The sequence below is a fragment of the Myiozetetes cayanensis genome, unplaced genomic scaffold (genome assembly GCF_022539395.1).
Source record: "Myiozetetes cayanensis isolate MyiCay16 unplaced genomic scaffold, myiCay2020 scf13, whole genome shotgun sequence".
NCBI lineage: Eukaryota > Metazoa > Chordata > Aves > Passeriformes > Tyrannidae > Myiozetetes > Myiozetetes cayanensis.
Window position 1 is genome coordinate 10,744,409 of NW_026086937.1, and position 576,716 is coordinate 11,321,124.

Genomic DNA, 576,716 nt, shown 5'->3' on the forward strand with positions numbered 1-576,716 from the left:
GGGGGAGGGAAACCCATTTTCGGTTTTCCCCAACAGACTCTGGAGGGTCTTACCGCCACGTGGCAACGACCAGTGATACCATAGCACCCCCTGCTGAACAGCATAACGAACTGCAGGCTCTGTGTGTCCAGTGATCCAACAGCACCCCCTGGTGACTGGCACAGGACACTACAAGCTCCGCATCTCCGGGAATCCAATGGCACCCCATGTTGACTGTGGTTAGAATTGCACCAAAGGGTGCAAACTGAATTGTTTACCTTTTTTTCCCTTTGCTTGTTTTTTGGTTTGGTTTGAAGGGGATTATTTGTGGGTATAGGACTATTGTTTGGTTGTTTTACTTGTTTTCTTTTGTTGTTTCTGCCTATACACATATATCTTTAAATAAAGGGCTGTTATTTTTTCCTTTTTTTCCACTGGTTTTTTCCGCTCAATCGGAGCCTCCTAATTTTGGATTTACAATTGCTTAGAGGAAGGAGTTTGGGGCTTCCTCACAACTCATCCTCAGCAAAACACCTGTGTCTCATTTTAAACTGAGGCAGTTGGTTTAATGCACAGACTACCCCACAGACATAATTCCCTTCTTTTTAAGTCACTAAAACCAAAGCTATAGGCCTTTTCATCCTGTAGATGTCACTGCTTCAGTTCTCCTCTTTCCCCTCAGTTTGGGGAAAGTCGGGGGAAAAGTGGCTCCCCGTCATGTTTTTTGTTTTGGTTTGGTTTTTGTTTGTTTATTTGTTTGGTTTTTTGTCTATTATTTGTTTGGGGCTTTTTTGCTGGATTTTAACTTGTGCTGTGAGAGATACTGTAAATTCCTCTCCCTTTGTTTCAATCACTTTGACTGTATTTTTGTTGGCTTTACAACTTTTGGGGAATTCTGGTTATACATGCTTGATCACCTTTAGTATTTACTAGGAATTTATGTTCTTCACCCTGGGATCTTATTTCAGTTTTATCAGAGGGCTTGTTAGATGTTTTATTCCCTTTAATCTTGTTCAGTTTATTCAATAGTTTTAAGTCTCTCTCTCTTTTCTGACAATTCCTTTTCAGATGGTCTTTTCCTTTACAATAAAAACATGTTACTGCTTGGACTTTCGGAACAATTTGCTGGGATCTGCTCACATATACTTGTTGGGCTTCTCTCAGTAAGTCTTTGAGCCCCCTGTTCTGCCATCCACTTAATTTAGTTCCTTTCTAATACCACTCTAGACATGATTTACAAAGTGGATTTTCAGCAATATTTGACCAGATGGTATGTTAGGATTAATCTCTAAATATTGTCGTAAATTTTACTTCAGTCTTTTTAACCATGCACTAGGTGTTTCATCTTTTTCTTGTTGATTCTTTAATGCTTTTATGACATTTTGTTCATGGGGGACAGTCTCTTTAATTCTCCGGATCAATGAAGTACAATAATCAGCTATGTGCTGCCAATTTAGGGCTGAGTCATGGTCCCCATTGGGAGGGGTGCTGGATTGCATTCCCCTCCAGGTATAGATATTAGGTCTTAAAAATTGGTTTAACTGTTCTGCTATTCCCAAGAAGTCTTCTAGTAATAAAGCTCTGACTTCTCCTGGGGTTGTAAAAGCGGATGTGAAAAGGGAAGGGGAGCAGCCGAAGGGGGTGGTAAGTTATTTAACAGTTCCCATTTCGTTTCTAATAGTTCTCCTTTTGTTGGCTCTCCTTCTGTTAACTTATAGATATTAAGATTACAAAAAATAAGGATAAAGTAAAAATGACTATCTTCCCAGTTTGATATCGTTACCCCCAAAGGACTGTTAGGGTGTATATCTGGCAATTTCTGCCTGCTCCCTTTCTGTTTGGGGCTAACCTTTTTACTGATCCCTTGCCCCATGACTTCCTGAGGTCCCCTCTAAAGCCTTACCCCGACTCTCTGGGATCCCTTCTTAAAAATCTTTCCACAGACCTCAGAGGTTGAATCAACAATTCATTTGCCTTGTCCCATTGCTGGCTGTGTTCCTCTCGGTCTAGGAAACACAGTTATGAGGACTCTACACTCAGGTTGTGGCAGGGCCGTGTCTCGTACATACCCTACTCACTCCGAGTTCTTTTTCCACCCAACCAATTTATACTCACCAGTCCGTTTTCTAAATTGGGTCTTCGTACACAAAAATTACAGGCCTTTTGCTGCAGCACTCCAGGAGCTTTTATCCTTGCTTTTACCATAGAGTGTGTTACTCCGGTCCTGTCAGAGAATTAGGCTTGAAACAGGCCGCTAAAATCAGTAGAGGCACCCTGCCCTGTTTCAGGCACTAAATAACTCCGCAGAACATGGAGCGTTTATCACATCGGGGTCACCAAATTTGTGAGAAACATAGTCTCAAGATATAAATTATTTTCAAATTGGAATTTATTATATGGTAGAAGCAAACAGCGCTGGGTGTACAGACAAGAAATTCTCCTGAGTCTGCCACACCTGACACAGGGTACAAGTCCAGTTTTTATTTCAAATATCCCATACATATTCATTATATCACATGCATATACATTTACATCACTATTCTAGGTATTCATCATATATTTATTTTCACAGCCTAGACTAATTAGTTATCTCTATGTTAAGTTTTAAATTCATATGCCCTTCAAAATAAGGCACCATCATGCTACTTGAGCTGATCTCGTTTGGACATAATTCTTGGCTAGGAGGACAGGGAAGATGATGGTCTATTTTATGCCTTTATGGGGGTGCAATTAAGTTTTACAATCCGTTTGTTTTCCTTCCCTCCTGGGTTGCATTCACCCATTTGACATGAATTATAACCTGTATTTATTACACTCCTGAGCCTCCTTTTCTCCAGGCTGAACACCCCCAGCTTCCCCAGCCACTGCTCATCAGACTTCTGCTCTAGCTCCTTCCCCACCTCTGTTGCCTTCCTAAATTGAGGGGCCCAGAACTGGACACAGTACTTGAGTACTATGGCCTCACCAGTGCCATAGTAGAGAGCACAGAGGAAATAATCACTTCCCTGGTCCTGCTAGCCACATTATCCCTGATACAGGCCAGGATGCCTTCTGGCCCACCTGGGCACATTGCTGGCTCCTGTTCACCCGGCTATTTCATAACTGACTAAAAGCCCAGAGAGAAGGAACACAGCAGTGACAGCAGTTGGAGGCAGCTGACCAGTAACTGGGGGTCTGGGAAGCAGGCCCCCTGCCACAGATCCCTGCCATAGACACACTAATCCCACCTGGTACAGCTGGGGACTGGGCTGGGTCTCTCCTGCTCCAGCTCTGGTAACCTGGGAGCAATAGAATGGTGGGCAGCATCCCAGAGAAGTTTAGCTATAAGGCTGGAATCTGGGTAAATTGTAATTACTTCTCATGTTGATTTATTATTTTCACTTATTTACAGGATTATTATCTGTTTTTACAGTGAATGTATGTTCATCCTAGTAGGAGGACAGGACCATCAGATTAAAGATCACAGGACATCTCTCTCCAGCAGTGAGTGCAGTGGGTATGGTAAAGTCAACAAGCTCAGTGGATGGTCATATATGGCTCTGTCCTTTTCTCTGTCAACAAGTAGTCCCTTCCAAGTCTCTCTGAGCTTTTTTGTCCAGTGTCTCCAGAAATTTCCCCTATTTCCTTCTAGTGGAAGATGGAAGACTTTGTCCACAGCAGAAGTTGTATTCTAGACTGGATTCTGTCCACAGCCTGTCTGTCCTCTCTGCACTTACCTCTATGGCAGCAGAGCTCAGGAGGAACTGGGTAGGATGGGTTAAGCAGGGATGTGGAGTCTGAACTTAACCAGCCAGAAGGCCAGAGAGGATTCAGTAGACAAAGTTTTTGATACTGCCTTCCAACATGCAGAAATTCTTCTACAGGTCAGAAACCCAGTATTCATCTAACAGTACTTGGGAATCCTGGATGGTTCAACATCAGCAACAATGACAGAGATGCTCCAGCTTTGGACTGATCTTGTAAACCATGTTGATACTGTATTGCTGGCTTCTGCCCCAAATTCCACCCCATCCAAACAGATGGGGCATCTTCCAGCCCCATCCTAATCTCCTGATGAGCAGGTGCTGTTGGCACTTCCCCTGCAATAGGCAGGAAGAGGCATTCAAATGTTTGCATAGCACATTATTCAAACAGCTTTTCTGAAGAGAAGGTGGTTGGGCAGAGGGGGCCTGGAAGTTGCCATTTGAACCGTACTAGTCCAAGCCTTGTATCTGACACAAAACAAGAAAGGGAATGACAGTAGGCACAAGGGAGTACTGTGTTATCTTATTGCCTGCCCCAGAGCACTGTGGTGTTTGCAGCCCTTCAAGGGACTCAACATATTCACTCCCCAGCCATTCTGTGTATGTCCTCTTCTCTTGTAATGGCACAATCTCAACAGCAGAATCCTTAAAGATCAAGTTTTTTCCTTGAAAAGTTGAAGAATCAAACATTTTGAATCCATTTCCATTGCTGCTATTTCCAAAATAGACCTGAAAATAATGCAAAAGTTTCAGTATTTTGCAAGATTAAGTGCCACATTCCTCCTGTTCAACACGAAAGACAGTATGAACTGGTTTGTAGATGAAAAATTCATACACAATTGCAGAATCTCTTATGCGTTTGCTTTTAGACGCTCCAGTAGATTAGATACAGAATTCAGCCACGGACAATTACAGGAACAGCATTTGTGATTCTGGTTTTTTAGTTACTCTCTGGAAAGAGTTGTAGTTTTAAAAAAAATTCTTCTGCCTAAATGTTGTTCCATAATGCAGGGTTTGTCTGCCCAGGAGTTACAGAAATTACTGAATCCTAGCATGGAGATACTCAGTATTGCTTTTGAACAAGTTAACTTCAGTATGGAGAAGAACCTCTCTGAAGCAGCCAGGTCGATGGTTCACCCTGTACATGGCTGCAGCATAAATATACTCAGCAGTGTTCTGTTGCACTCCTAGGAAAATTCCAGAATGGAAAAGCATTAGCATGTACTCTATTCCCTGTAGACCTCAAAGTCATGCAGAAACATGGAAAAGACAAGGGAAAACACCTTAAGCTCCAGGAAAATTACTACTGCAATCAGTGGCTGGGCAAAAAGTTGAAATCCCTTGTGTACCAGGGTGGTTTTACTGGGAGAATGACATGGGTTGTATTTTACCTTCTCTGTCACGCTCCCAACAACAGGGCTCTGCACAGTGCCATGATTTAGCAGAATGGTCCTGTTGTCTTTATCCTTGAACTGTGTTAGGCCACATAAAACTCCCCCCTGAAATAAATGGATTATTACTACCTGAGCTTTGTCCAGTAGTCCATATAGAGCAAAAACATTGAGATCTGGGTGAACCATAACGGCTTGAGCTGGCACTTGAGCCAGGTGACAGTCAGCAAACTGGGTGACTTCAGCACGGGCACCATTTGGACACAGTAACTGGAAATCACTGGACTTCAAGTTTTGGGCCCAACTATCAGTGTTATTACCTGAAAAAAAGAAACTAGTCATTGTCACTCACTGAATGCTTTAGAGCAAGAGGAAATTGAATTATAATAAAGAGCTGTGTAAAAGTAAGTACCATCTGTGTTCTCAAACACTGTCGAGTGCTTCACAAAGGCCACATCCCCAGCGTCCTCTGCCAGACACCTAAAGGAAGTCAAAGATATAATTTCAATTCAAAGCACCTTTATGCGAACCACATTTTTTATATAACTCATAGGTTTAGAATACAATTTTTCTTACACGCATTCCTGCAAAAAATGTAGTGGACCCCAAGGTAATAAGAAAAAACAGAGAAATTAAGCATTTTGAAGGAAGGGAAAAGTAACATCTTTGCAAAGTATTTAAAAAATCTTCTGAATCAAGAATTTTAAGAGAGGAATACAGTAGAAAAATTGTATTAAAACCAGTGTGAGATACAACAGAAAAGGCCAGTTATGGATGAGCAAAGACATAGAAGACCTATTATGTGATATTCAGTGCAGCATTTACAGCCCTGTACATCGGAGATCTCCAGCTAACAAACTGCAGTTTCAAAGGGAACTGTTCCAGAGCTAAGTTCAGTTTCCTCTAATTTTCTAAAGGAGGAACAGCCCAACATGCCAAGGGTACCCTAAAAATCAGCACCCCTCCTGTGAGGGTGCCAGGGCAGAGGTGTAGAACACAGACCTTTACCAGCATTTGTTACTCTGTAACATTCTCTAGTGCACAGTGCAACAGGCACCACAGGCTGTTCAGATATTTTTGTGTTAAGCCTGAAATATGAAGTCAACAGACAAAAGAAATGCACAGCACTTGCTCCATTCAGCAAGAAATACATAAATAACATCACCCTCAAAGCAGTGAGCTGGGGTGAACTAGCAAAAAAGATCTATCCTCCCAGGTATGGGCAGATGATCTGTGGGTAGTTCAATGGTGGTACCTTGCAGTTTATTCTACAAATGTTTTCCAAAAGTACTTCATAAAACAAGATAATTAAACACACCAATCAAATAATGTAAAGCTGTAACTGTGCATGGTTTATGCAGTACAAAATGTGAGGGAAAGTTATCACTGCTAACAGTTACCAAAAATACATATATTTCAATTGTACTGGGTTTAACATCAGCAGTTATAATCAAAGGTCTTATCGTGCTGTGGCTGACACTGTCATGCGGCGAATGAGGACTCAGCAGGTGCTGTTCAATGCATTTCCCCATCAGAAAAAGCTGTTCCTGACAGACTTTTCACTACTCTGCACAGTTTAATTTGCCCCAGGTAGTGGGATATACACCAGCTGAATGCCTTCTTATACCTTTAGTCAAGTTAGTCTGAAGACAGCCAGAGTTGAAGAAAATCTGGAGGTGAATTCTAAGCTCATCTCAATTACCTCCATAACTCAGTCTTCTTTCAGAGAGGATCACCTAAGCATCAGAGGTAAACCTACCCCTACCTTGTAGAAGACTGTGATCCTCCATTTTTTCACCCAAATCCTAACCTTTTATATACCTAAAACTTTCCACATCATTCAATGAATTAAACATCATCTCTATTAAAAAAGTGATCTCCATATAAAGTTTGACTGTATGGGCACTATTATCAAAGGCACAAGCTCAGAATATGAACAAGGCTCATAGAGCCTGCAATGGCATTTGTTGCTCATTCATCTGGTGACTGGGAGCTGGCTCTGTTATTCCACAAAGTATAGCAGAGGATTTGGAGTTTGCCTGAAAGGCATGTACCACAGCAGAAGAGCTGGACACAACTAAATAGGTTTGCAAAAAGTAGTTATCTAAGTCTATAATAATAATAATAATGGCCAGTCTTCGTGAGTGAAGATCCGGGGAAGGTCTTTACACCTTCCAGCCTGCACATTGGATTTTTTAGGTGAGACAGTGTGCGCGGAACTGAGCCCACCCTTTAATCCTAAGGTTCATCTGCCGGGTGGCAGCGAGGTCCTTAGGATGTAGATGGGTTGCCTTTTTAAATGCTAACGAGCTCCATCTGCCCGGGAGTGTCCCTGACCGGGAATCGAACCCAGGCCTCGGCGGTGACAGCGCTGCGCCCTTACCACTAGACCACCAGGGGCTCCTATCTAAGTCTAGCACTTCACTATTTACCAGGTAGCTGTGTGGATGCTGTGTACACAGATAGGATGGGCTGTTGGGCTGGTTGTCTGCGGACCAGGAAGGTGGCAAAAGGCTTGGACATGATCTAGTGACCTGTACTGGCAAAGACATATGAGGACACATGTCCCACCTCATTTACAGCACTGTTTGCTGACTGGGATGGAAACTAGGTCCTCCTTGCATTTTGACAAGCTGACAAACTAAATAACAACAACCTGTATGAGTTACCTGAAGGCTCCACTGTAGTTGTAATAACGTTCTTGGCTACTTGCACTGCATTTATTGTTTCCACTCTCATCCCCAATACAGAGTTGACAGAGTTTTGATGGGTAATTGTCCTGTTCAGCTGAAGGCACACAGCTGGCAGAGAAAAACTCACTCACAGCTGGGGAAAGACAAACCAACACAAGAAGTGAAAAGTGTGGACTCTTCACCAAAAAAAAGCAGTTATACCATCATGAAGTTATAACCAATGCAGGTTTCAGTAGAGCATAGAAATAGGAGTTACAGCTGCCTTACTGGAATTCACAAACTAGAACTCTTAAGGTATTTTCAAAGCACTATTTAGCTGACTAGGTAACGAAACCAAAGAGCTTCCCAGGAGATAGACAGGAAATAGGCAAGCAAAATTATAAGCTGGAGTTCTATGGCCACAGATTCCTTTCTTGTTGTTCTACATTGCTTCACTACCTAATGCAGTTTGAAAATAACACAATAAAATTCTGGATAAAGAGATACATCATTTACTGCAATGATATCCCAGAGCTGGAATTACCTCCTAGAGGGGATACATCTGTATTTTCTGTGACTGTTATTGTTACCTGATTTGGGTCAATATCCTCAAGCAAAACCCAAGGCAGTCAGGTGTGAAAACAGGATTTTCAAGACAACACAATAAGTTGATTGAATATAAAAAGTCATGGACTCTTCAAATGCATTTCTGAAAACTGGAATAAACTTTGGCAGTTGGATTCCCTGCGGCCAGGACTGCCATTGAGATGGGTCTGGTCATGCTGAAAAAACAGGCTGACAGGAACCTCAAAGTTCAACAAAGGCAAATGCAGAATCCTGCTTTTAGGATGGGGTAAGACCATGGAAGGCTGGGGACTGGCAGGTTGAACAACAGATCTGTAAAAAAAAAAGTGATCTGGGGATCCTGATGGACATCAAGAGTTATCAGCATGATTTTGTGCCAATGAAGGCTCATGGCATTCTGGGGTGTGTTAATGGAGCAGTCAGGGAGCAATGGTCCTCCTCTGACATCTGTGGCACGTTCTGAGCTCCCAGTGTCACAAAGACATGGACATTCCAGAGCAAATATTGTAGAAGGAGAGTGGGATGCTCAGAGGCTGGAGCACAACTCACACTTACCAGGCTGAGAGATGCGTTTGGTCAGCCTGGAGATAAGACAACTAACACTCTATTGCTGTCTTCACTCACATAGCAGGTTTTTCAGGAAGACAGAGACAGATCCTTCTCAGGGATTCAGAGCAAAAGGATGAGAAGTAACAGAACCAAAATTACAAGAAGGAAATTCTGATTAGACAAGAAAAAAACTCTTTATACCAAGAATGGTCAAATACTGGGACAGCATCCAGAGATGATGCATAAAATCTCTCTCCTAGGAGTTACTCAGAACCTCCCTAGACACAGTTCTGAGCAATCTGAACTATCCGATCTGCTTTGAGCAGTTGATTGGACTAGATGATCTCCAAAGGTCCTGTCCAACCTGAATTAGCCACTGATAAAAGAAAGGAATATTTTTTGTTAGATTTAACATTCTCAGATCCCTCCACTAGTGGTGGCAAATTTAGAATTTCAAATCATTATATTAAAAACACAATACCCCTTCACAAACAGATATGGTTAATACAGAGCTATGAAATGTCAAAATTACCTAATTAAAGTTTATCATTAAACTATTACTGTATTTTTGAGATGTAGTACTATTGTCTTACCTTGAGGAATATTACAGTCTCTGGGCTTAATAATCCCTCTCTTAATTAGTATGCCAATGGGAATATTCCATCCAGCATTTCTCCCTAGTCCTGTGTGGCAGGACTTCTTCCCTTTCAGGTCACTGATGGTGAATGCACTGGACAGATTTCGTTTCACTAACACCACAGCATAGTATGCATTGCTGCTGTCATTAGCTTGGAGAAAAAAACACAACACATTACAGCTTCCCTTCAGCATTCCCACTGCTTAGTGGTCATCTACAGATCCATCACTCTTATCTGGTTCCAACTTAATTGCAACAACATTCAGCTAATCAGGAAGTATGGATGTACATGGAATTACTCTTCACTTCTAGTACCTCACACTGCTGCATTCACCTATAGCCTGCAAGGTGGCACTGCTGCACCTGAGCTGAATAAACTAGAGACAGACAGGAAAGTGTTCTTATTAATGCCAGCTCTTACAAATACATCCCTCTGAAAAACAACATTCGGGTCATTACTCACTTAGCATATCTGCTTTAAGAAGTTATTTTTATGTGAAAACCTCAAAGCATCAATGAGTTTTGCAGAATACTGAAACTTTACCTTAAGTGACATCATGGACACAAGCCCACTTTTCATTGGTGACTGAAGCAGCCACACTGACAGGAAGAATTTACTTTTAACTAGAATCTACTGTGTAATTTCTGTATTTTTGTTTCTGTTAAAAATATTTTGACTTTGTAAATACTATTTTTTTCCACTGTAAATATTTTTTTTCAGAATTGAAAAGACAAATAAAAGAACTACAAGATTCAAAACTGTCAAAGACTCAACCTGGTCTCTGGAGGACCAGGACAGGTAAAAGTTGACTCACTGTAGATGTCTCATCTCATACTTATTTCCTCATCTATTCATGATGTGAGAGTAATTCTCATTTTTTTGAAAACAGCTTTCCCAGCAGGGCTAGGGAAGGACAAAGGGCTGGGCTTTTAGATCTGTCTTCAAACGACCTGGAAAAATAAGGTCTATATTTATGTTTCCTGACCTTCTTACCAGAGTAACTTTCTCCAGCAGCTGGTACAAGGCCATACATCTTCCCAGCTGTGTAAATATCAGCTCCACCCAGAACTACGGCATCACTTTCCTTTTTCTGAAAAATATAAGAAAATGTAGGATTTCTTTGAAAAAACAGCAGATACTTTCCCTGCTACAATGACGACACCTTGAGCATCACGCCTGTTGGACCTCAAAGGGCAAGGCTTACAGCAGAAGAGCAATACACTGCTAAAGAAAACCTCCAAAATGTGCACAAAGCTTCATCAGTGAAGCAATTACAGGAGATTTCACACATACAGGCTTGACTTAGACAGGCAACAGTGCCCTTATCGCAGCTGAAGATCATCACGGTTCAGGCCCATTCATACCACCTGAACTACCTCCTTGAAATCCAGTGCTCCTACCGGTCACACATGTATCTCTAACCCAGCAGGGAGCAGCTTTTATTAATTTGGTTTATTGCACAAGGACTGTAGCAGCCTACCTGGATCAGGTCCATGCACTCTTCCTTTGTCTTAGCCGAAATACACTGAATTTCCGGTTTCAAATTCTTTTTCCTAAAGGCAACGGTCATTTCACCACATTTCCAAATCTCCTCAGTGGATACAACACACCAGTTCAGGCTCTCTGGCAACGCTGCACAAAATTGAAAAGCAAATAATACATTCACTTTCTTTGCAATAGACAAGGAGGCATTCACACTGCCCCTTGTCACACATGTCCCACACATGTTATGGAAAATGTTTGCTTCTGTGTTGCTCCCCATCCCTCCAGCTCCAATTTCTACCTGATCAGGAACCAGGGCATTCCAGATTAGCAGTTATGTTCACACCGCAAACCCATCCATAGCAAAGGAACAACAACTTCTACAATTGCTGACCATTAAGCACAGCCATAATGTGTTAGTTGAGTGCAGCAAAAAGCCCCCCTGAGCACAGGCTTCCTCAGTCACGGAGCAATGTCCACAAGAGACAAGTCTGGGAGGTGAGGGGCTTTGCTGTAGCACAGAGTGTGTCTGGAGGCTCAGCTGCCAGGATTATCAAGCTTCTTAAGGCAGAGATTCTTACAACGTGTCTTTCTGACTTTCCCTGAAGGCATATCAAGTAATTTCTAATTTCTTCTGTTAGTAGGAAAGACCATAACACTTCAGTAAAGAGGAACTTTAGAGGATTTCCTTCAGATTCTAAAGGAAATCCTCTGCTAGGAACTCATTCATACATTTTTATAGACTACCTGAGGACTTGTGCAGCAGTGCATTGTTATTTCCCCTTGTCAGCAGGTAAGAAATTAAGTACCAAGAACCAGTAGCAGCTTACCAGATTAATGTCTCCATATACCAGAAAGGATAGAAAATTTTTGCATCTTAGAATACAGCGTGTCAATTTGCACAGGAAAGTGTTGAGGTAAGCGGCAAGGCCACGGAGCCCCTGATGAAGGGGTGAAGGATTTTGACTTTGACACTTTGGGGCTGATTTTCCCTGGGAAAAGCAGGCACTGTGAAGGACTTGAAAAGGTGCTAGACCTGACCAGTGAGAAAGGAATGTAAATAAGAAGTGAGCATCCAATCATATGTGAAGGCTAGTAATAAATTATAGATATAGAGAACTAAGAACAGTATGGTATGTAAGGTTCTGTACAGTGTGTGTGAGGCAGGTGTGTGAGAACAAGATGTAATATACTGGACGAAGCAATAAAAAGCTGAATGTTGGCCATCATCAGAAAGGTGCCTAGTTTTTAATTCTTGGCCATCCTCAACTTACTACAACAGTTCTGCAATGTGATACTGTTTCTGTCAAAAGGTGACCTTTCTGCAAGCTCAGACTGGCATCTTGCCATAACCCTCCAAGAGTGAGGAGAAAAACCAGAATCAACACTATCTCTGCTATCACCTATCTTTGTTCTTGTTTATAAATAGGAATCTACAGATAACTTACTGTTGGGGTCGCAGCTCAGAGCTTGCATGGCATGAAGATACTCATCACCCAGCCATGTTTGATAATTCTGAGCTGTGATTGCAACGAGCTCTGTGGTGGAGTCTTGGAACAGAAGATTTTGGGCACCGTAGGCTGCAGAGTCAAACATCTGAAACTTGGCGCCCACTCCATTAAATCTTTGCTGTAATGTTAAAGAAGAAAAAAGCACCTGTCAGACATCCCTCTGCCTGGGATCTGTGACATCCTATACCCCTTCAAACCCCACAGAGCCGAAGGTGCACAGATATTCTGTCTTCAGTTTACCAAGAGAGGTGGAAGAACCCTTCTAAAATGCAACTCAGTGATGAAAAAATGGTTTCCTACTTGTCCCTGGTTTAGGAGTTGGAAGACAACTGTCCCATCTGTGTCTGGCCGCACAGCCACGGCGCGAGCTGGGATTCGGGCCAGGTGGCAGGTTCTCCACTCTGACACATCGGCTCTGCTGCCGTCACGACACAGGAGCTGGAAGTTCCAGGAGCGAAGCCGCCGGGCCCACAAGAAAGAACTTCTTCCTGAAATCAGAGAGGACATGCTTATGGAACAGTTTGGCTCCAAGCCTTCTCTAAACATCGCTTGCACACACGGAGCAGGACACACACGTCCTGAGCATCTCTGAGCTATTCCTGACTGTACAACACACCTCATGCACATTTGGGGTCCTTTAGTCCTTTATCTCTGATGAGAAAACAGCTTACCACTTGTGAGACTGCACTGAGCTGTACTGGGGTCTGCAGCAGTATCAAGAGCATCCCTAAGTTTAGCATCACAGGCAACATTTTGTTGTTTTTGCTCTCCCCTGGGTCAGACTGGTCCATGATATTAAAGCACTCATATGCTCAAGGTGGTTTTCACATAGTGCCAGATAGGACAGGTCACCTCTTGTCACCTTTCTGCTAGTCTCTTCTGAAATCCCATGGTAGGCTGGAGCAATGTAACAGCCCAGGTCTATATAAAAATAATTTACTGCTGTTGAAATTCTCTTTGCAAAAGCAGTTTAAGATTCCACCTCTAACCTTTAACCTTTATTGAAACTATCAAGCATTAAAAAGGAAAAAAAAAAATCCCATGGACTCCTCTGTCTCCTGGTGCATGGAGGTACATGTTTGCACTATCACAGCACTTAATTTCTGATTGCTCAATTCAAAATACATCAAACATTTGATATTATTCTGTTATTACAGACACAGTATTTCAGACCTTGCAGCCGTTATTCAACAAGCTTCAGGATTACTCACCATCTGTATTTTCAGGCACTGTGCTGTGCTTCACAAAAGCAACCTCTCCAGCACCTTCAGCCAAACACCTAATAAATATAAATCCAAGCACAAAAATGCATTACAAAACCCAGCTCCTGTGCACTGGCCACTGCCGACAGCCCGAGGGCTCTGTGCTACGTTCCATCAGACACAGACACTGACCTATTTCCTTGTGCAGAGAGTTTTGCTCAAGGCAGAGACTAGTTGTTGTTAGAGCATGAAGTAAACTATCATTGTCATTTGGTGAACATGGACAACATGTTCAGTGCTGCCTGGGACAAACACCATGACCTTTTTCGTCCAGGACAGTTTCTCTGTCTAAGGTAGTCACAACAATCCTTTGGGAAATGTGCAGGACGGAGCAAGTGTTTCTTGTAAGCAAATTCTGCCCTTGCTCAGTTAATGCTATTACTCAGGGACTGGGAGCTCCAACACAGTACACAGACAGAAAAGAGGAAAATAAGGGATTGGTGTGCAAAAATGGAGGCAGAGCAAGTAGATAATTGAGTGCCACTCAGATGGGATGACTGAAATAGTCAAGTAGGGAAACAGTTCAGCTCTCAGACTCCAACGGCAATTAAGTTTTACTGGGAAAGATAAAGTCAGTAAAGTCTGATGAAACAAACACTCTGTGTGAACAGCTGCTCAACAAAGCAAACAGCAAATAGGGCTTTCCCTGCCCAGTATACATGCTAAATATCCATTTGGTTTTAATACTCAGGTATTAATACTTGAAATAGTGGGTTAAGAATTACTTTTGTTGAGTCAGGTTAAAAGCATAGTTGTCCTAACAAAACTGCAGATTTTCTAACAAGATAAACTGGAAGCTATGTGTCTTCAACTTCCAGTCAGTGAGGCCTAGACTGGTATCTACAGAGATAAAGTGATAAAAAAAATTGACAGAGACATGACTTTTACCTGAAAGCCCCACTGTAGTCATAGTATTGCTCTTGGGAATTTCGTTCACATTTGTGCTCTCCAGTTGAATTCCCTATGCAGAGCTCACAGAGGGATTTGGGATAGTTCACACCATTTGCTCCAGGAACACAGCTTGCATTGAAATATTCACTTACAGCTAAAACCGAAATTAGAATGAGACATTTTTAGCCATGAATAAACAAGATCCTACAATCTCATTTTAACACATCTACACAGTACATCTCTGAATAGATTTAGAAGGTATAAGTAATTTTTTTCTTAAAAGATGATTTCCAAGTTTAAAAAACAAAAACTCTACAGCCTTCATCAGATCTACATGAGGTCTATTCCCTGGTACAAGCATCATCAAAGCCAAGGAACAAAGGAGCAGTTGAACCACGTTTCTGTCCACACACAGGGGCCCAAGACCATTCAGAAAGGAATTGCTGAAGAACAGATCTTTGCCCTGTAACTCTTACCTTTCGGAAGGTCGCATCCCATAGCTGCCAGTTGCCCACTGTCAGTCAGATAACCCACTGGCACATCCCAGCCTGCAGTTCTGTTGATCCCTGTGTGACAGGAACGCACACCCTTCAGGCTGTTGATGGTTATGTTGGAGCTCTTCTTTACCACAGCCACAGCATAATAGGAAGTTCCAATCTCTGCAGTGTAAGAAGAAAGAGAAGCCTCACATCAGCATTACAGTGAGATACATTGATTTGTGGCCTCTTGTGGCTCCCCTGCCCACAGGCAAGAAGGCACACTGTTCACATCCTTGTTGAGATCCTGCTGACTGTGAATCAGTGTCCCCCATTATTTTTTCAGTGTGCATTGTCTTAAAGTCCACAGGCAATCTGCTCTAACTTTGAAGGTCACCCTGCTTTTCCTTTCTGGAAGAAGTTTTCTGTGACTCTAAATATATTTTGATTGAATTGAAACCAATATAATTTACTCCCCAGTTGATCTTAATTTTGATACAGCAGAGCAGGCTGACATCCCTGGAGCATCAGAGCTCATTTCATTCTCTTTGTTTTGCAGTTTGATATAACTCAAAGAGTCAAGAGCTGAGGGTCTGAAGTCATTCAATCTGACCTAATCATTAAATTTCATCCACTTTTCTTTGATTTGAGGCTCATAATCTGAGTAATGGAGACAGCCAGCCTCTGCATCATGAGACCCATTTGGTTTTGAGAAGCCAAAGTACAGATCCCTCACCCAAGTCATGATGTAGATGAGTCAAGACCCCAAGTGCCCAACAGGCACTTTCTGAGGATGCCTTTGATCAAATGACACTGAGACCCAGCTACAAACCAAATCCAGCTCCATCTCATAATAGAGTGGTGGGACACTACTGCCTGCAGACTGCTTCCAGAGTTCCTCCTTCCCTTGGATCTCTTAAAGTGATGGGCAACATCACTGAGCTCTGAGCTAATACTGAGCCCTTAGTCAAGACAAGTCACTGAATTATTGCCTCTGCCTTGAAAGGAACTCAAAGCTTAAGGTCACCTAGAAAGGAGTAGAATCAGCACTTCCTTTCCTCCAGCAGGTAATCATACACACTACTAAAACCAAAATCTAATTATTCTAATGTATGGGTTTGAGAGATAAACCTTAACAATTTATGCTTTGCAATTCAGTAATCTGAAAAGTATGGAACAGAGAAGACAGTAAGTAGGGAGACAGTAAAAAATAAACAAAACCCAACCCAAAAAAACTATTACAGGAACAGCTACTCTGACCCAACTGCTTCAGGACAGAGTTGACCCGAGCCCGGCATCTCCTCCTTCTCCACACACTCTGTTACAGGCAGGAGCAACCAAGGCAAGGAACCTGACCCCTACCTACTGTTTAGAGTCTTACAGGGAAGGATCCCAAATAGTACATTCCTGTGCATTTTAAGTAATCTAAAAGTTATTTAGTCAGAATATACCTTGGTTATATACTTCCCCAACCACAGGTTTCAGACCATGCTCCCTTCCAGCCTGGTAAATTGAACGGCCATCCAGTGTCACTGCATCTGCCAAATCATCCTGTGCAGACACAAGGGCAGAAAAATGTTGAAATTTAATTATCAGTATTTACCAACAGCTAGAGTACACATGAATTTAGAAGAAGAGGCCCCTTAATCTGCATTTCTGTGTTTTCTTCTCTTTGAACAGTTATTTTAAGGGCACTCAAATTTCTGAAAAACAATTTCCAGGGGGGATTTTAGACCTTCAAAACTGCCTTCCTTCAGAAACAATGCAGAAACCAGCTCTGTACTATGATGGCTTCACTAGTCTTAGTAGTGCAAAGGAACCTTAGAAACAGGTCCTGCAGATCTGTGATGAATCTTTTAAGCCCAGTAATTTGGAGTTTCATTCATATCTTTAACTAGTGCCCCAAAGTTTGAAGATTTAAATAAAGTAAATATAGTTTTGACATCATACACATATAGTTTAACGTAATATCTTCTGGGGCTGCAAAATCTGAATTCCAAAGTGTACTCAAAAGCAACCTTAAAGCACACTGGCTTGTACCTCTCCACACATGCAGAGGAGGGAGTGGATGGCAGTGCACATCTGAGAAGGAGGAAAACATCTAAAAAGACTGTTCAAAACTGGGGGGATACAAATCTGAGGCCGCCACTGCTGGGAAGGTGTCCAACAACACTGTATATTTTTTGTTGACTGTAACACCAAGCTGGCTGGAATCCTGCTGCACGATTGCTCTGGATAGCACAGGATGAGACTTCCCTCAGCAGCAAGGCTGAGAGAACTGCTGTATACACACCTTTGGCCAGCTGAACCCAGCCCCCACTGTGTACTGAAACTAGTGGGAGCCAGGAGAGGGCATTTCACACAGAGACAAGATATTGCTGTGGAAATAATCAGCAGTGTGACATTTTGCATTTCTAAGCTGATTCCAAGTTTCTTATCAGTTTGCTTAACCTCTGGTTTGACAGTGGAGAGGGTAATTTAGCTCACTCATCCCTTGGGATGTTGCAAAGCACTAGTTAAAGCAGGGCTGGAACTGCTGCCCAGTACACCACAACAACTTCCCACAGGCTGAGACACATAAAAAGCTTGAAAATTTTGTAAGGGATCATGTGAGAGCATAGGTAATATGTTGATGTTGACAGCTAAACCAGATTTGAAGTTGTCATGTGATTTGAAATCCTTAATTTCTTTGGCCCAAAGGAGAAAAAAGATTAGCCAAAACAATCAATGTCCCGAGAGCTGCTTCTGGTGAAAGGAATGCAGAATGAATCCAAGGAAACCTGAAGAAGAGTTGGGGTTGGGAGATATTTGTATCTTAAAGAACAGACAAAATCTTTCTGGAATAACCAGACATGATATTGCTCTGGTGAAGGTCAGGCCACAAGACAGTTTAGGAATCAAATATGGCCTGTTGTTTAGAAGGGACACCTGACAATGAGAAGGAGAGGAGGTGGGAGTTAGAAGGATCTTACCCTCAGGGAAAACAAAGTGAGCCTCTAGAATTGGTGGTTGACAGAAAATAGAGCAGATGAAATGAAAAGGGCTGGCCACAGAAGACAAGGACTGTGCTATGTGGCCATATTTCCATGTCAAATAGCACTTTTCTGATTGGAAAGCTGAGCCTTTCAACTCTGTTTAGCAGCAGAGCCTCTGATCAATAGCTTGTGTATGAACAGCAGAACAAAACAAGATAAAAAATGCCTCTTGTTGTATTTAACATGAATAAGTTTACAAGCTACAGACCTTTCCTTTAAATATACACAATTACTGTGGGGACTATTCCACATACAACATTTTTAATAAGTATAGGTGTGATAGTAATACTTTATTAATTACTTTCAGAGCAATTGTATTGCTGTGTGTCACAACATTTGAGAATTACCTACACAAGTGTTTAAAACCCTGTTGAGGAACAGCTCTGGTCACACTAAATATTGTCAGGTTCCCTAGTTAAATATTTAGACATTACTCAATTTTTAAACACCTTCTATCAAAGAGGGTTTTTCCTTTATCCATGTGCTAACACATTCACAGGACTAAGTCCAAGTTACACAATGATACAAAACAACATATCTCTGCCTCTTCATCTGTGATGTCCCACTCCTTTTGGCCTCAAAGATCAGAGTTCAGTGCGCATGCAGACACAGGGGTTCCACACAGTCCTAAGGGGTCAGTTTAAATATTTAGTAGATTACTATTAGCACAAGAAAAAAGAGGTCTCAAGGACAAAGTCTTGTCAGAAGCCTTACAGTGAACATTCATTTTATCAGAAAGCTACTTACTCATGCTATCTGCCTGCAGGTTTCTCTGTTCAGCTAAACAAGTTTTATAGGAATCCAAGGTTTTAGAAAGGCACCTGTTGCTTGCAATGGCTTACAAATGCAGTTCTGGGAGCTCTGTATTTCAGAAGCAGACGCTTATCAGCCCTTTCAGTAATCTCCTTTGCAGAGTCTAACAGGTGCCCCTGTGCAATGTAGCAATCAGCCAAGTGCTTTTGGGAAGCTCTGACATTAGAATGTATTTCTTGTCTAATCCCAAGGTAAGATCCACATATACATCAATATCGGCTCCTAACATTCTTCAGTACAGTCTTTCTCACTCAAGAACAGAACTTATCAAGAGGCAATGAGGTAGTTTTAGTAATCAGAGAGCCATTCTGCTTCTGTTGACGTAAATTACAAGATACCAATTTCTGAAATTTTTTCCTTTTATCTGGCCACAATCATCTGCCTCATCTCCCTTTGAACTACTTTGCCAGACCTTGACAGTCTTCATTTCCTCCACAAAACCCTGATTCTTGAGCATGTCTACACAGTAATATTACTTATTAACACAGCCAGTCATCCTTCCCTTTCCCCACACTCTGCCAGTGAAGGCAGCCACGATTACCTGCCTCCACATTTCTTCCAATATTCACTTTTTGCCTTCTACCACCTCCTAAAGAGGGAATTATTTTGCACACAGCATTTTGCAAGTCCACATGTTCAGTCTTTCAAACCTTCTCCAGAGCAATGTTCCTCTTGGAAATGAGCACACTCTGGGCAGTTGAATTAATACAGCTGGGTTTGTGTGCCCTTTGCTCACCCCACTTCCTGCTTTGTCTCTCTTGTACTCTGGTGTTGGGAGATTTGATTTGGTTTTACACTCATCTCTATATACAGTAATTTCCACGACTGGACCCTGAAATAGAAGTTTGATCCAGAGTTGATCAAAATACAATCTACTTATAAGCTCAGCACCAGAGCTTTAACTACTGTCTGCATTTTACAGCTCCATCCCTTCTTAACTATCTGCTAAATAAATCTGACAATTCCCAAATCAAAGATTAGCATTTGGGAGGACATCTTTAAGATCTCTGCTGTGTTCCTAATGACTGGCCATATGTGAGCAGCCAAACAGATGACATGGGGCCATTCTGACATGCAGGTTTATATGAATGAGCATTATTACAACTTTCTAAAAAGTATATGTTTGGATTTTTCAAAGACATGAATGCCATGAAGCCTATGGTTGGCTGCATGGATGGTCAGACATTCACCACAGAGCCATGTACATCGCCAATGGATTATTACTAGGCACATGGGCCAATTAAATCAGTGACACCGCTGTTCCCCACAGCTCACCTTAATTATCTGGGTGCAGTTGGCAGCTGACCCCCCTGCTGTGCACTGCAGAGGGGGAAGGATTCCAGCCTCACCAAAGGCCTTACTCATGTCATTACACTTGGAAAGTTCTTGCTCAGAGACAGTGCACCACCGGAGACGTTCCAGGCTGAGAGCTGCAAACACAACACCAAGAGAAAATATTATGAAACACATCAGCACCTTCAAAACAGAGCTTACTATTTAAAGGCTCCCAAAGAGCCAGCCTTTATTCTGCTTCTCCTCCCTAAGCAGAAAAAAGTCAGGGCTCTTTTAGCAGTGGGTCTTTAGAGGTTATTCCCACTTTCATCTCAATTAACATGAATACAGAAGTTTTTTTTGACTGAATACAAGACAGGTTCAGATTCTGATACTGAAACCCAATGGCATTTGTTTCTGACATAAGAAATACGGATACCATGGACTTGGTCAGGGCGTCTAGACGGTTCTTAAAACCTTCCAGAACACATCATCTTTTCCCATGTCAAAAGCATTTAAAATGATACACTGCAAAACCAAAGAGACTGCTAAAGATAACTCTGTCTCAACTATTGCTGGTTAGTACCTGGAGTCCTGCCCCAGCCCTTTTTGGTCTGAATTAGGAAAGCAACCTTGGGTGCTCAAGAGTCTTGCCACTAGGCTTATTACGGAAACTAAAGAAGTAAACTTGTCTCTTCAAAACACTCTTTCATAAGAGACTGTAACCACAGCCATGAAAAGGGTAGGGCAGTGCCATGAAAGAAGACTCAAATTTAGTAGTGGAGATTTCCATTAATCAGTGAAGAAAGGTGCCTTTCAGCAGGCCCAAACACCACCCTCCTACGTGCCAAAGCTACAAACACACTTGGCTGCTTTGGTAAGGAGATGTCACCAACACCAGTGGTGTTGGCTGCAAACGCAAGGATGGGATACGCTGACAAACAGGTACAGACCGTTTTCATAAGTGGGGGCTCAACATTCCACTGCTTTTCTACAATATCGATTTTTAAGCTGGAGTCTGCTGCAAACTATTTGTCACGTGGTTTTCTAAGACCCCTAACTGGCCCACTACTTCCCACCAGTGTCATGCAGCTGAGATGCCACATTCAACTTTGAAAGTTAAAAGTTATTCTGCTAGTGCTCAATGGTGCTCCCATGCACATTCTCTGACGTGGTGGCTGCAGACTAAACAAGACTGTTGATGCCAAAAATCCCGACACTGAAACAGCAATTTTGGCTTGTTGTTCCACTGCAACACGGAGCCAACTCTACTGCTGTCAACAAACATTAGGTCAGACTTGGAAAACTTAATAGGAAGTTTTCATGGCAGTATGTGCTAGCAGAGAGAGAAACAATTATACCCCTCTGAGTTGCAGGAATTCTGAGAACCTAGATGACCAGAAGAAAGGTACAAGAGAGTCATCATAAAAACACACCTCACAGAAACTTAACCTGTACCTCATCTGCCTGGGTGAAATTTTCACTATTAATTCCTTAGGGCTGAAAGAAGAACCCTGGTTTTCATTGATAAAGGAGTTTGGGTTTTCTTTGTATAAATACAAGCCAACAGAAATTAAATTGGAGTGTCAGCATCTCAGTATGTAAATCTGCCAAGTGCCGTTCTTCAGCCTCAACATTCTGGTTTTAGATATACACACACACGAGGTGAAGCATGAATTGTATGAAAAAATCATCAGCCATATACACCCGAAACATGAAATAAAGTTCATTTGGCTCCATGTTTCAGACAAAATAGTGAAAATTTCAGACAAAATAGCATTAATCTGGTTTTTCCCCACTCATCAAAAACAGGTAATTATTTGTCCCTTTCCAAACTGATGAACTTAGTTATTACAGGAAAGCCAGATCTAGGCAATGTCCTGGCTCCCTCCTTACAAGTTAACCCAGCTGAAGTGGGCTTGAGCACAGACAAGGCCTGAAGTTAGCCTCTCTTCCCATCTTAAAACAGCAGGTCAGTCTCTGAACCCAAGTTTATTTACAATTTTGCCTCTCTGAAGTTAAAAGCATTCACCATTAGAATTTGGGAGTTACAGGAGAAAGCAGAGAGTTGCACAGAGCGTAAGTGAAATAAAGCCTTTATTTCTACTTTTATGAAGTAAGTGTCATAGAACTGCTTACTGTTGTGAGAAACAGACACTACTGCACCAGAAGTAGTAGATTCAGTGCTTAGGAAATAAAATACAACATTTGATATCAATGAGTCAATGGTGTTCAATATAGTCTTTTCTACTATTCTATTTATTTTCCTGGTCACATAAGATTGGTTCTGAAGTGGTTCTAGTTTCCTTCTGCTCTCTCATATCACACAGAGGTGAACCCCAGAAACACCATGCCACAGGCAAAGTTTTTGGAGGACACTTACCAGCATGAAAGAAGAAAAGATAGAAGACATTTCCAGAGCTCTTCATGGTGAAAATTTTGGGATCTGTGATTTTTCCAGCCTTCAGAACTACAAGAGATCAAGTTTTCTGCAAGTGTGTTCTCTCCAGCCTGGTCTTAGGTGAAAATCAGCAGCATTCAATTGCAGATGCACTTTGTTCAACAATTTATCTTGCTTACCTTGGCACACGTCACCTCATAATGACTACTGGAAAAGAAAGCATGCTCTCCTCACACTGCCTCTACACTTGGAAAAAAAAAAATCAGACCTGCAAATTGCAAAATATCAAAGGCACCAATGAGGTTGTTGCTGCTTTGGCACCACCCCCAGACTTCGGTAAATGGCCACGCTCAAGGAAACGGGTGAGGCAGGGCTGTGGAACCAAATCCTCACTTTGAGTTCTGTGTACTTCCTACTCATGGGGCTCAGGAAGCAGGAGGAGATTCAAGGTAAGCACTTTATCTGACAGAGAGCTCAGTCACTTTATGCCACATTCTCAGCACTGTCAGAAATTTCATAAAGCCATAACCAGAAACCCAGGCTGTCACAACAGCAAAGCCTGTACACTCTACAGGTGGTACAGCACATGCTAAATGCACATTTCCTGAAATTTAATAATAAATGCTATAAAGCAGCTGAAGTATTCTGATTTTTTTAAAGGCTTTAGAGGAGGCCTAGCAAAAGTAAAAACTTTGCTGACAATAGCTCTGTTAAAAGCTGCTCTGTGAATTTTAGCATAGCTTTCACAGAGCAACACTCATTTGTGCTGCCCTTTTCTTCATGTCTCATTAGTCAATGAACTGCAGCTGCCTGTTAACACTTGGTTTAGATAAAAGTCATTGAGTGTTGCTTTGCTCTGCTGACTGCCACTGCTCAGCTCAGCACCCAGCAACAGAATGGCTGTGTCCTGCCATGACTCCTCACACACGAGAGCTGTGTGCATCCCACACACAGCCTGTACAGTCAGGAGTGTGGCATGGATGCTTCCAGCAGTTACTCACTCAGCTACTGACTGCAGTTTGGCCAGGATGCTTTAACACTTACTAGCAACTGTTAAGACAACAGCTGAGTCAATTAATTGCTATTTCAAGTTAAGAACTCTAAAAAAATCATAATGATCCCTCCAGATCTCCTTCCCAAACAAAACCTTATGGCTGCCTCTGGCATTAATCGTCCCTGTGTTGTCTGAAGTGCTAAACTAGAGTCCTTCCAAATTTCTTGAAGGATCCATTATTTGGATCCTTCCTGTGCCCTTCCCACAGATTAACATCTGAAGCCCTCTCTGATGCATGCAGTGAGGCTTACATTTATACACAGATGACAAAACTGATGCACAGTCCCAACACCAGTTGCTTAAGACTGCCAGGGCACAATTAATAAGACATGAATTTGGTAGCAGGCCTCTCCTGTGCTGCTTCTGATCCTCTACAGGAAAGGTTCAGAAGGCAGGTGGGCTATTCTGAATGTATCCCCCTCCAACAATCACAGTTTATGAAATTTTGGATAATTTTCCTATTTTATTCTTAACTTTATGAATATCCATGCTTTAAGGAGATACTAATTTCTTCAACTAATTTTCAGCACAATTTAGAAAAAAAAGCCCACGAGGAAATAATTAGTATAACATAAATTAAAATATTAATAGAGAGTAACAAATACTTTATCAAGCATGTGTCTGTGTAGCAATTACAACCAGCTGGGTTAGCAGGCAGGAAGAAAACCCATGGGGCCTTCACTGGGCCAGGAAAAGGGTGGTAATGCATCACTAAGATGCCATTTGGATTTCCCAATTATTCTAGTTGTGGAAGGCTTAAGAGAAGTGTAGGTATTCTAAAATGTATCTTTAAAATGCAGAAAGTGTACCTAAAAATCACAGATGTATCAACACCTGACACTGGAAAAATGAGAAAAAAACCACTAAATAATGCAAAATCCTAACAGTTACAAGTTAAAACAAGACAACTAGGAGCATCAGGGCTGTCAGAGTCAACTTTCTGACAGGGCTCAAGGACAAGATCTGAAACAAACAAAACCAAAAATGCAAAGAAAACACGCCAGAGTCGTTTAGAGTTTCTTGATCAAAGACTTGTTTTCACTCCAGCGTGACAACTGTGCAAAGAAATTACTGTGGACTTCAGTCTGAGTGGAGTACCTGGCCACTGTATGACAAGTGCCTGGGGGTGAAGTTCTGTGAAAGTTACTCAAGACACTCCAATATGTGAAAGAGCAATTCCTCACAGATCTACTCAGCTGAACAGGACTCCTTCTGAGCAGTTAAAAAAAGAGGTAAGAACAAGCATACGCAAAATAGAGATGTAAGATGCATTTGCAGATTTGATACTAGAGATTTATATATTTCTTTTTGTTTTTTTTAGAGGAGGTCTTTTCAGATGTCTCACTAGACACCTCAAATAGTCCCTTTCAAAGAGAGACTACAGTACATGTTTAGCTCCCTTAAAAATTTATGACATTAGGTATCAAAAGCTGCATCAATCTAGTACACCCTGCACTTTCATAGGCAGGAAATCTCAGAAAGACAACCCACCTAACTTCCCAAATCGTGCAAAACAGAAAGTATTTTGGGCCATGCACCAGTACCTTAGACTTCCTGTAAGCCTCATTAGCATTCCATATAACACCAGCAATAATTGCATCACAAGTTTTAACCTGCTTTCAACCCAGTAACTTCACCAGCCCCAGTCTGGTCACTGCTGTTCCTCTAACACATTATTTTCATTCACAGTCTGAGTCAATTAATTTAAAATGCTACAACACCTGTATTCCTTTTAATTAAAAACACACTTGACAAATATATTGTACAATAAAGTTTATTAGCTGTTCTCCTCTTTCTAACAAATGGAATGGATAGTGTTGATAACTCTTTACAAACCAAAGCTGATTTGGTTGTGGGGCTGCCCCACAACTGCCATAAGTACACCCCTCTTAGAAACAATCAGTTGCAAACAAGCAATGTCAGGTACCAAATAATACGGGAATTAGAGAATTTCATTACTGAAGGTTTTGGTATAAGGTATTTATAATATTCAGCACAGAACTTTGTGCATCGCAAATGGAAGATCTTATGCCTGTGCAATCTGAGCTGAACACATACAGAAAAATAAAATGGGCTGTTGTCTCTGAATTCTCCCTTTGGTTAAGACATGCATATTACAAAGGGGGTGGGGGAAGACAAATACCTGAAATTCTGTAGAAAAGAGGAGAACTTGCATGTATTTTTTTTCTTGTACTAATATTCTCTGGACTTCATGCCCAGCCATCACAGCCCATTCCTTTTTTTTTTTTTTTTTTGTGATTAAGGAAGGTAAATTCTAATTTTTTTTTTTTATTTATTGAAAACATAAAGCTAGGAGTAGGTGGTAAAAGAAAAATATATATTTTATATATATATTTATACGTGTGCGCAACTACGTAAAGAAAATAATTCCCATAGTTACAGAGTTTAGTTAAAGAAAGTTTAATATATATATATTTATTATAACAAAATAGGCAGTTATTGTGGGTAAAATATTCATTAAAATCTGACCCCTAAGAACATACACATTTTTAGGCTATGAATCATTCCCTCATTGCCCTAATGACCATCTCTGCAGCTGTTTTCTGTATTACTGCCAATGGAAATTTGGCATTCCTCTGAAAAATACAAGGTTTCGTAGCACCTAAACATATTTTAGGCTCAAAAAGTGTGATGACCATTATCTATAAAGAATTTCTGTAATACACTATAAATAGTGTTTCATGAGGAAGATTAAAAACATTACAGATCTTTGTCCCTAGCAATTTCATTGGCAAAAAAATGAAAAAATATATTATAAGAATATCCATATGAAATTATGAAAATGAATATCCCTTGAAGAGTATTAATGGGACTTAATGAAAATGTTAACTCAAAATTTGAAAGTTTCTCTCTAACTGCCTGGAAGGAAAAAAAAGATACTGGGAGAATAGAATTGAACTCAGAAAATAAAACCTGAAATTGATTGCTCTGACCAAACCATGCTATTAAAGTTAAGCGTGCAAAGTTACTCATAATTTACAACTTCCTTGAATACAACTTTTCTTTCAATTGTTATGAAATTTTAAAAGAATGTCTATAAAGCTTTTTTGAAAAATCTTTGAAAGTTACTTTCCCTTAAACATTAAGGAATTTTACCAAGCAATTCCCTCCCACCCCCACCCTAAACTAATAGCTGGTCAGGCCACTCCACTGTCATGTTTGAAAAATGGCAAACCAACAACACACAATAATACAAATTATTTAAACTAAGAGAGACACCAAATGTAAAGCATTATGGGAACTGCAGAATGTGATGGTTAGGGTATGAACCACGCTGGAGAGAACTAGAGGCAGGCTCCACTGGAAGGGTTTAAGAGTTGTCAGATGTAGTAGGTGATGTCAGTTAGAAAATGAAAAATAAAAATCTGTTTTCATAATTTTTCCTTTGCTGGAACCCAGATGTAAGGACCAGACTGTTCCTCTATGATCTGTTTTACTTGGTTGTAGATTTCTTCCAGTGTGTCTCCTTGGACAATAGCTGCAAAACACAATGTGGAAATCAGCAATCACCCTTCCCAGCTCTGTACAGACCCCACACTGCTCCACACAAGCTGTTCTTTTCTCTCAGAGTGGCAAGAGGATTTATGATTGCTGAAGGAAGAGACACCCACAAAGATTTCTGGTTTCTGTGTTGGAGTGAAGCAGAGAATGGGGTACTGCAGGACACATAGAGCACATCCTTGGGGACAAAATGGTTTCCACTGTACTATATACATGCTCAACTGAGGGGTTTTTTTTAACTTTTCCTAACCACATGTTCCAATTTGCCTGAGTCAATTCATATCCTCTGGTATTCTTTTTGGCCCAACTGTCATTGGAGCTTCCAACACAAAGCAAGACAGTACAGGGCTGTGTCCTCACACAGTCAGTCTCAGTCAGGCTTGATGAGCTCCTTAGCTGGATCCTGAAGCTTCACAGCACAGCTGGCTGACCTTGGGATGTCTCCCTGTTAACACTACCTTTGCTTTTGGCTAAAAAGAGGAGGAACTCACAGAGTCTGTTGTCCAGCCAACAGATTCAAGTTTTATAGACAATAGGCTTCCTTATACAGTTAGAAGTGCAATTTATATTCAGATGGTGTAAGTTAGATATACTTTTGCCAAGGCTAGAAAATAATTAGGAGTGAGCCAATATCGTTGTGTTCTGAGATACCAGAATAAAGTACAGTCTAGTGAAAATGAGGATGAAGTTTGAGATGTTCTTACCACATTTCACCCTGGAAGAGCAATCACTGTGAGACAACAACTCCTTTTTAATTAGGATTGCAATCTCAGTGTCAAGAATCCAAGAATAAAGTTTAGCATGAAAGATAATTTTGGAGGCAGGCCAGAATCACTCTTCTGTACATTAATAGATTTTTGCTCCTTCCAAGCTTTGCTTTCATGCAAATTACTTCCTTTTTATTCCTACCATTCCATTCCCATCCCTTAAAAACTGACAGCTGGATAGCACAAAATGCAGAGAACAGGGCAGCAGAAACACTGAGGCAGGGAGTCTGCTGGTTGCTCTCTCCTCCTTCCTATGTGAAGTTGGAACAGACTGCTGCATTCACAGCTCTGCCAATGTGGGATGTGGAAGAAGGAATTGGGCAAAGGAGTCTTATCACAAGGAAGGAGGTGAAGGGGGTAGTGAACACTAAAACACTGCAAAAGAGAATGTAAGAGGAAGGAAAGGAGCAATTGTCTATCAGGGCAGGAATAGGGAAGGCTCATTTCCAGCCTCCTGAAGGTCATGACTTGACCAACCTCCCCCTACAAGCCACAATGCAAAGAATGAGCACCATACTGTGACTGTGACTGCAGCCCATCCCTTGCTGTTACAGTGAGTTCCACAGCATGCCCAATTTGATTTCCTAAGTACCATAATGCTGTACTGTTCAATTTCCAGAGGCTTAATTCACTACTATTATGCTTGATCACCTTCCCAATTAAAGAAAAGAGGGGTAATGAACAATTTCCTACAGACTTTGCTGGATGATCTCAGGTCTGCAAATAAAAAGCTTCAAGCATATGAAACGTCAACAAAGCAAACATGTGCATTACAATACCCAGGAAAATGGTAGAAAGTCTTACAGTTTTTAAATCCTATATTAAGCTTCCAGTAAATCTCCGTGTATGTTAAATTAATTAATCAAACTGAAATCGGTGTAGACGTACTAAGACAGCCCTATGCCTCAATATAATCACAGATCATCTGCAAAACAAAGTTCAGCCTTATCTCAGTGGTTAGGTAAGAACTATTTTTACAGCAAGCAATAAAACTTCAACTCTGACAAGGGAACATTCACAAGCAAAACACACCTGTGAAGTGTTCAGTAAATTCTTGCTCCAGTTTCATGGCTCTCTCAAATGTCTTCCTGGTTTGCTCTTCCGTTAAGCGTTTATTCATTTCCCTGAAATAGAAAACATTATATATTCTGAAATTACTATAAAATACTTGGGAGTCTTCAGAAATAAAGTTTTAAACCGTTGTCTGAGTCTTAATTCTTATAAGAGGGTTAACCCTAACACCTAAGCAAAGATTGTAGTGGAAATGAGCTGTTCTGGCACTATGGAATAACACAATGACATTCCTTCTCAAGCACTTCAGTTTGGATTAAAAATCCCAGCTTAAGACCCTAAAAATTAACACAGGAAATTAAATATTATTTAAAATGTAAATACCACAACTGTCTGCACATAACTTGCAATTTGCTTTTCAAATGCAACGACAGCCTCAAATAATTTAGCCTGAGGTACTTTAATATTACTCACATGATATTTTCCACTGTTTTGGGTTTAATAAAAATGGAGATTGGGTACAGCTGGGCAATCTGCAACCTTTTGATCGCATTACCAGAGACATCAAGAATGCAATGTTTACCCTAAAAAGTGAGAGAAAAAGGAAAATGGAACTAAGCAAAGTTTAAGTCACAGGTAGCACAGCGTAATAACTCAGAAGAGGAAATACGTGTCCAATGAAGCCAACAAAATTAGAGAATTTGCCTCAATGATACTGTGATTTCACCACTTTGGCACAATGTCCCACAATGCTCCTCTGTGGGCTTACACACGATTTGGTATGTTCCTGACCCTTCCTTCCATCAGAGGTTGCAGCCCAATCAGCAAAGCAGAATCACAGTGGAACAGCTGGACTTCAGCAGCACAAAACTTCTTTGGTTTTTGGGGGTTTTTTTTGGTAATAATTTCAGGATGTTTTAGGGAGGTGGCCATATCATAGATGCAGTTCAGAGAGGAGCCAGATGACTTAACTGGCATATCTGAGGGAATAACCACCTCCATGGAGAGGAAATGCGCCACCACAGAACCTCAGATGGAACTTCAGTCAAGCCCTCTCATTCCCCAGGTACCACAGACAGAATACCACATCACAGATGGTGAATGCCATTTATTTGGGCTGATTCACATAGCTCCTTGGGCAGCTGGAAGACAGTGTGTTAAGGCTGCTTTCCTCCCACCCACTATTCTCCCACTATAATTTTCCAGCTCTCTGGGATATCTCATCTCAAAGGCTCTTCCCATTCCTCAGCTCCTTTCATTTTGGATACGTTCATTTCTACCTTGCACATTTTTATTTCCTTCCTTTCTGAGTAGCACAGGATTAATTTGGCAGAGCACCTCTTTAGAAAGGTACAGGGGAAGAGGAACAGAAAAACAGTCAGGTGACTGAATTAATATAAGTTTTTTCTTTAGCAGGAGACTAATGTGAATGGCAGAATTCTGTGAGCCAGGACACAAACCCACAAGCACCACATAACCAAAGGTCACTCATATACAACACCAATCCTGAACTCCTGGGAGATCACTCCTGGAGGGAACACTGAAAAGCAAAGAAGCAACTGCAGTCTGAAATGACAGACACACTTCTGATTCTTGGCAGAAAGATCACTATGATCATTTACATTTGATCTTGTGCACAACAATACCAGAATTTTAGTTCTGAGAAGTGTTCTGCCCACATGAACACTACATATGTCTGTTTGCTTTCAACTGATGACAGCTGTTTCCCAGATCCACTCCATGGGTCTGGATGCTGACTGGCAACATTTAAAAAAGGTGCTGGTATGTATTAGCAGACTATGTTACTACACATGCTGATCTGTCCACATCTTTAAATATGGCCCATGTTCTGGAATTGAGATTTAACAGCATTACCTGGTCATTTTTTCTTTTTGGAATAAAACACTATTTGCTGTGTTTGGCCCAACAACCTTTGCCAAGTGCCAAAAGATTTTGAGCAAAGGGTGGAGGGCTTGATAGCCAGCACAGTACCTGTGATGGACGTTATGGAATATAACTGTGACAGTTTAGTCCAAAACAGTAATGAATGTGCATTAACAGTGGCCTCAAAACACAGAGATTTGCAAGCTGCTAGTGATTCCAAAGAAAAGAGGATATGAAAATTCCTTTCAAGTGAAGATTTGAAAGACAAGGAAAAGAAATGCAAGTACTTCATGATACAATTATCATGTTTTCATCCAAGGAAGTTATTTTGCTCTTTGCAGAGTGCATTCAGAACACTATTTTACGTATCTTTTAGTTCCTTACTTGCACTGCATCTGATTGAGAAGAACAGAATAGCACAGCACTCAGTGCCTTTTACAAAAACTGAACAATGGCATCAAATGCATCTTTAGCTGTGTCCATTGTAGGTAAGGAAATGAGAGAAATAGGGATCGGCTGGAAGCATGGGCAAATGAACACAACTGAAAGCTATTGGAAGAATACTATTCTGGTACTTTTGGGGTAGTAGCAGCCACTTCTAAATTCATCATAGAAAACTTGGAAATCATCTTTTGTATCCAAGTAATAAGACCCACTGAAAAGACTCATCTCTTCAGTGAGATGGAGAAGAAAACAAGGAGGGGAGTTACCCCAGACTGACCAGTTTGCAGCCCTGTCATGATTTTGAACTTCAGTTCTGAAGGACAGGCCATTGTTTCTCAGAAAAATAAGTTAGCTGCAACTGAGTAACTGCTACATCTACCCAAAGTCCCATGGAGCCTGTGCAAGAGATTTAATACATGGAGACATCTGGTAGTACTTTGCTCTTCATGTCCATTCACACAAGGTTCACAATCACTGCGTATCTTACTAGCCCCAAAATACGGGCAAGAGAACACAGCCAATTTCAGGTCTAGGATGGAACTGAAGGGTTCTATCTGTGTTATCAAGTGAAGAAACTGCCAACAGATTTAATAATATTTAAACTTCAATAAATAACTTCATCACTTATCCACATACGATAGTTTCACAGCTTCATTCAGCCTCCATTACAAAGTACTGTTCATTTACTTGAACAATTTTGCAATTAGGATTATTTCCTTTTCTCGCTATATACCACAGGACCATTCCACATGGTGAGAAAGGCAGCAGAAGAAAAAAATCACATGACTCACAGAATCTCACAATGTTCACCTTGGTTTTGCTTCCAGTAAATTCAATTGCTGGAAGTAACAATACTCACCCATTTAGACAAAATGGCCTACACAGTTTTCCAGAGGACTGACTACACTCCCATGTCACAGGGGGCAACCACACTTACCCTCTGCATGTCCAGACTGACAATGCTCACGCATGTGAGTTCCCACCTAGAAAATAGCTGTTTCTTCTCCCACAGAGATCAGACAACATTGTCTACTGTAAATGCACTGTATTTTGTAAGCGGTAGAACAACACTCATCAACTTAACATGGAACATTTGCAAAAAATTTTCACCAAAAATTTTTCTTTGAAACAAGCACCTTGCTCTCAGAAATATGCTTCCTTCTTCCCACATTTTCTTCAGAGAAATCAAGTTAACTTCTGCTTGAATTTAAAAGTAATTATATTTTGCAAGAAATAGTTAACTCAAATCTGTTCAGTAAAAAGTAAGGTCAATCTCCAAAACCTAGTGGTAGTTATGGAAGAAGTCTTTTTAAAATTGGGTTTATTACACTTACTCTTTTCCCTTTCTCAGTTAAGTCCATGAAGGGCACAAAGAATAATATTTTTACAAGTTTTCTTCTACACAGGTCTGTATCAAATAGATGATCATCATATTAATTAACTCCACCACCACTATTCTTAAGGAGCTAATGATCTATGTATATGAGCTAATCCGCCCATAATTCCAATTATTTCTTCTATATTCTCTTTAAATAAGAGGGTACAAACTATGGGAGTTCTTTCCTCATAATTTAATCATGATGCTTTTATTATTCCAAACCTTCATTATTTCTCTAAATGCATATGTGACAATGTGCTTTGTTTCTGGTTTTACACAAATTCCTTTTAAAGTCAGAGCATTCCTAATGGTTTCTTGCCATTCTTCTCTTTTTCCCTGTCAGCACAGGCAGATAATCACCTCAGTAAATGAAAATAACTGGCACTGATTTACCTTTTCTGCTACTTCTCGCACTGATTGGACACTTGTTCCATAAAGATGATTATTGTACTGGCCAGCTTCAATGAATTTGTGATCCTGAATATCCTTCTCCATTTGCTCTCGAGAAGTGACAAAATGGTAATCACGTCCATCCACCTCATAATCTCGTTTTGGTCTAGTAGTATCTTTAAATATAAACCAGTAGTTTTTAAGGCAAAACAAAAAAACAGTGACTTTCTTCCCTACAATATCCAAAACCAGACTCCCATTTATACTGCAAAATTTTCACAAGAGATTGACTATTAAGATTGGTTTATAAAGTTTAGACAATATAGTATTTTTTTTTAACTCAACATAATAGTATGTCTATTAACAAAATTAATGGAAAAGTATAATTTAGAATTGCTTTAGTATTTGCTGAGACTTACGTGGAACACATGAACCAAATTTGTCTGGAAATTCTGAGATCAGGTCATCATTTATTCTGTCTTTCATGGGTCCCAAAACAATCACAGGTCGAGTGTAACTGACTATTGAACATAAAGGAATAACAGCAGTTACATTTCAGTATGATTGCTAACTTTTAAGAGTTCAGCAAAATAAGCTTTATCTCATAGCAATGGTTTTAACATCTAAAAGAATATGTATTCTTTAAAGAGAATAAAAACATGTTGAAGAATGTAAATCAATTAATACCATACTCAGAGTAAGATGTTAGACCTTCACTCTCAAATCACTACCCTTGATGATTGAAGATGAGTCTTAAATTATGAAATCTTTGGGGAAAAAAAAATCTTTTCACAAAGTAACATCCTGCATTATAATGGAAAAAGCGAAAAAGGGGTAAGTTTGAAAACCTCTTCAATTCAAAGAGGTACCTAAGCAGCAGCAGAGTTCATGCAATTCTATATCTGTACTGGGAGATGCTTGTTTTCCTATGAGACCACAATTAAACACACATATATGAAACAACTTTAACTATAGGTAGTTTCTGTAACTATTAACACTCTTATAAAATTAAGTGCAGTATCTTTTCAAAATAGTTTAATTTTTTTATAAAGTTATAAAGGGCTTTTGGTTGAAAATTAAGCTTAAAGAGAATATATCTAATTATACTGCAAGAAATAGACAAATTATCTATTCACACACTTTTTGCTGTGGTAGAAACAGTGGGAATGCTAAAGTAATATGAAACAGAAAACTGTAATTTCTGAGGTTCACACTGACAAAACTGTTAAACATACCATATTTTCCTTCTGCAATGTAAACCAAACAAGAAATTATTTAAGTAGCACACCTTTGGATTTTGCACTAAATAATTTAGCAATTTTATTTAATAATTTATGCCTTTATGATTTATTCATTTGAGTAATGGTAACAAGTTCAAAAGTTTATCCTGGTGCTTAGTACATAAGGGCACATGAAGCATTCTGATTAACTCAGATTGTATTTATTTTACACTGAGCAAGACCTACAAACCTTCTTGTTGATTGACTGGTTCATATGACAAGACATATTCCTCTTGGCCACCTAAAACGTAAATGCAAAGACATCTATGTATTTTTTTCTAAACCAATATAATTAGATTAGGTAATCTGATAGACTAGAACAATGCAGACATTCCTCAGCAATTACAATGATACTGATGAAGGACATCTTTCAAGAGCGATGAATTATAAAAATCACAAAGATAAGCCAAGCACCAAACTTTAAAGCATAAGACACATACAGTATAAATAATTTCCTAGTGTGCATTAGCACATATCAAACTGACATCAAGCACAAGAAGACTTTTAAAGCATTCCTGAAATGCTCTTACCCACATATCCCTGGATGCAATGCATGCATGCTGTCATTCACTGCTAGAGGCAATGCCACCCACACAATGGACTTTCTCCATACTCTGAAGCCAGGATTTACAAACACGTTTTTCCATATTTATACGGGGCTGACAAACATGTATGCCCATGTGTGATCTGCCATTAACTTTATCATGAACTGGCACTTATATGAACACCTTCAACCACTCTAATTCTACTCAAAAAAAATGATTGTATATACTAAAAAACTATTATTTTATCAATTAATTTTTAAAGACAAAGTTGAAAACAAAGAATGCTTTGGATTGTTCTCAGCTCCAGGAAGCACAGTAGCAGTGAATGAAACAAAAATAACTGAATCTTGAACTTTGACAGCTGCAGGCTTTTTAAATATTAGTGAAAGCATCTGAAATATACCTCAATTGCCATCTCTCTACAAGATTTATTTCTAGTCTAACATTATATACTTGAGCAAAATTTCTAACTAAAAATTAACTCCATGCCAGTAGAGAATTTATAATTCTGAAGACACAAGCTCAAATTATATGACATTACTTTGAAGAAAATACAGTCCTTCAGTAACTCCCTTGGGTAATTTTGGAACCTTCTTTGGTGTTCGAAAGCTACTTAACAACAGTCAAAGGAACATACCAATGCTACACCACAGTTGTGTAGAAACAGATGGTAGATGAAGACTTTTATAAATTTATATACTGCTTTTATTTATCTATTCTCCGTTTCATAGCAAATACTACTGATATTTTAGATCTAAATTTTACAATTTCATTAACAGAAATATTTCTCTTACTTTGCAATAGATTGGCATTCAAACTGTCCTACAGCAATACAGGAATAAACATTTTAAGTTCCTAAATTGTTGTAAGTGAGGAATACCTTAAGACAGACACAAAAACATGCAACCTGTGAATTATAATATTGCAAAAAGTTACTCATGCAAATGGATTTTAGAAGGACAGTATATACTTTCAGAACCCCATTTAGGCTAGGGAGAGGAATAGGGAATCATCAACTATCAACTCATCCATAAAAAGATCCAGCTCACATATAATTAGATACTTCTTTGGAGAAGTCACATTGCTATAAAAATTAGTTAAGCAAAGTATTAAGGAGAAAGTAACAAGTTAAAAGCATCCCTTAATTGAGGGCAAAAAGTATATATTGTCACTGCTTTTCATTATATTGGAAAAGTGAATATTAATAGAATGAACCTTTTGAACAACCGTACTCATCTGTAATCAAGATAACTTTCATATTAGACAGCAGTAAGAAAAAATTAAAATAATATTTTAATAAAAAGTGCTCAGAAATACACATTCAGATAAGCTAATCCATGACATTCATAATAAAGTCGTGGCTTCTCAAGTAACAACAGAGTAAAAAACTAACTAGTAGTACCAATAATGAGCTTTAAAAATAAATAAAGCAAGCCCTCAGAAAAACCTTGGTAGTGGAGGCAGCAGCAAATTTATGAACAGTCACGGTTAGATAGTTTTAATAGTGTGTCATTAAAAATGGTTACAATTTCTAAGTTTGTCCAAGGCAACTCCCATACATGCTCAATTTTGTTATTTTCTGTGTTATTCTCAGGAAACACAGATGCCTCCCTCAACTGGTTTATTTTCAATTACAATCTACTGCACCATGAGCATTTTGTATACAGGTATAAATTCTCTCCTTCAGTGTAACCATCTGGAAGAAAACGTGGATCATCACCTCTGAAAAGATCTACAGCTTCCAAACAAATATATCTGTTAATGAACCACCTTCCTTATTATCCTAACATAAATTATATCTGTTTCTGAAGTGCCCATTACACAGTGAGCAGGTAGCCCAGAGCTGATCAGTGAGCCACTCAATGTCACACTGTGTGGCTTCTACTGTTCCTTCTTCTCATGTTCCTCTTCAAATCCCCAACTTTGCTATTTTCCTGCTCTGCTCTATCTCAGGGTCCCAGTCTGGACTGCAACTGAAGAGCTGTTCACTGGAGATGAACAGTGGGATTGAAGTTCTTGCTCTCATTTAAGACATTTTAAAGCACAGTAAAGCAGCATCATGCAGCACATTACCCACTTCAGGCTACTGAAGCCTGGGTAACAGTAAATAGTTCTGTAGCTTATGCTAGTAGAAAAAGCTGAGTGTGGTATTTAAAAGATACCAAGTCTTCAGAGAGAGAGAGAGAGAACTAGCATGTTGATTTATCATAACTGACTGTGTGTCATATGCTTTGAAGACAATTCATACTAAGCACCCACACTTGACAAAAAAAATGAGCTGAAAGCAAGGGTAAATACATGTTTGCTTATCTGTACTTTCATTAAAGTATATACATATTAAATCTGAGTACCGGTTATGAAAAAATGTAAATATGGCAATATTTAACAGATTACACAGTTTAGTTAAACCTCCCATATTAAGGCTCAACTACATGTAATTATATTTGGCAGCATTAAATTTATGTTTGGATTTAACAGGTCTAGATAGCTTGTATAATTAAAAAAAAAATAGGAATAGATTCAAATTAGGTTGAACTAAGAAAATCATAGACAAAAATAAAAATACCCATAAAGGAGGTTTGCAATGATTCTAGTCTACTTTTTAAAAACACAATTTGCAGTACTCCACCAAACACATGAATATGGATTTCACCTGAAGGTGACTGGGAAGTTCTATTTAACATGTAATTACCCAGAAGAGACAGACAAACCAAACCAAAGGAAGAGCTACAAAACAAAGGTTCTAAATAAACAAAGAACTTAAAAACACTTACGGTAACTACTTTCACTATCGCTGGCATTAGAGGTTACATGCTCTGAAATTGCAACACAATGGAAAAAAAAAATAAGGAACATACACTAATGGCATGAGTCAAACAGAAAGAAAATCGACACAAAATAATCCAGATGAAAGACAATACTGATATCAAAATGCTGAAATCAATACATACTGCATATAAAAGTTTTAAGGTACTTCTCATAGCTCTCAGGATCAAGTGTAATTTCATATGAAAGGAATTGATGTTAATAAAAAGAAAAACATTAAATAGCACATCAAAATAAGATTATAAAAAGTACACTAATTCACAGTTCACATGTAATCCTGTAATTTTTAGGTTTTCACTTCAGGATGAATTTCGTTGTGCAAAAACTGTGGGATTATGCATTTCAACTTTTATCCAGGCAGTTTACTGATTACATTGAAAGTCTTGTCGCGGAAAATACTGGACTGTGTTATAGGAGATACAGTGTAGCACATTCAGTAATTGACACTTTCCTATGGTATATTAAATAGTTTACTGAAGTGCAATTAAGATTTTAATTTTGTTTCCCAGTAATGCTGTAGTTTTCAAAGCTCTTCACTTTGATTAAGGGCTATCTATATTCATTTCATACCTTTTTATTATGGACTATTTATATTAATTTCATGCCTTTGGCATAGTAATCAAAATACTTTGCTACAAGGTGTTTACATTTACTTTTTTAGTGTATGTAACTGTCAAACATGTTTATGATAAAAATTAAGGGAACTGAAGAGTTTCAGGTATCCTGAAAATTGTTACCTGAAAATTCTACAAATCTGGTAAACAAGTATCAACTTCAATATTGCTGAACTTGATTGAGAAAAATCAATTTTCACGCAATCCAATCAATGTCTATTTGCAATGAAAACCACTAATTTTCACAGCTTAACACTGCATAAAAAATTTGTCTTTAAACTATACAAATGAAATACAAATAATTTGGAATTATGTACCTGACTCTCTGCATGCACTAATATTTATTGTCATGAGAAGCCTTTGTAATACATTAAATTCAGTGCAGTTCTTCCTCTAGAAGATTGAAGAGAAGGAAGCAAGGGGACTCTAGATGTATGAATATAGTAATGAAGCAAGTATGCTTCTACTGATTAACAATCATTAAAAAACTTTATCATATGTAAACTAATTAACCTTTTCAATTTTTTTTTTTATGAAGTGAACTAATATTTTAAATCCACAAATCTCTGGCTAGACTGAGCTCCCTCATTTCACTTCTGTGCAGGAAAAACAAATACATTTTAATGTTTGCAAGTATCAGAAATTTGTATCTAGTCAATTTCACTTTCCAGTCTCGGAAAAACTACGTCCACATTGGCATGGAAGAGGTAAATTGTGATGTTTATAAGCCCCCTGGTAGAACGTGAGAGGGAGATACTGTCAATTGAGAATAGAAGTTGTGTGATATTCTATGGGCTCAACTAGTGAAGATACAAATCCTGAAATGCCAGCAAATACAGCAGTCTTGCAGAGCACAAGTAACACAACTTGCATTAAACATGGTAAGGCAGTTTCAAAAAGTCTGTGCTGAAAAACAGACTAGAAGCCAGTTGTTTATAAAACAGAATCAACTAGAGATATTTCTGGACCATATTACATAGTTTAAACTAGGTATGATTATAAGGCCATAAAGGCTGCTTATGTTCTTCTAATCTTAGCCATAAGGCCATAAAGGTTTTCCATTTTAGACCAAGAATTCCTTTCAAAGTAGCCATTTCAGAAATAAAAAATTAATGTTATAGCTACTGGAATTTTTAGTTCATGACTGAGGCCAGGTACAGAAGTACACTGAATCTTACAGGTAATTTTACAAACATGGTGCCTAGAAGTTGTGCCCTGGGAAGAAATGTTACCTTTGAAAACCTCTAGTCACATCTTTTTAGGGACTAGTTTTCCTATTGCATAAATGTCTAACAGTGTATGTGTTCAATATTTGTGATGAATGCAAAGTCTTGACTTTTTTCCCCTTCATTTTAGTGCATTTAGTGGTGGGGTGTGTGTACACAAATGGCAACTTTTGAATCTTACTATTCAAATAGAAACAAATACAACAAATGCTTATGTGTCTCCTCTATTAGATAGCCCTCCACGTGGTCTAAAAGCACCATAAATGTTCCAGTCGGCCAAAAAACCTCTCACTGCATTTGTTAAGGAAAGGTTTTATTTGCTTTAAATAGCTGTAAACATCAGTCACCTGGAGAGAGGAGTGAAAACGGTAGCTAGTTAAAGTATGACAGTAATGGTTGTACTATTACTGTAAAAAGACATAAGGTTATTTTTAAATAAATAAAAATACAAAGACAAGACAGAAGTGACATTAAAAATAATCACCAAATTTAAAAACACAGTACTGTTAAGGACAAACAGGTAAGCACTGGTAAGCCTCTAAAAGACAAAAAAATACCAAAAAAAAATCTAACATGATAGTCACATGATCCTGAAAGCAAAAACCTCCAGAAGATTAACTAGGAAAAGCTAATGAACCATTTTTAGAGTGAAACAGGAAGGGTTAATCGAAACACTTTTACTGTAAACCCACAAGAGCCCCCCCCTTACCCCCTGTATTTCGTTTACTGTAAGCTGTACTTTTACAAGAAGGCTATGTTCTGTATTAAGAGCATTAGACCTTAAAGGAACCACAACAAACACTAGACAAAGAACTCAACACACATAAATCTCATCCAGAGGAGCCAAGGTAGACATCTGAATAGGTAAAGTAGGCCTAGAGCCAAAGGTCTCTTCAAGCCTGGACAATCAGGACACGAGAACAATGGAAAGAACAGAAGGTCACGGATGTCACCCGAGGAAGATGAATAAAATGCAGACCCCAGGATGAAGGCAGGCAGGAACTCCCATCATAATATTCCTCAAAATAGAAACCACGCCTCCATCTCCACCTCGACTCCACCTGCTATGAATATTGTAATCTAATGATGCAATAATATGAATATGCATGTGATTATATTGTAATCATAATTAGAAACTGTATAAATTGCTTGTTTTTACTGAACCACTTCGGAGCTTTTTGTCCAGCCTGAGCTGAAAGCTACCCTGACGTCGTTAATCATTCAATAAATACCTGCTGCTTACGGGCTCAAAATTCTGCCTTTAAGCAGTTTTTTTTTTAAGCTGCCTTTTTTTGGGCATCAAGAGTCAACCTCCTTATGCCAGTAGAGCACCAGTCTCAAAGAGATCTGTCAAAGAAAAAGTAGTAACTTTTCAGATGGAGGTTAAAATAACTTGGGAGTATTTTGATCACTTACTCAGGCCTTTTGATCCCATGTCGTCAGGGACCTCCTGCAGAGTAGTCCCCAGAGGGCAAGCAATAAAAAGACAATCACAAAGAAAATAATTGTCAGTAATATATAAAATTGGCGCTACGACAGGAGACAGTTCCCAGAACATCACAGGGAAAAATAAGTCTATAGGGTTTGACCTGACTGGTACATGAAGTGTAATGAGTAATGCAAATGGCAGAGAACAGAGTTTGTTTTGAACCTGGTCTGAATTAGCAAATTTATCCAACTGCATTTTGAGAAGACACTTTTTTTTTTTTTGTGACCGCAACAACAATGAAAATCAAAGTAACCTCTCATCATGAGGAAAATCAAATTAGAATTAATGACTTTGAAGACTCAGCCTAAAGGGACTGATCTGAGAAGCTGGAAAGCTCCATTGTACTTTCATCACTGCTGTGCCTTCTCTTTCATGTCAGAAACAAGGATACATCACTGACAGCACTGGAAGGCAGTTAACCCCTCCAGTTATTCGACAGTACTGCCCAATTTATCTTAAACTGGGATACTCTGGTGTTAAATTTTATTTTAACAGCGAACAAATATTTGCATTGATTTTGTAGATTGGTTTGCCATTGGCACTGCAAGCTCCTTAGCCTGTTGCAGCTCATGAAACTGTCTCCATGGTAACACCCTACTGCAATCTAGCAGGTCCTTCTACTGTGCTTTGCTCTCCATCGAATGCCACATACTTACGGTCAATATCACTGGTTTCCTGCTCACTCTGGTCCTTGTTCTTGTAGAAGGGAAATTTTCGGGAAAAGAGGTTCTTTTTACGCTTGTCATTGAATGACTGCTGAAGAAGAGAAGGAGGGGCAAAACAAAGGATGTCTAATGTCTGTGTGAACAAAGGCCCAGACCAGCAGCTTTGCGGAAGCTGACTCCTACAACCACATTATGCAGTGCATGGTTCAGTTTAACACTATCTCCTCAGCTCATGAGAAACACAGGATCACGACTTTGCTCATACCCTCTGTATTTCACATGCTTAGTACTGAAATAACTGTAGGGTTACTTCAGTCTGGGTCATTCTATGCAGCCTGACCTGTATTTCACAAATTTAGCTTGCTGGGAGTATAAAAAAAACCTAAAAAACTAGGCTGCTGTCAGATGGCCAAACCATAATGTCTCAAAGTCAATTAAATCACTAATATTATCTCATATAGTGGTTAGAGTATAAAAAAAAAAAAAAAAAGCTGAGGCTTCACATATGTTTTTACAAACAGTTCATATTATAACAGCATGCCAGAAGTATTTGTCAGTGTTACCCATTTGCAAAGGCAAAACTGTAAATACTTTGTTGACAATGCTAAATAACAACTTATAAAGAAAAATTGAAGTCAAAAGCTGCATTGTCCCAACTGCTCTTACAATAAAACTAAGTAACGGTGAAATAGGAAAAAAGGAAAAAAAGTAATGTGTCCAGCTAAAATACCCAAACTATTAAAAAAACAAACCCCAAACCTGTATTTGTTTCAATGTTTCATAATTGCAATCCATTTCATGTTAACTGAAAGCAATTACTTCATTCTATGTAAGCCTGCATTCCAATACCTTTCAAAAGAGACAAACTAATTTCAACTGCTTATTGTGGCAATTATGTTTTTCAAGGGTGACTTCATAATCCCCATGTGAAAACCTCTGTATATTAAGGATCATGTTCAGCAACTTTCAACATTTAACTTCTCACGTTGCTGAAGAATTTCTACGTCTCAGTGGCTGCAGACATTTCTAGAGATACCTACGCAGACATACACACCCATGTGAATATAAACTACTACTGGGCTCCTGTGCAAGTGATGGAGAGCACTGATGTGTTTTCATTCATTTATAGGTATGTCTACAGGTATAATTAATACAGAATTTAGTATTATCTGCCATGTTTTCTGCTGAAGACATTATGTGACTACAGCATCTTTAATTTGCTGTTTCAAGTCAATAAAGAGACTTACTGTAAAAATAAATCAGTTATGTTTTTATTGCAATTATGCCCAGATCTAGAGCTAATACAGATAGATTAAAGCCAGCTGAAATTTCTTTTCATCTTTAGGCATAAGTGAATCATCTGACCAGTTTTGTCAAGATGTGAAGTTTGTCACGTTTTTGTCATTTGGTTTGCAGAAACTGCAATGGGAAGGACAGTAAAAGTAGGAAAACATCCAACTTGGTTTTGAGACCCTGTGCTGCAGGGGAACTGTTTATTTCTAAGCTAAGCTAAGCAGAGCCCATGTGCAGCAGAAAGTAATAAAAGTGCCACAGAAAGATTTTTTAAAGCTACTATAAAAAAAAAAATCATACATTTAAGAACAGCTATTTCTAAAATTTAAAGCATGTTAACTTTCAAATAATTGTTTCTCTGTCTTCAGGCAATGTGAGCTCATTTTCCTATTATATGTAATACAGCTGCAAAAAGGTGTATCATCTTTCCAACCAGCATTAAGCATGGAATAAAACAGAGTCACAACCAGGGGTCAAACAGGACAATGTTTTTTCCAATAGTGGACCACCTTCTCAGCTACAATTGCAAAACTAGCACTTGACCTACCAAAAGAGAATGCCTATAGCACAACACAGAAGTTGCATCTTGCTACAGGACTAACAACCCTTCTGGCCATCTGTTTCATTAGAGACTTGCTTGTAATAGCAGATACTGAATCATCCAGTGAAGTTTTCATTACCAATGTTTTTTAAAAAATTACTTAAAATTACCAGGTATTAAAGATGTACAGGGTACCATGGGAGAACAACCAGTGACATTGAGCTCTGGAAATAGCAATACTATGCTAAGGAGGAAATCCATAAAACTTTAATTGGTTTGCATCTGTGTTCAACTAAAACTGTTGTTCCACTGTAAGAATTGGTAAATTACCAACCTGACACGTGGACAAAAGATCTAGTTTTGAGCCAATCATATGCTTGCATGAACCACAGTCGGTATGGGCAAAGTTTTAGGTTATGGTCCTCCTGACCTTCTCTGTCTGAAGTAAAGTCATTGCAACTGATTTCTCACAACGAGAAAGGTTAATGTTATCTACAGAAAAAGGGCAACAAAGAAATACATCCAAATAAGATCTTTGCTAAGTATGCTGAAAAATAGTGTAATGTGAATTTCAAAAAGTGGAAGTGTCACAACTATAAAATTGTTTTATTTGGGCAAGTCCTTCAGATTGGTAAAGGGAGACATGAATGTAACAAAACTAAAATGTGCAGTTTTATCTAGGTGGTGAGACTGCAATTTGTACAGTTAGAATAAAAGGACTGGCTGATTTATTGTACTTCATAAAACAATCAGGTTCTTCACTGTAGTTTTTGAATGTATTTCATAACAATAAATATTTTAACTGTCTGTACACTGTTTTACTGAGCTAATATTAAATTTTATATACTGCATGTGTAATGGTCAGAGTCAGTTCCATTGCCCCCAAAAAAAGAGAAAATAAAAGTATTATATTGATTTTGCAAAAATAAGATTAGCCAAAAGATTATTTTTAAAAGATACCATGATTACAAAAAGCTAGAGGGATTTGCTTATTAGTTGAAAATGCATAGTAATTGCATTACATTTTTCATAAGTCCACTGCAAATCATACACAGGTATCATAAGCAAGAATATATTAAACCAGAAGCAGCACAGAAAATGAGATAAATGTGTACATGAAAGGAACAAACAAGAAAAAAATGTAGTCATTTCTGCTCCAGATTTTTTAGCTTTTCTTAAAATGAAAGGAACAAGGATTTTAATGTTAGCTATCACGAGGATTATTCTTCAACGTCTTAACATAGAAATTTTCAAAAACGGTATGAAATCGGTATTTCGTCCTGTTCATGAAGCATTAGCATATACAGACACAGGAAGGCACATAGTCCACAGGGACATGTATGGTGCAGACAACTTACTGGGAAAAGTATCACCATGACAAATACAGGAAGAATACTTTGAGGAGAAACTCCAATGTTAAAACATTTACAGTTGAAGCAAAAGATTGTGAACAAGTGTGTTTGCAAAATGAAATGTTACTAAAGAAAAAGAACTGCAGTTCTACATCAATGGCAAGCGTAGTTGCTTTTCCAGTCAGTATTCCATGCATATCTTTGGTGCTGTGCTGGTACTCAGGGACTCTGCACCAGCTCCACTATTGTCAAAACGCTACTTCAAACACGTCATTAATTAACTGTTTGCAGTTTATTGGTAGACAAACTACAAAACCATGCAATTACCTTTCAGAGAACATGGTAACATTTGAAAAATTACTTAATATAATGAAAAGAATCTGAAGTCTTTAAGCATTTTCTTTATCTGACTTCTAAAAAGCTAACTCAAATTACCATGTCAGTTGATAACATTTTATTCTGATACCAAAATATAATCGCACCAAAACAGAAAAACACTGCAAATAATCCACTAAATCTCCAAGCCAGTAACATAATTGCGCATCAGAAAGTAGCAAGAGCTATTAATTTCCTTTTAAATTAATTCTTACAAGGGAAAAATTCTTTAATAATGCTAAGTCTTGAAATTACTAGTTATATACTATTGATAGAAATTGTAAGGTTGTGAAATTCTTTCTCAAATTTCAGAATGACCAAAACATTGCAAAAAAGCCTCACCCTCAAAATGATAAAAATATTTGGCTGCTGTGCCAATTATGAAATTGCTATAATTTCATCTACAAATACTCTTATTACTACTTAAGTAGCCTCATTGTTTTCTCATCACTCATTTCCATTGCATGTTCTGGGACAGGTATAGTGTATTGTGCAGGGAATTGCACTGACTAAAATTAAAACTAGGATTTCTTTTGGATTGGGTTATTTTTCATCTACACTGGCTATTTTATATGACTAAAGCACATTTAGATCAGTATCTGCACCAACAGAGAGTGGCAGTGAGAAAAATCAGCCATGAACTGGATGGCCTTGAGTTCTGTTGGCCTCTGCCCTTCCATGAAATTCTTTAAAGCTTCTATATCCATAATCAAAACAAAGAAGTGACTTTATGCTATCTGGGTTACATGTATTTTGTAAAACCTCACTTCATCAGAGGAATCCTGTTGAGCTCTACTTCCTTGTTTTCTACATGCATTAAAAGAATTTTACTTTTTCTGAAAATTGGTAGTAAGTCCCCTCTCAAATAAAGGGAGTCCAGGAGTGCAAATCATACTCAAGTACTACATGGTTCTATAAACAGCACTTGCAGAGCTGTTAGAAATGGCACTATTCAATACTCCATTAGTATATACATCTCCTACTACATTACACTATTACTAGGAATATATATTTCTGTCAATTCTTTAAACAATTTGCAGTGTTTTGGCATTTAAAGTCTGCTTTGGTGCTCAGAATTATTTTATTTCTATTTGACAAAATTTAGTCTTTTCACTCAAATTTGAAACAAACACCACACATAAATCACTGAAAAATGTTACCATTCACAATGTAATTAGCACTTCATTAACTCACCCCTTTATCTCCTCTTGCTTTGGAATTGAATTTCACTGTCTTTAAACGGGCTCTTTCTTTTTTCTCAACTCTACCACAAAAACATACACAAAAGTGGTAGAATCAGCAAAACTCCAGAACTTCATGTTACTCCTTGTTACAACATAAGTATATTGGTGTACCTTTTGTATATACATTTTTATTGCTTATGACACATTCAGAAAACGGAAGCCTGCTAATGGAAAACTGTATTAGAAAAGCAGGGAATTATTTCTCAAATTATGAGGTTGTGAGAGTATTTTGTGGCTATATATGTTCAATAAATCCAGATGGTGCAAGGAGAAAACACGACATAGTAAGTGAATTGCCTCAGTTATCACTCAACAGCAGATTCTGAGATTCAGGGCACCTAAACTCTTATTTGAGTCTCTAGTAGCCAGCAAACACCTCATCTCCATTGACTCTGGCTGCCAAAGAATGATTTTCCACATTTCCAGGTGCTGGGTAGAAAGAATTCATGACAGTGTCATAACTTGAATAAAATTCACTTCGCACCTTTTCATACATAAATGATGTACTGTTATTAAAACTACATGTAATATTATTAATACCACAACTTGTTTACACTGAAAACAGCACACAACTCCTAAGACTAAATAAGGTTTTAACGAACTTCTCATTGAGTTAATCAGAATCCCACTATAGATTATTTAAAAAAAAACAAAAACAAAAACAAAAAAAACTACCACCAAACAAGTGGCTGATGTGGTACATTAACAACAAAGAGAAAAACACAAGCAACATATTTATTAATCATATCAGATGTTTAATAGCAGACATCTTGAAGTCAATAAAGTATGACATACCTCCGTTTGCTTGGGATAACTCCAATTTCATCACTTTCTCCACCTGGAGTCACCTGCCGTGCTTGCCACCATTCATCATCAGAAGCATTAATGACATGGAGAATATCACCAAATTTGAAGTTCAATCCTTGACTTGGAAGGCCACTATCTTTAGTCTTGTCATAATCAAAAAGAGCTCTACATTGAAAAGAAAAAAATGAAACACAGAAAAAGTCAAAAACCCCATAAGAGTATAAATAGCACAAAATATGTTCTTCATAAATGATTGCATCCTTCTGACAGGTACTTATAAGAAGGCTGAATGCACTCTCATATACCCACAAAGAGAGAGAGAGAATACATAGTACAGAACAGTATACACACACACACTTCTAAGTTTCAATGAATGAAAAAGAACTTCATCCAGAGCAAAGCTCTAGTGCTTTGCAGAGGGTCCACAGAAGGCACCTCTTGCAATTCAAAAAGTACTTTGCAAAAAGCAGGTTACATGTCAGCCTAGGATAAAAAAGGCAAGCAAGTATTTGAAGCATACAGCACTGTCAAAAGTTCTGTAATGTATACTGTTTTATATCAAGTTATAACTGAAGTTATTTTAACAAATAAAATGTACTATCTTTAAAATGAAAGTCAATATCCTGCTCACAGGGAAAAAATAACTTAGAAATATGATCTGATCACCACTTTGTATCCAAAGGCAAAGAACATTATGTGATTCCTTCTGGAAAATTCCCAACCATTTCAAGACAGTCTCATCCTTTTTCCTAAGGTAAGACTGTTTACAGTAATAGGCAGTAGTTGAGTAGCAGCTGCGTGACTACAGTTTTATTAACATTGTCTTTGCCAGCAAGGTTGGTTTATGCAAGCCCACTATTACCCTACCCACAGTCACGCCTGCTTTGTACTGACTCCTGTTCCCTTTCTCACTTATGAAAGCACAATTGTCTGGAAAGGCACATGATCCACTACACTATGGAACTGATCTGGTTTAAATAAGTGTCTTTTGTCCCTGTTGGATCATTTTGTATCTGGACCAGTTCCCTGAGGAACTGAAGCCATCTGTAGCATGTTTCTCCCAGCCAACTGAGGGTTTAGTGAGGATGTGGAAATGAATGATGACAGCAGCCCCTTAGCAACCTGCAAGGGCTACTCCTAACATTCTGCCCTATAAAGGACTCTTCTTTTTCATTTGAAAAAGATGCATGAATCTGTGTAAACAGTGTGCTCGTATGACACAGTCAAAAAAATCCTCAACTTTATTTCATCTTCCAGGACACGTGTGTCAGTGCTGTACTTTCTAAACGATACCCTATCTCAACTTACTTGATACCAAGTCTATCACAAACTAGTACCAATAGATTACAATGTGATAATTTAAAAAGGTGTAATTTTTCTTGTCCAAATTCAGATTGTTTCTTCATCCCAAACATTGGTCTTATGTACTTTTTCCTGCTTGGTTTTTAATATTGGGGAATTTTTTTTAACCCCTGTAAGTACCTTTAAGTCATAACCTGTTTTCTCCAAAAAAGTACTTGTGGATTTTGCCTTTCCAAAGCACTGAGTGTTTTATGCTTGAATTGTATTTGTTCATAACCAATGACAAATTGTTTTCAGGGAAGAAATTCAAAATCTTCTGTCAGATCAATTCATCTTCAGCATCTATTGCAAAACCAGAGCTGAGACACGAGGCCTTTTCTGGGCCACAAAAAGTATCCAAAACTTTTCCTAAAGGATTAAAGGTTTTATTAAATACTTTCTAAAATGTCTATCACAAGGCAGCAATTTTAAAATGGCTTCAAAATTCTTACTCTCATAATACACAGAGCCCTATATTTAAATCTGCAATACCTTTAATTTCAGTACATAACAAAATTTAGGCTTTTGATTTTGAAATAGCTTCCTTCAGCAGTGCAACCTTCATGATAACATCTTTTGGTTTCATTTCATAACATACTTGAGATCCTGATTATTAAAAAAAAAAAAAAATCAGAAACATTTTTTCTTTGAAAACACCGAAATACTGCAGATAAGAAAATTATACACACAGTAGTTATTCCTCCACATTTACTCTGAACATGTTTGTTCAAGAGACACCCTGGACAAATATTATTTCATATCTCAAAATAAACTATACATCATCCATCCATTATGGACTTTCAGTGCAGATTCAAGCTGTATACATTTTCACTGAATTAATTACATGCATCATGAGATTCATTTCCTGAGATTTCCTGTTAGCATTCAGGCAATGATTTCTACCAGCACTACTTTTAACTTCTACGTTTTAATTAGAATATAAACTTACATAAGCAGTGAGAGCAGGGCCTAACAGCATTAACATGTGTGTTGACTGCATGAGAAAAAATACACAGGAGTGAAATGGAAGCACACTTGGATAAAATCATTATTATTAACATGTGCTCTTCCAACTAGATAGATGGTTACACAGAACTATTTTTGAAAAATGAAAGGCAGTTTCATCAAATACATTTCCTCTGGTGAGGTCACTTAAGTTTGAAATATCAGAATAACACAGAGATGCCCAATCAAACTGCAGGCAAGTACACTTCTCAGGCTAATACCAGATTGTCGTGGTTTTGCTTTGGTTTAATTTATTTTTATACTCTTCATATAATTATTATCAGTTGAAGGAAGGTTTATGCAGACAAAAAGAGACTGAATTGAAAAAAAAAGTATGAGTATTTATTATTATAATCAAACTAAAATTAAAGAATTATATTTACAATAATTTTACTTAAGTAAAAGGTATTATGTATTTATAGAAGATACTTCTCCCCCCACTTCCCTTTATATCAGTCCAAGGAGGAGAAGTAGTCCTTTTCTGTTCTCAGAATTCCAGCTCTCTCTCTCTCCAGTAACTCTGCAGTACTTTCATTGCAGCTGGAACTTCTTTATCTCTTTCTCATTTTGTGCTGGCTTCCAGGGCTGGGTTTACCCCCCTCCTGGGCTAAAACTAAAGGCTGGGGGTTACCCAGGTCCTGAAGGGTTTTTTTCCATAGGCTTGCAAGGGGACACTTGTTTATTATGGATTTTTTTCCACAGGGTTATAGGGGATAATGGTTTAAGAGTTCACCCCTGTTTTCTTATGGAGGTCCCTCCCCATGGGAGAACAGTCCTTGATTGACTTCTCGGCATGGGTTTAGTCTGGATCCTTTACTCGGATCCTAATATCCCACCTGAGCCGTCTTCTGCTCCAGCGTAGGTCCTCATCCCCCTCAGAGTCATAAATCTTCAACAGCAGCAGCATGGATCTTTCACTGAGATCCCAACATCTCACCTGAGCCGTCTCTTGCTCCAGCGTGAGGTTTCCCTCAGGGTCATAAATTTTCAGTACTAGCAGCATGGATCTCTCTCACTGAGATCCCAAGCTTATCTGAGCCGTTTTGCTCCAGCATAAGCATCGTCCCCTTCGAGGGTCACAAAGTCTTTAACAGGACTCTGCCTCATCCGAGCCGCTTCTGCTCCAGCATAAGGCTTTCTCTCTGTTAAAGTCACAAATCTCTGGTACATCCACAAGCTCCTCTGTGAGCCGCAGGGGGGTCTCTTCACCCCAACAAACTTTTAGAGGTGGCAGGGTTTTATTTTTCAGTCTTTACCCTGCTGAAGGAAGGGAGAGTGAAAGGGAGAAAAAAGCAGCTCTCCCCCCTTCAAACTTTCCTTCTCTCTCCTGTTGCAGCTTCAGCTGCCAGCTTTGACCTTGGAAGTCCTGTTATCTCATGGCTGGAATTCTTCTGCAGCGGTTTTTCGTCTAAGCAGTTCGTCTTTTAAACTTTTTTTTCCTTCACTCTTTTACAGAAGAAAAGGGAGGCTTCAGTACTACACCTGCCCCCCCCTGGCCCAAGCCGGGGGAGGAGGGGGCCTTGGCCCTCCTCGGGCCCGCTACCCTTCTACATGGCTGCTGCCCCTAATTTCAACTACACAACCACCTTCTCTTCCGTTTTCTTAAAGATGTAATTAGCAAAGGCGTCACTGAACTTTTTGATTGGTTTTTTGTCCGGAAATCACCTGGACAAAACCATCCTCAGCCCCAGGGATGGGCTGGTGGGCAAAAGCACGACACAGATCTTATTTTTTCAATGGATTTAGTTAAAATGTCCTAGTGATTTTAAAACTATAAAGTTCCTTCAACTTGGAGATGTAACCATTTTCTGCTCTGACTGAAGCAGAAATCAGCACCACTGTTTGAATTCAGAATGTATTGTGTGGTGGAAAAAAAATGCACAAAAGTAAAACAGATTTTCTATGTTGAACTCAACACAGATTGTAGACTGAAATTTGCCATAGCAAAAAGATCAGATAAAATATGGAACATTTTATCAACATATTATCACAGAAACTTAATACCATGAAGGCATCTCACATGTGCTTTTTGAATCTGAAGATGAATATACATATATAGATATAAGCTCAGATGCAAAACGAGAAGTATTATATGAGAGAATCTCTCTCCTCTTCAAATAAAGATCAAAAGAAATACAAAGCAAAAAAAGAGAAGGCCATTACATCAGTATATCTGAATTAGTTGAAGGAGGGTGAGTGGAGGGAGAGAGTCAGATGCACAAATGAAGAACTGACTGCTGCTGCGGAATTGCTGTACTTGCTTTGCCCTCCAAGAACCGTTTGCTAGATTGCTATTCATAATTTTTTGATATACATACAATTAAGAAGAAAAATAATCTGTCATTTTACTTCCAATTTTATTTTCAAACACAATTGCCTTTTCCTTATTATTACATAACACCCCAAAAATGCTGTTTACAGGTAGACTATTTATAAAGATACCAAGTTTACAGGGATACAATGATGCATCTGATTTTATTTGCTAATTTGTTACCATGATTTTGAGACATCACCAGAGATGATTTCCATAATATTTTTATTTAAGGTTTCATAGTATTTTTATTTAAGGTTTTCTGTAATTGTGATTGAATGCCTATAAACATTTTACTGTTGGATTCACTATTCAATTCAGCATTTTGTTACTTAACAGGCATCCTTTAAAGGCACATTCAAAACCCAGTATTACTGAGAAAAGACAGCTCCAGTTACTAAAATTGGCTTTGAATTGGTACAATTAAAAGTACAGCATGATTATACCAGAGAGACTTATAATAAGGAATAAGGTGGATAACTTACATGTTCTGTCAGTACCTAGTAATATGTGAAAAGATTCATAAAAGTTACTTCAGTGTGGTCAAAATTACATGAGAAACCAGACAGAACAGATGTGAACCCATTCTGTGCATACCTAGTTGCCTATAGGTCTTTGGCAACTTCTGGTGTGATGACAAGAGTAGATCTCAGAAGCCTAACCAGCACCCTCTGTTAAGAGATGTGGGTAGAAAAGTACTTTTGCTGTGAAATTTTTGCACTTTGAATTTTTATTCTGACTTATAACAAAGCTGATTATCGGGTCTCAAAAACATTTCTGGGACCAGGAATCACCAGTCTCCATGAAGCCTCTGCCAACCACCACCTGGAGAGTTGCAAGTTTTGTGGCAGTTGTTGAAGTCAAAAGCTCAATAACTTCCATCAGTGGAATAAAAGCTACATGAACACAAAATACTTGACAGTGGCTTAAAATACCAGACCAATGTGTGAACATGAGCATAAGTGTTTTAGAACCTAATCAGGCTATAGCTAACCAAGCAAAATAAAAGCATTTAGAATTGTTCAGGCTTAGTTATATGATGAGGGCTAAAGTGATCAAGCTTGGGATTATGGAAAGGAAGATCTCAGCACAATATCTATATATACACCTACCTGTGGAAATTCAAAGACACGGATAACTGTGATATCAAGCACTTATCCCCTACTATTTAAGGCATTTATCTTTAAAGATTTAAATTTTCATCCCCAAAACATTTAAGGCAGACAAAAGTATATATATTTTTAAAAAAAGAATAAGATCAGCTCTGCAAAAAACCAGAATCCAGGCAAAGCCACTAAAACAGTAGGTCAAAAAGAGTTACTTGTTAGAGTCAAGTTAAATGGAAGACCTGCGAGTAATTGATTACATTTGTTTCAAAGCCTTCAGAAATAGATCGCAAAGAACCAAGACTTTTCTGAGCATTGATGCAATTACTCAGGTAACTGCTTCATTTAAGACTTGCTTCCTTTCCCACAGCTCAATAGATGGAATTCACCATGAACAAAACAGTATCTTCTTTGCTTTGGAAAAGTCAACAGCACCTGGGCCTGGGATTTTAGCAGGTAAACCAGTGAGGTGCTACAACATTTTAAACCAAGCCTAACCCAAGCACCAGAACTACTGAGGTCTCGTCTGCTCTACTGAAACATTCTGGCCCCTTCCAAGAGGCTACTGCTGGCCCTGAATCAATCCAAATGTGAGCTGATACAAGGAATCAAAAATCAATTTATTTTTAAAAATGTAATCCTGTTACCCACATTCCCTATTTGAAACATTATGCTTTATCAGTGTATGATAACTGATGTAGGAGTTAGGTGGCACATGAACAAGCTGCACCTTGCCACAATTTTCCTGTGAAACCATCTATTTTCTCATCTGCTTCATGCTCTTATATTTTCACCTCCTTTATGTTTAACTTGATATGAATAAAGTAACAAAGTATACTCAGTTCATTTGCTTCAATGCATTTTCTCTCTTGGTTACCATTGAAAAATATTCCATAACAAAATGCCACAGGATACAGAAATACAATTTCTATACAAGCTGAGAACACAACCAAAGTAAGCTAAAGGAAATAAGATGGAAATCTGACATACCTTAAGCAAGGGAACACTATAAATTTGAACTCAAGTACTGAACAAGGCAGAATATGGAGACTACTGTCACAAAAACACAAAGTGAACTGAGCAAGTTGTTCAGACTTCAGATACATTGACCCAAAGATTAAGTACAGGTTTTTGCTGAAGGATTATCATGTCTCTCAAAGCCAAGACAAAAAGCCAATAATAGCACCACTCTTCAAAGTTCTTATAGTGTTCTCAGGGCTATTACTTCTTTTTCAGCTACATCACATTTATCAGTCTAAATTATACTTTACTATACATGCAAGTAACCATTTGTTAAATTCAATACTTAGTAAGGTATTTTATGAAAATGAAAATAGAGAAATAATAAGTCTACAGAAAAGCAGAAAAACACAGCAGCAATACCATAAGAAAGATGATTACCTGACATATAGGGATCTCTTCTGGTTGGTTCGCAAAGATCCTGATCCTGAACTAATGCTACTGTTCATCATCTGTTCCCGTAAATCATGTATTTTAGCTTCAAAACGACTGTATTCTGTAAGAAAGAGGGGCATGGCAATTAGTTTCCCCTGAACCTCAGCAATTAGACTGAAATCAGATCTGAAATAATTACGATTAAATATAGCAAAAGCACAAAAAAATTACACTTTTAAATTCTGTGGGTTAAATCTATAATTCACAATAACTATTTTTTTTCTAAGTAATTTAATTTTCTAAGTAATTTTCTAAGTAATTTTAACCCATGACAATAGGAAAACTTCAGAATATACATGTGAAATACATGTTAATTACCAAGAACTATGTATTTAAAATTTAAAATGTTAAGAAATACAAATGAAATGTGTCTGTACTTTAAAATTACTGAATTTGAATTAGATAAAGAATTTAACACTGAAGGTGGCAAATATGCAAAACATCTGAAATAAGATGATGTTCCCCTGGGAGCTGAGGAAAAGAAAAAAACCTCCAGAATTCTGGCATGAATGTCAATCCACTTGTAAACGGCATTAGAGATTCACACTGCCCCCACAGAATTATTTACTGAGTTAATCCAGAGAAAACGGATTGTGTTCTTAAGCAGTACTGTGTACTAATAAAACTAAGCTAAATGCATTGTGATTTTAGCTACAAATGGAGGCAGTAAAATAGTAATAGCTTGTTCAGGACAAACATTTCCTGAACTGAGGTACTTACATGCTGTCAGCATAAATTATGAACTCAGAGTAAATAAGTTTCTCCTTCAGTGGAATCTCTGGACTTCAGGATCAACAGATCCACTTGTAAAACCTTCCTAGTCAATGGGAACATTCTGCAGCCACCACGTTCCCCAGGAGACCACGTGATGCCAGATTATATCAAGTCAAACCTGAGAGAGCCAGGGTGTGTGAGCCGCAAGCAGCTGCTGGACTGGGCATGGCTGCTCTGCAGAGCTGCGCCCTCATCCCCTGCGGGCACCACGGGCATGCAGAGGAAATGCAACACTGACACAGAGGGCTCTGAGGTAAAGAATCTTGAGAAATCTCTAACCTACAGTTCCTTCAACAGTTATCTAAACACGCTGGATGTTTTATCATATTACATTCTGAAACCCTTTCTCCCCACAGGCTCATCACACAGTGAGTCCCAGGTTTACAATAGTCGACAGAAGAAAAAAATATTAGTTACAGAAGAATATTGGGTGAACCAGTTTCTGATACATCACTTCATTAGGTTACTACTAATCTGATGCTTTAGCAGTACCATCTATAATTAACCCTATCCAGATTATGATGGTATGAACAGTCTCTTAAATAACCCTAACTTTTGTCTTTTAAAAGAAAAAGCTACCCCTAGCAAGTACTTTTTTACAAAGAGATCAAATACTTTACCAGCACTAAATTGGACTGATGAGGTTGTTTGACAAGACAACAAAAACATTATTTCCACCACTACTGATGCTATTACTAATAACAAAAGGATTTAAGATAACGGGACAGTAACCTAAGAGGAATGTGAGAAAATGACATTTTTTAAAAAGCAACACCCCTTAGGGGAAGGGCTCAGTTGCAGTGAGAGAACAGCCCACTCCTGCTGTGCTACTTGCTGTACTGCATGGCCTTGGCTAAAGTCACCTCATTTTACTCATTTATACCCAAGAAATGATCTTTTAAACTTCTTACCTGTTTTTTGGGTATTTTGGAAGATTAAAGTTCTGAACATCAAATGTACAAGAATGGTAACAGAGATTTCTGACATAAAAGATTTTTTTCTGCCCCTGTGTGAAAGGAAAGTAAGCACGGAAAAGACCAGATAATTCAATTATTTTCTTGTGCTACAGCCTGTTCAGTGCTGAAAATATCTGTTCTTCACAATAGCTAGTGAAAAAAAATGCAAATTTCTGTCAACAAACTATCATGTGTCATCTGCTGGAAGAATCAGATTCCCTCCTATGCAGCACATAGATGTAAGAGAGTTAACAGAGAGGCTATTGTTTAATTTTACTTTATCCTATATATCATCCCTAGGTTGCTGGTCTTGCAATTTCCTGCAATAATTTAATTTTTCTCATCAGAACTCCTGGGAAGTAAGAGCTGAATGAGTGTCAGGGACATCTGTAGGAGTAAGAAGGAGAAGAATTTCACCACAGATGCTCTTGCCATACAAATAAAGCAAAAAAGGAAACTAATGGGCTGGGACTGAGAAGGGTTTATGTTCGAAAAGAAGGACTGTCAAGAAATGTCTTACTTAGGAAAAGCTTAAACACTCTGTGGAGACAGAATCTGATGAGCTTCTTCCATGTAGAGCAAGCTAAAATTTGAGTTATATTCGTCTCACAGAAGATTTTGGGAGGAAAAGGATTGATAGAAATCTCAAAATCATTGGGTTTGGAACTGGAAAGTAGACAGGATTTTAATATTTTTAAAAAGAAAGCTTAGTATTAGAAACAGTGGTACTAAAACTAATGCTGGAGACAGAAAATAAGACAGCAGTAGGACTCTTGAGAGCATGAGAAAAGCACAGTCAGTTTGATACTCAAGGGATTAGAACCCATCCCCTGTTGAGTATGTAGGATTGGTTCAACTCTGGTATTATAGAGCAAAGGGAGAGCTCTGCTAATTTGTGTAGGTGAGGTTGTATTTCTATCTCGATGATTAAGAAGAGTTGGATATCAGCTGTCTTTTGTACCTTCAATCCCTTATTTCCTTCAGCTTATCATCCCTAGATTCTCCCAAATGCTAGAGAACTGTTTTCTTTACAATTCCATTCTCTCTTATGTGCATGCATAATAATTCTAAATAGTGTGTGACAAATTTAATCATACTTGTTTCCCTAAATCAAAGTGAACAGCACAAACTTTCACATGGCTAAGTGTGACAAAGTCATACAGTGCATATTTAAACATACAACTTTTTAAAAAAAGTTTAATTTTGCCACTCAGATATTCTAGAGATTTGGAGCTAGAACAGGCACAGTGAACAAGAAGAAAAGGATGCTCTGCTTTATTTTCTTGGCTGGAATTTTCTCAAAGTTTCCAGTAAGTTTAGAGGCAGAGAGGGAACAGTATCTGCTACCATAACATAGAGCTTGAGGAAGCACCTGCTGCTTCAATTCATAGTTTTTGTCCAACAGTAGCCCACAATCACCAAAGAAAAACCCAAAGCTTACACAGGTTTACACATAAACAGGTGTTAAGAACATAGGATGAATACATCTGGACTCAAGTTTAAAATTACACTGGATAAGCAGATGGTGAAAAACTAGACTAAATCTGCATATTTCATTTCTGCACATATTCCACAGCAAGTAACAAAAAGGGAGGCGGGGGAGATTAGGAAGTCTTGAAAGATTACTCTGCTTCCAAGCTGATTCTACCTAGAAAACTGTAATGTTTTCAAGGTCAATGTTTATTTGAGCAGAAATCAAAACTTCAGAGAAAGGGTCTGAGCAGTGAAACTCTCCTGGACTGCCTGTCCAGTGGGCAACAAGAACACACAGGAAAGTGGTGAATTGTCTGTACAGAGGGGAGAAAAGAAAAACGAGGCCACAATGAAAATGCATCTGGTCTGGAACACACATTCCAGCAAATGAGGCAAAGGAACAGAAGGCTACACAAGGGATGGAAAATTCAGCAAACAGTACAGAAGGAACAGCAACTCAAGGAAGCATGGATGTGAGTATAGGGAACAGATGGCAGTACAGCGCTGAGAAGCAGAGATTCTTACATATATTGAACCCACATAGAGCTGAAAAAGTTCACTCTAATTAAAAAAGTATGCCCCTTGCTTCCCTCTTCCCATCTGTCTATGGAAAACCCCCTTTAGCAGGACCCACTGGATCTGTCAAAGCAGGACTCGTGTGCTGACAATTTTATATCACTACTAATTTTTATATTCTTTTCTCAACTCTCAGAATACTCAATTTTCTTTTTCATGGTGCTTCCAATCAGAGAAATGGAGTCTGGTAGTCAGGATGGTCACCATCACACTGATCCTGTATTTATCTTCCATTTGTTTTTCTCTCAAAATGCATGGACCATAATACAACCATCATAAATAATTTTTGAGGAGATATTATTTTGGTTCAATGCTTGTCATTTTATATTAACATTACCACAATGCATTCCACATGCATTGGTTGCTTTCATGCACTCTAACGTTTAATGAGCTTGTACCTCATTAATCTCTTGAAAGACTGGGTCAAGAAATTTCAAAACAGATTAGAAAAATTGCATTTGTGTTTAGTTAAGAACACTTCTCACAGATCCCGCAAAACTCAGAAAGAGATTAGGTCCTGCTGAGGTAAATACACTTAGAAATGTTGATGAAGGCTTACCAGGTATTCACAAACAATTTAGTTTAGTTTGTTAAGAGCAGGAGTGAGGTTTTAAAGGATTAAAACATGTGTAAGCTGTCTTATAGTGTCTACCATGGCTATATATAGCAGACCCCTTTTTCTAATCTTAATGGGTCAAGTTTCAAAGATTACTTGCAAATGAGCAGAACCAGGTATAAAACAAGCAAGAACAGAAGTCTGGAAAACTACAGCCATGTACCCCAAAACAGAGCAAACTTATTTTTAAGGGTTTGGTTTGGTTTTTTTGTGGGGTTTTTTTGTTTGTTTGTTTGTTTGGGTTTGTTTTGTTTGTTTTTTTTGGGGGGGTGTTGTTTTGTTTGGGTTTTTTGTTTTGTTTTTCTTTTTTAAATCTCAATTTATGAAATTGGGATGCACTTATCTTTTGAACGACCTTTGTTTAATACAATCCATATTCTCAGCTAGAAAGCAAGGGAAGCTCAGCCTTGATAAGAAACAATTACTGAAAACTAAGTTTTGCACAAACATTATTGGCTTTGTGCTACCCCAGCTGGGCTTTTATAGACAGAAGATTGACAATATATTTCAAGACAAGTGTTCAGAAAACAATGTCAGCTTATGCATTTGAAAATGCTATCATTTCCCAGAAATTCCACTAGAAAGCAGTTCATAGATGCAGCATTGCAAACAGGAAAATTAGCCACACACTGGCCATTGACTGTAGAGTTCTAACAAAAGGATTTTTTGTTCCCTCCTTTTTTTTTTGACTCATTTAAGGACGAATGTTTTCATTATTAAATCTTACTTTCAGTAGATAAATACAATCCTTCAAAACAAAAAGAATTCATTAAAATCCACCTAAAACTGTGACTAACAAACTATGAATATTTTTGAATGAATTTTGCACTGGATAATCCTTATTTCTATCAATAAAACTGCAAGAATGTATGTTAACTACCTGTATCAACACTGTAGGTTTAGAAGCAGACATTTTATGAAAAATACCCTGAAATCTTCTCTTGATGTTTTGGCTCCGCCTTATCCTAATCTTACATTCATTTACCCAATCACCTAAGAACAGAAAGCTAGTCTGATCACTTAAACATCTTACCACTCTTTCAGAAAAGAATTGGATATACAGCCTGGTTCTGGTCTAGTAAAATATAACTATTAAAAAAAGTTTAATCCACTCAATTATTTTTCTGTCAATTTTTTTTTATATATGTTTAATATATTTCTTTAGATATTTTCTTACTTTTAAATGCATTGAAGCATTAACACAGTTAAGGCAACCTACTGGCACCTCACACCTTTTTGGAATGGCAAAATCAAACCTTCCAGAATTTCTCAACTTTGAGGTAATATTATTTTGTTATACTGAAAACACATAAGAATATCTCAGATGACCTTTTAATTTGAATGATCATAACAATGGATGTCAATGTGAAATGGAGAGCCTGCACAGTCCTATACTTCCCCCTTGCTGCTCCTCTCCTCGCTACATTCCCCTCAAGTACCAAGACTTCAAAGTTCCTGTATCTCTGCTATGTAACAGGATCATAATTCTGACCACTTCCAAATCCCCACTCCCAGGAGACATAAATATCCAAATTGCTTAGTGCTTCCTCTCATTCTTCCACACTAACACGACAATTTTTCCTTGCCATCCTATCTCTGCAGAAAACCCAGAGACACAGCACTGAGGGGCACAGAGGTCTCTGCAGAGCCAGGGAACAACAGGAAAATGAAATGGATAGGAAACCTCTACAAGTTAAAATGGGTTATCAAAACACTTTTGTGTACTGAAGCAACATCACTTATTACAAAACTGCTGCAGGTCACAGTATTTAGTTTTCAGAGGAATTCAAGGTAAAGCCAAAATCCCTTTTAATTCATGAATGATTGTCTTGAAGGAGATAAGAGATTTGTAGTACAAGGGGGGAGGTTAAGGGGGAGGGGGCTGGCAGGGGCTAAGGAAAAGCTTCCAAATAAAGAGAAAATGAAAACAGCATCCTGACTTTCCAACCACACTTCTACAGGATAATTCCCATTCCTCCTCTGCAGATTCCAGCCCCAACAGGTCCAAATCCACTGATCTCTGCAATTAGGGAGGCTCTACCCACATCCTCATGCATGTATGCGCCACAGAAGGACATACCAGCACAACCCAATAGGTAACAAGATGACAACAGTAGCTCCTGAGTGAGTTGCAAGATAAAGCCTGGAAACTACAAAGTGTAAGTCAACTGAGTACAGTTGTGGTGCTACACAAGTGGTGTCTGATGTATGAGCCACTTCTGTAAACCGGAGAACACATTCACATTCCCTGTTTGGCTTTTAGCTATCCCAAAGAGTGCTGGTAAGCTGCTGAAATTTGATTCAGTGCACTAGAAAAATTTTGTAAGGCTTCTCTCAAATCCACTGAGCACTGCTGGAAACTAAATGAATGCCAACAAGGATATTTTTAGGAACGTGATTACATCTGTTTTCACCCAATTCTATAACCAAGGAACATTTTGAAGATTTAAGGGAAAATAAGTTAACAGTTACATAATTTGATATTAGATTAAAAAAAAAATCAATTTAATTCAGTCATATTAGCCTACCCCAAGTCCAGTAACTAATGTTTGATAAACCATGGACGTGAAGAGACTGCTATGGAAAATTCAACCCTTTGCATGAGAGTTTTCCAGTGATTAATTTTTCTATAGCCTAACTCAGGCATTCCAATGAGAGAATCAGCTTTTCCCAAAAACTTGTGGAGAAAGACAACTGGGAAATTTCTGATAGGGAAATAGAAAACATAGTAGGATGTAAAAACATAAGTTAGCATTCCCCACCAAATCTGTGAACACACAAACTGTCATATACGATTACAGGGAGTGAAGTCAGCCAGTCCCAAGTGTTTTCCAAATGTTCCTATCATCCCAAATCTCTTTATTGGGTTATAATGAACCCTGATGGATGTCTAGAATCCCCTTGATCTGCCCTAGCTGTCAGCATTCCTACAAAATCCTGCTGGATTTATAAATACAAATAAAATACATTTGCAATATAAGCAGTTATAACTGATGCTCTCCATCTTTATGAAGACATTTGAGAAACAACAATTATGAACCTTACAGGCTCTTCATTTTAAAACTTGTAAACCTTTTTCTGAATGGTAAAACCAAAAAGCTGACATAATTAGACACAAACACACACATATGTAGAAAAGCTTGCCAACTTAAATGAACCAAATGAGGGGAAAAGAAAAACATGGGCAACCATAATTCAGGAAATATGAAGATGACCAAAGAACATATGTGCTTTTATCAAGAGCACTCAATCACACAGATGGTATTTTCTACTTGCAAAGTCAAGTCTCAGAGACTGCTTTCCTATGGTAACAAACAAACCCACACGCTTAAGGAAATGTTCTCTTCTCTAAGGTATGAACAATAAGTATCTGATCCAACTTACTTCACACACCAGACCTGAAGAAGTTGGACAGCTGGACATCCATTCAAACATTTTTTTATAAGGAATAAGAATAAGGCAGAGATGTAGAAACTAGAGCTCTCTGAGACAGGTTGGACATGTGTCAATTCATATTTTGCCGCCAAAGTACAAAAGACCTCAATTTCCTAGTTACACTTTTCCTTCATGGCCTACCTCAAAAGCGTAGAGTGAGCACTTAGTTCTCACCTTCTACAAGGAAAAACCTTCTACAAGGAAAAACCTTCTACAAGGAAAAACCTTCTACAAGGAAAAACCTTCTACAAGGAAAAACCTTCTACAAGGAAAACCTTCATCTACAAGGAAAAACCTTCTACAAGGAAAAACCTTCTACAAGGAAAAACCTTCTACAAGGAAAAACCTTCTACAAGGAAAAACCTTCTACAAGGAAAAACCTTCTACAAGGAAAAACCTTCTACAAGGAAAAACCTTCTACAAGGAAAAACCTTCTACAAGGAAAAGAATTCTGACTTCCTGAGTATGAAGGGATACTTTCTTTCTTAAAACTTGAATCCTAGAAAGAAAGTTCAGAAAAACTGCTGCTTTTGTATGAAGTTTGCATACATTCTTTGGCAAGGAAAAGAGTGTTTGTGTCCTGGGAACACATATTCTACCAGAGAAACATTTGTTCTTCTACTAGGAGCCACACATCTTAACATGCCTGGCAGAAGAAACAGTGACCATAAATGACCTTTTTTAAAAAAACCCAAACAAACAACAAAAACAAACAAACAAAAAACAAAACCAAAAGAACCCACCAAGAACCCCTCCCAGAAATATTTTATTAATCTGTTACAACACTGAAGAAAGAAGCACAGGATACACCAAATGTCTATCAACAGCAATATTTGACAGTTCTGACACAAAGCCAAGGCAAATATTTCAGAACCAATGCTGACCTTACTCTTCTTTTTAAAGGAAGCCTCAGAGTGAGCACTCTTAGAAAATGAATCCTGGAACACAGCAAGCTGTGGACTGAACATGTGACTAGGATGCACTCCAACCTGAGACAATACAGACAACATGGGCTGGCTGCAGGGATTTGACCATGAAGCAGACACAAACCAATCGTTTGGCCTTATTACTGACAGAGACCCTGGGGCAGGGGAGAGAGAGATGATGCAGATGGAGGGGGAGAGAGAGATGATGCGGATGGAGGGGGAGAGGAACACGAAAGCTAAAGTTTCAAACACTTGAGGAGGTCAGGATAGAAGAAACATGACAGAAGAGAAGAAATTAAGAGTGAATTGAAATGTGCTGCTACCAGCACCTAAGAGATGAAGGCAGCAGTCCTGCTTCACATCCAGTCCTGATGAACACCTATACTTACCCCTTGGCAATACTATTAAAGGAAAGGTTAAGCAGAGAGATTACTGCAAGAAACATCAGAGATGGGTCTTCTAGTTCGGTAAAACTAGAGAAAGCTGCTGATCATCGCAGTTCATAAGACAACAAAAATGTCTTACATATGTGAGTTTACAGACTCAAGGTAAGCATATCATTTTAGACTATTAAAAGTTTTAAAGCCTTAAATAGACAAAGGTATTTAAAATGTGCTTCAGAAATATAAGATGCCAAATGTGTGTATTGATGAAGTGGTGTTATTTGGCTTCTACAGAACACACAAGGATGGCTAATCAGTATCAGCTGCAATCTGATCTGGACCAGAAGAAATTGCTGGATAAACAGAAATGCCAGCTCAGTATGAAACAGAGGAATGAAAACCTCAGTCTCCTTATGCCATCTGAATCAACCTAATAAAGAAGGAATTAGTCTTCTATCCTCCTACCACTAAGGCATATAAAACCACTATATTAATGGGCAAAGACAATTGGAAATACAAAGGAACAATGTGGTATTTTCACTAAATTCTGGATTTACTGGATTAATTTTCATGTTATGACAGTGGTAACATTTACTGAAGAAACTGAAATTCTGAAATGATGAAAGCAAGAAATGTATCAAGCCATGGCACCAACACTTGAAGATATTTCTATTCTGGTCACTTGCAATTATGCTAACATGTATGTGACGACATCTATCATGTTATTTGTTTCTTCTCTCCTCAGAAGAGGGGTTAGGTGGGAGGACACTGCAGATTATCTTTCTCTGAGTTGCAAATTGAACAAGTGAACCTGAACATACAAGGCAACCCTTACCTTCAGGACGGTACTGAGCTACAATAGTCACTGTTTGGCCTGCGTTCTTCAGGGCTGCTGCTGCCTGTTCATGGGTTGCTGCTTTGAGATCTACTCCATTTACCTACAAGTAATACAAAAAAGCTGTTTACCAAAATTAATGTTGGTGTTTATCATCACAAAACACAGACCTGAGGAAAAAAATGTAAGATTTAAAAATAGCATCAGAAAAAAACTGAAGCAGAAATGTGTGTGTCACATTTTAGACCAAAAGCATTTTTCACAGTTCAAACTAAACTAAAGATGTTTTTTAATATCAGCATTTTAGTAACAGCAATTAAGAGGATATTCTTTCCATATCATTAACTGGCATTAATATCCAGGGAGAGGAATACTTTTGTTGCTATTTAAATAAAAGAAGCAAGGAATCCTACAGAAATTATCCGATCGCCTTTCCTAAGCTCTCCACTCAGGTCAGCTGGCCCTCCTGCAAGGATGAAAGAGATGAAAATTCCTTCTCCATCTTCTCCTCCAACAATGTTGAAACCAAGACCTGTTGATCCTCGATGTAGCAAAACTTTTCTAGGTTCCCTGAATGAAAGAAAGAAATATGAAATCTTGGTCACTAGACTTGAGGAAAAGTAATATAAACAATTAGAAAAACTTCTAGATGCAATACAAAATACCCTCCCTGTTGTTAGCTGAACTGCACAAATCTTTAAGTATGAATGTATGCTAAATTCCTATTATGTTACAATCCTATTCAGCACTAAATGTCATTATTTAACACTTTTCCATTTTGTTCGGTAAAATACTATTTTCCCTTTCTGAAATCACAAATTCTAATGAAAGCAACATTAATGAAAAATATATGGTCTTACTGCTTCATTTTCACTCCAGTTTGTCAAGCAATTTATATAGCAAAAAATAATTCAAGAAGTATGCATAAGCCCTTTTAAAAAAATAATCAGAATTTGTGGTACTCTCAAATACATTTTTCAATTTATTTGAAGTAACTGTAATTAGAAAAGTTAAACCTAAACCAAGTTGTTGCACTCTTCTTATACGATCCCCTCCTGAATTGAATAAGAAGATAAGAAATACTGATCAAGAGAAGGTCAATCAACTTCTAATGCAGAAAGGCTCCTCCAAAAATCTACTAATCTGCTACTTGATCCAATACAAGAAAAACCATAAATCGTCTCAGAAACAGACATTTCTAATAAAGCAGAGTAACTGCATGCTGCATTTGAAAAGTCACTAGAGAGTACTAAAGAACAATTAATGGACCCTAAGTATTTGGAGGCATTAATTATTAATTTACAGGATAAACTAAGAAGCTGCACTTTTCTGAAACAAACAAAAAAAATCATCTAGTCTGATCTTTAAAAATCATTAAATCACTCCATTTTGGCACTAGCTATTAAATCAACTTAGTGTCAAATTCTTAAATTTCACCCCAATCAACTTATTATATTAATTTTTTTAGAGTGCTATTATATTACAAATAAATTACATTTTGAAAATCTAGATATATATTCCTCTGGATCACAGCAATACTTTAATAAAAAGTTAGAGAACACAAAGATGCAGTATCTTTTAAAATAACACTCAAAATTTATAAACTTCTTTTTGGAAGGGAGAGAGCAGAAGATGAGAAGGTGATTTAAAGAAAATCACCTAAACATCCCTATACTTGCAGAACAGAAGGGTAACAAAATTACAAGAGTTTCCCTTCATCAGCAATGATGAACAAAAGATTAATGCAATCTACTGAATCAGTGAAGGAATGAACGGTCTGTTAAAGGAAAAGGATTAAGAGCTCTCCAGCCTTTCTGGATTTAGAATCTATCAAAACTAATCTTTGCATGTGGGTGCAGGGAAGACCCAAACATTGCTGATTTTAAAATAAGAAATAATCTCTGGTCTGCTCCTACTAGCATCCTAAAAACCTCTGTCAACTAATGCAGCATTGGCAGGACTTTCCAATTTTAACACTTTTCCTGGACTAATAAATCATGTGTCTGTATATATATATATATATTTATATATCCAGTTTTCTTTTTAGAACAATGTTTACAAGTGTTAAGAAACTAACATCTACTTCTTGAAACAAAGTATAATATTCACCACTATTTTGCCCACAAACACATCTTATCGGAGCTTCCTGTGTTAAGGAGTTTGACACTTAGCTTTGGTTATTCATTACCTGGTAATCTCATCATCTCCAAGCATTCCCTTGGGAACTGGTGAATATCGCCCTGGTGATGCTTGGGGCATGGACTGTCCCAAATAGGCAGATGGACTGATATGGTTATCCACTGGTTGAGAATAAGCTTCAAAGAGAGGGGAGAAAAAAAAATTACATTAGGGTAATATGGAAAAAGAGCTGGAAGAACTGAAACAAAGGTGTGACCTCTTCTAAAAACAAATTATAGCAGTTCAACTGATACATTAAGAATATCTCATTTCTAAAATAGTGTGTCAGGTCTATATATTTCCTAGTCTCCTCACTTAGTCAGTAAGCAAATTTTTCAGTTCCATTTTGTCTCCAAACTTTTTTAGAAACAGTAACTGTGGATAGTTGAAACTCATGAGGACAATCTGGAGATTTATCTGTTTTAAAGCTGTCTTTAACTTGACTGAAGTAAATGAAGAATTTCAGTTTCTTAAAATCACTATGTCAGAGCACAAGTGAAAAATACAATATTTTATTGTTACAACATGTCTTCCAAATTGTCAAGCTGCCTGCCTCTTTCTATCTAATGCTTTGATGTGGAGCATCCCACCATCTCCATAATAGTCCAGGCCATTCTGACTGACAGGTCAGCCATCAGCACACACCAGGAAACAAAAGTAGGGCTATTCTACCTTCCACTGTTCAAGGTAAGAGAGGAATAAACAAGGTCTTGCAAAAAAATGTCAACTGTACACCTAAGGTCAGCTGTCCTATTCACATTTTCATTGATTAAAACTAGAAAGGTGAAATAAAAGGATTTAGCGGAACAGGCCATGAATTCTGTGTATGGAGTGCATCAGATGTTTACCCTGAACCACAACACATCCACTAGAAGAAATTTAGCATCTTAAGTTATTACAATTGATAGAAAATATTCTACAAAGCCAGGAGAATTGTTCCAACAAATAATTAAGAAGGTGCATGATATTTCCAAGTTAGGCACATTAATTTTAATTGTCCATTCACCAGGCACAGTCATACCCACTGCCTGCTACTACAAACCATATTCTACAACTGAAAATCGTTTTCTTGGTGTAGGTGCTTGAAATTTTGAGGCTTAAACATGGAGGGTGGGGACACATCACAGATTCAACATAATTAATGTTGCCAGACTCTCTTTGCTCTTACTCATTTGCTGTAGCTGATGTGGTGCCTGACCTTTGAGGATTTACACTAAAACTGAAGCTTTTGTAACTGAACAGACATGACACACTGCAGAAAGGATCTGTATATTCCTTTTCTTTTTTCTGTTTTAAGCCACTTACCAGAATGTTTGGATCATATACAAACTTACCAAGAGTATTTATATATGAAAAATTTGACAGCTTTCAAACTACCCAAGTCTCTGCTGGATTGATTCTGTATTATTCTAGATTCCTAGTAAACCTGGGTGCAGTAAATTCCATGCATGGCCTATGTATCAGATTGTCAGCATTTCAGCAAGCATTAAAATCCACTGTTAACAGCTTGGGCAGTTTAAAAGCACATGAAGTAATTGTGCTATTCAGTCACACCAGCCCTCAGTCACGTGAGACTGCGCAGAACTTTTGGAAATTGCAGCTCTGGATTCACAAGTGGTTTCAGTAAATTGAGAATCAAAGTGCAAGAAGTACCTTGTGCCCTTCTAAATCACAGAGAGAAGGAAATTCTCTCACGATGGTTTCATGAGGTCCACAGCAAAGAGAATGCTGCTTTTGCTAAAACCAAATTATCAAAAAAGCACTCATATTTGAGAATTCCCTAAAAATTAGCTGTTCAACATACATGATTCCTAAAACCATTTTTAGAACAGCTGTAACACACATACATTGCACCTTCATCCTTCTGCTACCTACAAGGATTTTATAGATTCCACTACTTTATTCTTTCTGTCTGTCCCAGCACACCATGTAGATTCTGTGCACTGCTAAGAGATCTGGACATCTGTCAGTTTCAAAACTTAGGGGTTTTTTGTCACACTGGTGTTTCAGTAACAGATTTTCACAATGATTACCAAACCATGTGGAAATATTTATTTTTTGATGGAAAAAAAATAAGCATTTTAATATAACAATAATATTTACATGTATTCCTCAACATCCATGTAACTTTACATACTTTAAAAAAACTACATATAAATAAAGTTATTTTGTTTTTTTCTCAGAAAATTGTAAAGTTAAAGCAGAAAAAATGGAAGGTAAGACTTTATGACCTCTTTTCCAATTAGTGAAAAATGGGTTTTGATTAAAAAAACCTGAACAACTGTTGCTCCGCATTGCAGCTCTGTACATTCTGTTCAGGCACTAAATTATCTCATGTCACAAAACGAATTTACAATTGCTTTTAACAAGTCCATGGCAGCTATAACAATGCACATTTTATAGGAAGTAATTAGGTTTTTTTAACCAATTCTATATTCACTGACCTACAGTACTTGTCGTTTGATTGTCTTCCAGGTTCCTAAAGCTTTTAACTTCATCATGTTCAGAAACATATATACCACCTACTGCAGGATCTTATTTTTAAAATTTTTTATCCTTTCACCATGTAACTAAAACTCGGCTATCAAGCAACATAACCGTTTATTATTTCAGACTTGTGGACTGTTCCATAACAGCACTGGATACAGCCTTTATTAAGTTTTACATATGCTACTTGCTTAGGTGAGGTCCTTTTTCAAGGTTGGGGTTCTCACTGTAAAGAAAGCAAACCCATAAAGGGGTTTCCATGGAATTCCTGTGGGAAAAAAAAAAAAAACAAAACCACATGCCTGCACCTTTCCTAAAACTGTTTTAGCTGGAAATTATAACTGAAGAATATTCATGAGGAACATGATAGAAATAAAAAGCAATCCATCACTTTCTGAATCCTAAACGAGGTTTAAACTTCTGTTTCCAGGTAATTATTACTGATGTAACTGATAAAGGAACTGTCTTTTTGATGAACAAAAAATTGTATGCATTAAATGAACTTGCTTTGACAGGAAAAGTCAGACTCTTAAAAAGAAACTTCATTTCCAAATCCACCCTTCTCCTTCACATAACACAACTCTAGACACACACACACAAAAAAAAAGGCAGATTTCTTATTATGTCACTGAGGTCACCAAACACAAGTACAATCTCTAAAATGGGAAATAAAATTAAAACTTCACTGTAATTTACTGTTATTACATATTCTTCTCTTCCTGTACTTATGTCATTTAAGAAATTATAAAGGCATTCATGACTAGTGAGGAAACCAATTATTCCCTACCTTACAGAATTTTATTTCTCAATGCAGGGTGGAAATACTGCACCAATGCATACACATACAAAGGAAAAACACTTTAAAACTGACTAGAAGTCAAAACCGCATCACTAAGAATATCTTCAAAGGAGGCCTGTATAGGAAGCAAGTCCTCTCTCTCAAAAAAAGCGTAGCCACTTTTCTGACTGATATTCTACTGCATGCACTGCACAGGTAATGTGGGTGTTTTAAACAGCAAGTTCTATGCCTTCTTAGTAAAATTTGAACCAAAATAGCTTTAAAAGTATTTATACAAACAAATTACTGGACATCTGTTCCAGGAACCATTTAATGACCAACATTTATAGACAGATTACTGAGGCAGTTTATACTCCCACTCACTACAGCAGGTTAATACCTGTGATTATCACACGCACACACATCAGCTGGGCTGTCTGCCAGCTGTGTGGTACTGACCCACAGGACCATCCTACCTACACTGCTGCTGTTCCTCTGCCTACAATGAATACAGTACAGGATGTTGTTGTATTTCCATACTGGAAGTCCTCATCTTTCAGTCTCTCCTAGACTGGAGAACGGCACTCAAATGGCAATGTGCTACCAAAAAGAACAATCTTTCGTAATTGCATTCTTCTTGAGTCAGCAAATGCAGATCACTGTAAGGTAACTCTTCAGAGTAGCAATCCACATCTCAAGGGTCAAAAAGAAAGTCTCACCAAAGCAATAAAAGTGGAATAGCCATCAACTATTCCAGACCCTCAAGAACTGTGGCTAAGCTTTCATCGCCCATACACATCCCACCCTCTGGAGCTATTGCATAGAACCATCAGCTATTTTTTTCACATTCATTTCCTTCTGAATCTCTGGTCTCAGACAGCCCCAACTCTTCTTTAATAAGATTTTCAACATTAACTTTCCCCCTGGGCAGCCGGAGGTCAATTTTCAGCCCCAGGTGCACAGTGTTGACACAATGTCTCTAACTCCTCTCAGTAAATACTGCCATAAATCAGAATCTCAGAAACTACTTGATCAAGTGTCCCTTGGTTCAAAGATACTAAACCCAAAGAAATACTAAATATCAAATTATTTAATTATCTATATGGATGCTAACTTACTTGATCCCTTTTTTTGAGCCACCTGACAAAGTGGCTGGTACTCTTGTTGTGAAAGGACTCATAAAAGAGAACAGATTTTGCACAAAACCTAGACACTGTGTACCTGGTTCTCAACAGTTCTCCAATATCTTTAGCTCTGCATTTTAAATCCCCATCACCAAGGCAAGTGAAGCAGCCCTATAACTAAACAAGACCAGTTTCAGAGAGAAAGACTTTAAGACAATCAAATTCTGAATTTGGTGTTTTGTGGATTTTTGAGTTAACTACCATGGTCACACAAGTTAGCATAGTGAGCAATCTACAGCATGTTCTGCAGACAGTACAGATACCAAGTACTGTGCACTGTGCTTTTAGAAGTTTCCAATAAAATGAGTACTCAAAAAACCCACAGAAATAACCAAACAAAAAACCCTCCCAAAGGGATTCTAGACGTGAGCAGTTTACACACAAACTCAAGTAGTAGAGTTTCTATCTTAACATAATTTGTAATAGACATGTCCATAGGCAGCTTCTATGCACATCTTACTTCTCCTTTATGGTAGGCCTGAACTCCTAAGAACCTGGATAAAAGGCTTCTGATGGACAGAAGTACGAAGGAGGATTGAAAATACATGTCTCAAAACAGTTCTAGGTGACTAGGTGAAGAAAGAAGACTGTTTCAATACTCACAAGCCAGATGATTCTAGGAAATACTTCTTTAATATTTCTTGCAGAAAGCAGAGGCTTTCTAGTTGCAAAGTTATAAAGAAGCAACAGCCTTTGAGCTTGGTGTCGTCCTTTGATAGTTCCACTGTAAATGTGCAGATTTTGAGCTGAAAAAGCTTTATTCTGCCCTATATTTATAAAATAGCATCTAGCATCTTAGCCATACACAGTTGTTTCTTATAAGTGAAAGACTGAGGAAAAGACTAAACCAATTTCCTTGAATTAAGTCATTAAATAGTTCAGGCAGGACCTTTGGGTCTCCCTTGCGTGCAGAATTCCAGCACTAGGCTCAGTCTCCACACCAGCTGCAGTAACAGCCAGCTGCACTTTGATCAGAGACACACCAGCTTATAGAGTGTTGGGTACAAAGGTCTTTCCTGCTATAAGGAAAAGAAGCAGACTGGCATTTCATCAAAGGACCGAGCACTTTGCAGAAGAATGTTCTTTGGTTAACTGTTGTCAAAAGTCTTCTCGAAACAGAGTGAAAAACAAGAGTATCTTCAGAGAACTCCAAGGTTAAAACTTAGCTAAATGAAATGAAACTCAGAAAATCTACTCAAATGCACCAACAGTATTTTAGCCCAAAAACCTTGTTAAGGGTCACTAAAGGACAAAAGATAGATAACACATCTGGAACTTGAGCAAACTTCTGTGATTTTTTTCAGAGTGCTTGAGTAGGATGAGAAAGATTCCCATATGCAGCTGGTGGAGCTTGAGAGGCATGACAAGGTCAGGAGATTGGCTTTTCACTTCTCAGTAAAAGAAGTGCCAATTCCCACAAAGGATGGGATACTGACCTGCACAGAATGCCAATGTCACTCTCAAATCACACAGGGAGAACAAACAAACAAAGAGAAACTCAGGAGGAAGGACGGTAACAAGACAAGAGGGGCCTACGTGTGTGGCCAGGTCATTTATCTCCAGGTAATGGATGTGAGACTGTCATGTTTACTGAGAAATTATATCACTGTCTCTTTTATGGTTTTATGTTATGATGCAATTAACTTCAATAAACTGAGTCTCCAGCTCATCCACCATTTGAGAGAAATTAATTCTCTGAATGACAGAATTAATGTCTCGCCAATATCACTGATTCATTAGGATTGGGCAAATTATCAGGAACCAGCTCCTTCACTACTTTCCTTCCCTCAAACTTTCTTCAGGTTTTGCCCTTGCCCCCACGAAAGATTCATAAAGTAAATATTCAAATGATTGAGTCAAGATACAGTAGTAACAGATGAGATACTTTGATGTTGGTCACACCACAATCAACAGCAGTGTGACTGCATTACCACCACACCACCAGGAACACTACGTACAAATCAGGTTTCCTCTCTGTCCCAGAAAATCTGAATCAGAGGTGAAACATATGAAGAGGTCAGTTATTATGGAGAGAGAAAAGGAAGTCCGCTTTTCAAGGAAAAAGTGGGAAAGGTTATTGGACAAACCACGTATCATGAGAGAAAATGGCTGCTTTGTAACCCTACATATGAGTAGAAGACTGGGGAAGAATAAAGGAAGGCTGAAAATGGTTTTATGTCAAAGAATGGAGCCTTCGAGAGCATCCTTCTAATAAGACAATGAAGACAAAACCTAATTAGCTCCAAATTGTAATTCAATAAGCTTACAAATGGCTTTTAAGACACTGTAGCTATTCACAATAAATGATGGGCTTAGAAGGTCCTTCAGTCCTCTGCTGTGCTGCACTTTTGTTTGTTCTCCTTTACATATTGTTTTCAACTACATCTTTTAGTCCAGAAGTGCTCCTTTTTTCATATGAAGTAGTATCTAAACAGATTAGTGCTACATAGCACTGCTTACACAAATCTAACAGCAGGAAACAAAAAAATACCTAAAACAACTCTCACCTAGAACCGTTTTATATGACAACAGGAGTAAAACCAGTCATCCAGAAAAGTCAGTCTATTCAGTCTTGGGAAGACACAGTTATATTATTTTCATGTCTTTCTTCAACCACTAAATGGTAATATCCCTCTTGAAGAGACAATATATTAAACTCAAATTTTTATTTACATTGTAGTTCAATCCTGAACTTTCTGGATTTGCATGTTTGACTTTGAAAATACTCTTGTCCGTAGTAACCTTACGTCAACAAGAAATTGTTATAACTACTTTTTAATACAGCAATCACTAGTTTTCCATTTGAATTACCAACAATTATGTCAAAACTGAAGTAAGACTTCAAGTAAGTTAATATGAAATTTCTCAACATATTTGCAGGTAAGAACCAGATGTCAAGAACTCCTCCTCCTCCCAGTTCAGTTTATTCAAGTATGTGCAAGCTCATGAAAAAGCAGAAAACCAGGAAAAAACAAGTCAGAACATCACTAACCTCTAGCTGAAACAGTATTGCCTTTTGCTCAGTTTATAGGACACTGACCATACTCACAGTGCATTGTTTGTTACTCTCCACAGCCTCCAAGAGCAGGAGGCACCTGTTCGACTCACACTCACCAGCCAGTACTGAGCAACACTGACTCTCTAGGACTGGCCCCTGCCAGCCACAGAAGCACACCTGGAGCCCCAGCTGTTGCTGTCTTTCAGTACAGGAGCTATAGAATCCTGTTCTGTTCAGCATATAATTTTCCTTATTAATCAACTTTCTTATATCAGACTTTTGCCCTGTATAATATTTAAAGGCTTGAAACAGTTAAAATACTAAAAATGGGACATGTTAAAGCCTTAAAGGGAAAAATAATTAAATCACAAAGATAAGCTGAACTTACAGTTTGTGATGTCAGGAGGGGCATAACTGTCATTCATGAACATGCTGGTGGGTTTTGCAACTTTCAGATAAACAAAGTCAGATGTATTTTTTAAGGCAGTCACTGCTTCTTCATGAGTAACTTCTTCTAAACAAACACTGTTCACCTAGAGAGAAAAACAAGTTCTCAACAGAGAAAAATGTAGCATTTTCATAGGACACACACTGAAAGTTGTTGGAGCACTCTGGAATTGAGAGTCTTTATTAGGAGTCATGTGCCACAGACATAATTGATTATATAAAATTATATAACAGATGCTTTGTGAAACATAAGACTGACAAGTGTTCCTTTAAAAGATTATAATAAACTGTATTGATTGTAACATCACCAAGAAGGCTCACGTGACTTTGGAGAGCTAATGGGACAAGCAGGACACTCAAAATGTCCTAAGTGTGCACAGTCACAACATTGACAGTGCAAGCATTACAGAGAAGAAAGTGTGTTCTAGTAAGAATAAATCCTGCATCATCTTGTCATGACATAATTAAGTTCTAGACATTATAATGGGACAACATATTCTTGCAAGAGGTCGAAAGCAGGGTCAAAACTGGAGAAGGTCTTGATATGACTGAATTACATGACAAACAACACCAACTTAGTTTAACTACAGGCAATAAATTTCTTGAGCCATTGCTATTAAGCTGAAACACAAGCACTTGCATCAAAAAAAGCCCAAACCTTTAACAATTACTATCTCATATAGAATCCTACTAAATAGAGTTCCTGAATCTCATTTTTCTATCTGGACAGCTAAATTTGTGGATGGGATTTAAGAAAGATGAAAGTTATTTTTACTTTGTGCATAGAAAAATTCAATTCTGAAGTATCTGAAGCTTAAAAAAATAAGCCATTCAAAAGCAAACACTGAAATGCAATATAAGCAGCATTTAGGCTGGCTAAAGGTTGTCCAGTTCCTTTCCATTCTTCTTTTTTGAGAAGAGAAACAATCTCACTGTACATTTGTTTACAATTCTGTCACTCAGATACCAGAAAAATAATAGCAGGTTATCAGAAATAAACATGCTGATTAATACAGGTTTTCAATGGAACACTGGGCCGAAGAAAAGATTTCAGATTTCCTGATGAGATGGTGTTGAATGATGCAGATTTAATTTTATCACTGATTTCCTGGCAAAAAGACATTTTTTTACCCATTTCTATGAAACTACACTCCACTGGTAGGCAGCTGAACCACAAACTGAATCATGCCCTGACTGAGCCTAAAACTGAATGATCATTAAAGAAAAAGAAAAAAAAAAAGAAAAAAAGAAGTTCTTACTTACAGCTAACAGTTTGTCTCCAATCTGAAGTTTGCCATCTTTATGTGCTGCCCCACCTTCAATGATTTTGGTTACATAAATGCTGTTGTCCCCAGGTATATGCTGATTTCCTACACCACCAGCAATACTGAAACCAAGACCTGCTTGAAGATAAAGTCATTACTCAAGAAACCCTTTTTGCATACATTAAATTCAAATTATTACATAAATAGTAATGCTGTTCACATTACATATAAATATATATAATATTAGGGTCTGGTTGAAGCAATACTGGATGCCTTTTCAAGAGAGTTCCATAATTTTCCAGAAAGTTTTGGAAAAGACATAACATCTACACAAGTTCTCAAAACCAAAAGCTAACTCATTTAATTCATGCCTTGCGAAGATGCACAATGGCAGAGGTATAGCATCACCACTGATATTTATAGAACCACTGTCCAAGAATTACCCATATAGAAACAAAAACTTTCCTCAAACTATTTTTAATCTCTCAAGGATCCTTTCTAGGTAATTCAATGAAGAATTTTTCTCCACTTTATAACGTACTTAAAAATTACTAGATACTACCAGAAACACATTTTTATAATTTGAAAGAAAACTATGCATTCTACAAGAACAGTTCCAACTCTGTAATTCTTGTGAAACAGAAACTTCATACTTCCAGCGTACCCTTGGGGCCTTTTACAAGTTTGATTTCCACTATTTTTTCTGTGACTGGTTTTCTTCTTTTGACATACAATCGTACGATTGATCCCGCTTCTTTCAATGCTTCCACGGCTTTGCTGTGTGTCACATCTCGGACATCCACCTCATTTACTCGCAGAATACAATCGTTAACCCTACAGAGAGCAACAAGCACATTCAGGTGTTGTGTTACAGCAGAGCAGGAGCATAATATTTTATGTATAAAACACTAATATAGGTGTTAACCAAATAAAATATATAGATTTATCTCCGCAACTCTATTGATCGCAGACAATGCTCTAAAATTAATTATTAGTGCTTAAAAATAAATCAAGGATCACTAGAAAACATTTAATGGGAATATTTAATTACCAGTCAAAGAGGGCAGCATCTTACATGTGTTGCATTTAAACAATGTTTTTGAACAAACTACCTTTTGTTTAGGGCTACAAGAAAGAATTTCTTAGGAGGCACACAGTGAGAACACACTAGCTTTAAGCCATGACATGAACAAGACAATCTTGATTCCTCCTTTTCACAAGCAATTTAAGTGCCGGCCTTCCAGTCTATTTAACATGTTGCTGTAGTGCCACTGAGCTCTCATTACACTAAGTGCAATGCCTGACCCACCTGTCACCACGTTCTGCTAGATGTACCTCTGACAGTGGTCAATAAGCTCAAATGAAGCCTTGAAATAAGTTTATTAGAACTAAAACCTGTAATACATGAGGCATTTGCACCTGAAATGATGGGGTAAGTTCTTGACAACACAAGAGAAAAAAAGATGGTCCTACAATCAGTGTGGGTGGGTATCTCTGAAAAATTCAGACACTGAATTATTACCAAGCAGAAAAGAGGGTTGTTACTAAACTCCACTACCTTGCAGATCAGAAAATCTGCACATGGATAATCGAGAGTTACCTATCCTACATGTCTAAGCTTTTCCTTGAATTAAGGACTATGGAACATATGGCATAATACATTTATACCACAGAACAAAAAAAGTTCACTTAATTTCCCTCAATTTTACTGGTTTGGGGGTGGTAACTGGTCCAGTCAAACATTTTTCATTATTTACAAAACACTTCCAATATGGAAAACTTATTTAACATTTAATGTAGCATGATAAAACTATTAAAATTAACTTAAAATGTTCTATCCACTGTTTAAAATACAATAATAACCCTTAACAACCCAACAAAGTCATCATACCGTAATCTTCCATCCTGTGCAGCTGCACCCCCGGTGATAATTTTTGTAATGAAAATACTTGAATCATCCCCAATATGTGGGTTGTCTGTACCACCTGCAATGCTAAAACCAAGTCCTGAATTTCCCTAAAGATAGAAGGGAAAAAAAAATTTACATACTTCTTTTTTTGGGAAAAAGATACTCTAGTGTATCTATTTGATTCACTATAGAACCAAATCTACATAATTTTCAGTGATAACAAAAATATTAAAAGACAGTTTAAGGACTATAGTACATATATAACTTTTATGAAAATAATATAATTATGTCTGACACATACGTAAGGACAATATAAGTCATTGTATAACTGTAAGAGAGACAGTTCCAACCCCACAGCTTTCTCACTGAACTTGATAAACTACATAAAATCTTCCCTCTCCAACGTTCTAGAAATCTGAAATTATTCATACACATATTTGCTCCTCATTAAATTGTTAGCAACAAATTCTTTTTCCCAGAGAAGCCCTCAAATAACTTGTGTCCCACCTCTAATGTATTCTAACAGATGTAGAGATTCAGACTGACATTTTTCTCTTCAAAGGTTGCCTGCCTTTACTGTCAACTGCAAGACCTCTTCACCCTGTCAGTAACCACCACAACTGCACAGGTATCAGATACAACCATTTCTTTCTGTCTTTTTGTTAACAGTGCAGCTCAAGAGAACTGAGCTAGATCTCAATGTGGAAAACCTAACAAAGAAATGCATGTGACAAGGTGTCACTTGTAATCTCAATATAAAACTTAATGGTATAAGCAGAAGCTTATCATAAACAGCAATACAAGAGATGAAATCAGAATTTGTGTTATTACTCTCTACAAGTCTAGATAATAACATTAAAGGTAGTATGTCCTAGGGAGATCATTCTCCTATTTTACTCTTAATGGTCACAGATACTAATAAAAACTTTTATTCCTGCTCTAGCAACTTGATTTACTTTTTTTTAATTTAAGTAATCTATCTAAAGAAAAAAATTAGTAAGAATTGGTTTGGATTGCTGTTAGCAGTATCAAGAGGTTAATTTTTCATATTAAAGTATCATAAAACACACTTCAAATAGAGTACAGGAAGACATTTAGCATGTTACCCTTTCAAGAGTAATTTCTTCATACTCATAATCTGCATCCGTGCCATTGACCTAGAAAGAAAGAAAAGTGAGACTTACAGAGAATTTTACACTTTCCATGACACAGTTTGCTTGGCTGGCAGTTCACTCCCATCAAATTTCAGCTGACTCACAGTGACCACTGAGCGCAGAGGGGACATGTGATTTTCACACCACTCTGTATATATGAATCAGACACTCTTTTTGTATGAGTTTTAAAGTTGCTATTTCAGAGAGTAGACTGATCTACACAGGTACTGTAGGGCAGAGGTCCTCTGCTTCTGATTGCCAGAGACAAAAAATGCTCTTGAAATCCTCAGATGTTCCTCAGGCTATGCAGCAACTTGAAACTCAGAAAAAACCAAAGAGGATATGGGGTAGAGAAGAAATTGTAAGGAAGAACAGAGGAGCATTTTCCAACTGTTCCACACAGAGCAGAGAAAAATCAAAGACTGATGCTTTATATCATTTTTCATGAGAAATGGATAAAACCCTTCTAAAGTGACTTTTAGCAACTGTTTAGATTCCTACATATAAACTAAAAATCAATAAACTAAAACAGGGCCAGAAAGAGAAGAAGAGTTTAGAAGAATATTTCATACAGTTAGATGAAAACCCCAAAACCTAGAGAGATCTCTTATCTCCTTCAAGTTAGGAAGGATACCCACATTCTTTGCTGCCTACAGAACTAGGACAGAATCAAATACCAGAAGCAACAAAAAAATCAAAACTAAGCAAAATCAATTAAATATCAAATTCTTAACTATATTTAATATGTAAGAGTAAGATTACTTTTTCCAATTATTAAGATATCTTGGAACTCAAATTCTTTCCTCCACAGTTACCTACAGCAGCATATGCACCATGCAGCTACAGGTAATTCCCTAGTTCTAGCCTTTTCAGATGAAATATTTAACAAGATAAGAAATAACATTTATATTATTATTTTACAAAGTACCTTGTCTATAAGATATTCTGTATCTGACAGTCTTCTGTGCTTTAACACACTATTCAAGGTTTTATAAAGATACAAAACATACGTACAGAAAAAAAAAATTAAATCTGACAGTTTTCTAGCAGATAATTAAAAACCAGAATTTAATTCAACATAAACAAAATCATTATCAAGTTATTTCATTCCTTCTATGTTTATTTAACATACTTAAAAACTCCAAAAGCTGGTGATGCCACAACTTTTACAGGCTAATATCAAGCTCATTTATCCCTCATCCTCTAATTTTATCTCCCCTCAACACAATAGAAGCCATATCCATTCCACACATAACAGAGTATCATCTTCTTTGCACAGTGCCTCAAAAATGATTATGTCCTTAATAGTTTGCTCAGTGGAACAGATACTATGGTTTTAACACATGATATTTCTCCATTAAAAAGGGAAGAGGTCTTGACCTTCTGAATATGTGAAACTGTATCTATTACTACACCACCACAAAAGAAGCCACTGTGATCAAGAAGTTTTTATGTCAGTTAAGTCCTTGAGCTCCTACCTACAAGGAATGACAAAATGTGCTAACTGAACCTGTCATCCAGCATTACAGAACTAGGACAATAGTTAATGATGACTGAACAGTATGCAGTGCTTTTTTCCCTTTCTTTTTTATTAAAAGAATCACAAGGACAATTAATCACTTCCTATTCACTGTCATTAGGTAAAACAAAGCCATTTTAATATATTTAAGCAGTCTCTTATTTCCATGTAAAAAAAATCCACAATACCTTTTTAAAATATCATCTAGATAAACAGGAGCAAACAAAAATCTTCACTGTTTTTATCCTCCACTTTAGCTCAGCTCTATAGTTCCCCTCTTTTTTTTTTTAAGTTAACTTTGAATTTATTTATCTAACAAAACGAACATTAGCAGAGACAGGAGCTAGGATATATCAAATGATACAAGTCACTGCCCTAGTCTACCTTTTCCAACTTTTAAAAGAATCTCAGATCCACCAAGCCAAGTTTTATTTGCAGAAGCTAACAAAAATCTTAGGCTCCACATAACTACACTTATTACTTTAACATTTTGAACAGAACCAACCCATTTTTATGAAAATTTAGAGCACTAAAACCTTCAGTATAGCCACTGCATGGAGAAATGTTTTTATGAGAAGTGCAATGGAAATGGCACATTAAATATTAAAGTCTTTGCCTGCACAGTTGAAGAAACAGATTGTTCTCTGAACACTGAACCTCTAGAACCTCAAAAAATTGTTTTCAACTATCACACACTAGTACTCACAGAAAAACTTCCACTTACAATTTACAACATTTTTTTAATGAAATTGCTATTTAAGGACTTCAAATTACCATCAGGACAGATGACAAAATCAAGCACTACCAGAGGTTTTATAATACAGCAACAACAGATCTACATAATTACATACATAAAACATGATCTAAAGTTATAATGGATAGAAAGTGTAGGCTTACGTATGTTGAAGTCTCCAAAGAATCTGTATTCACCAGCACTGGAGGGGGATTTGCCTTTAATAAAAGGATAAAGAACAAAGTATACAGCGTAAGAAAATGCAATATTAACGATAATTGTAAAATTTAATTTGCTGGTTTTCTCAAAGTTCTGTTAAAAGGTGGCCTCAGCCTGAGAATTTCAAAATTAATCTTCTGAAACACTTGTTTCTACCCTGAACAAATTGCTTTCCTGAGGTCTGAGATATATTTTATACCCAAGTTCTGTCGTTTATGATCTTGTTTTTCAAAAAAATCCCCGAGTCATGCTTCCATTTGACATGATGTCAGTAACCCTAATAGTTATGGTATGATTTGCAGAGGTTGCTTTATGAGTCAGTATCTTAAAACCAATTTTTGGTAATTTGATTCCTCCTTCTTCCTATCAGGAAGATTTCTTACCCCCCAGCTCACAAACTGCAAAATGGAACCCTGCAGAAATGCAACTTACGGAAGAAAGGACCTACAAAACTGACTTGCAAATCCACAAGAAAGCCAAGAACTAGTAGAGTAAGTTAACACTCTTATATTACCGAGAATTTTTCTGTGAAAAATGTAGTTTCAGCTGAAAGAAAATTGAAGGCATTTCTCTGACATACTTTCAAATAAAGAGATTTCCTATTTATGCATCAATTATCTGCCTTTAAAAGAGGCAGCACCTAGCCTGCTCTAGGAATATAAACAAAACAAACAAGAAATTATGCAGATATATTCTAGACTCCAAATACTGTTGATATATGAAGTTTAGCAGCACAAAACAAAGTTAATCTCCTATATGTATAAAAATACATTATCTTTGAATTTAAGACTTTTTTTTCCATCTCCTATGTATGCACGTGCATGTGGAAATAAATTTAGGGACAGTTTAACAAGCCACAAAAGAAGCTAGTATTAAAGACATTCAAAGATAAAATTAAGACCTACAAAAACATGGCAATTACATTAACCTATCCATATTCTGAAATTTTGTTTCATTACTATGACAGCAACACAATTTTTAAGAAATAATGATTTTTAAAAGCTCCCAAATGCTACAAAGTGATGACTCAGAAGTGTCTTACAAAATAATCTACCATCATTAGACAGGAGTCATCAATCTGCTATCAGGTTGCCGTGTCAGAAATTAGGCCTGTGTCATTTAATAAGTAATAAAATCAGGTGGTATCTACACAAGTTAACAGAGTAGACTATTAAAAGTAAAAGGAAACAAAAAGGATGACAATTATGACTGTCAAAATGCCATTAAACACCTTTCTCACTGAGCAATTCTCTCAATAGAAGCATAGGCACACTTCATGTAGTACAGAAATTAAACACTAATTACTGTCATGATAAAAATCTGTCAAAACAATTCAATGCCTTACAACCATTTTCTGCCATTCAGTTATATTCCTATTTCTGCTTCATATTCAAGCGCAAGTTCTTTTAAAAGAAGAGTAAATTAAAAATAAGATCCTGTACTAAAACCCCAATCAATTATGCATCACTATTATTTGTTACGGTTACCATAAACATAGTTAAACTATATTTATGGGGTTTATATTTTCACTGTAAACAAAAAAAGGATCAATTAGTTTAGTCATATCCTTTTCACTCCATTTTAGATTGTATTTTTATTAGAATATTAGAATTCTGTAATATCCAATTATATCCAACAAACACTTTGCCAATGAAAGTTGGTTTACCTTTTTTTTTTTTTTTGAGGCAGGCAGGTGGTTTTTTCTATTAAAAAAAATGGATGACTAGCTAAAAGCAATTGTTGTTAGTAGGTGAAGTTTCTACGTGAAGGTATATGTTTGAGACATAAACCAGCCAACCAATGCAAAACCCCTTCTGCAAGTTAAATGATTGTTCCTAACACTCTTTCTGCATTTCTTTGGCTTCTCCATCACAAAGCAGTCATTTCCCATCATTTACCAACATGAACAAGGAACAGCTTTGTGCCAGGCATTCCAAAGGCACTGTCTGGACATGATTGCACCAGCCTGTCCACCTCGAATCCTGATGTGGGCAGAATCCCTCTCTAAGAAGGGAATATTTCTCAAACTAATCAAATCCCTGGTCTTCCTGTTAGGAGAACTTAGAGTTGGTAGATTTGTGTAAATATACAGTCACTAGAAATTGCACTACAAAACAGTCAGCTGTCAGAACTTTAGCTAATTGCGGATTGAGCAAAACTTAACAACGTAGCAAAGACAGAAAGATTATCAACTGTTTAGCCAAGTAGTTTGAAAGCAAAATTTAAGAAAAAAAACCTGATGTGTATAATGTAAAAATATTTCAGTAATATTTTGGACAGTTTATTTCCTTTTAAAGTTAATAAACACCTGTCACCAACCATTTCCAAAAACTTACCCATCTTTTCACAAGGTGTGCATATTTCACATTTCTGCACTGAAAGTTTCAGTAAAGTTACAAAGAACTAAAAGCAGAATGTTGTTCTATATGCAAAAAAATGTAACTGCTGCCTATCCTAGATTATTCCATACCTTGCCATACTGTGGTCACACATTCCAAGTTACATGCAAGATATCAACATTAACTCATGTTTTCTGCCTTCACTTCTTTTAACAGGGTTTGGTTTTTATTTTTTGGGGGTATGTGGACATTAAGGGGACTAAAGGATGAAGGTACAGAAGGGAAGCACATTTTATGAGTAAAGTATGTTAGGAATGGAGGGATAAAATATCCCTTTTTTATTACAAATGTCCCCAAAAACAGTGATACCAACAAATGGTTGGAGAACATGAAAAATGTCATGCAAGTGAAAGCAAGGAAAAACATGTATTAAATGTGTATATGAGATGAGACAACTTTTTTTATAAATAAATTAAGCAGTAACATTTTAGTAAGGAAGACATGGCTTTAAAATCATCATGTGAACACAAAATATTCTATTGCTTCTTCCCATTCTTTTGGGTGGTTTTTTCTTTAGGTCTTTCTTAAGGTCAACCTTTCTTAAGGTCAATTACTCCCATAAGAAAATACAGATATTTTAAAGGCACTAAAAGCTGCCATGAAACAAACAAAAATTAGGATGAAATTCTAATGTATTACTCATTTAGCTATTTCACAGTTCATCTCAAACCTGTGTGTGACAGCATCAAGAGGTGAATTTCAAAGAAGCAACAACTTAAATAAATAAAAGTTGAACAAATGTAACACAACAAAAATAAAACAAACAAAAAAGAATAAAAACCTGTGGTATGGTAGATGGGATGACAGTGGTCTCAGCAGGGACTGGTGGGACAGGGATCACAGGGACAATGGGAGAAGAGGAAGGAACAGCTTCTGTGGGCTAAAAATCACCAATAAAAGGTAAAAAAAAATGAAAAACTAGAAAAACATTTTAAAATAAACAAGATTCATATCTAACAGCTTAAACAAATTCTGAACTAGCACATGGATTTGGAGATTGTAACTCCAACAAAGACAAACATTTACTGAACTGTGCCAATGCCAAGGAAGCCCAAGTAGTTGGAAAGGCCTGGGGTACTTGTTCACAGCAAGGCCCTCACTCACCTTGCAGCACCAACAAAGCAGTGACACTCTGGGTCCAACAAAAAACCTGCTCATGCCAATGGACACACTCAGGCTTTTTGTGTGCCGCTTTCACAACAGAATCTCTTCACCAATGCACAGTAGAGCGAAAAACAGGGGAATGGTGGCTGAACACCACACGACTGAACAAGGTTAATATTACTCTTTGATAAAGGGGGAAAATCAGAAGTATATTAAGGTTTCTAAACTGAGGGGAAAAAAAAAAATCAAAGAAAACCTTTTAGTCAATTGGGTGGAAGGGCCTAAAATAGATCCAATCTACTTTTCAAAGTTCTTTACACACATCTGCAGACTAGCAGAATTTCAGTCTCAGGAATTTTCATTAAACTAATAATCAGGAAACCTCGTGACATTTAAGCTGCAAGGGAACAAGATTACAACAGTATTTTGAGCAAAATATTGACTCAAAAAAATTTTGAGATGTTCACATACTGGTTGTCAACAAGCTGTCAGAAACATAAACTGCTGGCAACTAACATCAAAATTACAAGCTGAACAGCAGATTGAATCTCTTGTGACTTAGTTGTTCCAAGACATTCTTTTGATCTTTAAATATAATATTTTATATATATATTTAAATATAATGAAACATAATGACAAAAGAAAAAAATAAATCCTGAAAATGTACTAAACCACATATTCTAAAAGTTTGAGAAATTTTAAAATACAAAGCAACATACACCAATAGCAGACTCCAAATTTAAGATTAAAAGGAAATAATAAAGGAAGCTGAAAAAGCCCAAAAAACACAGCACTTATTAAATGTATGTACAGTATTTCTACAGGGTTTTTTAACTGAAAGTCAATCCACCCAAATTGAACAGCTGGTAAAAAATATTGTAATTATTGAAAGCTGTAAGAATAAGATATATTTGGTATTTTGAGAGGTAATCACTCATGTCATTTAAGTATTCTTACATCTAAGGACAAGAGCACAATATGTGGAGTGATTAAAAAAGGAGGGTGAGGGAGAATCTAAATTGGTCCAGAAAATTCTATAATGCTGCTCTTCGTAAACTACTGAAATTTATACTTTGGAGAACAAAATTCAAGTAAACCAAACTTTCCTCACTTGCAAAAAATTACTGTAAAACCCAATATTGTATACAGTGCGACAATCTTCACCGGAAAACTGAGAGCAAGTATTCTTTGCAAGTACAATTTCAATTATTGCTACTTTGATTTCTAACAATAAAATACGAAAGAAAAGTAAGTAACAAAGTCACTAGAAACAGGAGGGATAAAACTACAGAAAGAAAAAAACATAACAAACTTTCCCCAGTTTGCATCAAAGATGCTCCTCTGCAGCACCTACCTTTCCTAAGGAGCAATTAGAACACGAGCTGTCAGACACCCAACCACTGGCAGCTTTTACTTTTGCTGTGCTTTTTGTAGGACTCTTTTTTACACTGTCACGTAGGTTTACAAATTTCCCTCTGTGTTTGGCAGACACTGGCAGGGTAGAGGAACTGAACAGTGCAGGAGTGCCCAGTGCCCGCTGCGGGTGCCGGAAAGGCCTTGGTTGCACATAAGGATTTTGATGTATTTCCATTCTCGGGTTCCTGGTTAAATCAGTGAGCTTGAGCGTTCCCATCCTACCACCATTAGTAGTCATGAAAGCAGCAACACAAATAGTCCTTCTTGCAAAAAAAACCAACCAAACAAAAAAACCAAAACCAAAAAAACCACACAAAAAAACCAAAACAAAAAAAAACCACAATGAAAAACCCCACCCAACTAAAAAGGAGGGAAAATAAATTAAAATATTGCTTCCTGAGGAAGATAAAAATATGATTTTTTTCTAGATTAGGGTCATAGGAAGAAACCCTATATGCTGCTTTAGCTTGTACTGCATGTTGTGTGCTCTCTCACTCTATTTAAAGAGCACCATTGAACCACCACACGACAGTCAATTTGCTGGGTATAAATAATCAATGCAATGCACAAATTACTGAATAGAGGGCAAAAGTCATCTGACCATTATAAGGAAGTTACAAAAGGTTATTTCCCCCATAAGTTCCTACTTTTTTGTATTTTACCACCTCAAAACTTCTCCAAGGTTTACATACAGAAAATTTTAAAATTCCTCTACTTTTCTGAATGCTTAAGGGGGGCTGACAACTAATGAATTTATAAGTTTATGATGAAAACTACATAAATTGTGAATGGGCAGATATGTTGTACAAGATTTCAACATTAGCCTTTCAAAGGAATTAAATTTGTTCGTACCCTTATAATAACAAGAATTACTTTGTGTTAATAATTTTAAGAGTTGTATTTCCATGAAATACAGCAGCACTGTTAAACCAGAACTTTAAAGCACACACTGTTTAAAATAAATATTTTTTTAAATTTACAACAGTTAAATGAACCTGAGTTTTTAGTTTTAATGCCAAGGATGCATGATCTCTATATTACGTTTTTATTCCAATATTCAAAACCAAAAAAGCTCTCCCCAACTCTCAAAAAAAACACATTAAGAAGAGCCAGCTTGATTTAATTGGGCTATTGAATATTTAACTTTACCAGTCAATTTAAAATTCTTAAAAATAGGTAATGATCAAAAGTTATTTTCCCATCATCTGCATGAAAACTGACAGCTAAATCCAGACACCCCTATGCCCAGCCTTACAGAGGGAAGAAGTGGACTGAAGTCAGCAGTTACAGAGTCTTCTCAACAGCAGACACACAACCAGCATTTGCTGAGCTCTGAATCAGCCACAGCACACACCACCTGTCTCTTGCCCCATGGATCTGTTCTAGGAATATGCTGTGGATCGGAATATCTGGTGCTGAATATGATGAGAATGAAGAACACCAGTCCATAGCAAACACAGCTTGATTAGGTCAGCTGTACTGTATTGGATAACATGGAGAGTTCACAGCATTAAAACATGGTTATTCTCCCTCTCACTTTAAACCTTCCTATAGCAAATGTAAATATTGAAATTATGAGTCAGCATAATTTTTACAACAGAATAAAGAAACAGATACACAGCCCTAAGTACAAACATTTCTGGTTATTTATAGCATGAATATTAAGAGACAAATAGGTACTGACAGATGCTCCTCTAATCATCAAGAGCTGCCAAGTCTCATCTTCTACCCAGAATGGATGTAATCAAGAGCTGTAGGACATACCATTAATGCAATCTTCATAAATGCAGAGACAGGAAGGTTTCTGCCTACTGACACGAAACTGGAAATGTGTTGGTCATACAAACATTCTCGGATTTCTGCATGTGAATAGTAGGTATGTCTTTCACCTTTGAAGCTGGAGGACTGTGTCCATTAATACATATGGGCAGATGCACCCCAGTGTTCTGTTCCAGAGAGGTCAAGAATCTCCAGGTTTTTTTATTGAAAGGCAAAGGCAGAGAAGAAGATAAGCATGTTGTGACTGTACATGAAGGTAAATAATTCAAAACTAGCACATCACAACTTGTTTTCCTTTGAGAAATTTTCACAGATATGTTAACACTGAGCAACTCTGAGGCACATTTTCCAGCCTGCAGGGATTATTACTTGGATGGAGGCTGTCTTATGTTGAAGCCTCTGTATCAGTATCCTCTTTGGCCACAGTGTGATAAATGGCAGATCACAAATATTTCTTTTCCAGAGATGTTCGAGACTGCTTGAGGTTTAGGAGCTTCATTCATGCCTGCCATTCTGCTTGCCTATCAGTACCCAGCATAACATTCTCTAGTTATTAAAATGTAGAAAAGAAGTAAAGGGGTTTGTGGTTTTTCTCTTCCTAGAAGCATCAACTTTGTTGAAAACACACTGGCCAAGTAGTACCTTGATTAAAACAAAAATAAATCAGCGTTTAAGAGTGCTAAATAAGAAAATGAGAGCAAAGGGAAGAGATGCTGGACACCATATTCTTGAAAACTCAGTTGTCTGGTTTCCTATATTGTCCTCCAAGTAGGAAAGGGGAAGACACAATGCACAAGACAAGACAAGACAAGACAAAAGAATTCACATCTCTCCCACATGTTGACTTCAGTGGCAAAAGAATGAAGATGATGCAGCAGAAAACTGCTAACAGCACAAGTGTTTTTTTCTGGAAGTCCTTATGCCTTTGCTCCCGGAGGTGATATCCATAAAGTATCAATAATTAAAAGAAAACAAAAATTTGAAGGCAATTGTAGTTCTAAGAGCAACAGCCCAAGCACTAAAACAGAGCCAAGGAACAAGAGGCAGAATATCAAACTCATCCAGGGCTGCACAGTGTGCCCGGGCAATTTCCAGTGAAAAAGTTCAGGCTGCATTGAAATTTCCTGTTATGCAAGTATGGAAAGTCAATACAGCATCTTGGTCAAAAAAACAGGGGAAGAGAAGGAAAGGAATACATAATCAGAGCATAGGAAGGCTTATATAAAAGAATCATGGTGTAAACAATGAAAGTAGACAACAGCAAAAAAAAAAAAAAAGAAAAAAATAAGACAAGAAAAATGTTATTAAAAGATTCATCAGTTATTTGAGTCATGGGGATCAGTCTGCCCAATTACATTCACATGTGAGGTAAGGTAGAGCCTGCCTTGCAGTCACACTGGTAGGAAAAAAAACCAACCAACCAAAACAAAACACCAAAAAAAAAAAAAAAAACCCAACCAACAAACAAAACAAAACAAAAAAAACCACACACACAAAAAACCACAACAGAAACCAACCAAACAAAACAAAAAAATAAACACCAAAAACCCCCAACAACTCTGGCAAAGCAGCAGGACGTGCACAACCCAAAGCTGGAGAACGCAGTTATGTAACTAAGGCTGCCCAGGTTTGGCAGATCATCCTCTGACTGCAGAAAGCAAGTGTTCTCGGCAGACTGCATTAATTACTGGCATGAACTGCTCTACTCTAATATCAAGCGCTAAGTGATTTTTCGTAACCAGAGGGGGGTCAAGATCAGGTTGTGCTTTCATATTAAATACCAGCTCTGAACAATTTGTTGCTAACACAACGCTGAATCATCAATATTTCATTCTTTTAAATTACTACATCAAATGCACAGTGCACACTTTGCAGCAATCTGTTAAAGTGCCAGTAATCTTTTATAAGTAGTTTTTCTTAAAGAATCATTTTCTTTCCACATTCTCTACCACCCACTCCATAGCTGGATAACAATACTCATAGAAAGAGAAAATAGAACTAATATTTGACCAGCAATATCCACTGCAAAGGTTATTTTTTAAAGTTTTGATGACTGACTTTCATTACTTCAAAAAGCAATTCTAATAGCTAGAAGAATACTCCAAAAGTAATTTGGTACTCACCCTTTCCACTGCCTTCAAGCAGATACTACATAATCAGCAACTTCTGTTAATATAATTTGACTGATGAAAACAAGCCCATATTCATCATCTCTTCTTGAAAGTAGGAAATAAAATATCTTCCAAAAAGCACAAAACTTGAAAAGTGGCAGAAACAATTTTGCTTCAATACTCTGTGACAAAGCTGAACTTAAAAGGCATATATTCTTTCTAGACATATATAATTTATGGTCTGGCAGTGTAGTTTCATATCTTTCCTCTGAACTACATCCTAGAATGCCACAGGGTATGTCACTAGTCAAGTGTGCTATTTTAAGAACTTTGCATCCATCTTCCTCAAAATCACAGTAGTCAATACTCATCTAAAAATACCTCCAGGGATTTTTAGGCTGTTTTGTGGAGTCCAACAGCGGTAAGAATAAAGCACAACTGCCATCCATCCTCATTCCTAATCCATGTCAGCTGTATGCTGCCCAGAGCATCTGAGCAAAGAGCCAGCACTAACACTGACGCACCACCTCTGCCACATTCCTTCCTAAGTCAGTGTCAGTCTGTGGCCTTGGCAGGTCCTTAGTACCACGATGTCCATGACTTGAGTTGTTAATTCATAACTTTGAAAGACATGCATATTTTTCCTGAGTGTATTTCTCCAGGACTTTAAACAAAATGTAGCATCAAAGGCATTTGAAAACTAAACAAACGTTCTCCTATTGCCCAAACAAAGTTTCAAAGAAATCAAATTTAAAAAAAAAAAAAAAAAATCCAAGTTTCACAAGAGTTAAAAAAGTATAGAACTGCTTGAACATAAGCAATCATGTTTCAAGGCAAATATTGAATTGAAATTCCAAACAATGTTCATATATCAAAACTGCACATAACACAATCAGACAGGCTGATATGTTGCATCTTTCTGAATTTCGAGAACTGCAAAGACACAAGCCCCAATTCAGGCCAGGAGTCCTGGTATTGGTGATAAGACAGATATGCTGAATATACCAGAAGGGAAACAGAGCCACCAAAAAGAGAATACCATTAATACAAACATGACTCAATTTTTTTCCCACTCTACAAGTTTGTTCATTTCTTTCATGCAAGAAAGGTTTTATGTTATCAATAGACCATTACTTTAATTTTAAAATGTGCTTCCCACCCAACGAACTCAAACTCACCTGTCCCCTTGCTCAGTGTGTGAATACAGGAAATCTCCAGTTTTCATATGGACACCATATCTGAGTATTTCATATACACTGGCTAAAAACCCCCAAATTACTTAAAATACACTTTTTCAGCTTTCAAACCACTCATACTTACAAATGCTATCACAAATTTTAATCATCTGTACTTCATGGGGGTGTTGTTCAGATTCCCCTGTCTAAGCCAGCATATCCCATACTATAGTATATTGATTTACCACAAACAAAACCTTAAGAGATTCAGACCAGGATAAATAATAAGCTTAATCAGGATGGTTTCAACCCATGGGTGGTTACAATTAACCAGGCCTAACATTCTGCACGGAACCTTCAGTTTCTGGTTTGTGTTTCTGACCCTCCTCCCTCTTCAAGGGCTCTTCCTGTTCTTTGCCATGATGGAGCAAAGACTGATTACCGTGGTCTTCCAAGGATGAAAGAATAAAAATCCCTAGATCACCAGACAGATGATATCCAGGTCTCTTCAGAGTTTAGACAGATAGAAGAACAACAAAATACCTGAGTTTGAAGCCTGTCAGGGTCTGCCTACATGGCGATAGGTAGGTTAATACATAACAGTTTAACAGAGATTTTGAGGACAGGAAAGTCATCCTGGAGCTGTAACATCAGATCAGGAGAGTACTATAACCAAGATATGAAAGGTTTTCCTTTGGAAAGAAAAAGATATACCCAGCCAGCCCTTGCAGATTAAAAGGACTAGTCTGAACGGCTGTGGTTTTATGTTACATCTCACCTTTTCCAGAGGGAACTATGGCTCTTGAAAATCATATCTATGTGAGCACTCTATTTTAAAGTAGATAAAGAATCATGATAGATATGTCTAAACTCTAAGGGTTATTTGGTTGCTTGGGTTTGTGGGGTTTTTGTTTTTGTTTTTTTTTGTTTGTTTGTTTTTTCTTTTGTTTTGGTTTTTGTGGGGTTTTTTTGTGTTTTGTTTTTTGTTTTGTTTTGGTTTTTTTTTCACTCAGTCAACAAATTGATTCTCTAACCTAGTTTCCTCCTCAAACCCCACAGCATTTTACAATGAACTCACATGAACTTAGAACTTCAAACATAAATAAACAGCTTTGAAGGGGAAAAACAGTGACAGTAGAATATCCGTAAAATCACAGATGGTGACGATGACCTGAACTGATCTGAAGACAAACAAGCAATTTATTCACTGTTTCAATTCTTTATTGCAATCTTCACCTACAAAAACAACCCAGTGAGAAACATTTTGCACCATGGTTGCCCAAGCCAAAGTAAGGCAGTAAAGCTGTAACAGACAAACTCCTATCTCTGAAGTAGTCTGTAGCAGAAGTAGAGTTTTGTGTATGAGATAAAGAGACATCCACAACGTAGAAGTGAACCTGGACTGACTAAACTATCACCCAATGCTTTCATGCAGTATCTAGTGCTTGGTTGATAAGTAAAATTTCCAGGTACTAAGAATCTCATGCAAATACAAATAACAGTCAACAAAGGTTTCAGCAACCAACCTCTTCTCTCTCTGTTAAGATCTAAAATTAGACTCTTGGGACTTGCCTTTCTGTCCACTTCTGTGATATTCAGAAAGACTTAGCTCAATTTGTCCTGCCACATCTCTCAGGGACCAAGTTGAGTTTCACTCATATTCCAAATCCTTAACACAAAAAATGTACACAAAGTTAATTTTGGTTTTAATGAAGCTAATTGATGGCTTTTGTAAGCAAGTGTCTAGCACTGAACCCCATGCCGCAGGTTAGTCATCTGTATTCACCAGGCAACTCAGTACTAAGCTCAGAACAGAATTACAAGGTTCCTCATTAAGTTCATAAGTGCTATTGAGAATTATTTTAATGCATTTAATTTGCAACTTAAAGCAAGACCTAGAAAGCTCTTTTTAAATAACATCAGCCTTAAGAATAGCAGCTTTCATTATAATGTCAACACGTCCACAAAGAAGTCCAAGTAGGGGTTTAGCTTCAGAAAGAGTCCAGACAAAGAAAAACATGTTCTAAGACTTTATTATAGAAAAATGTCACCTCTTGGGTGTCAATATTTTAGTTTTTGAAATTCACAGTAGACAGGGTATGCTGTGCTAGGAAAATGAGATGTGTTACTAAGAACACTATTAAATCAAAATACAATGATAAAGTTTTGGTACTGCTTACATGTTTTAATAGATATGGCACTTTTAAGTTCTCAGAACACATAATTTGCAATCACCTCTAAATTATTCAGGAAATAACTAAACCTAGACAGAATGTCTATTTTGTATTTATAATTCATTCAAATATGAAAGTCATCCTATTCCTATCTAGCTCTGATACTGTGATCTCAATAGTAGAAATGTTTCAATTAAATGTCAAAACTATCTCACTCCTCCAGAAGATTTTTTGTTAGTGATTTTCTTAAATTGAGTAAATCTACAAGAGCCTTTATTCATAACATATAAAAATTATGCATGTGAACCTCATCTTGTCTAAAGCATAATCTTTGTTCTTTAGGATAAGAAACATTCATGTTCACTTAGCACACCCCACTGTCCTTGAAGTACTTACGGGTACAGTCTTAAAGCAAGGAGTAATGAAGTGATCAGAAGGAATTCAGTGAATCAGAGCTAGAGTCTCTCATTTTTAAATATTTATTCTTTTATTGACAACTGTATTATTCTGTGAGCAATCTACTATCTGTCAAAAAATATTTTTATAAAATATACAAAAATTTGCCCTAAAACACTAAGCACGAGCAGAACAGCATTTACCTCACATTAACGAACCGCAAACAGAAAACCACACCACCAAAGTCACCTGTAACAACCCATTAATTAAAATCCATTAGCTTTCAGGACATAAATGTCAGGGAAAAAAAAATTAATTACTATTTACACATAAAGTGGCTTTATATTAAAGCCACTCCTTACTTCATTTAAAAAAGGCTTCGTACACATAAGCGGTAGCAGCATTTTATCTTTACAGATGCTGAATTCTTTCCAAACATACACTTCAGCTTTTAGTACAAGTCTGATGGCTTCATATTGCCATCCACAATTACCAGATCCGTTCCTCACCTGATTTTATTCATTCTTATACCACAGAGACACCGGAAGCTCCTCAGACTTGCCTGCATGACAGTATGGAGTTATAATCCAATATCAAACTAAGTACCATTACACAACATACCCAGGTTCTGGAATGAACCATATGAGCCCTGCAACATTTCACCAAAATAGGCACCTTTTGTGTAGTACCAGATGCTCAGTCTTCAGCAAATTAAAATATTTTAAGAGTTAACAGGTTTAATGCCTAGCATCATTTGAGAAAACTTTTACTCCACAAGTAAATAAAGGTCGGTATTTTTCTTAGAATGCTGTTTGCTAAAAGCTTCCAAAGATTCCAGACCTTTTCAGTATAACTTAGGAACGAATACAGTCTTATGTACCCTTGCAATGGAAAAACAAACATTTGTGCATCATTTTAAGCTTACAGTGTTAACTACAAAAAATGTATTTTTAAAAACAAGGTTAACAGATAAATTGACTTTTTGCTCACAACTATCCATAGGCATTTTATCTGGAACTCGGGTTAATTGCACCTTGGAAACACAAGTCAGATTCAATCAGTTGATGATCCATGCTGGACAAACACAGCAAGGAGCACCCATACCTCACTGGTGCAGAAGCTGCTAAACCTCTGGAGCAGAGGAGGAAACCCGAGCTATTCTATGTGGTTCCACATAAAACCAGCCTGTCCTTCTCATGAACTGGAACTAGGCAAAGACAGCTAAAACTGGAACTAAAACGGAGCTAACTAAGCCCTTGTGTATCCAAACCAAGTGCAGAAGTAATTTAAACAGTTCCCTGCAATTTCCATGACAACTCACCCGTTCAGGACACAGACACAGGAGCCAGAGAATGAAGTGGTAAACCCCATGTGGGAATAGACACTGCGGTGACGACCACGTGGCTCTGCAGAGGTCAGATCTAAGGGGCAAGACTGCCCATTCCGTATCAGTGCCAGGGAAGACCTGGGATGACAAACTCAGCATTTCTTGCTGGTATCAAACTAACCAAAAATGTCCATTTTGTGTGGCACGTCCTTGATAAAAGGAATATTAACTATACTGACCTGAAAAAATAGTGGTTATCAATAAATATTACAAGAAGTATCTTTAGTTTCTCAGACTACTTCAAAATATATGAAACAGTGTAAACCCTTCTCAAGTTATGACTTCAAGTCCATTAAATTTTGGTCTAATTGTGATAGGATACTAGTTCACACAATCATTTTTCCCCAATGTCCATTTAGTTAAGATAATTAAAATGCCTAATCTACAATAAAATGTTTTAAGTCCTTAGAACCCAAATATCTGAAACACTTCTTTACAAAAACAAAAAATCTACAGAAAGGACTAAGACAAGGGGTTTGACTTCAAAATTTATGATTCGGGAAAAGCAAAACAGGATTCATCAGACCCCCAAGACTGAAAACTATTTAAAGGAAATTTTGAAGATCCATTTTATATAATCTCTGTCTAACACAAAGAACACTACACAACACATTTCTACTGATGATTCAAGTCCTTAAGCATTAAGAAGTTAATAGACATCAATTAAATCTTTGGATCCAAAACAGTTTAAAGAAAAAAAGAAGTGAGGTTATGCCCTGAATTTATTTACCTTCCTACCATAATTACTCAATATCATGGTTTTGCTCACCAGCAAGCCCCTGGGGTTGAGGATGGTTTTGTCCAGGTGGATTTCCGGAGAAAAAGCCAATTAAAACTTTCAGCAACGCCTTCGCTAATTACATATTTAAGAAAACGGAAGAGAAGGTGGTTGCACAGTAAAAATTAGGTAGTCATGTAGGAGCGGTGGCAGGCCCCAAGTGGGGGCCAGGCCTTCCTCCTCCCCTGGCCCTGGGTTGGGGGCAGGTGTGGCACTGAAGCCCCCCCCGCTCCTCATGTAAGAATGTAAAGGAAAAAATAAACTTTAGAGGACTGACTGCTTGGACAAAAAACGCTGCAAAAGAATTCTGGCAGAAAGATAACGAAGTGTTCAAGGCCAAAGTTGGCAGATGGAGGAGAGAGAAGTTCGAAGTGGGGGTTGTTTCTCCCCCTCTTTCGCTCTCTCCCTTCAGCAGGGAAAAGACTGAAAAATAAATCCCTGCTACCTTTGGAAGATTGTTGGAGTGAGGAGACTCCTACGCTGCTCGTGGAAGAGTCTACACCGGAGTAAATTGATGCATGAGAAAGTCGAGACTTTATGAGAGACCTGAAGTGAGGTAGAGTCTTGTTGAAGATTTGTGACCCTAAGGAAAACCTACGTTGGAGCAAGACGGCCCGGGTGGGATGTTAGGATCCGTGTGTGGGATCCATGCTGCTATTGGAAATTTCTGACTCTGAGAGAGACGTGGCTTACACCGGAGCGAGAATGGCTCGTGTAAGCTTGGGATCTCAGTGGTGCAGCTAAATCTGCATCAGCAGCTGCTAGTGCAGCTAAATTTGTGACCCTGAGAGACAGCAGAGAATGGAAGACCTGTTGTCTGAGAGAGGGACTCACGTCAGACAAGTCTATTAAGGACTGTTCTCCCGTGGGAAGGGACCCCCACAGGGAACAGGGGTGGACTCAAAAGCCATTATCCCCTGTGACTCTGTGGTAAAGATCAATGGTAGGCAAGTGTCCCCTTGCAGTCCATGGAAGAGAAGACCTTCAGGACCTGGGTAACCCCCTAGCCTCCGGTCTTAGGCCAGGAGGGGCTAGGCCCAGCCCTGTGGTCGACAAAGAGAGATAGAGTTCCAGCTGTGACAAAAAGGAGTTGTCATCCTGAGATAACAAAAGAAGAGCTTTAAAGGGCTGCAGAGTTATTAAAAAGATCTGGAGCTCCAAAATGGATAAAGAAACTGCTTCTCCTCCTCAGACTGATAAAAAGGGGGGAGAAGTATTTCTGTAAATACATAGTGCTTTTACTTAAGTAAAATTGTTGTAGGTATAGTGCTTTATTTTTTTTATCTTGCTAATAATAAATGTTAATATTATTTTCCCCAATCAAGTCTCTTTTGTCTGCATAAACCTTTTCTCAATTAATAGTAATTGTGTGGGGGGTGTGAGAGCAAACTGACCCAGAGCAAAACCACAACACTCAAAAAGCATTTTCTCCATTTTCACATCCTCAGAACAACAGGATAGCAAGCTTAATGTACCCTTAGCCTGTTCTAACAGTGGTGAGGCTTTGTGTGAAGTTCTGAGGGTCAGGCTCACTTGGACATGTGAGGTTCAAAAGCTTCCATTCTCAGGCCAGTGCCCAAGCTGCTCCTTGCCCAGACTGCTCCAACAGACCTGCCTCTTTGGAGTAGTGAACTCATACAAAATATGGAATACAAATCTGACTTTTCAACGCAAGGGAAGGCTATTTCCTTAAAAAATACTCTGCATTCTGTTTCCAACGCTGGTTTGCATTAAAAACAAAATGCAGTTCAACAGGTCCCATAACCCCAGCTCTCCTTCCCTCATTAGGCTACAAACCAGCAGAAGCTGTTCTTTCAATATTGAATTCTTACCACTATAAGAACACCGGCCAAGTCCATGAAAAGTCATGGACTCAGTGTTATTAGACACACAAGTCATCTCCAGCTCTTGGAATCCTCTCCACTGGAAAAGGCAGAAACCTCTGAAAGCCCTCAGAGGAAGCATCACAGCTCTTTGACCTGGTTTTATAGCCTTCCAAAACCCTCTGCTCTAGCTCTTGATGAAAGCAGGGTACCAGCTTGACTGACAATCTGATATTTTTCTTCTGAAAATATCAGGTTTGGGGTTTTTTCCCAATGAGCAAAAAACTAAGCAGAAAATTGCATTTTACAGTACATTCTACTTCATCTGATTATGGTTGCTGAAGTTGAAGGACAAAAATTCATAAAACTTGAGCACTGAAACAAAGGTTAAAATGAGCAGGTAAAGATACAGGGTGAAACGAGAAAAATTAACACTGAAAATTATGAAAGAAGAAAGTGGACTAATAGATATGTAAAAAACAAATTATTAAGTGGTAATGCTGTAAATAGATAACTACTTATGTGCTTTGAATTTCAAGAACCAGAAAACAAAATGCATTTTTTATGCTGGTTTCTGATGCTTGAACCCAAATTAGGAACTGTCAAATAAGTTTTTCAAGTCCTGCATTACTTAAAATTAAGTGACAGCAACAATGTACAGTATAAAAATTAACACCAGACAAAACCCAACCTACCATTTCCCCACTGCATTGGAATACAAGTAGATTCTGTGGTTCCAAGTTGGACACACTACTGTACTTAGAAGACAGCACAGCAAGGGGAAAACCAAGAGTGTTTCTAATTCAGTCATGCCTTAGGGCAACAGCTGGGAATTCACCTGTTACTTGTATTGTTAGTCACATTCTCCGAAACAATTAATCGAACTATGAGTCTTTTCCAGATACATTTCAAGATTAATTCCTGCCAGTCTGATCATTTCCTGACTGATGTATCACTCAGGGGATGAACTGATCAGATGGCATTTCCTTAGGAGACTTGGAGATTTCTAAGTCAGGTGATCACAGTCTCTGAGTGACACACAAAGGCCAGAAACTGAGATTCCATTCCCTGCATTTAACTTGCACTATTGCCAGGCTTCCAAACATCTCTAGACATTTATTCAGGGCTTTTTTCCTAATGTAATTTATTCAGAAACATCAAATAACACAATGCACTACACACAGAGATAAATTATTCTGATAGTTCATGTCCCTCTCCACTAAAAGAAACAGCACTCCACACCAACAGTAGAAGTTGCCATACTGGATGAGAGCAAAGGTCCAAATGGTCAAGAATCTTACCAGCATTAAAAACTGACAGATGGGCAAGCAAGAATTAGACATATGCCCAGTAATTTTCCCAGAAAGCCATCTCAGAACCTGACAGTTAAGGTCTTCCTAAACCAATCTCTGTAATAGCTACGTGCCACCTGCTCTTTGCAAATCCATTTAACTCCACTCTTAATTCATTCTCTGTTTGAACCTTCAAAATGACCTTTTTGTCCACAGTGTTTTGTCAGTGACTTTCACAATTTTAGAAGAAATTTTACAGGACAATAGTGACAGGACAATAGATTTAGAATTAGAGAACTATTATAGAATATCTATTTGAGAATCTTCTTAATTTCATTTTTATTTTATATGTCTATATCATATTCTCCCTCACATTTGTTTTTTTCTGGTTTATATTTAAATTAACTGACCCTATAGATAAATAGAGTATTCCTCTTAAGACTTTAGACTACCCTTTTCCTTTTTACTTACGCTAAATCCTTTCTCAGATAAGGGTAACAGAACCCACACAAAAATTCAAAATCCAAATAGACAATAAACGTAGTCAGATAATGTTCTGTTATTCTCCTTCTTCTTTAACAATACCCAACATTTCAGTTACCCTTTTCATTACTGCACAGTACTAAGGTGACATTTTCAAAGAACCATCAGTGACAACTCCAAACCCTTGAATGTATCCAGGAAGTAGTTTAATGGAGCAAAAGACTGAAAATTCATAAATGCCAAGATCAGCTTACAAGAGAGACAAAATGAGTCATAAATGCCTGTTATCTGTCTGGAGAACACGTCAGCTCAACTACATCCTAATGTGCAGTTAAACACCAACAAAAAGGAAAGAGCAGCAAATGCACAACAGAAACAAAAGCTGTGGAGCAAGGCTGATGTATCAGGGTTATAGGCAGTGAGATGAAATTCAATACTGAAAACAAGTCACATGGAATAGCAATAAAAGGCACAGAGACACCCTGAGGAATATCAAACTGGAAAACAAGTCCAGAAGCACTCTGGTCGGTGGCAAAGGTTTTTTAAAATTATACAAAATAGACAGAAGGGAATCCTTGCTCTGCATTGGCTGTAGTCCTTCAGAGTGCTTTTTTCATCCCAAGCCTTGTGTGAGTGTGCACAAAAACTTGGTACATGGAAGGCAGCCTTAAGTCTTTCAAAAGATAAATGACAGAACTGCACCAGTTTTGGGATTCTCGGCAGTTTCTTAGGGGATAAAATCACCACCTGGTCATATAGCCACACTGGTCAAGTGGGGATTAACACTTTTAACAACTTTAGCACCTACTCTACAGCAGTTTCCAATAGGCAATGTTGGCAAACTCTAATGAGGTACAGAACATAGGAGGCTCAGAAGAGTCAGGAAGCGTTACTGGGCTTATTGTCTTGGAATCCAAGTAGTTCCTGGAAAAAACTCAAATAGTAGCAAGAGGTAACCACATAAGTGGCCAATGATGATTCCAAGTAAACAAAGGTACAGTTTAAAAGATACTGCAGCTTTCTGAGTATATCTAAGAGCAGGCAATACTTTTTTTTTTTTCTTTTTTGTCATGATAAACTACCTTCAGGGAGAATATTGACATAATTAATTTTGACTTGTATAGGAATGATTGTGGCTAAATGCAATTTTGGACAAAACCAGAGAAAGGTTGGTTCTCAAAAGGCACATTCAGGATTCAGGGAAGACTTGCTAGGTGGTGTGGTATTCACAAGTCATCAAGTCTCAGAACTAGCTCTGGCTCTGGATTACACTTTCTGAGCTTCCCTGACAGATGGCCACAGTTACCAGCCTTTGTAGTGAAGCAGAAATGCTCCTATCCATTTTGTAAGGAATAAAATGGAGAAACAGTCCCAACTAATCACAAGATTTTAACTGGAGAAACCTGTAAGCATTCCTGGAATCATCTACAGAACTACACAATCCTCACTTGAATTTAATTTAGAAGACCCATTAGAAACATCCTGGAAGGAAGTATCCCTCCTCAAGGGAGGAACTCATCCACTGGGACCCCTCTGTTACAGAGCCATTACATGATAAGCAAAACATGAATGATATGGTTATACTAATAAACAAGAACAAGGCATTAATTTCAATCACACATGAGAAACATGAAGAGGTGGATGTTTTCCTGGCATTTTCATCTTTTGTGGTTCTGTCAAAGTAATTCAAAATTGAACTGTACTGGAAATGCTTCACAACACCCTTGTGCTGGAAAGTTCAGCAAACATCAGCATTTTGAAATTAGTCTGAAGTGTCTCCTAAGGACAGCATTTTTCACTCAAGCTGCCATGCCCCTGTGATGGCTAAAGTTGTGTGCATGGCACAAAGAGGCAGACTGAGTAAAAAACAGTTCATGTCTCACAAAGACATCCTTATAAATGGATCTACAGATCTATCTGGCATTTGACAACAGCTCCAGAAGGCACATTTGCTTCCATTCACTGACATACCTGGGAGGCTGACCCAGTGACCAGGTGCAAGCAACAGCAACAGACAATACTATGTAGAACTCATAATCTACCAGCAGAATAAAGAAAACTGCTCTCAAGAGAGGGTAGAAAGATAGATATGAAACACAAGTCATTGGTTATTATGTGATAATAAAAATCATACTAGGAAACTCAAATGAGGACAGAGAAGGAATTGAAAAAGACAAATTACCTATCAGGGACTAGGAGTTTACTTAACACTGAGTAGGTTTATATAGGGTAGGACCACTTCTGAGAACTAGAAAAAAAATCTGACAAATAAAACTGTTCTAACAATCATACAGAAAACAGAACTATAAAAAATGTTTTTAAAAAGGGGGAAAAAAAAAAGTAGTTCAAGAGCCTACCTGCTTTACTGAAAATTTTAGTAAGTGTTATTCATCAAGACAAATTAAAGTACCTCCTTTGTTCTGGAATACAAAGAAAACCACTGGCCCCAACAGAGGTTCTAGAAAAAAAAAAAAAATCCTTCTCAAAAGATACTGCATAGCTAGTACACATAAAGATTTCAATGGTTCTTGTTTAACAAGACAGTTTCTCTCCTTGAGTTACTGTAAGTCCTAGAAAGGCTGTGGACATGAAGTTTACCAGGACTCTGAGCTGGGTATAAACTGGAAGACTTAAATTGCACAACACATGATACCATGTCAGCTCCCAAACACGGATGCAGGTCATTCTAAAAGAAAAAAAAAAAATCTAAAAGACTTTGACTAAAAACATCTAAGAAGTTTCTGTTGAATTAAATTTTTCAAAGTAAAAGAAACATCCAGTGCATTCTTAATCATAACTGAGAATGCTCTTGATGTTGTAGACCAAAACAGAAGAACAGGAAGAAGGCAGTTTTCACTTTAAATTCAGTGGTTCTGCCAGACAGTAATTTAGTTAATAATTGTATTAACTGAAACACGTACAGCAGCTTTGGCAGCAAAACAGAAATACTATACCCCAGGAGCAATGCTGGAGCTGCTCAGTGAGCTGACAGCTGGTGAACGACAGACTGGCCTTTCAAAACACTTGGTCAATCAGTACAAGTCTCAACTGAGAGGGTAACTATCACAATATAAAATAAATTTGCGAAGTTATGTAACACCCTGAAGAGTCCTACCTCGTTCACTGGTTTCCATGCACTTGGCTTCATACAGCAAGACCTTGTTAGTCCAAGAAGGTTATTAGTTGATGACAATGGATTAAGACAGGATCCAGTGCCTGCCTTGCCTGAAGAATCAGAGTCTTGGACACAGTGCAGACAGAAAGCCCCTGTAGTAGCAGCAGTACTCCAAAAGCAAAACATTCTCTTTCTTCTTTGTTTACCAGATTTCTGAGTTATTCTAGAAAAAGCAATTTTCTTGAGATACAATGACAGAGAAATATGAAGAAATTCTGTTATCAACTCTGAGCGAGACAGAGCTGTGAGAGAACAGGTGAGAGAAAGTGGAACCCTAACCCCCTGAGGCAGGAAGCAGAGCCTGCAGGCAGCTAGAGCACCAGTTCAGTGCTTATCACCATGGCAGATGATTAACTGAGGTAACAAACTACACATGCCAACACTGCAGTCACTCACATGGGCTGGGGAAGGAAGCGGCACAGCCCAGTCACAGCACAGGCCAACTGCTCAGCTTCAGGAGAAAGGAATCATTTGCTACAACAGGAAACCAGCAAGACCCTAACAAAACCTACATGACATTACACAAGTCATGTCAGATATTCTTGAGATTTATTGATAGTGGTATTAATATGATTTTAAAACTGCATGTCTCTAAAATGTCAAGGAAACTTCACAGTCTTGAGAAGGTTCCATCTCTATTGTACACAGAAAATGTTTACAAAATGAATCAAAGGTTCCAGAGGCAATCTGTTAATGCTCAAGCTTAAACTGTAAAGAATTTCCTACTTTTTGGCCTATTGATTAGAACACACATGAATGCATTTCTCTTAGAGAATAAATTCATACCATTTTTCTCTCTGCTACTATGCCATCTTATGGAAATGCAACCAATGGAAGAACTAAAATTTGCAAAATAAATTCATGCTTTTACAAATGTCTGATATTACATAGTTAAAATCACAAAAAAGTACAGTAAAACTCGTGTTTACATTTCAGAAGGTGCTTTGCTTTCTTATAGTAGAAATCATCCAAAGCACATACTATTTCAAGATGCTTTCTCATGTGTTCATCACAATATTAACTGCAATACATAAATACTTGAGTATACCAAAATATAGAAAGGATTATAAATAACACACTAAAAAAATCAGTTTTTTGCAAGAATTACAATAAAAGATCGATTAGGGTAGACGCCTGACTTTTTTTAACCATTACCTTTTAATGTATTTTATAATACCTCTACGTTGTTGCCTGATCAGACATAGCATTTTGTACAAGGTAGAACTATGCCCATTATTTTAAGTGACTTTGAAAGCAACAGACTAGGACTAATGATACAGTAAAACTTTCATCAAGACTTTAAAAGGAAGATACACAATTTCGAGAAATGACCGGGTTCCAAAAGCTCACAAAAGCAGTTGATAAACTCTAAAATTTAAAGGTAAGTTTTTGAAATGGATAAGTGGAGTTAGGAAGGGGTTTCTGTCCCACTCTTCCTCCTCTTTCCTAAAAGATGTCCTAGAAAACAGAAGTACAGATTAGCACAGCATATTCAAAGAGCTAAACAATTTTTCAGTACCCAATGATGGAAGCAGATCATACTCAGAGACAAGCCAAGAATAACCTCAATGCATTGCTGTTGGAACCTGTTTATTAACTTGAGTTTCAGACAAATCAGCTTCTGGATTTGGGGCACAACACGGCTTCTGGATTTGGGGCACAACACGGCTTCTGGATTTGGGGCACAACACGGCTTCTGGATTTGGGGCACAACACGGCTTCTGGATTTGGGGCACAACACGGCTTCTGGATTTGGGGCACAACACGGCTTCTGGATTTGGGGCACAACACGGCTTCTGGATTTGGGGCACAACACGGCTTCTGGATTTGGGGCACAACATGGCTTCTGGATTTGGGGCACAACACGGGCCAAATGCTGCCAAACAGTTAAAATGCTTTCTGAGACATGATAGCTGCATTCATTGTGAGAAATAAGAGCTTCTGAGAGCTTTGGAAAGACTTTGGGGAAAAGTAGTGCCCTGGATACAGCCATCTTCGTTGACGCAAAATGCATATTTCTTGTTAAAGCAGCACTTCAAATTACCCTGTATTTTTCATTTGCATAACCACATATTTACTAAGCTCATGGCATAGTTATTCATAGTCTTTTATTCACCCTTTTGAATATAAATTTGTCATCTGTTTGGTTTTATCTTTATCTTCCATTTTATACCAAGAGTTGGCTTTTACTACAGAAATTAATAAATTTGCTGACAAAAATTCAGAGACCAACTTCTAATCAAATTCTTTGATTCTTCTACTTGAGTGACTAACTCCTCAACAGAGGGAATGAGGAGGAAGAAGGAGGAAACAATAAAGGCCTTGAACTCCTGGGCATATTAAATCAGCTTCCCAGACTACTGAAGAGACTGGTGTCACCATGCATTTGGGCACACATGCATTCTTTTGGGCACACACCAAGAAAAAAGTAATGCTACTATATCTACCACCAACTTCATCCTTGCTTCTTCAGGGTACAAAATCCTCCACTCAAAAAATACCCTACTCCAAAATCCAAAGTCCCTTCTTTAGGAAAAGTCCTTTGACCCCCTTGCTGGACGAGGGTGACCCAAGCAGGTCCCAGAGAAGGAAAGGCATGTGCAGCCCCTTCCCCAGGAACTGTTTCCCTTTCACTAGTAATGGAGAGAACTAAGCAAGTATGTCCATTTCATGCTATTCAAGAAAATGAAGGGACAGTTAAAACTGGGGGCTTTGTAGCAGATTCACAGGGGAAGCAGGAAACCAGTAATTGAAAAACCTCAAATTGATTTTATATCTGTTAAAAACCATGATGTCAAAACAATAAGCAAATAAAGCCCATGATCACAAGTAGAATTTCAACAGACCAGATTAAAGAAGTACCTCACATCTAATTATTTATTTGAACTCTGCAGAAGTGATTATGTTCAAATGATGGGGATGCTTCTTACATGAACAAATAAAAGACATCAAGAATTTTCAGAATATTACAACAGAGAACACAGACTAACAAGAGCTGAAAACCAAAACTGCACCACAATGAACAACCTCCAAATGTCTTTTTCTCTCCCTGAACCTAAAACAGCTGCGATGGGAGGATAATGTATGAGTACAGTACAGCATCTTTCCAGAGGAAGTAGCTTAAACAAACTCTTCTGTTTTCAGTGCATTACTTCTGAATATGCTCATTAATGTTTTTTTTTTAACAACCACTTCAAAATATTTTATGTTTTTTTCCCTTCTTCTGGCTATGAACATGTAAAAGCAGTTCTTTTTCACAGAAGAACTGCCAGAGCTATAAAAACATTTGCCAGATTTTCACAGAGGTAAGCAATCTTTTTCATAGCAGAAAAACAGAACAAACACTGGGATATTTACAGAATCACAGCTTCATTTTGAAGGGATCTCAGGATCTTCACCTGGCCCAACCTTCTCTCAAAGCAGAGACTACTCTATATTTTATTTATCAACAAATTTCTAGGCCTGACTAGTCAGTCCAACTGCAAGTTTCAAGCATTCTAACATTACTTCTTCAAGCATTAAACAAATAAGAGCAACTATAATATTTATTCAAAAGGTTAATCCTGTATATTTTGACTAAAAAAATTAGCAGTACTTAAAAGCTATTATGTCTACCTAATGCATCACTTCCAGTTGTATAACAACCCATTAGAGAAAGTACAGGATCTGTCTTCCACATCATGTACATTTGCAATAAGAAAGTGAAAATCCCAGTCTACACTCTCCTCTTCATTGTTTACTCCAAATTAATAAGCAAAAAACAGGTAACAACAAACAGACTTCAGAGGAAGTACCAGTTTATCATCTTTGGAACAACTGGCAACAGATACAAATTAACCTAACAAAATTACAGTGTCTGAGGATAACAAATTTTTCCTTTTTTTTTTAAATTTTTTTCCTTTTTTTACAAGTTTCTGTAGTATTTCAGGTTAAATGACATCCTGACTAATGATGAATTTCACTTGACAGTAAGCCAAACAAATCTAATCTCACGCTTTTAAACAATACTGACATATCAGCATTGTTCCATAGATCTTTGTCACGTTATCCAGAGATACACTTACTTTCTAATGCAAATAAGTTTTAACTCCTCTCAGTATCAACCTTAAGAACTCAAAGCCACACATTTAAGACTTAGCTTGCTTGTTTTTACCTGGCTTTCAATGATTAATATAAGCATCACTTAGAGCAGTGAAGCTGAAAAATGCCATGTTTTTCTTACAGACTGCACTATTAAATGTACACTCTGTCTGTAAGGAAGGCATTCCCTCATCTCATTTATGGATTATTAGTAGCCAAAAAACCTAGAAAGCTGTTACAGACTATAATTTGATATGCTACCCAGAGTTAAGGTTTTAAATTATTTAATCCTTTAGATACAATTTCTTAACCATTTAATACATATTCCTTATTTGATTTGACAACTTACTAGAGCTATAAATTGATATTCCTTAACTACGCTATTCCCCTCCAGAGCCAGGCAGAAGAATGCAAGTACATTTTTTAATATTTCACCATTTCATCAAAATATCCCATATTTAAAGTTGCTGGAGGTTCATCACTTGCAAAATAACTAAAAATCAGATCTCATTTTGCATTTCCATTTTCATGCTTTAACGCTAGAAATTATACAGAGCCCTGTAAGATACAAAAATGAAAGCAGGCAAAAAACACCATTCATAAATAAGGGATTATCTGAAAGCACGCATATATAAATAATTGCCATTTCTGACTAGCAAGTAAGCAGAAAACATGCAGACACAATCACTTTAACAAGTGGCACGTTACCTGGGTGGAGCTGGCAGCAACAGAAATGCAGTCAATGAACCCATGTCTCCGAGTGAAAAATGCCACTATCTGCTGCCACCGGGAAGGCTCGTTCCGTAACTCATCTGTTGAGCCTTTCTTTGCCCACTGCTTCTGTTTGGGGCCTACAGAGCTGTGGCTTGAGCCAGTGTTGCCTCGACTGGCACGAGAATAGAGGAGTGTGTTATTTCCGAAAATGTAATTCATCTCTGCAGCTCTGCAGGTGGTTGCCAGGCAGTCTTAATTCCCTACCAGCTGCTGAGTGGTGAATGAGCACAAAAAAAAAAATGCAGATAGAATTACAGCAGCATTTTTTACTAACCAGGAAAACAAAATTCTTGCTGGCTGATGGTATTTTTCTTCCAAGGCTTTCCACCGTTTATGTTCCCTCTCTACCTGTGATTACAATAATGAGCATAATCATGAGCAATTTAGAGAAAAAATAAAAATGAGAAAAAAGGCAAGCAAAGGTTTTCCTTATTTTTCCTTTTCAGAACCCACAGGATGAAGACCTCGCTTTCTCTTCCTAGCAGACAACAGATCTTTAAGGGAAACTGGGTAGCAGGTACTGTACAACATTCCACATTCACAGCTATGAGGATGGTGGTGGATGATACCAGCTACGGGGTGGAGAAAGCAGGGATCAAAAATAACCAAGTTTCAATCACTGCCTGTAGAAAGATCCAATAGCATCTTTTCACCTCCTTGCTTGCATAAATTATGAACCTGAAGCAAACAAAACAGGGAGCACACACTTGTTCACTGATTCTGCCTTTCTGAAAACATTCCCCAGAGCAAAAGAATTTAATACCATATTTAAAGCAAGTATTTAAGAACCTACTGTTCACAGGTTTCTTCTTGGTTTTCCCCCTTCTTTAGTGTATAAAATAACTATAGAGGGAGGGAACCACAGTCGTTTTGTGTTGGGTATCAAATGACATCTAGTGAGGTTGTTCAGCTGTGGTTTTGGGTTTTTTAATCAGCATGAAGACAAGAGAGACTAAGACAAAACACTCGGTTGTTCTTACTCTGTAAATAACAAGGTGTCTTGTTTGTAACCCCTATTTCCAAATTTCTCTGACTACTATTATGAAAACAATAAATACATGTATTTATTGAGACCCAACATTATTTCTCAAAAGTACGAGAGCATTTAAAAAATGAAAAATTCTTACTATTCAGTAACGACTTTTCAGTAAGATTATTTTGATTTCTCATGCACATGGCAAGTATTACTGCTAGAGGTGGGCATTTTCTCTGCTCTCTTCACAGTAAAAAAGAATTCAGAACAATTGTCTAAACGATTATATGGAATTCAAGTTACCTTACGAAACTCACTATTCAAATTTTTACAGTCAACTATTTAAAAAAATCCTCAGGCTCACATCAGAGAGATGACTAATGAAATCAGTGAGGTATCAAGGCTTTCAGTACAAGCTCGTCTCTGGAAAGCCAACACAAAGTTATCAAAACTATTTTTGGCTTATTTCTATGGTCATAATCACTGCACCAGGGCAAACATTTTACAAAAGCAGCAAACTCTCTGTGTGATGAACAAAGGCAGAAAAATTCCTTAAAATGCTGCCTCAACTTACAACCACGAAATTCTGTCTCATGATATGCATTTTAGTGCAGATTACCAAATTCCTCCACATGCTTTTTGGGGTGCAATATAATCTTCTGCTTAACAAATTCTTACTGACAGCTGCCCTATTCTGTGTAACAGTTTTTTTCCTGAGAGCTTATATTACAAGTAGAAATAATAAGTACATTAATTGAAATCTGCCATAGTAAGATCAATGCACCGTTTACTTCTAGTCCCTAGTAGAGCTCAATAACAAACCACAAGCCAGTATTCTGAGCACACCTTTCAGACAGACTTTATTACTATTTATAAAATACAATGGCTTATCAGTGCAAACCATATGAAACTCAGTCTGACTTGTGCAGTGTCCTCAAAGCTATGAACGTAAGACAGATAATGGAGGTAAAGAAATGCCTGAGACACAGTTGATACAACAATCCTTTCAAATAGACAAGCTTTTTATAATGAAAATTCTTTTCACAAGAAGACTGCAGCCCCACTTGAGCCCTACTTTTTTCCAGACACAAAGAAAATACCTAGTCAGAAAAATGCCATGAATTTATTACTGGAGAAATTGATTAATCCCTGGCTATGATTGAAGATGTTTGGAACAAGCTAGAAATTACATGCTTTGAGTTCCAAGTCTTTTTATAAAGAGTCAAGGTGAAAATACTTTATCTTTTTCTACTATGGCCTTGAATGTCAACACTGCTTTACATTTTATTAAATACCTTAGAGCACAAGAAAAAACTTCAAAAAAACTTCTTCAAGAACTCATTTCTCTCTTTCTCCATAGGTTCCAAACAGAGTCACATGGAAGAGTATTGTTTAAAATTCTGAAAGGAAGTACTACAATAAATGGACAAGCGATGTACCAAGTACATATTTTCCTTGCTGTTTTATCATCTGATGACAGGAGAGTCTTGCTGTGCTTTAAGGCAGTTTCTTTCAAGTATGATTCCCACCCAGCCAATGATCAACTATGGCATCACTGACAAAAGAGATTTTTGAAATCAGCACTTCAGGAAAGCATCACATGCACAAAAAAACTTCCTGAAAATGAGGCAATGATGCTTTAATTTCAATGGAGATAGAAATTCAGAAAAGTACTTAGGGAAGAGGTTATGCAATCCTGCTGGTGATGCAAGACAGCAATCTGTGTCACCTACACTCCATATGGATGGGAATGGTATCAAGTAAGATTTGCCGACACCTAAGCAGATATAGTTGCAGCTATTTGTAGAAGGAGCCTGTACTGTGGGGATGAGACAAACCCTGATTTTTACATTTTACAGAGCAACCTGAAGATAAAGGCAAGGCAGAGCTCTAGAGGTGGCACACTATCAGGATAACGCAAAGGAGTCCAGATTGGAGGAATGGTCACTTCTACAGTTGGGAAAAAAAATTTTAAAAAGGAGATAGTAAAAACAAGGGCTCATATCAGTCAAAGAGCATTTCAACAGAGGGTCAAACACCTACAAGGAAAAACTGGAGAAAGTTCTATTAGAACAGAAAAGAAAATATCCAGAAAAAAGAGATTCATCAACCCAGATGTGGCAGCTGGAATTTGCATCTGTGAGTGACTACCTCCAGAGTCACGAGTTACAACAAGAAGGTTCATCACAGAACCTCAGGAAGTCCTAAAAGGAGCAGAGAGCCTCCATCATCTCTTTTTCATATATTGGATATTGAACTGATGGTGATAAAATTAAAGACAAAGCAAACAAAAAAATGCCACATGCCAAAACAAAACAAAAAACCCCCTCAATTCCTGCAAGGCAGAAATTTGTTTCCTGCCAGGCAGGAATTGAGAATTTGAAGATCTGGAAGGGGGAGGGGAGAGAATAAAACACATGAAGAATCCCACCCCAAAACAAAACATCACATAATAAAGATTTCTACATTAGTACATGTACCTTTGTACAACATAATAAATTTACAGCAAGATTGACCTGCATTTCTAGTGCCTGCAAAGTAACATTATTTGTTCTCTGGTCAATTAACAAGATAGAGTAATTACAGTGGTTACTACATGTAAAAATCAGCATCAAATACTTGGACCAGAATTCCTCTAGCTTTGTATCTAAATTAATCATATTATTAGCTTGCCGGGACAAGCTAAAACATGACATAATGCCATATTTTAACCTCTAAGATAAAAGTTCCTGGACATAACTTTACAAGTAGAATACATACCTACAAATTAAAAAGGCACAGTAACAAATAATATTTGGAAACAGAAACAGCAGTTATATCTCAATTACCCTTTCTAAGCAAAAACCAACAATTCCCTTGAAGCACTTGAAAAGTATCTTATTTTAGTTTTACTACAATCCAGCTAAACAGAATGTCAGCTAAAATAAGCACAGAAAATGAAGGAATAAACTGATGGACCTAACAGAGAAAACTCAAGAATCACCTTAAAAATGGTAGGGACTTATTTTATTTTCAGTACCTTTTAGGTCTTTACCCAAAATATAAGAGACAAAAGAAATGTACAGAACTCAGTTTAAATACTCAAATTTAACTCTCCAGTCATGGGAACAAAACCAACAATGAAAATGTAGATACAAGCTCATGTTTATTTCTTATGTTTTTCAGAATCCTAGGTATAATAAATTTGCACTGGCAACCCAAATTTAATTCTCATTAACAAGCATTTGCAATATTCTAAGCCAAACCCCAGGAGTTCAGGACTCAAATACTGTGGGAAAGAATTGATAACCCTTTTTGCTAAGATACACTAGAAAAGCTATCTTAGCTTTTAGCTGAGACAGAACTGAAGGATAGTTCTTGATCAAGTGTGATTCACACAGTCAACAAAAAGGACATTATTTTACTGCTGAAACTAACTTATAAGGAAACACACCAGCACGACTATTCTATAACAATACATTTTAGTATAAATATTTATTATAAAATATTATTACCTTATTATTCATACTCAGACAACCTACCAATCTGTGCAGATTAAACTGCCTGGTCTTCCGCACCCTGTTCATGAATCTCCTGCCCATCTTTTTAGCACACCAGACTGATAAAAACATCTTGCATTTAATGCAAGTTCCCTCAGGTTTGCTTCAGTCATCACAATGAACCCAACTGCACCGAGAGCTCAGGGAAAATCTCAGGCGAAAACAGTATAACCAGTTATTAAGAAGACTTGATGTTGATTACTGTATCTTAGCTTGTTCTAATGTTTGGATTAATCCACAGTCCATCTGTTACAGCTTTTCTTTCTTGTCTCTCTTGACAAGAATTTGTTGAGCAGATCCATATGTAGGAAGGGGCAGATTTGGTCAACTGCTTCTTACTATAAGACACAAACTGACACCGCATATATTTGCACATTCTTCAATTACAAGAAGTTTAAAAGTAGTAACCTATCAAGAACTTGGGCAATGTATTTTCATTAAAGACCGCATAACAACTCTTCTCAAGTGTGACCACCAAAATACGATGCCAATCTAAAAATGGGTATGTCTGAGGGTATATTCAAGCTTTTCTTTATAATTCCCAGTATTCGAGGTATGTTCCTGACACCAGAAGCATTGCCTTTCTGCTGAAGATGGCAAAGCTTTACGAAGTTCTCAATTTAGAAAAAACTAACAGATTGCAACCTTCCCACAGTCATAACCCATCTTGCAAATTACATTATCAACTGATCTTTAATCTCTAAATGGAAACAGCAGCTTCATCTCAAAGGTAATCTCACCTACCTGCTCAGACAGAAACAGGACAAGAAAATGTACCAGGGCAAAGAAGATGTTAAAATTATTTTGACTGTTGGATGACTTTGACCCTGCACAGTTCAAATCATAAGGACCATTGATCTTTCTCAGAACAGAAAAACTCTCCTAATGAACAGAGAAGGCTATTTTAACAGAAGCTCCACAAGCTCTAGAAGACTTCTGAGGAAGCTCTTGAGGGAACAGAGGGGATTGCAGGGAAGACATACCAGGAAATAAAAAGAAGGGAACCTATTAAACTTATCAGCACAAGATTCAGGTTTAAGTGGAAAGGAAATTGTCCTGCTTTGAAGGAAGCATGTTTATATATACATTTATATAACAGTTATTTCCATACAGATTAATGGGAAGGAACTAAATAAAGGTGCTTGTTTGCAGTTGAAGAAACAGGGCAGAATAGACAAGCAATGTATGCTGGAATACCTTTATTGGTGTAGTCAGAAACCAAAAAAACTATCAGTATGTGAAAGATTATTCTAAAAGTCAGAGGCTGACTGCAGATAATTTGTTTATGGGTTATAAGAACAACTATCATCTGCTAATTTATATTTCTGAATATAAATTTTAATTTCTGGAATAACCATTCCCTAGTCAGTTCCATAATTTTAGAGACTCAGTGTTACTGGTTGTAGTTTCATTGGTACCTCCTGACTCAGCTCTTTTCAAAGCTGAGGGGTCAGACCAGTTCATCCTTCATTGTACAGTAGCTGCCCTTTGCCTATGACCACTTGGTCTTCTATGAACCATTTCTAAATTTGCCTTCTTAATCAAGATAACAAATAGTACAGATTTCTGGAGTGATAAGATAATGTAGTTTTATTCCCATTCGCTTCTCTAGATATTCCTTGTATTCCATTTGCCTTTTTGACTGTAAATTGAATACTGAGATCATTATTCCATTGATCTGTTATAACCCTGAGCTCTCATTCCTCCACAATGATACAATGACAACACAAGTTCTTCCAAGATCCTTCTGGTAATCTCCACCCATCATGATTGCCAACCTTCCTTCTTAATTTTTACTTTGCTTTTGTTGGTGGTTTGGTTTTGGTGCGGCGTTTTTGTTGGTTTGGGAGTTTTTGAACAATTAAATCCCAAAATTATTTTTTTCTTATTTTGTGAGTGCTTAAGTTTCCCTGTAAAAATTTTGGGGGAGTTCTGTTGTGTGCACCTAAGAAAACTAGAAACCCACATGAACAAGATGACCCTCATGCACACCCTTTAAGGAATTTATGCAGCAGAAATTCTCTTTACAATGCATTCATTGCTTTCTCATCTCTAATTTCTTCTCACACTCATCAACTCTGCACTTCAGAACAGTTTCACTGTGTTTTGCCAGTACAGAAATGAGAGCGAGTTCCCATTTCTCCTCTCCCTTCTGGAAGCTATTTTAAGAACAAGTACCACCCTGCCACATTTCATTCCTGTGATACTACAGTGAGGATAAGCAGACTGTTATACAGCACTGCAGCAGCACTAATAGATAAACAGTTTCAAATCAGGGTTAACCTAAAACCATTAAGCTTAAATACCACTAGGTCCTGGAAATACTTCTGCAAAGATGACTAAATGTGGAAAAAACAGGGATACACTGAGTGAGCACAAGACATTTATTCACAGAGGAAAAACCTACAGTGCATGCGGTCAGCTGCACTGCTGCAATGGGATTACAAAATCTGTTTGGAGAAAGTTTGGATACCACTGACACACTGTGACAAGCTTTTTTGAAATCATGTGTTCACTACACTGAGGACAGGATATGGGGCACAGAAACACAAGCCTCTGCTCCTAAGCAAGAGGAAAGGTAAGGCTAAGGGACACACTTCTCACCCAACAGGAACATGATCACATTAGGTCAATGCCCAGCTAATCCACTGCCTCTCTCATCACGTAAGCATAGAGTAATCCTTCCCTTCTTCATATACCATTCCAGGTTCCAACAGAGATTCATAGAGCCAAAGAAGGTAAACTCTGTTTTACTGCTTTTATTCTAAGTTTAATTTCTCCCAGATGTGGCACTACAAGGTGAACACAGATAAAGCCCAGGGGCACTGACATGGGGCACAGCCGCTGCTTCAGAGGCATTCAGTGGGTGATTCACTTGGGCAAAAGGATTCCTGTAGTTAAGATCTGGGGGTAAAACTTACACCTTCTTTTCAATAGGAAACAGTATTTCACCTTGGTTTGAAATATTTCACTGTTCACAGATAGGAAAAGAGTAACTCCTTTGCATTTAATGTCATATTATGAAGTCATAGTTTTTATTCACTGAAATAAGTTTATATAACTACAAAAGACTCCTCCAATGTGCTTTAAATGGTCAAACAACAGTAATCCACATGTCTAAGCCATTTTTAAAAGACTGTTGGTATGGAGAAATGGGGATTTTTACTGCATTACCTGAAGCACAAGAGCTCCAGCAGAAAATAACAGCACTCAGCATAGTGACAGGTCTGTGCAGAGATCAAACAGGCAGCCAGCAGTGAGAGGCCAATCACTGCTCTGCCTGATCTGCTCAGCACTGTCTGTTCCCAGCATCCCTTGGACAGAGATGACCATCCCTGGGAACACGTGAGAACAGGAAAGTGGGCAATGGCATTGCACAAGATAGGGACAAGAGTCCACAATTATGTAAGTTAGGATTAGCATACTTCCCACCAACACCTCCAACCTATTTTTCACAAGTCCTGGACTGTTCTGCTACTCTACTGATGATTGCACAAAGCTATTCTAGAGATATCAAATATTGAACCAGTAGAATGCCTTTAGTTCCTTATGGATGTACTATTCAGTTAGAAATTTTCTACTATAGCATGAATAAGCAACTTTAGATCCCTTACCAGACTAATAAAGCTGGTACCATATTCCAACTAAGACACTTCTGTTCAGCTGTCCATGTCTGCTATCCATGGAAGGAACAGGTCAAGTGCAGGCATTTTCTTCAAACCCTTTGAAGATTGGTGCTATGGTGAAAATCTCCAGAGACAGATCAGCAAAAAGATTTCATTAAAGCAAAAGAGAACTGCAGAGACTTTTCTCAATCAGTAGATCTAGCTTCCTGTTTTTACAAATTATTACAAGTTTTCTTCGGAGCTTCTGTATTACCAGTGAAACGATAGTCCAAAATATCAACATATAATACACAAGCATAATACTGAAATATATGGAAGCCCCAGTCAGGATCTACACTTAAATACTGAATTGCCACATTGCATCATAAATATGTTTTCCCTTTCATGCACAAATTGCTTTAAATGAAGATTATTGATTTTTTTTTTGTCTTATTACACCATGACCCATTATTTTATAGCCTTGTAATAATCTGTTATTCAAAGTTTTTTCCTTGATAGAAAACTCCAGCTTCCACTCCAGTTTGGAAAAATGCTTGGTATTATATCATACATGTGGCAGATTTCACTTGATTGGAGCTACTTAATAAAAGGAACTGTTAAATCCAAACTCCCTCATTCTGAAGGTGTGACACTGCAGCTAAATTCAATTGAATTAAACCCTTTTGTAGCATCGCCATCTTGTGGCCAACCTCCAGAGCAACGTGTTGCCTCAAGTACACGCAGAACTCAAGGAACCTCACATAGTAACCACAAGTTCCTACAAAGAATTTGGAAACCTCAAACTAAAGAAATTATGGTACCAGCTGCCTGCTAACCTACCTGAAAATACTCTTTAAAATAGGGAACAGAGCACATGAAATCTCCTGGGTCATGTGTGGGATACCCGCCTAAAGAGCAGGCTGTGGACAAGCTGTTAGTGGGCCTTAAGCCTGAATCAACCAAGGAGTTTACCTCAGGAAAAGTACTGGCACTGATGTCATCCTGCAAGAATGCTAACTGTGAGACAGCAGCAAAGAGAAACAGGCGGAGAAAAAGGGCAGAGAGAAAGTGCAGGGAGAAAAGGCAAGAAGATATGCCTGGACAACTACGTATGAGCCAATCACAGGATAGCAAGTACTAAGTGCTGAAAAGTGTGTTTAACTATTTCCAACCAATCATGTAAGGACATGTATGTGTAAGAAAAGTATATAATGGAAACTGTAACGCATAATAAACGGGATTCTGCCTCTCGATCATATTGGTCTGCGTGCAGTTTCTCCGTACCCTCTCGCAGTGACAGTCATGTTTACTTTGTTACTGGAGACACAGGAAGTAAACATTTCTTCTTAAACTGACAAAGCTCCACTTCAACATGCCTTATTTAAAATTTTAATCAGTACAGCAGGTATCACTTATTTCATGCCAATTACAAACATGCAATATTTTAACCCAATCTGAATCTGAGGCAGCCCCTTCCTCAATCAAGAAGATAAACCTCCTTGTGTTACTACAACACTTAATGTGGAACCTTTGATAAACAGTATTCACATGCTCATCCTCTAAAAATTTGGAATACATATTTGTCTTTTTGGTCATTGAAAGCTGCTCTTTGAAAAGAGCATCAAAAAAAAAAGCTGCTTTAAGTCCTACAGTACTTGAAAGTTTCTCTCAAGAACAAAATGCAACCTAGTTAGAACCAGCCATCTCCCCTCCCTTCTATTCTTCTATATGATTGCTCCAGACTGCAGAGGACCTCCTATAACAGAAGGTATTCCTTTGAATCTGATTGTACTGTCCTCTGCAGGATTGCTTGAAAAGCAACATATGATCATAAAACCACTGACTTCTTCAAACTACTAATGCTGTATTTGAAATTTCAAGTGTATTTAACATTTATATTTAAAACAAAAACCAAACTCCTCTTAGTATTTTATTCTTGTAATAAACATAACGTCCTCTACTATATTTAGTTTCCTTAAGCAATGAACTATTGAACAAAGCTGATCAAAACCTTATGTATCAGCCAAGAGCTGGTCCTTGCACAGCTCATCAAGCCAACTTACCCAATAAATCACACAAAGCACTTTTAACTCAGAGTTGTTGTTGCTAAATTGATCTTCAGCACAAGCTATGCTAAAACTACAAACATCTTGCCAAACATCAGGCCAAAAGAAGAGTATACCAGTTATGCTAATAATGCAGTAGCAACCTTGGGTTTTTTCTAATGTGCTCAAGTTTTAACAGTATTTTTTCCAGTAACTTCAAACCAACTCCTGTCTGAAAAGAAATTTTGTGAGCTCAAAGGCCTCTTAAAGGTCCCATAAAGTCTTCCAGGGCCTATGAAACTATGGATACACCACTCACTCCAAATACCTGAAGACTTCAGACTGATTATAAACAGTGTATTTAAAGTAAATTTCTTCAGGAGAAAAGCAAGCCAGCAGTCAATTAGCATCAGAATTCATAATTCCACAAAATGCTGGTAAACAACTGAAACCTGCAGCATTCACCCCAGTTTTCAAATGAACAAAGCTCAGAAAAATTTCAGTTTACCATACATTGCTATGACATTAATAGAGAGTAGTCACCTGGAAATCATCAGATATATGCTATAAAGGGTAATACGAGCTGCACAATATTTCCCTTATACACATTCTTTCTTATCAAATGATTATTTCCCAGCACTTATTAATCTGAGAAGGATAATAGCAATCTTCCTTAGAGACCAAAGATACACAGTACTTTGGAAAGGTCTCATCATATTTTGTAAATATACTTGACTTACTGCATAACTATCTCCAAAATAGTTTTCTTTCTTCCAGATGATTTTACAGCTCACTTCTTGGCCTTTTTGATCCCTTTATGCTTTCTGAAAGGCAAGACTAACTGCTCTAGTATGGGGTCTGGTAACACCAGGTGCTGCAAAGCATCCTGGGAGTTGTAGTTCTAAGTACTCTTGTCACACATGCTCTGTTGAATGCTTGTATGGGATTGGCTTAAGAAGTTACCTGTGTGACGTGGCAGCATTTGAAACCGCTATATAAGCTGGGACTCGTTGAATAAACAATTCTCGTGTTACACATGGAGCCCCTGGTGGTCTAGTGGTAAGGGCGCGGCGCTGTCACCTCCGAGACCCGGGTTCGATTCCCGGTCAGGGCCACTCCCAGGCAGGTGGGGCTCGTTAGCCCTTAAAGGCAACCCACCTACGTCCTGAGGACCTCACTGCCACTGTCCAAGCTCGCTTGGCCCCGGCAGATGAACCTTAGGATTAAAGGGTGGGCTCAGTTCCGCGCACACTGTGTCTCACCTAAAAAATCCAATGCGCAGGCTGGAAGGTGGAAAGACCTTCCCCGGATCTTCGCTCGCGAAGAGTGGCCGTTATTGTTATTGTTACACATCATGTTGGTGTCGCTATAGCCCCATGGGACTTATTATTTATTATATTAATAACTGCTACACTCTAGGAATTAGGAAAAGCTTGTGAATAAACCGAGTCAACCTTAAACCCCCAGACGAAGATAATTTTTTTTTATTTCTAATGGTTGCACTCAAAATGTGTTGTATTACTTTCTGAATATCGATAAATTCATGGAATTAGACATGTGAAGGTGTGTTACTCTGCGTCTACCTTCATAGGCAAGAAAAGATTGAAGTCCTGTCCATTCTCAAAAATGAAAGCTTTGTCACATTAGCATTCTTAGAAGGCTCTTTAGAGGTCAGTCTAGCCGTCTTCAAAATGGTTATTCATTAGAACTTAAAGAATTCAGATTGTCTAGCTAAGACTATGGAAAAATACAGAAAGTTCATTAGGGAGTTACAAGTAAATAGAACTGTGTTCAATACCATCAAACACATTTTTTAAATCTTAGAAAATCTAGAAAACAAATAGTAAATACAATCACACACTATAGCTGGTTCTTCTACAGAATCCTTACAGGTCAGTTATAAAGAGTTTATACATTCAACAAGATTTTTCTTCATAATAAAAAAAAGAAATATAGCTAGGTTCAAAACAACTTTTTTAAAAAATATCATAGAATCATACAATTCTCAGAACGATCTGGGTTGCAAGAGACATTAAAGATGATATAGTTCCAAACTCCCTGCTATGGGCTTGGACACAGCGAGACCAGGTGGCTCTTCAAAGCCCCATTCAACCTGGCCTTCAACGCTTCCAGGACTGGGCATCCACAGCTTCTCTGGGCAACCTGTTTCAGTCTCATCCCTCTCACAATAAAGAATTTCTTCCTCTTACCTAATCTAAATCTATTCTCTTTCAATTTAAAACTGTTCCCTTCTATACCTTCAGGTACTGGATGGGTCTCTAAGGTCTCCCTGGAGCCTTCTTTCCTCCAGATTGAACAACCCCAACTCCCTCAGCCTGTCTTCACAACAGGGGTGCTCTGATCATCTTCATGGACCCCCTCTGGACCTACTTCAACAGGTCCACGTCCTTCTTATGTTGGGGTCCCAGAGCACAAGAGCAGTGCAGAGAGGCAGAATACCCTCCCTTGCCCAGCTGCCCACCCTGCTTTGGATGCAGCCAAGGACACACTTGGCTTTCTGTGCTGCCAGTGCATGTGGCCAGGTCATGTCTAGCCTCTCATCCACCAGCACCCCCAAGTCCTTCTCCCCAGGGCTGCTCTCAGTGTAACAGCATTTGTTCTTTGCAGTCACAAAGGACACGATCACACACCAACAATTCATGCTAAAAATATCAAGCTGGAGGCCTACTACAGTGTGAGTCCATCCCATCACTCTAAAGCCCAAATACTCATCAGTATCAAATCACTCAGAGGTGCTACAGAAAACAGCACTCAAGTCTGGCACACTAAATGCTGTGCTACTCAGAAAATGACTAAGCTGCATCTACCTACTAACCCAGTGAATAGAACTGCCTGTTTTATAACCCCTCTAAAACCTCACACTCAGATTGTTGCCTTAATCTTTAAATCTGTCCTGAGGTTACTGGAGATGTCTTAAGAATAATGGAGATTTTCAGCTGCCTGCTGAAAAACTCTAAACATACATTGCACTTGGTTTATTATGCTTTCCACATAGGCCTCAATGAAAATTATTAGAAACAAACTCAGAATCAATTCTATGGGGTCCTGACAGAAAACCCAAAATGTAAATGCCTGCAGGAACTATAGTGCCCCTCAAAACTATACCCAGAACCTTAAGTTACCTATATTTGCTTTCTAGGCATTTTACTACCATGCATGTTTAACCAGAACGTGTGGAGCTAAGTCAATGCTTTAATGTCCACAAAGTAAATTTTACAAATGAGCAGTTCCACAAAAATAAACCGAAGTATTCTTTTGCCTCCCAAAATTAAATTCCTGGAGGGCATATCAAAAGAGTTCACTCTTATTTTAACCATAAAAATGCCTACCTTTACTGGTGAAATATGAGAATGGGAAACATATCCATGGACATTCTCAATCTGTGACAGATTCTTCTCCGATACATGAACCAGCTCTGGGCTCGTCACCTCATTGGCAACGTGTGGAGAGCTGTGCTCCTGTGGAGGTGTGTCTTCATCCTGATAGCGGTATTTCTGAAGAAAAAAAGTACAGAAAAAGATCAGTTTACCACAGAATCGGGAAAAAATTATCCTGAAAACCTAAGTCAACCAGAAAGAGTTATTCTTCTGAGCTTGCTGACTTCAAGGCAATACAATCTATAAACGAAAGGTTTAATTAGTACTTTTAGTTTAAAGTTACCAAAAATGTTCCATTATTGTGAAGTTACGTAAACCCAAGTAGGGTTTACTGTGTCCACAAGATGCAACCCAATGTTTTTTAACGACATTCCCTTTCACACACTACTACTATATCCTGAGTACATACAGAGTTATTACTAGCTTACAGGGAAGGTATGTCACGTCACTAAAGGTACAGAAAACCCTTTTAAACAAATATTCATTTTAAAGCTGGACAAAGCTATTCCTCTTATTGAAGAATATTTACAATAGAAGACATTCCCTTAGCATTTCTTAAAACAGAATTCTACGATCTACATACTCCAGCTTAAGTCAAAATAGTCTGTTTCTTAGTAATTCATTTCTACATCATAATGCAGTGGGTGACTGCAAGTAACCCATTTGTCTGCAAGCACAGGAACACTACACCAAGACAGTATCTAACAAACAGTGTATAACTACTAACTGACCCTTTTAACAGTTACATGCAATTTTGATCTCTGGCTACCACAAAGATCCATGTCCTTCAAAAAAACTTCCTACAATATTACAAAATTAAGATCTACAGGATAAACTACAAAGAAACTGTTTGAAATTATCCATCAGTTACCATGGTGGTCCCGTAATGCTTAACACATTCTTAATCCAATTATAAATTAGAAGCAATTCAAGTGTATTTTCTCTAAAATGCTAGTTATTAGCAGAGAAGCACAAGACAGAAGAAATAACTCCAAAGAGAAAAGCAAGAGCATTAAGATTTCTGTTACTGCAAGAATCCAATTTCAAACACTTCCATACCTTCTCCTTAGGTTGATGTCAAAGGAGAGATGTGAAAAACTGCAGTGGTTACTCAAAAAGCCCTAATTTTCCAAATCTTTAGCAGAGAGGTTTCATGAGACAACCAACTTAATAGCTCACTACTATGAGAAGATACAAGTTCTTTTTCTTTCCTTTCCCTGCAGCAGTGACATGCTGGATTGCTCAGCCTCAGACTCCTGCCATTCACCTGTTTTCTGAGATTGACTTGTTTTTCACTTATCAAAACAAAACCCTGAAAGGAGTTGGCATGAACTCTCTAGAGCAGCCATATTAAACCTCAGAAACAGAGAAGAACTACAACTTAACGGAAGTGTTGGCCAAAAGTACATTACCAGAGTATTAATTAGATCACAGTGGCAATTGGAGAAAATAAATATTAGAGCTTCAAGAAGCCCAAAAAATGTCTTGCAGTATCAGAGAAAGCAGGAATTCTGCTGTCTTAAAGCAGCCTGCTCCATTGGTGAAGGCAATATTTGGGTACACTTCTGATCCACAATATCCCTGCCAGACCTCAGGCTTTGATTTCATTATGAAATAAAGGAAAATTATTTGAAAGTGCATTTAGTTTCCAGATCATCTCAGACAAGATCCTGTAGAAAGCTAGAAGTGGATCATTACAGTTTTACTGGGGATTTGGGGAGGAGGGGCACACGCAAAAACACTCACACAAAAAAACTCCACACAAATTAGCCAAATAGTCTAATCTATCTGGTCAATCTAAACTTTATGGAACAGCCAATACCTTTAGACAAAGCATAGAATTACCTTGCTTTTTTTCCTGAAAGCAGAGACATTAGAAACAGGTATCTGAACATGCCTGAGTGCAAACAGGCTCTAGATTTCACTAATAAATATATGTTTAGATTATACAATGTATCAGTGTTTATAATAACATAGTGCATATGAAGTCTTATTAGATCAGTATGTCATTATTTTGGTTAAAAGTGAAAAAACGTTGTGGTAAAGAATTGTCTGAGTGCACTGACAGGGTAAGTTTCTCAAAAAAAAAAAAAATTTAAAAGTGAACTGCTAATTGGATTTTGATGCAATATTCAAGACTGACTTCACTGTTATTTGCAAAATATTTCCCAACTTAAAACTACTACAAACAACAGAATTAACGTTTAAAATACACTACATTAAATACTTGTATGATAATGTTTTAAAATGCAAATAGAAGATAAGGACGTGAAGTACATGAAATCATAATATCCACATCATTACTTAGTCTGAAAGGTACAACACTCTCCTTGCCCTTTACAGAAATTACTTTTGAGCAAAGTGCTTCAAGTGAAGCAAACTTCTGTATCTTGTAACAGCTAATTCTCCATCCAAGTCGAAGTGTTTAGTGCTGCTTCACTTTGGAGCATCACCTCTGCAATACTGATCCTTGTGTGGGGCAGTGCATCCAGGTGATGTGGCTGGTCACACAGGCACCACTCAACACTGCCCCTTCCCTTCCTCTTCCAGGAGCTGCCAGCCCTTGAACAAGAATTCATCAGCTGTTCCAGTCATGCCAAGTTAATTCTGCTGCTAAATATGATGCAAACCCCCGTGCAAGTTGCCCTCCATAAGAGCCTAAAGACACGATTTCACAGCACAGCCCAGCTCACTCAAGGGCAGCCACTGCCTGAAGGAGCAGAATCCCCTCAGTCGCTCTGGTCGAGCTGTACAACTTCATCTCCCTGCCCCTCACTGGGAGCTCACATCCCCCTGCAGATGAGAGAGCTCAGCAAGCTAATCCAGCAGTGTTCTTTCCCTCTTCCAGCAATACTAATTTTTCTGGAGTTCCCTGAAGTGGCTTATGACAAGCTGAGACGTCCAGCAAAGCTGGCACAACAGGGTGAAAATCAGGCAAAGAGTAGGGCCAACCCATCTCACTGTGACTGGGAGCAAACCATGACTCTGCTTACAAGCAAGAGAACCCAACCCTGTACCCAAACCCAGACCCCAAGGAGATCCCCAGTTTACAAGAGCCATCTGAGCAAGGGACACATCAAAGGAAACAAAAATGTGTGGCAAAACAGCTCTGAACTTGCAGTCAGTCTGCCTCAGCTGCACACCTTGGAAGCTTCCCAGCAACCAATTACATAGTGGACAAACAATTTAGCCACTCTTTAAGAAGCTTTATGGACTGCTCTATAATTTATAACCATAATTTTAAGTCCAAAGCAACCAAGTATTAAACACTTAATGCAGACTTCTGACAGAGATACTGCCCAAAAGGATTCTCTTGCAAAAACACAGGTGTGGCAAAATTAATTTAAAACATTTCTGATGTAAGATAATTAACAGGATATCTTGAGGCTAGATTATACCTTCAAAGAGTTTTGAACTGTCACCAAACTCTATGGACTAAATTACTTACTGATATAAACTACTGAAAAATCCCTTTACTCTAAATAAACCAGTGCTACTTTGCATGAGGCAAGAAGATGGTCTCAGTTGATCCCAGAGAAATCCCAGTTCAGGTCTACAACCTCCCTGCTTCAGGTCCCAGGCCTGGCAAAATTAGACAGAAATAACAATGAATAAAGTATCTGCAACAATATGCAGGACAAACAAGGATTTTGTGGACATTTTATAGCAGCATTTTTCAGAGTAAAGATTGCCTCTTCACAGAAAAACACAGAAGAGTTTTAGGAAAGTCATTCTAAAAAAGGTTTGCTTGAGTCTCCCTAATGTCTTATCCGTATTTTAAAAAGAAGATATTTCAAACAAATTGATACATGAACTACCAACTAGAAACAATTAAGTTGTGGGTTTATATTTTTTCCAAAGTTCCTCTCCTGAGAAACTTACTGACACAGAAGTGAAAGGAAATTATTTAAAGGAACAATCCCATGTCCTAAACTCAAAAGCCATATTCATAGCAGCATGTAACACAGTTATTAAAGAGATTCAAGCCTTATAGAACATCATGTTCATGGACAGAAAATTAATTATGTTAGAACATCCTTAACGACCAGATGATAAAGGACAGAATATGAAGCAGCAATAATTACAGTTCTCTTCAAAATGGGATGTGCATCAAAATCCAATTCCTATTAGATGTATATATCAATTCACTACCTCATATGAAAACAAATTTGAATACACAATAATGTATCTTCTCTACACAAAAAGAAAAAATCAGTAGTAAAGCATATTTAATCTAAGAGTGAATGGACAACTAAAAAAAATAAATGTTCATGAGTTAACTTCTTAAACTCACTAGCCTTCTCCAGACTTTAACCCTCCCCACCCACCAGCCATATGACTCCCAAGTTACTGTACACTTCAAACAACAAAACAAACCTCAGGGAAACACACACAGTCTGACTTACACAGTCTGTCCCTGGGTTAGTTTTAATTTTCACTGTACAAGTCCAACCATGTTTTGAAAGGGGTTAAGAATAAGTGAGGACTTCAGTTAACTGAATCTAATCATTTGAATTCACTAAATATACTGAAGCTTACAGAGTCAGACCTTCTCTGCTGCAGTATGAACAGGCAGCTGATCAAACAGAGTGACTTTAGACCATTCTCCAAGTTTAAATACTTGCCCTTGTTCAGTCACTGCTCCACTTTATAAGTCAAAACTAAATCTGAAAGGACCCTTCAAAAGATCATTTCAGCAACTGAAGTTACTGTAAAACACTTTGACACGCAACATCATCTCCACTCCTGCAAAAAATTACTAGGATGCAATGTCAAAAGCAAATAGGTAGAAAAACTTAAATATCTACAGTTCTCCTCACATCTCCCCAAAACCAACTCTGGTGTCCAGATGCCACTCACAGAAAATAACTTCCAACAACACTAATAACAAAAGCAACAATACAGACATTTTTTGCATAATCTTGTTAAAACAAAACAAATGCAAAATGAATAAATCCAAAGTTAATAATAAAATCTTTTGTACAATCTTTCCCATAGTCTAGTGGAAGTGCTTAGGAAAATAACAGTGCCTTCCTCATGAAGGGAAAAATAAAAAGGACACAAAACTAAAGGTATGCTCCACTACTGCAGAACTAAAGTCACCTTGAAAACTTTTTGTTTGTAAAAAACAAAGACTATGAAAGCCAAATAAAATCTCTTTGCCGGTGAACAGCAATTCACACTGAGAAGCTGAAAGCCTGTGAATAACAAAAGAAACTTCAGTAACGTAAGAAAAGAGGATGATAGTTTTTGTGTCTTTTTAGAGCTTCTTCACAGATCATAAAATAGGACATTCAGTATTATTTTTAATTTAGGCTTCAACATACAATAAACTGAGTGACTTGAAATACTGGAAGAGGTTTTCTGATCTTTGGGTTTGCTTATTTCAACACGAGTTCAGTACTCTGAGTTACTAACTTCATCCTCAAATAAAAGCACTAAGTTTTCTTTTAATAACTACAGTTATGACAAAGACATAAGGTATTTCACCCTCCTTGGACAGTTTCAGTTTGACACTGTATCCTGAATAAAACTGTTTATAACATGCTTATTTAGGTCACAGTGTTCCATCATATGTCAAAATGCTCAGCCTGTGTTAAATGTAAGACTTTATGTAATGATTCCTGTTGTGGACATCCACAAACAATAAAACAAGTTAAGGTAAGCATATAGAATCATATAATAGATTGGGTTGGAAAAGACCTCCAAGATCATCAAGTCCAACCCCTGATCCAACTCGAATTACTATATCATATACATTTACAAAAGCTCCAGAAATATTTGTAGTGAAGATCACTTGTCCCAGAAGGCCAAAGAAAAGAGACTAAAGAAGGAAAAGTCAGATTCTGAATGTTCATGTGGTCCAAGAGGAAAATGGAAGACTATTTCATGTAACTACTTGGGTGAGATTGTTTCTGTGAAGGACTGGTATAGGTAACCCTGCATTACTGTTTCACACTGTCATTTAAATATTTACTCTTTCAATATTCAAAGGCTGTATCTTCTCAGAGGACAAGAGCATTTTACTTTTAGTACTATGGAGCACTACAACTTTCAAGTAAAAACTGATGAGTGCCTGCTGCAAAATCTCTCTGCACTACCAGAAGGTCACTATTTTAAGAGAAGTCCTTCAGTTTATTTGCGATTCAGGTAGTATAGAGGTAGTATGTAGGCAGTAGAGAGCACCCACTCTGGATTAACAGCAATAAAAGTTTATGTGGAGATAACTAAAGCCTATGCATATTTTTAAAGCAGAACCCTGCTCAATTAACGGCGCCTAGGACGCCGGGGGTCTGCTCTGCAAGGCACGCTGAGTAGCTGTGCAGCCGAAGGACACTAACGAAGGCAGTGATGAGGAATTGTGCCGGCAGCGATTCGGAGACGGTGTGACCCCCTCTCACCCGCAGCGCCCTCGGGCGGCCGCCCCACGCCCTCCAGCGCCGGGGGAAGGTGCGGGGCAGGGGAAGGTGTGGAGGGGCCGCGCCGCGGGGAACCGCCGCCATCGCTCAGCCCCGGCACAGCATGCCCAAAGTGGATGCTGGATGTTGGCTGGGTATTTTTAGTTTGCTCTTAAAGTGAACAGCATCTCTGCTCTGCAGCTCAGCGGGCAAAAGCCAGCCCGAGAGTATTCCATGCCTTTCCTCCCAAATTCACTGTTTAAACATGAGTATGTCTTATAAATAAGAAAAAGGTATGCAGTCCACAAAAAAAGAAGAAAAGAAGTCTTAATGTTATATCAAATAGTTTCCAAATTGCATCAATAAATAGATACATATTTTCAATTGAAAAATGCTCTGGACACAGGAAGGATAAGGAGATTAAAAACAAGACACAGTCTGCCTCCTGGAAATAAAGCATTCAACTAAGTTTTGTAATATTTACACTATCAAAATAGCCATAATAATTTTGACTCCTCCCTCCCAACCTAAGTGACATTTATTCAATATCAACATTTTGTGATATATATATAAATGTATCACATACACATATATTTGTGTATATGTGTACACACAACTGATCCCACTTCATAGAATAAAATCCAGTCAAAAACTTCTTTTTCCTTAAAATAACCTACACTGACTTGGAAACACTGAATATGTAAAGTAAGTTTTGGAAAGAAAGATTTCCAAATTTCTGTCTCAAAAGTAACTTCATAGACATATCCCTTTAATTTTAAAGGGGCTTGCCAGTAGTTAACATTCCCATCATATCCTTGACACTGCATATTAATTTTACTTAAAAAAAGCATTTTTGACATGACACTGAATATATTTGTTTACCATTCTGAGGATTACCAAATTATATATGTTTTATTACTCTGAAACCTAAACAGTTGATGCAGTCCTAAAACGACTACATGCCTGAGGGCACTGTTAAACCCAAAGCTGCCACTAACAATTGCTTCCATCAATATGATGTCAGGAGGCATTTCCAGTCCTGCATCTCAGTGCAAGTCTCCTGTGTATTTAATTCTCTACAGCTGAAGAAAATGAAAGCCAAGTGCAATAAACTGATTACATGATGATTAATGCTGATTAATGGAGAATGACGACATATTACATGTGGCATTCAGTAAATTCAAAATGTTGTTCAAAGGGATCTTTAAACAGTAGGCATGATAATTCATTACTTCTGTCACCATCGCTAAGAGCTCAGATAACTGAGTAACGCATGGAAAAAAATACACACTATTTTACCAGAAATTTAAGGTATAGTTACATCAGACACAAAGGCAATCATCTATTAAATGCAGCTTACATTTTCAGGACAGTCCTTTTATAGACCCACCTTACATCCAAACATTAAAGATATTGTGTTGTTCGTACATGCTACTTTACAGTGGCATAGCATCGGAGAAAAACAATCCAAGTTTTTTATGCTAGGAGACATTTTTTCAGATCCTGTGCACTTCAATCGATCCGTGACTGAGATTCCAGAAAAATGCCTCTGTAAGCGCTGCTTGTTGCCTGTCTTTGACATTTATTCTAGGTCCATAGTGTTCAAAAATAAGCCTTTATGTAAATAGGTTGAATCCTTCAGGAAAAATTTTGCTTCACGTTAGAAACCAGACCTTATAAAAAATGCAAAGAAAAAATCCTGTGTCCATTTTTAAAATTTTTGAGTCAGCTTTATCTTTAATTATGTCAGCGCCAGCTCCAAGTGACAACTGTCTCACAGCCCAAAGTAACACTCAGATCCTCTCAGCCAGAACCCCGGGTTAGATCCAAGGCAGCTCCACCTGCTGCAGTGCAAGGACTGCTATCTCCTCCATGAAAACAGAAGCAACTCCAGCAGAGCTACTGCTCATTGTGTGCTGGTTGCTTAGGGGAGGGGCGAGATGCTGCAGCAAGGGACTCGTTACATGGCCCGATAGAGATAAACCCAACGCTCCCTGCAAGGTGCTTTCGCACTGCACCAATGAGCATGTGAAAACCCATTTGAAAATCAGCTGTGTGTAATTATAAAAGCAGGGATGTCGTAAGCCTAACAGCAGGGAATTTGCTGATCTGCAGTTTACACTAGCTTTTTCAGGGAAGTGTCAGCAGACCACAAAATGAATGGCTCTGGGATATTTAATCCTCATTTTCAAACATTAAAAATTCAAGGTTATTTGACACATCAAAAAATAGTTTTTAACTGCGCAGTAAAATTCCTAATGGTCTACCAAAAGCAATAAACAAACAGCTACAGAAACACATGAATATTCTCCAACTTCAACACACAAAGAAATCAGAAGCTGCTATTTTTCCCCCAGTTACTGCTGTGAAATCTGAACAGTCTGGACTATGCATCAACTAGATTATGAAGAGCTCTTGGTAAAGCATTTCAAACAAATGTACATGTGAACACAAACAAAAGAGTTTGAAAAAACACAAAGCTTTTTTCCTTAGAACTGAAGTAAATACTGTCCTAGTCTCCTTAAGATTTGTTGTTGTTTGTTCTGTGCTAACAAGACAGGATGAAAAATTATTTTTAAAATGTTCTGTTTGGGGTTTGTTGTTTTAACCAAGCTCTATAGGATTCAAACTTTATTTCTTTTTTACAAGTACAGGGGTCCCTGCAGGACTTTAATCTATTTATATATTTTAATAAATTGCACCACAGAACTTGATCAAAAACATGTCCTTTGCAAGTACTCTGCTCTTGTATCTTAATCTAACCAGCCTTTGCAAAAAACTTCAATGAAATAGCATTAGCCATCATTTCTATTTTTTAGAAATGTGGTGTTGTAAAAAATCCTCTTTAGGACATGACTATTCACTTAAGTTTACACCTGTACCAGCCTTTAGTCATCTCCCTTCTACTTTATTTGATAAGCACCCCCTAAGGTAGCAAGTTTAGTGTAGTGTAAAATTGCATCCACACTTCCAGCTCAGAAACAAGTAGCTTTATGAATTATACTGAGACAGTCATCTTTATATAAATGTGCAGACTGATGAAACCAAAACCAAGGCAAAATGTCTGGAGAAAAATGTGTAACTCAGCCCACAGTAAACCTCAAAATAAACTTCATTTGCATGAGGACCTCTTTCTTGGTAGACTACCCAAGGATCACTGATGACAGCATTTCCATATTGGTAAGCATAGTTTTCTTTCCAGTGACCTACAATTTTTCCCCAAATAGCCTTAGACATCATTTCCCACAGAAGGTCATCTTCTGCACATGAGTGCAGCAGTAGGGGCAGGGCCAAAGAAAAATGTCTAACACCCAACTTAATTGTCATGGAAAAAGAAACAAAGGCTGAAAAAAAACCCAAGAAAAACGCACCTTCTTTATCTAGCTAAGTTAGATTATGTTTTTCTTGCAATAACATTCAAATCCAAGGGTAGCCCTAAGTAAAATAGGATGATGGAACAACTAAAACCCCTTAATGTTCCTTCTGCTGTCTGGGGGTCCCAGTAAACACTGAAGCAGCAGAGCACAACTGAGCACATACTCAAACACCACATGTGACATAGGAAACACTGCACAAGGGGAACACAGTCCCAGAGAGCTTGCCAAACAGAAGAATGTTCCTATCCCACAAAACAACCTTTTCTATGCACCATGGATCAACAATCCATCTTACTTCCATATCTCTAATCACATTGTAATAAGGTAATTTCTCACTGAAATAATACACAGTCAAACGCATGGCAATTTCATGACAACAAATAAAGTAAAAGAGCCAAAAGCATTTCTTGAATGTTGCAGAAATAGCTTTTTGTGATGCAGAAAATATAAGCTCTGATGTGCCATGGGCATAGAAGAATCAATAAGAGAAAGATAGAGTCTACACATCTACAAAGGATTCCATCAGTAAGACATAACAAAAAAGAGAAAGCTTAAGTAACTTCAGGCAATTACATCTGCATTGTTGATGAAGACCACATAATCCATCTGAATCTTTCAGCCATATATTTGCAGCTATAGATAAATAAATTGGTTACACTGCAAAATTGTCTGGGCCTCTATACAAATGAAACCTTTTACACATTTTGCTGCCCACAAACTTAAAAATACAATATTTAATCTTGTAAAATTAAAATATATTTTACACATTTTTCTGACTAAATCCAGAGATTTAACTGTAATGAAGGTTTCACTTGTTCAAACAATTATTTGTGCTCAAAGGCTTTTTTAAAGAAACAGTTGTGAACATAAATCTTTCTGAAATATGAACATATATCATGATATAGAGAAGCATATGAAACAGAATATTTTTAAGTCTACTTTTGAACTCTAAGGAAATATATCTCCACTTAACCACTGCTCTGATTCAAACTGAAGGTTGAATTAACATTTCAAAACACAAAAAACAACGTATTAACACAGTGACTAAGCTGTTAATAAGAATATGCCCTTAACTCCCTAGCTACCTATCATTACTCATTCCCCATTTATCAGTCTGTATTTTATGTTATCACATAAAAGCTTGGGCTCCAACTGTCAGAGACCACTATTTCCATGTTTCCTCAAAAGTGTTCCCAGTAAGAATGACTCATTCCATTCTTACGAAAATGCTACATAAAATTGAATTGCTGTCGTTTCAGGTTTTGTTTGAATGTTTACTCAGCAATAATCCATCTTCATGTACAGCTCCCATGTGCACAATAAAAACGTCCACATGATTACGATCTTTAATTAGTGACCAAGACTCATTTTGTTGTTGTCATAAAATAGGGAAGCTCCAACTTCCAAGTCTCCCCGAGCACTATATTGGATAGAGAGAAACAAGAGCTCTACAGCATCAAAAAAACCCACACTGTAAGATTTTCACAGTAACTTAATGCTTCAGTTCAGCACTTGCCAACTATTCTTGATTGAACATACATAATAGCAGTTTCATTGATCAGTGTGTTCCACCCATATCCTCAATACAACACAGGTTAGGAAACAACAATCTCATAAGCAGTAAGACCTGGAGTTTGTAATGAAATGAGTAGTGAAGGTCTAACTTGACAAATGTAGCAACTATTCAGAGTGCCAAATCAAAGGGAAAAAGGCTATACTAGGCTTCATATGTCTTCAGATAGAACTCGCCCCCTAAGTATCACTGCAGGCACCTGTCAAGCTGGCAGTACTCAAGTTTAGGTCCCTCTTTCCCAGAATCCTGACCTGGTATACTTCTGTAATAATTAATACAATCAAATTCTAAAACAAAACAAAAAAGAAAGCTTATCAGAATTATTTAAATTTAATAAACTTATTTTAACTTCTGCTCTGCATAATCATCGTGTGTAACGTCTTCAAAGAGTATACAGAATTCCAAAATCATAAAGAGCTCTGCAAAAAAGCTTGGATACCAATTTAAGATTACCTGACACCAACAGAGAGCTCTAATGTAATGGCTGTAATAATTTCTTACACAAGGAGTAGGAATTTTATATGCGTTTTCTATAAGGCAGATGAAATTTGAACACTAGTTTGAGAACAACTGATGTCTGGTGCAAAATGCATCATCAGCACCCAGGAAGCTTTTTGGCTCTGCAGTTCTTTCTCCCTGAAGTATCAGATGACCATCCAAGCCAATTCTGAGAGTAGCCGAGCAATGTCCTGCTTGTTCCTGCATGCTCCTAAAGTACCAAAAAAATCATTTGCACTGTTCTTTCAGACAAAGAATATCTTTTTGTGAGCTTGGCAATAAATATGTTTGCAGAGCTTAAACCAGCAGCCACTGCTGCACCTCCAGTTCAGAATGCTGATGTGTATCTCCCCTTCTTAAGAAGCTTAATACTCCCATATGCAAAATTTGTAGTACCCATATATGCCCAAAATAATCATCACTGAAGTCTCTCAAAAACTGAGACTCCTTTCTATTGTTTTGACCCCAACAATAGAAAAATATTTTCTGGAACAATTAGCATATGGGAGCCCCTGGTGGTCTAGTGGTTAAGGACGTGGCGCTGTCACCGCCGAGGCCCAGGTTCGTTTCCTGGTCAGGGATACTCCCCGGGCAGATGGAGCTCATTAGCCCTGTAAGGCAATCCATCTACGTCTTGAGGACCTCGCTGCCACCGTCTAAGCTCGCTTGGCCCCGGCAGATGAACATTAGGATTAAAGGGTGGGCTCAGTTCCGCGCACACTGTGTCTCACCTAAAAAATCCAATGTGCAGGCTGGAAGGTGTAAAGACCTTCCCCGGATCTTCACTTGCAAAGACTAGCCATTATTATTAAATACAGTTGTCTGTGTCTTAAGTTTCCAAAACCCTGAAGAACATCACAGCCTCATTAACTTCAGAAAGAAGGTGACACGTTCCTTGGGAAAGAAGAATCTGATTAATAGTTGCCTTCTTTGTTTTTTTAAAGTTAACCCACAATGGCATTTAAGCCCAGAACAGGTCCTATGAATAGAAACTTTTCAGTGGGTGTTTGTGATTTTTCTCCCAGTTTATTCCAAGCCTTAAATTGTTATGTGTAAGACAAATCTGGGACATCACTCCAATGAGGTCCTTCATAAGCCTTGATAAGTCAAGACAAAAAACAGTCAAGAATGTTTCCCTTCCCAGCTGAGTGACCATCACTATGGGCATCTGTATAAACTTGCTTCTGGAGTTCTTTTCAGTCCAAAACAGAGGAGGAAAATATAATGCCATATTAGAGAAAAAAAACCCAGATGTGTCTGCATTATGATGTTCTCTATATGCAAAATTAATCAGGCTTCAAAATATGAGCTGACAGACGGAAGAGCCTTTAGAAGCAAAACTTCACAAAACTTTCCTGACAATTATCACTGCGTATTCTAAGTGTGATTTCAAATCTTATCATTCATCTGCCAGTTCTTGTCTCTTAGTACTTCTACCACTATAAGTTAACTTCAGCCAAATTGACTGGAAGGATAGAGGTCTCTGAGGACATCAATCATGTGCAAGTTTCTTAGCGTAGGTAGCAGGCAAGGGAATAAACTGAATAAATATGAAAAAATTCCCACTAAAGTAAGGGGGAACAGCAAGAGGGTGAGGCTGCCTCAGCAACAACAAGCAAAATTTATACAACGGGAAAGGGATCAAGAATATCAGAGGGGAGAAAGTCTAGTAAAATGGTATATAGTAGCTTATATTAAAATAGTAGCACACCTTGACAAAAAGGTAGGTAGTCATGCTTTCTAAGACAGCTATGAGGCCATTTCATGTTTCGGAATTAAAAAGGCCCTGAGTGGAATCTCTTCCCCTTTTTCTGATGTTTTGGAAGTATTTAGCACTACTGGAGCATGTTTTACATCTTTAGTTGCCACACAAGAAGTTCCTGAGAATTAGAGAAGTCATGGGCTAGTATGACTAGTATGAAAGCCAAAACTCAATGCTATTTTTTCCTAGCTGGAAACCATGGAAGTCGGGAGAACATCTTCAAAACAAACTAGAAAAAAACTGAAAATAAATTGTTCTTTTTGCAATACTCGAAGGTTGATCCATTAAAGACATTGTACATGCAGCAGATTGGCATCTTATCAGACCTCGTGTTACGTTCACTGCAAAAGATTAATTTCGTTATACTGGCAACATCTATGTGAGGGAAAAAAAAATGACTGTATTCTGAATAGACTGTACTGTGATTAGAATACAATTCAACTAGAAAATTCCTAAAATTAAAATCTACTACCTTGCTTCAAGCATATTTAGCACATCTAGAAACAGCCTGTAGTAGGCTGAGCCTGGATGGCAGGTATGCCCCTACCCACTTGCTCACTCACTCCCCCTCAGAGGGATGAAGGAGAGAATCAAAAAGGCAAAAGGAAGGGGAGAAACCTCATAGACAAGATATATAAGTGGAAGGGGACATTAAAAAAAAAAAACCAAAAAAACCACAAACAAAAAACAACCACATATAAAAGTGAGGCAAGCTAAATCACCAACCACCAGCAGGTCAATGACCAACCTCAGCAACAGCTACTTCCTCCCAGTTTTATTGTTGAGCAAGATGTTAAAGTATATGGAGTATCTTTTAGGTCATTTTGGGTCAGATGCTCCAGCTGTATCCCCTCACAACCACCTGCCTGCCCCCAGCCTTCTTCCTGGGGCAGCAGAGTGAGAAATATAAGAGGCCCTGACATGGTGTGAGTACTATTCAGCACTAACTGAAACACTGGCATGTTTCTCACAGTCTAAAACACAGCACCATATGGGCTGCTGTGAAGAAAATTAACTCCATCCCAGACAAACCCATACCAGTCTGACCTGAAAAGTCCTTTAAAATTAACAACTATGAGATCTTTGAATTAAAAAAAATACTGCTGAAATCACTCTTAGAGTAAAAGTATGTGATTAATCTAAAGTTGCCTTTGATGTGTTGCTTGCATCTGTCCACATAAGAGAAAAAAGTATTCATACTTAGCCCCAGATGGTCCATTCAACTCTCAAAAAGATTTCTAGTGAACACCAGACACCAAATCCCAAAGATTTAACTGATAAACTATAGAAGTCCACTAAGTAACAGGCCTTCTGAAAGACCCAAAAGCTTTACACCCTTGTCTCATGCCTTCTTCACACCCTCAATGAAGCTTCCACCCAGCCTGCATTTGAAGTGGGTGGACTCTAACCTGAAGTGACAGATTATCAGCCAAGACAGGTTAGACTGTCAAGGCCATACTCAGTGGGAAAGACTGAATCCAGCAGGGTGTGATGAGTTGGAATTGCTCTCCCCAGTGCCAAGACCAGGTTGGAGCAAGGATCTAATTTATCATTCTGGATTACTCCCTGTAGGACCCAGGCTGACTAGGCTAAGCACATCCTCCAAAACAAGGTTTTCCTTAAGCTCCTATTGGGCTGAAACACAAGTCTAGTTTGATTCAGGCTGTCATGCAGTATCTATTGGACGGGGAGTGTGATGGGAGGAAAGAGGGACATCTTTGAGGTTTATCCCAGTATGGATAACATATGAAGATCCTTCAGCTCTTGCAGGATTGCTCAGAATCCGAGTCATCCCATCCCATCTTTTTGAAAGAGCTCCTTTAGGAGTGCAGTTTTCAATAGTGGAATACCTTTTAAACAGTCTATGCAAAGTAACCAAGGAAAGTAGATCTTCTGCTGAATAACTCTCAAAGCATTAATCAAGCATCTGTGCTTCCATTGGAAAAATAAGGGTGCACTGGTAAAAAACAACTGAAAATGAGTGAGAGGAAATATATTAATAATACATATCTTTTATCTGGCAAAGCCTCACACTACTTCAGATTCATTTCAATACCTGTTCATGTTGCTTAACACGACATGAAGAAAAGACTGCAATTTGACATATTTGGTGCTACATCAAAGCAACAGAGCAGAAAAGAGTAGAGGCTAACAACCTCTCACAGCCAGTGGAGATGAAGTGCTTCAACAATAACTGTGTTTCTGCAGACAGTAAGAAGGCTCTTCCCAGAGACAAACAAATCAGCCCTCCAGTCCTGCTGTTTCAAAAACAGTGAAAACTGATCATGTTTCAATTATAAAATAGTCTACTGAGCTCAGGACAGAATCTAGACAGCAATGCTGTTCTGTGGGTATTCCAGTACCTGCCATACATTTCTGAGTACTCAAAGGACTGTCACTAGGTTCTAAAGGAAAGAATTGTTTTCAAAAAGATTTTTTTCATACAAAGTTGGTACCGTGCTTAAAGGAGAAATGCCATTAGTGTGTGATGTCTTATGTCATTCTAATGAATGAACATTTCAAAAACAGAGATGACACCTTCCTCTAAATGGGAAAAGATTGATAATGATACTTTTTGACTCCAATGGATAAAAGAATTTGCTGGCCTACAGTTTCAATTCACTGCAACTCCATCACTTTCTCCCTCTTAAAATGCAAATCCTTTTACAAGAATGGACTACCCTCTCAATCCAAATGGTAAGGGTGCTGGTGATTTACCCTTCGTTATTAACTGAGGAAGGCTGATATTACCTTCAGGTCATTGATTCTTCTGCCACTTTCTGGGAAACTAAAAGGTAAAAAGGGGAGAGTTGCAAGAAAGCACAGAACAGACAGGTAGAGACCAAGGCTTTGAAAGGCTTCCGACAGGGCCTCTTGAAGCTTTCTTCTCTGTAAGTCAAGCAGTACCAGGCAGGACTAACAGACTGGGTTGAAAATTTGTGGACCACCTGGCTCAAAAAGTGACTGACAGCACCATGTCTGGCTTGCAGCTGTAACAAGCAGAGCACCCCGAAGTCAGATACTGGGGCCCACACTGCTCAATCTTGTCACTTGTTGCTTGCACAGTGACACAGAAAACACCCCAAGGAGACCAACAGGCCACACTCCACTGCTGAAGAGCCAATACAAGAAACAGCAGGACCTTAACACAGACCTCTGATGGAGCACTGGGTGAGGAGGCAGTTCATGCAGCTCAGCAAGGAGCTATGCTGAGTTCTGCAGCAAGGATTGAACAACTCCATGCACTGATACAGGGAATAACAGCTGAGAGTCATGTGGAACAGCAGCCTGGATGAAAGCCATGAGCACTTTAGGGTAGGAGACCATTCTGCTAAAAAGTGAGTATCACTTCTCTCCAGTTTTTCTGGAAATAAAGTATTTTTCCAAGTATTTCTGCTGCTGTTAGCAGATTCATTCTCCTATGTAGTGCTCATTAATATGTTAAACAGTGCAGTAACATGTTCAGAGCTTGCAAATAAGGAGAAAATAAATTAATTAACAAGCTCAAAAAAAAAAGAGTTGGGGGATGAAGGTGGTCTTACAGCTTTTAAAAACTGAAAACACAACTTACTCACCACAACAGAACAGCTTAAGTGAGAAGTATAGAGACATATGAACTGAAGCTCCAAAAAGGAAGCTCAAATCACATTTTCTTATAGCAGGTTAAATTTTCTTAATGTCAGTGAGCACAAATTAAAACACTTATTCTTACAGTAAAAATCATTGTCAAAGTAGAGCCAAATTTTGCTTGCTAAGAATTCAAGCAGTGATGCTTTACATACTTTATCATTACCAAGGGCCATTACCCTGACCATAAGCTTACTCCAGTCTACCTTGGTTACAAATGCTTTCACAACCTGTTCCTCCACTCCCCTGAAACATCATACTTTGAGAGAAGGTACAAGGAACAACCCTTCCAATAGCAAAAACATAGCAGTAGTACTTTGACTGGCAATGAAATATGCTCCAAGAAAACTTCAGAAACAGGTAACAAATATTTGTTACCTATTACCTCAAAACTATTAAAGCATAAAAATGGTGTGTTTTTTAAGCTTGCAATGTTAGCAGCTTAAATCAAATTTGACTTTGATTTAGATTTATATCCACAGTTTATGAATCAAACCTTCAAAGTATTGATCCTGGACTCAGTCCTACTTATCAACCCCAGAGCTCCTGCACGTTAATACATGTTTCTAAATCACAGCTCTTCAGCAAGAATCCAGGGCAACACAGTCACCAGTTCTTAAAAAACACCAGCAGCTGTTGGCAAAGTAATTGCACAACTGTTCAAAACAGAGTATTTCTTCTTAGTATGTTTTAGCAAGATGCAATACCTTGGTACAGAAAATAGTGCCCTAGCTTTGAAATTACTTCAGTTAGGACCCAAATACCTGAGTGAATATGACAGCATGTTAAATCTAATGCAGGTCATTCTCCCCTTCTCTCTCCCGTGTTGCCTTTAAAACACCTAGAAAATAGTACCTTAACTAAAATTATAGAGGGGTTTTTAAACCACCAAGTAGAGTAAAGCTATGAGCTCAAAGTTAGAGTTCCAATTTTCAAAAAAGAAACTTACAGAAAACCAAAAAGTATTACTTCGCTTTGAGACACTCACAAATCTTGCCTATTGGAGACATTTCTGATCATCTCATCTGATAAAAGTAGCCACAAAAAAGTATAGGGAATAACAGGAAGGGTAAAGGTGCTCAGTGGCTTCCATTTGAGAAGACTTAACTGCTGAAGCTCTTCACCTTATAAAGCAAGCAGCTTTATGAGTTGGGAACAAGATACACAATATTTAAAAAGATGAGTGGCAGAGGAAAGGCATACGAAATGCAACTACTAACTATTTAAAACAACACAGGCTAATATTAGCAGAATTACCCAGCAGATGTTTGAAAGCAAATGCAGAACTCATTGCCACAGATATCAAATGTTCAAAAAGGAACTACAAAATAGCAAATCAACTAACTAGAGTCTAATAAAAATGTGTAAGTGTAATCACTGTCTCAGGAAATCTTTCACATGCTGCCTCCTGCAGTGGGACAGCAACTAAGTGGGCACTTGTCCTTCACTTACAATCATAGAATAGAATCACTAGGGTGGAAAAAGACCTCAAAGATCATCAAGTCCAACCATTAACCAGACAGCACTGTGTTCACCACTAAAACATATACCCAAGTGCAACATCCACATGCCTTTTGAACACTTCTGGGGATGTGACTCCACCACTTCTCTGGGCAGCCTATTCCAGTGTCTGACCATCCTTTCAGTGAACAACTTTTATTAACATCTAACCTAAGCCTCATCTTAAGATGAATTGCCAGTATGGAATATCCTGAGTTGGAAGGGACCCACAAGGATCACCTACAAGTCCAACTCCATTTTTAAAGAATACCTGTACTCTGAATGATTCAATTTTCATCATCTACTACCAGAACATCAGATCAGCTCCAGGTTTCCCTTGGGCATCTTTAGTATTCGTTAGAGGCACACTGACATAATGAAAAACAGGAACAACAGAAAGGGAAACGGGAAAGGAAATGAAAATTACAAAAGGTTTAATGCACTGTAGTGCCAGGGAGTGTCTACAAAAGCCATACAACACAGAATGCAGGTCAGAAAGTTTTCACATTTCTTGTGTGTTTATGGATTGCTTAGGACACAAAAAATTAAATTAAGAAAGGAAAGGGATAAAACAATACTTGACAGAGTTTGCAAAAGCCCTTTAAGACATTTCATAGGAAAAAAAAAACTCACCAAAATAAAAATGGTTTGGTGTTGCCAGTTCTTATGTTTCAGGAAATCATTAATTAGGCTGAGGGCCAGGATAATCCAATTTTAATTAAAATTACCACATGTACATATTTTTATAGTGGATATGGATGGATATTAACTATATAAAGAAATTTGCAAAATAACATAGAAATATAAAAAACATATGTAATATTAACAAGATTTACAACTTCATGAGCAGTAAGTCAAAAAATTAATACCAGCTCTGTAATCTGTAAGTTAATACTCCATTTTTGTGATCCTCTCTACCTTCCAAAAGAACATCCTCACATACTTCAAATCTCGGAGGGATAAGGAAGCTTTGCTAAATTCTCTGCAGTAGATACCGCATTGTCCCGATTTGTTAATCTGAGAGAAGCACATTGTACACAGTAGAGGGCAGCAGTTCTCCATTGCCACGCAAAAGCACTTCCCTGTTGCCAGCAGCAGCAGCATTTATTTAAAGATAAGAATGCAAATCACTCAAGTCTAGATTAAATCTATTCCTTTTTCCAAAGTCTTCGTACACTTCAAACTGAAATGACAAACCAAAATAAAAAAAATTCACTGTGATTTCCAAGCATCAGATTTGAACTAAAAATAAAACCTGAGAAGCAGCAAATTGATTCTGCCAAAAAGTTTTTCATTTCCTTCATTACAGTCACAATCTGGTACCAAAGTTGTTTCAATGCGATGTTTATAAATGGCACTGGTGAATCAATGCACAAAACCTCATTTTTACTTTATTCTCTGAATTGAATAGATGAAGAACCATTTCGATTAGTGGTAAAAAAAGTAAAAGTTTTCAGATTGACACTTAGGAGACAGAAAGTTGAAATGATCCTATTTTGAAATTAATTTTCCTGTTTAACATTATCAGATATGTACTTCCGCAATCCTTGTGACAAGAGAGTTACATTAGAATATGCTACAAACAGTGCTGACAGGATTTGAGATGACTAAAAATCCTCATTTTTGGATCCAATCCAATCTGGTGCTTTTCACTGAAAATCATGCACAGTGAGACAGATTTTTCTACTAAGCCTCTCAAACAACCTAAACCCATAATAAACAACTTAATGTGACCTTTAAAATCATCCAGCTACATCAGAATGAGCTCATGCTATCTACATTATTGTTATAAAAGCCTTTTATTAACTAATTACTTTAGCAGCACAGATCCTTTTGATTTCCAGTGTTAATTTATTTTAGCTTAATTCTTATTGTTCCCAATTCAACGTCATCTCATTTGAACAGTCACTGGCATCTTTTGTTTTCAGAAACATATTCCCTACATCGTGAAGACCAAGCTCTTGCAGCTTCTTCCTTCCCAGATGGCATTTCCCTCACTGCTCTAATAGTGCTTCCAGCTGGGAACGTACAGTTTGCAGTGGCACTTATATAACACTGAATTAAAGCAGAACTTTTCCATCTCCTCAAAATACACTGATGGCCTCCGAGGAGTATTTCAATTGATCAAAATAAGATCAGGAACAGTGTTATAAAAGCCATCCTGCTTCCAGCCCAACTACAGACTTCTCTCCACTCACCTGAATTATAGTTCCTTGCCTAAAACAAGCTGTGTACATCAGATCCTGTAAACAACCTATTGGGAAGTGAGGAAATAAAGAAATTGATCCATTTCTCACCATACAAGTGATGTTTATTTCCAGGAAATTTTCTACAAACAGCTTTAAGATGCATTTATTAATAACAGATCACTAAGTTTACTACTCCTCCTCGTCTCAACTCTAATTTTTAGAGCATATAACGAGTCAAACTTCAATTAAAAAAAAAAAGTCGCTAGTTAAAGTATTCCCTCACCATTTTCTTAGCCTGAAGGAAAAGGAAACACAGCAGGTAGGAAAGATTTCATGTAAGAAAATAGTCCTACTTTTGCCTTCTTGAATAACTGTTATTATTGGACTTAACTACAAATAGCAGCAAAAAGGTGATCTGGTTGGGGGAGGTGTTCTTTTTTAAATGAACTGCAACAGCATCATCACTTCAGACTGCAGAGTTATGACAGACATCTTTTCTTCATTTTGAGTTTGGAGGTTTTTTGAGGAGAACTGTACCTGAATTAACTATTATGGTGTTTTTCTAAACTAAAGCTAAATCAACCAAAGCAGATTTTTCAGGCTCAGTCACGTGATAAATAGTTTCATTTTACCACATGTGAATGGCTTAAGGGTTTTTTCCCCCCAGTAGAAAAATAGCAGATGGAAGAAAGAAGTTTCCTTCCGGGTAAAAACATTTACTAAAAGATACAGGAATGTACAAGTCAAATATGCACAATTTTGAATTACTACACACTTTCAAAGAAATAATGAGTGTACAAAAGTGAAAGGCTATCTTTTAATTACAGAAGGAAAATGGACTAAGTCCATCATTATAACACTGCAAGAACTTCAACAGAGCTATTATATAGATAAATAAAGTACAAACGTAAGAATGCAAGGAGCAGCTGTCCAGTTCCAGATTCATTGCTACCATGTTTGGCCACCCACCACCCCTGCAGCTGGAAGCCCAAGTCAGAAGAGCCTTTGTAGTCTGCTTAAGAGAAAAGCTCTGGAGCTTGGGATACACCACTGGTACATCTTGTGTCACACATACAACATGCAAATACAGCATCCTCAGGGGGATGTCTTCACTAGGCAATAGTCACCCTAAATGCAGGTGGCTAAATGCAACTATCACACAATTTCTCCAATAGTTAAGAAGAAGAGGCCACAGAGGATGGAGAATTCCCTGCAGTGGTGCTCCATCTCAATGGCACATCTGAAAGAACCATGAATGATGCCTGGCACACTCAGCCCCAGCAAGATAAGACAGAGCAAAAATATCATTAACATTTAGTATTTGTGGGCACAAGTAAACCCACTGTTAGAGCACAAAGACTGAAAGAAGGAAATAATTATTGTTCTAATGTTTTAACAGAGTGGAGGGGAGGGCATTCTTCCAGGCAATGTGAGTTTGTCACTAAAATCCCCCAAGGCCTGTTCATTCTCTGTTGGGCATTAAGATGAATTCAGAAAGATGAATTCCTGCCCACACTGACCTTTAAGACAGCAACTCTCAGTTAGACTTTTAGTATGTATTAGAACTTCATTCAAGTGTGTCCTTGCTTCCTCCAAGCCCAAGTTGTGGCAACTTAGATTCTTCAAAGAAACATCTCAAAAAAAACCAAATCACAAAACAACAAAAACCACACCACCACAAAAACCCCACAAACCTAACAAGGTTGAAGATCACTTAAATAGGGATGGTCTCCACCTGACCATGCCTTCCATGTTCGGGTTTTTGGGGTTTTTTTTGTGTGATAAATACCAGTCCTAGGAATGAGATTCAAGTAATGTTATTCCCACTTATGAAAGTATGAGTAATACCCACTGACAAAACATCAGACTATGATTAAGCCTCAAATAAAGTGTAAAAACACCCCTCACGTTAAAGCCCTGGTGAAAGGCACTGCATTCACAAAAGAAGTGATCAAGCACAGTGCTGGCTAGTAAAACAAATCTGACTAGCAGCATACCAGATAATCAACCAGTGAGCTCAGCCAGCCTGAAATCTCACTTCAAATAAGGGAGGAATCCAAAGACTGAATTCTCCTGCCATAGTAAACAGGACAGCAAAGCAAAACTGATCAGGAATGAATGCTTCACCACTCTGTCGCCGTTAACCCTACCTAGAAAATTACCCAGATTATGATCATCAGCTCCTCCGAATAAACCTACACAGTTCCAGGCAGGCAAATGGACCTGTGAAAATGCTGTGAAGGGGTCTTATTTATAGGGTTGATTTCAGAAAGTTATTCTCTTTTTTTACTGCTGCATTCAGCATCTCTAATCTATACATATTCTTCACCATATTCTCAGAGTCAGTCCACAAGCTGTACAACTCAACTGCTGGAAATACTCATCTTTAACAGGCATTTGTTTTATCTACTCTTCCATCAATTCCTAACCAAACATACCCAAAACTGTGCAGTAACCATATACAACTCATTTGTCACTTATATCTAGTTCATTAGTAGCTTTTATTTTTAAAGCAGAAGGGAAAATAAGTACAAACACACAAAACAACTAAAGAGATTCATGTGAGATTCATCAGATTCATGTAAACACCCCAGCTACACAGTGTCCAGTTTCTTCCAGCACAAAAACTCCAACAAATACAAATTTCACTGATGTCTCTGCCGGAATAACTACACAATTCTAATAAGTTGTGGTTTATGAATTAAATGACCCTGTATACTTGCAGTCATTTTCAAGTAGCAATCAAACAAATATTATATCTCTGGAGATGCTCTGTGTAAGAAGTACATGCCACAGATTTATACCTCTGTTTTGTATTCTATGTGCCTTTTGGCGAGACAGACAATGCATGTAAGAGAAAGCCAAAAAATACTACAGAGCAATTGCCTCTGGCCCAGGAAGTCCTTGAGTCTTAAACTCTTGTTGGTTGGGAGAATACCAAATAATATGTTAACAGAAAGAGAACTCTGAGATTCAGAAAATCTCCTGAAAAAGAAGTTAAATGCAGAAAGTTTATTATATTCTTCTAATCGATATATAGTAAGAACATAAACTTCAACTAATGATTTGCCTTAAGTCAGTCTATTTTCTCATACTTTCTTGGCACAGCTTTTCAGATTTTGTGTATCAGGTCCCTTTATCACTTCCTCCACGATCACTCCATGCCATCTTCATCGCTATTGCTGTCATCTTTTATCATCTTCAAACCTATTCATCTTCAGAACTCAAGAGAAACCACCTTCAGTTCCATCCATAGAATCCAAAAAATAGCATTTCTGAAGTTCTTAACTACAACCTCCAGATCTAACCAATCTCATGCTATGCGATGTTGCGCAGGACTTCTTTATTTGCCATGTAGAGTAGAAGCATGACCCTCTGCCAAAGTCCATTCTTTGCATTAAAACGTCAAACTTTTTATAGACTTGGTCACAATCACAAATGCAGGCAGTTGGGACATCATTTCTCCTGGCATGACCACAAGATCATTATTCTCTACTTGCATTCCTTGTTGTTTTTGTCAAATACCCTTTAAACCCATTTACAGCAGACATTCCCCATGCTTGGTCTCCTATTCCAAATGAAAGTTGGCCAATCCTTCAGACTACAGACAACCATCCTTGATTTTGACACCAACTATCTAGTAGGCAGCTGTTTCTTTGGCACTGCATTATACTTCAAGATTACATGCAAGAGCAATTTCATACCATCTGCTGGTGCTGCCAGCATTGGTGAAGCATCATATTTTTCACTTTCCAAAGCTTTTATGACTAATTCTGCACCCAATTCTTCAACACTACAACCAGATGGCGTAATGAAGTCCAGTGATCTATTATTAGCACTCCTCAACTGGCTCACCAGATAACTATGATTTATCCAATCAAATATGTTTGAAAAGCAATTTGCTTTTTAGTGAGGACGTGGAATGTTGGTAAAATTAAGTTCTTGGCCAAAACCCATCATGACACATTATTCACATTGCCAACTGGAAGGGCTGTTATGGACTATTAAGCTCTCAATATATTTTCTTAAGTTTTTAGTGTAGTAATTTCCCATATAATTCATTTACATCTCTTCTACAATTTTAAATTTCTAATTCTGTATTTTGTTCCTCCACTTAAGAAAGCATCCTCCTTTGGGCCCACCAAGTAATTTCTCCATCAAGTTTATACATAAAAGCTTAGGTTTTAACTGTTTCTGTTTTCACACAACTGCCTCTCATATTTTATTTCCTACCAACACTGGAGCTTTCAGGGTTTATGCACACAGTAGCTTTAGAAGTTTAAAACTTGCAGGGCAACATCTTAAGTTTTTTCAAACACTTGGCAGATCACATCTGGAATAGAGGATCACATACAGTGGAAAGCCAATGAGATTGTCTTGGCAGAAGCACAAACAAGGAACGTTCAGGGAACTGATCTTCTTCAACACAGAGAAAGGTGCTTGGCAGGACCCTTTTCATGTCTAAGAGGAGACCTCCAAGAAAACAAAACTTGGCCCATGTGCACAGCAGGAAGAGAGACTACTTCAAACTGAGACAGGGCAAGGGGCTTTACAAAAGCCTATCAAAGCCCTAAATGACTTGATCTAAGTTGATGCTGCCTCTGCTTTAAGCAGGTGTGGTTAGACAAGATCATTTCCAGTGCATGTTCCATTATGCACAATTGACTTAAACTGAGGGAAATTCCAAAAAAACTGACAATAACAACAGTGGGACTTTGAACTACAGAACAATGCACAACCAAGTGAGGAAACCTACAGGAATCACAAATTCAGTGTTACCTTTCCCACTTCAGCCACACCGGCTGTAGCTGTTCTCCTGTGCTCAGGCACCTCACAACATTGTGCTCACCCAGAACAGAGGAAACCCAGAATTTAGGAGGTCTCACAGCTAAAGTTTAACAACTTAGGAAAAAAAGCCTTCATCTCTCTCCCTTAGTTGATACATCATACCTGCTTCCCCTCTCCGGAGATACCTTGTTTCTGACAGTAGCCAAAACCCAGTTCTGGACTACAGTGATGCTGCTCTGGTGCAGCCCAGGATACTTCTGAGTGTTTTGGAATAAAAACAGTACAAAACAATCGTTCTTTCACACTAGTCAGACTAGAAACATTATTTAAAGCAATTTTACATCATTTTAATTTTAAATTCAACTGTTTTACTGGAAATATACTACGGAACAAACAGGCTAAGAATGACTGCTCAAAAATAGCTTTTTTCTGGAAAAATCAATGGTTTTTCATATTCTGTACTTTTAAATGCCATGAACTCATTTAAAACTATGACTTAAATAAAAATCATTACTGTAAGCTCAGCCCACATGCCTACTCTTAATAGTATCCATGGTTGCAGTGATGCAAATTTGCCTACCTACATCAAATCAAATGTGCCCACATAAAGGGAAAAAAAATACTGTATTAATCAGTGCTCTGCACTAGATTTGGGCAAAGTAAACCATTTGGACCTTTGAAGACAGGACAGAAATTAGTTTAAGGACCTGTTCACCCATTGTGACTAGACCTTAATTCCAAATTAAGCAAAACAGAATTATCAAAGATGAAATTATGAAAGATTTCTCAAATTCATTAGGAATTTCCTCTTGTTGGCCAAATCCTTCTCTTCCCTAGTCAGAAGAAGAGTAACAATGAATTGTTTCAAATACTCTTCCACTCAAGTTGCAGAAAGGGGAAGCATTTAACATTATTACTAATCCCATGACACATTGCTTAATGCTAATTTCAAAATTGCCTTATTTACATGCACTGATTTTCCTTAACATTTGAAAAACAGATTTATGCACAAAACCAAGGAACATACTTTTCATTAGACTACAACTTCCAAGTAATCAGACACCACACTACGCAGGGAAGCAAACAGTTCTTTTGTAAGTCCCACTTTAAATAAACAGCTTCAGTTAAAACTACAAGGTACTAGAGCAGCATTTAGTTAAATGAGGCCAAAACTTCACATGAAGCAGGAAGGATTAAGTGCTGATAACTGCAGGTGGAAATGCACGAGCAGTCTAAACCCATATTCATCTCTGCTGTGCAGAAATGATCTCTCCCTCTCCCCTAAAACATTTCTGTGAGCAGTCTTACCTCCTTAGCACCCATAGAGCTAAGTTCATCATATTAAAAAAACAACTTTTTTTTTTCTCAGAATATGTTTTGTGTTGGTGTAACTTGACAATATAAATTCTTTCTCTGCTCTTCGACAAGTAGATGTGGGAAGGTGAACAAATGCACAAAATTACAAAAATGAGAGCTCTGATCCTCTGTTAAAATGAGTACAATAAAATTAAAATACATATCAATATAAGCTCAGTCAAGCAATTAATATCCAATCCCAATCTCATTGCACAAAAGAGAATATTCAAAAATAAATAAAGCAGAAATGCCACAAATTAATGTTATCACCCAAATGTGATTTAAAAGGATATGTTTCACTTCCAAAAAAAACCCAACAGAAAGACTCCTTTGCTGGGGAGAGACAAGGTAACTTCACTCATTCCAGTCAGCCTTTGCTTCCTTGTGTCAAACAGACCTGGTAAGCATCTTGAACTTCTCTTTTATAAAAACTATAATTAAATCCACCTAATATTCTCAAAGGTGCTCAATTTTATTATATTTCTTGAGAAGGATATTTGCATAAGCAAGTTTCATGCTTTCAAATTATCCAGAAGAATGCTAGAAGTCAAAGTAATTTGTAAAAAAAAAAAAAAATTAAACCAGCAATTATTTAAACATCTAAGGAAAAGGGAGCAATACAGAACAAGTTTATCACTTGAAGGAAAATAAAAAGCCTACAAACAACAAAACTCATCAAAAGTCAATATTTCACAAGCACACTACTAATATATTTTGTTTATGCATCAGATTTTCTCTTTAGCAGTTACAAGTGGAGTGTATTAAAAATGAACATACGTAAAACTTTATCCTAGCACAGAAGGCATGACACTTAGCAATCTGGGTGTCTTCATCTCAAAGCAGCAAAATATCAAGATAATAAAGTATCTTGAAATATATCCATCCCTAACAAGACTTGCCAGATTCATCATCTTCTCTTTGATGCTTATTTTAAACATAAGGTCACATAAAGCATCATTTGGAATTCCTCACTCTGGAATAAAAAGCAAACTACTATTTTAGCAGGTTTAAAGAGAGAGGATTTTTATAGAAGAGAGTCTAACTGCAGAATGAGAAAATAAATCATTCTACTACACTTGAATTTTTCAATATGTGCATAATTAGCTCTTCAACGAATTAACATCTATGATTGTTCTTAGCAACAAGTACAGAATTTATTTTGACAATATCTGCAGTTTAAAATTAAAAAATATCAGCACTAGAAAACCAGCAAAATATTTTCATTATAGGTAGACAAAAACTGAAAGATTCAACAAGAACTTCCCAGATTGTAGGCATTAATCAAAAGCTTTATCATCTTACCTTTGTTGTTACAATGCATAAGCAATCCATCGTTTCAGCATAGCAGGTATCTTTCCAAACATTTAAAAAGGTTTCTTTTCAAACACAGCCAAACACCATCTCAACAGAATGAGAAAGAGCACACTTATTTAATAGTCAAAACACTGGAGTGAGTGCCAGGTTTCCCTTTGGATTCATTCAGAGGTAGAAACAGTGTGGAGAAAAAGCAGCAGGCTAAAAAACAAATGCTTTAAGTTTCATGAAAGATTCTTAACCTACTTTGATTATCTATGTCTTAAAAACTTAAATGTATCCTTGAAAATATCCTACAAAAGATGTCAAATCCTGTTCCATCCCAGTTAAGTACCTCCTCATATTCTATTTCATATACTCCTCTCTCAGGATTACCTAACACATGAGCATCACAGGCAATCATTTGATGAAATGCAATACAAAATTATTTTACAGCAAAAAAATCTCAATTCAGTTTTTCTCAGCTGGTTACAATTTCTAAAATGAAGCGTTTGTTCAAAAATAGTTTTGGTTGCAAACAAGTATTTCTCCTCTAACATCATTTCAGCATTTGCAGACTGCAAAATAACTGATTTCCCAAGCAGTAATGAATGGAATATTCCATGTAGAACAGGGAGACAAGAAAGTGGCAAGGAAAGAGTAATGCATATTGCAAGAGAAACGCTATTTTGAGCCTGGAATTAACCTAGAATTTCATTCCTTTTGTAAGGCTGTAATGCAGTGACAAGGCAAAGTTTGTATGGGCAGGCATTGTCTCCTCAGCCTAATTAGAATGGCTGGGGAAAGTCTAACACTTGGGCACAAAAAACCCACAACATCTGTGTACTCTGAAACACTAACCTGACAATTTCATACATTGGTAAGAACCTTATTACAATAATTTCCCACAAGAGGCACTGAAAGCAAATGGTCAACTCAGTTTCCATTCTTGTCCTATGAGGTCTCCTGCTACCACCCTCGCTGCAAATAAAATGAAGTATATTGAAAAAATTCAGTAAGTAAATTCAAGTTATTAAATCTTATCCTCATTATTTTGCTTTTAGCCCAAGATGTACAACTAGTGAAAATGACTGTATTTTGCATCAGCAAACAACTCTAGAACATACTAAACGTGTATCTAGAGCATTCCTTTCAAGCTTTCTGCAACTTTGCTCCACTTTATTCCCAGGCTCTGCCGTATATGCTGAGGGGGGGAGGGGGGACAGGGTTGGTATGCAAGGAAACTATTCTTCCCAAAATTACACATTTTATTTTGCAGGCAGTTGCTACCTTTATAGGACAAACTGGAATGGAACTTTAAGATAAATCTTCTACTACTCAGCCACCAAGAGGATTTTTAACTTGTGCAACCAAGTCAAGCCAGAGATATTTTTTATTTTTATTTTTACACAGTCTGTGAAAAATTTCTACTGTGAACACCAAGGTGAAGTTCTCACTGCTACAAAGCATCACTGGGAAGAATACATGTCTTTCAGACTGATAAGGGTCAAGTCAGACAGAAGGCTAAAAGTTCTAACTTCAAAAAGCAGAAAAGCACCAGTTAAGCTGATGGAACATTCCTCTGTCAGAAAAGGTGGGTGTGATTACATTCACAGCTGAATGCCCACAAGGTATTCCACTAAGAAATTATCCTTGCATTTACCAAGTCTTGTTTTGGGAAACCTATAAGGTTCGGAGAAATTACCAAAGTGCAAGTATCCAAAAAGTTAAGGGACACTAAGTAAATACATTTTTCAGTGATTTGGCACATGTCCACTGTCCACTCCAGAAACATCTTCAGTGACCAGTACAAGACATTAAGTCAGTCCAAATGTACATTTCTGGCACAAACCTCCCTAGGAGCCCCAACAGCACACCCAAACTTGGCTTGTCCCTCATGTTCAGTCTATGAAGGGCAAAAATTAATGATACCTTTTCAGCACTGAAATTTTTCTCTTGGTTCAAGATCAAGCTTCTGTAGACTAATCCTGTCTACAACCAGCTCATGTTCAGAATCCATCACCTCTGTTCCCCTCATTTTTATGTTCTCTTGCCTTCTCTGGGACTCTTTCAGAACTAAGTATCACTATACTGCCATTTTTTCCCCTCCCACTCACTACCACCCTTCCAACAAGACCCATTAGTCTTTCCACCTTCAGGCTGCCAATGCAGACTACAAGATATAGAAAACAGACCTATCCAGAGCGCTGAGGAAAAGGCATTTATTTGCTGAGGATTTGTGGATCAGGCTGCTCATCAAGAACAGGCACACTAAACACTTCAGAGCAGAGAGCACAGACAAAGTCACCTCATAACAAGTGTGCATGAAAAGTAGTAATGCATCCACTGCTTTACAGATCAGAACAGCTTGTACAACCAAGTTCCATTAGAGCCCTTTACCAATCACTGCACCACTATGAGGGATGCAAAGTCCTTCTGGTAACTGTGTACATGGTTCTCTCAGGACCCATCTTCAGCTAACAGTGTCCACAAACAGGAAAAGAGATGGCAATCACACATACTATACAGTAGAGCAAAAAACATAGTGCACAAATAGATAAGCACTCGAAGAGAGCACTACGTATAAAATAAGCCTTTCCTAGTCCAAAGGCAGTTTCTGCACACTTTTCACTGGAAATACCTCACGTAGTAGAAATAAGCATTCAAAAAAGATTGACCAAGACTCAAACCTTTAGGCAGTTTAGTATTCTCATAAGAAAAAATAATACAGCTTTTTGAAAAAAAGTTATAGAACTCTGTGAATGAGCAAGCATGTGTTAAATTTTGGAACTCGGAAGACAGAGTTTTTTCAAAATGAGAACTAGGTAAGGAAGACAGAACTGAAACTACTGTAATTAAATAATAAAATAACTTAGAACCTTCTTTTCTTTAAATTCTATTGTGAGAAGCAACAGAAAGATTAAAGAACACCCCAAAACTTGAATCAAAATCATGAAAAGCATGAAAAGTCACATATTTAATGCACTGAAGAGTAAGTAACATAGTGCTGTTAGCAATTAAAATCACTGTTATTCTACTGAATTTGTAAAAAGCATTGCAATCTCTTTAATGTCATTCTTACTTACTAAAAACAAACCTTTCTGTCCCATCAGCTCCAAGTGATCTTAGTAACAATCAGTAACAACTATTCTTTACACCTTGGCCAGAAGGAGAAAGTGCATTTCCATCCACCAATATTCATGGCATTAATATTAAAAAACAAACATGATTCTCATGTGAGAAACACAAAGAGAAGAGAGGGGTTTTTGACAGTCACTTTTTGCACCTTCACAGGCTTATTCTATCTACGAAGTCACCAGATAACTAAATAAACATGCACAGATAAACCATGTATAGAAATAAACCATGCAAATTAAAACAATGCTTTGGAAAATACTGATTTTTCCAAAAAATAATTTCTTCATCTCTCCACAAATCTAAAAGCACATATGGTTACTTAGATTCTAATTTGCCTTCAGATTCTGTGAGAACACCTACGTAACACACAGCTGTCACAGGTGTAACCAGAGCAGCAGGCTCAGCTCGGCTTCACAGGCAATTGCCCAGCCTCAGCATATTTGAGGAGACATAACAAAGACTCAGCAAAGATCAAGCATTACCATCACTGAAAGGACTAAAATTGTGAGATGCTGTAACCTAGTTTATCTACGTACCTTTGAACCTGGCTGCAAGATGTCATTATTCCAAGTTTATAAAAACCATAATTAGATAGCAAAAAAAAAAAAATTGAATTCTAAGTTCTCCATTTACCTCTGAATTGAGAAAGGTGCATTTTTAGAAATAGTGGGACTTTTTCAGCTTCAGTTCAAGACTTACTTTTCTTTGTACAAACAGATCTCAAGAACTGAAGGTGAAATATCGAGCAAGCCAAATACCATTTCCCCTCTGTAAAGTTAACACAGAAAGCAAGGAGGCTCCTGAGTAACCCTGGACTATACTCCATTAGGTGCTCAAATAAAAACAAACACATCATTTTTGCAAAGGAGTTGAGATAAATGATGGCCAATATGCACATACAGACACAAGTGTAAAGGACCAGTTCGGTAACAGGGAGTACAACAATCAGACACAGCATTTCACCAAGCCAGCCAATACTGAATCTCTATAAATATTAAGGCAAAGAAGGTACTTGAACACAGCACAATAGGTCAGGGATTTTCACAGGAACAGTTTTTTATTACAACAGGTACGACTGACTTTGTAAAGGCCAGGTGAAGATATTGCAGTTAAAATTCAGAAACAGAAAAACAAGAAGAACAAGAGTATTCTGCTGTTTTAATAATGTGCTCTACATATGCAGGTATCTCCTTCCAAGACTTCCTCTGCGATCCTGATTAACTGCCTGATGTATGATCCATTCTGAATACAAACCGCTACCGATCACACACCATTTTTTTCGTTCCACTAGAAACCATACATCCAAAATTCTGTCCTCCAGACGACATAAGCCTGCCTTATTAAGAAGTTACACAAAAATCTTACAAAGATTAAGATGACATTACTGCTTGCTTTGTAAAGAAAGCCAATTCCCATTTCGTAGGTGGAAAGAAGGTTAGCTTAACTTTATCCCTTTTCAAAATATTCATGTTGAGTACTTTTTGTCTTTTGACAGATACTGAGCAAACCTAACATAAGCCTGCAATATGCCTTGATAGCTAAGGAAGCAGACAGGACCTGCATTAATAGAAACACACTCAGTACCATAAAACTCTATTATTCCCCTTTGCTTGGCACTTCTGATAGGACATCTGGAATACTATATTCCACTTTGGGCCCCCAATATGACAAGTATTTTGATAACATTGAACAAGTTCTGCAGAGGGCCATTAAGATATTGAGGGGGTTGGAAGATGACCCTTAAAGGGAGGATGAAAGCACAGGGTTTGTTTAAACTTTGAAAAAAAGTTCAGCAGAACCTGAAAGTAGCCTCCAGGTACCTACAGTGAGGTTATCCAGAAGAGAGCGCCAAATTCATGCTGCATGATGGAAAAACATTAGAAACTACAAATAAATTGAAACAGAGATTTCATTCAGAAATAAGGAAAAGCTTTTTCACCATGAGGACAGTCAAGCACTGGAACAGACTGACCAGAAAAGTTTTGCCGTTCCCGTTCCTGTAGATTTTCAAGGCTCAGCTGACTGAAATCCTTTGCAATCTGATGGACCTCACAGGTAATCCTAATTATTTTATAATCCCAAGATGTTTAGAGAATTTCCTATCTGCTCTGCCTTTGTGTCAAATTTTAGCTGAAATTACAGACATATCAGCTGTTTCCTTTGCTTTCTTTTCATAAAAAAAAAAGAATTTGGCAAAGGACCTCAGAAGAGAGTGAGCCAGACAGTCTCTCTACGTGCCAGACACTGAACACACAGGCATGTGCAGATAGATGGGGAAACCTCAGATCAGACCAAAGTCCTTCAGCCACCATTACTCACTAAACACAGAGATGTGTTTGTCCAGCTGTAAGAGACTCCAGATTAAGTTCCCTCCCCTAAGGTGAAACATTTTCTTTGAGATAGTGTTCAGTGGGGTTTTTTTAACATCTAAAATTAATTTAGTAGGGCTGATTTTAACTCAAGCTAAACAGCAAACACTTTTTAACTTCTCAGATTTAAAATTATCATAATATTAAAACATATCCTACAGATTTAAAAAGTTAAAAAAAGAATAGTTGTCACAAGACAACTATTTCTTAGCAATACACTACTCAATTAGGTTAGAGATTTCTAACACTAATTCAAGTTTCCCAGCATATTTGTCAAACACAAACTGTCCCACCTACAGATGGCACCACAGATCACAGCAAACAGCTTCCATTGCTGCTCCCTCCTGCGCATACACACAGCTCTCAGATGGTTCCCAGCGCTGAGATCTTGCTTCAGATCTGTTCCCTTTGCCAGTGCACACCTCAGCCCAGTATTTAATGCACAGAAAAAAAAGGTATGAACCATTCGTCCTTTTCAAATTGCATATAGAAGGGTTTTTTTTAGTATTTCCTTGCATTGAAAGGATTAACATTCCCCTCCTGCTTATCACTGTCTTGAGTCACTCTTTTGCCTTTTTTTTGCCTTTTTCCTTTTTTTTTTTTTTTCCCCATTATCCTTTTGTGCTGGAGATTGAAACAAATAGAACTGCTAAATAAGGTTCCAGGAAATATAGAGCATGAAAAAGAAAACAGATTGCTGTGAACAGGAAAACTTGCCATCTGTAGCTCTAACTTTCTCTAATACACAACCTGTGGGGATTACAAACTCCTGGCTTTTGATTCAGAAGTAGAAAGGCAAAAACAGAATTAGGCTATGTTCCATTAGAAGTCCTCAGGGAACCTAAGCTTGTATACCACTATTCTATGTATATACACAAGCACACATTGCTAAAAAGTCATTCCCAAAGTCAGCTGTGTAGAAAGTTCTTGTAATACAATCCTTAATCCCTTTAGGGGAGCATTATATTCCCACTCTCAAGCAGCTCTCATATATACCATCAAAGTGTGAGCTGGAAGAATACTTACTTGGCCCACAGTAACCACAGCAAAAAAGTATCCTCAAGGTAAAAGAAATGGGGTTGAAATGTATTACTTCAAAGACTTAACAATTTCCAAGCAAGAAAAAAATGTCCCATTCTTATCACCTACAGACTCACTGGCCTGGCAAGCAACAGGATACAGCTAAAATAATCTCAGAATGTATCTGGTATGCCAATCTGCTTGTACCTGCTTAATGAACTAACTCTGAACTGGACGGCAGCATTCAAAGCATAAAAAGTGAGAGTTTATTAAAAAAAAGATGGTTATGAACAAAAGCAGATTAAATATTAAAGTGAAGTCCCCCCCCCGTCTCTAATAAAGTTCAGCAAGCAAAACAAATCATTAGGTTAAACACATGCTGTACTGGAATTGTTATGCCCTTGGGCTGACTAAAACCAATTATAAAATAACTTAAAAAAAAAAAAGCCTAAGTAGCTTAAAAAAGCATACTATTGAAACAAAAATGCATTAAGTTTTACAGTATAAAAAGAAATTTTCACATACTACACATAGCAAATATGTGGAATATAAATTGTCAATATATATCCTCATAATTATTATTAAATTTTAAAATATTGAGGAGAACATATCGCTTTTCAGGTATATAAAGAAAAAAAGGCACTGAAGAAGAAAGAATTAAGGCAAATAAAACATATAAGATTATATGTTTATGTAACAATTTTCATATATATGTGAAAGCTAAACTAAAAATGTCTTAGAGAAAATGAAACCAACACTAACCTATCACTTTCAAAAATTGTTCACCTTCATAACTTAATATGGAAACAATATTCTAACTAATGAAATACAAGGTAACATTTACTGTAAGTGACCAAGACTGGGAGAAAAGCTTGTTTTCAGTTTCACATGAATGAGGATCAACACCAACATGTGCAACTGTGCTTTTAAATACTGGCAGTAAATCTAAAATCTGACCTTCATATACTGAAGGTCAAACGACTGTGGCTTTCACATGATACTTAAAGACCCAAAAAGTCTGAAGGAAGACAGATAGCTTTGTCATAAATATTCAAATCTGGGCCACTTAAAAAAAAAAGTAACCCACACCAGCTCAAGTTCTGTGAGGTAACACTACATACCATGACCACTAGACTGTACTGGAGAAGCAAACAGTGCAGCTGAGAACAAACATGTCTCTGGTGAGACTTCCCAAATCAGGCCATTCTTCCTTTCAATACATCAGTGACCTTGCCATGATAATGTGCCTGTTGTCACTGCTGCAGTGTCAAGGACAAGTCTTTGTATTACTGGCAGCCTAACAGCACATGAGAATAAAAACTAAAGATGCAACTTAGTAATTATATACACCCCCATGTACAGTATAGAAAGATGCAGGGAATGACAGTACCCTTTGACCTGATAAGTCTGTCTTTGTTACTATGGACGTCTTGGTCACAAAATAAATAAACTTAATAAATAAATAAATAAATAAATGTAATTAATAAACAACTGGAAATAATAAATAAATAAACAACTGGAAATAATAAATAAATACATAAACAACTGGAAACAGTTTCTGTAGGGGGCTGGCAAGTGAACAATCACAAAGCCTGGATTTATCAGTACCCACTATTCTGTACTTCAGATGTCAGAAAGTTTCTCTCCTAGAGGAGAAGCACAAAAGGTGCTACAGTTGCAACATCGTAACACATATCTCATAGCAGCACATCTGTGCTTCCCAGTCCCAGCTGCTAGAATTAGGAGCATATTTAGCAATTACAAAATGGTTTGGTAGGGACATGAATCCTCAAGTCCATTAGACTGTTCCCAAGTGCATTACAGGGGGAAAAAAAATTAAGCCATTTAAGATAGTCAGAAGACCTTCAGTAAGGGAGACTGCCCATGTACAGCTCTGCCAGGATCCTACATTCCTTTTCCACATTTACCTACAAATACATGAAAATTCTGTTTCCCAATTAAGTGTTCAATTCTTTTAAGCAGCACCAAATCCTTCCAGTCTTCACTCCTTTTCAAACTTTAGATCCTCCATGTCAATCTCTAAGCACTGAAATTATACATCTTTTTTTTGCACTGTGGTACCTCAAATTTGACAGTATCTCCAGCAAAGCCTTATGCAGACCAAGTAGAGCAGAACAGGTTTTTTATGTCATTAAGGTGTTCTTATGTCATGGTTGACTCACCTTGAGATTCAAAAATGACCCAGACCTTTTCTGAGAAACCACTTCTTAACTATTCAACTTCCACTAGTTCAGCCAAAGTGCAGGACACTGTACTTGGTTCTGCTGAACCAGAGCCTGTCCATCAATTACGCCAACTGCCCAAGGCTTCGTTCTAGTCTCAGCTGCTGAAGCAGCAACACACCATTCTCTTTCCATTGTTTAATTACTAATTTAATCAGTGGAGCCCCTGGTGGTCTAGTGGTAAAGGCGCAGCGCTATCACCGCGGAGACCCGGGTTCGATTCCCGGTCAGGGCCACTCCCGGGCAGGTGGGGCTCGTTAGCCCTTAAAGGCAACCCACCTACGTCCTAAGGACCTCACTGCCACTGTCCAAGCTCGCTTGGCCCCAGCAGATGAACCTTAGGATTAAAGGGTGGGCTCAGTTCCGCGCACACTGTGTCTCACCTAAAAAATCCAATGCGCAGGCTGGAAGGTGTAAAGACCTTCCCCGGATCTTCGCTTGCGAAGACTGGCCATTAATTTAATCAGGATGTTTTTACTAACAACCCAGACTTGGATATATTTTTTTTAGAAACTTGAACTGACACATGATCTCAAAAAATAGCCTGTTAAACCATGCCAAAAGTTGTACTGAAATCAGAATTTATCACATTTACTGTTTCTTCCCAGTACAAGAACTATTACCACATTAGAAAGAAACTGTTTGATAAAACTGTCATCAACAACTATTACAGCTATTATTTGGCTCCTTTATCACTTCCGATTTGCTACCAAAAGACTGTAGAATCATTTCTTGTACCTGTTAAACCTGGATCCTCCTCTCCTGCCTTGCTCCTACATATTCCCTTTTTAAAAAGACAGTATTTGTCCATCTGCAATTTTCTGGAACTTCATCCATCCTCCATGACTAAGGGCAACTGCAATGACTCCCAAAGTGCCTCAGTAAGTTCTCTGCACATGCAAACACAAAATACATTAGAACCAGCTTATTTCAAAACACCTCAGTAGACAAAATAAGCTTTGCTTCTCCTTGCCTATCCTATTGTCTGTTGTTCATTTTGCTCCTACTTCTAAGAGATGCCATTCCCACCATACCTTCAGAAAGGGAAGTTCTACAGCTCTAAGCCTAAGATTTAGATGATGGCATTCAAGTAAACAGCACAACGATCTTTTCCATACTGTTTCTCATATACCCCAGCATTACAATTCTTAGAGAAAGTTTTCATTAAGGTGACTATGGCAACAGTGGCCTTCTCTACGCAATTTCAGGTAACTAAGATTCCACAGAGACATACAATTTAAGTTTTCCAGTGTATAATCAAGATTCTTAAAAAGCAAAGAAAATCTATTCTCACGCTGCAAGTTTAACTAGAATTTTAATTCTTCAGTGTCCAATTACTTACAAACCTGAAAAACACAGTACACCTAGGCTGCTCAGATTTTTCATGTAAACACATTTTAACAGTTGTTCTTGGCAATATATAACTCTTGCCCTGGTTTGGCTGACCTTTGATCCACTGGCCATTTTTTACTTTCCAAAAGAACACAAGTCTTGGATTTCCTCTGTAGTTCTCTTTAAAGCATTCCTGATGTATTTCATACTAGTTTCAATATAACAAACTTGAGAAAAGGTACAATAAGCACAAGCACCTTGGTTTTTTTTTAACTGCACAAACTCATTAGCACATCACACTCTTCTGATCTGCAGCTAAGTGGACTTCCTTCCACTTTATTCCTGAGCTTCCCTACAGGCTGCACAACCAGTCCTTTGGCTGGTCTCTCCAAGTGCTCCTCCTGAGCTCTATGGCCAGTTCACGAAAACGGATCAGCACAGCATTGCCTTCAGTTACTCACGCACCTTCTCCAGTGTTCAGGGCACACTTGGAACAAAGTTCTTCTCTTTGGGGTCAAATAAGAGGTCTGATGTAAAAAGATTCAAGCAACATTTTAACTTGAACAGGGGAAGGGAGATCTTGACTCAGTGAAAAATGTACATGAGTGTGCATTTCCCTGCTCAGTTCTCACCACTCATTAGTGACAACTGGCTGCATATAGTTTTCAAAAACAAGTCCCTCCAGAACATGGACATAGAAGTAGCAGGGAATTTCTTCCCAACAGACTGAAAAATTTACTATTAGAAAGATACAGCCTCAGATTTACCATATTACTAATGAAGTAGTGACTCAAGAGTCACGAGTGTGGATGAGTATAAACATACTAAATCTGGCAGCAGGGTTCCAAAATCAAAGCATAAATCCAATTTAATGGTCACTTAATGGTACATTTGACAAACGAGTTTATAAATTTTTGACTAAGCAAAATGCATACATGTTATTAAACATTTCAATAATTAAATCCCCTATGACTACTTAATTATGCACATTTTCTTTGAAAATTAATATTCTATAAAATGAAGGAAATGTAGAACACAATGTTGAACTATTAGTCTCAAAAAGAAAAATAAAACAGAGTCTTTTATATTATACCTCTATACTTGGGCTAAGGCTGCTTGGCAGTGTTTCTGATGTCACTGTTGTGCTCGGAAGGCTGGAGAAGTCCCAGGTATTCACAGGCTGTATTGGTTCAGATGGCTGAGAGTGATCAATGCATTTTGGATTGTCCAATAAGGTCACTTCATAAAATTCTTGAATATCTAAAGATGTGAAAAAAAAATAAGGTTAGGCTTTATAGTTACTATAATATTCTGATGTTAAGTACATCTTCCTTGTGAAAAACAAATTTGATACAGCTTCATCTGCCATCAGTAAATTCATAGGTATCAACAAGATCACATGAACCTCCCCCACTGAACACACAACTCACTCTCTTACACCCACATCTCAGAGCCCCCGTGTCTCCACTCGCTCTGGGCCTCTGCCTCCACTCGCTCTGGGCCTCTGCCTCCACTCGCTCTGGGCCTCTGCCTCCACTCGCTCTGGGCCTCTGCCTCCACTCGCTCTGGGCCTCTGCCTCCACTCGCTCTGGGCCTCTGCCTCCACTCGCTCTGGGCCTCTGCCTCCACTCGCTCTGGGCCTCTGCCTCCACTCGCTCTGGGCCTCTGCCTCCACTCGCTCTGGGCCTCTGCCTCCACTCGCTCTGGGCCTCTGCCTCCACTCGCTCTGGGCCTCTGCCTCCACTCGCTCTGGGCCTCTGCCTCCACTCGCTCTGGGCCTCTGCCTCCACTCGCTCTGGGCCTCTGCCTCCACTCGCTCTGGGCCTCTGCCTCCACTCGCTCTGGGCCTCTGCCTCCACTCGCTCTGGGCCTCTGCCTCCACTCGCTCTGGGCCTCTGCCTCCCACTCGCTCTGGGCCTCTGCCTCCACTCGCTCTGGGCCTCTGCCTCCACTCGCTCTGGGCCTCTGCCTCCACTCGCTCTGGGCCTCTGCCTCCACTCGCTCTGGGCCTCTGCCTCCACTCGCTCTGGGCCTCTGCCTCCACTCGCTCTGGGCCTCTGCCTCCCACTCGCCGCTCTGGGCCTCTGCCTCCACTCGCTCTGGGCCTCTGCCTCCACTCGCTCTGGGCCTCTGCCTCCACTCGCTCTGGGCCTCTGCCTCCACTCGCTCTGGGCCTCTGCCTCCACTCGCTCTGGGCCTCTGCCTCCACTCGCTCTGGGCCTCTGCCTCCCACTCGCTCTGGGCCTCTGCCTCCACTCGCTCTGGGCCTCTGCCTCCACTCGCTCTGGGCCTCTGCCTCCACTCGCTCTGGGCCTCTGCCTCCACTCGCTCTGGGCCTCTGCCTCCACTCGCTCTGGGCCTCTGCCTCCACTCGCTCTGGGCCTCTGCCTCCACTCGCTCTGGGCCTCTGCCTCCACTCGCTCTGGGCCTCTGCCTCCACTCGCTCTGGGCCTCTGCCTCCACTCGCTCTGGGCCTCTGCCTCCACTCGCTCTGGGCCTCTGCCTCCACTCGCTCTGGGCCTCTGCCTCCACTCGCTCTGGGCCTCTGCCACCAACCCTGGTGGCACCACTTCAGCAGGAATGGCAGAAGAATACAGAATAATGGCTGTGGAATAGTGGAAGGCATGAGTATCTATGTTTCAAGTTCTGGTATACCTAACTTCAACTAATGTAGCCTTTAGTTAGCTGAAATCTATGGTTCAAAGGCAATATTAGAAGGTCTGTTTTGTGGTACGTGTTTCAATTAAATGACCACACAAATAGAAGTACACTGATGAAATCAGCAAGAGAAAAGCTGCAAGAAGTTAGGAAAGGGAAGCTTGATTAGGATAGGTCATCATCTACTTTTTCAGTCTATGCAACAGAAATAGGATAAAACTTCACAGTACGAATTACAAGTCATACTTATGAACTAGTAAACAGCTTTCTCTATAACCTTGAAGACTCAGCTGGAAACTTGCAGCCAAAAATTTGGCAGCATTCCTTTTTTTATTGACATCCTATCCACTACATGAAGCACCAACAAAAATAGCACAATCTAAAGAAGCACCAAAGGTGTTTCTATGAAAGCTGCTACCACAACTGTATGCACATCCATAAACACACACATTAAAAATAAATAAACAAATCTGAAAAGGTATAGGTCAAGGGAGGGTCAGACAAATGAAGTTGTCCTGTAAGGCTTTTAGTCTCTTATTCAAAGTAAAAATCTGCTAAACAAGAGTTGCAAACTCTCAATTTTTAATTGTACCAACTTCACAGAATAGAAACATACAGACACAGTAAGCCAAAGAAGGAAATAGCCATGAAAAAGGAGGAGTCTAATCTGCAGAATTTCGTAGTTTTTCAGCAGCTGCCCAGAGTCAGTAACAGAGACATTGGTTATTAACCAACTCCTTACAGAGCTGCCCCACAAAAGAAAGACCTGCAACTGAGAGTTGCAACTACTGTTGCTGGTATTCCAGTCTTAGATGTTTTCATAGACATGGCACTTCAGCTCTCTACCAGCACAGAAAACTGAAATTCTCAAATTCCATTTGACTATCTCTCCTCTGAACTAGAGTCAAATTCCTATCAGCTGTTGACATTAATTTTTAAAGTTATACTTGCTCTTAGCGCTGCTGATTGGAAGAAATGGTAGTGAGGGTTGCAGATGTTAAGTGACCTAGATATACAGGAGCAAAGCAGCCTAAGAGATACAAATTGCCTTTAAATCTATCTTCCACATTAGCTCCCTCAGCTGCAAATTTGTCTTGTATCTGCATTAACATTAATACCTCAATCAAGCACATCAAGTAAAGATTTTTTTCCCCCCAATAGAGAGTACTTTGTATTTTAAAATAGGCAGTGGTTAAAGTTGATTCTATAGCTGCAGTCCACAGCAACCAAGCCAGGAAGATCACTACATTATTTATGCGAAGGGGTTATTTGTGCAACTCTTTTGCAACAGAAATCTAGGACACCGATTTTCAATTCTGCTTCTCTTTTTTAAGTCCCTGCCAGCTGAGGTAGCCATTTATTCATACTGCAGAATGACTGGTTTCAAAAAGCACAGTATTTCCCATACATCATCTCCGCTTCTCTAAAAAGGGCACCAAAATAGACTTGCTATTGAAAAATGTCAGAAATATGTACACCATTTAATGAGGGGATTAGTTTCTGTTTATCCTGAACTTGCTCCAAATCCACAAAGTTTCTAGGAACCTGGTTTCTATATGATAATATCTACCTTTAAAAAAAAAAAAATTAACATTTTTACCATTCAGAATGCAAACATTAGTATGTACAAGTATAAGCAAGCCATCATGAACCCTGAATGCATTAGGTCTATAAGGAATGAATGCTGACATTTACACTTTTTAAAGCCAGAAACTCAGGCTATAGTAAATTCAACCTAAAAAAATTCTTCTGGTCTACTGCTATGTATCAGCTCACAAAAATATTTCAACACATCAACACACTTGGATATCTGCTGAAGATATATCAATCTGTGGATGCATTATCATAGGAAAAGTTCTAACATTTTCCAACCTCTTACAGATGCAGGCAGTAAAATATTCATTTTTAGTTGTATTTATGGTCAGACTCCCTCTTCAAGCTAGAGATGCTATTTTTATGTTCCAGCTTTTTTTCTCCCATATTAATTCCAAGACAGATTTTATCTCAAACTAATTTACAGAAAACTGATTCAAATAAGGGTACACAACAGTAAAAGAAAACACAAATTAGAGGGGGCATATTGAAGGAACAGTTGAATGACACTTGAAAAGTAGGAGCACAGAGCTTTAGGAAACCAAAGTGACAAAAAGTGATGAACAGTAGGCAACACAAAAAACCATTCTGGAATTAGGTCTGCTTACAAATAAAACCACATGAAGTAGCCAAATCGGAATTATGTTTGATCACAACAGGGATAAAAACCTATACAAATCAAGTGCCAGACCACCAGTGCTGCAAAGGAGGACTCCTATGAAAAAGAAAACTATATTTCTTAACCTACTAGTCGTGTGAAAGCTAAACAGTGGTGACAAACTGGGGTTCTTTTCCTGTCTAAAAGCAGCTTGCTGGCGTATCATTCACCCCCTTCTTATATTCTTCCCTCATCTTAGTTTTGTTCTTTGAATAGACTTGTTCACCAGTAACATGATACACCAGAAACTAAAACTGCTCACTCTTAAAGCAAACAAGAAAGTTATCTGCCGAATACAAATTGAAACCAAAATCAACTTCACAAGGGAGTTCCAGCTTCATTAAAAAGCAAAACACAGTCATTAAAAGAGCAGCAGAACTACAGAAGCAAACAAATTCTTATACTTCTTAAAGTATATTTGAGGGCACTTCCAGAGACTACATCAATTCTGTCTCAGAATCTGCCTCTGAGGACAAGGATTCCAACCAGGAACACGACACCATTCCTTCAGATCGATTTCTTCCCTGCTCCTTAGAAATCAGACTTAAGGCCTCTGCTTGCCATTTGTACACGTATGTGCAGTGTCTGCTACTTTCTGCTACATATCCCACAGAGAGTACTCTTGTAATCAGGGTAATTTAAGATCAGTGCATGTTCTAAAAATCTTATTGTCAAGCCAAGCTTTCCACATACATCTTTCCTACAGAAAAGAATAATAGTTTTAATATAGTCATTAAGTAAAATAAAGCTGAGCAGAATTATCCTCTGCATTCCCTTATGTGTGAACCTTTTGATAACTGTAACTTTACAAGTCAAAGATGGGATACCTATAATAGCACTTTCTTAAGGGAATGGTGTAACCCTATATACAAGGTGTTGGCATTGCTTGTAACAGGCCATGGGCCTCACATTAAGTGAATAACCAGGCCTTGCACTTGTCCTGGCCTGCCCAGAGCTTTGTTTTAGCTTGTCCAACTCTACCACAAATTATGTATAGACCAGGTGACTCACCCAACTTGCCTGGCTTTTACTCAGCTTCAGAAAACAGTGTGAGTTAGCACCTATTTTTATAAATATTTTTATATATAATATACACTGCTTATAAATAAATGTTTACTAAATATATTCCATAAATAGCTTATATAAATATATGTAAACCCATTTGTTGTTATATCACACAATTATCCAAAGCTAAGTAAAAGCTGTACATAAATAACAAGCACATGCAAACACAGACTGGATGTACAAAAAAAGAGTCTGTGTTTGTGCCTATACCAAATAGATACCAATAACAAGTGGCTATTCTGTAGGGAATGAATTACCTATGATCCCAGAACAAAAAGCTGCATAGAGGAGCCCAAGCATAGCATGACAGCAGAGGCCTTGAAAACAGAGAGGTATCACAGGCCTCAAGACTATAAACAACTCACCAGTTGTTAATTACTGGTCAAAGGAAACCAACCTTGAGAACTGGGCAAAAAATGTTTGGAGGACAACAGAACAAAGAACAAGCATCCAACATGTATAAAACACACAACATATATACGAAATTAAATTGTAAAGTAAAGAAGAAAGCCTGAAGCACAGAATATGTCAGCAAACAACAATAACCTCAACAAAACACAACAGACAAAGAAACCATTAACATAGCACATCTCTATGAGAAAGATTCCCTGTACCAGTCAGTCTCCCATTCTCTGTTCTTCCCTGGTCATATTTTAATATATTCTGATTTTCTAACAACTATCAAGCAACTCACTGTAATTTTTTTACATGATGTTGGTTTGAGTCATCTGATATTGAACCTTTAATTTATGGTATAGAGGGAAACAATAAAATGTCATTGGCATTTGCTATTTATCTACCTGAAACAACACTGCAGTTGAGGTGAGTGTCAGTCTCAAAGTAACAAGCAATGGGACAAGAGGACATGACCTCAAGTTGTGCCAGGGGAGGTTTAGGTTGGAAATTAGGAAAAATTTCTTCACTGAAAAGGCTGTCAAGGATTGGAACAGACTGTCATGGGGAAAGGTTGAGTCCCTGAAAGTATTTAAAAGACTTGTAGATGTGGTGCTTAGGGATATGGTTTAGGGGTGGACGTGGTAGTGCTGGGTTAATGGTTGGACTTGATAATCTTAAAGGTCTTTCCAATTTAAATGACTTGGAGTGGGCAATTTAAATGACTGGGAAGGAGGTGGGAGTGTTTCAAAAATTAAAAGCATTCCTCTGATGATCACAGTAACCTACTGTTTGTAGGCTTTGCATTTTTACACTTTAAGCATCTTAACCACCTGTAGGTTATAGATGGTTTTTCTTAAATAAATGCCAGGAAATTCCACACAAGCTTAACATTTCTTGAACTACAACAGTTACATGTTTACTACAACAGACTGCACTGGACACTGGATATATAAACCAGTGAGCTATTGCCCTTACATGATATACCACACACAACTGTAAACTGCTACCACAGTATATGTGAATTTAACAATCACATTTGTATATGCTGTATTAATTATATCCTCATTTGAAGGTTTCCAGTTTTAATGTAGTTGGCAGCTTTGTGCATGAGCAAGAGTTCATTTAGGAAGCTCATGTTTGTTTTCTGTTTGATCATTTTTTATAAACTCTACATTCATGTTTTGAATTCCAAAACACAAAATGATCATATCATCCCTCAGCCTGCTGGCAATTCTGTGTCTAACACAGCCCAGGAGACTGTTTAGGAGACTGTTCACCACCCCAAGGGCACAGCAATTGTTCATGTTCAACACAGTGTCACCAGGACCCCCAGGTCCTTTTCTACAACACTTCTTTCCAGCTGAGTGACACACAATATATACTGGTACAAAGGATAGTTCCTCCTCAAGTGCTGAACTTTGCACTTCTACTTGTTGAACTCCATGAGGTTCCTGTCAGCCCATTTCCTCTGCCTGTGCAGGTCCCTCTGCATGGCAGCATGACCACGATTTACATGCTTCAGCTCCATAGTTAATCCTGCACTGATATCGATGAGATGCTCCTTTCTGATAGATGTGCAACAGCTGAACAAACCAATTTCAGCCACATACATTTGCATCTACATACAGACCCACACAAAGTGTTTCAAAACCAGCTTGTTCAGGAGAATCTCTCAGAGGTTGCTTTCAAGCAACCAAGAAGCTTATGCATTCCCTCAGAAATTGATTTATTTCAATTTAGTATTTCACTTGAAGATCTATCCATGTGAGCAATTCCTTTGTCATCTCTCATTGGTCTGCCTCTTCTCAGATATTTGTTCATCCAAATAGGGCACATGCAAATTCCTGTGTTTGTTTATGATGTTTTCCATATTTGAAAAAACAGGACTGTTAAGAATTGGACTCCCTGTATGTTGTCCAGGAAGAGGTGTCATCCCATTATAAATTAAGTATTTCTCTATATCAAGGACAAGGGAGGGAAAGACATCTTCATTTCCTAGGGCTTCCTGCCAAAGCACTGAAAACTTAAAACTACTAGAATGGAAAAAAAAAAAAGGCAACATGCTATTTCAGTTCAGAGCAATTTGAGATATATGGTATCTGCCAAACTCTTAACAGCTCAACATAATGAATATATTGACAAAACAGAGTCACGATCACTGTCAGAACAGGCAAAAGAGTCTGCCAACACTACAGACTTTCATTCTTTGCTTGCAAAGCAACTCCTCTTAATTCCAAGCAAGTCTCAATCCTACATGTTTACTTCACCTGCTATACCAGGCTAAGAATATGTTTAACACACATAAACCATGACTTGAAAAGTGTATGATTAGTGATCCACAAGAAAATACAAACACCAAGAAAAGCTTCATATCCATTTACCAAGCCAATGACCAGAGTTAAGGAGTTAATTTAACTTGTTTCAGTAACGGTGTCCTACCCTTTGAACATCATTTCTGCACATACTTCTTTGCTTAACTCAAATTCCAGGAGATGTTATTTTCCGCTAACACAAATTCTCCTTACTTGGTGCTCAACTGAAACTGCCCTCATCTAACCTTGTGTCTAATTGTTTACTTTTTATTCCTCTAGCTTTTTACTCTCAGGCAAATTCAACTCCTTGCCAGCCTGACCACTTACTCTTTCCAAACTGTTCATTCATATTTTCCTCTTTGCTTACTAATCATTCCTTCACCATATCTTCACAGAATCACTGAATCCATTAGATTGTAAAGACCTCTGAGATCATCAAGTCCAACCTATGACCCAACACCACCACGTCAACTAGACTAAGTGCCAAGTCCAGTCTTTCCTTCATGTTACCTCTTTCCAATTTTCCCTCAGAAACCCACAGGGTCTTCTCCTACATCCAGAATTAAGGTAGGAAAAACTTTTAAAAAATAAAGTTGTCATCACACAAAAATTGACATGACAATCTTCTACTGTGCATACTTTTTGATTTGATATCACCTCATGTACACTTAATCATCAGCCAAAGCCTAAAAAAACCTCCACCAATAAAAAACCAAACAAACAAAACACACAAACAAACATTAAAACCACAAAACAAAAACAAACAAAACCACAAACAACCAAAAACACAACTAACACAGAAACTGAAAATTAACTCCCAGCTGTCCACCCTCTCCAAATATCTCAAAACAAGTTGCAAACCAGCAGCCAGCATAACAATGTAATTTCTTTCTTAAAGGGATGTATTTACTACTGTCTTCAGTGGTAACAAAAATCTGTCAGGGACAGAGGATGTGTTATTATTAAGTCTTATTTGCAGTATGACCCCTAAATTGTGTCAATACAGGACTGAGGAGTTTCTCACCAGACAAATGCATGCCAAAAAATAAAAATCAAACTAGTTTTGGGATGAGTTCACTCAACCCTCCAAATGAGCTTTCCTACAATTGCACTGTTTGCTTAGATGAGACAGCACAAGCATTGGTTTCCTCTACCTACAGAAAGCTCAGGCTCCACAGTAATTATGTGACATGGTGGCAACACAAGGCTGGGTGTGCCACACAGTAGAACCTCCTTCAGCACTAACACCTGTGCGTTTCCTGCAGCCAAAGTTTAACATAGGTTTCTGAAAACCACGTAAATCTGCAATGCTTTTGAGATTTGCCTACAAGTTTTCCTTACTGCACCTCTGTCTTCAGCCAACGTTTTAATTTCAACCTGAAATTAGTCAGTTTTTTTGAGGGCATGGCTGGGAAGATGCTTGCACATGACAAGATTCCTATAAAAGCTTTACCAAAGCACTTTAGAGCTTCCTGTAACTTGGAGAACGAATATGACGCTAAGGAGGTCATTCCAGTGTCAGACCTACACCTTCTGCAGTCTCAACAATCTTGCAAATTTGGCCTAGTTATAACTCAGGAAGCCATCTGTGCAAGGAGACAAGTCAGCTGCTGGAGTTTAGTTTCTTTCAAGATTCATTCCAACTGCACCAAAACAAGCACCATCCCTCAAAATATAGGCAAACCACAAGCAAAGGGACTATGTAGCATTCCAGCTGCAGAGCTGAACAAGCTGTTCAGCTGGGACCACCGTGGAAGCAGGAGTAAAATTAGGACAAGTATCCTCTCTCATACTTTCCCCCTTCCTCAACATTGTACCCAGCACTGAAGCAAATTTTGAGGGAGATTAGGAGCAAAGCCAGGAACATGGCAGCATGGGAGGAGACAGGCATCAGAACCAGGGAAAACAGGTGAAAGAACACAGGAAATAAAGTGGAGCAAGAACAGGACAGAAGATAAACTTCCCCAGAATCAGGACACTATACCAATTATTCCCAGCTTCCTTTTCAGATCCTGGATGAATAGCACAATTATTAACAAAGTTTTCTTGTCAATAGACCCTCTCAATGGTAACCCTGTGAAGAGAATACTGTAATTGATAAATTTTATGGTACAGCTATTCAACACTGAATACATAGTCAGTGCAATGACCACAAGGATAAAGTTTTGCTACAATACTATTTATCTGCATGCCAGTAGCTGCTCAGCTTACACTAGTCTTACCTGCTATTTTAGGCTACCAAAAGCAGCACCTAATCCCAAAAATTCAATACATTGCTCTGTCACCATGTACATATACTTAATACAGCATGGAAAACACTTTAAAAAGCAAGCAAACTATCAAACTGCACTATATACACACAAAATGGTAACTAATTCTTTTAAAAGGAGGAGCAATGAGTAAAAAAAAAAAATAGTGAGTTTCACTCACTATTAGGTTCCTTGGAGAGGAAGACATGAAGTTCTTCCAAAAACTGGGACATTCTGACATTTGGGCAAACTGCACAGCAGAAATATACTGACAATGACTAAGTTAACACTCCAGTCATCGGGCACCAACTGAAATATTTTATCCTCCCTCCATCTGGATGAAAATAATCAAGTACTTAAATACCTTTGAAAATAAAATCCTAGGTCAAATTTCTCTAAAACTAACCAACTTCTGTTTAAGTTTCAAAGGAGACCATAGCAAGCATAACCATATATATCCTTAGGAAACTCATCCAAAAAGCCAACAAATACCTCAAAGTTGCAAGAATTATATTGCATGGGTGTTTCAGCCTCAAATATGAGCAAAGATGTATTACAGAAGCTGCAATCTGGGGAAAAAGTCACAAAAATGCAGCAACAGTAAGATTTCAATGTGAAAAATTAGCATCTGCAACAATGTCAGCATTACAGAAGATCTAATTCTCCCTAAATCTTCCTCTAACAAAAAATATAATAACAAAAAATTATTATCTAAAAATTATTATCTAAAAAATTATCTAACCCAATCCTCAACATATTGTCAAAATAATTTCTTGGCTCTTGATATAAATATTACTCAACTGAGTCTGAAAGAACTTGCACCAAGGCCTCAGTAACCTTTGAAAATGGGAAGGCCTGAGCTGATTCGCAGTTAACTGTGTCATCATGCCATATGCTCTATTAACTAACTACACTGCTGAAATAAAGGCTAGTATTCCCCAAAAGCAAGTACTTTTAGTTTCAGTTCAGAAGGAGCTTCTGCTTTAACTGTGTTTGATTTCAATTTAGCCAGCAAGTATGAAACTTATCTCCAGGGTGGCTGACTGAGAAGCATCGAGAAGAGCAACAACATCTATAGATATGCCACACAGAGCTCAGAGAGCTGAGGCCATATGCTATGGAGCAGGAATATGGTTAGTACACTCCAAAAGGTACCAACTTTGCAGTCTAAAATCTAGGGTTGTCTTCCTACTGTAGTTCAGAAAGCCAGTGTGGACAGAGATGAGAAATCTGCAGAGTATGTTTTATATTCCTAGAATTTTCAGTCCCAGTCAGAGTGCTGAGAAACCTGAACAAAGAGTTTACTTGATGCAACCATCCATTTTTTTTCAAAATTTTCAGAGATGGAACTTCCTTTTTGGGGGTTTCAAAATGTATTATCAGCATTTTTAATATACTCTGTCCAATTCATAAAGCTAATGAATCCAAACTATGGTTAAAAACACTTGATGGTTACCAGAGGGAAGCTGTTCTTTGGTTTAGTAAGGATTAGTGAAACCACTATATTTTTAATTCAAAATTTCCCACACTGGATGTTTAGTGTTAAGAAGAGCCAATGCATAAGCACAATTCTCAAGGCAGATCTTCATGTAAAGGGACTCCAAGTGAAATGAGATTGCTTACACATATGAAATTCAACACATTCAACCTTTCCTAGTCAGATTTGCTATTTTAGGCTAAAAAGCCTGTATATGCATAACTACAAAATAACATAGATATAAAAAAATCCACCCCATTTTAGGCAAGAAGGGTAGCACAGACAACTCCATTGCCAGTGTATGCAGAGATTTCTAAATTTCCCTTTTTCTGTGCAAATGGAATCAGTTATTGTGAGAAAAAGGAATGTTTTTGAAGTAGCAAACTACCTCATGTTTCTAGTTATAGCTATAGTATTTTTAATTTTAGAAGACTATTTTAATATGGTCAACCACAGCATGACACTCATTAAAAGCAGACTTTAATTAAGCAAAAAGATTCTGTGTGTAAACAGAAGTCTTCTCTCAGAAGTGATGCATGCAAGTGTTTTTCTTCCTATGTTTTCAAGAAGACAAATATATCGGTACCTTTTCAAGAACCTGTAGCTTCTAGAGAAGGCAAAAGAGAATCTAAACTAGAAAAAAACCTCATCCTCAGAATTTTTTCTATTTTCACTATTTGAAGAAAAATATCAAATACTTTACCAAAGTGAAATTAAGTCTATCCCATGGTTCTATATGTCGGTATCTTCCTTTGGTCTCTTAATAAATTGACTCACCTCACCAATGATCAGAATATCAATACCAAGCCTTTTTAACTGCCACCAAGAAGTCATAAGCTGGAAAAGAAAAGGTACCACACATTTTTGAGCCTCTACAAACGGAAATTTACTTGAAACTGACACTATTCTCAGGTTGATTTTAACTACAGGCTCTTGACCTTCATTTAATTGAAGTACTAGGTATGACGACACATAGCTGGTAGAAGCAATGAAAAACACATTACAGAAGACAAAATTAAAAAAAAGAAAAAGGCTTTTGCACAGACTGTTTTAAGGAAGTCATACCTGGTTACTTTTGTTACTCATTTGAAGTTCTTACAGTTATCTCACTTAAAATATAACACTGTTGCAATGTCAATCTTGTGACACTGGCTGTTCACACCACTGGTTACTGGTCTAATTCAAATCATTTAAAGTCCTAATTTAAGTAAAAGGTCAAGCTTATAGATTGCTGAACTAAAATTTTATTGATAGCACTAAAAGGAGAGGACAACATAAAAAAGGCTCAAATGAGAAAAGTAATGCTATTTATCCTTCAGCACCCAAATGGAAATTACAAAAAAAACCACTTAATTGCTTCATGTGCATCTAAATACAGGAAACACTGTTAAAATCAGTGGTTTTCAGGAATATTTAATTTCCTCCATTATAAACCTAAAGATATATTTCTGTGCATAAAGTAATTTCTATTTATTGCTTTTGATTGCCAAGTCAAAAACTGTACTAAAAAAGATACAAGAAGTTGACAGCAGATCCTGACTGCAGCCTTCACAAACCCAACACAGACAGGCAGGTCTTGGATATAGTGCAGTAACTTGGCAGAAAAAGCAGAAAAAGCAGAAAATAATGGGTGAAGCTTGGTTGCAATTTTTTAGTACTATTTTATTAAAAAAAATAAAAAAGAAAAAAACCCTTAGAAACTAAAAGTAGCACACTTGCTGGAAGAAGTATCTGTAAGAGAAATAACTTGGTATATTTGAGTCAGAAATTTGCTGTCAGAATAGCACTGGCTATTTAAGTTGGGAACACATCACAACTTCTCTAAAAGACAACTTCTCTTAAAATTCAGCCATGAAGCAATGAACAATGGAGTATTCCAGGTAAGCCTAACCCACAGCTCAACTGAATACTTCATCCAGCATCCTCCTAGAAAGAGGACAAGCAGAAGCAGGCTCAAGGTCTTCCCAGTAACTGCAGCCATCCTCCAGATCACATCTTTTCCAGGGAGTCCTCCCACTATTCATGGTAGTCACACCATAAAAAGATGTTTCCAGGAAAACAACAGCCAGGAGCAGCCTCCCATGGACAAGAGCTTTCCTGATGAATTTCCACAGAAAGGAGCAGGTTAAAGGAAAAAAACTCAAGCCGACAGCATGAAGTGCTTGGAAAATACCAGCCTTCTGACAAATGGTTTGGGAATATATGCATGTACTCTAATAAACAATCATACAGTGAGAGAGCCAGGAAATGCAAAGTTAATGCAACATGCCCAAGAAGCTCTTACTGTGCACACAGAGATGAACTGAACTCCACAAGAACCAGGGTCCCACAGCTGTGACATGCAAGACCAGAAAACAGGCCATGGAGCCCACCCAGGCAACAACACGTTCCTGTTTTCTGCTCTTGCAGAACAAAGCCAGCAGACGAGGCTGCCTGCTATTTGAAGTTTACTACTATAAGGTGTAAATTTATAAATAATGAAGATTTGTAGTGGATAGTAGAAGAAACTATGCCTTGCAGATTCGAATATCCAAGGCTAATAGACTGGTATCTTATTCAATGAAGGGGAGAAAAGAGTACTGCATGGACCTTAAAAACCTAAAACAAACCCCAAAACACATACATACATACACACACACACCCAGAACAACAAAAAGGGTAGCCAACATTGAAATTTTCTGGGTACAGTACATTAAGCTTCTGACATAAGACTTCAACAGTTTGATCCACCAGTGAGTGAATTCTGTTCACACATGGCCCCACAAAGATTATGTCTGGTTCTTCGTCATGGAGTTGATTAGCATCAACTGAGTGTTGAAGAGAAATTAAGGGTTCCTTTAAGGAAAAGATCCTTGTAACTGACATATTTTCACAACTATCCTTTATGAACTTGGATGATAAGAAAAAAAACATAGCACAATTACTGACTTCAGAAAACCTGCACAAGATGAAACAAATACTCCAGAAGAAAATATTCCATATGCAGCAAAGCATGTTTATATTTTGGCTGTCCATATGTTTTCACACAACACAGATTCAAAGAAGCTGCAGCACTATGAAGGAAGATGCACACCCCTACAACACTAACCATTCACTAAGCCAAATTACAAATATAGCTACCGTGTTTGTCATTAATACAATTCACACACCAGTTACTTTGTTAAAAGACAAGGATGCAGAACAAATTTTATTCTTCAGGGTAAACTAGCATTAGCTGTCATAGAGATAGTGACAATCAGTCAAGGTAAAACCACATCTCACTGCAGAAGTTTCCAAATAAAGACAGGATTCTGCAAGTTCTATTTATGCTATTTTTTTCCAAACAGACATGCAGGAAATTCAAAATTATATGCAAGTACTTCTAAGAATTCACAGGAATATTTTAAGTCTAGCACTACAAGTACACTAAACTGAAAATCAGTAGTGTTTTCACTACATTTCAAGATGCAACAACAGGGAAAAGATGACTGTAGTACTCCCTGAAGCATTAGGTTTCTTCTCATTTAAATTAAATTTGCACTTCAGTTATACACTTTGTGATGCTTTTAGAGATTCTTCAGCAGGAATTGCCCGAGTCCTACCCTAGATTAAAAACATTCCAATTCATTTATCAACCTGTCACATATGGACAAAAAAAAAAAAAAAAAAAAGAAAAAAGAAAGAAAAAAACCCACACCCTCCTTAGATATCAGGTGAACAAACATATGTGGAAAAATAGTCTAAAGTAATCTACAATAATATGTCACAGAAGAAAAAACTGCACCACAGTTTGGGCCGGTCAAAAGCCTCAAATAAAGTAAGTGAACTGTTGATCTGTAACAGCACGTGTGTTACGATGCAAAACAAAAACACAACGACAAGGAGCATATGGCTTCTACCGTAGGGGCAAAATATCTTTTTCCTTTTAACGCTACAAGTGACAGCACAAGTAAGAACTTGCTGGCTTGCGCACAAACTGAAAGAAGTCAGCCTTTACCTATCAACGCCTGGAAAAGGTTACTTTGGAAGATGCTGATGACACGCTCGATGGAGTTCCGCAGCTGCCGGTCCTCCGCCTGGCTCAGCTTGGAGCGGTATTCCTCCAGGAGGCGCAGGGCTCGCTGGGTATCTGCAAGCGGAGACCAGACACACACCGCTGACCCGGGCGCTCCGGGCAGGAGCACCGGGGATGCAACAAGCCCCCGCGGCCGGGGCCACCCCAGCTCCTTTGTTCGCAGCCGGGAGAGCGCGGGCGGGACGGTGCCCTCGGCGCGCTCGCACCGCCCGCAGCCCGGCTGCTCCCACCGCCCCCCGCCCGCGCGGTCCCGGCCCGTCCCGCCGCGGCAGCAGCAGCAGCCGCAGTCAGCGGGACTCCGGCGGTCGCGGGCGGGCGGCGCTCACCTTGTTTCCTGACGGGCATCGCGCTCCGCGCCCGGGGCCACCCCGGGGGCTCCGCCGTACAACTCCGAGCGCGGCGCGGGGGGGCGGCGCCCCCTGCCGGCTGGGCACGGGGGGAGGGCGGCCGCCCCGCCTGACCCACCCGCCGGGTGAGCGGCTCCGCGCGGGGCTCCTGCCGGCGCCGCCGCGGCGCCTTGGCGGGACACGGGGCAGCGTGGGCCGAGCGGGACAGCGCGGTGCAGGGCGGTGAGCGGGCCTGTGGCGGCGGCGCCGAGGCGGGCAGGACCAGAACGCTCCCGCCGCCTCCCGCCCGCACTGCTCGGAAATTCCAAACTTTCCAGCCAAAATGGCGGCCTGAAGGCAATGGGGAGCGCGCCCACCCCCACGTGACCGGGCCCGGCGGGCGCCCAATCAGGGCCCGGCGCGGGGCCGGTACCTTGACGGCGGGCGGGGGAGGAGGCAGGTGAGGGCTCCCCCCGCCTTAAAGGGCCCGCCCCGCCCCGGCCCGGCCCGGCCCCGCGGGGAGTCCGAGGCGCTGTTGGCTCCGGTGGGACGGGGCGGCAACGGGGACCGGGACGACAACGGAGACGAGAACAGGGACGGGCGAAAGCCGCCTAGAGCGTTCCTGGCGCTGATCATCGCCGCCGTTCTGGGCGCGCCGCTGGCGGTGCCCGGCGTGTGCTGCGGGAGGGCGGGGCGGCCCCAGGTATGCGCCCATACGTGCGGTACCGCCTGTCCTGCTTTAGCTGACGGAGTTACTCGGCAAAACCGGACCAAAGGTCTATGTTGGCTCTGTCGCCGGGCACGGAGCGGCTCCTGCTGTGAACACGCTCGGGCAGAGCCGCGTTACCTGACAGAAGGACACGGGACGGGCAGGAGGACGCAGATACCTCACAGATCGTGCCGGCCGACGCAATAAGGGACTCACGGAGCATCGGCATCCACCTGTTGCTGGTTTTTTTTTTTTCCTTCAGTCATCCTGGCGGAGAATAGAATGAGGAAGAAGGCTTATTCGAAGGAGGAAGAAAGCGTGAAAAGCCTTGCTTGTTGCAAAGTTTAAGGAATGGGCCGTATAGGCTGACATCACAGACTGACCAGAATCACGAAAGTTACTTTCTCAGAAGTACTATGGAAATGGTAACGAGGTGCCTTCAAAGGCAACACAAACAACTTGCTTTTTTGCAAGATAGCAAAGAGGTGACAGAGCACAGAAATGGATGACTTAGGTAGAAACACACGTGAGCTAAATGATCTTTGCACAATATTCTATATGCTCATTAAAGAGAGATATATATTAAAACTGGTGAATTTAGGGTTAACTCAAATGCTTGTACTGAGAGGGAATGTTAACTTGTTTCTGAGTCAGATGGACAATAAACCACAGCCTCAGATCTGAAACAGTTTAAACCCTGTGTGTGTGTATGAGAAGCAGAGAGAGACTTGAAAGTTCAAAGAAAATCCTGCTGATGTGATTTTTTTTATTTTTTGATCCAAGTTTGCATTTCCATTTACACTTTTTTGATTTAGACACAACTGAAAATGTTCAAGAGCTTACCCCAGGAACCTAAGAAGAATCTCCTGGGCAACTCTTCCAAATTTCAAGTTTAAAAATCAGGACTAGATTTGGCAGTGGCAAAGACCTAATCTTAAAGGAAACACTATAACAAATCTAACCCAGATCTAGAAAAGGCCTCTCACCCAATACTCACATGTTTTGTTCCTAGATTTGTGCCAGGAGTTTTTCCTCCTCCCACAGCTATGTACTATGAAAGTGTTCACACATCTCATTGAAGAAAGCAGAACATACATTTGGTGCTAACTGACACACATTTCCCGTTTTCCTCCTTTCTAGTTGTATTTTCATATCTCAGAGTTTTGGCAGCAACTGGTACCGGTTTGGGTATTTTTGAAATGAAAGCATTCTGAGAAGGGACATTGGCAGAAGCCTCCATCATCTGGCTTCATCAGTTCTCACTGTTTACAACAGCAATAAATGTACTCTAAAGGGGCCACAGTCCTCTTGATGTCAGAGGAATATATATACAGAAGGAGAGGAAGAACAACCTAAATTTAGCTAGCAGAAAGGAGACATCTGCAGCATTTAGGCTGATTTTACTGACTGACAAAAATGTATTAATACAAGGCAAAAAAAATATTTTTTTTACAATTAAAGGAACCTCTATAAAGAAACTGCTTTTTTATAAACAGGATTTGATGCTTCCAAGTTGTTGGCTTGTTTTTGTTTTTTTTTTTATTTTAAACAAGAGATAATTTCATTACATGCAGTCATTGTGCTTGGGCTAGAGAAATAATCCCATATATATCACCCTGAGAGAGCATTTCTCACTTGTTACTAAGCTTCGGAAAAAAATAAAAATAAATAAATTTAAAACAAACACAAACAAACAAGAAACATCAAAGAGTGGGTCAGGATGATGGATCAGCAAGTCAGGAAGCAATTAGGTGAGCCTTATTGCACCTTAGAGAGTGGTGTTCATTCCAGGCACTTCTGTTTCAATTCTAGGAGTATTTTTGCTGATTGGAAGCAGTTGAGCCAGAAAACCCAGTATTACACTTCAGTATGTAAAGTGGATTTGAAATTCCAGCACATATAGAAAATATTTCATGAATGGGAAATGGCATTTTTACTAGCAACTTTGCAGTAAGAGTCAGTGCTGCAATACTGTCCTGTGTTATACATCATCTTTTTCAGGATCCAGCTTTCAGGAAATTTTATAGTTCCTTTGGAGGAGAAAACTGGGCATGAACCAGAGCATCATTTGTGCCACAACTTAAGCAATGTCACTTAAACCATACAGAGAGGCTAGTACTTAAATTGTGACTGGTGTGGTCAGCACAGAAGTCAGCATTATGCTATGCCTAACACAGGCCATGCTCCAGAATGACCCTTGGCAGAGGAACTCCAGGACAATTATATGAAGCGGGAACCTGTTGCCATTTTAGTCCTCTTGTCCCCAGAAGCAGACGAGGATCTGACCAATGGCCCTTCTCCTTGCTTTCAGATTTCCCTGTTAAAATCCTTTCTTTTGTGACTGCTACCAGCAGCCTCTGTGGGACACTGCCTGGGACAGGCAGCCTGTTACAACACACATACTGCTCTGCCTGTTGAAGGACTTGGTGCTTAGGGGGGATGTGTGATATGGAAGCAGGCAGCTGTTGGCAGCAAGGAGGCCAACACAGCACAAGAACAATAAAATTGATCCTGTCTTAATTTTGTCACATTTAATGCCCAAAGTCACCATATCAGTCGCCATATAATATACAAAGCAGATGATTTCCCCTATTCATTCAGAACTGGGGGTTGTTGCTCATAAAAAGATCTCTGACAGCTGCAGAGAAGCTTCCACTTCACCTTCAAACTCAGTGCAATTCTTTACAGCTAACTGGGGAAGCAGTGAAACTAATGAAGCCTCATTTCCCCTGGCTAGTAAGGGATGAAACCTGATTGAAGTTAGCTTGTTCATTATGCCTCCACTCATCTGGATTCTCTGATGTCAGATAAGATTGGATTGTGTGCCACAGCCTCGGCTTCTAGGAGCTGTCTTTTCAGGAGAGCACCTTTTCTTTATCATCTGTAATTTTGTGGGTTATAAGAGATGAAAACAGCTTCTTGTAGAAGCATTCTACTTGAATGAAAACATGTAATGGTAGCACATGTCTTTTTTTTCTGCAAGAGCTACTACTTATAACTAATTTTCATGAGGGTACTAAAGACTACTCTTTTCAAAACAGTGTGCAGTTATCATGTCACACAACCCCATGAGTCACATGCCTGTCATATATACTGTTAACAGCTGAAATACCAGCTCACTCTTGTCTATCATCTTCATTGTTGTGGGTAAAATAAGTTACTGCCTACTACTCACAGAAGGATCCAATCTTCATTCTTTAATCAAAGTTTTATTTAAGAAAAATCACAGTTTAGCAAATTTAATTAAGCCTACTCAATGGAATTCTTGTGGGATCCCCTCACACATCTCTACTTATTTGACTTTAATCTTTTTTATACAGAGAAGACTGCTTCCCTGGTAATACAAGCTTCATATTTTTAATTTGTGAATTCTATATCCAGTTTCTTCTCATAACTGAAACTTGTCTTAGGTTAACTCAGTCTGGATCAGAATATAAGGATGCCTTTATTCTTACTGTTAGAGAGTCCAGCTGAGTATGATTGGCAGAAGAACATATTCTTGTTTATAGGGAGAGTAAGACAAAACTGGACTTCTTTTTGTCTAAATTTTTTTCCCCTTTTATTGTGCAATTTGTGTACTCTGAAGTTGTTTGAACTCTTGTTCAATTAGGGATTGTATGCTGTGTGTATGAAGTAATGTCATCTTTCTTTGCTTTTATAATAAGGTTTATCTATTGAGTTTGGGACAGTTCACAATCCTACAAAAGACCGAGTTTTGTTATTCCAGCAACCTCAGGAACTCGAGCATTATAGGAAATGATATATGACTTCTATTTCATTATTTAGAATGTTTTATTTAAATGTATGTTCCTAAACTATAGAATAGTACAATTAGAATTTTTATAAACAATTAAAATTCAGTGCCTGGCCACTTATGCTCCAACGTCTTCTGGAAGGCTGCAAAACATCCAAAACAAAAGCATACAAAACAATATTAATCATATTTATTAGCAATTACTGCCAATATGACATGCACCAACCCAGATCATCTTCCTCCACACTTTCTATAATCAGGGCTGTGTTATATAATATCAGCTTAACAGCTTCTTAGTTGACTTCCTGATGTAAAGATAAACATCATTATATAACCTGCCTATTTTAACTTTCCCAGTCAAATTAAGCATAGAGGTTGGTGTGTTGTATGAAATAAGTCTGCCTATGTGAAAACCCAATACAAGAAGTAAACCCTGAAAGAGCAGGTTGGATGCTCTAGAGCACTGTTTTCCTGTGAGAAGTGCAGCAGTTGCTTTGGTATTTACCCGATCAGATGCTAACAGGTGTGTTTAGAAAGTAAATTTGGTGATTTTTATGTAATCACTTGTTACCCAATTAAACCAATATGTATTAAAAATAAATTTAACTCTTCACATCCTGTGAACATGTAACAAATCTCCCTAAATAGTGAGGTTCTCTAGTTCAGACTAAACACAAGAAAGTGTTGTTAAACCTCACTGTGTGATGCAGACACAGGCTATGCAAAGTAGCATCTTCTCCCAGAAGGCACAGAAGCCACTCTTACACTATGGAAATAGAGTAAATAATGAGGAAGTGCTTTTTCTTTATTTCTGTGGCACAGTCCACAGCATGCCTTGAAGCAGAGCTGCTAGCCATGGCTCAGTTCACTCTGTTAATTTTCACCATGCCTGAGGTACAGAGAGCGATGTGCCTGAACCACACGATCCAGTAGCACACAGTAGAATGACATCACAGCATATCACATCAAGATACCTTTGTTCTCCCAACCCAAACAGTGCAGTAATTGTAGCAGAGAGCATGGGATCACGCCCAGCCTTATGCCTCCTACACAAGGGTGAGAGATACACACTCTGCTGCCACCACATTGTCCATTGCATGCGCCAGAAAAAAAAAAAAACAAAAAGTCTTCGTATTTGGGTTTACAGACACATGTAGCTAGATCAGGTGAATGGAAAAACTAGAAAGGGATTTTGGCAGTGATTTTACAGGAATCAAAATCATACTTGTCAGAAAGTACCTTCTTTTCAAAACTAAGAGTCACTCTCCAAATAAACAGTTTTGTTGCAAGATATGAAGACTTTCTAATTCACACCAAACACTGAGTGTTTCTAAACTGCAGGAACACACTAAGCTTGTGGAGCTCTGCTCTCTAACTGCTCCCTGTCCCAGAGTGAAAGACAGCTAAGCTTGTTTAAGATTCCCTCTTCCTATGCTAATATTTACCTTTGGAGCTCACTGGATCACTGGAGAAATACATATCTGAGGACTATTAGGAGGAGCACCAACAGTGGACTGCTGGTTTGCCCTTCACAAATTGTAGCTCCATCTGTAGCATTCTGTCTGTTACAAGCTGCAGGCTATGCTATGGGTACCCAGGGCCCAATCTGACCTTCCCCTACCCCTCAAGACTGTACAAGTTTTCCGCAGAGATCAGTTGAGAGGAGGAGTTACTGGAGCCAGCAGGATTAGCTGGCCCTCAGGGCTACCTACCCCTGGTGGTGAGCAGGTAATTGAATTATCAGGCACACCTTCCCTTTAATGGGTTTTCCTCCTCCTTCTTTGTGTAGAAGCTTTGGAAGGATAAAGGCAAGTATGTACCACAGCTATGTGAGGGAAAAGAGCAGTGATAAAATGGAATGCAGCTAGAGAATTTGAGAAAAGTTTTTGCCTTGCTTGGAATTTTATGAATAATTTATATTCTAGAAGAGAGAGGCTACCAGTGACTGAAGCTGAGGGATGGGTCCTGCAGTGCCCCACAGAAAACTGCAGAGCTGGAGCAACTCCTGAGATCCAGTCAAGAAACCTGGAAAACTGTCCAGCTTGCATGGATCTACTGCTAAAGGAGACATAGGGCCTATAGGAATTGACTGCAGTTAATGCATCCTGTCCTTCACTCCAAGCGAAGTAAGCATTCAGTGGTGCTGAGCTCCCTTCAGCAGCAAGCACCCTGCAGTGATTGCACAGTTTTGCTGATATATTTTGATATGTGTTTAGATGCAGAAAGTCCTTGTAGTCCTGTTCAGTTTTCAAGAAAGGATTGCAGAGAGTCTTTAAACCCTAGTGGTACTGTGTCTACTCTTACTGCATATAAAACAGGTTAACAGAGTCCAAAGTCCTGTTACAGACTCACATGCAGATTCCAGTTTGTCTTTTCAGTAAATCCTCTATTGTAGATAGCTCATTTAAACTTTCTTGCTTCTATATCACTTATCTTGACCCAATTCCTTGATCAAATCCTACTGCAAGTTGAGATCAATGGAAATTTTAACAATTTCTGGCTGTAAGTTCCCAAGGAGCTTATATTAGACTCTCAGAATCAGAACTACTTCTGAACACACTGACCTAAGCATTTTGCTGCTGTTGGCAAAGCTGCATGGACAGCTAACTTCTCCAGAATCTGATGCTCCTGAAAGCTACAGGGAAGCTGGCTGCAATAATGCACTCCCAGAGACAATACGCACTGTAAGGCTATTTACTATTGAAATTCCAGTGCTTCTCTTCCTTGCATTTGCTTTTTGTCCTCAAAACACAACATTTATGGAAATAATATATTGACCTTCCTTATTTTCAAATTTTCAGTACCAGGGAGTACTCCCACTAATCACAACTGTGATTTTTTGCAAGGTAAGAAGTGATATCACCAGAAGCTGTACCACATTCCTTCTCAGATCTACACTACTGCAACAGCAGGGCACATTGAGTAACTAACTTGTCCAATGCAAAGTCTGACTCATAAGGACAAGAAAAGTGGTAAGACAGGTGTATGCTTGCACCTCTTGTCGCATTTTCCTGATAATTTAGAAATGTGGCCAAAGAAAACAGTAATTTGGTAATATGCAGGGCTCTGTCCTGGAATGGTTTACATTTATGTATTTGTTTAATTGTGAAAGCAGAAAACTTTCTTTATTTTTAGTTGGAGAGACCATGTGGACTAAGACTTAAAGGTAATTTCCTTTTTCTTTCATCACTAAATATTTTATACTCCACAGAGACAAGCTTATAGAAGAAGCATAGGGTGACATGAAAAGCTACAGCAAAAAGAAATGCTGTGAAGTTGAAACAGTGTAGAGATCAAAGTCGTACCAGGCCAGAGAGAGAGGCAAGAAATACAAGTAGTCAACACAGGATGACTGTGAGCCCTTACTGAGATCATGAAAGGGGAAGATGATTGATGTGGCTTTCAGGAGTGAGATTCTCAGCAGATAGTGTTATGCTAATAGCCCTCACCTAAAGTTACTCAGAACCATGACCATCTGTGTTCAATGAAGATGAATTTGCACTCAAAGGTGACAGAGGAGAGCGTCTGGGATGACGACCCGAGTGGAGAACCTACAGGATACCTTCAGGTCAGGAAGGCTACTGAGCAAAAACAACAAGGTTCTCCCAGAAAACTAGAAGAGTGCAGACAAGTCACTGAGCTGGTTTCAAACTGGGACTTGACAAAGTCACACATCACTCTAGACTGGACACAGTAATATGCTGCTCTCTAAGAGCACACAGTGTCCTTTCAATTCCATGTCCTAAAGGCTTGGTGCCTTTCACCTCAGGTACTCACAGACTGTATTTAAATAGAAAAGTAAATTTCATGCCAAATTTGGGCTGCAGCTATGTTGAAATTGCTCTCTATTGAGGGGAAACAGTGTACAAAGATTTATATTTTTGGTTTGCTTTATTCCACTAAATTCTCTTTCACACGGAGTATCTCTTGTACCTTCATTCTGGACATTTCTGGGGCCCTCTGTTAGGTGGTCTGGACACAGTTGTAATATACAGCAGATGTTGAAAGCCAATGGTCCTGGGGACTATTCTGATCACTGAGGACATCTGTAGCATAACAAAACACTAGATATGCTCCTCTAACGTGAATGGGAGGGCACAGGCTAAAGACTGTAATAGGTTTGGTTTTGCTTCTTTACTGCTTTATATTTAATTGTATCAAGGATGGGACAGAAATCAGCTACTGAGAAAGAATAGTATTCCTGCTCCTTAAAGCTGCAGCAAATTTACATTTTGGCTTTTTGATAGCTAAGAACTTCCAGGCCTGTGCACTAAGGGTAGGCTGAAGACAAGAGCTCAGTCCACTATCATTCATTTGGATTCAAGGACTCCTACTTACTTTCCTAATTAGAAGCAGCTCAGTATTCTCATACGTCTCCTGTTGTCATGCAGATGTAGAGCATGCCTCATATTTCAGAAGCTCACTAAGGATTTATTCAAGTATTAATTAAAATCTCATTTGGTTATGATTATCACATGCTGGAGGAAGCATCCATTTTCATTTCAGACAGTTCATTTAGACTCTCTAAAAATATTACACCATTTAAAACAAAACTAGCAGTTCAAAGAAAGAAAACTATATCACTTATGGCATTACAATACTATTCAGAAGGGATTATCTCTGTTTCTATTCTCTTTAACAATATGATGAAACATGCTGGCTGCATTAATTATTGTTTGCTAAGGCTATTTATGCAGGGTACAATTTTGGTGTAGTTCCAATGAATTTCTGATGCATCTTTGCAGATTTCATTTTTCTCTGCTTTGGCTTAATGTAACTAAAAATGAACATTTTGTGGGTAGTCCCTGCACAGTAAGCCACTTGTTCATATTTATATTGGAAGCAGCTCAGACCTTCAAGAAATTATCAACTGCAATGTGCTAATTTCTATCCCATTTCTATCTGTGGCTAGAGGTAGCTGCTAGATACCCATTGTGTTTGTTTTATATGTAGGCCCAGAGAACTGAAAGCATCAAAGGGACATTGCATGAGTACAAAGTATCTCCCTTAGACCTCGCTTGACTCCTTATGTGAACTTCATGTGAGTTTCTGCAGGTCGTCAGGAAGCATTTGATTCCGCTGCTGTCCAGCATACACGACCTGTGCTCTCCATGCTGGGCCACAGCCACACCAGTGAGGGGTCTGGAAGAGACTCAGCCCTTACTGACTCATGGTGCTTCAGAAATTTCACTGCCCATGCAGTTAGTGCTAGTAAGCAAACTATGTTGTCTAGCCGCAGTAAGTTTAAATTAACTTTTCCACACACATACAAACACTTGTTGCTTTTTAAAATTTGGCAACAAACTTATTTCTGTAAACTCTTTGGATGTGTGGACAGTACTTTTGAAAATGTGGAAAGCATAACACTCCTCCAAATACCCTGCAGGTTTTAACAGCCCACACATGGACCAACTCCATTTTGTTGCTGGTGGCTGCAGGGGAAAGCAGACTCCAGGCTCAGGCAGTCGGTGTTCAATCCCTCACAAAAACTTCTCTTTTAAAGCTGGGGAAATCACCCCACAATCACCACAGCCAGAACGAAATCATCAGCCTTGGACCATGACAATTTCAGCACCAGTATGTATTGGAAGCAGAACACGGGTTTTCATTTTATAGACCCCTAAAATCTTTTCAACACCTGTGGAGGCACGGGGAGTCACTTCTCGGCTCATTAAACAATAGGCTTGACTCCTTAGTTCACTTCTACAAAGTGAATTTGCAAAAGCAGCCCATCCTACAGCGATCCACAGACCATTTGAGGAAAACCACTCAGCTAGAAGGAAAGATGAGGCAGCATGTGGGAAGTGCAAAACAAGAGTCCCTGCTTGAAAGTCTGTGTTGATGGAGTACAACAAGCCAGCAGGAATCTGGGGTGCCCAGCCTAATCACTTGTATCCCAAGCTTGCTGCTCCTGGTGGCCTCCTCTTCCTGGAAAGCTGCAAGGAGACATCACCTTTCCCTGAGAGTTACTGAGAGGCTCAGCTGGAGACCAAGTTCCAATAGCCAAATCAGTTAAGCTGTCTCTGAACAAGAGACAACTTCAGAAATGCCCCTCAGGAATGGGAACAGCTGGGGAGAGAGCTGCCAGGTAGTGTGATGCAGATGCACTGTTTTACATAGCGCTGACAGGGCAGCAAGGGCCCTCAGGGACAGCCAGAGGCTTCCTGGAACACACACATCCACGACAGCATTCATTTTGCTTTAAGCAGTCACAGACCCTGATAGAAACAATCTCTAAACTTTCTTCTTCTCACTAAAGAGCTACATTACGTGGGCTCAGATCTGCCACACTGATCCTTCCAGCAGCACTTGTGGAACAAACCTTCCTAAAAGCAACCACTCAGCTTGTTTCTGTTGCTTGTGCGAAAGCATACATTCAGACAGGGTATCTTATCCCTACTTATTCAACTTCTCATTCCTTCTCTTATTAACTAGCACATTACTGCCAGCATTTCCAGCAGCTGCCTATTCAGTGGTGAGGTACCATCTGCAGGCTGAGCTGTTCCCCTGGCAGTGCTGTATCAGGGGTTCACCACACCAGAATCCTCTTCACCAAAGCAACTTTGAGTGAAGCCTTCTCTTAAAGCTGTCATCCCATGTACTTGTGATACTGTAACTCTGCTCTCTGCATTCCTGACCTATTTGTACATTTTGTATATATGTATATGTGCATATCTATATATGTTGTATGCAGTATATACCACTATATATACCTTGCACTATATAGAAGTGCATACCTTGAAGTTCACTGAAATAATATTGAAACTGATTTTTAATGATCAATAAAAACATCTTTAATGTTTCTGAAGTACATTTGTATTGCCATTCCTGAATTCAGTCATCTTCCAGGACAGATGTGGTGCAGGCAGAAAAGGAAAGCTTCCTTCGAGCCTTCTTACAAAGCACATGAACAAGTCAAGGAAGGATGTGAACATGTCCTCCATGGTGTCTCAGATAAAACTGATGATAGATACCAAAACTACCTACCCTCATCACACCTGCCCTCTGGGAAATGGGTTAAAAAACTTATTCCAGGGCAGCCACCAGAGTCCAAACCCTTTCAGTCACTACCAATTGCCAATATCATTTGACTAAATACTATTCAACAAGTTATCCAGGTTTACTATCACACTCTAAAAATATCTGTTTGTTTGTTGCTTGGGGTTTTTTGTTATTATACAGAGTGAATTTCATGAAACAGTACCAATTAGAATGGAGGGTGGGAGGGGTCTAAGTTAGCAGCAATGTTACTGTGTGCCCATTTACAGCTTTCCAGGTAAGACACAGTTCACAGTAGTACGGTAACACCAGGAAAGTCTCTGCTTCCATGGAGCAGCATTTTGGGGCGAGTGAGTAAAACAACACACTCTCTTACAGTGAAGGAGGTGGCTAGATTGCTTGCCCTGATGAATGTTACTGACAATTTTACTAAGCTAAATTACATGTACCTCTCTACAGTCTCACATTGCTGCTTCCAGCCATACAAAACACTCACATGTAGACTGACACTTTTCCTGGCTCTGTAAGGCCACAGGATTATCATGAGAATAGGAATGCTTACATGGGGACATACGTTTTTTTAATGCAAACAGTCAGCTCAGAGCTCCACAGCAGAACAGTCTATCTACACATTTCTTGCCCTTCAAATGGTTGTGAGATTTTTCTGCATAACACCTAACCCTGCTAGCATTTGGGGTACAGCTGCAATAATAGCTGTTTCTGGCAGGCTGGTTACATCATTCCCAGCTGCTGCATCAGACCTTGTGGCTGCTGTCCTTGATTTGGGCTATAATGCATCTTCAGTGTTGGCTCATCATAGAGAAAGATGGAAGAGCTATCTTTTTTTTTTTACTTTTATCAGCAAAAAGCAAGTGGCAAAGTTCACACATTACCTGCAGTGTCCTGGGGTGGCAAAATTACCATGTAATGAGATTTAAAGGGCAGATAGACTTGTCTGAGGCTGGAGTCCATGCAGCTGAGGAGCTGACAGCAAGAAGATAAACATCTGCTCTAAGCCCTGCTGCCCTGGGTCAGTCCCCAGAATGCCCCGAGTGATCCGAGCATGCTCCATCTGTGCCACACCTTAACTCAGCAAAGTCATAGCAGGGGCTCCAGTGAAAGGATGAAAGCTAAAGTGTGTTGGATTGCCTCTTCCTAAAACCCTACTTTCAAAAGGCTCCCAATTTCCAGTGTGATCCCATCCCAAGACAGCTGCAGCCAGTGCTCTGCTGTCATCCAGATTCAATTTCCTTCAAAATAAGAAGTGCCATTGCATTACCACCCATGAAACTAAAAACAGAAGAGAAAAAAATATACATATGCAAATGGTTATGCATAACTGTCTAAAGTTCTTAGGAGATCACATGGAAAAGAGACATGGAAATTTCACAGTTTTCCAGCATGACTCAGGGGACATCCAAACAGTAAATGTGACTCATGGACTGTGTAGGCACGTACAGGTATGTGGGTAGGCTTCTGGAAGCCATATGGTTTCCTGCAGGAGCTGAATATCAGCACGGTGACAGGGAGAAAAAATGTGATGTTTTATCACATAACAAGCTACTTAAGCACTGTCTGTCCAAGAATTGCTAATGGAGTGGAGCCTGGCGAGGGCTGGCTCTCCCCAGTACTGCAGAATAGCACGGCTCCTCTAAAAAGCAGGATCTGTTTACAGGAAACTCTTTGGAGTACAATGAAATTTATGGGAGTGAGAGGTAATTATATTCCAAAATAATTTGGTTTTGTTGAAACTGGTCTTTGAAGAACTCTCTATAGGAGGCCACAATCTAGCAGAAGAGGAACATCATGTGGGACCCTGGCAATATTTAGGTTTTGTGAAAGCAGCTGGAAGCAATTTCATCTGAACTCTAATAATGCTTAAAAATGCACAGCCAAGCTTGGATCCAGAGTAAGAGACCTACCCCGCAGAGCCAAAGGAGTTGTACCTGCTTAGCCCTGTCTAAGTGTACTATGAAATCCTCCAGTCGAAGAAGGGACATGCTGCAGTTGTCGGTTCCTGGCACTGGGCAGTGCTCAGATCCGCTGTCCGCTGAGGATGAGTGAAGCACGAAAAGCTTCTACACCACCAGGAAAGTCAATGCCCACCCTCTGCCCCTCCCAAGAGCCACAAGAATTTACAAGGTTGTTTTCCTTCAGGGCTAAGGAACAAGGAGGTAAACCAGACATGGATCTTGTGGCTTTACATAAGTAGCATGAGCTGGGGAACTACACATGATAAATATACACTGTCCCTTCTTACTGACAGCTGCAGCCTGGCATTTATTTCCTTCAAGACAAAAGTAAATTGAAGGAAAATAGTAGATATTTTTCCCCCAGTATTCTTCCTACAGCAAATTCTTCTCTCTCTCTGGAGCCCAAAAAGAAAGTGAAAAGAAGGGGTTAAATAGCAGCTATGGTTATGACTCTCAGAAGATTATTTTTAGTTAAAAGTCAGTATCAATGTGACATAGCATCTGGTGGACATGGTATACTTGCTTCTGCAACTTCGGTCTCAACTCTGATACAAGCAGGAGATAAGTGAGAAAACCAGAATAGATTCATGTTTATTTTGTTAGCCAAAGGGACCTAAACACAGGAGGATTGCATCCTACTTTGGACCTAATGGGTACTGAGTACGAGGAGAAGGGATTGAGATATCTTTCTCATGTTCATAGCAACGATCTGCGGCAGAGATGGGGTTGCACCTCCTCTGCACAGGGCAGGTCCTTGGAGTCCCTCTCCAAAGAAGATTTCCACCAAAAATGGGGTGGCTTTCACAGTAATGGAAAACCCCTTCTCACCACAGTGGAGACATCCATAGATAGCATAGAGTTATACTCTGGGTCTGAGAACTTTGCTGATGAATGCTTGTAGATACCATTCTGTCAGTGCTACTTCTACATTGTAGCAGATTCAGTGAAGTAAAAAGGGACAGAGACAACCATCTTTATCTAATAACACATGAGAAAAACTGGAATGACACAAATAAAACTCTAGTCTCTGGGCTTTCAGAATATCTATGCTGATGTGGGAACAGGCAGGAAGACAGCAGAGGGAAAGCAGGTTACAAAATTGCAATCAACCATGAAAGTTTACTTTCAAAAGCTATTTGAAAAGTATGGACACTGAACAGTGAGCCCTGTGTTCAGAAGCTGATCAGGGTGCCTGTCCACTATGTCCTGTTGGCCTCTGCAGGAGCAACAATGTCTGCTTTCAAACATATTACTGATATCATTTTAGCAGGAGTCTTTTGGTAGATTGCTGCTTCATCTTTTAGTTAGTAGATGTAGAGAATATGGATTAGAGAGTCTTTCTTCCAGCTCCCTGGACTGCTATGACACCTCATGACCTTGAATTACAGGGCAGGTAAGGCAGAAATGAAAATAATTTTCTCACCTTCCGGAAATCTGCCAGATGTGCTTGGACACGACCTACCTTCCAGCAGCGGGCAGGGAGGGATGAGGGCAGTACCCAGAGGCAGGAGTACTTCTGATGTGGGAGAAAGAAGTCAGTTACCCCTATGCCATGTATGCACTCCTTGCCCTGCCCCCAAAAGGGCTGTCTCCTGGCTACTGTTCTCAGGCACATCCCAGGTGTCCTTGGTCATTCACCATCTGAGCCAGTTTATGTACAGGACACTTCAGGCCTACTAGCAAAAACAAAACAAGCAATTACCAGCAATGTGTGAAGTAAGTACAAACTATAGTGCAGGTGGTACATCCAGGTCATTTGTAGTTGATGCACTTCATATTTCATTCTTGTCTTGGCAAGATCAAGCCCTTTAGAAGCAAGTCAAGCACTCCTTAATAGACAAGCCCTGAAAGTCTTATGTAGCTTTTAGATGCTAATCTTCACCCAGAATCAGCAATTAATTAATTTTAATTTAACATAATAAAGTTGTCTCTGTAAGAGCTTGAACATAACTGATCATGAAATAATCTAATTCTGTCTTCCTGATACTGAAATTATCTGCATAAGCAGCTGGGTCAGCTGGATCCCTGACTTCATTGAAAGGGCAGAGCACTAAGCTCTGCTCCAAGGATGGCACATTCCCTAAGCAACAACCTGGCAAGCTACTTCATCCCAGAGGTTAGAGACTCCTCAGTCCAATGTGGATCTACTGGAGGGGATTTGCTACAGCATCACAGCCCAGGAAAGGCAGAATTGGAGAGTCAGAAGGAATGTCAGACCTTTTTAAAAGAAAGTTCAATGCAAATTTAGTAGATGCCTGAATGGAGGCTCAGGTCCAGGTAATATTTCCATGTGTTCTTCCCATCACAAGATGAAGTGAGAGAAGTAACAGGTTGTGGTAGAAAGGCAGTGGGCATGCTGAGATCCTCCCTGTGAGATCTGTGGGGAGTTCAGGCTTGCCTGCACCTCACTGCTACTGGGAACAATCCAGTAGACACTCACTTTCCAAGTGGTCAGGCTGGCATGGGGGTGGTGGGAGCCAAGTCTGCATGCAAGGCTGGCAGGGCACACAGCAGGTTTCGTGGGGCTCCATTAACTCTGGGCCATTCCCTTCTGCACTCCCGGGTGGTGACTTAGGCTTGGGGGACAGAGCCCTGCAGACACCCCAAACCCTGCTTCTGCACAGAAAAAAGCTGTATGAGTATGTCTGTGCAAGGCATTGGAGCTATGGTTTTCTGTGCTGTGAAAAGGATCAGAGGAGCCTGTGACGTAGCCTCAAGATTTCTCTTGCAGTCTCTGTGCCATGTTAATTGCTGTTGATTACAAACACAGTGCAATCTTGTTAATTTGCAACAGAGGACAACAGCCATTTAAGAGAGCAGTGCTGCATCCAGCTCCTCAAGCACAAAATCCTCACATTATTGAACAGCATGGTAGGGGGCTGTTTACGAAACAAATAGCATACAAGTCTGGTGAGAGCCAGCAGGGATTGAGAAGCAGATAACAGCTGCTTGATTACTAACAGGAGGTGTTGCACTCCATCACCTCTTTTGCAGTGGCACTTTACTCTCACAAAGACCAGGTCTCTGCTGTGCCAGGCACGGCGGGCAGAAGAGCTATTCTACAATGCCTCAGTCTTGTGCTCCCTTTCAGCTTGTGTTGGTACCTGCTGAGGTCCACGGGGCAGCTGAACCTCTGGGTTATCACCTCACATCTACTGTGGGAGCAGTCCTGTCCTGCAGAAACTCACATGAAGTTCACATAAGGAGTCAGGCGAGGTCTAAGGGAGATACTTTATACTCATACAATGTCCCTTTGATGCTTTCAGTTCTCTGGGCCTACATATAAAACAAACACAATGGGTATCTAGCAGCTACCTCTAGCCACAGATAGAAATGGGATAGAAATTAGCACATTGCAGTTGATAATTTCTTGAAGGTCTGAGCTGCTTCCAATATAAATATGAACAAGTGGCTTACTGTGCAGGGACTACCCACAAAATGTTCATTTTTAGTTACATTAAGCCAAAGCAGAGAAAAATGAAATCTGCAAAGATGCATCAGAAATTCATTGGAACTACACCAAAATTGTACCCTGCATAAATAGCCTTAGCAAACAATAATTAATGCAGCCAGCATGTTTCATCATATTGTTAAAGAGAATAGAAACAGAGATAATCCCTTCTGAATAGTATTGTAATGCCATAAATTCAAAATTCTGGCAAAGCAACAGAAAGAGCTGCAACTCCTCACTCCTCTGACAACCCTACCAGAAGGAGACAAACGGGGAATGGGATGAGACCAAGCTCCACCAAAGAAAAAAGCAGGAGACATACACTGTCTGTGTTTCAGTACCCTGGGCATATGTTCAGGCAAGATCTCACACTTTGACCTCACCTTGTAGACAAAGATGTTTCCTATTGCTGAGAGAAGAACGATTCCACCTGTACACTTTTTTTATACTAACACCACAGTAAATAGTTGCTTTATATAACACATACTCAAAGGTGGAGTTTGTAGCAAATCTGAGTTTTACATTATTTTCTTTCATTTAAGTGTCCTGATGTTGCATATGTAACTCTACAGCATGCCTGCCTTCTCAGTAAGCTTATATTGCCCCCTCCCAGAGGAATGGGAGCAGGAGCAGCTCTACTCAGCTGCAGATTTCTTTGTGCCTGTCCCTGATGGATGATGGTGACATAAGCAGGCTGTCTTGGGGATTTCACATAAGCTGAAGCTTGGAAGGCTGAGCTACACAGAAGAAGCGTCAAAGCACCCAGGAGCCCAAAATAGGAAGGAGAAGGAGACGAATGGACTGAAGTGGCTCAGAAGCACTAGATCTGGACAGCAGATTAAATATAAATTGCTGTGAATGTAGCATTGGTCTTAGCCAGCCCAGAAAGACAGGGATGAAATATCCTGCAGAGTACTCATAAGTAAAAAGAAGGCCTGAGAATACATTCCCACTTATCCCTGCAACCAAAACAAGAGCCAAGTCAAAGCCTTGTTCAGTTAAAAGTTCTTAGTGCCAAAAAATATTTTTTGGCAATTGTAAAAGGTAAGTTTTGAAGCAGTAAAACACAGGTGACAGTTATCAGAAAGGAAAGAAGCCAAGTGAGCACAGAGGGTCCTGATGTAGTCTGAAAGCACTGATTGTTAACTTCTACACCATCAGAGAGATCTGGATTGACACCCAGATCCAAACAAGGCTTGCACAGATCATAAAGTACATTTTCAATCTCAGTTACAGTCATGCTAATTTTACTGAAACTGGAAGCACAGGTGTGCAGCTGCAGAATCCCCTTTAGGGACAGATTAACCTGTGCAGGCTGACATTCAGGTGACAGTCAGAGAAAAAAAATAGAAATATAAGAACACCTAGGTATGAAAATTCAAGCTTTGACTTGCTAATGTATCCTCACATAGAGTGAAGCTGGGGCAACAGCATGCAGGTGTGTTTTGTGGACGTGTGTGAAGAGGGCAGCAATGAAGTCACTGAACTGCTGTTGTCACGTTCAGAGATGACTAGCAGAGTCCAGGAAGAGGAAGTGTTTTTCACCCCTGACAAGCTGTATGTGAACAGCAATGAGAAATGCTGTCACTTCATTGCTAAATCCAAGACAACACATTCACCTTTAATCTACTGCATTTTAAAAAGCATTAATCAGACTAGGCACATGACACTAGTTACCCCAGAAGGAACGATAAGTAAAGCTTAGAGGCTCCTAAGCAGTTTATAGGCTATATGTTATGCTCAAGAGCCTCCTCTTCGTAAAAACCCTTCATCTCCAACACCTTCAGGAACAACAGAACTGACAGTCAGCCACGCAAGAAGATGACACAAGTCACAAGGTCAGCATCCAGCACAGAGTTACCACCTTGCTTCACAGCAGATGTCCCTGCAGGGCAGTCCCACCATCAGCACAGGCACCAAGGCAGTTTAACATCTTCCTTGCTGCCTCTGTTTCTGCATCAGCATGTAACATCTCCCAGACCTCCAGGACTTATAGTCTGTCCCTATTCTATATACGACAGTCACTCTGGACTCCGTGGTTCACTGCCCCTGAGATCAAGGGAATTTATATCTGGCTGAGATCCTCTGTAAGTAGATAGAAATGCACAGTCATGAAAGCATGGTAGAGAAAATAATCCTAGTAGGAACTGGGGGAGAACTCTCAGCAAGGTTCCTACCTGGCACCTCTGTTGGAGATTGCTGGACACAATTCCCCTTGGGGATCAACGATATTCATATGTAAATCAAAAGCTGGTTCAAAGGCTTCTGTTGAATTCTTGATTCCCCCTGACTCTGGCTTTCAGTTTTTCCTCTTTATGTCAAGAGCTTAGTCAGAAGTCTTTTAAATCACTGGAAACATCCCAATTATATTATTAACCAGAATGTGAATATCTGCAAACTGCAACAAGGGGAGTCTTCAGCTGCCAAGTTTGAGGTTATGGAGGAAGCTTGTATGCTATTAATTTTTAGCTAAAGCTGACAGAGAAGAAGCTAAAACCAGCTGTGATCCTCTCTGCCAGTTCCTCCAAGGGCACAGCCATGAATGTTGCATTGTGCCCACACAATCACATGCATCCCATGGCTATGTGGGGAGCTTTGAATCCCCTCTGTTAAGGGAAGGAATTGCACAGGAGGTGGTTTTTGCATCCTTAGAAGCAACTTGGCAAGCCCCAAAAATGCTTTGTTCCCCAGGCAAGTCTTTGCAGGAGTGCCCCATCACCCAAACCGCATGAATAAGCCTTTTCCTATTTAAGTTTCACTCTCAGCTGATGGACCATGAACTGCTGAGCCCTAACCGAAAGGGCAGGGCCGAGGGAGGCAGGAGAGCAAAGGAGTTAAGCTCTCAAGGGCAAGAGAGCAGAGGTTTATCTGCCTGGGAAGCAGAGACAAAGGTGAGGACAGTTACAGAGGCAGGGTGAAGGGATTGCATAGAGGCACAGAGACAGGAGACTATAGTGCCACAAGATGTGCCTTCAGAGGGACACATGGTGACAGGTGCTGCAGCTTACAGTGACAGAACTGGTGAACAGGGAATGGATAAGAATAAATTATTATCAATTGACCACATACTAAATTACAACAAGCCTCTAAGAAACATATCTGATCCCAAATTCCCAATTCCAAAAGGCAAACTGATCAGCTCTAAGAAATGAGAAATCAGATGGGCTGGGGGATTCAAGTCAAAAAATGAAAGAAAAGTTTTTAAACTGCTCTGGGACTTGTATCTCATGCAAAAGGGGTCTGAAGCAGTACTGGCAGCCAAAGCCTCCATGTAACCGCCTTAGAAGAGTAGTTGGAGGGTGCAGAGTCTCCCAGTGGAATGGAACAGGGAATAAAAGCAAAGGTACCAATACACAACAGGTCAAAAGCATCTGGTTATCACCTCTGGCAACCCTCAGACCACATGGCACCTCACAGGAGGCATTAAACAAACAGACAAGTTTAGTCAGCTACATGAGAAAAAGTAGATCAAAGGAAGAAGAAGGGAGGATCTTTCTACAGAGAAAACAGGGCAAATGCTAATCTCAGGATGGCCCCAAGCCAAGTTAACTCTTTGTCTTATTTTTCAATAGAAAAAAAATAATGTTGCATATGATTTAAAAGGCAAGAGGTTAATATGATAAATATTGTAAATGACCATTATTTTCAACCCAGAAATGGGGAAGTAGCATAGTTTTGCATACTGGAGGGGACTGACATATGAAGCTGCAGAAATAGCAGTATTTGAGTACATCTGGCAGATTAGCATATGACTAGGAAAATACAAAACAATGTCTGTTCTTAAGAAGGGAGGATTTATGAGGAAATGTTGAGGCCTGGTAGTTTAACTACTGTAGAAAGCCAGATCTTAAAACAAATTTTGAAATAGTACAAGATAATGAAGAATACGATAACATTAACTTGTGGACTTTGCAAAGAGGAATTTTGTCAGACTTTGTTCTTTCTTCTTTTGAAAGTCAAATGAATACTTAGAGCTGATTCCTTTGGACTTCAAAGAAGCAGCTGACATGCCTTCAAAGGGGGACTAGCAAACTCAAGATGCTTCTGCTAAAAGACAAGGCACTGAACAAAGTAGAAAGGAACTGGCTATAAAGGAGGCAAGAGAAAACAGTGTTGAGAGAGGTAGGATGAGCCTGAAGAGGAATCACTACCACAGGTCCATAGGGGTCTACCATCAAGTTTCATATTTTGTGTCTCTGGCACAAGAAGAGAAGTTTGTGCTTGCTGCCTACATTTAACAGAGCAGGATTAATTTCAAGAGACATGAAAGAGCACACCACTGGTAAAGCAGCCTGCTTCAGCAAGGGCTAAGCGGCTGGGTAGTTCAGGCTGCAAAAACACAGAGAAGAGTTTGCTCATGTCTAGAACAGAGCAGAGAACAGGCACAAGAGAGAAGACAGTTATTTCAGCCGCCAAGAACAGCTCTGGCCAGGCTGGTTGGGGTACACCTGGTGTGCATCAGCAGCCCTTCCACCACTGGGACAGCAGTGCAAGAAGCCAAACTCATTTCCAGATCAAGAGGGATTTATTTGTGAGGAGCAGCAGACAGAGCAGGGTAGCGGGTACAGTTACACAGAGGCATCCACACTAGCAAAGTCATCCCATTCCCTAGAAACACACCACTCCTCTCCCCCTGCCTGCTTCTCTCCACCCTCATCTGGGCAGTTTCACTTCAGGCTGTGCCAAAGTGCTCGTATGGCCACAGGACCTGCAGCAGTGCCAGGAAGAGCTGGAAGCTGGCAGAGGTGCTCTGGTGTTGCCAGGACAGACCCCTTGGTGACCGCAGGTGCTCCAGGAGCAGCAGCTCATAAGTAATTCAGGAGTATTTCTATCAGCATTAGTCATCACCCATGTCTTGACATATTTTAGTCTGTCTAGCCAAGTTAATGACACATACATTGCTTCACAGTGGTCAAATCTCTTGACTCATAAAGTAGTAGCTGGAAAGTTGGAGTTTCCTGCCTTTCATAAAAGCCAGGAGCTCTTCACTCCTCAGCTCATTCATGGAAGATAAAAATCTCTTGGCACAAACTCTTGCCTCAGTTGTAGGGTAATTACATTGTTCAGGCTCTGAAGAGCACTTAATACATCCCTCCCCCATTAATCTCCAGTAAATATTGTGACTGATGTGGCTGAGTATCAGCCAGGCATCTCCAGTCAAGGTGTAGAGGAGGTTCTTCACCAGTATATTGCTTTTCTCTCCCATCTCCACAACCAGCACCATGCTGTAGGATTGCACAAACCCAGCCTGTCATTCTGCCCCTTGCATGTCTGACCTGTCTCCTGCACCACTGAAGACATGGCCAGAATCTTGCAGCACTGAATAAGTCAGAAACTTATTCAGCAAGGGTGGGAACAGCAATGGGACTCAAAAGTGTCATGGTTGGGTGCAGGAGGTGGAAACCAACACATATCAGGGAAATGCTCCTAGAACCATCCTGTGCCTGCAAGCACTAAAAGTGCCTGGACCTTCTGGTTTCCCTAAGGGACTACACACAGCATCAGGTGGGTCCTTCTGTTCTGCAAGATAATGGCACCACTCCACTGAAGTCAGTACAGTTCAAAGAAATTAAGAAGTACAATTTTAATTACAAGTGTAGACTAACAAACCAGGTTTCCAAGGGACATGGGAAAATACCCATTGCTCAGCCTTCACAGCTAGGCTAATTACATAGCCAGGAAATTAAATCTTTGTTTTGGAACAACTGTGGGAACAGTGCAGAGATCTCTGCATCTCCAGAGATCAGACTTCCCAACACACTTGCCCACCTAGTCCTTCCCTCATAGCTTGCTGTAGATATTTACCAGCTGTTCCCCATCACTATTTCATTAAGGTGGTTGTACAGACTATCCAGTCCTCATCCTAAAGCTGTATCCCATTTGCAACCAGAATCTTATCCCTGTGAGCTTGCAGAGCTCTTTTAAAGCTCCTGCTGCCTGCTAGTGGTGCAGTGCTTTATGCCAGGCCAATAGTGGAAAAGCCTTTTACTATCATAATTTACCCTCACGTAGAAGTGTAGTCAGTCATGAATGTGCCTCTGTAATTCAGAATTAGAGAACTGAGCTAAAAAGCAGCCCTACAAAGGACATTAATATTCAGAAAGGGGTTTGATCTAAGTGGGGCTACTCTGCATCTCCCCACATGGTCCTGCACCCATCCCAGCAGCACCACAGTGAGAACAGGAGCATTAATCCCTTGGGTTTTTGCTCCACCAACACTAATACTTTTAGAGGCTGAACATAAAAATGCACTGCCAAATAATAACAATAATGAAAGAATCAGCACCTCCGCTCTATTAGGCAGCTACAGGAACACCTGGTACTGCTCAACCAGTTTGGTTTTTGTCAAGGTAGTGAAGAGCTCTTGCACTGCTCCTACAATTATGAGTTCAGTGTCCAGAGCTCAGCAACCTGTCAACAAAGCCTGGTTAGCAATAGTAACCAGGCATCACCACAATGCTCAGGAAGGAGAAATGAGCTTTTTCCAGCCTTTCGTGGTGCTGCCCACACCAGGTCTCTTCAGCTGGTACAGGACATAAATGGAGAGTTTGCATTCTGTTTATGAAGCTGATTATCCACAGGGTCTGAACAGCAGGATATTTTGCTGTTGCAGTGGAGGAAGCTCTGGTTACCAGCTGTATGTGCCTTAGGACTTGACCCCCAGTTATTCTGTGGCTTCACGCCCTTTAATTCAAGCATCAGTCCCAAGCTGTGCCCCCCAGAGTCCCCCACATCTACCAGAGCCGGCTATGCCTGTGATACCATAACATAGCTTCAGCTCTCCCAAGCAAAAGAAAAAAGTCACACTGAAATACACAGATTAATTCTGTTCCTAATCTATAAACCCAGGAATCTGGGTTTTCTACCTCCTGAGCCCTGTCCCTTGGTAATGTTCCAGTTCCTGCTGTTTATCAGTTTCCATCCCTCATGGTCACAGTGAAACTGCCAAAAAGCTGGGGAAACAAATTCTGGAAAGGATGCAGCAGTGATCAGAAGAACACAAGCTTCCACTGGGACAAAACCAGTGTTGATAATGTGCACAGCCAGAGACATATCAGAGCAGAGACACCCCTGTCCCATCCATTACTGCAGAGAAGCACCCACCCTTCAGGAGGAGTCCTCAGATGCAAAGGCAGACAGAAGTTCAAGAATGCCCAAAGGCTTCCACAGACAAAAAAAAAAAAAGAGCACAAAGACACACAGCAAATGTCACCCCTCTGCACTTCTGTAATGTACTTGTTGCAACCTGTCATGGATCAGGGAATGGAGGGTCCCACCTGCTCCATCTGGGGCTCCCTGGGGACAGGACTGGGGGAGAAGAGGAAGGGAAGATGAGCATCATTGCAGCAACAGCCAGAAATCAAAGCAAGCTGGCCTCCTGCTCCCAAAACAGGCCTGAACCTTTCTCACAGAATGCTAGGACAGGGGGAAACTGAAAATTACAATTTCATTTCTAAATCCATGATTATTTTCCTTTCACTTGGAGCAGCAATTACATAAATGCTTCTGGGAAGAGAAACATGCTGTTCTTTCAGGAGCCAGTAGGCAGATGCACGTGCAGCATCTGGGGCAGAGCAAAGGTTTGTCCTGGGTAATCATCTTCCCCTGCAAGCACCATAACATTTCTCTGTCCTGCTACCATTAATTCCTTGCATCACTTGCCTTGCACTCAGCAGGAATGACCTTGACAGAGACCTCTGGAAACATCTGGGTACCAAACTCATACGTGTTTGTTCTTTTTGGTAAAAGAAAAATCTTGAAAAAATAAAACCCCCCACTTTAATAGAGAAGTTCAGTTTTATATTCATGCCTCCTCTAGTAACTGTTCACAGAATTGCGTATTTCAAAAAACTTCTTTATTCTTCTGTTTCCCTTCTTATGCGCCTACTCCAACAGTAGTTATAATTCATTGCAATGCCAGCTGAATTAACATCCAAATATCTATGTGTTGTCAAACTACCTCATCTCCTAGAGAACCAGAAAGATATTCAAATAGACAATTTTATCAAGTGACATATTTCTCCTGTGAGAAATTCTTGATGTGGAAAGTTATTAAAAAAACCAAGTTTTCATATGTAAATCCACATTAATAAATTCAAGTCCTAGCCCCAATTCTCCTTTTAATTTTTGTCCTAAGGAGCAATTCCTTGGCATAATCAGTGTGACGTGATTCTGTTCTGTAGTACACACGAGAAGGGAAAAGGTAGAGAAACAGCTCTCGCTTGAATCACCAAAAGATTCCTGATTTAGGTCCTACCAGAAACACAAAAATGAGGACCTCATGAGTGCATTCAATAGCTTTTCTTTAGTTAACTTTCAAAAACACAGCAGGATCATGCTGGTTCACAGTGGGACAAATATTAAGAGTAGCACCTAGAAAATACACTTTAATAAGTGCATGGTAATAATGCTTGAAAAATGACTCAGTGTCACAGACAGTAAAAAACAAAACAACCACACAGAGCCATTAAAGCCAACAGGAGCTGAGGGTTCATCACCTCTGAAGATGAATACTTTCAGAGACCACCAAGTGGGTATATGAAGCTAGCTGGGGACCCAGGTCACGAGATTGTACAGTCCTAAACCAGACAAATTTGAGTCAAGACCTTGCATCAGCCCATAGTCAGCCTAAATTAGTCTGTTTTTCACACCAAAATGTCTCCTCCATCCAGCCATGGCTCTCTGAGGCCCACAGCAGCAGCCCAGATTGTACACCTGCATTCCTACAGCAGTATCATCTGTTGCCTGTCTGCTTCCCACCTCAGACCTCTTTTCATCTGACTTCCAGGTTAGAGGGAATTCTTCTAAAGTCACATCATCTGTGAACAAGGATATCCTTTAGTGCAAATCCATGAGTGTCACATCTCTTCTCTGGAGGCAAAGAGTTGGAGACAACCCTTCCAACAAAATGTCCTTGTATAAGACCATCAGCATTCCTGTTCCTTGGCCTTAGCCTGACCATGCCTTAAAATTGTTTTCCAGATGGCACACATTTGCAGGACTGCTGTACTTTGTAGAGAAAACAGGTTTACTCAGCTGTTCTGAGCATAGAAAGTAGCTGCATAATTATCTTTTAGAAAACTTCTGACATGGCTTTCTTATGGAAAATGTCTTAATGTAATCCACAGTGAGGGCTTTTCCTACCTTGCCCAAGCTATAGCCTATACTATACTATTGCTGAACAATAAGGTCAGCAAAAATTCACATATACTGTATATAAATATATATATATAAAATAAAAATATATATTTATATATATAAAATAAAGTATATTAATCCTATTCATATTGAAATGCTTGCTGCTGTATTTGTGCATATTCCTGCAGGTATCAATACAGAGAGGAGCAATGCAGTGGGGTGTTCTAAAGAATGTTCATAAAAATAAGCCTTTCCTGGAGTCAGAAGTGTTCTGCTGGATTAACTTTGAACAGAATACACAACCTTTCTTCTGGACTGCTTGTCAATTAACTTTATTTTTGCCTGCCTGCAGCCATACAGCTGTGCTGCCTGCAGAACACTCAGCAATGCCCTGGGCACAGCAGCAATTGCTGTGCTGGTGGAAGGACAGATCTCGCTGGTCATAAGTGCCTGTGGCCATGCAGCAGGTCAGGACAGCTGCTGGGTTATGGGCTGCTGTCCCCAGATGCCCAGCAGGACAGGACTGCCCCCATCAGCCATGGCAGCAGACTGGTGTCAGAGTATTTTGAGCCTGGCACCATGAATGGAGGTAATAAGTGGTATCATCACGCAGGAGCCAGAAGTAGGTAGAAAGGGAAGCTTTGTGTGGGTGGTGAGAGAGAAAAGAGGCAGATTAAGCAGACAAGGATCAGAATCTGCAAATCACGCAAAACCAGTTCTGTGTCAAGCAGGGAATAATTAACTTGCTCTTTTTTTTTTTTTTTTCTAGACAAGCAGCACTGGTGTTGATTTAGAAACTCCCCTTCTGACACCAGGTGAAACTGGGCACCCTGCAGGATGTTTTCCTTTGAATTTTCAGTGTATTTAGAGCATAGTTTTGCCATTCACTGTATATTGATATGGTGCTGCAGAGGGATGGTAGATGCTGTCTCCATTGCATATCCAAACCTGTTAGCAAAGATAGAGGACCCTGGGGAGGGTCAGTGCCTGGGGACATCATTGAAGACAGTTCTAGTGACATACCCCAGACCAAATGACATCCAAGGGAGTTCTGTGAGTTTAAGAATGTGAGGGAGTTACTCCAAAGAAAATTTTTAGCATAAAGATTTGGTGGAGTTCCTGTTACCTTATTCATTCCTTGGATTTTTTTTCCACACAAGGCTTTTGTACTATTCTATCTGTACAACCTTGAGGTGGGATCCAGGAATTAGACATTAGGGAAGGAAACATCAAGAGTAAATCCCTGCCATAGCAAAGCACAAATTAAAACCAACCTGTTGGCAGACAAGCTCCCCCTTCATGGATCAATACAGACCTGTTGTTTCTGCATTACTGCCTAGGGCTCTTTCTTGTTAGGATGAGACGTGTTCTGAGGCTGCAGTTACACCCCACAAGAAAGTTTTCAGTACAGGCTGTGTTACAAACCTTACCTGCTCTTTATGGGCTTGGCCACCACCAGGCTCCATCAACCTATTTTCTACAGGCTACAGCACCAAGTATAGTTAGTTCTGTTCATCAAGTTGTAAAGTAAAATCTCAGTATTAAGAACCGGAAATCCCAAACTTATACTTTCTAAGCACAGTACACACTGCCATCATCAGATCTGAATGCACACCACTTGGCTGCTGGGAGCAGACCCATCCTGCCCAGGCACTGCTCCTGTTCCCACACCATCACGACAAGAAAACAGCAGATGTTTGCTCTTTGTGCCTGCAACACAAGAATCCCAGTTTCTGCTGTGCTTATTTTCAGGACATGAGGGAAGTAGATAAGTGTCCTAGGCATAAATAGACACAAAAGGGATTAGAGGACTTGACTACCCAAACCTCTGCAGAAGTCAACTGAAAACAAAATGCAGGAGCTTTGCCCTGCATGCTCAGAGTGGAAGTGGTAAGACTCATTGAATGTTCTTACACATCAGAGAGGATGAAATCATCCTGCATTTAGAAAAGCCAAAGTCATTCAGAGCTGTTTTGAGAAAGAAATTGCTCCAACTCAGGGGAGGGAGGGGAAAAAAAAAAAAAAAAAAAAGACAAGCAGCCATTATTCTGTCTGCACAGGACTTATTTAATAATCCACTCTCTGCAAACCATAACTTGATTTTTTTCCCTGTCATACTGCATGCCAGACCACAGCTGGATAAAATAGAGAAAACCTGTTATAAGTGACCATACTCATTGGAAAACTGTGGAAATATTGCCTCAGGCTTCAAGGCCCTTTCCTGTGGAAAGAATATTTTGCAATTGTCTTGTTCCTTGCTGACAACCAGCACTCCTACTTTCTGGGTTTCATAAAAAATGCTTACGTATAGGCTGTTCAAAACCCTGGAAGCAAATAGAGAGATTTTTCTTGCTCATTATTCTGATTTATTCATCTCTCCCCCTTCTCTCCTTTCTCACATGTCAGACACTGAAGAGAATGAAAAACTCAAAAGCATTGAAATAATGAATGTGCAGAAACAGGATGCCACATGTCACAGAGGTACTATCACTGGATTTGCCATGTAACAGGGACATTTTTCACTAGCATATGTAAGATGATGCTAGAGGAATGCTTTAGAACAATTTTGTCACTATTACATCAATACTTATTCTTTAAGCAAAGCAGCACTCTTATATAGGTCATTATTTTTCTCAATACCTTGTAAGACATCAAGTAAATGAGCAGATATCTGTGACTGAAAGTCAGAGCTGCAAAATCTTACGAAAACCTGTGAAGTTTAAGCCTCCATGCAGTGCTCCGCTCAACCCTCTCTCCCTCCCCAGGCTGCTCCTTTCAGGGCTGTAACCCAGCACCCTTCCAGTGAAACTACCCCTCTCCTGCCCCGCAGCCCCATCAGTACTGAACTGCCACCCCACAGGGCTCTGCTCTGTCCCTGAGCTGATCTTTGTCAGTGCACATCACTTCTGAATGGGAAGGATCCAAGGCTTTTGAGTTGCCAGCAAGTGTGCTGAGGAGCTCGTGGTTGTACATGGCACATGATTGCTTTATTGTGCAGAATTCCCCTGCATCTTGACTGCAGTAAAAATAGGCACAGTTTTCCCACTACATTCCTAAGTGACACACCATGGAGAATGTAAGCACCAATGGCTTTCATGAGGAGGTTCCTGGCAGCAGGTTACAGTTGTCCATATAGGAAGACTTTGGCCTCACAACTGAAGTTTTGGGGCATTTCCAAAGAGAAGAAAACTACCAAAGATTTTAAAGGGCAGCATTATTTCCAGAGCATATCCTAGCCCCTGTTTCCATGTGCTTTGTTTGTCAGATCAGAACGGGATTAAAGCAGCAGAGTGGGAAAAAGCAGCAGGAGACCAGAGTGAATAAGGGTCTGATTAACTGAGTTGGCAGGTGATGGCTAACCTGGAAGAAACAGAGCACTTTGAAGTGTGAGAGGGGTAGCAAAGCCAAAACAGTGTCAGGAAACATGATGGTCTTCCCCAGGGCAGGAAAAAGAGCAAAACCAAAAGTTTTGCAGAAGGTAACACCCATGACATTTCATGGTGGTTGCACAACAATCCACCCACTACAATATATCTTTGAGAAAGTTATTGTGCTGCCACGGGGGACAGGCTCTTCCACCTACAGGACAGCATCTACAGCAATGCAGGGTGGCAAAGATGAGAGCACCTCTGATAGTAACCTATGTCAGCAAAATCTGAGTAACGTTTGTTTTCACAAGGCTATTGTTATATAGTGTAGATTTGCAGATTTCTTCAATTTATTGAACACCATTTATTTTGAACCCCAGTTCTGTCCTCCAGCCTGGCATGCTCCACACCATCTCCCATGAGGCGGACTTCTGATGGAGCCTCAGTGGACACCCAGACCTGGGGCAGTGCTCCCCATTGCTGGTACAAGGTGGTGCTTCACACCTGGGCAAGAGCATTTGAAATATCTCAAAGCTTTCAAACACTTCAGAAAAATACAGGAGGACCTAGAAATCTTGATTAAGAGGGTTAAAAACAGGAACACTCACAGGTGTGAGCTGCTAAAGGGGAGAGCTTCTGCCTCAGTTCAGGAGCTGCCAGGACCAGCCTGGCTGTTACCCAGCACTAAACCATATCACAACCCAGGCCTCTTCCAACAGCTCCTCACCTACTCCCTCCCAGAAAACATCCACCCACAGACCTGCCCATATCCAGCTAATTCACAGGTTACAGGCAGCCCATGCTCAGGCCAGCTCCAGGACAGATCTGAGCCCCTGATGTCATGCTTCCCAGGACAAGAAGGAAACTTCCTGCTTCCTCAGGCAAGGCAGACTCTCAGCAAAGCAATAGGATCAGGGAAGATTCAGAGTAACTCAGACATGAGGAAACCTCTTACACAGCAGAATCTCGGGCAGCTCCAGACCACAGGGGCAGTTTGCAGCAACACCAGCAGCCAAACAGCCCTGTGCTGCACAGCCCAGGGAAAGCTGACCCCAAATACAGAATAAAAACAGACTTGCTGGTAGCACAAGAAAATCCTCACAGCCACTTCTAGCTCATGGGGGAGGGAGCCTTGTAAAGCTGCACAGCCAAGGGCCAGATGGAGAGGTGGAACAGTGGAAGTGACAGCTAATCAGTAAATACCACCAGGATTTTTGGCTGGGCAAATGAATGAGAACATGGAAAGAAGTGAGGCTGTGCCACTCTGGGGTAGAACTAGAAGTCTTCCAAGTCCATAAGACGGAAGCAGTTTTAATTACTTTTCTCTAAAACAGCAGTGATAGGTGTAGGGAAAGGCATAGGCTGCTGGGAATAAACACTTAAGCAGGGAAATAATCAAATTGGAGGCAAAAGGAAAACTCAGTAGTTCAACATGTTAGACCAGGGGAGGCCAGACAGCAACTGTCCTGGAGAACAAGAAGCCAGTGCATTGAATCACAAGGCTGAGAGCAAAGACTTCCAGCAGAGCTACAAACTCACATCGCATCAGAGGCCTGGGAGAACAGCATTCCAGGCTAAACATGTGTGGATTCAGCACGAAAGTCGAGGTTTTGATGGATGAGTGTCTTCCAACAAAAAGATTGCCTTATCTCGAAGTTTCCAGGATTGGGGACTTTGTGGCTGTGGATTAGGGTCTTGTTTTCTATCTTGCTAACCCCTCTGCACACCCAACAGGTGTGGAGGCAGCCCCCAGTGCAAACCATCTCCAGACTCATGGTTTAGTTGAGGAGTCCTTGAGGAAGCAGATAACAGCCACAGCACAAAACAGAGCCAAACCCAGCCCCAGAGATGGAGCAGGGAAGATACTTGATAGAGAGAGATACTTATTTCAGAGCTTCTTGCAGCATCTGAGAACAAACCAAGATCTCCTAAAGCAGAAAGCAAGACTGGAATTAAATGCCTTCTACCACCCTCCAGAACACACCAAGAAGAGATTAACCAAATGACAAGGTCTAAACCCAACTCATTTGTGCAGGAGATCTGTATTTACACTGTTCAAAGGGCAACCTTACTTGGGTTACAGCAAAACACTGACTTAGGAGTCAGAAACTTTTTGCCACATTTCCACTACAAAAAGATAGAGCAGTTCCACCTCCAGCTATTGCAGAGCCCTCTCACTCACAGTACTTACACCACCGCATGGTGCTACCATCAATCCCATGATGGGATCAGATAGCCACAGGGTCCAGATAAACCCCCCCCAGTCTTATACCTTCACATATAGAAAGACAGCTGACTGCAGAAGTGAACTTATACTAATGGGGACCTGAGAAGCTGGGACTGAGAGCAGCTGTCTAAGCTGGTGTTGCCACAGGAACAAATTGATATCATCTGGCCACAATCAAAGTTTGGGCTGTGTTTTTTTGTCTAAAACAAGGTGTCTGTCTATCAGAACCATAGGTGTCCGTAGTAGCTTCCATACAGGAAAAGCACAGTCCAAGTCCTGCTGTTTATGAAGGTGATTACATCATCTGGTTGCTTGAGATAATAAGCAATCAGATTTGAGGATCTGTGAATTTCCTCATGACCTATTTTCTGTGATCTAAGGAGAGAGTGTTTTTGCCTTCCCATTCAGAGCTGGCTAATTCAGAGGACACCTGCTAAGAGACCAAAGCAACCTCTACATCCAGAAAGGCACTTGTGCAGGCTTCTGGACTGGAACAAGGCTGTCGTGCAAATATGATGCAGAAAGTCCTGAGCAGTATCTGGCAGGTACGGAGGAAAGGAGAACTCCTTCCTTCCTATGGTTTCTGCACATGGAAAGCATAAAACCCCCATGCTCAGCATGACTCATTTATTACTAGTGCTGCAAAGCCCTAGACAAAGCAGATGGAATCAGCTGGCAGTGGGCAAAGTGACCAAACATCTGCTTGTTCCCATGTGGCGTACGAAAACAGTGCTGTAATATCCTAATGGCATGAAATTAGAGCAAATCCACATGGAGAACAGTTAAACAGTGTTTTTATCTTGTGGAGACATTAAAACATATCCATGCCTCTCGTTGTGTACAGGAGGAATCTCTTTACAAGTCACTAGCAATTAAGGGGAAAAAACACATTAATTACAGAGACATTTTGGGTTTTATTTTTAGATTGCAGGTTTAATTGAGAGATAAATTTTGGCCTTCTGTGCCCTCTGCATATCATTGTGCCTGTTGGATCTGAGATTGAGCCTGATGCTTTATTTTATACTTACATGAAGTCATGGCCAAGGCAAACTTGGACTTAGGGATGCTGCTGTCACTGGGCTGAACCAGATGGTCAGGAGAGGTTCCCTGGTGGGATCTCACCATTGCCGAAACTAGCTCACCTCTCCTCCCTGCCCGGGCAGATCCAGGGACTGCCTTCCTCATGGTTGTTTTGATATGATCAGGCTACCAAAATAAAGTTTGTTCCTTGAAGCTGTTATAAGGGGGGCTGTGATCAAAGGTGGCTGAGAATGCTGCTGGTGGAAACAGCTGTCAGCAGTTTGCATGACCCAGAGATGGTGCAGACTGGGGAGAAGATGAAGAAGGTCCCAAAGCACCTCCTGTGGCCTATTGTTCAAGACTTCAAAGAGCCCAGGGATCTGTAGCCACTGGTAATGGCTGTTATCTTCAGGTAACAGTAATTACGAACTGAAGGAGACTCAGAGACAGTGATTGTAAAAGGTCAACAAAGCTACACCTTTTCTGCTTCATTTACTTGATTGCCCCTGTTTTCATTATATCCATCCCTCTAGGATGTGGCTTTTAATCCTTCAGGCTGATGTATCCCTATGAATATTCACTGTCAATAATACACTTATTGCAGCTGCCTGAATATCCTGAAGCTGCTATCAATCATGCATTAATCTTATATGCAGGTCCTAGGGCTTCATCTAAAAAATGCAAGTGCAAAATACTCAAAATGTAAAGAACTGGGAGAAGAAAATGCTAAAGTCAGTAAAAGATTATTTACAGTTTGATAGTTCAGCATCATATTAATTTTGCTGTGTTGGATTTCAGAGCAGTAACTCATCAGGCAGCATTTTTTGATAGTCCCCATATTACTTATGCAAGAACCTATAAATTTCATTTGTATGTTGAGCAAAGAGATGTGGAAACAGTGGCAGTGATTTGGACCAGTGGTACATCTCCCCAGTGTATGCCAAGGGGAAGATAAACGTCCAAGGGAGCTTACAAAGATGACTCCTGCATCTCCTTCCCACATCTGCAGAGATTTTATTCAAGGACTTCCCTGAATAAGGAAGGATTGTATTTGACTTAGTGACCAACAGGTATTTTCTTCCACTAACCCAATGAATCATTTTCTGAATCCTTGTAAAATTTTACTAGTCTCTCTGCCATGCAGCAAAGAGTTTCACAGCTTAGCTGTGAATTTTGTAAACAAGTTTTTCCTCATTTGTTGTGGTAAACAGGCTTCTGTTTCATCTGGTGAAATTTCTCCTGTTGTCCCATAGCCTCGTTTGACAAGAGGCAGAGGATAAGTATTCCCTATTTGTCACAGCACGTGGGATTTAGTAGACTTCTATAATATTCTGCCCGGTCATTGATTTCTGCAGTCTGTAGAACTGTCTGTCCCCCGTGGAGAAGTCATTCAAACCCCAGATCCCATTTGCAGTGTGGGGCTGTGCTATGCCCCTGGCAAACCACTGCGTGTAGGGAATGCTGATGAATATCTCCAGGGTGGCTGGTGACACGCAGCTGCAGGAACTTGCTGATGACACTACCAGGCTGTCTCAGCAGAGCGCACGCACAGCCCTAGCCAGCTCCCGTCCCTTCTGTGTGCTGGGCCAGCTCCAGCCCTTGGGTGCCCTGAGCTGCTCCTGCAGTGCAGCAACAGTGTCCCTGGGCAAGAGAGGGGCTGGCCGTGGACACAGCAAGATGCCCTGCGTTCAGGGTAGGCTGAGAACCAGAGCAGGGACATCACTCATCACTATTTTACACATCACTTTGTTCATATTTTTTCCACAATGAAATGTCATAAGAGGGTCAAAACCGCTTTTGTCATCAGCTGATGGGGAGAATCAACAGCTCTCCTCACACTTTCATCACCCCGCAGAGGCTGAATCACTGTCACAAGGCAAATTAGCCTCTTGCCTGTTGCTCAGCTCCGTCATCACGGTGACTCATTCTGGAACAAGGATGGGAGTGAAAGCCGGATGCTACAACCTCCTCTCCCTACACCAAACCGTGAACCAAGCAGTTATCTGTGGCTGGGATCGTCTCAGGGCAGGGGACAGTGAGCAGAGCTGGCAAGGACAGCCCGGGAGGCAGCGGCGGGGCTCGGGGCCGGCGGCAGAGCCGGCACAGGGACGGGGAGCGTAGGCAGCCGCTGCCCCGGCTCCAGGCACGCAGCCGTTCTGCTGATTCTGCAGCCTCTCGGGGTTTGGCTTCCTCCTTGTTAAATCCATTGGCCCATACAGTGCATTGAAGCTGGTCTTCCCTTGCCAGCAAAGGTTGCCCATAAGCATTTCTTCTGCATTCCTTTGGTGAAGAAATGGGGATTTTTTGGTTTCCTGTACACGGGACCAGCAGAGCATCTGCAGCTTTGCACGTAGCCTGGAGGGATGCTCCTCTCCACAGATTGTTTCAAATAAATTTAAATAGGTGCCCACAAGGAGACCCCTGCCCTGACCAAACACAGCTCTCATAGCTCATTCTCGGAGATAGGTGTGTCCGTGAGTCTCTGACCACAGGCCAAAGGATTTCCTGAAGGGATGCAAGCCCCGTGTGTACTCCCAGATTGTGGACACTCAGGCTGGGCCCCAAGCTCAGCCTTGCATGTCATCCCTGGGGCATATCCAATCACCCACAGAGCCAGTGAGGCAGTATCTCACCTGCTGCGTGATGCCTTGTAAAATGAGTGCTGATGATTTCAAGTTAAGGAAGCTCAAAACAGCCTGATGGGGGAAACATGTCTCCAGAAAAAGGGTACCACATGTGCCTGCCAAGCAAGGCTGCTCTTGCTGCCACAGTGAGGCTTCTCTCGTTACTCATCGTCAGTGAAACACATTGCCAGGCTGGTGGCGAAGAGACGTGTTACCAAGATTAGACACAAATTGCGTTTTACAGGAGGGCTAAAACTAGTCTGAGTGTAATGAATTTTAGAGCATGCTGCCTTTTGGAGCATGTTAGAGGGCAATTCCTCCTTCCTCCGTCTTTGCCAAGGGGGCTCAGAAATCAAGATGCTGCAGGGGCTGCGTGAGCCCCTGGTCACCCTGAGGGTTCAGGCGTGCAAGAACATCTCTTGCAACAAGGTGAGGAGAGTGCCGCCCTTGCTGCCCTGTGTTGAGGGGCAGCAGCACCTCTGCTCCCTGCTGCCCTGTAGCACTCTGCCAGGAAAATCCTAAAACCCAGCCCCTGGGCACTTCTTCACTTGCTGAGTGGATTGCTGTGGCAGAAGGATTCCTGCTGGCTTAACTTTTCATATTTCTGTTTCTCCTGTGTTGCCACTTGCCTCTCTGGTCCCCACAGCCACTCTTCCCACGGGTTTCCTCACCTCCATCTCCACCCACATCACAGCTCTGCAGTACGTGCCTTGTGGAGGCTCCCAGGAGCTTAGCACAGCCAGCAAATGGTCTTTCCTGACACATGGAGCTCATAGAGAAGACAACAGGGACCACAAGCTGCTATGGGATAATTAATTGCTGAAGCAAGAATTATCTCATTGCTAACAAAAAAGTTCAGGTAAGACACATTGGAGATACTAGCAGTGGTTACAGTTGTCAGACAACATGTTGTGACAATAAATAACAAATGAATACAGATCTTTACCAGGTTTTTTTCCATTTGGGGAAAAAGAAGGTATTTTATTTTATTTTATTTTTTCTTACAAACCTCCACTCTGCAAAGGCAGTTGTATCTCAGAATCACAGAAGCATGGAATATGCTGAGTTGGAAGGGGCCCACAGGGATCACTGAGTCCAACTCCTAGCCTGGCATAGGACCATCCCCAAGATAGGTGAAGAACCTTTTTCTAATATCCAACCCAAACCTCCCTTGACACAGCTTCAGGGCATTCCCTCTGGTCCTGTCACTGGTCACCACAGAGAATAGATCAGTGCCTGTGCCTCCTCTTCCCCTCATGAGGAAGTTGTAACTTCAGTGAGGTCTCCTCTCAGTCTCTTCTCCAGGCTGAACAGACCAAGTGACCTCAATTGCTCCTCACACAGCTTCCCCTCAAGGCCCTTCACCATCTTCATTGTCTCCACTGGACGCTCTCTAACAGCTTAATATCTTTCTTGTGCTGCAATGCCCAAACCTGCACACAACATTCAAGGTGAGGCCGCCCCAGTGCAGAACAGAGTGGGACAATCCCCTCCCTCACCTGGCTGGCAATGCTTTGCCTGATGCCCTCCAGGACATCGTTGGCTCTCCTGGCTACCAGGGCACTGCTGACTCATATTCAGCTTGCCATCGACCAGGATCCTGAGGTCCCTTTCCATGGCACTGCTTTCCAGCATCTCATGCCCCAGTTTGTACAGCCCATGTACAAACCTTTGCTGGATAAGAGAATCTCTTCAGCTTGCAACCGTGGTTAAGCTCCTCTGTGAGTCATTCTATCTTTAATCGTGCCTTTTATGCCTAGAAATCACCTATAATTTCATAAAAACCGTATGATATAAGGCCCAGGAGTTTCAGGTGTCTCTGAGGAGCAGAGGGAGCTCTGCAGGTAACATTTCCATTACAAACTGAGTACTCCATGGCCCATGCCAGCTTATGCTATGTGTGCCAGGCCAGCTGGTGCAGGACCCAGCTGCCACAGCCAAGACACCCCATGGGTGCAAGGGCAGAGAGGAGCATCCCACAGCTGTTCCCCCCAGCAAAGCCCAGGAGCCGGCACAGGGGCTGCAATGCAGACAGTGCTGCTGTGAAAGAAGGTGCTTCATCCATGAAGGTTAGCCTTGATCCCTATTCTGGGGAACCACAGAGGGTCTAGGAGCTTCCTGAACACCTAACAGGTAAGGGAATATGATGAGCTTCTCACCTGAGTCTATACAGCACAGCTGTTGTTGCAGGGAAAAGCTCAGTGGCAAAGGCCTTGCCAGGTAAGCAAGACAGCAGGTATCACAGGAAAAGCCCACAGCATGGTCCAGCTACTGTACCAGCCAGCCATGAGCTGCAGAGCAGTCCTGCATCCTCTCAGAGCATCCTCTTGGAGCATTTTCTGAGGCACCCAGAGCAGGGAGAATCTCTCTATTGTATTGTCAGCATCGCTGCAAGGCTCCATCAGGGAATAGTCTGCCCCAGCTCCCTTGGGGACTAATGGCACTCCCACATGCTGATGAATCACGAAGCCCAGGAGACATGGTTCTCCTTCAGTAATTGTCTTCCTTTTGTGCAGTAATGTCTGCTAATAGCACTGACAGCCTTCCCCTTGGGGAACCTCAGAGTGTCAGAGTTAGAAACTGGTGGTAGTGTTCCTCCAGACCATGGGCAGGCTTCAGCCAATTTTATCTTAATAAATAATCGGCTTGATTGGAGATGTTATAAATCATCTGATAAGGAAGCACAAATGGCAGTGTTGCTATTATGTCAGTGTAACAAACCAATGCTGAAGCTGGGTATGCGGTGCTGGAGTCAGTGGGTTCCCAGGCAGGACATCGGTGGTGTCCATTGCAGAGATGCACCTCAAGACACTTCATATTGGTTTGGAATGTGTTACCAAAGCTATTCATTGACAGCATTTCCAATTTACTTTTAGTACAAACAAAGTACAATGTGTTTTACACAAGAGACGGCTCCCAAAGTTTACAGCTGCTGCAAGGTTCTGTAAACCTTGGAGTACTCAGGGGCATTGTCAGTGTTTTTGAGGGTTGAGGGACATTCTTGGATGGTGCAGAAGCCTTGGTGAAGGTGGCACAAGTGTGAACAGGGAGCCCAGAAGAGTCTGAAATGCCCATTCCTGCTGGGCTTCAGGCTGGGGAGGAGCCTCACAGCAGGGTGATGGGCGGAGGAGACAGCAGTGTTACAAATCAGAGGATGGGGCATGTCTGGGGTCCTGCACAGTCACTGCCTTCAGCAGAGCTGGAAGATGCTGCAAACACTGTGGGGCCCAGACACCTGAGCAAACCACACGTGAGAACCCATCTGGAGCAGCTCTCTGTGGAAGCACCAGGATCTATCACAGGCCTGAGTCGCTTGGTGCTCAAACATGTGTCTGACATGGATTAGAAGACTGGGGAGCAGAGAACATGTCTGATGGCAGTGCCTGGTGCCTGGAGGGCTGAGCTGTGAGTCGCCACTTTGCACTGTGTTCTCCCCCGACACAGCACATGAAATAAAAAGTAGCAGTTTATGTCTCACAGATAAGACGTTCCCTGCCCAAAGTGCTTTATGACTGCAGCCCAATCAGGCTTCCCCTCACCTCACAGATATTACAGGACCTCCAGGACAACACTCTCCACATCAAAACTGCTGCTTCTGTCCCCAACTGTGTGGGACAATACTTGCAGGGAGAGCTGAGGTTCTCTGCTGCATTGACAGACACAAGGAAGGGTTCACCTACCTGGCAATTGTCTGTGTCCCCCAGCTCTAACAGTCAGTTTAATTAAAAACCTGCCTCTCCTTGCAAACCAGGCTCATCAAAACTCCTGCTGCCAGAGGGCAGCAAGTCTGGCGTGCCTCTGTGCTTCCCAGGAGGGACCAGCAGCTCTGCTTGGAGCAGCTCTGCTTGCCTCAGGGACGGGAGAGGGAGCATGGCAGGCGCCAAGTCTGGGCCCCCAGGGGCAGAACCCCCATAAGGATTCCTGGGAAGCCCAGCCTCCCCCACCTCTGGGACCACTTTTCTCCAAAAAGACAAAAGATCTCTGGAATAATACTTGAGACTTCTACTTGCTCCCACTGAGTCTGCTCAGGACACATACCTCTTCACGAGCACAAGCTGCCAGCTGCCACCTAACTGCTCTGGCCAGAGAGCCTGGAGCTGCAAAGAGGGAAAAGCCACCAAACCTCCTGTGACTCACATTGAAACCATACTGTCTGCATTTCCAGCCAGGCCTATAATCAGTCTGGAAAGGGTTGATCCTGAAAGGGTGGGAGGTTGACAGATCTACTGGTCAGAGAGATCACAGCCCAAACTGAGTGACCCACAGCATGTCCCCAAGTGTGCTGACCCCCAGGCTGGGAGGAGCACCTCCAAGCAGCCATGCCTGCATTTTGCCCTGACTGCTCAGCAGAAGCTTCAGTAGGTGTTGTCACTGACAGCACTCATACCTCCTCCTAAATTAGATCTTTTGAGGACTGTGATGTTTTAAAAATTCTGCCGTGGGGGTGCGGTATGCTGGTGCAATAACAGCTAGACACATCCACCACATGGTTAGCAGCTGGCTAAAATCCAGCCGTGCTTGTTTGATGCCTTCACTTATGCAAACCTTCCAAAACAGCTGTGATTAAGCTAATGTTATAAGTAAAATGAAACTGAGTTGAAATATAGTAATAAAAATTTATTGAAGATTTATGAAAAATGCAAATAAGCAAAACAGCATGCTGGACGGCCGGGGAGACTCCTGCTCCACTCACGGCGCGCAAGCGCAGTAAGCAAAAACAGTAACTTATTCCCTCATCAGTTCCCCTCCCATTGTTACTTGTTCTCCTTCTATTGGATCTGAGTTTGCAGGTGTGGTTCTGGTTGGTTTCTTTGCAAGTCTGTTTTAGTTGCCAGGTGCTTTCCTGTCCATAGTTTCAATCAGTATCTAGTCCTTGAGGCCCAGTGTGCAGCTCATTGCCCAGGCATCTCCAGATGTCCATCTTGGATACTCTGTATCATTCTCGCTCCTGACTCTTTGATTCTTGTCCTTCCCTCCGTTACTTTATGCTTGCTATGAGACAATAAGCTTTTTATAAAAGATACAAAAACATTTACTTAACAAGGCATAATAGTTTGTCTTTCTAGCTTAAGAAATGCAAGCTACATGCTTATCAGCTTACAATGCTGATAGATTAATGAACCATTCTACAACTTACAGTCTCCTAACTGTAACAGAACAGTGATTATAACATATATATATAAGAATATAACATGCACTACAATTTAATGACTAAATTTCTATTATTACTAATTTGATGAGTAAATTTAACTATTACTACTTATTACAGCTAATAACAGCATTCCCAAAGCAAAATCCCCTGCCTGCCCACTACTCTCCACTGCAGTGCTACAGGAGCTCCTGCGAGCTCTCCAAACGCACAAGGAATCAAAGGCACCAGCTTGGCTCAAAGTGCTGCTGAGAGTGGAGCCTAAAGAGTGTTTCAGCCAAGCCCTAAAAAAAGCTCATCTGCTTTCATCCTCACTGTGGTCTAACAGGGCCCTGGGTAATTCCTTGTGGATTCCCTTTGTCTCTGCTGTATCAAACCTGATGAATCCTGTCAAAAAGTACATTTCAAAGATCTCTGCAATCCTGGCAGTCCCATCTCCACTGACTGGTAGTTGGATGGCTGGGGAAGAGGCAGCATAGGAGCAGTGCTTTCCAGGAGCAGGAGCTCAGCCTGGTGGGCAGCCCCTGGAGATGCCAGGCTGTATCACATGTCCTGCCTCCTCAGAGAGCTGGCAATCAGCTGGGCTGGGAATTTGGGCACATTTTTTTCATTTCTGGGATGGAGTTAGCATGCCTGGATTTTTTTTTTTTTTTCTAAAGAACTACAAAAAAGGGGAAACAGCAGTCAGAAGATGCAGTCCTGCAGAGCCCCAGCATTTCCCTGGAATGAGAAAGAAGAATGCCTGATGTTATTCTCAGACACTAGGACATCTGCCTGCTTCTGCCTCCCTGGTGTGACCCCCAGTACATGTCAGGCCACACTACTGAGCCCAGCCCAAGGCCACCTATGGCCCTCTTTGCTCACAGGAAACAGCACTAGCAGCAAATCTGTCATCCCATGGAGGGACAAACAGAGCAGGAAAACAAACACCCAGTGCTGCTGGGCACCCAGGGCCAGGTCAGCTCCTGGACATAGACCTCGGGGCAGTGGGAGAAGCTCTGGCACAGGCCGTTGGAGAGAATGGAGCTGGTGACCCTCATTGCCATGTGGGATGCGTGGCATTCAGATGGATTGCACGTCCTGGGAGAGCATCACACCCCAGACACTAGCACAAGCCCTTCTGCTCAGCACAGCTCCAGAGTGGCAACATCTAGAGGAAATCCCCAGAAAAATCATTTTGCTGCTGCTTTATTCTCCACTTTGAGGAATTTCTGAAGGATTTTGGCACAGGTTTCAGTTATGGTACAGACCAGAGCACGGCTGCAGTGGGTCAGAAAGTCACAAACGCATTTATGCACAGCATCCTGCCACAACTGGGTAGCCAGGAGCGAAGACATGTGGCCACAGCAGCCAGGGCCACAAAGAACCTTTCAGGGTGGCCCTGGGGCTCAGCCCCATGGTGTGGTACCAGCCTGTGCATGGCAGCAGCACCAGTGCAGGGCTTGGCTCTGTCTGTGCTTTGTGCCAGCACTGAATCGCTCTGGTAGATGTGTTGCCCCTTATTCTCATCTGCCAGGGCTGAAAGGGGCTTTTTCAGGGTCTGGGGATGATTGCTCACCTCCAGCCAGCACTCAGGACACCCAGCTGGGCAACAGCACCAATAGCAGGCGGCTGGAAGGACTCTGGGGGGTTCAGTTCAGGGCAGGCATTTTGGGAACAGCCTGTCCTCCCACCCACCAGCCCCTAGACCTCCTGTGGCAGCCAGAGCAGGACTCACACCCATCCTACAGCAGGCTGCCCTGTAGCCTCCTCAAACTGCCACAGTGTCCCTCATTGGCACCCCTACCACATCTCTCCACAGCATCCCCGTGCTGTGCTGGCCCACTACACACCCTCCTATCCCTCCTGTCAGCACCACGGTCTCAGTCAGCTGAGTCTGAGAGGGAAAACCTGCTTTTAGGAACAGCAGGGGAAAACAAAAGCCTACCAATCTCTTGAGAGCCTGGGAGCCACTTGCTGAATCCACACCCCCAAAAATAGAAACTCACCCCACTAAGCCCCTCACTCATTAGTACTGGAGCATGGTGGGAAGTGCATTGATCTGGCTGAGAATTAGCCCAAGGTATCTCCCAGGATCTGAGAAACAAGGGAAGGGTTCAGAAGCTCTTGAGGGATGATGAGGAGAAAGGGTTACACCCCTGGGGATGCTGCCCAGGTAGCATCAGTCCAAGCAGAGCTGGGTTGGGTTGTGCTGGGGTTTGGCTCCCTCTCTGCTGTGCTTTCCAGGTGAGCTGGTGGTGGTGTTGGTGGGAATTGCTGCTCCACAGCACATGAGCTTCTTGTTGAGGGATACAGTGCTAGAGAAAACTCTTGAGCAACAACCCAGAGAGGCAGAGCTGTCCCACAGCATCAGCAAAAGAGCACAAATCCCCCTCTCCATGGGGTGGAAGGTGATTCCCTCACCTGCAAAGGTCTCTGCCAAGCATAGCTAATTCCCCTGGAGCAGGGTGGCATCCAGAGGAGCTTCAGGGAAAGTGCTGGAGAACCAGAGGAAAGCAGCTCCCTCCGCTCCTGCTGATCCAGCCCCCTCTGCCGTGTGCAGGCACCCAGCCAGGGGCACATCCCTGGCCACAGGGGACAGCGAGCACCTCTTGGCAGGGACAAGCTCAGCAAGGTCAGGAAGCAGAGGCAGGACAAGGAGGGAGGTGGTGACCTCCTGGTACCACTGGGACCATTCCCAAGTGCAAGCAGTGTCACGGCTGCCAGGAGCAACCCTACTGGAGCAGATCATCCCTTGCCTCTGAGTGCCCTTCTTGCCCTGGGTAGGATCATGGACTCAGTCCCCTGGAGAGAGGGGGACAGGCAGGGGGTGTAGGAGTGAATCTAGCTCAGAGGCTGAAGATCAGCATCCTCATGCCCACCCCGGGGATGCATAACTGTGGTGGGACTGAGATGGAATCCTGGGCCATGGGCAAGGTGGGAAACCCCACCTGGGGCTGGCCAGGTCCTGATGACCTATCAGGGAGTAAGTTCTTTCTCTGTTTTTAAACTCATTGCAGATTCAGAGGTGACACATCAAGAATAACTCAAAGCTTCTGCTGAACCAATCTGTAGCTTTTCTGTTCTCTCCTTCAGACCAGTTATAGACGCAGTCTCATGACAAGAAGTCTCAGTTTCACTGTGTGGTGGATTGGATCGTGCTAAAGTTTCTCACAATACATCCAAGATCCCTTGATAGGAGAAGCAGTGAATACTCACCCTGTATTCATGGAAACAACAGAAACCTGCTGTTTTCCATGCTAGTAATGCCTGGCCCTGGCTGGGTGGCTGGGATGCACCGGCAGCATTCAGACTCCTAAGGCCTGAAAAACTGGCTGGAAGTCTCTGTCGAAACGTGTTATCTCACAAGATTTATGGTCCATCCTGCTCCAGGCAAAGTCATAAATACCACCACAGTGATCACTCCGGATATTACTGCATTTTTATGCATCTTCTCTGACATTCACAGCAGAGGGAGAAATGGGGTGGGAACATTTACACTTTCACCCCCAGCTCCGGCAAGGAGCTTTCCGGGGGTTTGGTGTGGGTATTCAGGGAGGCGGAGAATAGGCTCCCCCTATACGCAATTCCCAGTGTGGAATTCTGGCTGGAAAATAAAGTAACATTGTGCTCAAGGATGAATACCTGCACAAGACCAGGAGGGGGATTTTAAACTCATAGGACTAGACACTTGGGAAAGGCAAGACCTCTCCTCAGCCTTTCCCAGCCCCATATGCGTTACCCCAGGGACCAGCACATCGAAGCTTGTCAGAAATTCAAAGCGAGGATGGGATGAAGCCCCTGCCAAGGACTGCACCCGTCTAGGGTGGCTGCAGTGAGGCTGTGGTTCCGAGGGCACACTCCTCAGCACTAAAGATCCAAACTGGTTTGTGGGTGGAATAATCTGCTTGTTGCAAGGCTGTGGAACCAGGGCACCCCCACTTTGGGAGAGCTCTGTCTCCCCAGGATTCATGTGGGAGGTGAGGACAGGTCTCCCAAGCTTTTCTGCTGAAGATGTCTCACATCACACAAATAATTGCACAACCTTGAGCTAGGGAAGGGAGGGGGAAGGATGACTGGAGGAGGCTGCAGCCAGGTCCAGTCCCTCTTCCTTATGGTGGTAGGGCCCCAGGAAGACAGGACTCATATCTGATAGGGACAAATGCTTACAAAAAGGCATCTTCAAATAACCCAAACCAAAACACTATCTTAGCAAAAATTATTTTAAGATAGCAACATACATTTAGCCAGACACCTCGGCCCTATGCTTCCCACAGACCACAGGGAGCTGCCTGCTGGCTATGGAAGCAGAGCAGCGTGCTTTGCAATTTTCCAGGCAATCCTGAAGTCCCCCTCAACCCTTTGGAAGGCAGAACATGATAGGCAACTACCTCCACCTGTCCCTCACTGGTTGCAGAGGAGCTGCAGGATGACATTGTGTGCCCCTCTCTGCCTGGTGGGGGGTGGAAGTCCCCAGGAACACAGGCCAAGCTGGCATCCTGTGTTTGCCATCATCACCCTCAGGGCTGGCAGGGGCGATGCTGAGCCTGCTCCAGGCAGTCAGTCCCTCTGGCTGACAGAGTGGCACGTGTGCTGCCCCCTCTGACTGCCGAAACTGGGGCATATTCACAGCATCCCTTCCACCCATCACCCAGTGAGGGTTGCGATGCTCAGGTGAAAGGTGGTGATGAGCAGAGGTGGCACTACCAGCACTGCCTGCCATCCCCGTGACAGATGCACAAGCTGATCCTGGCCTTGGCATCTCCTGCTTCTTGCGCTCATTCACTGTTTGCTGCTCTAGCGGTACTAGGCCAGCACTTCATCTCGCACAGGGAAGCACCAGTTTAACTCTGCAGCACTCCGAGGCTGCACAGTAAGTCCTATATGGCTGCTGGGAAAGAGGGAAGAGAAACCAGTGCAGTGCTCCTGAGTGGTATCTCCCTGGGGAAGCACCATCAGATCTGTGAGTTACGCTTATATTCCCTTCTTGTTTTCTGGGAAAATACTTTCTTTTCAGAGATATAGTTCTCCAAGTGCCAGCAGCTGCACATACACTTTGCAGCAAGGCCCCTTGGCTTCAGTCCAACCTCAGAACAGACAGGGATTTGACTTGTAGCTTGGCAACTGAGACACTCATATGTTTAACTGCGGATCTATTTAATTGTTATATTTAATTCAACTGGAGAAGAAACCCTGTGCTCAGCTGTTTAATACTGCCTGAACAAGAGTGGTCCTTTTCTCTTTTCTGTTTCCAGAGAAGTCCCAGTAACAAACGACCAGCCCAGGGCCCTAAGTCCCAGCCAAATTCACAGGGCTGACACCCAGGAGGGAGCCTGGGCCAGACCTCTGCCATGATGTGGGAGCTGAGGCATGACCCTGGGACTAGCTGTCCCAAAGCTGAATTCCTGGTTGTGAAATAAGCTTCTGTTTAACAGGGAATCCCTGCACTTCATCCCAATAATGTGGCAGTAAAGGGTTACAAAATGTTGGTCTCAAACAGCACTCTCCACCCTCATCACTAGGAGCAAAAAGTTCTGAAGTGGGTTTCCACATTAGGGCTCATAACAAGATGTAACAGCTGTAGTTAAAATTACTCCATTTCTGCTGCCTCCCACCACCCAAGGGAAAGTTATTTTTTAACTCCAGGTTGCCCAAGGGGTGCTCTACAGTAAGATCTGTTGCATCGTTGCCAAGGGTCTTTGCCTGGCAAGAAATTTGGGAAGAGAGAGCCCTTCCTTCAACCAGCTGGGATCAGTCTAGAGCCCAAGGGTAGGCACCCCGCAAACTGACCCCTCCAGGCTCTGCAGCTCCTCCTGAAGGAGCAGAAGCTCCCACTGAGGCAGCTCTGGAAGTGTAGAGGACTAGGTGCTTGGCCAAGTCCTCTTTTGCTATGCTTTTGTTCTTCTCAGTTTTCAAATAAACTTAGGCTGAAGCTATTCCAGGAGCCACAGTGGCACCGTGCAGGCAGGACCTCGAGTGCACTGAGTCAAAAGGACAGTCATGCAAAACCAGAGGGGATTAGCTTTTAATGCGCTTCTCAGGGTAAACCCTGAAAGTGTGGGATTGCCAAGATCCCAGCAGAAAAACTAGCCAGCTTGCTGCCCTCCTGACAACAAATCCACTACCAAACTCTCCCAATGTCAGGCAAACTCACACAGAAACATCGGAAGGGCCGTGGAAGCACAGGAGCACCCCAGGCATTGCCTCCCCATCATATGTGACCACATGGTACCGTCCCATCTCCTCTGGCCCTGGCACAGTGGCACAGCTCCAGAGCTCCCTGGGGACACCTCATGCGAGAGTTCAGGAGCCTGTAGAAGAAATGCTGTGTGCATGTGAGTGTAGTTATTGCAGCCCAGCTTTGTCTTTGGGAATGAATGTGGTACTGTTCAACATCTGCTACATTTGCTCTCAGGGGTCTCTGAGCTAAACTGAGATAACCTGGCTGTGCACTTGGTTTTTTCCATGTCTACCTTCATTGATGTCTCTATTAAAACCCAGCAGTAAAACTGGGAGATAGAATACCAGGTGGAATTACAGGATTTTGTTTTTATGTTACTTAGCATTTTGGAGTTGAATTTTTAGACTACTAGAACTTTTCTTAAAGGCTTTTCTCTCTCTGCTGCATCATGTGCAGCAGACATTGTTATTCAGGTGTTTTGCTCTGCCTTGCAAGTAGTCCTTGTGCCTGCTGGGTCTCTTGTGGTTCATACTCTTATGTTTTGCCCCAGAGAAAAAAACATGTGTTGGAAAAAAAGGCAATACACCCTGCACTACAAGATGCAGCAACCACTACTAAGACTCTGGAGAAAATCAGAAAGGTCTGGAAATTGGCAAGTCTCTCCCAAGGTTTTATTTGGAATCTGTCAGTGACCTGTTGTGTGTCTGACCTGCTGAATCACCACCACAACCTTCCCCTCTTCAGAGCTCAGTTTCCCTTCCTGATCCCTTAGGAATAATCCATAATAATACTTTGTAATCTGCAGGAGTCTGCTACAAATGCAGGTTTAAGAGCTGTGAATACGCAGAGTCCAGAGGTTGAGCATATCTGTCACGAGAGGGAGGATACATCTGGTACTCCTGCAGAAGTCTTGCACCATCCAGCACACAGACATGCAAGACCCAAGACTGCAAAATGAACCTCTGAATGCTGTATAGGTGGAACAGGCATGAACCTCACCACTACAGAACATGAGCTTTCACCTTAAATATTTTTAAAAAAAGAGAGGAAGGCTCTGAATTTTGTTACCATTCATGTATACATTTATTAAGCCAAAGGAGTTTGATCATATCACTGTATGTTACTAGAGTACATGAGATCTTTTCAACTTCACTAACAATGGTTATTTAAGTTACTTTTTATTTTTGCCTTTCAAGCTTAAAAAAAATTTACTCTTTCTGCATTCTCCATGGAAGGCTCTTTTATGTTTTTTTTTCCTTTCCTTTTCTTAAAGTACAAAACAAATATTTCTTAGACATGTAAACAACCATCATGGAAATGAAACTGCTTCTAAAGTTAACTTTACTGTTATGGACGTTCTGATAGATTTATGTCATATTGGATGTATTTCAGCTCAGTGACTCCCTCAATGGAAGTAATTACTGTTATCATCACCTGCACTGCACAGAGGCCCCGGTCAGAGTTAAGGCCCTTCTGTGCAAGGTGCTGTACAAACACTTCGGTGTAACTCTGAGGTCACTGATGTGACTATAACCCTCCCTGCTTCTCCACTGTGATCCTCACAAATTGCAGGAGCTTGAGTGAAACTTCTCCAGGCTAACTCTGGAGCTGATGTTCAGCTACTGTTGAAGAGAAATGTTACTGCGGGCCACTCCTGACACCTGCAGTTCTGTGCGTAAAGCCACTCACACTCATGGGAATGCTCATAGGAGTAAGAAACTCCTGCGGGGGAGGTCTGCAGGACTGAGTCCCTGGATCATTGACCTCCTTTGCAAGAAAGCATGCAAGAAAAACAGACGTGTTCCTTTTCTCTAATGTTTCATCAATATAGTTCTAAGAGAGAAAGGGACGGGGTCAGTTGCTCAGTTTCAGCACCTTGAGTATTTTGAGTTCTGATCCTCAAATTAAAGAAGTCTCTGATATGCCTTGGGCTACTGTGACCAGGTCTGAAAAAGTCAGTTGGACGTTCTTTGTCATAAGGAAGCAGTGGTTTGCCATTACTGTATGGAGGGACTCTGTTTTGTGGTATGAAGGCTGCACCCTTGGCAGGAATTGTGAAGATTGTGTTTGGCCATCAGCAGAAATTATTCTGAAAACATTTCAGAGCAATTGCAGTTTAAATAATGATTACAACTTCATATTTGAGGTGAAAAAAGAAAGGATTAAATGAAATAAATAGCAAAGAATCATTGCCTCTGCATAAACATAACGTATTCCTGCTATGAGGCATTTCCTGCAAATTACTGCCCTTTAGGTTATGTCTGATATTTAAATGAACCCTTTAGAGCTAAAATACAGTACTCTGAAATGAGGTTAGAAAAATTTAAAAAGGACTAATGGGAAATGTGTACAAAGCTCTCTTTAAAACTGATTTCCCACCTGGGTAGCTTGTGAGTGTGAGGCCTCAGTAGACATAGAGCCGATCTGCGATGGCAGCAGGCATGTGTGTCATGATCTGCATGCGCAGCCACCAGTAGTAATCCATGGGGTGGTAGCGGGTGTAGGGGGTGGTGGAGGTGAGGGCATGGGCGACGCTCTCGATGACGGGCGAGGTGTCCCTGGAGCCGCTGTTGCAGTAGTTCTCCATCTTGCTGACCTGCTCATCAAAGTACTTCCTGCCATAGTCCTTGCGCACGATCTCCGGGAGCTCGTCCCACATTTTGTCGGCAATGGCTTTGATCCGCTCGGGGCTGTACAGGTTGGTGCCAGCGATGAAGTTGCCGGGCTCCACGATGCTGACCATCACTCCCTGGGGCTGCATCTCGTACCTCAGGCAATCGGAGAAGGCTTCCACGCCAAACTTGGTGATGCAGTATGGGGAGCGGGCAGGGCTGCCCATCCGACCCATCATGCTGCTGATGTTCACCACACGCCCTAGGCAGAGGCCAGGCAGAGCACAGCTGCGCTGTGGCACCTGACCCAGGGCAGATACCTGGCACACACCACCCAACAGATTCCTGAATGTGCATCCCCCTCCTGCCCACTGCAGGGCTGCCTGGCAGACCTGTTCATGGCTTTACCTGAGCAGAGCTGTCCTATGCAACAGCCTTCAGGCAGGAGAACAAGCCCAGTGCTCGTGCTCCTTGGCTCATTATACCTGAGGGAACACATGGTGACATACAAAGCTGTGGGGAACACAGAAGAGACTGGAGAGAGCCAGCACAGTGGGAAACAGGATTGCTCAGCATCAATTTGGACTGAGCCCAGACAAGAGGAAGCAGAAGCAAGGAAGGAAAGCCTCTGGCACCAAAACGGAGCTTGTTTATTTGCAAACCAAAGGCACAAAATCCAGGAGCCCAATGGTGGCTCTTAGGAATGGATTGCTCCAGCACCATGAACAGGCAGAGCAGTTTAAGTTCACTGTACCCTTTTTTGTGTGACAGCTGGATTATGGCTCCAGGTACAGAGTTGGGGCTTTATCCTTTCTAGAAGCCATCCATTTTGGCTGAGAAAAATGCTGGTAGGAGGCTGTGGATGCTATAGTCTAGGTAGAAGTTGCAGTTCTCCGCACTTTCTATCAGTGCTAATTGCTAAGTTGTGTTAGAAAGACAAACCTCACCCGCAGAAATGGAAACCCTTCCACGGTGGAAGAAATACTACCCAGGCCACATCCAGCCCAGGTCTGCAGCACAGGACAGCATTGTTAATGCCTGTAGATGCCTCGAGAGTGAAAAATATTCTCATTTATTTGGGTAGTTTGCCCTAGGAAAGGTTTTGTTTCTTTATAATGAGACCCATGCAAGCTCCGGGTCTGTGTGCCTTTGCTGTACAAATCCCACCTCTCCTACATTACAGACTCCCAGAGCCCACAACTTCCCTGCAAGAAGCTTTTTACACTGCTGCTGCCCACCTTGTCAGCACTGGCACAGCTGTTTTTTATATAGCAGGGAGGATTTCTCCTGGCATTTATTACATTTATCACATTATGCTGAGCTGCAGCTTCTGAACGGGTGAAAGAAAGTATGATGGATTAGATCTTGTGTGGGATGCTGCAGGAGAAGGCAGCACAGATGGGAAAGAGAAATAATTGGTTTTCAGGCCTGCTGCCTGGCTGTGTAACTCAGAGAGGTCAGGCAGTCCCTGCTGGGGCCACGTTGTGTCTGTAAAGGTAGGGAGGTGGCCACTGGTGCAGAGAGCAGTGCAATAGACCTTTTGGCCTTTAACACCACAAGATGTGGCTGGATCAGGGACCTGCTACAGGGAGAGCCAATCAGGAGGGGATCACTCACCCTTTGACCTCCGGATGAGCGGGAGGAAAGCCTTGGTGGTTCTCACAGTGCCCCACAGGTTCACTTCAGCTACCTCCATGTAGGTGTCCATGCTGGTGAACTCAACTTCCCCGAATGTGGAGATCCCAGCATTGTTAACCAGCCCCCACAGCCCTACAAGACAAAATCAAGCACCCCCATGAGACTAATGAGAGCAGGTTGGTAAAAGCCTTGCTAATAGATTATTGAACCACATAACAGAGTTTTTCATTATGTCTTGTACTGATGGAAACCACATAGAAGACAGTCCAGAGCACACTTCATTCTTCTGAGCATATATAACCACAGTTGGGATCTGACTGTACCATCCAACACTGCAGCCACAAAGTACTGTGAACAAGGTTTCCTGGGAAGTTCTGAGCCAGCAATCAGAGAACCTCAACCTTGTCTGAGCTGTTTCCTTGCCACTCTATATTTATCCATTGTGAATTTTTAAAAGAAACAATATAATAGTCTCTAAATGCAAATAATAAGAATGGGAATGACCTTGTAAGAAACAAAAGAGTAATTCTTTCAAAGTAAAATCCATTCTGTCACCGTAAGAACTACAATGTCTGCTGTGCTGGGAAGGAGAATGTAGGCATGGATGGGCATGCATGCAACAGCCTATGCTGTTTATTCTGCTACAACCAAGATGGTAACAACTAAAGCTACCTACTTAAAAAGAAAGACTGAAAAGGAATTTTGAATAAAATCAACTCACCTTATATAATATTCTAATTGTACAAGAAACATACTGAGAAAGGTCTAAGAAAGGCTTCTGTCTGCTGTCCTCAGAAGTAGCTCAGAAAAGGCAACTTCCTCCTGGCCTGGGCTTGAGAACACAGGGCTTGAAAACTTAACTTATATAGAAGATGCAGACATAAAAATTAAATATAAAGAAGGGCAAAAGAAATAGGTTTATGCAAAATCCAGAAGTAAACATTATTGCTTGTTCTGCTTTTAAACAACCTTGTGTTGAATGTGATGTTCTTTAGGGAAAAAATGTACTTGAACAAAGGAAAGGTTTCAGAAATGTATGAGCAATGGGGATTTTTACAGTACTGGAGCAGAATTTGTTGTCGTCACCTCAGCAGAATGGCAGGCTATGAAAGTCAGTTACAGCTACCCCCTAAACTCAAAATGTTTGTATCTGCAAAGACATTAATGATTAGCTCAGTTGGCTAAAGAATGGTGCTAATAAAGTCAAGGCTGTGGGTTCAATCCCTGTATGGGTCATTCACTTAAGAGCTGGACTTGATGATCCCTGTGGGACCATTCCAACTCAGAATATTCTGTGAACTCTGTCACGATACTCAGCCAGCTTTATGGGAAACTCTTTGGAAAACTTCTTCATTTCCTTTGCCATTTGAAAGAATGGGGGAGACATTTCTATTGTTAATCCCCAATCCTTGGGCACTGGGCAGGTTTTACAACACAAAGGGAGTCACAATAAACTTTAGTTCACAGGAACAAAGCACTAATCCCAGAGCCTTGAACACCACTCTGGTTTTTGCTAATATCCCCACGGGAGCTAGTGGAGAACAAAGCAGTATCCTTTGTAGATGCTGTCTGAAGTGGGAAGCTGCTTTCGGATATAGCACAATATTCAAACAGGCCATTTGCTCTGCACGGCTGCTCATTAAAGATTTGTGCTCTTTAATCATGTGATCAGCTTTTGAAATATACTCTGACAGTGCTCTTGGAGCCCAGCCAAGAGAGTTCCTGCCACCTCTGTGACCTCAGAGCCCATGCCATGCACTCGCCTTTCTCTGGGTCCTCCAGGCTGCTGTTCACATGCTCCACTGCTCGGTCCACTTCTTTGCTGTCACAGACATTGAGCTGGACCGTTCTCATCCGATCACTCTTCATGTTGTCCAGTTCCTTGGAGCCACCCTCTCCTTTGTCCTAGAGGGAAAGAAAGTGTTAGTTTGAATGTGGCCAAAGAGCCTGCACAGAATATCAAATGCATAGCAACCATCAAATCAAGCCAAAGAGTGAGCAGGGCAGTCACAGAATAATCAGGACAGTCCTGCAGCCCTAAGAGGAAGGGGAACAGACAGGGCTGGTCCTGCAGAACACCATTCCTCAAGCACCTTCATCTGACCATGAGCCTTACACCAAGTCACCTGGTACAAACTGCTTCAACCACCAAGCAGCCAGAGCAGCTGGGTGCTCAGAGAGGGACTCCTGGGACTGGGACCCTGGCCAAGAGTTGTGGGTCTCAGTTAATGCCCAGAGTCCAAGACCTTTCCCTTGGCTCTTCAGAAAGGGCAGATGGGAGGTATCAAGCCAGGGACCTGGTGACTGTGTTGCGGTCTCCTGGCACAGGATGCAGCCAGTCCCACAACCCCTGGGCCCACACACAGCAGTTAAAGGACCTTTTCATGCTACAACAGCAGCCCCAGGGCATACTGTCCCCAGGGCAAGAGGGCCCAGCTATTGCTTACTGAAAAAGCACATCACTGCTTTGTCTTCCTCCTTCTATGGTTGCTCTCTGGTGCTCATGGGCTTTAGCAGTTTGTATCTCTATCAGTGTGTCCTGCAGTCTGTAACACCCTGTGGCCCTGAGCACTCCTTTGAGCCCTGCAGCAGCTGGCCTGCTTGCTGCCCTGCTCAGAGAACCTCTGCTTTCTCACTGCCCTGCAAGACATGACGGCTCCCAAGCCGCACTATGCTTCTGATGTGCAGATGTGCTGCCAAAAACAAACAAACCCATGAAAATAACACTGAAGTTTCACAGTCATTTCCTCGATGTCAGGGCTAGGTCAAATTCACCCAAGCAAAAGATGATGCTTCTTACTTCTACCTCCACTTCCATCTAGCATCTAAAAACACACCAAGCTTTTTCTGCTGATAAAATCAGCACCAGCAATAATCACTCTCCGATCAGAATTCTGCTTACGGTTTTGCTAGTAAAATCTGTAGCACAGTGAGAAATCAGCTCAGTCACTTGGAGTTGTTTTCATTCTATAGAAAGTATATGGCCTGAAGATACACAGGAGGCCAAGCAGTCAGCTAAGGAGCTTCGGTATTTCCCAGTGTTCTTCTGATGACAACTGCTGTTACTAGTCTTGCCATGGCCACAGAGATTTTGAAACATGGGATGTGAGTCCAGCTAAAGAAGCAATATTTAACTACAGAGTGACACTGCAAGGCTTTTTGCTGATTTCTTTGTGAGGAAGTAAATATTGGTCAAAGCTTAAAAGACTTATGGCATGCTGCTGCATGTCAGCTTATGGTAAAATTGTGAGATGCCAGGATTTTACACTAACATGCACTCAGTAGAACGAGTACTGAAGACAGCAAAATGGAAGGGAGCTTTCAGTGACAGAAAACTGGGTCTTTCTAGCAGCTCAGACAGAGGAAGTGAAACTCAGAAGTAACTGCAACTCTGAAACTTTTGGCTCCTGTCAGTGTAGAGGCAGGCTATTACTCTGAACGGTATTTTTTAAGTATGCAGTGTTCTTATATTATCTAATGCTGATCTTCAGTTACAAAAGCTGAGTAGAAATATCTTATCAAAAAAGTACTCATCTACCCTTTCCCTTGACCCCTTTTGAAAGGCAGCAGTTCGTAAATAAGTGTTTTGTTCTGCTGTAACGCCTGTAGAGGGAGCCCAGCTAACAAAGAAATCCTTGGCCCAATGCTGAGACACTACAAGGCACAGAGTTATGGAGACAAACACTTCTGTTTTGAAAAAATGCAGCAAAAATAAATTACTGATTTAAGCAAAACTTAGTAGAAATAATTCTGATAATATCAAAGAATACCTGGCAAATTCTCTTTAATATCATTATTCAAGATACATTTATGGTGATGAGTGATCTATAAGATTAGATCAAAATAACTGACCCAACCCAGGATATCCTGAGGAGTAAGTTTGTTTCTGTTGGGAAATGGCCACGCAGCTAAAAAAAAGTACAGTGCTTCGTAAGGAGAGAGAGGCTAAAGCTCTCTCCTGTTCTCCATGACCAGGCATCTCTGATTGTCGCACAGAGCACTCCTGCAGAGCATATCAAGGCTGCATCACTGAGTTGTTTGAAGCCTGATTCTGCTCTCATTTGCACTAGTGGGACTGACCTATACAATGATTTCAGGAGACCCTCAATACCCACAAAGGCATGGCTCATGAATATAGAAAAATACTCTCATATCACATGCCATAAAATCACTGGTGTCTTGGTGAATGGTACAATTATTCAAAATAAACCCTGCATAAATATGTATGGTCTGAGAGCAGGGCCAATGGTCCTGACTCAACCTGACCTCCAAATTTGCTTGTGGATAAGCCTAAAAAGTTAGATTTGGGGTTCCAGTGCATTTGACATGGAATAGACCACAATGTTGTGATTTAAATAAGAACATCCTTAAGTACTGTTCAGTCCTGGTTCTGGTCTAGACCAGGTTTTGCTCTCTGAAATTCAAGCAGCCGTGTCTTTTGGTTTACCACCCACCCTCTCTCTCCTAGGCAGAAACCTGTGCAGAGAGGAAAGGGAAAATTGGGTTTGCTATATGTTGGTGCACATGCCATGGGTGAAGAACACAGTTTTTGTTTTCCCTACCTTTTGCAGGCAGCCAGCGTAAATAATGAAGCCTTTGCCATGGAGGTGCTTGGCCAAGGCAAATCCAAATCCTGAGTCACAGCCGGTTATAAGCACAGCTCTGCTGCCAATCTGCAAATCAAAACAGAACAAAACACACTGGAATTATTTGAAATCAGTGATTTGCAGTTCACAGAACAAATCATGTCCTTGGCCAGGAGCAGCCTGTTCCAGGGATGTTCTCCATGCTCTTTGCCAACTACTGCCACCCAGTGCCTCCTGAAGACAAGAAGTGAAGGTTTCATACTGAGTTCACTCCATTGAGGCAGGATCACTGTCCTCCCAACATGAAGAGGAGTTTGGCACTTCTGGTAACAGGCTCCCAAGGCAAACAGAACAAGCAAACCGCCATTCTCTGGTAGTTCACATCCATCTTGAACTCTGAAAGTATACCAAAGAGATCCCAAGACATGTTTTCCCTTCCTCAGGAACTGTTTCTGTATGTTTAAAGCATCTCAAGTAGCCCAAAGGGCATGGAGTAATGAATTTGACTGAAGAAACAATACAAATTAATCTTACTGCTCACTTGTCTTTCTCTCTGTAGCACACGAACCCTCTAGTGCTGGGTTTTAAAAGCTAAGCAGAATCAAGTGGGATTAATATTTAAAAGTAAGACCTGTTAGTCATCAGTCTTTTTGCTTGGTTAGGTTTTGTTGGCCTTCTTATTTTTCCAACTTACAATTTAAATAGAAGTATACCTCATTCCTTCTCCAAACTCCTTCTTCTGACCCAAAGAGAGGCAGCAATTAAGTGACATGCTAAAAATTGCATGGTGTATCAGACAGTGCAACAGCAACATTTGCACATCCAACAAAGTGCTGCTGTGGGTGGGATTAGGTGATAATTACCTGATATTCATTCCAACTCATCTCTTTTAACGAGCTATAAATTTGGCTTTCCCCAGCATACACAAGGACCAATCAGGGTCACACTGGAAGCCCAGCAGTGATACAAGAATCGTATCTGAGTTCCTCTGAGACTCTGTTCCAGAGTTATGGAGCAAGCTGTGCATGTTCTAGCACTGCTACAGTGCTGAGTTCTGTGCCACAAGAGAGGCAAGAGGGCAAAATACTCCCCTTCCTTTTGCCAGGCACTGTTCCTGGCAAGTCAGCACCTTCAGGGAGAGGGCTGTTAAAGGGGGCCACTCTCCAGATCAAGTGGTGAGAACATATCAATTTATTTACGTCTCTTTAGACAACCACACCCCAGAAAGAGTGCTTTATTAAGAACTTGTCATGCAAATTCCCTCCACTCTAAGGTGGAAGATTTCATCTGCTGAGTGAGTTCCAAAAATAGAAAAAGCCCACTCGTATGATTGTTTATTTCCATCCTTAGCAGCGTGTACCGTGCTACGTCAGTGGAAGCTCTGTGATAGGAAAGAATGTGGAGTATGTTGGAGAGGTCCAGCTTGGAGTCTCTCTGGCAAATCAGAAAGACAAATCTGGTCACCAGGCATCAGGGGTTTTAAAATCTCAGCTCAGCAGAACAAGTTCGTGGAAGGCAAACTCACACTCACCTGATCGACTTCACTTGCATAAGAGCGACTGCCACATGGGGACAAGACAGGAAGGGAAAATTTCTGCACAGGCCTGTTAAAAAAAACCAAAACAACAGCACAATCAGGCATGGAATATCTTGTCCATATCTTGCTGCTGCAACATACACATGAAAAGAAATATATGCTGCCTACATACATGATGTAGGCTGTCATTTGAGAAGATAGAATCCAGTTCTCCTTAGTCTGAGCCTGTGTGTTTCCTACAGTATGAAACATTTGTTTCTCCAAAGACCTTGATGTTATTTCCAGCTGCAGAACCTGTCTGGGTATTATGAAGAATTCTAAAATAGCTCCTGATCTGAAGGCACAAAATGGGCAGTGAAATGTTTACATCTTCAACAGCAACAACACTCTCACTTAAGGGTTGCACAAAGTTGGGATATGGGAAGTCTTTCATTTATCTGATGAGATTATTCTGCTATGGTTTTGTCTCTGATACCTAGCCTGAGGTTGAATTTGCTTGGATCTATCTCACTGCTTCTACACATAGCTCCACGCTTCTGTCATCCTGGATGACACTTCTGCAGTGTCTACCCATTAGATACTCTTAGATTTTATATCCCCTCTTTTCGACTGTTAAGCTAAGAGACGTCTTTGAGCAATACTTGCCATGCAGATGTGAAGCTCCTCCGTACAATATGTCTGACTCCCAGCAAGATAAAACACGTTCACAAAGACAGACCAGAGCAAAGCAACAATGCCTTCAAAGGAGTGAGATTTTATTTAGAAAAGCTATGCTACCATTAGCATTACTCTGTCTTAGGTCTTGCCATCATTCATCAAAACTGGGCCCGGACAACACACTGGAATGACTCCAAGCTCTGTCTTTGCCAGCCACCTCTCTGGACTTCATCAGCTGTTTCATTTTTGCTTCAGGCACTGACATTGCCCTTCTGGAGCATTCCGGCCTTCCCTTAAACTTATCATACTTCATCTACCCCTGGCTCCTCTAACAGCATCTATCCTTCAGCAGAGCTTATCCTGCAGGCTGCTTTTTTGTCTTCTAAGTGAACTTGCATAATCATTCACAATTATCTCCAGCTCAGACATCACAGGCGCTCCCAGGGTGACCTGTGCTACACTGCACAGGAGCTTGCAGACACTCAGGCCTCTGAGCCATATCTTGGGAAAACAAGGCTAGAAAAAGGATCTGTGAAAGCAGAAGCCTTGAACCAGATGGGAAAGGAGCTGATTTACATTCAGGCAGTGGTGTCCACTCACCTTCCTGCAACAGTTTAGCCCTTTTTCTAATTTAGTGTCACAAGTCAAGTCTTGAAATAGCTACAGCCAATTTAACTGCTGCAAATGTCAGTCCCCAGGCAAAGTGTGTGCTAACATCACTGACCTACAATCCTGGACTGGAACTTTTACTTCAACAATAAGCTTCTTGGTGTGTCCTAAAGAGCCCAGAAATGTTCATAACTTTTCTTTTAGTTGCGTGAACTTGTTTTTTATTTTTCAGTGTCAGGTCTGGTCCTGTTATTTCACTGCAAAGCACTGATTTTCTGCACTCAATTCACAATAATGTGCAGAGAATGCCTACTATATTTACTGACATTCTATATCCTACCTTGAACCTGAAGGCAAGGACAAAAAGTGGATGTTGGTTGCTGATCAGCAGGAACATCATCAGCAGAAGCAGCCACGAAGCAATGTGAGCCCCCACACTGTACACGGACGTACCAGGAGCCATTTTTGTCACTCTGCATGACTGAGTTCTAGAGACCACAACCGAGACTTTCAGAATACACAGATGGTCCTCAGATTGAATCTGTGCTTATAACCATGCATTGGCTTTTGTTCAGTTCCTCCAAAAAAAGGGAGCTTGAAGAGTCAAGTATATAAATCCTGCCTCAGTGCATTAAGACACTGGTTTACTGACAGCACTGCCTTTCAGATGAACAGCTGGATTTTCATTTCAGGTTTAGCAGCTTGTGGAGACTTGATTTTTTTTTGCCCTGAGTACAAGATGCATGAAGCACAAATACACAATAAGCAAAACAGAAGGAAGAAAAAAAAACATGCTGGAAGTTCTTTTCTCAAGTTAATAAAACATTAATTAGTATTTTTAAGGCCACAGCAGATTCCTGCTGGTGAGCTTTGGTGTGTGTGGCGCAAACAGGAAATAAAAGTGTTTGCACAGAAAATTAACAGCTTAGCTATCTACAACACCCTGTTACCAGAGCCACCCTTGACCGTGATGGTGCTGGACACCCCTATCAACAGCAGTAGAACACTGGAGGTGGCAGCTCTTGTTTAGCAGGCCATAAGCCACTTTTAAATGGCTTATGTACAATTAGTGGTACATAGACCACTGTTTGGGAACTCTGCTCTAAAACAAAGCCAAGGAAAGCACTTGAACTTCCTCTGGATTTGGACTAGTAGGGTTCCAATCATATAGCAATATAAACAGTGGGGTTTTCTTTCAGAACTAGAAATAGATAGCCAATTTTCCCTTCACGTTCAGAAAAAAACAGCTTCGTTACTCAGCCCACCTCCATTTCTCACTAAAACCTTCCTTCTTAACTTTTTAATTTAATGTGATTCATTGCCTCTTGAATGAAGTCATAGAAACATATGGCAGTTTCTTGCACTGCAGAAAGGCCTACTTGCTGATATTCAAGAATAAATCCTTGCTGGATACTTAATTAATGCTCTACTCCATACATTTTTCACTGCAGTGTGGGAAAAAAAAACCCATGTTGCCAAACCCTCCTTGCATATGGAGTCCATCTCCTCTGCGCTCAGATCAGTGACTGAGCACTGGCACAGGTTGCCTGGGCAGGTTGTGGAATATCCATTCCTGGAGACACTCAAAAGCCTCCTGGACAGAGTTCTGGACAACTAACTCTAGGAGGCCCTGCTTGAGCAGGTGGGTTGGACCACGTGACCTTCAGAGTTCCTTTCCAACCTCAATCACCTTGTGACTCTGTAAATAAACTGCCCCACTGAAATCAAATGAATCTTTGGTGTGTGCTTTACTCAAGATCTCATGCCTTCTTTTCCACCAAGTTACTTACCTAAAGCCACTCCCTGGGTCCTTGAAATTCAGGGCTTTCACAGAGAACTTTAGGAGAGGCCGGGACAGCTTGGTAGCCAACATGCTTTCAATTAACACACTCTACCAAGAGCAAGACTGTTCTTCCTTAGCTCTGCAACACAAGAGAGCACCTCTGTTTTAGTTGCTCAATTATTTTGTAAGACATGCTGACTCCATATATTTCAACAAGAAAATAAAGTCCAAAGGAACTCATCTTTTCCCCTTGCAGTTCCTCATGCTGAGATAAACAGCTCAACCTTGAACCACTTCAAGATACTTTTAAATAAGAAAAAGCATTATAAGTAAACTACCAAGCAGGGAGACATCTAAACAAAATGTGAACTTCTCCTTTAATGCATCTTCAACTGTAGTCTCTGAAATAGGTAAAAATTAAGGTACTTACATGGAATGTATTATTTCAAGTGAGCTATATGAAATAATTTTAAACCAAAATATAACTTCAAGTCACAGGTGTGTATGTATTGATGTTGTGTATTTCCAAAGGAATCCTTGGGCTTTAGAGTAAAAAATAAGTTTCTTTGCAATTAAGTAACTGGTGGCGTTGGACTAGGCACAGGGAACCACCATTAAACTCACTACAGGGTGAAAACACTAAAGAACAAGACTTAGTTATGGAAAGGCAATTTCAATCACGTTTATCTTGGATAAAATTGATCCATAGCACAAAAAAACCCCAAACATTTTCCAGCTTAATGCACAGCCTCCTTTACTGAAGCCGAGAAAGGGTATCTGATTGTTAGGTCTTGTTTGCATCTCTGCCGAAGGCTGGGCCGCCGCCGCGGCAGCTCCGGGGCCTGCTGGGAGCCAGGCCTGGGTTGAAAAACAGCGAGATTACCGCAAAAGACAGCATCGGTGGGCACCGAGCTGCGGAGGGAGGGAGTGGTGCGGGCTCAAGACGACACGCTGCATGGGTTAATCCTCAGAAATCCCGGTGGTTTGATCAAATTTTGGAGCTCAGCTAGTGCCTCGCAGTTTTTTGCGAGGAGCTTTGCAGGGAGCGGGCGAGGCCCGGGTTCCCCGCGGGCCCCCCAGCCCGGCCCATCTCCGGCGCGCAGCTGCCGCGGCCCCAAACGCGGGCCAGGGAACGAGGGGGCGCGGCCCGGCCCGGCCCGCGTGGGGCGCTGCGGGCAGGGGCCGCGCTGGGGAGATGCCGGAGCCACCCGCCCGCCGCGGGCAAGGTCGCCGTGTGGACCGGCTGTCGGGGCTCCACCAGGGTACCGCGACCATCCCCCTCCCGCGCGTTACCTGGACCGGCGGGTGCCGGGAGCTGCTGCCGTTTGAATGAGGCTGGGCCGGGGCCGCGGTGCCGGGCGCGGCGGGGGGCGGGCCGGGGGCAGGGCCGGGCCGGCGGCGGCGATAGGCTGCGGCAATGGGGAGCTCAGCGGGGCTGTTGTTGGCTCTGGGCGCTGCGGGGCTGCTAGTCCTCCGCCTCTTTTTGCCGCGGCGGGCCCGCCGCGCCCTTCCCGTGAGTACGGCGGAGAGGGACCGGGTTCCGCGGGGCACAGCCCGCCCGAGCGCCCCCGCGCCTAAGATGGCGCCGGGCCCTGTAGCCGGGCCGGGGATGGTGTCGCAGCCGGAGCGGCCCTGCCCGGGCCGGGCTGATGGAGCCGGGTGCACAATGGGAGGGGGGCGAAGCGCTGAGCTGGGCCCGGCCCGGGGCGGTGCGGTCCCCCCGCGGGGTTCGCCCAGGCCGCGGTGCGGCGGGCGCTGCCCTCGGATCCCGCGGCGCGGTGGCTGCTCCGCTGCGCGCCCCGGTGTGCCTCACTTGGAGGGGAGCTGTTCGTACAATCATAGAATTGGTTTCGAAGCGACCGTAAAGATCAGCCAGTTCCATCCCCCCCTGCCATGGGCGGGGACAGGTTGCTCCAAGCCCTGTCCAACGTGGCCATGAACACTTCCAGAGGTGGGGCTTCTCTAGGCAACCTGTGCCAGGGCCTCACCTCCCTCACGTAAATTTTTTTTCCTAATATCTAATCTGAACCTACTGTCTTTCAATTTGAGCCCATTCTCCCTGTTACTATATGCTCTTGTAAACAGTCTTGCCCCATCTTTCCTGTAAGTTCCCTTCAGGTTGCAATCATGTCACCCCAAAGCCTTCTCTTTTCCTGGCTGAAGAGTCCCAATTCTCTCAGCCTTCCCTCATAGGAGAGGTGATCCATCCCTCTGATCGACTTGGTGGCGTTTTCTGGACCTGCTCCAAAAGGTCCACATCCTGTGCTGAGGACCCCAGATCTGGATGCAGCACTGCAGGTGGGGTCACACCAGAGCGGAGTAGAGAATCATCTCCCTTGATCTGCTGGCCATGCTGCTTTTGATGCAGCCCAGGATACGATTGGCTTTTTGGGCCAATATTTTTGCTTCAGGGCCTCCAGCTCAGTCCTACCCCCCTGGAATAACATAACAGCTGTGGCCTGCTTGCAGTGTCCTGCTTCACTCTTCCGTCCACTCTCCTTCTCTGACCTTCCCCATCCTTGTTGCACCTGGAAAAATACTTTCATTTTAAGTGAATAATTTCAGTTCTTTATCCTGGGATTGAAAACCTCAACTTTCCAACCCCGGAAAAAGGGAACAAGCCGAGTTTACTGTGTAGCTGCACCCATCTTCAAATCAATCTGTTTGAGAACATCAGGGTAGAGCATAAAAATCCAAATCAACAAATCAAATCAAAAAAGTGGCACAAGAGAAGATGAAGTCTAGGTAAGCATGGGTTCCCTCTTTGACTATGGAGACAGGCTGAAAAAGTAACTTCAGTTTCTTCATCCTATTCTGCAATAAACATGTATAATTTTGATAGATCACCTGCATTAGTAAAATTAATTCTACTATGTAATAAAGCACTCATTCCCAGCAGAAAAAGCTAGTGAGGTGTGTGCACCTGAGCTGGCTGCAGGTTAAAATCAGGCTGCCCTGCTGGGGCTGTTTGAACTGTGAGGCTTGTGTATTACAGTATTGTGTTTCACACAGTGAGGACACAGGCAGTGTTACTCTGCCCACATGCTTCAGCAGCACCTCTGGTACCAGAAGTTATTCTGTGCTTGTAGCACCAGGTGCCCTATCAGCACTGTATGTGAGAGCTGTCCCCTGTGCAGTTTCCCAAGCTGTGCATGAATGTGAGTGAAGGAGGCCCCTGAAGTTCCTCAGAAAGCTCATTAAGGTCACTGTGCTGATAGCTGGTCCTTTCTGCCTGTCCCAGCACTGAGCCATACTGTAAGCTGCAGACTGACCTTATCAAACTCCAGGAACAGGCCCATTAGGCCTCATCTTGGGACCTTATCCTTTCAAAAGATAAGGATGACTGGGCTTTTCTGTGTTTGGAAGTTTTTCTGGGATAGGATCATTTTTACTGGGAATGGGGTTGCTCCCTGCTCTCATCCCTCGGAGCTCTCTGTCCATCAGGTATGGCACAAACAAGTAAGGTACAGATGTGAGATGTATTACATCCCTTGGGTTTTTGCTGCTTGTAGGTGCTGCTGAGACCTCAGTCTGTTACGAGCTGTGCTGCTGAGACCTCAGTCTGTTACGAGCCATGCTGCTGTAGTCTTGTTTTATTGCCAGCAATTAGGGTCATAGCAGATAATTAACAAATAATCACAGGAACCTTCTCATACTGTAAATTCTCATACTGTAAGTTGTTCCTTGCTTTTCTTGCTCTTATAGGCAGCTGAGAGGATTTTTAAATCTCTTCCTTTCTGTCTACATTTTGGTGGTTGGTTTGGGGATATTTTTTTTTTTAACTAGGGAAAGCAAACCATCTGCTGAGAGCTAAAACTAAATGCACAGGGGAGCACAGCCCAGCCATCTCCTGTAGCTGAGCTGTCCTGATCACACCAGCTGATGAAGGAGGAACTAATGATGCTTGAAGATTGGGTATCTTCTTTGTTTGCCTGTCCTGTGTTCTGGAAGTGATTGTAGTTCTTCCTTCACAGTTCCTGCTTTTTTGTAAAGTTCTCTGTCTTCAGGATTCAGAGGCAAAGGGTCTAGGAAAGTGAGGCAGAGGAAGAAAACAGTCAAATCCTTTCTTTTTCCGTGAGCCACCTTGTTGAGTTATTTTGGGAGGTGACTGACAAATTCTGTGATCTGGTTCATGCTTGATTCTTATCTCTCTTGGAGTTGTGTCACTGTCAATTAAATTAGGACTGAGAACTATATATTTAATTCTCATTTATCTTTTGTCCTTTAGCTGTAGCTATCTTCAGAGCTTTAGTCTGTAGCTGGGTGCTCTTTGTCTGAAACAGGAGTCGGTGTTATTGTGGGTGTTTGTGACATAAATGCAGGATAGACTTTTGATCAGTTCTTGTTTCAACTTCAGCTCATGACTTCCCTTTGAGAGCAATAACTTCAACATGAGTTATAGGACTGGGTGTAGCTTATTTGCTTACTGCTCTCTGCTTAGGCTCACCTGAGTTTGTGCAGTAATGCTCTGATCACTATCACCCTGCAATTATCCCTTATTGCTGCTTTACTGCACTGAGTGTCAGCAAAGCAAGAGACAACAGAGCAATGGTGATTGACCCATTTCTGTCTGAAAAAGTGGCTGGACAAGCCGGTGCACTTCATACATAAGTATGTTCATATTCCAGCCTTTGTGAATACAGTAACAGGGAATATTAATTGCAGATATCTTCATACAGATGGAATTGACCTCACTTCCTTATTGCATGTTCTAGACTTTTATTGCTATATCACATTATTGCCTCATGGATATGGTTTCAGCTTGGACCATTGTGCAACACAGCAGCTGGTAGCCTGCTAGTTGGGTTAAAGTGTTAGGAGTTCATTGCTTCACAGCTGTGGTGAGAAGATGACTTTCAAGCAAAGACAGAGGTTGAACATGTTTCTCTTCAGGATTTGGGATTCTGGATTTGGGATTTCTCAAGCCTGTTGTGTCATACGAGCTGGAACATCAAATCTCTCTCAATTTTTCTGTCAGTCAAAAGATAATAATGATGTAGGAGAGAAATGTAGGATTTGAGAAGTTGTTCCTCTTAAGACTGATGAGTTTCAGAAGGAAACTCTAACCTGCAGTCACATTCCTTCATGCTAAAATACAGCAAGGAAAGTGCTGCATAGAGTGGGAGTTGGTGGGGAACAGACAGTCATCACTGGCAGCTAAAAGAGCTGCTGTACTGTTCAAGCCAGTGACATCCTGCCATTTGGATGTTTTCTATGCTGCTTTTTCTTATAATGTCTGTGAGCTGGTAGGTCATTAACTTCTTTTTAAATGTTTCTGTTCTCCTTTCGCCACTGATACTTGAAAGAAAAAGTTCCTGTTCTAGCTCAGGTATGAAGGCAACACAAATTGTTATAGGCCAGCAACTGAATAAATTTAGGATTTCGTGGTAGCTGGGAGCTGATTGTGTTTCTACACTACCATCTTGTCACCTCGTTTACACTGGCTGACCCACTGAAATTATTGGGGTTAGGCTGCAGTGAGGTCTGTGTGCAGACAGGTAATTTGCATCTGGAATTGTACCTCCTAAATGGTGTCTGGCCCTGGCTTCAGGTGGCTCCTGAGGTGTGGGGCAGGGTGCTGGTGATACCTGCATTGCAGTGTCTTGTGATATCATATGATTGTCTTTCCCCACACAGGCTGAAGGGAAGGCAGGGCTAATAACAGGCTGCGACAAACGTTTTGGACATGCCTTGGCAAAACACCTTCATGCAAAGGGATTTACAGTTTTTGCTGGATGCTTACTCATGGTGAGTAGTGATATCGACCAAAATTCTTCTCTGATTAGAGAAAAATGCTTCTCAAGTCAAAGCATTTTCATCAGCAATCTTCTTTTACCCCAGTCCAAGACCCGAGAGAGATGCAGTGGGCAGGGATCGTTACATCTTCTATTGTTTCATCTGCCTGTTGCATTTTGTCATTCCTGTAATTCTGAGCTCTTTACACCAGGGTTTGTCTGTCAACTGCATGTCTGTACAGTAGCTTGCACAGTAGGGCACTGTTTACTGCTAGAAGCCTCTCAGCAATACCACAGCACACTCAGTAAATCTGACAGGCCAGGACTGCTATGGCACTATGGCTTTCTGACTGCCCTGGCATCATTGTTGCTGTCCTTCACACTGTCACTTTTCATGGACCCTCTTCTCAAACTCATCTTTAAGCTGCCTCTCCTGCATTATTCAGGCTTGGTTTCCAAAATGTCTTCTAACTATGCTTCTGAAGCTTCTGTAGAAGCTATTTGGTTTCTGGATAGCTGAATAAACAAATTTAATGTATCTTTCTGACGTCTGTAGGTCTCTGTGTTTGTCTGTAGGTTTCTGTGTTTGATAGTGACATCACTTGTAAGAAATCAGTTTAGACACACTGAATCAGAAGTTGTTGCAGACCCCTCATCCCACAGTCCCTGCTCTTGCATGGGACTTACAACTTAGTGTTGTGAAATCCTCTTTATAAACTGGGTCACCTTCACTTCCATCTCAGCTAGAATTTTACCCCTGCTATGCTTTTTTGCTGTTTTGATAGTCAAAACTCATGTAATTTCTGACCTGGATTGTTCATAGCCACTCATTTATCCATTTTGGTTACGTTCTTCCATCACACCAGAAGGGAAAGTTATTATCAGCTGACATATTGTGTAACTTGAGAGCAGGAGAGTCCTGTTGGAAAACTGCCACTGTTTGGAAATTTCCATACAGAGGCACTGTGTAATTCCTTCAGTAATCATGTCATATGCTGCTTCGGGATGCCTATCTGTGCTGATAGCAACTCAGGCACTCACTTTGCAGAGCAGCAAATGTAGGAAATAGAAAGCAGAGGGGAGATAGGGCGGGCTGAGGGGGCTTTTAAGAAGGCAGCGTGTGGAGCAGAGAAGGAAAGTCTCTGCTGCAAGCCACATAAAGAAATTAAATGCTGAAGTGAGCCCTGCTTGCTTGCTTAGACTGTGAGCTGCTGTAGGTTCCCTGCAGGGTCACAGCAGGTATGGAGGCAGTTGTTATAAAGCTGGTGCCATACTCTTAATTCACACCCAGTTAGTCCATCACCATTTACTTACATGCTCTTATACAGAGACTTAAAGGGTCCCTAATGTACTAACTACCACATAAAGCTCTTGTATTAAATACAAGGCTGTCAGGTGCATCAGGAGGTTCTTAATGATCAAACAGTCAAATATAAAGTTGCAGGAATAACAAGAATACTTCAGGCAGGCTGGGATAGTACTGGAGAGGATCGAATGCGAAAGGGATTACATTTAGCATGTGCAGGTAAGCCCACAGAGAAAGTTTCTTTTAATATATTAGGTTTAAGATGGAAGAGCACACAGAAACATATTATAAAATAACCTGAAATGTAGAAAGTACAGCAGAAGTTGAAATAATCATTGTCTTATGGTCTTTGATCCTACTGAGAAGAGAATAAATTGTTTTCAGATGCCTACTGCCAGCAGTTGTCATGAGGACATGCAGGCAAGAAAAGGTGAAGAGCAGGGAATGTTTACATGAATAGAATGTGTTCAAGTTCATCAGGCCTGATGAAATGTAGTGAAGGGCATTTAAAGGATGAGCGATTGGGATTTCTGCCCCATGGGTAATACTTTCCAGAGCACCTTGAGGCCAGGAGATTTTCAAAAGGCTGGAAGAAGGCAGATATTGTACTTCCCTTCCCAAAGGAGATAGACCTCTGAAACTGCCAAGCAGGCAGCTCACCTTCAGTGCACTAGATGAAATTGCCACACACTGCTCCGTCAGTTTTACAAATGACTGGATCACAATGTGATGGACACTGTGTAAGTTTACTGGGAACAGACTGTGTCCTGTCAGTCTAATCTTATTCTGGCTAAGCAGCAGAGTAGTTAAAGGGGAAGGAATAAATGTATCCTGAATCAGGGTTTTGTTGCAGTCCCTCATGATAGTCTCATGAGCAGACTTGTGCTCCAAGTGACTTGTGCTGTAAGTTCAGTCCCAGGACCATTTTCTTGGAAGTACCCTCTGGAAGAGAATTTTCAATTGGAAAAAAATATGCCCAGAATCAGGCAGAGAAGATTGTAGGCCCTTTTGGGGATAGGGTTCAAAATGATCCTGACAGATCGGATGGAGTCTCAAATCAATTACGTGAAATCCAGTAACAACAAGCATGAGGTGTCCGCTCAGGAAACACAGGAAGGGAGCGAGTGGACGGGTAGCAGCAGGGTGGGGAGGAACTGGCGCAGATAGAGCAGGCTGGCTGGATCCACGGGTGTTCAGCATTGTGTTCGTGGCTTCCTGATTCCCCCTGACATCTCACTGCAGGTGCCTGAGTGCTTGCCACAACTTAATCCTGAATCCCAGGAGTTTTCCTAGGAAAAAGCCATGGCTGTGTCTGTTACAGGAGGGCTCTCTGCTAACAAATGCCTGTATGATCTTCCTGTTCCTCAGCACGACTGCACTGGGATCCTCCAAACCAGAACAGAGGAGAGGAACCAGAAAGGGGAAGGGGAAGCAGCCAAAAGCTGGAGCAAGATTCCCCAGCTGGGTAGAGAGGGATTGTGACGCTGCTGGGCTTCCTGACCAGGAGCCCCTGCTGAGCACAGGGTGGGGTGGGGTGGGCATGCAGAACCGTGCAGGGCTGGGAGGGCAGGATAACTAGGGGAAAGGAGATAGCTGGGAGGAAACAGCAAAGTCCCACTGAAGGCCTCTGGAGAATACTTAGGCAGCAGGCTGGGCTGGAGCAGGGTGACTTTCAACTCTGATGGAACTGGGAAGGGGAACAGACAAAGTGACAGCAAAGGGAGAGGGGCTTTGCAGGAGCAGTTGGGCCATTACTGCCAAGACCTTGCTTGATTCATGGCTCCTGCTGGTGAATCCTGAGGTCAGGAAGGTCATCCCTGGGAGGATAGCCTGTCTGGTCCTGTGGGAACTTCTCCAGGTGTTTTCCCAGCCAGCAAATCTACCATTTAAAAAACAAGGAGGATGTACCATGTGGGTATCTCAACAGGAGATGTGCTTACAGCCCCTGAAGACCACAGAACATATGATGATGTTCAGTTGCTTCCATATGAATACATGGCTGCTTCATTTGTGAAGAGGTTTTCTGGACAAAGGAGTTAATCACTTTGTTTTACAGTTAAATAGTGACTGAGGTGGTATCTACAGCTATGAAGAGTGGTTCCAATTGATATTGCATGTTGAAGTCAGTCTTCCAAAGTCAATATGTTTTGTCATCAGTGAATAAATTGTAGCTGGGAAAGTAACTTTACAGATAAAGTTGCATTGGTGATAGGGGAAAATTCATCTCAATATGAACAATACAAACGATTTATGTTGAATGTTTAAGTTACTGTCCTACTGTTTCTTAAAAAGCAGTGGAGATATTTCTTGTTTAGTTTATAAGTATTGTGAAAGATTAAAAGATATGTAAGGAAAGGTGTTGTCAGTGCTGAAATGACAACTGGCACTTGAATACAGATATATTTTTGTTTTTATATAGATACAATAAAGCTCTTTCTTTACAAGCTGAATTAGCTCCACTTTATTCACTGTTAAGTAACTGAAAGTTGCTTTGTATAACTCAGTGAGATGCAAGAGCATCTTGCAGAAATATAGTGAGGCATCATACAATCGTCATCTGTTCAAAGGGAGTAAAATATTTTGTTGACTATGTTACTGGCTACTTGTAATGCCACTTTCAGAGGTTGTTTTTGTGGCCAGATAAGAGGCCAACACAGCATGGCATCATGTTTGATGTGCATGAGAAAAGCTTCAAGCTGTATTTGCTGTTCTTGTGATACTGGGAAATAAGTGAATTGTGAAATAACATGCAACCATGGGGCCAGAAATTCGTTCCTACTATTGTCATAATGCCAATGTAACTATATATTGATTTTTAAGAGGGCTACCCTGTTTTGCTCAATGCCGTGATGGGCATTTCATCTCTTTTATTATACGTCACTGTTCACTGGGCTGAAGGTGGAGATGAGATATTGTATACTGTATTAATTAAATAGCCTGAGATACTTATAAAAAACTAAGCAGTTACATGTTTTTTATATCTGCTTGTCTGCAGAGGCAGCTGAGCAGATGACTGTGGGAGGGTTGCTTGCCTTGTTTGCCCTTGTGCTGTGGGAGTTGATATCAAGCGCTAAACGAAGAGTGGCAGTCAGGCATGGTGACTCACCAATTCATAACTTTTTTCTCCCTAATGAGGCAGAGCCTGTGACTCAGGGAATAGTTTTGTGAATTAAATCTCAAGCCTGCTGTGGAACTGTGTGGCTAATCTGTTCTCTTTTCACTTTTATTTGTTATTTACCACCTGAGTAAGGCTTAGGCAGCAATCCTTCCTGGAAGTGACCAGGTAAAGTTTGGAATTTTAACTGTGTTTATGTTAGAATAAACAAAACCCCACCACAATAGTAACAGAATCTCTAATGATAGCAGTGGAATGGGGAGGAAAGAAAGGAAAAGAGTAGAAAGGAAAGCAAAGCCATCATGTTCTTATTACCTATAGTGTGGAAAAAAATAAATCTGTTCTTTCTTCCTTAGCCAGAATCTCCTTTCATGCCTCATGTCTGTAATAGTACTGTTGTGTAGCAGATCTCCACTGAGCATGTATTCCTGTGCATCTGTGCTGCTGTGCAGTAAGAGCACAATATTGTATAGGTTCAGCTGTGAAGGTTTCCTGTACATCAGACTGTTTGCTGTTGGCCATGCTGAGGGCATGCCTGCTGCCTTGTTTTCAAAGTGGTTTGACAATACTATTTCATTAGAACCCACGCAATATTTTGAGACGACATGAGTACAGTGCCTAATTAGCTGTTTGCTTTTAAGCCTGGGGTATCTGACTCCAATCTCCGTACAAGTGTTTGCTGTGTCACCTGTACGGTGTGGAGACTGAGGAAGTGGAGTCACCCACAGTTCTCCCAGGCTGGCACAGTATTTTGCCATTTTATAGATGTGAAACCCATCATGTGAGTAGCCAGCACCAGGGGGGCTTTGTGGCCCCTCGGGGCAGTGGGTCTGATGCAGTTGTAGAAGTAGTGCTGGAGGAAATAGATAGAAAGCATGTTGGTTTGTGTGGATCGTGTGAGCAGTGTCAATAGCTTCTATTTCCTGACCATGTGAACATGCCTGACCCCAAACTGCATTGCTGTTCTCGGTCCACCTTACTGGGACACTTTTCTGTTCTGCTGAGCAGGATGAGAATGGAGATGGAGCCAGGGAGCTGAAGAACATGAAGTCAGACCGCATGAAAGTGCTACAGATGGATGTGTACAGTGATCAGGAGGTGGCTCAGGCTGTGGATTTTGTGAAGAGGACCCTGAAGGAGCCAGAGAAAGGTATGTGGGGATCTTCTGTTCACAGAATCCTGTCTACAGAGCAGGCCATGCGCTGACCAAGTCATTCTCTCTCTGTACTGCCGAAAGAGGGTTAACAAGCCTGAAGACCTGTGATAGTGTGTGGTTGGCAGTCAGGCAGTGCTGTACCCAGGTCAGTGAGGACAATTGTCTTGCTGTTGATGTGGCAGCCACATGGAAAGAGACTAAGACTGGCTAGAGGATTAGGCTTTAACTCTGCATCCCATAAAAAGCAAGGAGTGGCAGCAAGCCCACAAGTATCTGTGTCTTTGTCCTTGAATGTCTGTGAAGGGCATAGAACAAGCCAGAGCTTGATCCCTTCCATGTGCTCCTGCCACAGGCTGGCTCATGCAGACCTTGCCAGTGACCCTGCTAATGAGGAAGTGACAGGCCCTGGCTGCCTATTGCAGTCCCCTCTGCTGTGCAGGTACAACTGAGTGCTGAGCTGGAGCACAAATCTGACCTACCCCAAAACCTATGTTAATCTTCAGCTGTGTCTGTCCATGTCTCCAGTTTGCCATGCAACATCCCAGAGGTGAAGTGGGATCCAGGGTGGGCTTGGTATAGATGACCTTAATCCACGTGTCACCTTAAGCATGAGTCCAACTCATGGATCCTAAAAGCATATCAAAGAAGACAGGAGTCCCTTCTTTCCTTCTTGGAAGTGGTTTGGCAGAGGGATATGAGTTTACTGTCAGAGCCTGATGTGACACTGCCTAACCTGTTCCCATGTAGTGAGGTTGTGAGGCTTCTTGCCCTGCATAGGTTTTTCTGCAGGCTCTGTGCCAGTAGCAAGCTGGACAGCAGCTGTAGACACAGGCTGAGAATGAACTGAAGTTTGGCATCTGTGGCTCCAGGACTTCAGAGTTGTGTGACTTGAAGGTGGTTGCTCCTCTTGAAGCTTGGAGGAGACTGCCATGGCCCTGTCTTTGTTCACAGGAAGTATAAAGCTAATAAATAACAATAGCTCTAATCTTCATGCAAATTACGTGAGCACACCTTTCCTCCTAAAACAAGCATATTAAATGTAACTGAGTAGTACATGAGCTCTGATCCCACACAGGTTCTCTCTGCATGGCTTTTCTTCCTACACAATCACCCAGCCCTCATCATACATTTCACAGCTTCTCAAGCTTTTCCTGAAGAGCCCAGCAACAGCAGTGGTGGCACAGAGCCATTTCCCACTGAGTGAAAGCTTGGAAGGCAGCAGCTCTGTTGCTTCTATTAATGCAGCAGTGTTTGCAAAACCATGTGTGTAGAAGGGACAGAGAAGTCTTGCATCCCTGATCAGCAAGTTGGACCGGTTTCTCCTGCTCTTGAGAGCCTTATCCTGTAGCAGTTTGCTCCAGCACGGTGTGCAAAGCAACAAAGCCTTCTTTTTAGGCCCATCAATGTGACTGAGATTTGAGGCTTGCCAATAGTGCTCAATAAATAAGTGCTGGCATATAGAGACTATTGAGGTGCCTTGCACAGAAGTGGTTGTTGCACACTGAATGTTGCCCCACAGGAGCTACTGCAGAACAGTTCTTGTGCTGTAAGGTTTTTTGTACCTCTTCTCCCTAAGCTGTGTACATAAGGCTGAACTAATTTCAATAGGAGTGCCTGTTTGTTTTCGGCCTTATGCAGTTCCCACTGTATTGTTGACACTACAGACGTAATAGTGATAAGGCTCTGCTCAATAAACACACTGCTGTCCAGCAAACAGCCCCTTGCCTGGGCACCCCTCAGCACTTTGTTCTGTATGTAACATGCCCTGATCGGTGAGCAACAGAATTCCAACAACAAACTATTGTAAACAATGATTCAGGGACGTTCATGAAGACTAACCTCATAACCCAGGAAATGGAAAGCATTGTAGAGAAATTTATGGGAATTTGTCAGGAATACTCTGCAGAGGTCAGTTTCTGAATAACAATTGGTAAGCCTTTGGTAAATCACTGCCAAATTTGCTCTGCGTAGTTTCTTGTTACTGGTGAAATTACCCCTCCAGGTGCCCTGTTTCCATGCTCCTCCTGCTAGCAATTAGAGTTTGCTTTGCAGCAGCATAGGGGACCCCTTTCAAGCTGAGATGCTGTGCTGGCTGCAGATGAGTGTGAATTTCAGAGTCATCTTGACCCACTAAAGCTGGCAGCTTCAGTAAGTGAAGCAGTGAGAGGCTGCTATACACAGCTGGTCAGCAGCCTCCAAGGAGAACAACCTCAGCTGGGAACAGGGCAGGGTTACCCATGTGAGAGCAGGATGTCGGGCTAGCAAGGGCATATTGGTGTTTTCAAATGCCCAGGAGGATAAATTCCATTGCACAATGGTAGAGTATTGCACTTTGCTTAGAGGACTGTGTTTGGTACAATAGATGGTTACTATCTGACCTAGAATAAATACAGGCAGGCTGGAAGTTGTTAAAATACTTTCATACATTAGGGCAGGGAAGCTGTGGAGCAGAGGCATGGCAAAGAGCCCAAAAACTTCTGAGAGAGAACTTGATAACTTTTATCAACAGGGTGTCATGACATTAGTGCTTTTGATAGCAGTGTCAGAGCTCCCTGGACATGAAGGATCCTCCTTAGCCCTGTGCTTGTTCTTGGTGGTAAGAAGAAGGTCAGGGAGTGGAAAGGGGCCCTGAATCCAATGCACCCCAACAGCTCAGTCCTCACTCCAACACAGTGCAAAATAACCGTGGTGTATGGCAGGACGTCTAATAAAGAGCAGCTCTATTATCTTGTTCCAGCTCTTCTGTTTGCTCCTCGTGCAATTTATGGCTGCACAGTCCAGTATTTCAACAAATCCATGAAGTGTGGATTCAGTGGTGCAGTTGTTTGCCACTGAGACTTCAGCAGTAATTGCTTTGAAGGGTCAAGTCCTTGGTGACCTGGTAAGTCCTGACATGTAAGGGGCTCAGTGCAGAAGCTCTTAGTAAGTGCAATCAACATAATTTTGACAGGACTGCATGCACAAAAGACATTAATTTTTAAGTTCTAGTAGCTGTAAGGGTTGGTTGTAAGTTTGCTAACCCGTAGTTAGGGTTGAGGGAAATAGGTACTTGGACTAAAACACAACAGCTGTTAACTGGGCCGTGAACTTGCAGATCAATACCATGCACTCTCCAAAACAGTGAGTCAGTTGTAAAGGGGATTTAGAAATCCATGGTATTTGTTTTCCTTGCCTTTTTTTTTTCAATTGTGGGGAAATTGAGCCCCCTCTAGAAATGCATAATATTACTGAACAAAGACAAACCTGGGACAAACAGGAGCCATGCGAAGCCCCAGAACAGCATTTGACCTTACAGGAGACATTCAAGGAGGCAAAGCTTGTGTGACCCCCTCTTCTTGATGGTCCAAACAAGCCCCTAGTATACCAAGAGTGTATTTCATCTCCTTGCTGGGTTTTTCTCTACAACCTTTTTTCTACAAGTCGCCAGTTCTTTGTCAAGATTTTAGGTTAACTGTGAGAAACAAGGAAGGTGGCTTTTCTGTGACACTCTTCCTTGTTCCACTCTTTAACCATGTGTTTTTTGGCAGGTCTGTGGGGCCTGGTGAACAACGCTGGCGTCTCATCCTTCGGAGAGGTGGAATTTGCAAGTTTAGATAACTACAAGAAGGTGGCAGAGGTCAACCTGTGGGGCACTGTGAGGGTGACAAAGGTTTTCCTGCCCCTCATTCGAAGAGCTAAAGGTACTTGCTGGGTAGTGTGGCAAGGCTCAGAGCTTTTGTAGCCCAGCAAAGAGATGTAGCTAAAAATCCAGGCTGTGCTTGGAGGAATGCCTGTGCAGTCCAAGGAGGCTGTGTGAGACATGCAGTGTAAGCATTTGGTAGTACAGGTCAGTCTTGGGGCAATCTGGGCACCTACACTGTAGGTGTTATCTTAAACATCCAGGATGTCAGAGACTTTTGTGTAGTGCTGGCAGATATCACACAGACAAGATAATCCAGAGTCCACTGAGCGCTTGTGTTTGGATAACTGAATCTTCTCCCTTCATGTTATTCAGTTCACAGATGACTTCAGGTAGGGATGGAATAAATGAGTCAATAGCAGCCAATTTAGATATCTTACAAGACAATGGTGTTATGAGAATATTATAAAAGATATGTATGAGCAGAACTCAGAAGAGCTTCTTTATTTAGCATGTGTGGGAATGCAGGCACAGGTGTGTGTTCTGTGAGGACAGAAAGGGGCTATATTGAGAAGATTGCTCAAATACCATTTTCAGAAAGCAAGTAACCACTAAACAAGCTCCATCTCACTGCAAAAGGGATCTTACCCATCAGGTCAGCAGGTGGTTCTCACAGGCTCTCTTAAGTTATGCTTAGGTCTGGAATGAGACAACAAAGCTGCCCACTTGTTTCTCAGCTAAAATTTCAAGCTGCAGAAGGATGTTGGGCTCTGTGGATGTGAAAATCCTCTCTGTAAAAATAGCTAGTGGGATTTCAAGGGCTTGTTTGTAAGCACATCTGAAACCGTAGTTGCACATGACATGTCTTGGATAAGGGCAGAGACACCCACAGAGGAGTGACCACTGCTGTCACCATCCCAAGGCAGTGCTTGATCTAACACAAGCTGCCAGAGCTCTGGAGTTGAGCTGTCATGGGCTGCTGGCAGGAGTTAGGACAATTGGTCTCCACTGCCCCATGGACAGTGGCACATCGAGTCTCCCCTTGTTTGTCTCAGGCATGGACACTGTAGGCCGACCATCTGGGTGAGCAAGCTGTGCTGCTCATGCTACAGTTTCAGAGAACTCTCTACTCATTCTCTGCCATCCAGCTCGTGTCTAGAAGCATGTAGCTGAGTTGGGCAGAGGGACTGTAGTCTAACCGTCGTGCTTACAGAAAGAACCAGAATGCTCGTATGGCGTCACACAGAGTTGTGAGCTTTGCAGCTTGTAAGCTGGGACCTTGAACCCTTCTCTAGCAGGACCAGGAGTGGGGCACACTGATGTGAGAACACACAGCTAGCTGTCCAAGAAGATCTGGGTACTTCCATACTTGGAAATTCAGAGGGAAATGTCTTGTATGCTCTGTAAATTCTTTTTGATACTGTGACAGGTGTGTACACCATCCATGGAGGAGGTCAGAGGAGCCCTGCTTGAGTCAGAAGAAAAAGGCTCCTTGACAAGGGGTTTGCATGCCTCTTCAAGATTCAGATCTTAGAAATCAGCATCATCCAACTAAGTGCCCTTTTACTGGAATATTCTGCCTGCTGCTTGTGCAGCCCATCATCTTTCCCTGCTCTTTTCTCTCTAGGCCGTGTGGTGAATATCACAAGCATGTTGGGACGGATGGTGAGTCCATCTCGCTCCTGCTATTGCGTGTCCAAGTTTGGGGTGGCCGCCTTCTCCGACTGCCTGAGGCAAGAGATGTACTGCTGGGGTGTCAGAGTCATCCTTGTTGAGCCCAGTAACTTTGTGGCAGCGACCGGCATCCTGACGGCAGAGGGCATCGACAAACAAGCCGAGGCTCTGTGGAGTGGGGCCAGTGACACCGTGCGGGAGGACTATGGGGGGGAGTATTTCACTCGCCATGTGGCCATGATGAAGTCCTTTGTTAAGAGTGGCCTGAAGGACATGTCTCTGGTTGTGAATGACATCACTGAGGCGCTCACTTCCCCGTGCCCCAACAACCACTACAATCCCATGGAGACCTACTGGTGGGTGAGGCTGCAGGTCATGACCCACCTGCCCACGGCCATTGCCGACTGGCTTTACATCCCTGGAGCCACCCTGTAAATGGCCATCCTTCAGGGATCCCTCCATGGCTCATACTCACGCACAGGTTACAGCTTGCCTCTGCATTCCTTGATGATGTGTCTCCCCTGTAGGTGTAGGATTGTGGCTTCAAGTCATGTGTTGTGGGATGGTAGAACAGCTTTTTCATTTGGTATTTTTCCTAATTCTTGTTTGTATTCCCTGCTGCCTTGATTAAAGTTGAAAGGTATTTTCCTTTTAACTAGGAGGCAGAGGAAGGTTACAATAATGGATCAAATACATGGCTAGTGTAATTGGGTCAGCAGAATTCCCCCAGCCATGAATTTGGCTCATTAATGGGCTCTTGCTTTTCCTTACAAGGACGAGTTGCTAATAGCAGAGCAAAGCTGTTGCTGTGAGATGGTTCAAAGGGAAAAACTAAAATAGAAAACCAAAGCAAAGTTTTCCATTTGATTGAAAATGGGTCAGTCACAGCCCTGCACTGTTTTCACGGTACTGCTAGGAAGCTCTGCTGCGCTGTGACTGTCTGCTCTTTCCAGGGAAACAGCCACACTGCCTCTAAATAGCCTCATTACCTAGCTGCAAAGAAGGGTTCTTCCCTCCCTGCACTGTGGCCAGGAGATGCCAGAGCAAACAACTGGGGATAGGCTGGGCTGGTGAGTGAGGTCTGAGCCATCCCTCAGTCCCTGTGTGAGACTTGCAGCCTCTCTCCACCTGCTGCTGCTGAGCTTTGTGGAACAGGGTTTAAGCTGATATAGCAAACAAATTTGGCTCCTCTGACTGCTACCTTAGGTGCCTAAACTACTCAGCTGTGGTACAGACACTCCCCCTGTTTCCCTCATGTCACTGTCCCATCCAGAATCCCTCTTGCTGGTGAGGGAGCTGCTCTTGGCTTTCCCAAATAAGGTTTTTGGTTTAATCCTCTGTGGTTGAACAGTGACAGGGTACTGTGCAAGCAGCATGGCCTTACTATGAGGTCTAGAAGAGTCCTTTAGGAGACACATTTCTTGTCTTTAATATTGCACAATGAAATCTCCATGTCACACAATCATCTCCTCTGAGAACCTCCTGATAACCAGTATGGCATACTTTTGCCCAGTATCTCCAAGGGTCTCTCCTGTTGCCTGTATACAGGACTGCAGTAATTTTTCCCAGTACTGGGGCTGCCTGGCTTCATGCCCTGTTGCCTCTGTTCCAGTGATGACCAGTGGTGGAGCAGCCAGTGGGCTGCGAGTGCTGCTGGCCAGGCTGGAACCCTACCCTCTCACTCTAGGGACCAGGTTTTCCTTCCACTGTTTTGCCTTATGTGAGATTCAGTGCCTGTGAAAAGAGCTTATTGATTGCTCTTTCTTCATCTGTCTCTGCTAGCTCTGATGTGGAAATTGTACCTTAAACTGTATACCACTGGCTATAAATTCTTAGAGTCTGCATGCAACCATGAATGCTGTGATGCCTTGAGCAGGCTTCCCTTGGAGATGCAGTCAAAGCAGCTTGTATTACAAGTAACAACTCCTGGAAATGCTGTTTTGCAGTTCTTTTTTATTCCAGATCATCGACACATGGAGATTGCCTGGGATCCAGAACCCAGAAGGATCCCACTGAACTGCAGCTTAAGCAGTGTTTTAATCACTTCTTCCCCCCTGCACTGTGAAATGTGATTACTGTTAAGTAGCTCTGATTTGCACAGAGAGAAAAATAAACTGTGAGATTTGTAAAGCATGTATCTCTGGCTCCAGTGCTAATTTCTACACTGGTTTTCTCACCCCTTTAGAATCTGAGGCCGGGATTTCATTAAGTTCAGTAATTAAGGAGGTGGCAATGCTTCAGCAGGTAGTGGGACTTTAGAAGCTCAATGAGAATGTCCTGGAGCAGAACAGACAGCATGCTCTGTTTCCTCAGCAGAAGGCAGCTCTAGAGGCCTCTCTGCAAATGTGCACACCATCAGTTTGTGTTTTATGTGGTTTCCCTCAAAGGATGGCGTTGAGAGCAGTGCTGTGCGTCACTCATTGCCTCAGTGCTCAGTGTGTAACTAATCCAAGTGCTATAGCTGCCTGGTAATAAGGATTATAGACAAGATGGAGACTGGCAAGCCAAGAAGTGTCCGAGGCGATGCAAGGACCTTGTAGTTGAGTCAGGCTTAGGATTTCACACCATGTGAGCCCCAGTCCCTTCCTCTGCCCCCTGAGAAGTGCTCAGCCAGTGCCTGATCTGGTTTCTGCTTGTGTGGGGAGCTCTGGGTGGGCATCTGGGGGTGTGAGGAGCAGAGTGCTGGTGCAGGAAGAGCAAGTATCCAGTGTTTCTGTATGGTACATATGATCATGTGAACTCAGAAGCAGAGGAGTAAAGTCAAGGACCTCCAAGCAGGTCCTTTCCCATCTTGAGCTTCCAGCAGCCATTCAGTGTCCAGTGAAAACTTGATGCTGATATCTACTCCCTGAGGCAGCCAGACCCTTATTTCACACCAAAGAGTTGCATTATTACAGTCATTGAGGGCAGATTATTGTTTTTCTGGTAACAGAGGGAAGAAATCTCAATTCCATTTGGCAGTGACCTTCAAAGCCAGAGGACAGAGGAGACGAAGGAAGTTCAGTGAAATCCGCTGGAATTCCTCATTGCTACTGTGGTATCCTACGAGGAATTAGGTTGCCAAAGCTGCTTTTTTTTCAAGGGCCAGTTGCTGAGGCTGTATGTTTCTCACGATGCCTTGGAAGGCAGTGATGGTTCAGCTCCCGGGTGCACCCTTTAGCCTTTGTGAAGTGTTTCTGGTTTCCCTTTCAGATTGGCAGGTTCTCTGCAATGGCACTTGGAACCATGTTTGCACTGGTTCAGCTTAACACAGCAGGGGGCCTCCTGGGGTTTCCCAAGCAATCACAGTGAGTTTGGATTCTCCAGATCACTTCAGGTTCTTTGTGTCTTGACCAAAACTCCTAAACCAGTGGCAAGTCCCAGTATGTGTTGCAGATCTCATGGCACCTGTGGTTCCTGATTTAATTCCAATATGGAACCTCCACTAGCAGCAATGACAGAGAGCTTATGATGGGTGAAATGAATAAAGACCATCTCTAGAAGCCAACAGAAACCAAATGTCTCTTCTGAATGGCAAGAGCTGCAGAGGAAGTGGTTCGTTTCAGACAGAGGTGAGACGCAGCAGCTTGCTGTGGAGATCCCTCACTGATAGTCCTGTGTTTACCTCTTCAAGGAGCTACACAGAGGACAGCCCAGAGGACAACTTCTTCCTCTGGGCTTCACAAGCCTTTATGACTGCCAAGAGTGGCCCATGTCCTAGGTTTGCTGTTGTGATGTGACTGAAGACCTCAACCAGCTGTGGAGCTGGCCAGGAGATGTGCTGCACCAAATGCCAGCTCTGCAGCATTCCTGGGAGCTGTGCTTGACATCCTGATAGGCAAGACCCAGCATTTGGACAAATATTTGTAAGCAGTGGGATGTAATTTCTCTTAGATAATGTAGACCATGAGGATACTTCTGTGTGCCACTTTCCTCCCAAGTGGTGGCTCTGTAGCTGCTGTCTGATTACAGAGCACTAGTGAAAAAAAACAGGACAAGGGATGCCGGAATGTTAGGAAAGCTGCTGCTCTCATTTGTCTAGTGAGCCCAAACTAATGGATACTCCTGTTTCTGGCCACATGATGCCTGTGACTGACTTGTGGCACACTGGCATTGTTTGGTATATAACCTGTTGCTTTGACACCTGGAATGGAGTCAATATGTGTTAGGAGAAAGTTTAGGATTTGAGAAGCACTCCTTGCACATCTGGCTTTGAACCTGCAGATGAAGAACTGCCCACTGCTAGAAATGTTGTTGGGAAAAAGGATGACATTGCTTTCCCACACAGCAATGGCCCTGAAACCAGGATGGGAGATTCCCCAGCACAGCTCACCTCTGCCTCAGGTCAGGGCCTTACTTCTGCTTCCCTGGCCCCAAATGTCTCCTTGTGGGGTAACTGTGTCTCCCAGGCGAACTGCTTCCCCCAGGGCTCCTCGCCTTCCTTGAGAAAAAAAAAACCAAGGAAAGATACCAGCACTATCAGCTGGAAAAACTTAAGTGTTAAACATATCAAATAGAGATTAGGAAGCTGTGCTAAAGGTCTTTACAAGAGCCACAACAGGTGAGAAAGGCCACCGAGGTCCTGCCTTGCACAGAGAGATGCTGGCCCAGCCCTCTGCCAGTGGCGAGGGCAGTGCATGGGTGGGACCTTCAGAGGCCTGGGGCTTCTTCAGGGAGCTCTGCTTGGCAGCACCCAGCTCGGCAACAGTGCCACCCAGTGCATTGACAAACAGAAAGCTTGCTCAGCTTTTTGGAAACTTAAAGACCTAAGAAACTCAGGATAGATCCTTCTAGCTCTGAGGGCCCCCTGAACATGATGGTGCTGGTGTAAATAGCAACGGCAGTAGATAGCAATAGCACCTGCACTTCTGGCTGGGGTTTTGAAACACAAATTTTTGGCTTCATGTGCAACCACAATGTTGAGAAATGTCTTAGAAATAAACCCAAACCAATACCAGTAGGTTTCTCAGGCAGCAGCCTGAGCCCTAAGGATTGGAGAGACGCTACAAATAGCATGAGAATTTGTAAGAGAGCCAGCTCCACCTCCAGGGCCTGGTCTGGAGCCAGACACAGCTAATTAATTCTCAGCAGTGTTAGAAGGGCCACAGCGATGCTACTGATACAGCCCTTCTCCCTTGATGCTCTCTGAGGAAGGGACCAGACCTGTGTTTTCACCTCAAAACACTGATGTGAAATAATACCTTTGCCCTGACAGAAGCTTTTTAGGAGGCACAAAGTGGCCATGCAGACGGGTCTGCTGTGGCATCCAGTGCCTTCTCCTGTGGTGTCTTGATGGTGAAGAGCTTTCCAGAGCACTCGGCAGGATGGGCTGGATCAGCCCACCGGTGCAGAAGGCAGCTCTGGGCACAGCTCTTGGCCGAGCCAGTTTTCAGGTGAATTATCATGCACATCGTGCAATGAACATGCAGGAGTTCATGCCCACAGGTTTAATTTGGTTCCCTGAGGGGGGTTTGCCTCACAGCACTTTTTGCCAACAGAGCAGTGATGGAGGGGGTCTCTGCCCACCCCATTCCTGTGGGTGTGCAGAATTGCTTTCCTCTGCCCTTAGCAGTATTTTGGTCACATAGGTATGGTCCAGGTGGCATTTTTCTGGTATTTTCTGATTAAGCACATCATTATCAGTCTATTCTCAATGAAGGAACCTCCTCTATCAGACATCTTCAAGCCTGAATGGAATCAATATGGAGAAAGAGTCTGAAGTTTTCTGGCTTTATGGAAGAATAAGAGTGAGGGTTTCTAAGAGTGAGGGTTTCTAAGACTCGATGGTACTGCTATACTATTGGCAGCTTTGCACTTTCATTGCTATAGAATCATCAAACTGGCCCCAGTTTTATGGGGTTTTATGGGTTTGCTTTGAAGACCACATGGTAACATTTGGTCTGTCTACCAGTTCCTCACTGTTGCCTTCCCCTGTGCCTACCTGTTCTTATCCTGCATGGCACGAGGTTGTCCATCCCCTGAGCACAGCCCCTGGTGTGAAAGTTCTTTCTCATGAAGGATCTGGCAGATGAGCAGTAGTGTTTCCCAGCTGTTGCCAGCTTCAGCACCCAGCCAGAGCAGATCTGGTCACCCCAAGGTCTAGCAGATCTTCCTTCACTGTGTTTGCCAAAACACTGATAAAAGTAAAACCAGGAAAACTGAAACAAAGAATTCCTGCTTTGATTGTAGTGAGGGCATTTAGCAGAGGAACCAGGTGAGACCTGGTCTGTTTTGACGGTGTAATGGAAAGACTTCTTCCAAGGACTGAAATACAGCACTTCTGGTCCTGGCACTGCCACTGTTTCACCAAGTACCCTGAATAAATCACTCTGCCTGCACCAAGCTCCGTTACCATCCCAGCCTTCTCGGCCACACCCTGCCCATGCTGGAAAGCAAAAACCCTTTGCAATGCAATACATGCTGTTTGACTCATTTTGTTATCATAACTGATGCCACAGCAGGTGTTACCCCCTTCCCACAGGCTGAGCTACTTTTTATGGCAGAATAATAATGTGGCATCTCCTGTCTTCTGCATGAAAGCCACTACAAGTGGCTTGTAAGGTCTTCTGAACTGTTACAGCTGCACAGAGGAATGTACCAGGATTGAGGGCAGACATTAACACCATTATGCTGCTTTTAAATGGGCACCAAGGTTAACCATCACCCCACAGGCACATTGCCCAGGGACCTTGAGCTGCAACTCAGGGGAAAGCTCTGCATTGTGTTTTACTGCACAGCTCCATGTCCCCTCTGCCAGAGCAATTTTGCTCCCAGGGGTGCAGGTGGTACCTGTCACCTTGTGGGGTCACATGCTGCAGGAGAAGTCATTTTCCTGGTGGGACTTTAACCAGGGTTACTATGACAATCAGTCAGCAGACTGTCCTTGTGTTTCCTTCCTGGTTTCTGCCTGTTCAGAGGTGTTGAAGCATTTGGAGCGCGGGAAAGCACTTTCCCTTTCCAGCTCTAATGAGAGGCAACCATTTCTCCAGGAAGCGTGACTAAAGAGGGAGCTGCTGGGAGAGGGAATGCTCCCTGTCAAAGCCCCACAGCTCCATCACTTACTGCAGGGAGAGGTGTCAGTCCCTGCGTCCTGCCAGAGACATCCAGTGGGTGTCTGGAGTATGACTATACAGCTTCTCTTCCTGTGGGAAGCAGAGCACAAGTGCCTGTGCAGATACTTACCCTGGCAGCCCTCCAGAAAAGAAGATGGGGATCAAGGGTTCCAATACTTTGGTAATGAGGAAGTACCTGCAGAAAATCTGCCTGGGGACTCAGGAAAGGCTTCAAGGTGGCAATGGCCATCTTTAAAGAGGATGAGACAGTGTCGTGGATTGGCTTTTGGCACAGGGTGCCCTAGAAGAGGTGGAGGACACAGTCACCTAGTGGCTTCAGTGGTCTCTCCATCCCAATAAGGGACTCCAACACTGAGTTTTCCCAGGACCAGCACTGGTGTGGGGATGGTGCAAGTGCTTTTACTGGGAGCTGCTGCCACACCATGTGCACATGCAGGAAATACCTCTCCTCCCCTTCTTGCTCATATACTCTTGGCCCCCACACTATGTAAGTCCCAACCTAATCCCTTCCTTGCCCGTGTTCTTTGCTGCACACGTGCTTGACAAGCGAATCCCTACAACTCTGTAGCCCAAGAGCACATCTGGACCTTGGTTTTGCACCACTGCCTCTTTTCCACCCCTGAGTCACACATGAGCTGCCTGGTTCCCTCAGGCTTTGGGGTTGGACACCTGTACCAGGTGGCTGCTCCTCTCCTGCAGCACTTGCAGGAGCAGGAAGCCCCCAGCTCACTGGGGGCAGGCATGGCACTTGGCACAACTGGTCCAGCTCCTGGCTCAGGCAGCTTTCCCTCCTGCAGGCAAGAGCCAGGAGCTGGCTTCCAGCCCTGCCTGCATGTGGGCACTTACAGACTCAATCTGAGTTGAGCTGATCTGTTGCATCCCAAGGAAGTTCCTGCACTCCTCTACATCTGTCCTGGTGTGAGACGCTTTTGTTCTTGTCCATGGGTAACAACCATTTCTCAGGAATAATTATGTTGGGGAATGCAAGAAATAACATGTGCTGTCACAAAAATTCCAGATAATTAGATAATGCAATATGTGTTCTCACCCCAGGTCTCTTTACACTAGAATACATGCCTATTATTCATGGGGTACAGCATAGCATTTTTGCTACTGTCTAAACTAATCATTCCTAAAATCTTCCAGCTTGTTTGAATGAAACTCACCATGAATGGTATCTCTGTGCTGTTTCATACTGTAACTACATATTGCATCAAAATTACTGACCACTGAATTTATGTTGTTTATTTTCTGTACAATGTAAACCCCAGTCTAGCAAACACTTAGGCCTGTGTTTCAGTGCAAACTGTGTGTGCTCAGGCCCAGCCTCAATGCAGCTATTCATGGACAAAGCCAAACACATGCCATTGTCTTTGTGCTCCACAGTCTGTGCAGAGGGATGTGACTTGCTCTTTGAGAAAGGGCAGTCTTAAAATTCTCCTCTGACCTGTGGTGTGAGACTGGGGGGCTCAGAGATACGGGGTGGAAATGCTGTGCTGGGTGATAAAGTCCATCAGGGCCAAAGTGCTGCCCTTGGGTCTTCCTGGTGTATATATAAAACAAACATAAAACAGCCTTGAGGCCTGTGAGTGGGGGATATCTGAAGGTCTGAGGCCACCCTTGAACTCTGTGTGATTCCTGCACTCCTGGTAGCTGATGCTCTGCAGTGCTCCTGCAGCAGGGGATCCTGTGTCCCTGCTGAAGGGCTTCTCACTCGGCTGGCAGGAAGCATAATCTGAAGGAGATTCCCTAATTGCATTTCTTAATGCAGTAGAGGCTGTTCTCTCTCTTCATGAGCAGAGCTGCGATTACCCACACACTATAAATCTGTGTCACGAGGAAGATGTAGGTTGTATATAGGTCATAGAAAATATAATTGTGTAACTGCATTAATGCATCCCTGAGCTAAAGGCTGAAATATGGCTTAGGTGCAGAAAATAGGGCTGTGGGCTTTAAATACTTGGGCATCTCTTGGACAGAGCTGGTGAGGCACAGATCACCGTGCCTCCTCCAGGAGAACAGAAAATCCCTTTGCAGGAAGGCACTCTCTAAGCATGTTTAATGACCTTTTTTTAGACCATTTAAAATATATTTCAGTATGCTGGAGGTTGCTGGTCCACAGAAAAGCATCATGAGTCCACTGGGGAATGTGGGAGCTCTCCTCTGAGAAGGGGATGCAGAGCAGGGCAGCTGGAGTGTTCTTTGGGCTGGACTCAGCAGGGCACACAGGACCCGTATGATGGGAGAGCAGCACCTTGAGCCCAGCTGAGCCACAGAGCCAGGGCCCTGCAGTGCCCGTGAGATTTAAATTTTAGCAGGCATTCATAGGCAAGGCCCATGGGAGTCCGGTAAATGCCCATGGGATCTGCTCCCATATCCACTGGAGAAGTCCTATCCTGCCCCCCTCTGCTGTGCACTCCTCGCTGCCGTCATGAGGACAAGACCTGGCTGAACACCTGCCCTGCCAGTACCCGGTGTCTGCTGTGAGAATCCAGCAGCAAATACATACACAAAACCTTTTTTACCTTATTTAGCAGCATTAGGCTGCCCTCGGTGTGGGGCACTGGGACATTCTGGATGTCCAGAATTATGAGCACTGCTGGAACTCTGGTTTTTATGGTGAGCCCATCCGCAGGGGTGAGATGCCGCTGGACCAAAGCTTTACCACTGGTCCAGCTCTGCAGTGTATTTCTTTATACAGAGACCTCGATTTTCTTCTGGTGGTTTTGTTTGGTTGGTTGGTTTTGGTTTTTTGGGGGTTTTTTTTTGGTTTTTTTTTTCCCTGCTTTCTGAAGAATAAATATCCCTCTGGCTCCTCTCTCTGCAGGGATTCGGATCTTGGCAGCAGTGCCAAGCATGTTGAGGAGCCTTCCTTAGCCCAGCCAGAAACACTGCTGGTCCTTCACCATAGGGTTTGTCCCTTAAATAATAATATCCTTTTTGGTTTTCCAACTTCTTAAATCTCTCTCTTTAGTTTCTTGTGTTTTGAATACATAATTGGTTAATTTCCAGGGCAGAGAGCTACTCACTAATAGTATATAGATGAATCACAACATCTTTCGTGCACTTGCATTGGACCAAATTCCTATATCCCAGATGCCAGTTCATGCTTCCAGAGGCTGTTTACTTCCTTTGCTGTCATAAGTGTAGTTTAAAATTTTACACCATTTTGCATAAACAGATTTCAAAGCACTTTTTGCCACTCCTAAAAACAGAGGAAAATTCCCACCTGCCTTCCTTTTCTCTGTCTTATCTCCTGCAAGTTCATTTTTGTTTCTGTATACTTGTTACAACTTGTCTGACCAACCCAAAACCTCATTTCCTTCAGAGGAGGAAGAAAAACACCAAAAATGAACTTACCGGAGGAAAGACAGAGGAAGGAAGGGAAGGCATGTCCTGAGCTGGGAAGAGCTGGCCATGCAAACAACATTGTCTCTGTGGTGGGACTCTCAGGACTCCCAGGTTATCCTGGTTCCCAGGATATGATGCCTCAACACTGCAGGTCACACAGAGAGGCTCCAGCACTGGGTAACAGCAGGCCTGCACACAAGACTGGTTCATGCAGAATGGCACAAAATGGCCATGTTCATGGCAGCTCTCCAGCCCCCGTGAGTTTGGGTTGCTAAGGCACTATCTGGAGACAAAAACTTCCTTGTGGGGATAGGCAGGGAGCCCTGGGCTAGCAGCTACCAGAACTGGCACTAGTGGTGTCCTACAAGGAGAACATATGCTCAGAGCTCCTGATTCCTGCAGTGCTTCCACTGGAGGCTTTTTCTGTTGGTAAGAGCTTGGACAGCTTCTTGACTATCTTAAATAATGCCAAGGATGTCATCACAAGGTTGAGAGGACAATGTCTTTCCAGCTGCTCTCTCTTCCCACAGCAGGTGAAAACTTTCAGGGGGCTTCTCTGCAGCTACTGAAATCCCAGCTGAGTACCTATGACAGCCTTTCCCTGGGGAGCAAGGTCCCCACCAGGCCTGGCTGGCTGAAGCTTCTCTGTTATTTGGGTGCCAGAAGCAGATTTCCAGGTGGTCTGGGGTGCGCAATGGGATGATCTCACTTCTGTACTAAGCCAGGTTGCCTGCAGGTAGAATGTCATGGGTGGAGTGGCACTGCCTTGTCCCAGCCCTCTGATGCCTGAAGTTTATCTGCAGCTCCAGCTTGTTCTAACCAGGGGGTTTTCTTTGGTGGCAGCACTCAGTGACATTGTCTCCTCTGCCTGGGGCCAGCGAGCCTTGTCTCTGAAATGGGCAGCTACCAACGCAAGAATATCCTGGCCAATGCAGCCCACCCATCTGTGCCCTATGCACAGTGCTGCCTCAGCTGCCACCCCTGAACATGCTGTGTTCCTTGTGCCAACTCACCTCGTGTATGCTTTGCAGCTACTCTACCTCCTCATGTGCCCTATGCACAGTGCTGCCTCAGCTGCCACCCCTGAACATGCTGTGTTCCTTGTGCCAACTCACCTCGTGTATGCTTTGCAGCTACTCTACCTCCTCATGCATGCATGTTGCCCACTCCATCCACGCCCCTGTGCCTCACAGGCAGTGCTGCCCTGTCCTCCTGCAGCCCCTGTGGTACCTCCCTGTCCATGTTCTGTGCATGTGCCCTGCCCACCTGCCTTGCAGCTGCCTCATCACCCAGAAATGTGGGGGAGGCTTCAATCTTGCATGAAGCATTCCGAGCATGTCTGGTGCCCCCTCCTTTTGCCCTGGTTTCTTCCCAGTTCTCCTTCTTTCTGTCCTCCTGCCCCTGCTCCAGCTTCCTGCTCTTAGATGTGCCTCCCCTCCTCTGCTCCAGGGTAAAAACTGCTTACCAGGTGGAGATGACTTCTCCCAGCGCTCAATTAGGTGCAATTACACGGTTATGCTTTTTTCTCTGGACCCTTGCTCTGGAGTGGCTGGATTAGCTCAGAGTGGAGTCCTGCTGCGGGTTAAGGACAGACCCCCTCGTCTGTGCAAGCAAGTGGTGCTGGAGGGTGCTGGAGGTGGGACGATAGGAGGGTCCTCAGCATGGCCACTGAACACATCCTGGCCAGGTGACTCTGAGCAGAGACTCAGCTGCAACAGCCCAAGCCTGCTCCATTCCAGCAGAGGAGCAGTAGATGTCTGGGTGCTTCTTGCTGTGGTCTGGCAGAGCCCAGAAATGTGCCCCAGGGAAGGCACAGCCAGTGCTTGTGTGGAGACAGGTCCCAGCAGTGAGCTTGGCTGTCAGCTCTCATCACCTGTGCCTCAAGCTGTGCAGTGTCTCAGCACCCATGGGGTGCGTCTTGGCTGGCAGCAGGCAGTGGAGGAGCTGGACTCCACTGCAGCCCCTGAGCTCCTGAGTGTGCTGCCGATAGAGATGGAATCCCTGTGTCTCCTACCAAGACACGGGTTTTCTTCCATTGCTGTTGGTGCTGGCTGTGGAGGAGGTGATGGCTATAGCAAAGCCCACCCGACCTGTGCTCTCCACTCTTGATGGCTCAAGGAGCATCAACTTATGGTGGCTCTTGGCTCCTCACAGCCTCCTGGCCAGCTCCCAGATGAATGTATACTACAGCTGGTTCTGTGGAGTATGGCTGAGTGGATGCCTTGCTGTTTCAGTGTGATTCTGGCTACAGGGTGTCAGGAGCCAAAATGTCAGTGCCCAGCCACCCACCCATCTCTGACAGGGCCAGCACTGCAGGGCAGCCCTTGGGTGCTGGGCAGTGCCTGTAGGCCAGCACAAGCACTAGCCCCTCCTGCTGCAGCAGAACCACTCCATCCCTGCCACCACAGTGGTTAGTGGAGTCCTTGCTTCATCCCATAGGAGAATGCTCCACGTGCAGATGCGGATATGCACACAGACACACCTCCGTGTGGTTGTACTCATGCACACAGTGCTGAGCTAAGGCTGACCATTCTGTGGGGCTTTTTCCTCTGGTTACTTTGCAGGATGTGGGCAGCCAAGCTCAGGAGAAAAACTGCTCTTGCTGGTCTGCTGTGCATGGGGAATCCCACCTCTGCAGTGTACTGAAGCAGGGCAGTGCTCATACTGATTTTCTGATTTCTAATCTGTTTGTATCACAAGAGGTGCAGATGAATGTGGGGCTTGCAGAGAGTCTGCAGGACACCTCTGACTTTGATGCAGGCAGCCAGAGCAACCCCATCAGGGACATGGGTAGGTGCCCAAGAGCTAATGGAGCTGTGTGCAGGCAGGGAGAGCCCCTGCATGCTCCCCTGCCCTGTGCCAAGTGCTGTGGCAGACCATGGACTGGGTGCTCCCCCGAGCTATTCACCCCCAGCTGTTTTGTGCTGGGTCTGTGTTGGACAAGACCTGCACAGCTGTAATGGCCATCGAGGTCCTGGGAGCACCTCAGCTGTGGCCATGTTTCAGGGCACACCTTGGCTGCATGGCCCCAGAAGGGGACAGGACTGAGCTATCTGCGGCTCTTGGGGTGGTGTTTGGGCAGCCAGCAGCTCAAGAATGTGTGTGTGCATGTAAGGCATGCAGTGCATGTAAAATGCATGTAAAAACACACCTAGAGAGAATGTCTCCACAGAGATCAGGTTAAAAGAAAATGTAATTAAACACAAAGAACTTCCTGTCAATTATCCTTGCATAACTGTTGGGACTGGCTGCCTTCACAGATGGCTGCTCTGCTGTCAAAGGCATTTGCTGGGCACCTGTTGGAAAAAGTACCAGGTCAGCATAGAATTAATCACAACAGCATCTTTCCTTTTAGTGAGATTTGAAAGTCTAGAGAAAAATTGCTGAAAGGTCTTAAAGCTCCTCAGATAAACCTGGGATGTCTCCTGCTACTTAAGCCTCCTCACGTACTCCTGCAAGTGACTTTGGGGGGGACAAGGACATTGTAGTGGCCCAGAGAGTCTCCAGGGCTCAAGTGACCCCTAGCAGAGGAGGCTGAACGTCCCCCCTGGGAGTATGGCTGGCTGCTGATGGACCAGAGGGAGCAGGACAGGAGCTGCTGCTGTCTCCAGCCCCTCTCAAAGGCTGTGGCACTTCTCCCCTTCCCCTGCCATGCCTGAGGCTCTTGCAAGCAGCTGAAAGGCAGAGAGCTCTGCAGCTGTGGGGCGATACCCAGACACGTGGGGTGCCTTTGTTTGCCTGGGTGAGCAGCCAAGTTGCAGCCCATCTCCAGCTTTGTTCCAGCTGCAGATCTAAGGCAGCTGATTGGCCTGCCAAAAAACCTAAACATGTCCAGGGAGTGGCCTGTGCCATTGCTGAATAATGATGATCACAGCACACTTATAAAGCGAAGCGGAGAGGTCACCCCAGAGCTGTTCCTTACAGCCCCGGTCCTCCACAGAGCATCACTCCTCCTCATCCACAAGGTATGTTTCTGAATTGAGAGATTCAAAATGGGAAATGTTTGTGTCTGCAGTGGGACCCGTCCCTGCTGCTGGAGACAGACTGGGCTCTTCTTTTAAATTTGGGGAAAATGTTACTGCTGCTCCTGCAGAGGAGTTTCTGGCCAGGGAAGCACAGCAGCCCTGTGCTGCAGGGTCTGTACATGCCAACCAGCCCAAGCAGAACCCAAAGCACTTGGGCAGCATCCTGGATCCAGGGACTGCTTGGGTATAAGCAGCACAGTTCCTACTTCTGCTCTGAAGGAAAATCTTCCTTTCCCTCATCACACCATGCTTTTGGGGATTGATTCATGTTGTATTTGGTGCTAATTTGAATCTCTACCAACTTCCCCACCCTGCAGTACTGTGTACGTCTTTGCACACAAGGACTCCTCCAGAGGCAGCTGCACTGCCTCTCCCACCACCTTGCAGTGTCAGGCAGCCCTGGCATACATGGGGATGTCTCTCCTGCCATGCGGGTTCCTGTGGGTGTACACTGCCTTCTTCCACTTCCCAGGGCCCCAGCTCTGTGCTGGCTCTGCATCATGTTCCTTGTGCTCCAGCATTTTAAAGCAAACATCTCTTCATTTCCCTTTGCCTCAGCATTGGACAGACAATGATGCTCCTGTGTGTCCTCGGACGTTTATCATCCCTGCATCTTGCTGGGTGTCACATGTGGGTGACGAGTACAAGTGTTCTCACCAGACTCACCTAGTTTTCTGTGCAGCTGTTGGGCACAGCCTGAGCACAGGCAGGGCTTAAGGTCATTTTGGGCTGGGTGTTTTTCTGGCACAGTGCCTTTATGCTCTTCTCATGATCCTTTCCTCCTTGCTGTGCCACTGATATGTCCTACTGCACACATCCTATTTTTCATGCCGTGTTTCACACAAAGTTCTGCTCCAGGGAGGCCCCAGCTCAGCTATTTTCCTTCTCCCTAGGTCCATTTCCCGCCTGCATCCCAGTGCAGCCATGCTGGGCACGGCAGTGCGGCTCTCAGTCCTGCTGAGCATCTTCAGCTTTGGAAAAAGCCAGATGTTTCATATGGGACCATGCCCAGATCCATCAGTCCAAGAAGACTTTGATATCAACAAGGTGTGAAAAGTTTTCTAACATTCTTTTATGGGGTATTGAGTTAGGCTAAGGGGGTATGGGACTGTTGGCAAACTCCCTGGGTGCGTAGGGGGGTTGGCAGGTCCAGTCTCAGTGCCTTGTACCAGAGCTGCCAGTGAAGGTTTGTGGCTTTGCCAATCCCCCTCACACTCCCTGTGCCACAGAGGGGCAAAAACTGTGCTGGCAAATGAGCCAGGCTGCTCTGTCTCAGCCCACTCATGCTAAAAGCATCTCTTTAAACTTTCTTCTTTCAGTATTTGGGGAAATGGTATGAGATAGAGAAGCTGCCCTCAACTTTTGAGAAAGGAAGCTGCATCCAGGCAAATTACTCATTGAAGGAGAATGGGAAGTTCAAGGTGATCAACAAGGAGATGCTGTAAGTGTTTGCGTTCGGGCCACATTTTCACTGCAGCAGTGACACTCCTGTCACCTCTCTTGCTGTTATAGGTGTTAATTTTTTTCTAAATTGTCTGTTTCTGGGTCTGGGGGTTCAGAGGGATTGCAGTAGGTCTACTGGGATAAGGGGCTTTGCTGGGGTTACGGCAGAGATGTGGGTCTCTAATTCCTGCCAGTGCTTCCTTGGGCCCCACCAAGTCTTTGTCTCATTGTCCAAGGTGAGTGGTGAGAAAATAGATGAGAGCACATGGTGACTCCAGTATGAAATAGCCTGGGTCTTCCCCCTGGCCAGTTTGTGATCCCCAGTGATGGCTGAGAAGTCAGATGCCCTGGTTCCTGTCCCAGGGGGTCATGGGTTATGGGGCTCATTACGGAATGGCAGCTGCCACCTTGTGCTACTGCATGCTGAGAGGTACCTGTGTCCTGTGCTCCTCTCTGTTCCTGAGTCAAGGGACCCAATGAAAAATGGTAGGGAAGGTGAAACACCTGGGTCAGTTTTACTTAAATATTTGCCAGCTGTTTTCTGGAGCATTTACCTTGCACAGGTAGTAACTGCTGTGTAGGGAGATTAGCAATTGATATCAGTTTAAAACAGTAGCCAAGTGAATGCTTTTCCCTTTATTACAGTTCGTAGGTTATAATTATCCTGAGCCCTCCTGGATTTTTGCACAGACAGATGCAGAATTCATCTGTTTCCCACCAGCCCTGGCTGTCGTAGGCTGCTGCTGTGAGGGGCTGAATGAATGAGAGGGAGTGAGTGGTGAACGCAGCGCTGTCCCCTGCATTCCCGGCATGGCAAGGGCACTTTGTTCTGGCTCAAAATAACAACAACAACAACAGCGTAGGAACACATCCCTTGTGTCCAGTGAGGACAGCATCCTTGCCTCTCACTGGCTGCCCAGCACTGTCTGAGCAGCTCCACTGCTCGGGCAGCGCCTGGCAAACAGCTGGACATTCATTTGCGCCTGCATTGATCTGCAGGAGGTTAATCCAACCATCAATGTCCTCACCGCAGCAGCTCAGACCCTGAAGTATTAGGAATATTTTGGGTCAGTTTGTACTATGCATCCCTACAGCATCAGCCCCTTGACCTCTGCTGCTGGCAGGATTCACTTTTGCCTCCTTGGCTGTTCCTGTTTCACAGGGAAGCGTGAAGCTTTCCTGCCCTGCAGGCAGCGTCCAGGTCTTGAGGCATACTACAGAAAATTAAATTATAAAATAGGCAGCCTAAGTCATAGGACTTGCTGCCAACAGGGCAGTACTCCAAACCAGCAGCCAAACCAGCAGCCAAACAAACCTTGGTTCATCATGCAGGCACAGGTAATTTGTGTGAGGAGGAATGTGCACTGACCTGGAAAAAATGCAGGTGAATAAACAGATGTGAACATGTGCCTTCCACAACTAATAGGAGTTGAGCTGCTCCCTAGCACATCCAAGATCAATGCTGGGATCCTCCCATCCCAGACAGAGGGGTCTTGCTCCTGATACAGAGGTCTCTTATCTCTCACTGTCACCCTGGCACCAAAGACACCCCACTTGCAGGGGCACTTGGAGAGAGGCAGCCTGGAGTGCTGGAGTGGTTTGACCTGGGACACCATTTGACCTGCTGTACCTGGCCCAGGATCTGCTGTGCCCTGGGTGCTGCTAAAACCATCCTCAGGTGTGAGCTGTCCCTCTGGGAATGCAGGGGTTCACTAGTACCTGTTTCAGCCATCCCTTGACAGTGGGTGTGTCAGGAGGGATGATTTAATGCAAGCAAAAAAAAAGTATTTCCCACTCTCCTGACTTTATTTCTCACCTTTGTCATTTTCCCTTTAGTTCCAATGGCAAAGTCAACGAAGCTGAAGGAGAACTCATGCACATGGATGTAAAGCAGCCAGCCAAGCTGGGCGTCCGCTTTAACTGGTGTAAGTGTGTGGTGGGGAGGCTCCCGCTGTCCACGGCCTCGGCTGTGCTGTGGTCTGAGCACCACGGTGGGCAGCTCGAAGCAGGCACTGCTGCCATGGCATCAGGGGTCAGAGACAGCAAACCAAGGGGTGAAGCTCCCCAGTGACTTCAGCGCAGCACAGTGAGGCAGCGGCAAAGGGTTAGGACAGACTTAAGGACCAGCAGACAGTGCTTTGGTGATACTGATACACCGTTTACTGCAACAGCACCCTCAGTAGTGGAGCTCTCCTCACCAGCTGATCTCAGAGCAAGAAAGATTAGCAGTATTACTGTCCCTCCAGGTCATTTCACAGATGGGATGGGCAGGACGGGAGGCAGGGGAGGCAGCCCCACAGCCACTGTAAGGGCCAGGAATAGGCTTGTTTCTCTGCACACAGCAGTATGGCTACTAGCCCATGCTACCTCTACTTATAAGCACCTTTCAACAACCATTAATATGTTTTTATTTGCTTTTTCCTTCCCTTGTCACTGTAACACTCGACAGGGCCTGCTGAGGTGCAGTGCATTTTATTCATGTTACACAGCACTTTCCTCTGTCTGCAGCAACACTTTAGAAAGTGAGCAGCAGTCTCCCCTTAAATCCCTTTTTATTCTGCTCCCTCACACCTTTTCCTTGGCTGTTTCACAGCCCTCCCTCACAGAGGGTTTATTTGCAGATAGGGGTGGAACAGGGATACTTGCAAAGGAGATACAGTGATTGTTCATGCACACAGCCAGACTTCATTCTGTGCTGCTACAGCATCATCCGTAGTCATTTCAGTTGCAGCATGTGTAGCCCCAACCACCTTCACCAAGTGTGAACCCCAGAGAACACTGCCTGGCATTCCTAAGGGCATCAGAAATAAATCCCAGGGCCCTTACACCTGCCTGCTGGACCCCTCTCTGCTTCTTGCCTGGTGGTTTGAAGCTGGAGTAGCTGTCCGTCATCAGAGCAGATGCTTTGGGCATAGTTGCCTGATGGAGAAGGGAATTTGGCTTAGATGGAATGGGCTGAGCTATACTGATTCCTACCACTGGGCTCCAGCTGGCTTCATGAGCCAGGGCTCCCCGTGGCAGTGGGTAGGGGTTTGTGCTCCTCAGATCACCAGTGTCAGAGCGTCAGCTCCCTCCCACCAACAAGAACCCTCACACATGTATGAGATGGGCTGGCTTTCAGTGGCCCAGGTGAGCTGTTCAGGTCGTAGTGTTAACCTTTCAGCAAGAACCCTCCTGGTCAGGGCTTTGTGGCTCTCTGGAGTTTGTCTGGGCGGAACAAGGAGTCCTGGTAGGCTTTTATAAATTATAGCTCCCGGCAATGACCACAATTATGTAGCAGCCAAAGTGGGAACAGGTCCAGAAGCTGTGGCTGTAGTGCTGCAGAGCCATCCGGAGTCAGTTTTGCATCACGCTCATGGCGCCCTTCTCTCTCCCAGTTATGCCTGCTGCCCCTTACTGGGTCATCTCCACCGACTATGAAAACTACTCACTGGTTTACTCCTGCACTAACATCCTCTGGCTCTTCCACATGGACTATGCCTGGATTTTATCAAGAGCTCCTGAAATGCACCCAGAAACCGTGGAGCACCTGAAGAGTGTTCTCCAGTCTTACAAGATTGACACCGACAAAATGATGCCCACTGATCAAGTCAACTGCCCTGATGAGATGTAACTCCCAGCACACAGTGATACAGCACCAGACCAGTGATGAACTTTGTTGCTTGCTTTATTATCCATTAGAATTTCTCTATGTAACTGAGAAATTTAATAACCTCTTTGCTAACTATAGTTTGCCAGCCCAGAGTTACTCTTTGCTATCATTCCCTCTATCACTCTTCCCCCTTTTTTTTTGTCTTGCTCTGACTTTTGCAATTGAGTCAATGCTAATAGGTGAAGAAAAGAAACCCTGAAGTGCAGACATGAACCTCTGCTGTTGCTGTGAGTCCTCCAGTGTATGGATGGGAAAGGGTATGAGATGTGATGTGCAAGTATTAGTCCTGGGGAAAAATCATTTATCGCACAGCTCCAGGTTTGTTTCCCATTTTTGTCTTGATGCTTTGGGCCTGCTAGGAATCTACAGTGTCTGTTGGCACTGCCTTAACAGCAGCAACATCCACATGTGGTGGGTTGGTCCTGCAGCCTGGGAACTGACGCTGTGGGTCTTGAAAGTTTCCCGGTGCAGGGCTGTAGGCATATGCTGCTGCTAAGTCAGCAGACCTTCTTGCTAGAAATCAGATCTGGCCCTTTGTATTTAAAGTCTAAAAATGTCCAGAAACTCATCATCACTCCATCCCCGGTGTCTATATGTGTCCTCTCTTGCCTCTAGGGAGTCTGCTCCTGCACTCCTGAGAGGTCAGCCCTGACTGCACTTGTAAGCAGGCAGAAAGAGATGGGTCTACTCCCTTGTTCTCCCTTCTAGAGGCTTTTCCCTGAACTTGGAGAGACAGCAGGCTCTGCCTGACACCCTGCTCACTGCTCTTCCAAGTGCCGAGTGCCCCCTGGCACTGCGTCTGCCCTGGCAGGTGTTCACCAGGCACCAGGACAACTCTGCTTGAATAGCATTCATGCAACTCATTAAAAATGAAACAAAAGTACCTGCTTCAGGGTTTTTGTACCTTACCACCTGCATGGCCTTTGTGAGCAGGCAGGGGGTCTGGGCTGACCTCCTCTGAGGTCATGGCACTGACAGAGCAGGAATGCAATGCAACATAACAACCATGGCTGAAGTGAAATGGTTTTCTTCAGGAGCTTGGAGCTCTTTCCAGCTCTCTGGGGTTGGATGTGTGGGCACCCCTCTATTGCCTGAGCCATGCCAGCAAACCTGTGTTGTGGCTTTGGTTGGCATTGACACTTATCTCCCGCTGCTTTTATTCACTTGAAGAAACAGCCATATGGATGTAGAATGTTGTAAATCTGCAGGAAACATTCTACATGCTGCTGAGCAGGGAGTCAGTATGCCACTAGTCTCACTATCTGGAGGAAGCTGAGATGGGAGGAGTCAGAAACAATTGCCATATTTAAGTCATTATCCCTTTAAACTTTCAAATCCTAATGCCACAGTTCCTGTGGCACAGAATCAAGCACTCTACCCTCATCCTTGGGCTGTAAGGGTGATGGACACAACAGGATTCCAACAGCTGCATGGTGGCTCCCAAGTGTGTCATATTTTGAGGGTAGATGTTTCATCAGCTCTCTATCTTCCTCACACGGATGGTGCTGCTGTAACCCTCATTCCCTGTGCTGCCACAGGCAGGGTGGCTGTGCAGACACTGAGCCCCAGGGGTGCAAACTTGCAGCCCCACTGGAGGGGCAGCCACTGCCCCTGGAAACCACTGGGAACTGGGATAGGCAGGTCCTGCTGAGAAACAGGAGTGTTTCACTCAGCAGCAGAACCTCGTGATGCCTGACCCCTCCGGACACCACACTGCCTCCCTCATTGTGCCACGGGAACTGTGACAAACTTGGGTTGCTCTGGCAAACACATTGTGCCAGGGTCATCTCCACACGGGCAGCACAGAGAGGGGCCCAGGGACACCATGGCACAGCTGCAACCTGTCCTGCCATGTGCCAGCAAACGTCCCCAGCACAAAGCACGTGTGGATGCCCTGCACATGCAAAACCCTTGTGTGTGTACAGGAGTGCCACCCATATAAGGCCCACATGCTGCCCAGCTCTGGGGATGTGCAGACACCCCGAGGGCAGCAGCATCTCCTGGTGTGCGGGCCCCGAGTGTGGGCCCCGACCCTGGGCACCCCTTGTGTCCTAATCAGTGCCTGTAAGTGTCAAAATGGGGGGTGCCAAGAAGAGGGAGCCGGGCTGTTCTTGGTGCTGCCAACCACTAGGACAAGAGGCAATGGGCAGAAAGTGATGCACAGGAAGTTCCACCTGAACATGAGGAAAAGTTTCTTTACTGTGCAAGTGACTGTGCACTGGAACAGATTGACCAGAAAGGTTGTGGAGTCTCCCTCACTGGAGAAATCTCAGAACTGTCTGGACACAATCCTGTACCATGGCATCTCTTCCAACCTGACTGATTCTGTGATTCAGTGATTCTGTGTCTGCGTGCCAGTGTGTCCCCATCCCCGTGTCCATGTGTCCCTGTGTCCCCGTGTCCCTGTGTGTGTCCCCATGTCCCCGTGTCCGCGCGCTCCCGCTCCCCGCGCGTGGGCGAGAGCCGCGCGCGCAGGGCGCCCCCTCATGGTCGCACAGGCGCCCTGCAGGCGGGGGAGGGGGCGCTGTCGGTCCTCCTGGCCGCCAGGGGGCGCGGAGCGCGGGGCTGAGGGGGCGGTGCTGGCGCGGGCCCGGCCAGGCCGGGGCGGTGGCGGCGGCTCCGAGCGGGGGGGAGCGGACGGTCGGCGCGGCCATGGAGGCGCCCTCCGTGCCCTCGGTACCGGCCGCCGCGGGCCGCGGGCCCATCAAAGGCATCCTGAAGAAGAGCAGCAGCAAGGCAGCGTCGGCGGGAGCGGGCCTCGGGGCACGGCGGTCCAACCCGGCCTGCGACGAGGACGAACACGGGTGAGGCCCCGGCGATGGGGGGCGGCAGCGGCTCCCTGCGGGGCCTCCCTTCATCCTTCCCTCCCTCCCTCCCGCAGTCCCGCTCATCCGGCTGCCCGCGGAGCGGGGTCAGCCGGGGTCGTCTCCAGACGGGGCTCTGCGCTGCCCGTGCCCGGTGAGGCCGGGGCTGTCGGCGGTCTGTCCGGTGCCCCCCGTGCGGTGGCGGCCTGGGGGCTCTGCTCCATCGGCAGTGGGAGCACCTACCGGGGCTGGAGCACCGCTGGGAGCGGAGGGATGCCGGGCTGTGCTCCTGGGCGGAGGCGGACGGCAGCTATGGCCGTGGCTCCTGCCAAGGAGAGGCACTTCCCTGCCCGTGTGGCAGCTCACAAGGGGCTTTACAGATGCTGCGAGGGTAGTTCGTAGTTTGGGAAGTAACGCTTTGCCATGTGAGATTTACTCTCAGCCTTCTTAAAGGCAGCTTGAGTAACCAGAAGCGTGTCCCTGAGGAGGGGACCTATCCTAGGCTGAAGTGTTACAAGATTAATAGTACGTAAAGATCTCACACTTGAGAATGTGCACAGGCCGTGTGGTTTGTGATCTGAGTGACATGAAAATCTTCGTTTAATTATAACATGCTGAGTTAGTCCAAATATGCAAGAAGTGGTCTTTAGCCGGCCAGCACCTATCCTTGAGCAAGAATTCCCGTACTTTTCCTGATGCACCCACCATGTGCCTCATAATGTTGCTCTGAGACTCTGTCACATTATGAGGAGCAAAGTTTGACCCGAACGCTGTTTATAAAATTACTTTGACAGTTTTCTTTATTTGGGACCTAACTCAGTATTACAAGGAAAGAAATAATGATAGAATAAAATGGAAATGCAGAGTTTTTCTTTTTTTTTTTTTTCTTTTCCCGTTCTTTAATTTTACTGTTATGTAGCACAGGGTGTTCAGTACCACGCTAGACATTAAATAGAGCTGTTGGTAGCCTCTGTTTAATTTTCTGCAGTTTCTTTTGTACTGTGTTGAAGAATGAGCAGGAGTTGGAGTATGAACTGATGAGTGTCTGCTGTATTGGTTATTGCACACAGTAATTTCTTGGGAAGCAGTTAGTGGGCAGCAGTCCAGCTTCTATTTCCTGTTTACCAATGTGAGTCAATAAAGTCAATTAGATTATTTCTGAAATTGCCTTGCAAGCTACAGGATATTGGCTAAACCTGGCAGGCTGCATTAGGAGATTTCCAGGAAAGATCAGTACAGTGTATTTAAAGCTGGCTTGTGTGCAGTTATTATTTTTGATTGGCAAGCATCATCATATCAGTGTTACTGTTTTTAAAAAGAATGGTAAGTAGTACAGCTGTGATTTTCTTTGCAGATTAAAAATTATTTAATAAATTCAGGTATCTTTTTTCTTCGGGTACATCTGTCAGCAGCCTCTCTGCTTATTTCCAGTATTTAAATTCAGGTCTGAATATCTTTTAAAAATAACTGCATATGAAAGAGCTCATTGTGTCAGCTGTCATCTTTTAAAGATCCACGTTCAGTAGAGATCTCATGTGCTTGCATCATTCTTGACCTTGTACTGCTGTCAGTGATGGTAACATTCTTTGGAAAACTTCCTTAATGAAAATATGATGCAACGTGGAAGCTTGAGAAATTGGGACACCCCTGGAACTGCATCCTAAGAGCTGAGATCGTGGTTTAGTCGTAGATATGTTCTTGGCATTTCTCATGGGCAGTACTTTTTGCCTTCAGGGCCCTGTAAGAGCCTGTGAGAGATGAGATCTGATATTTTATGAAGTAACAGTGTGAGAGTGTGTGTGCCAAGCACCTGTGCTGGAAGAGATGAGCCTGCTATGGTAGGAGCAAGGAATGAGGTGTTCCTTGAGTAATACTGCTGCTGAGACTTCTTGCCAGTCAGGGTGTGGTGTCAAATGAAATTATTGTGTATTTTTAAAGATGTGAGAAAATACAAATGAGCACTTCTGAGTTTTTGCAAATCTGATTTTCCTAAGGAAGATTAGATTTCTTGTTTCCATTTCTGAAGGGGTGTCAGGAGGCATTTCCCTGTCATGGTCCTGAGCTCTGTCATTAGTGTTACACTGTGCAGACATGCCTAAGCATGCAGAATTGGAGACAAACAAGGGAGGTATGGGTTTTTAGAGCACTTAGTCACTCTCCTGTGATGGCTCTTTACATGCAGGGGAGAAATGGCATGTTTGTCTCTTTGCTACTAATGATTTCTTTTTTTCCTAGCTGAACTTTAAGTTGTGCTTTGGGAGGTGTTCTACAGCCAAGGCTTTTATTGGAATCTGAGTTTAAAGAAATGATTGTGAAAAACGAAACCACTAAAAACTTCTTCACTCTTTTATTTGTGAGTCACTGCCTAGCTTGCTGTAGGATGTCTGATTTCGAAGCAGTGAATGCAAAGGGATTGTTCCAAGATTACCAATGCTGGTGTTGGGTATTGAGTTGTGAGCCCAGGCGATAAACCTTGATGGACTCTAGGCAAATGAACACAAAGCCTGTGCTGGGAGTTGCTCCCATCTGTCATATTTCCTCCTCAGCTGAGCTCTGGCTGTTTACAGGGGCTTGTGTACCCTTGGCCAACTGCCATGGCTCATAAAAACCCTCGCTGTGCAACCGAGTGATCATCTTATGTTAGTGAACTTCAGGTGATTAACTGGTGATTTTTGGACTCCTAAATAGAAAAGTTGGAATAACTGGCATTCCTAGACCAGAGCTGCTGCTTTGTCATCAGGAAGCTCATGACTCCCCGCCCTGCCAGAGCCACGATCAGGCTCACGTGTTGTCCGCTTAGGCTGCACAAATGATTAAATAGACCTGAAGCCTCAAACACGAGAGCTTGGCATTGGTTACTGTATGCTGAGGGGATTAAGATCACTCAATTTGTATTCATTTCTGTAGTGTAAGTCTGTGGCATGTGTGATTCAGCATCAGCCCCCACATCTATTTTTTTCTCTTCAGTTTTTTTCCTCCCACACTATATTATGTAGTGTTCCCATAAATGTAAAACTTTAGTTTGTGCTTGGAATTTTTCTTTATCAGTTTCTGTTTTACAGAGAGCATTCTGCTCAAGAGTATTTGAGTTACTGAGATTGAATGTATTTTCCAAGTTTGTTATTGGAACAGTCTGTGTTTAAACAAGTAGCTCAGTGGAAGTCTTCCAGCCAACAGTCCCTCTCCCCCCCAGAAAAACCAACCACCCCAAACCAAACAAAAACCTCTACAAAACCCATGAAGTCCTGTATCATATGCTTCCTTAACTAATCATTTGCAACAGGAATACGTTAATTCATAAAGTAATACTAAATTTTAAAATTATTTTACAGGTCTAAAGTTAGATTTTTGACTTAAGCTAAGGGAAAGACTATACGAAGCTTGCACTAACCTTTTTAGAGAAAATATGGAACATGGTAGGTTTTGTTCATTTAACATTTTTTGTGGCTTTTAGATCAGTGGAGGGATGGCTCTTCCTCTGGCCACGAGACAGTTGCTTTCCTTGTGGCTTACATGTTTTGTCAGTGTGGGTGAGCTTTTGTTTCTTCAAATACACATAAAAGGGTATGTTTTCTGGTTGACTGAGGAAATTCTAAATAATATAACATCACTGGTGCCTGTCTGTGTGAAATGTGAAACTCCCTCGGCTTAATTACAGCAGTGAATCAGTTGGCTTATGATTCCAATTTAGAATGACAAAAGCAGTATTAATAACCAGCTTGTTCTGTGCTGCTTATTTCACTGCAGGGGGGTTTGCTGGTTGGTATCGTTTATGTAACAGGTTTGCTAATAATCATAGCAACTGCCTGAGCAGAGGTGAGCTGGAAGGTTCTGTTGAGTTCTGTTGAGGTCTTGCGGGGTGTAATAAGAGGAAGAATGCTTTGTTACAAGTTACTGTAAAATCCAGCAATTCACGAGACAGTGATTGAACAAGACCAGTAGTCTCTGGGTTGTGTGACCAAGAATACATGTATAGATCACTGAGTTTATCTGGCTATTGTGACTTGTTAGGGAAATTAAATTGCACTGATAATTTGTCATGGCATAAGTATTTATAGAACAGTATTTAATAGTCATTCTTTGAACATGTTTGTGCGTCATAACAATATTCTTTGTGCTTTCGATGTAGTAGAGATCAAAAGATGTTTTAAACATTCTTTCTGTGGTCAAATAGAACTAAATGTTTTTAGAAACTAAGAAAATTTAACTGTTTTCTTATTTCAGTAAAAAATCCCAGAAGTGGGATGAAATGAACATTATAGCTACATACCACCCTGCAGGCAAAGATTATGGCTTGATGAAAATAGATGAACCAAGTACTCCTTATCACAGGTATGCTTGCTAAACTCCTGAATGCAGCCAGGTGACATCACAGTTTTACAGCAAAATTTACTTTGTGGGTGATGTAATATTTATTATGGTTGATTATCTGTGATTGTGGATTGTGTAGGCCTACTGGATGTATGCAATGTATTCAGATTTACAAAGCTGCTAAGTAAGGCTTATAGCTATTGAGGAGAACTATCGAAAAGGGCAAAGTCAATTTTAGAATGTTTATGTCTAGAGGCTTTAGGCTTTGAATGGAATAAGTCTGACTTGTATTGATTTTATTTTTTTCAGTATTAGAATCTAATGTTGTCATATCAATATTTAAAGAAGATTTGAAAAGCTTTTAAAGTACTAAAGGAGTCTTTTAATTGAAGATTTTGACTGTTTTCTCAGCAAACTTTAAGCAGCAAATTACTAATAAAGGCTACTTTTTGTTTACTCTCCAAGCATGGTAGGAGAAGATGATGAGGATCCAGTGAGTGATTCAGAAGCAAATGAGCCCTTAAAAGCAGATGTGCTGAGTAAAAAGTAAGTATTGTCATTAAAAAAATTGGCTAAATGTTATGATAATCTGCTCTTTCCTGGGGTAGATTTTCTGTATGGAAAGCTGTTGCTGGTTTCTCTAGAAGTTTCATTTTTGCTGTTGTCAAATTAACTGGATTTCAGTGTTTGATGGTGCCACTGGTAATATTGCAGGTTGTTACTACATGTAAATATGCAAAAATAATGAAGAAAGCTGTTTGTATGAGTGTTCTGAAATGTCATGTATTTGACATAGTGAAAAACTTGCTGTTTCAGCATTTTGTATTGCATTATTTATGTAGACTGGCAGCTGCAGCTGAAGGTAAAGGACCCAAGATCATAGCAAGGCAAGAGGAAAGTAGTGAGGAGGAGGAAGAGGATGAAGAATTAACACCTGAGGAACGAGGTAGGCATAAGTTGTTTCCTTTGTTTTGCTTTGTTTTTTTTCCTACAAATAGTTTCAGATTTTCAGTAAGAAATGTTTGGGAAGAAAAAGCCCTGTCAGAAAAATTTGTGATTTGAAAATGAAGATAAATAGTCTTCGAACAAATATGCTGTTTGTTTCTGATCAGGACTGTTTGGTTTGGGATCTACATATAAACAGGAATTTGCTGTTGCTGGATGCCTCCTTGTATACAAGCTTCAGGTGTGGGAATTCCTGCTGAAAAAATCTAGACTCCTCAATTAAGTTCTTCTGGTTTGGGGGTGAGGCAGTAGTTCTTAATATGGACATATTTCAGGTAGGCTTAATTCAACGAGTACCACTGCAATTAAGATGCTACTAATTGCTTGCAAACATACAGATGCTATTTCTGTTGTTTTCAAAGCAACTGGTAGGTGTATCCAGTAGGAAATCTGTAGTTATTCCAAAGCAAATAGCACCTTTAATAGAGATGCTGTTTTGTGTTAACTTGGACTGGAGTGTTTTGAGGGAACAGTCAAACAATACTTCTGAGGTTTCAGTCTTGCATTATCTAGCTGGTGCTTCTGAGATTTCCTGGTCCAACTTTAGCATGTAACCCTGCTATTCTGAAGTAAGAAAAAAACCCAGCAGAGTGTTTGGGCTGCCAATAAGCAAAGTTTACTTTTATTATAATGCATTACTGCTAGACCTGCTAATGTTTAGTATATGGAGCAGAGTTAGGCTTCAGGCTGTGGGGAAAGTGGAAAATATTTTCTTCAACATGTGGTAAATACATCTCTCTTAACTGACCTTTGGTAGCTAGCCAGGAGTCAGGCCACATCTGCACAAGTTCATCTTCTGTCCCACTAGTATGTCTCAGTTTTTCCCTAAGTTTACTTAGAAACAAGGCTTGTGAAACTCTTGAATTTTGTGTGCCACTACCAGATGCTTCTCTTGGTTCAGACTTGCTCTTAGTTGCAAACAGGTTCTTTTAAAAGTGCTTCAGCCACTACAGTCCATCCGTCAATTACTATCCTTTTTGTGAGTCAGATTCATTTAAAAGAACACTCCACTGCTTGAAGAAAATAATTTTAGTTCAGTGATTGATAAAATAATCAATGGATTTTCAAGGTAGGAACAAATTTGATCTAGGAAGCAATGAGTGCCTCTTCGAAAAAGAAATAAATTGATTTTTGTTTTTAAGGGAAGAAATAAATATTTGCATTTGTTTGTCCACAGAGAAAAAGAAACAGTTTGAAATGAAGAGGAAAATGCACTACAATGAAGGAAGAAACATCAAACTGGCAAGACAGCTCATTGCAAAAGAACTATATGGTGAGGAAGAGGATGATGATGAGGATGAAGAGATGTCCGATGCTGCAGATGTGGAAACAATGAGTACAGAAGCTACTGTACATGGTGAGCTACTGATTAATTAAAAAGCACGTGTAAGTACTGGTGTCCCTTTGAGCTGTTGGGAGACAGTGAGCAATGGTGCACACTGTCTTGAGAGGTAGATTTGTAGCATGGAACACAAACCACCAGTGTTGATAAATAGCATGTAGGCTTTTGTTTGTTGTGACACAACAGAAAAGCAAACATCTCTGCTTCCTACTGTTTCCCCAACATAACTGACTTTGGGCAGTGAAGTTGCCAGCATCCTTTTTAAGGGAAAAGCTGTCTTGTACCCAGCATTAAAAGCTATGGCCACATAGAAGAGCCTGGCTTTTTGTTGTGGATCAGTTCCCATTCTGCTCCCAATCCATTCTAGAGCCAGCAATGGGAAACAACCATAAATGTTTCCTCTGAATTGAGCGGACTGTATCTTAAATTTTTAAGGAAGAAAACTCTAATATAAAACTGCTGTTAGGCCTCCAGTACAGACTTGTCCTTGAGCGGTAATGTTTATTTCTATAGTAGGGGATAAGACTCAACTTTGCTTTTAGTGAAACTACTGGAAGAAAGTCTGGGACTTTTAGATTAAAGCTGTTTGTGGAACCTGCTTCAGGGCTGTCTCTTCAGAGGAAACGTTTAAAACTATAGAGGCTGACATCTTTTTCATCTTTAAGCTGCTCTCTGGGTGAAAAGGGTAAACCGTATAACAAAAGTCTTAGATTTTTGTGGTGGTCTTCTGGTGAATAATTAGTTCACTTCTCACATATGTGTGTAACAGCACTTTGAACAAGTTTTTGACATTAAAAAAACAGATGTCTGTTCCTGTTGGGTTGTGAAGTCTGTAAGCCTCATTCATCTGTGCGTGGCAAAGCTGTGAGATGTTAGCAGACTTGGGAAGATGCTGCATGGGTTTAACTTGGTTCACATTGCTTTTCACAACCATGTGAACTAGGACCTCTTCTAAAATTAATTAAAATTCCACGCAATAAAAAGATGATTTGCAAAGCTCCGTGTTGAAATTCTGTGGATCGTACATTTTAGTCCCGTCATTTATTACAGGGGGACTAATGCCTTCACAATTGCTCTGAAAGGGTCATTTGGTTCACATCTGAGACCCATTACCGGACTGACTTAATCCAGTAATTTAACATAGGCCTTATAATGGCTAATTACTAGAACTTCACTCTCCAGGGGAAAGGAGGGCTCCAATAGGCAACTGTATGACCTTTCTTCATGGCTTGAAGCTGCCATCTCTCTGCACTCTGCTGTAAAACAGAGGCAACTCCGCTCCCCAGCTGCATTCACCACTGGAAAGAAGGCAGACCTTTGCAGCATTTTTCCATTCCACCTTCCTCATAACCAGCTTCAGAGCCACAACTGGTAATTATCAATTTTAGACTGCTCACAGTTTATAAATTGTCTGCCAGTTTATCAACCCATGAACTAACTGATTCGCCTCCACACCATAGCATATAGAAATACTTTCCATTAACCTGATTTAGTTCTCAATTCTTCATTTTTCTATCATTCTGCTTAAACCTTGATGTTTCATTATCTCCTAGTCTCTGTATCAGCTCTCACAGCTTTTGGTCTTTGTCCTTGGATCAGTTCTTCTGAGGTTCAGTACTGGTCCTTCTTCTGTAGCAGCTGGTGAATTGAATATCCTCAGACATTCCTATGTCGAGATGATAAATGTTCAGCAATATAGCTGTGTTAATGTCAGAGTTTTACCTGAATAACTTTTGAGATTACATCTATTTCTCTCTCATCTGTATTTTGAGAGCACAGAAGAATTTCCTTATTCATAAATGTCAATTAGGGCTATGGAACATTTCTCAAATAGATGGTTTTAACACTTGCTACTTGGGTTTTTTGTTCATCTCTGCTTTTGGTCGTGCTGTGCTTTTGGTCGTGCTGTGCTTTTGGTCATATTAAGCACTTGAGTATTTAAAACAGTATTTCAATTTGATTGTTTCCTTTGTGGAAGTAGATCAAAACACTATTAATATTCATGTTCCTGAGATTCCTTTGTTAGTACTCTAAGAGTATGGAAAGATTATTCACCTGGATAACTTTCAAGAAGCTCTTTGACTTTGAATTGTGTTTTAAAGTGCTTTTGTATAGAGCAGGAAAGGAGGGGTTGAGTGATGCAGGAGCTGATTTTTGCAATGGCTTGTTTTGGCTTCACTGACTAACAGCCCTGACACTTGCTTTTAACTGCAAAGGAAATGTCTTGGGTTTTCTTGTGTTGTACTGTAGCTACATTTTGATAAATCCTTCCATTTGACTTGAGTTCTTGGGAAGTTGTGGAAATCATGAATTGATGTGGCTACCACTCACCGATTATGCCTGTCAGTCTATGTGAGTGGGAACTGGAATGCAGTGTCTTTTTATTCCAATGCAATAACGTGACTTCTCTAGTACTGATGATTATTGCAGGTAAAGATGTGACATAAAAGATATTTCCAAGTGATCTGTTGTGACTTGAGGGCTCCACTGACTCCTGGGTTGTCTTTTAGGCAATTTGAGATCCTCTTCTCACTCTGAAGGTTTTTTTATCTGTGAAAATCCCTTAAAAGTTCTGTTCTTCTCTGACCTGATGTTCTTTTTTACCCTCTAATCCTTTCTGGTTTGTATTTGAGTAAAACTAACAGTACTCTTCTAATCTCCGTACTCCCCTTTTGAAGAAGGGGCTAAAGTCTTAAGCAGATTTTTAAGAAGGCTCCTGTCAGACATCCCCAGGTTCGCTAATCCAAGTTGCATTTCTTGGTTACAGACTGAGATTTCTTGCTGATCGAAATGAAGATGGCCAGTCCAGCCAGTGACGGTGAGAACTCTTTGTGTATTTTTGCCCATCTCCATTGTGGCTGCTGAGTGTTCTAAATGGATGGGTCATTCCTTGCTTGCCTCAAGTAGCTGTACCTTATGCCATGCATATGGATTCTAGCAGCCAAGCTTTTTTGTGGAAAAGCAAGCTGAAGTCGCAATAGACTGTGCATGGCATGGGGATTGGAACTAGATGACCTTTAATGTTCCTTCCAACCCAAACCATTCTGTGATTCTGTGTTTGCTTGCTTCAGCTTTTCAGCTTCTCTGGTTACTCCCTGTTTATGACTCCATGAACAACATAAATAGACTTTGCCAGGAGAAGTGACCTTTGTTCCTCTCCATAAAAACTTTTCCTTTAGAAATTCTCTTTAAAATCACTGAAGGGAATTCTCCTGATGTAGATAAATTTAAGCATGATGTTTTCCATGCAGACCTGTCTTTACTTCTGCTACACAAAAGTATCAGGTAGAGGGTGTTGTCTTTTGCAGTTCAATTGACAAGCAGTAAGACTCTTGTTCTCTCTCTCTGGTTCATTTAGCTGTGCTAATCCTGCTCAAAGAGTGCCCAACAGCTGAGCTGTCACTGACAGGGTGTGCCCTTTGGGCTTTGGTAGATACAGAATATGCTGTGTTTTCTTTACCAGGGCAAGCATCGCCCTAAAGATGATTTAAGTGAGAAGGTTGGGAGCACACAGCAGTTGGTTCTGCTGGTTAACTATGCTGTTTGCTTGTTAAACTGCACATTACCAAACCTAACTCATGCCCAAGCTTAACTGGCCTTTTAAAAAGATTATTATCATTTTGATGTGGTATTCTTTAATCTTTCTCTTCTGCCACTAATTTTTAGGCACATACATATATATATAGAAAGAGAGTGGGCTTTTTTGTATAAAAAACACTAATAAGGACTTTTCTCCAATTTATTGCTGTGCTTTGGTTCAAATCCATGAGTTAACAACTTCCTGAAAACACAACAGACTGTGCTCCTTCATGTATAAAGTGTGTGGGGGGGGGGTAGTTCAAGTGTTTCATCGAATTGAAATTTGACCTGGAAAGTACTGTGTTTGCTCATGTGGAAGGAACTTCATATGTTAGTTCTTAACTCCTGGGTTAAATCCTCCCAGTTCCAGGGGTGGTGCTCGGTGTGCTGAACAGTGGTGTTTGCCACCTTTTCAAAGCATGAGGGTAAAATAACTACTTTAAGTTTCTGCACTCTTAGACTAAAAGCTTATACATTGCTAAGATGGGTTGGCAAACATAACCTTTAGAGAAGCAAAGATGATTTCAGGATGGTATTTGTGTGTGTTTTGAAAATATTCAATGAGTGTGAAGAATTATCTGGGTTTTTTTGTAATCTTTCTTTCACAGCACATGTTACTCATGACCAGCTGGAAAGTAGAGCACACAGCATAGAAGAAATCTGTCCAGAACTGTAACTGCTTGTCAAAGACACAAATATAAACATCGCTTCATGTTTTTTGCAATTAAGGCTCTTAAATGTTGAGAAGCATATCAGTTACAATGTTGTATTGCCAAGAATGTTAATTTTAGACTTGTCCATTAGGCAGAAAACACTGTCTAATTGATTTATTCTTGTGCCTAGTATTTTATGAAGAATACTGCTTCATAATCTGTTCAACCAGAATGGCATTCCCTGTATGTATAACGCTGATTATCTTGCGTGATGTACTGTTACTCTTGCTTTGAAACGCTCACTATCTTTTGGTTTTTCACTATTTATTTGAGAGTGTTCTAGATGTGGTGTCTCTTAACGAAAGGTTTGGGATTCAAGAGCCAAACGGTATAGCATAATATCAGATTGACATGTGAGCTATTTATCAGATGTGTTAAGCAATTTAAAAAGGGATTATTTAAGTCCTACAACCTTTTTGTAAAGTGTTGACCTGTTAATCTAGATTTCATTATGTTACTACCTGCACTTTCCCAGTCTTTAGAACAAGAGCTGTATTATTTCTTAAGAGCGGTGTTTGGAATTCGTTGTTAGTTTCTGACTAAAGCAGTACTAACATCTGGCGGAGGGAATGTTTTGACACTGGAAACAGCTGACTTGATCTTTGCATTTCACTGTCATTCTCTCTTCCATCGGGACTGGCTGTTTTGTGGAGCTGTCTTTGGCTTATTGTGAGAACATGGAAGTTTCCTCCAGCTTTTCTCTTAAAACCACATCCATTGTCACTCTTCTGGCTCGTTTCAGACACTTGGTTCTTTCCAGTTGCATGAACAGTGCTTGTGCTACTAGCACCTGAGGAAAAACGCCCAGCCACAAGGAAATCCACATCAGGACTGTGAAGATGTGCTGAGCTTAGGCTCTGGCTGTTCTTTATTAAAGATAACTGCTGTTGATCTACTCATTTGGGGTTGGCAACCCCCATACTGAAAACCACTGGTTTGTATCTTCCTATGTCCACTGCAACTTACAGCAACTGCTTTTATAAATGAAGGCTTTTTGGAAGACTAGAAGGGAAACTGCCTAATTCAAATACTTTGTTTACAATGTGGTTATATAGCCCCCATAAAGAGGGATTCTGCACCTCCAAATTGCTGTAAGCAACTTCCCACTGGGTGAAATTTGACTGGTGAATGTTCCGGTATTCAGGGTAGTTCCTGGGGTTTATTATACAAACGAAGTAATACACTTAAGCTTTAGCTTGGTTATGGAATACAGTGTATATCTTAATTTTGATCTGAATTTGATATGTTGCAAAAATCCATATAGTTATATGGATCTATTTTAAAATGTCTTTTTCTCCACTGTATATGTGAAGTTTGAATAAAGGAATGAAAGTTATTTTACAGTTATATGCATTCTCAGGTGTGAGCTTTCCTGAAGTCCCAGAGAGATTGAGAGTGAATAAGGTGATAGGATGCTGTCCTTTGGAAGATTTATACAGGAATAATTCATTAGAATGGATGCATTGCCAAAGATACCTGTGAGTTGTGCTAACTGGGTGTTGTAGTGTGCCTTTCCCAACTATCTCCTCTCCTTAGTAGGTAACGGGGTAGTCAGTTGTGGGTTATTTAATCTTCTAAGGTCCTGAATCAGGGTTAATAGCATCTTTTCACAAGAAAGAGTTGAACTCTTGATTCAGGCCAGTGTGGTGATGTAATTTTTCAAGATAGATAATGCTATTTCTTGTATCAAACACGGTCACTTCTATAGAATAAACAGGGGCTAAGAGCAAGCATTCAGATAATTCTGACTCCTCAAGTAATTTTCTGTAGCTTGAAATTTGGCTCATAAGAATAGGATTTCAAAACTTTTAAGTTTGCACCCTTTCCGTACCAGTTTGCAGTGTTGAGAGTGTTGTCCTGTCTGCACTGAGCTGTGTTTCAGACCATGCAGCCGCTGGCCTGGCCCGGCCCTGCTGGGCACTGAGGTCCTCCTGAGAGCGCAGCAGCACTCGGCAAAGTCACATCGCTTTCAGAGGGGTGGGTGTGGGTGGGTCAAGGGGTGACCAATGTGTGTGGGTAACACAGATCTGCTTTGTGAGGCTGTACAACAGATTACCTGTACTTGGTAATAATTACACTTGGGTACTTTGTACCTGCAGTTAAGGTAAAATCCAGCAGCAGCAGCTCCTACCCAAGCTAATGTCCTGCCCTCTTTACCCCCCCACCGCTTGCCTTCTATGTCCAAGACCATTTTGGTGCTTAGTGGGGCTTCTCTGTACCCTACCGGGTCTATAAAGCATTTTGTTTAACAAACAAACAAACTTTGGTAACTTCCAATAAAGACCTTTCCTGTGTGTAGCTTTGCGGGAGGTACAATACATAAACGCATGAAGAGGGTTTTAAATGAACCTCAGAATGCATTGTAGGCCCTTTCATCAGTCACATGATTTTGAGCTGAGTGATTTCCCTTCTTGCATGCCACCAACCCCTAAGTTCTAGTTTGATGCCATTTTGAAACTTGTTTTAGTTTGGGGTTTTTTAAAGGCTTTGTTCTCTTCATTATCCTTGGTGCTGGTAAAAATTCCGTTCTGGTGCTTCATCTTCCTCATCAGGAGTGCAAACCAATGTCCCTGACACTGCTTTTAACTGAAAGGCAGATTTACTTTGTTTTCTCCAGGCTAACACCTTCATGCATTTTAAAAGCTAAACCAGGCAAGTTTTACTTTGCAGTAGTTACAGATACTCTATATAGCTTTTTTTCCAAAGGGGTGTCTGGTTTCCCCCTACTTGGGAAATACCAGTTATAGTTCCCTGCTGAAGGGACAAGAGAAGAAATGCCTTTTCTCTTTTTACATTGATGGTGACTTAGCTTGCAGGCTCATCTTAATCTTTAGATGCATATGGTAAAGGCTCAGTTGTTCAGTACAGAGTAGTGTAAAGAAGAAACAAAAGATACATAGCCCTTACTAATGTGGACAGTGAGCTCCACAGCATCATAATTGTGAAGCTTCTTGCACAGGTTTGAGTCCTCAAGCTGCATCCTGTTTAGAGAGAGCATTTTCAATATGCTTCCAATAGGAAGATCACTTGCAAATAAGAGCCTTAACTTTGTCTATAATTTTTTTTTTCTGTTCTTAAAGTTTCTTTCACACCAAGTTGTACACAGTTCATGGAAACTGCAGATATTTTTTCCACAGCTCACTCTCTCATGTTAAAGTTGTAAATCTTACCAGAACTTTTGTTTCTGTAATATGTTTTTTTGTGGTGTTAATTATGATGCCACCTCACAAATGTAATTATTCTATTGGAAACCAGTGTTAAGTGTCACAACATAAATAAAACCATTGTCTTCATTACTACCTTATGGCACTAATACTAATCTATTGGTTTTGCGTCTTGGAGCTCTTCAGAAGAAACCAACAGCTACTGTGGAGTTTTCAGGTTTGTGTTCACAATATTGCAATTTCCTCGTGACTGCAAGTGAGGATGTACTCTTTAGTTTAACTTTCATATAAATCAAGTTTGTACACATTTTCAGATTTGTTGGTTTACCTAGACCTCAGGGTAGATCTGGTAACCTGAATCACAAATTTAAGACAGCAATACCAAAGCAAAGGTTGCATTTTTCAGGGTGGTTTTTCTTGTGTGTTGTAGGATTTAGTCACGACTGGTCTGTCTCTTCATGGTCAGTGTTGAGTAATCACTCACTAGCACTGAGTAATGGAAAATGACTAACACCAACTACTCCTTAGGAAGTAAAACTATTCCCAGGAAAAGAGCTGGGCTCTTTTCAATTGCATACTTAGTTGAAAAGTGGATTTCACAACATCAGTGCAGCCTCAGTGATACAAATATTTCTTAACATGCTGCTTTTTCTCAGTGGGTGTGACTTGACTCCTTAACCAAACTACTGCTAGTTTGTCTACTTTTGGTGAGGGACAGCTCACAAAAACATGCAGCTGTTACATTGGTGTAACCTGGAGTTTGGTTCTGACATTTCACCAGTCTTAGGGAAAAACCCTGACACACTAAACCGCAATTGAATGAACCACAAAGTGTCCCTTTGCTTCTGTGAAAGGACATCTTAACTGGGGGTAGGAACAGTAAAGGTACTGCAGGCATTCAGCTTCTTGGAAACAAAAGAAGTCTTATGTCCCACTACATCCTTCCATGCTGACTGTTTCTCCTTGTGACACCGAAGGGAAGTCAGGGGCGAGAGAATGGGGAGAAAAGACAAAAAGGAAGGTGAAATGTGGTGCGGGTGCTGGGGCAATGGAAGGTTTGAGGGCTGCAGGGGATAAGTGGGCTCACTGGAAGCAAGTATGGCAGCTCCTCAGACTCCTGGAGGAGCCAAGTGTGAACATCATCACTGCACATCAGCTTCCCAGCACAGCGCCCTTGTGCCTGCAGGATGTGTGACTGCTTCAGCTGTGCCAGGTCTAACCTGAACAGTAAGTCGTACTCGTCTGTCACTCCTTTGGGGATGAGCAGCAGGGCTGGCGCTCCTTTGCTTGTCAGTTTTACATCTGGGAAAAGTAAGCAGTGCCAAACTGGCTAAAGATCTCTGCATTTTCTTAAGGGATCAGAAATCTACAACGTTTCTGCAGTCCTTCACTGAAAACTGCGAGAGGGCCGATAGGATCCTTTTCACTCTGTGGTACGGCCCTTCAAAGAGTATTCTCGGACAAACCCGAACACACACACTTGATAGTCTTTGACAGGAACACCTGCGGTCTGCGTTTCTCCTTCAAAGACACCTTTGAGTCTCCCCCGGGTAACATAACTCCGCAGTGATTACCACAACGTAGAAGCGAATCACGCCGGAGAGCACCGAGAGCTGGGGCTTCACGGTGACACCCTCAGCAGGGACTGGCCCTTGTCTGAACCCCTGGTGCGAGTCCGTGTGTGCCGGTCCGTGCGCTCTCCACCTCAGTGCCCGCCCCGCCCTGCCGCGGCACCGCGGGCCCTGCTCGCCCCGGGCATCACCTCCTCAGACGGGCGCCAGGCCGGGCCTTCCGGCACCGGTGTCGCTCCCCAGGAAAGGGGTTCCCCTGTTCAATGAGGAGCTTTAATGTAACAAATCCCGCAGACACAAACCGAGCATGGCCCATCCCACCCCGCAGCTCCGGCCGTTCCCGAGGCCTCTCTTCCGGGCGGCCGCGGCCATGCAGCCTGCCATTGGCGCGAAAGGTCGGCGGTCGCGCTCCCCTTGGCGGGGCCAGCTGTCACTCTTCGCAACCCGATCCCCGCGGGGCCGGCAGTTGGCTGCCTCCTCCAGGCGGCCGCGCTGATTGGGCGCTCTTCCCGTTGTGCCAGCCTCTCCCGCCTTCCGATTGGCCAGCGCGCCCCCGCCCCGGCGGGTGGTCCCTGCTGGCTGCCCGGGGCGTCAGTCGCGGCGGGGCGGGGGCGTTGCTCGGAGCTCTGTGTCCGCCCCACCTCGGCACCGCCCCCGCCCTGAGCCCCAGCCCGGCCTTGCCTCGCCCCGGGTTCGCCGCGATACCTTCGCCAGCAGCCGCAGAAGCGGAGGCAGCGGCGCCCCGGCAGCATGAAGGTGACCGTGGACTTCGAGGAGTGCCTGAAGGACTCACCGCGCTTCAGGTGCCGCCGGGAAGGGGTCGCGTCGGGGTCGTGCCGGGGGACAGGAAGAGGGGCCGGGTGTGCGCGGGGCGGGCGGGGGCTGCCCGGGCGGGGGCCGTGGGGGCCTTGGGGGGACAGGTGTGGGCAACCGGCTCCGGGCAGAGCGGCAGGCGGGGCTGTGGTGGGTCCTGCCGGGGTGTGGGGGGCTCTGAGGAGGAGAGGGACTCTGAGGAGGAGAGGGACTCTGAGGAGGAGAGGGACTCTGAGGAGGAGAGGGACTCTGAGGAGGAGAGGGATTCTGAGGAGGAGAGGGACTCTGAGGAGGAGAGGGACGAGGGAAGTGCGAGGGAAGGGGGCAGCATGTTGTGGTAGGTGGGACTGGGTGGGCAAGGTGCGGGTCTGGGGAGGTGGCAGAGTGCGCGGTGATCGCTGCTGGGGTCACCCCCTCTGATGAGATGGGTGAGGGGTGCCAAGCAGCTGGTGCTCGTCATCCACAGCAATGCCAGCTCAGGCTCGGGAGCGTGGACTCTTGGTTGTCCATCTCCGGTTCTCCAGAGCTGTGCTCGTGCTTCAGTTCCCCGTGTCTCCTGCTGCACAGTCCGTACTCGGTGCGCCCACTGTTGGGGTGCCAGTACCAAACAAACTCATATAATCTCACTTCCTGTTGTCACACCAAGGCACGGACTCTTTTGTTTTTTTCCCCACTACAGTGACCAGTTGTCTGTCACTGCTATAGGGTTACTTCTGCTTATGTCGGGCAGCGTTCCCCTTCATTTTTCCTTATGTTTTTATCCACTCTGTCTCTGTATATTTCACACTATTGTATCTACTCAACATAGTTGTGCCTCTTTATGGAGTGTGTGGCTGGTCTTTGCCTCCATAAACCACCCCCCCCCCGCTTGTTGGTGGAGACACAAACAGCTCCATGACGTGATGTGTCACTGCTGTGCCCCTCCTGTCCCATGCTTAGCCCATGTTTAGAGTGCCTGTGGCTCTGTGGTTGACACAGCCTGGATGAGCTCTGCCTGTTGCAGGAAATACACCTGTCTTTCCTTTGCTCTCTGGCTGTGTGTTCACGCCTCCTTTTTGTATTAGCTTTATCAATTGTGTGGTTCTGGGATGTGGAGGAAGTTGGAGAAGAAGGGTTGAATGGTTTAGGCTTGGCAGAAGTTGGAGTTCCTGTTCTTCCCTCCTTTGTTCCTGTCACTGCAGCTAGCTGGTTGCTGGCTGCTTCTGCCACGGCTTTTTTGGTGACTGTGACATGTATTGTTGGATCCTTCCATGAGCTGGGTGCCCTGGCAAAAGAGACTGGAAGTTTCTCTGCCAGGTTAGTGCATTAAGTCAGCGCTGCAAGGGGTGTGAAACCTGCTAGAGCTTATGGGGAGGAGAGAGAGGAAACTTCACTACCAGAAGCAAGGCTAGAGGAAGGCAGCGGGGAGTGAGACCTCCCCTATGGTGACAGGGAGCTCAGCTGCTCTACAAAACTTTGCCCTGAGTTGGACATGCTTGCTAGTGTGTGTACTGTCTGACACAACTGTATTTAATCTGTCCATCCTGTCTGGTGACAATGTAGTTGTAGATTGACTTAATTTAACCACAGAACTAATTGCATTTTGTTAGTTACTGATACTTGCTAAAGTATTAAATACACTAGAGAAAGCAATAAATTGTGACTAAAATTTGTGAGCAGAAGTGTGCTGCTGTTTATTCAAGGTAAGACAGACAAGTTCATTTGAACTCACTTTGTATCATTCTCCTTTTGCCCCTCTTGATTCCTTTCCTTCAGTGAAAGAAATTAGAGTAAACTCTTTGTGGTCTTTCCCTCTGTCTCTGATACTACTACCCTTGAAGAAACTGCAGAAAACCTTGTGGTGCCATCACTTGGTACCAGCAAAACATTCTTCCAGCCTTTAACTGATAGGAAGTGGTTAAAATCGTGAAGCAAAAGTCCTGTAGTATTTCTGAAAAAAAAGTTTACATCGCTCATTATTAGTCATTAATATTTGCTGTTATAATTTTGGTCATTTTTAATGTTCCTGTGAATTACCCAACCCAAACACCAGAAATCTTCTGAATGAAGGTTACTGCTGTGATTTTGTTGAGGGATGTTGGAGACACTGATGTAGAGCAAGGTCATGACAAAGTCCTTTACTCTTGCAGGGAGTAGCGTGGACAATAAAGCACCTGCCTGTGCTGTGTTCCCTGTAGCAAAGCAGAGCTGCAGCTTTATCCTGACCTTGCTGATCAGGAGGGTGTAGCCTCCCTTCTTCCCATCAGTGTACCTGTTGGAGCAGTTAAATAAACCTGTTGGGAGGCATATGGTGTAGAGAAATGTCACAGGTTACTTTCTTATGGTCGTGGGGAGACCTGGGAGGACATGGGTGAATCAGTTCCTGAGTCACCAAATCCCTGTTTTGATGGGGAACTGTTTAAATCTACTAATGCTACTACAGACAGCTTCAGACACATGGCTTTCTTGCTTACCTATTTCTCATGGAGTTCATGTTGATCTCTTTTGGCTTTGAGATTTAATTGGGCTCTGAATCACAGAAACAAAGGTCTGTTTCCTTGCCTGAAATGCATCTGAAGGGAGCAGGGGTTGTAAGCACTGAAACGTGATTAGATAATAATGCCTATAAAACTTCACATCAGAAGTATGGTGAGTTATTTCATAGTAAGGCATGCTTTTTCTTTTCCCCCCAGTAGATGATAAAGAAGTCTTTGAATTATAAAACCTGAAGCAGTAATAGCTTATTTACAAATCACTAGATTTGTTAACTTAGGATGTACCACATCAGTTTGGGATTGGGGACTTGATGTTTGGAAACTGATTCTTAAAGTAGTGGTAAAGGCTGTGAGTTCAGGCACACTTTTGCAAATGTGTAGTCGTGTTTTTTTCTAAACCTACTTTGAAAATAATCTCACTGAAATCACATTTTTTTTGTCATGGTGGCTTCTCTTAAAATATGGACAGGCCAAAGATCTACTAAGGAAATGCGTTTGCAGTTCTGCTACAGTGGTGGTGACTTCCCATTAAATGAAGAAGTTGCCTGGGGAGGGGCAGTCCTTGAGTAGTAAGAACTGATCTGTGCTGGCATGTTCTAGCATTCCTAGAGTAGTTTTTGATATGCAAATAGCACTGTGAAATAATTCTTTCTCCTTTAAACAATGAGAGTTTGAGTTTCAGAGTTTAATGGAACAGGCTTTTACATTGCTGTTTCATTTTCATTTTTACTTGTAACTAAAGAACGTTTTCTCTCAATGAGTGAGGTAGACACTGTGTTAACCACATGAATCACTCTGCAGCTAAATTATTAGAAAGAAGAAGCAATTTTAATTGATGTAGAAATAACAGCTGCTGTAAGTAGCAGTTAACAATCTTGACAAACAGCAAATAATAGAAAAAACTTGCAATGTGTGCAGAGCTCTATATAAAAACCTTTGGTCTGATCCAATTTTAAAAAATTCATCAGTAAAAAGATGCATGTTTTTGAGATAATTCCTTTGTCCTTATCTGTCACTGTTGCTGAAGTTTAAATTTTCTTTGTATTTAAATTTCTGTTTACTTCCTGAGACCCCAGCTGCCAAACAGAAGATGGGCGAATGAGGTAGATGAAAGAATGTAAATGAAACTGTTGCCAATTACCATTCTAAGTAAAAGTATTCGTGGGTAGTATCTGAGTAGAACTGGTGGTTACTCATCTGAGGAGTCTTCCATTTCATCTGAGCTAAAGCACTGCTTTGGATGGGCAGGCCTATGGTGTAAGACTGGCTTGTCACTGGAGTTCCCTGGTTTGTGCTGGTTTTCTTCTGTTTCTTCAATTCTAATCTGTCTGAATGGGGCCAGCTGAGGGGCACCTTGTGCTTATTGGGGGGGATGAGGCTGAACAGGACACTTGTGCTGTTTTAGGCTTTCTGGGTGTATGATGTGGGGTTTTTTGCTCTCTTCTTTGGTGCTGTGTAACCAGAGGTAAGTTACTATGCACTTCCCAGGTAACAGGAAACTTTTGTTACTTAAAATATGAGTAATAAGCAAGTGACTTATATAACTTATTTGGAATAGGTTGTGTTCCGTGCTCAGAAAAATTATCCTCAATGTCAAACCCATATACTTTGGTCTGATTATTACTTTCTGAAGAAAATGTAGAAATAAGAACATCATTAAAGTTGTCTCTTCAGTGTTGGGTTTCAGTGGGAAGGTGCTGCAGGGCAGCTGCTTCCCAACCTCCTGGGAGTGGCAACAAACCCCTCAGGTTTGGTGTGGGTTTATAGCCCAGCTCATCTGTGGGGTTGTGGCTGAGTTGAAATCACTGGGGCTGCTGTGGGCAAACACAGCCACATTTCAAATATGAGGGGTTATGTGACCAAGAACTCTGCATACAGAATCTGTTTGTTTTGCTCAGACTTACCTAGGTGTTTTAGAACAAATTTTTGAAGAAATGTTTAGTCTGTCCTTTCTGTCCTTGGTGTTTGGGACTGAGAAGCAAGTTTGTAACTTACTTGGCAGGGCAAGGTGGAAAGTATTGCAGAAGAATAGAAAAAAAGATACAGTAAGTCAGAAGAGAAAGCTACCAAACATTCGCTTATAAGTTTGCATTTAACATTTTTCGTATCTATGTGGTGTTGTTAATGTTTATAATTTCCAGTTGGTGACTGTAGAACTGCACTTTTTGTAGCTGAAGTGAGTGACATCGAGGACAATCTTGACAGGGTGCTGGGCAGTTACACGTGTACAGCATCCCTGTCCCTACTGCTGGGAGTCTGATGGCATTAATTAAACTGATTGATTCTATATTTCTAAGGATTTATTTATTTTTAAATCTATACCTATGCCTTTCAAATGTACATTAAGAAAATGACAGACCTAAAGAAACATAGTGTGCGATGTCAGAGCATTTTCTTCTAAGGAAATCATGCAAGAATAAAGAAGGTTTGTCAAAGATCCCTCTCAAATACGTCTTAAACGTCTCTCACACTGAAACCCTTTAAATCTGAAAAGGCTTTAACAGTAAGTTGTTGCAGTCCTTCCTAATGGAGATTAATGTGTCCTGAAATCAGGTCATCTTCATTTGGTTAGTGAACCTAAATTTTTAAAATAATAATAATAAAATAAAGTTGGCTGTCACAATTATGAATTACAAAGTAAAGGGCTTTTGATGGTGATTCTGTTTCTTTGTTGTTTGATTATGATTTACATTAAGTACCAGCAAGCTGAAAAATCTTAACTATATTTCAAATTGATAATAGGAACTCAAGATGTTAATTTCCTTTGGTTTGGTCTTTTTTGTTTTGTTTTGTTTTTATCTGGGAATGTTTCAAAAACCCCCCACTGAGAAGGGAGCTTACAGTGGAAGTAGTAACAAAATCTGCAAGTTATCATAATGTTGCTGTAGCACAGCAGCAGGGCTGTTACTGAACTGATGTTAATTAAGCCTGTGCAACTGATCTTTAATGAGTACTTGCAGAATTAGAAGGACAGCGTATTTATGTGTGAACAGTGGAACTATAATTACACGAGTCCTTACAGTCATTCAGGTTTTAAATATAGATTTGAAGAGGTTTGGTTCTTTAGCCTGGAGTGTCTCATTTATGTTGGCTAAGCACATCTCGTGTAATTGGATTAAGAACTGAAGTTATGGAGATGATAGTTTCATATATTTTTGGAGGGGGGGGAATATCAGTGTTAAAATCTCTGGAAAGTGGTGTTGGTAAATAGAATATTCACTAGGAAGGTGGCAATTATACAATAGAAATCTGTGTCTTGTGTTAGGTGTACTTTGGGTGGCTTTATTTTTTCCTGTGCACATTGACCTCTGAATAGCAAATGTGCTGATTTCAGCTAAGTCAGCAGTGTCCTGTGATCTTTTTTCAGACTTAGCTTCTTCACAGCCTTGTACTCAGAACTACCTTATTTAGTTAGCATTTTTCCTGTTCTTACTTCATGCACTGAACAATGTGACTTAAATTATTGGTACTTTTTTACTAGAGCAAATAATGCTAAAAATTTCTCAAAGCAAACTCTGTCCTGATAAGCCATTTGGGGATAAAAAGGAAAATACCTAATTTTCATTGAGTACAGAAATGTTCCTACTGAAGTTACTGTTTGCAGAGCCAAGAACCCTTTGCCTCCATCTTGATGCAGGCCTTGCTGCCTGAATCAATTAGTTTAGTATCTCAAGGACATGCAAATGCAGAAGTGTCATTTTTATGTGGGCAGGAAACAGAAGAATAAATTCTGAGTAATTTAGTTATGGTTTGGGGGGGTTTTTGCCTCTCACTTATATATGCAGAATTCAGTTTAAGAACATGTATAGAAGTTTAAACTGTGTAAATGCATTTGTGATCTTTTTGAGCAGATACTGTGCTGTTTATTTGGGATTTAGATATTCCTGTGAGTTTGAGTAATGATTAGGTGCTTTGCTTTTTGCTGGTGGCAGATTTGTAACAAAAGTAACAGCTAAAGTAACTGTCTATAATGGAAGACCTTGAGGAGGAAATGCAGATTAGTGTGTGGACTGTTATGTCATTTTAATACATGCATGAGTTTTCTGTACTTCTCTGTGTGATAATGTAAATCCTGATTTTGTTGCTACTTTTTCATATGACCAAAAGATCAAGAATTTGAGAAACAGTAGATATCATTATGATCATAAACTAAACAGTTTTAAGCAGTCCAGTAGAGTGAAACATTGCTTTGCCTTCCTGATAATCTCTTCAAGAGGATTCTTTCTGTATGTGGCAGAATAATGACTTTATGGTTAACATTTACTCTGTGAATTTTAAAAGCAGCCAGGCCTCAGACCTGGGTAAATCAGTTGTGTTGCTTTGATGCACTGCGAAGAGCTCATGCTTTTGTGAAGGAGAAATCTAATTTATTGGATGATATCCCATATACATTTTGAAACTGACAAGATACAAGGATAGACTAAGAAAATAATTTGTTGCAAAAAATAATTCCTTAATGGTTTTATGAATGAGAGGAGGTTTTGAACAGAGAAAATGCCTGTCAGATGGCTGGCAAATTTACTCGTGTGGCATGAGCCTTTCTGTGAATCAGGCTTGCTGTTTGATGTTCTGAACTTTCTGTTTGATATTCTAAGACTCTATGGTATTCAGGCACATGGATAATTTTTACAGTTCATGTGTCAATAGTAATGGGCATTTAAATAGTTGTATTGTGGTTTTGGACAGGAGTCTGACAGTTGGTGCACAAACTACCTTTCTCATTTCATGAATTTGTGATCTACCTTCAGTAACGGTCCTTAAAGGAATACTTCTACTGACAGTTTTGTATGAATAAACATAAGGCAGAGCTAGTAAGAGTTTGCATGATGTGATTTTGATGTTTCGAAGCTGGTTATAGAACAAAGAGAAATAGGAGAAGCCATGTGTACTGAAATGGCTTGTCTGATAAAATTTAAAAAATATATTCTATGCAAGACAATTTCATATTTCCGTCTTTCTGTGTGCCAGATGTTAATTTAAGTAGTAACACTTGAATATCAAACACACTCAACATTCCTGTGGATTTTAAATACCCTAGTCTTCAATTATTAGTTATCTTGTAGTTATTTTTAAAAATATGTATAATTTACGTAATGCTGCAGGTCACGTAGCAAATTTTAGTGTGCTGATATTTAGAACAGCATGTTCTTGAAGGAAAGTTGAATAAAATTCAAGCCTTTGGTACAAAGGAACAGCGTGTTGTATTTAGAGTTGGACTTCTGACCATGAATGTTATCCCTTCTGCCTGTCAGAAAAGAGGTGCGAAATTTATGCTGGGAGATGGAGTTTGGTTTTCTGCTCTGTGAACTCGACCCAGGGAGGCACTGAGCCTTTGCTGTCCCTGTTTGGTGGTCTCTGCTTGGCACAGCAGTCGTGGCCATTGTGAGTCCGTTCTGGAAGTCCTATCCAGCTCTCTGATGCCTTCCTAGACTCCGCTCTCTAGTGACTCCCATGCTGCCCAGTGGGCAGTAATGGGTGTCTGAATGTTGCTAATTGTTTTGATAGAAAGGTACAACTTGTGTTTTGTTTGTCGTACTTTGTGAAAGTAATCAGAGTTGGCATTTGACTGGATTCTTGTGGTGAACTTCAATGTAAAGAACATGTGATGTTATTACAATATCACTGGTTTTATATAACATGCTGTTGTTAATATACTTTAGGTTTAGGACAACCCAAATGAGAACTAGGTGGGTGAAGAAGAAAAATAGTGTAGGTGGAGCAATGGCCTTGTGATTTTAACTGGCACTAGCAGAAGGCACTATAAAGACTCAGCTGCTTACCTGGAAATGTAGGTTATATCTTGTCTTTCCTAGACTTGTACCATTCATGTACGTTGGAGTTCCTGTTTGTATAAAGTGAGTCAGTAAATAACGACATAGGCCCCTTCTTTCTTCACTTCCTTTAACAGGAAAAGCAGAGTTCATCACATCTGCTGTGTGGCCATCCCTCCTCTTAAGGCAGATCTTAGGCTTATGCTCTTTACAACTAATAATCTCCATTAAGATTTGATCCCAAGTGCCTCTTGATTTGTTTTAGCCATATGTGTCAGGATAAGGTGAACTGCATCCTGGAAATCACGTGTTTCTACTCTGTCATTTCCAGAGGTGCTTTAGATGACTAACTGGGTTATCTCTGTGTAGATACCAGTATTTGATCAGATAAGACACACTGCAACAATAGAACAATTACATTGACTTTGCCAGACAGGGTTGTCATTGAGGATAAAAACTGTTTAAGATGACTGAGGAATCTGATGTTTCATTGAGGTTGTAGTTTCTGGCTGACTTTGTGTGTTGCTAAATTGAAGTCTGGTTAAAAGGACCACACATGTACAGAATGATTCTCCAGAAGAATCTGCAGAGAATGATTTTTAAAATTAGTACTTTAACTTCCTGAAGTACTTTATTTTGTGAAGTGTCTGATTTTGTCCTGTTTATTCTATCCTACTTGATTTATCCCAAAAAGTATGATGAAAAATGACAAAGTGAAACATTAAATGTGCTTACTATTGCAAAATATATTTTCTATATTGTCAGTATCAATCTTGCAAGACTTTGTTTGAAAATATTTTCAGTTGATTTGAGATGAAAAGCCTTTAATATGTAGTAATTAAAAGATATGTAAGCTTCTGTTTGGTTGAAAAACAGCTTACCTGCAATTAGCTTTGATAAATGAATGAAATCCCAGGGTCTTTAAAATTTCTTGATGACTAAAAGTAGTGCGAGAAAAGATACTAAATGTACTCAAAGAACATTTAAACTTTTCCAGGGCTGTGGGTGTACCATATGCATTTTGTAGTTTTTATTTTATAGAGTTCCAAGTGCTTATTTTTTTTAATGGGTCACCTGTTACCATTTGAGAGGCTTGACGAGGAAAGGAGACTGGCCTTTCCAATGTGAAACCAGTAAATTTGAGGAAAACACCACTACACTGTATTTCTGTCTTCTTCTACTCTAGTGCTTATGCATTCTCCTCGTTCGAGATTGGACTCATTTGACTGACTGCTTCAGTGCAAAGGCATATAGGGCAAACAAACCACTTTTTCCAATATGAGGGAACAATAAAACTATTAATTTATATGTAAAATGCACTTATGGTAACCAAGCATGAGATAGATGTATGTATTCACCTAATAACTAAATATGGAGTTCAAATTCAGATTTTGTCTGTTACACCAAAGCTGCAGTCTCCCCTCTGACTGTCAGACAGAGTGTTCTGCTTTTGTGAAAGTGTATTACCAAAATACTCAGCTTCTGAAGTGGACAAGAAGGGTAAATGCTTGCTGAGGACTCTAGTCTTCACAGCAAATCTGAAACTTTCCTCAGGTTTTGGTAAAGAAGGTCCATTTGGTATAACTGAATTGTAGAGAGCGAATGGTCCTTAGCTCTCCTGCAACAAAGGTTTTGCCAGCTTATGGTGGTTTGGACACAACAGTGCTCCTCCATCTGTGGGATAAGGTATGAGTTAGCAACTAAGGAAATTACAAAAGGAAAGGGACAGGTACTACTTTACTTTTCTGAAATCAAGGCAAACACAAGATTTATATTAAGATTATATGATATCTTTCTGTTTAATTACACACTACTCTGACCTCCAGTTGCCTATACTTTCCACAATGTTTTCAGTGCAGGTGGTTAAGTCTTGCTGTACCAGTTCTGAGCGTATTGATCCTCATAATCCTGTATTGGGGATATCTAGTGAAATTTATTCTTTCTGCATTGGCTGCAGTTGAGGTACAACTTTCCAAATCTGGGATTCATATCTTCACTCTTCTTCAAGTTGTTATTACTTACAGCTTTTAAAAGCAAAGTTGACATGATTCTTTAGCCCCTGACTGGTAACTCCAGATCATGGGGCTAGTAGGGTGTAGTCTTTAGATGTCCTATCTTTTGTCTTCTGCAGTTGGTTAGCTTGATGGTTATATTTATGACTCCACTTCCTGACCTTACTACATATTTGAGTTTTCAAATGTTGAAATCCTTCATTCCATCTGCTGCTTCTCTGTTCAAGATTCTGTGTAGTTGCTGAGATTTAAAAGATTAAAGCAGTTCTGTGATGTTTGCAAATTTTCAACACAAGAGGTTTCTGCACAGCCCCATTGGTTTCTTGAGCTTGTTTCTGCTGCCCTTATTTTATTGCAACATCTTGATACTATAATCCTACTTCCTTATCTGATAGTAAGGCCTCATAAAAAGGTTTTGACTCATTCTTGGATGTTGGAATCATTGGTCAAAGTTGTGCAGGACATGTATTGTAATGTGTTGCATTCTTATCAACTGACAGTGTAATCAAATTCTCATCTGTGAAGTTCTTATGGTCACCGTTGTGTCCCCATCTTGTTAACAGATGTCTCATCATAAGCAAGACACTTAAGTTGAAAGATGAAGAAAATCCTGCTGCTCAGACTCTTTGTGGAGGAAAAGCGTTGCTAATTTCCTGCTTAGGCTTGCTATCAGGCTCTCCTGGGATGAAAACAAGCTTAGGAAAAAAAAATTAGGCAAAACTATTGGGAAAAGAACACTGTTAGGCATTGCTGCCAATTCAGCGCAGAAGAGGAATGAGAGCAAAAGCTTGAGTATTTAGGGGCAGCTTGTAGCACAGAGGTCCTTACAGACTGTGTGTGATAACATTCAATGCTGGTGCAAGTTTAGTGGTAATCAGTTTGACTTCCAGCCATGGATATTAAAGGCAATAGAACCTGTTCCTTTTTGAGGACTGATTTGTTTATAATGTTCATTATCTTTTGAATCATGTGTAGTAAAGCAGTAAAGAGCAAACCAAGTGAAGCGTTAGTCATAAAAGGATTTGTCCTGTTTCTTTGTTATATCAAAGACCATGTGATTTATTGAGGAGAAACTAAACTTTTTAGGTGAAAGCAGCCTTAAAAAGTAGTACCTACAGGCAGACCTTTGCTTTAATGATTCTATGAATTCAGTAAATACCCTTGCTTTATTTAATTTGATTATTTTGTAAGAGGAGAAATATGCCTTGAGAGGAGTAGAAGAATGACCCTTCTAATATTGAGGACTTGATTCTTGTTTCTCTGGGGATATTTGAAATGCAGATAACGCTTGCTATGGACCTTGACTTATTCATCAACATGATAATCTTCTGTTCAGGAATGCATTTCCATATTTCAATCCACCAAGCTCCCTGAAAATTTTCGGGGTTTCGGGGTAGCGGTTCACATTTCTGATTAAAAGTCCTACTCTCATATAGGGCACATAGAGGTTTTTCCATGTTTTGTGGCAATGACTGAAGCATTAATAATGTAAAGAGTAGTAGCATGAATGAGGAATTTTATCTTAGCATGTCAGGGAGCGTTCATCATCTCTTCCTCAGTATAGAGGGACTCTGTGCCAGCAGGGAAAAATCTCTGCAGTCCCAAACCAGGACTTCAATGGGCTCTATGACTGGCTGCAACAGTGTTCTTTCTTCAGACCATATTAATGGTTGTGACACATAACTTGTAAAACTCTTCTATCTATCCATGCTGTTAGCCAAAGTTATTAGGCCTTATTGTTCAGTGTATGACTTCTTTGTCCCTCCATATGTCAAGTTGCTTTTTTAGTCTGTGGTTATCCGATGCCATTATACATGTACCAACTGTATTCCTTGTTAGCATTTTGGTGGAGGTGCCTCTAGATAGATTTTTATGTCTCACTATAGATGCAGGAAATCAAATGAAGTACAATGAGCAGCTGAGATGCTGGAGGGGAGGTCTGCCATTCAGGAGGGGGTGGGAGGGCAGAGAGAGAGACAAACAGATCAGATCAGATAGGTGAGCAAATATAGCATCTTCTGTGGTAAACCTGCATTTTAATTTGCCTTTATGTTATATTTGCAGCTCATAGTCTATCCTCTGATTAATGTCTACTGTCCATTTTGCTATCTGTCACCTGACAGGCTCTGACATAGAGGAGGAGACATTCCTGTAAATCATCAGGTCCATATTCTTACCATACACTTATGTATCTCATCTTATTTCCAGTTTTTCACATTCCATAGAATGTTGACTGAAAGGAAATGTCATCTGCAGTGAAGTCCAAGTTGTGCATTGAGGAGCTGTTCTGCATTGAATATGTGCAAGTAAGAGAGCTGTGTCTTTCCAAGAGTTGAGGACAAGACCTTAGCAATAATGCTATTAAAATTGCTGTGGTGAAAATCAGTTATTTCCATTTCATGAGTCCAAATACATGAATGTATTGAGAAGTTCCAGACTGAATAGAAATTGACTTTGTGTACTAGTTCCTGTTCTTCTGAAAGTATATTCAAAAGGTCAATTGAAACTTTCCTAAATTAAAATTAAAAAATGAAACTACCGGAAAATACTTTATTACTTTATGATGATGAATATTTTTATAGTGACATGTGTTAATTCTAGAATTAATAATTAATGGTTAATTATCTATAGCATCTTTGACTTCTCCAATTTGTCGTGTGTCAGCATCTGGTTTATAATGACTACTGATGCCAGCCTCCTCACTTACAGAAACAGAGTCTAAAAATGCAAGCTAGAATGTGAAAGCTGAGTGAAAGGCTAAAGGCAGGATGTGTCCTCGGTGGCAGTTAGAAGTTGTTTGAAGAAGAGCTGACTTGAGAAGTCCTGGTGATCGCTGCTCTTTTGCAAGAGCAAACAGACCCAGCAACCCCTGACTGTGGCCGTGGTGTGCTTGGCTTTATGGTCAGCAGGGTGTAGTGGATCAGTCCAGACTAAGTTGTTTCCTTAGCACATGGCTGCAGCTTCAGATCTAAGACTGACCCATTCTCTTCTTTGAGGAGGTTTTGGCTGTCATTGTTTGGTTGCTGGGCTTCTCGAAGTACCTTAACCTGGAAGAAAGTCTTTCACTGGTCACTTAAAGGGAGTGCCATGATGGAGATCAGAGTTCAGCTGCTCTTCACTTCTGCTGGGCTGGGTAACTGGTGATATTATCCTCATTTAAAAAGGTTGCTAAGTCAGGTCTTGAGTTTTTTTCCATCATCTCCTACATTCCTCCTGCACTGCAGCTGTGCAGGAAGCTGTATCTATCAAATTAACTGTGTTTCAGGGGGGGGTGGGGTGGTTGGAGGAGAGGAGTCACAGCAGAGGAAAGAAACACATTCCTGAGAGTCCTCATTACGGATCATGAAGAGTATTGGAGACTGCTCATTTATACAAGTTGTTCTCCACCCTTAAACAGCTGTTCTGGTTTTGTGCATTGCCATGCAGTGTTGGAACATCTTGGGAAGCCACAGGTGTTTGACTTTGACTCATACATTGGGGCCAATTTGATCCTGATTCCCAATGCTGGAGCCTCCTGGCTGAGATCACTGTGACGCAAACCTTGCTCCCAGCTCCCACTTCACTGAGGAGCAGGAGTTTTTTTACATGTCAGGTTTGGCACTGGGTCTTCAGCTGTTTCACCACCACTTCCTATGTTTATAGCTGGAGGTTGTATCTTGGCTGTGGACATGACATTTACTCTGAGTTATGACAGTGTTCTGTGAACTTTCCTCTTGACACAAATGTTTCAGAGAGAAATGCACCTTTGTATTCTGTGGCTTCAGAAAGTATTAAAACAAGGATAGAATTAACATGGCGGAGTTTAGATCAGTTGTTTTCGATGTATTGCTAACCCATTATGAAAACAATTTTTGTGACTAGGTACATAATTGGATGTATATGTCTGTATTCTGATAGTCTGAGGGCATCCTGTGTTGTTCTTGTGCTTATAATCCAGTGCTGGACTAACACTGAATGTATTTGTATGATAATTACTTCTACTCATTTTTATGTGATGGAAATAGTGAATGTAGCCATTTCTGTGCAAAGAAACATGGATTTGGCTGGAACCCAGCACCTGTTTGATCCATATCCAGCTGTAGGGCCCAGATGTGCCATCCCTTCTTCATGTGGCAGTGGTGGGAAATAGCCCAGAGAACCAACCTGGTGTCTCAAAGGCTTGTGGCATTTCAAAGATGACCTGCAGTGAACCAGGTATAGAGGGGCTGTGTGTCTCCCTTCTCCCATGATATCTCTATCTGCTTTGTTTTATACTTCTCTTTTCTTGACCTGCCCCTCATTTTTTCAGTCTTTTGATCTTCTGTTGTTACTTCTTACATCTGAGCTTATTCTATCTTAGAAATTTCCTCTTGGAATAGAACTTTAACTCCTGAGCAGATGTGTTGTCTTCATTCTGCCTGTTCTAACTGCCGTTATCTCTCTTCTTCATCTTGAATCTTAGGCTCATTGAGTGTTGTGGAGCTGGAACTCTTTGCTAGTTAAAGACACTAAAAAAAATTATATTCTTATCAGATCTTGCTGCAGTTCTGTAAACAAACTAGTTAATCATGCTTTTATGTTAATAGAAGAAACAAAATTTTGTTACACTGTGATTATAAACAAACAAATAGAAAATTGTGATCTAAATATTGAGATACTTTCCTTCCTTCGGTTTTTTGGTTTGTTTTTTTTTTTCTCCTTAATGCTTTCTTAAACAAGATTATCTAGAGACTTAGATGGAAATGAATCCTTTATGTAAGAAAATAAAAGAGAAATTGATATTGCCTGAAATCCTTCATGGTCTGAAGCTAGAGAAGAGGAAGAAGCCAAAATGTATTTGCAGGAATCTGCTTAGATATAAAACCTAGGATGTAACTGTGGGAATGGATTTGGATACAAAAACTGGAATGCAGCTATGTGCAGTGAAATCTGCAAAAAGCTAGGAATGTCATGCTCAGTGTTTGAGATCTGCAGGCAGTTGGCAGTGCTTTTTCAGAACTATTCTAGTAAAAAAACCTGTTTTTCATGAGTTTGGGGCCTGATCCAGTCTTTCTTTTTTCTTTTTTTATTTTTTGTGTTTTTGGCTTGTACTCATGTGAACTAGGATGGAATTAGCAAGAGACAGTAAAGCTGTGGTTCTGTGTAGTCTATCCTGAGTGGTGAAATTGTCTTAAAAAATTTCTACTCCAAATTGTACTTCCCTACCTGTATAGTTTTTTCCAGGGAAGAGCTGGGGATTTTTGTAGGACTGAAATGTGAACTGTCTGATCCAATTTTCCAAAAAGCATTACAGAAAACTTCCTATTACATTTTTTTTTCCCCCCAAGATGGGCTACTACTGGTAAACACCGTGGCTTCATGAACAGTTACGCTGGAATGACTGAAAGAATGGGTGCCCTGTGATGGGACAAGGGTATTTGTTGCCAGAAATTAGTACATTCAGGCTTTCAAGGCAATAGCTCGATGAAGCAGCAACATCCATATACTCTGAACAGTGTTGTCCATCCTCAGTCTTCTGTTTCTTCAGGTAGCAATAAGGAAAGAGGTGTCAAAGGAAACACCAGCTCTCAAGCAAAAACAGGTTATGCTTTAGCAATGCTCCGTGAAATCAGCTTTTACTGGCAGGTTAAATTTAACTGGCCTGGAAGATTCAACCAGTCTAGACAAGAGGTAAATGATATAAAGAAGTGTGCCATCTCAACTTCCTGCAAGTCAACTGACACGTGGCAAATGCTGTGTTTTTTCTTAATCTCATTGCAAGGTCAGTCATGACATAACTGCAGGTTTGCAGGTTTGAGCCAGGAGAGTCACCAAAAGAGTTACTTAAGCAATTTCACTCCGACTTTCAGTTTCTTTCCTTTGTCATTACCTTGAAACATACTACTGGCTGTACAAGAATAGAGGAAATCTATTTCCATGTGACAATCATTAGGATTAATAAAAGTTGATCTCAAATCTTTATCAATAAACTATGTTTTATCGGTGATGTTGTTTTTTCTTCTTTTTACCATCAAATTTTCTGCAATTCTTGTAGTTCTCTAAAATCTATGCTGTTTTGTAGTTGAAATTGAAGTGAAACTCTGATGCCAATAAACGAGTTAAATGAACATGTCCTTGCCCCTTCCCCTCAGTCCCAGAGTATTTTTGTGTAAAGTTTTAAAGGAAAACATTTTTTACTCTTGCAGGGCAACTTTAGAAGAAGTAGAAGGAGATGTGACAGAACTGGAACTGAAACTTGACAAGGTAAGCTTTTTAATTCAACAATGTTTGTTCTTAAAAATATCGAAAGATGTGTTTAGATTTTGTTTTAAAGTTCACAACTGGGAAGTCTCAGGGGCTGACCAAGCCCTCAACTCCCGCAGAGGAAAGAGATTGGGGTCGAGGGCACAGCTGGGGAGAACCGGGCTAGAGTAACAGCAGGAATAGTCGCTGTGGACTCACCCTGTCCCAGCTGAGGGTGTGTATTGAGCAGTGCCCTCCCAACCCGGCCTCCTCGCATCCCTGTGGCTCAGCCCCCCAGGGAGCTACGTGCAATCGCTGCATCCAGAGCCTGTTTTATGACAACTGCACACTGTGGGGACATCTGGATACCCTTTGTTTTAAAGTCCATGCTTTCTCTCATTGGTAATCTGAGGCACAGTCACAGTAGGCCAGGTATATATATATACACACCTATATATATCCTTCACTGCTGTCTGGAGGACTTAACTACCGTAAAATTTATCCTTTTTGTCATGCTTTGTGCACGTCTAAAAATTATATGTAGCATCTTTTCAACACCTTACAGTCCATTTATTGCTTTCCTCACCATTAGAGGCTTTTGTTCTTTCTTTGCCAGTATTTTCAAAGTGGTTTATTTTTGGGTTTCATTTGTATAAAATCTTCTTTCCTTTGCATTTTAAGTGCTTAAAATTATTTTTGTCTGTATTTTCACATGGCAGGCAGATGTCGTTTGCTCGCGTCCTTAGCTGCTTTTTGAATACATACTTTTGCTCTTGCAGCTGTGAGTTGGCTGCAGAAAGCTAGAGAGAAAGTTGGTGTTCTTGTTTACTTCTTGTAATAATATTTCTAGTTTTTGTAGTTAATAATCTAACCATTTGCTCTTTGAAAATAAATGCAAGAAACTTAATTTTAGTTTGGTGTGAATCTTGGTGAAACTGATGAGTATAAGAGACATTTTTACTGTAGGGATGATGCATCTGTTTTGGTAGATCAAATTGTAACTATTTAAGGTATCTGAAAAATCTTGGAAGCTTGACTTTTCCACCAGTCTAAACGACCTGAAAAATCTATTTTGGAAGTTTGACTTTTCCATCAATCTAAAAGGGTCATTTCTGGGGACAAGAATTTTCAAATTCCATAAGGGACATTATTCAGGGCCTTGTACAACACTGAAGTTGAAAGCTAAGCTGCTTTTGTGAGCTGAATTAACTATGGCCTGAGGGTAATGATTTGTCTAGGCTTGACTGGTAACTTTTTCTGCTCAGTTATTCACACTAAACTGAGTTTTATTGTCCCATAATTGTGACTTTCAGCTACACTGTTTGCGGTTTTCTTCTCTCTGGAAGAAAGGACACTGGGTTCAGGCTTGTGAACAAAAGTGAAGGAAAAATGTTCATGTTGATAGTGATTTTTCTGTCCATTGTTCAAGCAATTCATCAGAATGCTGGAGATCATGCTCAGCTTTCTGCTTTTCCTGCTTTTGATCTGAGTCAAAAATTACTGGGTAAATAAGGTAGGAAGGACATTTGAGTGATTTCTTTGCCCCAGTATAGGATCAAGTACCTCTGTGTTGCTTTTCTTGAAAATTTGTCTGGCATCCTTGAAAAATCTTTCAGAGATGAAGGTTCAATCTTCTGATTTTATTCTCAGTTTGGTTTAGAATGGGGGAATCAATTACAACATGCCCTTTTTCAAGAGAGCACCTTGGCAATTGCATTAACCATTCTTTCTTTCATTAATGGCCCAGTGCATGAATGGTTCAAAAAGTGGGAAAACATCACAAAGTACTGAGGACCTTCCTGTCAGACTGTGCAGTACTGTGAGGGCTCAGGTGCTACCCAAAGCAGTGAGTGGTGGGGATGGACACCCATCAGACACTTGTCTGTTATATGAGTGAAAACATGAATTCATCTTCTGAGGTGTAACCACCTCTCTTCAGCTGAGCTTTGTGCACAGAGCCCTCTGCTTTCCCGTGCCTGTGTTCAGAGTGGCTCAAGATGAAACAACGGGTGTGGGTTTCTTTTTTTGTTTGTTCTGATTGTTTGTTTGGTTTTTCCTTGGAAACATCAATTTGCTTGGGTTCTAAATAGTAATGTTTTAGTTGCTGTGGTTTTTGCCCCCATATAGCCCTCTCTTGAAATATATGCAAAATCTTAGTTAAAGAATTTATAAAGAGTACTAACTTTCCCAATGGCATACCAGTTGACCTAGGGTAGTATTTTTATAGCTGTCACTATACAATAAAAAGCTTTTCATAAAATCCAGGGCTCTGTACATTTAGAATTAAACTTTTCAAATCTGTATTTCATAGCCTTAACTAAGCTCAGTGTGTTCATGCTTATATGATGATGTAAAAAACAAACAAAAGCCTTCTGCTTTCTCTTTTTTTTCCCCTCATTTTAGCTGGTGAAACTTTGTATTGCAATGATTGATACTGGGAAAGCATTTTGTACAGCCAACAAGCAGTTCATGAATGGAATTCGAGACCTTGCACAATATTCCTTTAAAGATGCGTTGGTTGAGGTAAGTTCCTTAAGAGGTCAAAATGAAGGGAGAGAAACAAACTTAAAAAGGGTAAAATATAACAGTTGGCAAGAGAAGTAGTTGAAGTTTATGCCTTTTTTTTTCCTTTGAGATGTCTTTAACAGTGAGTTTTTTTGGCTGTGGTGCAATGCAAGTGTCTGTGTTGTTTAGTTTCACCTCTAACCTGCAGTGGCAGGGGTTTTGCAAATTCCAGAAAATAGGTATTAGATTAGTGTGTGTACTAGTGATTACAACACATTAACTAGTTTTTTTGAGTAAGAGTACTAAACATTAAAAATATTAAGTAGTGCAATATTACATATTGTAAATTAATATGTTGAATTACATGAACTTCCCATAGTATTTAGTCAATCTTAGTTTTTCCTGCTTTGCTGCAGTTGGGTATTTTATATACAGGTAGCAGTAACATTTTTGTTGCTTGTAGCTGTAATAAATTTAGTTTATATTACCCCGATGTTCTCGTAATATAATGGTTTTAGTCTAATAATCATGCTATAAGGCAAATGAATTTCCATGTCATTTACTGAAAAGCTGTAAACCTCTGAAATGTTGGTTTTGTACTGTGTGTTTTGTAGGGTTTAACTTAAACCGCTTTGATTTTCTCTTTACAGAACAGTTTGACAAAGTTCTCTGACACATTACAGGAAATGATCAATTATCACAATGTGAGTTTTTCTAGCTGAAAAGGTTTTCTTGTTGATAGTGTTTGTAAAGTCATGGTTTAAGTTTAAATATGTCTCATTTCATACTTGTAAATTTATTCATGTTATGTCTACCAAGTGTTTATAAATATCCCTTTCTCTGCAGATTTTTATCTTGGTTTATTTTTCATTTGGAATTTGTAAACCATGCTAAAACCCAATGTTTTAAGACAGTAAATCCTGGATAGTTTCACCTTTCTAAATCAAACTGATGGATAGCAGTTAAAAACTAAGAGCATATTTCTTTGCCTGTCTGAAATAATGATTACTTTTTCCATAATTTCTACTTCCCCCATCCTTTATAATGCATTTTAAAATGAACCCTCTCTTGTTTGCATATAGTTTTCTTTTTGGAAGTATGACAGATTTAGACAAGTGTAGGGAAAGTAGAAAATGCTAGGATTTAAGACTGACAGTGATTTTTGTCACGTCAGAGTTCATCAGAAAGTCCATTTTTGCCTGGATTGAAATCTACTTTGTTTGTTTTACTCTAAAGACTTGTATCCTTAAAGCCAAAGGCATTTGTTCATTCTTCTATTTTCTTCCTCTTCCTTCACTGCTTTGGTAAAATTTGGCAGAGCACAGCTCTGCCTTTCGGGCAGTTTGAAGGCAGAAAGCAAAGAACAGGGGACATTAAAAGAAGATTCTTTTGCAGATCTGAGTAGGACCAGTCTGAGTTCTGTCCTGCTTCTTTTCCCTCCATGCCCTTGCTGTGCTCAGGCATAGTGAGTAGAACTGTGGCTTTTACCAAAATGTAGAAACATCAGTAGTAAGGCACATTGTGGGGTTCCGATGTAGTGCTTTGCCAGACATGCTGTGGTCCTGCAGAGCTTCCTGGCTCAGAGTGTCAGCTCTGTTGACCAAGTTGAAGGGGTAGGGGATGCTCCCACTGAGATCTGAATGACTGTCAGTTTTTTCATATGAGGTTTTGTTTCAAATATGTTCAGGAACCAGCCTAATGCAGTATCTTCACTGATTCAGCACGGGGGAGTAACTTTGACAGCTTATGGCAAACAGTAACTTTGTTAGAGTGTATGAAAGGTGGTGTGTTGGAAAGACTGTAAATCCAGTCAGACTGTGATCTGGGCACTTATTAGTGTTTTTTTGGGGGAAAAACTGTGTATGTATTTTTCTGCCTAGCACATTTTTTTTCTTCATTACTGTAAGCAGAATTGCAAGGCTCATGTTTCTGGGAGCCCTCTAATCATTTGAGTTCCCATCTGGTTATACTCTTTTGCTATTGATCTTGATTGGTGCACTCCTCAGGCACTGGCAAGCTTAAATGTCAGCAGTGGGAGTATCCCAGCATGACTTCCAGCTTGTCAAGAAGTTCTTTATCTATTCTAGTTGTCTGTTTTTCTAGTTTCCCAAAGTGGTAGTACAAACAGGATCTTCCGCGTGTTACTGGTAGATATGGGACAACTCTGGTTGGAACAGGCCTCAGGAGTTGTATGGTTCAACTTCCAACCTAAATCAGTGTCAGATACGAGGTTGGAGCAGGTTGCTTAGGTTTTCATCCCATTTGGTCTTGAAAACCACAAGAGAACCACAAAAACAAAGAGACTGGATGAAAGATAAAGTACCACTGTAAATGGGTGACTTAGACTCAATTGTCTTTTCCCTCTTTCAGTGTTTCTAGAAAGAGACACAAGCTGGTAAAGATTTTGCTGTTGGTGCTTGGCATTGCATAGCTTCTCATTTGCAAATTCTATGAAGAGAAACTAAGACTTAAAACTTGTTTGACCTGAAACTGAGTTCTTGACTTGCTCTTTCAACAGAATTATTTAATACTTCAAGGTCTTTACCTTTTGTAAGAGATTCTGTTCAACTGGGCCAACTGCTGCTTCCTTATGTTCTTTTACCTTTTTATTTTTGTGATGGTGCCTTGGCTATTTCTGTAATGCAGAATGGGAGGTGTAGAGGGGGTGGAAATTGAGGCATCATTTGCTGCCTGCACATTAAGAAGTGACAAAAGGATTTGTTCAGTAGCCATTGACCTGTTCTGTTCCATCTTAAAACTCAGAGGGCAGATGGGAAGTTGAGGGCATGTGTGCTTTCATTCCTCAGTTAGAATTTCTGGGGCATTAGGAGAAAATTCAAGTTCTCTCACATTCAGGTGTGCTTTGACCTTGAAAAATTAACAATTTCCTTTTAGCAGTTCAATAGTGGATGTTTTTTTACAAACATATTATGTGAAGGAGATGATACTAATTACTCATGTATGTTATATTTTCAGCATTGATTGCAACTTGTGGGGTTTTTTTTACCAGAAGTTAAGGGCACGTTCTTTCTATGGTTTCATTTGTCTCTTAATTGTTGATAAATTTTGCAGGTCTAAGAACCAAAAGGGTTGTTACTTAACATTCAAAGTTGTCTCTTCAAGAATATTACTGTACAATTAACGTAATAAACTTATTCTATAAAAGTAGGTACGTCTCATATTGTCAAGATGAGAGAATAGGATGCTAGGAGCTCTTATCTCCCCTTATAACCACAGTCTTTAAGAAAAGACCAGCAAAAGGTGTTCAGTTTATTTTCCTTATTTTCTTCTTTATATTGTATTTATTTCAAAACTACTGAGAAGGAGGAGTGTTGTATTTTGGTATTAGAGACACACTGGTTTAATAATAAATCACTTAGTTCTGCATAATTACAATTTGTATATCTAAGATATGAATATCTCTAAGTCACTGACCTACGTAATAATGCTTTTTTTTCAGATTCTGTTTGACCAAATCCAAAGATCAATTAAAACACAGCTTCAGACTTTTGTTAAAGAGTAAGTTAATTTGCACTTGTAATGGGAAAATTATATGTAAAATAGAATTTAAAAACACCTGATTTGAGTGAGTTGGTGAAACATCCTTCCTGCAAATAGCCAACCATAAATTGAGAAGTGTGTAATAAAGAGTTCAAAAATCACCTCAGATCACTAAGTCTCTAGATCCAACTGCAGAAATGTTTAAATAGTATGAATTACTGTTCTTAATTACTTGTTGTAATTGTCTAAGATTGGGGGGAAAAGTACTGGCCAAAGTTTGTCCCAGTAAGCGTGAGATGTTTCTTTACATGTCCATTTTGTCCTTTCCTTGGAAAAGACAAGAAGCTTTTGTTACAATTTGTGAGTTCCCATTTGACCCAAGCATGTATTGAAGAATATGAAAACAGAGGAACCAGCTAAGGCAGTCATGAACATGATCTGTCTAATGCAGTTTTAAGCACTTTTTTGTGCTTTGGAATTCATTTGTTACCCACTTTTCCTTTTTCTTTAGAGATATTCGGAAATTTAAAGATGCAAAGAAACAATTTGAAAAAGTGAGTGAAGAAAAAGAGAATGCTCTAGTGAAGAATGCCCAAGTTCAAAGAAATAAGCAGCACGAAGTAGAGGAAGCAACCAATATTTTGACTGCAACGCGGAAGTGTTTTCGACACATAGCTCTGGATTATGTTCTTCAGGTAAGTGCAGCAATCAAAGCTATTTTTCAGAACCATTTGTTACATATTGTTAGGGTTGTACCCTTTAGAAGTTCTTATTGTGAGCTTCTTGGAAGCTGTGGAGATTCAGGGAAAAGGGGAGAAATTGGTTATGCTATAGCTCCTTATATATTTGAAGTAAAACTTTTAACCTATCCTAGGAAGTGCAAGTTACCTGAATAATTCTGGTATAAGATGTTGACTATTTCAGCTGTTAGCTTTGATTTTTATTTAACAAACCAAGTTGTTTAGATGCCTCAGAGTTTGGCATTGTGCCATGTGGGAGGCCAAGAACTTAGCTACCCTTTCACTTTTTAGTGCAGGTCTCCCATAGGGTGTTGAGAGGTATTCTTTGTCATGCTGCTTTGGATCTTGTAATACAGTAATAAATTTTCTTTTGATAATTAAAATTCATCTGTTTCATACTTGCACACAACTACAGCAAAACAGGATTATTGCAACTCAGATGGCATGAGAGGCTGAGGACTCCTAAATGGGCCTGAGGTTCTCCTATAACCAAACACAGAACAACCCTTTACAATTAAATTGGTTTTACATTAGACATTATCATCTTGATTTGTGACAGTCCAGTCAGTTATTTAAAGCTTAATTAGCTGTTCTGTTGCTTGCATTATTACCTGTAAAGTGAAGAGGAATTGATCAGCCTAGGCATGTGCACAGATATGGTGGTCAGTGGTCAACCTGAACCTGAACTCCTGTCTTTTGTACACTGAGAATAAAGGTCATTTTGGGGTCTAAAAAGGTCATGCGAATTATGTATCACTGAATTATTTGTGCTAACTAGTGGTGTGATGTACTAAATGGTGTGGGGGAAGCTGGCAGCCATTACTGTAGTAGACCAGTTTCTTGTGTGTGCACTGAACTGCAGCTCATTTGCCTCCTGAAATTTGTATCTTCAAAGTATGAGCAGTTCCTGGGATAAAGATGCATTTAAAGCTACAGGGAAAAGTTTCAGCTTCTCTTAACTAATGTGAGCAAAAATGAATTCAGCATTAGAAATTCTTTCTACTTGGGTGACTCTTCTGAAAAAGTGATTTCACAACTAGGATCTCCTTGTAGCTAAATTGGCTTTAAACTGTAATTCAAAACCTTTACTTTCCTTTTATTTTTATTTTTTTTGCCTCACAAGTTGAGGGGTTATTCTATACAAACAAATCTTAATTATTTTTGCTGCAGAAAGCTTTCCAAAATACTGACCAACTAAGTATAGAAGTGCAATCTGGTTTTGATTATAGCTTCAGTAAGTTTATTTCTTTTGCTTGAATTTTAAACTGACATAGAGGTGTTAAATTTCAAAATCATGCATGTTTCTGCTAAGCGGGGCTTTTCAAGTAAAATCTGTAGTCCTGGATGTCAACCTGTAAAAATTAGGGAACAAAGAAGACAGAGGAACTAAATGAATGGGGAAACTCAGTTATTTTTTTCTGTGGAATGTGAAATTCTTTAAATTCTAGGGCAACACCACTGGTCAGTGACTTGAGATAGCTTAAAAGCACAAATATACATGGAAAGGTATTTATTGAAGCTGTAATGATCTTGCTTGTTTCTGAGGCTGAGACAGTATACCACTTTTGGGACACTTAAACAGTGTCAGTCTGAGTTAAAAAACAACTGTGCCCCCATCCTTTCCTCTCCCCTGGCAGCAGACAGCAGTGGGGCTGAGTGCAGCTTCTTTCAGAAGTTGGTGGGCTGGCTGAGCTCACACTGTCAGAAAGGCTGTTTGAAACATCTTGAGTTGAGTCTCTTGAAAATGGGTGTCTATTTTCCTTGCTTGAAAGGTGTATTCTATTACTTCTAGCCAACATGTGGTGTCCTGTATTCTTCCTTCCAGTGTAAGAAAATTGTGACTATCACTGTGAAATTTGAGCTTTGCAAACAGTCTCTGATTGCATCATTTTGATATTGTGGCAGAACTAGAATGCATCTTCTTTTAAAAGTGCTTTGTGAAGTCTGATGTTATCTTCTTCCAATGTTTTAAGTTTTGATATGATTATTTGGAAGTAATTTGAAGTTTACTTATGTGGGGTAAAATTGCAAATAGAATAAGATGATTGTTTATTCTTTTTTCTAGATCAACGTTCTTCAATCTAAAAGGAGAGCAGAAATCTTAAAATCGGTAAGATGCATTTTATTTTCTACATAGAAAATATTTAAACACATTTAAAATTAAAAATGTGACCACAAAGCAATATGTTAAAAACGTAGTCCTTTTACTCATCAAAGCATTATTGATGCATTTGGCAATTTGGTGACAGTCATTTTGACCAATACCATGACTGGGCATACATGTTTAACTGTTTTTGACAATCATTTTGGTTCAGATTTGAACACTTTGATTTTCACTGCTGTTGATTGATTGGTATGGGTTTCACAGTTAATATGAAACTTTGCCAAGAATTCTACTGTTTAGGTCTTGTATATTACTTCATAAACAATAAGTACTACTTATAATCTATCACTACTTATAATCTATTCTAAGATGGATTCAGCTCTTTCTAAGAAGAGGGTAATTTTTCATATAAATAGTACAGTATTTGCTAAATTAATAAACAGCTATATCTGCATGCCAATTTTCTTCTGATGGTGTTACTTTTTCTGCTTCACATTACCTCTGTAGAAAGTTTATTGAGGTAGTGACTGACCAACTAAATGGTGCTTTTCTATCAAATGTCTGAGGTTGCCCTCCCATAACTTTCTTAATTCCTTTAAACAGCAAAAACTTTAGTTGGGTTGCTATTCTGCTCTCTACCTTCTCAACTTGTTTTCTATTTTATGGCTGGACAGTCTTCTCAGCTATGTTCATAAAGGTGATGGTTTTGGATAATTAGTAAAATATTCTGTAGCCCCTCTCTAGCTTACGTGTCCCAATTAAAGAAGAGATAATAAAAATGACATGAATTAGAAGTAATTTTCTGCCCATAAATAGTTTTCTTTTGTTTTGCTCATGAGGTTAATCCTATCAACCAATTTCTGAAATTTTTGGCCTGATTCTTTGCTGCCTTTACTTTGCACATTTATTTTACAACTTTGGAAGCTCTATGAAGTGTTACTATAAAATTGTCAGGACACAAGAGCAGAAACTAAACCTAGCATTGTATTTTAAGTTTGTTCATGTGGATACTTAAGTGATATATTTCCAAGATATCTGATATATTTTTAAAAAGAATAAATATTTACTTTTCCCTTCTAGATGTTATCATTTATGTATGCACATCTGGCTTTTTTCCATCAAGGCTATGATCTGTTTAGTGAACTTGAGCCCTACATGAAAGATCTCGGTGCACAGGTAACAAATTATTTTAAAAATTCATAGCTATATGCTGGAAAGGATGAAAACTTGATATATGCCTATATATCAGGTACATCATAGATTTATTCAACAAAAAGGGAACTGTAGTGTTATAAAGGCAAAGCATAAAAACATACTGTAAATGGCTTCAGTTACAAACTGAAAGTTGTCCATTTACTAAAATTAATACTGCCTTTAGGATTGAAGTACTTAAAAATAACCATGAGTACTCTTTGAGGTACCCTGCGATATCCAGGACACTTGGTTATAAAGTTTTTTTTAATTTTTGTATATGACCCATGTTATACATCTACTAAAAAGAAGATTAGGTTTTCCTTCTACCTATGTGCTTTATTTACTCTATAAATTATGCAGTATGCATAATTAAACTTTGATGTGTGCAAAAAGAACGTCAGTGTTAGCAACTTAGACCCTAAAATGGAAGTCTGATTTTTTAAAAGTGGTGCAACATTGAGTTCCTACATGAAATCATTCTTGCCCACTTTTGTTGTTTACATTTAAGATCAGGCAATTTGCAGCTTCTGGGTTTTCAGTGAGGGTCTCATGGGAAGGTTAGATGGACCACCACCAACTGCACACAAGAGAAATTGAAAATGGTTATAAAAATAGATTAGAACATACGAGATTCAAATGTATGTCTGTGGTACAGGAAGAAGTGTCTTGACTTGTTTTCAGTGCAAGTAAAATGGTCCTGAAAATACTCTTGCAACATGTTTTATTTGCCTCTATCTGAGGGTTCATAACAAATGCTCTGATACAAACCCCTCTATTGCCACTTCCCAACCACATACACCAAGCAACCAACCCAAATTCTAAGTGTCTGCCCTGGTACAAAAGCAAGTAAATGACAGCAAACATTTATTTACATTCCTCTTGAGTAGATGTGTCCGTGAATGTCTAAGAAATTACATTGTTTTGAGCTGGTTATTCCTGCCACTGCACTATTGTCATCTGTGCCCCTCAACCTGCTTCTGTGCCTGTGCAGTGAAGCAAATTGGGAGCTGTAGAAAATAACTCCAACAATCCAATGTCTGAATAATTATTTTTTGCGAGACTAGTCCCCGGTCAGTTTACTGTGGGTCTTAATTCCTTGTAGGAACACGTCAATGTTTGCTCTAATAGTGGCACTTGAACAGTTCAGGTGCTTGTTACCCTTCCTTAGCTGTGCCCTGTATTCTTTGACATCCTTCCGGTTTGGGTTGTAATTGTTAAACTGGAATGTTTTGGTAATATAAAATGTGTGTCCTGTACCCCTGTGGAAGAGGGGATGGGGAAAGCAAACAAACCTGTGGTCGACCAGGCTTCAATGTTTCCATTTCTTTGAGATGATTGGAGCAAGAAAACACAAGGTTATTTTTGAGTGTCTGGTCATGCTTTTACTTGCTCTGGTAAGGAGCACTGTGTAACATTCACTTTGGTGCTGGTATCATAGCAACTGAAGGAGTTAAATTTAGCAAATCCAAAGCTGAAAATGTTTTAAATACATTGCAATTAGAACAAGATAGACTGAAGACCCTGAAGTTCTACAGTTGTTCTTTTGTGGCAGATCTTGGCATTTAAGTAATGGATATTTTTCATGACAGAAGCAGACTTGTAAATAACTGTTGACAGTTTAACAGTTAATGGCTTTGCAGTTTGTACTGGTTGAAGCTTCTGTCTCTAACAAAGTGTGTGTGACGTAATGGGGATTTGCTGGATTTTTGTGACAACACTGTTAGATTCCTTCTGTTGGTGAGTGAGTTTTCTTTCCCGGGTAAACTTCATGTATGATCTTAATTACAAGGTTTAACAGCACCTGAAATAAAATTGAAGTGTTCTTGAATAGTATAGTTATAATTTTGAATTCTTTTTCTTTGTATTTTCAAAATGACTGTTTTACAGGATGGAGCAGAATTGAGCAGTTTTGCCTTCTGGCTGGGGTAGGATCCCCTGTGAATCATTGTAGGGGAATCTTTAATGGCATGGAAGTGTAATATGGGCTTTTGCATGGAAATTATGGAATTTGGCACTTTTCATGTGAAATGTGGTATTAGCTTTTAAAAAAAAACCTAATTAACTTTTCATTGAGATGACTATTCAAAAAGCTAAACATTTTAGTCTGACTTAATTCTCTACATAATACCACTTATAGCACTATATTTATAAAAGTATATTTACCAGTAAACACAGTAGTTTGAAAGACCTAATTTTTTGAGAAATACCCATTAGTGGTATAATGACTGGGATTTTGCTAGTTGAGTTATGTGATTTACTACAGCTTTTGACAGTTGTATGCTGTTGGTCTCTTTTAAGACAGTTGATACTTTGCTCACCTGAGTGAAAAGGAAGGAATTCTGGTTTGAGGTTGCAAATAGGAATGATGCAATGCTGTCTTTAATGGAAAAAGTAACTGATGGAATGAGCTGCTGTTGAAACTTTGTTTTGGCACTTATGCTGTGGTAAATATATCCTCAAATTCTTGTATTTAAGATAAATTAGAGGTAAATGCCCTACTCTGAACTTGGCTGCCTTCTGTTTCATCTAGAAGGGGGTAGAAGGAGGAATTTCTGGGGGGCCATGTGCAGATTCCTGAATCTGAATTTTTAGCAAGAAACTGGATTCCTGTGAAGTTTTGAACAACCTTTGGATTAGTCCTCATCTTTATCACAAAAGAAAGGGTTTCTCCAAGGGTTCTTGGTGCAAAACAGTCTTTGAGAACAATGGCATCCCAGTCTCCGTTTTAGAGGCTCTTGTGTCATTTTTAAGTCCTATAGCTACATAAATGTGGCATCTGGATACTTCAGTCTTCAATGTGTTCATGTTCACAAATACCTGTAAGGTGTCAAAGTGCTGATGTGGCCTTTTGAGCCAGAGAGGAAGACAGGGAGAGAAGAATTAAGAAAACTAACAGAGCGTGGAATTGGATCCAGATGTGTCTGTTATCTGACGGCTCCGTAATTGTTGGAGATTGTCTAGCACAAGGGTGTAAGAGCCTTGTCACTTTTTTCTCATTTATATCATGTCGAGCAGGGGAAATAAAACACTGGGGAAACGGACAGGGTTGGCAGGGCTTGTCATTTGTGGTTGTGGCAGTGGGTGGAGGCAATCCTATTCATGTGTGGATTAGAGGTTGTGTTAGTCACACTGTACCTTCCGCCACATGACTGACTTCAGCTGGAAAGCTGGTGCTGCTCCCTGTTCCTGGTCTTCTCGTTCCAGGCCTGGAGCAGAGCCAGGTCTGTCCCACAGATGGAAAGCTGCAGGCTGTGCACTGCTCAGCGTTGCATCGGCATGGTTAGTCAGTGAGATGCTGGGACTGGGTTAGTGGCAGGCTTGTATTACAGGCTGGATAAAGGAGTTCATCAGATTCCTGTCAGATAAGTACCAAGCTAACTGGTCTTTCAGGCAATGTCTGCCCATCCACCAGATTTCTTATTTAAACATGAAAATCTGTAAAAAACTAAACAAGTATAAAACAAAACCAGAAGAAGTAAGCCCACTAAACAAAAACAATAACAAAAAAACCACAAACAAACAAACAAAAAAAAAAAAAAAAAAAAAAAAAAAAAAAAAAACAAAAAACAAAACACCACCAAACACCACAGAAACCCCTAACCAAACGTACTTTGTCTTACAGGGTATTTTAAATTTCCTACCTTTCTTTTTTTTTTCTCTGGTTTTAAAAGAAAATGGTTTATGTGGTAGTGCTAGAGACATGCTTGTAGCAAGTTTTTGGGCTTTTTTATTATCACTGTAAGGATACCAACTTAAATACTCTGGCAGGCTCTCTTCTTTTCAAAATCATATTGTTATTTCTGAAATGAGAAACATTTTGAGTGCCTTTACCTAAGATTTCAAAGAATCTTGCTCAAACACTGCTGGTGACCTGATGAAAACTATCTATGCAAAAGCCTGGTTGAGGCAGTTCCCTTGCTTTGTGGAGGGAAATATCCCTGTCATTTGCTCCTTGTAGTTTCTTCTGCTCCTGCCAGTGCTGCTGCAAAGGCCAGCAGGAGCAGCTAAAGCCTGAGTCATCCCCCTCGGAGGCTGAGCACCAATGCGGTGCAGAGTCGCTGTGCTTGGCACCATGCTGTTCTTTGAAACATTCCCTCTAATGCCTACAAGAAATGTACACCTCTGTAGAGGTGAATTCAGGATGGTAGTGCAGTGCTTTAAACGAGGCTTCAGTGATTATAAAAGGTAAACACTTTGTGACAAAGAAGTAATTATACTATGCAAATAAAATAAAAGTCATGCGATGTCTAGACATAATGTGGTTTTTTTTGGTTTTTTTTTTTTTTGGTCAGCATTGTGAAATCTACTGAGCCAAATTTCTCATGATATCTAAAGATCCAATTTTCTGTTTCTCTTTACAGCTGGATCAGTTGGCTGTAGATGCTGCAAAGGAGAAGAGAGATATGGAGCAAAAGCACTCCACTATTCAACAAAAGGTACTTGAGAGAATGTAAAAGACAGGCTGCACACACATTTTTGTATCTGTAGCTTCTCTTCCCGGCAGTTTGCATCTCTGCATCAGAACTGTGAGGGATGGTGTCTTCTAGTGCAGACAGACAGACTTTCACATCAGTAAGCACAGGGTCAGATTGGAGATATTAATTTTGTTTTACAGAACCAGATATTACGTTTTTATGGAAACGTGAATAGAACTGTATAACTTATTTGAATACTGGGATTCTAACATTTCAGTTCCATCCTGGATTCAATGCAGTTGTAAAAGTTGCTGTGATTCCCTGCTGTGTGTCTGTAGAAGAGATGTATGTACTGCACAGCCCTTCAGTCATATGTAGCACTTTGGGCTGTGCCAAATATGAGTGCAGCACTTTGAGGTGGTGTGGCAGCTGCTGTTGCATATAAAGAGCAAAAGTGAACTTTTGTCAAGGCTCTAATGCATGGGTTCAACTGGACACAAATATGAAAGTGATAACATTAAACTGCTGGTTTGGGAAGATTTTATGTGCAATAATTTTCTTCCTTTTACTTGTTGAGAAAAATGTAGATAATTTATGTTGGGGGGAAAATGACTTCTGTTGTTTGGATGTTTCAGAAGCTCTAGATCAGTATTGGTTTTGCAGGTAGAATACTAGAAGTTAAAATATTTCCACTGAACTCTCTGGTAGTGAGCTAATACTGCAGGTACTTTTGAAAGGGATTAGATACCAGTTTAAAGGTAATGCTACACTTCTTACTCTCATTCAAATATGTTCTGTATCCGTTCAGGTGGCATAAATTTAAACAAAAAAAAGCTGAATGTAATTGAAATCTGATGAGTAAATAAATTTAGGAATGAAAACATGGAGATTATAATTAATTAATTATAATGGCAAAAGGTAACATTTTTGGTTGCTGAAAACATTATTGTTGGTTCATCCTGTCATTCCTTCAGGAGTTGGTGGGAAACAATAGGATTGCTGTGAAATTGAGCATATGTGAGTGATGATGGAGTTTAGGGCAGTGCTAATGTGCTGTTTGGAGGCAGACAGGAGATAACAGGCAAGGAAAGGGAAGAAAGAGGGGGGAGTGGGAAAGAGATGGCACTGGAGAATGAACATTGAAATTAAAATTGTAATTTGTTTGGGCTTAATAGGCCTAGTTTTAGGAACAGGCACTACTTGAGGGGTTTCCTGTTAGAGAACAGTGGTGCTTGGTGAAGGATGTAAGTTATGAGCAATTATCTTTTAATTGGCCATAGGAATAATAACTTGTTACTGTGAATTATGGTTGGTGTTTACAGTCTTTGTTTTTTCTTCAAATGCTGCTTAAGGCTACCTTACAGGTAAACTATTTCTAGTAATATCAAATGTCACTGAAACTTTTAAGTGTCATGAAACTTGATAAACTATGTCTGTGTGTAATATCAACGTCCTTGGTTCCTAGTACAAGTGACAATCACAATGAGGTTACTAATATTGTTGCTTACTTTAACTGACAAGGCTGTCTCTAAAATATAATCAGGGCAGTCAGATTGTATTGTATGTTGCCCTCTTAAATTCTGTGTTTTGAGTTCTATATGTTGTCTCTTGTCCTTACCAGTCACTGTTGCATTTTTGTGATGTTAATACTTGGATTGTGCTTTCTTGGAGATTCCTCTTATAGCTCGTCCAATAATTTTCTTGGTTTCTTATTCACATCATGTTGTCTGTTTTTGTCTCCTCCTACTTGCTTTTCCCAACCTTCACACAAAGTTAGTTTACAGCTCATCAGGATGAGAACTGCCTTAGACCTTAGATCTTGTTCTTTGTGTCATTATTTTTCATCTGGTCAGTCTGACCCGGATGGCAACTCTGTTCTCTGTTCCCGTGTCTTGTCATGTTGCTTTCTATTGTGTTGCCTCTTAGACATACATTCCCAAATCTTCCAATGCCAAATCCTTCCATGTTTTATAAAAACTGAAACTTCTGAAGCTGCTTGTGTTGAATGAGGTATATGTGCATTTAATATACTCAAGTTTTAATCTAATGCTTCAGAATGATGCCTTTCCTTCATTATGTGGATAAAGAACAGTTTCTTTTCTGAAATGTATAGGTAAGTGCATATGTGCACACACCTACCCATCCACTACCTGTGTTTGCATATATGTTCATATGCGTGCAAAGTATTGGCACTAATTAAATAACACATCTCACTTTTCTGTAGGATCATCATCCTATTTAATTAGGCTGTTGTCAGAGAGCCTAATACAAGTGTCATGGAAGGGCTTGGGCACCAACATGGTGTGCTTTCTTTTTTGAGCGCTGATATCTGATTTTTTTGTTTTATTTCTTTTAAGCGTTGAGGTCTATTGACTCAACAGATATGCAGGAAACAATTTTTTTTTTAGTGTAAGAAATTATTTTTTCCATATTAAACTGGAGCAACAGATACTATGAATTAATCTAGAAATGACATCATTCTGGGAAATTTTTGTAATATATTTTTACAGGAAAAAAGAGTGGTGTCACAGTGACAATACTTAAGACATGACTCTTGTTTTGTGAGCAGTTTGCAACCCTGCTGAAGTAACATATTGAAGTAAGAAATAATTTAAAAATCATTTGGACCTGTAAACAGCATTATGGCTTTTTGGTTTTGTTACAGAGCTAATATTTTGTTATAAAATGAGGGAAATAATACAGGAAAAGTATTTGTTTTGAACTTCAAATAGTTTTTGTTGTATTCAAATCCCTTTTTCATTAAAATAAAAATCTGCTTCCGAAAAACTGCTCAGGAAACAGCTGGAGTGAGAATGATTTGACAATTTTTAACATTCTGAGTAAACAAGGAGATAGGAAACCAGATGCTACCACAGTAATGTGAAGCAGAGCTGCTGTTGAGAAGTTAATGCAAACTAATTCCTGCCTCCGAAAGCAAAGATGAGCTTGTAATCAAGTGACTTGTTTGCTCAGTGACGTTCTTGTCTTCTCTCACTGTCTTGGACTGAAAACCTTGTTACTTCCTGCGTCTGTTGTTTTTAAACCCTTCCTGGAGGGACTTTCAGCTTAAGCATGACAAACATCTCTTGCCTATGGGATGGGAAGGGAATGGAATGGAAGCAACTTTCTAACTGGGGGGTTTGCACAATTAGTGTCCAGTATATTCTGGCCTAACTTTTCAGGTTAGTGTTTTCTTTGGTAGTTACACTCTCCCATTTACTTCCCTTATAAAACACTTTTTAAAATGCTGCTTCTCTAGAGTAAAAAAAATGTTTTGAATACGTATTCAATGTTAAAATGAATGTTAAAATTCAATGTTAAAATACAGTCTCTAAGATTTACTGGTAAAATGGCTTGAACAGCTTTCATGACCTGATAGCAATTTTCATGTTGAAAGTAAATAAAAAACTCTACTACTTAAAAGTGTGTGTGGGGGGGTTGTTTTAGTAACAAGAGGATTGTATGTGGAGAAACATAAAACATGCAAGCTATGGAATGAATCAAGTATGAGTGATGAATTGATATGTTCATATGAAAATGCATTCACTGAAACACTGTCAAGAATATTAAGTGTTCTGTGACGCAACAGATTAGTATTATTTCTGGAGATGAAAGTTGGTTTTCCATTTGCAGCTGGTTTACTGTATCTCATGGATGTTTAAATAAAAAGGGGAGGGGGAAGGCATGAAAGCATGCTGTATGTTCACTTATATAGCCCACTTGTACATGTTTGTCTTCCAGTAACTTCAGTGTAACTTGCATAATACTGGCTTAATTTTCTTAGTTCTGATTAGGTGAAATGTACTTTAACCCTAACTGACACCTAATTGGTAAATAAATGATGTTTAAAATAAAATATTTATCAGTTGTGCACCTGCTTAATGAACAAAATTCTGAATCACATACAGTGACGAGTTTATTAACATGTGATTCTCTTATGCAGGACACTGGAAAGATATGGATATATTTCTCTCCACTCCCTGATTATTTTTCATGATTCACTAAACTTTTCCATGCACCAAGATAAAAATAAACTATAAAGTGACTGCTTTTCTCCTATTTTTTAATCATTAAATAGCAGAGACTATAAGATCATATACAGCTTATCTAGTTACTTTTCCTACTTATATTCATGTAATTGAAATGAAGAGGGGCATGGTTTTTTATGATTATTTGGTCATCTTTTTCCTGGCCACAGCTTCATGAATGAAGTTTTATGGATAAAGCATATGGAAGCCTTACTCCCTTCTCCTCTAGCTGGTAGTATGCTGTCTATAGTTAGGAAGCTATTTAACATTTGTCTGTATACTCTTGTGTCTTTTTCTGCAGTATAAAGGTATAATTCAATCAGGGAAGTCATTAAAATGACTAAATGCACTTCATGAGAAAGGGTCAGTGTTTTAGACAATTTGGACTGAGAGTGTGGCGTGATAAACGATCCAAAGAAGGTTTCCAGTCTTACTTGTATATGTCTTCAAAGCATGGATCAAGACTCATTGGAAAAGACAGTTGCATTTTCTGCAGCAGTTCTCCAAACCCCAAGGAAAATGTGATTACACAGTAGTTTGGTCAGAAAAGGCTGAGGGAATATATGTTGTCTTTCACTAGACAAGGAGTTGCAAGCATCACTGAGGCAGGAAGATGCAAATCTTTAGCAGGTTTCATTATGTTTGGGAGCTGGTAAGTTAGAGTAATTTATCATTTTTGTGGGAGAGAGGGAATGTGACATCACATGTCTAAGTTTGTGCTTATAGTGGTTTTCTCTTTTTTTTCTTTTTTTTTTTTTTTGAGAGCATAAGAAACCAAAGAGTGTTCTTAACACTGTGAAAGTTTGCGTGTTATAAGTTGTGAAATACTGAATTAAAACTGTAGTGTGATACTTAGCTGTTTGCGCTTACATGAAGTCTTTTATATTCAGCACGTTCTGATCTACAAAACAGGCAGAAAAACAAAGTTATTAAATGCTGAATAATAAATACACAAATGCAAACATCTTCCATTGATCATCTGTCAGTTAAATAATCTAGATTTAACGTTTCAATTTTAGTTAATCTATTCATATTAGTAATAGCTGAAAACACTGAGTAATTTTAAGGCATTTATGCTGTGCTGACCAGGGAGTTTAAAGGGCCCATTTTAATATTTGTAACCATTTCACTGTCATGTCTAATTAACCTTGGATTGGACCAAACCATCTGCATATACAAGAGTAAATATTGTGTGTAGCACGAAAGTTGTGTGCAGCCTGGGTTGTTACATAGGGCTGCTGATGTTGCTTTTGAAGCTATCTTTTTTTTTTTTGATATTGCCTCTTTTCCTCTGTGTATAGACAAATTCCTGAGGAGCAAAGTGCAAACCAGAGACTTACAGATACACTTTTCTCACAGAGCTGATGTTTGCAATGTACAAAAAGTAACTGCTGAAGGTTCAGGAGAGTGATATTACAAAATGTTCTGTATCTTCAGTGCTTAACCTGTTTGCTTTATTTGTTCTGAAACTTAATTTTCAGTCATGTGTCTCCTATGCCCTTGTAAAGGGGAAAAAGCCATATGTTGCTAGTCTACTTTAGGATATGTTTTACTAACAGTGAAATTAAATTACAGCGTGTATGTTATTTTGATATCTGGACATAGCAAATGATAAATTATGTGATTCCATTCCATTTTCATGCCCCTCTAGTAGCTGTTAGCTTCCCACTCACTGAATATCTGAACTCTACCTCCCTGGGAATAGTCCATGCTGTTTTCAATGAGATGTGAAAGCAAATGATCATCACGTGTTATTACTTGGTCTAATCTGCCTTTGCTGGAGATGTGAAGCAGTCAACCTTTCTAAAACTTGTAAAACTGCTATTAACTGTTATTAGCTGATTTTATTTGTTATTATATTGATGGAAATGTATAATCCCTTGTCCTACTTGTAGTTTTGGGAACCCCTGGTGGTCTAGTGGTAAGGGCACGGCACTGTCACCGCCGAGGCCCGGGTTCGATTCCCGGTCAGGGACACTCCCCGGGCAGATGGAACTCGTTAGCCCTTAAAGGCAATCCATCTATGTCCTGAGGACCTCACTGCCACTGTCCAAGCTCGCTTGGCCCCGGCAGATGAACCTTAGGATTAAAGGGTGGGCTCAGTTCCGCGCACACTGTGTCTCACCTAAAAAATCCAATGCGCAGGCTGGAAGGTGGAAAGACCTTCCCCGGATCTTCGCTCGCGAAGACTGGCCATTATTATTATAACTTGTAGTTTTATAATCTTATCCAAGATCATGAAGGAAAAATTACTACTAAGTTCTTGCCATCACTTCCAGCACTATGACTGCTTTAATTTAGAGTTAACTGATGGCATCATCTTAGTTTGATTACTTGTCTTCTAATTTCCTGTGTAGCTCAGTTGTCAAGATGACAGAGCTGAAGTAAATGCTGAAGTACAACTGGCTTTATTCAGGTGTCTGCAACAGGCTGCAACTGTTTTTCAGTTTCGACTCCTAACTTTCATTGCTCCATTTCCTGTGCTTTGCTGTCCCCTTTCTTGGGAATATATGTGAGACCATTTGAGCAGTTGAAACTGCTCAAAGCAGATGCTCTGTTAGCAATATTTGCCCTCTGTAGAAGTCACCAATACCTGTTCTGATCTTCTAAAACTGCATTAAAAAAAAAAATCTTCAGGGGCTGAGTCATGGTTTGACTATTAAGTGTTGCAAGCAAAACATTATTCCTAGATGTTTATTCTTTGACAATAATACTGCCCATACTTGAAATTTCATTTGAAACTCCAATGTCTTTTTCTTCCCTTGTTCCTTTGTACCAGGATTATTCCAGTGATGATACAAAACTAGAATACAATGTGGATGCAGCCAATGGTATTGTTATGGAAGGTTATCTGTTTAAGCGAGCCAGCAATGCCTTCAAGACTTGGAACAGGTAATTATTCAGAATCTCTATTTGCTGCTTATTAAGTGCTTGTTAAGCTGAATTCTGGTCTGACTTAAAATCTATGTAACTCTGATTCCACAGTTTTGACAGAACAGTGGGGTGACTGTTGATTAGAGATGACACTTCAAAGCCATTTTTCCTTGTTTTCTGTCCTAGTTGTTTGCAGACCTTTTTCTAAGAGTGTACCTTAGTTTGGAAAAGTCCTAAATATGGAAAGTTTGCTTTGCTGGGTGCAGCCTGCCTCTGTAACTGTGCTTTGGCCTCAGTTTGGGGTTGAAATAGAGCAATCCTTGTTATTGCATACAATGAACTATATAAGTGGATATGCTAGGAAAGTATTAGAGGACAAAGTAAATGCAAGTTGTGTAGCCAGTGGAAGCAGGGAAACACAGTCAAGGACTCAAGTTATTTTTCCTGAAAGATAAACAGTGTAATTGTTATCTTTTACAATTTCTGTTTTGTGCAGTGACTTTTGCTTAGTAGTTTTGATGGTTCTTTTGGAAATTGAAAATTTATTGTTATTCATATATCTTTAACAATGTATACTTTACTATTTAAATATTTTTCTCCCTGAATAGATTTTCTTTTGTGTTTCTGAGGGTATATACTTTTTTTCAGGGAAATACATGTGCTGGAGCATTTTTAGCACAGTTGGATACAGTTCTTGAATTTTAAAGATAATTTGTTGTAATACAGAGTTCTTTTTCCTATACTGTGTTCTGCAATTTTTTCAGCAATGCTTCTGTTAAACTATTTGCTTTGTTTCCAAGGCCAGTATGTGCATTTCGATGTGTGGTCCCTTCCAGTCTTCCTTATTCTATACTTCATTGAACATTTTGGAGCATCACAAATCTGTAACAAATTGGGATTGCTTCACTTAAATCTGTACACTGATGCAAGGACCATGGTGTCAATAAAACTGTATCTGTATTAGCAAGTCATGGGCAACTTGTACACAGGATTTTCCTTTGGACTAATTGTGGTCTGGTCCTGTGGTCTGATTATTTGTCTGTAACTGTAATGACTGTAATGTACCTTCTGGGTTAGTTTCATACAAGCAGAATTCAAAGTTCTCTGAGACAAATCTGTGAAGCATCAAAGGATGGTGAAATGAGAAAACTGGGAGGTGTAATTCCAGAGCACATTCCTGGTGTGAAGTAAAATGTTAGTGTAAGAATACTGAGAAAAATCTGCAGTAGCAGGGCAGGACATTGTCCTTTATTGGATTCTCAGTGGGATGAAAGATGGAAACACCTTTATGCCAAGGTGTTTTGCGGGATTGACGGAAGGCAAAACTGACTCTCTCCAGGTTCCTCTTTCAGATAACAGGGAGGCCTTGCTCTGCAGGGAGGTGACAGGAGGGAGCAGGAGAGGAGTGTTGGAGGATAGCTGGGAAATATTCTTCTTCCACATGGCTCCATACCTAGTAATACTGTACATGCATCTTACCTTGAAGTGTTTAGAGAGTAGGATTAAATTAAAACTGACTTGTGTATGTTGGAAATTTAAATAGACACAAAGTAAATAAGAAGTTGTAATTAAATCAAGATACACAATTACATTCCTTCAGTTACAGGTTTGAACATACATAATAAAAGTGTACCCAAACAATAACTTATTTAAGAGAGCCAAGGTAAACAGCTTGGTAATCAGTCAGAGCTATCTACTTTTATTACATAATTGATATTTACTTATAGTTTTTTCTCCTGTTTGTCACAGGAGTGTTCAATAAAGCAAAACCTTTAAACTTTTTAATATTAAATTCTTGATAATTTATCTCACTGTGATAGACTAGTTGGATGCTTCAGAATTAAACAGAGATCTGGATATGGTATCTATAAACAGTTCAGAAATTGAATCAATCATCCTAATTTTGTATTTCACATACTCACTAGCCATTACTAATTGTTATGAAACTACTATTATCATACATAAAATATGCATTTAAGACCTTAATGAAAACAACTTTTAGTTTCTGAATCTAGCCCCCCACTTTTTCTATATTTTAATACAAATAGACAGGTATTTTTGTGTTATTTTTATTTCTGAATACATTTGTAATTGCCTGCTATATTGTAGGCACTGAAATGGTCACTGCCATTTTCCACTACCTGTTTTCCTGATGGAATGCTTTACTTTATGTAGTGTTGCAGTTTCAGCTGTGGGGAGATAATACTGATTAAAGTTTACCATGTATTAGAGATTAGAGTGTTTGTCCAGTCACTAGGTAGAGTACAAGAAAGGACTGTGTCATTGCATTGTACTGTTTTATGTGCAAAAAAATATACAAAATATCAAAGGAGGAAACATTTAGAGAATTATGTATTTTATGTGAGGGAATTCTGGGCTGAAGTCAGAGACCCCAAGACAGACAAGATATTTCAGTGTTCTTATGAGCTTGGTAGTTTGCTGCTTCATTATATGCCCATCTTTGGGGAAGGTGTGTGGAAAATCAACCAGCTGAAGCAAAACCAGAAGAATTTGCCCAGGAATACAGGAAATTCCTGCTGTTCTGAACCAACTGCGACAGCACTGGTCTTTCTTGCTGACTGCTGATTGCACTGTCAGTAGTAATATGTATTTAAAATGGAAGCTTCTCTTTTCCCTCAGTTGCTATCATTTGGTATTTTGTTGGTTCTAGACCCTTAGAAGAACTCATCTAAGACTGAATTAAAGGCACCGAAAGCCATTGCAATGACCACTATTAGTGTAAACTTGCCAGTATTAAAAACATAAGGGAAAAGGAAATGGTACAATATATTTTGTCTGGGTCAGTGTGATTGTAGTTGACAAATTAGAGAATTGTGATCCTTTGTGCACCTATTGGTCAGTGAATCCATGGACCCTCCTAGTGGATTATCCTGGGAAAGACCTGGTTGTTGGGGAAGAAAAAATTAAGACTGTATAATGCAACCCTTTGAAGGGGAACAAATCTGTTATAATGAATGAAAACTTGTTTCGTTTCCAGTCCAAGCTAATGTTTTGCTAGGATGATGAAGTTTCCTCCTAGGTCACCTGACAGCTTAGGTTTCATTGTCCCAAGATTTTAATTATTTCAACTTTTGCATCAAGTTTCCTGTTCTTGGGATGGTTCTGCATGACACTGACTTGAGAAACAAATGAGTGCTTGAGCAGGTTGCAGAGTAAACCACAAGCTGTCTGCAATTCAGCGTTGCTGTGCTTTGAAAGAGATCGAGATTTGGTAATGTCTTTTTGTTGTGACTAAAAGGACGATGTATAATGTACATGAGTATTTCAGATAATACAGTTTAGTGAAATCAGAATTACATCTTTATAGTGCTAAGTCTTACAGTAACAGTTAAACCTGTGTTTTGAATGTATGTCTATGTGTTGGTAAAGGATATACTTTGTTATACACCATTTTTTGTAAGGCATCAGGAGCTGGAGCCAGGTGCATTTACTATGGCACGCTAGCTGGAAAGCTGTTTTGGTTCCTAGAAATTCAAATGAAAAATAGTCCACCTCATGAAGAAAGATATGTGTGAATAAATACATGTAGGGAAGAAAGCATTTGTCAAACCACTAGTATGTTCTAAATAGTTTTTAGATTGGATGCGTTAAATGTTTTCCTTTTTAATTCTGCTGTATTTTCAGGTCATGCTAATTCTTTGCTTATTTTGCTCATTTTGCATTTTTCATTCCTTCTCCTCCTTTCCCTTATGTTTTAATCCTACCCCATTTTTTCACATGACAGGAAAAAGGCAGATCACATCAGGTATCAACCAGCTTCTTTTTTACCTTCCCAATGTTTCTTTGGCACGCAAAAAACTCTTCATTAACCCTGCATTTAATTTTGATTACTTGCAATGGATGTATAAGTGACTCAGTCTAAGAAAATAACAGAAGGATTCTGCCTGGGATGCCAGCATACCTGCTGCTCAACACTTTTAAAATAATCAGAAAGATTGAGCTAGTTTTTATCTAAAAAGGAATTAAAGCAAAGTTTCTGCACTCAAACTTCTGAGCGTACAAGATCAGTGTTTTGACTTTTTCCAATTGAAGTTGGTGAGATTTTTTTTTTTCTTATCAACTGCATTGGGAATAGAGATGTACTTTTAAATGTTGTGCCTTCTTAGTCACTCTGTTTTACTTGTGTGCTGCTTGCAACAAGACGAAAACTGGTTCCTTTTGAGAATCAGTAAGCATGATTCACTGTTTTTATGTAAAACTCAAATTAAGGTTTATGTTTTCAGTATTACTTTGTAATTTTTTTTAATAAATTTTGCATTATTTTATATTTAACAAATATGGTTTTGGATTGTTTAGGTATAAAGGATGGAAAACATTCAGCTTCTAAACACAACTAAATTTAAGCACTGCTGAGATAGTGTAAATTACTTTAAGATTTCCTAGTATGTTTTCTCCTTCACCGTACTTCTCTCCTGTTTTTGACAGATTGACACATTTAAAGAAAGTGTGATTATAATCAGTACTTACTGCACACATGTTGCCTGAGAGTTTATCAACATTATTCTTAGAATAGCTAAGGATTACCCTATAAAAGCACCTTCAGTACACACGTTGTCCCTCAGGAGTTCCTGGCTGTTACTGCTGTAGACCCCCAGCAGTCTGTTTCCTACAGTAATGCGTAGACTTTATTGATGGTATTTGGTTAATGAAGAATAACTCTAAAGGATTTTGGCCTGAATAAAAGTGCTATGGCACTGACACCTTGGAGGACAGCCTGGCACTTTTATCTTGTCAAGCATACAATAAAATGCATTAACTCTGACATCTACTTCAAAAGTGTTATCTGCAAGTTATTCTACATTCTAAATTGTTGATCTTGTTCAATAAAAGTTTCTTTTAAAAAATTACCCAAATTGGCACCCTTTTTAGCTGGACTGGAAATTTCTCTTCAACAGGTTTTATTTCTGTGCTAGGAAAAAAAGGAACTGAAATAGTTTGAAAACTTCTAGACTATGCTTTAAAGATGACACAAATTTTGTGTTACAATTTGTGTGCTCACTTGTATCCGGTGGATGACATTGGATCTTATTTTCTGTAGTAACTCACAAAATATTTACCTGTAGAACAAATGAAGCATTGCATTAATGAAATTAATTACACTGCCTAAGGCCATTATTAGGGATTTGCTCCATTGCATGTTGTCTTGGGGCAAGGCTACTTTTTTTCCCCCCTTTATCACTTAGGGACTGCTTTTTCTGTTTTGTGTTATGTTAAAAAAAAAAACAAAAACAAACAAACCAAAAAAAACCAAAACACACCACAAGAAAAAAGCCTGAATTTATTTTCCTTTTCTAGTATGCTTTTTTTTTTGAATTTCCTCTTTAAATATTAGCAATAACCTGCCTTATGCAGGTTATGAGGCTTAGTTACTGCATCTGTAAATAGATGATAAAGGTGATACCTTTTCAGTAGCAGTGACCAAAACTACTGCTGTTAATAAATTGGAAAAATTAAGGACAACAGGATATCCTGTTGTTTTTAAATTAAAATATATCTGCACAACATTTGAAGAGTAATTGTTAAAAGGTAGAATCTCATCTGTCTACGAAGCACTAACTTTTCTAACAAATACTAGGTTTTCTGTTTTGAATCTAACATTTTTTATATCCTAATTTTTCTTAACAGTCTTTGTGTGCTTCTTTCCATGAATGGCTTTTGGTGGTTAAATAAATACATGGAACCCTCTTGTTACTAACTGTAGTAAACTGCAGCTTGAAGCTCAAAAGTCTGTGGAGAATAACAAGATCTGTTGCAATACAATATTTTGTGTATGGTTACCATTCAAACTAATTGGCAGTGCAGGCAAAAATTATGTGTGGTACGAGTGGGATGTTGGAGATAATTGAGGAATTATGCTGTGGTAAACACAGGTTTGCATTATAAGCCTGAACAAAACAAAAAATGTAAAATTCACTGCAGGAGTGAATTATTTTTTACATTCCCTTCATTTTTGTCAGTTCAAAACCAATGATGGTTAGTTAGCTTTTATTTTGTGCATGCCCAGAATATCTAGAAAGGTATGGTTATATCTGGTCCTTTTTTTGTTATATTCAATGGTCTGATAAAATGCCATTGTTAGAGATCTGAGACACTTGTATTTTTTTCCAAAGTATGAATGATCTTTTAATTCTCTGAGTTGTATCCTATCTGAAGAGTGGATTTGAGAAGGAAGGATACAGTTCAGAGTTTTTAAGCATTATATTATCTTTCAGATTTTACAGGATGCCTTCATTAAATCTTTTATTTTATATTTTCATTCCAAGCTGAGGCTTAAGTTAGGATCCTACTTAAAAGGTTATCTTGTGGGTTTTTTGTTGGGTTTTTTTTTGGTTGTTTGTTTGTTTTGTGGGTGGTTTTGCTTTTTTTAGTTTTTATTTACAATCTTTTTATTTTAGCATCTAAAATTTTAAGAAATGCCCAATATAGATATTAAACCTGCATGGGATAGCAACACTAGTATTTTTAGTGCCTTAATAAGTTATTTCTTATTTCTACCCTCAAAAATATTTTGGGAGTCGTTTACATGGTTTAGGTATTTTTGTTATTCAAACTATCTGAATTTGTGTTATCAGCTATTTAAAATTGTAGCTTGCTGCTAAAAAACAGAAGGAAATGTTCTTTGAAATGAAAATTTTTTTGTGATAGCTTAACTAATGTTGTCATAACATGAATGTGTTTGTTTAGGACTCAAATTATTTGAACCTTGCTTTCTTTCATGTTTTGTCTCTGCCTTCCCTTTTTTCCTTATTCTCATGAAATACTTGCCAAAACTGACTGCAGCATTACTCTCGTAAATTCTTTTGTTCAGTCTCTCTGTAGACTGTATGCTTGCACATTTCAGTCCAATAAGCACTGTAAAATCAGTTACATATTCTCTGGATGTCTCTTCATTTGAATAGGCGCTGGTTCTCAATACAAAATAACCAACTTGTGTATCAGAAGAAATTTAAGGTAGGAATTGAAAACTGACTTGGGGTAGTTTGGGGTTTGGGTGATGGTTTTCCTGATAGATTGGGGAAATAATGCTGACTTTGGCATCCTGCATGATCTTCAACAACCCACTGCTTTTTCTAAGTTAATTTCTCCCTTTGTAAAATGAGACTAATGGCTGCACTGACAGATTCTCAGATTCTTGTGCAGTGACTTGTAAACACATACTTTATTTGCTGTGGGGTTTGTAACCTAGTTAAAGCTTTAAAAGTTGTTGGTCCCAAAAGGCTTGTGCACACTTGCTGGCAGTCAAATATTCCATGCTGTTCTCTGAGCAGTTGTGTTTAACTCTTTCAGGACTTGATCCCTCCATTTACTTACTGGTTCACATACCCAATTTAGCAGTTGGGGAGCGAGGAGAAAAAAAGGCACAGGAGATTTATTATGAAGCAGTCAGGGCCACTTTGTACATGTATTTACTGATTAAAATGCACAGGGGTTCAGCAGTCAATATCTGCCTTTCTGCTGGTGGGAAGGGGCAGTAGCTGTATATTATAGCAACAATTCCAGCTCTGCCCCAAGCTGTAGAAGCCTTTTCAGTCAGCTTTTGGGCCCTTGTTCCTTTGTTTGCTGCTCTAGAATCTGCTTTTGCACCACGTAGCTGTAATTGTTCTTCAGGTTGGAAAAAACTAGCAAACTGTTTGGAGACAGTGGGGAAAAAAAGAGGAAAGAGCTTATGACAAGTCCTTCCTCTTCACTGCAAACAGACTGGGTTCAGAGGCTGTTCGTTGTTTTCTGATGCTGTCAAATCAAGGGGCTTCATTTCTGTCGTTGGAAAGGAAGGAAACAGTTGAGTGTGTGTGAGCACATTTGGTTGGGCATTTTCTGTTTGTGAATTCCCATTACTTTTTTTTTTTAACTGCACCTTTAACATGCTGATAGCTTAGAATGGAATTCTTATGAATTGAATTAAATTTTCAAAACCAATGTTTTCAGCTTCTGAGTTTTTTTTTATTTGGCACTTACAATACTGCTGATAATGTTTCAGATTTTATTGTGCTTTAGAAAGTATCTTCGTACTCCTTTGAATACTGTTGTTTGAATACTGTTGTTTAAATTGAAGTTGTTGAATACTTAGTAAATTGGATTGTAGGTAAAAAGAAATCCTCCAAATTCTGTATTAAATTTTCATTAAATGTAACAAAACATTAACATTCATCTAAATATATCCTGCTAGGTATCTCTAGATCCACCTATTTCAATTTTTATTTTTAGGGGAAAAAATTAGTGTAAACAGGCAAATAGAATTGAATGATGCATATTTAGAGATTACTAGCAACTATATTATTTTTCCTCTATGACATTTTTGTTAATTTTTTGTTTCTTAGGATAATCCCACAGTAGTTGTTGAAGACTTGAGGCTCTGCACGGTCAAACACTGTGAAGACATAGAAAGACGTTTCTGTTTTGAGGTGGTTTCTCCAACAAAGTAAGGAGAAGTGATGGAGTATGTTTATTTAAAAATAATAACTTTTAAAAATCATTACATCCAGTTGTCTTAAAATGTAAGACTAACATTTCTCTTGGGATAGATCAAAACAGGAAAACTATCTGAACAATTTTGCACTCTGAAATTTTGACTAAGTGATGCTGTGAGAAGTGTTCCTGGTATTTAGTTTACTTTTGGCATTAAAACAAACACATTCTTTTGCATAAATGGCTTGTGGTGCAGAACTGTTGCAGCTCAGTAGTAGCTGATACTTTCAGCTCTTTAATAAGGTAAAAATAGGTCTCAATTTCTCCACATTTCTGATTGGTGATAATGAGAGAGAAGCACATTAGTAAGTTTTCTTGGTAATGTTAAATTATATTTCAGGATGCACTAAATGAAACTGCCAAATAAAATTATTTTTCAACTCTAACAGTGCAGTGCATTGGCGTATTTGGGAAATTTGGCATCCTGCCACAGCAAGGGCAGAACATGGATTCCTCATTAGCGATTTTGAGATGTGACCATATTTAAGTTTTTGATATGAGGTCGACCTGCTCTTAGGTTTGGGTGTTATTTGCATTCCTCACTCCTTACATTTCTCTTCTAAATAGATTTCTGTCCATCCTGATGTTTGCATTCTCAGTTGTGATTCACTGTAGTTTGCAATTTGCATTCCTTATCTACTTTTTTCCAGTATTGGAACAGTTTTATACTTCATGGCCTGTTTCCTTTGACAGTTGGTGTGAAAAGTAGTTCATCCTTTGTCAGAGAGCTTTAAATTATTCTCTCTTGATCTCGGCGAATGAAAGTGTGTTTCCAAGGACTGTACTTGTATCTTGTGTAATTAGTCACAGGGGTAAAATGCATATGAGGATGTGAAAATGAAAAATTTGGAATAAGAAAAGGGATAGGAAACTAAGCCATTCTCTGGGTTATCTGAAGAGTCATATCTGTATGTTTTAGCATTACCTGCAAATAATTTTGAAATAAGGAGTTTACAACTCACAAAGGCTCAACTGATTCATTATATCAAAATAAGTGGGTATATTAGATGGTGCCTACTAAACAATACACTTGTGGGGCAGCAAAGAACTTCCTCAGGATTTTTTATTGAGCTCTGTGTTGTTGGATGTTAGCTGCTTGGCCACTCTGACTATGGGCACTCATGGTTTGTCACAGGAGCTGCATGCTTCAGGCGGACTCAGAAAAGCTGCGGCAGGCCTGGATTAAGGCTGTTCAGACCAGTATTGCCACAGCATACAGAGAGAAAGGGGATGAATCTGAGGTGAGTTTAAAAATCAACTAAACAACAACACCCTTTTAGATGCTGAAAATTTAAAATAGATAAAACCTCTTTTAATGAGAGGAAAGGAAAAAAGGAATTCATTGTTTGTCTTCCAGTGGAAATGCAGTGAAATTTTGAAAACTGGGAATTATGTGTAATCTGTCTTTCATTTAATTTTATTAATGTTATTTTGGCCTATATATTTTTGAGATTTTTCTGTAGTGTGATTAAAATTCATACAATACTCCTATATTCAGTTGGGTATTTCTTCTAAAAAGCTAAATATTTTTTCAGTTCTATGCATTTCCTTGGCCTTGAATGCAGTAGTGACTTTACTAGGATTCTAGTGCACAGTCACTATCTGTGTGACTTCTACTACTTTAATTTAGTATGTCTCTTTATTGATTTGTTTGGGGTTTTTTCTCTTTTAGAAACAGGAAAAGAAATCATCCCCTTCTACTGGAAGCCTAGAATCTGGGAGTGAGACAAAAGAGAAGTTGTTAAAGGGAGAGAGTGCTCTGCAGCGAGTTCAGTGTATTCCTGGTAACGCTGCCTGCTGTGATTGTGGTTTGGCAGATCCTCGCTGGGCCAGTATCAACCTCGGAATCACACTGTGCATCGAGTGCTCTGGGATACACAGGTTGGAGAACTCTTCAGAACTGTGTTTGATTTGTGCATTGACTTCATTAAGAAGGGTGTTTGCCTCTTCAAATGTATGTGGAAGCAAAATTAGGGACCCCAGTTTGTAAACAAAATTAAGGTAACTGCTTTATCTGCATAAATTAATGTTCAATATGTCTAAGATGTCGCATGTAGTTACAGGTTAATTTTTTTTTCATGCTGTTTAGGAGCTTGGGAGTCCACTTTTCAAAAGTAAGATCTTTAACGTTGGATTCATGGGAACCTGAACTCCTAAAGGTATGACAGTATTTTTGAAATGGATTTCTATTTGGTACTTAGATTGTTGTTCTAAAGCGTCAGTATCAGAAAATTCAGTGCAGGAAACACTTGCATTTGTACCCGGTGTATGTCCTGCACTTCTGAGTAGAAAATTTTTATAGTTGTATATTATTTTAATTCACAGTTTTATAATCCCTGCCGTAGCAGTAGTCATTTTTGCAAGTCAGAAAGATTTACACCACCTTCAGGTTCACAAGTGCACTCTTGAGTACCAACTTTCATCTGATATTTTCAACATGTAAAAAGGCAAATCTATTTACAGGCCAATAATATCTTGTAGTGAGCTGAAAAATTTTTCAAGCGGTGCATCAATCTAGAGCATAATCATACCTGAAAATTTGAATGCCAGCTCTTAACAGTGAGATCCTACTGGCTTATGGGATATCGCTCATGCAACTGCTCGTGTGCTATTTGTGTGTCAAACTTCCAGCTTGAAAGATGGCTATGAAAGTCATGTGAGTCTGAAATACTGAAATAGGAACTCATGCATGGATGCATGTGTACAGCTGGATAACTGATGCAAAGCATTTGTTTCTAGCTGTGATGTTCTGTTACTTAGGTATTGCTTCTCTATTCTCAGTAGTCAAAAGACAGTGTGAGTAGTAATGTTTCATTTGTGGTTTGACCTTACATAATTTTAATATCAATGTGTTCATGCTGAGAAAAACAAACAACCCACTCCATCCCCAAAAACCAAGCTAGACCCCTTCTACTATTTATATAAATAGTAGAGCAAAGTATTCTACCTGCTATTAGAAGCAAGAAGTCTGTTCATTGCCATCAGTAGGACCAAATTCTCCTTTAAGTAGTATCTGCAGGGTGGGTTTTATATTTGTTCTTTTTCTGTAGTCATATCAGATTATGGTTTAGCAAAACCATCCATTGGTTAGGATGGAATAGAATTGATTGAATTGTCTGTTGTTGATGGGGTAAGAAGAGCTCCTTGGCAAAGCTGGTGGGAAGGAGCACCTTTGTTAATGAGGCCTGCAGGTGTCATTCTGGTGGTTGTTTTAGCAATCCTCTTTCAGTAGGGAAAGGCACTTTAATAGAGTGGACTATATTTTTTGCTCTCTTACTCAGGATTTGGTCTCTCTATTAATTGACTGTTTCATTATCATGATACAAACTCATTTCTGTAAGTGTACTTTTACCAGGGAATAATATTTTAAAAATAGGCTGAGTGAGGTTGAAAACAACTAAATAGGTAGATAAAGCTTTTTACAACTATATTTGAATTTATTTATTTTGCTTTATAGCTTATGTGTGAATTGGGAAATGATGTTATAAATAGAATATATGAAGCGAAGTTGGAAAAAGTGGGAGTAAAGAAGCCACAATCTGGAAGCCAAAGGTAGTATTTTACTAGCAGTACCTGTTACTTCCTTTTCTTGTTGCTTCCTTCAGCCTCCAGCTTTAAAACATTATACCAGTTAACTGTGTAACACTCCTTTGGTGTAGCCTTTGTTTACCTGTATCACCAGGATGTTTTGCTCTCTCCCTTTTTCTCACTCTGTCTTTATTGGGTGTTCTCTCTGTTGGTCCCTTTCTGCTTCTCCTGTTCACTTGTTCTTTTTCTGATTTCACTACCTACTTTTGATGACAGCTCTGTAGCATCAAAGTGGGCATGTGGATTTTGTTTCCTCTCTTCTTGGTACCAGCTCAGCCAGCCAGTACTCCTGAGTGTTCCTGGAAGGACCCTCTGGCTGTGCCTTTGTTTACAGTGACTTTGTTTCTGAGTTTGACTTTTGTTCCCTGATCCCCCAGGATGTTCTCTTCTTCCTGCCTACATTGTACATGAGCTCTGCTGCTTTACAGCAGCATTCTGATCATTGTACTGCTGTCTTCAATTCCTCTGATGCCAATTTGTTCTGAAGGTAGTTTCCTGATACTTTTTACTGCTGTATATGGTATCTCTTAAAACTTGGTTTTTTTATTACCTTTCCAGTTCTGTGCTGCTTGCTGCCAGGCAGTTTTATGGTATAGAAAACAGCATTTTATGGAGTGTTGGCAATTTGGAGACATTGATAATAGTATAAGTAATGTAGGAGATTTGCTAGCTGTTCCTTCTAGAGGTAACTGCTTTTCAGCAGTTTTAATGGTAATAATTATAGCCCCTTTTATCATGGCTTAATTGGTTTTGTGTCTCTTGCAATTGTTTTCTTGTGTAATCTTGATACTCCCTTAGCAAATGCTGCAATTTATATTTACATAAGGAACTAAATATATGCTTTATTAATTGGTTATTAACAATGTAAAACACGTATAAAGGTTTAATACCAAGAAGTAACATACAGTAACTAATGCTTATTTTTTCCACATACCACTTTCTAAAGTGTCTGCCTGAAAGAAAATACACTTACATAAACTTAACAAAATTACTTTCTTTTGAACCTTATTCTTAATCAAGAATCCAGAAAACGTTAGACAGTGTGCTTTGCATATTTCTGAAAATGTGCTATAGATGTGTCTTATGTGCAATGTTTATTTTTTCCACATACCACTTTCTAAAGTGTCTGCCTGAAAGAAAATACACTTACATAAACTTAACAAAATTACTTTCTTTTGAGCCTTATTCTTAATCAAGAATCCAGAAAACGTTAGACAGTGTGCTTTGCATATTTCTGAAAATGTGCTATAGGTGTGTCTTATGTGCAATGCCAAAGTACAATCTGGGGTACTGACTTTAGTATGAAATAGACATTCTTTTAATACATGAAAATACTAAAATATTAGCTTACTAACTCTGGGGATTTTGTATATGACAGGCAGGAGAAGGAGGCATACATCAGAGCAAAATATGTGGAGAGAAAGTTTGTAGAGAAGCAAGCTACATCAGTACCTCTGCTTGAATCTGGAACAAAAGTTTTGCCTCCAAGTCAGGAAGAGAAAAGGCAGAGTGGTCCTGAAAAATCCCATTTGGCAGGGGAACAAGGTGCAACATCCCAAAAAGGTATTTACACACTTATCTTCTTAGCTGTATTACCCATTGTTCTTTGTAAAGTAACATCTTTTTATATCAATTGATTTCTGCCTCATGCAGAAAAATCAGAATCTACTTTTTAATGGGTCATAGCCTAGTGCAGAAGTATAGGGGAGAAAAGACTTGTTCAGAGATGTGCATTTTCACATGGGGAAGAATCTGGAATGGGTATGCTTATCATTCAAAAACATATTAACCACCTTCTTCCCTCCGTATTTTCACCCTTAATCTCTCCAATAACATTCTCTCCTGCCCTGTCCCTTCCTTACTGCCTGCTTTGTGCTTTGCTAACCTGCATGTCCCAGCGGTTGCTGTAAGTAGCGACGAGGCGAGGCGGGAGTCTCTGTTCTGTCCTGATGAACTAGATTCACTCTTCTCCTACTTTGATACCTCTTCAAAACTACGTAGTAGTAAGTACTACAGCTGTGGTGTGTTCAGTATTTGCACTAGTGATCCATCCTGTGTTGTGGCCATCTCCCTGCTTTAATCTGTCTCCAGGCTACTGCATTGCTTAGTGTCTTCATGAAATAATTTAAGCTTTTTTACTTATCCTGATTTTTTTTTTCCTTTTGACATTTATTATTACTATTATTATAAACATTATGGTTGCAAAATGTGACTCCATACTTTTCTATGGATGCATTAAGGACATTGAATAATTAGTAGCCATTTTAAAAAATTACATGTTCAGGACCAAGTATAAGAGCTTGCTTTATTATCATGGTATCTGTGAAGAGAAGATAACTTAGGCTCTGCATAGTAATTGCAATTTCTCCCCAAAACAGTCCGAAGCAGTGACAGTGGGATCCAGCCGAGCACTGAGGACAGTAGAGAACACCTTGCCTCTACTGTATCAGCTAACAGTTTGTATGAACCAGGTATGTTAGGCTTTGCATTTTAAGATGAAAATTTAAATGCTATGACTTGGTAGCATTTTTTGTTAAAGAGACTAGTGCTTGGTGATACAATTTGTCTCTGCTATCCTGGTGGGTTGAAATGCTTTTAACAAGGGTAAAAATTTCTTGAGTGGTCTTTCCTCCAGACTTGCTACCAAGAATGGCATTTAATCTTTCTAAATGGGTTCAAAGAACTATGTTTTTTCCAGACTGATCCAAGACTTTTTTTTTTTTTTTCAGATAGAGTAATGCTGCATTTTGAGGCAGACAAGTCTGACAGAAATGCATAATCCTGTTATAAATAGATAAATCCTTGGAGGCAGAATTCCTGTTGAGTCACAGATAATGGGCTTTTATGTGTTGTTTGAGCATTCTTGCTTAATTTTTCTGTTTTCTGCTTGCATGGAATTGACCATGTCCTTAAACATTACCCTTTAACTCAGAAGTTCTATGAATTGATTGATGAAATTATTTGCTATCTAATATTAGCATGCTGTTCTGACAGATGTATTGAGTATGACTTGTCAAAGTATCCAAAACATTTATTTATTAAGCAAAGTTATTATTCTACATCAAAGCACTCTTTTGAGATATGTTGTAAATCCAGTAGTTCACAACTGTGGTTGTAGGCAGGCAGCACGTGGCTTGGATCCTTTTTCACTGCATTATAAAAACATTTCTGGTGCTGTAACTCATGAAGGCTTTCATGTAACAACGTTTTTTTCTCCCAGACTTCACTCTGTATAACTGTTATTGAGATGAAGAGAAAGATTATGCTTTAGTCCAAAAGATTATAGCCGCAGCAAGTAATTGGTAAATGGCAATGGTATCTTTTAGTGAAAATTAGGTCAGAACAGTATTAGCCTCATATTCAGGTATATCAAGCTGTTGCAGATAAAGATATATTTGTATGACTACATCTCTGCAGGACATTAGTTTTATTCATATCTTGCAATTTAGAATAAAACACACTTCAAACCTAAAATAATTTCTTAGAAATGACATGGAATATATAGATTGAAGGATATACACGTGTCAGTAACGTGGAGAGAATGTTTTCTGTGCAGTAATAGTTCTGTGAAGAGGCCAGGCCTGAATGCATGAACAGGCTAAGGGCATCTGTGACTTCCTCCGGCAGAATGGGGCAAGAATACACAGCATTCTGCAAAACCTGAGCTTCCTTATGCCAGAGGAGTGACAGTTTTGATCAGAATTCCAGGAGTTACCTTGTAAAAACAGAAATTAGATAAGCTTCTTTTTTTTTCTTTTCAGAAGGAGACAAGCAAGAGTCTTCTGTGTTCTGTGACTCCAAGCAGCCCAGTCCAGGACTGCAGTTGTACCGAGCTGCCTTTGAGAAGAATCTTCCTCATATGGCGGAAGCATTGGCCCATGGAGCTGAAGTAAACTGGGTCAATGTAGAAGAAAACAAAGCAACTCCACTCATTCAGGCAGTGAGAGGGGTATGTAATATACAGCTCTGGCTGATGGGGGAGGAGGTGAGGGATAATGGGGATGTTTCTGTGTCACTGTTCCTTTTGAACTGCTTCACTAATGGATGATAATGTGATGTTGAAGTTGTGTTTAAAGTGTTCTCTCAAACTTCTTTCTGAACTATTTCCTGTTAATGCTTTGTTTGGAATTATATAACCTTAGTGGTGTTCAGAGTTGATATTGAAGCAAATCCCTTTTGTTTCCTTTTCGACATGGCTAAATGGTGAGAAGGCAGAACAGATTTGGCTCTTATTCTAGAGATCTGGTGCTGAGTTGTTTCCTTGCTTTTATTCCATAGGGTTCATTGGTTACTTGTGAATTTTTGCTGCAGAATGGGGCCAATGTGAACATCAGAGACATGAAAGGAAGAGGGCCCCTGCACCATGCCACAGTTCTAGGACACACTGGGTAACTCGCTGCTCCTCAGTTTGTGAACAGCCATCCTTTACTATAGTTGTTCATGTGAAGCTTCTTCATTGCCCCAGATATTCTGGCATTTTAATACTATTTCACGTGATACAGGTTTTTCTTAAGCTCTGGCTGTGAGAAAGAAAATAGTATTTTCATTTAGCAGTCTCACCCACTAGCAAAACAGACGTGTTTGCTAATGTGGATTAAATAGAGGTTTTGCTTACTACTGTGGTAACATGTTCTAGATGAACAGCACTATTTCGACATATTTGAGAGACTTTTTGTGATTTAAGCCAAATACATTCTATCCAGCCTGAGTTCATTTGCCTTTATTTCCTTACTGTTGTCAAAAATATTGTTAAATGCTCTTTCTAAACAGACAAGTGTGTTTATTCCTAAAACGAGGAGCAAACCAGCATGCCACTGATGAAGATGGGAAAGATCCACTGAGTATAGCAGTAGAAGCTGCAAATGCAGATATTGTAACATTGTAAGTGGTACTTTCTGTTTTTTGACTAGATAATTTTGCTATTCTGTTTCAAGTTAAAGTAAAAGAAATGTCAAAATTTCTTTACAAAAAACGGGGAGAACGAGCTGAAATCAGAACTCATTATCCATAGATGACCTCATTGATGTGATGTTCAGGAGTGAGTTGTAGGTCTTGCATTGTAGTCTTTTTTTGTGCTTTGAAGATGACATTGTTCTTTTTGTTTTCTAAATCATAGGTTGCGTTTAGCAAGGATGAATGAAGAAATGCGGGAATCAGAAGGACTCTATGGGCAGCCAGGTCAATACTCTACTAATAACCATACTGAAATGCAATATAGGAAGTGTATACAGGAATTTATCAGTTTGCAATTAGATTCTTAGTGTCTGAGGGAAATTCAAGATAGCTTCATACAGTAACGTTTTTTTTTATAAACCAACACATGTTGAAACTTCATTCAAATTCACTGGTCTGACTTTGTAATAGTATTTAGAGGACCTAAAAGGAGAGTGTTGAAATGGCATCATTATAGTAGTGTGTTGCTACAGCCATTACCACTCTATTTTGCTGGTAGTTGTCCACAGTTTTCTTCCAATTGTTGTTCCTTTGAAATTTGCATAATGTTAGGATATATATGACATTATTTAACAGTGGCTTTCTGATCCATCTTGCTCAGAGGACTTGAGGAGTTCATCTTATTGCAGGATACCATTCTCCTTCCTGTGGAATGGTCCTCTTTTTGTTTTTTTAAGAAAAAAAAGCTTGCACACCAATGTAAAAAGTGTACATCAAATATTTCAAAATAAGTCCAGACAGAAATAGGAAAGTATTATTTTCTCAAATTTTATTTTTAAATATTTTTATTTGTTAAGATACTTATAAGAAACAAAGCAGTCATTCTTGAGGATGTATTTTTGTATGCATAGTATCTGGTTAAAAACAAAATAGAAACTGGCAGACATTTGAGCCAACTGCAACAAGAAAGTATCAAATTATATTTAATGAATATGTGCAACTTTATTCTCAGGCACTCAGTCCTAATTTACACCATGTCCTAATGTGATATTTGTGCAAGCCATTTCCTCTGTTATAGTATGCTTCCACAGGAACCCAATTTAATGTCATGCAAATACCAGTAATGAAGGCACACTTGATTGTAAAGTTAGACAGCTAAAAACACCCCGCTATACCTGGCAGAAGTGAAAGGCAAACCTTATTTTTAAATTTAAGTGCTGAGTATTCTTAGCCCATAAAGCCCTTATGTATTTTCCACTGATTCAAAAGGATTATGTGTGCTTACATTTCTTACCAGATTGGGACTGGAATATAGTCAAGGGGCAACACTGAGTCTCATGTCAAAATCCTAGATGAACTCTATTAAATAGACCAGTTATATTTGGTTTCTCCTTAAGAATAGTTTTTTTAATCTGTTTTTGAACGAATCTTCAAGGAAATTCAAATTAAACAATAAAAGTACTCTCGACACTCAGGAATTCAAATGCTTTCCTTGACAGCTAAACAGTTAATTTTAAAGTATTTGTTTGATTATGAGCTCAAAAGAGGAAGAATTCCCTTCTCAGAAAATGAGGCAGGCTGTTGCCAGTGTGGCCGATTTCAGTTTAAAGATGTTTTCTGATACAGTGCATATTACTTCACTGACAGGCTGAAGGTAGCAAATGTTGAAGTATTTTTGAGTTTACTCTCTTTTATTTTAAGAGGTAAAAATAATAACTCTCAGCTTCAAATAGTAAAATGCCTTTGTTTTAAGGGAGGTGTGTATTTTGGCTCAAAAGTTCTGTGCTAAATCATAAATTAATATTTTCGAACATCTAATTGACCTATCACAAATTCAAAATTATTCTAAACCAGAAAATACGTTTCTATGGTTTGTACAAAAATCCTTGGTTTGTTACTGAACCTTAGAAATGTTTATGAATGCTTCATTCATAATCAATGCAGACATTACTTACATGAAAAAGTGAGGTAGAGGGGGGAGACTATTTTCCCCTGAAAATTCATCCAAAATATTTTTTAGACACATTCTTCAATTAGATAGGTGAAATAAAAAGCTAGAAAAGTGTTGAAAGTATTGAAAATATTGTGACCTTTCTATCAGTTTGTATTACAGTAGAATCTAGAGATTGCAGTTGATACAGTCTCATTCAGACACTTTGCAGCTGGTAAGCTGAGATTGACAAGAGAGTAGAGTTGCCTCAGGAGGCAGAGATTGCCCAAAATCGGGGAAGGTATCATTTAAATCACAATTAAGGCCAGAAGCTGTAGCACAGAGTCCCAGCCAGGAGATCTTGCTGTATCTTTAGGTAGCACAGCACTGCCCCCTTCAATTCTTTACTTGCTGAAGCTTCTTTTACAAGTTCAAAAGTCAGTATTTGAGTGTTTTGAATGTCTGTGTGTGTTGGAAGGGTTGTGTCAGAGTAAGCACAAAACCTGTCTCTGCTGTCATAAGGTATCACACCTTTTTGTGGTTGTAGGAGACGCAGGTCTTTTTCACTACATATACAAGTTAAATTATTTGCACTACCCTTATTTTAGAGCTCCAGTGTTCCAAAACTATGATTCTAGAAGAAAATAAGGATTTTCAAGACAACTGTATTTTTGCTGGGAGTATGTGAGGATAAATATTGATCTATAAGTTTGCTGTTGTCAGAATGAAGCCAACTGCCAACTCCTCAGCTCCAGTAATGCAGCTGATGAACAATTGCTAATGTAGCTAATGGCATCGACATTTCCAATTTAAATTTATCTGTCAGGTTTGAGCTACTGAGAGAATGTATAAATTGCTTTGCAAGGTACAGTTGGTCTTCCAAATTATTCCTAGAATGGAACTAGCTGAAACCAGCTTGTTCCACAAAAAGTTCATTTCTGGTGGTAGAAGCCATATGCACCATAGTACTGTCTCTTGTATAACACTTGAGTGCTCACCTCCTGGTGCTACAGTATGTCTGCCAGCTCTTTGGTGTTAGCATTGCTACTTTTTCTTCCTACCTTTTCTTGAATGTATGATGTGTGCCTTTTGAGTTACTCTGGTGTTAAATGGTAAAGAAGTGTTATAGTATTTTTGTACATAAAATCTGCACTTTAGGGAAAACATTGCTTAGAAAGGGAATTTCCAGAATTTAGTTTTAAAGTAGAATTTTTAAATAATTATAACGTTTACAGTATTAAGTACTTTAATGCAGCATACAAACTAAAGGGGCACTTTATTTTAGTCTATTTTTGTATGTAATATTTTTGTTATGTAATAGAGCCAAAAACAGAGCCACAAAGTATCTTGCAAAAATAGCTTTTTTCTTTGAAGTTAATTTGAAAGAACCAAGTATGGCAACTTGAACTACAATACTAGTTCACCAGTGAAACCCACTTCTGTATTAAAAGCATAATTTCTTTTATCACACAAGCTTGATTCTGCCTTGTGCCCTTCATAGCTGTTCTTTTGGTGAATGTTGCAGCTCCATTCTGTGCTGATCTCCCAGTGCAGGCAGTTATCACAAACTGTCACAATGAAATGTGTCCTGTGCCTGCTTCATCTCTAGAACACAGAATCTCAGAATGGTTTGGGACCTTAAAGGTCATCTAGTTCCAACCCTCCTGCCATGGGCAGGGACACCATACTTGAAATTAAATCTGAAAACCAAAAGGGAATTTCACTAGAATTGACTTTTCCTAGTAGAGCCGTATTGAATGTATTAATCTTTCAAAGTCTGGGAAGAATTATGTCACTGCATCTTTGTATAAACCCACATCCCATGCATGTTAAATATTTCTGGAAGTTTAGTTACCATTTGTGAAAGTGGTTTCAAAAGAATGGAGTCTCATCTCCAAAAGAATAATAGTTTTAACATTGGAAATGTAAATTAAGAGATGGAAAAACAAAACAATGTAACTGTTCACAGTAGTGCAAATGTTTAAGCACAAAAACATTCTTTTCTTCCACAGTCATGTTGGAAAAAAAAAAAGTCTTCATGTTCAGCATACATGTTGAGAGAGATTTTGGGTTGATTTCTTTGTCATGCTATTAATCAAACTGTCAGCAAGAAACACTAGTGCTGGGATCTTGTGCAATGTGTGATCGTCTGTATGGGGAAGACAGTAAAATCTGGATGGCTGCATTATTCCAGACCAAACCAAATGTGTAATGCATTTAATTCCCTTTGAAGGAATAGGGTATGGTTAATGTTTTAAAATGAAACCTGAACTGAAGGCCCAAAATGCTGCAACAGATGAAGGAATGTGAAAATGTCCATTTTAAAGTGCCAAAAGAATAACTTGGCAATGACTCAAGAAGTAATCATTCCTGAATGTATATTCCTGTGTAGACAGGGAGGGGGAGGAACACAGGCCTGGTGGAAATTGCTGCCATCCCTCATTTTGGAATATGTACTATTGGGTTGTGTTTAAGCACAAAGAGTGAAGATTAAAAACAAAAGAAATATTTCTAAGGGAAATATCATTACTCTAATAGATCAAACTGAAAAATGTAATGGAAGATGTAGATAAAGAGAATGTAAAAATTTATATTTGCTGAAGTAGTAGACCAAAAGAATTTATGAACCATAATTTATCTACTTAGGATTGCTTTTTTTATATATACTATTTGCTTGCTGATTGTTTATTTCATGGAGAGTTCTGTTTGGCTGTAAGAATTCTGACCTCTGTTTCCAAGTAAATCTTTATTTATGCTGTAATTTATTTTTCTGAAAACAATCTTGGTTAGCACCACCTTGCAAAAACAAGGATTTTATTCTTTAATGGCTAATAAATTTCTTTTTAAGTTGCTTTAAAATGCTTTCACTTTTCCTTTCTAACTCTGAACTTTCCTCTATGTGGCTGCCTGTGAGGTACTGTTTCAGGTATAGTTTGGCTTTGTTTAATTTGCTTCTACAGAACATGCATGCAAGTAACAAGTCCCCAAGAGTTCACATCAGCGTCATTGCATCTATAAGCGATGTTTTTACATGCATAAGTGTTACACAGTAATTGATTGCACAGTAGAGCATTTGTGCAGTGGTGGGTGATGCTGACTATAACAAATGTTTAATACTGTTTCCCTTTTCTTTTCCACCTAGGAGATGAAATTTATCAGGACATTTTTCGTGACTTTTCTCAAATGGCAACAAATAATCCAGAGAAGTTAAACCGCTTCCAGCAGTCAGATTCCCAGAAGCCTTAAGTGTCAAGAAGGAAAAGAACCTGATGCTTATAGTACAAGTCTTTTTTTACTTTGACAGAATGAATTATATGCATTTTGTTAGATAGTTCGGGTAAAATGACCACTCCAATATAGCTTTAGATTGTGGTAGCTGGGGAAATGTATGAGTTGTTTTATGTTCTACAGTACATATACCTCAGCAGCTGAAGAAGATGTTTAAAACCCTGAATACCTGCTAGTTCAGTACAAAAATAGCACCAGCTGTGAGTACGAAGTTTGTCTGCAGCTCGTACACTGAGCACAGCTGGGTGTGTTACAGACTCCCAATGGCAGGATGGTCAGAGCAGCTCTGCTATCCAGGATCATCCACTGGCATCTGTCTCCCTGTTGCTGTAAAGAATGTGCCTCTGACAAGAAGGTCTGGGTTGCATTTTCTGGGACTGTTTGGAAGGGAAGTCAGGTAATGACATACTGAGTTGTCCTTCTGTTTGTGGGGCTGTAACTTAACAGATCCTCTTGTGCCTGCGCTGGCTCTGGTTAGAGGTAGGCTGTTAGTAACAGACATGGTAACTCCTGCTCTTGCAAGCTCTTTCACAGTGGAAGCTCTAACGCCAGGCTGGCCTTTATGCTGGTGACTGCAGGTCAGTCACAAAGGGATATATCCTGGGGGACCAAACTCCTAAGAGCAGTCTATTTTCTTTTCTTTTTTTTTTCCTCTTAAATTAAACTTTCAATGCAGCAAGTATCCTTCTAAATGAGCATATGGAACCTTTCATGAAAAATAAACTGAATCCTTCTGGACATGATGTGGGTTTTTTTTGTAGTATTTTGGCATCAAAACTTGAAATTTGAGAAGTGAAAATAAATACTGAGCCAATAGAGATTGTGTAGAACAGTCATACACAGGCTGTATTTTACTTTTTCTTTTTGCTGTTCTCACTGCTAGCCTTAAGCTGAATACATAAAGTCTCATATGGCGTGCAGCCACCCTAAATTTAGGACAATCGATCTTTTATATCAGGCAGCAGTATCGCATATAGGATCTGTAATGATGTGTATGGGTTGTCTAAACTAAAGTGAGCATGAGAAAACGTAGGAATTTCACTCCACATTTTTGCCAAGTATTGGGTGTTCTGAGGGCAGAAGCACAATTTGCTTCATTCAGTAGTGAGCCCCACTCTAATAGTGTGCCTGTATAAATGGTGTCTCTAGATATATGCTTATATATCAGGTTATTTAATACCTAGATACCTGAAGCCCCAAATCAGTGGATGCAATTCTCTTTTTGTCTCTATTTGTCTGCCCTATGGACAACTTTAGCAGAAGTTTTAGATAATATAGTATCAATGTGAGTTTTTAATAATCCTAATAGCCGTGGCATTATGGTAACCTACTGTTTAAATGTATTTAGGAAATTAATTGGATTTCCTCCAAGCAAAGATAAGCAAAATTGGGTTAAAAAAATTAAATCTGTAAACTATGGTAAATTTAAACTTTCTGGCATGTTAAATTTTAACAAGGTATTTCAAACATTTATAATTTTGCATCAAATATATAATAATGTATCAAATCTGGATATTATTATTGTCGCAAAATTAATAGTGTTGTAAAATTGTCCACTAGACTATTTTTCCAAGCAGAAGAATCTTGTAAGTTCTTACAGTTCTTGTTTTGCGTGTGGTCTAATTACGCTAGGAAAAGCAGACTCTGCCCAAAGAGTGCATTTAGTCTGAATAATAAGAAACTTAAGGATATCACCTGTAAGCAGTAATTTTTAGTAAGTTGTTTTTAAATAGCTGTCTATGAAATGATAATATACTTCCTAATCAGCAGTATTTAACGGAAGTGGGTGTTTTAGTAGATCTTAGAGAAGGTAAGATTCCCAGTGTACAGAAGGGACAGTGTAAGATATGACTATATAATGTACACTTTAGACATAGGTTTTTCTAAATATTTATCTTTTGCAGCAAGGTGATGGGCAGTATGTAGTGTGATTGGCTGTAATCTAAAGCTGCCTAAAGCTTGTTGGTGTAATTGCTGTCTCGGTCCATGCTGCTGGAAAAAGGCCTGAGACACTTATTTCAACTCTCCACTGGTGATTTCCTTCCTAGCCACAAAAATCTCTGTGAAAAATTATGCAGGATGACTTCTCTAGACGAACTTGCTTCCCTGTAGCTCTGCAGATCCATACGCTGTATTCCTGACTCCCATCTGTCTGGGAAACAGTATCAGTCTGTCTGTGCTAAGGGACTAATCACATACCTGACTGACATGTCGTGTGACTCTTGTCGGCAGTACGAGAGTTTCAGCGGCTCAGGGAGTACCCATGTCACTGCTCATCCTTCAGCCTCGTTCCTCAGTCCTTTCAGGTACGCCAGGATGTCCAGGATAAACTGCATTCAGTTAAAGCTTTTTCCAGGTCAGGTGCAATACATGTTGCTCATCATAAAAAATGAATATACACCATTAAGTTACATGGAATGTATTACCCACCAGGCTCTTGCAGGCTCAGTGCTCCATGGCTTCAGTGGCTCACAGCATTCAGCCCTCAGTAATAATGTACGATTATCACCAGGGCTCTGAAGATCTGGATGCCATATCAAGTTTTGATTCAAGTGCTAACCTTCTGCTCAGTAATATTAGGAAACTTTCATTTTTATCACAAAATTAATCTGAGTATAACTGGAATAGTAAACAATAAGGTTCCATTGTGGGTTAACAGGTTGTAGTTTGTACCAGGCAATGGAAAGCTTAAATTCCAGTTCATGTTTCCATGTAGATATGAAATATAGTAGGCTTTAATTGGTGAGGGACAAAGCAGTAGATTCTGAACGCATTTAAAAATCAGCTTTCACGTGGATTTTTAGTAATTTACTAGATGGCCCACTGAAAGATAGTGTAATAGTTTTCCTATTTATAGACACATGTTCCAAGAGTCTCTTGGAAAGACAAATGTTGAGGAACTCAACATATATTCTAATGCATCTTGATTTCAGAGGTATAACTTATGTCCATTGCATGTTGGTTAAAATAGTGTCTGTGGTGTCTCCTTAGTGTCTCAATTGTTTTGACTGTTTATAAGGTTTCATGTTTTATATTAATGTCAGTACAGTGCATATAAACTTAAATTTCTGAATTATCATACTGTATTATGCCACTGAGTTCTGGAATTTGTTCCCATGAATTTGGGTGAAAGTGGTAGATGGTGGAGGTGCTTCTTTGCTTTCAAAAGCAGCCCACGTTGCAGTCTGATGAACACGTGTTCCAAGTGCTCATTAGTACCTAGTAGGCTTCAGCCTCCTTGCCAATTAGGACCTAATCCAGAAAATCACTGAAATTAGTGGCAGTCTTTGCACTGATTTCAGGGGCTCTGGATTGCATCATTCATGGCTTCTAATTGTTAGTGTTTTAAAGGACCCTGTATTAATACTGCATTTTTCACTCAATGGGGTTTTATATTTCACCTGTTTGTATACTGAGCTGAAATAGTTTTAGAAAATGCAACCAGACCTTCCAACTGCTGTCAGCAAATCCCCATAAGAGAGGAAGTTCTCCTGTTTTGCAGTATGACATCAGTACATATGTGTTGTCTAGATTCTTAGTTCTCCTGGATAGAGCAAAAACTTTGTAGCACTAAAGAAAAAAAGGTGAGAACTAGAATAAGCAGAGCATTGATATGATGTTTCCAGGACTTCGGTGCTTCTCTGTAGCCATCTGTTTTTAAGTGTGGATGTTACCTCTGCTACTTCATCATGAGAATCTCAAATGACACAGTGACTATGAAAGGACCCTTTGATAGAACTGCAAATCAGGTATAAGTACCACGGGCATGGTATTTTTACAGTGTCAAAAGGACTGAGCTGATTTTTCTGATTCTTTAATACACAAAGTATTTTGAGAATCAGTTTTGCAGTCTATGACCTCTGCCCATTCACCATGGACACTTTTTCCCCAAGTTAGAGTTGATGCCACTGGTTTGTGCATCCTGACAGCCGACATGCCTTGCTGTTGTGCTTGCATGGAGGCACAATTTTAAAACAGGGACAACTCCAGAAAGGCAGTGCTGGGGAAAAGCATGAGTATACCACTTTGGTATATTCCCTTTCATATGCTTGCTTTACCTTTCTGCATACTGTATTTTCTTATTTCTCTTCCCATGGAAGGAGATGACAGAGAAGGAAAAATTCCACTCACTTTTCTGTTAGGATCCCAGATTTTCCATGTTTCGACAGAAATCTCCAAGAAATCATCATTTCCTCAAGCAGAGAGGTTACTCCGTCTGAAATAATGAACTTTTATTTCTTTATCTATGCATTCCAGCAGTAAAATGTAAAAAACCCTTCCCCTTTTAAGCTGTAACTGTCCAGAACTGTGTACTCCGCGTTATGTACGGCTGTAGACTTTGTATCGCAAACGTCAATGTAGTTTGTCACTGTGAAGGGGCGGCCTCATTAAAGCTGTGACTGCCCAGCGCCCCGCTCGGGGCGGGCCGGGGGCGGGGCCCGGGGCGGCACCGCCCCCGCGATGGCGGCGCTGCCTCCGCTATGGCGGCGCTGCGGGGCCCGGCGCGGCGGGGCTTGATGCGGTGTCCGCAGCCCGCGGCCCTGGCGGCCGCCGCGGCCGTGGCCGTCTGCGCCTTCTACTACCTGGGCGGTGGCGGCGAGACCTTCTCCAGCGCCACCCGCCGCCTGCGGGCCACGCCGTCCGCGCCTGCCCGCGCCGGGGCCCGCGGGCTGCACCTCCTGCTCATGTTCACCAAGGCGGAGGGCAGCCCCGCGCTCCGCCACAAGGCGCAGGCGGCTCTGCGCTCGCTGCTGCGGCACGGCCGGCTGGGCCCTGCCGACACGCTGCACCTCCACCTCGTCACCGACGGCGCCAGCCGGGACATCGGCCTGGGGCTGCTGCGGGACCTGCTGCGCGGAGCCGCCTTCCGCCACCAGGTGTGCGGGGGCTGAGCGGGGCGGGCCGGGAGAGAGCGGCGCTCTGCCCGCTGCAGTGGGCGCTCCGAGGTCGCGCTCACGTGTCCTGTGCGATCTTTGTGATCTTCCTGCGGGGCCACTGGGAACAGCACGTTAGCGGGAGGAAGCTCTCTCAACTAACGGCCCGTGTTTCAGCTCCCTGCAGAGCGCGGCGTTCACTCTCCATCTCTGCTGGAGAAGCTCCTATCGCTCCCCAGGCTCAGGAATCTTGAGGGGCTTGTTCTGTGTGGGCTGAGACTCCACGCTCCCCACCGCTGGTGTCCTGGTGCAGCCCACGGATTCTCACCTGAAACTGGGTGGCTGGGTGGCCTGGGAACACCTCCGGCGAACCATCTATGCTGGAAAGGAGCAGTTGCTCTAAGTACTGCTACTCTTTTAGAGACCCTTCTGTTAGTCCTGGTTCAGCATCTCAACACAAGTACCACGTATGCTCGTGAGTCAGTGGCTTCCTGAGTGTCCTACAGGATCATGATCAGAAGAGGCTCGGTGGCTCTTGAGAACGGGAGTGGAGCTCCTGCCGTGGCAGGAGTGCATCCACATGAGAATGTTCGTCCTGCCTCCCAAAAACATAGCCAGTGCAGTCCGTGCAAAGTCAAACTTTCTTTGCATCGAATAAGTATCTGAAAACTAAGGATGTTAAGTTCAGAGACTCCAAGTGACTTGACTCCCTTGTCCTGAGGTGGTGCTGCAGAGCATTGCTTGGAAGTATCCTCTAGTCCTGCTGTTACTTTTTATAGCTCATCTTTCCCTTATTTAGTATTAGCCGAACTCTGCTGTGATGCGAGCAGAGGTGTAACCTTAATGTTGTTCATAGAGATACTTTCCTGGTAAATAATCCCACTTCTTGTTTTGTTTAAACAAGCTGACACTCAGGTCACATACGTGTGGAGGGTGACCCACACCATGTCAGCAGTGCTCAGCTCTGTGGAAGGGGTGCCCAGTACCTCAGAAGGATTCTTGTGTGCCACAGCAGGATGGACCGATTGCCCCACGATGGTGCAGTGCTGATGTGGTACAACAGCTCAGCTCAGGTTTGTGGTATTATGTCCCCTGGAGTGGGAGGACCCCTGCAGCCACCATAGTGTGCATCACCTGTGCAGTCAGCCCTTCTGTGTGTGTGGCTGCCTTATACCATCTGCTCTTTTGGGAAATAAACTTCTCTTTGGGCAGCCTTGCTGACCTTGCTTCTCTAGGACAACACGGGCTGGGAGTTGGAGGTATGCAGTGATGTGTCTGTTACAGATGGGCCTCTGTCTGTAGGTTTCTGTGAACTCGCAGGCAAAGCTGGCTCATGGCTCAGTGAGTAGGTCATGCATCAGAACTGATCTCTTGGGTGTAAGCAGGCAGCATGATCTGGAGGACTCAGGTGAGATCTCACTGGGATCTACTCCGTCAGCTTCTTCCGCCTCTCCTTCCAGAGCCTGATGTATCCTGGTTTCTATTGGCTAGCTGCTGACAGTACACTTCACATCTGTTCAACTTCTCTGCTTTTAGATGGAGCTCCCAGTACAGAGCAGAGATTGTTCCTGCTTCTTAAGCGTACAACCTTGCTCCTAATCCTGGTGCCAGTTTCTGGAATGCCAGCAGGTGACAGCACTGCTTCAGTCTTGCTGTAGCCTACTTCATTCCTCCTCTTTACTTGCAGAAAACATCTCCCTGGCTTGGACCTTTGGTGCTGCTGCTAAAATATTGAAGGTGATTGATCCTCAGTAGTAACCCATCTCCATCCCTCCTTCTCTTGTTATCGCCAGAACACTCTTCTAGTTCTTACGCTGTTTTCCTAGGTCAGGCCCAGAGATGAGACGTGATAATGTGCTCAGGGGACAGCTAGAACTGCTGAGGCAGGACTGATAAAACTTCTGAACTTTACTTTTATTCTTCTTGCTCAGCTTTTGGAACTTCCCTTGCCTTCCCATTCTAGCAAAGCTGGGATCATTTGGCTCCTCTGTTAGAGTGAAGCCCAGAGTCAGATGTGGATCCCAACCCATGGAGAAGGTTCCTAACCCATGGGGAAGGCTGGGGGCAGCTCTTGTCTCTCCCTGAGCAGATTCAGGAACTTTCAGAGTTTCCTGGAGACCGAAGCAGCCGGCAGCAGCCTGGGAACAGCGTGGAGGGTGAGGGCAGAGCGGCGGTGGGAGCAGCTCAGACAGAGGACCCTCCCGGCAGGGCAGGGTCGTGGGCGGGCGTGACGTAGCGTCACCCATCCCGCAGGGATGCCCAGATGTGTCCCAGATGTGTCCCGGGAGCGCGGCCGGGCGGTGGCGGCAGATGGAGCCCGTGCTCCGCGTGTGCGGCAGCGGGCCAGAGGGAAGTGGGGCTGGGAAGCGCCGCCCTGCCCGTGCTTCGGCCTTCCGGCCCCGGCGTGCGGAGGCTCTGTGGGTTTTTACCAGGGCTTTATGTTGGCAGTCCCAGAGAGCGTGTACCGCCCGCGGGTCGCAGGGTGATCTCCGCAGCCTCTCCTGCTTCCCGGGCAGCGGGAAGTGCCCGGGAGAGAGCCTGGGCCAGCCTCGGCGGTCGGCACTGTGCTTATAGAGAGCCCCGGCTCGCCCCGTTTTCTACCACTCCAGCCTGTGTGCTCACGCTCCTTGTGCGGCTCCTATCGCTTATTGATTCCATTTCCCTGCCACAGTAACACGAACCGTGTGCTCGGCTCGCTGCTCGTCCCGGTCCCCTGTTCGGATCCTGCTGGGAGTGAATGTAACTCGGCTGCCATCACTCCGTGTTTGTGGAGAGCTATGAGAATACTCGTCATGGGAAGGAGGCAAAGTTAAAAAGAAAAGAAGTGTGTTGGGTTTTTTTCCTAGTGAATCAGTAGAAAGGGCCTTTTAGCAGTGTGGGACTTGTGTTTATAAAACTGTTCTTGCGCAGGAAACACCTAGAACTTAGTTTTCTTAGTGTCCTTAGCAAACATGGCCAGATTTAGCTACAGGGATTTACTAAAAGCTGTTACACAAATAAATAACGAAGTACAAAATTAGCAGCAGATCAACTAGCTGTGCTAAAGTCAGCAGTGAGGAGAGGAGTAAGAGTATTTCTCCCATTATTTTTGTACAGTGATGCTTGGCAGTCTGCTTTCTTTGGAGGTGACTAGAATTAGTTTGGGTTTCCCTCCCCCCACCCTTCCTCCATGCTGTACAGACTTCAGGCTGCCTTTGCTGAATGCAGAAGGGTGTTACAGATGCTTCATTCCTCCTTCATGCTTCTCCAGTCCAGCCAAACCCTGAAGCTGCCCCACTCAAGCTGGGCTGGGAGCAGAGCATTGCACATCCCCTTTGTGGGGTGGTGCTGATGGCGCTCTGCTCCATGCACAGGCTGTCGGTGCCTTTGCACATGGAGAGTAATGGTGTTTTGTTTGTTTGGTCACCTGGGATGGCTGCTGGCAGCAGCACTTGGTGTTGCTGATCTGCTCCCCATAGCTGTGCCACTCTCCAGCCAGCACTCACTGCGATGGCACAGCCAGCAGGGCTGGGCGAGGTGCTGCGTAATGTTACCAGGAACAGAGCTTCCTCCCCTGCAGTATCTTGGGGAATATGCTGTGTTATCCAAAGCCAAGTGTGGCTAATGGTGAGCTCTTCCAATGCACTTTGCTGGTACATGTTGTTCTGTGTTTTTCCTGCCACTCTGCTGCAGGCGTTTGGCCCCGAGCCTGGAGTGGGGCCGCCCTGCTGAGGGACACGCTGGCCACAGAGCCTGCATGAGGGCTCTCTTGCTGATGGCAGGGGCCAGCAGTCAAGGGTGGGTTTTTAGGGTGCCCTCCCCAGAGCTGGGGACTCAGCTGTGCCTCTCCTCCAACAGGACCCTGCTGTGGGCTTGGCCGTCATGGCCAGTGCTGGAATGGGCCCATCACCTTGTTTGGTGTACTGCAGGTCCCACAAGCAGCACCCTAGCGAGCTCTGCTCTGCTGTGAGAGCACTTTGGGGTAACGTGTTCTGCAAGAAGCTGTGGAAGGAGGAAGCTCCACATTGCTCACTGCCTCTGTGCCAGCCTCATTGGGCATCAAAGCAACCCCTTGTGAACCCCAAAGAAGGGATGGTCATTGCACCAGCACAGGCTCCAGAGCTGCCTTCTCTGAAGCACTTGGTTTGGTTTATGTTTTTTTTTTAATTAAAAAGAAGTAAATTCTCTCTCCTGCATGTTCCCCTTTTCTTAAGCAGATGAAGTTTTAGTAAGGAAAAGAAATGAAATTGTAGAGCCATTGGAATAGTTTAGTTTGGAAGGGACCTACAAAGATTGTGGGCTGAGCTCCCTCCTGAAGGCAGGGCCAGCTTGGGGAAGTGTCCTGGTATCCCTCAAACAAGGGGGATAGGCTACCCTGTTCAAAATTCAAGTATTCCTGCAAAGTTGTGTTCTTGCTGGCCTTCAGTTCCAGCAAGGCTCTTCCTGTTTTCTCTGGCCTGAAGAAGGCAGCACAACCTCGAGTCTCCACACTTCCTGCTCTTCCTCCCCCTTATCGGCACCGGGGTCATGTCCCTCATCTTTCTTAATTATCCCAAAAATCCCTCTCATTATCTTGCGTGATTCAGTGACCTGTATCTTTCTGTGGGTATAACGAGCTGCATGAAAGTTCCTGTTCATCAGACTTTGACCAAAATAAATTCTAAGCCTGTACAATTTCAGTAGCTGACAAGATGCATTTGGGGTTGCTCCTGTTTCTGGGCCACAGCCATGATCCAGGCAGGCATGTCAGGGCCTGTGCTGGTGCATGGGCTCCCACAGGGCTGAGGGGTGCAGAGCAGTGCTGGCTGAGCACCAGCAAAGCTCCAGCACAGGTGGGCTGGGATCCATGTAGAGCAGTTACTCAGCTCTGCTGTAACTTATAATGTTTGGATTTCCATCCACGTGCTGCAGCCCGTCCTCCCTTCCCCCCTCCAGCCCTGGTGGGATGTGCTGCAGAGATTGCCTCCATGCCAGGCTGAAGTTCAGGAAATCCAGGCTGCATCCTGGCCCTGTCACAGCCTGCCTCTGTAGCAGGGAGCAAGCCTTGGTCCTCGGAGTAAGTGACAGGGTCTGACCTCTAAGCGTCATGATGCCAGAGCCTGAAGCAAACTATCACCTCTTCTGATGGACTCCATATGGGACACCAGATATGTGATTTCATCAGGCAGTGGGAACAGAAAAAAACACAAAACATGGAACACTCTTGGTTGTGTGAGTGGATTTGAGTTTCTGCCCATCTTACAGTTATGAAATGGCTGTAAAAGTCCTTCCCCCTTTTCCCTGCCACACGTGACTGGCTCCTGTGGCAAGGGGACATAGAGGGGCCAGTGCAGCCAGGCCCCCTTGTGCAGCTGCAGTGCCACCAGCATGATTTGTGCTTTAACAACCTACCCCCTTACCCTGTTCCAGTGTGGGCTGAGCAAAGGCTGCTGGAGCTGGGCCAGTCCCCAGAGGTAGCAGCTGAATGGTGATTCTGGTGTCTCTCCCAGGTAATAGTCCATAACGTGAATGAGCTGACGGAAAAGCTGTTTCCCATTGTTGAAGCCATGCAGAAACATTTCAGCGCTGGATCAGGGACCTACTACAGCGACTCCATCTTCTTCTTGTCGGTTGCAATGCATCATATCATGCCCAAAGGTAAGCCTCTGCTGAGCTGCCTCCAGCAACACAGGCTCTCTTTTTCTTCTGCACAGAGATATTATCCAATACTATTTGAAATGCAAAGTCAGTAAACTTCTGGGGTGGGCTTCTGGGATTCTGCTCCTCTCTACAGAGTGATGGACCCATCAGTCCAAGACCGCCCACATCCAGGTCTCCACTGGTGTGAGTGACAGGAGATTCTCTGTGCCGTATGGCAGCTGGCCATGCCCTCATGCCACGAGATGGTAGGAGAGGTGAGACAGGAGCAAGCGTGTCTGCCCTGTGTGTGTTTACAGCCCCCCCTCACCCTTGGGGTGGCAGCAGAAAGAGGTGCTGTGTGCCTGTGGTGCAGCTGTGCGCTCCAGAGCATTGGCACAGGGCAGTTGTTGAGCCTTTCCTCTGGGCTTCGGGGAGCTCTTGGAAAGCTTTGCTGATTAGCAGCCACTGATCACTTCAGTTTCCTTATTGTGCCTTTGCTCTGCTGTTATCAACTGTGGGAACAACAATAAATCTACAGGAAAACAAGGCAGCTGGCAGAAGGGGCTTGGCTCAGCTGATGCCATGTTTTCCTTCCCTGGCTGCACACAGCTGGCTCTCCTGGGACCAGCATGCTGTCTAGCCTTTGACTGGTTACACAAGGAGGGTGTTGCATCCCAGGGCTCCAAACCCCTCCACTGGAGCTCCCCTGACCCTGCCGGTCCATTCCCAGTGCTGGTCCCTGGGCTCTCCCTGTCGGCTGCCTCACTGGCCTGACACACTGGTGATGGCAGCATCCCCTCCTGGGCTGGCCATACATCCTGCCTGGGCCATGGCAGGGTGCAGGTGGCAGTGGTAACAAGGACCCCAGGATCCTGCCTGGCTGTACACCTGCCCTAGGAGGAGGTGACCAGCCTCTTAAGTCGTTTGTGAATATTCCGTGGTGATGGCTAGTTCCCACGCGTGTCTTGCTGAAATTGCTGTTCCTGTGGCTAGCACTGCTGGCATCTGGAGCCTCTGCCCAGCCATAATGTTCCCTGCAGACCTCCTACCAGGGGTTTCAGGTGCACTGTTGTTGAGATGGGAGCAGATATAACTCCCCTGTGCCCCTGCTGAGTCCTGCCCAGTTTGGCTCTACCCAGTAGTTCCTACCTCTGCACTGCTTCGTGAGGCTTCCACTGTCCTTTGTGGACTTACTGTTGTCCTCCTGGCATGGCCATCCCCCACTAACTCCTTAAACAGTGGGACAGTGGTGGCCCTGAGGGTCCCATCCAGCCTCCGCTGATTATTACTATGTGGGCTCCAGCAAATGTGCTATACTTCACTCTCCATCAAACTTGGGTGATTTTTTGTGTGTCTGGTGCTGTCTGCACTGCAAGGGCTTTGAAGTACACTGCGTACAAATGATGGTATTAATGCTGGCTAATTCACTCCTCCCAATTCCCTTCTCTGTCTTTACTGTGTGCTAAAGATATCCATGTCATGCTGCCTGCCAGTAAGAAGCTGCTCAGTCTGAAATACCTTTTCTCAATTCATCAACCCGACTCTATTTGCTCTCCCTCATCCTGATGGGACTTTCAGTGGTCTGTTCAGGGCACAGGATGTTTAAAGAGGCATTTTTACAGTTTCATGATCTTAGTTTTTGTTTCAGAAGCTGTTAGTAAAGCTGATTTATATTTCCCTTGCAAGGGAGGTCAGATTTACTGTGCTGTGTGCTGGTGATTTATGGGGCTGGCCTGGCTCCCTGGCCCCTTCCCTGTGCAGCCAGCACTGGGTTGGAGGCATCAGGGAAGGCTGCAGCTCTGCTGCCCACTCACAGGCTTGTTGGTGGTGTGGGAATTGCACTGGGCTCCTGCTGCTCTCCTGGCTCTGACAAGCCAGCATCTACTGGTCTGGAGAATCCACTTTGCTAAGTTGGAGGAGAAAGGGCCAAGCCTTCCTTTTGAGGCACTATCTACATTTTCCTTGGTGCGTTTCTCCTGCCCTGAATGCTGTGTGTCTTTTTCTGCACCTCTCCAAGCCCATCTGGCTCCATGGCATTAGCACTGGTTTTTTGTGGAAGACAGATTTGATGGGAAGCTTGAGCATCCTCCAGCAGAAATGAAGGCCCTGATCTGAATATTGAACTCTATTGTGTATTTGTTTGCATCTGCATTAATCAGTCTATATTTTTTTTCAGCAGCTAGCAACCTTTGCATTAAAGTTGCTTGGCTTTAGTTTTCCAAATTTAACATTTTTTGAAGGGAAGCATTTCCATAGTATCATGACTTAGCGATTTGTTTGGAGTCTTTGGGTTGTGACAGGGCACTGACTTTGTGGGCCAATAGTTTTTTGTTGGGTTTTTTTTAGGATTTTTGTGGAACACGTGCTAGCTGCATGCATATTGCACTGAGGATAAATGGGGTTTGCCAGTCAGCTGCTCTGTCGTTCACTGTTGCTTGGGATCCTTGCCCAAAAAACTTCCCGATCTAAAACCTGCAGTTGCCAAGTTATATTATAACAGCTTCTTAGCTGGTGTAAATCATGGAACACTCTTGCCTTAAATGTGTTATGTCAGTGGAGTTAATCTGATTTAAACCAGCTGGGGACTTGGTATGCAGCACACAGAAGTGCAGACTGCATAACTCTTGTCTGTGCTCAAGGCTCATAAATGCCGTTTCAATGTACTGTGGCCAGGCCTGGGGAGCTGGACCAGGGCTTGATCCATCACAATGGTTCTGCAAGGGAGAAGTGATGGGAAGGTTACACAGGGAGAGGACAAGCAGGTTCAGGATTAGGAGGGCCTGCCAGGATAAGGACAATGCTAGCATGAAATGGTCCTGAGACTTGCGGAGCAGGGCAAGGAGGAAGGAGAGCAAGGATGCAGACCTTTTAATTTTCCTTTTCAATAAACCCATCCAGAAGGAATGTTCCCAACTGGCTTCAATCTCTCTAATCACTTGTCATTTTAGTTGTTTAACTTCAGAGAACCCGGCAAGCTTTTAACACCTTCCTGGTGGCACAGGCAAGGGGAGGAGGAGTTGAGGTGAAATAAGGGCTGCTGTGAGCTTCACAGGGAATTCTTGGCCCCCATCCTTGGTCCAAGTCAGGTAGTTTTCAGAAAGAATTAATTTAGCGAGTGGTTATCCTCATCAGCTGGTGGGCCAAGGGAGAGATGTCAGCATCCAGAAGCTTGGGCAGAGCTTTGAAAACTACTGTTTGGTGTTCGACTTCATTGGTTTTGCTGCCTATGCTGCAGCAGGATGACCCTGTGGGAGAAGAAGCAGAGAGAAAATGAGATGTGAGGGAGAAGCAGCTTTGTGGCTTCTCTTTGCCAGCTTGGACAGAGGAGTGGAGTCCATTAGCTCAGGGGAGGCTCTGAAACCTGGCTGAAGGTACTGTGCCTCATGCAGAGTGAGGGTATTTAGCAGAAGTTGACTGAAGATGGTATTTGACAAATTGGAGGCAGCAGGGTTTCCTGACTGTACAAACAGTGGCTCTCTTCCTAGGGAGTAGCATCATCTCTAAACATGGCCTCCTTGTCCCCTGCTGCATTCTTGGGGTTTCTCTCTCACTATCCAGCCCAGCCTGAAGGCAGAAGCTGTGAGCAAGGGTGGGAAGATGAGCACAAGCTGCAAAGGGCCCCTGGGCTCTGCTGTCCTCATGCAGCACACCGCATCTTCCATGTGCTGTAGAGGCACGTGGGGACTTGGTGCCTGAAAATTTAAGAGTTTGGTCTGCAGGTGCATTTGGTAACGTAAGTGGCTTGTAAGAGGACTAAGCAGCAGTGGGAGAAGCGGATAAGTTTCTGCGTGACTAAACAAAGATGTGGAGCTACAAGGAAAGAGAAGAGTGGCAATGATGACTATGTATTGCTGAAATTTATGGCATATCAACGTGGTCTGCTGGAAAAAAAATGGAATAGGTTTGGAGAAGGGCAGTGGCTTCTGTATGGGACAAGCCTCGTTGACTGGGACCCTCCAGTCTGTGGGGGTGCCTGGCCAAGGGAGTTATTGGGTGGTCCATGAAGCCACAAGCCATGCAAGGCAGATGTTTGTACAAGAACTAGGGGGCATCAGAGTTGGTAAGAAGTGGGTTTGAAACAGTGCTGTGATCTATGGAGCTCCTTGCTGCAGGATGTTATAGGTTTTGGATTTCCTCATGGATGAGGACATCATGGCAAGCTTCTGTCTGATTGACACCAAGCCTCAGGGTCTCCCCGAGCTGCAGGCTGCAGGAGCACATTGTGGGGACACGGCTGTGTGTGGTGGGGGGAAACATGGATGGCTGGTGTGGGTGAATAAGCAGCACCATGTCCAGGGAAGTGGCTGCCAGCGGGAGCTGTGCCTTTGGCTTCATAGCTGCTGTCCAGATTTAATGTCTGTGGCACACTGAGATCAATGGGAGGTCCAGTGGTCTCCCTGGCCTCAGACTCTGAACTGGACCTTTTCTTCAGCTCATTGTCAACAGCTGTACTCATTGTTAAGCATAGACCAGATTATAATGATGTTTGTTCAAACTGCTTGCTAATGACCAAGCCCCAGGCCGCTTGGGGTTTGGTGCTGCTCGCAGCAGGATCCAGCTGCTGGCTCCAGCTTGGTCTCCCACGAAACTGATATCAGTCTTTGTCTGCCCTGGGAGTACTGGCCTGGAGACAGTGGTCTCTGTGAGCATCAGCTTTCTCCTTTCCCACCGAGCAGAGCGGGAGGGAGGGCAAAGGCCAGGGAGGAGACGTGTTGGAGCAGGCACTGAGCTGTGCTCTGCTTTCTCAGGGTACCTTGCCTGTGCTGAGGCCGAGCACTCCTGCTGCTGGCTGTGAACGTGGAGAGCCTGGGAGCTGGGGAAGGGGTTAAGCAGAGAGGTATCAGGAAAACAGTCTGTTTACTGGAATAACGCCTTGGCAAATAACTCTATTCTGCTAGCATGCTTCTGGAGAAGCTGGCAGGCAGCATCCTGAAAACATTGTTCGTTGTGTTTGTAGGGGTGTGTGCGTGAGGGTTTGACGCTGCAGCTGTAGTGTTTGAATCTGTACTGCTGGATTGCCCAGGTCACACTCTGTTTGCCCATCAGGTCCCTGCACCTGATGTTTCCCCTCAGCAGCACCCATGTGCAGGGACTTAAAGTGCACAGACCCCGTGTCACACGGTGCATCAGAGCTCTCTGAGATGGAGCCTGGCAGAGGGAGATGGGGAGGCAGCACTCCCTCTTCTTCCTCCTGTCAGCTGTGAAGCAATTCCTGGTGCATGGGGCAGCTGCCCAGAAAACTCAGCAGATTACATTGTAGTAAGTGAGGGTTTTCAGAGCGCATCACTCCTGATCCTTTCCTGCTGGCTGAGCGCTGCCATCACTGCTGAGTCCCATCACATTGGGGTACACAGAGATGCAGTGGTTGGGAGAGCGCTGGGAGGAGAGTTCCCTTGTCCCAGATGTTCCAGGCCTGACTGTGTGTTACCAAAGGGGAGATGTGAAGAGGCACAGAAAAGTGGGGTCTGTGGCAGAGTCATGGGAGACGGCCCCAGAGCCACGTGCTCCCAAGCCACAGTTCCCATGGGATGCTGTAGTAGCTGAAGGGTTTATTTTCTGGCAAAAATGTTTCCATCTTTACAGGGATGGAGGGAGTGTCGATAGTTTCTAGTGTGCTCTCATAACCTCCCTCCCTGCTTCATGCTGCAACCACATGAAAAACATCCAGATTCCTTTTCCAGCCTGTCTCTGAGCTGCACGCACTCATGTCAGATGCTGTTATGGGAAGAGAAGAGGCTTAAGTGATCGATTTGTGAGCAATAGGGAGAGTGGTGCCAGCCATTGTTCCTTCCTGGAGTGAACCTGTTATGCCAAGGGAGTTGTTTTTGTGAACTTTTTGGGAGCAGGCAACAGCAGACCTCTGAATAAGCCCACCCCAGGTAAACACCAGAAGCTTTGGGCTTGTAGGGGGGTCCTTACCTGCTGAGATGAGCTGCTAACCCTGTCTGGCTGCCTGTGAGATGTGCCTCTCGTGGCAGGAGAGCCCCTTGGCCCCAGCCCTGCTGCTATGGAGGTGGCAGGAAGGGCTGCTGTGATGAGGGATGTGGATGCTGCTCAGCAGGTGCCTGGAAGCCCCCTGGGTGCTGCGTCACAGCAGAGACTCCTTCCCTGCGGCCCTGCTGCCTCTGGAGGCCAACACGACCTGCCCCCTGGGGGTAGTGTCACTTCTCATCATTTCTACTGGCTGCCCCTTGCTGTGGTGCCACCATCGATTATTTTTGGATGTCCTAGATCTGTCAGGCCAGGGCAGGCAAGTGTGACTGTTTTCCCCCTCCCCACGGAGCAGCAGGGTCTCATCACCTGATGTTGTGGGTGGGTGCTGCACTCCTCTGTCCCCAGCCAGACCAGCTGCCCGATCCCCAAAGGGTTGGAAGGTGCTGGGGGTCACCCAGCATTGATGCTGGGGCTGCTCTTCACCACAGCCTCTCTCCCCACTCTGCCATGGCTCATTAGAGCTTAGCAGGAAAAAACAAGTACAAAATCTGCCTACAGCCCCTTCCCCCAGTGTGTACAGTTAAATGGGACATAAGCACAGAGAATTTATTGTCCTGTATCTCTTTTTGGTTTCCCTTTCCTTCTCACCTGCTCGTTACTTCACAGCTTTCCATCTACACCGTTTTGTAATTTATAGCAACCTGGAATCAAACCTTATTTTGTCTGATTAAAAAGTTTCCTGCTGCTCTTCCTCCAGCTCCAAGAAGTGTCTTCACACTCCTTCCCCAGCAGCACCATATATTAAACACACAGAAAGCAGCATTTTCAGCTGCATCCTGAAAGCTGTCACATGCTCAGCGATGTTGCTGCCTTGGAGTCCAGTTAAGAGCCAAAGTGTTGAGCACCGCTAAATATTAGTCCCTCAGACCTTGATGGATCACAAGGAGACACTTGGATGCACAGGAAAAATTAATTTCCTGGAACAAAACACATCCATCTCCTGCCGAGTCTTCCCCATCCCTCTAGAGATGGTTGTGGGTTGTGGAGCAAGGCGATTAGAGCGATGCCACTTGTCAATACCTGGAGACATTGCTGCTGCTCCAGACCCCTGAGCTCACCCAGGTGCCTGCTCTGTGTGGGTGGTAGCAATGATTTGTCATCTATCTGGGGCAGGCAGCCTAATTTTTTAATTAGCTGATAGGCTGATTAGCTGCTATGCTGTAGCCACTGCTCTGCTCTACTGGGCACCTAATCAGTGCTGAAGAAACCTGGTTAGTGCCAGGGGCATGTTAGCAGCAGGAGGCACATCCCCCTTCAACTCCTACTCTCCCCTGGTGTCCTGTGTGCAGAGAAGGGAGGCTGCTTGATGGGAAGGGGGCTGCTGGGCTGCCCCAAGGAGCAGAGGAGACCCTTGGCTGCATGGCAGAGGTGAGGACCTGTCTTCAAGCAGGCAACTGGAAGGTAAGCTGCACTGCACCTTAGCAAGCAAGCTCTGCTGGTGCAGGGCTTTGTAGGGTCATCTTCTCTTGGGAGGGTGGGCTCTGGAGCAGCAGTAGGCCCTGAGAAGGGGGACTGCAGGCCCCCAGTTGCCAGCATGCTGGCAGCAAGCTCTGGGGAATGTGCTGTGCTTGCACACCTACAGGTGTGCCCCTGCCTGGGCTGCTTCCCCTGGGCGAGGCTCTCCGGTGCTGCCAGGGTCAGCTGCACGGGCAGCAGTGATTAATCCTGAAAGCAGAGGGGGAGTCTATCTGTGGAGAAAACATGGCCTGGCCAGGGCAGCACACAGCCGGAGAGGAAGCTGCTCACAGCCCTGCTGACAGCAGAAGGGGGAGCAGCCAGGGGCAGCTGGCAGTGGGGGGGCAGTGAGCCAAACCCAGGGAGCCTCTAATGAAGGGCAGGATGGAGATCCCAGTGTGTTTGTGTAAATAAACTGTATGTCTCCACACCGGGATTGCCGAGGCACTGGCATCGCTGCCTGGCACTACAGCTGTTGCTTGTGCCCTGCTCCCTGCTGCAGCTGAGGCATTCAGGGGCAGCAGTCTTCTACTGGGCAGCACTCTCTGGGTTGCACAGGGCCCCTCCAGAGCCTGTGACCCACTCTGTGCCCATGCCTGGCCTTGGTGCTGGCTGTGGGAGTGGAGTCTGTCTTGGCCACGCGTCTCCCTGAGCCGGCAAGGGCAGAGGATCCTGGTTTCACAGCCATCACGGGCAGCTTTGTGGGTCTGTGTGCTGCTGCTGGCAGGAGCACTTCCCACTGGAGTGGGGGCAGCTGCTGCCCTTCTCCAGGTTTATTGACCAGGGCAGTTGTCTGAAAGTTACTGCTGGTCCTTCGCAGCTCCTTCCATCCTTGGGATCTGGCCCTGTCACGATGGGGACAGCCAAAAAAACCTTCTAACTTAAAGAGAAGCAGGGGTAGTCAAAGCCAAGCTCAAAGCGGTGCAGAGAGGAGGAGGGGAAGCTGTCCAGGTGTGCCCAGCGTTTGCAGACCAGCAGACCTGAGCCCTCCAGCCTTTTTGACCCCAACTTGAAGAGCCTGGGCCACCTGGCCCTTTTCCTTTTGATGGTCCAAGTCAAGTGGCAAAATGCACAGCCACCCCCTGGCCCTTCCCCGGACCCTGCTGCAGTCCTGCAACACACAGAGCTGCAGCCAGCAGGGGACACTCCTGTCCCTTGGCTGCAGTGTGTCACCCATGCTGCGACTCTGCAGAATGGTCTTTGAGCTTGTCTGCCTCCAGCAGCTCTCTCTCCCTGCCCATCATCCTGCCCTCGCCAGGCCATTGCCTGGCCACTGCCCCCCTTGCTGTCTCCTGAAGGATGGAGGGGGATCCTGCCTCCTTGTGTTGCCCAGCTGGCTGCTGCTGGCTCCATGGAAAAAGGCAAAGCCATGCACTTCGGTCATGGAGCTCATGTACCACAGCTGGCAATCCCAGCAGTGTCCTCCTTGGTCTCACCTCTTAAGTCTCACCTCAAAGGTGCCAGCCTTTGGCCCCAGAAGTTGCTGTTGTGATGCAGAGGAGGTGCAGGGAGGTCTAAGTGCTCCCATCTAATACGTGCCAAGTACCAGGTTGGACTTGATGATCTCAGAGGTCTTTTCCAGGCTAACCAGTTCTATGATTCTGTGTTGGAGGAGTCTCTCCTCCTTGGCATGGGGTATCAGAATGTTTAGGTCCTTAAAAACAGGTTTGTTGAGACAGGTGGAGCTACCAGTGAAGAGGATGTCCAGAGCAGAACCAAATGACCACCAGCCTTGGTGACAGGTGTTTGCTTCAGGAGTGTGTGTGAGATTTGGGCACAGTGCAGCCTGGTGGGGTAATGGTCTGTCCCCTCCTGCCTCCCACTGCTTGCTTGCAGCATCTCCATTGCCAGACCAGCTGTAGGCAGGATTTTGTTCTCTGAGGGGGTTGAGTTTGTGCCACCTTGAGTCTGTCAGTGGGTTGGAGAGTTTCACCACCTCCAGGAGGTTTCAATTCTTGCTTCTTCTACTCTACAACTATTAAGCTACTGCTCAATTATCAGTGATTTAGACCATACCATTTGCTTGTCAGCTTCTGTCCTTTGCAGATGGCAGCTCTCCATTTTGCTCTTTGTTCCTGGACACAGGTAACTGTTTTCACTCCTTTCACTTCTCCTTGTCAGTGGTGACATACCTCTGCCCCACATCTGGCATGGTTTGTATGGAAGTGGGAGGTTAGGAACCAAGGCCAGCACTTGCACCCCAGCCCTGCACCTGCTGTCTGGGTTCAGCTTTGCCAGGATAGTGACCCTCATACAGAGAAAGTTGTTAGGATGAGTGTAAATGAGTTTGGCTGCAGAACAGCCTCTGCTGCTCTGGGCAGGCTCCCACCTTTGTATTGCCTCTTCATCTGACCCTTCGTCCACTGTCATGTAGTTCTAAATTCACTATATACATTTTTTTCAGTCCATGCTCTCAACTCAGGTTGGGGAAAAGTAGTCCTAGCCCACGGGCAGGTTCAGGGATGCCCATCCAGGTTCAAGGATGCCCAGCCATCATGGCTGCCATCCATCTCTTCTCCTTCCTGTGCCCCCTATTGCCACTCATGGTCCTGCCTGATGCTTCTGAGAAGAACATTTACATGGTCATAGAATCATACAATGGCTGGATTGGAAGGGACCTTAAAGATCATGTTTCCAACCCCCTGCCATGGACAGGGATGCCACCCACTAGATCAGGTTGCTCATCTAGACCAAATTTGCTCTTAAGTGTCTCATCATGTGTTGGTGGGTGGCCTGGCTTGCTGCATGCCCACTCTGTCCCTGCTGTGCTGTGGGGTCTATGCTTCCTGGCAAGGGCTGTCAAACTTGTTGCAGAAGCTCTCCCCTGCCAGAGGGGCTCCTGGGCATCACTCAGAGCATCCAGACAACCTGACAGGCCCCTCAGCACACACACATGGGATGCCTGTCCATGTGCTGGCATAGCTCTGCTGGGTCCTGCCAGAGAATGCGGGGCAGCAGGACACAGGGAGGTGACCTCTGCCAGCCTGTGCCCCTTTGCTGGGATGAGGCTGTGAGATCATACATCCCTGGAACTGGCCTTTCTCCTCTTGACATGGCTGGAAGGAGGATTTGAGCCAAGCCTGGAGCACAGCCCTGCTGTGGCTGCTGGTACAAGGCTACAGTAAAACATTATGAGCTTTTAATGGGGCCAACCTGTGTTGTAAAGCTGTCACTGCTAATGGAGACCATCTCTGCTTTGAGTGGCACAGCTCCCCTTTCCGTGCTGCGACTGGAAGAGCCAGAGCTGAGCAGAATGGAGGGTGATACACAGTATGCCAAAGTTTAAAAACTGACTGTTGAGCAGAACACTCTCAGCCTTTCCCCACATTTCCAGATGGATCCCTCCAAGCAGTTTGTGCCTAAGAGAGCACGCGATTCCTCCACCCCCACATGGCAACCAGGACAAAGCGCTTGATACATCATAAATATTAGTGCCTGGCCCCTTGCCAGTCCCAGTCAGAGAAATCATCTTGACCATTAATCTGAACATGCAAGCTGCATCTGGCAAAGTGGTGCTTAGTGTCAGCCATGCTCAGTTGTATCTGCAGTGTTGCAGTTCATGCTTGCTTTAAAGAAAAGTTAAAAAAAAATAAAAACAAGAAAGAAAGCAAAAAAAGGAAAATAAGAAGCACTTAGTGCTTTCTGGGTCTAATTTCTTAGTGAGTGTTTCCTGGGGTCTCTGCTGGCATAGCATGGGACCAGTGTGTGGGGGCAAGCCCAACAGAGGGAGCGTCTAATGAAGGACAGGATGAAGAACCCAGTGTGTTTGTGTAAATAAACCATGTGTCTCCATGCTGGGCTTCTTGTGGCACTGGCATCGCTGCCTGGCACTGCAGCTGCACTTGTGCCCTGCTCCCTGCTTAGCCAAGGCTTTTGGGGATGGCCAGATGCTGCTGATGGGCAGCACCCTCTGGGTTGCATGGGGACCCTCCATAGCTTTTCACCTGTTGGGGTGCTGGGGCGGGCAGGGCTGGATTGGAGCTTCCTCCAAGCTCAGCTTTCGTTCTCTGCTGTGATTAATTGCAGTTGGCATTCATCTGTAGTTTTAGAGAACAATCGGATGGCGTGCCTCACAGTTGATTTAATTGAAACCTGACGAGGCGTCAGAAGGCTGCTGTGCACTGGGCATAGTTGTACTGGGATCCCTCTGGGAACCCCTTCCCCTGTTCCCAGCTTTGGCAGTACCCTGGAGGGCTCAGGCTCCCCCCGTGTTTCTTTGGGGCTGAGCTTGTGCTGTAGCTCTGAGGTCTCCTTGCCCTCAAGTTTTGTCTAGCATATCTAGCTTTGTCTAGAATATCTAGCTTTGTCTAGATATTCTCAAGTGCAGTAGTGTCAAGGATCTGGAGTTTTACCCTGCTGTGGTATGGGCCACTGGGGAGATTTGGTGTATTTGGGATACATGTCTTGTTCCTTGTTGCACAAATCCACTGCTCTGCTTATTCACATGCTTGAGTTGCACTGGCCATTTCTAAGGCAGTTCAGAAGCCTGAGGGAAATTGCTTTCAGGTCAAGACCTGCTTTAGCCTGTGGTGAATTACGGTGCCTTGGTTTTAAATCTTTGCAAACAGAGGATTATGGTGATGGTAAATACTAGGTAGACCTGGGGATTGCCATACTGCTGGATGAAGGGAGCATGGCCTTTCCCTTTAGCAGATAGAGCATGATGGATGTTAAAAAAATAAATTGAGATACAGCCTGGGTTGTATCTTAGATACTATTTCTCCTTGATTTATATTTATGCTTGGATGCTTCACAGAGTAAGCAGTATATTTCTTGCTTAACCTCAAAGAGCCTTTTTGTTCTTAAATGAGGACAACGTGGTAGGTATGACCAATTGCCAAGAGCCCCGGATTAGTGCAAGATCTGCAAAAAATTCAGAGCTACTGTGCAGCCCAGCATCTGCTTGAAACACAAACAACCAAGTGATGAACATGTTTGAAATGGCGAAGCTGCACTCCTATGCCAGGTGATAGCTGCTGGTGCCTGGCTGTTCTCTGGGTCTCTAGTCCCAGTGGTGGGTTTGGGGGCTTAAAACAGAGCAATGCCTCCTGCTGTCAGCAGCCCAGTGGTAGCCAACAGCCTGTCCTGAGGGTGAGGGAGTGAGGAACCGTAGTGGTGGGAAGGCTGGAATGTAGGCACTGCCCCAGTGACACCAGCCTGATGGGAAACCCTGCCCGTAGGCATGGTAGATGCAGGCAGCAGAAGGTGAGGGCAGTCAGGGCTTGTCGTCCTGCCTGCAGGTACTGGGCAGGAGGAAAAATGAGGGCCTGGTTTGCTAATTGCTGTGGAAGTGGTGGTGACAGGCAGGTGTAGCCTGCAGGGAGCTGTAAGGGCACTTGTGCACAATGAGTGGGGCTGAAACAGGTTGACACAATCCAATTAGTGCCAAGTGCTAAGCAACCTGGCCTCCTTGCTCTTGGCTTTTATAACACATATAAATAGTGATGGCATTACATAATGCCATGGGGGATGGTTCCACTCCACTTCCAGTCCCTGAGAAGGGCTGAAGATGCTCATAGCTTTGCCTGTGGCTGGGGGAACTCTTCTGATGGTCTGACCTGTCGCAGTGTTTATGTTCACTGCATTGCACTGGGCCTGCTGCAATCCATACAGCATCCCCAGATCCACCTGGGACAAACAGCCTTGACAAGGCACATTTCCTGCACCCTCTCCCAAGCAGCATCTCCATCCATCAGTCTCATGTCCTGCAGTGGAAACAGTGACAAATTTGGGCAGAGACCCTGTTGTTGAGCTCAGGCCTGGCCTTCGTAATGATGTTCTCCAGTCTCTCCTTGTTCTTGATTTCCCACTGCAAGTGGAAGATGCTTCCATGTCTGCATAACCCTCCTTGTCTCTGACCATTAGCAAGAATAAAGTCTTCCAGGCTGCTGCAGACTACCAGCCGTGCTGTGCAGGCAGGGCTCTGTAATTTCTGCCTTTAGGGAAGGCTGTGGCAACCTGATGGGAGCTAATGGGCTTGGGCAGGTAATACTGGATGTGTCATGTGGCTGCCTGATGTCTGTGATGGGAATTGCTCTGCTATGTCAGGCCATGGGTGGCTGCTTTCTGGGCTGGAGGTGGGAAACGCTCATGGAGTTAGCACGTTTTTCCAGTAGTAGGTGGCAGAAGTGAGCATGTTTTTTTGTGTGGCTGTTCCTGCAGAAGGCTTGGTTGAAGCTACCTCTTGTTTTTGTCAGTCATATGGAAAAACAGTCTTCTGGAAGGAAGGAGGGAGTGGATAGAAGCAGGAGGTCACCAGAAAGTATTCCTGAAGTAAATCATGCCTAAAATACACAGTGGTAAAGGTTCTCGTGATGGTTGAAGGTCAGTAGCTTGATGCAGAGGTTGCAGCTGGATTGGTTTTGCCCTGACTTGGCTGAGTCTTGCCCAGGGAGCTGAATGCTCACCATGCACCAAATCCTCACTGGGAGCAGTTCATCAAGTAGCCAATGGTAATCACAGGTTACAGTTTTGTCTTATATAGCTGACTTTCCCCCTTTGTGCTTTCAGAAATAACACAGATCATCCAGGTAGACTTGGACCTGAAGTACAAGACTAACATCCAAGACCTGTTTGATGAGTTTGACAACTTCCCAGAGGGAGCAGTCATTGGAATTGCCAGGGAAATGCAACCAGTGTACAGGTAAAGCTCCCTCCCTATGGGGACCAGGGTGTGGGCAGTGAGTGGCTGGTGTGTCTTCTCTTCAACTCAGATTGGGGGCAATGGTCTTCCTGCTTTAATCCTAGCAGGGGAACTTAATCTGAGACTTGTAGGTAGGTATGAGTAAAGTGTACAGTGTTGCTGTTGGTCTTTTACTTGTTCTCGCACATCATCACAAGGTTTTCAGAGCCAAATTCCTGGTTGTTGGTGCCAAAATCTATACCTGGACTACAGTACATCTGCTAGAGGCATTGTTTGCCCAGCCATGCCTGCTGAGGTACTGTGATTGCATTCTGGAGCATCAGTGTGTGTGTTGGGGCTCGGAGGTTCCAGCTGTGAAGATTGCAGAGAGAAAGGTTTAACTTTAGGCAACAATGAGGTTCTGGGTCCTTGGAATATGAGTGCACCTTCTGCTTCCCTCAGGGAAGGCTGAACTGACAACTCTGTTGGTGGTCTGGGCTTGCAAGCATGAGGGTGACCCCATGGGCACTTGCTCTTCAGACCCCTGGTCCACCAGCCAGTAACTGGTGGGAGGTAACAGTGGGAGTCACTCACTGAGGGGAGGCTCAGTCCTTCCCAATCATGGACCACTGGTGGGTTTCAGGGACACAGATATTTTCAGGCTAGTGCTTAAAGAAATTGGTTTAGTTTAGCCTGCATTATTCCAAGGATGAACCTCAGGTTTTGTTTTAATCCAAAGTAAATCAGATAATCAACTCAGGATGCCTTAATGGCTTCTCAGATGATCTGAGTTTGAGCATCTGAGGTGACTTGGCTAGATTTGCTAATCCTAATGGAAAATTTCTTGGAGGAAGACAAAAAAAGTTGAACAGCTCTGTATGTCTTTTCCTTCCCTACTGAAAGCCTACTTCCTTACTGAACCTCCTAAGACATGACCAGCAGCATTCCTAGGCAAAGGCTGAGCTGCAAAGATCTAAAGCAGCCGTTCTTGTTTCATGTGCATCTGGATGGGACAAAGGTGGAGACAAAGGGAAGTTCATCATCAAGGGGATTGATGGTCATTAATCACCACCAGTCGCTTCCTGGTAGCCTAAGCATGAGGTTGCTCAAATTACAGAAGTCACCACTGTTCTTGGGCTGGAAAAAGACATCTCTGTGTCCATATCAGAAGTGTCACCTCCCCTCTTGGTTTGTACTCTTGGCAAGCAGAGCTGGGACTAGAGGAACACGGACGCTGAGGTCCTGTCTCCATAGCGTGGGAGCATGGAGGGCTTCTGTATCTGCTTTGGGTGTGCTGGCAGGATTTTGGTGCCCAGAATGGTAAATCCAGCCCCAGTTAATCACATCCAATTGTTAGAGCTTAAAGCGGGATGGAAGGAGCAGCCTCAGCCAAGTGTGGCCGCGGGGCTGTTGCAGTGTCAGCCTCGGTCAGCACTGCCCGACAGGGCCAGTCCCATTGGTTAGCGCTGCAACCTGGAACGGGATAAATCAGGCGTTTGTTTGCCTGCAATTAGTCCATGGCAGAATCACTGTGTTTTCATCTCTGCAGGGTTTTGCATTATTTCCATGCATGACTAGGGAGTGGGGATGGTGTTGCGCTGCCTGGATGTGGTTTGTGAGGCCGGGCGTGCCTGGAGGGGACCGAGTTAAGCTTTGGGGTGCTCTGCTGGAGAGCCATTCAGCATGGCAGGGGACAAGGTGTGGGATCACGGGGCTGAGCGCTGAATACCTGACCCGAACCATAGATGTGTTCTCCCCCTCCTGCCGCCTGTGGTGGGGACAAACAAGCCAAGCAATAACAGCCCTCACAGGCTACATTTTTGGGCTGAACTTTCTGTTGTTGCAGTTTTGACATTCTGGGTCACTTTGGGCTATGTTGTACTTTTCTTCTTATGTTGTTTTGATCTTCGTGTGAAAACAAGTTCCTGATCCTCCTTGTCGCCAGACCACCTGTCGCGGAGCAAGCCGTGCAAACGCCAGGCTGCCCTCCCGCCAAGCCCTGCATCCCACAGGGCTCGCACCTCGCTGCTAAAAGGGTTTCCAGACACAAACATGGGCTGACAAAGCATGACTGTCTTTGTAAAAAAAACAAAACAAAACAAAACAAAAAACTACTTTGCTATTTTTATTCTTCTAGCAGGATAAAAATGCATTGCAGGTGCGAAATAAGAGGTACCAGCTCCAGCCGTGTGGTTTGCCTCGTGCACAGGCTTGACACATCAGTTGGGAAAGGGGTTGTGGGGGTGGAAGGGGGTTACGAGGCAAGGCAATGGTGGGGTCTCCCTGTTGTCATTCGCGTTTTCCTCCCTATTTCACGCAGCTCTCTGCAGCACCAGCTTTGTCCCAAAGTACTAAGAGGGCTTGGGGCAAGTCAGCAGAGCTTTCCTGAGCTTGCTCACAGAACTGTAAACTTGGAGCCCTGGGGCAGGGTAAACTGGTGGCTGGGAAAGAGTCTGGTGCCATCTTTCCCTCTCTGTAGCAATGAGGAAGATGGATGGAGATAATTGACTCGGCTGTGTTGAATCCTTGTTACCTGCTTGGCCCATAAGAGAAGGCAAATGGGTGTGTTTTGTAGCTGGTGTCCTGTTTTCTGGGAAGCAGCACTGTTCCTGTTGGTTACCTAGCTGGAGGCTGTACTTTCTAGGCACATGTTGGGGCTGCAAAAGGCTCGGGCTGCTGCGCTGGTGCACTGAGCAGTGCTGGGCACAGACGCTCACAGGAAACAGAGGAGTAAGAGAACAGCAAATCGGAAATGTCCCGGAGCCTGTCTGCACATCCTGAAGGTAGGGGAAACCTCCAGACAGCAAAACAGGATGGCATGGGAGTGCTTCCACTCACTTGACTCACACTGAAACAATGCCCGGCCACTGTTTGTCTTGGACAAATGCATTTCTCTGAGCAACAGGATCTCCCGGTCCTCCTGCAAGGCCAGCACTGGGATTTAACTGTTGCACAGTCTGGGCTTGGCCTGTCTCTTGGGTTGCTCCGAGGGGGTTGGAGTGGCCTGTGGAGAGCAATAGCTCCTGCTGAAGCTGGACGTGGATCACCCTGTGGTGACTGGCAGGGCATCCTGGATGCAGAGCAGGAAGTGACAGGAGCTCATGTCAGGTGCAGGAGGTGATCTGAGGTCTGAGGCCATCAACATCAGGTTTACTTCTCTCCACCTTTGGCAGGGGAAAGAGGCACTCTGTCCGTGGGTCAGGCACATTGTCCTTCCTGCAGTGTTTGGATCTGATGTGTGACATCCACGTCGCCTCTGTGGATGGGGTTGCAGACAGAGCTTTGTCCCACAAGAGGCTGCCCCCACGGCGGGGTTGTTGAGGACACAAGTACTATGCACTAGGCTCCTAGATGCCTGTGGGCTTTCCATGGCAGGGCTGGATGCCTCCTGCCAGACTGATGTTTGGATGTTGGCCTGCAAGTAGAGCCTCTTCCCAGGCTGACGTGTGCCTGCTCATGTGTCTGCCTGCACAGGACTCACATGGGGAGCTCTGGCTTTGGCGAGAATGATTTTGATGGAAAGACTAGAATCTGCAGCTGAAGTTTGCATAGTCCAAAAGGCTTTCCATGCAAGGAAGTGCTTCTGCAGAGTCATAACCTTAATTAAAAGTCCTGTTGTCCCCTGCAGCATTTCAGCTGCTCAACCATGCTGGTGGCGTCCTGCTCACCACGTTACAGGGGGTGAATGATGATGCTCTGTATAAATAATTTTGTTGCACTGAGCCTTCCATGCCAAATCATGGCCAATTTGAGGAGTCCAGGCTCTTTCTCTTTAGTCTTGATAAGAAACAAGCAGGGAAGTGTTGCAAATGCATCCTCCAAGCCAGTGAGCAGGTGGCCAGGCAGGTCACTGTCCTCAGGGTGTGTGCAGGGTGTGTGCCTGGTCTGTGGAGCAGCTTAGCCATGCTTCTGGCTGCAGTGGGACTGTGTGATGGCCGGGTGAAGCCTCCCCATTTCAAAGCAGCCCCATGACTGAGAGGAGCAGAGTGGGGAAATACTGCGGCACTCCCCAAAATGTCCTGAAAACTCTCAGGTTACTAAAGGCAGAGCTTAAACCCTTTTCTTAATGAGTTTCCTGGTTATAGATCCCTCTGGTTATGCTGGTGGTGTGTGAGAGGAAGCAGGACAGTGGTATTGATTGCACAGCTGCTCTCAGCAGCCTCGGGCTGACCCCGGGCCACTGTGCCATGCCATGCTCCCTGTTCCCATCCCACAGCCATCCCAACCTCTTCACTTCCTAAGCAGTGCTGGTGCTGTTATTGGCTCTGGGTTACCACCAGTGCCAGCACCACCTGGAGCCCTCAACACTGCCCCTGTGTTGCTCCTCTTGGGAGAGCAATGGTCTGCTGGCAACAGGAAGGACCTAACCCACAGGTCCTCAGATGGGTGCTTTTAGCCCCTTGCTCCATCTGGGGAGGAGGTACCTGCTGTGATGGTGGACCTCAGGAGAGGTCCCAGAAGTTCACAGGTCCAAGAATGCACCCTTCCAGTTGGGGATGGAAGGGTGGCTGCTGCCGCCATTCCTGCTGTTGGGTAAGATCTTCACTGCTGTCCCCTGTGACAAGAAGCTAATTAAAGCTTGAGGCAGCTTGGGAATCCACAGTACTGGCAATGATAAAAGTTTGTCCAAAAGGAAAGGATAGCTGCATCAAAAGGACAGCTACAGACTACAAAGGACCGACACTTGGGTTCTCGTATGGCTGCAAGGCCATTTGCCTTTGCCTCTGCCTAAAGCCTAGGGAGAGCTCAAACAGGGCATTATTTTGTGGAAAGGAAAAGCTTTGTTTCTGTCTGTGATGATGGAGGAGTTGCTGTAAGGTGTGTTGTGTGCTCTGTCACACATTTTGTTTGTTTGAGAGCTGGTAAAATAACCCTGAGAAGCCCATTAATGAGTGGAAGCAGGACTGTGCAGCCTCCAAACGCAGAGGCATAGCACTCGCAGTGCTGGGTGTTTGCTGGGAGATCAGCAGCAGCAGTGCTAAGTCACTTTGTCAGATGTTTGGAAGAGGAAAGGAGTTATCCTGAGCTGTGAGCAGGCTAATCCTGAATCCATGGAGTCAGGCCAGGCTGTCAGAGTCTGGGCTGAGACAGTACGTCCTGTACCTTCTCTTATAATCTAAAAAATCTAAAAAAAACCCAAAGAATGGCTGACACCTGTAAGCAGGGAGCAGCTGGATTCTCTGGCTGCCAGTAGTGGTGGTTCTAAGATATAGCATTGCAGGTGGGCTGCTGCCTGGGATGGAGCTTTCCAGAACTTGACATAACCATCTCCAGCAGGCAGGTCCTCCTGCCTGAGTTTGTCTGGTTTCATGGACTCCTCAAGCAGGGAGGTTGCCCTGATTTGGTGACTTTACTCTTTTCTAAGTGCTTTTGCCCTGTAGGGGCAAGGAGCTGGCTACCACAAAGGGCTCTGTGTTCCCCAAGCCCCTCAGTCAGTGAAGACAGGAGATTTTGTGTGCTGCCATTTCTGCCATGGTGATGTCATTGCTGCCTGTTCACAGTCCTGGCAAGTCCCAGAACCAGTGCGCTTTGGATTTGAAATAATTTCAAGATTTTGACTTGATTTGTAGTAAGTGCTGCTGTTCACGGGGAAAATGGTTCTAGGGATTGTTTGGCAAAGGCTGCTTCCTGGCAAAATTACAGAGCAAGCAGAACCTGTAAGCAACTGGCAGCAGAATTAATTTCAGGAATTCAGCTTTACCTCTGATTAAAAAAATTATCCAAGGAGGTAAAGGGTTGTGTTGTTTACATCTGTGCCTAACATTAATATGTAGGACCTGTTGCACTTATTCCCATTATCAAACAAACTTGAAGTGTCATTTAAAAACAATGAATAAATTGGACAAGATCTGACAACCACAACTATGCATTGATTAGCACAAATGCTATTAGTAATATTAAGCAGCAGGTGAGCTTCCGTGAAGGGAGAGCATCTCCCCTGTTCCTGTGAACCCCATCAGCAGGCAAGGGAGGCCCAGGCAGGCAGGAGAACACTCCGGGAGCAGAGTTCATTCACAGTTGTTAATAGAAATCTACCATTTTGGCAGTAATTAGGCCCACAGTTTTTTAGAGTGCCCCAGTGAACAGGTTGCCCCCGTCCTTTATTACCACTGACAGAGGATGGTCTGACACACACAGCCCATCGCTCCACAGCACCACCAGTGCCATGGGCGTTTGATCTCTAGAGGGAAGGAAAATGATGTGGCCTAGACATGGATTTATGGTCCCACCTCTATTCAGAGGATCATTTTAGCACCAGTGTGGGGTATGAAAATGTTAGGGGTAGCTGCCTCTCTCCGACTGCAGCACAAACTTGGAAGGGCCCACCTTCATTGAAGCTATGGCTTTTGGAGGTGGGAGAGCTGGAGGAAAGGGAGATGGCCTTTCCTGAGGGTTAATCCTGGCTGAACACAGTGATGGTAAGGGGCTGGCAGCTGCCTGCCACAGTGAGGATTAGCCAAGAGGAGAAGAGTACAGGGAGGTTTCTTGGCTGTGCTCTTACTTCTTTCTAAGGGCTAAGGGGGAAAGCCACCATCAGCCTCTGAATGGACTATGCTGCCATTCCCATCACTCTTCCCTCCCCACTGCCTGCACCCTCTCCTCCAGGCAGAACTGAAGCTGTTATGAGTCTCTGTTTACTCTCTCTTCCACTCCATTTCAATCACATCCCCCTGTCCCCATAAGGATACTACATACTTCCCACTGAGGCTCCCATCCCATCCCATCCCATCCCATCCCATCCCATCCCATCCCATCCCATCCCATCCCATCCCATCCACCTCTTTGACCAGCTCTCCAGGGCTCCACAGGTACCAGGCACTAACATGTGAGCAGCTTGGCCAGGGATGGCTTGGTGGGGCCACAGCCAGGTGCCATGTCCTCCTGCCCACCCTGGGGGAGCCCTGGCAGCGCACGGAGCTCAGAGCACGGTGCTTGTGCCTCGTTGCTCATTGCACAGGATCCACCGTGTTTGCCAGCAGCTGCAGCTGGATAGCGCTGGCAGCCATCTGTGTTCTGGCTCAGGAGCTGAGCAGTGTATTTGGAGGGAGCAAGAGCATGCACTTTTTGTTTTAGCTGGTGTTTGGGTTGGCAGGGCTGCTGTCGGTGTGGCTCAGAGAAGGATGCCCATGCTTCCTTTCTGTGCCAGGAGCCCTGTGCCCGGCTAGATGGGACTCAGGTTCCCGCAGCCCCTGACCCCTGTGAGAGAGGCTTGGTGACAAAGTGTGTCCTCAAGGTGCTGGCCTCCTGCTGCCTATCCTGCCCTCCTGGGCAGCTGGCCCAAACTCTGCCAGTGCTTGGCAAGAGGTAGAAGCAAACCGGTGAGCTCCAACAAGAAGATTACTGATTTTGGGACATTTATTACATTCAAAATCTTTCAGATTCCTTATTTTTGTGGCTTTATCCCATGACTGTTGCCTTTGCTTCCCCCTTTGATGAGGGAGAAGCTATGCAGCCTTCCTCCCTGGGTACCTCACTGCATAGGCTCATGCCATGCACATGCATGGTGCACAGTGGCATTCAGAGACCCCACAGCCTTCCAGGAGCATCTTCTAGCCAAAGCCACCCTGGGTCTAGCACAGCATCTCATTTCATTTCATGTCTTTTTGACCTGGCTTCTCAATTCCCCAGCTGCCTGAGGGGATCCCACAGGCTGTCTGCATTCTTGGAGGTGCAGCCTCATGGTGAGGTTCTGCATCCTCAGCAGAAGGCCAGCAGTGCTGTCTATGGGGCCAGTGCTTTCCGCTTGCTGCTGGTCTCCCAGCTGGCAGGAACCCCTCATTCCTGCCTTTCCTGCCAGCTAGGGCACCCAGCTGCTTTACTAGCTGTTTCCAGCTCATCCCAGGAAGTTGTCCCATAGCCCAGAGCTGAAGTGAAGGAGTGGAAGATCAGGGATTTGGACAAAGTCTTCCCCCCACCCACTGTTTGTTCCTTGCTGTGCATGAAAGCAAGAGAAGGACCTGCAGAATACAGCTGGTGGGTGGAGCAGTCCCCTCTGCCCTGGCAGCTGATCCCATCGAGGCATTTTTAAGTGTGTGATGGCAGCTCTGTGAGCTGGGACTCGTGACCGCCGGGCTGCAAGGCAGGGGAGGTGCAGCCACATCGCCCTGTGCTGGGCCAGCAAGGGAAGTCCCGGTGGAAGGAGGGTTTTTTATCTGGGCTGCCTGGGCCTGGCCTTTGAATGCTTGGAAATGCTCTTCTCCAGATGTTTCCTAGCACACACCGGCTCTGTTTATAAACAGCTCCTCAAAGCAAAGCCTGTTGGGGCTGCAGGCGGGTGCTCATGGCAGCAGCCCCACACGGCTCCCTGGTGCCATACCATGGTGTCTGAGGCCACAGGTCATCTCTTTCCCCTCCCATCTAGAGGGACCAGGGTGGTTAACAAAAGCAAAAAATGCCTCCTCTTCCTTTCCCCTCCCCTTCTCCTGCCTGGCAGCTTCCTGCCCCGATGCACCCTGGTGACCGGCCTCTCCGAGCTGCCTTCCTGCCCAGGCTTTCACTGCTGGGGGCACAGAGTGGAGGGCACCCTGGAGCAAAGACTGGTGGAACACTGCCCTGCCTGAACTGCCTGTGTCAGGGGAGATCCCAGCCACTCCAGGGGCTTGGGCCAGGGAACCCCATTGCATCTGGGGTTCAGTTCCTTGGTGATTGTCTCAGGGACACATCCTGACAGCACACTCATCAAGCCCGTTGGGTTTTCTCCCCCATTTTTTGCCAAAATTTGAGGTGGGTGCCAAGGGGTGATGCCGAGCAGGACAGAGTGGTGTGGAGTGCAGGCTGGATTAGATGTTTGGCTAGTTGTGCTTCCCCAGTTCCATCACCTCCAAAGAGAGCACCATAGGCACCACTCCCTCAACTTCCAACGGGGTGCAGGTGCCTTTCAGCCACACTCCTCTATGTCCTGGCCCCTGCAGGACAGCACCAAACCCCTCCATTAGAAGGACAAAAGCCAAGAAAAATCCAGGCTAAACAGCTGCTGCCAGCAGCCCTCCCAGAACACCTTTCCCTTGGTTAGCCCAAGCCCAGCACTGGCAGGACTGTTGTGCAGGGCTGTGAGCAAGTTCTTGAACCGTGGGCACTGTGGAGCTGCCTACAGCTCATCACATTCTGGATCTCACCTCAGCATTGCCCCCTGGGGATGGCCCTACCCTCCCTTCCAGCCCCACTCCCCTGTCGTCCCCAGGCACGGGCGGGGGAGGACAGCCCTGTCACGCCAGCACTGGGAGGAAGGGTGGAACAATTACTGCTTGTCAGTCTGTCTCCTCTTCCTGCAGAAAAGGGCACATTGCTCCTTTCTTGTCATCAGCCCTCGACGAGTAATCTGCTGGGGAAAGGCATTGCTGGAAACTTGAGTCATTTGATACAGATCTGCTTTTGCTCTGCCATGGCCTGGCGATGCTGAGGGCTTGGGTGCTTGCATTTTCCTTATCCTGGGTGCTTGCAGTGGCTGTAATCGCGTCTCTTAGTTTGGGCAGCATGTGTTTGGAGGTAAGAACATCAAAAGAGTCAGCTTCACTGCTGTGGAGCTGGAAAGGTGCACTCTGCAGCACTCCTCACCCTCTCCCTCCTGTCTGCTTCCAACTTAACTTTTTGGGCATGGGGATGGCTTTCTAGGCACTGCTAGGGAGAAACAGAGAGAGCAAAGGTGAGCTTGAACAGCTGAACAGTTATGTTCAGACCCCTGGGCCTGAGCACTTCAGGAGGCTGACTGGTGCATGGCTGGGGCTTGTTCTGCAGGCTGAGCTTCCCTCTAATGCTGCATGGAGAGTGCTTTGCCTTGCAACTTGTGTATGCTCAGGAGCATCCATGAGTTGTCTTTGCCTCTCCCCAGGACAAAACTGCTCTTTGCAGAGGCAGAGCCCTTTAGATCCAACAAAGCACTGCTGCCCATGGGATCCAATGAGGCAGCCCATCCTCCAGTCCCCTTTCCCAGGAAGCATGGATATGACTGCCCATAAACTGGGCCCTCCTTCTGTGGAAAACTGTCGCTTGGAAAAACCCCTTCCATTCTGAATCAGGTGAAAGGGAGTGGTGTAAAGACCCTTAATGAAACAGGAAATGGCAGTGCTTTGAATCTAAAACATCTAAATGGAAGCTGTAAGGAAGTGATGCTGCGTGATGGTTGTGGTTCTCCAGATCAGGAAATAAAAAGTATGTTCACGGTTTACATCATTAATGAGACCACTTTAAACCTTTGGGTTCTAAATCTACACCATCTACCAACAAATTCTCGTTGCCTGGAGCTGCATGGAGACTTTGGTTGGTGTCTGACAGATTCAAAGAGGAACCAGTGGCAGGCTTGGCTTCTTCTTTCTAACAGTGTTTCTCCTTGACATCTTCACAGCAAGGTGTAAAAAAACCCTGCTGTAACTTTCCCGTAAGTGTGAGGGCTGGAAGGAGATGGCAGTGCTGGCAGCCCTGAATTGTCAGAGGGTGGTGGGGGTCAATGTCCCTCCTGCCTTCCTCCAAACTGCAGGCTTGGACAGCTCTCAGGTGCTTATCCTTGCAGCAGAGGATGCTGCTTGAGGGGAAGAAGATTTTCAGACTGAGTGGGAGTGATTTTTGGGGACAGATTCAACCCCAGGTACTTGGGTAATAGCATGAGATGAATTCAGTTCCTGCAAGTGGGAGCAACCAGTGTAAGTATGTTGAGAGGTATTCACTGCCCCAGGGCTGAGGAAGGAGCCAAAGACATTTTTGGGCTGCTTGCTCAGGTAATCAAAATTTTTCCCATTTGAATCCACTTCTGGAGTTAGTTTTATTTATTACTAGACTTGCACCACTCTCTTCTCCTTGGCAGCTGGAAATCAGCTGGTGGAGATTGCATCTGCCAGAGCTGCTACAGCTGAGCCTTCCCAGGGCTGCAAGTGCTGAAGGCACTGCTTGTTTAGCTAATGAGATGTTGCCATTGGATTTCTCTTTTTATTTTTATTTTGAAGAAGTAGTTCTGACACTCTGATATATTTCAAGTCTTCTCATTGCACAGCCTCAGACTGAGGCCATCTTTGATCCGGAGTTTCCCCATAATCAAATAATAATAATGCTGTCAACTCTGCTGTTGAGATCCCATTAACTGCAGGACTTGCAGTTCTGGTGTGTACCAGCCATGGGGACACTCTTGGTGGTTCACCCCAGGCACTGGGTATGTGGTTTTGTCTCCCCACACAGCCGTGTGAGCAGTCACACGATCCTGTGTCCAGCTGGCTCACCAGAATGATGCTGGTAGAAACAAAACGGGCTTTAGGATATGGTAAACAGAGTGGTTTGAAGTCTGGGCAATATCCTGTGCAGGGGGATGGGGAGAAAGGCAGCCCACAAAGCTCTGAGAGGCTGGGTGCCTCCAGGCAAAAGACAAGCACTGCAAGATCCCTTGGGTGGGTGGTAGATCCTGTGCTGTGATCCAGACCTGCCTAGACTTGAGGTGGCTGCTCTTCAGGCTGCACTCTCCAACTCCCCTGTTCCTGTTTCTTCTCTCTTTCCAGGCACACCTTCTGGCAGTATCGCCGCGAGAACCCTCAAACCAAAGTGGGGGAGCCCCCTCCTGATGGGCTGCCAGGCTTCAACAGTGGTGTCCTGCTCCTGAACCTGGAAGCCATGAGGCAGTCCAAGCTCTACAACGAGCTGCTGGAGCCCACCATGGTGCAGAAGCTGACAGAGAAGTACCACTTCAAGGGCCACCTTGGGGACCAGGATTTCTTCACTATGGTAGGGATGGAGCACCCAGAGCTTTTTCATGTGCTTGACTGCACATGGAACCGGCAGCTTTGCACCTGGTGGAGGGACCATGGATACAGTGATGTGTTTGACCAGTACTTCCAGTGCAAGGGTGAGGTCAAAATTTACCATGGGAACTGCAACACCCCGATCCCTGAAGACTAGAACACCCACCACCCCTGGGAGCACCTCTAACTGTAGCAAAGCCTTAGTATCTGCACCAGCAGTTCCTCGGGAAGGGTGGCCAGCTCTGATCCGTTGCATCCCTGGGGAATCTCTAGGGATCCCAAGAACATTCAGTATCCCACAGTCTGTAACCTTATCCCTTCAGGAGGAAGGGCAGTTCAGTTGTTGGAGCAGGATATCCACAGTCACTCTGTCCAGATTAGCTCCTGGCTCTACTTGGGGCATCCATGGTGCCACATGCCATCCATGTCTGTGCCACAGCTGCTGGGACATGGGGACAGACAAGGAACCATCAGAGCCTGTTGCCTTTGCCCATGGCAGGGTGAGCTCCCTGGGTGCCGTGCAGCCTTGCCTAGTCTGACAGTCAGCAGGAGCCCACAGCAGGCACTTGGATTTTCTTTGTCATTCCTCAGTGGCCCATTTCTGCACCTCATGCAGAGCACTGGTCTGGTCCCTCCAGAGAGCAGACACCGTCCTCAGGTCATCTTCCTTTTGAAGCATTCCAGAAAGGCAAGAAGGCTTTAAAGACTGAAAAGCTGCTTTAAATTGGGTTACTTACAAACAAAATTTGAATGCTAGATGAGCTTTAAAGCTGTCCATTGGTTCTTCTTAGCAATAAAAGCTTTACTGCCTTGCCCTAGAAGCGCTCAGTGAGCGTGTACAAATATATTCATTTTTCTAGCTTTGCCTTTAACCTTTTGTACAGGAATAAAGCTGCAGATGTCAGACCTCCTCGTCTGTTTTTTGTGGCACAACTAAGTCCTGTGCAATAGGAGATTTCCTGCTTTTATCATGATTGAGAAGTAGCTGATGTGTATCTGCTGGGCAGTTGAATGTTCCACCCCACATAGCTTTTGCCACATCTGTTCCACGTGAGTGATGCAAATAAACTGGCTGGCATACAAGCTGGATTTTTAAAGATCATCACCACCATAGCTGGGGTTGGTTTGGAAGGAGCTGGGAACTGCCTGTGCTGTGAATGAGTGAGCTTCAGGCATGAGCACGCTGTTCCCTAAGTAAATGTTGCCTCGGTGAGCCCAGCCAGCAGGTGTGAGCTCCTGCACAGGTCTCTGTCAGGGAGGTGCACAGCACAATAACCCCCCTCCAGCCTGGCTTTTACACCCAACCAGCATGTGCCTGTGTGTCAGTGTGTGCATCTGTGTGATGAGCATGTGCAAGAGAGAGGGATGGGGACCTAATTGGCTTAATAATGGTGTGTACCATGTCTGGCAGGAGTGTCCTGGGCTCCTTCCCCGGTGCCCGTGAATGGACTTATCATTACTGAGGGAGAGGCTCTCCTCCCTGGAACTCATGTGCAGAGACATCAGTCTGTGGTAGCGCTGCAGCCCGACCCTGCCCTCTCTGATGTGCTGAACCAATCCATTTCCAAATAGCACAAAAGCTCTGCTTTGAGTATTTTCACATCCCTGGGGAAGGAACAACAAAGAGGGGATTAAAGGAGAGGGAAAGAAGCAGTGGCCTGTTGTGTTAGGGTCACATTTTCACCAAAAAACAAGGTGATCTGGCCTTGCTGTGAGCAAGTGAGAAGCGAGTGAGCTGGGTAGGGACATTTGGATGGCCAGGAGCTGCCCATCTCCCCTCTGTCCTGCTAGTGCCACACTACTGCCCTGTGCTTGGTGGGCAGTTTCACACTCCCATAGTTGGCACTGGCTCTTTGTCACGATCCTGACATGTCCCGGGGCCCCTGCAAATGCCCTGAGCAGCTCCTAGAGAGCCCCACATGCGCAGTCCCTGCCATGCCTGGGATGCTGCTGCAAGGACTTATTCCTGCGCTTGCTGGTCAGGGCACATGGGTGGCACCAGTGACACGTGGGGCCTCACATGCCAGGGCAGGACCTTGCCATCAGCTTGGAAATGGCCATGCTGGAAATAGAGGCCAGGTGGCTTGTATCACCAGCACTGGGGAGTGGTGGGGTGATGGGCAAACAGAGTTTTACCAGTGGCTGAGCAGCTCTAGGGTGGCTGTGGATGTCAGGGCTGGCCCTAAAGTACCACAGTGGGTGCCACATAGTGACACCTTGGTAGCCAGGGCTGAATGGGGCCAGGTGCCCCCCTGCTCCACAGCCACCCCTGGAGTTGGACCAGGTGTTGGGATGACCCCAGAGAGGGATGTCATTCCCTCTCTGTGGGGTTCCAGGGGCTGTGAAGGGGGTACACCTATATATGGCCACTCTAGCCCCAGGCTGAAAACTTTTGTTGAGGTATTTTTCCAAAAAAAACACCTCTTAATATATAATACTGGGGTTTTTTCATTTTGTTCAAAATGGCAATACACTGGAAAACTCACTGCATTTTTTCAGCTAGGAAAAATGTAGTTAAGTGAAACATTTAATTCAGCTTGGATGGTTTTCCCCAGACACCACAGACAGCCCAGTGGCACAGCTCCCACACAGCAGTGCCTGCCCCATCCAGACCCACATGGTCCCTGGGGCCATGACTAAGCACCACAGGCAGCGCGAACCCGCACGGTGCTATATATAGACCCTGCACGTAGCCAGAGCCGTGTTGCCTGTGTAATTATCTCCCCCTCATGCCCTGCTGATTGCAGGCACTAATGAGCTCAGCTGCAGAAACCGCCGTGACAGCCTGGGGCTGCCAGCTCAGCCTTTTCGGAGGGTGCTGCCACAGGGGCCACTTTGGGGCAAAAGCAGGGACTGCTGTGCTTGGCCAGAGTGGCAGCATCCCTGAGGACACTGCCTGCTCAGGAGCCTTCACCCCCCCCAAGCAGTTACTGCACTAAGTGCCCAGCCAACTGGTGACTGCTGGGCCATTCCTTTCCTTCAGTAATTCCTGGAAAAATAGGGACTTTCCATCACCATCCTTCCTTGCCTTCCAGTACCCTCCTGCTGTCCTCAGGCAGATGCTGCTCCAGCCGCAAAAGGTCAGACCTGAGCATCCCCTCCTGGTCCCTGTGACGATGGCCTGGGGCCATGACAGCCAACACCAGCAGCTGCCAGCACAGGCACAGTGAGGGATGCCCAGAAAGCATTAAGCAGCACCAGTTTGCCTGTGGGCACTGGGGGTTTGCTGCGGTGACCCTGCAGCAGCAGGACTGGGACTGACAGGCAGCTCCTGGTCCCCAGGGGGCTGGGACCATGTCCTTGGGTCAGCAGTTGTCCCCTGCCTAAGAAAGGGCATTTGCAGACTCCAGAGTCTGGTTATGGGTTGATTGGAGCCCCTCTGGAGATGTGGCAGGCTAAAGGCAGCCCTGGGTGAGTGGCAGGTGGGGACACACTGCTGACACACAGTGCTGGGGGAACACAGCTGTAGGGGAGCAGGAGACCAGTCCCACCAACACAGGCTGGTGGCAAGGGATGGGACCATGCCCCACAGGCCATGGGTATTACACCCAGGGGAGAGCTGCTGTGGCCCAAGCCAGGGCCTGTGGAAGGGCACAGCGGGCTTTACACTGAAGTTACTCAGCCCAGAGCTCCTCCATCACGCCTTTTGGCTTCCTGCTCCTTGTCCTCTCACACACAGGCTCACAGCAAAGTGCTATTCATGTCAAGAGCCCCATGTTTTCCAGGACGGAGAAGGAGATGATGGGAGAGCAAAGGGGTCTCCTTGAACTCTTTGTAGGAGATCAGGCTGTGGAAAGCAGCTCTGTAGCTTGAGCTTTAGGAGAAAATTCAATTTCTTGTATCATTCAGCATTTGTGAGAAATTGTGTGTAGAAGAAACCGTAACCCTGATTTTCTGTCCACCGTGCTGGAGCTGCCTGTGATTTTTGCTCTCCTCTCCTGCATTTCATAATACCATCAGTGTTTATTCTCTTACTCATTTGTACTTCTTTCCCATTTGAAATGATCAATTGTTGGTATAAACTCACCTAGGGAGCAATTACTATAAGCCTAACCCAAACAGGCTCTGGGGTGCTCCATTAAGCAATATCACCACCCTCCCTCTCTGCTGATCCCAGAGGATACAATATTTACTTTTCAGCTCTCTGCTATTCATACCCAGCGCACTTCGGTCAGTGTGCCAAGAATAACACAAACCTTAACAACGGGCTTCAGCGCTAAGATGGAGTTCCTGACTTTGTGAAACAAAACAAATCAGAAAAAAATAAAAAGCCGACCTGTTATTTTGCCTTTGCTGAGAAATGCCTGGCAGCAGCAGCACTGCAGGCAGGTGCCAGAGCCACCCCTCTGCCTCAACAGAGTCCTGGGCAATGTGAAATCTGCCCTGATGGACAGAGAAAGAGGAAAAAAAAAAAAAAGAGCAGTAAGCCTGGGACACAGGTGGGCAACTGCTGGTTTTTCCTTTTAATGCAGATTTTTATTAGGTTGCTGCGTTGTTTTTTGAGCTTTTCCTCAAAAGCTTTGCGCAAACATGGAGGGACATATTCCCCAGCACCCGTAAATATTTCAGCCAGCTTTTTAGTAGCTCTGTCTCTGACCATCACAAGCCTCTGTGGCTATAATTACTAATTGCAAAGAAATTGCTGCCCAGTCTTGTTAGCCTTTCAGTGCTGTCAGGGTTCACTTTGTGCAGTTCTCTGGAAATTATTTATTCACTAATCAGCTGCTAACCAGGGGGAGCACTTGGAGCAAATTACCTTCCTGCGGTATTTAATAGGCATGAGCTGTATTGTACCTAAAGCCTCAGTGTTTAGACAATTTGCCTATCTGAAGAAAAAGCTGAAACAAAGCAGAGTCTGGAGCTGCCAGAATGAGTTGCAGGAGGCTTTGGCATTGCCCACCAGTGAGGGGATGCTCACCAGTTTGCAGGGCATTCCTGAGAACCAGATGTGTTCCTGATGTGTGTTCCTGAGAGTCAGATGCGGTTTTCCTGGGGCAGATGTTGCCGTTGTGACGTTGGGGCTCCAATTCCCTTCTGAACAAATGGGCACCTTCAAGCTCTTTCTCCTGGCTTGTTCCTGATGGATTTGACATCCTGCAGCCCTGGCAAGGCACTTGTCGTCAGTGCCAGCCTTCACCAGCAGAGCCCCAGTGCCAGCTTCTCCTCCTGCTCCTACTCAACCATCGTTTTAGCAGCAATTTATAACCCTGCTGGTGACAATCCTAAAGCTATACAAGCCATGGGCTGCAGGCAGAGACCTGTTCACAGAAGGCACTTCATGGAGTGTCTCCATTTATCACCTACAGGTGTCTTGTTCTTAGTGCATTTTGCGGATGTCAAAAGGTTTGGGGCCTTTGTCACAACACATCCCCTTCTTGGAGCTGGTCAGGATAGACAGACACTTTCAGGTCCTAAGGACAGTATCAGTTTAGGGAATAAGTTACTTACAGATTCTCTGTGGCACGTGGGGGTCTGGCGGTCTGTCAGAAAGAAAAGGTGTATTTTTTTCCCTGAATGCTTCTTCCTTTCAGACTCATTTTTTTTCTGTGCTGGAGGACTTCTCTGGCTACCTTGGGAACACAGCAAAGACATGCCCTTCCAGCATAATCTGCCAAGCTCAAGGGAGAGGGAAGTTTTATACAGAGTGCTTAAAGATACCAGCAGCAATAGGGAAAAAAATGAATGGGCATGTGAGACTGAGCCCTTCAGCCTTGGAATGGGGGCTTGGAGAGCTGTCCAGGTAAAGGATGCTCAGCTGAGCTGACAGGCCCTATGGTCCTGCACTCAAAAACCATTATCTGGAAAATGGTGGATAATGGTGACATGGCAGAACCTGCCACTGATGCTGGACTGTTCAGGAGAGGGGAATGTAGAGCCAATGTGAAGAACTGCAGAAAATGTGGCTGATATATTGCAGTAGGTAGTAAAATGGGAACAAAATTCATCATTGATAGATGCTGGGTAGTGCAGGTGCAGAAAGGCATAACCTGAAGGTACAGGGAAGAGCAGTGGAGAGCAGGAAGGTGATCTGGGAGGTGTCACAGTTCCTCACCTTGCTGAAACCAAGCACCCACATGCAGGGGGGACCAGAGTGGGATTTCCCTCCACTTGCTGCTCATGGGGCACCCACTGCAGCAGCTGTTCCATGGGCACAGGACAGGAGAACTGCCAGTGCAGAGCAGGCACATGGACCACAGGGCTGAAATGCCAGGCTATGCTCTGCCTGCCTGTGTATCCCTGCAGGCTGCACTTACAGAGCCACAGCTAGAGCCTTGAAACCATGCTCAGACTCCACTCCTTCAGCCCACTGGAGCTGGAGCAGAGGCTGTGCTGGGCAGAGTGTTGTGCATCAGCTGTGGGGAATCATCCCCAGGGGTTAAAACAGCCTTCAGGTCATGGACAAGGACGGTGCAGTTGAGGAGAATCAGCAACGTTCGCACTCTCTCCTGGGAACAAACGAAATTTTGCAATTGTGCAGAATCTCAGCTCAGTGGTTTGGGAAACTCTCACTGCTACAAAAAAGGCAAAGGTGTCCAGCAGCAATTTTTAGTTGGTAATTGGAGAAGGTGTCCTGGCATTGTAAACCACTGCTCTCCACAGAAGGGAAACAGCAATGCCTGGAGTCCAGCAGGGCTGGAGTGTATTCCAGTGAAATAATAGGAATTAACCGTAATGCCTATGCAGAAGGCAAGGAGGATGATAGTTCTGTGCCAGTGTTCAAAGGCACTCCAAGCTAGCAGCTTGACACCCAAGTTGGGCAAAACGATGAGAAACTGGATAGTAAATTTTACAGGTCAAAAATTTTTGGCCTGGAAAAGATGCAGATCTAGAAGAAAATTCCATATGGTGGAAGAGAAACTGGAGGCCAGCACACCATGCCTGTGCTGGCACACCAGTGTTTCACATTTTCAAAGCAGAAATACAAAATGCAGAAAATGCAAAAATAAGAAATACAAGAAGTCAGCATTATTAAAGCAAATGTAATTAAATATCCTATCATGAGTCACTTACTTGTAAACCTCAATAATTTTTTAGCAGATGCCACTAAATTTCTTTTGCCAGTCATTGCTCTGGCGAAGTTTTACCAGCAAAGAACAAGGAGGATATAAAATCACAGTGTTTCATCTTCTCCTTCCCTTAAGAGCTGTGTGTACTAGGATGGATTATCAAATAATCAAATACGGGAAGCTTTTAAATAATGCTGAGCTAAGTAGGGAGTGCCAGGGCAGTCATACATTTGTCATAAAAACAGAGTACCAGGTTCTTAATGAATAAATGTGTCAGCTGAAGTTGGGCAGGAGCATCAGGCAGGCTAGTGGGGACTGGAAAAATCCTTAAAAATTACTCTGTAGTCTCCAGTATGAAGTTACTGGTGTTTTCAGCTTTGCAGCTCCTCCTGCATGTTGAGTTTCTGTGGCCTGTGCTCAGTCAAGCCTCCCTGTGAAGGGACCACATTGTTCTGATTCTAGATAGTAAAAAGAAGCAGAGGCTGTCCAACTCTGTCCAGCATGGGCCCTGGAAGTATTTCAAGGTTTTCTGGCTGTCCTTTCAGCTGTCAGTCCCAAATGCCTCAGACTAGAGGGGATGGGAGGCTGACCTGGGAGCCAGATGTCCTGGGGTGCTGTGGGTCCTTTTCCCTATTTCATTTTCATGTCACTCACATGACATGATGGAGCGATGCCCACCCTGCTCTGGTGGGATGGGCAGTTCAGCAGGAACCCAGAGATTCATATGCAGCCTGGGAAGGATGTGGTGCAGGATTCTGGGGATATACCTGTTACAACACCTGGTAGGGTGCACATGAATACCTGGGGCAGCATTGGAGGGTGTCAGAGCATGTTCTGGGGACACCTCCTGCAGTCAGAATTCCTCCTGGAGGAGCAGCAACACTAGAAAGCAAAGTCTTCCTTCCCCTAAAGTCACATCTAGGACAAGACATGGAGTTTGAAGTGTCACCGCACTCAGCAGAGCAGGAAGGCCGTGGGCAGACATGAATTAAATATAATGGCCTGGGCTACATTTATCCTTCTCGAAATAACTTTGCATTTTGTGGATCCATTGTCTGAAAACCATAGTAGATACTATCCGAGCACTCGAGCCCTTTATAGCTGGTTGTAGAATAGCGACCTTCTGGTACTGCAAGAGCAGGCACAGACCCAACCAGAGCTAAATCAGTGCTGTGGACACAGCAGGGCTGGGCTGAGGGAGGGGACACTTGTGGCCACATATGCCCAGGGATGGCATTTGTCCCATGGGGCCCATGCCGCAGGCACCCTCTGCAGCTGTAAACTGTGGTGTCTTGGGGTCCCAGAACTCCAACCAGGGTTGCCCACCGGCACACTGCCCACCACGTGAGGATGCACTGAGCTCTCAAGGTTCTTCCTACACACCATCTGGGCTCAGACTGCAAAACACAGTAAAATGCACACTAATTTTTCCAAATCCCAGGTGTGGGGAGCACAGGTGACCCATTCATTTTGCTTACATGAGCTGGAGGCTTTGAGGCTGTGTAGTGCTGTTAAGGAGGTCCCCTGGCATAGCAGTGTGCCCTGCTGCTGTCCAGTTTTAGTTAGAGGCAAATTTGTTTGGTTTTTTTCTGATTTTTCCCTCAGATGTCACAGTCTTTCATGTAAGGAAGATTGAACTGTGATATTTTTAACCTTCACTGTAAAAAAATATACATGGTGCATTGTGGAAGAAGCTGTCATGTAAAACCAAGAGGCTCAGCTTGGCAGGGGAGGGGCTAGGTGCTGACCCCAGAAGAGGGGAGCCTTTGCTCTGTGACACCTGCCTGGGATGGCACAAACAGAGCTGCAACACTAGGTGAGATAGCATTTATGCTGGAATGATAAATTGTGCTGAAAAAGATAAATCAGTGAATTCTGATGTCTGCAGCATAGGAGTGATCCATTGCCAAGGTTGCACACACAGTGTTCAGGAGCAGTGGGATGGGTGCAGTCAGGACACTGTCCAGTCATGGGCACTGTCAGGAGGGGGTGCTGCCCCTCGCCCACATGAGCCTCCCTGGGGCAGGAGCACAGGGAGCTGCACCCTCCTCGTTGGTTTTGGAGAAATGTTGAGCTCCAAGGGGTGAATGGGTCTGGGCTAAAGGCAATGCCAAAGGCTAGTTTGCTTCCCACTGCCCAGCCTCTGAAGCATGTCCAATGCAGGGGCTGCTGTGCAGTGCAGGCTGGGCAGCAGCACTGGTGGGATTCCAGCGTTGGCAGCTTCTCTGCCCAGTCCATCACCCCTAGTCTGAGCCCTCACTTCGCACACAAGGAAATGTCTGAGCAGGGAAACATCCCCAGATCATCACAGATGGCAAAGCATACAGATAACTGGCTTGTCAGGGCATGCCTCTGGTTTTCCACGTTCTCATAGACAAAAAGATTAATTCTCCTGTAATCCCAAAATTCTTTTGATGATGAGAAAACGCAATTGAAAAGTTTTGTTGCATAACTTTCAAGATCAAATGATGATTTAATTAGAATGTGCTTTGTGGTGTTGCACAGCATACAGGCTCAGCAATTAGCTGGAAGCAAATTTCCTTCTAATTTTCCGTGTGTCATTAGGATGGTGTCTCACCAGTTGAACATTATCATTATCAGCCACAAATATTGCAGAAGTTCAAACCATTTGCTTGTAGTTTACTTTTTATATTTTCAAATATTATTAATTCAATTTCAGTGCTGCCTTGGAAATAATCAGGCAATGGTTACTTCTCCTTGTAAACTGCCATAATAAACAAGCATTGGAAATATGCTGATATTTCTACAGCTGGAAGTATCAATGGCAGTCAGAGGAAAATGTCCCTTTCAAGCAAATCTTTAATAATTTCTTTTTTGGATGAAAGAAGAACTAAGGTATTGTATCCAAAACACGTAGCTTCTGTCTGCTGCTCATCTCCAGTGTCTCCCACAACCTTCAAAGAGCTCAGAGCCACCAGCAGCCATGCCCACCAATGCTAATAAAACCAGGCTCCTTATTGCCTTCCAGCCCTTTGAACTTCTGCAACAAACAGAGGAGATTTGGTGGTGGCAGATATACTTTTTTTTCCATAGCTGGGCATAAACACAAATCTTTGCCGTTCTATTTCCCTGTGTGGATTGACAGGGTGAAGTGCGGAAACCTGGGGTAACCTCGCTGGGCAAGCCCAATCCTGACCACAATGTTTTGTAATGGGCTCTCCCTGTGGAGATTGAGTCAGGGTACTGTTCAATGCAGCAGGAAAACTGCCACCAGGGTTTGTGCTGGGCTTGTGGTGGAGGATGGAGGGAAGCATCATCCCTTACTGTACTCCACTCTGGGAACAGCACATTGTGTCCCAGAGAGTATAGTATAGTGGACTGGCAAAACTCATTGCCCAGCTGATATGGAAACTAATTTTCTAGCAGCATGAAATTTGTATGTGTGGGAGAGTGTTGCATGATCTGTGTTTGACGGGAAAAAATTGGCTTCAAATAGGTCAAAGATCTTTGGTCACAGGCATTTGATAGAAATAAAGGTTGAGGAGAAAAGTATGAACAGTGGCAAATGTTTCTCACAGAAAGGACAGTTAATCCTGGAGGCCTCAGCTATTTTTCTTCTTTCAGAGTGATACCAGGTGAAATACCTGCCAACCGTGATGTCTTTAAAGCCTTGAGAGCCTGAGAGGAAACTCAGAACCTGCTGCTCATTGTAGTAAGTCCAGTAAACAATTTCAGCCCTGAAGAAACACTTCCCATGTGTGTTGCATGGAAGGCTTTGCATTGAGAGTCTGTGACTATAAATCAAAAAGCAAAATAAATCCAGAAGTGGTGCTTTATTCTGCCTGGTCAGGTGAAAGCCTCAAACATTGGCTGTTCTTTGCTCCCAGACCTTGCAGTAACCAGGGCTCCTGTTCTCCACCATATATTCCACATCAGCTGGGCTTTCTGCGTGGATTTATGTTCACATCTTGTGAACCTATGCCTTCTAGGGAAAAGTGATAGCATGAAAGACAATGCCTGCTGGCACCTTGTGTGCTCACCAGGAGGATGCATGAATTCTCTCCAGTCATTATCGGTCACACTTAAAATCAAAGAGGCTTCTTTCAAGATGTGGTGGGACACAGGCTTTTCGCACATTGAATGTTAAGAGGTAGTGTCAGCTTCCTCAGTAATTTAAGGTTGGCATTCATTCCTGCCTTATTCTTGCTTCCAAAGGGCATCTTTCATCTTTCTTGGAGGCTTATCATGAGCAGACATCATAAACAAGGCCTTTAAACACCCTCAACATCTCTCGCAGACCAGCTTCATTCAATACCTGGCTCAAAATGCAGGCTGTCCTTTCTGTCTGTGTGACGGGACATTTGGCTGAAGGGAGCAAGTATCTGAGAGAGGGCAAGCACATGTGGGTGTGAATTTGTATATGAATGTGTGGGTATGTGGGTAGGTTCTTCATGCCATCCTCTCCAGCCTTTGAAGCCTGGGCAGTGTTCCTCAGGAGGGTGAAACGGTGCTCTTACTGGCACATGGGCACACAGGGCTGTGCTGCAGAACAGGAGCGTGGATGTTTGCTCAGCGTTTTGCTGAGGAAAGCTGAGACAGGAGCCCCAGGGCAGACCTACAGGTGATTTGGGGGAAAAAATAATTAAAAAAACGTTAAAACTGAGGAGGGAAGTGCTGGTGGTTATTAAACACAGGACTAAGCACCAACTCACCACAGAGCTGTGGCTCAGCTGTCTCTGCACCTTGGAGGAGCTTTTTGGATATTATGGTCTTTGTTTTACTCCAGCATGTGAGGAGCAAATGTGAGGTGAGCCACAGATGGGCATTTGGCTGTGTTTTTTCAAAACCAATGTCAATCCATGGACTTTAAAAGGGAATCGTGCTCTGGCAGTAGAGTTTTTCCAGCCCTGACACTGGTGGGACCCCTTCTCCCCAAGCATGGACTGAGCCTCCCACTTAACCAAGCTGGTCACATATAGAACCTGCCCTGACCTCCCTCTTCCCAGAGAACAGCCACCCTGATCTCTGCACTGGGCCCTTCCTGGCAATTAGCAACCAGCCAAGCTAATCAACACCTCCCAGCAGAGCACTGTGGCAGCCAGGAAAACTGACCGTGCGCTTGATCCGGTCTGGAAAGTACCATGAGCCCCAGCCAAGTGGGTACCTGACCGAGCAGGCTGCCTGCCTGCTGGAGTGTGATGTCCTGAGCCCCCTGAGAGCAGTGGCCCTGGGGAGGGAAGCCCTTGTGGTCTGCAGCACAAGTGCTTCCACACTGGGGCGCAGGGAGCAGGATTGCTACATGGCTTCAGAGGAGCAATAAGCAGCCATGAAAAGGTCTTGCATAATGTCATGGTCTGATTTCCAGTGCTGCTGAGCTACTCTGCTGGGGAGAGGAGCCACTGAAACTGGGCTGTGGGCCAGTCTGTGCCTTGTTGCTCGTGGAGTGCAAAGTCTTCTGCCCTCTGAGTTTCAAAATACTCACAGCACCCTCCTGCTTCCTCAGGATCGCCCACACCTTCATGCCTGTCAGTGCTGCTCTTGGCTTGTGCTGGAACAGGGATATGCAGAGATGGGACAGGTCCCTCTGGAGGGGACCTGCTTTGCTGTCCCACTGGCTTCATGGTGTGGGCAAAGACCAGGAACAGTGACTGTGGGCAGGACACAAATGTCCCTCCCAGCCATGTGTTGCCCAGTGTCTTCTGCAAAACCCACTTCTCAGCTGATATTCCCAAGGTGGCAGACAAATGTCATGTGTTCTCTTGGCTGGTACATGGCTTCATCCACTTTGCTTTGCCCGTCTGCCCATGGTTCACACCTGGGAGGTGCCTCAGCCCCAGCTGGCTCACACAGCCGGGGAGGTCTGTAAGCTGGGAGTGCCCAGGCTCTGGCTGGACAGGGGATGCTGCAGCCTCACTGCAGCCACAGAGCTTTTCTGGGGTCTGGTCACTGCTGGCAGTAACCAGTGGATCAATATCTGGGGTTACCATAATAGTCATACCATGACAGGGTCATTATTCCCTCATTAAAGTAAGTGGGAACCACTGTGGCACATTTCTGAGCTACAGGGAAGAGATGGCCACTGGCAGAGGGCTGTTTAGGAGGCTGGAGCAGAGGAAAAAACCCAGGAAGGGCAGCTGCCTCCTGGAAGGAAAGCAGCTCTGAATATGGCACAGTGTTACAGGCAGCCCAGCCTACCAAGCGATGCTTCTTGGGAGAACTGAGGGGAGAAGAAGAGTATGAGTTAAATGATTGCTGGCCAATTAATTTCTGAGCACTGTCTCTGCTGCTGAAGGACTCTTTGCCTATTCTCAGAGGCTGGGTGCAGAGGCCATCACAGCCCATGCCCAGCTCCTTCGGCATCACACCCGGGTACTTCAGAGCGATTTACAAGGAGCTGTCACATCATCAGAGAGAGAAACAACCCGACATGATGTTCCACCACGCTCTTTAGGGTGAGCTCTCAGTAATTACTCCAATTACACACCAAATTACAGGGAAGCTGGTGGCCTCCACATGAGGACAGAATAAAGAATCCATCTTTAATCTTGGCTCGGGTTGTGCTCTGCTGCCTCCAGTTTGAAGTACATGTTCATTTCTCCCTGTGGGTCTGTAATCACACTGCTTATCATCACCTTTTTATTCACTCCTCCATTTCTAGCATGCATGTCAAAGAAGATAGTATATTGATCAGCCAAGTTTTCTTCACTGCTTCTTATCAGCAGCAAACTGTCTTCTAAAATGGAGCAACCAGCTGTCTTCACCTGGAATTACCTAAGAGAGGCATTCATCAAAACCCAGTAAGTGACAAGTCCATGGGGACCATGATTTGTTGCTCCAGATAAATGATGAAGGATGGGCAGGGAGAGGCCAGATCCCTCCCTAAAGCAGTTGTTACGTCAATATTTATGAAAGCCCATCAATAGCTTCTCCCTCTACCTGCAGCTCTGGTGCATCCTGCTGGGCAGGGCTGGCACGGGGTGAGCCCCGTGGCCGGAGCTGGTCGATAAGCACAGGTTTTGTCCATAGTGGAGCTGCAGGGCTGTGTCACACTGAGCCTTCCTACACCTTGGTTATAGCATTGCCAGGGATGGGGAACTCACCGCAAGCTTTGACACGGCATTTCAGGGGTTGCTGCCCTGACGCACTGAAATCCATGCCTTATTTCTAACCACAGCCGTCTCTCATCTTTGTCTGCCAAACAGAGGCACTGCCAAACATTTAATCACATCAAAAAGAGCTTTAATAAGCTGGGATCAAGTTAGCCCTTTAACCTCTCTTTCTGGCCCACATGGATGGTGTCCCAGGAATTTCTTTCCATTAAAAGTCTGTCTTCTCATCCCTTGGCTTCCTCTTTGGGCTTTATTCAGTTTCTTGCCTTCTCCTGAGATGCTGACCTAGCTCTGGGCATGTCTCTGCAGGGAGGCTGCAGGGCCCTCCTGGGCAGCTGTGTTCAGTCCCTTCCCTGAGGAGGCATCCTTTTTTTCAGGGTGGGGGTGTGTTCCCCAGCCTCCCTGGGTGCAGCCTTCTCTCCTGGGTGTCAGGTGCTGTTCCAGCAGTATAGCCTGCTCCTGGTTCCTGTGCCAGAATCGCTTCACCAGAGCCTGGGCAGCTCCACCTTCACTGAGAAACCGAGAAGGTGTTAAATAATGGAGGGTTGAGAATTAATCCCTGCTGGAGGCCCCCGGAAACACCCCAGCTGAGCGGTGGTGCCCTGTTTGCAGCAAGGCTCTGGGACCTCCGGAGTGTCTGGATTTCCAATGCACTGGCTCCATGGGCTTGCTCCAAGCAGCTGGAGTTGCCAAACGCCTTATGCAAGACGCTTACATCAGTGCCGCTGCCAGTGTGACTGATAGGGACAATCTCAAGAACATAGATATGCCAAGATCTCTTTTTTCATAAAATGGTGCTAATTGACACTAATGATAATTCCCCACTTCAGACCTTTATCGACCGAATCCGGTCATGGCCGTTTCACCCCTCAGCACAGGACTGATGTCAGCTGGACTGGCCTGGGACATCCTGTTTACTCCATGGAGAAACAGGCGGCATGCCAGCACTGGGACCCCGGGGGAAGTCCCAGGGACCTGCAGGAGCTAATTAGATGGCTCCCTCCCCGGCTCCTTTTTACGCTTGCCGATGTGTCAGACCTGCCGATTTAAAAATCCAACCTCAGTAGCTATTGTTTAACATCTTCCTGAAGCCCTCCTAAGATGGAAAGTGTTTTATAGTGATTATATTTTACTTTATAACATGCTGTATTGTTTGGCTCTTGCTTACTAAATGCTGAACAGAAATATTTATCAAATACCTCTCCTTTTCTGGGTTGCTGCCTACATGATTTGTCACCCTCTGCCTTTCAGGTCTGGGCAGAGATTTCTCCTTATGCTCACTGCTTCTTCCACCACTCTCGTGAGCTCCTGATGTTCATGCAGTTTGTCGGAGACTTATGCTTTTGTATTCTAGTCTTTATTTTTGCATATTTCTTTACTCCGTTACGTGCAGACCTGCACCTTCTCCTGGTCACAGCTTTGAGGGCGAGGCTGATGTGCTGGGGCAGTTCTTGGCCTCTGCTCTGAGGTTTCTATTTGCATATCCTGTTGCTGGCCAGTCATTTCCAGATTTCACAGTAAGGGGTTTTCCAACCCACTGACTGCTCCAGTGGGCTGTGGCACCATCCTGCTCTGTGTGGGCACAGACCCCTGGTTGCTGCTCCCCTCAGCTCTCCAGCCATCACAACGAGGCAGTGCCCAGCAGAGCAGAGGTGGAGGTGGGTGGCTGGGCAGGTTCCTGCAAGGGTGGGTGTAATGGCTGCCTCTCATCCCAGGAGGGGCAGATAAGTCTTTCACACCACCCCCTCCACACAATTAGCAGCATGGAAGCCAACACCCAAAGCACAGGGAAAGGGCTCCTCTGTGAGTGGAAAAGTGGGCACCCTGTGATGTGATGCTCCGAAGGATCAACCCCATGAGGGGTGAGTGGCTCCTCAGTGCTGTGCTGTGCAGGGATGGGATTCCTCCATGCACCCCAACCCAGGCAGCACATTGGCTTGGCTGTTGGGATTTCACATAGAAAACATTTTTGGCTTCAGTAACAATAAGAAAATACAAAGAAACTTGCTTTTGAAGGTATGTGAAGGTTCCAGCTCCCTCCTGCCCCAAAAGAAGCCCAGCAGGAGCAGGCTGGTGGTTGCCCACAGGGTCTGCAGTGGAGTTTGGCATCCAGGAAGGGTCCTGCAGGAAATGAGTGCTGTAACCTGAATGTCTCTAACACTGGAGTGCCTGATGCACATGTGTGTGGCCAAGACTGAGGCTGTCAGGCGAACAGCACCTCTCATTGCTGTGCTGGCCTCCAGTGGGTCCCTCCCCAGTAATTACCCTTCCCAGGATCTCCTGACCTAGCATATGCACCAGTCATCACAGCAGGCCGACCAGGATAAGATAAAGCCAGCAATTAATTTCTTCTCTACAAATTATCAAATTACAAACTTGCTTTTTAATTGTACACTCTTTGAAGGAGGTCACTGTGTGGCTGGGACATATTTCTGCCTGTGGATCATCCAAGAGCTGGGCAGCAGCTATGTTTGGTGGCTGGGGAATGGTGGCTTCTCCAGCCAGGCTAAATGGAAGCACACACTGGCTGTGACCCTGTTCCAGCCCCTCACTCCTGCCCTGCCTGGCCACCTTCACCTCAGCAAATCCATGGGCTGCTCTAAATCCTAAATGCCTCCTTCCAAGTACCTGATTAGACCTTCATGCAGAAGCACTACCTGGTGCAACGCATGGGCTTGCACATCCACAGAGTGGGGACCAAATTGTGTGGCAGCCCCCAGGCTGTGCGTCCAGCGTCACTTGTTTTCCAGGTTGTTGCCCCGCCACCCATCCCAGCCCAGAGGCACTTCCCACAGGGCTGCAGGCCGCATGTAAGAGCTCACGTGCCTGGTTTGCTGTCAGCACTCTGGGATTGCACAGGGACTGACACAGTCATGAGAAGGGGGAAGGAAATAGGAAGATGGCCATGGGAAAGGCAGCATCCTGGAGCACAGGGCGCTGCTGCCCAACCACTGCCTGGCACACCCATACCTGGTGAAGATGCAATGACAGATGCCTGTAGGTATGAGCAGGATAAAAAGGCTTAACAGAGGTATGATGGAAGGCTGATTCAGCTGGTACAGGGACTTCTCAAAGTTGCACATCAGCTGCCACCTTGGAAGGACAGCTGCATAATACAATTCACAACTCTCCCGACACCCAACCCAATCCCACAGCACAACACACCTGAGCACTGCCCTCCCTAGCTTTTGTTGTTAGCCCTCCTCTGTTTCCTGCACCCAGCTGGCTCTGGTCAGGCTATTTAGGTATTCCTCTGCTCATAGAGGAAGGTTCACTCTTCCCTGTGCTTGAAACCTACAGCAGTAGTTGGTTCCCCCAGTTCACTGGTCAGTGTCTGATCTGTCTCACTGTAGAAGAACTTTAGTGATGTTGAAGTGACTTTTGTTGGGTGTTGCATTTTAGCTCTGAGGTGGTGTTTGTTCTCCCCTAGCAGTGATAGAGGGTTCAGTTCTCCTTCTGACATGTCTGTGTCCACCAACCATTCCTGCAACATCTTGCTGTTCATACCCTTCACTTTGAAGCCTTGTTTCATTGGTCAGGCAGCTTCTCCCCATCTTTTTGTGCCAGGAGTCACTGGGGGTAGAGGGCTGGGGGTGTCTCTGTTCATGGAGATCTCCAAAGGTCAAAAGTCTTGATCCAGTGTTTGCAATAGTCATGATAGCAGCAGGAGGTTGGACCAGAGACCCACAGAGATCTTTTCTAACCTTTTTCATTCTTCTCTGAGTGCTATGTCTAGCACAGAACAGTGATTTATCAATGGCCTAATCATTGCAGGGCAGCCTGGTTGCTTTCATCAGCTATGGTCCCTAGGTCATGTCCTCAGCTATTGTTTCCCTGTACTGAGTCTCTCATCCTTTGTAGCACCTGTGCCCTCAGGTCCAAGCTTGACCTTGTGCTTACAGTTTCAAGGTGTATTTTGAACTGTTCCCTGGGTGACTCAGATCACTGGCACTAGCAGCATGTGCTTCTTGTTGTTTACGGCACCAGCAGCTTGTGTCATCTGCTTGTCTTACCAGGAAAGACTTTTCTAGTAATTTAGTTAATTGGTTAAAGTATTAAATTATGCAACACCAAGAGCTGATCCCCTAGGAGCTGCTCATAATAGCCAAGCGGCATCTCTTGCCCTTCAGACTTGGTCAGAGCATGTGTTTGTATGCAGTGTTTTTTATTCATTTCAGGTTGGTGGCACTGGAGTGTTTCTTGCCCTGTGCCTCTCTGAGCTGAGGCCCCAAGCTCTGCCTGTTTGAAGCCATCCTTCCCATGCTCCCGGGTACCACATCGCATTGACTCCTCTATTGAATGGGCTTCAATGCAGCAAAACTCAGTGTCAATGAGTTACAAATATTAATGGGGGAAGCAAGTTCCCTCTGGGGACAGCAAGGACTGTTTGCTGTAGGCAATGGTTACAAGGATGTGCAGGGGCTCACTGATGGTGTGCACACACAGGGCCACTGTTGTGGCATTGGGGGAAGTGTCATGAGCAGTGACTGTCCACAGCATCTCTGTGCTGCCCTAGGCATGGCTGGCATCCCCTCCCTTATGGGTAGGGGCGTGCTTTGCGTGGGTGAAGGTTGGAATCTCCAGGGATGGGGCAGTGTCATGATTCCTGGGGCTGATAGACTCATTTCCAGATTAAACAGCTGAGTGGGTTGGTGCAGGAACTGCTGCTGTGCTGCAAAATTCATCACCCCAGCAGGCCGGGGGAGTAGGTGACAGATGCCTGGCGCTCTGGCATGGGGGAGAATGCAGGCTGGAGCTGGCCATCCTGCCACTGGGAATGAGAGTGGCAGCTCTCAGGATGAGTGCAATTATTGCATACCAGTGAAATTCCATGTACCAAGGACAGGGAGATGCAGCTGGGACTGTGCTGGGAGTGCAAAGGCAGGGCTCTAGCCAGGGGCTGAGCCAGGACTAGGCAGAATGTGTCACGGGACAGGCTGAGCCTCATCCTTCAGGCGAGTGGAGGAGGTGGAAACACAGTGCACGGGAAGCTTGTCCCATGGGAGATGTGGAGCCACTGTGGGGATGTTGGCACCTGGAGTCCCGTTTGCATTAGCACCTTCTGGGAAATGAGCACTTGCACCGTAATTCCTGCTGCTTTGCACAGATGTTTTCTGTCCAGTTTAGTCTGTCTGTGGCTGTGAGCATGTAACCATCCTCTGTAAGGATGCTTGTCCAGCAAATGTTGGCTTGCTTGGCCCTACAGCCCATCTTGCAGGCACTGCCACCCATTCATGGCTGCCTCTTTCTTGTGCCTTTGTTCAGTTCGTAAGGGAGTGCTGGAAAAACAGCAGGTTGTTTGGGACAATCTCTGCTGGTGTACTGGGGTCCTTTCTGACACCCCGTGGTTCGAACAGTGTACTGAGGAGCTGTGCACATGCATGGTGCAGGCAGGAGATGCCATCTCTGTACTCCCAGGTCAGACCAAGGTCTGCTCTGAACTTAAACTTTGGTCTCTGGACAACTGCTTTTGCTTGAGTGTTCAGGGATAGGGTGTCTCAGACTGTTCTGAGCTCTAAAAGCTTTTTCTAAAGTAGTGGCTGTTTGTGGGATGGCAGCATGAGGCCTCTCCTATGGAGAAAACCCCTTACAAGAACTTCTTGTTTCTCCTCTCTAGCAGCTGGAACACCCAGAGGAATCAACCGAACAAGGACGGCCCCAATCTCGATGTAACATGATAAATTATGTAACACAATGTCACAATTATGTATTCCTGAAAGAGAAGTAGGGCAGGGAGCTGCCGGAGATGGCTCCATTCTCTGGTGAGCAACACCCACGAGCTGCAGCTGAACGAACCATGAGCTGGTGGGGTCACCCACCTTCGCATCCCTAATGCCACAGTTCACTGCAGAATCAGTGAGAGCTTTCACAATCCTTTTTTTTCCCCTTTAGAGGCTCTGTGTGTGTGTGTGTGTGTGTGTGTGTAAACCCTAACAAAGCAAATAAGCAGGTAGTTTGTGCAGCCAGCAGCACACTGCCTTGCACAATGCTTGCACAGCCCCTTGGCAGCCCTCAGCAAATCGTTTAACCACGACCCTGTGCTAGCCTTCTGGATCCTCTGACCCATCATATTTGCAGAGCTTCTCTTTGCAGTTTCTGTACCAATACACAGAGTACTCATGCTTCATCTTCTTCACTGCACTGGAAGAAGAGTAAATACATCGTGATCTTTGCAGAGCTTGTCAGAATTCGGCAGAGAAAGGTAGAGACTGAATGGAGTCGACTGGTTTGGACGATTCAGAGCCTGCGGGAAGAGTCAGCAGCCTGTGTTTCATCTTCACTTCCTCTGCTCCAAACACAGATGGAAAAAACAGGAGGGGGAGGGACGAGAGGCAAAGATAAAGCAAGAGACAGGAGGAGTGAGATCTGGTACAGCAGTAACAGCATTGTTAACATTATTTGGGTGTGCTGTGTTGAATGTCTTGATCTGACAGACTGGAGTCAGTTGCAAATTAAATAATTAAAATATTTGCTCCCCCTGAGAATAAGGAATGACCTCCGTGGCTGATGGTGGGCTGGCAGGGAGGCTCTGCTCCTGTGGGTGGGTGCCTGGGTATGCATGGCTGTAGAGGTTCCAGGTAGCTGTGTGAAGGTGTCTGGAGGAAAGTGGAGCCCAGGGTGCACTGCAGCTGCCTGGTGTCCCTGCTGGCAGTGACATCCCCCATCATCTGTGTGTTTGTTAATGGACCACAGAAGGTGCATTGCACGGAAGTATCTGAGAAAGAAACCAGTACCTGCACAGGGGGAAATTGGGGAACTGAATTTCCACTCCTTTTTCCCAAAAGCAGAGATAAACTCTTTCCCAGCAACTCTGACCTGTGCTTTCCTTTGGGATTCACCCAGGCCATTCACATCTGTTCCCACTGTCCCTGGGAACTGGTCTGGGTCCTGCATATGTGTGTGGGGTAGGAGGAGCAGCAGCGCTGAGCACAGCACACATAAACATCACATACCTCCCCCATGGCCCTCTGCATGTCTGGAGAGGAGGAAATCCTGCCAGAGCTCACCGGATGCAGAGGGGAAGAATCCAGGCCCCCAGCAGACATGACCTGTTCCCATCCAACGGAGGCAGAGGGCTATGCCATGCACATGAGCAGCCCTGCAATGCCAGTGGAAAAGCAGAAGCACTCGTGCGCATGGACACATCAGATGAAGTTCTGAGAGCATTTGTGCAGGGTGGAAGAGCTTGAGCTAGGCTGCTACTTTTCTGATTCCTCCAAAGGCTATTGAAGTCCTCCAGGTAAAGCAGGGAAGTCAGGATGTGACAGCTTAAATGTAAAAAAGCAGGAGGAGGCAGCTGCTTTCAAAAACAACCTTTGCAAGGTCATCCCTGAGCAAGCAGCAGTGGTGGGCTTGAGCACTTTTCTGCAATTAAGCTCAAAAAGACTGGATCTTGCCTTTTCTTTATGGGAAGGAATGCATGTGGTGACAGGTCCCCGGAGCTTTTATTCTAAAGCTAAATGCTTAGAGTGCATGAAGACAGCAAAAGCATTTTCCTTCAGGTGATACAAATCAAATAAATGGAGACAGTGCACTGCAATTCAGAGCAGCAGTCAACACGAGCTGCACTCCCATCTCAGCATCACAAAAGCATCGGTGACAGAAGGTGCCTGGGACTAGCACTGCCAGCAGCCCCTCTGCCCCAGAAGTTTCCTACCTGCTTGGGTCTGTGTCTCTGCCCTGGTATGACTTTGCTGGAGCTTTTGCAGCAGGTTTTTTCTGCCTCCTTGTTAAAGCTGGATGTGTGAAGCTGTTTGGGGAGTTTAATTAAACTGTACAGAATCAGCTTCAGGAGAGGGTGTCTGGTTTAATTGACTCTCTGTTCAGTGTGCAAAGCTGAGTGGTGTTCCTATGAGAATATATGTATTTTTTTATTGTCCCTATGGAAGAAGGACTAGGATTAGGATGGGTAGCTGCCCCATTCTTCCTCCCCCCATTTGCTATCATACTATAATCAAGGCTGCCCCATACAAGAGAGGACCTGCAAAGAAGGGACGTGTCCTCATGGGCTGGGTATTGCAAGATACTCTAGGCACTGTGAAGATGGGGAGTAAAGCCCAAAAGATGATGCTGGGACTCTGCAGAACTGCTCGGGGCACCTATGAACACCCCTGGGTGGAGGTGGGCTGCAGAGGGACAGCTGCCTGGTGTGACCCAGGAGAATGCCAAGAGACCAGCGAGCAGCGGCTGGGACCATGTGCTTGGGGTAAGAGAGGCTGTGTGCAGGCCCCATCCTGGCAGAGGGGTCATGCAGACAGGTTTTTGGCAGCATATGGTTGTGCCTTGGGAATGAGGGAATGCTGGATGCAGTAAACTCACCTTTGCTACAGTAAAGTCTGCTAAACAAACAGTCCTGTGTGCAAATTGAATTGTAAGGAACACTAAAGGCAAGAAATGAGCCAGCGGATTTTGCAACAGCTCTAGAACTCTTATGCTCTCATTAATGGATTTTACAGCTGTCATAAGCAAGCCATCTCCCTGGAAATAAAACATTTTCTTTACAAACAGCCCTTTAAGTGTTGCAGGCTACTCAAGAGATGGGGCTTGTCTCTAATTAAAAGAATCATTCCCTTAGCTTGTGTGGTTTGTGGCTGGACTACCTGCCACAGTTGCAAGCTCAGGCAGTTCAGCAGAGGCCAGCAGGTCTTTTGCAATCCTGCTGGGTGAGGGGGACTGGAGCTCCACTCCCACACAGGTTTGGAGTAGTTTGCCCCAATATATTCCCCATTTAGCAGAAGGTGCTGTGCAGTACAAATACTTGGTGCCACTTTCCCTGTCCCTCTGGCCAGGAGCTGGTGTTTTGTTTACCCACATCACAAACAGTGCAGGGAAAAAGCTTTGATTTATAGGACCACTGCAATGTAGACTTTGAAACAAGCAGCAGCTCTGCTCTACATTCTGGTCAACTCCTGGAGCATTTACCAGGGGCTGTAAGCCAGCTTCCTGCACCTCCTGGCCCAGTTGGCTTTGATGGAAGGCTGATCCTGCTGGCCTCTGCTCTGCTCATGCAGGGATGAGTGTGTGACTGTCCCACAGGTGACTGTGACCACTCCACGCTGCCTGGCACTGCCTCCAGAATGCTCTGGGGGTGGCTCCTGCCCAAGCTGTGGTCCTACAACTCTATCTCAGCACCTTGGGACTGAGAGCCACAGGTTTGTTTGTGAACCACTTACTTCCTTAATGCATCTCCCTTCACACTGGGTTGGACTCTGTCCAGGCAAGCATTTATCTTCCTTCCCACTGGAAGCTGTGCAGGCCCATTTCTGCACAGGAATGGAACTGCTCTCCATTTCAAAAGAAATCAAGTCAAATTTGTTCCCAAGCCTCTATTAATCAACTTTTCCAACTTTCTGTCTTCTAGCAGCAGGCTCTGCTTGGCTGTTTGATCTGGAGGATAAGGGAACCTTGGCTGGCTTAGCCTTGGTCTAGCCCTATTCTGTAATCTCCCTTCCCATGACCTGGTCCTCTGCCTGCTGTGCCAGGCAGGATGGATGGCACCAGCCTGGGCAGTTTGCTGACAGGAGTGGGCACAGACCATTTGCTCTGCTTGGAATACATGTCTAGATCGGGTTTCCAACACGTGACCTTGCCACAGGAATCATCATTGCTGGAGGACCTGAGGTCTCTTCAAATCATTCCCTACATGAATTTAAAGGCTACAGTCAGCCTCGAATCTATACCTGACTATCTGTCACAGCTGCCATGCCCCACCATGGGTGTGATCTGGTCCCACATGGGGATTGGGACAGTCCTGTAAAAAAGCAGAAGTGACTGTCCTTCCCTTGCTAAGCAGGTATGGCTCCTATGCCTGCCACTGCTCACAAGAGCTCAGGTGGCACCTCTGCTTGGTTGCTGCAGATGCATTTATGCCACGAGTGCTCCTGACTTGGAAAAGTCTCTGGTCCTCCCTGTGGAGCTGATGCACCAGAAAGGCTGATGTAGCTGTCAGAAACTGATGCTAATTACTGAAGGCACTTGTGGTTCAGCTGTCTCTTGGGGAGATGAGACCTACTTAGCCCCCACAGGACTGCAGAACAGCAGCAGAGCTTGTGCCTGCTTAAAACCACTGTGTGACTTCATCCCAAGGGCTGTGAACAGTCCCAAGGATGACGAACTGGAGTCAGGGAGGATCCAGAAAAGAGTAACTAAAATGAGCCGTTCCAGAAGCTGCAGTCTTGGCACACTAGGCTTAGAGGATAGTTGTCCTTCAGAAGGGCCTGGGTCCGGATATGAAGGGTTAAATCATGGTTGACATCCACCCTGCTGTGCTTTGTCAGCCTGGACACATGTAGTCTGTGGAGAAAAACAGGCAGAGTAATTTCCTGATTTAAATGAATTTCAGAGACCACCACAGGAAGGAACTTGGGATGTGTCCAAAGGGTAACCAGGCCATGGAAAAATACCAGGCAGGGGAAGGGGCCAGGGGAATTGGGACTCAGATTTTCCCCTTTGTCAGTACGGAGCAGATATCCACCATTGCATTTTCCAGTTATGAGTCCAGTTTAAGAAATTTAGGACACTTTAAATGTCAGGTTGTTGAATAATCAGCTCTTCTGAAGGGGAGAATTCCCTGAGAACTTGAGCCCTTCCTAGTTGACATTGCATTGTATTTACCAAATTGCTTATTGTACCTGTGTCCTGAGTATAAATCGAAAAAGTTATTTGCTGCAGGATGCCTTGTCCATAGACAAGACACAGTATTTAGGCAAGGCTTTGTTTGAATTACTGCATTCCCACAGCAGTACCAGGGTCCTTGTCACCCTTACAGCAATCCTGGTAAACTTGTGACACACCAGGTGTAGGATATAAATGACAGCTCAGAGGATCATGATATTCCTCAAAATATATGAGGAGGTCTGAACCTAGAGAGAAGTGAAGCTGAACCAGGAAGCAGAGACCAGAGGGCTGGGGTTGTGAACATGCTTGTCCATGTCCTGGGGACTTGGGTGGTATTTCTGTGCAAAAAAAGAACTGGCAAAGCACAGAATAGGGAGACAAAAAGGCATGTCCCATTTATTTTCATCCCAGGGACCAAAACCTCCCCAGCAGCAAAGCTGCTCAGTCATTAAAAGTCAGTTGAATAGAAAGGATTCTTGCAAGTGCTGTCGGCACCAACACAGACTGGACTGTACAGAGCGTATCTGCAAAAAAGAAATAAAATACAAGCTATAAGAAAAAGTGCTATTTGGCCATTAGTGAGTGAATTTATCATTCCACTTGAGATGCTGGAGTTAATAGAATAAAAGCCTGGTAGACAGTATGGAGGTTATTATCTCAGGCTATCATCAACCTTAATTCAAAATTCTCATTCCAAGGATGCCTGAGTGATCACTTGTGCTACATTAAGAGCTGAGTAAGCCTGGCTTTTTTTTTTTATAAGTTCTGTCACTGTTTTCCTGTCTCATGATGTAATTGCATGGTTATAGCAGCCTAATAAATTGCTTTTTCTAGATTTAGAAATTTGTATGAAATTTAGCACCATGGTAAAAGATTCAGTTTGCTGGACTGGGCTTGGATTTTGTTCAAAAAAGCTCTGAAATACATGTGACAATCCTTCCACAGAAAGGGTACCTCAGCCTTAGGGAACTTATATACCAGTATTTGCTGTGCTGGAGTGCCAGAGTCTCCCAGACTGTGACTGTGAGTTAGCAAGCAGGGTTTCATACAGGCGAAGAGGAGGAATAGGGAGTGTAGTGAGTAGTATGTTGCAGAACCCTCACTCCTATTCCAGCAGTGGGACTCATGGGAAGCAATGCCTTTTGGGATGAGACCTGCAGGTGCATCCCCATCTGCAGGGTCTGTGCAGCATAGGAGCACCCCAAGCATGCCGCTGCAGGTTTCTGCTGGAAGGGCCTGGAGCCCCTCTAGCAGGGTGGTACTGCTGGAACATGCAAGTATTTGTCCTGCATGCAAAATAAATCTGCATTTGCAAACATGGAAATGGGTGTTTCTGGTCTCTCCTACCCAGCCCATATTCATGAGTGTGCTTTTCATGTTAGTATCACACTGCAGTCTCCCTATTTCTTCCCAAGTCAACTCCATTCATATGGAAATTCCCCCCTCCCTCCAAATACATTTTCACATATGCCAGGTTCTTGGGGCTGCAGCAGTTTTCTCAGAGGTCTGTGCCCTTAACTGGAAGACAAAAACATCCTCTGGTGACCCAAGGAGTCTGAGGTAACCGCCTGAAAGCTGGGAACTCTCTGTGCTGAACCACATCAAAGTGCTTGGCTGCATTTTCCATTTTCTTTATGGCTCCACATCGAGATAAAACCTATGAAAGGCCCAACAGTATATTCTCATGCCTGTCACAGGGCTAAAAGTGGTGATCCATCACGTGCTACCCATGAATCCCTCCCTCACATAGCAGAGTGCTGGGGAATAGCTGCTGGGCACTTTCCAGGCTGAACTTCAGAGGCAGTAGTGCACTGCTCACAACTGGTCCTTGTGTCATCTCCTTGCCAAAGCTGGGAAGGTCACAAGATGTCCTTTGTAGGGCCATTTTAGACTGGGACCAGACTGGCCACAGTAGTGGCAGCAGAGTTGGGCACTGGATGGGATGTTATGGTGGCTTGGGCTGGGGAGGATGCTGAAAAGGACGCGTGGTGCTGAAAAGGACATGTGATGCTGAAAAAGGACTTCTTGACTGGATATGATGGTTTTTGAGTCAAAATAAAGCATTAATTTGCTTTGATTTTGCAATGTGCTGCAGGTAGTGTGTATTCCAGCACAGTTAAATTGCAAACTGAAGGCTGATGCTGTAGGAATAAAACCATTTAGGTTGGAAAAGACCTCTAAGAACATCAAGTCCAGTCATTAACATGGCACAATAAATATTCCTAAAACCAAAGAGCAAGCCCTGCTCCAAAGCAGACAGCTCTGGGAAGGGACGTGGTGTTCCTGCCCTGTGGGAGTATGTTTGGAAATGCTACACTCATGGCACTTGCTGAGTTAACAGTCTGAGGAGGAAAATGGCTGCAGGTGCAGGATGGAAGCTCAGCTGGTAAGCATTTCGCACCCAGGGACCTCTCCAGGGCAGATGCACGGCCCAAACTGGAGAACTCAGTTTGTTCCCACACTGACAGTAAACATGTTGGAATACAAGTCCTAGGAGGGAGACAAGCAGCAAGGCTTTTCTCATGGTACCTCAGAGGAAAAAGGCACAGATACCTGCAATAACTTGCAGTATTAAGCTTAAGGGCAGCTTCAGCATCTTGGAAGTAAGTGAAGTAATTTGTGGTATCCCATTCCTGCAAATACAGTTCTTTGCAACCAGAAGGAACAAGTCATTAGTGACACTGAGAAACCACTTGAGGAAAATCCGTGTGCATTGATCTGCTGTTATGGATGAGAGATGTTCTGCTGTCTCTTAGCAGGAGGACAAGTTTGTGACAGACTCCTACTTAGTGTGTATTAAAGATCCCACTGAAACCTCCAGATTTATTTATGAAAACACTCCTGGGGCACCAGCTACACTCTTTGCAATTTCATTCCAGCTTTTCAGTGGGTAGAGCTTAAATTAAGTGTGTAACTGCCCACAAAAAAGCTTTCATTTTATTACTCTCCTGATGAGAAGGAGCAGAATGCACAGCTGGGGTTTGGAGGGCTGCATATCAAATCCACCAGTGTCTAGACAGAAAATAAATATGGTGCTGGGAGAGACATCCCAGCTTGAGACCTTGCTGTACAGATGTAGTTGAGGGAGGATAGTGGGGATAGAAGGACAGACCTGGAGGAGAAATACAACTGAGGATACAAGGGCATGGTGGCCCTCAAGGGCTGCTGTGCTGTGGCAGAGGGTGACTGTGCAGAGACAGTTTTGAGCTGGGGACTTCCCTCTGGCCCGGCACTGACACTGAGGGCTTAGAGCAGTTTAAACATTTACCTGCCTTAAGCTTTTAAGACCTCTTTGATGGCCTCAAGTACTCATCTGCATGAAGAGCTTAGGGTGTCCTAAGCAAACTTCTGTCCTTTGGGAGGCTCAGGGCTTGGAGCTGCAGCTCAGCGCTGTGGAGCGTTTAATGGGATTTGTGCTTGGTGGCACAGCTCTGCTGCTCCCCCTGACCATACTGGAAGGGGAGGCTGGAGCAAGTTCCCCCAAGGACACCCTGGCACAACCACCCTATGATGGCTGGAGAGCAAGGAGGTGGATGATGCTGCCTGTCAGCCAGCCTTTGAGGTCCATGAAAGTCCCCAGAAAGAGCAGGGTACCACCAGGGGCAAGGGCCAAGGATGCTCCCAAATGTTTGTATAATCCTGATGCAGCTGGTCTGGCTGTGGTGCAGCAGAGACCCAGCCTGGAGACTGCACAGCCCCAGCATCACTGACTGTCCGCTGCCCACAGCTCCAGCAGTGCCCCTGCCAAGGCAGCATCCCTGACCAGGAAAATAGTTAAGTAGGCAATAGGAAACAGGCAGAGCCAGGACTGTGCTCACTGCTCAAACAGCCTCTCGAGCAGCAGCGAGGTCTGTGTGCATCAATCAACCAGGCAGGAGTGCCTGGAAGAGAGCAGGTCTCTGCTGTGAGTTTCAGAGAAACTACAGCATTTCATGGCAAGCATTTAACAAATTTTCCCTGCCACCCTGCAGGCCCAACTCCAGCGTCCCCAACCAGGCTGATGGTTCCCAGCAGCCTGGGCACACATGGCATGGCCATGTGCTGATGACAGGATGGAGAAACCCACTGTACCTCCTGACTTTTGCTCATCAGAGATGTGAAGCTGGCTGGTGGGCAGCACACACTGCGCTCCAGTGAGTGCCTGCCACAGCCACCAGCAGCACCATGGGTAAACGAGCAGCAGAGCTGTCACCACAACCCAGTGTTTATGGATCCAGCTGTTTTTGGAAAGAGCTGTCAGCCTTCTCCTTGCAGGCAGGAGTTGCAGTGCAGGACAACCATCTTTCAGGTGCATCCACAGGGACTGAGCCTGGCCAGTGTAAGCCTGAAGAGCATGGCTTTGCTGCCACAGCCAAGCTGTGCTCTCTTTGTGGGACTGACTAACTGCCTCTGGCACTGATCTTCATCTCCTCCAGCAAGCCCCATCCCTGCTTTCATCTGTTCAGGCAGAAATAGGGCTGCTGTTGTCCTGGTTTCCCAAGGAAACTAGGGGTTGTGCAACCATGGGTGCCTGCCTGCCATCTCCTTCCTGTCCAGGGATGGCTGCTGGCAGGTTTCATTTTGGGGCCCCAGAACAGCAGGAGTAGGCACTGTGTGGGGGTCTGTGTCTGGCAGGGTTGCAGCAGGTGCCTGGCACCCACCCACTATGCACGGACTGCCTGGGGCACTCGCAGCTCCCCCCCAGCCCATGATCTGGGGGGCAGGAGGCAGCTGAGGGCTGTGTACTATGATATTTTTGCGGGTATTGCAGTGGAGGGTCCATGAGGAGAAGTGTAATTATTGCAGAGGCATAAGGTGTTTGTAACGTTCGTGGGACAGGTTCGGAGGCAAAACAAGCAAAATCATCCCTGGTTCTGCATAGAGGCAGCCTAGTGGTTAGCTGATCCCCTGCCTCCCAGGGACAGTGTGGATTTTGGTAGTAAAAAAAACGAGTCAGGGTGCAGCCTGCTCATCCTGGAGGCAGCACTCATGCTGCCTGCAGAGCTGGGAGTGTTTGCAGGGTAGCTTCACACACCATGGGGATAACAGGCAGAGCAGAGAACATCACAGCCCATTCATGAGTGATTTATGGTTGGGAAGAGGCAAGGCTCTGCTCCCAGGATATGTTATCCACCTGTAGCTTTTTGTTTTGGTGCAAGGGATATGTTTTGCCCACAGGTACTCCTGTTCAACCACACATGAACTGGATATCTCTTGCTTTGCATACAGTCAGCACCTTTCTGGGAAGCTTTTAACTCAAAATTTTAGTTTAATAACTGATTAAGAAGACTTAACCCTCACATGGACCTTAGGAGTTTGTTTTCTGTGACTCTCAGAACCACAGTAACATGGGAACGCAGGCAGGACTGGAAAAAACAGGATCATCACCTCCCCTTACCCCATGTCTCCCTGCTCTACCTGACAGGGCGGGTGTCACTGGGAGGGGACCAGGTCCGAGCTTTCCTTCCCCTTCTGCAACGTGCACTGCATGAGCACGGGAGGCCTATGGCACTGTGCATTGTCCGGGCCCTCCTCCCCTTCCCTGCTTGGCACAGATCACCTTCCCAGCTTGGCACTGATCCCTGAGGACCTGTAGCCTCCACTGCTGCTGGGCTAGCCTATGATTGCTGAGTGTACCCAATGCCATGAGCTCCCCACTTGTCCTGCCTCCACTGCTGCCTTGTTCCCAGGGCTGCCTGATCATCTTCCAGATCACACTGACCTACAGAGTTTGCCTTGGCTCTAATGGCACATCTCTGCTGATCAGTACTAATTACACACCGAGGAGAAAAAGCCCTCCCTGTAATTAGAAGTAGCCACATGCATCATATGTTCTTGCCACCCTGCATGACAGAGAGTCATGGCTAAAAAGGCAGCTCTTGAGCAACAGTTAGTCCTTGGCTGTGCTGGAGCAGGCTGGTTTGAAATCCCACTCCAGAGGGTGAAGATGACATGGTATTATATTATCTTTAGCCCTCAGCTGAATGTTATTAGCATTTCTTTTTTAGCACTAAGGCTAGTGCTAATTTTATGTTGTCTGAGTGTCTTGGACAAAACCAGAAAGGCCGTGAAACAGCCCTGGACAACAGCAATGTGCCAGCTGCTCTCAGGGCTATCTGGATGCCCCCATGCCAGCGTCAGTGCTGCACCGTGGCAGAGCCTGCTGGCAGGGGCTGAGGCGCTGCATGGGTGATGTGCTGGGGTCCAGTGGGAGCAGCTTGTCCTTCTTTGCTGTTGGGAGAAGTCACTGCCAGGGCCTTGCAAACTTGAGGTTTGCTGAGTCAGTGCTGATGCTGCTCTTGCTTGAAAGCACAGATTACCTAGTCAAACACACACGGGGTCCTGTGTCCCTCAAACAAACCGGTATCCTGCCTGCTGCATTCTGTCCTCCCTGCACCAGGGCATCCTTGGGGAGAAACCCAGCCTGGCTGCCCCTCTGTCCCGGGGTGCCTCTTCTTCCTCCCCTCCCAGTGGAGGTCTGGCACTGCTCTGCCTCAGTTCACAGCTTTTCTAGCAGCAGCACCTGATGCCTGGCACAAGCACTGGGGACCTGCTGTCTTGCCAGGACCTCCGCAGATCCCCAAAGGCACAACCCTTGCCTTGTTAGCAGCTGCGGGTATGAAGCCAGTCTTGCCTGCCCAGATTACCTGCCTGCTTGGCAGGATAAGACAACTTCTGGCAAATGCACAGAGGAGAAATCAGACCCCTATGCTGGAAGTCAAAAACATTAATTAAACCTGCAGTATCATTGATTGCTATCTCAGGGAAGAGGCAGAGGGTGAGAAAAAGCTGGGGGGAAGGAAGCCCAGCGGAGGATTTGCTAGGAGCCTTCCTAACCTTTAAAAATAGGCTGATTATTGCTGCAGTGTTGGTATCTTCTTATGGGGAGCCACTTGGAGCAGGTCAAGCTAGTGCCGAGGTGTGCAGGGAGTGCAGCCCCCTTAGGGCAGGGGAGACACACAGACCAGTGTCCCAGGACCATTTTCAGCAAATATTTGGTGTTGCCTAGGCAGGAGCCTTGCCTATGCCTTGCCTATTCAGGTACCCTAGCAGGGACAGTCAGATCCTGAGGCAAATCAGGGTTTTTGTCTGGGGGTGTGAAGTAGGCACCGTCTGAGAGCTCGGCCAGGAGCACTGTCACCAGGCACTGAGCTCTCTGCTCCCCATATAAAGGATAGTGCAAACCCATTTAGGCTGCCTGTGTTATCAGGCAAAGCTGCAATTACTCTAGAAATATTCATCCGGCTAAACTCCCTCATTATGAGCCATTTGCACCTAGTGACTTTATCTAAGCACAATTGCTTCAACTGGATTAAGCCGTGCCAGAGGCTTTTCTCTTGGACTGCAAATATCCAGCCCTCTAAAGCATGCAAGGTCTGCAGCTTATGAGCCTCCAACAGTCTCTCCATGGATTGTGCTCGTCTCTCTGCTCACGAAGAGGGTGGGCAAAGGTCCTCTTGCCTCAATTCTCGGTGTGTGTCAGGCCCGGGGCTGCGGGCACAGCCCTGCCTCCTTGCCCAGGACAGCATCCTGCTTTCCCAGCCAGAACCAGCCAACCTGCTTTACCACACAACCTGCTTTACCAACACCAGCTACCACACCCGAACTCGCAGGGTGTCCCTGTGGTGACAGTTCCTTTGGGGAGAGGATGCTGTCCCCACGCCCCAGCACACCCTTGGAGGTGCCCAAAGGGGAGCTGGGCACTCTCAAACTGGGGAGGAGTGGCCATGGTCCCCATTCCTTCTCCTAAGGACAGGTAGTGGTCTGATGGTTGTGGTGCCTGCTTGGCATGCACCATGCCTTCCTGTGCCAGCTCTTTCACTGGTGCTGCTGCTCCTCCCGTCCTTCTCCTTCCCACAGCCCACTGTACTGTCCTGCTGCATGCACAGGCAGGGGACCAACAGCCCCCAGCCTTTCCCCATCCTGGGCACCAGTGAGCTGCTCAGCCGGCTTTGCTTTTTCAGTGGCAATAGAGATGCAGGAGCGGGATGAGGAGACAGGACTGACGGAGAGGCTGTGGGCAGGATTAGGTGTTAGGTAATGGGCTGGGTGGCTTTTGGGTGCAGGGCTGTACGGAGTCGGGGCGATGCTGGCAGCTGCCGAGCTGGCCAGGCAGCACGCTGGTGTCTGCTGCGGGAAGTGTTGCAACTGATGGGAATCTGTGAATCTGTTCTCGTGTCACCAACACATCAGGTGATGGCCAGGAGCCATGTGAAGGGGAAGGAAGGTTATATGCCAGAGCCAGCATGGAGAGGAGCCCAATCTCGCTCCAGCCCTTTTCCCGCCTGAGCACGATCAGCAGAGGAACAGCAGAAGAACAGAGGTACTTGTAGGTGGCATTTGTAGGCAGCAGATCCTACCAGCTGGTCCTTCCATCCCGGTTTGTCTGACATGAAACGGTGCAAACAAACCTCCCTCCTTGCTTTGATTGCTTCCCAGGGATTCCTCCATTTGCATTATACCAAAGCAATATTTTGCTGTTTAAATAAACCTGAAAGTTGACATAGGAAGGACTTATCAATTCTAAAAGTATTTTGCATGATCCCCAGTAGGAGGGAGAGAGCCACATAGGGATTTAGTAGGGACAAACTTCAAGTGCTGATGAGGACAGTGAAGATTTACACCAAGATGGGAGCATCTTGCTCTGGCATTTCACAAAAAAGTTGTGCCCTGGACTGTCATGAAACAATGAGGTGGGGGTTACTGCTGGGGCAAATGTCTGGTGTCTCTGCCTTTATCACCTCTGCTCTTTGCTTTCTGCCACTGCTAAGGAGCACAGAGGAGTCAGATGGGGGTTCAGGTCAAACTGTGTTGTGTGGGGTGGGGGAGACCAACCTTCCCTGCCTTGCAGAATTGTGTGTTCCTGAGTCCCTAGCACAGGTCAGGCTGGTGCTCAGTGGATGTGACAGTCACACCGACCTGCTTTGCACCCTTTCCAGGACCCTGGTCTGACTCCCAGCAAAGCCCGCTGACACCTGTGGGTTTCTGGTCAGGTTAAGACACAGTGGTACATCAAAAACCACAAATACCTGGGTGGTTGGCACTTGCCTGTGCTAAACCACGTCTGCAAGTGAATTCTGAGAGCCAGTAGAGTGCCGGACAGGCAGGCAGCTCGGAGCTCTGGCTGGTGTCTGTGAAAACCACTTCCCTGACCCACTTACCCTGCAGCCACACCTCTGACTGGAGACCAGTTCCTGCTAGTGTTGACGGACCTGTGTTTAATCCACAAAAAAGCAAAATCTGGGTTTTGCTAAAGCACTTGACAGGACCATGATATTGGAAAGCAATTTGAAAACCGATCAGCAAAGCGCAGCAGCTCATCACCTGCAAAATCTGACACGTCGACAGTACACTGGGTGAGGACAGGAGCACAACTGCCCTGGCACAGCTGCAGGTCCAGCCTGCCTGTCTCCTGCTGATGCCATGCTGGCTCCTGGGAAACTCTTTCCCTTCTTTAATCTCACAGTTTTGCAGACCAGTGTTGGGGGGAAATGTCCCTATGCGGAAGAGGGTACAGGGGGGGAGTGAATGTCTCCACCACTGGGCAGCAGTGAGGCTGCTCCTGGCTGGCTTTAGGCCCTCCAGCTTGGGAGGTGACAGAGGAACTGGGGAGCATCTGGAGGAGGCTGGCATGCTATTCAGGGCTAGAGCATGGGGAGGAGAGGCTGCAGGACCTGGTCTGCTCCAGGGAAGGGCAGGCTGGGGGGACGCATGCAGAAAAGAATGGTATCAGCTGTGCTGGCAGCAGCCCCAGACTGGGGCTTGGGGGGTTATAGCTTGGCATTTGGCCAGTGGCTGGGACAACCCTCCTTTCCACCAGGGACCACTGCCACCTGACCCCATGTTGGGCTGTGCCCAGCTGACCCACATTCCCACAGCAGCCCTGCTATCTCTGGGAGAGCCAGCCCGTGCTGGCTGGTACCATTACACAACCCTGCTGCAGCCTGCTGCCTGCACACTACAATAGGCACTATTTTTATTCCCTTTCTTGTTGTCACAGGCAGTACAAGAGTCCTTGGGGTGGAGGCTTTCTTCCCCCACACTGTTATGTAGGACATTTCAGTCGCTTGTCCTTGTGCCCTGCTTGTGCCTGTCCCTGCCATCCCAGCACACCAGGACCAGCATGAACAGGATGTGGGGTCAGTGTTCTCCAGGGAGCAAAGCCCCAGGCTTGGGCACTGATCAAAGCCTGCCCTGCCTGCTCAGCCTGAAGACACCAGTCCAAGGAGGCACCTCTTTTTGGGGAGATGGTGTTTTTGCCCCTACCCACCCCTGTGACAGCATCATTCCCCAGAGCAGCAGCAACCAGGAGAGCACCAACATGCTGTGCCTGCCTGGCCATGGCCCCCTCTGGTCCAGACCTCTAGGTGGACTTCCCACCTTGATCTCAACCATGGGGCTGCCCCCAGTGTCCTGCTCTGGGATGATGGGATGGGCCCACCACAAGGTCCTGCCCTCCTGTCCCAGGGAGTAAAGCCCCTGGTCCTCACAGCACCCTTTTACTCCCTGATGATCTCAGGAAACTGCTGTCAGTGGTGGGTCTGGCCACCAGTGACAGCAAGTTACTCAGAGCAGAAAATCCTCTTGTATGATGGGCATGATGTGGATGGAGCAATTTTCTGTACAATTACTCCAGTTTATTCAGTGTGATAAACAAGTATTAAAGTAGGATGAGATGAGGCTTGGGAGTGATGTATCTTCCTTCTGCCATATTACACAGCTTGGGAATTTCCTATTGGAGCTGGAAGAAGTGGGGACCTGCAGCATAGGGGTTAGATCAGACTAGAAATAAAATTCCCAACTTCCTCCATTAGAGATACACGTACTCTGCTTTCAGACTTCTTAGGCCTAATAAAATTATCTCTCTCTGAGTGCTTCATGCAAGTACCAGGTGGAGGAAATGCAAAAGGTGCCACCACACAAATAGCTTTGCCAGGAGGAGGAAGAGGACAATGAACTCTCCTGGCAGACGGCAGTGATGCTGTGTGGTAAGTGGGAGAAGGTGCTGGGGGATGAAGGTGCAGCAAGAGCAGGGATGGCAGTGCATGCCCAGAGTGAGCAGGCAGTACAGCCCCTGTTAGTGTCGATGTAGTGCCCTCCCCTGTCACAAAGTCTCCTCCCAGAGATGCAGATCTCCCTCAAGGAAGAGCAGATGGGGCTGTAATTCCAGCTGGACTACATGACATCAAAGCAGCTCTCCCCACTACCTGCCGAGTCATGTTTTCCAGGGCGCAATCCTGCACCACCACATTTGCAGGTTCTTGGCAGGTTCTGGGGTGCTTTGTGCATTCCCCAGCACACTGCCAGGTGTGTCCCCTTGGCAGTCCAGTTTCCAAAACCTGAGTTGCAGCCCCCCTTGGAATAGTCCTGCTCCCTTCAGGGCATCCCTGTTCCCTGTGGAGTTTTATGTGTTCTACCTCCTCTGGCTGAAGGCACTGGGCAGGCAGTTTCCTGTGGGACCCCAGGTAAAATGCCTGTCAGGGAATGATGAGAAAGAAACACGGCTATGATTTCATCACCAACTGGATGGACACCTTTGTGGGTGAGGGAGCCTAGAAGAGGGTAAGGATGAGGAGAAGTTTGCTAAAGACAAACCCCAGTGACTTGGTGTCTCATGCTCCAGAAAGCACAAGACATGCTCCTGACTGGCTTTCCCACCACTGCTTCCTTTTTCAGTTTCCTAACCTGGATTCTCTTCCCTGTTTTTTCTCCTTAAGCCTGGATCTGCCCCACAGCTCCTCCAAGCTGCTCAGAGCCTCCCCTCTCTGAAGCAGCAGCTCCCTGTGCCTAGCCCTTCCCAGGGGCCTACAGCAGTCTCCTGTGGCACAGAGTCTTGCTGTGCTCAGCAGGAGTTATTCCTCCTTGTCCTTTGATGTGTTGAATCCTCTGCCTGGGACTGCTGATGGGGACAAGCTCTGGTTGATGATCAAAGTCTCCCTGCCAAGCTCTGCCACTGAAGCCCAGTCCCTAGGATTTCCAGGTGGGAAATCCCTTGCTGTTGCTCTGGGTGGTGGCACAAAGCACAGCATGGTGGGTACTGGGTAATGACTGCGCACTCCTGGAACCAGAGCCAGTGTGGCACAGCACCCAGCTGTGATAACCAGGCATAAAAAAGGGTTACTCAAAAAAAAATCACAAGCCAGTGAAGCCAAACACAGCCACTGGAAAAATTCCAGATATGTCAGTATGTTACACAGGCATCTACCAGGCAAACCAGCCAGGCACGTTGCTTGGCACTTGGTTGTTTGCCGGCGTGCGCTGCTTGCCCAGGCTGGTGGCTCTGTGCAGAGCTGGTTGTGCCACAGGCTGGTGCCAAGGCTCCAGCACTCTGCAGCCCACAGCATTCTTGGTGAAGGCTAAACTGAACAATGACTCTGTTAAATCCACTTTCAGCGCTGCATTCAGAGACAGTCAGGAGAGACCTGCTCTAGAAACCAAATCTCCCATATTTTGGGGAAAAGCAGCTTCACCCACCCTCGGTGTTGGGCTGGCAGAGGCCAGTGCTGCATGTGGGTGCTGGCCCTCGGTCATGGGTTCTGGTGTTTCCTGAGCAGCAAATTTTCCTTGGGGAGAGGGCTGCATCTCCTTGCAGCTGCCTTTGAGCCCAGGAGGTCCCTGGGTTTCCAAGAGTCCCCAAGGCTGATGTAGGGAGCAGCATGTGGTGGCTCTCTAGTGGTGGCAGGGCTGGTGGGACCCATGGGTTTGCTCACATCCTGCTCAGTATCTCGTGTTTTTCCTATGGGAGAAACTACCTGCCTAATTAACCAGCAGTAAGGAGCTTGGCATCACCAGCCATGCTTGAGCACACACCAAATTCCAATGACACTTCGTAGAAGAAATGTGCTGCCTTCTGGGTCTCTGTGCTAGTATTTAGGAGGCTGACAGCTGTGTCCTGAGCCCAGTCAGTACAATGTATAATTAGAAAAGCTGCTTGAATAGTGTTGTTATAAAAGTGATGTTAAAATAATGGTGTGGAAGGAAAAGCTGAGGCCATATGTTTCTGGGGTGTGTGTGCTACACTAGGCACTGTGCCCAGTATGCTGCAGTGATACATTTAAGGCAGCCTCTGTTGAGGGAAATTAGCATCTTTGTGCTGTATACAAGGTACACCGTGTTCTTTGGATGTAATTTGAGAGTCAGATTTAAAACTATCCAATAGAACATTTTCCAATTTTTATTTATCAACAGGCATCTATGTGTATTCCTGGAGAATGAAATATTTATCTGTAGACACATGCATGCAGAATGTGAGAGTGTCAACGTATTATTTATCACCACTTCCCTCCCATAGCTTATAAGTAACTCATGGAACCTGGTTGCCCAGCAGACCTTCTGGCCAACTACCTAAAACAGCTCCAGCAGCCACCAGAGGACAGCTCCAGACATCTCGCCCCAGGCAGAGCATCCCTTGCCTCCAGGCACCGCTGAGGAGAGGGCTGGTAGAGGGTGGCAATACAGTGGCACTGGCCTCACTGTTGGATGCCTCTGTTCACATCCCTACAAGTCCTCCTGACTCTGCACATGGAGGCTGGTGTGGATCATGGTTCACAGCCCACAGAGAGGGTGATGGAAATCAGGAGCCAAAGAGAACATGCATGAGCGGCAGGGTCTTTGCTGTGCTCCCAAGGTGGGAGAACAGAGGGATGTGGGTGCTAGCTCCTGGCTTAGCCACTTAGAAGGGAAACTGAGGCAGCCCCAGTGGTGAGCCAAACTCACTGTGCTGGGCTCTTCAGAAATGTTGTCATCTCACTGCAGATGTCAGATGATGAGAGCTGTTGTGTCAATAACACATCCCCTACACATCCCCCAATATGAGATATATCACTTGTAGTGAAGATATGAGAACTGAAACTGAGCACAATGCTCAGGAGGGAGGGATCAGATAGTGGCAACTCAAAGAACTCTTGGAATGGGAGGCCAAGGCAGGGAGCCCTGACTCAGAGCTGGAGCCTGGGTCAGGAACCAGGCTGCTCACACGCAGCCTGTGTCTGCCTGGCCTATGCAAGTGCAGTAGGCCTTGTGGACAGCAAACCAGGGAGGGCGAAGGCACCCAGAGCCTGTTCTGGGTTCTCTGGAGATCTGTGGGTGCAAATCAGGCCCCCATGATGCTGATCTGTGACTCTACTTGAAAGATACTGTGGGTGAACACAGAAGCAGACAGGTATCAGACACAGTTTATGGCTTTGCACATATAATTCTAGTTTCAATCACGTAAAAAAAAAATACCCTTCTGCTGAGCTCCAATAACACTTTTCTCCAGTGTTTAAGATGGATGCAGATAAAACCGATACCAGGAGCTTTTTGATTCCCCTGTAGAGTGACTGCAGAGAAATCAGTGCTGCTGCAGGAGTCCAGGCCTATGAGCTGGGGCAGGTAACAGAGGTCAAGCTGTTCCTGCTGCACTGCAGGGACAGGTCAGGGTCTGGTGTGGAAAGAAGGGGAGAGAATCCCCTCAACCAGGCCAGACATCTCACAGGCAGTGCTAACACAGTGCACAGCTCTGACTCCCTGGGACAGCATCAGTCAGAACAGGGGAGAGATTACACAAAACCTAAAAAAATATAGAAAGCACAGTATTAATAACTAAGAATTGCACTAAATTACTTCATAAGTGAATTATCCTCTCTACATTACCTGCTGAGAGAGAGGATGGATGGATAGGAGTGTGGCTTTCTGCACTGAGACGCTCCAGCTCTGCTGGTCACTACACTGTGCACAATCACTGGCAAGAGGTGCTCATATGGGAGAGGGCTCACTTTGTTCATTGATAAGCAAACAGTGGCCCCTTGGGAAATGAAGTGCAGCAGCCGTTCTGCTTTGCACAGCAATCCTGCACAGCAGCTGAGAGCAGGGATCTGTCTGGGCAGCAGGAGGAACTCAGCAGATTGCAGTTACCTTTGCTGTCCCAGATCCAGGACCGAGCAACCACCTCGCTCCTGGTTAGGGGCAGGGCTTCTCCAGCAGCCTGCTAGGACTGGGTGCAGGAGGACCCAGGAGGGTGTCTGGGGCAACATCCCACAGCCAGCTCAGATGAGTGGAAGCAGCAACAGGCTATGGGATGCCAGAGGGCTGGGAATGGGGCTGGAGTGGCCTCAGGTGTCATTGCTGGAGCATCCCTGGCCCTGCAGAGTTCAGCAGGTGTGCAGCCCATGGCTGAGCAGGACAAGGTGACACCAGGAGGGCACAAGATGGCACTGCCAGGATGCTCCTGCCAAGCACTGGCATTCTTCCAGATAGAGGAAGTGACAGAGCTCAGTCCCCTCCCATGGTCACATCTTCCAAAAAGAAAGAGAAACTGACAGCTCTGCATGCTGGACTTGCTCAGGGAAGCAAGCCCTGGGGGACGCTTATGTGCCTGCAATGTTTTCTGGACCAAAGATGTTTTCTCTCCATCCCAGGAGAGGATGGTTACCCTCTACCCCAGCCAAGGAAACCTCAACACTCATCAGATAAGGATGCTGAAGGTCTTCAAGTCAGGCCCTGGTGCCAAGGGGCAGTGGGGCCAGGCAGGAGCCAGCTGCTGGGATGCTGCAGAGAGTCAGAGATGTTCATCAGTGTCCTGAGAGCATCATCTAGCACTGAGCTATTTCTAGGCCAGGACTGTTATCAGGGAGGCATTACAGGACTGTCAGGTACAGAGTGTCTCTCAGCTGGAGTTGCACTTCTCATCTTGGGAGCAGCCACACGGCATCCTTTGGGGACTCGCTGGCTTCTGGCTTTGCTCCATTTCAAAGCCCGTCTCCCTGTGTGCATTTTAGCAAGGTTCACATACTTGAGGTTTCTAGGCCAAGTGAGAGCTTTCATTCCATGCTGTACTCAGCAGCTCTGCATGAAGGTAACCTTTAAGGTGAGAGGCTGAAAGTGGTTCAATTTTACAACAATAGCTGAGAACAAAGTACAGATTTTACCATTTAAAACTGGGACAAAACATACCTGGAAGATTTTTGTGGGATTATTTTTTTTGTTTTCCTTTTAGCAAGGAAAATTCCCTTTAGTGAGATGAATTAAATGTACAGTGTCAGTGGTCTTTGCCTCATGCTGGAGAACTCACATTCGACCCTGAATGACAAAGCAGGAATGGGGAAGCACACCTGGGGAGGGAAGGAAGCAGAAGAAGGGGAGAAGAGGGACCTTAGCTTGGGCTTGCTCTCCTGGCCTGTATTCTTCCTGGGCTCTGCTGCTGGTTCCTCTCAGCACTAGTATTTTTTTCTTCTATTTTTTTTGTCCTGCACCTAGCACATCCAGCTCATGTCTGGGCCTGGGGTACATAGGGGTGACAGCAGAACAAGTAATTAATCTTAATTGAGCTCTCCTGGTGGCTTTTCTTCTCCTACCACCCTGGGCTGACCTGAGAGCATCTCTTCACCTTGACAAAGAGTATTTTTATGTTACAGGGGTAAAAGTCATCATCCCCATCATGGTTCTTACGACAACCCAGCAAATTGAGCTCATAAAAGCTCCTCTTGCTTAATGCATCTCTGGTACATTGCCCATTAGTTCATCTTACCCTGGGAACATGGGGAAGCCCTGGGGTTGAGAGGGCTCCTCTCTGAGCTGACCCCCAAAACGGGAGAGGAGAGCTCAGCCATGCCCACAGAGATCACACCAACAGCAAAGCAAACGCAATCACTGCTACCTCAGTCACCACCCACTGCCACATTCCTTACAGATACCATACGGTCCCTAACAGCCTCGGTATCACTTCCCTCCTCTCAGTCTGAATTTTAAATCACATCATAGCCTCCTCCCGAAAACCTGCCGAGCTGAAGCCACTGCAGGTCACGTTGTGCAATTTGCTGTTGCAAGACAAAGAAAACAAGTTCTTCTTTTTCACAATTACCAAAATACTTCATCAAGCAATTTCCCTGCCTCTGTGCTTCGGTTTCAGTCAACAGTATTCCTCTGGGAAGGAAGGTCTAACTGCACCTCCGATTGACTTACTGATGGTTCTGCCATTACAGACGATTGAGCGAGGTTGCTTAAGTACCAGCAACAGCTCCTCTGTGCGTTGCTCTAGAGCTGAACACGAACGAGGTTCGCTGGGATTGCAGGCAGATGCTGCCTGGAGGTGCTGCCCCTTCCCTGCGGGCGAACCACGTCTGCCTGTCTCGGTGTGGCTCTCGCCGGGGGCTCTGCTCTCGCGTGCGAAAGCCCTGGTCCTGATGAAACTACTCCTCCCGGGGGTCCCAGCCCCAGGTGCTTGGTGGAGCTTCGCACTTGCCTGGGAGAGGGAATGTCACCCCTGCCTCGGGGAGGCGGGCAGGGAGGGCTGTCCCCACAGCACACGGCCGTTACAGGGGAACCTGCTGCCGTGCGGCAGCTGCTCCCGGCCGAGGTGTCCCCGTCACCCCGGGCACGGCACAGCGGGACGAGCGGTTCCGCACCGCAGCAAGCCTTGACTGCACCGAACCGGAGGACACCGGTTTCCTTCCCATCGCACCACGGCAGGAGCTGGCACCGGGGCTGTTCCGGCCGGCAGGTGCTCCCGGGGGGGCCGCACTGCACCGGGAGCAGACAGCCAGCCAGCCCACCACCGCCAGCTTTTAGGAACGTGACAGGCTGTAAAGTCTGTGTCTCCTCTGCTGCCTTTGCCACGCTTCAGAGCTGCCCCGCTGGTGCCTTCCTAGAGACGGGTCAGACACTGAGACTGAGGGCAAGGACTCCCCGTATCGGCTCTTTTTCAGTTCAAAGACAGCACCCCCATTTCGCTGAGGGCAGCACCCTAGGTCTTGTCTTGCTGCAGCTCAGCTGCCAGCCCTGTGAAGCCCCAGTGGCCCCAAGAAGCCCCCGGGGGTGCCCAGGCTCCTGGCTGGCCACAGCTCTACTTTGACTCCTCCAAACTTCCTGCATTTGTTTCGCTTGAGCTATTTGGGGGAAGTGGGGTGCTGTTATGTCTTCAGCTCAGCATCTATTTAGAGAAGAATAATGCCATTGTGGGGGAGGACAATGAAAATATTAAATGCTTAAAATTCTCTGTCTCTCACTATTTTGTCTAATTATTCTTTTTCTCTTTCTTTTTTTTTCAAATGGGTATTTCCTTGGGAAATGACAGTCAGATTTGATGGGCCCTGATGAGTGGGGTAAATCATGACTCAAGCCCACCCAGACTGATCTCTGCTATAGCTCTAGTGCAGGGAGGTGAATCCCGCCCACTGCCTGCGCAGGGGCAGGGCAGGGGAAGGTCAGGGTATGAAAGGGAAGGGATGGCCCACGCAGGAGCTGAGTGCCCCAGGAGACCTTGGCACAGAGGACAGCAGTCACCTCCTCCTGCCATTTTCCCAGGGCTATGTTTAGCTCCTGGTTTGCTCAGGGAACCCAGATGAGCACCTGGGACATCTTAATGCCATTGTCCCACTAGAAGCTGGCTTTAGTGGACTTTTTTGCTTTGCAGGATATACCTAATTGGACCTGACATCAGGGAGAGTCATGTTGGGTCCTGAAATAGCTTTCAGCAGAGTGTTACTCACAGAGGTGCCATGGGGCGTTGTGGGTGTAAGTGTCCATGGAACTGCTTTCTCCAGGAGGCTGCATGGCCATGGAGCGCACCTGATCTCAGGTCACATCACATCTCATGTCCTGGAAGCCCAAACTGGGGAGCAGAAATAATGACCATCTATAGCCTGGCTGATGAACCTCATCCCTAGGTTAGCCCAGAGGTGCAATAGGACTCTTGCTCTTTCTACTGCTGCACAACAGGCCCTTGCAATACCCTGTCTCTGCAGTGGTCCTCGCTCCTCTGCCTTTCTGGAAGCAGCCTAGAGGGTCTGGTTTCCTTGGAGTTTCTCTCTTCAGCAACAGCAGCGAGAGCTGGGAAGAGGCAACAGGTTTAGCTCACTTCAAAGCAGCAGTAATCAAAAGGTCTTTATGGGATTGGGCTGGGAGTCCAAACAGGGAGAAGGCAGATCTTACAGTGGCCGCCAGATCCATCAGATCCCAGTAGACCTTAGTGTCTCCTGTACAGCTGTACCATGTGTGCTGTGCTAGAAAGTTGCTGAGTCAGCTTCCTGCCAGAAATTTTTTGCAGCAAAGTCATGTGTGTGGGGATAACTGCTGTACTGGTGCATGTAGGATAACTGCTGTACTGGTGTGTAGGATAACTGCAGTAATAGTGTATGGGATAATGCTGTACTGGTGTGTGTGGGATAACTGCTGTATTAGTGCAGGGACTCAGGGACTCCTCTCCTTGCCTTTGCATTATGAGACACTCTCTAAAGCCTGGACATTGCTTAAGGAAGTAAAATTAAAAGATTAAAGACAAGCCGCTCAGTTCTGATCCCACAACTTGCCTGAGCAGTGTGACAGGTGGGAGGCAGGATGGGACACAGTGTCACCTGCAGGGACAGTGGCAGACTGCCTTGAGATAGCCTGAGCTCACAGATCTGCCCCAGTCCTGCACTGATCAGAGCTGGATATGCAGAGGTACTGGGAGTGCCTGGGGGACACTAGGACAAGGGATAGACTTGCTGCTGCTGAGCCAGGGCAGAGCAGGGCAGGCACCTATGTATTGTTCCTGCACTGGGGAACCCTCCAGGTGGGTCAGTCTACATTCCAAATGAAGGCAGATGTTGGGATGGGGAAGGACTTCCCCAGTCACTGGTTGCTCCTCAGGAGTCTGTGTATGATGGAGACAGCACATACTCAGTTCTCGGTGGCTGCATCTTCCCCTTGCTCATTTGTCCCCTGGCCATGGTGCCTATGCTGCCAGGGCCCCGGCAAGCCGCCTTCTCTCTGGGTTCTTCTGGGACCCCCAGAGAATGTAGTGGGCAGGGCACGGTGCCCAGGACCTCCCTCTGCTGCTGGGAAGCCTCTATTTCCTCCCAGGTGAGCAGAGGCAGAGGCAAGCTGCAAGGCAAACATGGTCTTGGCCACGTTCAAAAGGCATCTTCACTAACAACTGGCTTTAATTAGTTATTGCTAATGAAAGTTCCTGCTCTCCGCTTGCACCGGTCTCATCTCCTGGGCCACCATGGACATGGATGGAGGTGCCTCTGTGGGTCATCAACCACAATGTGCATGGGCAAAGGAAGTGCAGGTCTCCCTGCACAGAGAAAAGTATTTCCAGACTATTTTCCTCCACTTCCAGTAGAAGAGATATTTTTACACCAAAGTGGGCTACTCTCAGGTGATCACATTGCTGATCTTAGAGTCAAAGTTAAAATCCCTGTACCATGTGATGAGGCTTCCCAATGCCCAAAACAAGGTGCTAGGGAAATACCGCATCCCTACCTGACATCCCAGCTGCCTGGCTTGATGTCCCTATTGACCTGCTTCGACCAGCAGAATGGGGAGTCACTGGTAGGAAAAACAGGCAGCTGCATTCACATTTGACTCTACTGCTCCATAAGTATGAGCAGAGAGATTGAAAATGTAATTATGATAATAAAGCTAAATCGCAATCTTCCTACAGGAGCTACCAGATTATTTATATCAACTTTTCATCCTAATTCCCTTAACCCTTCCTTGCCCAGAGGAGGAGGAGCCCTCACCACTGTGTTATAGTGCAGGGAATCCTTGATGGCATTTGCTGAAACAGCAGCAAGTGGCAGTTCTTACTCAGCAGGAAACTGGGTTGGGAAAAGAGCTGTGTGAGAGAGACAGTGGCACTGAGGGCTGGAGCGCTTTGGGGGTGAAGAGACACAAGAGGGGAGAGCCAGAGGGGAGCGTGCAGGGCTGGGAAAGGCAACACCCAGATGCAGTCAGGGCTGGCTTGAAGGGGCAGAGCAAGGCTGGATTCGGGCATTACCTCTCCTGTCCCTTGGGACTGAGGGTATACCTTCCACCATGATTTTTGGAGCCAGAGTGAGCATAGATTGCAGAATAGCAGGACTCAAGGGTCATGGCAGAGCCAGGCCAGCCTGGCGCAGAGCCTGGCTCTGCACACAGACCCAGTAGCAGCAGCTTTGGTGCTGTTGCTCTGCCAGCTCCCTCCAGGAACACTGTCAGCTCTAATTAATGTCACAGTTTAGCTTGCTCATGCATCCGAGCAGACTGTGTGCAATTTCACGGGGTCGTGGGAAGAGTGATGAATCCCATCCCAGAGCCTTTTCCTTGTGTCCCCCCCTTGTTTGCCTCTGCCAGAGAAGTAGGGATTTCCAGATCCACATGTGACACCAAGCAAGTCACCCCTCTGTGTGGGGTGGCAGCAGGACTGGCTGCAGGAGGCAGGTTGCCCAGCTACCCCCCATTTCAGAGCAGGAAAGTATGGGAGGAGCTCTATAGATAAAGCCCTTTGCAGTTCTCCGAAGTGCTTTCCACAAACCTGAGGACATGTTTGGTGCATGCAGACAGATGATGTTTACTGTGATGTGCCACCACTGAGTCCAAGACACCTGGGCAGTGGCATGAAAGCCTAGATGACTGCAGCAAGCAGCATCGTCAGTCCTGGGCTATCCCATCCCAGACTTTGCCCAGTTCCTACCATCAAAGGGCTCGGTTTAAGCCCACAGATGGGAGTTGTGCCCTGCCTTACCAAGCCTGAGCATGGAGAACATCTTCCAGCTTGGGAAAAAGCATTCTGTACCCTTTCTCCCACCTTCACCCCTCAGCAGCAGCATGGACCACAGTGACCAAGGTTGGATCTTGGAGGGTGCTGGGCAGCTGTAGCCTGGAGCTCAATTCCTTGTATAGCCGCCTTCTCAAGCCAAGGGCAGGACTGGGACCTTGTCCTTCATTATATAACTGTTTCTCCGAGTGTTTTCGTAGTGCTCAGCCCTCCCACCAGGCAGAGCCCCCACTGGCAAGGGGAATGTCATGGTTTTTTTGAATGCATAGCTTTGATTTCATGCTGGATTGTAGCAGTGAACAATTCTGCTCCCCCCAGCTCATGCACCTTGTAGGGCATTAACCAAGATGCAGACCCCTACAAGCCACCAGCCAGCAAGCTGAAGGTGTCACCTTGTGTGGGGTGGGTGGTAGAGATGTGGGGAGAAGCAGAACCTCAGAGGCCACATCAGGTCAGTTCATCCATGGGGCTCATAGAGCCCTGCGGATGAACCGACCTGGCCTGGCCTCTGGGACCCCACGCTGTCCATGAGCTGCCCCAGCTGCCTGCCCTCACATTCCTGTCCCTGCACATCATCTCCTTCCAGCTGCTGGGGAAAACAGCCCCTGCTGCTACCAGCGGCTGGGGTGAGGAGAGGGAGACGCCTTCATAGCATATGAGCTCTGTGGGAGTTGGGGCTGCTGCTGACCTTGGAAATGCAGAGGTTTTTTTCTTCGCAGCTCCAGGAGAAGTGGGAGGTGAGGTATAGTTGGCTGGACCCCACTTGCAGCAGCATACAGGTTTTTTCCATCATTCATGGGACCCTGCCCACCCTTACCCAAGAAAACCAAGGGCTGTTACCCACAACCTCATTGGATGGTTTGATGGTAGGCTGTCTGCCCTGTGCCTTCTCTGCAGGCTGAAACTGGGGGGATTTTCTCCACTGAGTAACAAGGGGTTTGGTGCGATGGTCAAGAATTGGGCAATAGGACAGTCGCAGTGCCTTGGGGATGACTAACAGTACTGGGACAGGTCAGCTGCTCTTCTCCAACACACCACCAAGGAGGAAATCCTGATGCCTTCCTGCTTCTCTATCAGAGTGATAGTGTGTGTGCTGAAGGTGACTTGGAACTGTACCAGGATTGTACTTAATACTGATTATTGCCTGTAAACCCCAGAAAGGAAGATTTTTTTCATCACTGACTTGGTGCCATTCAACCAGACCTCACATCCAACAGCCCAAAGCAGCCCCTCAGCCAGCAGTTCTCCCAGCATATGCCCTGGTCAGGAAAAATGGACGTGCCCCAGGCAAGGCACATCACCAAAATGAACTGCACATAATTCTGGATCTAAATCAGTACTACAGTCTGGAATAAAAGTCATTTCATGACCTGGCTTACTCCACTTGATCACTGGCTAATTTTTCCGGTTGTACATGGTATTTTTTCCTGTTGTGGATGAGGAAGACCTAGGGATGGGAGAAGGGCATGTTAAGAGCAGAGAAAAACAAGAAGCTTCACTTGGGATCCTGCCAACACTTCCACATTTGTGTGGTCCTCCCTCAGCCTCATTATGTATGTGGAGAAGCAAATCCATAGTACACTAGCAAACACAGAGTCAACAACTAGTATTAGTTAGGGCTCTTTTCCCTTTAATCTTTTCATATTCTGAGAGTCTTCAGTGGAATAATCACATGCTCTGTTTAGCCATAACATGCTCTGGAAATCCCAGGTGCCTAGTGCAGTACCCAAGTTGACTTGCCAAGGCATTAGCTCCATGTGCCAGGTTCAGATCAGCAGCTGGAGCCTACAGAGAAGGATCATTGCCTTTCCTGGTGTTATGTTGTTTGTTATAGGTATTTTCTGGTCAATTCATCACACGCTGCCTGCTAAGTCAGAGATGTGTGGAGCTCAGTGTTCAACCTTGCTGCGCTGGAAGTTCCAATGACTGCCCAAGCCAGGCAGAAGCCTGGCTCACCAAGCCGAGGCAGGGCAGTGATTTGCACCAGGAGCAGATAACCAGTGTTTGATGTGTAATTCTGCAAATATCTGTTCACACATTTGACTTTTCCCCACACAGTTTAAATGTACCAGCAGAGCAACCAGGCTGCCTTTGCCTGATTGCTGCCTGTCCCCAAGAAAGCAGCAGTGGGATGGGGCTGCTGGCTGTTGGGAGGAGTTTCAGAGTCTGTGCTGCTCTTTGTGCAGCCCGCCCATCTCTGCTGCATCAGGGGCCGATTCCCTGTGCCCAGCTGTAGGACTGAATTAGTGCTGATGGATGGAGCCTGATGGATGGGGAACACATCTCTGCCAACAGCCTGAGTAGGGGCCGTGTTATGCTCAGTGGGATGCTGCACCTCATCAGTGGGGAGCAGTCCTGGCACAAGGGCTGGCATCAGCCCTGGCGCTGAGCAGAGACCATATAACAGTTTGTCCTCTACCTATGGGAGCAGACTTTCCCAAAGTCTTGCACTTGCCCACATCAGTCCATCAGCCAGCATAAGGCTTTTCAGTTCTGCAAGAAGCTACTTGTTTCAAAAGAAAACCAGTAGCAGCTCAGCCTTCTATTCAAACCTACTGGAGAGAAGGTCTTGCTTTCTCCTCCTCTCCTTTTTCTAGGGAGATACTCCTTCAAACTTGCTATGCAGAGAATGAAATGACCTTTTTCTCCTCATATGCACTTGTTCTCATTTGCAGGCCAATGAATGCTGCTATAGGGGAGGGTACAGCAGTTAAGTACACATGAATAACCTCGCACTAGCACCACAGAAATATGTCTGATTCTTTTTTTCAATGGTTCTAGTGCCAAAATATTCCAGGCACAAAGGGATTTGGACTCTACATTTACAGCTAATGATCTCTACAGGCCTCTAACGAAACTGCACAGTAGTCCTGCTAATGGCTTCAAGGGGAAATGCTTCAGGCCCTTGCTGCTGTTGGTGCTGCTTAGGGAATTGTGCTTTTAGCTCTGGCATGCGATAAAGACCTTTTCTCACTGTTGCAGACATGATGGCTCTTCTGGAGAGGAAAGGAACTGACTGAGCTAATGTCATTAACCACCTTTAAGTACAAATGGAGGATCTAAAGCAAACACCACCAGTCATTCAACAACTGGGGTTAGCTCAGACCAGCCCAGGAATCCCCCAGTGCACCGTGCTCTGCTCTCTGGGTGCCATATCTCCACCCTGCTCCAAGTACTACCTGCTCCCTCTGCTCCAGGAGAGAGCAGGCAGTGACAGAGGGCTCTGGACATAGACCTGGGGCACACACTTCAGTCCAGGGCACTGAAAGTCCCCCACCACCAGCCAGGCAGTCTGGCAGCCCACATCCTGGGAAAAGCACAGTGGGATAAGCTCTACCTGGTGTTTCATTTCTCCTTCATTATCTGCCCCTTCCCTCTCTGAGAAAGGCAAAGGGAGCTTTGCCTGAGAAAAAGCAGCAAGATGCACTATTTTTTTAGCAAGGTGTGTCTCAGCAGCGCTGGCCTGAGCATGCTCAAATCCAGCAGCAGCCACTGTCACCTACTACATCTCATTGCCCATCACAGGTTGAGCGTGACCCAGGCAAGGTGACCATTCTGAGGGGAATCCTCCCTCTCCCCATTACCCCTTCCCATGAAAACCACCCCAGCATGCCTCCCTGCTCTGACTGACTCACACTAAGGCAATGATAAAAGCTCCTCGCCCGTGTGGTGGCAGATTTTGCAATTGGTTTTAATGGGCTATTTACAAGTTCCGAGGCGGGCTCCTTGCACAAGGAGTGTGGCCTGACCCTGGCAGCTGGTTTTCCGAGGCGGGCTCCTTGCACAAGGAGTGTGGCCTGACCCTGGCAGCTGGTTGGGCTTTTCAGTGACATTCCTGCAACTCACCCGATTGCAGCACAGGCACAGTGGAAAACATTTAGACATCAGAAATGCCAGATTAATTATCTCTTAATTGGTACCTCCACTTGGGGACAAACGAAACCGGAACATCTCTACTGTCCTGGGAGCCTGCCACTTACAAACAGATTTACAGCTAAAAATACCGCGGCAGTCCCGTGGCTAATCAACTGCGCTGCTTACCCTGGGTGCGGTTACGAAATTGTCTCAGCCTGGCACTTGGAGCGGCGAGGGACCGGCTGCAGCGGCAGCACCTGCGTGCAGATCGCCCAGGGCTATGCGGCATTCCCAGCGCCCAGGCGAGAGGCAGCTCGCCCCAGGGTAGCCTCAGAGCTCCGCAATTGGATTTCTCCAAATTAAGATCCATCCAGAGCACCCTGAGGCTTCCTGCCCATCATTAGAGGCTACAGACAGAAAACCTCATCCCTGTGTCTTGTGAGAGTCGTTAAGCACCCGGTGTTTCCCTGTAGTGTAATATTTCCAGCGAGCTCCTAATCACACGGGATGCTTGAAATAGCCTTTTTGTGCAGTGCCCTCTGCACCTACAGCACATCCCAACGGATCTCTCCCCTCATATCCTTACAGCAACAGGCATACACACAGAGGCCAAATCGCCACAGCGACCCCAGTTTCTTTTAAATTATCATCTTTATTTTCTTCACATATGTGCAAACAGAGGAGATCGCAATGGTGGTGTTCTTAAAAATAACAAAATGTATTTGCATACATTTCCCTATGTACACATGAACAGCCACAAGTAGAGTCTTCTTTTGCACAGCAAAAGACCTAGAGCATTGATATAGGAGACAGGACCAGGGCCCAAAAAAAAGGTCTAACTTAAAAATAATAATAAAAAAACCCCAACTTCACAACAGTGCAAACCTCTCGGACACGATAGCACGATGGAGTGACTTTAATGGAGAAAACGGCGGGGGCGGGGCCTCTCGGATGTGAGATTTCTGTCTGTAAACAAGGCGCAACATCTCCCTCCCGCCGCCCTCCCCGGGGAAAGCTATTCCAGGAATTTGGCAGATCTTCAAGGGCTGAGCGGGAGGTAAACAGCCCGCGGCCGCCTCCCCTCCTCGGGCCGCGGCGGGCTGGGGCCCAGCTCCGGCGACCACCGGCACGGGAAGGGCGGCCGCTCCCCGGGATGCTGCGGGACGCGGGGGCGCCGCGGGGAACCGGGGCGGCCGGCGGCACCGCGCACCGCCCGAGAGGCCCCGGCGTGGCCATGCAACCACCTCGGCGGAGCCGGAGTAGTCCGGTGCGTCCCAGTGGGGCCGTGCACGCCCGGAAGGGAGCGGGCACTCCCGGAGGGGCCGGAAGGAACTCAGTGCGCCCTGGCGGGGCCGTGCATTCCCGGAGGGAATCCGGTGCGCCCCGGCGGCGCCGCGCACGCCCGAAAGGGCCCGAGCTCTCAGCCGGTCTCGGGGTCGCTGGGAGGCGGCTGCTCGGCGTCGCTGCCAGGGGGGGCGGCCCCGTCCGTGCCGCCGCTCTCTAAAGAGGACTCGCTGCCCGTGCTTTCCCCGGAAAGCAGCCGGCGGACGCGCAGGTCGGCGCGCAGCGAGCGCAGGTCGTTGCCGAGGCTCAGCTCGCCCAGGTCTCGAAGAAGCTGGCCCAACTCTGGGCTCTCGCCGCGGCCGGCGCCGGGGCGCAGCAGCTCGCCCTCGGGCTCGCCCAGCGTCTCCAGGATGTCCTCGCAGTCGCAGTGCATGGCCCGCTCCTCCTGCTCCTCGCCCAGCAGGTCCTCCGTGATGGAGCCCAGCTTGGGCGCGCTGCGGCTCCGCTCCACTGGTGGCTTGTAGCAGCACTGCCCGTTGAGCAGCTTGCGCAGCGGCACCAGCGGGATGCTCTGCTCACCCACCAGTTGCTGCTGCTGGTGCCGCGCGTCGTCCCGCTTCTTCAGCCGGCGGAACTCGGCCAGTGCCGTGGCCGAAGTCTGATAGAGCAGCAGGGCCATGGCCTTGGCCTTCTCGGGCTTAGAGACCAGCACGGCGTGGCAGCGCAGCATCACCGCCTTGTGCTTCAGCTCGTGGCGGTAGATCCAGGCGAAGACACGGGGTAGGCGCGGGTCGGCCACGCAGTAGGTGACCCGGTGCAGCAGGTAGAGGTGGCCGGGCCGGCGCAGACCCTTGTCCTCGACGTGGGCCATGCGGATGCCCTGCGCACTGATGGTCAGCTTCATCTTGGTGCCCTGCCGGCCCGCCTCGCTCTTGCTCCAGATCTTGCAGACGGCCAGGTCGGTGCAGCCCTCGCCCTTGGACTGGATGGTGGTGGCGTTGCCCAGGTAGAGCACAGTGTACGTGGGGTCTTCGCTGGTGACGCGGAATTTCCGCCGCTTGGAGCGGAACATGCTGCCCACGCGGTGCAGGGCGCTCTCGGGGCAGGCGCGGGCCAGCGACGTGAGGGCCGAGTAGTGCACGCTCACCGCGTACCCCTTGGGCTTGCTCTGCCGCCGCGCCTCGCCCGCCGCCAGCTCCACCTTGCTCCGCTTCCAGGGCAGCATGGCCCCGCGGAGCCGCGGCTAGGCGCCGCGCCGACGGCTCCGGGCGCGGGGGGGCATGCCACGGCGGCGGCGGCTGGGCTGTCCGCCCGCCTCACATCCTTGCGGGCGCCGGGCGGCCGCGGCCGTAGATATAGGCGGGCGCCGGCGCTCCGCGGGCGCGGAGAGGGGAGGCCCCGCGCACCGAGGGCGGAGCGCCCGCTGCCCGGGCCCGCCGAGCCGGCGGAGCGCTGCTCGCCGCCCGCCCGCCGCCGCCGCTCTTCGCCGCCCGCCGCGGCGCCCCGGCCCCAGCCCCGGCCGCGCCGCGGGGCGGGCAAGGGGCGTGCGCGGGGCGGTGCCAGCCCGGACGGGCGGCCCCTCCTCCCCTCTCCGCTCGCCGCGGAGCGTCCCCGTGGAGCGCGGCCCCCAGCGGGGGCACCGGCCGGTGCAGCTGCGGGGAGTGTGGATCCCCGTGCGCTCCGTCCCCTGCCGCCCGGCTCGATCCCCACTCGCGGAGGGTGAGTGCCACAGCAGCCTCCGTCAGCGCGGTCGGCGGGGATGGAGAGCGCACCGGTGGGGATCCGTCTGCCCAAACCCCCCTTAACTGATAAAAATCCTGGAGTCACTACGGGACACCCTGCTGCGGGAGACTCCACGGCCAGGAGAGTTCCAGCACCAGCAGCCTGCCCGGCCAGGGTATGCCATGGAGGAGTCCCGCTCTTGCAACATAATCTTCCCTTTTGTTTGGTTAGCCCGGTTCTGAGAACCGAAGGGCCTGCAGCAAATACGAGCTATTATGTATGAGTAATACTTTGCTCTTTATTTATATGCAACAGCCGAATAACAAGAAGCTGGCTTGTAATTTCTTGTTGGAGTTGCTCGAGTACAGTCACAGACTAATGAGAAAGTTGGTCTCTGTGTCATTACTATAGCTTCTCATGTCATGTATCATATCCTTGCCAGAAAGAAAAGAAATTCCAGCGTTGCAGAGAATGGCACTTCATCAGGATTTGGATAAACTCTTGACAAAAGGGGAGTGGTACGTACTCATGCAGTAAAATATATTAACACCTGCTTTAATTATTTGACAAATCATTTCTAGAGTTTGGATCAATTAACCACCATATAATTAAAATTATTACTATTATTACATTATGCCATCTAGCAGATTACTGGGGAACTACAAGTAACCACAGTGACCAGCTGTTGCATGGGCAGGCTAAACTGGCTGGGGCAAACTGTCTGGGCCCCTCAGCATGAAGCCCAGCACACATTGGGATGCCTGTTTGGGCTCGGCACCGTGCTGAACCAAGCCCTCTTGGACAAAGTCCCACTGGGACCTCACAAGAGGGAGAGTAAGGGGCTGAGGTCTGCCCTGTTCACAGTGCCTAGCAGCAGCCCACCCCAGCTGGGGGGGTCTCTGGTCTTGGCTCTGATGCAGACTGGATGCAAGGCACCGCACTGGGAACCCCCATGATGCTGTTGGTGTGAGGGCAGGGGGGTATGTGCTGTGCTGCAGCTTGTGGCAGAGAGTTCCTGCCAGCCTGCAGGACCATCCCTCTGTGTGGCAGGAAGAGAAAGGCTTCAGTTTGTACATCTGATTCATTTCACCTCTATAGCATCCAGTGTGCTTTTATTTTGTCTCCTTTGTCTTGCAAGGTGAAAACAGAAAATGCTGCTGTGCATGTAAAATGAATCCAATGGCTTAAGGTGACATCTGACACCTTCACATGGTGTGGCACTCCTGTGGTTCCTTCTCCCCTCGAGGTGTCCTCCTCAGACCCTCAGACCCATGCCTGCCCCATGCTTCTTAGCAACTGCCTAATGCCTGAGCAGTACCTGTGAGCTGCAAGGCTGAGAGCAGCCCCAGCCACTTCTCTGAGACACGTGGGCATGGCAGGGTCCCTGTGGGAGAGGGAGTTGCCTTGCCAAAGCCCTGCCTGCCTCCAGCTGTGGGCAGAGGAACCTGTTTTGGGCCTCAGGCTGGAGGCTCAGCAGACAGGTGTTTGCTCTGGGTGGGATGGAGCAGGCAAGGAGCCCCCCACACCTTCCTGCAGTGCTTCTTCCTGAGGGAGAGTAGAGCCAGGGGGGCTGGTGCTGGTACACAGACACTTCTGATAATGGCGCCCACAGAGCTGTTTGCAGAGTCACACTGGGCTCTGCCATCCCAACTGATCCATGTTCAGGAATGAAAACCTTGCGTTTTCACACCATGGCTTGCACAGGCTACTGAGCTCATGTCTCTCCAACAGCCCTTGGGTATACCTGTCTGCAAACCCCAGTGGTGCGTAGGGTGAGGAGGAGCGCTGCCCCCCTTGCCCTGCCCACTGCCTCACCAGCCCCAAGGTAGCAGCACTGCCATTTCTGCATTGCCTTTTGGGGTGGAGGTTTGCTTATCAGCCCCTCAGAGACCCACTGGGGACTCCAGGTGGTGCCTAGGGGATAGCAGCACCCTCTGCATACCTGCCTCTTGGAAGTGCAGCTTTAGGGAAGGCATTTTATGGTTACATCCCTCCTCGAGGATGGAATCTGTCACAGCTGAATTCCTCACCATGCTTGCTCACCAATCGATGTACCAGACCATTGCAGACTTACTTTCTTGCTTCATTGATGGGCCTAGTTATCTTCAGGTTTGTCTCTTTCCTGCTGTGTGGCAACTGCTTCAGTTCTGGATGTGGATGATTGCCACATGCTTTAGCAACTGAAGAGCATATTGCAAATTGTGATGGTCTGGAACAGTAATTCCTAAACAAAATGCTGACCACTCCGAGCCCTGTGCTGGGCTGAGGAGTTGTATCACAGCCTTTGGATGAAATCTGGCAGCAGGGAGCAGCCCAGTTAAGTTTGGGGCACCTGCTCCAAATGTGGGGCTATTCCAGTGGCATTGGATGTCTGTATTTCACTGCCAGGAGGAGAAGCTGAAGCACAAGCCCTGCAGGGTCAGGACATGCTGCCTGGTTCCCAGTGAGCACGAGGCTCTCTCCTTGCCTGCAAGGCCGGCAGCACCCGTAATGTGTAGGACATGCATGCTAGGGGCTTATCTGCACAGCGCTGTAGCCTGGGGGAGTGCAACAGCCTGCTCTCTATTTATGCAATATCCCAGCAGCTACTGAGCATCACCTGCCTGGTGTGCACACATGGAAAGCCTGAGCAAGGCGTGGGAAAGTCTGTAAGATACCATCTCTGCCCTGCAGCCCAGTGCCAGCAGCACAGTGAGTGCTGCACTTGGCCCTTGGCAGACCCCACTCCCTGGCCCACTCTCCTGCCCTGCCCACTCTGGTCTGCACTGGAGCCTGTAGGCTCTGGGGTGCATGGTGCCCCTCTGGGGCACAGACAGGTGGCCAGCTACCCACCACTCTGTTGAAGGGGGATCGCCAGGCTGCCCTGCAGCTGTGTGGGGAGATGCCAGGGTTTGTCTGATGGGAGGGTGAAACCCTGCAGGGAGCAGCCTCACTTCAAGGATGACTTTTGTACCTAGTAGCTGGAACTAGAGCTGATGTGGGTCTCTGGGGAGAGTAGTGGGAAGAGGTGCTGGGGAAGGTTGATATGACAAAACCAAAATAATTCATGGGAATGTACTGATTTTGTCAGTGTATGAAAACTTATCAGGTTTTCTCCTCTCAGGTAGCAGGAGGGCTTGTTGCGTCACAGCAGCTGAAGTGCAACAGTCAAAATGAAACAGTGCAAACCAGCATTTCAGTATTTTCCAAAACAAACTATTTCAGAGGCTCTATCACTATGCTAAATGTCAAAGTTTTCACTCTTTGTTCTGAATTGGGACAAAGGAAATGCTGAACTGTCAGGATTTTTCATGAAGTGGAAAGACTGAGCAGCTCCTGAGCCTCACAGGCCATCCGTGGGTGCAGGTGAGGTGCCATGGCCCCCAACCCCTGGCCAGCAGCAACCGCAGATGGCTGCCTGTCACCAGGAGCAGGGACAGCCTGAGGTGAGTTGGCAGGGCAGGGGACAGCATCACCTGCTCAGGGAGAAGAGTCCTTAGCAGCCTTTAATGGATGCCTCATGTTACCCCTGCTGCCCTCCTGCCTCTCTGAAGGGGAACAGCACCCCCATCCTGCAGACAGTGTGCCCTGGCAAGGGCTCCAGGTGTTGGGGCTGGGGGCACAGGCAATGCGAGGGCAGTGTGAAGGCTGTGGGAGGTCCACACACCAGCAGCCCTGCATCTACACCAAGGATGATGCCAGTGTAGCTCAGGGTGCCACAGCCCAAGGGCAGCCCTGAGGCCAGGGCTCTGCCCCTCAGCAGGGCCATGCTGGTGGTGGCACACCTCTGCCGTGGTTGTTTTTCAGTCACCGAGGGCGGCACACCCTGCTTCCTGCACAGGCAGCTGTGGTGCTTCCTGCACCCACAGCTATAATTAGAAGGGCATTTGGTGTCCAGTGGTGCAGAGCCTTCCCCTGGGGTCACGGCAACCTCGGGGGGGCTTGCTGGATAATGTTGTGCTGGGCACCTGTCCTCCCACCATGCTGCCAGCCAAGAGGTGCAGAGGTGGTGTTTGGGCAGCATCCTCTGCTCAACGCCCCATCTGGGGGGCTGCTACCATGGGGCCATCCCTGTCCATGTGGAAGAGCAGCAGCAGGCAACAGGGATGAGTCTGCCCAGGCAGAGCTGGCACACTGGGAGCTGGAGAAATCCCATCAGCTTCCCATCCGGCATTTTGTGCCTTCAAAGATGCAGGCAGCTCTCTCTAATTAACTTTTTTCCCATCCTGCCAGGCAAGGAGGTGATTTTATCTTCATAGAGCTGGTGGAAGAAGCAGAGTCTAAAAAACTCGCATGAGGCCCCCAGCAGGGTTAGTACCTTCTCAGGGCGCAGCCTGGGCCAGGCAGCCCTGCTTCAGAGGTTCTCCAGCATGGTGCTCTTTCTGAAGGGGACCAAGACCTTCACCAAAAGATGGGGAAGCTTGCAGAACAAGCTCCCTCTTTTCCTGCAGTGCCAGTCCAATTCTGAGTACAGCTGGAAAGAAAGGGGTTCAAGCAGCTGCAATGGTGCACAGAGCATAATTGTCTTGGTGTTCTTGCAGGGGTGCTTTAGGGGGGGTTTCTTAATGGGTCTGCTTGTCAGGCTGAGGCTGGCAGTACCACTGAATCAAGCATTGTGAACCTAAATGAATAATGAATAGCCATCACATGAATATTTTAGAGACACAGTCCTGAGATCTCCCAGTGCTACCTTAAAGGAAAATGGAGGAAAAGTTGTCCAGAAAAAATGATGTTTCCTTTAGGCAAAAATGCACTGTTATCTTTGCTTTTGAAAAAGAGCTGCTGCTGCTAAATAATTCTCAGGATTTGCATCAAAAACTGGAGCAGTGGCTTGGCTCAGAGGCAGAAGTTGGGAGGGAAGCCCGAGTCAATGATTACAGTGTGCTGGAAGGACAGCAGATTTTACTTTGTCTATGCAATGATTTTGTGAGAAGTCCCAAAGCTATGGCCACCCTCCAAAGAGGCAGCAGTGCTGGGCATGGTTAGTGCATTTCAAAGGAGTGATGAGAGGTTTGGTGATGCACAGGAGTGCTTGCTCTCCCAAGACAACATTTCACTCCAGCCTGAGCACCTCTGTCAAAGAGCTGAGTTGTATAAACAAGGTCCAGCAGCAAAAATTGTGTTCATTTTGCATGCCATGGTAGCCACTGCATCATATGGGAATGGGCTGCAAATCAACAGGTTTATCAGACCACAGCAGCATGCCTCCACTCTCCCCTTGACTGGCTGCACTTTTGGCATGCACGCTCTGGTGCCAGGCTGCCTCTGTGCAGCTCTTGTGACAGCATCTGTACTTTAGTGGCCCTTTTCACTGTGTGTGAATAATCCATGCACAAATGACTTCTAGGAGCAGCAGGTTGTCGTGTTCAGGTAAGACCAGCAGCAGCCCATCTCGCTCAGGTAGGCACAGCAGAGTAATGGCAGACGGATTAGAAACATGGCAATTGCAAATAAGCAATTACTACTCTAGCCAAGTCCCTGATGTCTCTGTCACTTAGATCACCAATCTGTATTTCCTTCAGCACTGCTCTACTCAAAGCAATCCTTGCTGTGCTGCTGGCATCAGCAGACACAAATAATTCCTCGGTGTTTATGAAGTGCCCAGAAATGTATCTGTTGAATGAGGGCAATTTGGGCATTTCTTCAGCAGCTCCCACAAAGGTGGTAGAAAATACCTGCAGTGACTGTCCCTGAAACACTTCAGTCTGGAAATGGGGAATGGTGTGGAAAAAAAGGGCAAAGTGTGGGAAAAACATGCCAATCAAAATACACAGGTCTTTGTTCTTCAGGCTACCCTCAAACCTCACTGCCTCCAGGATGCACTGAGGGTTGCAGGTGGTGGGGCAAGCCTGAGCCTCCATTTCCCACTGCAACAGCACTTCTGCCTGTCTCCGAGGGTCTGTTTCCAGTTCAGCCATCGCGGACCATCCCTGTGTCCCAGGGAGGTCCATCCAGAACTCCATACTGGTGGAGTTACCAGCCAAGGGCCCTGGTGATGCCGAGGCCGTGCTACTGGGGCTTTGCCAATGGGATCATAGGAGCATTTTGCCCATGGTTGGGCAGCCTGGGAGCGGCACTGCACATGCCTCAGCTGTGGGGTTAGAAGTGCTGCCAGACCCAAGGCGTGGGGAACGGCCAGGCTGGCTGGCTGCTCTGGCTGATGATTATGCATTGTAGAGGCAAGGTAACTTTTAACTAAAGTACAAAAGAAAGACAATAATGAGCACTTTTATTACTGCCTCAGTGGCCACATAAAGACTTGAGATGGTTTTATTAAAGATGATGTGCTTAGAAATGAGTTTACTAAATCTCTGCATGCTATCTGCAGCCCACCAGCCTTCCACTGAAGTACCTCGCCTAAATGAAAAGGAGACTGCTGAGTCCCCTTTCATCTCTCTTATTTGCCTTAGGAAGCAAAGGAGGGGCCAGACCAGGTGGGTGATGGTGGCAGAGCCTGGGATAAGCATGGCAAAGGTTCAGACGCACTTGGGAAATTTATGCCACACAGTTGCTGGCTTTGAAAAGTAGAATAAAGGAAAAACTGTATCTTCCTAATGGGTATCATGGGGAGGCATCATGTAATGCAAAGCAAGAGAAAAGACCACTCCTTCCTGTGGGGTTGTACATGGTGCCATGCTGCTGGTGGCCAGCTCCTTAAGTTAAACTTTGCTTGCCTGTGTTTTCCAGGGATTAGCCAGGTTTTTCTCCAGTTACAGCTAATACATGTTACAGACTTATGCTCAAAACTGTCTGGCCTTAACCCAACAACCATAAAGGAGAAATGGTTCATAAATCAGTTCAGTAAGTAAGTACAGGTTGAGTTGTTTATTAATTTAACCTCCTCTCCTGTCTTGACCCAGACTGGCCACAATGGCTGCTGCTGAAACCTGTTCAATGGTTCCCTGGCTGGTTAGGTAATGTTCTCTGTCTGGTAAAGATGCCCGGACTCTGGCTAGATTTTGGCAGCAACCTAGTAGCACCCCTGCTGCATCCAGGTTCCCTCTTTGTCACTGTCAGTCCTCACATACACTTGTTTGCTCTACTGGGATGACAGAGATGGGGAGACTACACTGGGCTGGGTGTGTTACAGGGCGAAGGTGGTTTTCCTCAGAGGGACACACAACCCCCTGCCCCCATGGCTGGCTGCTGGGCAGGGTTTCGCACTCCTTGCTGCTGGAGTGGTTTGCTTCCCAGAGGAACCTGCAAGTGAAACCAGCCCCACTGCCGGCGGCACTGCCGAGGGCTGGGCTGGGGCTGGCAACCCTGCACATCCCCTGATTGCCAGGGCCTCCTGCTGCTGCACCGACCTTGGGGTGGGGGTCAGCCGTGCCCCTGGGTTTATTAGTGGTGGGGCTGGTGGCTGCAATGGGAGAGGGTTAGAGCTTGACCTGGGAAGAGGAGGGCTGGAGAAATGTGTGTCTGTGCTGAGTGCCACAGGGAGAGAGGCAGGGAGGGAAGGATGGAAAGATGGGTGGACAGATGGTAGATCACACAGAATCACAGAATCAATTAGGTTGGAAAAGACCTCCAATACCATTGAGTCCAACCTATGACCTAACACCACCATGATAACTAGTACTCCATCTAGCCTTTCCTTAAACACCTCTCGGGGCGGTGACTCCACCACCTCCCTGGGCAGTCCATTCCAATGTCCAATCACTTTCTCTGTGAAGAAAATTCTTCCTGATGTCCAACCTAAACCTCCCTTGGCGCGGCTTAAGACTATGTCCTCTCATCCCGGACTGGATGGATGGAAGGGCAGTGGGGGCAGCAGTGGATGTGCGCCGGGTGGGTGGGCACTGGGCACACGGAGCGATGGCGTGGCCGGCCGGGCACGGGGATGCGGTGCAGGAGCGGTACCGCCGCTCGGCGGCAGACGCGGGTAGAGCGACCCCGCCAGCCCGGCGCGGCGGCGGAAGGGGCGGTGAAAGGGAGTGGCTCACCCGCCCCTTCCGGCGGCGGCGGTGGCGGCGGCACATGGGCAAGAAGCGGGGGACGGGGCTCGGGCGCTGCCTGCAGCGGCAGCGCGGGCTGGAGCGCCGTGGAGCTTCCTCCTCATGGGTGCGGCAGAGGGGGCTGAGGGAGCGGGAGGGAGGCCGGGGCGGCTCGGGCTGACGGCGCTGTCTTGTCCCGGCAGCTCCACGCCAGCGAGGTGGCCGCCGAGCGCGGCCCGGAGCTGCGGTCGGCGCCCGAGCAGAGCCCGCTGGAGGAGTTCCTGGCCACAGCCGAGCTCGCCGGCACCCGCTTCGTGGCCGGTGAGGGACTGGGACGGGACCGGGGCTGGGGAGGGTAGATCCAGGGGCTGGGGAGGGAGATCCCGGGGCTGGGGAGGGAGATCCCGGGGCTGGGGAGGGAGATCCCGGGGCTGGGGACGCAGGTGGAGGGCCGGGACCGATTTTGGAATGGGGGAGTGGGAGTAGTAGTAGGTGTGGTCTGATCTGATCTGATCTGTAGGGCTGACAATGAGTTTGGCCGGGCGGGGAACTGGGGAACAGAAGATGGGGTCCTGAACCAGGGCTGGGGGGCAGCAGGGACAGGATGGGGTGACAGGGGTCAGTACGGCTGGGGACGGGTGGCTTTGGATGACCATCTCTCCCTCCGTCAGAGCGTCTGAATGCCCAGATCGTGTCTGCCCAGAGTTGCACGGGCCTGCTCACGGACCAGGAGGCTCAGCGCATCCGGCAGCTGCACCAGGAGAACCAGGAGTTCCTGCGCATCCCACGGAGGTGAGTCCTGCAGGGCTGGGCCTGGATGCCCCTCGGCTGAGTGGGGTCAGCCCCTTGGTGGCTCAAGCCCGAGGACAGTCATCAGCTTTGTCAGTACCCTGTTCTTGGGGAAGCCACTAACTAGCCTGCATGAACCTAGTAACAACATGTAACCACAGCACAGGTGCCAGCCTGCCATGTGAGTGCTCTCAGTGTGAGCTCACCTGGCCTGATTGTGGAGGTTTCCTGCTCAAAGTTTGGCAGTCCTGGAGCTGGTGCATCCAGGCTGCCTGGTAAGCCTTTCCAGAGCTCTGTGCATGGCAAACAGGGAGATTATTCCTCTGTCTTTAAGACCCTCCAAATCTTAGCTTGAGAAAGGAGCTTTGTGTGATCTGGTGTACATACTCTCAGCTAAGGGAGTTTGGAAGGAACAAGGAAAGAAGGTGTACTTAAAGCTGCTGAAAACAAGTGCACTAATGTCTGAACTATAACCATCCTGGCATAGCTGAATGTATGGAGTTTGTGTTCTTTATGTTTACTGCAGTAATGTAGCTGGTCTGAATGCTGTTTCTGACCACTCACTCCAAAATATGCTTGTTACAGGCCATGCTGGGATAGAACAACCAGTGCAGAGGACTTGAAGCAAGCAGAGAGGGAGAGCTTCCTCGAGTGGAGGCGACAGCTTGCCCAGTGAGTATGCTTCTTGTGTCTGAATAAGTAGCTAGTGGCATTTAGAGACACAAGCAGGGGTTTGTATTTATTCTTGCTGGACCAATAAAATTACCGTCTCCCAAGTAGCTCTCTGTACTTGTCCTGGAAGGCTGAACATCTCAGCCACAGTCTTTGTGGTGAGCTCTGCAAAGCTGTCTTGTGTGTGCATTCTTTTGAAATTCTTCAGGACGGTATGTGATGTTCTGCATTTGCCTGTGAAGTAGAGGAGTACTGGATGTGTTTTTTAAGAGCAGCAGTGCTGCTCTGAATGGTAGGCAGTGCTGCCAGCCTGTGTACAGCAGTTTGTGCTGGTCTGGTGCTGCATCTGCTGGCTTGGAGAGTTGTGTGGTACCTGCTCATGCTCGGCAAACCCATGCTTGCCTTGAGTAAAGTTGTTCAGATGGTGGTAACATCAAGTTTGAGGTTGTATAGAGCCATTTCAGATACCATCCCAAATTTGTTACCTTTTCCAAGTGGTACTCAATGGAGTAGTAACAACTGGCACTTGGGATAACTTCCCTCATTTATTATTGCCTCTCTGAAATTTCATGGACAGACTTTTCATGAGTTTTTGTTCTTTCCATCCTTTACCACTTCTACATTGGCATGATCAGGAGCTGTTGTTGACAGCAGTTTACCTGGTGCTTGATCTGTTTGCAAAACCTGCAGAAATAGTACCTATGTATGAGTCTTGTTTGAGAGCTTTCTCTGAAACTAAAGCCTCCAGATCTAAGTTAAAACTGGTAGTGTGCTTACTGCCTGACATGGACCAAATGTGACATCTTTTTTTTGTTTGTTTGTTTTGCCTTAGCCTTGAGGAAGAGAAAAAGTTAATTCTAACCCCATTTGAACGAAACTTGGAATTTTGGCGTCAGCTTTGGAGAGTCATTGAAAGAAGGTAAAGTATTTCGCTATTGACTTTTCAAAAAGTAGTATTTAATGAATTGAAGCTTTTGAGTCAGGCTTCAAGTGTCTGAGCACAGGAAAAACAATTAAGTTAGTAATGTTTTATTATCAGCACTTGAAGTGACTTTGTTTTGAAGTGATCAAAATGTGGTGTGAAGAATGGCAGGTCCTTATGATGCCTGCTGGTTTTCAGCACTGTGATCTGCAGTCGTTTGCTCCAAGTCTCTGAAGATTCTTCAGATGCTGCTGCTCTTCCAGTAACTCGTTGTGGGAGGTCTCTTTTGAGAACCGGTCTTTGTCTCTTACGGAGATTAACCCCTTCCCCTTCTTCCCAGTCACACAGCTGCAGCTGTTCAGGGGCAGGAGGCAAGGGAGATGAATTAATGTTGGGGAAAAAAGGAATCTCTTGGTCCTTGGCCCTTCGCCACGCAGAGAAGTTGCAGCAGTGCACAAAAGGCAACAGGCTGTCATATCACAGGAATAGCTTTGTTTGCTCTGCTGAGCTGTAATACAATAAGAGTGCTATCTGCTACGTTAATCTAACCAGGGCATTTAATTTCACTAGTAATTAAGTTTGAGATCATCTCGTCTGATTTTCCTAAAATTGAAAAATACTTCACCAGTGAGGTCATGATGAGCTGGTCCTTTCACAGAAGGGGCTTTGTACTGGGTGCTGCTGGGCCTTTGGCCGGGAGAATGCTGGTTGGGAGCATCCACTGTAGGGGATCATGACAGGAAGTGTGAGTGTACTGGATGTTCTGAGGTGGCTGGAATGTGTTACTAATGCCTTTCTCCTCTTGTTGAAGCTTTTTATTTCATGTAGTGTGAGGATGCTGTCTTGGAAAGGAATGGAAAAGTCATTCAGTCCCTTATCTTGCCAGATAATTTGATCTGTTGTCAGCCTTTTCATGTGTTTGCTTCAAACTAGTTCCCAGCAGTGTGATTCAGTAATTTCTCTGTATCCCACCCCAGTACCATGGTGTCAGCTTTCTCTCATATTGATCTCTGAATTTCTTTAACTATGCAGTACCTCTTTGTACCTATGTGGCTTATTAAATTACTCCCTTGGGGGGGTTATTGATTTGGGTTTTTTTGTATGTAACCAACTGCCTAGTGAGGCTGGAAATTCTTCCATTCAACCCTTCGTGTTCTGAAGCTGTCCTGAGATAACAAAAATCCCTGTCAAACAAATAGAATCAGCATGTGGTAATCAGTGTTTTAAACTACCTGCCTGCAGAAGCTCTAGTAGAAGAGACTGTAGTTAAATTTTCCCTGTCCTTCTGAGAAAAGAAGCATGAATGCCTTTGGGATCTGAAGCTATTGCATATAATTGATGTGTAGAACTGATGAGTCTTGCTCAAATATGTGGTGGCAACCTGGTGTCTGGGTTTGGAAGCTGTTTGCTAAAAGCAGGTTGTAAGGCCTTCCTTTCATGGGGGAGCACCATGTCTTGTTGGAGTTTAGGGCTATTTTTTCACTGTTTTATGCTTTTTAGGACAGGAAGACCACAAAGAAATTCTGAAAATGCCTGATATCAAACACTTAAAATCTGCAGGTTGTTTGTGGGAGACTTTATAGATCTTGTTACATGCAAAGGGGACAACCATGTTCCAGAATATCTCTCTGTGTAGGGAAACCCCCTCTTCTTTCTTTTGGTAACTGCCCCACTATAGCTGGGGATGAGAATAGACAGAAATGAAGTTGTGTTATCATAGTTTTTAGTACCATTCTAAAGCACAGAATGCCACTGCTCTGGTTCTCGCCTGCTGAGTGTTTCTGGAGGGTAAATGGATTGGCAAAACTGGCGTGTTTTCCTTCCCACTTGCCAGCTGCCGGGGAATGAGCTAAGTGAGGAGAAAATACTGTACAGCAGTACTGGCTTATAGCACAAGCCTGGCTCAGTTCGGTAGGTGGGCTGCTGAGATGCTTTGTTATTCAGTAAAGGTACTTAGTAAGATAATACAGTAAAAACTATTAAAATTCAAGCAAAACCTAAAAGTGAATAATTGCTGTGCCCTGCTACTTCCTTTAAGGCAAGGTAAGGAGGGATATTTATGGGGTTTTCTTTTGCTTTTGCAGTGATATTGTAGTCCAGATAGTAGATGCTAGAAACCCCCTTCTGTTTAGATGTCAAGATCTGGTAAGTAAATCACTTTTTTGAATAAAGTTTTATATTGTAAGGTTTACATAATGTATTTTTTGTTTAACACATTCAGCCACCTTGAAGCCGTTCTACTGTTGTACCTAAGTGGATATCTTATTAATTTATGCAAGTATTCTGGCAGAAAATTATTTTTCTTTGATGTCTTTTGATATTTCACACAGGATGTTGTGGATTTAGAGGCAATTCTGCAGACATTATATTGCAGATATTAAATTACTCCTCATTACCCACTAAAAGTGTCTTCACTTAAAGGATTTGTTCTGTGTAAAAGCACAGTAGAATAAACATGAGTGAGAGTTATTGCACTGAAAGCAAAGAATCAATTATTGAAGTGACAACTTTGTAATGATAGACTATAGAACACTGTATCAATGAGACATGAAATTGCTCAAATAGTTATCTTAGGAGTTCTTGCTGCAGGATGCTGATTAATACCTTGTCATAGCTCTAAGCAGACAAGGTGTTTGCACATGTGGCCAGCAACAAGCTGTGTTGTGGTAGTTGAATGCTCCAGTTTGCCCTTGTAGTTGTCTGCTAAGCACCAGTTCAACCTAGCCGAGGGGATGGTAAGCTGGGCTACACTTGTGTGGAGCTTACTCTTGTATTACCTTGGGGGGAAGAGGAGTCGAATCCAGAGTATGGACTGATCCTTCTTGTGTTTTTTTCAGGAAAGTTACGTTAAGGAAGTCAGTAATGACAAGGAGAACATGATCCTGATCAACAAAGCAGATTTGCTGAGTGAGGAGCAGCGAGCTGCTTGGGCACAGTTCTTTGAGAAGGAGCGTGTGAAGGTGGTGTTCTGGTCAGCATTGGCAGAGTGTAAACGGCTGTCTGGAGAAGCAAAGGTACTGTGGATGAGCAGCTCAAACTAAGTGTATGCTGGCTGCTGCTGGTAACTTGCTTTGCAGCTGTGCTTGTGATAGACTTAAGCACCTTTCTAGGAGAGGCACTGTCCTCACTGTCCTTGTCTTGGGGAAAGATTATTGTAAAGACCTGTGCAGCTGTAAAACAGCATTTGAATGATCAATTCAGAGACAAAAGTGAGGAGAATAAAATGGTGAACAAAGTGCAGAACACAAAAACAGCCCTTGTAGACCTGTTTGCAGAATCTCAACTTGTTGAAAGAATTGGAAACCTTTCCAAGAGGGAGTGCTATGAGGATTATATGTGCGATGGGATTATCTCTACAAAGTTTTTTTCTCTCCCAGAGAGGAGAGGTGTTTCTTAGAGAACCTGTAGTACTTGAAAGCCCTTTTTTTTTTCCCAGTGGAGTAAACCAAGCTGCTGCCCCAAACTACCTGTTACCAGTAAGTGCTATTTTCATCTGGTACACCCATTCAGCTATGTAATATCTCATATCTCCTTCCAGAAAGACCTACTGTGTTCAGCTGGTTTACAGTCCTTGCATAAAATGTTTTTACAGACTAATTTAAAAGTAAGACTGAAAATGTTAGTTCTGTTCTCTTTTTTTGAAAAGAAAGGTCAAAATACTATTGTTATGAAAAGGTATTCATTTTTGAATGGAAACTCTTTGCAGGGAAGAAAAGTAGAGTTGGACTGAGAACAAGACAGCTTGAAATTATTTTAATTAAATATTTAGACCTGAAAAATGGCTTTGTGTTCTGAAAATTTTGAAAAAAATAACATTCATTCCTATTATTAGGAACACTTAATAATTTTTTAAATTATTGTGGTTATGCATGCATTCAGAGCTGTGCTTCTCGAGAGAAACCTCTTAACAAGTTCACAGAGAAGCCGTGAACAGTCCCTGTTGGAATACTTTTGTCATTTGCCTGAAATGAGCTAGTTGTGTCTACATCATACTTAAGACCCCTAAAAATAACTGTGTGATGTAAGCAGTGAATTGTCAGCCCTTGGGATGTGGCTGATGAAAATATGGTTGCTTGCACTGCAGCAACTGCAGTCAACAGCAAGGCTTAGTGCTGTCTTTGCATTTCACCCCTGAAATGCTGTTCACACAGGAACGGGACGCTGAAGGTGTAGCAGAGCACCTGAGTGATTCTGAGGATGAAAGCTCCAGTCAAGAAGAAGACAACACAGCACAAGGTAGCGCAGAAAGCACATCCACAGACAATGCTTTGCGAATTGTAAACCAAGTTCTGCTTAGTGATGATGACAGCAGTGATGAATATGAAGACTGTGAAGAAGATGAAGAGGAGGCCTGGCAAACCTGTTCTGAAGATGAAGATGGGGACAACATAAATGCTATTGTTCCAGAGAGGATGGAAAATAGGACTGATGGTGCTGCAGTGCAGCATGTAGTGCAGGAGCAGAACAGCAATGTCAGGAACTTCAACCATCTGGTACAGAGAAATGAGCTGCTGGAGATATTCAAAACCATGCACTATGGACCAAGGGTGAAGGATGGGGAAGTAAATGTTGGGCTGGTGAGTTGGACTTATTGCTTTAATGGAACTTGTTTAATCTAAATTTTAATTCCATATGCCCTCTATAGCTAAAGTTCATCCTGTAGCCTGGCTTCCTATAAGGCTTTAAAAACTAGCAAGGACAAACCACTGTAGCTCAGTGTTCTCCACTGCTTACCCTGGTTTTTTAGTACACTTTATTGGAGTACTCTTGTGTCAGAGCTCTGTCAGTCTTCTGGCATCACCCTACCTGATACCATTGATACCGTTCCACTTCTTTGTCATCCAGGTGGGTTACCCTAATGTTGGCAAAAGTTCAACTATCAACACAATCCTTGGAAACAAGAAGGTGTCAGTATCTGCTACACCAGGCCGTACAAAACACTTTCAGGTATTGCTAACAAACAGCATCGATCTTTTTTTGTTATTTCTTTTTCCCCAGTGGAAGGGAGCTTCATTTTGAGCTAGTTGCAACCACATGCACTCACTGAGAACTCTGCCATCCTAAACTCTGGCCAGCAGAGTATGTTAGAGAGGGGTGGTCTTGATGTATAGAATTTTGGAACTTTAGTTCTTGCTTCCAAACTCTTGCTACAGTGCGAGTAACTTATGAGAGCTGCTGATCAAGCTTTAATTTGGAGGTAGCAACTCCAGTGCTATAATGTGGGACCATTGTGGGATTTGCACTTGCTCAACCTGTTTTAAAACACAGTTAAAGGTTTCTGAGGTGCTTCCTTCTCTCCCATTAGACTGTAGAGCTGAAGGTCTTGCTGCCCCCATCTGGACACCTTATTTCCTTAATTCATCACCCGGGGCCAGCAGGGCAGATGTCTGTGTTAGTAGAATTTCTGCATCCATGTTTCATCTATGCATTTGACTCATTTTTTTTGTTCCTGTTTCCTCCCTGGACACTGACTTGATGACATGAACTAATTGGTTATTTTCATGTAGACGTGAACTAATTGATGATTTTCATGTAGACCCTGTACGTGGAGCCTGGCCTGTGCCTTTGTGATTGCCCTGGTCTGGTGATGCCATCTTTCGTCTCTACTAAGGCAGAAATGATTTGTTCTGGAATTCTGCCTATAGACCAGATGAGGGACCATGTCCCACCTGTTTCTCTAATATCCTTTGCATGGGGTTCGTGGGAGTGTCTGCAGGGGTTGGATCGGGAGGATGCCAAGTAGTGTGTTCCAGCCCTGCTGGCAGCCCAAGTGCTCATGCCTTGAGGGCGATGGGACATACTGGATAAAACAGCCCTCCTGTGTTGGTCTTTTCCCACCTCATTTCAACTTTGTTTTATTGTCAGGCTTGTTTAATTTTTCTGCTTTGCAACAAAATCCAGAAGTCATTCTTCATGTGTGCTCCTGGAGTGACAAAGGGGCAAGGTTACTTGTGTAGCTGAAAATCACCAGGTGGTTTCCTTCACTAGCTTATGTTTGCCAGCATATCCCACGAAACATTTTGGAAGCAACCTATGGAATAAGTATTATAAGGCCAAGGGAAGATGAGGATCCAGATCGAAAGCCAACAGCTGAAGAACTGCTAACAGCATACGGATGTGAGTGATGAACCTTATAAAACCTGTCACCTACACTGTGCATGGTCCTGAACATGTTTTAAAGTTAGGCCCACCTTGGGTTTGTTGTGCATTGAACCTCCATATTAGGACTTGCTCTCCTCTCAGCAGAGCCTTTGTTAATGGCTCATCTCTTGTGTGTGTTTGCCAGTCTCATCTGGTGTGGAGGACATTGGTGAGATACCCTACCAGTCTATAGTGTGGTACTCTTACCCTTTCAGATACCTCCCAATAACTGTGTCTTGAATTAGACTTTGAAGAATGCAGTGAATTCTGATTCTCTGGCCTTAAAAATAAAAACCCAGCAGATTTTCTGCTGCTAGGGAGATGTCAGCTCTCATCATTCCTTTCAGGTCAGGATGCTTCTGTGGTACCTCTCCAGTCAGCAATATTGTTGTTTTTTCCCTGCTTTCCCCAACAGAAGCCTCTTTCCAAGGGGGTTATTTTTTGGACAAAGGATACAAATGTGCAGTTAGGCAGCAGACAAGAACATATTAATGCTTTTGTACTTACACAGAATGTACTGTGTATTTGCCTTCCAGATATGAGAGGCTTTATGACAGCTCATGGACAGCCAGACCAGCCGAGATCAGCTCGATACGTATTGAAAGACTATGTCAGTGTAAGTGTTTCCTACATCTGGGTTTTCTTTCCTGCTAGGAAGTGAATTGAAGGTTTCACTAGAGCCAATAAAGTGAATTCTGTTTCTCTGGATAAAGTCACTGTATATCAAAATACTCGTTTAAGTTGGGCTGGTTTTATTTTTTAAAAGAATAAACTGAACTTCTCAAGCTGCTTAATATTAAAAAGGTGCTTGCTTAACAATATGGTGCTAGCTAAATAAATAATCATATCTCTAAAATAACCAGCAGATATTCAGGAAACATACCCATATTCTATAGCTGGACCAATATTTGGCACTAAGGACTGTAACTCTTGAGTGTTGTAATACTGCATTTTTCTGCAGCACCTCTCAGCAACTTATTTTTGAGAATTTCTTAATAGGATCCTCCAGTGCTCCTGAGAGTTTTGCACTGTATTGTTTGCAGCTGGAAATGGTGCTTTGATGTAGAGGTGGAACAGTACTTGAACTTAGAAGTTGAGCCAGTTGTTGCCTGGGAGGAGAAATAAAGTGTACTTACAGTTTGCCAGTGTTAGCCTCTGGACTTCAGGCCCTTCTTAGGTTTGGGGTTGTCTTCTTTCCTCTGTGGGTTTCTCTCTGAGTTTCTTTGGTCATAACTGTGTCCATTGCTTTCATAGGGGAAGCTGTTATATTGCCACCCACCTCCTGGTATTGACCCAAATGATTTTCAGCACCAGCATCAAAGATGCCTGGAGAGCAGAATTGTGCAGGCTACTGGACAGGTGAAGCCTGAGAAGAATAACAAAGCAAAGCAGATTGAAAATGTGGTGGACAAAACGTTTTTCCACCAGGTAAATTCTGGAGGAAATTTGTTCCACGAGTTTTTGCTGCAACACTTATTTGTAGTTATTGAGAAAAAAGCCACCTTTGAGGATGGAGGTGTGCTGTGTTGAGTTAATGGTGCTAGATGCTGTGGGATCTGCATATAATTTCTATCTAAGAACTCTGTTCTTTTTATTATCTCTTAAATCACTGGGAATGTCCCAGGTGACTGACAGATTGCTAATGAGCTATGCATAGCTGATTTTTAAGAGGTCAGCAGGGTGACCCTTGTCGTTATGGACCTAACATCAATCTTGAGCAAACGGGGGTGACTGTGAAGACAGATAAAGAGGTTGGAATGACACAGCAACTGACCTAGAACATGGTTTTGGACTTACATGTCCTTCAGACTAATGTTCCTTTTTGAACTGACATTTTTAGGGGATGTGATAAGCTTCTTTAAGACAATTGATTTAGTACTACTTGAAATCAGATGAAAAGAATGCAAACTGATTTAAAATCCAATTGAGAAATCTCAAAAATAAGTAGAAAATGGGAATTTTTCTTAAGATGTATGATTCTTGAGAGGTCCCATAGAGATCTGTTTTCCCCCTACACTAATGAAAAAATGTAATAGTGACTTGTTGTGAAATCCAGAAGCAATTAGGTCTGCATACCTAGCAAAGATCAGAACAGGTGTTTAGCAGTGAAGAGGGTGTGTCATAGACATCATATTCCATTCTCTTTGGTTAGCTGGATATGAACACTACTTCTTTAGCACACCTAAAGATAGTCATGCATTTTGAAAACAAGAACTCAGGCTCTTTTCAAAATAATGTAGAAAACTGTGACCTGAAAAGAATTTTTGGGATTATCAGACTCTTCCTCTGTCTGCCCAAAGTGCTGGCACGAGCTGTGAGCCCCATGAGTCCTACCCACGCTCCAGACTTGAGCAAATTATTTTAGTCTGTGGCTTTCACAGATGCCAGATTTATTTTGCAAAGACAATTTGTTGTGTGCAAAACAGAGGCTGTGAGAATCCATCCCAGTGCTGTAGCTGATGTCTGTCACAGTGCCTCTGTCAGTGCCTCTGCTGGCAGTGGTGGGTGCTGGGGACCTGGTGCAGCTGCAGGCGGAACTGGAGCCTGCTGGCAGGCTTTGAATAGGATGTGTGGTGTGACCTTCCTGTAGCTCTGGAGCTGGGGCTGAGCAGGTCCTGATGGGTTTAAGCTCGCCTGTGTCTGGTTTTACTGACATATTGCAGTTCCTGTGGTTAAATGTCTTCTCATCGGTCACTGGTGATTGTGTTTCCTCTTGCAGGAGAACGTCCGTGCCCTCATGAAAGGGGTCCGGGCTGCAATGGGATACCGGCCTGGCAGCGGCCTCGTGCCTGTGACTGCATCCAGTTCTGGGAATGTGGTAGGAAAGCCCTGGAAAAAACATGGAAACAGGAACAAGAAGGAGAAAATTCGCAGGATCACCAAGCACCTGGAGGCTTAGCTGTGGCACTAGTACCGGGCTTTTCTAGGGCAGGGACTGCACTGTTCCACAGGCCTTAATTGAGGGGTAAAAAAAAAAAAAAGGGTAAGTGGGCATCAGTTGCTCACCTGGTAGCTCTGTGCTGTGGATTGGCCTGGGCAGGGGTAAGGATGGGCTCTGGTAGTTGGAGCTCATCCCTTCTGGGAACAAAAGAGACCTGACTGTGTTATCTGGAAGCCAGCCCAGATGTTTGACTGCTGCTGAAACATCCTTTCAATGGGAGCAGATGGAGCCATGCGGGAGTGTTTTTTCCTTCCATAAAGGATATATTTTACGGCTGTCGCAATCAGAGCAAGCCCTGACTAAAGTCTTTATAAAGAGTTGAACTTCAATGAGTGATGTTTGTTACATTATGAGACACTATTGCTTATCTTCTTTTTTTTTATCCTATCTTTAAAGCTGGTTTATTGATTTGACAGAACACTTTAGTGTGTTGAAAAATGAAGTAAAATGATCTTTATTGCCCTCTTCCTTCTCTGCTGTGCCAGACCTGTTCTGTAGAATCTGGTACTAAAACCACTCCTTATTTCCCAGCTTGAGCAGAGCATGGCACAACTGTGCAAGGAAAATGCTGCTTTTATGTCCTTCATGCTGAGCTGGTATCAGTTGTTTTTCTGTGTGACTTCCCACTGGTATTTTAAAACATTAGCTCCGTTTGACTGGCTAAAATCTGGTGCTAATTTGTCCCTAAATATATTTGAGATTTTTCTTCCTATATGGTATCATGTTCTGTCTCATTGACCTAGTCACAGAAGTGTCTATTAGCAAATTTTAATGGAGTACATGACTATATCTGATGCTAAAAAGACTTTACTTACTTGGGGTCAGACTTAAGTGAGATATACTTCTTAGCTGCCCTGCTGAGAAAATGTTTGTGCACTTGCTCTTCATTTCTAGTGCAGCACAGGGAGTAATGATAGGACTGGAAAGGCTCACAAAGATGAGGCATGCTTTGTTTTTAGGTGGTGGTGTAACAGATGATTGTGGTTTCTGATACTAAAAAAGAGATTGCTGTCTTGTAATTTGTACTTTCTAAGCCTTAAGTGTGGATGGAGAGATGAAAGCAACTGCTGAGCAAAGCCACAGCAGATCTGTGGTGTGCAACCAATCTGGTTTTGGATTTGTGACCCTTTGTGTGTGTGTCCTTTAAGCCAGTTTGCGCTGTGTGTGCGGAGGGTCCCCTGACAGCAGAGCTCTTGGCTTCTACTTCCCTTGGAGTTGAATTCTTAATTACATCACTGCAAGGAAGATAGTTCCCTACCTGCAAAATTAAAGCATAATTACACTGAATGAATGTGGTCAAGGGTATTTAAATCAATGTACTGTAGTGGAAGATTAATTCTTAGGAGAGACTATTTAATCTCTTTCTCCCAGCAAAGGTGATTTTTGCCTTTGCTGAAGAGGTTATGCCTTAGCCAAATCACTCTGATCCAACTTCTCCACCCTCCTTGCAGAAAGATATCTCCTTTGGTCCTTTAGGGACCTGATTGCTCAGAAACACCCATTTCTTTTTGTCCTGTCCTGTGTCCTGAAACTACTGCCTGTCAAATTACCTGCCAAACTTAAGTTGGAGTATCCTTTATTGAAGTTTTGAAATACTATTTTTTCCCATTTTTTTTCTATTTTGTCTTTCTCTTTTCAAAGCATTTTGAATTCTTAACTCATGTTGCACATACCTGAGTTTTCTTTTGCATTCTCTGCCCTCTCCTGTCAGCTGGATCTCCATGAGCCTTTTTGCTGGACAGGCTGTATCCTGATGTAGACCCTTCCCACTGCAGTGAGTGACAGAAATCCCCAGGGCCTGAGACAACTGCTTATTGCTTCTAGGAACCTTTGGCCATGAGACCTGCCAAGTGACTTGCAGTGTTTGCATGAGTGAATGGAGGATAATGTAAATACAACCAAGCAAATACTGTTTGCTGAGGTTTGTTAAATGCAAACTGCTCCAGGCTGTGCTCTTGCCTTGATAGAAAAGGACCTAAAGACTGTTAATATTTCATGCTGTTACTGAGCAGTGGGCAAACTATACAGTAGACAAGGACCATGGTTAAATTAATGCTTTCCTGTTGTGGTTTGGTGTGTTGCTGATGCTGAACTGCATCCCTTGCTGGGCAATGCCAGCCAGGCCTGGCTGACAGCTCAGGGCAAAAACATGCTTTGCAGTGTTTGTTTTGAGGAAAAGCAGTATTTTTTTTCTCCATCGAAGCATCATAGGTGAGCAAGTGAGAGGAGGGGGATGCCAGGATGCAAGTCACTGAGCCACTCTGCTGTTGGGTGCTGCTAACTGCCATTGATGGCAGGCGATACAGGAGCCTCAATCCTCTCAGCTTGGCAGAGTCAGCACTACACAAGTCCTCTGCCCATCACCCCACTGCAGCCCACACTGTGGGGCTGTCAGGGTCAGGTGACTGATCTTTTCCCAACGTCTCAACTCAAGGATGATGGCTTTTGCACAGGGGAGTCCGCAGCAAGGGACTGCCAGGTGAACATCTCGCCGGCTTTCTGCAGTTGCTGCCTGGACCAAAAATACTTCATTATGTCTCTGGGGGAGGCTGAACTCCTTCTCTTCTGCCGTTAGGGGCCAGCCTTTCCCAGACAGAGGAGCAGTCCTGGCACCCCCAGCAGCAGGGCTGGGTCCTGTTCCAGTTCAGGATCCCAGCAGAGATGCAGGTCCCCAGGGACTCCACCCTATGCTCACCCATATGGAGTAGCACACGAGCTGCTGTTTTCAGTCAACCTGGCAAAGAAGTGGCCAAAAAGCCCACAGTGGGGGAGCATGGCTCTGGTCCTGGCAAGGCAGGAGCTGGGTCCAGAGCCTTTCAGGCTGTTTCTATGAAACTTAAGCAACTCTTTCCTGATTGTCCTGAGGCACTGTTGCTTTAAAGTAAGAAGCAGCTTTTTCTTCTTGGGTCACAGATCTTTCCCTCCTGTGAGGAGCTTCAAGCCAGACCCCAGCAGGTTCCTACAAGTCTGTGAGGAGCAGCATTGTGCTGTCCACCTTCCCTGTGTGGTGGCTCTAGTCCAGCTTTTTTACTGAGTTTTTTATTTTTTGCTGCAAAAGGAAAAAAGTATTGGGGAAAAATGTCACGGAGATGCTGAAAGAGAGGCAGGGAGCAGCTTTCTGGTGTACCTCAGAATATAATCTCTCAGGGTTAAATGCTTGAGTACCCAAGACATCTTGGGACATGAAGAGAGGTCATGGTGAGGACAAGAGGAAAAGAAACCGCAGTTGAGTCAGAGGAACCCTGCCCCAGTGTTCTTTCGTGCCGGGGCTGTGGGAAAAGGGTCTATCCCGTTGGTGGTGTCAGGGCATGAGGACTGCTTGTGCTGGGTGGAGCAGGCTTTAGTTTGCCCTCCTGGAAATGTCCTCAGCCCCTTGTCACTTGGGAGTTACAGCATTTGAGGCAAAGAAGCAAAAACATTGTCATGTCCATGAGGGGAAGGTCCTGCAGTCCAGCCAGGCTTTTGCTGCCTGCACAGAGCAAAAGGAAGCTGAAAGCCTCTGCAGAGCCTCTTTATGTTGATCAGTGCTGATGAACCAGTGTAAGCTCCTCTGGGACTTCACAGGGTCCTCAGCAAAAGTTGTCTCTGTTTGGCGGCTCTTGGAACCAGCTGCATTCATGCAGTGCAGAGGGATGCTGGAACCATTGCTGTGTGGGTCCCAGGGTAAAGGGATTCTCCTCTTGACACGCTCAGTATCTTTCTTGGACATATGCTCCTGACCCCTCTCCTCACATGAGACAGGGAGGGAAGTGTGTGAGAGAAGTGGAAACCATTTCTATTCTGCTTTGAGCTTTGCTTGTGTTGTGATGCAGACAGAGAGAACCAAATACTTTCTAGTTTCAAATACAGTCAGTTCTCCTTTCTGGGGAAGAAGGCAATGCAGGTCCTGTGCTGCCCAGGGAGCTGTGCTGCCCAGGGCTCCCTCTCACCTGCCTGTGGCACTGCGTGCTCCTTTCTCTTCACAGTGGGACTTTGAAGATGTGATGGTGCAGTGGAGTTGGCCCAGCCCTGCTGCTCAGCCTTGCTCCGGGCCATGCCCAGGCACCTTTGGACAACATGCAGCCCTTCCAGGATGTGCTGAGCACCCCAGCAAAACAAGCAGAAAGCAGCAGAAGGTGCTTCCTTGGGGCTCTCCTGGGGGAAGTGAGAAGCTCTGGGGTGTTGCTACAGGCTGCCATGTTGTGCTGCTGAGGATGGGTCCTGGGGTGGCCAGACCCTGTCTCGTTTGCCTGCAGCAGCAAAAGGAGCCTTTGCAGAGCTCCTGCTGATAAGAAGGGCCTGCACTTATGTTTCCAAAGGCCTGAGCAAGTTGGTGAGTAGTGGCAAGGCTCAGAAATCCAGACACCAGACAATGGAAAGGCTGGAAACAAAGGAAAGGAAATTCTTCTGCTGTATTGCCTTTCCTATGGCGATAAGATAACCTAAAGTGAAACAAAAGTCTCTGCTGCAGATGGTGGGGTGGGCACCTCGGCTGCTTTCTAAAGTGCAGGAGGATGTCTGCATCAGCTGGGACCTCCCGAGCCGGGTGGGGGTGTGTGGCTGTCCTGGGGGTGTGCAGCGGGCAGAGGCGTTCTCGGTGCTTTGCAATGAGTCTTGGAGCAACAGGTAACCTGGCCTGCTCCTGCTCCATTCCATGGGACCATCTGTGTCCTTCATTTACACACTTGCAAGAGAAATCGTGGAATAGTTTGGGTTGGAGGGGACTGTAAAGACCCCTTGCAATGAGCAGGGGCATCTTCAATGAGATCAGATTGCTCAGAGCTCTATCCAACCCAACCTTGATGTTTCTAGGGATGAGGCAACTACTGCCTGTCTGGACAACCTGTTCCAGTGTTCCAGTCCCCACCCTCATTGTAAAACATTTCTTCCTTATATCTAATCTAAATTGACCCTCCTTCAATTTAAATCCATTATTCCTTGTCATATCACAATGGGCCTTGCTAAAACTTTGTCCTCATCTTTCTTGTAGGTGCCATTCCAGTACTGAAAGGCATGTCTAAGGCCTTGCCCGAGCCTTCTCCAGGCTGAACAGCCACAACTTTCTCAGGCTTTTCTCATAGGAGAGGTGCTCCAGCCCTGTGATCTTTATGGCCTCCTCTTGGACCTGCCCCAACAGGTCCATATCTTTCCTATGCTGGGGACCCTGGAGCTGGATGCTGCACTGCAGGTGGGGTCTCAAAAGAGCAGTGCAGAGGGGCAGAATCCCCTCCCTCAATTTGCTACCCATGATGCTTTTGATGGAGGCCAGGACACGCTTGGCTTTCCATGTCACCAGTGCACACAGCCGGGTAATGTCCAGCTTCTCATCCACCAGCACCTCCAAGTCCTTGGCAGAGCTGCTCTCAATCTGCTCTGTATTGAAATCAGGAGTTGCCTCAACCTAGGGGCAGGACCTTGCATTCGCTTTTGTTGAACCCCATGAAGTTCCCATGGGCCCACATCTCATGCTTGTACAGGTCCCTCTGGATGGCATCCCATCCTTCAAGAGTGTCAGTTGCATCACAAAGCTCTTGGTGTCCTGCTTTAAATCTTACTCTAAATGTTCTGGAAGAGCTGAGAAAAATGAGGCCACAGCATTTGCTAGTAATATATTACTCTTGGGTGTATGAACATCCCAAAGCTGGTCTCGGATGTTGAAAGCACTGATGAGCAGCTGAGGAACAGTGACATGTTACATGTGTTATACATTGTATTTCAGAGTGGTGGGGGACAGGGACAGAGTGGTGGTCATGTGGGCAGGGCTGGGAGCAGGATTAGCTATTGCCGAAGAGGAGGCTGGTTATGGGAGTGCAGTGGTATGTGGGAGCTGCTAGGGCAAGGGTTGCAAGGGAACCTGTGCCATGTGTACAGTGCTCCTCCCTCCCCAAAGCACCCAGAGCCAAACAGGCCCCGAGAAGAGGTGTGAGGGACATGGATGGCATCTCAGTAAAGATGGAGATGAGCCTCTGAAGAGGTCTCCTGTCCCAAAGAGGGGATGCGATGGGGTGGATGCCATTTGGACAGCAGAGGAAAGGAAAGGACAATTGCCTCTGCTATGTCTCAGAGTGCAGGGACAGGGAGGTCTGAAATGAAGCTGGTCAGAGACAAATTCAGATTACAGTCTGCGGGCTCAGAGTGGGCCCACATTAACTGTGGAAATCATTGTGGGCTATTTTGGGCAGCGGGAGTGGGATGAATGATGAGAGGAGTTTAGGGAGGCAGGCCAGGGCTGTCTCTGGCTCAGGAAGCCCCCGAGCTGTGACACTGGGAGTGGCAGGGTGGGCTGCAGGAGGTGAGCCTGTGCTGACCTGCTCTGCTCTGGCCCCAGAGGGGAGCCTATGGCGTGTCCCAAGGGCTGCTTTGAAGTCCCATCATTGAAAATTGAACTTCAGAAAGCAGTGGGATAGGTGCTGTGCCCAGCGGGCAGTACCTGGCCCCTTCTTATGGTGGTCCTGGGGTGGGAGCTGCGAAGGGGAGCCCTGATGTTTGTTCAGGCTTTGGGAAGGGGCGTGTCAGGGACCCAGCAAAGGGAGGAGCTGCACGAGAGGATGCACAGGCCCATCGCACACTACTGTGGTTTGCAGCTCTTCAGCAGCTGCACTTGCTCCCTGCCCTGGGGTGCGGTGAAGGGAGATCAGTGGCCTCAGCCCTTTCAGATCTTGTTTTCAATCCCCCTGGGGTGTTGCAGTATGCTTTTGGTATAGAATAGTATGCTGAAGTTTTAATGTTGTTAAAGTGAACATGCTTCCAAAATGGTGTTATAACTCTTTGTGTAAACCTTTCTTCTTCCCAAGATCCCTCACTATACTTTGGAATGTCCTGAGAGATAACTGAAAGCTTACCTATTGGTTGTTTGTAAGGCCTCCTGAACTCCCAGTGGTCACTTTGTAATTCCTCTAAGAGCTATTTAAACAGTGACCAGAACAATAAAGCTCTCTCTACCTCCTCTCCCTGCTTGCTGCTGGCGTCCTGGTCTGTCTGGGGGCCATGAGTCGCCGTGAGGTGGGGGGGCCAGGGGGAGGGCATGCTACCCCCCGGAGCAAGGGGTAAAAGGAAAAGCCCTTTGCCTGGGGTTCCCTCTCCCCATCCACCTTCAACCTTCACTGGGGTTTTCCCGTTTGGTTTCACACTGATAGCCTAGCTCTGGAAAGCAGAGGGCTGAGCTGCAGGCATAAGGAGACAAGCAGGAATCCGCAGCAGCTTTGGTGGGATGGTTGTGACACCTGCAGTACCTGGCAATCGGTCCCTTCAACCTGCCTTGGGAAGCTGATCTCAGCAGCAGAGCAAAAAAGGGCACAGAGCACAGTGACATCGGGCAGGTGTTGTACATCTATGCAATGTGGTTTGCTGTAACTTTTTTGCCAGTTCCCAGTAGCCCTCAGTGGCTGCTTCTGCTGGGGTATTTGGTGAGCTACCAGATACTACTGGCACCAGCATCTCTGACAGAGATCACCCCACCAGCAGCCCCAGCTGTGCTCAGGGGGATGAGGAGCACACTGGAGCATCCTAGCACTGCTGCCAGGCCAGACCTGCTGCAGTCATGCATTGCAAAAGCAGTGAGGTTGGCTGCAGGTACCTGGCATGGCCCCAGTGCTGTTTACCCTCCCTGGCAGGTGATCCAAGTGGGCCAGGCAAGTGTTTGCTGTGGGACATCATTGCAGGTTCATGCTGGCTCTCCTAATGTCCCACAGGTGTCTTGTGGGTCTTCTCCTGCCCTGTGGCTTGCAGCAGAGGGGAGCCAAGCACCTGCTGCTCCCTGCTCTGTCAGGGAATGTGGTTTGTGGGATATATGGACCCACTCAAGAGGTTTTGTGGTCCTCATGACTGCTGGGGAGGTTCCCCAGGTGGCCTTGCAGCAACAAGGAGTGGAGAGATCGTGAGAGTGCCCTGCTCCCCTCACTGCACAGATGCTCTGAAGGCAGAGATGGGCTTGTGGGCTGCTCTTAGGCTTCCTGGTGAGATGACATAAGCTCTTCAGGTGATGATACTCTTTGCCCTGGGGGACTGGGAACAAGGTGTCTCCTGTTGCAATTGGTATTTCAGGGACTGAGCTGTCCCTGGGTCAGGCTGAGCGTCCAAGGGGCAGTGTGGCCTCTGCCTGTGCTGGATCCCTTGAGTGGTGACAGCACGAAGCTGAGTACCTTTGAAGTGGCCTGCAGTGCTCTCTGCACTACTGTTGGACAGGATCTGAACAGCCATTGTGCAAAGCAAAATAAACCCTTCCTATCTGTGCTAGGCTCAGAGGGTGGCTCTGTTTCCAGCTGCAAGACTGAAGAGCCAGCACAGCCCTGCCAGAGCCTGTTGATAACTATCTCCCCTTGTGAAAGTCCGTGCTCCAGGCAGGCAATGTCACCTTATCAGCACTGGAATGTTCCCGGTAAAGGGATCAATCTAACTTCAGCTGCATCCCCATCCCCACCAGCAAATACAATGTACAGAGCAGAGCCAAAGTGAGCGTGGCAGGTCTTTCGCCCTTAGGAGGGTTAGGGCTGCCTGGACTCCTCAGGGAACAGCCCCAGGGCCGGGAACAATAGTGGCCACAGCGCTGGCGACCACAGGGTGGGTGATTACTGAAAAATCATGTGCTTACTCCGACTGCAGCAGAGGCAATTTGTCAAAGTCCCATTTTCTTTTCCCTGATAAGATAGGGCTCGAGGAGCACAATAATGCTTTTCTGAGATACAGTAGTGGATATCTACCCAGCACACACTCAGGGAAGCTAATTTTGGCCATGCTGGGCTGGCAGTGGGTGAGAGCAGCCCTCCATATGTAGGGGCCACAGTCCAAGGGACAGAACAACTGAGCCCTGAGGACCAGAACAATCCTGGGGGGGCAGCAGGGTCACTACTGAGTGCCACATTCCTTGCCCACTGTGGCACTCCTGGAAGGTGCCACTGTTGTCGCTGGCTTCATGGTATGGAGCTGATATGATGTGGCACAGTGCTGCTGCCCTGCCAACACCTGGTAAACTCTGTTTGAGGCTGGAGCAGCCAGGATCAGCAGGCACCCAGAGCATGTAGCTGCACCCTCTCACCCTCCTCCCTCGTGTGCTTGGAACATTATCCGATCCCAAAGGTGACACCATGATGTGAGGCCAGTGTTCATGCCCTGGCCAGGGAAAGCTGCCCATTCTCAGCTGCCTGCACCAGGGCTTGCTAGCTGAGCATGGGTATAAAAGTGATCTTGGCTGCCTGCTGCAAGCCAGTTCCTCTGCAGGCAGCTCCAGTGCCATCAGTCTCAAGAGGAAAGTAGTAAACAGCACCATTAACAAAGCTAGACCTTATGAAATCCGCAGCCTCCCTGGGAACCAGACCCTTTTTTATAACATATACAATATTTGTAGGTGCTGGATCTGGCCTTCCTCAGGAGAGTAATGAGCAGAACAACCCTCTGGCAGAGCTGACTTTTCCATTTTGGCATATTGCTTGGGATGCACTTTCTGCACAGTTTGAAATCTGAGCATAATATTATCTTCATGAACCACATTAACCAGTCTGATAAAGTGACCCAACAAAAGGTCAATGGAAAAGTTAATGTAATTTATTGGCTGATATAAAAAAAACCCCTAATCATCTCTTTTTCCTTTTTCCTGACCCCCCACCCGCACCCAGTGCCCTGCTGGCATTTTCCAGCCATTCCCAAAACAATGGCCAGGGTGGGAATGCTCTGACTGGGTGCAGGTTTAAAGGAGGCTTTTCCTGAGGGGCTGCAGCCACATCTGCCTCCTCAGCTGTCCCTCCCCAAGAGGTGTGCAGGGGATGATGTGCTCAGCCAAGGTCACCAGCCTGGCCAGGGAGAGGACTGGCACCAGGCCAGGTTTGGGCAGACCTAATTTCAGTATGTTTGCTGGATATCCTCTGCTCTGTGGGGTGTCTGGAGCTCATCTGCTTTGGGCTTGCAGGGGACACCTCTGTTCTTGGTCATTTCTGCTGTTTTTGTAGCTGTGGACAGGAGGGAAGGACAATTTAGCCAGGTTCCAGGCACTGTTGCTGGAGTGTCTTGGATGAAGGCCTCAAGGGCCCCAAGAACTCTCTCCATGGACACCACCCGTGCTATGTTACCTCCAGGGGAGGCTGCAGGAATCCCCAGTAAAGGGCACAGGTGCATGGGCACATTCCTTTGCCCAGGCGTGCAAGCAGAGGGGACATGCTGTCGCATAAGCACCCCTGCTCCCTGCACAGTCCTCCCTTCGGGTTTCCCAGGCACCAGGAACATGCTGCCGCCTGCTCAGCCCGGGGCAGGCACTGAAGAGCTGGTGCTCCCCACAGCTACTCAGCATCCGCTTGTCTCCTCTCGCCCAGGAGCTCGAGGTGTGTGCAGAGCTCCAAGAGCTGTCTAGAGCAATTAAGCAGCCAGGCGTTTGTCAGGGCATGACCTGTCCTGGGGAGGCAGGTGAGCTTGCTTGCTAGGGTGGAGCTGCAAAAGTAATTAGTCTTTACTTATGTTAATACCTTACAGGTACAGAAGAAAGGACCCCAGAGGGCAATGGGTGGTGGAAAGGATCCAGCAGCTTCTCTTTCAACATTAGCTGCTACTTCGAAGTAGTGGCTTTGGAGTTGCCACACTCCAGAGCCGTGGAAAAGACAGCATGGGGAAAACATCTGGCAAGGGCTGGGAAAGGAGAAAGCCCAGAACTGCCCATTTCTGTCAGGCTGTAGCACTGTGACATCTGCCACAGTGCTACCATGGCTGGGCATGGAAACTCTGGCTCGAGTAGCAAGTAACTGTCCTCCCTGGCTTCTTTGCAGCACTGTCTCCAGGCCTGGTTCTTGCCAAGGAAAGGCTGGAGAGATGGAGAAAGCCTTAGCAGTGTGACCTGGAAAGCAGGGGGCAAAGAAAACACAGGTAACTTCTAACAATCTTGCCTTGTGTTTTGTAAAGCTGGTTTGTGCACGCTTGTGCATGGGGCTAGCTGTGTCCTTCCTGGGAGCTCCCTGGTCATGCAGCTCTGCCTGCTGCTCAGCCTGCCTGGCACTCTGGGGTGCTTCTGCCTGACAGCAAACGCAGCCCCTCTAAAGTGAGGGAACTGGGTTTCCACACTGTGAATGCTCCCCTGCCTCACTTGGGAAACTCAGTAAGGGAGGAGACATGGAAACAGAAACCCCAGGCTGGAGCTCTGTGGCAGATAACCCTGAGTTTCTCCAAGTCTTTCACAAGCAGGAACCTTGGGATGTTGTGCCCAGCATGTGGGTACGCCTAGTCAAGACATCCCAGATACCAGACTGTGCTGTTTGTGTTCCCAAGATTTTCTGCCTGCCCTAGAAACTGCTTTTCAGTGTCTTGCTGGGGAGCTGATCTTCTCTGGCACAAGATGTTTCTTGCCCAGCAGCTCATTAGGCTCCTGCTCTGTTCCAGCTGGTGCTGGGCCATGCAGGCAGGGCACGCCAGTCCCAGTGGCAGCAATGCTGCCAGTCTGCAGGGCGAACGGGGAGCCACCGTGGCATTGCAGAAGCAAAACTTCTCAGACCATAATGGACTTTGCCCATTTTGTTGAAATAACAGAGATGAAAAAGTTATTGAGGATGACTGATCGTGGGCCAAATAACCAGACAGTGTAACCTGCCTCATTCTCCAAGGCGCCATTTCAGGGGGAAGAGCTGCACACAGGCTTCGGCCGCTGTCCTGTCTGAAAGCAAGGCACAGCCCAGCCTTGCTCTGGAGAGCATGAAGCAGAAGAAAGGCTTCCCAGTGCTCTGTTTTGTTGTAACAGCACTGACCACTGGTCTGCTAGTGCTTTCCCAGGAGGTGCTGTGAGAATAAGGTTGTCTAAGTCACTTCACCGATAACTCTTGGTCTTGATCTGCCCTGGACCACACTGCTATAACTGTGTCCAGTCTCCAGGCACAACAAGGTTTAGGAGTTGTTTCTTAACATGGCAGGACAGGGGCATCTTGGTTTGGGATCTGTGATGAAGACCTGGAGAAGCTGTGGATATCAAATGTCTCCCGTCCTGCAGTCCCCAGTGGTGCAGCAGTAATAGGGAGATTTATGTTTGGCTCCCTGATCACAGAATCACAGAATATTCTGAGCTAGAAGGGACCCCCAAGGATCATCAAGTCCAACTCTGAAGTGTTGGGGATCAAACCCATGACCTTGGCCCAGGATGGTTGCAAGATCTGCTGCTTCTCTGCAAGTGATGTTGAAGGACATAAGGTGAAATCAAGAGCTCCATATGCTATAAAAATCAAATCCAGGGTTTTTATTTTGGTTCAGTAGGGGAACTTTGTTATGATAAATGTCTCAGAAATTGGGAACCCAAACAGCAATAGTTCAAAGACATTTTTCCAGTGCCACACATCTAAAGCTGCTCATCACAGCACAGCTTTGTTGGGCAAAGTGTAACAGGGATTGAATCCTCGCTTCCCGCCGAGGGTATAAGAGCAAGACACTGATTTGCAGGTCTTGAAGAATGTGACAGTGGTATTTCAGCAGCTCTAATGCTCTGCAGCCTGTGAAGGCTGCACAGTAACTGAAAGGAAATATCTTTGTTTTTATTCACTTGGCTTTATTCCTAATTCGCTCTTTGATACCATCCGCCTGGGATAATACGTTTTCAGAGATATGCTTGAAATTAAGGAAATGAGTTTGATTAAGTCCTTTGAGGGAGAAATTAACAACAATAGAGATATTAAAGGCCTTATTTTCAAGCAATTCTATCACAAAATCAAAACACTGTGCTGCTAGATGGCGAGATCCATTAGTAGTGTATGTGCATTCTTCAGCTAGAGAGGATATCGCCTTCTTCAGCTAGGAAAGTTGCCAGAGGGCTTGAATCTGTCCTCTGCGCTGGGTGGGCAGTGAGAGGCAGATTCATTTCACAGTAAAATACTTGCAGCCAAATAATAAATGCACAAGCACTTGCCTTTTACCAGTCGTACTCTGCTGGGTAGAACTGATGATTTCTCAAGAGTCTCACGTTCAAGGTTTGCATGTGTATTTTTTTTTAGCTCTGTTTAGATAGTTGCTTTTATTTTTTTAAACTGTCCTGGGGTAGTTTAGCTGTAAATAGGTTACCTAGTACAGGGTTTATGCTGTGGGTGGAACTCCCCCCGTCTTCCGGAGTACTTCCCCATGAAGTCAGCAGCTTTGCAGGTATCTACTGGGTCCCCTTGGCAACTTTTCCATGTGGCTGGGACAACTGCTACCAAACTCAGCCTTCCTTCATAATGTGGCAGCCTTTGCTCTGCTGTTAGCATCACCAGTGCTGATGTGGTGCCCAAGGTCCACAGGCTGGATGTGACAAACACTGTGCAAGCCACCAGGAGAGTGGTGTCATTGGTGGGGACCATCCATCAGTGAGCTTCTGTGTGTGTACTGCATGGCAGCGTTAAGAAATAATACGGTGGAGGAGTGAAAGCAGGTAAAGGCACTCAGATTGCATCCCACTTTTCTTTAAGTATGATGTGGGCTAGACAAAGGCTGACAGTCCTACTATTACTGACTGAAAGACTTCTCTATTATTTAAAAAAAAAAGAAGGGAGGGGGAAAGGGACAAGTAGCAATAAGAAGGGTGTGCCAAGTAGCTGCACAGTGATTCTGTTACACATCCTGGCAGCAGGGAGGCAGGAGAAGAGAGTGGAAGATAGCTTCTGGGGAGGGAGCAGTTTTTAAATTACCTAAGAAGTAATCTGGAGACTTTTTCCCATGGCAGTTGTTGAGCTAGCAAGTGGAATGGGAAAGCACAGTATTATTTATTTCATTACTATAAGAAGGGACTTTTTAAGATCTTCTTCAAGTAAATGGAGCAATGAATTCTCCTTTCCCTCTGCTGCTGAAGACATGTGACCTATTAGACATGTTGCTGTTGTAATGGAAATTACTAGCCAGGCTATTTAAACTGAGAAGAACTGGATGTCTGAGAAATGGGAAAAAGGATTGGGTGGCACAAGAGAAAAGAAACTTAATCTGTGACAGTCTTGGGCACTTTGTATAATTTGCCCTTTAAGCTCTTTCACAAACTCATCTGGCAGAGAAGTGATAATAAATTGTTCAACAACTCAGGCTTGCCAAAGTAGTTTAAGGAGCTTTCAAAGGAAACTTCTAAACACTTATGGCTTTCAACTGCAGGTGAATCATCTTGAAGAGTGAAACTGTAATTGCAAATTGCTATGCGCCATTTAGTGGGTCACCATATACCTGTCTGTGTGTTCATGTGGTGTGGCACTTAGTTCAAGAGTCAGATGTTCCTGTGTAGATCCCATGCTGTGTCTGAGAGCCCAGCATGGCACGGATGCCACTGCTGTTGCCACCCTACTGAACTCAAAAATCTCAGTTGGCAGAGCCTGCAAGAAGCTTAGGTCAGGGAAAAGAAATAAAGGTAAGAGGAGGAATGTCATATCGACACACAGCCAAGGCATGGAGCTTTATCCACTCTCAGCCCCTTTTCTTATGAGGCTCTTTTTGTTTGCCTAAGGATATATGGGGATTAGAGAGAGTGGGCCATGGGGATTTCATCCCCAAAGCATGTAACACCCTTGCCAAGAAAATCAAACATACAGGGCCAGAGGTGTCCCACAGCTGTCCCCAGGGAGGGCTTGGTGGCACAGGGCTATCAGGGATGTGCTTGCAGCATCTGGGACCAGATGTGGCCAGCTGGGTGCCTCTGCTTTGCGGAGGTGGGTCCCATAACCTCCTCTGAGCTAAGGCACATATTTATACAGCCCTACCAGAAAAGGCAGGGTGGAACACGCTAATATATACACATTAAAGAGACTGAATAAATAAACAGTAGGTTTTGATTTATTTTCTCTGCTACTTGGATATCTTAGTTTTGGCACAAGATAGATTTCATACACAAATGTGGTCTCCAGGTAGGTTCTTGTCCTGACTGATCAGAAACCACGTGCAAAGGAGAAAAACTTAGCAAATGTTCTCAGAGCCAAATGATATTTATGCTGTTTATTGCCAAAGTACATAAAATCCTTGGCCCATATCAGCAAGGTAATATACAACAGGTAACAACTGTTCTCTTCCCTAAAGGATTTGCAGTTACAGATGAGAGATAACAGTGGGTACAGTCAGACAGGGAAAGCACATAAAATGTGATGAGTCAGTCTGAGACTTACTAAATGCTGTACACTTAATGAGCACTGTTCAGACTCACCTGGGAGAGCACAGGGTTTGGTGGGGCGAAACTGGTTGCGGAAAACGCAGCATACGCCCAGGACGCTGGGGTAAAGGTGGTGGGAGAGTGCACTAGAGAAATGTCATGTGTGAAAAATGTTCTGGTCACAGAGAGTTGTAAAGGAGTTGTAAGTTTTATTGTGTGACTTGTACCCAGATCAGGTTCAGGTGGAATACATGTAACTGTGCAATCAAAATAGTCATGGGAAGCCTGTTAAGAAAGGCTGCAGGACTTACTGCTTCTTCTGTCTTCAAGCCCCAAACTGCTTACCTCCTCCCACAGTACTGAGCAAAGTCTTGAGGAATTACACTGGCTGTGAATAGCCATAACATTTCCGAAAACAGTGACAATGCTGGATTGTGCTGCCTGGCTCATTTCCTGCCACCCAGTCCCACTAAGGTGAACTAAACAGAGAAAAACTGTTATTTCTCTTGTAATTTATCTTGCAATTTATTTTTCTTTCCTTATTTCTACTAGGTTAAACACCTGATGCTTTAAAAGTGTATACATGTAAATAACTCATGATGCCCTGTGGCCCCTCCCTGCCCTGGAGAAGCTGCAGCCAGTGATGCTGCAGGAGAGTGGAGGTTGCCAGGCACTTCGAGCAGTACAAACTAGAGTGATGCCAAGAGAGCTGGAAATCAGGGAACGTGCCAACCACAAATATTAATCTCTGAGTTAATAAAAGCCTGCATGGTTTGAGGTTTGCGAAGCAATAAATGAGTTCAAATTTGCCAGTGACTGAAAAACAAAAGCAATTAGGTGTTAAGGGGAAACCTTCTAATGGAAATAAAGATAATACACTAGAATATGCAATGAGTTGAAAAATGTGATGAGAAATTAATCTTTACTTGAAAAATACTAAAGGAATTTTTATGAAGAACATAGGAATGTATGTATCAAAGCAGACCTTTTAACTCTTTTTACTAATAGGGAACAGCAGAATAAGAGCTTCTGTTTAATAGCACTAATAACTTCATAATATTTTTTTTGAGTCATATGGTAGGCTCTTTTTACCAGTCAATACTTCTTTCAGAAAAAAAAATCTCCTTGGCTTCTCTTCATCATAGTCATTTCTAGGTCTGTATGACCTAGAAAGCTATTTCTGCTTATGTGTTTTACCCCTTTTTTTCCACCAAAATCCAGGTGGAACAGTACCAATTTCAATCTCCCTGCCTTCCTATGACTCTACTGGGGACACTGCTAGCAAGTTTGCAAGGCAGTTTGCAAGCAGTTGTGAGCAAAAGTGAGCCTAAGGGAATACCTCAGGGTGATCCAAATGGAAACTGGGGGAGTCCTCATCAATGTGTTGTCAGATGTCTCAAATGGTCACAATTTTAATGACATCAGAGGAGGTTTTTCTGATTTTAAAATGATGCATCCTGCTCAAAAGGGAAGGAATAGGCCAAAATAAAGACCTATATAGATGGGGATTTGTCAAGCTGATAGCAATGGGTAGTTCAGCTGTTTGTAAAAGGGGTAATTAATTAGGGAAATTCAGTGAAAAGATATCGGCCAGTACCATTCATCACCACCCAGTGACATTTCCTCGAGGTACAAAGAAAATCCTAGCAGTGATTTAGGTTGGATGTTGGACGATGACAATTACAATTCAGTGACCAAAAAAGCTGAAATTATTCAGTAATTTTTTCTGTTCTTTGTTTGGAAAATGGACAAAACAAAGTCCTCACATTTAACTGGAGGTATTTTTGTCCTCCACAGGTAACCAGAGTGAATGAAAACCACTGCCCATCTTTAAAATTGCATGCAAAAGTATTTTAAAAGTTGCCTAAGATCACCAAACCTTTAGTACTGATTTATCCACAAATACTATATCACTGAATTTCAAGAGAATCAGAGGAAGTAACTGCTGAGTCATTATATAAAAACCAGTAACTGATGTGTCCTGGGTAAGCAGGGACAGAGGCTTGGCCAGGCTGACACTAGCCTTTGGCAAGAGCGATGAGGAGGTCAATGAAGTGTGCAATCAACAGAAAATTGAACTGTGACAGTACTAGAGTTAGCACATTAACAGAAAATAGATGTTTGAAATTTTTTTTTTTTGAGTAGAAGAAGGGGACCATTTTGATTTGAGTCACAGCAGTTCAGTATTATGCCTGATCTGTGGGTGGCTGCTAAAAGGGACAGTTTTGTTTCTCATTTTCTTTTCCTCTCATTCCCTTAAACAGTGGTTACATGCCTGCCCAGTGAATCAGTTCTCCGTGGGCCAACAGAAAAATATGTATTTTCTTTTCTTTTTATTATTGTCACAATTTCCTGCTGGATCCCTGTGCTGGGCTGACTCACCCCTGAGCTGTGGGATCACTGGAGTTGACACAGGAAGCCGATAGTGTTGCTGGGGACCTGATGCTCTGCCAGGTGGATGTAACCCCTGTTCAGTCACTGCTGGGGTTGGATTCAATGAGATGTAACAGTCAATGGCTCCCTTCATCTGCAGTGGAGAACTACTGGAAAAAAATAGCAATGTGTGCAAATAAATATAATAATGGCCAGTCTTCGCGAACGAAGATCCGGGGAAGGTCTTTACACCTTCCAGCCTGCGCATTGGATTTTTTAGGTGAGACACAGTGTGCGCGGAACTGAGCCCACCCTTTAATCCTAAGGTTCATCTGCCGGGGCCAAGCGAGCTTGGACGGTGGCAGCGAGGTCCTTAGGACGTAGATGGGTTGCCTTTATAAGGGCTAACGAGCTCCATCAGCCCGGGAGTGGCCTTGACCGGGAATCGAACCTGGGTCTCGGCAGTGACAGCGCCGTGCCCTTACCACTAGACCACCAGGGGCTCCTGCAAATAAATATAGACCCTACCTATTGTGGTTTACAGATCCCCTAAATTATTTATGGTGCTCTTCAAAATATTTAACTGATGCATCTGAAAACTTAAGCCGTCTGAGGGCATGTTTAGTGAAGTCACACAGTCTTGCCCTTACAATAGTGATTATCTTTATAAGTTACCTGAAAGTAGTAAAGAGAATTTCTGACACAGTGGTTGTAGAGGTGTGTGAGTTGGTGGGACAACGAAGGAGTGGACTGTTGGCCACGCCACCCCCATTGGCTTTGTTGGCTGAGCACTTCTCAGCTATGCAAATTTTTTAAATTTAAACCCTGGCTTCTAGGCACTGAGAGCAAAGTGCACATAGGTCCCAGCTGAGCACGCTGTGGAGCACAGTGACACAGGAGAGGTAAACAGCTGGCAGCTGAGCGCTGGGCACATTCCTTTGGACACTGCTACGTTTCCAGAGAAGTGTCTCATTAGTGGATGGCAAAAGCAGTTGACAGAAGCACAGATGGGTTATGAAAAGCAGGTGTAGATTGGACAATAGGAAAGACCCCTTGGCACTTCCGTCAGACTAAGGGGAAGAGGAGCTGAGTGACCCACTGGCTTTTTTAACCTGGGGTGACTGGGTCATGTCCCACAGCTGAGCTGGTGTCTGATGTGTCTATGGGGCGATGGAGCCCCTTGGCAGGTGGTGCCTCTTCCCAGGATGCTCATTCCTTACAGGGCTTTCCATGAGCTGATCCCACCCTCTGTCACCACAACATATGTAGTGTTACATATGTAGTGGTCACATTTATTACACAGTGTCCTGCTCCTCTGGCACCTTGGCTGGCTGTCAATCCCACTATGGTGAAAATGTCTGTGTTGAGTGGAGCACATTCCTCCAACAGCAGCTGTAACGGTTTTGGCCCGGTGCAGTTCCCCCATCCCATGGCAACGTAAGACTTAGAGGTAACCCTGAAGGGCAACAGGAGGAGCTGGCCCTGACTGCACAGGGATATCTTCCCTGCAGTTTTTAGGGGCAACATCCAGCCCCCAGTGCCTGTAGGACACCCCATGGCTGGCACACATGACCTGGGGGACCCCCAAGTGCCTCTGCTCCCACCCTGGGGTGAGGCCCTGCAACACAACACCCACTGCCATCCCCGGCTGAGACCTCCAGCATTGTCCTACTGATGCCCAACAGGACCCCCACCCCTGGCCCCACTGCCTCAGAGACCCCGTGTCCTGCCCCACAGAGCTCCCCACAGCTGTCCCCCCATAGACCTCTCCCTCCATGGCCATGTCTCCCATAGCCAAGTCCCCATATCCATGTCCCCATATCCATGTCCCCCGATATCCAAGTCCCCACATCCCTAACCCCTGCCCCCATCGCCTCCCCGCCCCCTCCCAGGCTCCGCCCCTCCCCCTTCAGGCCCCGCCTTTTCCGGCGCGGGGCGGGGTCGGCGCGTGCCACTCACCGTCACTTCCGCGCGCGCCCTGCGCCGCCCGGTCCCGCCCAGCGCGGCCGGCGCGTGCAGCCGGTTGGCGGTGGATCCGCGCGCGCCCCGCGAGGCAGCGGCACCGCGCGCGGCGGGCGGGGTGGGGGGGGGAGCGCCGGTCCCGCGCCGGTCCCGCGCCCGCCCCGCCGGCGATGGGGCTGCGCTGAGGCCACCGGTGAGTGGGGGTCGCGGGCACGGCCCAGCAGGTGAGGGAGGGTCCGCGGGGCCTCCGGCGGCGCCTGCGGTTCCCGCCGAGTCTCGGCGGGGCCGCTGCCGGGTCGCGAGTCCCGAGGCCAGGTCAGCCCCGCCGCCCAGAGGTCGGAGGAGGCGCGGGACCGGAGCGGGGGCGCGGGCACCCGGCGAATCCCGGACACGTGCGCGCCGGCCCGGCCCCCCCGCGCCGCCCCAGGGCCGCCCCGGGCTTTGGGGCTCCCTCGGGGGGTCTCCAGCGCTCGGGCAGCGCTCACGTGGCTCTCCCTCCGTGCCCTTAGCCCGGCTCCCGGCGGGGCCTGCGGTCCCGGCCACCGAGCGCGTTCCGCTGGCCGGGCACACGTCAGCGTGTGCTGCAGTGCCGGGGCCGGTGCGGAATGTCGGTGCTCCTGCACCACAGAGAAACTTTCCCAGCCCAGTATGAGGACGCAGTGTGTCTCGTCCTTTTTTCAGCACATGAGTTAGTGCTTTCTGCTGCCGCTGACAAATGTTACCGGGTGCTTTTCTATCAGCTGAGCTCTGGAGACGGGGATCTCGCACTCCGAGCACCTCTGACAACCACTGCGTCATGCCAAAGAGGAAGCCTGTTTATGCTTGTTCAGGGGTAAACAGCTGTCGGGTGAATTAAACACTGAGAATTGAAACGGAATTGGTACTTAAGGTGAAGAAGAACTTGATGAGTATCTGCAGTATTGGCTCTAAAAGCTTGCTGCTACCACCAGTGCTCTGGCTTGCCTGCTGGGATCAGTGTGTCCCTGCAGGTGCTGTGGTTGGAAGACAGTTTTGGAGCCCTTCAAGAAGCTGAGATAACACAGCCTCCAGCAGTGGGAGATGGTGAACTCCAAAGTGTTCTAACATGAGCACTGAGGGTTGTCTGGCCATGCTGGTTGGCTGCTTCCTCTTTGTTTGACGTTGCTGGGAGTTTTATTCCAGCTTTAGAGTTTGTTAATGTGTTTTTTTTGCAGTATGCACTCATTAGGACTGTATTGGTATTTTCGTAGTAAGGGCAATCAAGGTTACGTTTCATTTAGCCTATTCATTACCCTGACTCTTATTTTTTTTTATTGTAGGTGACTCAGACGTTTTATATATGGGATTTGTCCACACACTGGCTCTTCAGACAGGTTAGCGATGTTTTTATGCCATCAGTGCCATTGTGTCTGAAATAATTGCTACTTTTAGCTTTTCTTAAAGTAAAACTGATTTTTGTACTACACTGTTATGTCCTGTAGAATATTGATTTTCTTGAACCTGTGAAGAAACAGCGCTTTTTTTGGCATTATTTAAATTTACTCTGTGGTGTAAGTCAGACCCTCATAAACTTAATTTACGTGTGACAGCATCATGGGTGACAGCAATAGGTCTTTACTGCACATACAGTGAGGGATGTTTCTTTTGGTATGTGGCATGACAGTGACGGCTACATACTGCTACTCTTGTAAGCTGCTTTTTCTTGTTCCTCATTACAAGTACAATTTTGCAAAGTATAAAGAAAATATAGTGCGTAAACTTTGAACTCAGCGTGGAGTGGTCCAGTGTGAGCACCGAGGTCAGCAGAGAAAAACTGATGTTCTCCAAGGTTATCAGCTTGTAAAGTGCTTCAGAAAATGAGTAAGAGAGATGTTGTTAACTTTGGTTTTGGCCAAATCTGGCTGACTGTGATACAGGGAGGCAAAAACAGTGAAAGGTTTCTGAGCAGTTCTGCAGGCTCTTCTTTCCAGCAGAGGTGCTGGACAGCAGCTGCCACCTTCCTGAATACCTCCCAGGACCAGCGGTGCCTCCAGTGCTGCTTTCTAGACTTTGAGCTCATTATGCTCTCAGCCCTTAATTTTTTTGTTGGTTGTCTTCTAGAATCAAGTGTCTGTTCCTGTATTTCATTTGTTTCTGCTCTGGGGAGGACTTCATGACTTGGGCAGGCAATAATTCATCCCTAACGTGGAGATAGAGGGACGAAAGGTCCTTACTGCCTTGCAGTGCCTGGCAAGGAAGTGTGGGGGCTGCTGAGCAGGAAGGGAAATTGCATCATGATGGCTGAATGATTGAGAAACTTTATGATTCAGTCCTGTTCTACTAGTGTGCCATGTGACAGGCATGGTGCATCAGACAAGCTATTTTGCTGTGGTCCTAATAAATTATTTTAAAAAACAAATTAAAAAAATCCCCAACTATTGATGTGGAACTCTCAGATTAGTTTTTCTTATTTACCTTGAGAAGGTAGTATCCTCACTGTCCTTATGTGATATATAAAGCAGTCAAGAAGACACAGATTTTCAGTCATAAGGAGACAAATTCCATTTGTTCCGTGCGAATAAAATACCTTTTTATTGTTAATGCCAAGTCCAAGTGGGTTGCCCGGGTCATAGAGGAAATCTGACACAGAAAGGTTAGGTTTTCCTCAAGCATTTTGACCATTGCACCCTTGTTTCTTTTTCTGGGAAGTTTCAGATACTGTTTGCTTTATTTCTGTAAACAACAGAAATCTGCAACAAGGGATTACTTTGACTCAGCTTGTCCGAGGTCTGTTGTAGAAATTATTACTTCTGGTGTGATAAATGTCTGAGTTTAGTGCTGTGCAGGCCAGGGAGAACAGTTGTAACACTTTCCTTGTTTAATGTCTGTGTGGTATGAACCTGATGGTAGCTGGCATGGAGAGAAGAGATTTCATTCCTTTATTGCCTTGTGAAACAAAGTCCTTTAGTTAATTATTCTAATACTTTGAGTTTTGGAAAGTAGCAAAAAGCGATTTCCTTAGATTTAATTTTCTCAGTGCCCAAACAAAATCAGTGTAATATGAAAGTGCTTGTGCAGCATGTGTTTAGACTCACCTTTCAAATGTCTGCAAGAATTGCATTGGAGAACAGAGCTTATATTTAAGTGCATGTTCTTTTGGGCAGGGATTACTGGTCTTCACAACGTGGCATCTAGTATGGTCAAACCTGCTTTGGGTCTGGATTTGTGCTGTTGTGCAGATGAGTAGGTTTTGTGTACTTTCAGTGTTTAAAAAACCCCAACATTCTGACTAGTGCTTGGGTCTAATTATGTTTAGCATGTGAGAGTTTATACAAAACAAATCCTAGTCCAAAAATCCTAATGTCACAATTAAGCATTGACAAGAAATGTTTTAAGTAACAGTAATGCTAAAATATTTCCCTTTCACTGTTACACAATGAGCTAAAAATAGTTTTCATTCATAAAAAAGCTGCTTCCTTAGTTAAATAATCTGTGTAGCATAGAACATTTTGTAGTAAACTGTGGTTGTATTATAGCTCCAAGTCTGACACCTTTATTTCTGACTGAAATAAGACTGTAAACTTTAATCTCTGGTTGCTGAAAGGCAGGCTTAAATAAAAAAGGATAAGTGATTCACAGTTTCTGTTCAGGAGTTATGGATATGTCTACACAAGAAGCTGAAGTGCTGTATCTTGCTACTCCTTTTCTAAAATGTACAACTTCAGCACCATCTTCATAGAGCTCTGTGTGTGGGTTGAGATTGGGAAGGGGTCCTTTAGACTGTGGAATCTAACAGTGTGCTCTGAAGTGGTGCAGTGTCAATGGCATTTGTAATCCTATCAGTCTGACCAGAATTAGCTTCATTTTGCATTTGTTCTGTATTTACGTTGTGCTTTTCATTTGAAAGAATTTAGCGGTTTTTCTTTTTTTGTGGTTCTGGTTTATTAGAATTGTGGCGTTGCATCCTTCATCTTAAAGCAGCTCTTTGGAAGAGGACTAGGTACTGGAACTGATAGCAAGTCCATTACTTTTTAGTTGGATTGAGATTTTTATGTGGTATTTAAGACTAAAAGGCCATCCTTCAAAATCAAAATACCCAACTCTTTATTTTTTGACCTTTAGCAAAGTTGTATGATAGTGATATTTTCAGTTTAGAGGGAACATACAGCAACAAAAATGGCAACTCCTTTGGATTTTATTCCAGCCGGAAGATGTCAAAATGAAAGGTGATAAATGGCAAGGCCTGTGAAATCAGAGCTCTTGATTCTTCTAAAGGGTGGGAGATAGAACAGTGAACTGGAAAGGATTTTGAGAAGAGAGAAAGTACCAACTTACATTATGAGCTTTTACTGACTTTGGATGCAAGATTGAAATATATGTAGGGTGTGAAAGTAAGTCACATTATGAAGAACCTGTATAAAAGTCTAGTAGAGGCAGATATTGCAAAGGCCAAAGTGCAAATGGAATGGCAACTAGTAAGAGCCATAAAAGCCTTTAGAAGTATGTTAATAGTAGGAAGAAGTTTGGGAAATGTCTCACTTGGGAGGGTATGCATCTCTAGAAGGTGCAGAACATTTGAAGTTCTTAGTGCCTGTTTTACTTGTCTTCTTTCACATAGTTTCATGCAGGTGCTTAATCTTATTAATACTTGTGTTAAGGTAGTATTTTACACTACAGTGGACTTCCCCTAGATGTTTCTGTGTCCTCTGGCCCTGATAAGATGCACTGTACAATTCTCAAAACAGTTAAAAAGTGTTGTTTAGAAATACTCAGAAGTACTAGAAGACTGGCAAAGGATGAGTTTTCAGACAGTTACAGTGGAAGAGAGATGAGGAAGAGGAGTTGAAATCTGACCGTTCTCTTTGTCTCAGTTTTTTCCATGAGTTGAGACTAATAAGCAAACATTCTATTTTCAAGTGCTTGGAAGATACAGTGGCATGAACTGATCTGTGGGAAAAGTAATTGCGTCCAAAGTCTCAGTGTCTTTTTACTGCAGAGCAGAAGCAGTGGAAGTTCTGTCTCCTGATTGATTGATTGATTTATTTAATAAGGTTTACCTCATTTTAATGGTCTCGTAAGTAAATGAAGGCATGATCTGGGGGTAGATGATCCTATTTGGAGAACTGTAATTAACGATTCGGTGTTAAAATGAGACGTTACATTGAAGGGTTCTGTTCTGGGCAGTTGCCTTTAATGAAAACATCAGTCAACTGGCTGATTAAATGTACTTATTAAATTCTCAGGGCCTATGTGTTGGAGGACATGATGAGAGTTCAAAATAACCTCAAAAATAGCGTGGCATTCAATAGGGAAATAGAGAGTACTGCACTCAGGCAGGAATTGCTAGCTGTGGAAATGCAGGGTGAGGAATAACTGGTTAGCTACTAGAAAAAGGACCTGGGGGTGTACTGGATCACAAGTTGAACATGATTCAGTGTCATGCTGTTTGCAGAAAAGGCAAATATCTTCCTGGGGTGTTTAAACAGGAGTATTGTCTGAGAGATGGAAAGTTTAAATCCGTTGGCTTTATTTGCTGTTGGTATACAGTCAGTTTGCAGACAGGATCTGTTTTGGGTGCCAAAATTCAAGAAGAATTTGGACCAATTGGAAAGAGTTCAGAGTAGAGAAATGAAGTGATCACAGTTTGAGGAAACAACTTCATAAGTGTGGAAGAAAATCCAGGTTATTTTGGCAAGAGATGAGGAGTTTAAGGGGAATGCAAGAGATTTCAAGTATTTAAAAGATTTGTAGGAAGGAAATGCTATTTTCAGTGACTGTGATGCACAGGTTGAAATGGGATTAAGTTTCATCATGGAAAACGTCAATTAAACTTAACATTTCTCACAGTAAAAATAGTACTTTAAGAAGTCTTTTACTGGTGGCCATGAAGAACAGGTTTGTATTGAGAAAGACTGCTATATGGTTTTAGGTTGGAGAATAGACTAAACTGACTATTGATGTCCCTTTTGTCTCATTATATAAGATTCTAGTTCTAGTTGATGTCAAGTTTGGGGCAAGGCGGGAGAAATACGCAGGATTCCTTTTGTTCATCTCTTGGTTGTACCATTTGAGTTTAGACCTTGTAGAGGTTTGAAAGGTTAGAATCACGTTGCTTGTATTGGTTTGGAAACATACGGTGTTCTGGGTGTTACTGTCTTCTCTTGGATGCTGCCTCCTGCCAACAGAGCAAGTTTTCTTGAGCCATCAGGATGTCCTACATCTCCATGGTGGAGGTACTGCGTGGTAGCAGTGTGCGTGTGAGTTAAGCATAGCAGAGCACTGATGAATTTCTATTCATTTAGTAGTTTTAGTAGCTTCAGATTACTGCTTTACACTCAGGTGATAATCCTATAATGCACAGTTACAGAGGTCCACCTTTGGCTTTGAAGATCTTTTTGAAGTTCACATGCTTTGATGTATTCACCAGTACAGGGACACTAAGTGAGGATGGACCCATTGCAAAGTGGAAAGTCCAACTGTGAGTATAGCCATGCTATTTTATATATTATTATTTTCATGCACTCTTACAATTGCTTTTGGTTGTCTGCAGTAGTCTGCATGACAAAACAAAGGATCCAGCTATTCCTTCTATTTCAGCAATTAATTTGCAAGAAAACTGGAGTGTGTGAAAACAAATTAATGCTGTGCATTTTCCTGTCATACCATGTCCTGACATGACTTCCCTGCATCATAACCTTGCTTTATTGCTAGAGGCACTTACTGAGCCTTAATATTGAATATTGAATATTGAAGACTTGTATTGTGGAAAGGAGTAATGATGTTAAGTCCAGTTTGGACAGCCAGACTTTAAATGCCAAGAGTGTATGGATGAAACAGCTTCTGCCTGTTTGTTGTTCTTTGGAGTTGTATTGCTGCAGTGGCTATCTAGTGCTTGGGTGAGATCGACCTGTGGTGAAGGGCATGTGTCTGGAGCAGAGGCAGATGTAATGTATCTGAGTGAACTGAAAAAATAGTGGAAATAGTGGAAAAAATAGTGGAAAACCACTATTGTGCAGTCTCTGTTGGTTGAAAGTCTACCTGGGCTCCTGACTTCTTAACTTTTGTTAGTTCACCTACAAATTTTAGTTTTTGTTTGCAGTATAAGTTGCAATTTTTGTGACCATTTCTTCTCCAACATAAATAACTTTGGTAATGAACAGGCAACGATGTAGGAACACATTTCACCACATGAATTGCATGGCTTTTGTAGGGGGAGAGCACAATGGAAAATAACTCATGGTCTTGTCAACCTGGCAGTCCTTACTCTGTAGCATGCAGATATAGGTATCCTTGTAGCACTCTTCCCTCTGCCATCCTTTCCTTTATCCAGCAACATCCCTTCCCCGGAGAGAGACAGGTTTTGTCAGTAGTGAGACTGTTGGCATAATTGAGGATAACACACTGAGCATGTGTTATGGAGGACTTTTATGCCTCAAGCTGGTATTGGGATGCTGGTAAGTGTTTGTAACACCAGTTCTTAGCCCATGGTCAATTCCGTAGTGACTATGTGTGTTAAATTACAGTTGTCCCTTTACTGGAGATTGCTGGTGCACATAACTCCGCTGGTGGAACAGGCCATAGAAGTCTTTGGCTCAGGTTTCAGCGTGAAGTATTTTGAATTCGCATAGTCTGTATCATGTTTGTGGAACAAACGTAGAGTACCTAATTTTTTTTCTACTTGCTGTTATCCTCTGATGGCATAAATGTCTGGGAAGAAATAGTACATTGAATGCCATAATTGTTTGTCCACCTGAAGTCGGGTAACACTTGCATGAGTGTTGATGGATGTGGTAGAAGAGTTCACACAGCCTGTAGTCAGACAGTTGTGCTGGTTTATTAAGGTACTGTCAAGAGAAAATGTATTGGGTTGAAAATATTTTGGTGTTCACCCTGAGAAAATACTTTTTGTTGACCTATTGCTAAATTGAAGTAGTTTACCTTTTGCAAAGCTCATTTTCCTTGGAGACTGTAATTTTTGGTTTTGTGGATGTTGAACTGTACTTGTGCAGTTCAGTTTACTAAATTCGTGGGGCAGTATTTTGTGGTGAATCATCGCTTGGTGTTTCACTCTATCCTCCCATCTTATCTTTGCTAGATTCCTGAAGTGTGTGTTTTTTATCTGTCCTTCCCTCTGTCAGAGAACATCTTTGTTCTTTGGATACTAATTTTGATTTAAGCTAGGTTAATATTTCTTAATTTTGAAAGTGTGGTAGTGAATCTACTGTATATGGCTATGAAAATGGGATTGATATCTATAACATCAACTTGAAAGTAAAAATTCGGTAACTTGTGTCTGATTAATTTCTTAATGTTCCATAGAAATAATGTAATATTTAGAGCTTCAGACTTTTTCAAAACCTTTTTGAATATTTTTCTTATATTCAGATTAAGTAGTTGCTTGGCAGTTTCCTCTTCTGAATGCTGTGGCCAAGGAGAAACTGAAGTGCATGTTCATACGATGAGTTGTGGTAGTGGTTGAGTCTTTCATGAGTTCTTTTGTTTTACCTTGAAAAATGAATGCATTTTTAAAAACTCTGTGAAGTCGTTGTTATGTTTGATGGGACTTGATGAGGAGGAATGTAGTACTGAAGTGATGGCCAGTTTAATTCCCTGGTGACTTATGAAAAGTCATTAAAAATGTTTGTTTTACATGTCTCATCTGGTGAGCCACCACTGTTTGTTCTTTAATGAAAATGTACTGGGTATGATGAGTGAGATCTCAGACCCCCAGGGTGTCTGAGATTGGGATGCAAGGTAATCTTGTACAACCCTCCTGCTCAAACACAAAATCATGTCCACATGAAGTGTACTTTTTTGTCGTATACATAATGGTATTTAATACTTCTATTCCATAGATGATTTTTTAAAAATCATCAGCACTTCATGTGACCAGCAGATTAACTAATGGTTTTTAACTAATTTTAATTAGCTACTTGTGTAGTGTACTATTTTCTCATTTATTTGTGGCATTAATGTATTATTTGTCCCATGGAAATCCTTATTGGGGATGAGATGTTGACAGATACTGATAAGACATTGAAAGGTACTGACAAGGATGATCAGAAGTATGGAATGACCTCTGGAAGGGAAGCTGTTAATTGTTTCTGCATGGAGGAGATTGAAGGCTGTGGGATAAAACAGTTTTATAAAAGAATTAGAGGTGTCAGGAAGGGAGTAAATGAAGCATGACTTTACTGTCCCTTCAAATACAAGACGTGGGAGGCTTCAGCTAAAACTGTTAGATTGAGGGTCAGAATCATTCTCCATGAGCTCCGGAGTTCTTTGCAGGATGTTGCCAAGGTTAAAACGTGCCCCAAAATGATTTTAAAAATCCCAAGAAAAATCCATTTACTATTAAATAAAATGTTAGGGTATTTAGCTCACGAAGCTCTTAACCTACAAGTCCCTGGGACTGGAGGGTGCGCACTGGGGATTATCATTATATGACTCTACCAGTGCTCTCTCCTTGACTGCTACTCTTGAGGATGCTGGGAAAGTGCACATTTGATCTGACCTTTCTGGAACATTGTTCTGTTGCTCTATTAACCTTCAACCTGGCTTTCTGTTCTTTGATACAAAGGGTATGGAGTAAAAGCTACTCGGGCATTTATTGCATGTGAAATATCATGGCAATCCTTAATGGTGCTTTAGGAAGGTAACCTCTGTTTTCAACCCAACATTTATGAAAAAAACAATGCTAAAGGGGGAAATCTGAGTAAAGCATCCGGAGCAGAGGGGTCTGAGAAGAGACTACTTCTGAATATTTGGCTAGACGGTGGTGATATTTCTGTTAGCGAGGTCAATGCTTGAGGAAAAAGCACTCCTTGATACATTTAATGTCCTTGAAACATTTGTCTTGCTTTTAAGAAAACTAAATTTCCTCCTTACAGCAGAGATGATGGATAACAGTTACATCTCTTAGTACTGTTATAAAAAATTGTATTGGCTAGGAAAGAAAGAAAAATTCTCAAAAAGGTATTTCAAATGCAGACATAAATAGTGTTCTAGACATGACATGTTGAGGGGGAATTTCTCCTTTAAGGTAAGCCTGCAGGATGAAAATTGACTATAAATGGAGTGACAAACAAAAGCTATTACTTACAGGAGAAACAAGACTTGAGACCTTTACTCACAGTCATCAGTGCTGAGAAGATTGCAGCAGTTGAAGGGAGATCCTGTGTCAGACTTTTGGAATCTGTTTCTGTTATACAGGAGATGTCTCCCACTGCTGATGCTGTGGAGGTCGTTCAGTTCCCAGGAGGCACAAAAGCACTGCAAAGTATCATTTAAGTGGAGCTATTTAAGGTAATGATGAAATGTATTGTATTAGGCTGTGGGGAGTTCATTTAATTTAATGGATTGAAGAAGCTCTTCTCTGAAATATAACTGTTTACTAAATCTTTAAAGCTCTTCTAGGTTTGTAGGACTGTTCTGAATGACTGGGATGTAGTAGCTGAATGGATGTGGGCCAGAGTTTACATTACAGGCATGGAGGCATTGAATTAAGGGTTACAGTCCTGTATGTCTGTTCTCTTCTTGTCTTTGTCAATCTTCTCTTTATGGAAAGAAAGTAACCCCTTGGTTTTCTCATGTTATCTCATGTGGTAGTTGTGAGAGTAAATTCATTATTTTTAGGAGCTAAGCTGTCAGGTTGTATAAATTCCTGTGCATAAGGAAATTGTTTTCTACAGCAGTCTAATCTCTGAATGAAATTGATTTGCAGATTTTTCTGTTACTTATTTCAGTCACTGTAAATTTGAGATCAAGGCAAATACATTGTAATATGTGACATCTTAAATTGTATTAAATTCTTTTAAATTCTTTTATTCAATCTTGTAACTTTTTTTTTTTTTGTGTTATATGATATTTAGAGCTTTAGCATTTTCTGTCATGTGTAGTATTTCTAGTGATTGATGGGTTGGTTGAACACAAGAACAATTCTTTCCTTATAGTGTTCCTGATCTAAGTAAAGTAAATGTGCAGCATACTTGAGAGTCTTTGTAAATTTATTATGACTATTTAAAAAAATGGTGCTTTCAGTAAACATTAGAAACCCCAGATTCAATGTATAGATTTTCTTACAGAACACATTTTTAGAAATGAGTACAATTTGGAGTTGCTTCTGTTATTTTAGAAGATACTCTTTGTGCATTTAGCAGTTACATAGTTGAACTTAAGGATCTTTGAGTTTTACACTGTGACTTCAGGAAACTAGAGAAATACTGCTGCTTTGTCTGAGAAGGCTTGGCTGAAAGCAGTGAAAGGTATTAAGTCATACTTAGGATGGGAAAGAAAGATGCTAAAGCCGATTGCTTGCTTATGATGAGTGAGACTGTGCTGTGGCCATAGCTGTGTGCAACTGTATGTGCCTCTGAGGAAACAAAAGTTAAATGTCTAAACTTTAAAGGAAAGTTCATCTCTTGTGATTAGTCTGGTTGTGCTTGATGATCTCCCTGAAGGAGAAGAAAAATTTATTCAAATGTTCTTACGTTAACCTTAAAAATATTTTCCAAGAATTTAGAGGAAGAGGAAAAAAAGTCATTGCCTCCTTTTATTGAGCATCCATACTACAAAAGCAAATATATCCCAGGAAGCAGATACTCTGCATTGCACAATAAGGTGGCAGCCACACAGGAAAGGTTGGGCTCCTGGCACAGCCCCTGAGGGGAAATGCTTCCTTGAAAGGACCCATTGTTGCTGGATCTGGGTCTTCAGACTCCCAGTTCTCTGATAGAATGGTTGTGGATTTCTTGGTGCTGGCATGGGGCATGTTTGCCATCTCCATTATCTAGCCATAATAGTGTTGGTTATTTAATCAGAAAGAAGGACTGAGTGAAGTTCACGCCTCGGGTGAGAAAGGAATGTTTTTTTGGAAGCAGCTTCAGTGCTCAGCTATTGAAAGTTCATGCTGGGTGTAATGGTGCCATGCCTTGCCCAAGGTATTTGAAACAGCTTAACTTTCTCTTCCAAGAAGAAATAAAACATTTCATTGTCTCAGTTGTCAGCCTGTGAATTCTAACCCAAATGTCTGGAATAGTCTTCCAAGAGAGAAAAGAAACAATAAGCATCCAAAATAAATGTATGCTTTGTTGGATTCCCTGACTGTGGGACAGGTCATCTTTCCCTCGTGGCAGCTAGGTAGGAGATCTGGAAACCTAAAAAGGAAACAAGGAAAGACTCTATTTCTGTGAGCTTACGAGTGGGAACAAGCTTTGGGCAATTTTGGCTTTTGGTGCTCGATTTATCAGTTTAAAATTTTCATTACGGTGAGTAACTACCACCTGAAGTCAGATAAATGAGATGCTGGAAAGGTTAGGTGGTAAAATTCTTGTCTAATTGTCCTTGACATGACCAACAGCTCTACTAAATTCTCTTCTAATATATCTTCAACTTGTGCATGTGCTGCTACATTAATAACACATTTCTAAGTGGTCTGAGAATAGTGATCTGTAGACTGGGAAGAAAGTAAGTTTTGAGTATAGTATTGGCTATAGTACTTTGTTATCAGGATGAATTGTGATACTGACTTTATTGTTAGATGTAGCATTATCTGTCCTTAATGTAGCATGTACTCTACTATAAACATTGCAAGTGCTATTACAGCCTGCAAAAAGTATACTTTACAAAGAATACACTCTACAAATGTAAATACAATTTTGGTTTGGTGATTGTTGGATACAATGGTCTTCCTTAAACCTAAACACAGAAACAAAAACTTGTATTATAACAGAAAGCCCAAGATGGGAAGTGATAAAATAGGTATTGAGTGGAGGGCTTTGTTAAAATTTAGCTCGTGTACTTGTAAAATTTCCATGTATTCATTAAACTATTATGTCATTCTTATTGTTAGAGCTTGGTTAGTTGACTAAAGTGTTAAGCTTTGTTTGTAGTACAAATTATAACCTTAACTCCTTTCAAAATACAGTTGGAGGATTTTTAATCTTCCATAGTTCCTTTAGTTTGTATGTCTTACCCAAGCATCTGTTGTACATTATGTGGATAGCTTTGTATTTAAGGGTTCAGCTGCAAGGTACTGGAGAATTGTAAACTACATCAGCTTCCATTCTTGTAAGGTGCATTTCTCAGGGTTAGGGTGCTTCTTAAGGAGAGTATCTTTTGTGTTTGTAATGTTAACCACATGCTTGTAAAAATACAGGTACATTCAAATAATACTGAAAGCTTTACAAATGCATTTAAACTACTCATGTAAGCTTAGTGCTAGTGCATGGTGAAGAAATATGATAACCTTTTGGTTTTCATGGCCACAAAAACGTGATAGCCCCAGACCTTTGGCTAAGTTGTATATCACTTGTAGAGGGTTGTGCTTCAGTTTCACGGTGTTTTTTAAGTGACATGGGTTTTACTTTTGGAAACAGGCAAAGAGACTCTCACATGTGGTGTCAGAATTGCCAGGTGGTGTGAGAAGTCTCTGGCATTGTGCTGCAACTCAGACATATGGATCTGTCTGAGTCCAGGATGTAGCACAAACCATGGCTGGTCCTGGGTACTAAGTGGAAGTTGTCACTGCAACAGTGGCAATTACCAGAGCAGCAAAAATGCTGAGTGCCGGCATACGTGTGTAGAGGAGCTCCTTGGAGACTGAGAATCCATAAAAAAGAACTTGGAAACTTGTTCCTTTGAGGAAGTCACGAGGCCAATGATGAATCCTGATAACACACTGTTTGGTGATGTCAAGATGTGCATTTTAGCAGGGCTTTCTTATAGCCTTCTAAATAGACTCCTAACTTTTTAATTGCAAGTCTATTAAAATTGGTCCTTTTTTCATGATGAGTGGCTGCAGGTTCTGCTCATCTGTTTCAAAAGCCACTAGTGGAGAAATTTTAGGAAATAGTACATTATTTTTATAGATAATGAAATACGATATCTTAGGATATAAAGGAGAAGGACTGGAAAGTAAATATGCGACTTATATCCAAGACACTGTGGGCAGAAATTTTGGTTTCATCTCTTGAAAGCTTGAAATGTGTTCAAAATTGCTTTTTGGTGATTGATTTTTAGCTTGTGCAGCATATTATATGCTATGTTTTGAGAAGAATGTACTTGTAAATATTTTTTAATCTTTGTTTTTTTTCTGATTCTTTCTTTTTCTTAGCCTTGTGTCCTTGTCAATTTATTTATTGTTACAGCATGTTTTAAATGAAGCCAGTGTTTTAGGTTCAGCTTTTCAGGTATTGTATGTGGAACTCATTGGCAGTTGGCATGGGCAGGAGCTGCAAGCTCAAGTAGCAATAGCTGATAAGACTTTTCCTTCTATTTTTATAACTCCACTTAAAAGTGCACTTTTTTTGGAGTATGTTCTCCAAAGCCATACCTAGAACTTTTTTCCTTGCCTGCTGGTAATTCTGACAGGATAAATATTAAAGACATATTGAATGTGGATGTATTGAATGCAACTTTACATGGGCAGTGCTGCCAAGTTTGTACAGACCAGGAGGTCTCATTAGCAAGATGGCAAAAGAGATCTCGGGTCAAGAGCAGATTTTTTTTATGTCTGAGAAATGTTTCCATGGTCTGGAGGAAAGGTGTTCTTAATCTTTCTGGAATAATTTTGAAGTTGTATTTTCATTGTTTTTTACTGCAGTATTTAGATAAGAGATACTGTGCTGTATATGCATATGGGCATATTATAGCATTCAAATTCGAAATACACTTAATGTTCAGAGCATTTTTTGGCTTTTGGCCTGAAGTACGAGTGCAGCTCTGTCTTCCAAAGCACCACCTCCATGGATGTTTCAAATGGCCCTGTGCAACACCTGGTGCATGACCCTTGTAAGGTGAAGTGGAAAGGTGGCTTCTGTGGCAGGACAAAAGAATACACTTGCCCTCTGTCAGTCACTTTGGAAAATGAACTGCCATCCTTTTCTGTTAATGGTCAACTATAGCCCAGGCTGAGTTTTCATCTTTCCCAAGAAGCTGGGTGTAGTTTGAAATGGAATATATTGTCAGAAGATATATTCATTCCTCTTCCTGGCCTGTTGTGGTACTTCTAGTTTGAGTATTTCTTCAGTTTTAATTTAATAACTTCCAATATGGCAGAGATTGAGCATTAGCTTGTGCTTTGTGCACATAAGGCAGTTCTCTTATCTCCATTTTAGGTCCATTGCTTGAATCCAGAAAACTTTTGCTGTAATGCTTGGAAAAATGGAGTGTTTGGTAACTGCTTTCAGTGTGCGGGAATTTCATGTAACTGGAACAAGAATAAGCCCCGGTGATAAACATTTGCCTTTGTAACCCTGTCAGGTTGATTCCTTATTGGCGTAAAGTGCAGAAATGTTTAATTTCTGCGTGACCTAAATAACGTTTGGCTTTCTAGTTTCAAAAAAAAACACCCCTTTTTTCCTGTGTTTTGGCACCTAGTCAGGATACAGTTGAAGATTACTTCCAAAATGTTTTTACATTCAGAAATCTTAAAGGCTTTTAATGGTACTAGGCTATTTAGAAACTTACTGCAGAGCTCCAAGGTGTCTCTTAGTGTAGGATACATCTATTGTAAATAAGTTCTGAAGGAGGAGGTTTAACCTTTTCAGTAGCCCTCTTGGATCCAGGAGAGCCAGGCGGGTCACTTGGTGAGACAATAGATCAGGATGCGAGTGATACGAATAATGTGTGATCAACACCAGGATTGTTTTCTAGACAGGTCAGTCAGGGGGTTTTTGTCTTAATTTTCTTCCTGTATTAGTTTACAGTGTTTGAGTTATTTAATGATAGTGATTACATAGGGAGCTGGGTAAGATTTACTCCTATTAATCTTTGCACATAGGTGGATTTGAAGTTCGGCCTCTCTCATGCAAGTCTCTTACTTTTTCTGTCTGCCTTGCTACATGTCTTTGTTTGCCTTTCATGTTCTTGCCAAAGCAGAGCAGGTTGAGCCTTGTATTGTACAGAAAAGTAACTTCTTTCTGTGATATTCAGGTAGTGACCAACTATCCTTTTTTAGCTTTGTAGCACTCGATCTCTAAAGGTCGTCTCATTTGGTGTGTCTGATTGCTTCATTTATGCTCTGTGATAACCTGTAAAATGCTGAGAGTGAGAAATGTGTGTATTTCTGAACTGCCGCCTTTACCATCGATTAGCTCCTCAAAATGAATGTTGTTGCCTCCACTTGCAACCGCTGTAAATACAAGGAAGGGTTTGGTCCAAAGCACACATGCTTTTGGCTGGGCAGATAGTATCAGGGCTCGTGCATGGACCTGCAACTGTCTGCAGGCTGCTGGTGAGGCATTTATCCTTTGAATAGAAGGAGCTGGATGGGCTGCTGATGCCTGGAAGCGCAGCCTCTGCGCCAGTCTGACCACAGTCTTGCAATTGTTCAGCCACACTGGAGGGAAGAGGGGAAAAAAACCCCAAAACATAACATTCCAAGCAGTGCCAAATTTTCTTTGATATGTTAATCTTTTGATAACAGTTTGAAAAGCCCTTGGAGACCTTTTTTTAGATTTTAGACAAAATAGTTCATTTGTCAGGACTTCCCTTGTAGATAGGGTCTCTGTTATTAAGAACTGCCTCGCTCACTCATGGTAACAAAAGCAAGTGCAGAGGACAGCTGCTGGACTGCTTGGTGGTAAGAGAAACTCTTAGTTATCACAGGGGTTTTTACAAATGTCTGAAAAGAATAAAGTAGGGAATGTTCAACATACAAATGTGTTAGTTTATTTACTCGTGTATTTTAAGCAAACAGATGATAACAGAGCATAAGTAAATGTAATAACTTGATAATTTCCTATGAATATCCACAAATGGATTTTAATAGACTTCAGCTTTAAAAATTATATTTTAATCTGAGAAATTTGGGATTTAAATTACCCACTGATTGCAGGAAATATCAAAAGTTTCTTTTGTAGCTGTAGTTTTTCCAGACCTTGAAATTTTTCTCTTGAAATTACGAAATTTCCACTTAGGATGAAAAACTGGAAGAATAAACTGATGGCAGCAATGTGTATATATATATGAGTTAGGGTATTATTATATGTAAGGATTGTGGAATTGGGACAAATGAAGAGAAAAGATGGAAGATATCTTTGCTTCTTACCTCCCAAGTCTCCTAAATCAAACTTTAAGGGTAAAATTTGCACTGAAGTAGTTTGCTAATTATGCCAACTGTTAGGAAACTGACTTAGGATAAGCCAGTGCTCCTTCAAAAGTGTTGCTTGCGGAACTCTTCAGGTGTACTGATTGAGACTTACTGTGGTGTTTTTAGAACAATTTCTTTAATAGACATGCCATGAAGTCACTTGCATCTTTTATGCTGTTGCTACGAATGTTTATTGCCTATAAATATTTTGGTAAAATTGCTGCTATCTTGGTTGTTTAGTCAGGATAGAACAACAAATACCTACTGGTGTAGTAATTCAGAAAAGATGCAGCATTTTATTCACTCTGGGGGATGCCTTTAGTTTTAAGCCCTGTACTCTGCTGCAATTTCTTCAGTGATCCAATTTGTGATTTACTTTAGCTCTAAAATAGTGTCATCTTAAATCTGAAGCTGCGGGTGCTGTCCTACTCACAGCTACATACTCTTTAGGATGGAGACAAATAAAAAATTGTTTAATTTAGTTTTGATGTACTGTATTTTGCAAAGTTGCGGATTTACTGCTTAAGCTTGTGAGTCAAATGTATGCTCTTAGAAGTATTTGCAGTTCAGACACTTCACCTGACCTCTAGACTATTTGTTAAAAAGTCCCTGAGTTATTCTAAAATATTGCAAGTGATTTTATTCTCTTGATCTCAGTGGCAAGCAGCATTTCTTTTACAAACGTTTTTGATCTTTCCTATTTCTGTCTCTAGAGTATGCTTAGCTATACAGTAGTAGCTCAATAAGTAAAAATTATGTGAATGGAGTGGCAGTAACTTTCACCATTTCCATTGGTTTTAAATCCTTTCTTTAAAAGGTTTCTATTTTCAGTTTGTTAAAGGCGGAGAGGATTTCTTCAGCTATTCACTCCAGGGAACTTGGACTAGAGAGAAACTGAGCAGCAGCCTATGCTGTGCATCAGAGGCACATTATATTTGAATATTCCTATGGCCATGTTGCTTATTGCAAGTGGATTTCAACCTCACTTCAATTTGAGTACTAGTAAAATGTCATACTCTGTCATGGTCTGAAAAGTCCAAGGCTTATATTGAAATCTTTGATTAAAGATTTAAAGTACTGAAATGTTTAATTTCCCCCCATGTTATAGAAAGAAGATCAAAAGCAGATTGCTAAAGTCTCTTCTGAATTGGTGACATTCTTTCAGTCTGACCCAGCAGCCTGAAGTCACCCAAGGAGGGCAGCCCTGTGGAGTCCCTGTGGTGGTGTTCAACCCCAGCTTTCAGCAGGGCAGTGAGAGACAAACAAAGCAGTTACCTGTTTGAGGTCTTGATGATGAGCCTGGGCTGATGGTGTGCTGGAAGGGATATGATTGGAGAAAGAATGCTGTTCTTCGTTGCGGAAAAGAAATTATTTTCATGACCCATCAACTAAGAAAATATCTCTAATGTTTTCTACGTATAAAGACTTGAATTTGAGTTTAATTTGGAAAATTACTGGCAGTATGTGCAATGTTGAGAATGTGTGTTCGTATGAGTATAAAATAATGCAGATGGAGTTAATGATGCGAGTCAAAAATAGCCTTCTAATGCTCCTCATGTATTCCCTGTTTGATTCTATCTAGCTGTTCACAGAACTCATTGAATCACAGCAATTATCGCTGGTGTTCTCAGTGCTAAGATTTCCCCTTGTACTTCTTCAGACCCACAACTTGATGCTCCTTCATTGTAGTGGAATAGCTCTAAATGAAGGCAGTTGCACTTCTCCCTCGTGTTGCCATGGTGTTCCATAAGGCACCTGTGCTGACATGTTGGCCATATGAAAATTCCAGTTGAGATAGATTGATCTGGAATCTGTTTGCACATATTTTGCTGACTGGAACTTTCCTGTATCAAGTTGTTGCTCGATGTGTCTGTCCAGTTGGAGTGTTGCCTGCAGGCACCGTTTTTGATGTTACCATACATTATAGCGGGAAAGTGCATGTTTGTTTAAGAGCACACTAGTTCAAGTATGATTAATCTAATAATTCTCTTCTGGAGCTGTGAACGCTATTAGAAGTATAATTCTGTACATACACAGAACGTTTTTTGGCTTCTTGATTGAAAATGTGATTTGTATGGTGTACATAAAATTGTTTGATGTGATTAATTTAAAGATTGTCCTCGGGAGCTTTCTTGGCAATCCTGTGTAGGTTTAGGACAGATTTTAACTGGTTACATATATACCTATATCTTTCCCAGGATAAAAAGCTGCTTAGTGAAGAAAAGGGGCAATTTAAACAAAAGTGTGGTTTAGAATTTGCAAGACTTGTGTAGTTTAATTTCCAAATAAACCTGCAGTAAGATTATAGATTACTGTTGGATAGCAATAGAAAATTTTCATCTTAACAAGGCAAGGAATGTGTGAGCTGGTGTTTCTATCAAAGGAGACAGTTGTTGCCAAATTAGCTTTCTTCCATTCAGAACAAAGTGCCAGCTGTATCAAGCACTAAATTTATGAAGTGCTGAGCTGCTTCTCACCTGAGACTGAGCTCTGTGTTGTGATGCAATTCTCTGCTTTGAGTGTGTGTTTCTTCTATTAGGACCTTATTCAACAGTGGGAGTAGATTTCTGAGGAGACCCAGATTTGGGCAGTGAAAGAAACCTTTTCTGTTGGATTCCTGCTTCCTTTGTGGGGTTAACTGGAAAGGAGGTGGTAGGTTGCAGAAAATATGTGAGGATGTGATGATGTTGATAAGCAGCAGGAGTTGGGGAGGAAGGACCCCTTGAAGTTGGCATTGCTGATGAATGTAAGTGCATGGATCTGAAGGCTGGCTTCGAGGGGATCTGACTTGGACTCTGGTGATTTGGTTTGTGAAAATGTTGGGGAGTTAATGACAGCAAATAAGTTGGTAATGGTTGTGCTACCTAGTACTAATAACAGCCTGAAAAAGGACAATTACAATAACTACTTGTGCTATGACTTAATACTTGAGGACTGGTTACATGCTGTGGTAGTAAGTGCTGTTTTCTGAGAGATTTATGTAAGTGCAGTAAATAAAATCGAAAGCTGTACCATGTCAGTGTAGAGGATTATGATTAATCCATGTCTTGGCAGGTGAGCACTGGCTGTTCAGTGGTTTTAACCGTGGTAGTTGGTCCTGGGGAAGTACGATATGGGTGCATTAATTAGACATTGTACACAATTATCAGGACAGGGGTGCCCAAGTGAAGGTTAGATGCTGTTTTAATTTCAAAAATTTAGGTTTTTGACATGATACTTTTGATTTTACTATTTTATGTGATGCTGAAGATTCTGATGAGCCTCATAGTATGGTGTAGCCTTTGTAGCTTTTCCCTATTGCAGTAAGGATCTGTATGCCCTATATTAATCTTGTAGACAGGCAGCTTCATATTTTTTCCTGTCTTTCCCTATTCATGAAACTTACGATCATAATCAGTCCTCAAAGCAACTCAAGATCAGCAACTGTGAGAGATTTACAAGGAGAAATCAACCTTTTGATAGAAATTGAATACTGAAAGAAGGGAAAGGCTGACCATTGAGAATGTCTTGATTTAGAAATACTAAACTGGGGATCAAACCTTTTTTAGCTTCTACCTATTTTTCTACTTGGATAAGAAATGCACATCTCAGGGGATACAGTGCCTTTCCTCTCAAAGGATAACCCAGCTTCTGAAAGCATCTGATTGGTGCTATTACATATAGAGTGATACAAATGAGTAATATTGACCTACTTTTAAGCTTTTTTTTTTACAAGTTTAATTTACATTTCCCTCATGAAGCTTGTAGAATGTACCAAAAACTGCTTGCTGCGTGTAGAATGTTAGTTAAATTGATACGAATTTCCTCCCCCTCTTTCCAAGCCTGCTGTTTGTGCAGTAATGCACTTATATTCATCCTATGTTCAATTTTAAAGCTTTATAGAACTTCTTGGATCATTAATTCTGGAAACTAATAACAGTGCAAATTTAAGATCTGTATTAATATTTGGCAGTGGTTTATATATGTGTATGCACTTACAGAAAGTTTGAAACAACCTCAAACTTAGGTATAAAATCTGTGATATTGCTTCAATTTTTAATTCTTTTGTTGTTGAAGGTCTTCCATATCTCAAGTCGAGAAGTTCCATATCATACTAAACATGGAGAAAGAAGAAAAGAAATATGTCAATAAAGCAGAGGAAGATGAGATGGTAATGAATTCTGTACATCTATTTCTATACAATGAAAGGAAAACATTTTCAGAGTTTTCTGTCTAAAGTGGGCACATTACATCAAGAAATGGACTGTCTCAGTGTAAATAATTTATCAATTTTATAAGGTTATCCTTGATAATATTTTTGCTGTTAAGAAATCTAGTCTTGGGATAGGAAAGGTTTTTGTTGAAAGCCTTTGCAAAGGTTCTGGAAGCTGGTTGAGGTCAGTAGTCCAGTAGATAACACATTTTGGTACTTAACATTTCTTTTTTAAAATGAAAATCGAAAATTAGTGGGTTGTTGGTTTTTTTGGTGGTGGTTGTTTGCTTTTTGGGTTTTTTTTTCACCTCCAAATCCTGGAGCTTTTTTCTTGGCATTTAAAACAGGTTAATGCTTCATAACATGACCGTACTTTGCATATTTTTATTTATGCAGATAAGACCCACTTCAAGGACCTGACAAGAACTTTTGTGGGTATTTGGTAGCACATAAACTTTGCTTCCTACTGGAGTGATGATACCTCTTACTGTTTGTCCTGGAAGATGCAGAATTAGGCTTTGACAGGAAAATACCAGACGCTGACTTTTAAATTTCTAGTCTGTTTGCGTATATAGGGATTTTATTTATTTTTTTTAAGAAATTTTAGGTTTCTGTGAATTAAAGTCCTTATTCCGTCCTTGTGCACACAACTAGGAAATGTTGTTCTTCACTAGACAACTCTTAATACAGAGAGCGGGCATATACATTGTACAACAGGAGGTGCTTATGACCAGATCACTCAAATAATTGCTTTTTGGAGGAAATAATTTGATTTTGCCCTAAAAAGAGACATTAACTTCTCCCACTATCCTTCACTGTCCTATTTTTATTGCTAAGAAGTGTTTTGGGGATAACAGGCTTTATCTCTGCTTTTTTGTCAGCTGAGAAGGTGGCAAAACAAACTTTTTGAAAAACCTTTTCTTAGGGAAGGAGTTTAAACAACTTCTAATACTGTTTAATGAAAAGAAAAAAAATTGCAAAAAGTTGATGTCGATATGGACAATGGGTGGGACTCAATGGGAAACTTCATTGCCCTTTTACAGCAGGAAATATAATCTAATGATGTAATGTGAAACTCAGGAATGTAACACAGCATCCAGCAAGTCGCTATATTGTTTTCTTTTCCTGGCTGTCATCAAGTTAAGTTGGTGCTTGCACACTGAATACTTTAAGGTTTTTAATGGGAGAAGAGGATTTTTGTAGCTGGTGAAAGTTACAGAACCTTTGAATGTGACTTGCAGTTTATTGTGTACCATTTCTTGTTAAATGACAGGCAAAACAAACCACTAAAAGTAGTGTTTCATAAATACGTTTACAGGTTTGTTTAGAAAGTATGAAATTCAGCCTGCAGTAATTCAAAAGTGTATATGATAGCTAATCAAATGTTAATGTTGTAAAATCAGCATTTGACAAAACCACATGATTTTGCTCTTTAATGTTTACTGACCTGTGCTGTGTTGTGGTCAAAAATGTCGTTCAGTGAGAGTTAAGGCAGGTTGTGTTGCAGCCTTGGTCCTTAGGGAGCTGTATAGAGAGGAGCCAGGTCCTGCAGTGAAATGTTTCACACAGTGTGGGTGAGCTGCCTCTGTCAGGCTTTTACTGATGTTTATATTTCTGACCGAGCAAAACAGTGTTCCTTTTTTCTGCCACTCCACCATGTGCTAAATGGTTTTAAATCTTTCCTTCCCCCAGAAAAGCAAGAAGAGAAAATGGTTTTGAAATTTGATTTCCTTTAAATACTGCATGCTATGAAAAATTAATGTTGGCATCCCGAACCAGAGTAGTTTAAGAGGGTCATTGTTACTTGTTTCTACTTCCATGCAGGAGATCTATGGCTATGATCTGTGTCGCTGGAAGTTGGTGCTAGTTACTGTAGGAGTGATCTGTTCTGGTGGATTTCTTCTCCTCCTCCTCTACTGGATGCCTCAGTGGCGTGTGAAATCAACGTGCAAAAGGACTACGCTCAAAGACTGTGAAGTGGTTCTGCTGAGAACAACTGTAAGTCTAGAGGGGGATGTGCTTCTCCCAGTTTGCAGTTCCTTGGCATCCTTCTTCCTGCTTGCTGGAATACACAAATCCTTGCCTGCAGTGTAGACATTGTTGTGTTTAACAGCACTGCAGAATTGTTGCTCCTTGGCACTGTATGTAGGTTTACTGCCTGCATGGGAAGACTCACAGCTGTTTGCAGCTGACATAGCAAAAAGAAAGTCTTTAGCTTTCCATTTTAAGAATTAAATACATGAATGCTGTTGTCATCAAAAGTTACAGAACAGAGACTGTTTTCATATAAGCTGATAATGTGGTTTGCAAGTTTCCCCTCCCTTGTTCGGCAAAGATATATTTGTTGAAATAAGGTGTAACTATTGACCCCAGTGTTGTTTGATTTCAGGAGATTTTCTTCCTGCACAATTGCTATGTGTAGTCCCTCGTTATGACCTTGTGTTTAGTCCTCAGTTATCAGAAGCTGTGGGGTGGGTGTAGCTGAATGCATAGCAATCCTGTATTTCCTCCCACTACAGAATAATTGTGAAGGCCTGAATATGTCAAACTTCAGGTACCAAGATTCATTGCTTGCAAAAAAATAGATCTTCTGGTGCAAAAAATATGCTTTTAGAATTGTGGAAAGAAAATTATTCTTAAGGTAACTGGTATTGGGGATATGTTCTGTAATTATGGGTGGGCTCTGCTAATCTTTTATCTGCCATTGACACATTTTGCTACAGCTTTTGTAGTAAAATGCTGTTTAAATGCTCTTTCAACTAACTCATTTCCCTCCCCCCCTTTTTAAGGATGAATTCAAGATATGGTTTTGTGCAAAGGTTCGCGTTATGCCTTCTTTGGGAGCCAATCCCCTACAAAATCCTAACCGTATAGTACACAAGGTTTCAAATGGCCATCCTGTTCATTTCTGTGAATCTGCCGCAGAAGAGAATAAAAACGATTCGAAAAAATATTTGCCTGTAAGTACACCTGCAATACTGTGCTTGCTAATTGTCAAGCATCTCAAGTACTACTGAGAGTAAACACAGTGCAGCACACCTGAGCTTCTGCTTTTGTCTAGAAGGCTAACTCATTCTTTGGGTGGAACACACCCAAAATAACCTTTTACTGGAAACTGTGGAATGCTTGAAAGATTACGTTGAGAGAAAAGTATTTGTTTTTCAGTGAAGCTTTTCTAAATTCACTTACTGTCACTGCCCAGAATAAAGTCAGTCAGGAGAGAGGTGTTAAGTGGTGCCAGTTAATATCTGTGTCTGTTGTCTTTGCAGATTCGTTATTTCACGCATCACAGTGTGAAGTATTTTTGGAATGATTCAGTTCAAAATTTTGATGTTGTACGGTAAGTATACTTCTTGCATGTGTGTTGTACTTCAAACTGCATTTTTAAAAACGTACAATAGAACATGGTGAAAATTGATGTCATATTCTAAGCAGCTGTTTTAGGTCACTGAGTCTTTGTTTGAACCATAGTGAGTGCAGCGAGAGTTTAAGTTGGTGCGAATTTGGACGGAAGGTGTTTGTTTGATCTGCCTTTATCGAGCATGATTCCTGCAGGGTGACAGGCTGCATGCCTTCTGCAGGCTTTTTGCCTGTTCTTGGAGTGCTATTTGAAAATCAGAGCACCTGTTTATAGATAGTAGTTCTACTTCTGTAAACGCTCAAAAAATTTGCTTGCGATGGAATAACTTATATTTTTTGTGTTACTGCTGAACTGGACCGAAAGGTAGTAGTATCTAGGGAAAAGAGGAATTCACAAAATACCTTGTTGCTCATCTTGGTGTAGGTATTCTGTTACACTGTAGTCCAGTTGAGCTGAATTTGATTCCTGTTTTGTTACTCTTTAGTAACATAAACAGGTCTGTTGCATTGATAAAAATGCCTTTTAGTGGGCAGTGCTAGCTTGTGATGCACTGTAGTTTCTTTTATCCAACAGCACTGTTACATGATATTACGGTTAAAAAAGAAGATTCTTCTTTCTCATGCTACTGGTAAGGTCTTCTCATAGTGCCACAAGTTAAATGAGCACGGGCTTCTCCATTTTTGGCAACTGCCAATGAAAATAATTAATTCAAATCAGAAACATAACCTCTTTTAGAACTAAATCAATGTTCATTGCATTAAACCATCATGTGGAAAAGGTCAAGCACTACATATAGAAAAAATTCATAACCAGTGACTGAAGGAAAGAAAAACAGCCAAAATTTCACTAAGAAGAAACATACTGTGCCAGTGGTTATGTTTCAAAAAAGTGTGGGCAAATGATATGGAAAGTTATCAGCAATTAAAGCAATTTAAAGAAATTATCATAACACAAGTAGTTACAAAACTGAGCAGTCCTCCTCTGAGAGGGTGGAAATGTCTCAGTTCACGTGTAAATAGTTCAAAGCTTTGTGTGCATTTTTCATGTTAAACCTCTTATGAATTAAAGTGGTGCAGGTAGTAACACTTGCCATTTTGCATTACGAAGTCCTGTTTTCATGCCTGTAGTGTTCCTAAATTAAATTGTTCAAAGGGAGTATTTCCCACAGATGAGATTAAGAAACTTCACTTGTATGTTAAGAACAGGTATTGGAAAAAAATCATACAACTCCACGTGTTTAAAATAAATGTTGTTCCTTAGCATTAAAGCAGTGACTTGAAACTTGGCATTTGTTGGCTGTTTCACTGTGCCTTTTGATGTTCTTGTGATAACTCAGCCAATTTATAAGCCCCAGAAAAAATCTCAGATATGCCTGTGAAGTTATGTGAGCATTTATTCAATCACATTCTTGCTGATAAGCCAAACTTTCATTTCTTTGATGTATTAGCCATGACTGAGCCTGACCACTTGTTTAGTCAGGTACAGTAGCTGAACTGGACATCATTATTTAGCTGTTAAATAATAAAGAGCAGAAAGATCTGGATCTGAGACACTCTGGATACTGTTAGAGCACTAAATCACTTTTTCACAAGGTCAGATAAAAGTGCCAGTTTGCTATAACTTTTCTCTAAAGTGAATGGTCATTTAGTGAAGTACTGGATACTACATGCGAAATAATAGCTGAGCTTATGAATGATAAATAATCTGAAAAGAAGTCTTAAAAATTTATTCTTTGCTAAGATACATTTTCTTATTCTGCTCTTCAGTTTATATGTCGTGGTTTTGCTTTGGGTCAATTTGCTTTCACACCCCCCACACAATTACTATTAGTTGAGAGAAGGTTTATGCAGACAAAAGAGACTGGATTTGGGGAAAATAGTATGAACATTTATTACTAGCAAAATAAAAACTACTAAGGAATTATATCTATAACAACTCTACTTAAGTAAAAAGTACTATGTATTTACAGAAATACTTCTCCTCTCTTTATATCAGTCCAAGGAGGAGAAGCAGTTTCTTTCTCCATTCTCGGAGCTCCAGATCTTCTCAATAACTCTGCAGCACTCTCGTTGCAGCTGGAACTCCTTCATCTCTCTCTCTCACTCTGTGTCGGCCTCCAGGGCTGGGCCTACTCCCCTCCTGGGCTAAGACTGGAGGCTGGGGTTTACCCAGGTTCTGAAGGTTTTTCTTCTCCATGGGGCTTGCAAGGGGACACTTGCCCACTATGGATCTTCACCACAAGATTACAGGAGATAATGGCTTTTGAGTCCACCCCTGTTTTCCTGTGAGGTCCCTTCCCATGGGAGAACAGTCCTTGATAGACCTCTCCAGCATGGGTCTAGCATGGATCCCTCACTCGGATCCCAACATCCTACCTGGGCTGTCTCGCTCCAGCGTAGGTTTCCCTTAGGGTCACAAAATCTTCCACAGGACTCTGCCTCACCTCAGTCCTTTTCATGAAGTCTCGGTTCTCTGGTACATCCACAAGCTCCTCTGTGAACCTCATGAGGGTCTCCTCACCCCAACAATCTTCTACAGGTAGCAGGGATTACTTTTCAGTCTTTTCCCTGCTGAAGGGAGAGAGCAAGAGGGGGAAGAAGTAGCCCCTCCCCCCCCTTTTAACTTCTCTTTCCTCCGGCTGCCAGCTTTGACCTTGGAAGTCCCTTATCTCTTTGCCGGAATTCTTCTGCCGCGGTTCTTCGTCCAAGCAGTCAGTCTTTTAAACTTTTTTTTTCTTCATTCTCTTACAAGAGAGAAGGAAGGCTTCAGTGCCACACCTGCCCCCAGCCCAAGCCAGGGGAGGAGGGGGCCTTGCCCTCCTCGGGCCTGCTGCCTCTTCTACATGGCTGCTGCCCCTAATTTCAACTGAGCTACCAACCTTCTCTTCCGTTTTCTTAAATATGTAATTAGCAAAGGCATTACTGAGAGTTTTAATTGGCTTCTTGTCCGGAAATCCACCTGGACAAAACCATTCTCAGCCCCAGTGGCTGGTCGGCTGTGCAAAACCATGACAATAAACCAAAAGTTGGTATCACCTAATAAGATCGTAGAAAATCAAGTTAATATTTAAGAAAAGACAGTATATGAGATAAAGGCTTTTATAGTAAAATCTGTAAGGCAGGCAACACACTTGTACTTGTGATCTAAGCACAGTCTTGCATCATGGAGAAGATTCACTCTGTGCAGCTGCTTGTACAAGTACCCAGGGACAAAACAGTTTGATCACATAATGAAAGATGTAGCACAGCACAGAAGGGAAGCAAATTAAGATTTCTTGGGCAACTGATTCAGTTATGAGAGCTTGAGTTTCATATAATTATTTTTATATTACTGTCATATTAAAGATCACTGTTTTAAATACAGGAAATGCAAGTGTAATTGTTCTTAAACTAAATCAGATTTGGTCACAAAGCCAAAGAGGATGCAACTCTGACCTTGGATGTCTGTTTTGTTTTAGCTAGTGTCAGCTGAGTCTCTGAATGGGTTGATGAGTGCTTTATGTAATAAACTGTGTGCACACAGGGATTTCTTTTTTTTAATGCCCTGGGAATTCAGTCTGTACCAGTACTGTAAAAAGCAGAGAACATCCTGCTAGAAGCTCTGTCTTTACATGGACATTGCACACATAGGTATGCTTATTTACATATCAAGCACTTAATTTTGGGAACCCTTCTTAAATACATTGTTACATTCCTTTTCCTACAGGAAAATAAAGATTGAATCATTTGGGATAGAATGGCAAGAAAATTAACAGAGTTTATGGTTTTTTAATTTAAAATTTTATTTTATTTTTAGTAAAATATTATATTTTTAAAATCCTTGAGCTTAATAATGTTAGAGAAAACTTGTAAACCTGAGGTCAGGTTAACTCATCATTTTCACCTCCTGTTCTTTTCTGAGCAGTTGGTGGAAATGTGATCCTAGGCTTTAGGATGTTGAAGTTTTCCCTGTGTTCTACAGGATGGAAGCAATTATTACTATATATGCACAATAAAGAGTTGTTTGTTTGTTTCACTGGGACAAACTCTGAATTCTTTTCGATAGATAACTTCTTAGATATATAAAACAGACTTATGTGGCATAGTGCTGGTTTTGTCATGGCATCTGTGAAAGCCTTTTGGAAGGTAGTGATATTTTCCTTTGCATCCAAAGTATGCAAATACCTGGATATCGGGCATGATACTGTCTGATTTACTGACTTTGGTAGTTAAAATGATCTCATAGGTGCAAACATAATGATGTTTCAGGTGTGCTTGCTTATCTGCAGATCTTTGAAAGTACAGCATTCACTTTCATATCATGTAGAAAAGCCCTGTGAAGATGACTCTTCTGGTGTTAAGAACTGAAAATGTAGACTGTACTTTTCCTAGTCGTGGATAGCATTTTGATAGCAAGATGCTGCAAAATAGCTGTGGTATAGATTTATTTAATAAATTGACTAATGATTTTTTCTAAAGTACTTCCATTACTGCTTAGAGTCCATTGAAAATAATTTGAAGAAATATTAATACATATTGATTGCTCACTTTTTAGAGACCTTTGAGTCCTAGTTATGCAAGTATTTTACTGCATTTTTTTAAATGTGTCTCCTTTTTGCTTGAAATAGGTATGACTATCCTACAGAGTAAGACATACCAACCAAAAACCTGCTGTTAATGTTTCACTGGTAACTGTAGTTCTGGCAAAACCAGCTTAAAACATAGACTTGGTTGTTTTATTATACAGTGCACCTCTTGGCAAAGACCTAACTTCCTTGAGTTCCTGAAGACTTACTTTTAAATATCAGATTTCTTAAATAACTCATTGACTTTTTTCCTTTACTTAGAGGTCTAGATGAATCTACATTCTGCTCTGCAATTCACAATGAACACAGCACAGGGCTGACAAAGGAAATGCATGATTACAGGTAATATTGCAGTATTTGAGGGAAGAATTGTTTTTATTCAGTTACCCGTGATCAGACTGCTAACGAAACTAGAAGACAATAGAGTGAACAGCATTTGCGGACAGGCTACTGCACTTCCTTCAAAGAAGGTTGTTATATGTATGGAATCCTTGCTTTTCTTACCTATAGATTGAGTAGGAACTAGGCTCTGATATTATATTGACTTACTTTTCTCAAACAACACTGACTATGGGAATTGGATTGAATAAAGTCATTCAGAATATATTTCTGAAATCTTATTTAGTACTTAACATTTTGAAATAGGATGAAGGTTGACACTATGTTTTCAACCACTTTGGCAGGTGTACAGTGAAATTTGGCAGTTGATATAAAACTCCATGTAGTAATTTTTTCCACATAACTCACCTTTAAGCAGCATAAATGTTACCACAACATACTGTCACTGTCGAAGGGTGTGTACAGGTTCAGGGGCAAATAGATTGATGCCCAGTGGAAAAGTCCATTAGGTGTTCTTCAACTGGAAAGGTCCTCAATTGCCTCAAGCTGCAGATTGTTGACAACTTGAAGGGAAAACTGAGTGAGATCATTGTGCTGCTGCTTGATTTCTTTCCCATCCTTGGCTAGTGGTCATTGTGAAATAGGGGATAGTGTGCTAGATGGCTAATAAGGATTATTGAATGCCAGGAAGTAGCAAACCTGGCGTAAACTGCAACTGATTTCTGATTTTTAGGAAGAGCATGTTGAAGCTTCCCAGGTCTTAGGACTTGAAGTGTGTCATATAGCTTACATGGCTCTGTCTCTGGTTGGTTGGGGCTAAATGCATTCTCCACTTTTTCTTTAAATTATGGTTGTCAAGAAATAACTTGGGGGAAAATAATATTTTAACATGCTATTTTAGACTGATGGTGTAAATATGCTTGTCAAGTAACACAGCTGGAGTGCATAAGTCGAGAAGAACTTAGTCTAGAAAAAAAGTCTTAAAATGTAATTTAATGGCATGTAGTTCAGGGATTTTTTAGTTCTCTGTTGTGAACAACAAGCTGTACTGTATGTTGTGATATTTATTGTTAGTATTCTAGTTCACGGATACACTACCAAAACTAGAATAGTTTTGGTTCTGTTGCATTCCTGGCTGATTTTTTGGCAAATGAGACCTTAGAGGTTAAAGTATGGAAGCATCTGCTTGCTCGTCATTTCATTTTCCAGCAGTTTGTGTCTTTTGCTACAATAAAAGTCTTTCCCCTAAGATCATATTTTAAGGGCTTTTCCACATCACTGACATTTAACCATCTTGGATCCCATCAGAGCTTAGTTTCTTGCTCCTCCTTTCATGATTTGCCTTTCTTCGTTCTAAGAGTAAAACTAAGATACATGACCTGTGTCTAACTGTAGGGTAAGAGTTAACACTTGTTTGAGCTTAGGTTAACGAGAATCACGTACTGGCTTTCAGAACGACATATTTAATAACACTGGACCTATATACAGCTTACAGGAAAATCTTGTTATGAAAGAACCTAAAATTAAGTTACAGTTTAAATTGAAGTATAAAAAAATTACTTTGTATTGGAACATCTCACTGTGTAAATGTTTTTTGATAAACACCTTTTGAAACAATATGATAAATAAAAGGTACCACAGATTTAGTAATATGTTAGACTTTCCCATAATAATAGAATTACTGTCGCATCAGTAAGACTCCAAATAAAAATCTTACCTTTTTTTTATTCTGTTTTTCCTTTTTAATGCAGAAGAGCATTCTATGGAGTAAACGAAATTGCTGTGAAAGTGCCTTCCATTTTTAAGCTTCTGGTTAAGGAGGTAAGATCTTTTCTTTAACAAATTAAAGAAAAAAATTATGTCATTGAAGGTTACTATAAGTGCAGTGACTATTGACTACTGGAAACCTTTCCCCAGAGCCCAGCACTGTAAAGCAAAATTGTATGGACCATTTTTTTTGAGCTCTTCAGCTCCCCTTTGAGCTAAGACTCTTAAGAGGCCTTAGCTGTAAACTCTTCAGAGTTCACAACCTGATGCCTTAGCAAGGACGTTAGAAAACGTGTCAGAATTCTTTGAAAGGGTCAGCACTTTATTTTTTTTTAGTTAATTCAACACATAAAGTAACACATAAAGTGTTCTCCCTGAGGAGCCCAGGGATCGTATATTACAACATATGTGGTGTTGTATATACTTCTGTTGGATTTGTTCCATTTTCGTTATATCTGGTGGATTTGAATAACTGGCTTGTTATCTATGTGCTGTAATAATGCACGATAGAATTTTGAACAAACTCTCCAACCTGAAATAACAGAATAAAAACTTGAGATATCAGTGCATTAATTAATAAGAAATAGAAAATAACATCCCAATTAATTTAAGAATTATCACTGAAAGTGCATCAGATATTTCTATCATTTTGCTTTTAAGTGTAGGGGAAAATGCATGCAGTCTTCATTTGCACAAAATGCATTTGTGTATTATTTTAGTGAGAACTATGCTTTCAGGGGGTCAAGGAAGTAGTGTAAAAGTGGGATCAGCTTGGCAGAACAGATAAAAATATGTATAAAGAACTGAAATGTTTGTCTGCTTCACAGAGGAGGATAATTGTGACTTTCTTCTGATGGAGAACCCATGTGACCTTTTGGTGTAACTTTAATGTTCTGTCACTCTTTTAGGTTCTCAACCCTTTTTACATTTTCCAGTTGTTCAGTGTGATATTGTGGATCACTGATGAGTATCACTACTATGCATTAGCAATTGTGATCATGTCTGTAATATCCATTGTTAGCTCACTCTACACCATTAGAAAGGTAAGTGCGAAAAAACCAGATGCATCTTTTTGGCTTTTTATTGATTGTCTTATTTTACTGTGAAATTCCCTGCAAATCTTAAAGAATTTTTCAGAGTTATACAGGTAGAATATTGTTACATGTTTTGCCTTTTTGAGTTGAAAGAATTTGTATTTACAGTTTTCTTTGAGACTGTTGCTAACTCTCTGTGCTGATGAATTAATAAGTTGACCTCAGGTAACAGAAACACTACCTTACTTAAATAAAACCCAGACACAAGTTTATGTAATAAGTTGTACTGACAGAGGTGATTCTGTCTTGCCTTGTTTGCTTCTTTTTGAAAAAGCCCAGCAGAACTGAGCACTGGTGTAACGTGTGGATTTGTGAAATTGGTCATTCAGTTTTCTTTGTAGACTTAGCTGTAGCTGATGGAAATCAATCCTTAAACTGCAGCCTCTGAATTCAGATCAGAGGGGGGAAAAAAAGCCCTGTTACCTTAATTAGTTCAAGTTCATACAACTACTGCAGCTTTCACTTTTGTATGTGAATGACCAAATATTTTTATAACATTTTGCGTGACAGAGTATATTTGCTTCCAGAGTGCTGTTTGAAGTGGGAACCTGTACAGGTTGATGCACTCAAATTTTATTTGCCCATAAGTTTTCTAAACTATGTTCAAGAGAATGTTTTGAATAACATTTTGTTGTTAAAGAATGTTATTACAGAATCTCATCAATTCTAATTGTAGAGCTAGAATGTGCATTTAGAAGAAAAGCTATGCTTTTCAATAACAATCTTTTCTTCCCTTTGCAGCAATATGTTATGTTACATGACATGGTAGCAGCTCACAGCATTGTAAGAGTTTCTGTCTGCAGAGGAAACCAAGGTAAATTTCACAGGTGGTTTGGAAGGTTGAATTTAAGTTGTTCATGAAGTGTGAGTGTAAAGTGAGTGTTCTTTCTTTGACCAGATTGAAATGCTTGAGTCTCTTAGCAAAATTGCATGGGAAAAGGAGAAGCTGCAGAGTGGAATGGAGCTAGCACAACTCTGTTCAGGATAAGCCTTCTAGATCATAGAATCGTAGAATCATAGAATTAACTGGGTTGGAAGAGACCTTTGAGATCATCAAGTCCAACCCTTGATCCAACCCCACTGTGATTACTAGATCATGGCACTCAGTGCCACATCCAGCCTCATCTTAAAAACCTCCAGGGACGGTGAATCCAGCACCTCTCTGGGCAGGCCATTCCAATGCCTGATCACTCTCTCTGTAAAGAACTTCTTTCTAATATCCAACCTAAACCTCCCCTGGCAGAGCTTAAGCCCGTGCCCTCTTGTCCTGCTGCTGATTGCCTGGGAGAAGAGACCGACCCCCACCTGGCTACAACCTCCTTTCAGGGAGTTGTAGAGAGTGATGAGGTCACCCCTGAACCTCCTCTTCTCCAGACTAAACAACCCCAACTCCCTCAGCCTCTCCTCATAGGACTTGTGCACAAGTCCCTTCACCAGCCTGGTTGCTCTTCTCTGGACCTGCTCCAGCACCTCAATGTCCTTCCTGAACTGAGGGGCTCAGAACTGGACACAGCACTCCAGGGGTGGCCTCACCAGCACTGAGTACAGGGGAAGGATCACTTCCCTCGTCCTGCTGGCCACACTGTTCCTGATACAGACCAGGATGCCATTGGCCTTGGCCACCTGGGCACACTGCTGGCTCATGTTCAGCTTCCTGTCAGTTGGCATCCCCGGATCCCTTTCTGCCTGGCTACTCTCCAGCCACTCTGTCCCCAACCTGTAGCGCTGCAGGGGGTTGTTGTGGCCAAAGTGCAGGACCCAGCACTTGGCCTTGTTGAACTTCATCCCGTTGGAATCAGCCCAACTCTCCAGCCTATCCAGACCCCTCTGCAGAGCCCTCCTGCTTCCAGCTGATCGACACTCCCTCCTAACTTGGTGTCATCTGCAAATTTGCTAATGATGGACTCAATCCCCTAATCTAAATCATCGATAAAGGTGTTAAACAGGACTGGGCCCAGCACTGATCCCTAAGGGACACCACTGGTGACCGGCTGCCAGCTGGATGCAGCCCTGTTCACCAGCACTCTCTGGGCCCGGCCCTCCAGCTGGTTCTAAACCCAGCAGAGAGTGCCCCTGTCCAAGCCATGAGCTGCCAGCTTTTCCAGGAGTATATTATGGGAGACAGTGGCAAAGGCTTTGCTGAAGTCCAGATAGACACGTCTACAGCCTTCCCCTGATCATAAAAAGAGATCAGGTTGATCAGACAGGACCTGCCCTTCCTAAACCCGTGCTGGCTGGGTCTGATCCCTTGTTCACCCTGTAGATGCCATGTGATTGCACTCAGGATGATCTGCTCCATGGTATTTTTAGTGAGCATCAGGTTTGTTCTACATTAGGTGCTTGTCCTATTCCTGTTTCTCATTCTCTATCATTCCACTTATGTAACAATTGTCATTGTAGTTTCTTTCTTGGCTTAAAGATGTGCACACGTTGAGTCTCCATTTCAGTTTATTACCCAGAAAGGGCTGCAAGTTGGTTTCTGGACTTTGGTCATTTCGATATCACAACAGTTAAAGTTGTGGTGTGTGATATTGTTTTGTAAGACATACATTTGTGTTGGACTTGTGTCTTTGTACTGAAGTGACACTAGTTAATATCTTTTGTACAAGCTTGACTGCTTTCATTAGTTTTGATGAACTATATTCATGTGTTTTTTGTCTGTGATGAATTGGGCTTATCAGCAGCTTTTTCTGTATATTTTTAAAATCACTTCATGCTGTTAATAAAATGCAGTCTTAATTGTCACCACTTGGATCTTGGCTGTGAGGATCTTTATCAGATTTTGTAGATGGTGGCGATTTTCAAGTAAACTTGTTTGTGTTTTAATACTCAGAAATAGAAGAAATCCTTTCCACCGACCTTGTGCCTGGAGATACCATGTTGATTCCATCCAATGGGACAATTATGCCCTGTGATGCTGTACTTCTCAGTGGTACTTGCATTGTAAATGAAAGTATGCTAACAGGTAAAGTAAGCTTGCATGGCTAAATATATTAGTTTATACCTGTGTTCATGCTCATTGTAGAAGTGGATATATTTCTTTTGCTTGAAACTTGTCTGTTCTTGCAATTAGACATACTCCTAAATACTTATATACTTGTGTTCTGCTTATCTGGAACAGCAACCTGGTGCTGTTTGGTAACTCCAAAAATGAATGATGGTTTCTTGTTGAAAAGATTTCTTCGTGATAGTTTGCCTTCCTGCTTTTTGACTTGGTGTTCTCAGTGCAGTTTGAATTCTGCAGCATTGCTTCTTCAGAGAATTTTTGCCCAAACTTTTTAGCTTTTTCCAAGAATGAAGGTAGTGAATAGAATGTTCTACTGTATTTGAAACCACAAACTATTATCTCAAGTTGCTTCTGCATATGCTGAAATCAGGGACCTGATGTGTTTAAAGGACAGCTCAGTGAGTAGGATGGACGTTTTATTATTCCTAGGATAATCTGCCCAAACTGACAGCCTTTAGAAAATGGTAGTTCAGAGATTGTGTTTTATCATGTTCATTTTTTTTAATATACTTGAACCTTTTGCTGCTGCTAGAACTGATAAAAGTGGATTGCTGCCCTAGCTTGAGTGTACTCGGTCACCAAAGGAGCTGAGAGAGATTTTCTTCAACTTCTAATTTTTCTGAGTAAAGATGGGGTGATGCAAGAGAAGGAAGCTTGTCCTGTTTCTTTCAATTAACTGTATTTTACACCTATGTGATTTGAAGTAAGAGGCACAAAAGCTGTATTGGTGAATAAGGAATAGAGTTAAATATCATTTGGGTAAGAAATCTGGTGAGCTGAGGCTAAGAGGTGAGAGACTATCTAAAAACATGCTGAAAGGAAGATTACTCCCATAAGGCTGCCTCTGTGCTGGTGAAGTGAGATTATACTGTGCTATTTGTAGTTGTGAAGGATAAAATGTCCTTTTTTGATCTTGCTTAGAGACTCTTCTTCCATTTAAGGTGAAAGTGTTCCTGTAACAAAGATTAATCTGCCAAATCCTTCAGAATATCCGAAAGCAGTGGGAGATGAACTCTACAGTCCTGAAGTGCACAAACGGCACACTCTGTTCTGTGGAACCAATGTCATTCAAACCCGGTTCTACACTGGAGAGTTGGTCAAGGCTGTGGTAGTGAGAACAGGTATTGATTGTTAAGTTTGTCATGATAATGTGCTATTCCCTTTTGTAGGTTTATGTCAACTGGCTGATACTGCTAAGCTTGGAAAAAGGAGTACACCCCAAATAATTTGATAAATGTCTTTAAACAGTGATGGAACTAGATGGTCTGGAGAGTATCAGTGACAAGCAAGAAGTCTTCAGGATCAATTTAAAATGTATTTGAATGCATTTTCAGGCCCTTTAGATGTCTTCTGTGGTGTGTTAGTTGAACTGTGTGGGTCTCTTGGAAAAGGTTTGACATACCATTGGACTGGGAGGAGTAGTGGAGAACAACTGATTTTGGTGGAGTCCTTGACAATGCCAAATGTTTTCCTTTACCCATAGTTTTGCCAAAGCACGTAGCATTTGCTTAGAAAAATTAGTTTCATCTATCTGTCTACAGAAATGCTTATTCATACTAATATGTAAGGGATTTCGGTTAAATAATGCAAATGTTCTATTAAAAACAATTGCACAGGCTAATGTAGTTGTGGGATTCTGCTTTACAAAGATCATCTTAAGAAAATTAGCACAAAATAAATAAATGCAAGCTATAATCCAAGTTACAATAGAACTGGGTAGAAGAAATTGGACTGTGTTGACTAGACTGCTACTGAAAGCAAATTTTCTACCAAATTACTTCATCCTAATTAGTCTCTTCTTTCTCTGGTGTTTTCTCTTGACCTTTTAGCAGTAAATGTGATTTTTTTCTTTTACTGATTTCATTGATATCTCTCTAGAGGCTTTTATTAGTCTTTTTTCAAAAAAAATATTTCTCTTCCCTTGAACACATCTGCCCTTTAATAATGTCCATCTCAACTTGTTTCATTTCTTAAATAAGAAATTTCATGAGCCCAGCCTGAAGTGCATGTATAGCTGGGTGATCCCAAACAGCAGCAGAAATGAACTGAACTGCTGAAGGTGTGTTCCTCCTGCTCTGCAGGAAGAATAACACTTTTTTTGGAAGTTTGATACCATGGTCTGTAACTCTTACAAGGAGAATTGTAACTGCTTCCAACACACTGTGTCCTACTCCCCTGACGTCTGAAGTCATGTTTTTAGTCTACTCTTTGCCCGTGACAGTGAGTTGGCTCCTGTTGTAAACAGGATGAATTGAGCTCTGTGGGCTTAGTTCAGGTTTTACATATGGACAAGTATGCTTTTCCTGCTATGACTATATATAGAGAGAGGAGCAAAGTGATATAAAATCCTTTGTTCTTCTGTCTGGTTTGCAGGGACAGCTTTTAGGCAAGTAGGGAATTCCCCTCTCCACAGAGCTGAATAGATGTCACAGCACTTGTAGTTTCCTGTTCTTAAGATATTTGATAGTAAGAACTAAAGTAACTCTCACATAGTGACATACAAGTAAAGACCCTTTTATCTGAGAGAGGGGGATGCCACATAGTTGAAGGTAGTAGAAAATGGAGTCCTTAAAAGAATTCTGGGAGAGCAGAACTCCATCTGGTTGTGTGCAAAGGCATGTAGTCCTAATCTTGTCATAAACCAGGATATGTGATGGATCTGCTGGGACTGTACTCACAGTACTCTTCAAGTTAAGCCTTTAACATGACATAGAATAGAATCATAGAATAGATTGGGTTGGAAAAGACCTCCAAGATCATCAAGTCCAACCCCTGATCCAACTCCAATTACTATATCATGGCACTAAGGGCCATGTCCAATATCTGTTTAAAAACCTCCAGGGATGGTGAATCCACCACCTCTCTGGGCAGGCCATTCCAATGCCTGATTACCCTCTCTGTAAAGAATTTCTTCTTAACGTCTAACCTAAACCTCCCCTGGCAGAGCTGGAGCCCATGTCCCCTTGTCCTATTGTTGGTTGCCTGGGAGAAGAGGCCAACCCCCACCTGGCTATAACCTCCCTTCAGGTAGTTGAAGAGAGTGATGAGGTCACCTCTAAGCCTTCTCTTCTCCAGACTAAACAACCCCAGCTCCCTCAACCTCTCCTCATAGGACTTGTGCTCAAGTAACATGTTTGATGTTACAGCTGAAATACATGTAAAATACTGATAAGCTAAATGTATTCATTTTTTTCCTTCGGAAACTCAGTTCATGAATATGTTAGTATGTAGGTCATAGTGACGCAAATTGTAAATAATTTAAAATGGGTTATTTTGTTTTAGATAACAGAATTGTTCACTGTATGTCCAGTGTGTCCTCAAGGACACGACATGAGGTTTTCTCTTAGTGTTTAACCGTAATGTGTTGTAGCCTATGTGGCTACAGAACCTTCTGCAAAACCATTAAAAAAATCAAAAGTAGTTCTGATTTTTTGTTGACTACTATTAAATTACAAAGCATTCATGACTAAGTACATGCAGACATGCTGAACTTCTTTGAACAGGCCCGTGGTTTGTGCTCTGCAGTAGCAAATTCAAAGTCTAGAGGCTTCATGCCTTGTTCCTCTTGTGATGAGCTCATCCACTTGAAGACTGATGCAGTAGATGCTTTGTTCTGGTAGAATCTTGTATGCCACATATTGGGGTGGAGGGCTCAGCCTTTGCTGTGTTGGCTTGCAGACGGAGTAGCTGTCAACGAGCTGTCGCTAATGCCAAAAGACCTAACACTGATATTGAGGTTGTAGTAATAGACTTGGAAGTCTAAGCAGATAGAAAATGTTTTGGGCATACAAGATTGGGCACTGGCATTGGCTTTTTCACAGGATGAGGCGAAGGTTCAAGGAGGATCTTGCAGTATCTAGTGGTTTTTTGACTGTAAGACCCTTTAGAAGGGTAGTCACCTTGTTAAGGTGTCAAAATGTGATCAAGAGGTGAATTTCTCCAAAAGATGACTCTGCACTGCAGTTTTTTTCTGAATCTTTCGTGCTGGCTGTCAAGGGAACTACAGAGACTTTCCATTTATGTATGCAATGTTGGATACCAAGAATAACTTCATTTTCTTTTTGCAAGAACTGGCTTAATTAGACAATAAATATACCCATTAGGTCTCCACTGTGAGGGAAAAAATGCAGTACAACAAACTCTGCCAGGGCAAACCGTGTGAGGGTTTACTGCTGCTGCAGAAGAAGGGTATGTTTTCATCAGCTCATGTCCTTGCCATAGGAGAGAAGCACTTAGTATGATGTGCACGTACATTTTTGAAGGACCTTAATTACACTGTTGCAAAACATCTGTTACTGGATATTGAGAAACAGGCATAATGAAATTAGTAACTTAAGGGTTTTATTCAGGTTTTTAGTATATTTGAATAGCTTTGCTGTTGTTTATACCTTTAATAACTAACTCCTTTTTATTTCTAGGCTTTAGTACTGCTAAAGGACAGCTTGTTCGTTCCATACTATATCCAAAGCCAACTGATTTTAAGCTCTACAGAGATGCCTATTTGTTTCTCCTGTCTCTGGTGGTGGTGGCAGGCATTGGATTTCTTTACACAGTTGTCAATAGCATCTTAAATGAGGTATGTTTTAATTTCTGGTCCAGAACTGCCTTATTTGAGAAAAGGGTTGACAATGACTTCCAACACACTTCAGATGATGAGAAACTATTCAATTAAGTGAACATTTCTTTACTTTATTTTGTATCAATAGAAGGGGAAAAACAAGGTTACTGAGAACAAAATGCATCGCAGAAGCAGAATTTGTATATATTACAGAGAAACTTGAGTTTACGTCAATTTCTGTTGACCCAGTTACTAGATTTTTATCTTTGTTTTACGGAAGATCGCCATCTGACTGATATCTAGTTGGAAGAAATAGGATACAGCACATCTAAAGCATGCTGCAGGCAAAAAAATCCTTATCAAGAAATTGCTAACTGATAACCTAATAACTAAGTTTTCTGGTTCTGGGTCTTTGTTCCCCTCTCAAAAGTTCCGCATTACTCAGGCACTGTTTTGAAGTAATACGTTTTCAGGGGGTAAAGTGAAAATGCGAAGTTAGGGGTTATGGATAAATGTGGTTGCTGATGGTGGGTGAAGATGGTGCGCAATTTCTGGGTCATCCAGAACACACTGTATTGGATTTTGCTCTTGGTAGCTCTTCAGTGGGGTAGTGAATCTTCTAAGCAGTGAGATCTTGTTCGTTAACTCTGACCTTTGTTGCAGGTTCCAGCTCATACCATCATCATTGAGTCTCTTGACATTATCACTATCACGGTGCCTCCAGCACTCCCTGCTGCCATGACTGCTGGCATCGTTTATGCACAAAGGAGGCTGAAGAAAATTGGCATCTTCTGCATCAGCCCACAAAGGATAAATATTTGTGGCCAGCTGAATCTTGTGTGTTTTGATAAGGTTAGGTAAACTTTGGAACTTCGCCACCTGGAGGGGCATTGTCTTATAAATGGGAATTTGTACAGACAAAAAAGGAAAATTACTTTTCGTATAAGTTAGATAATTTTTAATCTCTTAGCTTCCAAGTATTCAGTGTTTGCCATCTGGTAACTCTCTTAATTTATTCTTCTCTAAAAAGTTGTTATTATAGAGATGCTTTCTTATCTCAAGACTTCCAAGTCCCAGCTTACTGCTGACAATCCAGAAATGTGAGAGTTGAGGTTTATTAAGAGCTTTATTTAGTACACAAACTTCTGAAAACTTGAAGTGTGAAGTCAAACTTGTTTCTCATTTTCATTCATTTCAATGAGAAGCTAAGACAGCATACTTTGTTATTATTCCATAATGAAAACATGAGTGAAATACAGTAATGCTACTAGCCAGAATTCTTTGCTTTTGGCTATTTCCTAAATAAAACTTATTTTCCTCCTTAGATTTTATCTCAAATAATAAGTACCCAAGCAAAATGTATTATTTCCCTTGTAAATACATTCCAGTTTCTGTTTCAGCTATGTAAGAAATTACTACTAAGGGTTAGTACCTGTTTTCCATTGTCCCTGGTCTCTGAATATTGACATGTTGAGCTATCATCTTTGGATTTCAAGGTCTGTTTTATTGTCCTGTCTCCAGCGAGGGGCATGATTGCTTTGAATGTTCTTTAAAATTATTTACTGGATTTGGAACTTAGTTACCAGCAAAAAGCAAGGGAGATACAGTATTTTCTGTCCGGAAGGCTGGATTTGTCACTGAATTTGAAAGAAAATATGTTATTTAGGTGTAATTTGGCTAAATACTGTTAATTTTTGCTTTACTTGAGGATAATTTGTTTCTGAAGGCTTTTTCTTACCATACCCCTGGTTTATTTTGCAGACTGGCACACTCACTGAGGATGGCTTGGATCTTTGGGGAATTCAACGGGTGAAAAATGCTTGGTAAGGGTGAGCTCAGAGCTGATAGCAAATGTTGTGCTGTAATGACTTCACCAGAATAGAATAGAATGGAAATTAAATGTGAGTTGATACATGCTTGTGTTTCTGTAATGAGCTGTAGGAATGCCACTGAAACTATGGTTTAAGTGTAATTCAAGTTATAACTCCATTACCAAGCTGAGGAGGAATTTTCTTTGTTAAAGTCTGAGACCTCATTAGGTTCATCCTGCAAAACTGTTGCAGTTCAACTGTTGCATGTTGCCTTAATTCTCTCCTCCTAAGGGATGACTTTTTGGTCTGCTAAAATGAATTAGCTTAGCTGATTGAGTTAAGTACAAAGTGATAAGAGGCCTTTTTATGAGGGATCAAACTAAACAGTGAAAGTATGTGGAGTGTTTGAAGGAGGAAGAAGTTGTGATCTGAAGATTCCAGCCTAGAGTCTTAATTTGTTTTCTGTGATGTGTGAAAACATGAGTGAAGGGTCTTGTGCAGTCGATTTTCTTCTGTTAATCTAAACAAACCTTTCAAATTGGCTCATAATAAATAATTATAGTGCTAAGTATGTTATTACTTCATTGGTTTAGTTTCCTTTTGCCGGAAGAGAGGCCTTGCAGTGAGAGCTTGCAGAAGTCCGAGTTTGTTGCTTGCATGGCAACTTGTCATTCCCTTACAAAAATTGAAGGGGTGCTTTCTGGGGATCCACTTGATTTGAAGATGTTTGAAGCAATAGGATGGGTAAGTGCCATTTTTTTTCCTGAAAATTACATTACAAGAAAGTCAAAGTTAATGAATGTATAAATGAGTTGATTTTTTTAAATACAGATTTTAGAAGAAGCAACTGAAGAGGAAACAGCCCTTCATAACCAAATCATGCCGACAGTGGTTCGACCTTCAAAACAACTTTCTCCAGAATCCAAACAAGCAACAGATCAAGAAATGGTATAAAAATTCAAAACGGTTTGAGTTAAACAAATACATTTTGCTGTATGTTGTGGTTCTGGCTGATAAAATTGAAATGAGATCAGAACTGTGTGGGTGTTGTTGGCAAAGAAGAAACATGTTTAAACTGTTGTTGAAGGTAGTGGTTCAATATAGGCCAGTTTCAAGGTGAGCAAACTGAGTGTCAGCATTACTGGCTTACAAACTGGTTGTAAAGTACAGTAATGCTTTTTGAGCTTGAGCTTTTTAGTATTAGTATTGTTACCAAATTCTTACTGTGCTAATGAAGTGCCTTAGGTGTGCTCACCTTGCAGTTTCAGTTAAAACAATTGTTTCTTAAGTCACTTCATGGTATGGAATTCTTGCCACTGTTGTACCTTAGGGATCTGTTAAGTGCTGAGTTAAAACAAAATGTACTTGTCAGATTTAAAAATTTGTTCCGCCTGTATTTTTACTGGTTTTTAATACTTCAGAAAGGAAAATTCAAGCATATGACTGACTGTATATCCAGATTATCACAGAGCAGGGTAGCAGGAGGGTATAACAAGTCAGTTCATCTGTATGAGTTGTACCGTATAGAAATTGAAATGTATTCCTTTTGTTCAGAACTCAGTGTACATGCACAGCAGTAATTACTGTGCAGTAGCTGACATGGGAATGTTCTTGAAACTTACTACATGAAATTTTGGGGATATACTTAATAACTGGCCTCAGTCTGAAACACTGTGGTACTTTAGTCATTTACATAGGCTAAACAGACATAGGTTGGACTGTAAGAGGTCTTGCAAATTCTAGTCAAGAAATCAAGCTCCAAAGTTCTACTATGTCTCACTTAAAGAATACTAAACGGATGCAGTATATTTATATTCAGCTTTTATGACAACCATTGAAAATACACCATGACAATATCAAGAACGCTGTGCGGGTTCATCTACTGATTTATGTTGAAATAGTTTGTAGCTGAAGAAGTACTTTAATATTTGTGGTGAATGTATTTTTTCTTTTTTTTTTAGGAATTGTTCGAGCTTTCGGTAAGTATGCTTTTTCAATTAAGCACCTGCCTATTTTTATGAGAATGTATGTGGATGTAACTCTTCCTTCCTGTGTGACACAGACTGGTTATGAGATTGGAATTGTGCGCCAGTTCCCATTTTCCTCAGTTTTGCAGCGTATGTGTGTAATAGCAAGAGTTCTAGGGGAGAAGAGGATGGATGCTTACATGAAAGGTGCCCCAGAAGTGATTGCCAGCTTGTGTAAGCAGGAAACAGGTAAAGGAACAAACTGTTTTTATTTCTTGTGTAGCTCAGCTGTAATATGAATATTTTAATAACTCTAAACTTAACCTTTTTAAAGTTCCTGTTGACTTTGAGCATGTCCTGGAAGAATACACTAAGCAGGGCTTCCGAGTTATTGCTCTTGCTCATAGAAAATTGGAGTCTAAGCTTACATGGCACAAAGTCCAGACTATTAATAGGTAAGAGTGACTTCACTTTTTTAATAAGTAACAGGCTTTAAAAGCTGCATGCTTTGGATTAATATGTAATGTGTATTTTTGTTTAAATCAATTACTGCTCTTCTTTAGCTTTCTTCTCTCTTGACATATGTAGTTCTGTGCATACTTTAGTCATGCCCCGGACAGTTCATAGAAATTTAGAATAAAGAAGTGTTTTCTGCAGTGAAGTGAATTCAGAGGCACATCTTTAAATCTGGAAACAAACTGTAATGTTATTTTTTTATGGTGTTTAATTTACACTGTCGTGGCAGAAAATCTCATCTGATTTCTTTGTTTCCTGCACAGACTTATATCATCTGTGTCTATTAAAGATAGTGACGTAGTGGAAACCCTCCTGTACACGTTTTATGCAGTTTTTTCATCTCCTAAAGTCAGCATGTCCTTTTCCTGCTGAAAAGCAGGGCTTGTCAGAAAGGTTTGGAAGGTAGAAAGATTTCTTCCTTCAAAGAGTAGTATTTCCTGTAGATTGTTTTTCAGCTGGTCTTAGTTTTGTGGACAATGCTATCTTTCCCACAGTGTTTGAAAGTGTAGCATAGCTATGAAAATGCCAGCTTTGACTGTGTTCTTTTGTATCAGCTTTGTGTACAAGATGAAGAGTTCGCAAAGCACACACACACAGAGCAGAGAAAGGTGTTTTCCAATTTCAGGTGTGAAAATCTACAGTAGCAGTAGAATACCCAAGACCTGTAAATACACTGACTTTCTCATGTAAACCAAGGTTAATTAGTTTCTTTACTTAATTAGCTAGTGTCTATTAATCTTACTAGCCTTGATAACATAATTTGGTAGCTTTTATGTTAGGGCTCAGCTAATTCAGAAAATAGAGGTGTGAACTCTAAACATATCTTAAAATTTGGCTGTCAATGCAGTTAGCTTCAGAGGATGTTGTCTAGCAATAGCCTTTTCAAGACTATAATTTCCTTTAGAAAGAGTTCTCGTGGAAGAAACTAAAATTGTGCTTGAGAGGAATCAACATTTTCTCATACTGATTTTCAGCTAAAATAAGGGGAGTAAGTATAAATGTGATGATATATCTCAGGTTGCTTTTTATAAAGCAAATTATTCACTTCCTGTTTAAAAATACACATTTCCCTTTTCCTTGATAAACAGAAAATCAGGCTTTTAAAGCTACATCTAATAATTGTAACTCTTCTAATGTTTTCTTCCTTGTCTCCTTTTCATCAGAGATGCTGTTGAAAGCAACATGGATTTTATGGGGTTAATTATAATGCAAAACAAGTTAAAGCAAGAAACCCCTGCTGTACTTGAAGATTTGCATAAAGCCAACATTCGCACTGTCATGGTTACAGGTTAGCATGTAAACATTCATACTTAGAAGATAAAAAACCATCCCTTTTTGGTCTTGTTTTAATTATAGTGTATGAAGTCAAATTTTAGTGTCAGTAGGCTGGGATTACACTGTGTTTGTAGCAAGGGGAGAAGTTTAGAAACTTGTGCAAGTTACTTTGATAAGTCAGAGATCAGAAACCAGAAGAGGCTTTAGTTCTACAGAGATCAGAAACCAGAAGAGGCTTTAGTTCTACTTTGTAGCTTCCTCTCCCTAGCTCCATGCACAAGCTACTTTATACTGAATTGAAGGATGGAAACCTTTAGAGGTCTTCCAAATCAGACTAAGGGAAAGTCCTGGTCTAATTTTATGACTGATCCTCCTTTGAGCAGGAGGTTGGACTAGATGTCCTGAGAGTCCCTACCATTTTGATTTATATTATAAAAGTCACTTTGTATTGGATTTTTTGGGGAAGAATGAATTACGTCCCTGTAGGTGTGCAAAGTACCTATGCTCAGTGTTCCATACAATATGTGTGTTTGCTTTTTAAATCACAGATATTGCAACTTTGGAATGTTTTACTGGGCTAACAATACAACTCTGCGTTTGCATGTTCTGTGACTGTTTAAAAATCAGTATCTTAAATGGCCACATGTTTTTTACCTGATTTTCCCCATATACTAAGATTTGATCAATAAGAGATCTTTATGGCTCAAAGCAGCACACAAAGTTTATGGGGGAGGGGTTCAATGGGCTAGGCTTTGAATGTTGTCTGTAGGCTTGTCCTGAGATTGCCCCCTGATACATTTGGCAGTCCTGCTCCTGTTTCTAAACCGTCTTTGTTAGCTTTTCTCTTATTTGGAATATCAGTGTCTGATATTGATTCTTTTCTAACTGAAACCCTCTTAAATGCAATTGTTTAACAGGGGATAACATGTTAACTGCTATCTCTGTGGCCAGAGACTGTGGAATGATTCTACCTCAAGATAAGGTCATTATTGCTGAAGCACTACCTCCAAAGGATGGGCAGGCTGCCAGGATCAACTGGCATTATGCAGATACCCTCGCAAAATGCACTAGTTCATCACCAGCCATAAACTCAGAGGTAACATGACCATTATTATGCCCTTAGAGTATAAGCAGTTAGTTTTACTGTTGAGTTGCTTTTTATGTTATTCCATTAAATAGTAAATCTGCTATTAAGATCAAATCAGTATAGATGTACTAGTTAACTTTCAGATCTTCAAATACCAAAGTGTAGTTAAGCAGCTGGGGGAGTAGTTTTTTAACTGTGATACGACATTGGACATTTTAGTTGTGCAGGGGATAGGTTTTTTCCCCAATATTTCAATCTGTTAAGACTGCTCTAGCTGCTTGTAGTTGAAACATTAAACCACATTTTTTTGTTGATAAGTAAGTGCTTTCATTGTATGAGGTTTTCTTTGAAGTAACACTCTGAGAAACTTCCTCTTGTGTGGGATCTCTAGGAATTTTGCTGAGCATTAGTTTGAAATGATAAGGTATCTGTGTAAATACATTACAACTGGAGTATTAAACTACTTTTGATAGGATATTCCAGTTAAATTGGTCCATGAAAGCCTTGAGGATCTCCAGATGACAAAATATCATTTTGCAATGAATGGAAAGTCATTTGCAGTGATTTTGGAGCATTTTCAAGACCTGGTACCCAAGGTGAGCATTTTACTTGAGTGTAAGCACTTTTGATGGTGAGCAGACTTTGCCCTGTGAGATAAGAAATCTTCTGTCTTCCAGCTTGTGTTACATGGCACTGTGTTTGCCCGCATGGCGCCTGATCAGAAAACTCAGTTGGTGGAAGCTTTACAAAATGTAGAGTAAGTATTTGCTTAAGCATAGAAAGTGGGAGGGTTGACAGTGTTTGTGTGATAGGAGACAAAAGTTTTGCATGCTGCTAGCTGTTCTGCCAGAAGAAAAAGGTTGGGCTAATAGAACTAACAGAATTTCCTTGTGTTGGTAAATCAACCTATTAGCAGAGTAAGAATGAGAGTAGTACCATCTGCTGGCTAGTTGGGAAAGTTTCACACTGCTCATTAAGTTTTAAATGAGGAATATGGGCATAAACTGACTAGCATCTTGTAAATGCAATTGCTTGGTTTAATAAACAAACCCATCAAATGTCTTCTGTGTATTACAGAAGTGTTATCGGGATGACTTCCGTTCACATTGGTCAGTATATGACTGTGTTGGTGTTGGGCCTTGCAGTTCTGAAGTGCCTTTGCCTAGGGCAAAGATGCTTTAGACCGCCTTGGGATGACAGAGGGCTAATTAAACCATTATTGGTTTGACTGGCCTGCCATAGTCATGTTACTTTTCTGTCTACTTGCTTATATTTATAATGGCAACAGTAATTGTTTTCAACATTAATAATCACCCATTGTTATGCAAACCCTGAATAACTCACAACAATATAGAAGTATTTAATGAAATAAGCTAAAGGTACCATGGTTAGAGAATGCTGATGTCTTTGGTTTTTACAGTTACTATGTGGGCATGTGTGGAGATGGAGCAAATGACTGTGGCGTAAGTATATTTTCATTTTCCATACAGTTCAGTTTTTTTCAGCTGAAAGCAAGTTTTATAATGGTCTCTATTTCAATGTTTACTGGCAGGCGCTAAAGAGGGCACATGGTGGTATATCTCTGTCTGAACTTGAGGCTTCTGTGGCATCACCATTCACTTCCAGGACACCCAGTATTTCCTGCGTGCCAAAGCTGATCAGGTAATGCCACTTAACTGTGAACTGAAATGCATCTATGGAACTCATTGTGCATACCCTGGGTTAGTATATGTTTGATGCTGTAGGAGGCCAGTTTGAATTAAAGAACAAGCCACGCATTTCTAGTGATTCTGTTTCTTTACTGAAAGTACTCTGAGCAAAGACTTGTCATAGCGTGATTTAATATTTTGTTATAAACTCCTTTGCCCATGTACAGTTAATATTTCAGAGCATGAGTGAGCTTCTACACATTAGTCTTTAAATTTATGTCTTAGTGACTACACTAGTTTCCATAAAGGCTGTAATTGCAGCAGTAAAATTCTTCAGATAATTGCTCAGCACCATACAAAGTAGCATACTAATTTTCTAAAGAGGGTTTGACCAATTTTTGACTCTAGAATTTGAAGTTAGGTAATGATTTTGGATAAAGGTCAGCCAAAGAAAAATCTAGAAGTCTGTGTGGAACTAATGAAGTAATGCATTATCAGAAACATTTCTGAAGTCAGCAGCTCTGTGGCTGACTGCATTTTCATTCAATCCATGTAGTAAACTAATGCTTCATAAATGCTTTTGCAAACAAACCTTTTTAAAACCTTTAAAACCTCTGTTGGAAAACCACATGAAGTCCAAAGAAGACTGAGGTAAGGTGGTGGTAGCTCACTTCAGAAGACATGCTCACAACTTTGATGTTGATGGAAGTGTACTTACTGTTCTGACTCTAATTTCTCTGTATTTCTGCAGCCTAATGTCCCTCAAAGGGTTTGCTGGTGTGTTTAATTGCAGCTAACATTTTGCTGGACAGAATTTAACTGCTTGCACAGAAAGCTTTGTAGTTACATGATTGCATCTGTTTTGACAGGGAAGGCCGTGCTGCTTTAATAACTTCCTTCTGTGTATTTAAATTCATGGCATTATACAGCATTATCCAGTACATCAGTGTTACTCTGCTATATTCTGTAAGTATTCTCTAAGTGCTTAAGCAGTGTCAGCATAGTTCAGAGATTTGAAATTGATAGGTACTTCATACAAATTGTTGCAAGTCTCTTTGAGTACAAGACATGCATTCTAAAACTATATTTGGACTAAATGTATTGTTAGTATTTGGGGTTTTTTTCATATTAACTGTACAAAGTATATTGGAGTACATATTTAGGAAAGAAATTTCAAGCATTGAATTAGGAGGGGAGGGAAGTGAAATGCAGTATTTCCTCTTAATATAATTGAATTCAGAATATGGCATGTGGTAGAAATCCTGTATTTTAATTTGTATTCTGGGTAAATGAAAGGTACAGATTATTAAGGGACCTCAGAAGTGGAAAATTTGACAGCTACATGAACTACATAGTAATGTTATGATGTTTAGAGAACTGCAAGCCTAAGTTATCGTTTCATTGTAAGATTCACTTATATAAGTTTGATTACAAACAAATTACAATTACAAATAACTTATGCATCTTGAAAAGGAAGTTGTTTCGTACCTTGATACTTCAGGAATTGTTCTGTGAATTGTAGAATACTCAGGACTCCTGCAGGTAAAGGAAGCCAGTTTGACAAGAGACTGTCTTGTTTATAGAGTAAAATTTAAAGAATTCAGGCCATAAGAGTGTCACTGTAAATTTTTCTTGGTGTGAAGCAAGTATTTCACTTGTGATTTTTCTCTAGATCCTGAGCAATTTGGGAGATTTCCAGTTTCTCTTCATTGATTTAGCAATCATTTTGGTGGTTGTCTTCACTAGTAAGTATTGTGCTGAATTACCATTGCTTGCTTCTGTGAACCAGTTTTTGCTTGGTCAGATTTTCTTTAATATCTAATTACATGTTGTTTGAGTGAGCACTGTGACATACAGTGAAGATGTTATGACTACTACAGTATATACATTAATAAAACCCTAACCACCACTGCATACTAAACTAGATTAATCTGAAATTAGTGAAATGTCCTCATACAAGAAGCAGGTTGTGGGCATGATCTTAGAGAAATAGTTCTTCACAGTACAGGAAGTCGTCAGTCTTTACTGATATGATGAAGCTGTTCTTAGAATCAAGCCAGGAGTTGTTCCAATATCATCTTTCTCAAAAGTTTTGATTTCTTGCATTTTTAGTTGAACTTCTGTCCACGAAATGTTATACTCTAAATTTTACCTAGTGAAGCATTTTGATTCCATGTATGGAATGCCTTGCACTCAGTTCACTGGCTAACAGTAGAATTCCATTTTCAAGTTTAATAGAAACCTATTCTTTGAAGCAATGGCAGTCCAAAAGTGAGGAGACAAGCTGTAAGTCCTTGTGCCAGACAAAGGGAATTTGGCCAGACTCTACTAATTCCTAAAGTCTCATGGCTACTGTTGTCCCCTGCTATGCTGTGCTGCTGGGGAACCAGCCTGTAGAAGGCACTGTGGCATTATTTTGGCGCTGCGTAATCTTTTCAAGGTGGTTTCATGTTTGCAGTTCTGGACTAATTTTTGAAGTGATGTCATGAGCAAGCCATTCTAATTCCACAGAATGTGAACAGGGTAACTCTTGAAAACCATAATGATGTCATTTGTTTTTCATTCTCTTTGCAGTGAGTCTGAACCCTGCTTGGACAGAACTTGTTGCGCGAAGGCCTCCGTCAGGTCTTATCTCAGGTCCACTTCTGTGTTCCGTTTTGTCTCAGATCATCATCTGCCTTGCTTTCCAAACCATTGGGTTTTTTTGGGTCAAACAGCAGTCCTGGTATGAACCTTGGACAGAGGACTCTGAGTAAGTGTTTCAGTGGCTCTGAAGGATACAGTAGTGATTGGAAAGCTATAAGCAATAGTTACTCTCCCTTGCCCCCTCCTTGAAAATAAAGCTTCTGTGTGGCAGCTTGTTACTCTGATGATTTTTTAAGCATACTGATAACATGAGAGTTGCCCAGTGGCTGAAAAACAAAATTGTGTCAGACCTTGCTAGACAGCAAGGTCTAAAGACTCCTCAACTTTGGGACCATTGAGATAGAAATTAGAAATTAATGGTTCAGATCTATTTTAATTCTTTTATAATATATAAAGCTTTGTTTTCCTGTTAGAGTTACAGTAAATCAAGTTTGTATTTTTGAAAGTGAAGAGGTATTTTAAGGTTTTTTAATGTTTTTTTTAGACTGCAATGTTTTCTTAACTGTCTTCAAAGTCTATCTATGGTGATAGTTATAAACAGTCCATGTAGCAAATGTACAAGCTGCCAGCATAAAAGAACTCAGAGCTCTGAATTCGCAAAAATTGTTGCCTCCCTGCCGCAGTTTTAAGTCTCACTATCTGTAATATGGTCTCAGGGAGAAGCTTTTTTTGCCACTGTTGCAATTTGTTCTGTCATTTCACCTTTGTAAGTAAGTAGGCCTTTTTGCATTTTTTCCGTAACTCAGTATTTAATGGGTTTTTATATTGTAGTGCATGTAACGTACTGGACATCATGAACAACAGCTCTGCACGCCATGGGAATGAGACTCTTCATGATGAACATTACATTAAAAATTACGAAAACACAACTTTGTTTTTTATATCCAGCTTTCAGTACCTCATAGTGGCAATTGTTTTTTCTAAAGGAAAGCCCTTCAGACAACCATGCTACAAAAATTGTAAGTCCTTTCTTAGTATATAGTTCCAAATAAAACTCTCAAGTGACTGTGCTCTTGATTACAATTCAGTTCTGACACTTCAGCAGCAGTACTGTTGCTAAGAGAACACAATGCAGTTATCCTCTGATAATCAGAGCTGGAAATATTAAACTGTATGGAGGAATTTGTGTTAATACTTGCTTTGTTTGTAGAAATATATGTGTATATATTTTCAACTCCACAAGTAAGCCAGTGAGAGAGTGAGGCCTTCTGTCTCTTTATGGCTATCAGAACGACTAGTATATTGCCAAAATTTGCCTGGAAGGGGTTTAGAGGGAGAAAAGAGGTTATTTCCAGGAAGTAATGAACCCATGATACATGGAAAAACTGCCTAAAACTCTGATTGTGGGATAGTCCCATTAAAATATTTTTTTTTCTTCTTTTGCAGTTCTGTTTGTTATATCTGTGATAGTTCTTTATGTCTTCATATTTTTCATCATGTTGCATCCTCTAGAATCTATTGATGCATTTCTTGAGGTAAGAGTCTGCTTCCTGGGATAACTGATTGGCTGCTTTTGGGGCAAGCGTGATCCCTTTAGAGCTGTAACTTCACATCCCTGGGTGGGGAAGCGAGAATTTATAACTCTGAGCCTGTTGTGAATGTGTGTTTACTTGACATGTGATTTACTGACCTCTGGCAACTTTTTTTTCTCAGCTCGTGTGTGTGCCATATGAGTGGCGCCTAAAGATTCTCAGCATCGTTATCATCAATGCAATTGTATCTGTGCTGGTGGAGGTAAGAAATTCAAATGGAGAAAATGCTTCTCTGTTAAATATGCATATATATCTTTTGTTTAGATCTCTCTTCACAGTATATGCCAGTGTAGTGGCTGCTGTTTTCTTGTTAAGTGTGTATTTCTAAAAACGGCCTTGTAGACTAGATTTGAGGTGTCAAGGTTTTCTGTGTTAAAAGCATAATTTTAAAACCTTTTTTTGTTAAATAAAAAAAAGGGGGAGAGGAGTTGAAAGACTTGACAGTTCAATTATTTCATAGCAAAATATTTATTTCATAGAACATTTTTTATTTATTTTATTTATTTGCTGCGTTACTTCAGAATAATAACATACCAAAGAATTACATAAAATCCTTAGGGGAACCCACCTTCATTCATTTAGATAATACGCATAGCTTATTTTTCAGAATAATGCATATCTGTGTAACTTGTTCATCTGATATGATCAAAATTCAGAAGAAGCAGAGATATTCATGCAGGTCTGCTTTTTCCATCCATGAGCTTGTCCAAAACCAGTCAGTCTGGATTTTGACCTCTTCTGCTGTAATTCCGTAGAGTGCAGAAACATGCCCTACCCTTCATCCAGGACCCCATTGTTGTTTCCAAGAATCAAAGTTTGACAGTAAATGTTCCAGGAGAAGTCTGGATTCACAGTCAGTCGTTTATTCCTGTGTTAAGTTCTTCTCCCCGTTACACTGATGCTTCATTTCCAACCTGAATACGTTTGGGTTTTGGTTGCAATCATTAGTCACTTTTTTCCCTGCACAATGACAAAGGCTTCCAGCAATATCTAATGCTTGCACACTACAATTACCTGTTTTTATTGTATAGTATTTTCCACAGTTTCTAGTCAGTATTTCCATTACTGTGTGAGGGATTGCTATTAAGGTAACCAGCATGCTTGCTTGGATCGTACCATTTTGGCCTTTGAAGAGTACTACAGCATTAATATTCTTTTCAATTGACAATTTTCCCCCCTTTTATTTGTTAAGTTAAATCAAACAAAGGTTTTTTTTTATAATTGAATCAAAATTATCACAGCTTTGTGTTTAAAATGTTGTTCCAAATAGAATTTGCAATATATGCTATTATGTTGCTGCCTATTGGAACATATTTCTCAGTGTTTTCATGTGACAGCTGACACCTTTTCCAAAACATGGCAGTAGTTATTAATTTTCTTGGCCTTTTTCTTGTTAACAAGTTTATCCACACCTAAAGCTCCTGTGCCTTTCTTACATTGTCCTATAGCTACTCTAACCCTGCTTGTGATGTTTTCCTTTATGCCTTTTCATTCTTTAATTTTTCTTTATTAGTAAACTCTCAGGAGTTTTTTTTTGTCCTCCTTTTTATTTGTGAAAAGTTAAATTTTATGTATATTGCTGTCTTTGCCACTGAAACAAAAGTTATTCTGGAGCTGCAGAAGCATGGCTTTTTTTGTCTTCTGATAATTTTAGAACAAGCCTCCTAGATAGAAATATTTTTCCTATTCAATTTCAATTTTCAGTGCAGTCATAAATATTACTGAGAGAAATAAACTTACCTTCTGCTGAAAATTTTCTGTGTTCTGTAGGTGATCTTTCTAACTTTTATAGAACCTGGTGTTGTTTCGGTTCTGGAAGTGTAAGGGCTCCAGTAGAAAGTCAGTGTGTCAATCCACTTATCAGCATGTGCCTCTTGAGGACAAATTGTTCTCCGCTGATTTAAATTAATTTTTAAGATTCCACTCCTCAGCCTTTTTGGTTGCCACATCAGTCTGTAAACTTGTGAATTTCTACTAAGCATCACGTAAGCAATGTAATTATTGCAGAGTGTTTGCTTTCACCCAGTATTTCCTATGCAGGTCTGGGTTAGCATCTTCCAACACTTTAATCACTTAACTCATTACCAAAACTCCTGGGGTGATTTGTCACATTTCTTTTTTAAACACACTTGCCTATTTATCTTGTTGCTGGTACTTCAGTAATAAAATAGAAGTGCCTAGAGTTTTCTTGATGTGAAGTGTTTGAACTGTTATGCTTTGTCTTAAAATCAGTTTCTTCCACTTCCACTGTTAGTTGAATGCTTTGTTTAGGCAGATAAGTTGTCTTACTGTACAGCATGTGTCCAACAGAAGTGTTGTCTCACGATTCTCAAATCCCAAGCATTGTTTTACGATACACACTTCACCTTCCATAACTTCAGTCCACCTCTTGAACTGCATTTGCCCAACTCCAGCAATATTACTCAAGCTCCCTGGAAGCTTTTCATGTGCCAGCTCCCTGGTCCTATGTGTTGTGTAGAAATTGCAGGCAATTTAATTCCTTCACTTCCAGTGTAGCTTATTGTCTTTCCTTGTGTGCCTGGCTGGATTTTCTGCTCCCTATGCTTTTCACTACAGACTTACTTGGTCTGAGTATATTCTGACTATCTGGGAGAGGCCACTGGTGGCATCTCCTTCCATCTTTTAACAAGGTACTCTGTGTATATATATCACCTCGAGTTTGTTCTGCGGAGACTAATCCTTTAGTAATTGCCTCTTTAAGTGTCTCATAAGAGATACAGGAGGGATTGTATCTATCTTCTTTGGCCACACTTACCAGTTTGATGCTTTTGTGTCAGGCTACAATCATATGTGGTTTTGTCACTGCTTCTACAACAGGAATAATTTCTGACTGTGGTTGTCCCAAAAAAACCTTTCTGAAATGCTCTGTAAAGCTTTGCTCCTTCCATATGGGTGCCAGACTAGGTTCACAAAACATGCAGATTCTTTCTACCAGATGACAGAAAATACTGCACAACAAAGGCAGATCCTAGCAGCTGCTGTTCCTCCTTACCCCTGATGCCTGGTGTAAACATACTTTAACCATACTGGCTTCAAGAATGAACATCTAACAAGCTGAAGATTTGTTGGCAAATGCTTTATAAAAGCACTATCAAACTCTGGTATATTACAAAATCATAAGTGCTATAAAATCTGTTAAAAAAGTCTGAGTAGTCAGCTCCCCATTTGCATTGGCAGAGGTTAGTCAGATGTTAGAAATGCAATCTATCCCAGGATCAGAGTTGTAGGCTCAAGGCTATGGAAGGTACAGGTTCACACTTGTGTTGTCAGATTTGCTTGAAGCTCTGTAGTCTGCCCATGCAGCTGTATGAGAATAACCAAATGTACTGAACATACTGTTCAAGTTCTGCCCTCTTAAAATCTGGAATGACGCCTACTGAATTCCTTCATTCCCGCTGGTGTCTCAGCTTTGCCACCCCACCGCTGCTTTTCTGGGAATGTCACTGCTCTTAAAACAGACTACGAACAAAGCATAGCTCCAGCATGAAGTACACAGTAATGTTAATGGGGAAACTGGTTTATGGGTTAACTGCTTTAAACACTTATGTCTGTGATGTTTCACAGGGTTTTTTAGAGTATTGAAACATACTAAGGGTGTGTATTTATGGTTTTTACCATATGTTTTTTACCAAAAGTTTTGATCATTGTTGCTATTGATTTATAGTACATATTCATATCCTTAAATCTCATGTGAGCACTTTAAGAATGAAAATGTTTGTCACGTAAGTACCAACAAGTAGTGCAAACTCTGTTTTGCTTTGCACTGAATTAGTTATGCCTAACACACTATTTCAGGTTTTATTTGTAATGTGCACACTAACAACAAATGATCATTAGTTTCTTTAATTCTTCCCGCTCGCTGTAATGTCTCACAGAATGTCCTCCTTGATATGATCCTTTGGAAGGTTGTGTTCAATCGAGACAAACAAGGAGAATATCGCCTCACCATACCCCAACCACCCCAGGTTGGAGATGAGTATTTTGCTGTTGTCATTTGAGTGCATGTGGATTGATCTGGTTTTGTCTCTTAATGATCTATAAGTGTCTGTTGCCTTATCTTAAGCTTAAGTCTGCTTAAATAAGATTTCTGTTACTAGAATATTAAAAGTAAAGGCTTCTGGGTTTATATTTTTCTCCTTAGTGACACAGTTTAGTCTGTGTACGAGAACTGTGAAGCAAACCTAGAGGGTTGCTTTTAAGACTTTTCTCACTTTATCTTCAGTTTGCCCATTAGCAGATTTTATTTGTGTTGTCACAAATTAGTGTGCTAGGACTGGGAACATCTTGATTTGTTTGAAGCAATTAAATTGAACTAAAATTAGTTTGGTTTAGAGCTGTAGGTCATTGAGAGCAGTCATTGTTGGCATATACAAATGAAACAAAACAATGGCAAATGAAAGTACATTATTACTACTTCGGATGGTTTAGGAGACTGAAAGATTCTTCAGGTGACCATGAATTTTGCTCTGGTCTGCCTCTCTGCTGTTAGTTCATGAAGGAAATCTATGTGAATCCCATAAAAACGAGCTTTACTTTAAGCCTGTTGGCTTATTACTTTTGTCTGATTGTACATTTGTGCTTGCTAAAATTACAATGGTTTATTTCTCAGCACTAAATTTTATCAAATGTATTCGGATTTACATTTGTCCTTTTGAGGCTGTTGAAGAACAAATTGCTTTATGTTCACTGAAGAATGGAAACTGTGCTTAAAGGCTCATGTTCACAAATTGATAGAAATCTATCATGATGAAAACTATAGAATTGTATCTCCATTAAAATGTCAACCCTGCAATCTGTAGGTGCTCTCTGAGACAAGAGAGGGGTTCACTCTCAGGAATGAGGAATGGTGTTTCTCTTCCCCAGCTGGCTGGGTTACATGCATTAAGACTGGGAGAGAAAAAATAGGAAGGAAAACTTAAGTTCAGTAATTTGTGTCCATTTTAATAACTATTAATACCTGCAGTGCTTGAGTTTCACAGTATCAGCAAGTTAAATTCTGCTACTTTTCTCTGGCTGGCTGCCTTCTGTTTAAAAATTCATTGCTGAAGAAGTGTTTTGAGACTCTGGGAATTTGCTTTTTCTAGACCAGACTTTTATTCTCCATTAGTAAAATCATTTAATATTCCCTGTTCTACCTGTGATAATTGAAACTGTTATAAAATACGCATAAAAGCTGGTGGTGGTCTTAGATATTATGATAATGCAGAATACATGTTTTTAATTAATGTTTTTTAAACGTCATGGCTACCATAGTATAGAAGAGATGACACAAAAGAGAAGTTTCTGTACTACAGGTCCAATGTGACAATGAAATAGTAAATTAGAGACTTATATTAAGTGTGTTTCTTCTAGTGATTTACTGTATTGTTAGTTATGTGTTTGGGTTTTTTCCCTACAGTAATCCAGTTTTCAAATCTGTTCACTTCTGCAGGAGGCTGTGGACCGCTGTGGAGTCTATTTCCTCTCTTCCCTGTTTGGCTGTAGAGAGAAGACACCAAAAGCCAAGTATATGCACCTAGCTCAGGAACTGCGATTTGATCCAGAATGGCCACCAAAACCCAGGACAACAACAGAAGCAAAAGTACCATCCCAAGAGAATGGTTCATATCAAATCATCACTGTAACATAGCAGTGGATCTTGGTGGCATGTATTTTTAGTAGTATGCAGAAGAATGTAATTTTAAGGCTTTATTTGAAATTGCAGTGTGCTAAATGTCAAATTCTAATGCAGATATTTCCAACTGGTTTGTCTCTCTGAATACAAAATTCAGAGCCAGACATCTTATGGTTATACATTTTAAAAATGTAGGTTACCTTAGGCAGAACAAAAATGATTGTGTTTCCTTCCTTCATATTCCTTCTTTCAAATTTCATTGTTCCTGAATGAGATGCGTTTGAAGGTTTAAACTGCAGGGCAGTTAAAACAGATTCACATTATTTGCCTGGAGTATCTTAATCATTGTTCTAACCTGCTTACCTGGGCACATGTTCATGTAAACCCTATGATATAATGGTTTCCTTGTTGTACTAGAGGTACTTTGTCATGCTTTTGGGTTTTTTGGTGTTTGTTTTTTGTTTGGTTGGTTGTTTTCTTTGTTTTTGGGCTGTTTTTTTTATCCTGACTGATGAAAAGCTTTGTGCCTCAGAACGGTTCTAAAGTTTCGATGTGTGTACCTCTTAAGTTTGTCCGTATTGATAAGGAGTGTTTCCAAGTGTAATGTTTGGGGTTTCAGTTCAATTCTTTAGTCTGCCACAGCAGAATTCAGAATGCTGTAGAAGCAATATGCTCTGCCCTTAAGAAGAAAGCACACTGCTTTCAAGTGGGTTCTTGCTAGGAGTTTTCTAGCTAACCCCAAGGAAGGGAGGTGGCCTCTAGACAAGGAGGCATTTGGCTACACCCTAAAGTTTTTGGAGGAGGAAGGCTGGAGAATCTAAATACTTTCTTCTATGTCATGTTTTATTACATTTAGCTATGCATTTCTCCGTAGACCTTGCTTTTTCTAGCAGAAGGGTTGGATTATCCTTGGTGGACCATGTTTTGTTTGTAAGTCTCAAGATAATTTTCCTATGTACCTTGAAGTAGTAAGGCCAGAGTTACTGCTTCAGGGGAAATGGGAGTTGGGAGGAGGTCGATTTTCACATGCCCCTGGGGTTTGTGCACATTAAGAACATGGCACTTCAAAGAGTCTGCCAGTGACTTAAGCGCTATATGTAGCTGTATGAAACAAAATTAAGACAAAATTGAGCTAAAATCTGTCTTGCTGCAGAACTATAAGGCTTAAGTAGATTTTATTTATTAAAAAAATATATTAAAAAAAAAAAGCTTGAAAGCTTGCATCGCCACTAATGTTGCTTAAGCACTTGGGGTAGCCATATATCATTTTGCCATGAGGCAGTATCAGAACACAATACCACTAGAAAAATAGGTCTGCAAAGATGTAGAGGCAGGCATCATTTTCACTTGCAAGGCTTAAAACTTCTGGAGTTTTTGTTTGTTTTTTTTTTAAACACAAATTACTTTTCCAAACAATCGACAACTTTGTAAATGTTTAGAAAAGTCTTCTTTAGTGTCTTTGGGAAGATGATAAATATTGAGTCTTGATCTTCTGTTTTGACCAGATGCAACTGACTGGTCCAGACACCTCCAAGCTTTGGGACAGGATCTGGGATGTGAAGAAGTCACAATTCTGTAGAGATATTTAGAGAAGGAAGTCAGGTTCTTTAGAATAGTTGTGGAATGAGGGCCCCAAACTCACTGGCTGTCTGGATTGTTTTGAAATGTGTGTATTCTGATGATGGAATTTGAGGTTTTGATGTTATGGATTTTTTTTCCCTTGGGTTGTCTTGTTGCTTTTGTTTTTCTGTGTTTTTTTTTTTTTTTTTTTTTTTTTGGTTTTTTTTTTTTTTTTTTTTGTTTTTGTTTTGTTTTTTTGTTTTTTTTTTTTTTTTCTTCTGAAATTCCTGTGGAGACAATTCCATTCCAGCCTTGTTTTAATGAGTGGAATTTTTCAGATCAGACCTAATTCCCTTGTGCTGTTCCGTAAGGCAGTGTGGACAGTGTCCCTGCTGCTCTTAGAATCATTAAGGTCAGAAAAGACCTTTAAGATCATCAAGTCCAGCTGTAAACCATGTTATTGTCAGTTGTCAATCATGTTATGGTTTCTGCAGTGTTAAACATACTGTGCCAACAGGGAATTTAAAAGTGGTGCTAAATGGTTTGGAAGACCTTTTCCTAGAACTTGGAGGTTGAAGTTACTAGAACTTGCTCCTCAGAAATAGTATGCATGGTGTACTATCTCCAGTCCAGCTGTCAGCTCTTCCTGATTTTTTGTTGTTGTTTTTGAGGAGTGGAGCGGGAGGAAAGGGGAAGTGGTTTTCTTAGCATTCATTCAACAGGACAATGTTCTTATTATCCTGGCTTCTTAAGGTCATAAACATCGAACAACATTGGTAGCTTTTAAGGGGTCTGCTGTTGTGGACTTGGATAAACTTATCAGTAATGAACTTGAATCAGCTGACTAATTTCTGCCAATGTTGATTTTACAAAATCTTTGTAGCATGGAATAACTGATGAAGAATAAATCTTAGCTGCATAAGTAGTATTCAAATTAAAGAAAAATAATATTTTAGTTGAAAAACGTTGTGAAGCTATGCATCTTGGACCTGGGAGCTGTGACTTATCCTTAAACGCATAAGCTTCTGCTTTCCATTTCATTGACCATTTTAGATTTGCTGTTCCATGAGAAGTCAAAGAAAATATTTGTGTCTTTCCCTTTTATATGCTTTTGCTTAATACTTTCTCTAATCTGATAAATTCTCTTGGCTTGTTTGGTTTCTGAAGTTTTCCAGTCTTATTCAGTTTATTAGACTTACCTAGAAAGCGAGGAAGAAACAGCTTGTTAAGGTGGACTTGTCTTCAGAGAACATTATAGGAAACTCTTACTAAAACTGAAATTGCCAAGTGTGTCTCAGTTGAGTGACTAATGGGTCATGAGCACAGTAAACTTGGATGTTTTGCAAATGGGAGCTGTTTTCCTCAAGGTCTGCGTTCAGGGTTGGTAAATGTTCCTGAGGTTGCATGCTTGAGCTCTGACGCTTGGTCAGAAATAATAAATCAGCTTTTTTGAGAATCATTCTTCTTGTTGCAAGTTCAACCACAAAATAAGCTTTTGCATTTTCTGCAATTATTGGGATTTATGCCTTCCTGCCCAAGAGCTGAGTTTGACCACCTATAATTTTTCTCATTTTGAGCAGTTTAGTTTTTCTGGTTTTCAGAAATGCAGCAAATTAGATCTGCACTAGTGTATTCAGTTTCTGTTTTGAAGTAAGGAAATTCATTTTGTAGTGAAAAAATCTCTTCTAGTGTTCATCTTGGAAGTCTAAATTCAGGTGAACAGACCAATTTAGTGAGCTCCACTAGATACTGGGTAGACATTTTCTTCCTGCTGTATATTTTGGCCTTATGTTGAGGAGTTTGATTTATTATTAAATTATTTGTGTATGCAGACTTTAATCTGTACGTATTTTATTTTGATGTATTAGGATTTGTAAATATTACTGATTTTTAAATATTATTTATGCACATACTTAAAGGACTGGTCTATCCAGAAGAGCAATTGCTAAATAATAAATGTTACTTTTTAGAAATAAATTGCAAAATCATGAAATTGTATATCCCTCAGGGTTATTTTTAAAGTTTTTTTTCTTTTCCCTTCAGATTCAATTAGCAGTAACTCTAGTTTCATGTACCATAGAACTAAATCTACTGTAAAAAGAAAGTGCTGCAAATAATGCTTGAGTAGAAGCAGCTAAAACACCCACAGAACTGACTGTCCATATTCATTGTAACTTCAAATTGGAAACGCCTACTGTTGCACTTTTAAAAAGTTGTTGGATTTTTAATTCTATTTATTTTTTTTCTTTCTTCATGGAGGTTGTGCTGAACAGTCATCCCAAATTGGGTAAATAATCCTGTACTGTGTATGTATATACAGTATAATACTAAACAGATGTGGAGTCATTTTTATGCTACAAATTTTTAATGCTTATGTTGGTCATCGCAAAATGAACTCAAGTCCTGTAGGATTTCTCCCATGAAATTCTGAATTGTAAACTTAGGTTTTTGTATGTCTGAGGGAAAGCTGTGGGGTTTTGACAATTTTTAGAGTCTTGAATATGTTAATTTTATACAGTAAAGCTTCAGGTTTTTAAAACTATTTTCAACAAACTGCAGCTTGTTTAATAATTATGTGAACCAGAAACTACTCAGTTTGTCATGAATTCCTCAAGCCTAACACAGATTAAAATGTTCATCATTTCAGCACTCTCTAGAAGCTCAGCTTCCTTTTTATGTTTAGATTTGAAATGATACTACATCTTCGTATTTAAAATCTGTATTGCTGCTCTAGAATGGTACCCTGTTGTCAAGAGGCATACATAAATAACTGTACAATAGAATTGTAAATAGACTTGTAAATCATTTTTGTGACTGAAGCTCTTTGAAAATAAAATTAAAATGAACAGATATTTTAACTCCTTTCATTAGTTCCATGAAATTGTTTTTAATTATTCTGTATAGAATTAGATCCAAAGCTCGGTGAAGAGCACAGACTTACACCCACTGATGTCGTAGGTATCTTGTTCAGCAGCTCTGTATTTTTTGAAGGTGGGGATGGAGAAGTTTGCATGCTGTGTGTCAGTGTTCCGCAGTGCAGTCTTACTGACCATAGTTTTTATCTGGTGGTTAATAAGAGCTGTTTTAAAACCAGACCTTGTACATGTGATAGCAACTTGTTTCCACCTTCCATTATTCAAATGTTCCTTCTGTTCTTTGACATGTAGGAGGCGATCTTGAAAAGACTCTTGCGCAAATGCTCCTGGTTGTGGGCTGTCACTGTTGTCATGGTCATTTTCAGAAAAATCACATGGAAATTAAGAAATCTTTTCCATTTTTGGGCTCACCTTCCATTAAAACATTCATTATTTTAAACTTGAAGACAAGATACTTGAAATACCTGGTTACTTAATAACAAAAACTTAATCTTTCAATTTCAAGCTACTATTTTTGAAACTTAGCTTTTTGAAACTTCCCTTTTCTCTTTCAGGAGCCCCTGGTGGTCTAGGGGTAAAGGCGCCGCGCTATCACCGCCGAGACCCGGGTTCGATTCCCGGTCAGGGCCACTCCCGGGCAGGTGGGGCTCGTTAGCCCTTAAAGGCAACCCACCTACGTCCTAAGGACCTCACTGTCACCGTCCAAGCTCGCTTGGCCCCGGCAGATGAACCTTAGGATTAAAGGGTGGGCTCAGTTCCGCGCACACTGTGTCTCACCTAAAAAAATCCAATGCGCAGGCTGGAAGGTGGAAAGACCTTCCCCGGATCTTCGCTCGCGAAGACTGGCCATTATTTTCTCTTTCAGAATCTTTCAGGCTCTAGGTTTTGTTGGCCTGTCACTCCAGAAGACTCTGAGGAAAAACAGAAACCAAATGTGTGTACCTTGGAATGCTTAGCCAAAGCATTAAGTAAAAAAAATTTAATTCCTTTCTGAAATTGCTTTGACTCCAATCCCGCAAGAAAGTAAAAGAGCAGTTTTGTGAAGGTACAATCACTTGGTTGTTTAAAGTGGATGTGTCCACATCTTTAAAACCTAATGCATCTGTATAGCAGACTGTGGTGAAACTGTCTAACAAATTTGAAATTTCTGACAGTTTGCATGGAAATGCAGATTTCTGACTTCACCAGATTTGCAGTGGGTTGGCTGAAGCCCATACTCCAATATCAATGACAAAAGAAGCTACAGATGGTTTTTGTGCTGTTGGGCATGTGACTTAAAACTTTCTCCCGTTCTGTGAGAGGCCTCAAAATGTACTTTTGGAGTTGCATACAACCTCTGGAAGTTGGTTGCTTGCATAACTAATTGTAGGCAAAAATCTGCTCTGAAGCTTAAAATATTCTTTGGCTTTTCCCAGTAGTTGGGCAAATATGGGTGAAAGTGCTATCTAGAGGATGCGTTTTGCTGGTTTACTTCCCATTTAAAGTGCAGAGTCATGGTGAAGCCTGATTGCCTGCTATGCTCCTAGTAAGTTCCTCATAAAGGGAGATAAGCTTCTAAGATACAGCTCAAAATTCCTTTCTCATGCTTGTATGACTTTAGGAACTTGGAAGAAGGTAAAAAAGGTAAGCACCCACTGTAAGTGATACATGTGCTCAGTGTTCTCTGAAACTAAGTTCAAAACTGATTTGAGACTTTTAATATAGTAGCAGTATTCATGTGTTGCTTCTGGCATCCTTTTGTCGTTTTGAGAAACATTAAGGGTGGCAGAAAGGGAAAGAGGCTGTAGATCAGAACGTGGTAAATGACCAGCCAGGCTGGTGCCCTTTCTGGAATGCCAGGTATCTCTTGTGAGGGTTTGAGAAAATTCTCATACATGGGCATGTATAGTTAGGACCTTTGTTGTGGGTATTACTGTATTCTGTATTGTTAAAATCTTCAATTTTGGAAATCTAAATATTTCTTAAAAAAACACCATCAGCAGCTCTCAGTGTTTGAGACCCATACAATTATCCAGTTGTGCCAGTCACACATGCTTGTGGCATTCAACTCTTGCAAAGAATTTCTACCATTTCATTGTTTGTAAAAACTAGCACTTCTGAGCTCTAACCTTGTCTTGTTGTATACTCCTACCTTTTGTTATGAGACCAGAAAAACAGACATCAAGAGTAGCCTATTTCTTATTTTACAGACTCTGGCCTGTAGTTACACCCTCTGAGGGACCTGCATTTGCAGTCTATAGCATAACAGTTTCAGGGGTTTCTCCTGTTTGGTTCTCTATATCCTTAATTCTCTTGTCTCACTTAATTTTGTAGTTCTACTGTGGTCTTGGGTTGAGTTGGTGCAGGTTGAGATGCCAGTCAGGGCTTGAAACAGAAATTTCTTGGTCTTTTTCTGCATAGAAGGTGCTGCTCATGGGTCTTGGCTGGGTTACAAGTTTATTGAGGTAAAAGCATCACTAGTTTTTGAGAGAGTCAGTTTGGAGGGTGGAGATTACTAGGAGAGTGAGATTCTCTGGAAGATTCTTGTTTGACATGGAAAAAGACCTTTGGAACAGTGAGATCTTGTGCTCTCTTTTTGTGATGCACATCTCATTCAGTGAGCTGTGGAAGGCCCAGTAAGATCTTGTTTTGTGGCTGGTAGTTGATACCACTGGATGCCCTGTCCTTCCCTTCCTGATGAAGGGATGCAGATTTTACCAGACTTCAGTACTGTGGACCTAAACAACATTTTTTTAAGTTTGGAGTTTTTTTTAAGCACTCCCTTTTGATTTTTTTTTTTTTAAATGCAGCAGCTGCTTTGGATCTGCAGCTGTTTCAGGTCTGTGTGGTGTGGTATGTTCTTGTCGGCAGTTCAGGTGCACAAGAAGCTCTGCTATTCCTCTTGACTTAAGTGACGGGAGTTGTACCCATGTCTGTCTGTGGGGTTGGTATGAGAGACCTTTGTCCTTGCCCTTGGCAAAGAGTATGTTGGGATGGAGTCCTCCTCTCCCACAGTATTCCTGATGCAGAAAACAGCTATTTCAGTTATGTCTGTGGAAGTTGTCTAGCTATTCCAACTGTCCCAGCTGCTGCTTATCCTGCTGCTCAGGCAGGTGCTTGACATCCAGGTTTATGATGCACTTGGACTTCTTGATTTCACTAAGGAAGTATTTCTAGACTGTGGATTTCTGTTTAACTTGGTCTTTTAAATATTACTGTTTATAGCTACAGTGATTGCTTTCCTGTTCCTCTTTTTGTCTGGAAATCTGTATAACTCTCCAGTGTTGTGGTATGTTTCATGCAGATCCACCTGTATTGCTACAACTTTCTATTTAACTTCATGGCACTTCTCTCATTTCACTGTTTTTTTTAATACCAGGGATAACTTGGAGTTGCATTAAGCTGTTGAAATGAGACTTGTTGGTTATCAGAGGCTCACTACTGTCCTGTGCCACGTGGGCTCTTGTGTGTTATTGAAGGCTATGTCAAAAATAGCCTGTTGCTTCTTGTGTGTTCTTGGGCTGTTCCAAGAAGCGATCACTTGAAAATGCTGAGACATGATTTAACTGAACTGTGCTGTTTTGATTTTGCCACTTAAAATACAGGACGCCCTTTTTACCTCCATTGTCTGTTTTTGCAGGTTAAACTTTATTTTTAAACCTCAGATAACCTACAGTAGAAAAACACTGTGGGTGCAGGACCTTTTGATAATTTTTAAAAAGACTTTCTGAGGAACGCTGAGTGGATAGGAACGGGGGAAGCCCAGAGCAGAGGCTTTTTCCTTTTACCCCTTGCTCCAAGGGGGGGAATGCTCCCCCCCTGGTTCTCCCACCCCGTGGCGCCTCATGGCCTTCCAGAGGGACCACGGGGCTGACAGCCAGGCAGGAGAGATGCAGGCAGAGAGCTTTATTGATCTGACAACAGCTTAAGTACCTTTTGGAGGGATCACAAGGTGACCACTGGGAAGTCAGGAGGTGTTACAAACAACCAATGATGATAAAGGGTTAACAGCCAATAGATGAGTTTCTCGTTATCTCTCAGACATTCCACAGGTACAGTGAGGTATTTTGGGAAGAAGAAAGGTTACACAAAGGTTTAGGATCACCATCTTGGACACATGGTCAATTTAACAATATTACAAGCTCCTACATTCTTTTATATGTAGCAGATTTACCCCAACAACTTTCTGCTTGTAATTTAGTATAATGTACTAAACCTTGTCTCTAGTGGAAAGTGTCCTTCCCTGTCCATGGTTGGAACTAAATTATCCTTAAGGTCCCTTCCAACCCAAAATCACCTGTTCTGTGATTTTGTAACGCTTTTCTCTTCAAATAAATACATATCTTATGACTACTTAGAGTTTCATCATGCTTTATATGCTTTCATTATACTTGACTAGAACAAATATAAACAAGGAATACTTGATTTACAAAAGACCTTTATCTGTACTTCTCAGTATAAGCTGAGCAGCTTATAAATATTTGCAGTAACAGAGATTTTGAAGTTTGCTTTCAAACCAAGAGAAAATTTGCACACATTTGCAGGTTTTCTGATATAATCGCACATCTTTGTGAGTTGCTAAGTTATTAAATACCTATCATCAAATGCTGCCTCTCTCTTATCTCTTGTAACAGCTAATGTTTCTGGCACTTCAACAAGGATGTTGGTGTTCCGTTTGACACTGATGATCAAGCTTTTCTTCCAGTTGGATGCATCAGTTTGTCCTGAGAAGTGTGACTGCTCTTCAAAAAATGCAATTCATTGCTCTGGTCCCTACATAAAAGACCTGGAATCTTTAAATCTGCCTTGCAACATGACACAAATCCACATAATGAACACTAATGTGCCGTACTTGCAGGATGTTTTTTCTAGGATGGTGGAACTTCAGCATCTCATCTTGTCTTCAAACAAGATCTCTCTAGTTTCACCAATGGCTTTTAAAGGCTTGAGAAGTCTGAAAGTCCTCACACTGCTAGATAATAAGCTTGTTGAGCTTCCTCCAGAAGTGTTTGATGACATGGTGCAGCTTCAGCAATTGATCATCGAAAGTAACAGGTTGAAATCCATCGAGGAAAATCTGTTTGACAAACTAGCTAGTTTGGAAGAACTTTATTTGAACAAAAACCAACTAACAGCACTTCCCAGTGATGTGCTGAAGAATCTTATCAAACTCAAAGTACTGAACTTGTCAAGAAATTACTTAGCAGCACTGCCTAGAAATATATTCAGTGCATTAACCAGGCTTGAGAAGCTGATGCTGTATTTTAACAGGCTGTCTTCAATAGAGTCTGGTATGTTTGATAACCTGACAGAGCTGCAGGAACTCTTCCTGCATTGCAATAACATCCAGTCCATTGCCCCTGATGCATTTCATTCTCTTCACAAACTGAGACGCCTGACACTCTCCAGAAACAAGCTCGAGGTTTTGCCTTCTGGGCTTTTTTTGCACTTGCATGACCTGTGTAAACTGACCTTATACAGAAACCCACTGAAGTCACTTCCAGAAGTATTGTTTGGAGAAATGAGGCATCTTGGTAGCCTGTGGCTGTATCACACAAAGCTCTCAACAATACCAGACTTTGTGTTCAGTAACTTGACAAATTTAGAGCTTCTTGTGCTGAGTTTTAATCCAGAGCTTACAGTTCTTCCTAGGAATGTATTCAGTGGCCTGAATGAACTTCGAGGCCTTTCTCTGCATACAAATAATATTTCCAGTTTGCCAGAGGGCATATTTCTGAATCTTCAGAAACTGCAGAATGTTTCCCTCTTTGATACAAGGCTTGAGGTTCTTCCTAGAAACCTATTTCATAGTCTCAAGCACCTCCAAAAGGTTTACCTGAATAGTACTAAGCTGCAGGCTCTTCCTGCAGACTTCTTTGCTGCTTTACCTGAGCTGCAAGAAGTTGTTCTTGACGGCAACCCTTGGAAATGTGATTGCCAAATTCTTGGCTTCCGAGAGTGGCTCCAAAAGAGCATGGAAATAGTTAAAGATGTGCCATCTCTAATGTGCCACAGCCCGCTGGCACTGCAGAATATTTCTCTTGTGGCTCTAACCATCGATGACCCAAAGTGCCTGCCAACCACAGCCATTACGTATCAGACATTCAGCTCAACTTATTCCCAGACCTTGACGTCTCCTGTGATGGAGCACTTCACATCATCTTGGGAGATTTCTGTAACAGCAGTGTTTGACATGGGAAGCAGCACACCCACATCAGTTCCTCCTGAAACTCCAGGTTTTACCTACTCCCATGTTGAAGATTTTGAACAGCCTGGGTTTCGTTTCTCAGATGTTCCAATACAAACTTCTCCCAGCGTCATAGCACGAACTGACAGTGTCAGAGGAACAGATTTAACTACTCTTGTCTGGCGGGATGAGTTGCCAGCCCACAGAAGTGCTAAACCCTATTTTAATACCAGAATTGCTTATTGCCAGCTATTCTTGTGCCTTCACAGTTTGATTTTAGCACTCCAGACCGTAACCATTGTGCTCAGTCTGTATGTAATGGGTAAAACCAGGCAACTCTTGCACCCCAGAAGTACTCTTGCTCAGCCTGCAGTACTGATAAGATTGTTAAGAAGATAAAGCATACTAGCCCAAGAGAGGATTAGAAGCATTGCCTTGGATGCAATTTGAGCAGTTGATACTTGATTCAGATCTGGATTACAAATCTTCATAGCAAGGACCATAAAGACCTTGTCTTTACAGCATAATGAAAATGTGCTTTTACGTACATCACAGTTTTTGCCAGAAGTGGCTGTAATCACTGTACATTGCTGCAGCACCAGGTGCAGGAACCCAGAGGGAGAGCTGAAAGTGCCTGTGGTCACCTCTACATGTCCTTTGTGCTGTTTCCTGCTTTGGCCCTCAGCCCTGTCCCTGCTGGATACTGCTGACTGTCCTCGTGGTCACACTGCTCCGGTGGAGTGGCATCAACATAGGGAGCTCTGCACAGGAACATGGCTTTAACTGTGCTTCAGAGAGTGCCCAAAGTACTCCAAATGCTCTTATGCCTTATACTGCCTGTAATGTTTTGTCTCCTTATTGAGAAAACAAATGGTATTTTTGGGAGGAGATGTTGGGAAAGACCTTTTAGCAGTGGGAGTGTGGGTGGAATGGTACAGTGCAAGTGTCTTAGCTTTTGCTCTCTGTTCTCAGCCCCTTTCCAGGATGTGGCATGAGGAAGGGGTACCATTTAAAGCTAACAGCAGAGGAAGATGCTGAGATAGGAAGTATAATCAACGTATTTTATTGTTTGTTGGGGGGGGTGGGGGTTGGAAAATTTGTAAAGTTACTATAACTCTGAATTTTAAGTAAACACTTTTGTTCTTAAACTTTGGCCAGTGGTCTGAAAAAGCAATCTTGAAACTGGAATAACAGGCAGATTCCCAGACTGAGGCTGGGCTCCACAGGAAGGTGTTAGATTGAGAGCTGGTCTTGACTGAGGTGGGAGAGAAAGGCAGGGTCTCTCCTGGGCTCGGCTAGCCAAACAGGCGTGCAGCCAAGTGGCAGGGAGCCTGCCTGAACTGAGGGCCCTGAAGTGTCACCACCATTTTGAAGCTGACTGGCGAACATACACAACTCCATCAGCTTGGAGTGTGCAGAAGCATTTTCAGTCTGGCTATTTTTTACCTTATTACTTAGTGCTACTCCCTGACTTCCAGGCCTTGCAAGTGTTGATATGCAAAGGCAACTATGAGGCAATAATGTGAGGTTTGGTCTTTATACCAAAATGCTTATTATTATTTGGATTATATAAATACTTTAGTTTGTAAGTAGACTGGTAGCTGTCAGACTGCCTGTGCTTTGGTAGCTCTTGGATTTAACTATTAGCTTTTTATCCTAATTATGTGACTTAGCTTGTTCTTAAAAGCTCTGATGTTGTGCTTAAAAACCTTTGGATGTGGTTCCCTGGCTACTTGGACCAGAGAGCCTGTACTCCAGGATTCCTTTTTTAGTTGTACTGACTTTCTAACTATTGAGGGCTTTCCTGGATGGCCTTAAAATGGTACAATACAGACCTGAGGTGAAGAAAGCTTGCATTTCCTGCAGATTTGTGGCTGGTTCTCTTCTGTGTGTTACTCTAGGCAGTGAGAATAAAGTATTACTGCTTTGTGTCAGGGCATTCTGCTGCTGGGCTTGAGTTCCTCTTCCAGGCTGTGAAAGGAGGTAATGTGACTCTGTGGTGTGAAATGACCATTGTCTTGCTGTGAGGTTTAACAAAATTTAGTAAGCCTGGATAAATGGAAGTTAGAACCATCTCTAAAGAAGCAGAAATGCCAGTCACTACAGCTGGTGCAAAGCAAACTGTGACTGGATTCAGAAAACAGATGGTCCAGAATTTTTATTGCAATACATTTGAGAGAAGAACAAAACCAAGAGGATGCTGTCTTGGTGGTGGCTCTGGGTGGTTGCATGCTGGTGTTCAAAAGGAAACAGTTGTTACAAATTTAGGTTCTTGCTGGACAGCTGTAATGACCACTTAGTGTTGTGTCAGCTCCAGCACTGTCATATGGTGCCACGCAGGCATCTGCTTCCAGCAGCAGGAGATCAGTATAATCAGGACTAGCAAGGAAATGGTTCTACAAGCCATGCTGGTGATCATTCTTCTTGGAGAAGGAAGTGTTCTCCTGGCTCCAGGCATGCACAGTATCTGATTTCTAAGGAAAAGCACCTGTTTGCTCGCCATGTGGGTGTAGGATACCCTGATGTCTGACCTTGAGGAGGGCTGTGGGGCAGCACCAGCTGCTGTTTTTCTGAACCCTCCTCTGGCCACCCCAGCCCTTCAGAGAGGCCAGCTGGGCCCCCACGCTGCTCCTTGGCTCCCACATGAAGTCAGTGAACTCCAGCTCTGGTACGTGCGGGCTCTGGCAGGCGGCTGCATACAGGCAAGTTTTAAGAGGAGGATGATTCCTCTTCACATGCTGTCATCGGGCTTTCCCCATGCTTGAGCCAGACGGGGAAGTGAAGTCATCAGGAAACAAAAGGCTGGAGCAATGAGTGCCTGGGGTGTTTTACTAACTCTTCCTCTGAAGTGTCCTGTTTTGATTGCCTGTGATTCATTGTCTCTTGCCCAGCAGAGCTCAGCCCTTCCTGAAAAATTCCCTGGCCTGAAAAATCTAAGGATATCCTTATTTGTACCCTATCTCTGTTCTTCCCGGAGAAGGAAAAAGGTCAGCATGGGGCAGCTGTGGCAGGCAGAAAGGTAGCAGGGGGTTCTTGGGGAAACTGCAGCTGCTCTTCAGACCCTCTCTGGGCAGCCTTGCCTGGCTGCTGCCTCAAGGCACTAATCCCTTGCCATTGAATGGGCAAGGTTTTTCTCTGTCCCTACAGCCCAGGCCTCCATGATCTACTGCCCAGCCTTTGCCACCAGGAGACAGTGGGCTGGAAGAGCTGGAGGTACCTAATCCCTGGTTCAGCGGGTCCTGGCTACTGGGGAGAGGGTGACTGCAAAGCCCATCTGCATACAGTGGCTGTATTTAGGAAATCCAGGAGCAGTGGGAGCTCTGAACTGTCCTGTGCCAAGTCATGGGAGTATGCACTGTGTTTCCAGCCTGATGTCACTACAAAAGCCATTCTGCTTTGCTTGTCTTAAGTGCTGGCAGCTCTGCCTGTTTCCCAGCCACTGCAGGATCCTTCTAAGCCATCCTTTGCTTGTGTCCCTGGTGTCCCTGTCCTTTCCATCTCACCTCTGTTCCTGTGAGCCCAGGAACTGCTGGAGGGCCCTTGCCACTGCTTGCAGAGGGCAGTGAGCTCAGGCAGTTGCCTGGGAAATGCAGCTCAGCCCTCCAGCACTCAGCAGCAGGATCAGAGCCTGCACCTTGGATCTTCCCTCTCCTGGTGACAAAGAGAAGCTGGGTGATGGCAGGTGTGCTTGGAGAAGTCACTCAGCAGTGCTTTAGGGGTTCGTGTGACTGCTGGCTTAGAGGCAGGAGCCCTGGGAATTCCTGCCTGACATTACGGAACATTGACTGTGTCTCCTCCAGGCCTTTGACCAGCAGGTCTTGCCTGGGACTGCTGATTCGGCAGCCCTGATATCGGAGCATTTCCTATGGATAACAGAGGAGCGGGGAGGAGATGCAGCCAAAGGCACATACCCTCTGGACAAGGCTGGAGCTGTGAGTGTTTACAGACTCTCACAAGAGTCAGGGGCCCTGAAGCTCCTGCTTTGTCCCTTCTAGGAACGGACAAGCTAAGGAGGTGTCATGCTTCCATTTTTGTAACCAAGGTCTGGATCCCCATTCCCTTCTCTTCTGGGTGTTTATGAATGGATAAACCCTGGCACAGCCTCTTGCTTGGGCCATAGGGTGCCAGTCCCACTTCACTTTAGGGTGAGGGGCTGCTGTTCCAGCAGCACCCAGAGCCATCCCCTACTGCTCCCCCACTGGGCTCAGCCTCTCTTGTGCAATCTCTGCTGTAGGACTGATGTGCCAGGCTTCCAGCTGTATCTTTATGTCTCTCTCGGTGGAAAAAGCTTGGGGCAGAGAGCCAGTGATGGCTGGCAGCAGTTCTGCAGCCTGCTGAACGCTCCTCTGCTGTCTTCCCCTGGGGAGAGATAGGGTCCCTTCCCCCTACGGATGTTGGGAAGAGGTCCCTGGGACCCTTGCTGGTGCCTGGAGGGGCTTTACAGAGATGGATAATAAAGTGAAGCTGGTCCAGCAAACACCTCACAGTGCACGAGCCCCACACCATCGCCTCCTGCTCCAGCCGGTCCTTCCCCCCTCTCCCAGAGCCTATCGGACAAGTTCTTTCCACTTCGGATTATCTCTCCAGGCAGACTTGGCTTTGAGCCCCACATTCCTTCCAGCCTAGTGCTGCCCTGAGCCTGCGCCAAGCCCTGCGTGATTCTGCTCTCGCTCGGGCCAGGGCCTGGAGGAGATGGTTCTGCTGGTGGGGTGAGCCCCACTAGTGCTGAGATCCTAAATACCATTTCCCTTGAGCTCCAGGAGGGTTGTGGTGTGCCTGATGCTGGTGGTTGGATGGAGGTTATCCTGATGGCCATCCCTGTGACCATCCTGGAGGGACCAGGGCTGCTACTCCCTCCCAAAGCTCCCATTTTGCATAAACACTTTCCCAGGGAAGGCAGGATGTCCCCAGCCCTTGGGGCAGATGCAGAGAGGGCATCATCTGGCCCTGCATTCCCTGAGCAGAAGGCTGAACATGCCACTGGGGTTGGATCATTGCCTCTATTGAGGAGCTCTCTGGTTTGGGTTCCTCAAGGGATTAGGGTGGGCACAGGGTGAGGTAGGGGCTACTGGTGCTTCTCTAAGGGGTAGGGGGGCCAGAGCACCAGTCCCTGAGGGACTGATGCCCCTTTCCTCACCCCTCAGCTCTGGCTTGAGCCTGTGGGTCCTGCTGCAGGGCTCAGACCCAGAGGTGTTCCACTATGCTGGAACATGGGAAGGATCCCCTCCGTGGCCCCTAGCCCAGCCCTCCACCCTCTCCTCCACTTCAGCAGAATTTGGCCTGCTGCCCCAGGCCAGCTCTGTGAGCACCAGGGGCCAACATGGGGATTTCTTGTAACAGGGCTGACACTTTGCAGCAGTGTAAAGTAACCTGGGGGGATCCCAGCACTGCACTGTGGGAGGTGGTGGGGCCTGGGGATGTTCCATCCCACCAAGGGTGCCAATTCATCCAGGAGCTAGAGGTGTGCAGGGAGCAGGGGCTGATGGGGGAGCGGGGGCTGTGGGGACTGGATGAGTGTGCTCAGCTGCTTGGCAGATGAACAATGCGCTCTCCCAGCCAAGCCCACAAGCTACTAATTTTAGCGATTACATGAATTTTTCCAAGCAGTCTTGAGTCCCTCGGTGATTCAGAGCTGCTCGGCTTTGCCGCATCCGCCACCCTCGCCGTGGAGATGTGCTGGAGCAATGTCAGCATGGACAGACAGACACAGGACTGGCATGCTGTCCTGTAGCAAGGCAGACCTCCCTAGTAATAAGTGACACTGCTCTTCTGGGGCTCCGTAGCCTCCTTGGAGGTCCAGGGATTTGGCAGTGGCTCCACAGCATCCCAAGCTTGGTCAGGGGAGTTCAGCCTCTGGCTGGTGTGGCTGGAGGTGGGAAAGGTCTGCAGAGCAATGCTGGAATGGGGCTTTCCCCCAGCATGAGACTTGCTTCACTCCATCCAGTGCTGTGTGGATATGTGGAGTAGCCTCCCCCTGCAAAATGCTAATCTCACCCTCAGTCACATCCTTATGTTGTCTCCCAAGCTTCCTCTCCCCTCTAGATGTGTGGGGTGTGTCTGTGCTGTTCTCACACCCTCTGCTTCTCTGTCTTGTGAGTAGCCTGGGGCAAGCTCTCATGCGCTCACCTCCTGGAGTGGGAGTGGCTGCAGGACTTGTGCACAGGCTTGTGCCTTTCTTTTTAGGAATGTCTTGAAAATAAGTCATGCTTCCCAGCCAGAGCCACATTCCCCAGGCCCAGATAGAGGCTGGTGGGTTTTTGTTAGGGCTGTTAACTGGACTTCTCCAAAACTCTGGGCACTCTGCGTGGCAGTAGGGACCATAATCTGATCACCCCCATCTTGGGACAGGGTGTTTGAGGTTACCCACCACTGAATCCCTGGGGCAGCACTGCTTGGAAGGAGATGAATCTGACATTCCTCTGTCAAATTGGGCTTGGGCATCGGAAGTGCTGGGATTTGGTTTGTGTTGCCTTGCTGAAAAACTGTGTGCTTCTGGGTGAGTCAGAGTGGGCAGGAGCCCAGCAGTGCTGGCAGTGGGCAGACAGAGCCCGATAAGGCTGCGATAAGGCCGCCAGAGCCCCACTCATGCCTGGACTGCAGGGAGTGGGCAGCTCCCAAGCATTGACCTCCAGCTGCACTGCTGTCAAGGAAGCGGGGAGATTATTTTGGGAATCATAGTTCTGGGAAAATCTGCTGTGTCAATAGAGTGTGAGCTAGAGCACTTGGGGGGTGGTGTTTTTGAAATGCCCTTTCTCTGTGCCGAAATGTCTGGGTTTTGCTCCGGAGCAGGCAGGGAGCACGGCCAGGGAGTTGTTTCAGCCTCTGTGCTCAGTCTCCAGCCGGGAAGGGGTCCATGGCCATCCAGCATGACCTATGGCAGCCAGGGCTATGGCAGTCGTCGCAGTTGCCTCTGGCTGAGGTCCCACTCCCTACCATCTTCCCACGATCCCGGTCTCCTCCCTCCAAGACTGGGAACTCTGCTCTCCATCCTTGCAGTTTTCTGTTTATCCGGGTCTAGTCCCCTCTCTGAACAGGATCGCTGTCCCTTCCACTGCCCTGCACCCTCCCACTCCTCACAGCATGACATGCTGCGGTGTGGGGATGGAGGCCGCCTTCCTCCCCCTTCTCTGGCAGCAGCGCCATGCTGTTCCCATCTTGAGCAGCTTGTCAGCACCAGCTGGGACCTGAGCAGCGGCTGCTGCAACTGAGGAAACATGGGTGGGCTCAGACAGGATTAGATGTGGTCAGGCAAGTTCCAGCTGCCCCGTGGTTAGCATGGGACTGCTCTGGCTCCAGGAAGCCCAAAGGGGCCACGTATGCTGACTCTCCTTAGCTGCTTTCTCCAGAATATCCGCTCCTGTTAGCTGCTGGACTGGGACTGCCCTGGAGAGGTGGGCAAGGTGGGGAGACCTGGCCTAGGTGGTGGGGACCAAGGGCACCCTCATGTACCCATGTGGGCTGGAGGGGGAAGGGTAGGGATGGCATCAGGTGCCCCTGAACAAGTGGATGGGATGGCTTGGATGCTTCACAAACACCCCTGTGTGCCAGGTTCCATCACCTCTGTGTCGGGACTGCTGAGGGTTCAGAGCAGAGGCAGCCCCTGGGAGATGGCAGTGTGTGCTGCTCTGGAGTTGCAGGGATGCCTGCAATGTATATTCCTAAGTGCCCAGGTGTTCCTCATGGCTAGTGGGAAGTGCTCTGGGTTGGGCTGAGGGCTCTCTGAAGCAGCCTTACCCCTGGCTGGCACCTGCACAGCCACTGGCCCTGGCGTGGTGCCTGCTTCCTGGCAGGGCTGGTTGAGGTGCTCACAGGGACAGAACCTGGAGTGTGTGCTCAGGGGTTCCTGGCCTGTTTGTACCTGTGGCTGTAGGGGGGAATGAGAGCTGTGGCATGGGCAGGGTCAGTGTACTGGGAGTCTGCCTGTGGCAGCAGCCCTGGGCAGGAGGTCCTGACACTTGCAGGAGCCATAGATGGGGAGACAACTGCTATGTGTGGGCCGAGGTGATGCCATGGAGCAGCTCTGGTGTGAAGAGTACCAGTGAAGGGCACACAGCTATCCCACCGGGGACCAGGGGGTTTCCTGGGGGCAAGCTGCTACACTGGCTGACATGAGCAGCATGTTCATGGGGCTGTCTTCTTGTCTTCAAAGAAGAGGACTGGGGTTCAGGAGAGGGAAACTCCATCCTTGAGATGCTTGCTCTACTGAGGAAATAGGAGTTGGAAGCAGCTCTGCTCCGGCGCTTTCCCTAACTCAACACTGCCCCTGGGCTGATTCATTGATTTGGACGGGTTATATACTGGGAGGGGAAGCATGAACCACACTCAGCTCTCTTGCCAGCACAGAGCTGTGCTCACTCGGCGTTCGTGGCTGCAGGACACTCGGGTAAGTCTCCTCTCTGCTAGCAGCCCCGGGTCTGGGTGACTGCCAGGGCAGCTCCAAGGGTTGGTGGTGCATTGGTGGGATCTGCATGTTCAGCACCTTTTAATTTGATGGAGATGTTTATCTTGCAAGGCTTCTCCAAAAAAAGGGAGACCACTTAGACACTGTGGGAGCTGAGAGAGTTACATGGGCAATGTACCCCAAATAATGACGAATAGAGAAAATTAAGGGAGGCAAAGTAACATTTTGGGGGGCTAATGTTAGGAGCAGTGGGATGCTGAGGGGCTGAGCAGTAGGGAATATTCAGCCTCTTGGTCTGTACATTTTTTGCCCCTAGAAGAAAAAGGGAGATCAATTGTTTCCAGCTGTCTTTCCTGAAGATCTCTCCAGTATGGATGCTCTCTGCTCTGCATTACCAGAGAGTGACATGAGCCCAGTTTTTGATGTGCTGAGCCTTTGGGGAAGTTTATAAATGGCTCACTATAAACAAAGCTGTTCTTGGATGCAGAGTGTTTCCATATGGGAAACATAAACTCTTCTGGCTTATGGAGGGTTCCTCCCTCCCTGCCTGAGAGAAAGCATGTTCCTTGGAGGGAGTGCAGGGAGGGGGGCAGGGGCTGTGCTCCAGCACCCTGGGGTGCTGTGCCAGCTGGGGCAGTGTGGCCACACCCCTGTGCTGCTGGACTCGCCTGTTTGGCTGAGCTGTGCTTGGAGCTGAAGACTTTTTCCCTCTCTTGTGCCCTCAAAGCTGTTAGAGGGGAGCTGCTCTGTGCCAGCCTGGCACAAGGCTGCTCCTTTAATCTAGGGAGGGAGGAGAGGGTGTCCATGGTGTCTGTGCTTGTGGGGGAATGGAAAACTTCATTGTAAAGCCCTTGCTTCCCTAAGCACCGCCCCTGAGACCAGCCTGCAAAAGGTGCCCACAAACAGACACCTTGTTCTCACAGCAAAAATCAGCCAAGGTTGAAACTTTCTGCTGGGAATGGGGTGAAAAGAGGGCCACCCCTGTACCTAGCCTGTGCTGAGGAGCTGGCAAGGGTCCTGTTGACCCTTGCTGCAGGACTGGAGCTAAAGCATGTCTGGGTGTTGGGTGCTGGCACTGCTCTTGGCTCTGCAACAGGCGCTCAGAGCTGCTCGCTGCCAAGGCAGAGCTGGAAGGGTACTCATGGATGCTGGGGGGAGCACCCAGCACCCTGGGTCCTGTGTGGCTGCAGATGCCCTAGGCTGGATCTAGTGAAGGTCTGGGTTGTTTGGTCATGCCAAGAGGCCAGTGCTGCTGGTAGCAGCTCATCACACTCCGTAAAACATGAAACCATGCTCCCGGCTGCCAAAGGAGCCAGGAGAGGTAGGATGCCAAGGATGTGGCTAATAGCCATGGTATGGCAGCCAGGCACTGTGGCCCCCAGCCCTGTCTCACTTTGCACTCCTGCTTGGGCTGTGCCAAGCCCTGCCTGCTCCCAACCTTCCTCACCTGCTCTCCTCTGCCTCACTGCCATGCTGGGGACAGCATGGCCACAGACTTGGTGGCTTTTTCCAGGGACAAAGAACCCCCCAGCTCCCTGGCAGTGGTCTTGGGAGCTGGGAAATTGCAGGGGCTGAACCCCCCACCTTTGTTTTTGCAGGCCCAATGGAGCAGGGAGATTGGCAGTGGTGGCTACTGCTGCTGGTGGGCATCCAGCTGGCCAGTGCCCAGTGCCCAGAGCAGTGCCAGTGTGTCCGCAGTGGCCAGGTGGAATGCTCTGGTGCCAACATCACCACGGTCCCCATCCCCATCCCTGAGAATGCCATGACCCTTCAGATCATCAACACGCGCATCACCAAGCTGGGTGACGCGTCCTTCAGCAACGCCTCCCTGCTCATTGGGCTGCGCATCGAGAAGAACAACCTGTCCCACATAAGCCCCGGGGCCTTCCAGCACCTGCCTGACCTGCGCTATCTCAGCCTGGCCAGCAACAAGTTGCAGGAGCTCCCTGTGCAGGTCTTTGAACCTCTGGACAAGCTGGAGTCTCTACTCCTCTCCAGTAACCAGATCCTCCAGGTTGAGCCTTCCCACTTCACCCACCTAAGCAACCTTAAGGAGCTGCAGCTGCACGGGAACAACCTGCAGGAGCTGCAGGAGGGGGTGTTCGACCAGCTCACCAGCCTCACCAAGCTCAACCTGGCGAGGAACAACATCGACTGCCTGCCGCCCCGGGCCTTCGAGCGGCTGGCACGGCTGCAGGTGCTGCGGCTCTATGAGAACCGGCTCCGGCAGATCCCAGCAGGAACCTTTGATGGGCTGCCAGAGCTACAGGAGCTGGGGCTGCACCAGAACCAGCTGGAGACACTGTCCCCGGAGCTCTTTGTGCACAACAGCAACCTGCAGAAGCTCTACCTGTCCAATAACCTTCTCACCACTCTGCCGAGTGGCATCTTCTTGCCCCTGCACTCTCTTGCCAAGATCACCCTGCATGTCAACCGCCTGCGGGATATCTCCCCCAGTGCCTTTGGGCCCATGCCCAACCTGCGGGAGCTGTGGCTCTACGAGAATGAGCTTTCCAGCCTCCCTACTGCCGTCTTCAGCAATCTCACCCAGCTGCAGCTCCTGGTTCTCAGCAAGAACCGGCTGCGGTCGGTGGCACCGGGGGCTTTCCAGGGCTTGGGGGAGCTGCTGGAGCTGTCGCTGCACTCCAATGCCCTGCGCCGCCTGGATGCCCGGATGCTGGAGGGGCTGCCCAAGCTGCAGAACATCTCCCTGCACCACAACCAGCTGCAGGCACTGCCGCGGGGCCTCTTCAGGGCCACCCCTGGTCTGCAACACCTGCAGCTGCATTTCAATGGCCTGGAGTACCTGCCTGCTGGCATCTTCTCCCCCCTGACTACCCTGCGAGAGGTGAGGCTGCACAACAACTCCTGGTGCTGTGACAAGGGCATCCTGCCCCTGCAGGGCTGGCTAGTAGACAACCCCCACAAGGTGGGTGAGACACCCCCGCTGTGTGCCCAGCCTCCTGCTCTGCTGGGCACCCCCATCGCTGAGCTGCCACGGGACCAGTTCCTCACCACCCATTCCCCCACTGCCTCCCCCCATCCCAGCACCCAGCTTCCTGCTCACAGCTCTGAGGCAGCATCACCAGAGGGCGCCTGGATGGAGCCCCCTGCGGGGCTGCCAATCTCCCCATGGGTGGAGGAGGAGAGGGAGAAGGAGGAGGAGGAGAGAGGGCAGTTTGGGCTGACACGCATACAGAGCGGGGTAGTGGTGGCAGTCATTGTGCTGGTGTGTGTGGCCCTGCTTGCTGCTCTGGTGGCATTGGTGGTCTACGGCTGTAGGAAGAAGAGCCACGTCGTGCTTATGAGGATGAAGGCGCCGAATGAAGCCTGAATGTCTGACAGACCCTGGGGGGAGAGGTGCTTGTGTGGCATCCCCTCTCTGTGGGGCCAAGGGACATGACAGTGACTCTGCATCAGCTGCCCTTGCTGACTGGGATGGGACAGCATCACCCTGTGTGCTGCATGTACTGACCGCTGTCCTGCTCTGCTTTGCCCTGTCCCTGCTCTGCAGCAGGACATCCCCCTGGGTGATCTCCTGTGGCTGCCCTCTATCCCCAGCCCCTCCTGCCTCCAGTGCAGCCTCTGTGCTCATTCCCTGCCCAGGATCAGGCAACTGGGGTGAGAGGTGCTGAGACGGATCCCTTGGGCCAGGGATAATGATGGTGCTTACCCTAAATAACAGGACCTCCCCATCATTCAGCTTGCATCCTTCCCTGCAGTGCTTCTGCTCTCGTGTTGCCTGCTGCCCTCACACCTGCCCAGCCCCTCTTCCCCATCCTCTGCCCCTGCCTTGCCTTCCCCCTGCCCCTGCCTGGACAGGCAGTGTGAGCCGTCAGACCGTGCCGAGCGAGCACCTTCGCCCCGGGAGAGCTCCGTGTCCTTCTGCTGTCACTCGCCTGTGCCCGGGCAAGGCTCCCCGCGGGGTTGGGCTGCTGACAGACTGATACACCCTGAGTGTCTCAGCCGCGTCCCAGCTGCCCTCCCTGCCTGCAGGCAGGGTACGCCAGAGCATAGCCGGCACCCTGCTCCCGGCATCCTCCTGCAGCCCTCCTGCACTTCCAGCCAGGAGAGTCATGGGGAAGTGTGCTGGCATCAGGGGGCGTAGGGGCAGCCCCCCAGCCCTCACTGCACGCTGGTGCTGACCGTGCCGTGTCCGTGTCCCTGCCTGCAGCCCCCTGCCTCAGGACCATGGGGTGCTGAGGGGCTTGCACTGAACCTGCTGCAGGGGGAGTTAGAGGAGTGAGACGATGGGTGTGAAGTGTCTGCAGGGGCTGGGAGAGGCCCCTGTGCTTGTGGCCCTGGGCACCTGGAGCATGTTGGGGCTGCTCCTGCTGCAGCCCATCCCTGGTCCTCAATACCCTCACGCATCCTTCACCAGCTGGCAAGTAGCCTGTTCCTGTTCTGCTTGGCAAAGCTTTATGCTCTTCTTCCTCTCCTGAGTGCCCTCCTGTATGTGCCCAGTCCCCCTGCCTGTTCACAGCCCTTGGGCTGTGGGAATGCTGGCAGCACACACTGGGGGGGGGTCAGCAAGCACTAGCTGCTCTGCAATTCACAAATGGGTGCCCCAGCACCTGCATCCAACTGTAGCACAGCCACAGAGGAGCCCAGCTCACCTTTGTGTGTGCTGCAGTGGCATCAGGCTGCCTGAGGATTGCTGCCATGGGACAAGGATCACACTCACAGCCATAGTGCTGGCTGCTCACAGCACCTCAGGAGGTAGTGCTGGCACAAGCAGCTCTACGCTGGTGCACATGATGGGTCATTCCTCTGAGCTGGGTCCTGCATGGCAACAGGGGACACAGGACTGTGTCATGGGGCCATTGGGTGCTGATGTGTGACCTCTCCATTAAAGTGCCTTTGTCCACCCTCAGTGCCAGAACTGTTTATTTACTCCTTCATAGTGTGCAGCAGGGGAATGGCCCAGCAGGGAAAGGGGCTGTGCTTGATTTCCACTCCTAAGAGAGTTTTATAGTGTTGAGAGAAAGCCTGTACAGGCTGGTGGGACTGGGTTTAGTGCATTGCTGGTTACAGTGGATTGCTCAGCCATCCAGCAGCAGCAGATGGCTTTTGGAGAGTGAGCTGACACCACAGCGAACTTCTCAATGGAGACACTGACTGTGTCCTGTGCAATCCACCGCTGGGTTGGGGAGGAGCTTGCTTGGCTCCCTTTAGAGCTGGCTGCTGTGGGACTGTGTTAGCTGAGTTTTTCTGTGTATCACCATCTGCTCCATCAGGGCAGCAGTAAAGTGTCCCCCCTCCTGACCCTGGGGGTGTCTCCATGGCCACTGCCACACCGTCCTGTTACAATACAGGCCCTTGAAATGCAGCCCTTATGGTAGTGTGTGCTGCTCCCCCAGGCAGGTTGAAACTTCTAGTGGGTCCAGCTGGTCCATGGGCCCTTGCCATTCCACTGCCGGCTGGGATGCAAAACACCTGTTATCACCACAATGGTCCCCTAGTGGTCCCCTCCCCATGGAATCATGGAATCATTAAGGTTGGAAAAGACTTCTAACATGATCAAATTCAACCTTCATTTGCCTTGCTAAGCTGTGCTGCGTCCCCTTTCTTGTGGCACAGATGCTTCTAGCATAATTTCCTAGTGAGATTTAATAAAGCCCCGGGGCTCTCCTAGGGGGTTTCTGGAAGCAAGCTTGCTGACCTCAGTGTGGAACTGGTGCCCCCCTGCCACTATCCCTGGGCGAGTGGATGTCCAGGGCCAAGACCCCACTTCCTTGCCAGGATGCTCATGGGTGGCTGCCTCTGGCCTCACCTCCAGTCCTCTGGGACTGGGTTATTTTTCAAAGTGTTCCAAGGACACGGGTTGTTGTTGCCGATAAGCAGTGAGGGGCAGCTCCGCCCCAGCAGGAACAGCTTGTCGGCTGGCTTTCCATCCACCCCAGAAAACACTGTTCCATCTCAGCTAGCGGCATCCCTGCAAACCTACCACAGGTTTGGTGACCATCTCCACGATGCCACATTCGGTAAGTGGTGGGGGCTACAGTGCTTGGGTAGTCTGGGGGGCCTGGGATGGGTGGGAGCCACTGTTGGCTCTGGTGAAAACAAGTGAGGTGGTGGAAAGGAAACGCCAAGCCCAGCTCTGCTCTCAAGTGTCGGTGTAAGTCCAGGATAGCCCCACGGATGAGGGGTGTCTGCAGGTGGGCATTACTGTGGGGTGGGCAACATCCCCCATCATGAGGCAGCACTGGCAGGTATCCCAAGTAAGGAAGGACTGGCAGAGGTCTGGAGGTTACTGCCTCAAAAAGTGCCTCCCATGGGCTGGGAACAGGCAATTAGTCAGGCTGAATATCCCTTGGGCATGTTTGATCCTGCTCTGGTTGCTTGTGGCAAAAGAAGTACATGACAGGCAATTGGAAATACAACTGGTGGAGCCCACTCCTGTTGCCCCTGAGCGCAGAGCAGCCCTGCAGCTTCGTCCCCATCACTCACTGTGTGTAGCACATGCTCCCCTGCCCCAGAGCCTGGCTTTGTGCCCTTGGAGACATCTCATGAGGTTACAGGTTCCACCAAGACTGTTTCCTCCCACAGACACACATGGATCTCACCTCAGTCATTGCTCTGCAGGATGTGGGGATCTTTGGTGAGGGTGGTACGACTCTGGCTGTAGTAGGGCAGGCTGAGACAGAGGGTAGAAACCCTGAGGAGAGATCTGGGAGGGAAGCACTCCCCATTCCTGCCTGTGGGTGCAGATTTCTGCCTTCTCGAGGCAGGGGGTGAGGCTTGGCTCCTTCTCCAGTGCAGGCTGGTGATCTGCGTGCTGCTGGAGCTGGGGTCCCTGCTGGTGAGGGGGCTGTCCCCATCCTGTCCCCATACCTGCCAGTGCTACGACACTTCCAAAGTCTTCTGCTCAGACGAGAGGATGCGGGAGATCCCGGCGGGCCTACCAGGCAGTGCCACACAGCTCTTCTTTGTGGAGACAGCCCTGAGCAGCGTCCGCAGGGGGGCCCTGGGCACCAGTACCACACTCACCAAGCTGGTCTTCCTCAACAACAACATCCAGGAGCTGGAAGCTGGCGTCTTTCAGGGGCTGCCCAGCCTCATGGAGCTGGAGGTGTCAGGAAACCCCTTGCCAGCAGTCAGCCTTGGGGTGCTGATGGGGTTGACCAGCCTCAGCAAGCTCTCCCTGGGTGCCAATGCCATCAGCTCCTTGCAGCCAGGGCTCTTCACTGCTGCATGCCACCTGCAGGACCTGCGCTTACCAGGGAATAGGATTGTGGCATTGCCCCCTGGCATCTTCCACCCACTCCGGCGGCTCCAGGCCCTGGATCTCTCGCAGAATGTCCTGGTTGAGCTGCCAGAGGAGCTGCTGGCCCCACTCATCGCACTCCGCCTCCTCAAACTCAGTGACAACCTCCTGGTGCGGGTGTCCCCCAGCGCTTTCAGGGCACTTGGCCAGCTGACTGAGCTCCATCTGGATGGTAACCAGCTGGAGGAGCTGCCACCTGGCATCTTCACCGGGCTGGGGGGGCTGCGGCGGCTGCAGCTGCAGCACAATGCCCTGGGCAGCCTGGCCCCCGACATCTTCACTGGTCTCCTCAACCTCACTGTCCTCAGCCTGGAGGGCAACCGCCTGGCCACCCTGCCTGCCACCCTCTTCACTGGCACACCCGGCCTCCTCCACCTCTCACTGGCTCGCAATCAGCTGGAGACACTGCCCCAGGAGCTCTTCTCGAACCTGTCGCTGCTGCAGACCCTGGTGCTCTCACACAATGCCATGGGCCACCTGCCCACTGATGTTTTCCAGGGACTGGCAGCACTGACAGCACTACAGCTGAGCCACAACAACCTCTCCAGCCTGCCAGCAGGGCTCCTGGCTGGGCTGCCGCTCCTCACTGCCCTGGCACTGGACCACAATCACCTGGCCCACCTGCCCCTGGGGCTCTTCGATGCCAATGATGAGCTGGTGCGTGTGGGGCTGTCTTACAATCCCTGGAACTGTGACTGCCACCTTGCCTATCTCCTGCGCTGGCTCCAGGGCTTTGCTGAGCCCCTCATCCATGGGCAAGCCTTCTGTGCCAGTCCAGCTGCTCTCCAGGGACAGTCCCTGCTGGAGGTCCCCCGGGGGCAGCTGGAGTGCCTGGGAGGACCTGGTGGCCCCGCAGAGAAAGGCTGGAACAGGGATGCTCCAGGACAGTGCACCTACAGCAACCCCGAGGGCACTGTAAGCATGGTTTGTAATGCCACAAGCTGCCAGCAGCTCAGCCTTCACCTTCCTCCTCCTCCCGAGCAAGTGCAGGGGTTGAGGCCCGCGTACCAGGGTGCCTGGGTGCTGCACTCCCACTGTGGCACACTGCAGGTCAGTGTCCTTGTCACGGCACAGAACGGGAATGAGGCCACATCGCCAGGTCTCCCTGCCATGCCCTAGAGCTTGGGCAGGTGCCAGCTTCTGCACTGGAAACCTCTGAGCCAGCCTGGGAAACAGCACCCACTTTTGCTCTGCTACTGCTGCCTTGGTCACCAGCCATCACTGAGCTCTCCACAGCAGCTGGCCTGGTGGTACTTATTCTCCAAGCTATGTGTTTCCTGTATATTTCAAATATAATTAAAATGTATATATCATTTCTGTGCAACCAGTTCCCATGGCAGAGAGAGGAATGGTTCTGTTCCCCCACATCTGCCTGTGTATCTGGGAGAGGTGGTGAAGGTTAATGTGATCTGTTGGGTGTAGTCTGGGGCTGTGCACGGTGTGGTGTGGCTGCAGGTGCGTGGTGGTGAGTAGGTGGCTCTTTGGCATGCTCACAGTACTGCAGCCCACCAGCCCCACCTCCTGCCCTGCTTCCCTTGGCACTGCAGAGACCCAGCTGCAGCCTGGCAATAACTCTCAGGGCATGCTTTTGGGGTGTCCAAGGGACACATGGGTGAGTGCTACTGACTACCCAGCAAGGGACATGGGCTGCCTGGCTACAGGGTGAGCTCCAGCCCAGGTGTCCACCGGCTGGTTCCCCCCATACCCTGCCAGGCCTTGGTCCACAACCCTGCAGCCTGGAGCTGGAATGCAGGAAATTCCACCTGAAGAGGAAGAACTTTACTGTGAGGGTGACTGGAAGAGGTTGCCCAGCAAGGCTGTAGAGTCTCCTTCTCTGAAGATACTCAAAAGCCACCTGAACAAAGCCTTGAGTAATGAACCCCACAGAACTTCAGCAGCAGAGGTTGGATTAGATGACTTTCAGTGGCCCCTTCCTCAGCTATCCTGTGATGCTGATTCTGTGACCCGTGGAGAGGAGGCACAAAGTCCCAGCAGTGCTGCCCACGTAGGGGATGCCAGGTAAGGTGGGTGCTCCCGCGGGACGAGCGGGCGTGGGTGCACACACGGGGGTGTAAGTGCATGTGTGTCTGTGCGTGTGGGTGGAGCGGTGCTGCGGCTCCATCTCGCGGCGACAGGGACAGGGCTCCGCGGGCCGGGCAGCGCCGGGGGATTCCTTCCTGAGCCCTGCCGCCCTCCTCGGAGCGCCCCTCCCGGCCCGGCCCCGCCCCAGCGGCGAGGGTACAGGGGGCCTTGGCTGGAGCTGCGCTGGTTCCACTGCTGGACTGTGTGTCCTTGGAGCCTCTGCTGCTGCCCACCTGGGATGGGCAGGATCTCTGTGCCACGTTGGCCCCACCTGCCCTGGCAGTGGGCTGTGATTCCAGCCTTGCTTTAGCCTCTTGATTAAAGAAATGTGTGTATGTGGCATGTAGGGACATGTTTTAGTGGTGGACTTGTCAGTGCTGGGCTAACAGTTGGTGATCTTAGAGGTCTTTTCCAACCTACATGGTTCTATGACTGCCAGCCCCATGCTCCTGGGAGCAATGCAGATGGGCAACACTGCTTCCCAGACACAATTCTGCACAGTCATCCTGCTGTCTCTCCCAAATGGGGGACTGCCACTGTGATTCAGACATCTCCCAGGAGATGGCCACCTCCAAGCTTGGACCAAGGGTGCTGCAGCTGGATGCAGTTCCCCAAACCCTGGCACAGCTGCCACACTGTGGCCTGGGGTGGCTGTTGGCAATCCTGCTGTGAGCTCTGTCCCCTTATGCGCTTCAGCTCCTGCTACTCTGCAGCTTCTGGAACAGCCTGGCACCAAGTGGGTACTGGGATACATACGGCACTGATGTTGGAAAGGAGTGAAGCTGTTGAAAATGTGCAGTGGTTTGTTTTTGAATTTGCCAAGAAAGGTGCAATGAAGTCCAGCAAGCACAAGCTGAGCCTTATTAAATGCAGGTGAAAGCTAAAGAAAACATGTTTATATGCAATCAGTGCAATTACCTGTTGGGAATTGATGGATATCCTGTCAGTTCAAGTCTTTGCATCAAAAAGATTGTTTCTTCCCACAGGATGCCCTGCACTAGCCAGCAGCCCTGGGTGTCCCTGCAGGAGGGTCTTTTGCCTGTGTTAGGGTGCAGGACAGGACATGCCGCCCTAGCCCTCTGGTGTGGAGCTGTGGGGCTGAGCACAGACCGTGGGCGTCGGCATATCTGTCCAGCCACAGATGTTATCACTGTTATGAGCTTAAACAAATGGCTTCAGAACTGCACCTTTAGCTACATAAGCTGAATGCTGAGGAAGGAAACAGCTTACTGTTGTGTCGGTGGGGGTGGTACCTATGAAACTGGGGGTTACGCTGCTGGAGATATGGGACTGCAGAGACCGTTGGCTGCAAAACAAGTTGGCGTGGAAATCTTCAGGTTTGCTTGGATGTGACCCGTCAAGCGGCACCAGGAGATAACGCCTGGGGAGTACGTGACTGAGTCCTCTCCGAGGGGTTTCTGCTATGGCCTCCCACACTGGGGCACAGCTCCGCTACCGCCTCCCCTGACGTCCCTTATCTCCCCACACAGACCTGTGCCCTGACCTCACGTGAAACCAGGCCCTGGGCCTGGGCTGCGGATAAAGAGCTGGCCAGGTGATGGGACCCCATTCGGTGTCCTCACTCCATACATGGCACGGTTTGTTCCTGCAGCCTGGACTTGTCTGTGAGCGCTTGGCCAAGTAAGTGAAGCATAAGCTTTTTTTGCTCTTTAAAATGTGCTGGGAGGGGCCCTATGGGAGGCTGTTGATTATTTCCTTGCAGCAAGAAGCAGGAGAGGTTGCAGTGCCATGAGCTGGGTGGGGATGCCCCTTCATGACCTTGCACTGCTGGGGGTTGGGACAAACAAGGGATCACACTGAGGGTTTTGAAAGAGCTTTACAGTTCAGAACTGTCTGTTTTCATCCCCGTGCACCCAGCTGTTTCACCCTACACATTTCACCCACTGTGCTACTCCTGCAGCTGAAGTGAAGCAGACAGTTTTACATCTGCAGACCTCCACCTGAGTCTCCCTGAGGGCAGGGACTAGCAGTGGCTTCTGCCCTGGCAACCCTGGAGGGCAGCCTGCACAACCAATGTCACCACCTCCCATCAGTTTCTCTTCAAACCCAGTGGTTTTTAGCCTCCTGTATTTGCTGACCTCTCAACATTTTAAAAAAATAACTTCTCATAGCTATTGTACCCTCCCAACGTAAGTGTTCTGGATGTCAGCTTTGACAGACACCAAGAAGCTCTTTTCCCTGCTCCCACCCAGAGCTGTGAATCAAAAGCTGGAAATCCCAGTGCAATGCTCACTGTCGTTAAACCCCAGCTAATGTGTTAGCTACAGGTTTCCAAATGTTTCTGTGGAAGTGGTAGGCTCTACTAGTGAGTGTGCATCAGTCACTTCACTTTCTAACTGCAAGGCCAGAGCCATAAATGTTAGGTATTAAAGAGTTCATCCATGGACATTTCATGGTGTTTTAAGAAGCCTTGGTCTAAAGCTTGGTGGCTGCTCACAAGTTAACCATTTCTGTCTGACAGAGCTGCATAACCAAGGCCAAAATATGGTGCAATTACCAAGAAGCCTGAAAAGGAGATGGTTAGGAGCCATGCTTTAAATGATCCCCCCGAACTGAGAGAAGCAGCAAGGAAATAGCAAGCCCACCTAGCATAGTGTGGAAATTCTGAGTACACAAGACCCTCTGGTCTTTGCTGGCTCCTGGGACCCTTGTTGATCCCTCATTAGCAAGTGCAGGGCTGACTGCTCCTGTTGTGGCATGAATGGGCTGTTGCCCTGTTGACTGTTATAAGTAAATGAAATTAGGCTGAAATATAGTAATAAAATTTATTGAAGATTTATGTAAAATGCAAATAAGCAAAACAGCGCGCTGGGCGGCCAGGGAGGCCCCTGCTCCACTCACAGCACGCAAGCGCAGTAAGCTTCCCTGCAGGCCCGTTTCAGTTGCCAGGTGCTTTCCTTTCCATAGTTTTAATTAGTCCTTAGTCCTTGAGGTCCAGTGTGTAGCTTAGTGTGTAGGTATCTCCTGATGTCCATCTTGGATACTCTGTATCATTCTCGTTCTTGACTCTTCGATCCTTGTCCTTCCCTTCGTTACTTTATGCTTGCTATGAGAGAATAACCTTTTTATAAAAATAAGATACAAAATACTTATTTCAGTAAGGCACAATAAGTTGTCTTTCCAGCTTAAGAACTGCAAGCTGCATGACTATCAGTTTACAATGCTGACAGATTAATGAACCATTCTGCAATTTACAGTCTCCCAACCTTAACAGAATATTAATTATAATAACATATATATGTATATAAGAATATAACATGCAATACAATTGAATGAGTAAACTACTACTACTAATTTGATGAGTAAATTTAAACTACTACTACTAATTTATTACATGACTAACTGGACCCACTGGGGCAGCATTAACGGGCAGCAGCACTTTGCCTTCTAAGCCCAGGCAGACACTGAGCCTACAGCTGAAACATGGGAAAAGGAGGGCAGAGAAGACCCTGTCCAGCCCTTATTCCCCTGGAGCATCTCCCAGTGCCAAGCCATGAGCTGGCTCGCTCTCCCTCTCCATCCCTCTGTACCCACAGCAGTGAACTCATCTAAATGCAGTGTGTGTTTGCTTGTATGGTATTTCTCTTTCTTATTGAATGAGTTATGAGATGTGAGTAGAAGAGTCCTGAATTCGTGACTGTGGACAGAGGTTCTCTGTTGTTCATAACTGAATTTTTTTAAACCTTTTTTTTTTTTTTTTTAGGACAATGTACCAGCATTTCCTTTTCCTTTTCTTCCTCTCCTTCCATCACCATAAATGCCAAGATCAGATCCTGGGTGAAAATCCATATGAAATTCCCAAAGACTATCAGCAGGTCTACAGAGGGACAAAAAATGATGTCAAAGAGATCCCAAAGGTTGCAAAGCCCTTCATTTCTGAAATGATCTTTGTGCAAACCAGCATCACTGCTATAAGGGAAGGTGCCTTCAGGTACATGCCCAACCTGATAAATATTTTGTTTATTGGCAACAAGATCAAGACAGTTGAACCTGGAGCCTTTGATAATCTGGACAAGCTGAGGGACTTGGATATCTCTGGTGCCTCGTTAGAAGCGCTATCTGTGGGCACTTTCCAAAACCTCCCAAGCTTAAAGAGGCTGGAGTTGAGAGACAGCCAACTCAGATACATCCCCAAAGGCCTGTTTGATGGGCTGGAAAATTTGGGAGAACTCTCCCTGCACATCAATGCAATCCCTTCTCTTCCAGAAGGCATTTTTGATTCTCTCGTCAATTTAACCTTTTTGGACCTGTCTAGGAACAGGATCACAACTCTTCCTGTGAATGCCTTTAGCAAACTTACCCGGCTGCAAGTCCTCTGGCTGTATGAGAATGAGTTGCAAGACCTCCCAGAGGGACTGTTGGACAGTCAGCTGGAGCTGCTGGAGCTCAGCCTCCAGAGCAACAGGCTCAGGGTGCTGCCATCCATGTTCCTCAGAAGCCTGCCTCACCTGGAGAAACTCCTCTTGGACAACAATCTTATCAGGGTTCTCCCACCTCAGGGCTTTTTTGGTTTAAACAAATTGAAGCTGCTGACTCTGGGTTCAAACCATATCATGGAGCTCTCCTGCTGCCTTTTTGACACCATGCCACACTTACAGGAGCTGGACCTGGGCAGGAACAGTTTGGCCACACTTCCAGGTGGCATCTTTGTCAACCTTACATCCCTTGGAAAACTCGTCTTGTCCCACAACCAGCTGTTAGCCCTGCCAAGGGGAGCTTTCATTGGGCTCAGTAAGCTCCTGGATCTCCAGCTGGACACAAATCAGCTCTCTGCTCTGGATGAAGAGGTCTTTGCTTCTCTCCCATATCTGAAAACCCTCAACCTTCGAAAGAACCAGCTGGAGAGGGTTCCCCGAGGGCTCCTGGACCCCCTGAAGAAGCTCAGCTCAGTGTATCTGAGTGGTAATCCATGGAGATGTGACTGCAACCTCTGCTCCCTGCACAGCTGGATCCTGGGTAACAGTGAGAAGGTCAAATTGTCCACCCAAGTCTCATGCAAGAGCCCACCCCACCTGGCAGGGCAAGCAGTAACATTGCTGAGGGATGACCACTTAATCTGCCCAGCTACTCTGCCTCTTTCAGCTTCTTTTACCCCCTCTCTGCCATTTAACTCCACATCATCACAAAGGATGTCAACTTTGCCATCACTTGGAGGTTTGTCCACAGCAACGCCAACCTTGCTGTCATTGGCAGCCTTTCCCATCAGGACACTGACAACTGTTCTGTCACCTGTGGGCACCTCTGCCATGTTGCCAACTGTGCCAAAGGAGGACACCTTCACCACTCCATTGCCTACCGTGCCATCTAAGGCCTTTGTCACCACCCCACCATCCGCTGTGCTGCAGAAGGCCTTCAGCAACAGCCCATCAACAACCAATGTGGCCAAATCCTTCATCACTACACCGTCAACAACCATGGTGCCAAAGGCCTCCATCACCACCCCATTACCAGCTGCGCTGCCAGAGACCTTCATCAACACACCACCAACTGTGCTGCCAACAGCCTCCATTGCCACACCATCATCATCAACTGTGATGCTCAAGGCTTTCATCACCAGCCCATCACCAGCTGTGCCAATGTCAACCATCATAAGTCTACAGTCTCCTGGGGCCACCCACCCAGAACCTGTGCCATCCACTCTAGCTTCTGCCACCACACAGGTGCCAACCAACCCACCGGCAGCCACCACCAGACATGTGCTTCCTGTTCTGATGCCCACCAGACCACTGGCAACCACCACCAGACAAGTGCCTGATGCTCTTTCAGTGCCCAGGGAGAGCCCAGCCACCATCCCACAGGGAACACCCATAACCTCCCTTACCTCAGCCCCCTCCATGGAACTCTGGCCATCCCCTAGGACTGCTGCGCAGGGCACGGTCCCACTGGCCTCACACTCCCCATCCCACCATGCTCCTGCACCAGGCAGGGAGCAGGACCACACCACCACATGGGACTCATCCCCAGCTGGCACCAGGCCCACCCCCAGTGCCCCCCAGCATGCTGCTGCCCCGGCAGGCACTGTCCTTCTCCCAGCACCTCCCATCCCCCTGCAGCCAGACCACACGAGCCCCTGCCCGGCCTCCCCTCCCCTGGCCCCCAGCGGTCATCGTGCCTGGGGCTGGTCCCTGCGAGCCAGTCCACGGCAGTGCCGACTGTCCCTGGCCCTGGGGCTGGCCGCGCTGGCGCTGCAGGCAGCCTGCATGCCGCTGTGGGGGATGCTTGCCCACCTCCTTCACCAGGACACCCGACACTGCCCCGGGCCTCCTGTGAGGCTGCTGAGCCTTCAGTTCCTGGGTGATCCGGGGACCCCCGAGCCAGCCCAGGTACCACTTTGAGCTTCGCTGCCCCTGTGTGACCTTGGCTGTGCTCGTTGTCCTCCTTTGGGATCTGCAGCCGTGCTGGCTGCAGGGTGCGCATATCCCTGGGGCTGGGGACCAGGTATCCAGACCGTCCCCAGGGTGGGGGTCCCGGAACCCAGACCGTCCCCAGGGTGAGGTCCTAGAAGTCAGGCCGTTTCCAGGGTGGGGGTCCCAGTAACCAGGCCGTTTTGGGATGCCTTCCAGCTGACCGCCGGCGATGCTCGGAACCTGGAAGCCAATATGCGGTGTCCCTACCTGACGGTCCTTCTGTCAAGCGACACTAGATGGCATCACGACACTGCCTTCCTGCGGCCACCGAAATCCCGGAGCCCCTGCACACACCGGCCAGGATCCGCCGCACCGCGGACACAGCCACTCTTGCTCGCAGGGTCAGAAGCCCCAGCCCAAATCTCCTCGCCAACCCTGGAAGGTACCTGCAGTCCTCGGGGAAGGACATGCCAAGGCTTCCTGCCCCGTGCCGTGTCTTCTTCCCCGTGCCACGTTATGGGATGTGTCAGTGCCTGTACGCCCATCATACACAGACCTCTTCCCCTCTTCTGTTCTTTTTCCTCTTCCTTGATATTAAAGCCCCTCCTGCACCTCCGGGCTGACAAGAAGATTATTTTCATCCCGTTTTTCTTGCCATGACCTGCTGGGGGGTTTTCCTGTTGCTTCCTGGAGCGTGGGGTCCCCAGTCAGTGCCAGCCACTGGGGACTGGTGTAGGACCAGGGCTCCCTCCACAGGCGGCAGCAGCACAGTGAGACAACAGATATGCTTTTCTTCCCCCTCTTAAACCTCATGTTCCTCAAAAACCTCTTGAGAATGCTGCTTGCCCTGACCCCTCTGGTAGAGTGATGTTTCAGCATGGCCAGCCATATTCTTCTCTACCATGACCTCATCTGATGCTGAGCCCCTGCTTCAGGCCAAGCACCGGCTCTTGGGAAGCTTGGGAGGAAGGGGCTAATGCTCCTCACCACTGAAGAGCTGACGTGTGCCTTCACCTCCACTGTCCTGGGCTCCTGCCAGGCCTAGGCAAGTGCCAGACTTCAACAAAAGTGTGGTTTCTGCCATTGCAGAAAGTGCTGAAACCTTCCCTGGGAAGCTTTAGTCCAGAATTTGAGCCAATGAACACAGGGGTTGTTCCCTGATTTGGGTTTCTGGGTAGCTTTTTGGCTCTAGGCTGTGTTGACTTTGCCCTGTGCAAGGTAAGCTGCTCCCAAATTTAATCACTCCAGTTTCTAGAGAGTTGCAGGTGTCTGTCTTCAATTCCTTGCCTTTGCCACCAGCACCTGCTCTGTCCTGTTCTGCCTTTGGATGTTCTTCCCCTGTTGTGGGGCTGCCTGACTTTGGGGGGTCTCAAGGGGAGAATCCCTGAAAATATATAGTCTGGACATGTGTTTTGCAAGGAAAAACAGGAAAGCAGCTCAAAAGTCTCCTGACCAGCAAGCCCTAAGCCTAGTGCTCAGTTCCCTGAGCCCGATTCTCTTGCCTGGCGTGAGACCAGGGAAGGGGAAAAGGGGCTTTGTGTTAGGGTATGTGCCTGCAGCTATGCATTAGGGACCTGGATATATGTCTTCGCTAAGAGCCTGTGCAGTGTTACAGGCCCTTGGGCTATTCCTTGAAGTCCTGCTGACGGCTGTGAAATACAGGAGGTGAGTGTGGGGCAGCACATCTGGGCGGGATGGAGTAAGCGGCTTCGGGGCCGGGGCTGGCACGACAGGTAATGAGATACAGATGAGGGAGAGGGAGTGTTTTTTTCTGGCAGTCCAGATGGACTTGGCTTAATACTTGATTTAGAGGGTTTGAAAGTGGGGCCTGGCTGCCGGGGAACAGACCCCGAGCACTTTCCGGGGTAATGAGAGGGGTTCTCCGCTGGCTTTTTGGATATTTAATGGCCCAGCGCAGTCTAAACAGGGAAGTACTTCGGGGTGAGATTAGCACAACATAATCACATCTTAAAAGGTCTTCAGAGACACAAGGCACGTCCGCTCTCATATTAATTACTTGTTGTTAATAAAGCTGGGGTTGGGCTTGAGGTATTCTCTCTGGAGCGGGCTGGTTCCCTCCTTGCAGAGCAGTGGTGTATCTGAAGGCAGCACAAAGCCTTGCAGCCTCCACCTGTGCCCATCCGGCTCCAGAAACCAAATGGCCAACATTCCTACAGCTGCCTTTAATTTGCCCCATAATACCCTGAAAGGGCCGTGTCTTTCTAAGTGCCCAGAACACCTCTGAGTGCTGTAAAATAATGACAGCCAAGGGTGTTCTCAGCATGGAAATTTCCTGCTATGATTGATTTCTAATTTGTAATGAAAATATAGCCGCCCATGTTCCCGAGGTCTGGCTGTTGCAGCTGGCTCACAGGTAGGCTGCTTGTGACACTGTACATCTCTTCCTGGTTGCTGTGATTGCCCGAGGTCCTTGTAGCTCACCTCAGGTGACCAAAGTTAGAAGCAGAGGCAGGACACCATGCATGTGTGTCCTAGAGTGGTGCTGGGATCAGGGGTCTCCAGCACGGCCTGGAAGTTTCAGAGCTGCCACTGGCTCTCTTCCTGCCCTGTGCAGGTGAGAAGTGGTTCCCACAGCTCTGTCACTCATGCTGCAGTGCCAGCCTGTAACCCCTCTGCCTGTCAGCCCTGCTGGGAGCCCCCCACGCTGTGGGTGTGTTCCTTCCACCTGCCTCTGTTACCCTTCCTGCTCCTGGGGCACCCCATGGGCAAGAAAGGGGTTTCTGAGAAAGAGCCCTTTATTGTGGTGGGAAGTGGGGCAATGAACACCTGCATGAGGGGATTTGCACAATAACCTGGGTGAGCAGCAAGCCTGGGCTTTTGGCAGACAAGTTTCACCGCTGGCTTATGATGGGAACCTGTCCCAACTTGTGGCCATGCTGCCATGACTTCCTCATGGGGTGCCTGCCTCATGTGCCTGTCCCGAACACATGCAGAGTTGTGCTGAGAGCAGTGTCTCAATGGCTGCTAGTGTGGTTTGAGTAGCATGGAAGGACTGGGGGCTGGCTGCTTTGCGTGCTGTGGGCAGCTTGGGCTGCCCAGGCTTTTATCCAGGTTTTGGGCAGAGCATGAGGGTGAGGGCAAGAAAAACAAGCCAGTGCATCCACCCTTGAGCAGTGGGAGAGCCCAGAGAGGCGGAAGTCTCTGTTTATTTAAGGTGCAAACAAGTGCTGTTAATCTGCTGCCTGTTTGTATTTCTTTAGAGTCTCTGAGTGTGGGGGGGAGCAGAGATGGGGTCTCCTCTTTGTGCGGGGGCAGGGTCAGGCTATTGGAAGTAGAGGTGAGAAAACATAGAGGGGCAGCTGGAACCTGCTTTGGGAGGGAAAGATTTTTTTCGGCTATTTATGATAATTAGTGGGAAACGTTCCTCAAGCGTTTCAGATGATTCTGTAATGAAGTTGGGCCGACTGTTTCCGCTTTGTTCCCCTGGAACCATTAAAAATCCCCCTCTTTGATTGCTTTAATGCAATGCTGAAAAGGCACAATGGCATAAAAGTGGCTCTGGGCAGGGCGGCACGCCTCCCACCCTGCCAGATAGAGCTCTTCAGAGCCCAGATTTTCTGGGTTATAAAACCTCAGCACTCACAATGTTCATGCAAAAGCTGCTGTGGATCCCATGCCCAGGGCTCCTTTACATCCCTGATGCGGGTGGGTGTGTGTGAGCACCAGCTTGGTGTGCTCGGGGGGAGCAACAGCTGGCACAAACACACTGGAGTGAGAAAGGGCAGGCACAGCCAGGGATGCCGTCTCTCCTCTGGTATAGCAAAGCCACTTTCAGCCCATGGTTGTTCTGGGAATTTGCTGGGGTGAAATGCTGCACTGGGAGAGGACC

At 43.2% G+C, this 576,716-nt stretch overlaps 13 protein-coding genes and 1 long non-coding RNA gene across 57 annotated transcripts in view; 9 read left to right on the forward strand and 5 right to left on the reverse strand.

The window, feature by feature from the left end:
* Nucleotides 1-2,441: 2,441 nt before the first annotated feature.
* MELTF (melanotransferrin) lies at nucleotides 2,442-25,357 on the reverse strand. Of its 2 annotated transcripts, XM_050308356.1 has the most exons (15): nucleotides 22,683-25,357; nucleotides 20,303-20,457; nucleotides 16,631-16,730; nucleotides 15,180-15,362; nucleotides 14,701-14,857; nucleotides 13,762-13,829; nucleotides 12,851-13,038; nucleotides 12,488-12,668; nucleotides 11,038-11,189; nucleotides 10,551-10,647; nucleotides 9,513-9,707; nucleotides 7,783-7,939; nucleotides 5,526-5,593; nucleotides 5,246-5,433; nucleotides 2,442-4,451 (listed from the first exon to the last, which is right to left on the reverse strand). In XM_050308356.1, the coding sequence occupies exons 1-15, from the start codon at nucleotides 22,726-22,728 to the stop codon at nucleotides 4,173-4,175; spliced, it is 2,214 nt and encodes a 737-aa protein (XP_050164313.1). In that variant the 5' UTR covers nucleotides 22,729-25,357; the 3' UTR covers nucleotides 2,442-4,172. The 2 variants fall into 2 exon arrangements, with proteins under 2 accessions (XP_050164313.1, XP_050164312.1); XM_050308355.1 differs by having other exon boundaries at nucleotides 4,309-5,433.
* A 155-nt stretch (nucleotides 25,358-25,512) lies between these two features.
* On the reverse strand, nucleotides 25,513-176,782 carry DLG1 (discs large MAGUK scaffold protein 1). 25 transcript variants are annotated; one of them, XM_050308331.1, is made up of 26 exons: nucleotides 176,628-176,782; nucleotides 176,224-176,355; nucleotides 160,933-161,099; nucleotides 121,329-121,493; nucleotides 84,651-84,749; nucleotides 81,416-81,469; nucleotides 78,952-79,002; nucleotides 77,828-77,952; nucleotides 76,601-76,770; nucleotides 75,935-76,071; nucleotides 74,613-74,757; nucleotides 66,788-66,914; nucleotides 65,013-65,169; nucleotides 64,600-64,702; nucleotides 54,572-54,686; nucleotides 47,396-47,572; nucleotides 41,787-41,886; nucleotides 41,058-41,091; nucleotides 37,750-37,791; nucleotides 36,191-36,226; nucleotides 34,621-34,671; nucleotides 33,570-33,671; nucleotides 33,154-33,326; nucleotides 29,529-29,638; nucleotides 29,076-29,167; nucleotides 25,513-27,253 (listed from the first exon to the last, which is right to left on the reverse strand). In XM_050308331.1, the coding sequence occupies exons 1-26, from the start codon at nucleotides 176,644-176,646 to the stop codon at nucleotides 27,147-27,149; spliced, it is 2,790 nt and encodes a 929-aa protein (XP_050164288.1). In that variant the 5' UTR covers nucleotides 176,647-176,782; the 3' UTR covers nucleotides 25,513-27,146. The 25 variants fall into 25 exon arrangements, with proteins under 25 accessions (XP_050164288.1, XP_050164290.1, XP_050164286.1 ...); XM_050308333.1 differs by lacking the exon at nucleotides 41,787-41,886 and adding an exon at nucleotides 46,551-46,620; XM_050308329.1 differs by lacking the exon at nucleotides 41,058-41,091 and adding an exon at nucleotides 46,551-46,620 and having other exon boundaries at nucleotides 41,787-41,883.
* A 39,710-nt stretch (nucleotides 176,783-216,492) lies between these two features.
* On the reverse strand, nucleotides 216,493-238,063 carry BDH1 (3-hydroxybutyrate dehydrogenase 1). 3 transcript variants are annotated; one of them, XM_050308360.1, is made up of 8 exons: nucleotides 237,915-238,063; nucleotides 236,629-236,760; nucleotides 233,567-233,639; nucleotides 232,012-232,122; nucleotides 229,213-229,354; nucleotides 227,429-227,581; nucleotides 225,579-226,073; nucleotides 216,493-217,759 (listed from the first exon to the last, which is right to left on the reverse strand). In XM_050308360.1, exons 2-7 carry the CDS (start codon nucleotides 236,709-236,711, stop codon nucleotides 225,604-225,606), a joined length of 1,032 nt encoding a protein of 343 aa, XP_050164317.1. In that variant the 5' UTR covers nucleotides 236,712-236,760; nucleotides 237,915-238,063; the 3' UTR covers nucleotides 216,493-217,759; nucleotides 225,579-225,603. The 3 variants fall into 3 exon arrangements, with proteins under 3 accessions (XP_050164317.1, XP_050164314.1, XP_050164315.1); XM_050308357.1 differs by lacking the exon at nucleotides 216,493-217,759 and having other exon boundaries at nucleotides 224,259-226,073; XM_050308358.1 differs by lacking the exons at nucleotides 216,493-217,759; nucleotides 237,915-238,063 and adding an exon at nucleotides 237,505-237,525 and having other exon boundaries at nucleotides 224,259-226,073.
* On the forward strand, nucleotides 238,039-255,356 carry LOC126636308 (D-beta-hydroxybutyrate dehydrogenase, mitochondrial-like). The gene is made up of 5 exons (XM_050308361.1): nucleotides 238,039-238,134; nucleotides 242,259-242,369; nucleotides 247,786-247,927; nucleotides 251,461-251,613; nucleotides 253,180-255,356. The coding sequence occupies exons 1-5, from the start codon at nucleotides 238,039-238,041 to the stop codon at nucleotides 253,659-253,661; spliced, it is 984 nt and encodes a 327-aa protein (XP_050164318.1). The 3' UTR covers nucleotides 253,662-255,356.
* Nucleotides 255,357-267,474: 12,118 nt separating this feature from the next.
* Nucleotides 267,475-273,629, forward strand: APOD (apolipoprotein D). The gene is made up of 5 exons (XM_050308585.1): nucleotides 267,475-267,594; nucleotides 268,548-268,701; nucleotides 268,974-269,095; nucleotides 270,934-271,022; nucleotides 272,475-273,629. Exons 2-5 carry the CDS (start codon nucleotides 268,579-268,581, stop codon nucleotides 272,708-272,710), a joined length of 570 nt encoding a protein of 189 aa, XP_050164542.1. The 5' UTR covers nucleotides 267,475-267,594; nucleotides 268,548-268,578; the 3' UTR covers nucleotides 272,711-273,629.
* A 1,725-nt stretch (nucleotides 273,630-275,354) lies between these two features.
* On the forward strand, nucleotides 275,355-287,850 carry PPP1R2 (protein phosphatase 1 regulatory inhibitor subunit 2). 2 transcript variants are annotated; one of them, XM_050308175.1, is made up of 7 exons: nucleotides 275,359-275,553; nucleotides 279,778-279,885; nucleotides 280,330-280,410; nucleotides 280,707-280,810; nucleotides 282,047-282,226; nucleotides 284,979-285,029; nucleotides 286,399-287,850. In XM_050308175.1, the coding sequence occupies exons 1-6, from the start codon at nucleotides 275,402-275,404 to the stop codon at nucleotides 284,981-284,983; spliced, it is 630 nt and encodes a 209-aa protein (XP_050164132.1). In that variant the 5' UTR covers nucleotides 275,359-275,401; the 3' UTR covers nucleotides 284,984-285,029; nucleotides 286,399-287,850. The 2 variants fall into 2 exon arrangements, with proteins under 2 accessions (XP_050164133.1, XP_050164132.1); XM_050308176.1 differs by lacking the exons at nucleotides 284,979-285,029; nucleotides 286,399-287,850 and adding an exon at nucleotides 283,394-284,955 and having other exon boundaries at nucleotides 275,355-275,553.
* A 4,035-nt stretch (nucleotides 287,851-291,885) lies between these two features.
* Nucleotides 291,886-356,343, forward strand: ACAP2 (ArfGAP with coiled-coil, ankyrin repeat and PH domains 2). Of its 5 annotated transcripts, none has more exons than XR_007627900.1 (25): nucleotides 291,886-292,041; nucleotides 308,473-308,530; nucleotides 310,913-311,032; nucleotides 311,665-311,718; nucleotides 314,475-314,533; nucleotides 315,027-315,210; nucleotides 317,321-317,365; nucleotides 318,440-318,535; nucleotides 322,915-322,989; nucleotides 324,321-324,332; nucleotides 329,776-329,888; nucleotides 336,791-336,842; nucleotides 338,210-338,310; nucleotides 339,493-339,598; nucleotides 340,030-340,238; nucleotides 340,447-340,516; nucleotides 341,815-341,909; nucleotides 343,324-343,508; nucleotides 343,844-343,948; nucleotides 344,324-344,416; nucleotides 345,707-345,894; nucleotides 346,224-346,333; nucleotides 346,716-346,826; nucleotides 347,062-351,694; nucleotides 351,911-356,343. XR_007627900.1 is itself a non-coding variant. In XM_050307964.1 (25 exons), exons 1-25 carry the CDS (start codon nucleotides 291,989-291,991, stop codon nucleotides 352,012-352,014), a joined length of 2,460 nt encoding a protein of 819 aa, XP_050163921.1. In that variant the 5' UTR covers nucleotides 291,886-291,988; the 3' UTR covers nucleotides 352,015-356,343. The 5 variants fall into 5 exon arrangements, 4 of the variants coding, with proteins under 4 accessions (XP_050163921.1, XP_050163923.1, XP_050163922.1 ...); XM_050307964.1 differs by having other exon boundaries at nucleotides 347,062-347,123; XM_050307966.1 differs by lacking the exon at nucleotides 343,844-343,948 and having other exon boundaries at nucleotides 347,062-347,123.
* Nucleotides 356,344-356,525: 182 nt separating this feature from the next.
* On the forward strand, nucleotides 356,526-467,660 carry LSG1 (large 60S subunit nuclear export GTPase 1). Of its 4 annotated transcripts, none has more exons than XM_050308706.1 (17): nucleotides 356,526-356,933; nucleotides 362,399-362,546; nucleotides 376,488-376,620; nucleotides 388,080-388,302; nucleotides 449,472-449,589; nucleotides 449,940-450,060; nucleotides 450,643-450,729; nucleotides 451,562-451,648; nucleotides 453,736-453,796; nucleotides 454,489-454,665; nucleotides 455,803-456,228; nucleotides 456,497-456,598; nucleotides 457,188-457,331; nucleotides 457,645-457,768; nucleotides 458,329-458,408; nucleotides 459,047-459,220; nucleotides 460,512-467,660. In XM_050308706.1, exons 1-17 carry the CDS (start codon nucleotides 356,538-356,540, stop codon nucleotides 460,689-460,691), a joined length of 2,781 nt encoding a protein of 926 aa, XP_050164663.1. In that variant the 5' UTR covers nucleotides 356,526-356,537; the 3' UTR covers nucleotides 460,692-467,660. The 4 variants fall into 4 exon arrangements, with proteins under 4 accessions (XP_050164663.1, XP_050164664.1, XP_050164665.1 ...); XM_050308707.1 differs by lacking the exon at nucleotides 356,526-356,933 and adding an exon at nucleotides 356,998-358,003; XM_050308708.1 differs by lacking the exons at nucleotides 356,526-356,933; nucleotides 376,488-376,620 and having other exon boundaries at nucleotides 362,405-362,546.
* FAM43A (family with sequence similarity 43 member A) lies at nucleotides 438,982-441,103 on the reverse strand. The gene has a single exon (XM_050308710.1). It carries the CDS (start codon nucleotides 440,856-440,858, stop codon nucleotides 439,770-439,772), a length of 1,089 nt encoding a protein of 362 aa, XP_050164667.1. The 5' UTR covers nucleotides 440,859-441,103; the 3' UTR covers nucleotides 438,982-439,769.
* Nucleotides 467,661-480,193: 12,533 nt separating the features above from the next.
* Nucleotides 480,194-542,568, forward strand: ATP13A3 (ATPase 13A3). Of its 3 annotated transcripts, XM_050308019.1 has the most exons (35): nucleotides 480,241-480,289; nucleotides 481,395-481,448; nucleotides 490,267-490,359; nucleotides 501,203-501,296; nucleotides 503,163-503,336; nucleotides 504,128-504,298; nucleotides 504,608-504,678; nucleotides 509,525-509,605; nucleotides 511,354-511,423; nucleotides 512,278-512,412; nucleotides 513,205-513,277; nucleotides 515,297-515,428; nucleotides 516,412-516,591; nucleotides 519,889-520,046; nucleotides 520,692-520,880; nucleotides 521,790-521,851; nucleotides 522,433-522,583; nucleotides 522,671-522,787; nucleotides 523,801-523,818; nucleotides 523,902-524,055; nucleotides 524,141-524,261; nucleotides 525,486-525,610; nucleotides 526,515-526,693; nucleotides 527,158-527,280; nucleotides 527,362-527,441; nucleotides 528,105-528,147; nucleotides 528,237-528,346; nucleotides 529,203-529,299; nucleotides 530,006-530,078; nucleotides 530,908-531,085; nucleotides 531,751-531,938; nucleotides 532,366-532,454; nucleotides 532,633-532,713; nucleotides 536,408-536,497; nucleotides 537,964-542,568. In XM_050308019.1, exons 3-35 carry the CDS (start codon nucleotides 490,286-490,288, stop codon nucleotides 538,159-538,161), a joined length of 3,879 nt encoding a protein of 1,292 aa, XP_050163976.1. In that variant the 5' UTR covers nucleotides 480,241-480,289; nucleotides 481,395-481,448; nucleotides 490,267-490,285; the 3' UTR covers nucleotides 538,162-542,568. The 3 variants fall into 3 exon arrangements, with proteins under 3 accessions (XP_050163978.1, XP_050163976.1, XP_050163977.1); XM_050308021.1 differs by lacking the exon at nucleotides 490,267-490,359 and having other exon boundaries at nucleotides 480,194-480,289; XM_050308020.1 differs by lacking the exons at nucleotides 480,241-480,289; nucleotides 481,395-481,448 and adding an exon at nucleotides 486,517-486,532.
* A 4,628-nt stretch (nucleotides 542,569-547,196) lies between these two features.
* GP5 (glycoprotein V platelet) lies at nucleotides 547,197-550,126 on the forward strand. The gene has a single exon (XM_050308022.1). It carries the CDS (start codon nucleotides 547,222-547,224, stop codon nucleotides 549,145-549,147), a length of 1,926 nt encoding a protein of 641 aa, XP_050163979.1. The 5' UTR covers nucleotides 547,197-547,221; the 3' UTR covers nucleotides 549,148-550,126.
* Nucleotides 550,127-557,088: 6,962 nt separating this feature from the next.
* Nucleotides 557,089-562,022, forward strand: LOC126636288 (leucine-rich repeat-containing protein 15-like). Its single transcript, XM_050308310.1, has 2 exons — nucleotides 557,089-557,131; nucleotides 558,748-562,022. The coding sequence occupies exon 2, from the start codon at nucleotides 558,753-558,755 to the stop codon at nucleotides 560,481-560,483; it is 1,731 nt and encodes a 576-aa protein (XP_050164267.1). The 5' UTR covers nucleotides 557,089-557,131; nucleotides 558,748-558,752; the 3' UTR covers nucleotides 560,484-562,022.
* Nucleotides 562,023-563,002: 980 nt separating this feature from the next.
* The window catches only part of LOC126636286 (carboxypeptidase N subunit 2-like), a 16,479-nt gene continuing 2,765 nt past the window's right edge, over nucleotides 563,003-576,716 (forward strand). Inside the window, exons 1-4 of one of the 6 annotated variants that reach the window (XM_050308306.1) lie at nucleotides 563,093-563,133; nucleotides 566,356-566,435; nucleotides 567,989-568,139; nucleotides 570,223-573,212. In XM_050308306.1, coding sequence (XP_050164263.1) covers nucleotides 568,057-568,139; nucleotides 570,223-572,854 — 2,715 coding nt within the window. In that variant the 5' untranslated portion in view covers nucleotides 563,093-563,133; nucleotides 566,356-566,435; nucleotides 567,989-568,056 and the 3' untranslated portion in view covers nucleotides 572,855-573,212. Of the gene's footprint in view, nucleotides 563,134-563,906; nucleotides 566,436-567,484; nucleotides 568,140-570,222 lie in introns of those variants that run through there. The other 5 variants (XM_050308308.1, XM_050308309.1, XM_050308307.1 and 2 more) reach the window with 5 other exon arrangements.
* On the reverse strand, nucleotides 569,271-570,909 carry LOC126636289 (uncharacterized). Of its 2 annotated transcripts, XR_007627947.1 has the most exons (3): nucleotides 570,820-570,909; nucleotides 570,233-570,336; nucleotides 569,271-569,580 (listed from the first exon to the last, which is right to left on the reverse strand). It is a non-coding gene; the product is annotated as an uncharacterized LOC126636289 (long non-coding RNA). The 2 variants fall into 2 exon arrangements; XR_007627946.1 differs by lacking the exon at nucleotides 570,233-570,336 and having other exon boundaries at nucleotides 570,820-570,900.

Bases quoted from the DNA above. Each gene is read 5' to 3' on its own strand.
- MELTF (XM_050308355.1), bottom strand. From the start codon at position 22,728: ATGAAGAGCTCTGGAAATGTCTTCTATCTTTTCTTCTTTCATGCTG. The intron at 14,858-15,179 runs GTAAGAGTTACA...TTTCGGTTTTAG, and splicing joins GGGATGCGACCTTCCGAAAG to CTGTAAGTGAATATTTCAAT. The intron at 12,669-12,850 runs GTAGGAAACCAT...TTAACATTACAG, and splicing joins AACTCCTAAACCAGGGACAA to CAAAGATTTAATGGAGTGGG.
- DLG1 (XM_050308328.1), bottom strand. The intron at 65,170-66,787 runs GTAATGAATAAC...TCTTTCATTCAG, and splicing joins GGAGATGATGAGATTACCAG to GGAACCTAGAAAAGTTTTGC. The intron at 29,168-29,528 runs GTGAGTAATATT...TTTCTATTTCAG, and splicing joins AAAACAGTGGAAAATATCAT to GGAAATGAATAAACGCTTAA.
- BDH1 (XM_050308360.1), bottom strand. From the start codon at position 236,711: ATGTTGGCTACCAAGCTGTCCCGGCCTCTCCTAAAGTTCTCTGTGAAA. The intron at 229,355-232,011 runs GTAGGGAAAACA...CTTTCCCTCTAG, and splicing joins ACGCTGGCTGCCTGCAAAAG to GACAAAGGAGAGGGTGGCTC. The intron at 227,582-229,212 runs GCGAGTGCATGG...TTTGTCTTGTAG, and splicing joins CCTGGAGGACCCAGAGAAAG to GGCTGTGGGGGCTGGTTAAC.
- LOC126636308 (XM_050308361.1), top strand. From the start codon at position 238,039: ATGGGGAGCTCAGCGGGGCTGTTGTTGGCTCTGGGCGCTGCGGGGCTG. The intron at 242,370-247,785 runs GTGAGTAGTGAT...TCTGCTGAGCAG, and splicing joins TTGCTGGATGCTTACTCATG to GATGAGAATGGAGATGGAGC. The intron at 251,614-253,179 runs GTACTTGCTGGG...TTTTCTCTCTAG, and splicing joins CCTCATTCGAAGAGCTAAAG to GCCGTGTGGTGAATATCACA.
- APOD (XM_050308585.1), top strand. From the start codon at position 268,579: ATGCTGGGCACGGCAGTGCGGCTCTCAGTCCTGCTGAGCATCTTCAGC. The intron at 269,096-270,933 runs GTAAGTGTTTGC...TTTTCCCTTTAG, and splicing joins GTGATCAACAAGGAGATGCT to TTCCAATGGCAAAGTCAACG. The intron at 271,023-272,474 runs GTAAGTGTGTGG...TCTCTCTCCCAG, and splicing joins GGGCGTCCGCTTTAACTGGT to TTATGCCTGCTGCCCCTTAC.
- PPP1R2 (XM_050308176.1), top strand. From the start codon at position 275,402: ATGGAGGCGCCCTCCGTGCCCTCGGTACCGGCCGCCGCGGGCCGCGGG. The intron at 279,886-280,329 runs GTATGCTTGCTA...TTACTCTCCAAG, and splicing joins CCAAGTACTCCTTATCACAG to CATGGTAGGAGAAGATGATG. The intron at 282,227-283,393 runs GTGAGCTACTGA...TTCACTCTCCAG, and splicing joins TACAGAAGCTACTGTACATG to GGGAAAGGAGGGCTCCAATA.
- ACAP2 (XM_050307964.1), top strand. From the start codon at position 291,989: ATGAAGGTGACCGTGGACTTCGAGGAGTGCCTGAAGGACTCACCGCGC. The intron at 308,531-310,912 runs GTAAGCTTTTTA...CCCTCATTTTAG, and splicing joins TGGAACTGAAACTTGACAAG to CTGGTGAAACTTTGTATTGC. The intron at 343,509-343,843 runs GTATTTACACAC...TGCATGTCCCAG, and splicing joins AGGTGCAACATCCCAAAAAG to CGGTTGCTGTAAGTAGCGAC.
- LSG1 (XM_050308706.1), top strand. From the start codon at position 356,538: ATGGCGGCGCTGCGGGGCCCGGCGCGGCGGGGCTTGATGCGGTGTCCG. The intron at 450,061-450,642 runs GTGAGTCCTGCA...TGCTTGTTACAG, and splicing joins TTCCTGCGCATCCCACGGAG to GCCATGCTGGGATAGAACAA. The intron at 450,730-451,561 runs GTGAGTATGCTT...GTTTTGCCTTAG, and splicing joins TGGAGGCGACAGCTTGCCCA to CCTTGAGGAAGAGAAAAAGT.
- FAM43A (XM_050308710.1), bottom strand. From the start codon at position 440,858: ATGCTGCCCTGGAAGCGGAGCAAGGTGGAGCTGGCGGCGGGCGAGGCG.
- ATP13A3 (XM_050308019.1), top strand. From the start codon at position 490,286: ATGCTGTGGAGGTCGTTCAGTTCCCAGGAGGCACAAAAGCACTGCAAA. The intron at 520,047-520,691 runs GTATGTTTTAAT...CCTTTGTTGCAG, and splicing joins TCAATAGCATCTTAAATGAG to GTTCCAGCTCATACCATCAT. The intron at 527,442-528,104 runs GTAAGTATTTGC...TGGTTTTTACAG, and splicing joins GAAGCTTTACAAAATGTAGA to TTACTATGTGGGCATGTGTG.
- GP5 (XM_050308022.1), top strand. From the start codon at position 547,222: ATGTTGGTGTTCCGTTTGACACTGATGATCAAGCTTTTCTTCCAGTTG.
- LOC126636288 (XM_050308310.1), top strand. From the start codon at position 558,753: ATGGAGCAGGGAGATTGGCAGTGGTGGCTACTGCTGCTGGTGGGCATC.